The sequence below is a fragment of the Triturus cristatus genome, chromosome 2_1 (assembly GCF_964204655.1).
Source record: "Triturus cristatus chromosome 2_1, aTriCri1.1, whole genome shotgun sequence".
NCBI lineage: Eukaryota > Metazoa > Chordata > Amphibia > Caudata > Salamandridae > Triturus > Triturus cristatus.
The window spans coordinates 252,795,301-253,372,016 of NC_140581.1; the positions used below are offsets into that span (position 1 = coordinate 252,795,301).

A 576,716-nucleotide genomic window follows, 5' to 3' on the forward strand; every position below is an offset into this window, starting at 1 on the left:
AACACACAGAATCTGATAGGAGGTCTTAAGGGCACAATGAAAAAAAAGTACACTAACAGATAAGAATGCATCTAACCCAAATACACATGCATTCAAAAGTAGAAGAATACATTGTTTGTTAAGCATTGATAGAAACGGCAATCAAGGATGTGTAGAGAATTAGATTAAAGTCTAGGATCACAGTTCACCTCACGTTTTTTTATAATTAATGTGTGCCAATATGTAACCATCTAGTAATTTATTTTTTGGTCTTTTGTAATCCCTATTGTTTAACTCTGTATAAAAGAAACTGCCTGTGAAGCAGCAGATTGAAACTCGCCATTTATTGGTGTGGGCTTGCCATTCTCCCTGTCGAATCAGTAAAGATCTGTTTTTACATTGCCAAAGAGGAGTCTATCTTTTCTTCATTTTTATGTTACACGCCATCACCAACAAAAATGAATTCAGCAAAAAGGTGAGCAAGAAGGCAAAAAGTTTAGTGGTGACCCTTCAGAAAGGGCCATTTCCAACACATTCCAAGGCACCCAACAATGTATTGCATTTGGCCAACCTCTTATGGCAATTGGCAGTGTGCCACATTTTTCCAGAGTAAAGGGTTACCAATTGGAGGTGTGCAGTACTGAAGTAGTTGCTTAATTTGTCCAACATACTCGTCACAGCTTGACAGCAGCAAATCATCTACACCATACCTTGCACACTCAGAACTACAGTCCACATGCTTTGATGACTTGTGTGGAGATTACCACTGGGTAGTTCCACCATAGGCACAGCAGCACCCCCAGATATAACTATGCTGGAGATCAGAAAGTGGTAACAAACAACAGTGTCTCAAACAAGGGTATTATTTAACGTACAAGTACATGAGGCACATTTCATTGTAATGGGTTAAATCCAAAGGAGGAGAAAGCCAGGGAGACATTTTCTTATGAAGGTAAAGTGTATTTAAATCAAAGAACATGTTGGACATATTAAGCTTCATATGTACAAGCACATGAGGTGGTAGCACTGCGTTACATTTGATAAACAGATGACGAGACTTGAACCTGGTTCTCCATGTCCGAAGTCGGCAGCTCTGGCCATTGGGCCACATTTGCTCCCCACTTCCTGGTTAGTAGTTGGCTCTGTTTTAGGCAACCTTACAAGAGAAATGGGCTGGTGCATGCTGCCTCCTGAGGAGAACCCCGGCACTATTTTTTTTTTACAAATTAATTGACTTTGACTGATGTCTTTAAGTTCTCGCATTATGTGTTGGAGCATTGGCCATTATGAGACCTTAGGCGTCACCTTATAGGTGGCCCACTCGGCTTCTGCCAAGGAGAGCAAGATATGTTTGCCTGCTTTATACACTCATGTATGTGACTGCAGTGTTTTATTAGCTTTGGGATGAATTTTGTAGCCTGCATTCTTCATGGAGCTAGTGGGACAGGGGTTGTGGTATCGGTCCCAAGTCTATCACTATTTGCACCATGGAGCGGTCCGACAGTCCGCTTTGCAGTATGTGGTGATGAGTTGCCTTGGATAGCACTGAAGTGTTGGTCAAGAAATAGACAACGTAAGATGAAGTGCTGAATGTGTTTAAGAGAAATGTGAAATCTCGATCCGTTGGATTTAGTAGTCGTCAACTGTCAGCAAGGCCATGGTTGGTCTTAAAGTCTTGCAGAATTACCCTGCCTCTGCCATTGCATTTATCTATTGAACTGGTTTTGTCTAAGAGGGGATCCAGAGCCAAGTTCCAGTCCCCATCACCGCTACAAGTTTTGAAGGGCCACATTCTGTCAAGATTCTTAAGTGTCAGGATACAAAATACTTTTTGCATGTATTTAGGGTATATAGGGAGCCTACAAGCAGATGTGTGTTTGAGTTTAGCAAACACTATGTCTATGGGGTATAGATTTACGATAAAATATCTCACTTCCTAAAGCAATGGCAATGTGTCCCTATTCTCGCATGCACTTAGACTGTTATTAATGACTATTAGCACCCATGTGCGGGTTTGAAGTTTCAATTTGTGAGTTCATGTTGGTCCACCGCGGTAATTTACCTCTTTCAGCCGCAGCTGCTAAAGTGCAGGCAGACCTGCGGCCTTCTGCAGTTAATCCAAATCATGTCACAGCAATGCTGCTCCTCCAATGTACTCCTTGGGTGGTGGTGGCAAAGCTTTCTGTTCCCAATTCTCTTCATCGGGGGTCTGGAAGACAATCCTCAAAGGCCATAGCAGGCCTGTGGGAAGGTGCCTAAGGGTCCAATGGAGATGCAACAAAGTAGTCCTAATTTGGTGCCTCATGAAACCCCCCTAACTCCCCAGAAAGGGTGAATCAGCCTCGGGTCTGCCTTGGCCACAACAGCCTTCTTTAATAGCTGCCTAATTTAAGCTTGGCCAAGCTCCGTCTCTACGTTAAACCTCTTTTTAGATTCTTCCCTGTCACATGGATAGGCTGATGGACCATTGACCTTTTCATTCTTCTGTTGCCAAAGGCAGGCGTGGGTCCTTGCTGGCATCTGCATCATTATTTAAGGAAGCCCTCACTATGTGCAAAGCTTCCAAAGTTTAACATAAGCACCACCAAGAACGATGCATTCTCAGGCAAGGCCCCCTAAATCTAAAACTCATTTCAAACTAAGCTTCGTGTGTCTGTTCCTTTCACAAAAAACAACTAAGATTCATATGTCTGCCTCGTTCACAAAGTTCAAGTCCATTCTGAAAATAATAACTACTGCCTAAACGTTAACATTGTTTTCCTGATATTAGTTTCACACCCATTATTGTAAACCAAAACTGTGCCATTGTATCTGCCTGCAGATATATCCTGCTGTGTTCAATCGGTTTTGGTAACTATGTGAAGCATACCATGCAATCGATTAGGGTCAATATTGGGTATACAATATCGAACATAAAGAAAGAAAAAGCCACTAGCCAATCACAGTGGGTCACCAACAACTGCTTAAGCAGCTCAAACTTTCTAACACTAAATTTATATTTACACTGTCTGCTAGCGATGATCTGAATCAAGACCCTACGTTTCTAGGACAGGTACGATTAGATTTGAGGAGGATTGCATGGTGTCCTGCTTGGTGGTCTTGCAGTAATGTGGTGTCACCAAAATGGCCACCTCCTTGCCTGTGGCTACTGTTTATGTTTGTAGGGAGGTGGTGGGCTCTAAATGGTAATGTAGTGTCACCAAAATGGCCACCCCCTTGCCTGTGGCTACTGTTTATGTTTGTAGTTAGGTGGTGGGCTCCACAGATTGTTGTATCCTGGTGTATTTTACCTGTCTTGGGGTTGAATTTGCTCCACTACAAATGTATTGGCTCCATAATGGCTCTTTTTGTTACAAACCTGTTTGCATTACCATTTGTGTTTGCCTGCTAAATAGCAGGTGTGGTAAAAATTGCATACAGTAAAAATCTCATTAAGTAAATGTTTTTTTTTTTTAATGAACCGGTTAGTTAGCATGACTAGCATACAGGTATCCCTTCCTTTTTCCAGCAAGCGGTCCCCAAAATTGTAATTGCGTAAGCTATGTCTGTTTTACAGTTTTTAGCAGGCAGAAGTAGCTTCCTTATTCTGTGGCCTTTGACTTAAACTCAACTTTAACTCAAATCATCCCCGGCCTTGCTTGACTTACCTAATTGTGGGGTCTGGATTTCCTTACCACCCAGTTATGACAGCCCCCTTCCCCCCCACTGGTCACATCACCCTCCAAAATAACAAGCTATTTGCAATGCAATAGGTCTCGCATTTACGCGAGTTTAAGCTATTGGCATTGTAAATGACAATGCGTTTTATTTATGTATCAAAAACCAAAAGATAAATAAAAACCATTGTCATTTACAATGCCAATAGCTGAAACTCGCGTAAATGCGAGACCTGTTGCATTGCAAATGCTTTATGAAAGTAGCAAGCCAGAAAAACTCCCTGAGCTAAATGCAAACAGAAAATCAAAATAAAATGTCAAACTGAGATTAACAGCATGGGAAAGGTAGCCCCATGAAAGTGAAATGAAGTGAACATTGAAGAAATAAACACATTGCCAAACTAAGAGGGGAAAGAGGAGCCTAGAAAATGAAACTCGATGGACAAAATGCACAATGAAAAAGGCTGATTTTCAATTGTACAACTTGGATTTTGAAGTGAGGTCCCAGTTAGGAACCCAAAGATCGTCTTGCCTGTCTTCTCTGTTTCTAAACTCCAAATAAAGGTCCTACTTGGTCTTCAGTTTTAAAGGGTTTTCAGTCGCTCACTTTTCAGACTATTGAAGCACATGGACTGCCTCCAAACATTTTGCCTTTACGAATTTTTCAAGCGGCCTGCTCATTACCCGTGCATTTTTAAGGTTTAATGCACTAGAGAAGAAAGCACAATAGACTCCGCTTCAGACGGATGCAGTTAATCAAATGCGGGGGTTAGTTTCATACTGTAACCTATGATGGGTAAAGGATGTGTCATGAAAGGCGCAAATATTGCCAAGTCTGGGCACACCCAGCCCTCTTAGTCCAGAAACTGCTGCTGGCATGTGGTTAAGACAAGTGGAAAAAATATCTGAGTGGCAACAAAGCTGAGTTTGGGCCTAATCAACGTTTGAGTTTTTTTATTAATTGGAAATTGTGTTTTAATGTTCAGGTCTTAATTGAAAACACCAAATATAAGTTCAGCTCTCTGAGTGAAAAGGAAACGTAAAATGTAGCGTTGAGTGATTGATTGTGATGTTTTGCAATAACCAGGATCGCCGACGGGAAGTGGTTGTACCACACACCCTCCGCCCACATCGTTTCACACACTTGAATCTCTTATAAGTGAATCAATCTGCAGAAAAAAAATATGTTGTATGTATTTTATTGCAAAGTGCGCCATTCAAGTAACCAGGCTCGATTCAGATTGCTTGCTTATACGATTACTGTTGCAAAAGTTTTACTGCCAGAAAGAATGACCTTGCTGCTAACAAAGTAAATGCTGAATGCCTTGCAGAGTCCTTTTACGTAACGGTGGCAAACGGAGGTTTTTATCATCCCCTTTGCTAATCTCTGTGCCGGCATGTAACAAATGACACTGCATTCATAGTTCTGTTTATCTGAATAATTAATTGCCAGTGTTTGTCTAATGCCCCTTGTACAGCCCAATCGGACAGAAAAGACCACCATTTCATGGTCCGCTTTGGGTCTGTCAGTATGTGAGGCTAAAGTGCACAGGGTTGTGGGGTGAAGAGAGGGAGCAGCCCATTGGAAATTAATGCAGTTCTCTGTGGATTGATTTGCTGTATTACAAAAACGGTGACAAATACCAAACAAGAAAGTGAACGAGTGGTGTGTGCTCGCTGGGGAAAACAAGCGGGGCACCGAAGCAGCGAAAGTGAAAGCATTTGTAACCTGACTCAAAACAGATGGCAGGCTGCGCACACTGCTAAAGCTGCTGACTTTGGAGCTAGAGAAGAGGGTTCGGGCAAGGGCTGCATTATTTCATTATTAAAAAATAAACAGGGACCTCGCAGTGGGGGTGGGGAGAGACAAATTAAAAAAATAATACACATGGAGGGGGAGACAGATACAATTAAAAAAAACACGGTTCAGATGGACAAATGTAGCATCTGAAACCAAGCACAATAAATGATGCGAGGAGGTGGCTCAACAAATAAGGTTGCTGACTTTGAAGCAAGAAAACAGGGTTCCAGCCTGGGTGAGGGCTCCATCATTTAAGTTGATTTAATTATGAATAAATCACACCTAAATAAAAAAAACAGGGTCGGGTAAGTGGAGTAAGCTGCCAGATGTGGAAATGCAAGCAGCAAAGAAAAAAAGTAGTCTCTAAATAAAAAGTAGTTCCCAAATAAAAAGATAACATCCAGCAGCGTAAGTTAACTGTAGTTGGTCAATGCTGCTTCCTCCAGAAAGGGAAGAAAAAGGAAGTGATGTATAGGACCACAAGCCCACAATGAGCAAGATAAGAACAGCAATGCCAGATTCCACCAACAGCAAGCAAGAAAACAAAGACAAATGCAATGGGTGGAGTTTCAGTAGTAGTACTGATTACTTGATGCCTCGTAGAGGCAGCATGTGCTGCCTATGCGAGACCTAAAAAGGACCGGGGAAGTCAGAGAAAGAAATGTATTTTGCTCAAACGGGCACAGTCTGTGCAGCCTGTTAGTGACCTTGGCAGAGTGAGCTGCTAACAACTGTTAACCCATAGTATATATACAGTGGAAAAAAACATGGGCAAATTTCCAACTGGTTAGAACCTATTACTCGAGCCCTTGAGCACGGGTAAGGAAAAAATGTAAAGCCAACAACATCTCTATGTGAGGAAGGTACAGAAATTGCAGGACCTCGTCCTTGAGTGCGGCGCCTGAAACATTGTGCCACGTGATTATAAAACAGCAACTTGGCTTTTTATAGAATTACATCTCCTAGGTTTTGATAGTGTAAAATAAATACATCCAGTAATATGAAATATATGACGCTATGCTAAGGCAGCAGTATTGCAGCAATGCAAAAACTATAAAACTGAATTTTGAATTCCAACATAAGCTAGTAAGAGTACCAAAGATAAGAATTTAAGATTGCCTCCTTGAATATCACAGAATGGTTGAACTGGAGACAAAATAATAGAGAGGTGTTTTGAAAGCTGAGAAGGCTTCTGGTCAAGCAGTGCATTTATGAGCTCAGAAGGCTACAAGTGGGGAAAGGTGCGCAAACAGAGTTCCTTGACATCAGAAAATATAGGGTCTTTGGATTAAGGTTCCCAGATGTGCAACTTGGAATCAATCTTGGACACATACTGCAGGTTGAAGTGAATTAAATAATGATCTGAACAAATGACTGGATGAGTATGAATGATTTCACATTTCATATTTGTTTTTAAAATAAGCATCAAGGCGGTGGTTCTATAAATGTGTGGGTCGTCCGATATACTAATCACGTTTCAACTCAAAATGCTTTCAAGAGTGAACAAAGTTCCTAGATTGAGTGCTTTCTAATCTCAGATCGAAGTTGCAGAAAGTCAGACCCCCTTTAGGAGGCCATGGGGTAGTCTGGGGTAACAGTTGAGGATGGAGATGTAGGTTTCTGGTGGCCATCCTACTATGGCTCTGCAACCTGGGCCAAGTACACCTATACCACACTTGACTCTCAGGGTAGCGAGGGTAAGCAGTTCAAGGAGTCTCAGGGAGGTAGTGTGGGGGTAGGGACTGAGATCTCAAGCAGTTGCACAATTGATACGAAAAGTTAAAGTCCAGCCAAATGCTTTTCTTTAAAGAAAAGGAGAAGTACTTTAATCGCAGAAATCTATACTATACATGGGAATATGGAGCACTACAGATTGGGTATTCTACAGTTGGGACCGGGGTTACTACACAGACAAGCAGAAAGTGTAGATTTAAGCCTAGGTGAAAAAGAACTGCTTTCCTACGTTCTATGACCCATAGGTCAGTGTATATACTTTGACTAGGCCGTTATCATCAGTAGGTTTCAATAAACTTAACAAAGTCCCACCAAAAAATGTTAGTCAATTACTCAGTCAATGTTTTGTCTAGGTGTTGGCATTACCTGAGGTGAAGTGAACTCAAGATCTGGTGTGCAGACTTCAACAGCATGATGTTAGAAATCATGCTTGTGGTTTCATGGGCTAGTTTGGGTGACTATACCTCCTCCTGTCTGGGACAGGTCAAAGGAAACTGCAGCAGCATAGGCGAAGGAATTCCTCCCTCCAGCCCATGGTGCAGGGTCGTGTTCCTCAGGAAACAGCGAAGGCAGAGTTAGCACGTGTAGTCTGGTCTTCCTTTGTGGTGGTAGTTAGAGCGGGCACATTGGTAAACTGTAGTCTTATGCTTATTTGTCTTCGGAACACAAGGTGGCAGGCAGTACCTTGGACATACTCGAGTTAGATCTGAGCATACTCTCACAGCACACCGCTTCGCATTGACCGCTCCTCTGTCCAGACTAGGCAGGTAATATTCTCATGAAGAGAGCTCATGTGGAACAAATCATTTCTCTCCCCTCAGGAGACAGGAAGGAAGACTCCTAGGTCTCAGGCACTTTCCAGTATGATACCTAGAGTTAGGGTGAAGTCTCTTCACCTTCAGGAGACTGCTAGTCAATGATAATATCCCTGGATCACAACAGTTCTCCAAGTACTTGACAGAGTACCCCATCGTTGATCAAAGAAGAAACTTGGAACTGGAAAGAAGTGTGAAACTTTCAGTGCTACGTTTATATACGGACTCCAGATAAGAGATGTGGAACAATTTCAAAGCCCAGGCTATGCTTGCATGTGGCTATCTTCTGGAGGAATCACTATTCGGAGTACTGGATGAGTAGAGATTGAAAAGGACTTTAGGAGCGAAATAGGAATCTTGTATGGAAGATTTCACATAACTGTCCACCAAAGGCCAGCTGCAATGATTCAGATACATTAAGTAATGATCAACAGGGGAGGAGCCAAGATGGCGATCGGGACGGCAGCGTAGGCTCCCGGCTCCGTGAACCTCCGCATCCCGCACAGATATCCTGCATGAGATCCTTAGCCTGCACTACATGCCCGTGTTGGTGATTGAGAGCGGCAACCGATCGCGTGATTCTGAAGTTTCTGACGGCGGTACCGCCGGAGAAATGTTCACCTGAAGTTTGCGGCCTGTGCAACCCTGAAACCGGGACCTCGAGTGGACAACATGGCCGGGCGACAGTTCAACAACAGCGGCCATTGGTGACTGGGTGGAGTCGGAATACCGGAGCGGTGCGGATATTGGCCTGAATTCCGCCGTGGTCACTCCTACCACTGGGCGTAGCGGAACGAGTGCATGCCCGAGGTGACAATTCCGAGATTCTTCGGTAATTGCCTGAGCCCTCGCCGGTGAGCTGCTCGGACGCTGCCTGTAACTCGTCCCAGTTTTCGCGGGCTGCTCCCGGATTTTTGCGGGCGCCCGTCCAGGGTGAGGATAACTGTTATCTGTGACCATACACCGGGTACATATTTTGCCTGCCCCCGGAACCCTGTTTGCAGTACCATGGAACTTGATGCGCTTGTGCCTGATTCCCGGTCCCAATCTGGGGTGGAACTACCCTGCGGCCATCTTGATAGGATGGATTCTATCATCCTGTACGCTGGGTCGCAGCAAGATTGGGAGTGTGTGGCTAAGAGGAGCGTAGCACAACGGGTGCGAGGTGCTGTTCTGGGGTACGGTGACCTTCTCGAAGCTCTCGGTGCCCTTCGTTCCACCCTGGTCCACGGCGCCTGGGTACTGGGGAGAAAGCTTGATGGTATTGCGTCAGCGTCGGAACAGTTGAGATCGGCCTGTCCCCAGGTAACCAGGGACTCGTTTTACTTCCCACAGGAGGATAGTGTCGTGGCCACCCCTGTGAATAGGGGACAGCCGGATATTCCTGACAATGCGCCAACGTGTGGTCGGCTGGCTGTTGGTCGGGTCTGTTCCGGAGGTCTTAGAGTTGAGCAGAAGGTGGTGGCTTTGTCTCACGCGCAGCCTCCGGCGACCCAGGCAATAATCAAGCAAGGTTCGCCTGCTCTGGCTGATTTCTATATACTGGACCTTGTGTGCAGGGCATGTCCTGGGGCAGTACTGGGAAAGATGATCCTCCACGATGATGACTGTGTTGGTATTCAGAGACGTCCACTCTACATGTGCGTGTCGCTTCTGGTTCCTTTTTGGACGCTCCCTTTCCTTGTAACATTGGACATGGCACTGGGTCGATGGGTGTGCATCGGTGGATTCGCAAAGAGAGGCCAAGGATAAGACTGATCCCTCAGAGGGGGTCATCTAATAGGCGGGCGGGCACAGGGGTTGCGTGCTCTCACGGCATAACTAATAGTGTAATAGGTGCATAACTCTCCCCATTTTTCTTGGACATGGGGAACATTTTTTGTTGATTACTGTCTGCTGTGGGGAGGAACACATTGTGCGGGAGGGAGAAGCCGGGGGCATGTTTGAAGGCCCTCCTCCAGTTTATTAATACTCTCTCCACTCCCCCGTTAGGTGGGGTTTCTTTTCTTTCTCCTTTTTCTCTGTTTCTTCTATATTTCGGGTCTGGTTCTGGGGCGACAGGCACACTGCTGGGGGGGGGGGGGGCCGTAGTCATCTGCAGAGGTGCAGGGTGGGGGACTGGGGGAGGAGATTTTTTAGTTTTTCTTTTTACTTTGTTTCTATGGCCTCTTTCCTCTTCTCTTATCTTTCTTTTGTCTTTCTATTCTGGGGTCAGTACAGTAGGTTTCCTTCGCAGTCAATCGCTGCTTTTCATTTGTGCCTCAATTTCCGTGGTGCTTTCTGGGTCTTAGGGCAGGGGACTGCAGGCGCAAATGGCTCGTGATATTCTTCCACATCCTGAACCTCCTGTTTGTGCGCCATGGACTTGATAGATTGCTGTTTATTGTTGACGTTTACTATTCTGCCCGCCATTTTTCGCTACTGGGAAATTGTTCGGCACCTGATCCTTCCATTCTCTATTATAAAATGAAGACCTTTTATATCCTGGGTTCCTACTTGGGCTGCTAAGTGGCCAAGAGTATACTAGCATGGAGATTCTGCTCCCCGAGGTGCTGCCTGTGATTAAAATTTGTTTTTTTTGTTAATCCAACTGCTTAGCGGCCGGCCCCGGGGGTTGTAGGCCCATACTTGTCTTTGGTTGAAATGTCAATAAAGGTTTTTACAAAAAAAAAAAAAAAGTAATGATCAACAAGGAAAAGGACATCTAGGGTATCAGACACAGGCAGCACCTAGAAAATGGCAGCTAACACCTCGGTGTCCTTAGCTGTTATCCTTTGCTGCTGGACCTTGGATTCACAGAAATATATTTGATGAAAAGGGTGTTGACAGGACGAGTGAGGCACCTCAGATGTCAGCTCGCGAAAACAATATGACTGAGTGTGCACCAGTGGTCTGAAGGTACCCCCCTACCAAAAATACTTGAAGTTGTTCCATGCTGAATCCCAACTATGCCCCTTACTTGCTGGTGTGAAGGTGCAGTGGCAACTAACAGTCCGGTAAAGGACTCTCAGCATCGAAGTGCTGAGGACCCATTCATACGCTGTGCCCTGCCCAGTCCAAATCGTGGACCCTACTTCTGTGCACCAATTTGTAGAGGCAGCAAACAGTCCAGTAAAGGGCTCACTTGTCCTGCAGTCACCATCCTTAGAAGGATGCCTCATACTTTGATGTCTCTTTTAATTCAGTCTTACTCTCATGCCTTCTCCCCTTAGCTTCCTGATTAACTCTTTCCCTTTCTACCTCTACATCATTTTTCTTATTATTTCTATCTGAATTCACCTACTTTTAAGAACAAGCTCTTCTTGGTATCCAAGTCAGAAGATGTTAAACTCCTACAGGTCAACTTGCTTACGCAATTGTTACTTCTAATTTCACACTCCTTCCAAGATGGATGGCTTTCAAGACTTATTGGTTACAGCTCTGAAGTGTTTCCATAAAGGTATTTGAGACTGTTTTGCTCTACGATTTAGACTTGGTGTCGCTGCAAGCCCAGTGTTTGCCATTCCATATGTACAGCAGCTTACGGCACCCCCCTCAAACTTCACAGGATCCTGACGAGACTCCATACATACTTATTGACCAGTTCATAAAATATACTGCCACCTAACGTTTTCATAAGCTGGCTTGTATCCACATACCCAGAACGTGTGGCTGGCTTAGACCTTGCTTAGTTCTTGACTGAAAACTGAGGGGTTGGGACTACACCATCACCCGGCTTCTCTAATCCCAAACATTTATTTTAATTTAACAGATTTAGTTGACATACAAAGCAGTAGTCCACAGCAGCGCACCTCATTTTTATTTTGAATTGAATTACCAGGCCTTTAACACATGTCAGAATTTTCGAACGCCACGCTGAGAATAAAGCAATTTGTTCCAAAGTGTGGCTGCCACAAGTGAGAAAGCCACTGTCCATCGAGTGAACTCAGAAGATGGAATACACAAAAGCAGAGATACAATGGACTGAGGATTAGAACGCATCAGCAGAACTAGGAGGCTTGGACAGAAGTTTGACACTGATATGTGGATTTATGGTCTACACTTACTGGTTTTTGTTTATTTCCAATGCCTAAAGGTTTTAGAGCAAAGTCAAGGCTTCTTTTATGCATTTGCATTTTTCCAAAACCAGGGGGAATGCATGTAGTTGTATTGTGAATTGCTGTAGTTTCTTTCTGCAAATTAGCTAAGTCGAGATAGGTCGCATTCCCGTAGCCTAATCATGCAGAGACGCATGTATTTATTATTGGTACTTTTTGAGAAAAAGGAAACAGTTAGAGTATGACAGACCTAACTCTGCTCACCCCTAAACCAACTCTCCCCCCTCATCCCATTTCTTAGTTTATACTGACCACCTCTCAGGTTCACTATCAAATCTACTTTACACACATCTACATCCTCTGTCCACTTAGCTATATCTTTTGGTCTAAATACTTTTTCTCTCCCATGATCCTCTTAATTTCTTCACTTAGCACCCTACTATCCCGTGGACCACCTTGCCTCTCCCATGACATACAACTCTAACATTCCTCTCCTTTTCTATGTCCCACACCTTGATAACCACTCATCACTCCACTTACATAGCAGTTCTTATCCTTTTTTTGTATAGTCTTTGATGATACAATTTAGATTTTTCATTGCCCTTAGAACTTCTAAATAACAGTATAATTGTATGTGATAGCAACGCTGGACTGTTATGAAGCCAACTATGACTCCTTCCTATTTTGTTTGGCTCGGAGACTGCATGTTTTTGGAAATGCAGTGTCCTGGCTGAATCATGTTCTTAGATGGTCCGACTACAACCCCAAGAGCCTTATTCAACTCAACTGGCTAATGATGTGTAAAGAGACAGAGCTAAGATGCCATTGCTGGCAATCAAATATTTCTTATACTCCCTACAGGATACACAAGTAAACTATTTGTTCTTTTAAGGCAAACATCCTTTACACTGCAGGCAGAACTACGACCTGCCTTTACTCCATAGCCACTACCCCAACTGCGACATTGCCATGAGTTCCTTTACCACACAAGTCATTACAATGACTTGCTTTAGGGGGCTCGCTGTTGGACTGGGGTGTTAGATTTTAGGTTCAACACCTTCCCTACTGATACAATGACTGGAGTTGGAATAGTAATTTATACTATTCGAAAGTCTAGTGCCCCCTCCCCCCCAAAGGCAAGTCATTGTAACAACTTATGTGGTAAAAGAATGCATGGGGTAGTAACAGCGGAGTAAAGGCATGCATGGGAAATGCATGTGGGGTTCCCTCATTCATACCTCTTTTATGGCATGGTAAATGCCAACATTCAGCCAGTACACTAAATCTGGGAAACTCAGCAGATAGTCCTTCCCTGGGAGGAAGTGTCAAGAAACTCTTCTTGGATCCCAATGGACTCCTCTCTTGACATCTTAGGCACAATCTATATGTTGCCTCTTTGAGAGATCAGTCACCATTTAGTTACTGTTTCGCCAAAGTTGAGGGCAAGTGGATTGACGCTTCCAGGCTTCAGCAAATTGATCATTATATCATGTTTTATTATAAATAATTGCAATAAAATGACAAGCATCAAACTTATAAATGATATTACCATTTTTACAAATCACGTGACTTGCAAAGTTATAGAACTAGGTTTTCTACCATTCCTTTATAACAAAACGTTTAAATCATTAATTCGGGATTTAGAATGATTTATCCAAAAAAGACCAATCTCGAGTCCCCTTTTGAAAAATGCAATATGTTTCATCTTTCTGTCTGAAAACCGATCCTTGCTTGAAACTAGCAATGCCTACTTTTAAATGGGATTTAAAGTTATTCATGTTGACACAACAACATAAATGTAAACATTATGGCACGAGTTTAAGCCTTGCAATCGGAGAAAAAGTGGGGAGGAAGAATGGTTGTAGTATATAATGGATATCTTTCAATAGAGCTGGAAGGGCTGGCTAAAAAATATATTCTGGGCCCCGATGAACAATCCCATGCACGCCCATCTCTGGTCTGAGAATTGTATTGGTTCACTGGAAAGCACACGAATTAAAAACTAGATAATCCAACACTGGGATTCGAACAGCTAGTTCATCTTGTAAAATTGGTAACATTACAACGATAGTTTAAACTACCTAATCATAAAAGTCTAATTAGAAAGGTATTTTGTGTTTCCAATGTCAAATAAACAAACTTTCACTCTTAAAAAACAGAGAACACCAAAAATTCTAGATAAGCAAGAAACATCTACAATTTGGTTCAGAATAAAACTGTTGAAATAAAAAGAATATACAATTGTGTGTAGATCACCAGAATCAAATCATACATGAGCTTAAGGTGAAAAGATTTCTAACCATTCATTCTTTTTTCAACACAGCTCCACATTAGTATCCCAAGGCACTCAGGTTGGGGTTCATAAATTAGATTGTAGCTTATTGCATTCGATGGATCCGGAAGACCGCAGTTCAGAAATCTTTTCCTCACTGAATCCATGTTCTAAAAGTATTTCTTCCGTATGTTCGCCAATCAAGGGGTTCCGTCTTCTACTGGGGACAGCGGGGGTTCTTGACAAGACGGGGGCAGGCCCGGGGCAGGTTTCGTTTTCATCGTTCTTGAAATAGGATGCCCGGTCCGCATTGTGCGGGTGCCGGGCGGCATCCTCAAGTTCCACCACAGGGGTCACGCACGCGTCCGTGCCCTCGAAAACCGCGCACCACTCTGCCTGGGTCTTCTTCGAAAATGTGTCTTGAAATATTGTCTTCATTTCATCCCAGTCTGGTACACTCATCTGATCGGGTAATTTATCTGCATCAAGCCTGAGACCTGAAACAAAACATAACACAATCAATAAAATATAACAAAGTAAAATAATAAAAACACATACATGGGAGTTTATTGTATTCTAAAATGTGTGTAATATTTCTTTTACACACTTTTTGTCTTTACTGGCGACTACAATGTGTTTTTATTTATGTTTATGCTAAGCTAGTTGTGGGCTTAGTTTTCTTGAGTACAGTCAGGCGTTTAAATAAAAATGTTTCCCGTTATTGCAGGCTTCTGTCTCCACTGATAAAACGATTCTTCCAAAAGCAATTCACTTTCAAGAAGGGAAATAGATAATCTGTCATCTGGCCAACAGAGGATTGAAATGAGCTCTACTTCCACTTGGATGAACTACCCCTACCATATTCAAAAAACATACTAAAATTAATCAAGGAGTTCCATAGTAAAATAAACAAAAGTCGAAGCCAGTCATCCTTTGTGAAACCATGGAGCCCTAAGGTCGCAACTGTGTAGTTACAGCTAGGTCATAATTTCCATAGGAAGAACAATTTTTGTTTGGCTGGTAACCCTGGTACTGGCTAACTAATCTTAATGAACATTTTCCAAAAACATGTTCATCCACCTCAGCACTTCCTGGAAAATGTCAGGGTTATGTCATTCAACATGTTACAAATGACGTAATATGTGAGGTCATAAGCAGTGCATGGCCATGGGCTCAGCCTTTGCCCTGCGCAAAACGCTCACAAGCAGTCAACCCCTCACAGACTCCCCCACCCCGACCCCACATTTTTAGGTCGAGGACCGTCCGGTCTGCCGAAGGCAGAACCGGAAGTCAGAGATTTTATGTTTTGGAGAAGAGGGGCTTGCACCCGCCCCTCTTCTCCCCTCTTCTCCATTGGCTGGCCTCTTGAATGCTGGCCAGCCATTGGAGAAGAGCTTCGTCACTCCGAACAGGCCCCGTCCTTTTCGGATTCGGGGGCGTGTTTTTTTCAACTTTTCTCATTTTCTCCTCCAGCCAATGGCAAGAGGAGAGAAGAGAAAAACACGCCCCCGAATCCGGAAACGCCGCTTCCTTTCTCCGAGGCATTTCTGCTTCGCCTCGGAGAAAGGCGGTGGTGTTCAGGGCGATTCCCGGCAGCATGTACACACAGGGCCAGTGTTGTTATAAGCAGGGAAGGTGAGGCTTTCTTGGACCCACCCAGGGGTGGCAGGATGCAGAGGAAAACTGTCACATTCACAGCAAAGATGTCGGCGACCAAAGTGTTGGCAAAGTGTACACCGACAGGTATAGGTTTGATATACTTAACGTCACGTGCACGTACCATGACGGTATATTTATCTTAAGGCATGTGGATGCGCAATCCAGGTCACTTATCAATGTATTCTTACCGCCGAGATTCACTGTTTGTCGATCGCTTTTCTCTGATATTTTTTTGGGGAGGAAGGGCGGCGTTAAGTTCTACAACGCCTTTATTTCTCTCCCCCCCCCCCACCCAATTCTCCCTGCCGGAGACGCCTTGTAAAGCCCTCCGTCCAGTGTTGTGATTTCTCCTCCTGGACCACGGTCACATGCCGTTCTCCTCTTCAGTTTTGTCTTGTTTGCTTCTGTTCTCTCTGTTGACATTCTCGTTAAGGACGGGTGAATGAATCCACCGTTCTCCATTGTAGTGTGTTTAAGGGGCTGTGATTCAAACGTACGTATTCCCTCCCCCACTTCTTTCCTTCGCCCACTGGGCCAGACAGATACAATCGAGGATGCAGGCGTGTTAATTTGCCCTTTGAGGTGCCCTACCAGCCATTCCAGTGTGGGCTCGAGACAGAGAAACAAAGCCCCATTCACGGCAAGGACGGGGTGTGGGGGATCGGATGACATTTTTCCTTCGGCCCAGGCAGGCACGAGCTCTGTTGTGGCGCGCGCGGCATCAGCAGCCATGGAAGGACAACAAGCATTTACAATGCAATGGTCTCGGCATTGGTAAAGTTAGAGCTATTGGCATTGCTCATGACATTATTTTTATTTATGTTTTTGTTTTTAAAACATTTAAAGAAACGGCATTGTCATGAGCAATGCCAATAGCTCTAACTTTAACAATGCCGAGACCGTTGCATTGTAAATGCTTGTTCATCTTGCCACAAGAGTCTGCAGTAGGTGCCCTGTGCAAGGGCCAAGGGATCAGGGTACCTATATCCTACTGCCTTATATCTTAATTTGTTTTATATTATGAGTTTTAGAAATGGGATTTCTGGTTGGCCAGAGCATACTCCTAAGCCACGCAGAAACCACCACTCTAGTCAGGGCAAGGGAGTTACACACTGAAGATAACCCCTGCTCATCCCCTTGGTAGCTTGGCCGAGCAGTCAGGCTTATCCCAGAGGTAATGTGTAAAGCGTTTGCGCAACACACACACACACTCACACAGCAGCAGCAACATACTAAGCACACCACAAAGGAAACTCCACACAAGGTTATATCAAAAATTGCCTTTGTATTACCCATAAACACATTAGGACATGATCACATATGTACAATGTGCCACCTGGCACTAGGCATGATTTTTTCAGGGATTATATACAGTACAGGGCCAATCGGGCCACTGTTATAAAATCACAACTCACAGGTAGTGAAAACAACCAGTAACTACTGGTCAGGGTACACTTAGCATAGCACCTCATGTAAACACATTATCCCCTGTGCCCCAGAGTAAACACTTGTAGCGTACACATATTAGGGAAATCCCAAGCCATCAAATATGCCTACAACCATTACACAAATCACTTGTGCCACTAGGCACTTTTCATCAAAATGCCTGTAACCACACCCTAATCACTGGAAACACAGTGCCACTAAGCAGGCCTCAAGGTCACACCTGTAGGGCTAAATATATGGCTAGACATATTGACCCCGTCCTAAGAACAGCACCGCTGTGCATCTGAAGATGACCCGCGACCCGGACCCCGGCCGTCATTGCGCAAACCACTGGGCCCAAATTATGCCACCAGTGAGGCATCCACATTACCGTTCGTGAATGCGAGCCCCGTTTTTAGGATGGGGGAGTGCTGGAGCACCTGTACTGCATTTCGGGGCCACTGGTACGATTTCCGCAAGCCAAGATGCCCCCACTATTAGGTACAGCTGCAGCTGTCCACGACCCTGCGGCGCAGCTGCACAAGGTCAGAACTGTGGAGACTTTCATCACTGCGACCCGGGTTTGAAGAAATACCTGGCCGCTCCTCCACTGACAAGCAGAGGGCCGATGCGGTAGGACCCGGAGCGAAGTCTCTGTCGAGTTCGCTCCGCTCCGCTTCTCTTGTCTCCTTGGGGCTCGTGAGGCTCTCCTCTCGCCTCCAGCACGGCTGAACTTCCTTCTTCTGGGGCACACATGTCCGCTTCCTATTCCTTCAAGGAAGCCCCACCCATGGTCAGGCATCCTTCGTTCATGCTAGATTCCTTCTTGCGGTTCGGCCGCTCTCGCCCTGGTCACAACCGGGGCAAAAGATGAAGCGCTCACTATGGGCTTTGAGGCAGGAGCCTCCCTCTTGAGCTCCAAGGTGCAACACAGATGAAACGCTCACAACGCGCTTTGAGGCAGGAGCCTCCCTCTTGGGCTCAAAGGTGCAACAAAGCTGAAGCGCTCACGACTCGCTTGTAGTGGGCAAGACCCCCTCTCTTCAGGGGCACCAGAATGCAGTAAAGTAGCGCTCCCTACTCATCTGTTCCTGGGTCAGGCCAAAGCGCCCACCCGCCCTCAATTTCAGAGACAGCGCTCTTTGGCCCCCAGTCCACAAGGGCAGACCTGGGCACAGGAAGGCCAGCACGTAGGGCCTCCCAGTAGAGGGCCGCTACTGGGTCCCATGGCGGTTACCCCTGACAGAGTGCTCCTTCCAGTCCAAGTAAGCACAAAGTTCTTTACATGGGGTCACAGCCTCAATATTTATACCACATAATGTCTTTGTTATCTCCCTGGCACAGGGCTCTGTGCCTGGTCCAAACCAGTTCTGGGGGCACTTACACATTTCTTTACATGTGCACAAACACCTCTTTTGTTAGTGTGGGCTCTGGCCCAGGACACACCACAGGGGGGCAGAGCCAGGATTGTGGAAGGCAGGCACAGTCCTATTTAGGGTCAGGTGCCACTCCTCCCACTATTCCAAATGTAGATCGGCCTATTCAGCCTAGCACTGACTCACCCAGCCCCTCTGGAGCCACTACACCTCCCCAGCCCCTGTCATCCAGAGCCAAACATGCAATACACAATGGAGAGGCACAAAGACACATAGCACACAGAAATGTCCACTTCTAAAAGTGGCATTTCTAAAATAGTGATAATAAATCTGCGAACACCATTACGCAGCATTTATTACCACTATTCCAAATATACCAAACTTGACCACGCTACTCCTCACATGTCAGGAATTACCACTGAAACACATATCAGGGCATCCCCACTGCATTCCTATGAGAGGACAGTCTCACATTAGTAAGAAACCAAAATGGCTGCTTGTCACTACCAGGACATGCCACACAGTTAAGGCACATGTCCTACCTTTTACCTACAGCGCACCCTGCCCATAGGGCTAGCTAGAGCTTACCTTAGGGGTGACAGATATGTAGTAGAAGGGGTATCACAGACGTGGTAACCACTTTATGTGCCATATCACAGTAGCAGTAAACTGTGCGCGCTGACCCTGTAATGGCAGAGGCTTGATACAGGTTTGAGAGGCTACTTTGGTGGGTGGCCCAAGCAGCGCTTGCAAGCCCACCAGTAGCATTTAATTTACTGGCCATGGGTATATGAGATCCCACTTTACAAGGGACTGATAGGCAAATTAAATATGCCAAACAGGTGCAGACCAATCTTACCACGTTTACCCTAGAGAACACATGCACTTTACACTGAACAGCAGTGATAAAGTGCCCAGAATCCTAAAACCACCAACACTAGGTCAGAAGAAATACCAGGAGAAAGGCAAAAGGTTCTGGGATGACCCTGCAAAAAGGACCAAGTCCAACAATGAGGAAGTGGGGATCAAGTTGTGTAATGGCAGTCTCAACATCAGTTGATGCTGAGTAAACTAATATGATTGCTTGAGCAGCTGCGAGGAAAAAAGGCCTTCTTGGTCAATCTATTTTTTAGGGTTGAGCCTGCGAATGCAAGCGCTTGAGCATGCGACTTGCTGCGAGACGCTGCTGTAGTCAGTAAAGGGCTTGGAGCCCGCCTTTGACTTACTATTTGTTGTCTTCACATCACTCTTCTTTACTGGCTCTGTAAGTTGCCAGTGCGGATGAAATGTAACTTCTTGACGCTGACTGTGCAGCAGGGACTAAGCACTGATTAATTCAAGTTTAATCTATGCCTGTCCGCTGCTCCCCGAGTAATTGAGGTACTATTTGATGCACCCACACACTCCCCTTGCCTGCTGCACTGTACATAGCGCTTGCATGCATTTCAGATCGTGTGCACGGTACTAGAGTCCGATCTTGCCATATACTATCCCGTTTTCTTTAGTAAAAGTAAAGAGGTTAGCCTTTGACAATTGTACATTTTTTATATTCTCTGGAGCATTTCTGTTACAGAGGAGATTGTTGAATAAATAGAACGATCCTCGAAAAATATGTATCGTCTAACCGTTACCTCTGCCCATGATATTTTCTTATTATGGTTAAGTCATTAGGTCACAAAAATGTAAGAATAACAATAGGGACAGGTTTTTATACGAGGATTCCAGGCACAATACTAAATTAAACCATGACACATACTGCATTGCCCATTATATTTTAGAATAGGTTATACAAGTGCTCATAGCATTGAGGAAAATGTAAGACTCCTTTCCAATAGAGAAGGAGGCAACAATTCAGCAAAACTCTTGAACAACAAGAATCTTTGGGAAACTAATATGGTTCCCCAAATTTCCCGAATTCTCTTAAGTATGAGAATAAGTTAATAAACTTATGGAAATGCCCAAGTTCCTGCAGAGGTTTGAAGGCCTGCGGAGAAGGAGGATAGATGTTGTTCATAGAACCTAGAGAAGAAAAACAGGTAAGACTAAATAGAGTTTTATGAGCTTTCCCTTACAGGAATCTTTATAAACGTATTTCAAGTACTTCCCTTTGTATCAAACTCTTGCCCATTGCTTGGATGCAATAGTGCTCAGTTCGAGCTGTATATGTATCAGTAAAGGGTCCAGTTGTCCAGGAAAGCGTGTCAGGCATTTGAGAAAGAGAGAATAGCAACAACAATTTTATAAAAACAAACAAGAAAACTCACAATCTTCTAGGGGAGGCACTCCAGGGTTGTGTGAGAGAAACAAAATTGAGGGAGATGTGCAACTCTATGCTTCTTGTTGTATTTTACCTTTCCAGGACAGCGGCTAAGGGTGTTTGCCGCAACAAAAAACAGGCAGGTTTGGAATTCTATTTTAATTTAAGAGTTTGGTAATCAGGCGTATCTGGTTTGCAAGAAGGACATCCAGGGGGGGTGTATGACAGAGGCATGCATGGCTAAACGATGCATGCTTCTACAACAAATCCTTATCTCAGGGCAGGGTCCCCAAAGCCTTCAAGGATGCAGTCGTAGTCCCCCTCCTAAATTAACCAGGAGCTGACCCCCAAAATCTTTCCAACTACTGGCCCATCTCTCTGCTTCCCTCTGGCGAAGGTCCTTGAAGCTCATGTAGCAACGTGTCTGTCTAAATTTGTTGAGCAGTTTGACTACTTAGACCCCCATCAAGCAGGGTTCCGCCCTGCTCACTCCACTGAGACAGTAATTCTCGCAGTACTGGATGCCCTACAAGAAAAGCTGATAAAAGAATCCCTCAGGCCCTGGTCCTTCTGGACCTCTCGCCCGCATTTGACACGGTTGACCATGCCATATTAACGGACCGTGTCAAACAGGCCGGCATCCGCGACTCAGCCCACAGTTGGATCAGGTCCTTCCTCAGCAACCGCACTCAAGCGGTACGCCTAGCCCCTTTCACTGCTCCTAAGCTTCCCACAACATGTGGGGTCCCTCAGGGATCCTCGCTGTCCCCTTTGCTGTTCAACTTATATCTGATACCCCTGATTCAGTCCTTGAAGGAACGTAATACTATCACCTTTAACTATGCGGATGATCTCCAGTTGATCTTCACAATAGACAACTCCCCTGAATCAATTCGGGATTTCCAGGGTACCATGCTTCACATTTGACAATGGATGGACCAAAACCATCTGAAGCTGAACCCTGGTAAGTCCAAGCTAGTCTTGAATGGGAACAGCCAAAACCTCTGGGGCCCACACTATTGGCCTACAGAACTTGGCGCTCCTCCCACCCCATCCTCCTTGGTCAAAAGCCTAGGGGTTATCATCAATAATGATCTATCTCTAAAGACCCAGGTAGGCACGGTTGTGTCCTCCTGCTTCTTCCAGCTCCGCAGGATCAGAAAGATCAGTCGCATGTTCACCCACTCGGCCCTGATCCAGGTTGTAATAGCCCTGGTACTGTCAGGCCTGGACTATGTCAACTCTATATACCTGGGCCTTCCACTCTTCCTCAGCAATCGCCTCCAACTGGTCCAGAACCAGGTGGCCAGATTTATCCATCAGCAACCGCAATGGCAATCTGCCAGATCCCTGCTAAAAAACCTCCACTGGCTCCCCATCCCCCAACGCACTGCGTTTAAGACGGCCTGCATTATCTTCAAGTCCCTCCATGGCCGCAGCCCTAAATTCATCAACTGCCTTTTTCAAAGGTACATCCCCTCCCGCAACCTCCGCTCCGCCAACCTCCAACTCCTAGCCGTCCCGTCTTTTAAGCTTCACCGCCAGGGCGGATGCAGGTTTGCGACTCTGGCTCCCAGACTATGGAATTTCCTTCCGTTGGAAATCCGTTCCTGCAACAACCTCCCAGGCTTCAGGAAAATGCTTAAAACATGGCTATTCACTCAGGCCCACAAGTAACGCCTGCTTGGTCCCTGCACACGCTAGAGCTAGCGCCATGAAACCTCCTGGTGAACGTGCGCTCTATAAGAAATTATTAACATAACATAACATAACATAACATAACATAACATAACATAGCGCTGCCCGAACAACAAATGCATCTGATTAACACCTTCCTTTACCATGCATGCCTTTACTACACAATTTCGTGGTAAAGGCATGACTGGTAAAGTTCACACCCGAGCCCACTGCTCTAAGCCCCTAAAACTACCCACCCCTCCCTGAGCGCTAAACACTATCCTGACCCACCTGAGCTCAAAAAGTACCCCGACCCCTAAAAATGACCTGACCCCGAGTCCTAAACACAACCCTGAGCCCAAAAAATTACCCCGACCTCCTTGAACCCTAAAAACTACCCCAACCCCTAAAAATTACCCTGACCCCGAGTCCTAAACACAACCCAGAGCCCAAAAAAGTACCCCTACCCCCCTGGGCCCTAAAAACTACTCCAACCCCCCTGAGCCCCTAAAACTACTCTGACCCCCCGAGCCTTAAAAACTACCATGAACCCCAGCCCTAAACATTACCTGATCCCACCGAGCCTTAAAAACTACCCTGACCCCCGCGCCCTAAAAACTTCTCTGACCCCCGAGCCTTAAAAAAAAAACGACCCCCTTTGAGCCCTAAACACTACCCCAATCCCCCCACCCCGGCCAAAAATCTACCCTGACCCCTAAAAACAACCCAGACCACCCCCTGAGCCCTAAAAACTACCTCCAACTTTGCGTCCTAAAAACTACCCCCTTACCCCCAAAAAACCCAGCCGCAATTACCAGACCACATATCCTTTCCCAAGCCCTCCTCTTCTTGTGCCCGCCCATCCCAGTATCTAGACAGCGCATTGCCTTAACCACGCATATGCGTGGTTAAGGCAAGCGTGGTTTCGCTTACGGGGAAACGGCACACATGGCTCAGCCTGTGTTGTAAAGACCGTTTCCCATCCTGGGGCGGCTCCTCCATAGTGGCGGAGAAGCGTTGCTACACTGGTCAGTCAGTCAAGCGAAAAATAAAATGACAGCTGACAGACTGAGTCGATGCCAGCAGTGTAGGGAGGGCCCCAGTGCATGCTGGGACTCAAGGAGAGCCGGAGAAGAGAACTGAGGCAGCTGTGTACTCAGGTACGTTTTTTAACATTTATTATTACTCCCCTGTCCCGCCCCCACCCACTTCAGTATTGCGGCAGCCGCCACTAAATACCTTATGTAGACGTCATGGAGGACATAAAATACCCTAGAGTGATCTAAGGTTGTCCCACCATGCATGAACCTGGTGGGCAGTTTCTAGCTACAAATGTAGGCTGTGAGGAAACCAGAATTGTGTTCATGCCAGCTTAAAGCCACTCAATCAATTAATCAGGGTTTTGTAGAGCGCACTACTCACCCGCTATGGTCTCAAGGCGCTGATGCTCATGGCTTAAAAGTTACATGTAGACAGGCAAAAGAGGTTCACCATCAGTCCTCTGTGCAGGCCATACTAAAGTTTCACAAGTGGTGGCTTTCCAAAGTCCAGAGCCTGGAATGTGCAATAGGCTCCCATCAACTGGTATACCTGGCTGGCCAGTGGGGTTACATAGGTGGTCTTCTATCATCTTGCTGGCATCAATAAAAACTGGAGACGAGGTATCACAGCCTTGTCTTGTTAATTAGTTTTGTGTCTTCCACTCCTCTATCCCATGATCAGATCAACCGGGGTGAAGGAGGCTGTTTCACCTTCTCCCAGAGTAAAAGTTGTTTGTTCCTGTGCACCAGAGTGAATTAATATGTATTAATAAAGCGATTCTGCAGGGCTTAATTATTTGATAGCATTAGCCCTTGTTGCATAGTGGGTCGGGATGGGTATCTACTGGGTCTCTTAGAGCAATGATCACAAATCTTAATTTCTTCCTGGTCAAACTAATACTTTTCTGTTCAAATTTTACCCTAAACTATTTTTCATAGGAGCTCCCATTGAGATGCCTTGAATTTTAATTTGGCCAATAGGTTCTCTCCTTCACATGTGCATAAATGCAACTGCTGCAACACTATTTTTAGGTCTCACCTGCGGCAGGACATGCACTGTAAGCGCTCTCACTTGCATGAGCTATTACATACATCAAGGGGCTTGCAGCCTGCCTATTGCTTAACATTAGTTGGTTTAATTGTCAGTTTTAGTTTGCAGCCTTCTTACTGGCCATCGCACGCTGGCTTCACTTCCTATCCCTTTGGCTGGAACATGGACGAAGTAGTGATTGCTTCATCTTGATTGCTATCCTTCCACTGATCGCGCTGAGTGAGGTACTTTTATATGATCTTCTTTCTTGTCCTTGTTGAATCTGTTGCCATTTGTAGCTACGTTTTACTATGTCACATGCACTTCAAATGAGCTCTTTTCTCCTTTGAAATGAATATTTATTGCGACAACAGATGTGATCTGCCTCCAAATGTATTTCACTAAGACATGGGCACAATTGCTTTCTTTGTGATTGGATTTTTTTGCCTAATGTCATTTTTTCTTTACCTTTTTCATGCATGTTGAGATTAACTGATTTGCTCAGAATTACAGGGGTGTTGTGCTGAGACCTAATAAGCATTAGCAAAGCCCACAGGTCTTTGCTAATGCCTTTGAGACTATTGGCTCTGCAATTGCCTTTTATTCATGCAGTGCTGCATGGGCATTGACGACTTAAGCAATGATTTGTAGCCATGCTGTATAGCCGCTTGCCAGCTGTGCAGCATTGCGTAAAAATAATAATAATTAAAAAATATCCATGATGCATCCAGAGCTAATGCACGTGAAAAAACAAAAAAGCCCATTCTCCCTGGCTGCATCATAGCACATTTGAAAATAAGTTTCAGCCACACTGCACAGCATCTGCAATGCTGTACAGCATGGTTACAAAACATTGCCAATAGAGCTCAAAGGTGAGACCTACTGGCTTTGCCAATGCTTGTTCTTACTTACAGTCATTGGTTCTTTCACAGCCACACTACTTACGGGAAATAAAGCAGGAGTCCTTCTGCTTCTTCCTGTGTTACAATTTTGTGCTCGGTCTGCACCGCGTCAATTGCGCTCTTATTTCAGTTGGTCTAAAGTCTGACATGTTTTTGCTTGAGCCTGTATTTTGTTCCTCGCTGCTTAGTGTTGCACACTTTAGTTTTGAAAGTGAACAGCTTGCCTGCCATTAATACCCAAGAAGCTTGAATGGTCTATTATTCTCACTTATTTGCCTTTCTGCTGATGCACGTGCTCGCTGGCTTCACTTCAGAAAAGGAGAGTTTTCTCTGGACTTTGCTTTCAGGGGGGGTAAGTACAGTTCACCGTACATCTGCCATTAAGCCTCTATGGGGATGGCACAGGCATGTAAAAGGCCCCATGCTCTAACTTGGAGAACATAGGTGTGCTCAGTTTAGACCCAGAGGGCGATAGAAGGGTCCCCGTCATAATCTGCGGTATTTTCATGGATGTCCTGAAGACGTGACCAGCTTGAAAGAGAGCGCGTGGAGATGTAACAAGAGAGAGCACCAGAAGGCGGTCTGTGGGCAAACTTCAGTATGGAGGCCATGTCATCAGAGAGCACAGAAGGAATAATGCCCACATGGAGTCCACCGTTCAGACTGCTCAGCGGGCCATTATTCACCACCCACCAGCAATACAAAGAAACCAAAAGGCTCTCTTAAAGAAACTGCACGTTTTCTGATGCGCTATCCAGATCTCTGATCCCTTCATCGGTCTCAGCAGCACCTGTGTGCAGTGGTGGCTGCAGTCCCAGGTGTATGTGTGGGGTTGCTTGGTTAGGGCGCATCAGTGAGGTGTCAGACTGGAACCCTAGCATGCTGTCTGTAGATCAATCAGGTTCCTCTCAGCAACTTTGACAAAAGCGGGGAAGACACACATGGCTAGAAGCAAAGAAGAATAGAGGAGTCTGCTTGCGTTTTATACGATATAGGTTGGTTAGGCAGCGTATAAAACATCCCAATGTGAAAAGTGTGAATCTGTGTTTTGTTCCAAGAGACCATCCCATAGTAACATGGAGGCATATGCCTTCTGGGTCACAGCAGGAGTAATCTGCATGAAACAGCTAGGTAAGGAAATGCAACCTACATTAAGTTACTCACCTTCATCACTGTTAGAAATGGGGGTCTCTAGTTGGCAGGGAGAGGTACCTTTGTCCAAATAGGGACCCTTGCTTTTAGTCAGGGTAAGGGGGATACACTCCTAAAATAACCCCTGCTCACCCCCTTCGTAGCTTGGCACGAGCAGACAGGCTTATCTCAGAGGCAGTGTGTAAAACGTTTGTGAACACATACAGTAATACAGTGAAAACACAACAAATGGACACCACACCACTTAAAAAAAATAAGTAATCTTTATCTAAACCAAAACAAGACCAAGCAACAAAAATCCACAATACAGTATTCAAAACATGACTTTCAGATGTTAGAAAATAGTTCAGTACAAACAAATTGCAGATGCAACACCTTTCTCATAAAGTACCTGGGATGCTTCACCGCAAACAAACAAAACGGGCCACAGGGAAGGTGATACGTCGGTTCCTAACACTTAGGAAAAGTGATGCATCGGTTCCTTGCTTCGGGGGAGGTGATGTGTCGGTTCCTTACTGCAGTGAAGGGGAGGTGATGCGTCGGTTCCTTACTGAAGAGGATGTGATGAGTCAGTTTCTTACTGCGTGGGGAGGTGATGCGTCGGTTTCTTTCTGCGTCCCCCAATGCTGCGACAGACTTGGCGCCTTGATGCGGCGATTCGGTGACGATGCGTGAACTCGGGCAGCCGCACAGCAGGCCTTGCGTCGAACTTGGTGCGATGATCTCAGACCTCGGTGCACTCGATGTAGCGTACAGCGATTTCTCGAGACGCGGCAGGGGCTGTGATGGTTTCCTCAGCGATGCGTCGGGAACAGGTGCGGATGCGTCTCGCTTCTAAGTTGCATCAATTTTCCAGCTCCCAATGGAAAACAGTCTCTAGAGGTTCAGAAGAGCACTAGGCACCTCTTGCAGATTAGAATTCCCAGCAAGGAAATTCAGGGGAGCTGGTGGTTAAGTCTTTGTATCCCTGAAACTTCAGAACAGGAGGCAAGCTCAGGTTTAAGCCCTTGGAGATCTTTCCCTCAAGCAGCTGACAAAGCAAACAGCAAAGTCCTTTTCTCCTTTCCTTGGCAGCAAGTAGCCACCGCCGGCCAACCCCAGACAGCAAACAGCACAGGGACAGTATTCCTCCTCAGCTTCTCCGCTCTTCTCATTGCCAAAGGTTGCTCAGGATTCTCAGAAGTGATCTAAAAGTCTGGGGTCTGGGCCTTTCCTTTTATACCCCAAAATCCTTTGTTCTCTGAAGGCAGAGAGTGTCTGTGTCCAGCCAAAACCAGTTCTGTCCTCACTGGTGCAGCTTGCTAGCAGGAGGTGGAGACAGCATTGTTGAAGGCAGACCAGGCCCATTCAGGTGAAAGTTAAATCTCCTCCCCCTACTCTAAATGCAGCCCAGGCCCATTCAGCCCAGCCCTGACTCACCAGACTTCTGGAGCCTGACCCTCTTCAGCCCCTGTCACCCAAAAGCCAGACATGCAATAACCAAACCTAGCAGAAGCACACTGGATGGTTAAGCAAGAAAATACCTACTTTCTAAAAGTGGTATTTTCAAACACAGAATGTAAAAACCACCCTCACTAAAGGATGCACTTTAACATTCGGAGTTCAGGCATACTAAACTTTTATTTTCCTACCTTGTTCCCAGGGCCAGTTATGTTTATAAGATGTTATAAACAAACTCCCAATTATGTCCTTTGGGAACAGGTAGCCTTGCAATAGTGAAAAACGAAATTGGCAGTAGTTCACTATCAGGCCATGCCACAAACATAAGGGCATGTCCTACCTTTCACATACAATACACCCTGCCCAGAGGGGTACCTTGGGCCTACCTTAGGGGTGACTAATATGTAGAAAAGGGAAGGTTTAGGAACTGGCAAGTGTGTGCACTTGCCAAGTCGACATGGCATTCCCAGACTGCACACAGGCTCTGCAATGGCAGGCCAGAGTTCCATTTACAGGCTGCTTCTGTGGGTGGCACAGTCAGTGCTGCAGGCCCACCAGCAGCATTTGATTTACAGGTCCTGGGCACACACGGTGCACTTTACTAGGGCCTGACTCGTAAATCAAATAGCCAATCATGGAAACACCAATCCACAACAGTAATTTACAAAGGGAGCACTTGCACTTTGGCACTGAACAGCAGTGGCAAAGTGCCCAAAGCATCTAGACCAGCAAAAAGGAGTCCGACATACAACAAAAACACAAGAGCCAAAGGCAAAAAATGCAGGGGAGACCTACGCCAATGGTGCCAGGTCTAACAATCACATTAATCTCCTACGTTCAGAACATTCCCTGGTTTCTACCTTTTGGGGGTCTGTTCTGCAGTCATGAGGATTGGTGCCTTGCCAATGTTTTGTCAAGTCCAGTCTGATTTTTTGTTACTTATTGCTTCATGTTCACGTTTATGTGTTTTCGTTTTTAAGTGTCTGGTTCGCTTCTTTTACATTCTTGGTGTTACTGACTGTAGAGACCTACTAATGTGATTTTGCCACCTTGTTCAGCACTGACCACCATAGTGTAGTATCTGGATGCTGGCCCTTGTCTTTCAGGGCTCTTAACGAGTAAGGTATTGGTGAAAATAATGCCAGCCCTTAAAAGGTTATGATGGCTTAAGCTCGGCATGATAATGGGCCAAAATGAAAGACCAGGATGAGCATCAATTTTATATAAATTTCTTTGACACCCTTTGAAGTCCCTTATAATTGATTTTCAATGTCACATATAGGGTTAAGCAGGTACCACCTAGGCTCCCTATGACTTTCCTGTGCCTGAACCTCAGTTCAGGCATATCTTGAATCAGTGTGCAGAGGCTTCCGCTTCGATTCTTCTGCTTCTCTGTTTCTGTCCCTCCCTCGCACCCTGCGTTCTTCGCCAGGTTTGCTCATTTCCTCACTGCTTCCTTTTTTTTTTTAACATGTTTGTTTTTGTCTCACTCATTTCCGCCTGTATTTCCTCCCTTTCATGCCCTCACTCCTCTGTGCTTGCTCTCTACCTTTGTCACTATTGTTTTGCCATGCTCAATTTTCTCCTTCATTCACACTAGAGTTTTCTCTGGCCTATCTTTATCTCTCTTTCACTCTTCAGAGCTTGTTTTTCTCTTTCACTCTTGCATTCTTTTTACTTGTTTACTCTTATTGAGCCTCCTTTCTCTCTCTCACTCTCGCCAGTTTGTGTCTGAATAATTTTTCTTTCCCTGGTTGCTCCTTCTAGCTCCTTTTTCTCGTATCTGTTGGGTCCTTGGCAACGTTTTCCATGGTCTTTCTTGCTCCCCCCCTTCTTCTCACATTTTCCCACTCTTTCCATCCTGCTCCCACCGTGTGCTCCTCACCTTGTTTCCTGCCTTCCCTGTAGCACTTCTAGCCCGAGCCTACTGCCCCACCATGCCCCTGCTTTCCTTTCCCCTCCAAGAACCTACTTAATGGCGGCCAAAAGCAGGGGGCATACCAAATACAAGACTGTCTGTGTGCAGAGCCCTGGTCCTTCCTACTGCTACACTGCTACCACAACCAGATGCTGCTCGCTGCACTGCTGCTGTGCCACACCACATAAACTCGAGGGAGAATTCTCCTGCGGCTCTTGTAAACGTGCATACATTCCCCCACAACCGCTGTGTACCACTCTTGTGCCGACAACACCCAATACCCCCTCACTCACACTGACCAGCCTCCGCTCACACAGCACTCCGCACTCATTTGTATGCTCAACACCAAATGCCACAGAGATTTGGGACTTGCTGCACGGCCACCCAGCGGAATTGCTGTTCCTCAAGGAGACCTGGCTTCTGCCCCAGGATTGCCACAAACATCTCTCCTGGCTACAAGACCACCAGGCAGGACAGATAGGCAAAGCCAGAGGCAGAATTGCCATCATCTCCAAGGACGCTATTAGTTGAACCACCTTAACTGCCCCCTCCCCCCCCAGCAACATGGAGCACCTTTTGTTTCATCCCCATGTCACAACCACCTTCACCTTGAGTGACAGCCTCATCTACAGACCACCAGGTCCACATACCAATTTTTCGAGCACCATCGCAGACTTCGTCACTTCACTCATTCTCAAGTCCATCGCCTTGATCCTCCTCCGTGACCTGAACTTCCACCTGAATGACCACACCAACTCCAACGTGACCAAACGTCTAGAAGACCTAGAGAACCTCAGCTTCACCCAACATGTGAAAAGACCCATACACTCAGCCAGATACCTCCTGGACCCATTCACCACTCTCAACAACAGCTTTGCGGACTAGCCCACACTATTGACCTGGAGAGACCACACCCTCATCAATTTCAGCACACTTGTCCCACAAAAACGCAGACCTACCACAGCCAAACCGGCCTGCTCAAACAGGAACACCACCCAAGAGGAAGACTGAACCTCTGCCCTGATACTACACAGGCCCAAACATAGCAGTAACATAATATGAAGATATCAACAATTTTTACAAATGGATCCCTAACTGTGACAATCCACTTGGAACAAAGAACTGAGGATGACGAAACGCCACTATAAACAACTAGAGCGCAGATGGAGAATGAACCATGATACAGTGGACAAAGATTCCTTCAAATCCGCCTTGAGATGCCATCATCAACAGATCCAGTCTACAAAAAGAACTGCGCTAGCAGACCATATCTGGGCCAGCACTAACAGCAGCAAAGAAACCTTCAAATCCCCAGGGGCTCCCTCCACTGCATAACATCCTCTCACTGGACCTCTGCAACAAGCTCTCACAGTTTTTCTGCACCAAGATAGCCTTCATATACAACAAGTTTAACCCCCAACTGTACCCGACATACCTCACTACATGCCTGTCCATCTCTAAAAGGAAACGACCAGGATATATGGGCCATCATCACCGACAGATGAAACAGACGTCACCATGCAGGTCTTTCATTCTTCAGACAGCGCATGAATGGTTCACAGCAAAGTAAACTTGTTTCTTTCTGTTCCTGTGTCCGCTGCAAGGTTGTGCTTATTTTAGACGACTGGTGAGAAATGAATTGCTGACCTTTCGTTCTGCTGAACAGGTGCTCCATATGTGGCTGCAACATTTGTTGGACAGAGAACCAAATGACGCTATATAGAGTCCAAGCCTGGCAAATAAAGTGATCAGGGGTTATGGGAATAACAAGCACAAAATTATAAGTAATGGACTTTAACCTGTAAGAACAATTAACAGCAATTAACAGTGAACTCGACCATGTGTAAGAGCGGATATCAAATTAACTTAACAGGCTTAATTAAACGTGGTGTTTTTCCTGCTAAGTGATAGCGTTTGGAATGTCTCTGTAGCAGGTTACGATTGTGTTAAAGAATAGGATTTGTACAGCACAAAAAACGGACAAATTAGCTATTATGTCCTTCCCTGTCCACCGTAGTACTAAGGAGGAAAGAACACTTTTTGCATAAAATTATGTAAGTCTACGTCTTAACTCAGAATTCATTATTAAAGCCACTTCTTTAAAATGTGCCAACTCCTCCATTACCACCTTCTGATTAAGAAAAATAGAAATGTGTATCATTCTTAAGATTAAATCTTTTGAGAAGTTTCTTCAAACCTTGTGAGGCTTGTGAAAAGATGAGAATTTACACATATTGTCCTCGCAAGTGGCGCAGCTACTGCCTACACCCAGATAATCAGGCTAAAAAATTCAGAAAATTCTCAGCAAAGCCTCTTAATGATCTTGAGAGAAGGCTTTTGAGATGGTTCCAGAAATTTAAGGCCATGGAGGCGGCAGGGCTCGAGCTAGTGACTCAGGAACTGCTGAACCGGAAGTCACCAGAAGCAGCAGTGTTGGAGGTCAGCAGTCTAGGTGGCAAATGACTATTACGGGCAGCCATAAAAACAGGGCTGCATTGCAAAGGACAACAAGGATTGCCTTTATCTTAAGGGAGACAGCTCACCCTTTGCGTTTTTTTACTCATTCTTAACCTATTTTACCTGCTCTATCTAGAGTATCGGCGTATTTTAAACTTGCACACTGATTTAACTAAATACAAATTATCTTAGACATTTTAGCCAGAACTGTCAACTGTTAAACCTTATAATTGAATTTGAATTTGATCTGAAGCGTATTCAGCTTACCTGCACGTAGTACTTTTGGGAAGGCTCGAGATCGTGACTCAGGAACTGCTGAACCGGAAGTCACCGGAAGCAGCAGTGGTGGGGGTCAGCGGTCTAGTTGGCAAATGACTATTACGGGCAACCATAAAAACGGGGTCGCGGCACGCCAAAGGTGCGCCAAAGGCAAGCCCGTCTGCACCCGTCCGTGCCTGACTGGGACCAGGGGGCCAGGAACCCTGCCCCTCCTAATTCAGATCTTGACAGTCGCCGACGCTATTTGAGATAAAAACTCACTGAATTAGCTAAACTCATGCCATGTAACAAGGCGTATTGTGCCAAAGCCTCCCCAGGGAGCATGGAGGGTCCCTTCTCATGCCTCAGCTGTAAATTGTGTAGCCATGTATCTCCAGATTGGTCACATAGAATAACTGATGACCAGTCTGGTCTCCACCTTAAATGCATCTATGTCAACTCCAGGTCAGTGCCCAAACACGCTTTCGAGATATGGGATTTATCAGCTGAGATAAAGCCCGACTTAGCCTTTATCACAGAGACTTGGATAGACGATAATAATTCTCCCGATGTCGGCACTACCCTACCTACTGGCTACAAACTATTAAAACAGGACAGACAGGGTCGGAAGGGTGGTGGAATAGCCTTGCTCTTTAAAGATCGGTTCACCTGCCTCCCTGAATCAGTGGGGCAGCTAGGGAAGCATGAGATCTTAGCATTCCGAGTATCCAGTGGTGACCATAAAACACGCGGGGAGCAGTTATCTATAACCCCTCTGGATACAAATTGGATTTTAGTGCTCAACTGCTTTCTCAGCTATTCCCCTCATGCCTAAAGCACAACCACTTTGTATTAATAGGAGATTTAAATGTCCATTTTGAAAATGCCAACAACCCTGTGGCCAAACATTTGGAAATGACATGGTATGTTATTCTGATTTATAAAGCGCACAGCTGCCCCAGCAAAGGGGCGTCCCGGCGTTGCAGCATCAGAGAGCGGATCCAAATCACTAAAACAGAGAGGTGGCAAAAGGAGTGGAATAAGAAGCAAGCATGCTGAATAGAGGGTAAAAGAAAAGCTTTAATCGCCTTCCTAAAGCCGGATAAACAGGTCATGCTATGGATCTGGGCAGGCAGAGAGTTCCAAAGCTTTGCTGCCAAGCAGCGAAAAGACCGCCCCCCGGCGCGAAGGCGTTTAATGCGGGGGACCTTAACCAAATGTTGCCCCAAGGAGCGCAGCTGACGCGCAGGAACATATGGAATGAGTAAATTACTAAGTAGACTAGGAGTAGCCAGCTTCAAAATCTTAAATTAAAGAGCGTCTTAAATTGAATGCGCTCTGTTATGGGAAGCCAGTGGAGTTTACGAATAGCACTGGCAGGGGAACAGAATCGCGGGAGCCCTAGTAAGGCTCTAGTGGCAGCATTTTGAACGCGCTACAGCTGTGTTATTTCTGCCTGGTTAGCCCCTAAAAGTAGAGAACTAGCATAGTCCAGTCGAGATAAAATGGCTGACTGGACAATCAGCTGGCGTGTTGGGGGGATCAAAAAACTTTAGAAGAGGCTTAAGACCCCATAGGAGACCAAAATAGGTACCGGACACTTTTTTTGTGTGGTCTTGAAAAGTGAGGGAGGAGTCCATCCAAACCCCCAAATTCTTAACCACAGGCTTGGGATTAGGAGCGCTGCCCAAGACACTCGGCCACCAGCTCTCACTCCAGAGGCTAGTGTTCTTCCCTACTAACAGAACCTCGGTTTTGTTAGCGTTCAGCTGTAAACAATTGGAGGTCATCCAATCTGCGACGGCCGCCAGGCCATCTCTGAAAATAGAGGTGTTCAGTGTGGAACCTTCAGCCAGGGTCACCACCAGCTGCGTATCGTCCGCATAGTAGATCATGGTGAGGCCCCACTGCCTGGCGACCGCCGCAAGAGGCTGAACATATATATTGAATTATGACGAACCGAGTGCCGAGCCCTGAGGCACCCCCTGATCGATGGAATGGGTCCGAGAAAGAAAGGGGGGGGCTGATACTCGGAAAGATCTGTCAGTTAGAAAAGATCTGAACCAATCCAAAGCCAAGCCGACCACACCCACCTCCTCCAACCGCTGGAGCAAAATACCGTGCGAGACCGTATCAAAGGCGGCACTGAGATCCAACAGGATCAATGCCGCCGTCTGACCGGAATCAAGAAGGTCCGAAGATGTTCAGTCATGGCCAGAAGAGCAGTCTCTGTGCTGTGGCCCGGGCGGAAGCCATTCTGAGACGGCTCCAAGATGTTATTGGTGCTTAAAAAATTCGTGAGTATGTTATTCACATGTGTTTCTGTAATCTTAGCCACCCAAGGGAGGAGAGAAATAGGCTGAAGATTTTCAGGTTTGATAGTGTTGAGCGATGGTTTTTTAAGAATGGGGGAGACTCATGCCTGCTTCCATGATACAGGGACAATGGCAGAAGAGAGGGAGAGATTAATAATCTGACATAACGGAGTCAAGAAAAAGGGGAAAGATTCCCTAAACTGAGCCGGCTTTAAAGGGTCAGCCGGTGAGCCAGATTTAACTTTCCGGCTCAACTGAGTGAATTCATCCGGTGAGATACTAGGTATGACTGTTAAGGAAGGCCAAGACAAGGATCTAGAAAGAGTGGTAGAAGATTGAGAGCTCCCTTGTGGGAAAGACCGGTAGATGGTACGGACTTTCTCAATGAAGAAAGTAGCCAGGTCTTCACATTGCCGATCGGATGAAATGACGGCCACCAAGCTATTATTGGCCCTAAGATCTTTGAGAATCTTAAAAATGCATTTAGCTGGATTGGGACTGAGCTTGATTTCATTGGCAAAATATGCTGCTCGAACCCTACAGATAGATCTGTGGTATTGTTTAACCATAGCCAAGTAACATGCTTTTTTCATGGGATCATAATCCTTTCTCCATTCACGTTCTGATTTTTTACAAGCCTTCCTTAAGATAGTCAATGAATCATTATACCAGGGACTAATGTTCGAAGAACGGCCCCTAGACCACTTGGCCGGAATAAGAGAGTCTAGCCCATGGGTGATCCAATCGCGAAGCAGGCTATATCCCATTTCGACGTGATTAAATGGTCCCAGAGGATGCATGTCAAAAAAAGCATGAAAGTCCTCCAGCCTCAATTTGCGCCATGGGCGTTTAAAAACAAGCGGTTGAGTGGTGTTATTAATAGGTTCTGAGGTCAAAAAGAACATTGTTACCAATGAGTGGTCAGTCCAACCCATAGGTTTAGGAGTCTCCACAGTTGCAGATAAAATGTTGGAAAAAATAGGATCCAGCAAATGCCCAGCAGAATGGGTAGGCCCGGGAACCAGTTGGTTAAGTTGGTACGCAGCCAAGTCCGCAAGCAAGCAACAAATCTCACTATCTTGCAAAAGATCAAAATGCAGATTAAAATCACCCAGAATACTAAAATTAGCAGTGCCCATAGCGAGCGTGCAGACAGCCTCCAGCAGAGCAGATTAAAACTTAGTAGCAGGCCCAGGTGGCCGATAGATCAGCAGGCCAGATAGGGTCAGATGCATACTCACAGTGATACCAAAGCGAACACACTCACAACCCTCAATAGCTTCTTTCACGAAGAGACAAGTGTAGCAAGATTTAAAAATCACCGCAATGCCCCCACCCCTAGAACCGGTGGGTAATGCAAGATTCGGTTCAACCACTGTGTCCTCATTAAGCCAGGTCTCAGTCAGGAAAAATATATCTGGGGCTTCCTCCGAGACTAAATCAAAAATTGCTAAATGGTGTTTAACCAATGAGCGAACATTCAGCTGAAGAATTTTCAGCTTTTGCTGAGGCTGAACAGTGGGGGGAATTACAGGGGAAAATGATATGAAAGAGACATATCTACAACATCTGCAGCTAAAAGGTCCTTCCAAACACTTTGATGAAGAAAAACTACACACCTTAACCGAGGGATTAACTGCCAGTAGCTCTTCCCTTGAATAGCTATGCAGCTGAGGCATCCCCGGACCAGAGTTTCTGGCGAGAGGCGATGTACAGGCACGGACGGGCGCAGACGGGCTTGCCTTTAGCGCGCCTTTGGCGCGCTGGCGTTGCGCCAGCTGCGCTCGTCCGCTGTGCGTCCGCCCCTCGCGCATGTTATGTAGCCAGAGCCTGGCGACTAGACCGTGCCTGAACACAAGTAGGCGGTCTACAATGTCCCCCCAGAGGTCGGTGTGTGTGTGCTGAAGATGTGGAGGTAAGCGCACATTAAAATTCCCCGTAAGGTAAAAAATATATTGATATTATAGCAGCAATCCAAAATATCAGCAGTCTTTCTATAAACATGGCACCAATCTTTCTAAATGCGAAACAATATTTAAAAAAGCAGAAGAAGCAGCCTGGGAGCAGCAAACAACGCCACCACTCACCCCTGAGCCGCTGCGCGCCCGCCCCTCGCGCAGGTTATGTAGCCAGAGCCTCACGACTAGACCGCGCCTGAACAAAAGATGGCGGTCTAGAATATCACCCCAGAGGCCGGTGTGTGTGTGCTGAAGATGTGGAGGTCAGCGCACATTAAAATTCCCCGTAAGTTAAAAAATATATTGATATTATAGCAGCAATCCAAAATATCAGCAGTCTTTCTATAAAAATGGCAGCAATCTTTCTAATGCGAAACAATATTTAAAAAAGCAGATTTTTTTTAAAGAAAAACATTCAGATTCTGTAGCTAAAAGACTGGATTATAGGACCCACACACACATTGCTGGGCCCACTCTGGACCTTATATTTTATAACATAATATCTACCAACATCCTAGAGGTCATGCCTTCTTGGACAGACCACTCTTTAATTTCCTTTACCCTCAGCCTACTGGCAAAATTAACCAGCCCTCTCACATCGTCAGCAGAGGTAAAAAGAGTTTGGAGGCTCGTCACTCCTGACACATTCCAGCATCACTTCTCCCTAAATGACCCGAATGCTCTAAAGATACTCCCTGCGCCAATGGGTGCGGAAAGCCTCCAAGTGGAAATCTCCAAAACACTGGACCAATGTGCCCCTAGATTAGGAAACAAACCTACTAGGAGAACACCATCTGAAAAATGGTACTCACCAGAGCTCAGGACACTAAAAATAAAGTGTAAAACCCTAGAACATAAATGCAGACTGTCTAAGTAGGACACTCATAGACTGTCATATAAAGCTGAAATGAGAATCTACAATAATGACATTAAAAACGCTAAGAAGTCCTACTTTGCTAAGCGAATAAATGATAACAGCACCTCACCCAAAGAGCTCTCCAAAATGTCTCAAGTCCTTTCCCCCTCAACAGAATGTTGTGAGAAAATCAGCAAATGTTTCGCTGATAAAATCTCTGAGATGTATTCTTCATTTAGATATCAATCCCCATCAATTGACATAGATTGGGAAATCCTGAGGCTCAATCCCACCTAATCAATTTTGTCCCCTTCACAGAGAGGCAAGTCGCAAAAGCAATGGCCGGAGTTAAGTCAGGGTCTACATTTGACCCATGCCCTCACTTTATCTTCTCTCGGTTCATACCAACCTTATGCCCTCACGTAACTTCTATGTTCAACAAATCCTTGGACACTGCTGTATTCCCAGAAATCTGAAAAAAGCCACTGTAGTCTAGGCCTGGGCGAAAATTTCGTTCTGTTCGCGGAAATTGCGATAATTTGACATTTTTGCGTTCCGCAGAGAGCGCGAAAATGTAAAAAATTCCGGTTTCCGCAGCTTGGCGATAATTTGTTTCTTGCTCGCGCTGTAAAATAATACATTCTCGCGCGCGATCGCCTTACCTGAATCCCTGCGCTCGCCGACAAGTTTTCTTGATCCGGTCGCGTTCTCCATGAGATGTTGTATTGTTTTTAGCCATTTGCGCTGTCTCGCGACAGTTCGCGCTCGCAGTGACGTCATGCGTCGCGCGATCACGTCTTTCTTCTCGCGATCATGCACCGCGAGACAACTCAAAACAAGATGGCCGCGCCCGCAAGCAACCACAATTTTAAACATTTTCGCGATAATTTGCAAAAGTTAATTTCGCAAATTCCGCCCACCCCTACTGTAGTCTCTTTACTAAAAAAACGCAGGAGCGGATATCCACAATCGGGCAAACTACCGACCAATCTCTCAGCTCCCTATCTAAAGTGATGGAGAAGCTGGAAAACAAACAACTGTCTAACTACCTTGAAACAAATGAGCTCCTGGATCCAACTCAAATAGGTTTCAGAGCCACCAACAGCACAGAAGCCACCCTCTTGGCAGACCTAGATATTATCAGATCCTTAACCAACCACGGCAAAGCCACCGCCCTGATCCTATTGGACTTGCCGGCGGCTGTTGACACAGTTTCACACGGCCTATTATTGAGCACCCTACATGAAAAGGGTATACATTCTAAAGCCTTTTAATGGTTCTGCTCCTTCTTAAGCAATAGAACACAAACAATATAAATCGGCCCTTTTTCCTCAAACCCAAAATCCATCGACTATGGCGTCCCACAGGGAGCCTCCTTGAGCCCCACCCTATTTAATGCCTATGTATCTTCTCTGGCTAAAATCAGTATCAAATGGGGATGCAGTATCTGCTCTTACGCAGATGACACACAACTGCTGATAGCCCTTGAAAAAAGACACGAGGACACCAGGATCAAATGAATTACGTGTCTCTCAGAAATGGCGGCCTGGATGTCAGACCATGGTTTGAAATTGAACGCGGATAAGTCAGAGATCCTAAACTTTGGAGAAGCACACCTAATTTAGGACGCAACTTGGTGGCCACAATCATTAGAAACTGCACCTTGGCCCAAACAGGTCGCAAAAAACGTAGGCATTCTCATTGGCAACACATTAACCATGCAGAATCATGTCTGTGCACTGTGCGGGAAAAGCTTTGCTACATTAAAACTCCTAAAAAGACTCTTCTTATGGATTCACCTAGAATGTAGGAAAATCATCATTTAGGCCCTGCTTATAAGTAAATTGGATTAGGGGAATGCACTCTATCTGGCCATGGCAGACTACCTCTTCGCTCGGCTGCAGGTAAACCAGAATGCGGCTGCAAAGTTGGTGTGCAACAAGAGCAAGTATAGCTCAGCATCAGAATGCATGAGGGAACTTTACTGGATGCCTGTGCACCAAATGGCTAGATTCAAGCTTCTGGGCCATGCACACAAAGTTCTACACTGTCTTGTCCCCAGAACTCTACAAGATAAAATTGAATTCTATGTCCCCACACGGAATCCAAACACATCAAGAAAGCCAGGGCAGGAGGTCGCTCTTTCTCCCATCTGGCAGCAACTTATTGGAATGAACTGCCACTAGAACTTCGGCTTACAGATGATTATCTGGCATTTAGAAAGAAGCTGAAAACCCATTTGTTCCCAGGGTTTAAGCAGTGACATAGAGACCTCCAACATCACTTCACCCCCACTTAGGTTTTTGCTCTCCTAGCGCTGCGATATCCATTTGGATGAATGTTGCGCTTATAAATACAATACATGGATATCTCCTCATCTGGGCCGGATTCATTTCAGATCACCCTCTCTAAAATGGGGAAAAGAAGGCAAACACCATCAGGAGGACTCTGAAAAATCATCAAGAACTTAACCATCTGTGTAAGATCCTCCTTCCCTCCCTTATGAGCCTCAGGAAAAATCAGACAAAGAAAATCTTGCAAGCCTCTTCTTACTTCCCCTGATTTTGAGGTTAGGGAAAGACTACCTTCGATCACCTCAATGCAACCACCAGGCTCACCTTAAGTTAAAAGTAAAAATTATTGCTGATAGTAGCATTGACGGGTGCAGCGTCAATGAGGACCTCCCACATCCACTGTGACGAAGAAGAAACACCTGTCAACAACCAGCTTGGCAACAATCACCCCATCTACGACTGTCCTGTCGATGAACATATGGCTAGGGCAGTGCCAGCAATGGGCATCCTGTCAGTGACTGAAAAGACCTGCCTTTTTGATTTGGTTGAAAAGGTCTTAGACTAATTTGCTGTATTCTACATAAGATTCATGTTTTTCGAAACCTATACATTAGAAAGGCAAGATACACCAGATACACAATGCATTAATCTTTGCTTTTATAAAGCATCACATGTCTCACACAATGAGAGCATTCTTTGATCGCTACGGAGTAAAGTGTCTGCAAGCTAATTAAAAACATAATGCAAAAGCCAATTGTGAAACTTTCTGCAACAAAATGCCCTTGGCGGGTGGGGATTTAACCCAGAAACATATATTTTTGGCAAGTGTCTATATAGTGCAGCTTAAAAGCCATTCACTCTTTGCACGACATATAAACTTATAATGAGAACAATAACATGTAAAATGAATGCGCCCCTTGCACACATTTTAGAAAATGACAATGATCATGTGACAACATATAGTAAATGCGCCATAAAATAGTGCTTACATTGTAGCATAGTAGAACAATTATATTCAGTGAGTCTAACTTGTCTAACAGTTGATTATTGTATTAGTTCTAAATCATGTTAAACACTCTGAAGTAGTTATTTATTTTGTTTTCTCAAAACTGAACCGTCTGAAATTACGCAATTAAATGAAAACTATATTTATGATGCATGATTAGGCTTTACTTGCAACTATAACGATTTAAATGCCTAAAATGTAAAATTGTCTCAAAGTTATCCTTTTTTATACTCTATGTAATGCACTATTGAATTATGAGAAGTTGGTGCAAAACTGTCATACTAATACCTAGAAAGTTAAAACGTTCCTTACATGATCTTTATAAGAGCAGAGGCTCAAATTTCCTAAAACGCCAACATTCTCTAAATGTAGGCACCTATGGTACACATATGTTTTCCAATGTAGTAATACGCCACCCTTGCTATTGAACAATTTCATGAGACAATCTAGGACACTGACTGCCTTGACAAATGCATGAATGAAATCACACATGCTTATGTTTAAATGTATACCTATATATTATTCATGCCTCATTGCCTTTTAATGCGTTAACTTGACTTCATTCTTTAGGCCTGGGTTTTCTCATGATGTCTGTGAGAAAGTATTTCATTACAGCTCTTTCTCATGTACCATTATTGTACTTTCCTATAAGATGCTAGGAGAGTTGATACATATTATATTATAATATTGACACTTATTTGAGAAATGGACTTTAGCGTCCAGCACAATGAATGGCCTTTTGTGGATTAACCTGTGTGCCAGTGACAGACAATCGTTCCCATGCTTGGCGTGCGATAATTCCTAGCTGTTGCCACTTTTGCACCTTGTGAGCGGAAGATCACCGCATGGGTGTCGGGCGATGATATTGTGACAGTGGGTGACACTTCCCGATGACCTGTAATACCAAATTTCTCCGAAGAGGAGGCTGGCTTTTTGGCTTGCTGGATTGAGGACTTGCTGGCTCTCTCTCCTTCTCTTGCGTTGGCTGTTCCCCTTTTATGCTTATCGTTCCTAGGAGGAAGCATGGAAAGATGCTTGTGGACTTTGACCAGCCCCCATGTTTGCGCTGAGAGAACTTTAGGGACATTCCTTGGCCGAACCATAACTCTGCAGTGCACTGCCGAGTTTTCTCCTTTGAGCTCATTCCTTTTAGAACCCTTTCCATGAGTTATTTCCTATGAACATTGGGAACCTTCACCCCCCTAGACTCTGTTTAATGTGCAGTTTTATACGACACCTGCAATGGACTTATTTGAGACTCATAACCAAACTTTTCTAAATAATGATTGTTGTCTTGCTTTACTACTACTACTGATCATAAATCCTAATTTGAAAAGCTTCAATGTCAGTCTATTACATTTCATAACTGTTCTTTCCACAGGGACTTTGCTTGGTATACTTAGATTCCTAATGCATAGCAGAGTAGTTGTTAGAAATGGGATTTCTGGTTGCCTAAGGATTGCGCCAAAGTCAGGCAGAAACTACCACTCTAGTCAGGGCAAGGGAGTTACACACTGATGATAACCCCTCCTCACCTCCTTGGTAGCTAGGCACGAGCAGTCAGGCTTATCCCAGAGGCAATGTGTAAAGCGTTTGCGCAACACACACACACAGCAGCAACACACTAGGCACACTACAAAAGAAACTCCACACAAGGTTATATAAAAAAACTAGCCTTTGTATTATCATAAACACATTAGAAACAATCACACATTTACACTGTGCCAACTGGCACGGGCAATATTCACAGGGGGATTATATACAAGACCAGGCCAATCGGGCCACGGTCAGAACCATCAGAACAGGTAAGTAAATATAAAACACAACCAGTATGTACTGGTACCATAATGACCTAAGCATTATCACGTTGGCATTAGACACCATCCTAAAATATCATAGCATGACATTAGGCAACAAATCACATTAGGCCCAGTAGAGAGCCAGATGGTTACATGAAGCGAGTTGTAGATGAAACATTGCTGTTCCCAGCGTCCACAGATTATGTTCCCAGAGGCATACTTTGGAGCAAAGTGATCAAGCAAATATGTTTCCATCCAACCCCCACAGCAGCCGGTGAGGGAGCGAATACAGCCACCAGATTTTCTGATGTAACAGAGCCTAGATCCAAACCACTATGTGCAGAGGCAACCCAGGGAAGCTCATAGAATAAGGCCATGAGTAGAGGTATCTGCAGAGGACAGCTGTACAGATGGGCTGTCAGCGGGTCCACTAGCACATATCTGAAGGTTCAACAAACTGCAACCACAAGCACAGGTCCAGGGCACACTTTTAAGTGCACAAGAGGCAGCGGAACACAAGCTGTATGAAGCCAAAGTGGCTAGAATGACAGAAACCAATGCTCATCTAGTTCTCAAAGCAAAAGTATGCCAAAGAAATGCACCATGAGTTCACAGCACAACAGGACATGAGGCAGTGCCAGCTCCATTTGATCTCAAAATGGGACATCTAATGTGAATCAAAAATAATAAAAGCAGTATCCCTGTAACTAGGACCAGGACCAGTGAAGACCTCCAAAGATACTTCCAAGGATGACGTGGATGAAGGCTGGAATAATTCCAAAGACTGTCTGGAAGGTAGTGACCAACCCAAAGCCAATGCTCTTGAAAAACTGTACAATTCCAGTCGTACTAGACACGTTAATAATACGATCAACAAGCTCCCCAAAATATTGTGGGAAGTTAGTACGGAGAATCACCTGTATCTCCAAAGAGGAACGCACTACCTGAAGATGAAACATCTCTCTGGCCGAAGTTAAGGCCATATCTTTTTGAAACAATAAAGCTTTCAGTTTCAACACCACAGTTTCCTTCACCCCTCAATGCAATGAGCAAGATTCATTGGAGGACCAATTATGGGAGAGACCAAATCACCATAAAGAATTAAATAGATAGATAGTAAAAAAAAGTTTGGAGCCTAGTAAACGCTGGATCACATTCAATGGGGACCATGTCTCTAACTCCTCTAATGTCTGCCCGCATATTGTCCATGTCTGAAGAAAGAGCAAAGCTCTGCGATTTCATTTGCACACAGCATGAGGTAGAACTCTAAGTGATAAACTTTGAAAGGGGTGAACGTCTGGTCACTTATTTATGATAGGTATTTATGAAGTGCACCCTCATCCCCAAAGGGATATCCCAGTGCTAGACCTCATAACCGTCCAGTTCTAACCAAGGCCTCCTTGCTCATTGGTTACACTCAGTATATTATATTCATGTTAAGTGGTTTCTAATGTATCACTGTAGAAAGGCCTTTCATGCCTACTATGTACTCAGACTGCCTTTGTAATGTGACCAAAGGACTTCCGTCTTGACATCAGGGAAAGATTCAAACATATGAATCTATGAAAGATTCAAAGCTGGAGAAGAGGGGCGAAGGCAATGTTAAAATGCAACCTCAGGTGACATGCACAATGAGATTCTGATCTGGTGCCACACTACTACAGGATGTTAATATGCAGCTACAAATGTTATCAGCAAAATGAATAAATGTGTGGTAACAATATAGAAATGATGTTGCAAAGCCACCACCTTGCCTAACAAAGAGAACTCTGAATATTCATGAAACTGCTATAGTGTGGGAGTAAAGCATTGATGAGATTAGTAAGGACTTGGACAAAGAAGAGGATGAGGAGGTAATGGCTTAGTTACTTGCAAGTTATCAGACTGCTTGTTAAGGCAACAATATCCGTAACTAGATACTGCTAACTTCAACAGTGTATATTGGGTTGGACGCAGGAGTGCATGTATTAAAAAGGAGGGGGAAGAAGAAGGGTATATTTTTTGAGATTAGAAAGTTATATATTTTTTTCTAGGTAGATAGAAGAGTGTCTTTTTTGAGAGCTGCGAATGCTGCAGATTATTATATTCTTTCTATGAGCTGTTCTCATAACACGATACATGGTACATAAAACGGAATAGAGCGTTCAAATGAATAATGTCACATAAAAACAATTATAGTCTCTCAGTATGGAACAATAATGCCCACACAATGCCTGCCATTCGTCTAGGACCTCGCAAATAACACCATCAGATAACCTCAGTAGATATTAATTAAGAATTACAGTAGCTATGGATTGAGGCAGTGACAGTGACTCTGGAGGCAGAAAAATCAATTTCCAGACAAAGATTGAAAAGCATACATCACAGCAGGAGCTATTTAGACACATTTAATAAGGAAATGTTCTTTTCTGGTAGAAAACTGCAGCGATTTACTGAATAAACAAGATACACTTCTTTCCTTATTTGAAAAATACACATTCGCAAACCCTGCCCCCCAAAAAACTATATATATATATTATCTACTGGCGGTCGCCAGTAGATAGTTATAGTTAGGACCGTGTTTCCATAGGAAATCTGAAAATTCTATTTTGACTAACTTTGGCGCCGGTTGACGAATCCTCGCGAATTTTTCAAAATAGGTGGGGCGCTCCGCTTCTACCCTGAAAGTCTCGGGGTGATTAGTCAAGCGGGGGCCGAGAAAAAAGGGGGGTCCCAAAACGCGTTTTCCCCATGCATTTTTCCATAGGGACCTTTAGTCCAAGGTACAGCCCGAACGGCTGAACAGAATTACTTGAAATTTGGCAGAGAGTTAGTCCTCAGGTCAGTGATGTGCCTTTTGAATATATGGAGTCAATCTGTTCAGTAGTTCCTGAGAAAATTTCAGTTAAAAGTACATATATATCTATAAGTGCGCACGGTGCGCGCACGGTGACGTGCGCGAGCGCAATTCTGATTGGTTGTTAGATGGCAGTAAACATTCGAATCGGTCGAAATCAGGAAATGTCGGCCACCATTTTGTCTCTCGCAGTCTGAGGCAGTGAAAAACAAAGGTGGAGAACGTAAAAAGGGGGCAGGGTGGACAGTTCCTGATCCCCTAGCCTTTGTCAGGGGGTCACTGAAGGACCCCCAAGGGTGAATTTTTTTTTAATATTTTTGACGGAAATGCACGGGGTGCGTGCACCGTGCGCGCAAGGCACGCACAATGCATCATGGGCGCTCGGTGCGCGAAGCGCACCGAGTGTCCACAGCGCGCGCACGGTGCTCGAAGCGCACCGTCCGCGCACGGTGCACGCACGGTGAAAAACCTGAAAAAAATAAATAAATAATAAATACATAACTTAGCATTTACAAAACCGTACAAATTCACCTACATAACCATAGGTTTCACACACGTTATAGTTAGGAATTAGCATTTAAAAAACCTTGCAAATTCACTTAAAAAACCATAGGTTTCACACATGTTATAGTTAGCTGGACATTTACCTCGTAAAAAACCAATGAAATTTCCCCGTTATAGTTAGTGCAGGCAACTATAACTCACGCGACCGCAATCCTCTGCTGATGACGTCAGATATTACATCACTGATTACATATGTGTCTTTCTGAAAAATAAATATTTGTAATATATGTATAGCTAAAGATTAATGGAAGAAGACATGGGTAAATAGGTGTCTAAATACAGTGATGTAATAGCTGACGTCATCAGCAGAGGATTGCGGTCGCGTGAGTTATAGTTGCCTGCACTAACTATAACGGGGGAATTTTATTGTTTTTTTACGAGGGAAATGTCCAGCTAACTATAACATGTGTGAAACCTATGGTTTTTTAAGTGAATATATATATATATATATAAATACACAAACACACATACACATATAAATATATATATATATATATGTATAAATACACAAACACACACACACACATATATATATATATAATCTGCTGGCGGTCACCAGTAGATAGTTATAGTTAGGACCGAGTTTTCCATAGGAAATCTGAAAATTCTATTTTGAATAACTTTGGCGCCGGTTGACGAATCCTCGCGCAATTTTCAAAAATAATGGGGCGCTCCGCTCAGCTCCTACCCTGAAAGTCTCGGGGTGATTCGTCAAGCGGGGGCTGAGAAAAAAGGGGGGTCCCAAAACGCGTTTTCCCCATGCATTTTCCCATAGGACCTTTAGTCGAAGGTACAGCCCGAACGGCTGAACAGAATTACTTGAAATTTGGCAAAGAGGTAGTCCTCAGGTCAGGCATGTGCCTTTTGCATATATGGTGTCAATCTGTTCAATAGTTCCTGAGAAAATTGCAGTTAAAAGTACATAAATATCTATAAGCGCGCACCGTGCGCGCACCATAACGTGCGCGAGCGTAATTCTGATTGGTGGTTACATGTCAGTCATTCGAATCGGTCGAAATCAGGAAGTGTCGGCCGCCATTTTGTGTGTTTTGTGTGTGACAGTGAAAAAGAAAGGTGGAGAACATGAAAAGGGGGCAGGGTAGAGAGTTCCTGACCCCCTAGCCTTTGTCAGGGGGTCCCTGACGGACCCCGAAGGGTGAAAAAAACTTTTTCTTTTTTTTTCAAAAAATCGTGGGGTTCGCGCACGGTGAAAAACCTTAAAAAAAAATAAAAAAACATTTTAAACGAGCCATTCCATATTACAGGATACAGTAAATCTATAACTATATACATAGGTACCTTATTGTAAAATAAATATATAAAAAATATAATAAAACATACATAACTTAGCATTTAAAAAACCTTACAAATTCACTTAAAAAACCATAGGTTTCACACATGTTATAGTTAGGAATTAGCATTTAAAAAACCTTGCAAATTCACTTAAAAAAAACATAGGTTTCACACATGTTATAGTTAGCTGGACATTTCACTCGTAAAAAACCATTGAAATTCCCCCGTGAAAGTTAGTTCAGATAAATATAACTCGCGCGACAGCCACTCTATCACAAGGATGATGTCATGAGTGATGCCACTGACCATGTCATGAGTGATGTAATATGTGACGTCATGAGCAGTGGATTGCGGGTGCGCAAGTTATAGTTATCTAAACCAACTATAACGGGTGAATTTCAATGGTTTTTTACGAGTGAAATGTCCAGCTAACTATAACATGTTTGAAACCTATGGTTTTTTAAGTGAATATATATATATATATATATATATATATATATATATATATATATATATATATATATATATATATATGCACAGAACAGACTGTTTTTCATTATAAAACCTCACTTCAAAATCAGTGCTTTTACCAAGTAAGAACTTTTTTGAACTATGATAATAATATAATGAGGACTTCCAGACCGTCTACTTGAATGGATTTGAAATGCACTGTGGGACTTGTATTTTCAACACCCAGTCATGTGATCAAGTACTTTTAAAAGCTCGCACGAACGCACTTTGCAATTACTATGACTCACTTCCACCTGTGATCAAGGCCATCAGTGCCGAAATGTTAGGGAAATGGAAGTATGCTGTGCGGCTGGATTCTGAAATAAAGCCTCATTTCCAGCAATGGGCCTCGATATTTCTGTGCATTTGGTGTTGCTTTGGTGGGCTGCTCCGGGCCCATTGTCTCGAGGCCGCCCTGAAGGGTTTTTGTGTGTGATATATATATATATATATATATATATATATCTATATATATATATATATTTTTTTGACATTGAAAAAGCCAGTCGGCGAAACGCGTCTGTCAGCGTTTTGGGGGTAGAACGGGGGGGAACTTGCCGAATAAAGCATTTATGCTTTGAAAAACATTGTTCCTGGATTTTTGCTGGAGTGCTCTTCAAATTACACGTTTTTACGTGTTGGTTGTTCCATATATATATATATATATATATTCAGTGAATAAACCATAGGTTTCACACATGTTATAGTTAGCTGGAAATTTTACTGATAAAAAACCAATGAAATTCCCCCGTTATAGTTAGTGCAGGCAACTATAACTCACGCGACCGCAATCCTCTGCTGATGACATATGTGTCTTTATGAAAAAAAAATATTTGTAATATATGTATAGCTAAAATTTAATGGAAGAAGACATGGGCAAATAAGTGTCTAAATACAGTATTAGCATCAGCAGAAGATTGCGGTTGCATTTCTGAAATAAAAATAGCGAGTGCTCAGCCTGACACGTTTTGTCTGCGTTGCAGCGGTCTTGATCACATGACGCGCTGGACCAGTAAGACTCATTAAATAGTACAATAACCAATAGGATTTACAATAAGAACATACCTGACCAGCAATAGACATTATGCCTAAAATTTCTAATAAAAAAAATTATACAGTTAGCTGGCAGGTAAAACCTTACACCTATTAAAGGGCCAGTGCGAAAAAAAAGTGCAAAATAGTGCTTAATTGTGCAACCTATATTCATTATAAATATCCAATAGTGTCTTAAAAATGGCCTGAAGCCATTCCCATTTCATACCAAGATAAAGTGCAAGTGCACTTTGAACAATTGAATTAAATAGTTGAGATATTGCTTTCATGTTGTACATGGGGTTCTTATATTTCACATAAAGTGCAAGTGCACTATTACTCTCAAAGCAAATGCAAAGACCAACAAAGAAGTCCTCATTAGATTATACACTGTCAATTTGGTACAGTACTTGCGATTAAGCAGGTAAAACTAGTTCTATACCTCTCCTTAAAAACCAGGTAAAACTTAGTAAAAACCGGTTAAAAGCAGAGTAAAATTAGAGTATAAATCAGAGTAAACAGCAGAGTAAAAACAGAGGATAAAAAAATAGAAATACAGTGCATACAAATTTATAGGGCTAAAACTCATCAAAAACTCTCATAAAACCAGATAAAACTATGCACTGCCTGGTTAAAACCCGGTAAAACCAGAGTAGAAGATTAAGTTACAAAGCCATCCTAATGTCATACAGAATGTATAAAATACTAGACACCAAGAAGATACTTTATAAGAAATTGTGCAGATCTTCCCCTGTAATAAGGCAATTTGACATCTTGATGTCTAACAGCATTATAAACTCTGATTCTAGCTGCCTAATCTCCTTTCACGATTGCTACCTCTGATACATTTAGGCACTGAGCCTACTACATGTTAACTGAGATGCTTTAGGTTGTTATTATGAACTAAGTGAAAGTGGCGAGCCACTGGATAGTTCGGAACAGAGTTTACTACTGCTCGAAGATGTTGGAGTATTCTATTAAAAACCTGTAATTTGGTACTTCCAACATACTTTAGATGACACGAGCATTGCAATATATGCACTGCAAAGTCAGTCCTGCAGGTATAATGGCCCTGTATTTTTACTGGCTTGGTATCAAAAGCAGAAGTAAAAGTAGTGCTGTTTTTGCCAAATTTACACGCTTGTAGAATCCTGGTTGTGCCGATAACCAGTTTTTAGAGGCACTGACCTCAGGACTAGATTTCACCAGAGCGTCCCTCATTGATGGTGGTCGTCTACAGGTTAAAGAGGGAAGCTCTGGCACAATTTGCGACATAGTAATGTCAGACAATATTATAGGCCAGTTTTTATAAAGGATCTTTTGTACCTGTCTCTCTTGTCGGCTAAAAGCAGTAATGAGTCTTATTAGGCTCATGGACTCTACAATGTGCTCAGATGTACTGGTATGCTCAGGTAATGTTTTGGTGGCAATGGCAGCTGGACATTCTTCCCTGCTTTGTCTGTTAGCTCTATCTAATGATGTTTTTAGATCAGTAATTGTATAGCCCCTAGCTTTGAACCTCTGAAACGCTTCTGCCTGACAGATTTTCAAATCATCTTCCAAACTGCAAATGCGCCTGATTCTTAAAAATTCCCCATAGGGGATATGCTCCAAATCAAATGCTTAGGGTGGGCACTGCTAGCATGGAGTATAGAACTTCCTGCAGTTCTTTTCCTTTGGGTGTTCCTCCTGGCTGGACTGGGATATGCAAGGCTTTTTGAGGTGTCTATTGTGGCACTAGATATTGTTGGATGTGGGATGGTTGGAGGTGAGACTTTGCGAGGTTTATGGTAAACCCCAAGTTGTGAAGTAGTTGTATTGTGGCGTGTGTGTGATTTACACACTAGATATGTGACTTGGCTTTTATGAGCCAGTCGTACAAATATGGGAATACGTGAATCTGTTGTCTTCTTAAGTGGGCTGCCACCACTGCCAGACATTTTGTGAAGAGCCTGGGTGCTGTGGTGACTCCAAACAGGAGGACCTTGAACTGGTAATGCTGGCCATCTACCACAAACCGAAGGTATTTCCTGTGAGCAGGCGGGGTGAATGGGAATGTGGAAGTAGGCGTCCTTCAGATCTAATGTGGCAAGGAAGTCGCCCTGTTTGAGTAACGGGGGGACCTGCTGAAGTGTGACCATATGGAAATGGTCTGATTGTATGTAGAGGTTTAATGGTCTGAGGTCCAAGATGGGTCTCAGGGTTCCGTCCTTCTTTGGAATGAGGAAATACAGGGAGTAAACCCCTGTGTTTTGGTGATGATAGGGAATTGGTTCTATGGCATGTTTTTGTAGGAGGGAAAGTACCTCCTGTTTTAGAAGCGTTAAGTGTTCTGCCGACATTGGACGCTGTCTGGGTCGAATGTGTGGTGGAGTGGAAGTGAGCTCCAGGCAATAACCAGATTGGATGATTTGTCTTACCCACCTGTCTGTGGTAATGTTGTTCCAGACAGAAGGAACTGTAGCAATCATTCCCCGACCAGAGTAGAGTGGTCCAGGGGGAGTGGAGGGAAGTCATTGTTTAGGGTGTTGGTAGTTTTGCTTCTACCCTTATTGTTATTGCCCCTGTAGCCTCCTCTGTAATAGCCTCTTGTAGACGAGGTCTCTGTTGGACTCTAGTACGAAGTGGAGGGGTTTTCGGTGGCAAAACCTCTAGAGGCGCCTCTGTAAGAGGAGCGACGAAAAGAACTTCTGGGAGCTTGCGATTGCAAGGCTCCCATTGATTTGGCAGTGTCGGTGTCCTTTTTCATCTTTTCTAAAGATGAATCTACATTGGGTCCAAAAAAGGTGTTCTTGATCAAATGGTTGGTTTAATATAGTGGTTTAGACCTCCGGCTTGAAGCCGGAAATGCGTAGCCATGCATGTCTGCGTAAAAGGACACTGGTGTTAATAGCCCGGGATGCTGTGTCTGCAGCATCGAGAGCACAACGAATGGAGGTATTTGTTATGACCTTGCCTTCCTGGATGAGATCATTAGCTCGTGTCTTGTATTGATCTGGAAGGTGTTGTAGTAGGGTCTCTAGCTCGTCGTAGTGTGCCCTATCATATCTTGCGAGCAAAGCCTGTGTGCTGGCAATCCTCCACATGTTAGCTGCTTGGGACGCTGTTCTTTTACCCGACGCGTCCAGCAGTTTTGATCCTTTATTAGGAGGTGGGGCATCTCCTGTGGTTTACGAATTGGCCCTTTTCCTGGCGTTGGAGACCACTAAGGAATCTAAGGGTATTTGCCCTTTAATATAAACAGGGTCAGATGGGGCAGCTTTGTACTTTTTTCCTACCCGGGGTTAATGACTCTGGCCCTTACAGGATCCTTAAACACTTCAGGAGCGTGTTTGATTACCCCTTTTAACATGGGGAGAATGGCACTGGACCTTTGGGATGGTTCGAAAGTGTCCATGAGGAAATCTTCCTCTATAGGGTCTGTTTGTAGGTTTACCCCGTGATATTCTGCTGCCCTGTGTATAAGTTGAGTGAACCCTTTAGTGTCCTTAGGAGGGGATGGCCTAGATGGGTAAATGTCGTCCTGAGGTGTGTCTGGAAGATCTGGTGTGTCATAATCCTCCCATGGATCTTTTGGGGCACCAGGAGGACTGGGTTCCCCTAAAGGGTGATCATCCCCCATGTCGTCATAGGTGTCATCATCATCTCAAGGTGGAGAAGATGGTGAGGGAGGTGAATATGGGATAGGAGAGTGGTGTGGAGGGGGAGGAGATGAAGGAATCCTTAAGGGAGAAGTAGCAATGTCTCTCTTTTTCAAAGGAAGTGGACCTGGTACAGGTATGTACATTTTCTGTTTCTTTGAAGGGCTAAGTATGAGTTGACCTGTTTTAGGGTCTTTTTGAAGTGTTTTTTGGGTTGGATCTGGTCGAAAAAGCTCCTCCACTGACGTATGTTGTTTCAGTGCCGAATTTTTGGGGTCCGATTGTGTGTGTGTGTCAGGGGTTTTGAGGTCGTTTTGTGCTCTTTAGGCCTGGAATCTGTAATTTTCTTCGATTCCAGTTTTGGTACCGACTGTTTTTTCGGTTCCGGTGGTCTTTTCGGATCCCGTAGGCCTGTGCTCCGAAGGCTGAGAACCCGAGGTTTTTGGAGCCGGGTGTTTGCTCGGTTCCGACGATTTTTTTGGATCCGGGGCGTCCGTGCCAGTGGACTTCGGCGACGAAGGCGCCGATGCAGAGGTAGGCGTTGGCACGGAAGAAGGCATTGGTTTCTTTTTCGGTGCTGGTGATGGAGTTTCGGCACCGACGGCAGGCTGGCTCGCTCCCGAGTGGCCTGAAGGCTTTTATATTGGCTTCTTTGCTGAGCCCGAAGGAGGAGCATGAGAAGTTTTGTCCCGGTGTGCACCTAGGCCCGAAGGTGAAGGTGTGACCAAAGCCTTTTTGGGAAAGGGGGGTGGGGAGGGGTCGATGTCAGCACATACGACCCGCTGCCCCGGAGTGATGTCTTCGACGTCGGATTTGGAGGAGCTGACAGCGCTGTGTTGGATCTGCTCCTGCTCCGGTACATTGATGCCTTCCTGGAAGATGTCGTCGGGAATGGATGTCGATGATCGAGCCATTGTTCTTCGAGCTCAACGGTCCCGGGTCGTCTTCTTGGAGCGGAAAGAGGCACAAGCTGGACAGTCTTTGGACTCGTGCTCGGGTGAAAGGCAGAGGTTACACACCTCATGAAGATCTGCGTGTGGAAACTTGGATCCACATTTAGGACACTTTTTATAGGGAGTCCTTTCCATGAGCCGAAGGCCCAATGGCGCAGGTAGGCCCGAAGGCCTGCGTCGATGACCGGAATCGAAGATTTGAAAGTCTGGAGAGATGCGCGTCGAAGGGGAACGCGATTGAAACAATACCGAAGTATGGGTGAGGATTTCGCGTCGAAAAGGTGATCGGTAATGACACCAAACTGGAGCGCAATGAACACATCCGAGCCCGATGGCTGAAAAAAACAATCTGACGATGGAGTCGATGCCCATGCGCACTATTGTCCAAAGGAGGAGCCACCTATCCCGTGACTTCCAAAGACTTTCCAGGACAACAACAAAGTGCAAACATCCGGGCCCAACACCAGATGGCGATCAATGCACAGTGCGTGATCTTTACAGAAACAATTACCTGCATGATACCAGCCTATAACACTAAATCAAGGAAGGTGAGAAAAATACTGAAGTCAAATTGAAAGATTTTGAAATATGATCCCATGCTTGACAACATCTTGGATGATAGACCCCAGCATCACATATAGAAATGGATGTTCCTCAAGGAACAGTCTGGTCCGTAATGAAATAACCACCAAGAGAGATACCTATAATCTTAGAGGTTTAATTTCCTTGTGGTAAAGGTAAAGCTTGCCAGTATAGTACTAGTGAAAAGGAATTTGAAGTACCTTATGGAACAGGCACTAAAAAGTCCAACAATTTTGACCTGTAGCACTCAATTTCTAATTTATATATTGGTCTGAGCTTGCAATAAAAGATATGTGGGCACAATTCATGCAGTAAAAAGGGAGTACTGAAACTTATGCGGTCCATTGATAATAACGATGCACATTACCCGAAGGTAAGGCATTTCAAATAATCACATTTCAGTGACGGGACCAAACTAGCATATTATACCTTGGAACATCGGGGGGGACAGAACTACTATTCTCAGGAGATAGGATTCCAAATATAGGACAGATTTGAAGACAACGTGTACCTTTTAGGTGTAACACAGAAGAAGACCTTAAGGTATATCTGGCTGATGAATAATATGCAAAGAGTTGACCACGAAATGGGTACATTAGAGGAAGAGGTTTAGATAAGTGGTATGTACACAGCATCTTTTCTTGTATTCATATATGCTTTCCTCAGGTCTAAGTTTAGTGATTTTATTCGCACAATATTGTTTAATTATAACTGTTTTTATTCATAGGAAGAGAAAGAAGGGAGTTGTGTGAGATGCAGCGATGCCCTTGTAGGGCCGGTTGTCCCTACCCTTTTCTTCAAAGTGCACAATATGGTGCAGGACACAATTTCAGATAGATTACATTTGTATTATAAGCACCTGGATAAATTTATAGTGCAAATGTGTCCATTCTATTGCACGAAGTATGAAAGCATGGGTTACAAAATTGGCCAATGATAGCACACTAGGGTGTTATGCCACCATTAGTTTATATATATATTCATTGTTGAATCAATATAACTTTATTAAGGACTGTTATGCAAATAACTGCATTTGATAATTCAGTAGTCCATAAGTGCTGTCCCTTCCTTTTCTATGACAATATTTAATGAACAAATTGAATTGCTTGGTATTTTAGAAGTACATATAGAAATATATCTGGTCGAGTGCAGATGTGGAAAGCAACTTATTGATGTATTTAAAGGATTATATTAACAAGTTCCACTATGGATTTGTATTTATGGTGTGATTATTGTACATCTGTGTAAACAATTGTGTAGGTCACTCGAGTTATATTTATCATTAGCCCTTTTTCAACATGGCGCCCACTTGCAATGTGTGACATGCACTTGTTTTACCTTTCTCTATGTTCATTAATTTTTTAAGGGTTGTTGTCATGGGGTGGCCATGTGATCAAGGCCCTAGGAAGATGAAACATGTCATGTGTTGCTACAATAAACATTGATTTCGACATGCAGTTACTGAGTGAACAATATATTATCTTGTAGTTCAATATATATTAAGCAACTGCCTGTAAGACTGTGCCTGGAGTGGTAAATGGCTTATGTCATTTTACAGCTCCTCATGGATAGCACTGTGCTAATCCTATGCTTAAAGACTTTGATAGAAAAGCAGACATTGAGGTGAGCAGAGCTAGAGTGTGACTGATGTTGAGAGTGCTCTGTACAGGAGCTGCTTTCCACCTAAACTTGAGAACTACCCAGAGTTCTCTGATATATATATATATATATATATATCTCCTACTGGTGATTGCCAGTAGGCAGTTATAGTTAAGATCATGTTTCCATCGGAAAAGCATTTTTTTTACTTGACCATATCTTTTGTACCGTAGGACGAATCTTCTTCAAATTTTCAACAAAACAAAAGTGTCATAGTGAGCCCTGTTGTGCATGGAAAGTTTTAGGGTGATGCGTCAAGTGAGGGCCAAGAAACAAGGCGGGGGGGGGGGTGAAAAAAGGTGCGTTTCCCATGGTAATTCCCATAGGACTTTTGAACATGACTACAGCCAGAACCACTAAATGGAATTACAGCAAATTTGCCAGGAAGGTAGATTTTGGTTTGCAGATCATGCTTTCAGTTATCCGGTGTAAATCTATTCAGTAGTTTTTGAGACTTTTGCCTCGCTCTTTCTTGCTCCACCCTTTCTGAATGCATTTTCCCGCTCTCTCCATCCTGCTTCATCCCTGTTTGCTCCTCACCTAATTTCCGGCCTCTTCTTTGGCCCTTTTAACCCCAGCCCCACCATCCCCATGCTTTTCTTTCCCCTTAAAGAACCTACTAAAAGTAGGGGGTTGTCAAATACAAGACTGCCTGTGTGCAGATCCCTGGTCCTTCTCACAACCACTGCTCCACTGCTGCGACCCTCCGTGTCCTTACACCTGGACGCTGCTCATTGCACTGCTGCTGTGCCACACCACATAACATCAAGGGAGAATTTTCCTGTGCCTCTTGGAAATTTGCATGCATTTCCCAACACCCTCTGCGTACCACTCCCGCACCAACATCACCCAACACCCTCACACTCACACTGATCAGCATCTGTCCATACAGCACTCCACACCAGTTAGCTCACCAAACATTCCACAGAGATATGGGACCTGCTGCACGATCACCCACCGGATCTGCTGTTCCTCAAGGAGACCTGGCTAAACCTAACTTCTGTCCCAGCATCGGCACTAACATCCCTCCTCACTACAAGATCACCAGGCAGGACAGGTAGCACAAGCTCAGAGGCAGAATTGTCATCATCTTCAAGGACGGTATTAATTGAAACACCTACCCAGCCCACTTACCAGCAACATGGTGGACCTATTGTTCAATCTCCAAATCACAGCCAACTTCACCTTGAGTGACAGCCTCATCTACTGACCACCAGACCCAAACATCAACTTTTCCGGCACCATTGCAGACTTCAGCACTCCACAGACTCCTTCAAATCCACCTTGAGATGCTACCATCAACAGATCCAGGCTACAAAATGCACTGAGCAGGCAGACCATATCTGGCCAACACCAATAGTTGCAAAGAAATCTTCATCTCCCCAGCAGCTGCCTCCACAGCATCATATCCTCTCACAGGATCTCTGCAACAAGCTCTCACAATTCTTCTGCAACAAGATAGCTCCCATATAAAGCAACTTCAACCCCCATCTGTACCCAACATATCTCGCTACATGCCTTTCCATCTCTGAAAAGAAAATGACCTGGACCATCTGGGCTGCTATCAACACAGATGAAAAAGTCACCAACATGCAGCATATCCATTTTGGGGCTTCATCAAACCCCTGCTCCCACCACGGCTTCACCACAGACTTCAACTAATTAACGCAGCGCTCATGCCTATCCTAAACACCTTCATCTCATCAGCCAACTTTCCAAAACACATGAGAGAAATGTCACACTCAAGAAGCCCTCTGAGAACCCATCGAAGCTCACCAACTAAAGACATATCTCCCCGCTACTGTGCCTGGCCAAAGTCCTGGAGAAGCTCAACTAATTCCCATCTCACCGACCACCAAGTCCTCAACGTCACTTAAGACCTAACTACAGCTCATTCTCCTGGGCCTCTCTGCAGCATTCAACACATTATCCCATGCTATCATCATCCAATGCCTGCAAGAGAATGGAATCCAAGGACCTGCCACCCGTTGGATCAGCTCCTTACTGACTGGTAGGACACAGTGCCCCCTTCTCTTCAGATGCATGCAATCTCATCTGTAGAATGCAACAAGTTTCTTCTCTTCGCCCGACCGCCTTCAAAGTATAAATGATACTATTTGCAAGCATCATTCCTCTTACTACACTGACGTCCACTCCTGCGCAGACGACACCAGCTCATACTCTCCCTCTCGGACATGACCACCAACACCTGGAACATTCTCACGGCCTGAGTGACCGGAAACCCCAACTGGATGAACAGGGTCGGCTCTAGGGCGGTGCGATCGGGCGCTGAGTTGGGGTGGGCTGCCATGTTCATCGTTTTAAAAGCCCCTGATGCCATGTACATTGTCCAAGCAATTTTCAGGCATCAATAAAAATGACAACCCCGGTGATTTATGTTCTTCCTGGAGAGAGACTTGAGCTTTGTCTAGTGAAAGTTTTGACTCATCATAGCGCTGAGGGTTAATATGCCTGCTGCAAAGAACGTGTCCCGTTCACGTCACAAAGTGCATTTAGTATAAATAGGTCAATAGGTTACCGCTTTCGTCAGAGATCCTTTTGTTACTTGCTGTTGATAAGTTAAAATCCTGATATAGCGCAGTGAGCTAATTATGACCATCAAAGAGCTGCATGCAAACTGCAAGGAATATATTAGAGCTAAATATTTTATGCACAGTCATTCGTTGTCCTAATATTGCAAAAGGGGTACTTTTGGGTAGAATTCAATTCTCATTATTAAAGAAAACCCTTAACTATGGTGTTACATTTTAAATTCTAAATATGTGCTTTTCTAGTCCAAGGACTCTTAAACTATACTGCCTACCAGTATGGATGAAATTTGACTCCTACTCCTTGTAGGCCTCTGTCTTATGTAACCTTTCCTATGTACTGATGTACACACCGCTGATTGATTGTGCACTGCATGTGTGATGTAAAGTGTTCTGACATCTTACACTGGTAAGAGTGGCTCTATAAAAATAAATACATCTAAGAGACAGTGGTTATGTAGATCTGAGGGGCACTGTCAAATGGTGGTAGTGAGATAATCCGTGGCAGAGGTGGTTATTGGGGGGCGCCAACACACACTGTCACACAGGACGCCACCAGTGTTAAAGACGGCCCTGTGGATGAAGACTAATCTCAAACTAAATACAGAGAAAACAGAAGTGGTAATCTTTGTCAAAAATATCTCACCATGGGACTCCACCCGTGGCCAGCTAAACTAGGTTACACACCCACCTCCACCACCCATGCCAACAACTTCAGGATCATCAACAGCAGCAAACTCAAAATGGCCACCTAACTCAACGCTGTGACAGCCTCCTGCTTCCACACCATGAAGATGCTGACATAAAACCTTCAAACGACTCCCTGCCAAAACCCTCAGAATAGTCAAACATGCCCTTGTCACAAGCAAGCTTGAATACAGGAACACCCTATATGCCGGAATCAGCAACCAACTCAACCGACGACTGCAAACCATTCAGAACTCAGCAGCCAGAATCCCCCTCGATCTCCTACACCACGCACAAAGCAAACTACAACAGAAGGTACTGCAATGGCTCTCTATACACAAATGAGCCCATTTCAAAATTGTCCTACACGCATTCACTACACAACACTAACCCTGCCCATCTCAATAACCTTATCTCATTTCACAAATCAACCAGACACATTCACTTGGCCAGACCTTTGCTTGCACTACTCCTAAGCATACACACAGAACCAGATTAGGATATCACCAACATCGTTCCTAAATCTTGGAACGATCTACGAGTACACTTTAAAGCCTTCTCCTGAATTCTTGAATTTCGCAAGAAGCTGAAGACATGGCTCTTTGAATAGCACCTCCAGGTTATCCTAATACCTGCCTGCTCAGCACTAGTATACCCTCCCAGGTGATAGCGCATGTGATAAATCATAACATAACATTTATCATGAGAAAAATGTAAATTAGAACACTGGTTGGACTGTGATTTTAATATGTCTCGCTACTTCCTGCGAACTCACTTGAAGCCTCTAGCTTTGATTGCTAGGTTTTACACTTCATATATTTAGTGTGATACAAAAAAGCACTGTTGATCCCTACTATTTCGCACCAAGGGAAGCACGAATACCAGCCATTGGTCCTTTTACAGAAAGGAGGGTGGAAGCCATTGAAATGTTTGCAGAGGAAACTGAAAGATGATATTGGCATGATGTCTCGAACATGCTTATTTAAGCAACTGACGGACCTTGCTCAACAAGTATAACACATATCTTTAAAGAAAAAGCATTGAAAATGCAATAGGTCTCACCTTCCATTAAGTTAAAGCCATTTGCTTTGCTAATGGTATTGTATAGCAAAGCAAATGGCTTTAACTTAATGAAAGGTGGATTTCAAACGTACACTTTCTTGACGGTTGTGCCCAGGGTTGGACTGGGAAAGAAAATAGGCCTGGGTGGGAAAATAAAAGTGGCCCTGTTGGTGAATTAGAAAGCTTAAAAAAAAGCCTATGTTTGCAAATTTGGTGCAGTTCTGAACTTGTAAAAAACACTGTATGAGTGTTTTTCAAGACATGGAATACTGCATGGTTACGCGCTTGCTGCAGGCAATGGCTGTTTTAATACCAGGGAAATCATCAGTAAAAAGTGGGCCAGCAATCCATAAAAATGAGCCAATAAAAGTCCAACACACGGACATGACGGGCACTGCCTCATTGACCGATAGGTCTGTAGCACACTGGTTGTACCAGTAGCATGGGCCACTGAGGCTGCAGTGATAGGTTAGACCTAGGCCTGATCACAACTGAACAGCTAGACTTGGGATGTGATTGCACATTAGTGTGTGCAATGTCTGCACCTGATAATGTCCGATACCTTGAAATGGGAAATACCATCCCAATAGTGCATGGATTGTCCCATTCCACAAAATGCAGTTTTCACCCACATTATTATCTCGTTACCGACGTAAAAAATAGTTTGTGCCTGAAAAGAGATTACTGAGGGCCATTTGGGATGTTGAAGAGAATGTTTATAGATTTGGGGTGCTCCTGCCTTCCTAAGGGACCTTTAGACGGATCGATTACTTTGAAAAGCATTTCCTTTTCTGTACCTTGCATATCTATTCAAGCTCTTAGAACAATATCTCGCCAGCTTACTCCACCTTCTCCCAGCCGCCGAGTCTGCCCTTGAAGGGGAAATCTGGAGGTCATGAGCGCCAGGACACAAAAGAGGGACAAAGAAGTGGGGATAGTTCTAGACTAGAGCGAGGCAGATAATGTGTCTAAGAGATGGTGTCTGAGATTTTCCGCCCCTTAATTAATGGGGCAATATAAAATGCCCCCTACAGCAGAAAGGAAACATAACCCATCATTTTGTGAAGTAACCCTGTGATAGAATTTTAGCGAGGCAGCCTGTTTAAGCAGTCAAGTGCAGTGCACTGCAGGTGTACGGTTTCGTGCATCCTTTCATATTTTCCATCTCTGTGTCTAAAATTGAGCCCTTGTGCCACTCCGAATTCCAGCCGAATGGCCCGTTTCCAGAAGCAGAATATGTCGATTTTGGTACGTGAGTGTGACTGGCCTTTGTTGCTTTTAGAAGAATGTCTCAAACCCAGTGATTTCCAAGACTAAACATTAGTTTAATGTGCATATCCAAGGCATGTTTGTTTACCGAACTCATTTATGGTTTAAAATGTTTATGGCTGCTGCTTTTACAAACGAGGCTTATGCATTGCTGTGGCACTTGAACAATTTTACGTAAATAAAATGGCTTGTTTACATTAAAGTGCTGTTCTCAGAGATACAGCCTTTGCCGTTAATGATCATTTTGTGCGTGGAGTGTTAGCGTTGTCTGTCTCTCTGCGGTCCTGCAGCCATCTATCAGGATCTGTTATTCAAAGCTCAGTCAGGTCAGGTCTTAAACTCAAAACCTCTGTCTGGGCTGCAGTACCAGCCGGCACCGATCGGGGCTGGCGGGAGCAGGGGCGAGGGGGAAAGAGGGTGATTTGTAAAAAAATAAAATAATAGCTTACCAGAATGCAAGTACAAAAATTAATGTGGCTATTGAAACAACGTGACAATTGGGTATACTTTGAGACGTAATAGTCCCTCGTCCAATCCAAGAGGAGCATAAGCATTGCCTAGAAGGTGGAATAAAAACACCGGCGGGTTCTGCTCATCTCCTATCCCAGCTGGTGCTGGGGAGGCTCTGGGGCTCCCTCCGACCCTTCTCCGATGCCCGATCCCTGCGGGTCTGCCTCAGTCCGGGTCCATGTCTGCTACAAGCTGCGAGACAACGGACAGCGGGAGGGGGGCGGGAACAAAGGGAACGGGAACACGGATAACGGGAAGGGGGCGGGGGGATGAAGAACACGGCCAACGGGAGGGGCAGCGGGTGGGGGTGGGGACAAAGGAAACGGGAACACGGACAACGGGAAGGGGGCAGGGGGATGGAGAACACGACCAACAGGAGGGGGGTGGGAACAGGAAACTAACGTGACAAAGCTTCTGATAAGAAGCTCGGTTGCCATGGACAACGGGAAGCTATTGGCACAAGATGGCGTCCGACTGTCCACAGTCCATACGTACACGTACATGCTGTTAGGTTTGGACAAATGGCGAGAGCAGCTATCTTTGTCCATCTCTACGCGTGCATGTACTGCTTTGAGAGAATTGATTGCAAAAGGCACTCGCATGGCGAGGGCAGTGCATGCGCTGCTATCGCCAGGCAAGACCTAAAAAGCGCAACGTAGGATACAGCCTCATCCACTTTGGGCATTTACACCACACACCCAGCATGTGTAAACTCCTAAAAGGGACACGGAATAACCCGCATATGGCCCACTCACAAAGATAGATCAGAAGAGAAGTAGCAATCTGGGTTCCTGTATTTATTAAGGTCAAAAAGTGACAAGGTTTGTGGTGGAGATATCGGGCGTCTAGCAGTGGGGGGGGAGGGGGGCCAAGTGTAATGTGTTATTGCCCCATCATACAGATCGATGTATATCCCGTACAGGGGGTACATGTACCCTTTTATCTTGTGATTTTAAAAATGTACTGTATGAGACCATGAGCAAAGTTAATAAAAGGATTTCCCCAAAAAAGAAAAAAAAATAGGAAAAAAAGCGACAAGGTTTGTTCTTGCCCCCTATGCCCATAAAGATTGCAGAGGCAAGAGCCCGTGCCTGTAGAAAAGAGGATTCAAGCAGGAGTCACATTAGATCTATGACACCTTATCATTGTATTACAGATGGATCTTATGCTAAACAGAATTGTCTCGTCATCACAGTGAAAACCCATGCTGATATGAAGCAGGCTGTTAACGAAATGCCCTTGAATTCCAAACATTTTACTAAAAACAAGAGAACCTTTATAACTCGCCATAAACCATCGTGATGAATTGTGTGTATTTTCTTGATCTCACTGCAGCTCTTTGTCTAGAGCTGAATAACCAGTTATGGAATTGAGGAAACAAACACTTGCCTGTGTGTTGCTCGTTCCGCCCAATAATTCTAAAAACATTGATGTATTAAAATAATCTGCGTCATGTGTTTTACTGACATACTATGTATGTGATATTTGTGTAAGGGTGAATTTAGCCAGGAGGCAGGTACGCAATGTTTCCTTGGCTTTGCCACTTCTCGCAGGAAGACCACAAATACTTTTCTCTTCCTATGTCGTTCCTATTTCGTTTACATAAAAGGGGTACAGCATTAGTTTTGTATATCTTGGCAAACCAACCGCTTGCCCAAGCATTGAGCATGCCTTTGTTAAGGCTCCAACACCAGAGACAACCACAGCAAGTTCTTCCCTTTGTTGTTGAAACACATTCAGCATACTCATTTTTTGCTGTCGAAGCAGAATAAATTAAATATGGCATGCCCCCTGAAGAGACTTCAGACAATACAAAATGCATCAGCAAGACTCATGCTCGACTTATCCAGAAGGACCGACATCACATCCCACTTCATGAAACTACATTGGTTCCTGATACAGAGGAGATGCCAGTTCATGATTCTGACCCACGCCTACAAATCCCTACACAACGCAGGAATGTCATACCTCAGCAAACTACTGACTTTCCACCAACCAACTAGACACCTTTGTTCTGCCTCCTGCCTCCTCGCTGACACCAACACTGCCAAACCAACAACAGAGGACTATCCTTCTTGCACCTGGCAGCCAAGACATGGGGCTCACTTCCCCTACACATAAGGACCGCCCCATTAGTCCACCAATTTAGGAGAGAACTTAAGACCTGGATGCTTGAATGGGAAAGCACCATGCAGCAGCTACAAGGACCTAGATACCCTAACAGGTGACTTGCCGCACTCTATAAATGTTTAATTGGTTGATTACTGTAAGGTACTCGACACAATGTTAAGATATGCACCAGACCTTCAAAACTCCTGCAAAATTCAGTGTCACAAAAGTCTTGAGGCACGATGGACTTATTTTCATTAGGTAGTTGAGCATGTCATGAGTGATGTAATATGTAAGGCCACTAGCAGAGTATGGTTACATCAGTACGCTATAACTGACGACTTTTTGTTTTTTTCACTTCTATGTGATTTATATTATTAAATGGCCTAACTATAATGTCACTTATATCCTTGTTTTTTGCTGTGAACATCTTGTTTTTTTGTTTTTAATGTAAGCTAAAATCTTACTACTTTACCTAACTATAACGTCACTTTAGCCATCTACTTTTTCAGTGATTTTTTTTTTAAGTCGACTGAAACATTAGTACCTTACTTTAGCTCTAACATCACTTTAACTTTAGTTTTTTCAGTTAATTTCTTTTTGGAATATTTACTCAACATCCTCACTAAGCACACCTTCTAACCATGTTATGGCACAGCCATCCACAGTGGACAACACTTGCTGTGCAAGGTCTTTGGCAGTGTGCAGCATGACTTTGGCCACAGGGCCTGGCCTAGCCCTCCAGCAGAGGGTGGGCAACCCTCACTGAGCACAACCATTGTCAAGGCCCTGCACGTAGCTCCCCAACACCCAATTTCCTACAGGCAGCCAACCCCCAGCATTTGCACAACGTCCGACAATCACTTACTCCACAGTTTTCAAAAATGATTTTTTGCTCCTTTTCTTTAATTTAAGATGGGGTGCGTGGTCCCCTCCTTGAGCAAATTTTAGACCCCGGGGATCCCACTCCCGGACCCAATTTTTTTTAGGGGAGGTGAGGATGTGGACCTTGTGTTCTAGCCTCATAGGGTACCGATTCCCAGGGAAGGGTTTTAAAATTTGGGCAGGGGGTATGCAGCCTCCTCCCTGAGCCTAAATCGGGCATGGGGGCCCTATCCCCTGGGGCATGATGAATGCAGTTCCCCAGGGACCCCATTTCCAGGACATTGCTGTGTTCCCTGTGTAGGAGAGTGCAGGCAGATTATATAAACTGTATTCCCTGCCTGCACTCTTCCGAGCAGAAAACACAACTTTGCTCCTACCTGGGTAGGAGCATAGAGAATAGCTACTCTTGCCCAGGCAGGAGCAAAACAAAAACATCAGAGCTGGCAGGACAGCAGAGGCTTTGGGCTCCTCTCATGGCCCCCAACTTAAACAAGAAATGGTGTGGGTGCCCAGGGTAGGCACTGGTGCAACTACGAAAAAACTGCAATGGCTGGTTCCCGTCAGCACCACAATTGGTCATTTCTTGAGAAAGCTTTGTTAAATTATATATTTTTTTAAATATATTTTTTCTTTCTGGTGGTGCTCCTAGAAGGGGCAGATGTGCTGTGGAGGTTGCAGGGAGAGCAGCAGCCCCCGCACCATTTAAAAATAAAACACATATAGGGCCACCACATGTAAAAAAGCTTTTTGTGGTCACAAACAGGTTGATTAGCATAATCAGGCAGTTTGCAAACACAAAAAGACTTTTTTTTATGTGTACAAAGCACCATTCACAATTCAGTAATCTATTACCGAATCACAAATTGAGTTTGCAATTCGGCATTAGAAAGGGGCATGTTTAGGACGTCCCTTTCTAATATCGAATTACAGTGGTATTTGTGAATGTTTTGCGACCAAAATGCATGTTTTGAGAGCTGGCAGTGGTCCCACGGACCACTGCCTACTCTTAAAAATTGAAAAGAATGTTGTTTTTGAAAAAACACATTCTGTTTTACTTTAAGGAAAATGGGCTGCATTTTTTGAAACAATGGTTGCGTTATTTAAAAGCAATCGCAGACATGGTGGTCTGCTGACCGCAGCATGCCACCATCCCTGAGATTTTAGCAATTCTCAATGGGTCGCAAATTGAGACCTACCTCATTAAAATCCATGAGGTAGGTCTATTTACCCAAAATACACAAAAGAAAATTCCACCACCGGGGAGACCCATCATCTCAGGGATTGGATCCGTTCTGGAACCACTGCCATAATTCACTGACCACTTTCTGAGGACTCTGGTGAGCAAGATGCCCCCCTACCTAAAAGAGATGAACGATAACCCGATATTGCTACGGGATCTCACCTTTGATCCAGAAACAGATAAATTCATCACTCTTGATGTGGAGGCTCTGTATACAAGCATACCTCAAGAGGCGTCCCTGGAGGTACTTGAGGCCTTGCTCAATGAAAATGAGTGGGACTCAATTACACCAAAAAACTTTGTTCTGGACTGTGCCCATATGGCATTAACAAGGAATTATTTCCAATTCGAAGAAGACTTTTACTTGCAGACCCACGGAACATCTATGGGTAGCACATTTGCCCCAAGTATAGACTGACTGTATGTCCATGACTTCGAACAAAAGAATATATACACAAACATAAACCCCTTCACCAAGAGTATACGAATATGGAAGGATATATTGGTGATATGGAGAGATGCAGAGGCGAATGACTTAATGAAGTGGCTAAACTCTAGAGATACCTTCTTGAGGTTCACAATGACTGATAACAAGGAATTCATCACCTTCCTAGATTTTAGGATTTGGGCAGAAAACTTAAAATTAAAAACTGAGGTGTTTCACAAACCAACGGATGTGAATAATCCAATCAGCTACGATAATTTCCACCCAAAAGCCCTCAGAAACAACCTACCAATTGGCCAATTTCTTAGACACTGGAAATATTGCACGGAGAAGTCAATCTACAACAATAATGCAGCTCAGTTTGCAAATAAACTAGAAAACACAAGGAGATGATGGACGGAGAACTGAAACTTTTCAGACACTCACCCCCCGTCACAGATCTGGGTTGAATCCATCATCATTCTTTAGCTCACTTCGCCACCTCAGTTCAGACCCAGCTATATGCAAATCAGTCTTGACCCTGTGCCTCATGGGAACAGTCCAGCTAGAACTGCCAAGCCAGGTCTTCCCTGAACAGGAAACAAGCATCCTGGGACCGGTTTCTGGGTAACACCGTTCATCAGCCAGGCTACCTTGAATCTAGTGGCAAAGTGAGCAAGGGACCCATGTCTGGGCATACCTGGCCAACTTAGGGCGAACAAAGCAAACACAAGGAGATGATGGTTTGAGCACTGAAACTTTTCAGACACTCATCACCAGTCACAGATCTGGGTTGAATCCATCATCATTCTTTAGCTCCCTTTGCCACCTCAGTTCAGACCCACCTATATGGAAATGAGTCTTGACTTTGTGCCCTATGGGAACAGTCCAGCCTGAACTGCCAAGACAAAGACAAATTAAATCCTAACCAACTGATCAGAAAAGCCATGAAAGAGCCCAAAACAATCAGAGAGTATCTCTTCTGGAAGCACATGAAAAACCACACAACGACAAACGTGTGTGTCACCACATATGGAACACATGCAAAAGCAATGAAGAAGATAGACCTACGACACTGGAAAACCTTAACATCGGCCACTTGAAATCTCGAGAGACCAATGTTCCCCTTCAGGAGAAGGAAAGCATTGAGAAATCTCCTGGCCACACAAGACCTAAAAGGAAGGAAAATTAAGCTCGTACACTGCAAGCAATGTGGAACCTGCCAGAGGTAACGGGCCACTATCCTTGTTGACACTGCAACATCTGCCCACTTACAATAACAACCAAAGCTACAGATCTGGGACTACGTACCCACTGGATCCTCAGGAAACATTGCATATGTGGTTTAAAGTATGTGGGTATGACAACGAGAAAAGTAAAACTACACATCAATGAAAATGGGGCACCTTCCGATGCAGAAAATTAATGCGCTACTTTCTATCTTCAAGCCACACGGATGATGACTTCTCATGGATTGTGATTGATAAATTGCCATCAACAGAGAGCGATAAACAGTTATTGAAATATGAAAAGGATGGATATATAGACTCTCTAGTTCCACACAGGGATTAAACGAAGAAATCCCATGGATACTGCTTTCATAAATGCTTTTTGGTTTGTGTGGACACCATGACAAATATATACCTAAGTGACAACAATGGCAAATTAAGAGAATAATTACAGAGGATAGATTCGCACCCTGTATGAAATAGGATACGTCATTGTGATAACACATCATTCAACCAAATCAGAGGGACTAACACAGTCTGATTTGACGAATACCTTCCATTGATTCCTAATAGTTAGCTTTATTGACTAGCTGACACGGGAACAAATGAAAAGACGTGAAAACTCCAATGCCTAGCATTTCAATGCGGTCGCGCAAATGACATAATTGAGAGAGCCACCAGGAAGATGTTGTAGAGTTGCGCTCTAGTGTTTCCCCGTCACGTGATGGCGGGGGATGCTGGGAGTGCGGGCGCCATTGCGTTGACACAGTTCTCCAGCCGTGTTACGGGCTGGAAGGTTCCCGGCGCTCTCCTTCCTGAAATAAATAGGTTTACTTCATGCACACGGTGTCCGCCTCTTTGTCACGCACTCACTTATACAAATTGGCGACAAGGCTGGGAGAGGGGCGGACGCACGTGATCGGCCCCGAGGCGGCATGCAACGGATGAGACGCCCGACCCAGAGGAGAGCGCGGTAGCGGAGTCGCTAATCACTTAATCGGCCACGCAGCGGGAAGCCAGAATAACAGAGCATTGTCTGGTGAGCCTGCTCGCCTGGGACCAGCCGGCCGGCCCTACCCCTGCATATACGAGCGCAGAGCACTGCTATGAGTGGGAAGTGCACCCCACAGATGACCTGTGGACACACACATGCATGAAAAGGGGGGGACCTGGCACTCAGACAAGGCGCAGATATAGCCCTGCAGCAGCTGCCCTGCCCAACTGAGACATCCTGGCAGGCGTAAGTGGTGTGCTGGAGAGCACCATGCAAGAAGAGTGCAGCTCTAGCCTGCCACATCCAGGGCACCATAGACCCAGCGGCGCCGCCCCACGCCCCAGCGCTCCAGGCGAACCGCGCTGCCACAGGACACCTGATCCTGGCGCACCAAGGACAGGGCCGTGTGGGAGAGGACCTTACGTCCCAGTCAGGAGCAACTGGCCAACACGAGCAAGGGGCACCGGGGAGTCCTCCACCCAGGACGGACAAGGCATCACAACGGAGGCAAGCTGTCATGTGCGCACAAACCTTCTCCCTCTCGAACCCGGTTCCCTTTCTGCCGAAACCAGGGGAGCCGCCGATGAAATGGGAGGATTGGAAGGAGTACTTCCTGAACTATCTATCGGCGTTGGAGGACGAAGGGGACAAAGTTTTCCCAAGCAAGAGGAAAAAGAAGATCCTGCTGCACAATCTGGGGCCAGAAGGCATCAGAGTATACATGAACCTCGTGAAGAAGACCATACCTCCAGAAGATGACGATGTGTTCCAACACGCCATAGAGGACCTGGACAGCCACTATCGGCCTGTGATGTGCACCGCAATAGACCGCTTCAATTTCTTTCAAAGGATACAGAACATGGGGGAGTCTGTAGACGACTACGTGGCAGCACTGAAGAGATTAGTGGTCACATGAAAATTCGGAGGACTTCATGATGACTTCATACAGGACCAGATCATCATGCATACGGTGCACACGTCCATACAAGAGAAGTTATGGGTCAGTGGTGATGCCCTTCTCAAAGAGATAGTAGCCATGGTCAAGAAGGCGGAGCTCTCCAAGCGGTGTGCGGACGCAGCCAAAAAGGACAATGCCATTAAAGCCACAGTGAGCAAGGTGACAGACGCCGCCCCCCAAGAGCGGAAGCCGCCCTTCACAGGGAGCAATAGGCAGCCCAAGAAACACACACCCAGAGCAGCAGCTCACCCGAAGCCCCAAGGGGAGGACAAGAACAGCTGTTACAGGTGTGGAAGCGGGACACACGCGGCCAACGACAAAAGATGCCCAGCTTACAGAGCCAAGTGCCTCTACTGCAGGATCATGGGGCACTTCGAAAAAGTCTGTAGATGCAAACCCTGGAAAAGGTCAGTGAAGTATGTGACGCAGGACTCGGAGACAGAAGAAGGAGGGGGCAATGAAGAGGACGACAGCGCGCTGTGCATAGACCAAGTCTTAGGCATAGACTGCTCCCGGACACGTAAGCCGTTGTGCGAACTTTCAGTAGGGGGGATTCCAGTGTCAATGGTGGCCGACTCTGGATCCCCCATACACCATCATACAACGCAGCATTTGGGACCGAGACTTCACACAAGTAGTGGGCACACACCTGCTGCCCCCGGACATCCATCCTGTTACCTTCACAGGGGAACCTATCCCCATGGTGGGATTACGTCCACTACTTTTTGAATTCAAAGGCCGCACGGCCGAAGGGAAGCTATATGTGGCAGAGAAGGGACCATCGGTGTTGGGATGGGTCGATCAGGGAGAATTGGGGATTCAATTAAACCCTGGTGGCACGACACAAGTACTGATGACGGATCCCGCATGCACGTATGAAGCCAACAAATGGAAGTCAGACTTTCCGGCAGTCTTTGGAGGCACCATCGGCAAGCTGGCGAAGTTTACCCACAAGATATGCCTCAAGGAGGGAGCCAAACCGGTGAACCATAAAGTGCGGAACATCCCCTTTAATTGTAGAGACGCTGTGCAACAAGAATTGCAACGTTTGGAAGATAATGGAGTGATTGAGCCCATAGAGAGCGCAAAATGGCTGGCGCCTCTGGTCGTAGCCAGGAAGCTCAACTGTAAGGTGCGCCTATGCATAGACTTACGGGAGCTCAACAAAAACATCATAATAGATAAGTTCCCGTTGCCTAGGATAAACGAGATGCTGGCTCAGACAAAGGGCATCAAATGTTTCTCCACAATTGACCTGACCTTGGCATACCACCAGATAGCGCTACACCCCACATGCAAGAAACTCACCTCGTTCATCACACCATTCGGATGCTACCAGCTCCGCCGGATGCCGTTCAGCTTAGCATCCGCCGCGGCGGTGTTCCAGAAGTTGATGTATAAACTGTTCAAAGACACGGAAGGGGTGCAGTATTTCCAGGACGACATCCTGATCATGGGGAGAACCAAAGCAGATCACGACGCCAAGCTTTCCACCGTACTACGCATCCTGGCGCGTCACGGCCTCACCGCAGAATGGGACACGTGCAAGTTTGGGGTAACCTTGGTGACGTACCTAGGTCACGAGATCAGTGATAAAGGAGTGGCTACAAAGCAGGCCAACGTGACGGCAATCAAGGATGCACCCACACCCAGAAGCAAAGATGTCCGTTCCTTCCTAGGGATGGCAGAATTTTATAGGAAGTTCGTTCCTAACTTTGCCACCAAAACCCACCACATGCGTCAGCTGTTGAAGGAGAAGACAACTTTTGCATGGTCGGAGGCCACACAGGAAGAAATCCTACAGATAAAAGACGACATTTGCAAGGTTGTGCCTCTACATGGATTTGACCAAAGAGCACTATCAGTTCTCACCACGGACGTGAGTGACAAAGGGTTGGGGGCAGTCTTCATGCAGAAATCAGCATAAAAAGAGTGGACAACGATCAGTTTTCCATCTCGATCCCTGGCTCCAAATGCGGCACGCAACGGATGAGACGCCCGATCCAGAGGAGAGCGCGGCAGCGGAGTCGCTAATCACTTAATCGGCCAGAATAACAGAGTATTGTCAGGTGAGCCTGCTCGCCTGGGATCAGCCGGCCGGCCCTACCCCTCCATATACGAGCGCAGAGCACTGCTATGAGTGGGAAGTGCACCCCACAGATGACCTGTGGACACACACATGCATGAAAAGGGGGGGACCTGGCACTCAGACAAGGCGCAGATATAGCCCTGCAGCAGCTGCCCTGCCCAACTGAGACATCCTGGCAGGCGTAAGTGGTGTGTGGAGAGCACCATGCAAGAAGAGTGCAGCTCTAGCCTGCCACATCCAGGGCACCATAGACCCAGCGGCGCCGCCCCATGCCCCAGCGCTCCAGGCGAACCGCGCTGCCACAGGACACCTGATCCTGGCGCACCAAGAACAGGGCCGTGCGGGGGAGGACCTTACGTCCCAGGCAGGAGCAACTGGCCAACACGAGCAGGGGGCACCGGGGAGTCCTCCACCGAGGACGGACGAGGCATCACAACGGAGGCAAGCTGTCATGTGCGCATAAACCTTCTCCCTCACAAACCCGGTTCCCTTTCTGCCGAAACCAGGGGAGCCGGCGATGAAATGGGAGGATTGGAAGGAGTACTTCCTGAACGATCTATCGGCGTTGGAGGACGAAGGGGACAATGTTTTCCCAAGCAAGAGGAAAAAGAAGATCCTGCTGCACAATCTGGGGCCAGAAGGCATCAGAGTATAAATGAACCTCGTGAAGAAGACCAGACCTCCAGAAGATGACGATGTGTTCCAACACGCCATAGAAGACCTGGACAGCCACTATCGGCCTGTGGTGTACACCGCAATAGACCGCTTCAATTTCTTTCAAAGGAAAAAGAACATGGGGGAGTCTGTAGACGACTACGTGGCAGCACGGAAGAGATTAGCGGTCACATGAAAATTCGGAGGACTTCATGATGACTTCATACAGGACCAGATCATCATGCATACGGTGAACACGTCCATACAAGAGAAGTTATGGGTCAGTGCTGATGCCCTTCTCAAAGAGATAGTAGCCATGGTCAAGAAGGCGGAGCTCTCCAAGCGGTGTGCGGACGCAGCCAAAAAGGACAATGCCATTAAAGCCACAGTGAGCAATGTGACAGACGCCGCCCCCCAAGAGCGGAAGCCGCCCTTCACAGGGAGCAATAGGCAGCCCAAGAAACACACACCCAGAGCAGCAGCTCACCCGAAGCCCCAAGGGGAGGACAAGAACAGCTGTTACAGGTGTGGAAGCGGGACACACGCGGCCAACGACAAAAGATGCCCAGCTTACAGAGCCAAGTGCCTCTACTGCGGGATCATGGGGCACTTCGAAAAAGTCTGTAGACGCAAGCCCTGGAAAACGTCAGTGAAGTATGTGACGCAGGACTCGGAGACAGAAGAAGGAGGGGGCAATGAAGACGACGACAGCGCGCTGTGCATAGACCAAGTCTTAGGCATAGACTGCTCCCGGACACGTAAGCCGTTGTGCGAACTTTCAGTACGGGGGATTCCAGTGTCAATGGTGGCCGACTCTGGATCCCCCATACACCATCATACAACGCAGCATTTGGGACCGAGACTTCGCACAAGTAGTAGGCACACACCTGCTGCCCCCGGACATCCATCCTGTTACCTTCACAGGGGAACCTATCCCCATGGTGGGATTACGTCCACTACTGTTTGAATTCAAAGGCCGCACGGCCGAAGGGAAGCTATATGTGGCAGAGAAGGGACCATCGGTGTTGGGATGGGTCGATCAGGGAGAATTGGGGATTCAATTAAACCCTGGTGGCACGACACAAGTACTGATGATGGATCCCGCATGCACCTATGAAGCCAACAAATGGAAGTCAGACTTTCCGGCAGTCTTTGGAGGCACCATCGGCAAGCTGGCGAAGTTTACCCACAAGATATGCCTCAAGGAGGGAGCCAAACCGGTGAACCATAAAGTGCGGAACATCCCCTTTAATTGTAGAGACGCTGTGCAACAAGAATTGCAACGTTTGGAAGATAATGGAGTGATCGAGCCCATAGAGAGCGCAAAATGGCTGGCGCCTCTGGTCGTAGCCAGGAAGCTCAACGGTAAGGTGCGCCTATGCATAGACTTACGGGAGCTCAACAAAAACATCATAATAGATAAGTTCCCGTTGCCTAGGATAAACGAGATGCTGGCTCAGACAAAGGGCATCAAATGTTTCTCCACAATTGACCTGACCTCGGCATACCACCAGAGAGCGCTACACCCCACGTGCAAGAAACTCACCTCGTTCATCACGCCATTCGGATGCTACCAGCTCCGCCGGATGCCGTTCGGCTTAGCATCCGCCGCGGCGGTGTTCCAGAAGTTGATGTATAAACTGTTCAAAGACACGGAAGGGGTGCAGTATTTCCAGGACGACATCCTGATCACGGGGAGAACCAAAGCAGATCACGACTCCAAGCTTTCCACCGTACTACGCGTCCTGGCGCGTCACGGCCTCACCGCAGAATGGGACAAGTGCAAGTTTGGGGTAACCTTGGTGACGTACCTAGGTCACGAGATCAGTGATAAAGGAGTGGCTTTAAAGCAGGCCAACGTGACGGCAATCAAGGATGCACCCACATCCAGAAGCAAAGATGTCCGTTCCTTCCTAGGGATGGCAGAATTTTATAGCAAGGTCGTTCCTAACTTTGCCACCAAAACGCACCACATGCGTCAGCTGTTGAAGGAGAAGACAACTTTCGCATGGTCGGAGGCCACACAGGAAGAATTCCTACAGATAAAAGACGACATTTGCAAGGTTGTGCCTCTACATGGATTTGACCAAAGAGCACTATCAGTTCTCACCACGGACGTGAGTGACAAAGGGTTGGGGGCAGTCTTCATGCAGAAATCAGCAGAAAAAGAGTGGACAACGATCAGTTTTGCATCTCCAACCCTGTCTCCAAATGAAGCAAAGTTCAGTGTGATAGAGAAAGAGATGCTAGCGGCGATCTGGGCAATGGAAAGATTCCACCAGTTCCTGAGGGGCTCTAGATTCCTGCTCCGAACAGACCATAAGCCGTTAGTAAAGGTGCTCACGTCCAGTGGACATGCAAGTGCAACTCCACGCATAGCGAAAATGACTCTAAGATTGCTGGACTACGTGTATGATGTCGAATACATCCCGGGAGCCAAGAACAAGATCGCCGACTACCTCAGCAGAGCAGCTGCGATGGAAGACGCACCTAAGCCAATGCAGGAGGACGACTACACCATACCATTCGCGGAGGACCAATACGCAGTCATAAGTGCGCAGGAGTGGAGAACGGCGTATGACAATGATGCATGCCTCACAGCAGTGAAAAGGTTCATAGTCAGATGGTGGCCACAGAAGAAGCACCTAGACGCAGAACATCGGAGAGTCTACGAAGTCAGAGAGGAGTTATCAGTAGGGGACAAAGATATATTCCTACTACGTGAAGACAAAGTAGCCCCTCCGTCCCAATTAATAAAGCGTCTACTCACGATTCTGCACGAGGGACATTTGGGCATAGTGAAAACTAAGCAGAGAGTTAAACAAGCTTACTGGTGGCCCGCGTTGGACAACCAGGTGGAGCGGCATGTCAGAGAATGCATACAGTGCAGCAATGCGGACAAGACACAGAATACATTGCGACCTCCCTTATGGAAGTTCACCAATCCAGTCAATCCATGGGACGAAGTGGCGGTGGACATCCTGGGCCCGATCCTAGACGCGCAGAGCGTACCCAAGTATGCCATCATGCTCGTAGACCGGTATTCTAAGTGGCCAGAAATTGAGTTAAGTGAGACAACGGACACTGACACCATACTGGCGTTCCTCACCTCCACGTTTGAGAGAGGGAATTCCAAGAGTCATAACGTGCGACAATGGACCCCAATTCACGTCAGACAAGTGGAATGCGTTCATGGAACGAAATGACATTCGGACAAAACACACCCCGGTTTATCACCCGGCTGGGAATGGGCTAGCCGAAAGATTTAACAGAGTCATCATGGGGTCAGTACAGGCAGCCATCAACGCGGGGAAGAATTGGGAGACAGAATTAAAATGTACAGTATGGGCTTACCGCATCACTCCCACCAAGACAGGATATAGCCCATTCAAGATATTGAGGGGCCGTGACCCATTTACCGGAGACAATGTGGCGTGGAAACAACGGACAGTGCAGAGCAAATGGTCCCCTGCTGTGGTGCGCTGCAACTAAGAAAAGGCGCAAAGGATATACACGGACTATTACAATAAGCGGCATAATGTCAAAGAAACGTCACTGGAAAGAAGAGAATGGGTCAGAGTGAAGCTGGCTCAAATGAGGAGGAAAGGGGACAGCAAGTTTAGTACGCCCCTGCAGGTTCGAGAAATTTACACAAGATCGGCTCTCTTAAGTGACGGAAAGATATGGTCCAAAGACAGAATGTCCAAGTGCAACAAAGTGTTGAAGTGGGCCAAGATGGGAGTACAGCAACCTGAAAGGAGCGACAAAGGGAATCCAGACGAGGTGGAACACATGGCAGACACAGATGTACCAACTGGTAGCACCATGAGCACCACTGCTGAAGAGACGAACACCACCAGGACACAGAGGAACAGAGAAGACATAGAAGGAAAATCAAGGAGCGGGGACTGAGGACACGGGGGGGGCAAATGCCGGAGACACCTAACGAGACCCCACCCAGTGGTAACAGAGATGGTAAGATGTGCACCCCAGTGAAATGTACCCGCACAGGCAGAGCGGTGGTCCTACCCAAAAGGTATCGTGAGTACGACATGAAAGTTTAAGTATCTACCAGTGTGTACTTCCGACCTATTATATTTTGGTTGTTTTGTGGCATTGCTAAAGGGGGGAGATATGTAGAGTTGTGCTCTAGTGTTTCCCCGTAACGTGATGGCGGGGGATGCTGGGAACGCGGGCGCCATTGCGCCAACACAGTTCTCCAGCCGTGTTACGAGCTGGAAGGTTCCCGGCGCTCTCCTTCCCGAAATAAATAAGTTTACTTCATGAACACGATGTCTGCCTCTTTGTCATGCACCCACTTCTACAGATGTGGCCCCCGACATTGGCTTGTAACAGCTAACTTTATTGACTCTTAGACGTGTGGATGTGTGAGAACTCCAATTCTCAGCATTCCAAGGCAGTCGCATACATGACGTAACTAAGAGCGCTGACAGGAAGCTGTGGCCTCTGCAAATACCGCCCATTGAGTGCAAATCCACTACTCGGCAGCGGGCAGGTATTCCTATGGTGTCCGTTCTTTGATGAAGTTAGTGAACTTGTGAGAATGGCAGTATGATTTGGACACTAAAACGAATGACACATGTGATATACACCTGAAAATGAGACTGGGTGCATAAAGGTATGATTGCAAGGCTCATGTGGGAGCCTCACAGATATCCTGTATTTTGAATGTATACTTTTACTTGCGGGCACAGTCTTTTGAGGGGTGTTCTAGACATCACTGAAATAGAGCATTTTGAACAGCCTCTGGCGGGAGCTTTTTTGAGAAATCATTTTATTAAAAGGCATCAAAATAAATTAATACGCAGCCACCAAATTATGAACAAGACCGAAGGGTGACCTACACCCCTCCCACATATCCCACTTATACACTATTACCTACGGATAGCAACTCAGATTAGACATAAAAAACATGATTTTCAATAACGTAATTAATACTGCTGAATAGATCGTACATAAATCCTAATTTACAACTCTACTTTATACCCCACCAAATATGTATGATTGCGAAACAAATAACGGCCCACATTTGGGAGCTTTACCATATATATTTAAAAAATGACCCGACTGAATGGAATTGATTCTAAGAAATAAAAATACGAACCAAAAGCTTACACCCAGTGAAAAGTATGTAAATGTACATCCCCCAATTTTATGTACAAGCCACTTTTTCTTGACTTAAGAGTGTGACTAAAAGACAGCACTACTTTCAGGAACCGCATGACCCTTGACAATACGGATTACAGGGTAAGCAAAGACGGTGAATGAAATGATTGTGGCACATTTGGTCACCAACTTTTTTTCACATGGAATGTTTTTTTAAAGTTAGAGGATCACGTGTGTACGGACACAAATATTGTAGTTTAGAAGGGCATTAACTCCTCGTGTAAACTACTCAGGCATCCAGTATTAACAAGAAAATAAAATTTGGAATTAAAGTCACTTGGTAGCATCATAATTACTTCAACATAGGAAAGGTGTCTCCTATTATCCAGGATAAAAGACAGGTGTGGACTGTATTTTGGGAAAACACATCCTTATAAATTAGGATCAAGAAACTGGTCTAATGCTGAGCAATTTAGGTCCACACAGAAACCTCTTTCATTAACCTTTCTGTCTTGCAGGAAATTCCTCTGGATAGAAAACCAAGACATGTAAGAGCTTTAGGTCTCACGAGTGTTCATGGTGTGCATGCATATAGAAGCAGGGACACATATAAAAAGACCTGACGATGGCCCCAGACCCGACCGGGCTCTTAGAACGGACCGAAAAACATGTTGGCATAAGGGGTATAATTGAACAATTATATTCAATAAAACCCCCCCAAAAACTATTTATATCCATACCCCAAGTACTCTGTAAATAAAGGAAATTCTTTGGGAATACCTGTAGGTATTTTTAAATAAAAATCTTTGTTCGAGATCCCTGCTTGTCCAGCTTGACTTAATTTAAGAACTCCCATTCTATCTTTGTTGAGTCCGCCCTGGTGGTAGAACTGGTTCCTTACCTTCGGTAACGATCCATCTGTAAGAGACATATGTTAGTTGTAGATTCCTTTCCTTAGAATTTCCTCCAGGTGTCAGTCTGTAGCCAGAGACTTTTCTTTAGCAGTACCCTGCGCATCGGTAGGTGGCGTCGGTCGACTCCGCATCGGTTTTCGGCATCGCCGAGATGATTTTGCGGTGCCTACTTAAACTCCATCCCTGCGCACTGACGTCAGTTCTGACACGACTTTTCATGCCAGAAGCGGCGCAGAGCCATTCAAGACACAGCCCACTGGTGCACCACAACTAGGGCCCTGTAATGGAGTCCCTATCCCTAGAAATCAGTAAACAGAGCGGGGAGGATGGGTGGGGCGGGAAGGAATCTACAACTAACATAAATCTCTTACAGATACATCATTACCGACAGTAAGTAACTTGTTCATCTGAAAGAGACAGTTAGCTGTAGATTCCTTAACTTAGAATAGATGCCCCAGCAATACCGTCCCCGGAGGAGGGTCTGCAAACTAAGTTCAGACGAGAAAGTCCTGGAGGACCAAACGGGCAAAATAGCCATCCTTCCGGACATGGCTGTACAGGCAGCAATGTCTGGTAAACATGTGCAGAGATGTCCACGTTGCTGCCTGGCAGATATAAAGGAGTGGGACTCCATGTGCCAATGCAGTGGTTGCTGCCGTAGCCCTAGTGGAATAAGCACGCAACCCCACTGGAGGATTCTTCTTCGCTAAAGCATAGAAGATCATTATGCAAAGGACAACCCATCAAGAGAACAGCCCTGCCTTTCTTGGCACCTTCATATCCAATAAAGAGTTGATCATCCACCCGGAAGACTTTGGTGTCGTCAAGGTAGAATGACAGAGGATGTTCAGGGTCCAGACGTTGGAGTCTCTCCTCCTCCATGGAAGGTGGGAAAAAGGTGGGCAATGTGATAGATTGTCCTACATGAAATGGTGTAACCACTTTAGGAAGAAACAAAGGCCTCATTCTAAGCATCACTTTGTCGGATTGCACAGAGAAGAAAGGGGGCTGGGAAGACAGAGCTTGAAGCTCACTCACCCTGCGGACAAAGGTGATGGCCACAAGTAAGGCAGTTTTGAGAGTAGGAAGCCTGAGAGGACAGTTATGAAGAGGCTCGAAGGGAGCACACATAAGATATATGAGAAAAAGATGCAAGTCCCACTGGGGCATTATGAAAGGAGGTGGGGAAAATAGATGAGTAATGCCGTGAAAGAATATATTAACAATAGGAGACTTGAATAAGGATGGCTGATCAGGCAGCTGAAGAAAAGCAGACATAGCAGCAAGATAGCCTTTGAGAGTGCCCAGAGCAGAGCCCTGCTGGGCTAAAGAAAGTATGTACAAAAAGACCTCTGAAAGAGGGGCAGAAAGGGGATCCACAGCCTTTCCTGTGCACCATATCACAAACTTGTTCCATTTACAGGCCTATACCGATTTATTGGAGGGATGCTTGGCTGCCAAGATGATTTTACAGACTTCGAGCGGAAGGTCTAAAGGAGTCAACTGTCACCGCTCAATCTCCACGCAAGGAGATGGAGACTGGACAGGTTCGGGAGAAGAACCGCCCCCCTGCTGCTGGGACAGAATATCCTCATGAAGAGGCAGTGTGATCACAGGATCGATGGCCATGCTCAGGAGCTTGGGGTACCAGACCCTTTGTGCCCAGTCTGGAGCCACAATAATAACTTATGCCTGGTCACGCTTGATCTTCTTGAGCACTCAGGGCAGAAGTGGTACAGTCAGAAAGTTGTACAGGCAGTTCCACTTGTATCGAAAAGCGTTGCAGAGTTATTTCTGCCTTGGAAACTCCAAAGCACAATACTGCTGACATTGCGCATTTTCTTTGGTGGCAAACAGATCTAACCAAGGCTCACCCCACCGCTAACAGACCAAGCACCGATGGCTGAGTCCGTCCACCCAGGCATTCAGAGAACCCGCCAGGTTTTGAACCACCAGGGTCATGCCCTGATGTTCCAGCCATGTTCAGAGGCAAAGAGCCTCCTGCCAGAGGGTCCGCGACCCCACCCCACCCTGTTTGTTGAGGTACCACATGGCGGTGATGTCTGTGAACACCTACACCACTTTCCCTTTGAGAGAAGGAAAGAATGCCCTCGAGCGGTGATGCTCCAAGTTCCGCGTCACATCAGCAGACCGACGGGGAGAAGGTGAGGAGCGCTTGTACTTCTTTGCCTTCTTCTTGTGTTTGGACTTACCCCATGACCTTGAAGACTTTGAGTGTGATGAGGAGTGGGCTCCGCATATGACCTCCAGACCTTCCTCTCGAAGAAGACTGGGAGAGACGCAGAGCCAACCGCTGAGCCTCCATCAATTTTCCGGACCGCTCTCACAAAGTCTTTGGCCTCATGGCCCAGCAGTCGGATCACGACTTCGGGTCGTGAATGAGCTCCAGACACCACAGGCACACGAGGAGCGGGTCCGTCACAGACATCTTGTGACAGGCGCTGCAGGGCTTGAAGCCGGTTTGACGTTGGAACATCCCTTGTGCACCAGGAGTTGAAGATTCCAAAAAGAAGTCGACAAAAGGTCGTAAAAAGATAGCCTAAAAATGGCTAAGGGGTAACTGTCTCCGGATCTGCGCTAGGCTGGCGCAGAAAAAGAAAGAACGGACGTCAGCTAGCAGGGATGGCGTCTAAGTAGGCACCGTGACGTCATCCCGGCGACCATGATGCCGACGACAGATGCGGAGTTAACCAAGGCCACCTACCAACGTGCAGGGGTACAGCTAAAGAGGGCTTTGTAGAAATTAGTGATGATATGGCACCCCTCCCCCACTCCAATGAGACCATCAAGGAACCCCGAAGGCCGCAGGGCTGCTGGGAAGTCCACCTATAGAAGTCTTTAGCCACACTCTCCAGCTTGGCTTAATAAAGAAAATGAGCCAGTCCCACCCCAAATGAGTCCTGCGTGTCCTGGAATGATAAGGGGTAAAGGTCACCCGCTCCTAGTAATGACCCCTGCCCCATAGACATGGTGGAGTCGATGTTTTCTGAAGCGTGCTAGATCCAATACCTTCAATTCACTATTGAAGGGAGCCCTACGAATTACCGTCTGGACCACTTTTTCCCATATCCCCGCAGTAAGGGTAATCAAAGTGAGACTACATGATTGTTGTTTCCTACCGAAATTCCCCAGGAGGCCATCTCCGTGTGCAGCAACAGCGCAAAGTGGCTCAAACTCCAAGGCGAACAATAGAGGTGAGCGGGGACAGCCCTGTTGAGTACCCCTCCCCACCGGCCAGGACTCCGAGCTGTTGGGGTTCCTGCTCAAGCGCACAACCAGTTCAGGGGAGGATTGACAGTGGCCCCAGTTGTTCCAAATAGTGGCTGTGGGAGCCCATTTGGGATTCCCACTTTTACCCCATTTAAGGCATTAGCAGACATAGACTGACTTAACAGAGGGAGGTCGGCTTTCTACATGGGGATGCAGGAGAAATGGTGAGTTTGGAAAAAGGTAGCTTAAAAGAGGCTCCCAAGGGGGTGCAGGCTACATTGGGGACTCCCACGGATAAATTGGGAGTACTCAGCTGAAATGTAGCAGGGATAAGATCTTTACTAGCCAATAAGCAGAGGTTAGAGTTATGTAAGTCTTTTGGGAGAGTGTGCCTCCAGGAGACATGGGAGGTGGTTGGGACCTCCTTTCACATGGGTTTACAGCATTCCGGGCTAGTGTTGTAGCCTCCTTAAAGAAAAGGGGGTTTGGCAAAATTTGTGAGTGTAGGGCTGGGCTGTGCCTAGGAGTTAGTACCCTTTGACTCGGGCAATATCCTGGGTGTCCTTCTATCCTTTCCACATAGGGTTAGAGTTTTGGTAATCAGCATTTATAATTCATCCTCCTCTGTACTAGAGCTGGAAGTTGAATTAAGAAAATTGTGGGAAGTGAAGAATGTATTGGTTTGAATTTTCTTGCCTATATATTTATTAGCAGGTGGTTTTAAAATACATCTGTGTGCCTCGTGCAGTTCCAATAGGAGAGTACAAGCTCAACCTAAGGTCTTACAGCAGGTTCATTTAAGCAATTCCTGTCAGGGAGACATTTTAAATATCATGCTAGCCAAATTTATCTAATTAATCTTTTGACCAAAGATGATTATGATTCCCCTGGTTCAGTTCCTACATTTAAAGTCAGAGGTACTCATTTAACTATTGATTTTATATTTGTATCTGCAAGCCTAGGCCCTTTTCTTATTGAGTTCAGGGCAGTGTGGAGTATTATTTGTGACCATAACCCAATTACAGCTGAATTTGGCTGATTTTAAGGAGAAGATCACTAACACAGATAAAGAACCTCTTAACTAAGAAGCAAGGTAGGCAAATAGGATAGGGCAAGATTATACCCGAAGATGTCTTGAAGAATTTGGTACGGATGTGCAGTTCTCATTTCAAAGTGTGCCAGCAAGTATACTCCTCTAATCAAGCTATTGTGGACTCCTTTCTAACATCTGCAAAGAGGTGCAGATCGCTCTAACCAGGAAGAGCAAAAGGCCAGATTGACACCACCCCAAATGGTTTGATAAGAGCTGTACAAAGTCTCACAAACATTTTAAGTTGGTTCTCCAACAGAAGCCAAGGTCAAAAGAAGCAGTTAATGATGTTGCTTTCATCGTTTTTTTGCATGATTTGCACATGGGGACCAAAGGGAGAATGCACTTCACACTTTCAACTAGGAAGTGGGGTTCCGCAGGGTTGCATATTGGCCCTATGCTTTTTACCGAAAGTAGAAAATGGATTGGTCCTGGCATTGCTGTACGTGGATGATTCTGTTCTAATTGCGTGTACAGCTAATGGTTTGCAGTTTTTATTAGATAGATTTTATGGATACTCTAGGATTAAACACTACCTACACTAAATCATATATGATGACACTAGGCCTGAAAAATGTCAAAACTAAGTCTCATTCTATTAAGGATCACCATATTGGAAAAGTTGACACATTTTTCTAACTTGTCATTGTTTTGGATTGCAAAATGAATAGGTATCACCTTGTTGGAACGTGGGGTAGTGGTAAATATGCATCTACCATTGGCAATAGGGCAACTAACACGGTCTAGGGCTCAGTATAGGTTTCAATAAATGATTCCCATGCTCCACCCTGGGTAGCTTGGCTGCGAGCAGGCAGGCTTAACCTAAGAGACAGCCTTGTAAAGCATTTAATAACACTAAACAGTAAATATTTGAGACAACACACAATAAAAATTCCACACCAATTTGTAAAAAAATAGGAAATATTTTTTTCTATTATATGACACCAAAGCAACAAAAATCCAATATAGGGAATCGGAGATAGGATTTTTTTTTTAAGAATAAACGCATTCTAGAACCTATCCCCTTCACTGCTTGGCCTTTTTCGCCCCCTGTGCTAAGCCTTTTTTGGGCTATTTGGGGTAGTTTGCGCTCAGGCCCCTGTAACATTTTGACCACATAAGGTATCCACGCCAAATTTGTGTCCTTTTCTTCCAACATCATAGAGAGGTTAAAGGTACCCAGGGTTTGTTGATTCCCCTGGAGGAGACCCAGAAATTAACCAAAATACAGCTAAAAAAAGTGCTGCAGAAGAAAGCGTCTGTTTTTTCCCTACAAATGGTGTCAACGAAGGGTTTGTGCTCCTGAAATCACCATCTTCACAGCTTTCAGGGACTGACAGACGTTGGTCAGAAAACCAAAAATTTGTACACAGATTTGGCATTTTACCGGGACATTGCCTATTTTTGCTGTTTTTTGTGCTTTCAACCTCCTTCCAGTTAATGGCAGAAAGGAGTATGAAAGCAATAATGGATCCTCGAAAGCTATACATTTCAGAAAAGTAGACAACATTCTGAATTCAGTAAGGGGTCATTTGTGTCGATCCTTCAAGGTTTCTTTATAGAAACTAACAGCTGAAAAAAGGAACATTTGAAAATGAGTTTAAAAAAACCAGCCATTTGTGCCAACTTTTTCACCTGTAACTTCTTTCAAGTATGACAGATATTCGAAAGCAATATACCGTTACATCCGCTGGACCCTTCTGGTTGTGAGGATATATAGGACTTGTAGTTTTACCAAGAACACAAGGAACCCAGAGCCAATAACTGAGCAGTGTCTTGCAATGGTTTTTTATTGTGTACCGAGTATATAGCAATTCATTTGGGAAAATAAAAACAGTGAAAAATCGGTATGAAAGACACCTGTGTATTTCTGAAATGTGAACCAAATATAGATTTTAGAAACAGTAGCTCTTTGCACATCTACGAAATTGTGGGTACCCATACTAGCTTGTGAATTATAGTACATTTTTCAAAGTGACTTCTATTTTACACATTGTCTTACATTTGGAAGGTGGAAGTGCATTGAAAGTCAATAGGTAATAACAGTTGCTCTACAATTATGTGCTACTTTAAGTCTCCCGATAAAAATGGTACCTCCCTTGTGTGGGTAGGCCTAGTGCCTGCAACAGGAAACGGCTCAAAATGCAACGTGGACACTCCACATTTTTAGAGTGAAAACAGAGCCTTTTATTTTGCAAAGTGTCTAGCTCTGGATTTTGAACCATAGCTCAGCAGGCACCTAGGGAAACCTAGCAAACCTATATAATTTTGAAATTTAGACACCCAGAGGAATCTAGGATGACTTGAGTGGCACTCGCCAGGTTCTGTTACCAAAAATCCCTTGCAAACCTCAAACTTTGTAAAATTTCTGTCATATTTCTGTGGTGGAAAGTCCTGGAATCTGCGTAGATCCACAAAATTCCTGCCATCCCGCATTCCCCAAAGTCGTATAAGAAAAATGGCACCTTACTTGTGTGGGTAGACCTAGTGCCCGTGACAGGAAACGGCCCAAAATGCAACGTGGACACACCACATTTTTACAGGGAAAACTGGCCCTTTTTAGGTCTTGCGCATAGCGTTGCACTGCGTAGCAGCGCTCGCACAGTGCGAGACATTTAGTAGGTGTAAAATGAGGTTTTAGCACTGACCAAGGAATCGCACATGCTCGTGCTTTTCCTTTTGTGCTACCCCATTGGCCTTTGCGTGCGTCTTTTTATAAAAGTCTGTACGCAATTGGCCACAGGCGGGCGTATTGCTCCGCCCATGGCCTATTGGTGTCTATTACGCGCTAGGTGCGCGTAATAGACACCAATAGGCCATGTGGTTTCAATTAACGTGCCCAGACACGGGTGCGATAATTGAAAGCACATGACTCGCAGTGGTGCGCGCACCACTCGCAGGCTTCTGCTTTTTTGGATCCATTTTACAGCTAAGCAACTAAATGAAAAGGCAAGAGAGGTAGGCTGCTCGTTAGTAATAAGTCTCTCTCTTGTTTAAACTGTCCTTAGTACAATGTTAGTAACATGTATGTGTTTAAATTATGAATACGAACAATCAGGTTACAAATACTTTAACCTATGAGTGTTGTAATCTGTTCTGATGGTTTGTAGGCTTTTTTAGCATGACAAAAAGGTTAATACATTTACTTTGACTCAAAAAGAATGTCAGCGGTTTGTTTTCACAAGTGTATTTCTATATTCATTGCAATCTGACCCTTTCCGCGTGAGTAAGAGGTGCCAGGGCACGCGGGCAGTGTAGGGCGTGAGTCGGGGAGGGTGGAGTGGGGTTGTGGGGGGAGAACAGGTTGAACGTTGACGGGGTGGAGGGGCAGTGGCGACTCGGGTGGTGGCAGGGGGTGCTCCTGTGAGCCATTGTAGGTATGACGAGTGCAGGACAAGTAGGAAGCAGGAGATTGGACTGGGGCCTTTGCCCTCGGGTGTGTCCAATCCACCCCAAAAATATTTTAAACATTTTGCCAAGTTTCAAATCGTCTGTCATTGAAACTACCTCGTCCATGTAACGCTGCTCAATATATCGACCTCAGAAGGTTGGGAAGATGAGTCGCCTTCGGCAGGATTTCTACTCATGACCTGCAGGTGGCAACTGATGTCAGTGGCAAGCGTTTAACAACATTTACAGTGCCTTTTGCAGAGAACCTACTCCTTCAGGCAGGGCAGCGGCAGCTGTTTGCTCTTCTGTGAAAGAAAACTCAGCTTCATATATGAAGATCTGTGGCTTTATAGTCTTTAGTTTCATATGCCAAAAAAGCGCTTCAACACACCATCAGGGGTAACAAGCGCTATAATGCAAACCTTTTTCCCTCTTCTATCCGTCCGCTATCCTTCTCAATCCAAATAATTGACTAATGTTCACCACTCAAATTACTTTCATATTTCACTACACTAATTCACCGCTAATGCTTTATGGGTGCCAGAGTAGCATGCTACTCGCCGAAAAAGCGCTTCAATGCCTTGTCAGGGATAGTAAGCACTATATAAATTGAATTACAATACAATAAAATATTCTGCTACCCAGTGCCACCCACTCTTCTGTTTCTCTCGCACATACTCTCATCGCCTACTGTATAAAGTGATGCCGCAGCTGCCCCTTGTATTTGTAATAATCAATAAACACGGTCTCTGTCCTCGAGGATGGTCCAGGTTCATCTCTTATCTCATCATCCCTCGTGCTGTTCATTGCCATGAACTCTTTGGAAGGTTCTAAATCCACGAAAGATCCTAAACAGGTGAAATAAAGGTGTTTACTTGTAAAAGCAGCTCTCCCCCAACAGGGTATTTTTTCAGATGTCTCTGTGATTTACCTAAAATTTCACTCTTCCTGTTTTTCTGATGAAAACCAAAATGGTTCCCAGTTTTGTGTTTTTTCATTGTCTTTGTGCAACAGGACTTTTGCCTCTCTGTCCCTTGAGTCTGACATACTAAACATGCTTTACAGTTAGTGTTTTAAGATTCATTCATTTGCAGAGGGGACTATTGTAATTTGGTGGTGTTTTGGGAGAAATATTGCTATAGGTTGAATACTATGTTGTTTGTGACAGTGTTTTTGATTCATTGTCCGTTGTTCACTTATGTCAGCAGCTGAATCAATTTAGGTTATGTTATGTTCCTTCCTTGTCGTGGGGTTGCTAGGCAATGTACTAGGCTGTGTTCTAGCACTAGAATGTGGTCACTGTGTGGAGTCAGTTTTACTGCTGGTCACGGTGTTGTGTAGACGTTACTACTGGTGGCTCCAGACAATAAACTTGTGTACTTGAACCTCTGCTCTGCCCTACCGTCAGTACAAAACCAACTTGGACACACGCCGAGAGAAGACAGAGATATATTTTATTTTCTCTACGTCCAGGCCTTGCTCTGTATTCATGCATCACAACACTATGATGCACTGTTAAAAACCGACCAGAGTCTCTTCAAAAGCAGGTGAAAGAAATGCCAGGAATGTCTCTTCTGCCCTCTGCCTATCCCAGTGATTCATGGGTAAAGATTGATTGCACCTGCAATTCCCTACTTTATGAGTTTGAGGAAGACTGGCCCAGCACTCCCCACAGGATCCACAGACCAGTCCACATTCCTTCAGAGTGTAGTCAACAGCGCTTACACAGAGCACTACATCCACGCAGAGTACACAAAACTGGTCATCATCATTTAACGTAGCTTTATTTCGGTTACAAACCTTAAAAAGCACAAGTAAAAATCTCATATCAAACAAATACATGATCCTATTATCTAAAAACAGTTAAAAACCTTCAAAATCATGTTCATGGTTCCTTAGCATGCACCAATGATTTCAAAAGCCAATCTCAGATGGAAAGTACCAACAACCTTGCAGAACATAAATACTCCTCATCATTAAATTTCCAGGGCTGCATTTTTAGTTCAATCGTAATGCGGCTATACAGCCCGCAATCATTTTATATGTAAAAAGTGCAACCGTGCAGTAGACTTAGATCACAAGCCTTTTTCCCTATGTGCTAAGTTCGTCAAGTCAGAGGCTTCCGATATACATTTTAAGATACATTTTATACGATTGAGATTCGTGGTGTTTAAAAAAAAAAAAGATTCAAATCTACAGTAGTTTAAGCAATCTGCGGAAAGATTACAAGAAACAGCAACTTTTCAACTATTCATTGCAAATGTGGTATGCCTTAAAGGTTCATGCCTTTCTTTTTCCGAGCAAACGCAACTGCAGGCAAATAGCGGCTTACACTGAAAACTATGCGCTGGGACATGTCCGTTCTGAGGCTCCTTAGTGAATCTTGATATTTCCTAAATTCTAAATTGTGGCATATGGAACGGATCCATTTCCTTCTAGGGTTTCCCTAGGTAGGGCAAACAAATAATATGTGTGCCTGATTTTCTTTGATGCGTAAATTACACAAAATTTACAGTTTGTGTCCACCACCTCAGGCATATCCAGCCCGATGTATACTCTCTGGTTCGACGAATGTCATAACGGAATTTGAAGTAAAGTGATTTGGCCATTTGGGGTTGATCATCATCCAGAAAAGATTCAAAATGTGGAATAGGCTTAAATAAAATAAATTTATCAGTCGGCCTAGTTGGTCTGCAGTTCTGCTGAAGTAAGTTAGTCACAAAACCCCAATAAATCAGCATTAACTGCCTTTTCGAGTATGCTGTCAAATCTTGGCGGTGACTCCTTAAAGAGCCGAGACCCAATCTGGCAAACCAGGGCTCAACATGTCAGGCCCAAGGAAAGCAATGAGATTCATCTATCTCCAGAAGTTCCATTAACCCATCCCTATAACTAGATTTTTGTGTGGTCCATAATCTCACCCAGAATAAGATAAAACTAGTCCAAGAAAAGCACAAAGCACAACCTCCATGTGGATCGCTTCAAACATAGAGCAGAACATCCTGCAAGCACTAAGTGCCTGATTGTGAGTTAAGCCGTTATTTATCGCCTCTGATGAATAACAATACAACGAGGTACATTATTTATCGGGTGTGATAAAAAAACACCTATTAAGAGTTTATGGGGAGTAACATGCAGATTTTGGTGTTTTCCAACCCATGTGTAAACAATGGTTATTGCATAGGTCGGAATATTACGAGCACCTCGTAATCAGGCCCTGAGTGTAGGAGCTATTTAATGCACCTGATAAATAGCGCCTATTACGAGTTTATGGGGAATAACATCTGCATGAAATGGTTAATACTGTATGCTTTTCCCCCTTTAAATTTTGGTAGGTATGACATGCCGAAATTTAACAAGACTTTAGGTATTTAACACATCTGATCATTATCGGATACGTTAAATGCCTTTTAACTGTGCATAAACAGGGTTTTACGCATGGGTTAGAATACACCAAACACATCATAATCAGGCCCTAAGTGTGATAAAATGCTGTTCCACAAAGTGTGCAGCAGGCAGCTTCCGAAAAAGGTGATGATGTTGATCCATAGCTCCATAGTTGTCGATGAAGACCTTGACATCTCCTTGATTGATTGATCGGGTCTGTGCATCCAAAGATGACTGAGCAGTCTGATTAGGGCATTTAACTTCCTGTCATACGTCGGGAAAACATATGATGACACTGTCGATGATATGCATGTGGCTCTGGACTTGTGCAGCTCATGCTTTCTTTGAGTCTCAGCAGAACGCCTTGCCTCGGAGGTTTAGCAGCCTTTGTGAATGAGGTTATGCCATACTGGACAGTTCAGTGCAATGGTTTTCCAGTTAGCGGATTTGATCTCGAGGGACTTCAGGGAGGTCTTCAACATGTCCTTGAACCGCTTCTTTGGTCCTCCATGAGAGCGCTTTTCCTGAGTGTGTTCTCCATAGAAGAGCTGTTTGGGGGTGCGCTCGTCTGACATTCTGACAACATGCCCAGCTCAACTCGTCTGGGCTTTCATCAGCAGTGTATGAACTGACAGCAGTCTGGCTCTAAAAAGGCTTCAGTATCCAGCACTTTGTCCTGCTATCTGAGTATCAGAAGCTAGTACAGACAGGACAAGTACAGCATACCTAATTGGAGCAAAGCACAGCGCACTGCATTCACAAAGAGAACACTCAACCCATATCCATGAAGAGTGCTGCACACAGCATTAGCACAAAGCACAGAACGCTTTATCCACGAAGCGCTCAGCAAACTGCCTCCAAGCAGAGCAGTTATCACTGCATCTATACAAAATGCACTGCACTGAAACCACAGAACGTACTACATTGTATTGTAATGCAACATTTATATAGCGCTGAAGCCCTTGTTTGTATGGGTAGCACTACACATTGAATCCACACAGATCACACACAGATCCCTGCATCAACACACAGCACAGAATAGAATGTCCACACTAAAGACAGTACAGGTGCATTTACACAGAACAGACCACAATTCATTCACACAGAGGACAGCTTAAGACATCCAAGCCAAGTTAAACAAGCATTGGCATAGCCAATAGGTCTCCTTATAAGTATTTAGTTATGCAGTACAATATCATTGGTACAACAGCATCAACTGTTGCATGGCTAAACACTTAGAAGGTCCCAAAGGCGAGACCTATTGGCTATAACAATGCTTGTTTTCAAAGTGCCTAGCTGTGGATTTTGAACCCTAGCTTTGCCGGCACCTAGCAAACCTATACATTTTTTGCAAAACTAGACACTCTGGAGAATCTAGGATGGGATTACTGGTCTGGCTCTCACTAGGTTCTTTTACCCAGAATCCCTAGCAAACCTCAAACTTTGTAAAAAAACACATTTTCCCCACATCTTTCGAGAAAAATGGTACCTCACTTGTGTGGGTAGGCATAGTGCCCGCGACAGGAAACGGCCCAAAATGCTACGTGGATACACCACATTTTTACCGTGAAAACTGACCCCTTTTTTTGCAAAGTGCCTAGCTGTAGATTTTGAACCCTAGCTTTGTAGGCACCTAGGGAAACCTAGCAAACCTATATATATTTTTTATACTAGACACCCAGGGGAATCCAGGAGGGGGTAACTTGTCTGGCTCTCACCAGGTTCTGTTACTCAGAATCCCTTGCAAACCTCAAAGTTTGTTAAAAAAAACACACACATTTTCCTCACATTTCTGTGATGTAAAGTTCTGGAATCTGCGTGGATCCACAGAATTCCACCAACCCTGCATTCTCCAAAGTCTTCAGAGAAAAATGGGACCTCACTTGTGTGGATAGGCATAGTGCCCGCAACAGGAAAGGGCCTTAAACTTATTGTGGTTTTTGGTCCCGCTTAGCAGCTATCTAGGGAAACCTACCAAACACACACATTTCTGAAAACTAGACACCCTGGGGAGTCTAGTGAGGTATGGCTTGTGTGGCTCCCCCAATGTTTCCCTACCCAGAATCCCCTGCAAACCTCAAAATTAGCTGAACAAATCAGTCAAAAACAAATTTTTCTCAAATTGTTGTGTGGAAAAGTTGTAGGATCAGCGGGCTGACACAAATTTCCTACCAACCAGCGCTCCCCCAGGTCTCACGATAAAAATGGTACCTCACTTGTGTGGGTGGGTCAAGTACCCGCAACAGACAAGGGCCCTAAACGTATTGTGGAGACTTCAAAATTACCTATCATAAAATGACCTGGTTTTGCAGGTGGGGGGCACCTGGGTTTTTGGCCCCGGGCTCAGCGGCCATCTAAGGAAACCTACCAAACCCACACATTTCTGATAACTAGACACCCTGGGAAGTCCAGTGAAGTATGGCTTGCGTGGCTGCCCCAACGTTTCCCTACCCAGAATCCCCTGCAAACTTCAAATTTTGCTGACAAAAATGATTTTTTTCTCAGATTTTTGTGTGGGAAAGTTGTAGGATCACCGGGCTGACACAAATTCCCTACCACCCAGCATTCCCCCAGGTCTCACAATAAAAATGGTACTTCACTTGTGTGTGTGGGTCAAGTACCCGCAACAGGCAAGGGTCCTAAACATATTGTGGAGACTTCAAAATAACCTATAGTGTAACCCTCATGTAAGTGTGTGTTTTCTCTATGTTTTCACCATAGCACTGGCCCTGGGCCTGGTTAGACAGAGCCCAGTGACAGTCAGTCAGTTACCACCATTACCTGTCAGCAAAAAACAGGGTGCACAGGGTACACAGGATGACCTTGCAACAGTATGAGCCTCCTGTCTTGTCCTAAAATTTTACATTTTCTTAGCAAGTTGCTGAAGGAATCCTAATTTCATTAAAGACAAGTGAGGGGAAAATTATCACCAGACGCGGCCGGTCCATTAGGGCTGAGGGGCCACGCCCCTCCGCCTTTTGCCCCTCATGAACAGTGTCTGTCAGGCTGAACAAAAGTCAGCCTGACAGACACTGTTCATTTTCAGGATAGAAAGCCAGGAGCCAGACCAGCTCTAAATGCGCAGACTCCTGGCTGCCTGTGCTGACCTTTGCTGGGCTGAGAAAGTCACAGCGCCAGTGGGTGTGAGCTCCTCTGCTCAGCAAAGGACCTCAAGGCCCTCCTCTCAGTGATGAGGGGTGGCATCACTGATTGCCTCGCACCTGGACGCTCAAGTTTTAAACCCTGAAGTGCCCAGGCTCGAGGTGTCATTCAGTGACGGTGGGGTGGGGTCAACAGTCTCACTAACCCCATCCCACTCTGTGATGATGTTGGGACTGCTGCCTTCCCTCATTGGCTGACCTTCGGTTAGGCAATGAGGGAAGGCAGCAGTCTCAAGCTGCCTGGGACCTCCGAGGCAGAGAAGCAGGTAAGTGTGTATTTTTTAAATTAATGTTTGGTGCGTGCGTACATGCATCTATGAATGTTTGGTAATGAGTGTTGTGAATGGATTTGTTTATGTGTGCGTGCGTGTGAATGCCTGGCTGTGTATGTGTGCGAGTGTGTCCCGTCCGCCCCCCTCCCTCCTTACTAATGTTTATACTGCCTGGTGATGGTTGGCAACATATTGTTTGCGGTTGTTCCCAGGGCCAGACCGAGAACACAACGCAACCATGGCAATTTTGTCTGACCAGCCCCCATAGGGAGAGATGGGGAAAGGGCTGCGAGTGTAAAGAATATGCCACGTTTCCCCGCTTGTTTTTTTACCGCATGCCATTAGAACGCAGTCATTACAACGACCGCGTTGTAACAACGCATGCCATTACTCTGCAAGTTGGAACAACAACTTGCTCTAGGGGTCCAAAGGTAACGACCGTGTTGTAATGGTATGTGGTCTACCGGTATCGTTGTAAAGGATGTTTACCAGTGTGAAGAGCTGCTGATTTTGTTACTGGTGGCAGACACTGCAGCACCGCTGCAAAACCATCCCCAAGTAACAAAAACGGCCCCCACCATCTTAAAACCGGCCCCCACCATACCAGCCTCCCAGGGAACTGCCCGATGCCCGGTCCAATCATTCTGGCCCTGGTTGTTCCTAGTGCCAATCACAACTAACCAGGCAATGGTACAAAGCCCCAGGCAGCAAGATGACCAAAGAAAGCCATTCCTTCTGGATGGAGGACACATACAACATGGAAGTTCATCAAGGCAAAATAGGAAATTATTTGGTTTCTTTTGGGATTTTTGTAACTATTTTAATAGTTTTGGTTCTTTCATGAGCTATGATTTAACTCATCAAGAAAAGAGGATATATGGACTGCCCTCATTCATAGTGTGTGGGTGTATTTTTTCTGTTATTTCCTGCTCAAGGTAATCGGATTGTGGGAAACGTAGTGAATTTTAAAGGCGCTTATTAAACAGCAGGAAAAAACAGACTGCATGAGGTTTGCCTCCTTTGTCTTTAATAAAGTCAGGACTGTCCTCTCCTAACCAGCTAGGGGAATCTGCTATTTATTCTGTTTACGGCTACACACCCAGCTATCTGGAGGATGCGTCTATAAGGATATAACCTTCAGGAAGAACTAAGGAGGAAGTTCGAAAGGGAGGAAGTTAAATAGAGCGAGAGGAGCAAAAACAGACTAATTTGTAGAACAGACGGCACAAAACATCTGTTGACAGAAGGCAAATGTGTTTAGCTTTTTCCTGAAAGACAATGGTAGAAGGTGAGGCATGAAGACTGAAGGTCGCGGCCCTGATTCACAAAGAATGTGCGGTCACCTAATTTTGGAGCAGGCCTAGATTGCAAAGTAGCTATTAACATGCTAAGAGTGGGGTTGGCATTACGGAAATCAGCAGGTGATCAATATATGTAGGGGAAAAAAATACACTGCAATTATCCTAAAAGATGAGACTGCACACCATTTATAGTATGAAAATTAGACTGCTTCCACAGACATCTGATTTTTTTCTCCAAAAAATACCGGTCGTTGGGGGTAGAAAACATGCCTTCAGGTTGGCGATGCTGCAATTTAGCCACGAGACCGCATTTCAGGATTGTTAACTCACACCAAATTGGTGCACGCGCTGAGGCGTTCTTCTCAGCGTGTGTCATGTGAACGCACATAGGAATGCAATGCATGCCTCCAAAGCGATTTCAAAGACATGGCGATGTGCCCTAAAGACACGAGGGGTCAGGCTGACGAGGAAGCCTGCTAGTTTATGAAGTTGTCGGGTACTTAAGAAACTGCTGCCAGGTATAAAAGCCAGCGCTGAGAATTAGATAAGCGCAAATACTGCCCTGAGGATTCATCCGCTTTTCATATTGCAGGAGAAACATGATTTTTAAAGTGCCAATCATGTACTAAAGCTTACGACCACTACAGAAATCATTCACTTCAATAAAGTAGAGATTTCCTGCATCGTTAGCAGGTCACAGAAGGCAGAATTAACAATGTATGAGACGCCGCCGGGCGTGCAGGTGCTCACGTACAAAGTTACCACTGACGGGCACGAGAGCCATCCATGACGCACTTCAACAAGTCAGACTCAAGCGTCAACAAATGCACACCAGTCTAACGAAAAGCTCGAGGCCACGAGTTAATTTTATTTTTAAATGCCCATAGAGGGAAGACGAAATGCACTTGGGTAAGCTGGTTTATAGCGTTTTACTGGACGAGGTGCATAAAGAATTCTTTTTGAAGAAACCATTAAAGGGTCACGCATCCAACCTGACAAATTAGTATACTGCTAATAAATAAATGCATTCTACAGAGCCGTTTGAAAGCAAAAACATTACAGCGAACTGCATAGGATGTGTCCAGTCTCCATAACTACAGCGCTCCTTTGGGTTTGCAAAAGAAACGCATGAGCACTACAGCTTCATAAACTGCAAAACCTGCCATTAGCCGAGGCTGCTCTGGCAGCGCCTCGAGTCCAGGGACCTCACCACTGCTCTGCTGCACTCAATGTCACCTCAAAGTGTTTTAGGGGGGGCACACAAGGGCCCACATGTGCAACTGGTGGGGCCCCTCACAACAGGCAATAAATGTATATATTTACACACACAGACAGACACTCGTGAATTAAAAATGACCACTACTTCTGAGGAAGGGGTAGTGATCTGCGTGTCTCAATCACTTCCGTTCCCCTCCTCACTTCACTTCCTTCTGCAGCCTCTTGGTTAAACTCTTACGCTGTTTTTCTCCTGATAAGTTTCTGCACCCTCCATCTGCATTCCTCACACCATACCTCTTTCCTCTTCAGCACCCTCTCCTGCTTGCACTTCCTTGCATTTCATTTATTTCACCATCCGACTACACGCACGCACACTCACGTACGGTGTGAGCACTGCATGTTCTCTTTCTCACACAACTGTTCAAATCTTGACAGAGCGAATCTTCTTCACACACTTGGCACACAGGATCATCTTAGATTGAGGTGATTCCAATTAGAGCTGTGTCCAGGACCCCAGCCATCCCCGGCAGCGCAATACACAGCCACCACAATCACCATCATATACCGATTCCTGCGGCTCAGTGCAAAGCTTGGAGGATCACATCCGGCCCACTAGACTCACCAGAGCCCCCACTGACGAGGATGATGTCCAGCATGGCTAAAAAACACTGGCAAAGCCAAAAGGTCCCAAAGGCGAAAAATTATGGCGCTGTATGTTTTTTGTTGTAAACTCACCTGTCACACACATTTAAGATTCTGAGCTCTGCATTTAAGTGATATTGCCTCCAAAAAGTGAACGTCTGACAGTATACATTATACCGGTAACCAGTGTATCCCAAAGTGTGAGTTGGGCACCAGCTGATTTTTAGTGGGTCATTTAAGTCCAGGCAATAAATAAAAACAGTTTTAAATCCTGCACTTTCTTTGCCACATTTACTGTGCTTCAAAGACAGATGTCAAATGTCAGGCTATGTCTTCTGACAAATAGCTGCTTATTTCTTGAACACTGGAGTTGGTGTTTAAAAACTCCTCTCACTCAGTCCGATTAAAATAAAGTGAATATTGTGACAATCTTGCTGAGGTACAGGGAGTGTGAAAGGAAAGGCTGCTGGCTGTCATTTTTGTAACACTCAACAAAATGCAATTGAATTATACAAATACAGCAGTTGGGAAAGCAAAAATAAAGCATATTTTTAAAATAATTCTGAAGTGTGATAAAAGTAAAGATTTTAATAGGCTTAGAACAAATGAAGACACTTTACTTGGTGATGCACAAATGATTAATATTCACTGAAACCCGATTTCCACACATTACCATTTGTGTGCAATATAGTAGTATCAGTAAACTCTGTCTGTACACATTTAGTAGCGATTTTAACAGATAATCTGCTGTCTGTAAATGAAGTGCGCTGCCACACGATGCTTTAGTTACATTGAAAAACCACTTCATGTCCATTTAGAGATAGGTGGGTTGCGAAAGTTTGTCGTTCCAAAACGTAGGTTGTGGGTCTAAAAAGTTTGGGAAGCACAGCTCTACACTACAAGCAGCTTTACGTGCTCATGCCGAACTGTATGAAAGGAGTCATTTGCAGTTATGATTGTGATAAACACTGTGTGGAAGACTCTATAACTCGCACAAGGAAATGATCAGTTTGATCCGCTTGCAACAATCTCAAGTGTCTGGCGGTTCCTCCTTTATATGCACAACCTGGGTGAGTGCAGTGTCCCAGCAAACACAAGGAGGTGCAATCCTTTAAATGACAATATCTGGTACGTTCCGGGTCTGGGCGTGTAGAACTTTCCACACTTTTAATCAGGCAGCTCTAGAAAACTGATTTAACCTCAAAGTAGATGGCAGTCATAGCCAGGGCCACTGAAATCATGTGGTTCTGCATCCGTGGTGTTTTTCGTTTAAATAGGTATTTACCGCATTTTGCACATAATCCATCATCTGATGCATAATCTGCAGATTTCAACACAAAATGCTGTTTCTGGCATAATCTAATCAAAAGTTACTAGAAATATGGCAACACATGTTCCTTTGCAAAAGGTGACGGATCAGCTTTCATTTGCTTATTATTATATATAGATATTAAATTGAGACTAACAAGGTGAAATCGTTTCGCAGACATCGTTACCATGTGGAAAAATGAGAAAATAATGAAGCAATACTATCACAAAATTTGCCACATTATGTTGCAAAATTTGCCTTCTCTTGCTGCAAAATGGAATCACCCTTGCTGCATAATTTGGTCCTCTTCTGTCACATATTGTCTGTAGCACAACAACAACAAATTGACAATGCTGGCAAACAAGACTTTCACATATATCCAGTATTTGTAAAGCGCGAACAATTACCCGAAGGCGTCAAGGCGCTTGGGGCCGTTGGGAAGATTAAGCGAGCTATTGCCCAGAGTCACATGATGCTGGGCTGACCTGCCGCTGGGGATTGAACCGTGAGCTCCCGTGTTCCGGCATCAGTCGCCCTGGCCGCTGCGCCACACCTCTTCCCTAACTTTCAGAAGAGTAAAGTAACACCTGGGGCTTTGCTGATTTTCTTGTTTCTCTTTCAATTTAGGTAAAGATTTGCATGGTCATTTTCTTTTGTTGTGAAGTATCCAATAACTGAGGGCCTATAAGGCATTTTTCAAAACAAGCACTGCAGAGGCAACTGGTATGGCTTATAAATTAAAGTGCAATCCATTAGCTTAGTCAGTGCTTGTTAAAATGAGGCTCTCAACTTTAACACGTCACAATTCCTCTGTGTTTTGCAGGTCTGCCCTTTTATTCCTGTGCCTGTACTTCAACTCTGTGGTAGCAAACCAATGTTTAGCAGCATGTATGATAAAGGCACACAAGCAGACAAAGTTGAGGCCAAAACAGTATATCTTTTGGAGTGTGTTTTGTGAGAAATGCTGAGGGAAAACAAGAAATGCATCTCGGAAAAGCAAGCCTTGGCAAAGCCAATAGGCTTTGCCTATGTGAGATCCACTGACTTTGTTGGAGTGTTATGGCATTTTGTGGTGCAGAAAGAAGTGGCATTGTGTGGAGAAGACTGGTATTCTGTGGAGTGGCCCTATGAGGTTTGGAGTGACACTATGTGGTGTGGTATTGAGTGGAGTGCAGTGGCACTCAGTGGAAAGGCATTATATGGAGTGGCAATGCTTGGAGTGGAATTGAGTGGAGTGGCCTTACATGGACAGGAGTGGCTCTGTGTGGCATAAAGTGGAGTGCCACGGCAGTGTGTGGCGAGGCAATGCCGTAAAGTGCTTCAACACCTTGTCAGGGGTTAGTCATAGCTAGATACTTACAATTACAACTGAGTGGAGTGGCACTGTGCTGAGTGGCGGGGTGAAGTGGCATTGTGTGGTGAAGAGTAGAGTGGTACTGAATTGAATGGAGTGGAGTGGCATTGTGCTGCATGAAGTGGCGTGACATTGAGTGGAGTGACACTGAGTGGCATGGCATTGAGTGGAGAGGCACTGCAGGGAGTAGAATGGGGAGCAATTTATGTGGAGTGCAGTGGCGTAACAAACTTGCCAGGGTCCCCTGTGAAGTGCATGGAGGGTCCCCACCATGCTTCGGACCCAGTCAGTAGCTTTGAGGTCCTCCCCTGCAAAGTGCTGAAGGGGGCCCCCTGGAGCTTGGAGTCCCCCTCACCGTGGAGGCTTAGAGGTCTATTGTTACACCACTGGTGGTTTTAGATAGAACCCAATTGGCATATTGAACAAAAGGATCAGCTGCAATTAGGCTTTCACTGTTTGTTTTATGACTAGGAAACTGCACACAACTTTTTACCTCTGGTTGTCAAGTGGTGTTTTTAATGGGGGAGGGTTAGTTATTTCCTGTTCTTCTTAAATATTAAGCAATGTGTACAATTTTAAAATGGAATACATACTATTGCACTGTCTTTGGAATATTGCAAATGATTTTAAACAATCGCGCAGTAAAATTTCCATTCATTCACTAGTGAACTGGTATTGTGTGGTGCAGAGTGCCAATGTGTGGAGTGGCATTGTGTGGAATGACACTGGGTAGCATAGTGTGACACTGTGTGGAGTGGCGTTGTTGGTCATGGTGTGACATTGTGTAATCGTGTGGCTTTGGGTGGCATCGAGTCGAATGGCAATGTGTGGTGTTGAGAGGAGTGGAGTGGTATGGTGTTTCACGTGTGGCATGGAGTGGCACAGAGTGTAGTAGCACTGTGTGGTGTTGAGTGGAGTAGCATTGTCTGGTATGAAATAGAGTGGCATTTAGTAAAGTGGCATTGTGTGGCACTGTGAGGATGGAGTAGTGAGGAGGGTTACAGTGTGGAGTGGCATGGAGTGGTGTGGCATTGTAAGGCATGGAGCTGAGTGATACTGTGTGGCATGGAGTCGAGTGGCATTGTGTGGCATAAAGTGGCACTGTGAGGCGTGCAGTAGTATTATGAGGCATGGAGTGGACTGACCTTGCGTGGAGTGGAATTGACGACCGACATTGTGTGAAGTAGAGTGACATGAAGTGGCCTTGTGAGGAGTAGGGTGGCAGTGAGTGCAGTGGGACTGTGTATCGTGGAGTGATATAGTGTGGTGTGGAGTGGCACTATTTGGCGAGGAGTAAAGTGGCATTGAGTGGCATGGAGTAGCATTGTACAGCATGAAGTGGCACTGTGCGATGTGGAGTGGTATTGTGTTGAGTGGCATTGTCTTGTGTGGAGTGGCACTGTGAGGCATAGAATGCAGTGGTTTTACATGGAGTGGAGTGGCCATGTGTGGTAAGGAAAGTTGCCTATGTTGTCACTGAATTACCCTACAGTGCTTCAAAGGTTTGTTCTATATATTATAATACAACATGTACCAATTATATCGATCTACGATCTATGTAACCATGGGATGCCTTTGATCTGATAACGGAGCTTGTTAGTATGTACTAAGGTTCTGCGTGAACTGGTTTTAGACTGGGAGGGGCTAGTAGGGTGGGGGAGGCATTCCATATAGTGGAGAGGAGTGGCATGCCACAAAGCACTTCAACACCTTATCAGGAAAAGTAAGCACTATATAAATGTAATCAAAGCTGAGTGGAATGGCATTATGTAGAGTGCAGTTGAATTGCCCTGTGTGACAAGAAGTGGAATTGTGTAGAGCGGGGTGGCACTATGTGGATACGAATGCATTGCGTGGTGTGTACTGGAGTGTCATTGTATGGCGTATAGTGGAGTGGCAATGTGTGCAGTTGGGTGCCATTGTGTGGTATGGAGTGGTGTGGCATTGTGTAATGGAGTGCTATATGTGTAAAATAATAATTGTCGGTGGCCAAAGCACTGCTCAAACACCCGCGGCGGGTGCTATAAAATGTCAGCAAGCCGAATACCAAGGGTGCATAATACAGAATTCAACTCAGGCCTCTTTATTTCGCTGCCAGGCACTCCCTGACCCTTTATATTACTCTTGCCGGTTTCCTTTTTAGGTCTCGCCTACGCAGCGTGCATGCGCTGCATAGGAGAAGACCTTTAGAAATCGATTTGTTTTTTGTGCCAAAAATGTGCACGCGTTGCTTTGCTTTCAATGGCAACGCATGCACATTTGGCGATTCCCTTGCGGGAGCGAGCTTTGGCAACATCTGTTCGTAATTAACTTCCAAACAGATGGTGCCCAAGGCTCACTCCCGCAAGGGAAACGCTGTGTGTGCCCTCGGCCACACTCCCCCACCCCTCCCACTTGTTTAGGACTTGTGCCCTGGGTGCACATCTTCGCCACGGACCTGGCAATGAATAATTTCACCCCTACGTTCTGTAGGATAATTGTGACTTCTCTGCGCCATCAGACGGAAGTCGTTAAGTGTGTACATTTCCAGGTACTCCACTGTCTTGTTACGTGAACGTTTTTGGATATTCTATATGTCGGCTGAGCAGCTTTTCAGCAAGGGGATGACTGCTTGCTTTCACCTAGTTGGTAATATTATAGTGAAGACCGGGTCTCTGGATGTATCACTGTTTTGAATGAGAAAGTATGGTTTACGAGCCCTCAGTCCCAAGAGGTGGATTGCATATTATAGGCCCGGTATTTTCACAAATAAACTTACAATTCCACGAAATATACAATTTTTTTTTTTTTACAATTTTTTTTTTCGTCCGTCCCCATTCTAATGTTCTTTACAATCGTGTCAGCTTTGATCGTAAATATTGTTTTATTCACCAACGCACCAAAGTGAAATCGTATTGTATTGTATTGTATTGTATTGTATGAAATGCTTATATAGCGCGGCTGTCACCCAACGGGTATCCTGGCGCTTAGAGACCTGATGAATGAAAATTAGGACAGTGGAAAACGACTGAGCTCTTAATCAGGAGGCTTACTTCATAGTCCTGGCAAATAGCCAGGTCTTAAGGTCCTTCCTGAAGCCCATCAGGGAGTCGGCTTGCCTGATGTTTTGCGGTAGCCTGTTCCAAAGACATGCTGCTGCTATACCAAAGGCCATTCCTCCCATCCTAGCCATCCTAACTCTTCCAACAGAGACCAGACTTTGACTGGCGGATCAAAGAGATCTTCTGGGCACGTACCAGGAGAATCTCTCTCGCAGAGCCATTGGTCCCATATTAAGTAGAGCCCTGTATACCATGCATAGTGACTTGAAGCTAACTCTGTCTCTGATGGGTAACCAATGAAGGTCCCTGAGAGCCAGAGTAGCAGACGAGCCACGCTGTCTATCAAGGGCCAGTTTGGCCGCCATAGACTGGACTCTTTGCAACCCCTGCAGGATGTATTGGGGAGCACCCAGATACAGGGAGTTGCAATAGTCCAGTGTACCCAGGATTATACTTCTAACCACCAGGGGTCTGGCCGGAGAGGTAAAATTTGTCGAAGGGCTCTTGTCAGACCAAAGCAGATGCTAATTGTTTTATTAGCCTGCGATTGCATCTGTAGGTCCTCATCTACCAGCACCCCCACGTTACGAACCGTCTTTGTGGCCACCATAACATCCTCCTCAGGCCTAAGCCTGAATTCACCCAGTAGGGGTTTGGATCTTCCTGCTGCATACTAATACAGCAGCTTTGTCTTTCCCCCGTTAAACTCTAGGGAATTGGCCTTCAACCAATCCGAGACCTGGCCCATACACGCCTAAAAGATGTTCAAAGGCACCGCATGTTTTCCCTCCAAAGAGAAGAATAACTGGGTGTCATCGGCGTAATTAACCAGGTCGATCCCATAAGATTTTATAATAGGGATCAGAGGGCGTAGGTAGATACTAAAGAGGATCGGGCTGATTGCCGATCCCTGAGGTACTCCATTTTTTTTTTTTTTTTTTTGAGAACTTTTATTAACCATAGTTGCATCGGTTGGCAATGTACAATTCTGCGACAGAGCACCAGGTCAGCAATGTTCGGGTACATACAGTCAAATGTTTAAACACAGCCGTTTAGCCGACAACCCGGAGGTCCGGCGGCGGAGCTCAGTTGTACCTAGATAGAGGATTCAGGTATGTACATTGCGTGTAAGCGAATCGGTGGTGTTTTTCTGATATGTGTCGCGTTGTTTCTCAGCTAAAGCGCATTGTCCGCGTGTGAGGGGGCGCTTCGTATCCGCCCGCTGCGCATCATTGTCAGCTAGCTCCTGGGCTCGCAGAAGGATGTGTGCTGGGTGCTGGGTTGTCCGTCAAGCGCCCTGATGTGTGGACATCGGAGTCCCGGTGGCCCGCGTGTAGCGTGGGGTGAAGCGCGTCAAGGAGGTTGCAGCGTAGTTCGCAAGGGTGCGCGTGGCGGCCGTTGCTATAATGGAACACATATTTTGCTAGGGAGCGTAGTCAGTCGCCGAGTTGTGCCCCGGGTGTGCAACGTAAACTTTAGGGATCAAGATCAGGGTCGAGAACTCGGGTAGTGGCCAGAAGTAGAAGGGTGAGGGGGGGGGGGGGGGAAAAGGAGATCCGCGTGCAGCAATGTGTGAGGAGAGAGGGGCTGTCCAGCAGGGCGTAGCCGGTCGCCCGGGGAGCGCGTCGAGTGGCCGATCGTGAGGGAGGGGAGAGGGGGGGGGGGAGGAGAAGAGGGGGGGGGGGTCGTCATTGTGCGTGCCCTCCCAGGTAGCAGCGGCAGTAAGTCCCGCGCGTGCGCCAGAGCACAGCGCAAGAAGTATCTGTCAGTAGTAGCCTGTCGCGCGGTATGTGAGATGTGTCAGGGGAATATGCAGGTCGAGGGGGCCAGGAGCTAACCGCACCGGGGTCTCAGACATGTTGCCAGCGATCTAGTAGTGTATCAGTGTCTGCCTAGTGTTTAGGTTATCCCACGGGTTCGGCAGGCCGTCTGAAAGGTGGCGAGGAGGCCATCCCAAAGGTGAGCGATGGGGTACTGCCTGAGTCCCGCAGTTTCCTCACGGAGGAGCACTGCGCTTTCCGCCTGCGCCCAGTTGACGAAGGATGCCCTCCAGTGCCTGATGTGCGGAGGGGCCGTCGCCTTCCAGTGCTTGGTGAGCAAGCGTTTGGCTGTAACAAGTCCCATGTCCCAAAAGCGCGCCTGTACTCTGTTCGCTTTTGTGCGCTTGTACAGGCCCAAGAGACACGCTTCCCACGTGTGTGGCAGTCGTCCATCCGCGCCGCGCTCGATCAGTGACAGCACGTCGCTCCAATACGTCTGCACGTCAGCGCAGTGCCAGAGCATGTGCAAAAGGTCCGCTCCTGGTGACAAGCACCGCGGGCAGGCGGCATCCGTGCGCAGGAAATATTTATTGATCTTCTCCGGGGTGAGATACGCTCGCTGCAATATGTAATATTGTATGAGCTTGAAGCGGGGGTTGCGTGGAACGTTAACCGGGCTGGCCAGTATCATCGCCCATTCTTTATCTGTCCAGTCTCTGCCCCTGTCCGTCGCCCAGCGTTCTCTTAATGTCGAGGTGGTCAGTCGTGAGTGTGCGAGGAGTGCCTGCACCAGCCAGTGTATGACGTGTGCGCCACTGCCCATAATATGCAGATATTGGATGAAGGTATGCGTCGGCAGCTCCGTCGTCATGTCGCCCCAAGAGGCCGAGAGCGTCTGCATGAGGGAGGCATGCAGGAGAAACTGCCCTGCCGGGAGCGCCGTGCCGTCCGTCAGGGCAGCAAACGTCAGCAAGTCGCCGTCCTCATACAGGTCACCTAGCGTATCTACACCTGCCTGTTCCCACCCTGCCAAATGGGCCTCCGTGAGGGGTCCCGTCGGGCTAGGCATGCCCAGTAGTGGTAACTCCGGAGCGTACGGTGTGGTCGCGCGGGTGAGGCGAAGGCACCTCTGGAAACACCTGCGCGCTACCGCCAGGTAAATCTGGGAGGGGCAGGGCGCACGAGTCAGCGGATGGAACAGCGTGTGGACTTGCGTCCGCGTCCAAGCAACCGCGTGTGAGGCAGTGTCCTCTAGCTGCTTGCCACTCAGCCACCCCGCCACCCATTGCATCTGCGCTGCAAGATAATATAGCTCCAGATTGGGGACCGCTAGTCCCCCAGAGTCAGCAGGCATGTACAGTTTGGCCAGTGCTACCCGCGGCCTTCCCTTGTTCCAGATGAGGGTGCGCAGCAATACCTCCAGGTCGCGGAATATTCTGACGGGCACATACAAGGGAAGGTTTGCAAAGTAGTACAAGAGGCGGGGCAGCACTATCATTTTGGTCAGTGCTACCCTGCTAGGCACGCTGAGGGGCAGGGTGTTCCAGTAGCTAACCTGCGTGCGCACGGATGTGATTGCTCTGAGGAGATTCCCATCTAGGACGTCCGTCGGGGACCTGTAGATCCGTATCCCCAGGTAGCGGAAGGTGGTGGGGTACCACCGCAGCCTGTCTCCTCCCAGTCGGACGTCGCACTCAGGTGTCTCCGAGCCAAAGGGGTAGGCTCCCGACTTGGCCCAGTTAACCCTCAGGCCCGACAGTGCTTCGAAGGTGCGGAAAACGTCAGCGAGGGAAGCAGGGATGGCGGTCATGTCTCTGACGTATAGCAGCAGGTCATCTGCATATAGGGACACCGTGTGTAGGCCGTCCGGCAATGGGATTCCCCATTCCAGTCCGTGCGCTCGGAGCGTCGCAGCCAGGGGTTCCATTGCCAGTGCAAATAGCAACGGCGACAACGGGCAACCCTGGCGGGTGCCTCTGCGGACTCGGATGGCGGCCGAGAGGATGCGACCCGTGCGGACCCGGACGGTCGGCTCACTGTAAAGCAGGGCGATCATGGCGTTATAGCCGCCCCCCAATTGGTACTTCTCCGCAACCGCCCTTAGGTATGGCCACTCGACGGAGTCGAAGGCTTTCTCCAAGTCCAGTATCAGGCATCCCGCCCTGGGCCACTGCCGCGTGGCGTATTCCTGTACCCGGAAGAGCCTGCGGATGTTGTGGGAGGTATGGCGTGTGGGGACGAACCCATTTTGGTCCCGGTGTACAAGAGTGGGTACGTGAGGGGCCAGCCTCCTAGCCAGTGCAGAAGCAAGAATCTTATAGTCTGTGTTTAGAAGAGCCAGTGGGCGGTAAGAGCCCACCCGCGTGCCGTCCCTGTCCGGCTTAAGTATAGAGACCAGCGTGGCTTCGTTCAATGTTGGGGGCAGGGCAGCGCCCTCCGCCGCCGCCGCGTACATGCGCAGGAGCTCCGGGATTAAGATATCCGAGCCAGCCTTGTAGAATTCAGCCGGTAGCCCGTCCGGGCCCGGAGTTTTCCCGTTGGAGAGCTGAAAGATGGCCTCTCTAAGCTCGTCCGCCTCCAGTGGAGCGCCGAGTTCGTCTTGCTGAGCGATAGTCAATTGCGGCATCGGCAGAGGGGAGAGATAGTCTGCAATAGCAGCGTAGGGAACCGCGAGCCGGGAGCGGTACAATGCGGTATAGTGGGCAGTAAAAGTGTCATGGATGCCAGCTTGCGTGTACTCCAGTTCCCCACCCTCGCCCAGTATGGCCGTTACCGGCTTGGAGCGGGCATCCCGCGAAATCAGCCACGCTAGAAGCTTGCCTGGCCTGTCACCAAGGCGGTGAGTCCTCGCCGAGTGTGCCGCGTAGTTGACATGGCGAAGTCGCTCCAGGAGGCGTGTATGTTCCGAGCGGGCGTCCTGTAGCGGGCCCTCGTCTCCCTCCGCCGCCTCCTCCTCCCGCGTAAGTAAACTCGTTTCCAGCCTAGTGAGATCTCCCTCTAGTTGGTGTCTGATCCGCCCCTGGGTGCGCAGACAGTGACCCCGTATCACGGCTTTGAAGGCATCCCACTCCACCCTCGGGTCCGTTGCTGTGCCAGTGTTGTCCTCGAAGTACTGCGCAGTACGCTCGAGTAGGGCAGCGCGAAAAGCCGCATCTAGTAGCAGCGCTGGCTGCAGGCGCCATGTGGGGACAGGGGGGTGTGGGTGGGCCCAGGCTACGGACATGAAGTGCGGATTGTGGTCTGAGTGTGTGCGGCCCATGTATTGCGCGTCCGTCACATGAGGTAGGAGGTCTGTGGATACCATGAAGCGGTCTAGGCGGACGTACAGGTCGTGAGCGCCAGAGTAATAGGAGTACGACCGCGTCCCCGGATTGCGCTGTCGCCAGACATCGTGTAAGTCCCATTGCGCAGCCCACTCCAGCAACGCCTTCGTGGCTCCCCTGGTAGGGGCGTTCGCGGGGGGCGGGAAGGAGCGATCCAGCGTGGTGTCTAAGGTGCAATTATAGTCGCCCCCTATAATCCACGAAGTGTCATGCCAGGGCGCCATAGTCGTTGATAGCCGCGCCAGGAAGCCTGCTTGTTCGATGTTGGGGGAGTAAAGGGACATCAATGTGATAAGATGACCATCTAGCCTGCCTCGCGCGGCCGTGTATCTGCCCTCGCTGTCTATCGCAATGTCTGTGGCCTCCCACGGGGTCCCCGGGCGGATCCATATCAGTGTTCCACGCGCGAATGAGGAGTATTCCGTGGCGTAGAGTTGTCCCCGCCATCTACGGTGTAGTGTCCGCACCTCAGCGCCGTTCAGATGCGTCTCCTGAAGCAGCGCTATGTTAATCTTGTGCCGCTTTAGGTACGAATAAATATGGTAGCGCCTAGCCGGTGTGTGCATCCCCCTGACATTCCAGGTGCATATTTGGGTACTAGCCATTACTGTCCTGTGTGTGGGGGTCTCCCTCCGCCCCCAAGAGCGCATCCCCCCATCTCAAGGGCCCCCCGGGGCCAGCAGCCCGCACCCGCTGCGTAGCTACAGCTAGTGATGTGCATGCAGGGTCGTGATCTCCAACAGGGTGAGGGAAGAGGGAAGAAAGGGTGCATAGAAAGTCGAAACATGGCAACTAAATAAAGAGAGATGAGAACTTGTAGAATACCAAAAGGTCGGCTGCACAACAGGTCGCCGTCCAAACACTCAAGCGAGTTTACGAACTAGACAGTCTCGGGGGGTGGGTGAAGTATCTTCTGAACAACAACGGAAGCAATGTAGGTTCGGAAGCGCCTTGCATGCCTCCCAGGCGTTGTGTACATGTTGCTGCCGGCCGGCGGGCGTCCGATGGCCATAGTTCACGGCCGCAGCAGCTGTGCGCCCAGCCATCATGTCAGCGGGGGGCTGGGATGCCCACGGAGAGGGGGGGGGGGAAGGGGGAGGGCGCGGGCACTCTCCCCCCCACGACCCCCCAATAGTAACAAGCCGAGCATGCGGCAGTAAAAGGTGTCTCTGCATGAGTGTGAATCAGGTGTGTAGGCCGTGCGGCCATAAGTAGAAATTGTACTTACAGTGTCCGGCCCCACAGGCGGGCCCCCCCTCAGCGCCGTCAGCGTAGGTGCCTAGGCCTTTCAAGCAAGTTCAGGTCCGTAAGGGGCCATCTCGTAGGGATTCGGGAGGTCGGCAATGTACGTCAGGTGGCATCACATTTCCGGGGCACCTCAGCCAAAGAGGTCCACTGTTTGCGGTGTGACCTCCGGGGGTCCTCCAGATTCCTGTGTGTCCGGGATGCCGTAGATTGCCTCGTCGTCCGTTGAGTGGGCCGTCGGGCTGGCGTCCGGCCGAGCCGACGACGCCGGAGAGTTGCTAATCTCTGCCACCCTGCGCAGGGCGTCCCGCTGCTCCTGATGAACAAGGTCCGCTGGCGGGGAGTGGCTCGGTGTCCCGCCGGTTGGCGGCGGTGTGGGCGACCCGCGGTGGCGTCGTCGTCTTGGTCCCCTCGGTCTTTCCATCGCGCCTGTTCCCGTCGTCCGTCGCGGCGCGGCTGGCATTCCGCCATCAAGCCAGGCCTCCGCGTCTTCGGGACTCGTGAAGAAATGGGTTTTGTCGTGTGCCACCACTCGCAGTTTGGCTGGGAAGAGCAGCGAGTACTGGAGGGCCGCTTCACGCAGCCGTCGTTTGATGGGCAGGAAAGAGTGTCTTTGCCGCTGTACTCGCGCCGTGTAGTCCGGGAAAAACATCACTGTCGCGTTGTCAATGGTAATGTCCCCTAGGTTTCTGGCCCCTCGCAGGATGGCATCGCGGTCCCTGTAGTTGAGGACTCGGAGGAGAAACGGCCGAGGGTTAGAGCCCGGAGGTGGTGGTTTCGCGGGGACGCGATGGGCCCTTTCCACCACGAAGTGCGGGGAGAGCGTGTTGTCCGGTAATAGGTCCCGTAGCCAGTCCTCGACCTTGCGGACAGGATTCGCCCCTTCCCATCGCTCCGGGATGCCCACCAGGCGGATGTTGTTCCTTCGTGCCCGGCCTTCCGCGTCCTCAGCCCTTCCCTCTAGTAGTTCCACCCGGTGTAGAAGGTCGCTCACCCCGGCTTCTGCTCGTTTCGACGCTGGCTCGACCTCTGCCATGGCGTCTTCCAGCGCGGTGGTGCGCGTTTGCAGCTTTTTGTGGTCGGCTCTGAGGTGCGTCAGGTCAATTGCCACACTGTCTATGCGGGTCTCCAGGGAGGCGCGCGTCTGCTGTAGCGATTCCTCCATCCTCTCCATGGCCGCCAGGACACTGTCCAGTTTCGCCGTCACATGGTCCGTATCCATCGCAGGCCTCGTTGGCTCGTGGCGCCTCTTCTCCGCCGTCAACCCCGGTCCGGAGCGGGTTCGCGCCCCTCTAGGCATGGAGCCAGCAGCGCGCGGAAGGCGACCCCCCTGTCGTCGTGGGGTAGCGGGGTGCTGCTCCGTTGATGCCCTGCTTCAGCGGGATGGGGGCGGCTCACCTCGCCCTCCCTGAGGTACTCCATGATGGACCGGAGGCTTCGAGGAGGCAAATGGTGCCATGGTTACCACCTGTTGTCTATTTGATAGGTAGGACTGTAGCCATTTCAAAGCACAGCCCTCACCCCCAACCTCTCTAGCCTCGCGATCAGTACTGCATGATTAACTGTGTCGAAAGCAGCCGACATATCCAGTAACAACAACACAGAGGAGTCACCATTATCGGCACGCGTTCTTAGCTTGTCCAACACAGTTGTCAGAGCCGTCTCCGTTCCGAGTCCTGGTCGGAATCCGAACTGGTCCCGGTCTAATAGATGGTTTTCTTCCAGGAAACATGACAGAGACTTACTGACCGTTTTCTCCACGATCTTAATGGGAAATGGCAGGAGGGATATTGGGCCGAAATTGGCTGGTATTGAAGGGTCTAAAGATGACTTCTTCAACAAGGGGGTTACCACAGCCTGCTTCAAGGCCTCAGGTACTACTCCTTCCCTCATGGATTGGCAGCAGATTTGCCGCAATCCTGGGAACAGGTCGGGACCATATTCCTTCCAGATCGTATGTGGGAGGGGGTCAAGAGGTGACCCAGAGGATATCTCCTAAGCGATGGAATTAAAAAGTGTTTCGGTGAGAGGTTGAAAGTGCTCAAGGGATATGTCGGTTTGCATTACTTCGTCGCCTACCTGGGTATAGGTGACACCCTGATTAAGCCTTCCCAAAATGTTTGCAACCTTGTCATCAAAAAACAAGGCAACTTCATCACACAGTTTTTGTGATGCCTGCGTTTTATTGGCCAGGCATCCAGGGTTAGAAAGGTCCCTCACGATCTTAAAAAGGGCCTTTGTGCCGTTAGGTGCCTGTAAAATTGAGCTGGCATAAAATTGTGATTTGGCCCCACAATGGCCTGTTTATATTGGCCCTGTACTAATTTCAATGCTCTCCTATCAGTAACTGAGTATGACTTGCGCCACCTCCTCTCAGCCTGTCGGCGGGCCGTACGAATCAGTTGTAGCTCCTCACTAAACCATGGTGCCGAGAGTTTCCTTCTGGTCTTGATCTTTTTTAGCGGAGCATAGCCATCAAGAACGCTAGTTATGAAATTACTATAGTTGTTATAGTTCTTATCTATTGACTCATCAGGGTTAAAGAGGGTCTGACTTTGAAAGAGAGGGGCTTGGCTGTCCTTTGGCAATTTCCTCCAGTCTCTTCCCCACCAATAGGTAGACTGAGCTTTCCTATACTGTGTGGTCTTAGGAATGGACATCTTAAAGTGTATCAGGAAGTGGTCAGTCCAGTTTAAAGGCGTGATGTTAAGCACCTTAGTCTCAGTCCGATTAGCAAACACCAAATCCAGCGTGTGACCTCCCTGGTGAGTTGGCTCCTGTATTAGCTGATGTAAACCAAGGTTCTCACATGTTTGGCTTAACGACTGCAGATGGTTCCCTGGGCTCCCAATATCCCAGAGGTTAAAATCACCCAAGAATAACAGCCTGGAGTGTGTCAGTGCCAAGGCAGCGATGGTATCAAGTAATATCTGATGCTGAGGGGCTGGCCCTGGAGGCCTATAACAAACCAGGCCTGTCAGCAGTCTCCCCTTAGATTCTTGCAGTGTAAAACCTAGGAGTTTGTATCCTTCGATCTCTTTTATCTGTAGGGGTGCACAGCTCCATTTTTCTTTAAAGATTATCCCAAGCCCCCCTCCTCTCCCTATGGGCCTTGGTTTATGAATGATTTTGTAACCTATCGGGCATGCCAGTCCGAGCTCCACTGAGGAGTCTAAGTTAGTCCAGGTCTCCGTAATAAACAACAGATCCAGGTCCAAGTCCTCCAACATACTAAAAATCTCTTGGTAATGTTTTACCAATGATCTACTGTTGATTAGCCCACACATTAAAGTCGTTTGGTCTTCCTCCCATACCCTCTTATCAAGACTTAATAAAGTTTCCCTAGAGTAGCAGATCCTACCAGTATGCAGGCGAGCAGCATGGCTGGTGCTGGACGCGGCCGGCGCGCGGACAGGCGCAGATGGGCACAGACGGGCATGCCTCTGGCGCGCCTCCGGCGCACAAGCTCCAGCCAACCACTAGAGCGCTAGCTAAGACAGTGCTCAGTGGGCGGAGCTCAACCAGGAAGTCAGGGAGTCTGTTGTCTGCTGTCTCGCTGAAGCAGCGAGGTGAGATGCTATTTAATTTTATTGTGCAAGTATGAGGGCAGAGTGAATTTAGGCAACACTTTTTAAAACAATTCCAGCAACAGTTTATACAAGTTTAAAATCCAATTTAAATCTGCTTGTACCTAACACTCGCCGCAGCGAGAAAGCGCGATATGGCGTAGTCAGGAAGCCGTTCTCAAGTCAGGCGAGCAGCGCGTTCCACTTCCTAAGAGTCTCTATCAGTTAGGCTGCGCGCTAGCATTTCCTCCCCTAAGTAGGGTTGTCCCAAGCTCCAGCCAACCACTAGAGCGCTAGCTAAGATAGTGCTCAGTGGGCGGAGCTTAACCAGGAAGTCAGGGAGTTCGTTGTCTGCTGTCTCGCTGAAGCAGCTTGTACCTAATCTAATTACTTTCCACTAGGTGGCAGACTCATGTTAGCGACGCGTTTGAATGATTCATTTTTACTTCCTCGTTCAGAATTTGAAATGGCATTCACAAACACGGACAGCGCTTAATAACATTATGGTACCCGCACTCCGGATATCAATCGCTCATAACATCGGAGACTAACTATGCAACAAAAGCGAAAACTATCTCTGCCAATGAGCCACTAACGTCTCCACTATGAATTATTTTCATTCAGCAGTCGCATGCATTATCTCTTCAAGCTGAATCCACTAGAACCCTCGAGTATGCAAAAGGTGCTCGCTTAGGGTTAAGATTATGTCAACAATCAGTATTCGTGCATCTTTCGGCCCTTACATCATCTCTTAAAGTACTGTTAGCGCACATACTGCTAGGATACACCCCATAAGCAAGACTGCAAAACAAATCTCTTGCTTGGGTGAGTTTTTCGGCCCACATTTAAATCAGGATCTTATCTAATTAGCAAATACATGTGTGGAGAGGAGTGGCATTGTGTAGAGGGAAGTGGTGTTGAGTGGAGTGCAGTGGCATTATGTGGAGTAGAGGGGTATTGAGTGGAGTAGACTTGAGTGGCACTGAGTGGAGTCGCAATGAGTTGAGTGGAGTGTCATGCCGCATAACACTTCAGTGCCTCATCAGGGGTTATAATGGCTATATAAATACAATTACAATTGAGTGGAATGACACTGTGTGGTGCGGAGTAGTACTGTGTGAAGTGGAGTGGAGTGTGGTGGCACTGAATGGAGTGGATTGGCATTGCGTGATGTGAAGTGGAGTGGCATTGTGTAGAGTGGAGTGGCATTGTGTGGAGTGAAGTGGTGTTGAGTGGAGTGAAGCATTATGTGGTGTAGAAGAGTACTGAGTGGAGTTGACTTGAGTGGCACTGAGTGCAGACACAATGAGTTGAGTGGAGTATCATGCCGCATAACACTTCAGTGCCTTATCAGGGGTTAAAATGGCTATATAAATACAACTACAATTGAGTGGAGTGATACTGTGTGATGCAGCGTGGAGTGATACTGTGTGAAGTGGAGTGGAATTGAGTGGCATGTAGTGTGGTGGCACTGAATGGAGTGGACTGGATTGGCATTGTGTGGTGTGAAGTGGAGTGGGTTTGTGTAGTGTGACATTGTGTGGTGTGGAATTTTATGGTGTGGAGTAGCAACACTGAGAAATGGTGGGTCTGGAGGGTGGAGTAGCAATACGGAGAAGGGCTGTGCGGGAGGATGAAGAAGAAACACTGAGAAGGGGTGGGCAGGAGGGGGAAGAAGAAACACAGAGACAGGGTGGGCGGGAGGGGGGAAGAAGCAACACTGCGAAGGGGTGGGTGAGAGAGTGGAAGAAGCAACACCGAGAAGGGGTGGGTGGGAGGGGGGAAGAAGCAACACAGGGGTGGGTGGGAGGGGGGAAGAAGCAACACAGAGAAGGGGTGGGTGGGAGGGGGGAAGAAGCAACACCGAGAAGGGGTGGGTGGGAGGGGGGAAGAAGCAACACCGAGAAGGAGTGGGTGGGAGGGGGGAAGAAGCAACACCGAGAAGGGGTGGGGGGAAGAAGCAACACAAAGAAGGGGTGGGTGGGAGGGTGAAAGAAGCAACACAAAGAAGGGGGGAAGAAGCAACACCGCGAAGGGGTGGGTGGGAGGGGGGAAGAAGCAACACCGAGAAGGGATGGGCGGGAGGGGGGAAGAAGCAACACCGAGAAGGGGCGGGTAGGTGGTAGAAGAAGCAACACCGAGAAGGGGTGGGAGGGAGGGTGAAGAAGCAACACCGAGAAGGGGTGGGAGGGAGGGCGAAGAAGCAACACTGAGAAGGGGTGGGCGGGAGGGGGAAGAAGTAACACCAAGAAGGGGTGGGCGGAAGGGGGAAAAAGCAACAACGAGAAGGGGTGGGTGGGAGGTGGAAGAATCAACACCGAGAAGGGATGGGCAAGAGGGGAAGAAGTCACACTGGGAAGGGGCGGGAGGGGGAAGAAGTCACACGGGGAAAGGGCAGGCAGGAGGGGGAAGAAACATTACCTCAATCACAATGGGTCACTAATTAAGATTAATCAATCTGTACCTGGCCCATGCTCAACAAAGAGAAAACGAAGTAACGCCCAACATGTGCTAGCTAATTAAGAGGCAGCAAAGAAGAGGTGACAATAATGGCAACAAAAGATAAGCAACAGGTGGGCTCCAAGCCCTTGATTGTAAACAATACCCCTTGTAGCGGCAGTGTAGTTGGAAAGCGAGGCCTAATAAGTGTATCTAGCTCACCTTTTAACAGCATACTGTAGAACTGTGGTTCAATTGAACCCACTGCCATGAACTTCCCATCTGAGGTTTTGTATGTATCATAGAATGGTGCTCCACCATCTAACAAATTCCCTCCACGAGAGGTATACCAAAGGGATGAATTTTGTGATGTCCATAAGAAAGATCCAACATACGCCGCACCCTCTACCTGAAAAACAAGCACATGAAAATCTTTTTAAAACAATTTGAAACAACGCAGCTTGGATGTTACCCTGCAGGTACCTGCTGGGCACACTAGAGACATGAGGGATGCATGTCAACAAGTAGATTTATGGAGAAGACCGCAGAACAACAATTGCCTGCCTCATTTCTACCCAATATATATTTAGTTTTTTTTCGTTTACAGACACTGCTATACCAATTCATAGGAAATATCATGTATAAAATGAGTGAGAACCACAAAGAACATCAGGAAGTGCTATGGGATAACTGTGTAGGTCAAACCAAGTTATTTTGGCCCACTATTTATTTGTTTTATGTAGTGGTAAAGGATCTAATGGATGCTGGGAAGTGGACAGGAGGAGATAATAAAACAGTGCCCTTATTTAGAGTTCTGACAGGGAAACATGCAATTATTATAATGAGCAATTCTTGTTCCCATGGGTGTTCAATACAGCACGTCCATGCAATGTAGGTTTTACACCAAGCCTGTGTTACTCAACATAAAAGCATTCTGCACATATCTCTGGGTATTATGCAAGGTGTAAGGATAACTACAGGTCATAATTCTCGTGAATCTAAGGCCAGAAATGAATGTTCAAATGGTTCACAAGAACTGCATGGCTGAAGGTGAAAATAATGGGCGTGTACCCTATGACAAGACTTCTATGCACTTTCACCGCACTACCACTAAAATCGTCCATGAACACTCCAAGAATTACAGGCAATGACTTTGGAGTATCAAAGTCACTGGAGATATGTTGTGTCGTACCAGGAATCTGGGTGTACTGCACATTGCTCCCCCTCACCAATGAAAAAAAGAAGTCCAACTTACAGTGCAGGATGCGGCAAGGCATAGAAAAGTAGAATATACATAGCTAGAACTTGAACACTTTCTTTTTTTTTATTAGACAGAAAATTTAAGTTTCAGATCAACACATTTGCCAAGGAGATACACACACTGGGCTTACGCAGAATAACGCCACAAATATTTGATTATTATCACATCACTGGGGCAGAGTAAAGGCTTCCACCAGCACACCTCCGGAAGAATACCGTGATTACCCCTCCACCCTCAACCCCAATTTGTCGGGAACATTTCATGGCTTTGTCAGAGTATTTCATCTTTTCATAGTTGAAAATATTTAGTAGGTCCAGTTTTCATGTCCCTATACGAGGATGCACTGGGCTCTTTCAGTATCGGCTGTCTACAAATGACCAATCAATATATCAATCTTTCTATACAGTACCCAGGTCCGAAATACAATTCTATTTGACATGCTTTGGATGTTGTTTAAAATAAGGGTATCTTAGTAATGTTAAGTAGGGTGTTTCATCTATAGTGGCCTAGGAAAACACGGGAGAGCTATCAGGATCCTTAATCAATTTCATTAACCTTCTGTAAATTGCTGCCAAATAGCAGTTTTGGAAGGTTTGGAGAGCCCATTCCCTTCTTTCCACTGCCAGCTGGAGATACTTTAAATATCTCCTTGGCTTCCGGTGTGCTCAAATGAAGGATATAGCAACAGTATCTATTTGCTTAAAGAAAACAAGTGCGTAATGCCCTGAACAAATAGAAACGCTTGGCAGAATGGTCATTATAGTTAGCCTCTTTAAAATCCTGTGGCAAACTGTAAGTCTAATGCCCTTAAAATTCAGGGTATTCACTGTAAATATAGTCTCAGTAGCAAGGGACCCTATATTTAATCTTTTCGTTTTTTCAGAATTGTATCCACATGCCTTTCGATAGTGGTTGGTATTTGTTCTATTGGGGAAGCGAGGTATTTGAATCTGCATTAATAATTAGTACATCATCTACATAAGCCATGAGCTTAAATTCAAATTGAGGAAGCATACTTGATGTAATATCAGGGTGTTCAATAGGCATTCTCGGATCATATAAAATCGTGCAGACAGGGCACAAAGGGCATTCCTGCCTAGTCCCTCTAGTAATTCTGAACTTCCTAAAAGAGGTTCGGTTAGTGGTTACCATCCTGACCCGGTGCCGGTGAATAGCCAGCAGTCATTTTATCTAGACTAGAGAAATTGGTATTCTATGGGAATGAATTATTACAAAGGTAATGTCCACCGCGAAAATCTAAATTAGTCACTGATGTTGTATTTGATTATACACTATATGATTTATTAGCACGCATAATAATCCTCGCTTCGAGTACAAGTAAGTACCTGTACTCATTTTATGGCAACCTCTGAAAGACTAAACTGCCTATGCATCTGCCAAAGGTACAGTTATTCCACTCGGTCAATTTTTCTTCAGCATTTAGGGCCATCATTTAAGAGGGTCAAGTGTAGTTTAACAGCTAGCTTGGTGTGTGTAATAGTGTCTCTCTCAGGAATAAATCCATGTTGCAATGGTGTAACCAATCCCTGATTATCAAATTAGCTAAAATACGCATTCATTCGGTTTCACTGTCTGTCGGGGTCGAACGACCCGAGGAGTTACAATTGATTCGTGGTCATTCAGCTTTTAAAGCCATTATGTTCCATTAATTGATGAAGGGGACAGGTCTTTAAATAGGCCCATTCCATTCTGCTGGAATTGCGACTGATGCTAAATCTTTCCATAGTGAGACCAACTTTCCAGTACTCTCTTTTTACTGCGCATTGGGCCAAGATAGGTGGTTCCATCTGAGAGGAACCTTTATGGTGCGGCTGCACCACTATAGGTTGCCCTACTCCTTTCGCTTCAGTCCTGATGAAGACCCGCATGCAAGGCTGGATTCACCTCACGCAGCAGTCGGGTCGAAATGTCGACACTCCTATTTCTAGCCTGGATTGATTATACATGTCCCAAAGAAGGCTGTGCTAGGATTTGGCCGTCATTTCCCCGTGAATAGGGACATGTGCCATTGCGCAGAAAGATTGCTTTCTTTCAAACAGGCTTATCTCACCGTGGCTTACTCAGGTCTCAGGAGTCACTGGTGAAAAAAAACTAAAATATATTCCCGAAATAAGATCTATTTTCCTTTCCTTGATCACCTTACACTTGAGCACTTCTTCGTACACTTTTTCTATGCACTTTCTTTTGGAACGCCCGTGTAAAAAGTACCATTGTGAAGGATTTTATATATATACTTTAATAATATATCAATACAAAAATACATTTTAAATTCATGTTGTTGTTTCCATGAATTTTAAATATGATCTGTTTTCTGAGTCTCTCTTATGCCGTAAATATAATACAGACATAGATATCGTATATTTCTCTTTTCAAAATAGTATGTCAGTAGGACCATACTGTTGCCTGTAACGTACACTACCCAGGTCCTAGGGTTTCTTGGGTTACCCCATTAGTTTAGAATGAGCTTAAATAAGGAGCGCATGTCCAAGATGGTGCAGGACAGTGGCCTGAATCCGAGCTCTGACCTTTTGCCACATCTATCCGCCTATATACACCCCCCTTCAGCACAAGAACATCGCCTGAAAATTGTGCCCCTGGTGTGTGGGAGGCAGATCTGCTCCCTCCTGGACATCCGGCGAGGGATTTTGGAATACAGCAGTGACAGCTGCAGACGCACTTCTGAGGCCTGTATTTCACGCCAAGGGAGGTGCCTTGCCCGAACCTGGCGTCGAAGCCCCAGCGTCCCGGCTAATACATCTTGCAGTGGGACGCCTCCCCCAAAGGGACTGTAGGTGATGCCTACTGCTGGTGCTCCCTCTGCGCGACACGGGGAGTTGGGCCCGATAAGATGCGCTGGTCCTCTCCTGCCCCGCCTGGCACCTGAGAACGCCAATACTCCGCCCGACGCCGGCAGCCTTTCCAGGGATACACAGCACAGACTGTGCATCCTTCCAGCTGCCTCCCTTTACCTTACCCCCCCTGGTGTTGCACAGCTGACAACAATGATACCCTACTGGCACTGATGCGGATATGGACATTTGCTCAGCTTGCGGAGCCACTGTGGTGTGCTGCCTCACTGCTGTCATTGCTGGTACTGTTGCTCAAAATGTTCTCAGTGCGAGTGCTGAGGTGACTTTCCACTGGGCCACAAACACAGTCCTACTTTTTCCTGTACCCAGTGGGTGTGCCTTTTGGTGTTGCAGAATCACCATGTCCAAAACGAAGACTGGTAAAGGGGGTGATCTATCTAATGTGCATAGTAACTGACATTGATTCTCAGGCGCGATTATAAGGAACAAGGAGACCCTAGGAGTCAGAAGGGACCAAGGGTGTAAACATTATTATAAAGGAACAGTGGTCCCATTCAATTCGAGTAATTTAAAGTGCCACAATTAGTTCAATGAAAAATTGGGTTTTATGTTTGAAGACAATGCAAAAATAACTAGAAAATTACAGTAAATAGTGTGAAAAGTAAACCAGTGAGTGAGTTGGTGGCAGGGTAATAGGAAATCCGCCGATTTCCGGTACCCAGGCAAGTGATTTAAAAGGTGACTTTTTGGTGCTCAAAGGTAATTGTTAACAAAAAGTCAGTAAAACATTTCATACTCCGACATTTCAATTTTGCAATACACTGGAGTTTAGAAATGGTTGTCGACGACGTTTCGATCCCTTAACGAGTAGTGGGATCTCTTCAGGACAAGAGAATGATAATTAATTGCCTGGGAGGTAGCAGTGCCCGGAACGGGAAGAAGATGACCCAATTGGGTGTCCTGAAGAGATCTCACTACTCGTTAAGGGATCGAAACGTCGTCGACAACCATTTCTAAACTCCAGTGTATTGCAAAATTGCCTTCAAACATAAAACCCAATTTTTCATTGAACTAATTGTGGCACTTTAAATTACTCGAATTGAATGGGACCACTGTTCCTTTATAATATTGATTCTCAGGCGCATCATTCATCTGTAGAGCAGCATTTGAAAGACTACACAAAGTTTACCGAACTGCTAGTGGCTGTTAACTTAAAGTTCTCTTTGGAATCTAAATTAGAATCACTAATGATTGATGTAGGGTTTCTTTGTGAGGACCATAAACCAAATTGTATTACGGAAGCTAAGTGGTTATTTTTTCTAGTTCTCTGGGTTTAGTGGTGGACCCTGTACCTTAACTTAATAGGTGGGTGTTCTACATTTCAGCTGATGCAGCACTCTAGTCTCAGGACCCTTGCTCTGTGTGTTTGTTTTTTCAGAGCCCTTGTCCTCAGTCATATGACAAGATATGTGTATTCAAAACAACAGCTGCATTATTTTATTATGTCTAGGTGCTAGTGTCTGACCAGAGGGAATAACAAGGGGCAATGTTGTTTGACCTTGCCTAGGCTGTTCAGACTAAATCCCAGAAAAAGAATAAAACACAAAAATATGTGCTGGTTCTGTGTGAAAATGCAATGTGGTACAAAGACAAGCGTGATATTCCGCTGTGTGTGCAAAATAAAAGCGGCTTACAATGTGCAAAATTAGGCTAACATAGGGAAAACGATGATGGATTGAACCCAGATCTGTCACTGGGGGTGAGGGTCTGAAATGTTTCAGCGCTCTGCCCATCATCTCCTTGTGCTTGCTTTGTTCGCCCTAAGTAAGCAGGGTATGCCCAGACATGGGTCCCTTGCTCACTTTACCACTGGATTCAAGCTAGCCTGGCTGATGAGGGGTGTTACCACGAAACCGGTCCCATGATGCTTGTTTCGAGTCCAGGGAAGACCTGGCTTGGCAGTTCGGGCTGGACTGTTCCCACGAGGCACTGGGGCATTACTGATTTGCATATAGCTCGGTCTGAACTGGGGTGGCAAAATAGCTAAAGAACAATGATGGATTCAACCCAGATCTGTGACTGGAGGTGAGTGTCTGAAAAGTTTCAGCGCTCCGTCCATTATCTCCTTGTGTTTGCCACGTATAAGAAAAGACATATGATCCACACTTACTTGAAAAGGCACCATATCCAATTTGCTTGCCTGCAGGAGACCCATTTAACTGCTGGAGAGCTCCCGAAATTGCACAAGCTGCTTATGCCCGGGGGGGTTCTCCTGTGGGTCATTCTGGGAGTTCCATTTGTGCCGGAGCATACTACAATCAACCCCAAAGGCATATTTGTGATTGTAGAAGGTACATTGGATCGGGAACTCCTTGCTCTGGCGGTGCTTTATGCCCGAATGTAGCTCAGCCTAATTTCTTAACCTCCATGTCCCCAGCCTTTCTCTGTTCAGCACACTCACCCACGTTCGGTGTGTGGGCTTTGTGTCCCAGATTTGGAACCTGATAAGTCCACTCCTCCTCTCCCGGGTGCACAGTCCCATACAATCTCCAAGCACCGGCAGCAATGGTCGCAGAATATACAGGGGTTGGATGCCTGGTGCACATTAGACTCGCTTAAACAATAATATATTCCCATGGCTCTACATTACATGCTCTCCAAACCCGAATAGAACTGATTTATGGTACTGGGACACTCGTGAATAAATGCAAGCAAGCAGAGTATTTGGGAAGGACATTATCTGATCACTGTCCCATGTTGGTGTCATTTCAGAAGGGGAGACCAAGTCAGTCCATTACCACCTGGCACCTGCAACCACAGGCGCTAGCTTACAACGCATTTTGGACTGCCATTGGGGAACACATTGATAGGTATTTTACGGAAAATTATGAGATGGTAGAGTGGGTCGCTTTCAAGGTGGTGATCAGGAGTGCATGCATGAAGACACAATTTGGTATAAGACGTGCCCTTCAGGGGAAAATGCTGTATCTAAAGGGTAGATTGAGATCGGCAGAGGTGGAGTGGGTGATTGATCCGGCCACATATCCCGTGCTAGCTGGCATTTGTACAGATTATAGGGCCCTGTATGGAAGACTAGCCATCTTTAATTAACAAGAACACACCTAGCAACAGCATGAATTAGGTGACAAAGCCAGTAATTTATTGCCATGGCTTTTGAAATCAGAACCTCATGTACCACTGTTGCGGCTATTAGATACCATGCAGGCCCCATAGTGAACTCCCAGTTGGACATCAATAAAGAATCATAATTTATTACAGGAGGCTATATTAGGCCCCTCCAGATTTGACTTCCGAGGTGGTTCTTGCCTATTTTCAATCCCTAGAGACCCCCCTACTTGATTCACTGCTAGCACAGGAGTTGGATGCTCTGTTGACCCTCGAGGAGATCTCTTCATTCATCAAGGATATTGCCATGGGCAAGACACCTGGCACTGATGGGCTACCTATTGAATTTTATGCCTTATATCACGCCCTTTTGGCACCACTGTTATTAGCACTATATAATGGTGCCAAGGAATACGGTGGCCTACTAGAGCACATGCGGGTAGGCTGATCACAGTACTCCTGAAGCCCGGAAGAGACCCTCTTAAAGTGGCATCTTATCATCCATTATCTGTCCTCAACCATGATTATAAAGTTTCAGCGAATAGACTGACTCCAATGGTGTAAATGGTGATTCTTCCTGACCAAAACGGGGTTTTTCCGGGCGAAACGCATTACTTAATATCAGTCGGTTATTTAGTGTTATGGATTGGGCCTCTTTAGATATAGAGAAGGCATTCGACACCCTGGGATGGACCTATCTAGAGGGTGTCCTGAGGAAACTAGGTTTCAGCCCGGATTTCTGTACATGAATACAGGTCCTTTATGCTGCCCCCATGGCCAGGGTGCACACTGTTGACATTATATTGGACCATGTTTCTACTGAACGTGGAACTAGACAGGGATGCCCATATCTCCATAATTGTTCGCCATGGAAACAGGTTTGTTAAAAGAGTATGCGATTGCATGGGCATACCGGACCACATACCTTTATCAGATAGTCTCTATGTATGCCAACAATAGATTGATTTATTTGAAGGCAGATCCATTGCTCTTGCCGGTGGTTATGTCGGCTCTGGATGATTTTGGTTAGGTACCCAGACTTCGGGTCAACTGGGGGAAGTCGCGCCTTATTTCACTGTTGCAGACATCTGCGACTATGCGTGATCTGGATGTATGCTCACCCCTACTGTGAGCTTACAATACCTTTAAGTATCTAGGGGTCCATGAGTATCCTCTGAAGAAATACCTGGTGGATGGTGACCTCGGTAAGGCACTCACGTCCACCAACCAACCGTTGCCCTTCTGGATGCAATTACCGCTATCATCAATGGGTAGGATAAGCAGAGCAAAGATGTTAAGACTCCCTTATCTCCTTTTCTTTTTTGCAGTACTACTGTGATCTTGAAGAAATCTTTTTTTCAGGAACTGTGACGACTACTTGCCTATCGGGCCCCAAGAGACATAGGGTTAAGATAGAGTTGACTGCCCCAGCATTTGAGATGGGGTACTGGTGCTCCAAATTATTAGTTTTATTATGCTGCTGCTCAGCTCCAATGGCGAATACGGTGGCTTCATGCTGTTTCTTGCCATGAAAGAGAAACACTGGGTCTTGATAATGGGGAACTCTCCATACTTGGGTGGGTCCTGGCGTGTCCCTCTCACCGCGTGGTACAATTATTCTTGGTAAAGGTAGTGGCATGGTGCTGGAGAAAGTACATTTATTACGGCCGGATAGGAGTACCATATGCACCCATTTTCCCCCTTTGGGAACTACCACTCTTCAGGTCTCTACGGGCTCTCTACTCAGTGGACAACTAGATGGCTTCAAGTTATACGAAATGAGATGCGATAGTGGAGGGTAAACTACACACATTCCAGGATCTGACAGAGGGTGGAGGCCTAGACCCGTGTAGTTTCCATTTTATTCGGCTCTATGTGATGTGGCTTGTAAAATGTGGTGCACTGAGAGAGATTTCACATGGGTAGTTGGCCCAATGGATCTGATGCTGACCACCACAAGCTCGCAACAAGTGATCTCAGTTATATATAGCACACTGAGTCGAGATCCTTTTGTCCATGCTCCCATGCTTTCGGAGACTGGTGAGCAGACAAATCAGCCATAGAGTTAACTGAACCTGACAGAGATGTCTTAGTTCCCTTAAACTGATATTGCAGAATGCTCAATTCTGCTTCATGCAATTCAATTATCTGCATCATACATACCTTTCCCTGGATAGAATTGGCAAGATGCATTCTGGTGCCAGCAAACAGTGTCCCATATGCCACCATGATACAGTGGACTTCCTTTATATGGTCTGGACATGCCCAGTGATCTTGGATTACTGGCAATCAGTGACCTCTTGTATCTCCACTATTAAGAATTCCATCCTACCATGTGAACCCACTCGTCATCTCCGTAATGCAGGGGTAATAACCAAGAAAAGTAAACAATTGATGTGCTTTTAAGGTTTGACACTTGTCCTAGAAAAATGGTGTGTAGCCATGTCCTGGAAGACGACATCTGCCCCCTTAATTTCGGCATGGCAGACGGATGTGGTTTGCTGGGCTTCAGCAGAGCTTTCCATTAGGACTGATGCAAGTGCTAGGCATGGGAGATGTAGCCTCATGGAGCACTGGGTGGATTACTTTGATGAGCTGAATGTAGAAAATATCACATGGCATGATTATTAGTGTGGGACGGTGGGAGGGAGTAGCATGAGGGATGCCAATATTGGGCTTAGTTGTTTTGTGTGATTTGATGTTCGATTTTCCTTTTAGTTCCTCATTGCCCTCTTAGGCATAGGTGAAATAGTCCTTTATATGCCGTTGTAGATGCATATATTCATTCGCATGTTAGGATGTTTGCAAGTACCCATTAGGACACTGTGTCGCATATTTCATTGGATATCATTTAATAACTGATGTCGGTGTCTGCAAGTTTTGGTTTGAATAGCCCCAATAAAAAGATTTATTAAAAAAGTCTGCTAGCTAAAATATGACTATTTATTTTTATAGTCTGCGCATAGTTGAATTATAGTTGTATAAGATTGTATACAAGTGGGGTGCCTATCCTTGTTTCAGAAAATCATTATGCATTCTTCATGTCCCGAGTTTAGAAGAGGGCCTTCCCTCATGATACCTCTAGTCATCTCAACAACGTGGTGACATTTCTGAAATTACACATATATTTTTTGTTTAAAATTGCACCCAGACCTGTAGCTTTCCTTCATGGTGTCCCGATAAAGGAGTCAATGAGTTCCTGCAATGTAGCTGAATTTGCAATTTCCTCCTGCTGATGATGGAAAGGCTAAGGTAACCTGATCAGTTCAGAGTTTGCCAATATACCTGCCACCATCTTTTTTCACAAACGGAGTATAAAGCTGACTTCACTACTAACAGAATTCTTATTCTATGCCTATGTATGTATTTCTAACACTCGTTGATTGGCTAACCATGCTCTAGTTTGAGCCATCAGTAGGTGGCCAATTTTATCATTGTGTTTCAATCTTAAACATCGGTGCCTTTTATTGATGAGCACTTTAATATTTGCAGGTCTTCTTTTTACCTCACATGAAATACTTTGCTGCCTATTATCCCTGTCGCTTATTAAGAAAATATGCTCAGGCTCCAAAGCAATCGCTTTAGATTTCACTCGCATATCTTGCTCATGTATCTTTCTCCAACAAGTAACTACATAGTCTTTTGTGTAATCCCTCTAATACCAGCTTTCACAGTGCCACTCATTGCCTGTACCATCATTCTTGTTCATTAAATCTTTTATAAACTCCTTGATTCTTGCAATATATTCTTTTTGTGCAATACGAACTTGGAACGGTTCCATCTAGGATTATGTTGTGTGAAATCAACATTTGCTAATGTTAAGGTGAGGGGTGCATGATCAAAGACCCAAATAGTGTGGGAATTTACTTCAGACGCTGAGTTAATACCTTCCTTACTAAAAAGTGGTCATTCCGGGAATAATGACTATATGCCCTTAGTTCTACATTCCTCCATCTCTAGGGAACATCTTGGGCTAAGCTGTCTTTTAGTGATTTTATGGCTTTCCTGACTTTAGTCTTCGAGCACACCCAGAGGTATTTGTTGTATCTTTTTTTTAATCTGTTTTTAGGTCTCGCCTAGCAACGCAGTGCATGCGCTGTGTCGCCTTGGCGAGGTCTATTGTCGTGGGTTTTACTTCTGAAGGGGGACAGGAGACGTGCACGCGTACGGACCAGACTGGACATGTGCACGCGTACGGCGTCTCACGGTCTTTCAGCACAACGCGTGCTTTCAGACAGAACATGTGCATGCGTACGGCGTCTCCCAGCCTTTCAGCAAAACGCGCACATGGCACGCTTTCAGTTTCCTTCCCTCTCCCCCACCGTCGGCTCCAGATCATCTCTGAAGCTCCCTGGGACCCTGCATGGCATCAGCAGTGTCGGAGCCATTTGCATAACCAGTGGCATTCACTTCAGCGAGTCCTGAAGTATAGAGAACAAAGGTAAATCATCACCGGTATATCAGCGGTTTTATATGCCAAAGTATACATGCGACCTTTTTTGGTGTCATATATGTCAGAGTAAATGTAAATTAATGCTACTGGCGCATTGACGGCCGTAGCTTCAAGCACTATTGAAACCGGGTTTCAGCGCACTTTTCTATCACACACTAATTCACTTACAACTTTGCACTGACACACGTTTTACATAGATCAAAGTTGCACTGACACATGTTTTGCATGTGTCAGCACAACTGCTGCTCCTCTCCCTGCAATATGTACACCACCGATACTGGACCCAGGCGGAGCCTGAGTCGCAAAACAAAAACTGCATGCTTCGCCCAGGACGTGACCAAGCCAAAAGTTACACGGTACCCCCCGCCTCACACAGAAATATCTGGTCAGCCAAAACATGCCTAATCATATGTTTTGCTGGCTTTGTTTCTGGAGGGTTGCTTGCCAGGCGCATGAAGGGTGGTGGCACATGTCCAGCCTACTAGTGGGAGGACAGAAACTTTTAACAAGCAAATTACATTTCACTCAGTCCTGTCTCATGAAACGGGTTACGAGGCTGGATGCTATGGCCCCGAGGATGGAGGCAGAATGAACTACCGTCTAACACGAGGGTCAGATTTATGGTGTGCGTGGTCGGGATCACGGGAACGGGGCAGGGGTGCATGCCTCGTCTTCTGAAGCACAGAAGCCTCCGTTTCTTTGATGAAAAACTCAGTCCAAACAGTGGCTTAATATGTGGGTGTCTCGGAATAATAATGAACTCCTATTTAACTAAGAGGGCGTCCGCAGTCCGAAATGAACTCTTTTGAAGAGTTGCTGTGTTTGACGGCACGCAGCACTGCTCGTCCAAGAAACCCTGGGGACCGCATAAGATATACATACACACAGCAGAGGGAATTACTCATACTAAGTACACGTTGATTCCCAGAAACCAATAACGAAGACACGAAGATATTTTCAGTGATAACGTTAGTTATTGTCACTCATCATAACCTCAAGGATACGTCATTAAGACCATTCGCATTAATGACTGTGGCGTCTACATCTCACAAGGTCACTTCGCACACACCAACTGCTAGCGCTTCTTGCCGCTTACATCCACAACAAGCATTTACAATGCAATAGGTCTCGCATTTACGTGAGTTTGAGCTAGACATTGCAAATAATAATGCCTTTTATTTTTGTTATTGTTTTAAAAACATAAATAAAAGGCATTGTAATTTACAATGCCAATAGCTGAAACTCTCATAACTGCGAGACCTATTGCATTGCAAATGCTTGTTATTGTAATTATCATCATTACGGTTACAGAACAAGCAAATGCAACATAAATAGTACAGTACAGGACAACTCCGGCGACAATTGCTGCTGCTGCATAGGGGAGGAGATTGGGTGGCAGACCCAACTTCTCAGTTATTGCGCACTGCAAGTGGGGTCGCAGATCTGCGATCAGCGGGGAGAGACCCATAACTGCCACTGGTCACCGAAGGAGGGGTCCGCCTGTTAATGGAGTGCGTGTGTACTATTATCCTACTAGAATGTTGTTGGGGGTGTTTTTGGGTGGTAAAGAATTTGCAGTTAACTGTGAGCAACTGGGATGAGGCGTGGGTTGGAGAGGCACCTTCAATCAGCCAAAGTGTAGGTCGTTATGTTACAATGGTTTACGGGGGCTGGCTTGCGTTCTTTGTAGGGTATGCAATTACTGCACGTTACTTTGTTTAGTACTTATCCACATGGGTGCAGTGCATAGGTGTCACATATGCGATAGGTATTTTCAGGTTGTGCATGAGGGGCTCCGCTACTGCTCGTGTGCTATTAGTTCTGCTTCAGGCTCTGGGGTCTCACCACTGTTCAGCAGCTCCTGCAATATTGCGTCCCAACTTTCTGCGATTGGGGTTTTATGAAGGCCTAATGTGTCATCCCTGCGTAGTGCTTCACTCTCCGCCTTGGCCAACACCTGCAGTGAGCGTTCCCAAGCATGTTCCGCCGGGGGCTCGGTTGAGCGCCATCTTTTTATGATCAGCCTCTTCGCAACAATCAGCCCTACCGCTATAAACCGGGAGGCTTGGTGTTTGCGTACAGGTGTAGGATGCAGGTCTCCCAATTTAGGGGTATTGCTCGGTACGTACAGTGGCTTAGTATGGATGCTACCCACCCCCAATATTCCCCCAGTCTTGGGCAGCTCCACAACATGAGAAACAGGTCTGCATCGGCGATCTGGCAGCGTGGACAAGTGGCGCCCGCGCCAACATAGAATTTATTGGTCTTCGCTGGGGTGACGTATGCCCACATGTTGTGCGCCCTTCCAACATCCTGCTCCATTCGACATCTGTGAAAGGGCGTTGCAGGTCCACCTCCCAGGGTGCGCATAGAGAAAGCAACGGTGTCGCTGTGTGAGACCTGAGGGAAGCTGTGAACCATTTTATAAGGTGTCTACCCTGACCCATCACGTGTAAGTATTGGATGGTTAAGTGTGTGGGGGGCTCTCTTGTCAGGTCTCCCCAGTATTTGAGTAGCACAGCTAAAACTGCTCGGTGCGTGAGGAATTGCCCCAGTGCCATCCCGGAATTGTCTATAAGTGAGGCCAAGGACAACAAATTTCCTTCATGATACAGGTCTCCCAGTTCTTGTATTCCACTTTCCACTAGGTAGCGTATATCTGTCGGGCCGCGATGGGTCCATGGCTTCTAGGTGTGCCTCTTATTGGGAGCGCAGTGGCATATGGCTTAACGTTACGTGTCAGGAGCAGCCTCCTGCTGTAGCATCTGTACGCCATGTTTAGTAGTAGTTGTGGCGGTGATTTCTCTTTGCTGCATGGGTGAAATAGGGAGAGATGGGCTTTGTGAGTCAGGGCCGGGAGGTCCGTTTCAGTATCTGTCAAACGTTGCTCCGAGAGCCATACAGCTACCCATTGCAGTTGAGCCGCTTGGCAGTAATGCTCTAAGTTGGGTAGGGCGAGCCCACCTTGGTCTATCGGTAGATAGGGCTTCCGGAGAGCTACTCTGCTGCTGGAGATCTTCCAAATATGCTCTCTCACCATCCCCTCCAGCGTTTTGAAAAAAGCTGGTGGGAGATATATGGGTAAGTTAGCAAAGTAATATAGTAGTCGTGGCAAGACTATCATTTAAGTTAAAGCCACCAGGCCCATAATGGTTAGGGGGAGCGTCGCCCCAGAATGTAATTTGCGATCGGATGGAAGCTATTGCTCTGCCCAGTTTGCCCTCAAGCATGTCCTCTGGGTGATGGTGCACCCAGATCCCCAGGTATCGGAAGGTTTGCGTCCTCCATTCAATGCTCGTGCCGTTAAGGACATACTGCAGGTTGGGAGAAGCTGCATCAAATGGGTAAAGACAAGATATGGATGCGTTGACCACAAGCCCAGACACAGCGGTAAATTCCCTTAAAATGTGTTCTACCTCCCCTGGGATTGAGTGTGTATTTCTTAGATAAAGGAGGAGATCATCTGCCTATAATGAGTTGATGTGTTTATTATCTCCCTGAGGAATCCCCCAGCCTACGCCTCTTGCCCGGAACATTGCCGCCATCGACTCCACGGCGAGTGAGAACAGTAATGGGGATAATGGGCATCCTGTCTGGTGCCCCTCCGCACTTTGATGGGGGTAGACATGTATGGGCCTGTTTTCACCCTCACCAGTGGATTGCTGTATAGTAGCCTAACCATCTTAATAAATTCCTCCCTGAGCCCGTATAGCGGCGGCACCACAAACAGGAAGTCCCATTCTAGAGTGTCAAATGCCTTCTCTAAGTCTAAGAATATCTATCTCGGTCTAATGGGTCTGCGGCTTTATACAGAGCTGTTTAGTGTTTTGTCATCTCTGCGTGTTTCTCGTGTTGGGTATATACTGTGGGGCCGCCCACGCGAGTATGACATGTATGGGGTGTCTGAGCTGTTCCTGGCGTAGCAACCAAGCCAATAATCGACCAGGTCTGTCTGCTAGTGCATGCGTGCGCGCAGAGTGGGCTTTGTAATTCAGGCATCGCAGCCGTTCTAACAGGCTGATGTGTTTGCTCTGTTTCTTGCGCAATTGTTGTGGATCTCCTGTGCCTGATGGTATTTGGGTTTCGCAGGGTAAGAGATCATGTTCTAAATTCCCTATCTCTCTGGTGAGTTGCTTGCGCATATTCCAGACCAGCACACTATGCTGTGCCCTCTGATGACCACCTTAAATGCTTCCCAAACTGAGGTTGTGTAGTGTGTGGAGCCAGCGTTGTCTTCGAAGTATTGTGTTGTGGTGGCTTCTAGCGAGATGCGAAACGCGGGATCCTCTAGCGTCACCGTTTGGAGGCGCCAGGTAAGGACTGCTGGTGGGCTGACCTCCCAGTTTAGCTGTAACATCTAGAGGTTATGGTCAGAGTGTGTGCGACCTAGGTAATCACTGGTTTTAATGAGCGGTAGCAGTGTGGGGGAGCCGACGATCCGATCCAGCTGCACATGATTATACGCAGGCGTCTGGATTTCGGGCACGCCAGATGTCTGTCAGAGACTAATGGGTGAGCCAGTCACGCAAGGCCAGGGAGTTAGAGGCGGCAGGGGTAAGTATCAGTGGGGGGGAGGGTCGGTCTAAGAAAGTGTCAAGCACTGAGTTAAAGTCCCCTCCAGTAACCATGGGATATCAGCCGAGGGCGCATGCATACGGGCTTCTGGATTTCTGGCGCTGCAGATGTCTGTCAGAGACCAATGCATGAGTCAGTCGAGCAAGGCCAGGGGGTTGGAGGAGGCAGGTGTATGTGTCAGTAGGGGGAAGGAGCGGTCTAAGAAAGTGTCAAGCACTGAGTTAATGTCCCTTACAGTAACCACGGGATATCAGCCCAGGGTGCATGCATATGGCATAGGAAGGCTGGCTGCTCTACGTTTGGGGCATATATAGAGCCTATGAGAATAGACTGTCCATTTAGCCGGCCTCGTACAATAACATATGGTCCCTCTAGGTCGGTCATTATCTCTTCTGCTATGAAAGAGGTACCGGCTCTTACCCATATTAGCGACCCTCTTGCTTGAGTGGAAAAATTGGTGCTGAACACCTGCCCTCGCCATCGCCTGTGGAGCCTAGTGGCTTAGCGGCTTAGCATAATATGTGTCTCTTGCAAACAAAAGGTAGCAATACTTGGTCTTTCCATCATAAGGTTTTATACCTGCCTTTGTGTAAAAAACTGGGCCTACCTGTAGATAATCGTAATGCATCTCACAGAGCCTCACAGAGCCTATCCATGTGAGACAATGTGAATTCTACACAGAATAAAAAAATTGATACACATTGAGAAGGGGACCCCAGATATGGCTGTATGGTTAGCCCAGCTGCTGGCTGATAATGTGGGATAGGAGCTACAGAAAGAGAAGGCTAATCTTGATCTGTCAATTTCCAGAGCACGCAGAGTCCTACAACAGAACTGGATCCAAATTGAGAACAATAATTACCTACTTTCAGGACTACTGGATCAAAGAATCGGATCTGCATATTGCTGGACAAATCAAGATACTGAAAACGACATAGAATGGTACGTTCTAGAAAAACTGGAACATAGAAACACCGACATCACAAGAGCCCTGTTCAGGTTTGAACATCGATGGGTTTATGGACTCTGAACTGATTCACAGGGTCTAAACGACGATATGCCATGGAGATCATTGAACATAAGATAGCAACACTTGTTCTTTGGTCTTTCCATCATAAGGTTTTATACCTGCCTTAGTCTAAAAAACTGGGCCTGCCTGTAGATAATCGAAAAGCATCTCCTCGAGCCTCTCCGTGGGATACAATGTGAATTTGATAAGAATCCTACACAGAATAAAAATTTGATACACAATTACTCGCTAGTGAGTACTGGTCTTTCACACAAATTCCTTCTTTTAAAAAAATCCTAAAAGTCAGAGGCTGGTGGCACATGTAAAAATCCAGGAAAATATATAATTTTCCTTTTTAGAAAATGAGGGCTCTGTCCCACGTCATCCAGAAATGTTCTGGAGGGTTTCTAGATCTCACTAATTTTGACAATGAGCAGAAGAATGATGTCTTAATCCTCTGTTTGGCTCAGTATAAATATAATTTTTTGTTAAGAAAACTACAGGTTGTCCAGCTATCAATACAATAAGGGACTCCATGTCCCATAATTCAGCACAGGAGAGACAGTCACATGAGGCTAAAAGACAATCCCGGGTTAAACAACCCAGATTTTTGGTTACATCTCCTCCTCCTGCACGCATACCTACGTGCCATGGGGAAACGCCTCCAAATCGACGTACGATCGAGGTGCAAGGTGCGGGCATGTTGGGCCACGGGCTGGGACCCTCGGATCCTGTTGCATGCTGAGAGAGGATTCCGGCTCCGGTCCGGATTTTCTCACCTACCACTCGGCTACAGCCTGCAGACACATGTGAAAATGATCATCTAATTTTACAGTGACCTGGAAGCTTAAAAGCAGGAACTTCCAGGCAAATAACCACGGCACCAGACGGCTGTTCAATGGGGCAAGTTAGGTGACAAGCGGGTTCTCAACCTTGATGAAGTAAGTCTTGCATCGAGTGTTTTGAGGATTGTTAGAATGCAGGCCCTTCAAGAGGCAGTGAAACAGGATATTTTGGTATCCTTGTAAATCGATCTTATAACAAAAGAGGATAGGGGCATGGTTTTAAGTGTATCTGAAGTGTTGTTGTGCTCCATATAGAACATACTACATATGGTGCCTGAATATTTCGCCTAGCAATCCTATTCTAACCACAGTAGGGCAATATATATATATTCAAAAATAAAAAGGAATATGCTACTTACCAGTATGCATCTGTTCTTGGCATGTAGAGCTGCAGATCTATACACTGTGCATAGATCGCCATCTGGTGTTGGGCCCGGATGTTTGCAGTTTGTTTTTCTTCTTGGACAGTGTTTGGAAGTCACGAGTTCGGTGACTCCTCCTTCGGTCCGTACTGCGCATGGGCTTCGGCTCCATCCTCAGATTGTTTTTCGCCAGCAGGGAAAAGATGGAGCGTAGTGATAATAGTAAAGAAACCCATGTGTGTTGTATCTAAATAAGATAGACTGGAACGGATACAGGTAGCCGGGGAGGTGGGTGGGCGTGTATAGATCTGCAGCTCTACATGCCAAGAACAGATGCATACTGGTAAGTAGCATATTCCGTTCGAGGCATATGAGCTGCAGATTATACACTGAGCATAGATTATATAGCAGTACCCAACCCTAGCGGCGACCACCGGTATCCGTTGCAGTGGTTTGAAACAGTGTCTTTAATAGAGCCTGGCCCACACTAGCTTGTTGTTTGGTGTGCACATCTACACAGTAATGTTTTGTGAAGGTGTGCGGTGTTGACGATGTGGCTGCTTTGCAGATGTCATCTAAGGGTATGTTCCCTAGAAACGCCATAGAAGCCCCTATCTTTCTTGTCGAGTGGGCTTTAGGTGGAACAGATAATGTTCTTTTTGCTTTGTGATAGCAAATTTGTATGCATTTTACAATCCACCTAGCTATCCCTGATTTTGAGATGGGGTTGCCTTTATGTGGTGGAGAGAACGAGACAAACAGCTGTTTAGTCTTTCTAAAAGATTGCGTTCTTTGTATATAGTAAAGTAAAGCCCTTTTAACATCAAGTGTATGTAGAGCCCTTTCTGCAACAGATTGAGGTTGCGGGAAAAAAAACAGTAATTCCACCGATTGATTGAGATGGAAGGGGGAAATGACCTTGGGCAGAAATTTTGGATTTGTGCGAAGTATCACCTTATTGTGATGTATCTGTAGAAAAGGTTCTTGTGTAGTGAACGCTTGTATTTCACTAACCCTTCTAAGGGAAGTGATAGCTACGAGAAAGGCTGTTTTCCAAGTAAAAAACTGTAGCTCACATTTATGCATTGGTTCGAAAGGTGGTCCCATCAGCCTTGTAAGAACTATATTTAGATTCCACACAGGTGAGGGTGTTGCTCTGGGTGGAATTACTCTTTTAAGGCCTTCCATGAAAGCTTTAATAGCAGGCACTCTGAAAAGTGATAAATGCTGTCTGTTTTGCAGGTAAGCAGCAATTGCTGCTAGGTGTAAACGGATGGATGTGTATGCCAGGTTACACCTTTGTAGATGGAGCAGGTAACATATGATGTGCTGTATGGATACATCTAAAGGGTTGATTGTATTGTTACGGCAGTAAATCACAAATCTTTTCCACTTTGCGGCATAGCATGCTCGAGTGGTAGGACGTCTGGCTTCTCTGATAATGTTCATGCAATCAGGGGGAAGGTTAAGGTATCCAAATTCTAAGATTTCAGGAGCCAGATCGCAAGGTTGAGCTGAGCTGGGTCCGGGTGCCTGATCTCTCCATGGTTCTGAGTTAGGAGGCATGGAGACAGGTGTAATTTTTGGTGTGGTACCACTGAGAGCTGTAGTAGTGTGGTGACCCACGGCTGCCTGGCCCATATTGTAGCTACTAGAATGAGTGTGAGGGAGTGCTGTTGTAGCTTCCTTACCACTAATGGAATTAGCGGGAGAGGCGGAAAGGCGTATGCAAATTTGCCTGACCAGTTCATCCATATCACATTGCCTTTGGACAATGGGTGTGGGTATCTGGCGGCGAAGCTTGGGCATTTTTTGTTTTCGTGGGTGGCGAAGAGGTCTATCTGAGGATGCCCCCTCTTGTGAAAGAATGGGAGAAGAACTTGTGGATGAAGTTCCCATTCGTGCATTTGCTGCGTTTGTCTGCTGAGCAGATCTGCCATGGTGTTTTGTATCCCTGGGACATGTTGTGCCAGGAGAAAGACTTTTTGCGGGATTGCCCATCTCCATATGCTCTGTGCTAATCGAGAGAGCTGTGGAGAGTGTGTCCCCCCCTGTTTTTGAATGTAGTATATTGCAGTCATATTGTCTGTGCGAATGAGGACTGCTTTGGCTGAGATTTGTTTCTGAAATGATTTCAGGGCTAGAAGGATCGCCAATAACTCCAGATGGTTTATGTGGAGTAACTTTTGTTGTGGTGTCCATATACCTTGCACTGTGAGGTGTAATAGATGCGCTCCCCAACCGGAGAGCGATGCGTCCGTTGTTAGAATTACCTGAGGAACCGGGTCCAGGAACGGTCACCCTTTGGAAAGATTTGTGGTGTTCCACCACTGCATAGAGCGATGGGTGCGACCGTCCACCAACACCAGATCCGTCAGTGGCCCCTGGGCCTGGTTCCACTGGCGTGCTAGGCACTCTTGGAGTGGACGCATGTGGAGTCTTGCATGAGGCACTATGAAAATGCAAGATGCCATCATCCCTATTAGCTTCATAAACACTCTTGCTGGGTGAGAGTGCTGAGGAATGAATCTTTGACGCAAGGCTTGTATGCTTGCGATTCTGGCTGGATTGGGATAGGCTATAGCTTTTGAGGTGTCTATAGTGGCACCGAGGTATTGCTTTGTGTGAGACGGTATCAGCTGGGACTTTTGGTGGTTCACCGTGAAACCTAGCTGGTGAAGTAGTTGGATGGTAGTGTTTGTATGTTGCACACATTGGTTGTAGGACGTGGCTTTTATTAGCCAGTCGTCCAAGTAAGGGAAGACGTGAATGTGTTGTCTTCTGAGGTGTGCCGCCACTACTGCTAGGCATTTGGTGAACACTCTTGGTGCGGTTGTGACCCCGAAGGGGAGAACCTTGAACTGATAATGTTGGCCGTCCACTACAAATCTGAGGTACTTTCTGTGAGAAGGGTGTATTGGAATATGAAAGTATGCGTCATTCAAGTCCAGTGTGGTGAGAAGATCGTTCTGACAGAGGAGTGGGAAAACTTGTTGGAGAGTTACCATGTGAAAATGGTCTGAATGTATGTATCTATTTAGAGGCCGGAGGTCTAGAATGGGTTGTAGAGTCTCATCTCTTTTTGGTATCAGAAAGTACAGAGAGTAGACCCCTAAATTTTGTTGATTGATGGGGACCTGCTCTATAGCCTGTTTTTGCAGGAGGGAGATTACCTCTTGTTTGAGCAATGTGGTATGTTCTTGCGACATTGTACGGTGCCTGGGTGGAATATTTGGGGGGGCCGATGTTAATTCGAGACAGTACCCTGACCCAGACACCCATTTGTCTGATGTTATGGTCTCCCAGATTTGAAAGAAGTTTTGTAGTCTTCCCCCGACTGGAGTGGAATGGTCTGGGGGGAGCGGGGGAAAGTCATTGTGTGGGCGGTGTGGCAGAACGGGCAGTGTTGGTTTTGCCCCTGCCCTTATTATTGTTTCCTCTATATCCGCCTCTTTGATAGCCCTTTGTGAAGGTAGTCTGAGGAGGGGACTTGTAGGATGTGGAGGCGTTATCGGCAGAGTAGCCCCTGCCAGTGCCTCAAAAGGAGGCGCGGCGAAAAGAGCGTCTAGGAGGGTGGGACTGTAGTGCTCCCATAGACTTCGCCGTATCTGTATCTTTTTTCATTTTTTCCAGGGCTTCGTCTACTTTTGGGCCAAATAAGTGTTGCTGGTCAAAAGGGTGGTTTAGTATAGATGCCTGTACCTCTGGCTTAAAACCTGAGATTCTGAGCCAGGCGTGGCGGCGAAGCAGAACACTGGTGTTTATAGCCCTGGAAGCTGTGTCTGCTGCGTCAAGTGCACATTTAATAGAGGTGTTGGTAATGGTCTTTCCCTCTTGTATTAGTTCATGAGCCCTATTTTTATATTTTTCTGGGAGATGTTGCATGATAGTCTCCAGCTCATCATAGTGCGCTCTGTCGTACCTTGCCAACAGCGCTTGCGTGTTGGCGATATGCCACATATTGGCAGCTTGCGAGGCAGTGCGTTTGCCTGATGCGTCTAGGAGCTTGGAGTCCTTATCGGGTGGTGGAGCTTCACCCGATGACTGAGAATTGGACCGCTTCCTAGCTGTGGATACCACTAATGAGTCTAAGGGTGCAGGTCCTTTAATATAGGCAGGATCTGTGGGAGCGGCCTTATATTTTTTCTCTATTCTGGGGTTTAAGACCCTAGCCCTGACTGGGTCTTTGAAAACCTCTGTCGCATGTTTGGTCACTCCTTTAAGCATGGGTAGTATGGCAGTAGATTTATCTGCGATGTCAAAGGTATCAAGTAGGAAGTCTTCCTCAACTGGATCAGTCTGTAACTCCACCCCATGATAATGTGCCGCCCGTTATAACAAGTGGTGGAACCCCAAGGAGTCCTCTGGTGGGGATGGCCTGGATGGATAAAGATCATCCTGAGGTACATCTGGGACATCTGGATTTTGATAATCCTCCCATGGGTCTGGTGTTCCCGGAGGGGTGGGGTCTTGTGGGGCATCTGTTGGATCATAGTATGGGTCCCCTTGGTCATCAGGATCTGGAGACGGGGTTGGAGAGCGATGAGACAAGGGTGGAGAGGGTGGAGGGGGCGGAGATGGAGAGGGTGGAGAGGGTGGAGGAGGGGGAGGAGGTGGAGGAGGTGGGGAAGGTACTCTGAAAGGGGATGTGGCAGAGTCCTTCCGTTTTGGCGGTGGAGGAGGAGCTGGTTTGTCTAAATGTCTTTTCTTTGAAGACCAAGTCAAATGTCCAGTCTTTGGATCCTTTGTTAAAGTCTTTTGTAAAGGATCTGGCGTGAATAGTTCCTCCGGCACCGATTGATCTGTTGGCGCCGATGTTTTCGGGGCCGACGGCTTCTTTGGTTTATCTGTGCCATGCTTTTTTGGGACCTCCGATTTTTTGTTCGGTGCCGAGGCAGGTTTCGGCACGGGAATTTCGGCGCCGAGGGATTTAAGTTTGGTCGGCACCGAGAGGCCAGGTTTCGACACCAATGGCTTCGGAACGGAGCTTGGTGTGGTTTTCTTCGGTGCCGAAGGGTGTTTTTCGGCACCGCTAGTAGGCTGGCTCGAGCCCGAGCTGCCGGAAGGCTTATGATGCTTCTTCACCGGGCCCGAAGGTGGGGTGATGGAAGCGGTATGTTTGGTTTTGCCTAGGCCCGGAGGCGAAGGTGTAACCGGAGCCTTTTTCGGTGTGGGCGCGGGAGTGGGAGTGGGAGAGGGTAGAGTACTCACGACCCTCTGCGCCGGTGGGATCTCCTCCACGTCGGAGTCATCGGCCTCGGAAGCGCTGACGAGGTAGTCTTCCTGTTCGGTGTGCTGCTGTCCCGAAGCTTCGATGTCTTCTCCGAAGATGTCAGGTGGAGCCGAGGTCGAGGAGTGCGCCATGGTGCGTCTAGCTCTTCGATCCCGAATAGTCTTTTTCAATCGAAAAGACTTGCAGGCGGGACAGTCTCGGGCCTCGTGTTCGGGAGAGAGGCAGAGGTTGCACACCTGATGTAAATCGGTGTGGGGAAATTTAGACCCACATTTAGGGCACTTCTTAAAGGGAGTCCTTTCCATCGGCCGAGACCGGAGTCGAGATAGGCCCGAAGGCCGGCGCCGATGCCTGGAATCGAAGAAGTGCCGAAGAGAGAGATAAAGAAGATGATTTTGTCTGAAGAATATCGATGAACGAGGATTTTTCGTCGAAGGTCGAACTGGAAGAGTTCGAAGCCGGAGCACGAAGTATTACATCCGAGCCCGATGGCGGAAAAAAACAATCTGAGGATGGAGCCGAAGCCCATGCGTAGTACGGACCGAAGGAGGAGTCACCGAACTCGTGACTTCCAAACACTGTCCAAGAAGAAAAACAAACTGCAAACATCCTGGCCCAACACCAGATGGCGATCTATGCACAGTGTATAATCTGCAGCTCATATGCCTCGAACAACATTTTCCGGTGTTTTTCGATAGAGATCATATCTGTCTGAACTCTATCCTATATATATATTTGTGACTCAAGAGTGTGACTACAAGAGAGACACACCCCAAACCCACCATGAATCACCTAGCTATATAGTTCTAGATATTTAATTTTGTCTGTTTTCTTCATTTTGATCACTGCATTGTTATATGATATGTACGAGACTAACCTTATATATATCACCAAAGGCTAGAGTTAGTTTACTCCTCCTAATCACTCGTATGTTGTTAATTAATTTGTGTCATATAGTGCTATGTATTTTAAATGTTTTTGGTAAATGCGACCATCTCTCTGGTGAATACTGTGCTAAGTTAAATCAAGTGTAACTCTTTGTTCACCTATTTCAAGAACAACAATTTCTGCTGCTTTTTGTATTTATTTCATAGGTTATCACTAATTATGATAGCAGTTGTTTATATCTAAGCCTACCCAGCACTTACTAATTGCAGTGTAGAGGGCATAGACATGGCTCTGACCAATGCCTTAGACCCACGGCTGATTAGAGGGAGAAACATGTTGGCACAAACATTTTGACAGTGACGCGTACAGGTCATTATACCCAAATATCCCTCCTGTATTACCTCGTGATGATCTTATAATCAACCAGGTATGCCACCAAATTAAAGGATACTTTCGTGGATTGTCCTATTGTTTTTTTACGTCATAAACTGGACCTAAATCATTGTCCTGAGATGAAATATAAAAGACCTCCCTAAGAAACACCCCATTCTGAGGTCGAGTCTACCCTGGTAGTAACATCTCACCAGGGTGGGACAAGGTGGCAAATAATGAAGCATGTCATATTAAGTGAGTGAGCCATCCTCGTCCAATTCTTGGAATTGCCTTGAATTTAGGTAACAAACAACTAGCAGCACACAGAGAACTCATTGGGTCTCTGGTACTAACCTTCTGACTTGCTGATTAAGCAAACAGCATTTCTCTGAGTGTATCACACCACTTTTTGTGTTTGTTTGAGTTAGTAGGGGCAGGCTGGAGCCCCATAATACCCCAACTGTCTCCCCTTTGTGATAATATAATCACTAAGTTGGTCCCAGGGGCCTTCAGCCATGTAGATAATGTGACCAAAAGCGTTTTCTCCCTTCTAGACAGTTTATTGTAGCTGGTCAGAGGCCAGCTGGGTATCCTGGATAGCCCTGATGTACAAGGTTTCTGAGTACATTGTTAATTTTCCATAGGTTGTTCGGGGTTTGTTCGACAGTTCTGCTGGTTCTCTCAGTGAATGAAATCTGCTACAGTTTATCACCTTCTCTCTCCTTGTCGTCTTTGTCTGATACTATCAGCTTTCCCATTAAAACCCTAATAGGATATCTGGGACAGCTTTAGGTAAGCTGCTTTTTTCTCTCTCTGTGTTAGGTTTTTTTCCCACGTATTTTAGGAGTGTTACGGAAGTGACCCCGGTTGTGGCCTGGTGCTGGAGAGGAAATTTAGGCCTCAACCCACCTAGAGATATGCCAGTGGGAACTTTTCGTCCCTGACCCAATCCTCCCAGGAAGACTAAAACCAATGCAGATGCATGTAGTTAATGCAGAGACTTTAAAAAAATCTCTTTTCCCTGTGAGAGAGAGAGAGAGAGAGCTGTAGGCTAGAAGTGTGTAGTGGAGGGAGAAAGAGAGAGAGAGAGAGAGAGAGAGAGAGAGAGAGAGAGAGAGAGAGAGAGAGAGAGAGAGAGAGAGAGAGAGAGAGCTGTAGGCTAGAACTGTGTAGTGGAGGGAGAGAGAGAGAGAGAGAGAGAGAGAGAGAGAGAGAGAGAGAGAGAGAGAGAGAGAGAGAGAGAGATGTAGGCTACAAGTGTGTAGTGGAGGGAGAGAGAGAGAGAGAGAAGGAGAGAGAGAGAGAGAGAGCTGTAGGCTAGAAGTGTGTAGTGGAGAGAGAGAGAGAGAGAGAGAGAGAGAGAGAGAGAGAGCTGTAGGCTAGAAGTGTGTAGTGGAGAGAGAGAGAGAGAGAGAGAGAGAGAGCTGTAGGCTAGAAGTGTGTAGGGGAGAGAGAGAGCTGTAGGCTAGAAGTGTGTAGGAGAGAGAGAGAGAGAGAGAGAGTGAGCGAGTGTGAGTGCATGTGTGTGTGTGTGTGTTAGAAGTGCTCCTCTTGGTGTCGCCCGTCACAGCTTTTAAAATCAATATAGCAACAATCAAGCACACCAAGAGAATGGCGTTCATGGTTCCACAACTCCATACTGCAGCAGGAAATTTACAGTCACCTTGACTCTGTTTACCAACTGCTACATGATACTGGATGGTAAATGGTAGGCACCCCCGGGTCAATCAATCAAGGAAAATAAGCAGCAAGGCAGAGGGGTGGGGGCTTAGCCTAGACTAAGTCAGCAGGCAAAATCTAGGACTGGGACAGGCCTGCTTGGTGTATCCAAACTGTGCGTCATCCCGGTCGGCCTGAAATTGTGCCTAGGTCCCAATCTACCGCTTCAATGGACTCTCTAGCCTTTGGTGCTGTTGGGACTATTTTTACTTAAATCTTTTAAACCTCATTCCTTCAGCTTCCTTCTTTAGCTTTATGTTGTTTTGGTGTATTTTTTTTAAAAGAAACTCTATTTTTGTAATACAGTTTGAGATTGTTTGGTGTTCTGACCTTATTACTTTTTTTGCACTTCATAAGTCCTTTTCACAAGCCTATCTAATTTGTGCCATAGCTCCCAGCAGCTTGAATTCAGGTTAATTTAGTGAACAATAACTCTGCACTGCTTTTACCTACCGCAACACCCCACTGACCACGGGGGTTTCTCTTGCCTGCCTTCCTGCCCTGGTGGGACCGGAGTCCCAGGGGACAACGACGGACGCTGCTTGCTTTTGACCCGCAGCACTAACCAGCAGAAAAGGGGGCTGCAAGTCCCAGAGTGCAGTTAGCCACACACAGCTGCTGCAAGTGAGGGGGGAGGCATTTGCCACCGCGCATAAAGCGCTGCCTCTACCCCCGCGGCGCGGGACGCGCACGGGCGAAGCCCGGGCCAAGAGCGGGCCCGTCATTGCCAGGAAGAGGCAGGGCAGGGCCACCCCTCTTTCGTTTATCATCTGGAGTTGGAGCATGGCTAGAGTTAATCCCGGAGATAAGAGGTACTGTTTGTTTGCCCTCCATACCTGTATCTGCACGCAGAGGAAAATTGGACTTTGCCTGAAATCTAGCAGAGTAAAACTGTGAAGTCCATTTATAAAGTAGGGTGTATTTTACTGACATGGGAAAATGAAAGAGCATGGAAGGTGGATGAGGAGGGGTAGATGGTAGCAATGCTGGCAGAACTCGTAAAGGGAATAAGGTCAGAAAATTAACTAAGCATGCTGGCAGCAACTGTGTACTTGACCGAATTGATACACTAATTGAGGAATGTGAGGATATACTAGTATCTGAGCCAAGTTTGCATCTAGACAGGGACAAGGCCCCCCCCCCGAGCACAGCACAATTGTTGAGGGAAAGCCCGCTATTCCTGCTATGTTTCTAACGCACAAAAAAGGTTCGAAGGCCACTGGGGGTGAGAGAGGAATGAGTCCAGCGAGGGCGAGCGACTTGGCTGGTAGTACTGTTAATCCCCCTCCAACTGATGGTAGCGACCCCCAAACTTACAAACCTATAGTATCCTGTTCAAATAGGTATGCCACATTGTCAAACACCGAGGGGGAGAGTAACACACATCTACCTGATTCACCACCAGAAATAACTGTACAGCCAGTTGTAAACCATACACTAGCTCTGCAGGATTTAACTCAGGTGGTGTACTCACTTCGGGACGAAATAGGAACCCTGAGGACACTGATTGATAATTTAACTTCCATGTTCAGGCTTATGTCACATAGTGGGGCCCGAAATCAAGATAATGTAATCCTGGGAGATAATAACTCTGTTCCATCCAGTCAACCTACTGTCCAGACAAATCCATCTGGTTCTCTAAACACTGTTGGGCAGCATAATGTTACTACTTTGTAGAGCGAGGTGACCAAACAGAAAAAATGTATATCACCATCCTCTACTACCAACAGCATACCCCTTGCTACACCAAACATTTTCTGTCCCCTAAATGTTGAAGCACCAAGAAAGTACCCACTGCTCAATAGGAGCAAGAATACCTGCATACCTGCAAACCAACAGTACAGTAATGTTGAAGGGAGGGGGGACCTGAACGCAGTAAAAGCATTTAACACCAACAGAATATACATGGCGAACGTTCCTAAGCTGGATCCTAGCAAAAGCATAAAAAGTGCAGACTCTCTGACTAATAAAGCGATCCATTGGATACGTCACCTAAGGGGATGTCGATCTGTGATCAGGGAAGACATCATAAAGGCGGGTAGCCTTACCTCCACCATTGATTGTATTGAACTAACCCTACAGAGGGAGGTGTTGGCAGAAAACTTGTTTGCCCTCGAGTTCAGAACATGCTCCCCCGATTATTCTTCTATTCAGTTAAGGAGGCTTCCACCCGCCAGTAGGTCTAGCCACCATCCTGGGCAGCTCGTGGCTAGCAGAATGGGTAGCTCCACGTTAGAATGCAATGACTGACTGGTGGGAGAGCCCGGGCTACGCATTGGTGGAGTTGAGGATTTAGTAGCCCCTAGGGATAGCCACTAAGGCACAAATCCCAACAGCACTGATAGATTTGTAATGTCTCCCAAAATACGATCTCCGCATGCTCCCTGTCTAGAGTACCAGCATGACTTTAGTAATAATCCCCCAGGGCCCATGAATTAATCACTGCATACTTGTTATGCTCCCACAAGGGGCTCACTAATATCATGGAACATTGCAGGTTTGAGTTCAAAATCTATGTCTCCGGATTGGCTTACTTTTATTAACGGCTTTGATATTTGTCTTTTCCAAGAGACATGGCTCTTGACACCACAATATTGTGCAGGTTTTTTAAATGATTACGTTCCAGCAGTAAAAGGTGCAAAAGGTTGGCCAGCAGGTGGTTTAGCTATATGGGTTCGCCAAGAAATAGGTGTAAGCATTAGGGAACTTCTATCCAAGAGCAATGATATCCAGGTGCTAAGATTAAATCTAGGCCCCTTAGAGAACGTTGATATCTACAACGTCTATGTGAGGGGAATCCGAGGGGGCAAGTCGCAAGTTTTAGCGGCTTTGGACAACCTCCTCGAACTTCACTCAATGAACACCAACGTTATTATTGCGGGTGATCTAAACATAACTATTGAACCACTTACCACCCCAGATTGGCACCTCACAGATGAAGAAGATGCACAGTGGGAAATTCCAAAACTGGAACTTGATCCAGTAAAAAAATGGACGGAGGTGGTCATTCAGATTAATTCTATATGTTTAGAAAAAGGACTAAGGGCACTAAATGGTAGGATGCCCCAAGATAGACAAGGGGCTAATACATTTAATAATGGGTACAGCAAGAGTAGGATAGATTATATTCTCTTGAGTGCGAACTTTTGACATACAATCGACGATATGGCTCTATGGGATCGCCCTGAAAGTGATCACAATCCCTTGTGTGTAACCCATGGATGGTGGAAGCACAAGTCATCGCTTGGTAAGGAGGTAGAATTGCATTCCCAGGATGTAGTCCCCACCAACGATATGAGACGCCTCAAATGGTCACGAATAATTGAAAATCCTCAGTCCTTGGTCAGCATTAACAAAGATGTCGATAGCGCTATAATAGAGTTAGAGAATATTTTGTCCTCTAATGGGAAATTGGAGCTCCTCACTCAGTCTCACGATAGATTGTTTACGCGTATGAGATCCCATTTTGTTAAGCACAGCAAACCAAAGACACAAGTAGATCAGAAGCCCTGCCGCTGGTATAAGAAAGAATGGAGTCAGGCAAGAGTCTTTCTTGGGAACGCGATTAAGGGTGGAGAGCTGGTTATGGTACGCACAGCCAAGAAGGAATACAAAAGATCTATGCATAAAGCCAAATGCTCCTGGGACGAGCTAAGATGGCAGGACCTCAAAGAGGCTAGCTCCCAGAATAACAGTAAATTATTTTGGAACATCATAAAATAGGGTAGAGGGGGCAAACCTGAACAACCGCAAAACCATGTTCTGCAGGAAGACTGGGTCAACCATTTTAAACCACAATATGCCCCGTAGTGTAACTGAGAAATATATGGATGACCCTAGCTACGTGTTTTATGCAGAAGAGGCTTTCAAATCTAATGATGTTGTGCTAGCTCTTGGAGCAGTGGTTGGAGGCAGAGCGCCGGGTCCAGATGGTGTTCCTGCTGACCTGTTCCTTTATGATAAACCAAGATGGGGTAGATATATTCTGTTGGTGGCTAATGCAGTTGCCCAGGGCGCCCCCATACCGGATTCCTGGAAAGGGGCAGAAATAATCCCCGCTTCCAAAAAAAGGAAACAAATCACTACCGGGGAATTACAGACCCATTAGCCTGATAGACACAATGCAAAAGATTGTGGGTAGGCTGATCCTCAACAAAATCCAAGATTGGATTGAAGACCGTAGTATACTGTCCCCTTTGCAAGCAGGCTTTCATGCGTATACCAGCACCATCGACCAGGTGTTTCGTTTCATCCTTTTACACTGGAAGATAGTAATTCTGGGCAAAGGCTGCCTTTGTCGACTTAAGGTAAGCATTCGATCTCGTTCCCCTCTCCAATTTGTGGGCAACGCTGAATGAACTAGGGCTGCTCACACTCATGAGGTTACACAAGGATAATTATGCCAAAATTCGATAGGGCACACAGGGCATGGTCACCAGCCCATTTCCAGTAGAAAGAGGGGTGCACCAGGGCTGTGCTATGGCACCCACGTTATTTTCTTTGTATATTAATGGAATAGTTGATGCCCCATCTTTAGCAGGCGTAAAAATTCCCATTTTAATGTTCAGCAAGCCCTGTTAATTTTTGAAGAATTTTGCTCCGCTCGTGGTCTTGAAGTTAATGTGTCAAAAACGAAATTTATGGCTTTTACCCACATAGAGCTTTTAATGGTAGCATTTTAATGAATAATCGACCACTGGAACAAGTTAGAGCATATACATACTTGGGGGTAAACATACAGAGTGACCTAAAGTGGAACCACCAAATTGACATGGCCACACTAAAGCACCGGCAACTTTCGGGAGCGTTAAGCATGGAGCACAAAAAGTCACTTACAAAACTAATTAGACCTGTGCTCCAAGTTTATGACATGAAAGTGGTCAGCTCAGCCCTTTACGGTGTAGAACTATGGGGGTTTAAGAATATGTCTAATCTAAGTATTTCAGAAAATAAGTTCCTACGCAGTATCACCAATCTCCCCCAAAGTACACCATTATGTCCGTTACTATATGATCTTGGCAGAAAATCCATATCTGATGTTGCCAAACTGCGTCCAGTGTTATACTGGTGCAGGTTGTGGACTACACCGGAATTTATATCATAAGCAGCGGGTTTTATGGATGTAATAAAATCCGATAACTTTCAGAAAATTGCCTGGCTACGGGGAGTCAGAGAAGTTCTAGTGGATATTGGCATGAAATTGCTTTGGAAGGACCCAACAAAGGCCTGCTTTCCCTCAAAAAAGATTCTAAAAGAAAAGTATTGGGAGATGGTTACTTATAACACTCTGAGAAATAGTGATTCAGCCTCCCTGACAGGAATCTTTTTGGAATTTAAACCTATTCCGAGCCTCAAATCATATTGGGACATCATAACCACACCACTGGACGGGAAATTGTATTTTCAGCTGAGGGCAGGTTCACTGCCCCTAAGATCTTTCACTTCTAGGTGGTCTACCTCAAGTGGTAATAAATGTCCTGCTTGTGCAGCCCACAAAGAATCAGTCACACATATGTTTTTTGCCTGTCCTGCCTATATAGGCCCTCGTTGGGTTTGGCTGAGTCCAATATGCAAACTGCTAGGTACTAGAAGGAGTACGGAAGCGTAAAGGATTATACGCACTAGTACTTCATCAACTATCTCAATACCAGTTGCCAAATATCTTGGGTGGATGTGGGTAATAAGGCTGAAATCAATACTTGTGTGAAATGTTTATGCAAACTGTGATTAGTTAGTACACTGAACCAGTATTATAAATTTCTCCCTTTCACCCAAATTCATCCAGCTTTTCTTTAGTTTAGGCCTAAACTACCTAAGATGAAGTTGTTCTTACTGGGTTCCTATGAACAAGAATCTTGTACAAGTTTTATCATTTGTAAATATGAAGTCTTTTTTTATGATACGGTTTTGCTCTATTGGAAGTCTACATGCAACTTATATTTAACTCATTTTCCCCAAACAGGATTGTTTATAATCTATGTACGACATTTCTTATGTATATTTATTGAATATTTTTGGTAATTTGCTTTTATGACTAAATGTCGAATAAAGCTTGTTTGGAATTGTTAATTTAGTGACTTTTTGGCTTGCCCTGATGAGTTAGAGTTATTATTTCATGAAGTGGGCGACAGCGCACCCCAAATGTTATTCCACTTTTTGCACCAAGTTACGCTTAAATCTGTAAGAAGAGATGTAGCAACCTCAAAAGTTGTAGCAGTGCAATGTTCACGTATCATCGGAAGGAATGTCAGGCAGAATGCAGCTTTAGGCTGTTCTGGACATGGTCTTTGTGCTGCGATACACAAAATCAAACATTATCAAAACACACCAGAGAACGAGGTGTTGCAAAGACGCAATCACATCTTCAAAATACTACTAACAAACTTATATACAGGAGAATTCTATAAGCTCGTAAAAAAACACACTTCCCTTATTGAAGGCAGCAAACATTGAGAGGAATATCATAAGTTACACAAGGATGATCCACAAGTGTGACTTTAATCAAGGAAAACATCAGGGACAACCACAACAAGAGTTGACTTAGGTGCATTTAAATCCAAGGTACCCTGCCTACAAGACCGTTATCAACTAAGCTTAAACGCACACATTTCATGAGATCCAGTGATATAAGAAGCAACAAAAGTGCATCCACACACCTGGATGCACACTAATAAGGTGGAAGCCCAGCACTACACCCCAGCAAAATGACAAGACAGAGCCATCCCACAGGGAGGATGAAGACAGTCAACTGGCAGTGGTCTTGGAGCAGTAAAAAAACTGTCTCAACATGCAAACCCTTATTTAATATTCATTATAAGCCAACCTCCATGTACTTCAAAATCTGCACCTAGGTGATTTCTTCAACATAAATCTATAAGACCATGACCTAAAAATTGGAGGAATCCCTCTAAGCCCTGGCGAACTCAACAAAAATCCACCCATCCTAGAGCATGCACACGCAGCACCAATCCGTACTGCCAGCCATAGCCTCAATGCATCTAGACTGATGGATGTCAACGGAAACCAACAGACAAAGGCAAGTCGATGTCATCAGCTGCACATGAGGTAGAGGGTAGTTGTCACAGAGCACAACTTGACCAACATCAGAAATGAGTTACCTGCATTTGGACTGCAGGGGTGAAGACTGGTGCAATTGTGACATTACATCTTTCATGGTACTTAGAGATGTACCATGAAACATTTCAGAAGGAGTCTTACTATGGTCAACTTAGCAATTAATCAGCAGATGGCTGACATAAATGTAGGCATTCAGAATACATTCATAAGCCTGGTGAATATTTTGGCATAGCAGAAACAAACCTCCACCGAAATGGCACTGTCCCTTTCACAGGGACAACACAACAAGGAGGTAATCTACTTCTTCAGCATTTCTGCACGCAACAGTTATCCACTAAGGCTGTCTGACACCTAGTGTGCATGGGTTACTTGTGACACCACTAAAATGATGAGCAGTTCAGAAAAGTAAGAAATTATTCTAATACACGATTTAGTTTGAAGTGTGGCTTAGAAAGAGAAAAATATTATATTACTTGTATGTGCGACACCCATCATTGATGTAGCACTGTAGTGTATCATCTGCCTAGCCACCCATTCTAAAGGAAATATTATTGGGTCAGCTGTCATTACGAAGACAGCAGGAGAATAGTGAAACATTATTTTACACCATACAGTAGTAAGGAAAATGTACTTACCTTCGTTAACAATATTTCTGGGAGGTATATAATCTTCTAGCAGATTCCTGAAGTTTTTTTCTTCAGCACCCCCAGGTGCCACCAGGCGGCTCCAGCTGTGACTCTTCCTATGGATATGAGATCACCCGTGTATATTAGGAACCCACCCGCATGCTAACATAATTTCCTGGTATTTTTTCCACTCCTCATCCAGGCATGTAAAGAATAACGGAGCGCGCCATGACAAATATAGCGCACAATACATTTGCATATCTTGACCCTTATATTAATCACAGCACTAGATTATCAGGGAGGAGAAAGGTTGCTGAGGAATATGCAAGATTATGTATCCACCAGAAATATTGTTACTGAAGGTGAGTAACTTTTTCTTCTGAAAGATGAATCTTCCCAGATTCCTCACCTTATGAATGTGTCCCAAAGCAGAACCATTCTGGGAGGTAGGATTGAGTAGTTCAAGTTAACCAAAGGAAATCGTACAACACTGCTCAGGCAAAAATGCCCAGTAAATTGCCTTTCTTAGCCCTGGTATAACATATTTTAGTACAGAGGATGAACCAACACAAAATTGTGCATTTGGTCACCACTCTGACCTTCTTAGTTTCAGCAAAGCCTACAAAGAACTGATGGCTCACTCCGTGCTCATGAGTATGGTCAATGTAGTAGGGAAGTGTAGTAGGGACTCACATGCCTGGGGTCCAGTCTATATAGTTGTTCCTCTTTCTCAGTAGGACGCGGAGGAAGGAAACAAACTGGGTGACCGACTAGACCATATGAATGGCTAAAACTAGCCATTCATATGGCTAGCCAAACATTTCTATGATTTCGGACAGGGGAGACCCAAATGGTTTTGTGTCTTGCAATTCACAACACTGCACAAACTTGTTCTGTCAGCCTTCATAGATGGATTTAGAAGCAGGCTTCCTGATTGCCAAGATTATGTCAGAGATCTTATCAGAAACTCAAAAGGACTCTAGCTAGCACCGTTCAATCACCAAGCGTGTAGCCAGAGCGTTTGGAGATGGGCTGGAGTACCTCACCATCATGCTGTGAGAGCAGGTCCACTCTGTTCAAGAGGGTAATAAGGGGCTGAATGCAGAGTTATCAACATATCAGCATACCAGAGCCTCCTTGCTCAGTCTGGAGTGATCAGATGTACCTCATTCTCCTGCATCTTCCTCAAAACACTTGGGAGACATGGAATCTGCAGAAAGGTGCACAGCCGGTCCAGAGACCAGATGAACCTGAAGGCAAATCCCCGGGAGGGTGCTCTATGGCATAAAAGTGAGAAGGCTTCCTGTTGAGGGCTTTAGACTGAGAAGGCTTCCTATTAATGGCTTTAGCGAAGAGAACCCAAATCGAGTTACAATCTGAAAAAGAGCATCTCTGTCACAAAGACCACCTTCAAAATAAGGGAGCCTGTTCCGTTTAGGTGAGCTTCTACTAGAAAGCTTCCTTATCATTGTGTCCACTTACAGGGGTAAATTGCTTCCCAAAACAGAATCCACAGCTGACCAGAGACCAGAACACCACATCCCTTCTGGAGAACGTCGCAAACATTGGCATCAAGCAGCTAGTCACCACTCCGACCCACGCAGCAGGACACACGCTCAACCGTATCTTCTCTGCCAGCAGGAACATCACCTACAGCCACACCACTTAACTCCTCTGAACCGGCCATTGAAGAACATCTCACCACCCTTCTTAGCACTACCACTCAGCTGACATTAGCAGACACTAACACCCCAGCTTGCAACCTCCACCAATGTATCTCAAACTGCACTGACACCCTGGCTCCCCTCAAGAAGGCTCCCAGCAAGCAACACTCCAAGAAAGCCAGCTGGTTCACTCTCGCCCTCCACAAGTCCAGAAGCAGCTGCAGACGACTTGAGAAGAGATGGAGGAACAACAAAACACCGGAAACCCACGCAACCTTCAAAACCACAGTCACCGCACACCACTTCCTCCTCAAAACCACAAAGGAAACAGCCCTCTAAGACAGAATCTACGCAACACACACAACAGCAAAGAACTCTTTGCCATTGTCAAGGAGTTTGCCAGGTCCAACAGCGGGACCACAGACATCCCACCCTCCCAAGACCTCTGCGACAAACTCGGAACCTTCTTCCACTACAAGATCAGGCAGATCTATGACAGTTTTGACACCCAAGAGCCTCCCATCACGCCCGACACCACCGCACTCAACCAAGGCGCACCCCAAAAGATCCTGCTCAACTGAACCCCGTTACCACAGAAGACACACTCAAAAGCATGAGGAGCATCCACTCCGGTACCCCCCTCAGACCCTTGCTCGCACCACACCTTCCATAGAGCAGCCACCTCAAACTCAACTCGGACAAGACCAAAGAACTCATCCTGAGACCCACCCCTTTAGCCTGGGATGACCCCTGGTGCACCGGGAACTCCCTCCACACACCATACTGGACTCCTCGCTCACAATGAACTGCCAGATCAACACTGTATCCGCATCATGCTTCCACACGCTCTGCCGGCTTCAAAAGACTTCCAGGTGAATACCCACTGAAGGCAGAAAGACGGTCACCCACTCACTCATCACCAGCACTCGACTACGGCAACACACCATGCCGGCAGCACCCAAAAACTCCTCAGGAAACTAGGGAACATTCAAAACGCTGCTGTCAGACTGGTTCTCAACATCCCCCACCACAGCCACATCAACGAAAACCTTCGAGAACTCCACTTGCTCCAAGTTAACAAAAGAATCACCTTCAAGATCCTTACAAATGCATACAAATCCCTCCATGACGCAGGACCAGCATATCTGAACCACCGCCTCTCATTCCATGTACCCACAGACACCTTCGCTCTGCCCAGCTGGCCCTGGTCACCGCCTCACCGATCTGCAAGACCAGAACCGGAGGAAGATCCTTCTCCTACCTCGCCCCTAAGACTTCGAGCATCCACCCCCTCCAGCTCAGGCAATCCCTGTCACTGACCCAATTCAGGAAGGATCTCAAGATCTGGCTCTTTGACTGAACCCCTGCACCCAGATGGATCAGCAGACCTCCTCTCACCCCACAGTGCCTTGAGACCCTCATGGGTGAGTAGTCGCACTTTACAAACCATTGAGAGATTGACAGCTTCACACCACCTGCTTGTTGAATTGGTAGATGTTGGTGGTACTACTGTCGGAAAGAATTTTGATGTTGCTTCCCGAGATGGAAGAAAAAAGGAATTCAGTGTAAAATAGACTGCTCAAAGCTTGAGTACATTTAGGTATAGTTGCTGCTCCAACAACGACCAAAGGCCGCAGGCCGTCGTGTCACCCAGGTGCGGACTGTATGAGGAGGCATTTCTGACCAGGGGAGTTTGGGTTTGTGGGACTGAAAGGGGAACTCCTCAAGAGGTTGGAGGGGTCCATCCGCCAATGCTGATCCTAATGCTCTGACTTGAAGGCCTGTACCGGAGTCAATGGGCTCCCGGGGTGGTTGTAACCACTGCTTTTTCAAACACCAATGAAGGGCTCTCATCCATCATAAGATCTAGCAGGCACAAGATGTGCATGACAGGGATACGATATTATGTCAGACACCAGAGAATCATCGCCTAAATATTCACAATACTCTCAGAAGGATGGAAGGCCTTAATTTCAGTTGTGGTCAGCACCCCCCAAATAAAAGTCAGTCTGTGTGGGAGTAAGAAGGAGCTTCTGGATGTTGATAGAAAAGCCCAGGTTGTGGAGCAGAGATTGGCTGCTCAAGATTTTTCTGTAATCCACTTTCACCAGCAAGTCGTTCAAGTACATAAATAGATGGACTACCAACCTCCACAGATAAGCTGCCATGATTACCAGCACCTTTGTAAAGACGTGGGGCTGTTAGTCTGAACAGGAGTAATATAAACAGGGACATTTGGCCATGCCATATGAACCCCAAGTAAAGCCTGTTGGGCACCCTGTAGGTCAAGGGGCAATAAATAATCTCCAGAATTCCAGGCCAACGAAACATGGCTCGGAGCCAACATCTTGAACTTGTCTTGTTGGATATATGGGTTCAGAAGATGTCGATCTTTGACAGCTGAAAGTTTAGCCCTGCTGCAGTGCCCTTTAAGACCGGAGGGTCTACTGCAGGGCTTGAATTTGCAACCTGGCACTTGGTACGAGGAGGAGAGACAAGGCCTAGAAGCCTTAGATTCATTGCCCAAAGAACCAGGACCACAAAACATCGGAATCTTCTCATAGATGATCTGACTTGCTGCAGCGGAGGAAAGACTCTGAATGCTACTGTATCAAGAAACACCACAATAAATGGAATTCTCTGACAGGCAAGACTTTGGCTTGCTGATGGTGAAACCTAACGATGTAAACCATACAACCCTTGTCCAAACGTGATCTACAACTGACTGTGTTGAGCAAGCCTTTTGCAGCTAGCTGTCATGAGACGGGGGTGTGTGTACACCAACCTCCGAAGAGCAGCAACCACTGCAGTCGCATTCGTGAATACCCTGAGGTGAGGCAGAAGTGGAGCAGGGTAAATTAGAAGTGTTTTTCGCCCACTTCAACCACAGGTAATGTCTGTTGGCCTGCAAAATGGGCACATGAAAATGTGCGTCCTACAAGTCAAAGGGCACCGTCCAGTCTCTCAGGAGCAGAGACGGCAGAATCTGAGCCCGAGAGAGGATTGTAAATCTGTCCTACGTCGGAAAGGTACTCAGGGTGGAGGTCCAGAATATGCAAAAGGACGGTGTTTTTCCTTAGAATGAGGAAGTAATACAAACCGCATCCTGCTCCCTTCTCCAAGTCCTGCACCTGCTGAGTGGGAGGACAAAAGGATGGAGAGGAAACACTTGACAGGGAATAGCCTATTTGGCAAATTTGTAAGACTCGTCGATCTGACATGATGGATCTCCAGCTGTGCAGTAAATGCCAAATTCTGTCTCCTACCAGCCGGACATGAGCTTGAAAGTGCAAAGTTAAGTGGCCTGGAGCCCGCTGCCACAGGGAAGAATGAATTAGAGGACTGCTATACCTGTTGTTTTTAAAGTTTTACAAACATCACGTCTGCACCCTCAAAAGAACTGGACTGTTTGTTGCGGTAACGACATGAAGGGCTGGCATGGTCTGTAAGCTAACCCCTAGGACTAACCCCTGAATTTTCTGTAATGATGTGGAAAGTGCTTAGTCGGTATCAAGAGCCCCAGAGATTGAGCGTGGTGAGAGTATCCTTGAATTATTCTGCGGCAGAATTTGCTTTTTGTCCCTGAAGCCACTGCAAGGCATGTCCATTAAGGATCCTTATATATCACCAGAAACCCCATTTGACTACATCCAGGCATGCCTCCTGAGTACGACGCTGGAGCCAGTAGCCCTCAAAGAGCATAATTTACTGCAGTCTGACACCTCTATAGTTTGGGCAAGTGACAACCCAAAGTCCTCTGGGACAGCCAGCAAGATGCTCCTGGCCATGTTTCTCCATGGAAAGCAAACTGTACTAATAGATATGGGTGCTTAATTGGTCGAGGAAAATAGTGTCTTTCAGAAAGCATCAATTCTTTTCAATTGCAAATATCGAGGGATGGTGGGAAAGGAATTTCGGTGAATCTTTCTCGTTGAAGCTTGCACAATGAAACTCTAAAGTGTCTGGAGCTGAGTGAGAAAGTCTGGATCACCAGTAGCCGGTCTATGCCACCTAGCCACAGGTTGACTGACTAGGGGATCTGATAGTGGCTTCGACTAGATAAGCACTCAAAAGCCTCATTACATGGCAACAACAGCTCGGGTGTAGCTGGCCCTGATTGATGAATCTTAGGGAGGACATTGGTCTTTGTTTTCATGGCTGCCAACTGTAATTCAAGTGCCTCAGCCACCCTCTGTAAAACACAGCAAACAAAGCACTATTTTCCATTGGTGATCCAGCTGGCTAGTCTAGCTCTCTTTCAGGAGATGTGTGTAGCCAACTAGCATTTTGCAAATCTGCAGATAAAGGATGCGCAGTTTAGTGATTTGGGGTGGGGGGGGGGGGTTGTACCTTTCCACTCCTAACTATCATTAGTGTCTTGAGAGGCATAAGCTGCTTCTTGCACGGAGTCAAAATCAAAACAAAAAACTGAGGGAGTCCTGTGCTAGTACAATCATCCTGGCAGAGGTACTGATTGTGCTTTTGTAATTTGAAAGTGCTGCCCAGGCCTTGATCAAACTAGCACGGAGGAACCAGCATGGATCTTGGTGCCGGTGTAGAAGTAAACACCAAAGTCGGTGTAGGCCCTTTAACAGGTTAGTCAGCATCTGGCGTGGACCAGTCGCAGAAGTTGGACTGGAGCCTAAGCAACTTTTTAGGGTCCAAAAGTACGCCATAGGGAGTGCTGAATATGCTACTTACCAGTATGCATCTGTTCTTGGCATGTAGGGCTGCTGACATTCATATCTGTGCATAGATCGCCGCCTAGTGTTGGGTCCGGATGTTTGCACGTTGTTGTCCTGGAAGAGTCTTCGAAGTATCCTGAGATAGGTGACTCCTCCCCTGGACCACAGTGCGCATGGGCATCCTCTCCATCCTCAGATTGTTTTTCACCATTGTGGCAGTGATGGAGTAGATACAGAAAGTGATGACCATGCTATACAGTAATTCTGAGAGCTGCAGCTGCTACAGGCGCCGGGGAGGAGGGTGGGCGATATGAATGTCAGCAGCCCTACATGCCAAGAACAGATGCATACTGGTAAGTAGCATATTCAGTTCGAGGCATGTGGGCTGCTGAATTCATATCTGTGCATAAAATACATAGCAGTACCTCCTATTAGCGGCGGCCACCAGTGCCAGCTGCAGCGGTCTGAAAAAGAGTTTTGAGAACAGCCTGTCCTACAGCTGCCTGCTGTTTTGAGTGTACATCTACACAATAGTGTTTGGTAAATGTATGTATAGTGGATCATGTGGCTGCTCTACATATATCCTGTAAAGGAATGTTTCCCAGGAAAGCCATGGACGCCCCTAACTTACGTGTTGAGTGGACTCGTGGGGGAATCGTTAATGTGCGTTTAGCCTTTTGATAGCAAATTTGAATACATTTAACGATCCATCTGGCTATACCTGCTTTGGAGATGGCGTTGCCTTTGTGTTGTGGAGAAAAGGCAACGAAAAGTTGTTTTGTCTTCCTAAAGTCTTTAGTTCTGTCTATATAGTACATGAGGGCTCTCTTGACATCTACTGTATGGAGCATTCTTTCAGCGACATTTTGTGGATTCTGAAAGAAAACAGGCAGTTCAATAGTTTGATTCATGTGGAACTGCGATATTACTTTAGGCATTTGGGGTTGGTACGTAGTACGACCCTGTTCGCATGAACCTGTATGAATGGCTCTTGAATGGTTAGTGCCTGGAGTTCACTAACTCTTCTTAACGAAGTGATTGCCACTAGGAAAGCTACTTTCCAGGTGAGGAATTGAATCTCACATGAGTGGAGAGGTTCGAAGGGTGGACCCATCAGTAGGGTGAGGACCAAGTTGAGGTTCCACACCGGTGCTGGTGGGTGTCTTGGGGGAATTACTCGTTTAAGTCCCTCCAAGAAAGCTTTGATGGCAGGCACTCGGAATAAAGAGAGGTGCTGCCTGTTCTGGAGATAGGCTGCTATTGCGGTCAAATGGATACGTATTGAGGTGTATGCCAGATTGCATCGGTATAGGTGTAAGAGGTAACAGATTATGTTTTGAATGGATGCGTCTAGCGGGTTAATGTCATTGTTGTTGCAATAAATGACAAACCTCTTCCATTTAGCTGCATAGCAAGCTCTGGTAGTGGGTCTCCTGGCCTCCTTAATGATCTCCATACAGTCAGGTGGCAGGTTTAGGTAGCCAAAAAGACTTCAGGAGCCAGATTGCCAGGTTCAGCTGTTGTGGATCTGGGTGCTGAATTTCGCCATGGTTCTGCGTTAAGAGTGCAGGTTTGAGCCGCAGCCTTTGATGCGGCACCACGGAGAGTTCTAGAAAGGTGGTGTGCCATGGCTGGCGCGCCCATGTGGGAGCAACTAGGATGAGTGTCAGTGAGTGCTGTCGCAGTTTGCGTGCCACCAGCGGTATTAATGGCGCTGGGGGAAAAGCGTACGCAAATCTGCCGGACCAGTTCATCCATATCGCATTGCCCTGCGACTGTGGATGTGGGAACCTGGCGGCAAAGCTTTGGCATTTTGCGTTTTGGTTTGTGGCGAATAGGTCTATCTCTGGATGACCCCACTGTTGGAAGTACGGTTGGAGTACTGACGGGTGTAGCTCCCACTCGTGCATCTGGTGGCTGTGTCTGCTGAGCAGATCCGCCATCTGGTTGTCCTTGCCGGGGAGGTGTTCCGCCATGAGGAATATGTTCCTCTGAATGGCCCACTTCCACATGCTCTGAGCCAGATGAGACAACTGTGCAGAGTGTGTTCCTCCCTGCTTCTGTATGTAGTACATGGCAGTCATGTTGTCCGTCCGGATCAACACGACTTTGTTGCACAAGTGTACTTTGAATGCCTTCATTGCCAGGAAGATTGCCATCAGTTCCAGAAGGTTGATGTGCATCTTCTTTTGTTGTATTGCCCATAGTCCCTGCACTGTGTAATTGAGTACATGAGCTCCCCATCCCTGGAGAGACGCGTCCGCCGTCAGTATTATTTGTGGAACAGGCTCTTGGAACGGTCGGCCCTTGCAAAGGTTTTGTGGATTCCACCAATGCAGAGAGTTGTATGCCCGACCGCTCACCAACACTAGGTCTTTTAATTGCCCGTGAGCCTGATTCCATTGACGTGCCAAGCACTCCTGAAGCGGGCGCATATGTAGTCTCGCGTGTGGGACTATGAAAATGCAGGAGGCCATCATGCCTATCAACTGCATGAACACTCGCGCAGGAAGGGAGTGTTGAGATTTGAACTTTGAGATCAGCATTTGCATGTTGTTGATCCTCACTAAATTTGGCTGAGCTGTGGCTGCCAGAGTGTCTATGGTCGCACCCAGGTACTGTTGTACGTGTGCGGGTTGGAGATGTGATTTTGGGTAATTTAGTGAGAATCCCAGACTGTGAAGAAGGTGAATGGTGAGTGACATGTGGCTGGCACATTGCTGGGCTGACTTTGCCTGAACAAGCCAGTCGTCCAGGTAAGGGTAGACGTGAATGTGTTGTCTCCGTAAATGTGCAGCCACTGTAGCTAGGCACTTGGTGAAAACTCTGGGTGCTGTTGTCACACCGAAGGGGAGGACTTTGAATTGGTAGTGCTGCCCCTGAATAGTGAACCTGAGATATTTCCTGTGTGACGGGTGTATGGGTATGTGGAAGTACGCATCTTTGAGGTCTAGTGTGGCTAGAAAGTCTCCCTGGCTGAGCAGCGGGAGAACCTGTTGTAGGGTGAGCATATGGAAATGCTCTGAGAGAATGTAGTGGTTGAGGGGTCTGAGGTCTAGTATAGTTCTGAGCGACCCGTCCTTTTTTGGGATTAGGAAGTACAGAGAGTACACCCCTGTCCCCTGCTGGTTGAAGGGCACGACCTCTATTGCACCTTTTTGCAGCATACTTAGCACTTCCTGCTGCAATAATGCTAAGTGCTCTGCGGACATAGGACGGTGCTTTGGCGGTATTGTGGGTGGAGTGGAGGTTAATTCGAGACAGTAACCGTGCTGGATAATATCCCTGACCCACCTGTCCGTGGTGATGGTATTCCACGTGGACAGGAACCGCTGGAGTCTCCCCCCGACAGGTGTTATGTGGTCGGGGGGAAGGGAGAGGGCGTCACTGTTTGTTCTTGGGTGAGGACCTGGTGTTGCCGTAACCGCGTCCTCTGCCCTTGGTGCTGGAGCCACGATATCCACCTCTGTTGTTTTTATCGTAGGTACTCTGTGTGCCCCTGTCCTCTAGCTGCTCCCCTATTTCCGGGGCGACGAAAGGAGCCACTACGAAATGTCTGCATTTGCAGAGCCCCCATTGACTTCGCAGTGTCAGTGTCCTTTTTTATCTTTTCTAAAGTGGTGTCAACTTCCGGTCCGAATAAGTAGTCAGGGTTGACAGGCTGATTTAGGATGTTGTTTTGAATCTCAGGTTTGAATCCGGAGATTCTTAACCAAGCGTGTCGGCGTAACATGACGCTGGTGTTTATTGCCCTCGCAGCTGTGTCGGCAGCATCTAGTGCGCACTTAATGGATGCGTTTGTAAGAAGTTGTCCCTCTCTGATGAGGAGCCCCGCTGCCTCTTTGTACTCGTCTGGCAGATGTTGGAGTAGTGACTCTAGCGTGTCGTAGTGTGAACGATCGTAGCGAGCCAGGAGGGCCTGTGTATTGGCAATGCGCCAGATGTTTGCTGCTTGAGCTGTAATCCTCTTGCCTGAGGTCTCCAGCACCTTGGACTCTTTGTCTGGGGGAGGAGCATCACCAGTTGTTTGCGAGTGCGCTAGTTTGCGAGCGTTAGCAACCACCATGGAGTCCAGAGGTAACTGACCTCTGATGTACATAGGGTCCCCGGGCGCAGGTTTGTATTTTTTCTCAATCCTGGGGTTGAGCACCCGTGCCCTGGTTGTTTCTGTGAAAAATCTCCTTTGCTGGCTTGAGAACACCTTTCAACATGGGCAGAGTCTCGACAGTCCTCTCAGAGGAGGCGAAAGTGTCCACCAAGAAGTCGTCCTCAACTGTGTCAGAGTGGAGTTGCACTCCATGATTGGCTGCAGCACGTTCTATGATGGCATTGAAGGCAGCAGTGTCCTCTGTGGGAGATGTTTTTGCACCGTAAAGTTGCGTGTCCTGGGTATCTGTTGTGGCACCCGGGTCTGCAGGGTCATCCCAAGCTTGATCTGGGTCCTGCTGCTCCTCAGGATCTATATCCCTAGGGTAGGTGGTATCATCACCCATGTAATCCTCCATTGCGTCCGTGTCGGAGGGCGTCGGAGAAAAGGACTGGGGATCCAGATAGGAGGTATGCAGGCGTTCGTATAGAACCGGTTCCGATTCTGCTGGCAGTTTCTGCTTTAGAGGGATTCTGTAAGAGTCCAAGGTCTGCTCTGGTGTGACCTTCCGTTTTCGGAGCATGAGTCTGCCGGTGTCGGCGTCGATGAATTGGCACGGTGAAGGCTCAGTAGGAGAGTGTCCAGTAGATGGGGACCTTGTCTGGCGGACACGTGTTCGGATCTCGAACATCTTTGGCGCCGTGGACGGCGGCAAACCAAAAGTGATGTTGGTTGGTGCCGAAGGTGCCTTTGGAGCCTTTTTCGGGTCGGGGCCCGACGTGGACTGGAGGGCTGCCTGTTCCCTGATGCGTTGCAATGACGCCGCAACTTGTCGCACCGAGAACGCCGAAGGTTCTTTGGTGCCGAGTGGTTCTGTAGAGGTAGGCGTGGACTGCCTCGAGCCACAGGGTCATCGATTCGAGGAGAGGTAATAGCGGTCGACGGAGTCGATTACTTGACCTTAGTCGCTGCCTTCGAAGTGGACTCCGATGGAGCGGCCATTTTAACTTTGGTGGTCGTGGCCGATTGCTTCGGTGCCGGGGGCCGAGGCGCTTTTGAGGTACCGATGGCCTTCTTTTTCGGGTCGGTACCGACATCCGCTGCAGCGAGTTCGGCGCCGAAATCCCTTTTAGTGCGTTCGGAGCCGATGGTCTGGGCTGGCGTCGAAGGAGTGGAGGTCTTCGAGGGCTTCGAGCCGACCACTGCTAGTTTCACTTTCGGTTTCTGTGGAACCGGTGCGACGATTGGTTTCGGTTTCGTTGAAGGGAAACCAGTCTTTTTCGGTAATAATGGCTCTTGCTGGATGTTTGAGGCCGGGCCCGAAGGCGGGGCCGAAGAAATGCGGGATTGATCTCGGGTAAGGCCCGGAGGCGATCCCTCGACCGGAGCCGTAGAATGACGCACTTTGATAGCCTCCGTTTCGACGGGTAGGCCCTGCTCTTCACCAGAGCTATCTTCTTCGGCCCCAAAGGCCTCATCGTAGTCTCCTACCTCATCGTTGGCTTCTTCCCTGCGAAAAAGCGCTTCATCGGCGTCTTCCGATCGGGAATCGTGTTCGGAAGCGGGGCTGTAGTTCGTGTCTTCCACGCTTTCAACATCTTCGTCCTCGGTGCTGAAGATGTTGGCCGGGGCCGGTGCCGATTGCTGCGCTTCTAATCTCGCTGCCCGTCGATTCCGGAGAGTCTTCTTGGATCGGAATCGGGCACAGGCCATACATTTCGATTCGTCGTGATCCGGCGAGAGGCATTTGTTGCACACCGGGTGGACGTCGATATGTGGATATTTGGCGTGGCAAACAGGACACCGTTTGAATGGGGTCCTCGATTCCATCGTCGATGTAAGGTCGATGATCGGATTAAACGGATCCGAAAAACTTGAAGAAGTTTGCTAAACTAAGCAAGAAAGCTGTCGATACCGAGCGGGAACAGTACCGACGAAAACTAAAGGCCTTTTGGCCTTAAATTAAATTTTCCTAACTTGAGCTAAGATAAGCACATCCGAACCCAATGGCGGAAAAAAACAATCTGAGGATGGAGAGGATGCCCATGCGCACTGTGGTCCAGGGGAGGAGTCACCTATCTCAGGATACTTTGAAGACTCTTCCAGGACAACAACGTGCAAACATCCGGACCCAACACTAGGCGGCGATCTATGCACAGATATGAATTCAGCAGCCCACATGCCTCGAACACCAAAGATCTACAGCATGGCATTCTTAACCGCTGCTCTCGGCTGTGGGGTTGACGATGGCCAAAGAAATTTGGACCATGCCAGGACCAAACGCGGGATTGGTAGGTAACATCCAAAGGGTGTGATCTGAATCTTGAGGCACTTGCCCCTTCTTGCTAGGCTTGGAGGCATGATTAGGTAGGCAAACAGGAAACACAAAGAGAGGACCAAATAGGTGTTAAAAGTGACATGAAGTCCTTAGAGAATGATATGGGGCTCCCAATTAGGGACAATGGTGCATTAGGAGTACAACCACTAACTAATTATTTTTCTACTAATTTTATCCCCCTGTAACTCATGCCTTTGTGTTTTCCCGTTTACCTCTGATAGTGTGATTACAGGGATATGTCTCCCACTCCTCCCATAGCTTATTGGCTTGACAGTTAAGGGTAGGTGTACCTCCTCTACGTGATTTCGGATACTGCATAAAATTATTGTCCACACCCATTACAAATATGCATTACATGTACTTTGTCTTCATGTTGTTATATGTGCAGTCAGTCTCCACTAGGATACATGATGACCCTACTGAAGTTGTGTCTAAAGGTTCTGTGTTCTTACTGATTTGAAGTGGTGTTTTCGAATTTGCACCATGGCATTGCACGTGAAGCATGAGACCATACAAGCAGATACAAATTCAATGTAGTTGGGGAATGACATTGAAAAAATGGCAAATGTGTCCTTTATATTTGTTACCATATATTTGTTTCATGTTGTGTGCGTTTATGACTGAATTTAGTTCTATTTTTTTGACATCATTGACATTGTTCCGGGGCAGAGTACCTAGTCCTGATGGAAGTCCTGGACTTTAAGGCCATCGTATTTAAGGGCTGAAACGTGTCGATATGTTGTCTTGTACATAGGATCATTATTTCCATAGACATCCCCTTTAATTATTTGTATTCATACCAAGAACACTGTGCATAAAGGTATACCAAGGTTTTCTGGGGTATTATTATCGTAAAACTTTAGCAGGATAATATCCCCAGAGGTCTCTTCCTGGTTTTTAGGGATCATGATGAGACCTGATGATGAAGCATCTCACGAATAGGGTGTGTTAAGGTCTATCAAACAGCCCTAAGGTCTTGTTAAACGACGAGGGTCAAGCTTCACTTGGTTGTGTGAGATATCCTGGTGTGGCTTTGGAACTAATGAGAAAATACATAGGATACCACTGTTGGTGTGAGTCTTAGACGGGGCGGGGGGAATATACTATATTCTTTTCCTCTCAGCCCCTCCATAGCAGTGGACTGATTTCTGATCTCTGTGGGCTACTGGTCTTGTGGATAATGTCTTGAATTCAGTACAGAGCCTTGTTGGAAGCCAGGGCAGGTTGCAAATACTGTACGTTTTACAGAATCTGGATGCTTCTACTAATCCTCCAAGCGAGTGGGCCTAGATGAATCTAGGTTCTGACATAACATGAGTGGGCACAGTAAGGCTTGCGCAATAACTGCTCTCAGGCTACTCTATGAAATCTTGCACTTACCATGGCCTAGTCTCCGCAAAACAAAAGATTTCAAACTGTGCAATATTTGGGCAACTCCGTATGGTGCCTACAGAACCCATTGTGCCGAGGCGCCTTACAAGACAGGCCAAAGGCGCTACAGGGATTATAGTTGAAAATACACCCACTTTATCCCTAATGTGATTTGAGCACAGCCAGGAACATAAACTTGTAGCAAGTCAGCGAGAACAATCACTGCTTTGAAATCCACAAATGCCAAAGGTAAAACAGCTGATTCACAAAAGAGAAACATTCCTGCATACCAACGAAGTACCCAGAGGTTGCATAGACGTGGCCTATGTAACAAGGAACAAAGACTCGAGAGACAAGATGCCTTTGAAAACCCCCTTTGAGCACTGCCTACGGCGCAAGGCCTCTGGTCTGTGGTGTTCTGAAAAGGATGGTATGCCAGTAGACTGCTAGCAGCAGAAATCATGCTCAACGTGACCCCGAACAACTGAATGAGGGGATGCACAGGGATGATTAAAAACACAGCGGTCTTTGTGCAACACAGGTCTTTCACAGAAAAAGCGGCTCCTAGCATTATTGGAATCATCTTTCTTTTTTCAGTGGACACCCCACTGATACATATCCGGTGTCAGAGGGCCTTCGGCATCTCAGAGGGAGACCAGAGAGACATTCACGCGCACGGTATTTTGGTTCGTCCTCTTTTCTTACTGTTCAGTTCAAATCACTTTATTTCGGTGGCCAGGGCCATAAAACTACAAACACATTAAAATACATATAATGAGTAAAACATACTTAAAAAATTCTCCAACAAGACAATATGAAGATATAAAAAGTAGATGCAATATAACAGATTTTATATATGAAACGAAAGTTAGTTAATTCGTAGCTGAACTCATTAACTGTCTAAAAAGGGAAAACATTTAGACAATTTCCAATGATAAACGAGGCTACCATCATATCAGACGATTATCAAAACAATGGAACACGTGTAGACTGATGATAAGCTTAAACAGAGTCAGGTAAAAGGGCGACAAAGAGATTGCTACGGAGCACCCACATGGCACCCAGGAATTTAGAGATGACAATGGGTATTACTCGGCAAGAATCCGATATAAGAATGCAAAGGACACCCTGATAGGTACGCACTACTTTAGCCTGCATACAGGTGCAAGTCAGGTACAACGAGGGGGGAATATAACCTGGGCACACAAACTAGACAATGGCAATACTCTCTTCTGGGAAGTTACAACTCACTGCAGATTCTCTCCTCTCAGAATGAGCACAATTTATGTCATGCTTGAAAATTTGGGGGCCCTAGTTCCACATACTGCTAAAATAAGTGACACAGACACTGGGGGATAGATAACGGGCCACAAGCACGTGCACCCAGGCCCTTTTATTTCCATGGTCACATCACTCATGACACCTGTGGAGGATGGGTGTGGGGTGCAAAAGTGTCCAGGCCTCGACGAAGTTGCTGGCAATCTAAGTGCCTGCTAAGACACTAGAACGTGTCCAGCACGACACTACATTCCTACCAAACTTTATTAAAAACAAAATAAAGTCCAACATATGGAAATAAGCTACGCACATAAGACACCACTCAGTCTCTTGGTCTTGAGAGACAGTCCGGTGGACAGGTGCAGCTGGGAGCACCCGGGCATCCCGACACAGGTCCATAATTTAACCAGACATTACTGGGCACGAATGATATGTTGATGGACTCCGGATTCTTTGGCAGCCTGTCAGTCGGATCAATGTCCTCTTACCCACAGTTGGATGGGCCTATTTGCTCTGGCTGTGATGCTGTTGGCATCAAACAACTGAAACATGGTGCATCAGGAGCGTCGGTGGAGTCCTGCTACAGAGTCTTCTCTTGAGGGCACCTGGGCACTATGATGGGCAACCTGCCAGGACTCGAATGGCATTGATGATGCCTAGGACGCTATCTTCCAAAGCCCCGGTGACTCCGGCTACCTTGTCTGTGGAGCTGCTAACAGGCCATATCTCGTGCCAGGATCCCTGCGTGCAGGAATGTACTGGAGGCCCTTGTGCTTATGCGGGGCTGCCACGATACTGTGTGGACTGTGCAGGGCTGCTTGTGGGCTGTCTGGGGGGCCGCTGAAGGATTACTGACAGGATCCAATGATGCGGTTTGTGCAACCACCAGGGTAGGTGAAACAAGAGCTCCAAGTACATGCAAAATAGAGTCCAAAATAATTTATTGGACAGTCGTCAATTCCTCAATCTTTGCTTTAATCACTCAGTACTTCTTGCCCCAGCCACCAGCCAACACGTGTTTCGTGCTTGGGTGAAGTCACCCTATGACTTCCTCAGGGCTTGTAATTGTTAGGATTCTTCATTCTTTGTAATTTGCGTGTCACTGCGCAAAGGCCATGTAATGTGCTTATGTATGCTGTCAATTCAATATAGCGCTACTCGAGTGCGAGCCGGCGTGGGCATATCCTCAACCCAACATGTACTGGTGGCGGGGCAAGAAGTACTCAGTGATTAAAGCAAAGATTGAGGAATTGACGACTGTCCAATAAATTATTTTGGACTCTAGTTTGCATGTGCTCGGAGCTCTTGTTTCATTGTTGTTTAAATTAGGGATGAGGGTTGACATCCTTCCTCTTGAGCACTGCATTCATTACTTGCAATTGAACAAATTGGTCACTGTGTTTTATTGTGCGCCCTACTTCCCTTATTCACCCACATTAGTTTCACCACAATAGGTGACTTAATGGTCGGTGTGCTTGCCAAAGGACACAGGGGCAGTTGGGCTGTCAGATAGCCCCTGGACATTTGGTCTCTCACTTCGATAGGGGTGCCTTGGTTTCTTGGTACTTTGCAAGTGCAAGGCTCCACCTTGGTGACAAGTTGCTCCTTGGCTGGATTGGGTGATACACATGGCTGTGAAGCTCTTTTAATAACTTAAATGACAAACTCTTGCTCAGCCATACACATCTGAAAGTAACAAGACTGTCCTTCTTTGCTTACCATGCTTGTGTCAATTACTTGCCCTTGGCCAGACTTTGCACGCTCAAACAAGGCCATCACTATGCCCATCGCACACATAAGACCGCCGCCTGCAAAATCAGCCATGAGATTGATTGGCATGTATGGTTTTTCATGTTTTCTTCCAAGTCTTGAGAGCACTCCTACAACACAAAAATAGGGCTCAATCGTCTTCAAAAATATGTTTAACACATTAGCTTGACAATAATCGATCTATAAATTTTTTATGGAATACATGTGATCTATAAAAATAGTCGCCACCTGACAGTCTATTTTAGGCACGAACATGGAATTTAATATTTGAATAAAAGCATTCAATTTATCAATACAGGTGGTTATTAGTTATTAGCACTAAGATGTCTCTTGAGGTGGTTGTTGACTTTACAAACGCCAAGTTCATTCATTCATTCATACATTTTGAAATCAAAAAGGAAGAAGGGAGAAGAGATGCGATGTGCTCACTCCACTTACCAAATATCTACATTTGCTATATCAACAGAGGAACAAACTACCAACCTTCGTCTAGTCTCTCTTGTCCGAATCTAGAAGGGCATCCTTTGGGATACCACATCCACAGTATGCCTAATGGCATTCTTCATCATTACCTCCTTGCCCAGGCACCCAATGCAACTAGACAGGCTTAACCTTGATCACCCAGAGAGCTCCTCCTACTTTAAGGAGGGATCAAAATCTAAAATTACCTAGTTGTACCCTATAGAAACTTACAGTTTATTTTAAGTGTCACCTGGTAAATTTAAAAAAACAGATAAATATGCTGTTTGAGATATATATTATCTCTAGCCTCAGCGGGTCTACATGTTTCAGTCAGTTTGTTGCCTGAATTGGTCAGCTGGATTTCGTCAGGACCAACTGTATGATCCCTGTTTTTACCACAACAGGCGAGTAGTTAACTGTGATAGATCTTCTCAATTTTAGAGATAACACACATTTTCTGCATTCACACTATTTAATGGATGCCACACATACAAACCCTAACTGAGAACTCTCCTCAGTTAAATATCTTTAAAAACTTTATTTCGGGCATCTGACCATAAAAGTGCAAAACAGCTCATATAAATACAATAAAAACTTGAAAATGGACACGAATTGCATTATAAGAACACCAGTCAAATATTAATCTGCAATGCAATAGGTGTATAAAATAGCCATTTAGTGTCAAAGGTAACCAAGGGAAGACGAACCTCTGCCTGCTCTTAGGAGAACAACATAGTCCGCTATGATGCCAGATTCACAAGGTGCACTACAGATAAAACCCTATACATTATTTCGTTAAAATAAGGGCAGCTAGTGGATTAAAACAAATAAAACAATTAAAAAGCAGGACATCTTCCCAGATTCTTAGGTTTTCTCCTGATTGCCCATATTGTGTCCCAATAACTTTGCTACTGAGCAAGCCATCACTGTACTTGGGTCCGATCTGAGGATACGGAGACCTTCGCCATGGATACGGCTGCTTGCATATTCGTTTAAGCCATTAAAAAATTGTGGCCGGGTGACTCAATCACTGAGGTACAGATGGGGCAATACTGTGAAGTGGCAGGAAGGTGGTGCCAAGTGCCTAAAAGAGAATTCAAAAGAAGAGTACCAAACCTGAACTAAATGTAAAGTTTCCTGTCTGTGGGTGACTGAATGACATCTAAACAAGATTTAAGGGAACTAATCAATTTAAAATCCATGAACACAATTGTTAAGCATCCCCAAGACAAATTAGTAAGTGTAGCCTGCGCTACCCAGTCCCATTAGTGCATTTTTATGTGATATTTACTAGGGAGCAATGTCCCTCCAGCCCAATTGCAGCCAGTAGGTGGTTCACATTTCGTATCCAATCTATCTTGTTATATGTGTCTAGTGCACTAACTTCCCTGAGAGCGTTCTTATACGAAAGCAACTCGGGGTGGACGTAATGCACCTCCAAAACAATAACGGACGTAGCTTAACGCTTTCTGCAATGGGGACCTTGCCCAAATCCAGCCTTAACGGGTGAAGAGGGGTACTCTGAGGAAGCGAGACCAAGCACCTCAAAAATGTATTCTCAGACTTGGAGAGGTTATACATCCCTTCGAAGCCCCATAGTTCGGCTCCATAGAGGGCTGAGTTTACTGCTTTCAACTAATAGATCTGGAGAGCAGCTGCCGCAGGTCTGCTGAATGAGGTACTATGTTCTTTAGCCAAGACCCCTGCTATTTGCCTACGCTTCAGGGTCGATCTAGTCACATGGGGCTTCCAAGACATATCTTCTGATAGTGTGATGCCCAGATGGTCGAAAGAACTAACCCTTTCCAGTAGAATGCCTCCGAGGGATACTTTTCCTCTATAAGAATTACGGGGATTAATCATTGGAAGCTCTGTTTTGATGTGTTGACCTCTAAACCTCGCATGTCGCAGAAGTCCTTAAACGGTTTAGGAGCGACTGAAACCCTCCTGGTGTTTTGATACTAACAGCGAATCATCGGCAAACAAAAGCGTCACAATTCCCCCTCCCCCAGCAAAGGGGCCTCAGCTGGGGTCTGCGATCAAAACCGTACAACAGTATTCATAACAAGCATTTACAATGCAATGGTCTCGGCATTGGTAAAGTTAGAGCTATTGGCATTGCTCATGACATTATTTTTGTTTATGTTTTTTGTTTTTAAAACATTTAAAGAAACGGCATTGTCATGAGCAATGGCAATAGCTCTAACTTTAACAATGCCGAGACCGTTGCATTGTAAATGCTTGTTTTGGGTAGGCACGGGCGATTAAGTGATTTGCCCAGAATCACAGAATGTGGAGCGTCCCTGCTGAGACTCAAACCCGATTCCCCAGCTGCGAGGTGACCGCCCTAGCCGTTAGGCCACATTCTCTCCCTATTAATGGAGCCAAGAAGCTTTACGTGTATAACACGTAAAATTTACAGAATAAGAGTAAGTGAATCATAGACTGAGTAACACCATTACAACACAGGCATGCAATCACATCTAAGTTGGTGTGATACCGTATTGGAAACCAAAGTAGGTCTTTTACTGTCTGCCCTGGATCTAAATAATAGAGAGCGCTCCCAGGTCCTCCTTGGTTTCGATATGTAGCTACCTGATGTAACCTCCGTATTCACGGACAGATATTTTCCAATCAATGCTTTCCTATACTCCTCCAAAACCCTCTTATCAAGCGATTGTGCTAATAACATTGATGAAACTTTTCTTTTATTAATGGATACATGTGTGGTGGTATCAGAAAAAGTATATGACAGACCATCCTCATCAAAAGAGCTTTTCACGTAAGCCAACCATGGGATTGACATACCTTTGTCACAATTCAAGCAGTCACTAATTATAGCCCTTGTTAGTCAGGCGTCCTCATGTTAAAAATATGTAATAGTTCATCCATTAGTTCCCTTCTTAATGATTATTTGGCTTTTATCTTTGAGCAAATTCACAGGACTGGAGAAAATATAAACACGACTGGGACAATTTAATTTAAAAATGTATGAATAAACCCATCTAGTTTTATGTTAAAAGAAGCCTGTACACTACGGGCTAGGGACGTTCTATCTTGTGTACACCACAGTCTGATTCTCCACATTGCCAATTGAAAACGGGATACTGCATAGACAGTTAAGTAACTTACATCGTTCTTAAATATTTGGAATGCAATAATATGAGCTGTGGTGCCCATGACCTGGCAAATAGGGATAAGCCACTTTTTCCTGGATAATGTATAGGTGGGGCAGAGAAAGAATACATGCTCTATAGTTTCCCTCTCTGCTCCACAAGTGGGGCAAAAACGTCCCATTAAAGGCAGTTTTTTTAGGGGCTTGATAGCATCAAAGAAAAATTCAAGGCTGTTGGATACTTTAACTTTGAGAAATTGGTCCCTCATAGTGCCTATATTGGAATCTGACCCAATTTAAACTGATAGTTGGGTTTGATCGTGGATTTGCTGTTGGCTGGGTGGTTCTTGCATGCTTCCCATAGATCACTACACCCAATCTTGCCTAGGGTGTCTCTCACATATTTGAACCACAGGATATTTCATGTTTCCACATTTTTCATGCATGACTTCCGAAAATCCTAATCCTGAATGTATGATGGTGTACACTGCAAGTAGCAAAATTGCAGAAACAACTTTGCCTGGGTTGGGATTCGGATGTAGAATCAGAAAACCTGAGTGCAAAATCAGGGAAGAAATGACTCAGCATACTGAATTTACTTTTTTTTTTTTTTTTCAAATTAAGCACTGCCACGAAGGCTGACTTTCCACTCACATTACCAGAGATGGGCTAAAAAAAAAAACGAACAGTCGACTCAGCAACATGTCAGATTAAGAAACTTGTGTTTATATGCTGTGCTTGTATGTACGGGCTCCTACCATTTGTACACTAAATCTACCCATTTTGGACACGGGACCCCCTTCTAACCACACCCGTTCAGCACAAGCCGTACAAGTTTAAAACAAGCTTTTTCAAAGCAGGAATTTTTAAAATTCCCACCGTGACTGTTGCACCCCAGCAAGTACACACACACACACCAGAACAGCGGGGGATGCGTCAGTCTGGGCCTGCTCACTACAACGGATGTGACGTTTCACCAGTGGCGCGGGTCTTCAAGAAACCGAGCTAAAATCCATCCTGAATACACCAATGTCCCGAACACGCGCCATAAATGTGCTGCGTTTAACTAGAACGGATTTATGCCATGCCTGAAACGTTCCAACTCATTTCATGAAACAACCTAGTGCATTCTGGGTGTTGCAGTTCTGGCTGGCTTGAAGTAACCCAATATGAAAAATGTAATAGCAATTGTCTGCATTTTAATGCGGGTTTAGAGATCGCCCTCGACCGCTCTCTAGCGTTTGTTTGCCCCGTTTTCACTGTTGATTTGCCCCTATAACTTCGAAATAAAACATTCAGAACTCAGCAGCGGGTGTAAATAGAAATCGATGCCGATTGAAAAAACGTTCAAAAAGGCAATTTTCATTGAAAAAAACAATCCGAAATAAATACACAGCATAATTGACATTTTAGGCGAGGAGACATTTAAGTAACTTATAGAATGCCAGGTTCAACAAGCATTGAACACGCCCGACCATCGCTCTGGGAAAAGCGCTCACAGAAACCGAGGCGCAGAGGTGGACCTGTGTCCGAGGAGTCCACGCCCGCCCCCTCCACTCCCCCCTCAAACCAAACACAAGTGATGGGGCTCATTCATGATCAGCATTGAATGAAGGCTTCGAGGGCAGAGGCCGGCCTGGCTCGCGGCAGCGAGGTTTGGAATAAAGGTCCAGTTTGTGGGTCACTCCTAGCCCTACACGCGCACACGTCTTTATGACCCTCCCCCCCCCCCCCGTTCATCCCTTCCGATGCCTCCCGCCCTCTGCTCGTGGTTTGCTCCTAAACGCTCACAAGTAAAAAACACAGAACTTGGAGCAGATTAAAAAAAAACAACGGAAAGTTGAAGTATAAAAATCAAAAACCAGGATAACTTTTTCTGATAAACCTAACACAGGTAAATCACAATACAAAACACAAACCCTTTACAACCTCCCTCCCTGCAACCAACCCCACTCGCACAGTCAGAAACACCATCAAAATTTACTTTAAAGTTGCTTGCTGTCGCTTGCGAAGGATAAAAAGCCGTATCGCCGCGCCTTCTGCAGGGCGTCCGATGAAAGCGGCGGCCATGTTGGAATGGGTGTAAAAGAGAGGCGTATCTTATCAAAAGAAGTCCATTAAATGTTTAATTAGGTGATTACATTTAACACTATCGCAGACGCTCTAGCGAAAAACTAAAGTGCTGGTATTACTGGACACCGACATTCTGTAGGGGTATCTGCAGAGAAAGCGCCGCCTCCTTCTACCATGATAACCGCGCAGCCCTCCAAGCGGCCGAGACTTCCTGACCAGACGCAGTGTATTATGATGGCAGCGGCACAGACAATGAAGGTAAGTCTGCGGTACCACGAAACTAAAGACATTAACAGCGCCACCGGAGACCTGTTCCAAAGGTTTCCTATTACGAAAGCGACGTGCGCCCTTTCACGAGGACTTGTGTGTTCGAGCTACACTCCCTCCACACGTTTAATAATAGTGCAGCACCGGGACAAAGTGTCCCTGCACCTCTGCACCAGCTCTTCGCAATCACGTCTCATTCACGCTAAAAATACACTTTCCAACACTGCGGATCATACACAGAAATAAAAACAGATCAGCTTTCCCCCACAAGCAATGAGCGCCAGCAACCAGTTGAATGCCGAAAACACCCCATTAGGGCCAACGCTGCCACCAGCAGAGCCTGCAAAGGGCTCGCGGGGGGCAGCGACAGCTGACGAAGTTTCTTACGTGCTCGCAGATCCATGTTTTTGCTTGCCCGGTGCAGTTTGTCCGAGGTTTCCTAGAGGTCTTCGTATTCGTCGTCCGCAGGCTGTGTAGCTCAGAGGTAATCCGAGATAGGATAAACATAGTAATCCGTGCGGCTCATGCTCGCTTTCCCAAGATCGCCGGAGCTCCCCTCGGACACCAACTTGCTCCAATGTGCTTGCTCCCAGAGACACGCAGAGTTCCGCCCCGGTCGGGATCAAAGTTGGTCTCAAACGGGAAGCAAGGCAGCCAAACCACGAGCAGCGATTCTGCGGGAAAGGGGGACCTCAAAGCAGCGCGCGCGCACCCCCACGTAAAGCTTGTGACTGGATTAACAAGCCGAGGGCACCGAAAGACACCACCGCCTTTCTCCGAGGCACAGCAAAAATGCCTCGGAGAAAGGGAGCCTCATTTTCGGATTTGGGGGCGTGTTTTGCTGTTGTCTCCTCCCTGAGACTTCTTGCAAAAAACACGCCCCCCGATCCGAAAAGGACGGGGCTTCAACGGAGTGACTGGACCTCTTCTCCAGTGGCTGGCCAGCATTTAAGAGGCCAGCCAATGGAGAACAGGAGAGAAGAGGGGCGGGTGCAAGCCCCTCTTCTCAAAGTCACTCCAACTCATTAAATCTCGGAGCGAGACTGCGCAAGCGCAGCCTTTCGCAGCCGAGACCTAAAAAGGGGAAAAAAGTGGGTGTCAGGACTCAATCCTGTCGTACACCACTACTAAACTTGAATGGGTTGTTAAGCTGGCCTCGACCACCCCACGCACCCAGGTGTAGTTTGCCTCATGGAGGCGAATAACCAGAGATAAAATCTCTGAAGGTAACCCCATATCTTTTTATCAGTTAAATATTTCCTAGGTGATTTTGTCTAGCATCATAGGAAAGTAGAGGTGGGGTGACCTTATTGTTACACATTCGTCAAAAGTCGAAGTCCGGCATTCTGCCTAACGAAGAATTAGAGGACCCGATTAGGCTGAATGTCTGATTAGGCGTATTCACCTTTCCCTTTCTGAGATGGCATGGGGAACGATAGGGTAGGTGAAATTTGCTCAACTAGGTCCACACTTTTTAAAGTGTCCGGGGGTGCAACAGGATGCGTACCTACTTTTTGATCTCCTTGGTCACAGTGGAACTACAGAAGGAGCCATAAACATTGTGCCACCCCTTCAGATTTTGCCCGTACACCTGTACCACCGGCGCAATCCCAAGGGAACATTTCCTCATTTGCAAGGGGGCCAAAGCCTATGCAAATGAGCAAACACCTCACCTCTGCGCTCATGCTGGATTATGGATGTGGGTGCAGCAGCACGAGCTGTCATTGAGTGTATTGTGAAACACATTCAAGGTGCCCACCAAGAACGACCCTTAGAAGGGTAGCAGGGGGGGTCGAAGGATACCCCATGCAGGCTGTTGAAGTCACTTACCGCACCAGTTTACAGGGGGATCTCTGTCCACATCTGAAATGCAGGCCAGTTGCTGCCTTCACAGTGACAGGCGGAAATGGACTGAAGCAGTCAATCAATCTTCCACTAATGCTGGCAGGATAGTTGCAGATTATCGGCTATGTTGGAAGATGACCTGGTCAGCATTCAGCATCCCCAGTGAAAGTGACGTGAAGACCATGGCCTCGCATAGAATCACCGGGCACAGGGTTCTTGCTGACTTACTACTTTGCTTCATATAAATCTGTACCAAAATTAAATTTTTTCTGCTTTGCCTAATTATTATCAGTTAATAAGAACACCATATGTCCTGTGGGCTGAAGCAACTGTTTATGGATCCCGGAGGACCCAAAAGTTGTTGTATCATGACCCCTGTTGGCTTTATTCACTTGCCTTTTCGCAAAGATCGGCGTATTCCAAGACACCCAAACTGAAGATCGTGGAAGCCTAGGGTTGGGTTTAACACATAGGTCTTCCTATCAGAACACGGAGTATGGCATTCATTCTTGGTCTTGTGTTGTTTCTTCAAGTTGAAGGTGGGGCCATCCTCAAAGTGAAAGTGTGGTAACGAGCCTACTAATTACCAAACGGTCTTATTTGAATTGCACCATATTCAAACAACGTATCAATTTGTTAAAAGTTTCTCCTTGGCTCATGGCAGTACAAGAACCAGAGTGACATGAAAGGCAGAACTGTTACAGAGTACATTCACCCTGCGAAGCACCTTAGCACTACTGATAGCTATCCAATACTTCTAATTACCCAACTCCAGGATACTTTTTACTGATGATATTGTACACTGTACACCCAGTTCTCTACAGAACAGGCTTCCAGAGGCTGAGATTTTCGTGCAAACTGTTCTGAGGTCATTGATTTACATAGGAATCCTCCTGTTTCATACTGGTCAAGAGTCACTGCGGATACTGCTCACAAGTCTTTACATTCTTGTTGTACCTCACGCCAGGCCCAATCAGAAGAACATCTGAAGGATGCTACACTTGCGTATTTCCTGTGGTTTTGGACTTTTTACAGAATATCTCAAGAACATGGTAGAAGAAAGAGTGTGTTCATACTAAAGAGACCCGGAGTGCAATTCTCTATTGCCAGGCGACTAGCATCTACCTGGCATGTCGTCAGTGGAAGCTGTCTTGCATTAGGCTATGCAAGGTGATTCCGCCTTGCAGCCACATCCGCAGCTTAAGATATGTGGATTTATCAGGGGTGTTGACTTTTATTTTGTTCGTTAGACCCACAGCACCTATGAATGACTGTTCGCTCATTCTGGGTCAGGGTTCATGATGGAGTTATTGTGTAATAGTCACGAGGACAGTCAGTGGATAGCCAAAGCCTTCCCTACTACAGCCATTTATCCCTAGAGATCATTCCCGATTAATCGGGGTTGATTTCAGTTCACCTGCTCGTGCTGGCCAACAGCAGAAGCCAGGCATCCAGAAGTTGGGCTAGCATGGACATTTGGGGAAACAGATGGGGGCATTTAGAAACTTGGGTGGGTAATTGTAGTCTTTCTTCAGGGGCAGGCGAGATGGTGAGCTTGGGGCTGTTGCACCAACAGTTATTTTAAAAAGCATTTCACTTCAGACTTGCTACGCAGAGTCAAGAGACTATCGCCCCAGGCAGTTTGTACAGAGAATTTGTGAGTGGCCTTGCACAGATACGTAGGCCAGGTGTTATTGACTATGCTCTGAACCTTTGCTCTTTGTAGGCTCTGCACCCCCGGGGACATATGGATGTATATTCTATAGGTCTGCTCTTGACCTTAGAGCTACTAATGGTTTTCACTAGGGTTCCTTATCTTTGTTTTCTGTAAAAAGAGTTCTACTTCTAGGGAGATTCCCCATTGGTCAATGGTTCTTCTCAGAGTCCTGTGTGCAAACAGTGGCTCTCTAGCTTCTTATGTACAGTCAAGGGTTCACTTTTAGTCCCAATAGTTTGGATCTTTTCGGTGGTTTGGGGTTTGCTACATAGGTTTCCGTAGTGCATGGTCTGTGTTAGAAGGACAGTAGTCAGAGCACTTAAAAGAAGACAAATTTACAAATTCACATAGAATAGTGAGTTAACTCTGAAAAGCGCAAAAAGACCGCTCAGTTACATTTATGTTAAGGGATTAGGAAGTAGAATTCCTACATCTGGATAATGATGCTTTTGTTTAGTTAACCACAAATGTAAGCTATGAGCAGAGTGAATAATGTCATCATAGCTGATTGGAAACCTTAAGTTACGAACTCTTCAATGGAGGCAGCTTCCAATTTAGATACTGTGCTCAGCTTTTCCCGAAGAAAACATGTTGTGAAATGCATCAACTACTTACCAGTAATTGCATTACTCGAAGTCCTACTCCCTCGCTTCTATTCATTACACATACGAGGCATCCCTGCCTCACCAGACACCCATACCACGTGACCTTAAATGTTGAGTATATATCACCCCCACCCCCTCCAACCTCCTGTAATACCACATAATCTGAAACCACACCAAAAGGTGGGCCTGGACTACCAGGAAGGGAGGGAGGGAGGGATGTGATGAATAGAAGTGAGGGAGTAGGACTCAGAGTAATGGAATTACCGGTAAGTAATTGATGCATTACCCCCTCGTCCCTCTCGCTTCCCTTCGTTACACATTCGAGATGTACAAAGCCAAACAAGATAACCAAAATGGATATGCACGAAAACAGGTTTATTAGACAAACACAGCCAACAAGGAGGAACCATAGCGGAAAGAACATTGGAACCAAAAACCTCAGAACGGTCAACCTCCTGTACAATCCGGTAATGAGAGGCAAAAGTCAACAGGAAAGCCCAGGTGACAGCCCGGAAAGCCTTGGAAATGGAAGCCTTCTGGATCTCAGCATAAGAAGCAGCCATGGACCGAGTGGAACGAACCTGTACCCCCTAGGGAGGGAGAAAGGTGCCCAGCAGACTTGTAAATCAGGAAATCAGAGACCGAACCCACAGACTCAAGGAAGAAGTGGAAGGACACAATCCCCGATTCACAAACCCAAAATTCACAAAAAACGGAATCAGAAAGACAAAGAGAGGCGACACGGTCCAAATAGATCAGGAGAGCCCTCCTGACATCCAACGAGTGCAGCCGACCCTCAGATACTGAGGAAGGGGAATCAAAAAAGGAAGGCAGGATCAATTCCTGGTCCCAATGGAACTGGAATCCACCTTAGGACAAAATGAAAGGACCGGCTGCAAAATGATACGGTCATCAAAAACCCTACAAAATGGATACTTGAAAGACAAAGCCCCCAGTTCACTCAAACGACGAGCCGAGGAAATGGCCACCAAAAACAAGGTCTTAAAAGACAAACACCCTTATGCATCAAGCCAAAATCCAGTCGGTAAAATACCGATTCCTTATTAGCTCCCGGTATTAAGTAGAAAATACCCAATCCCAATGCATCAACCCAAAAGCAGAAATCGGTATTTAAGGAATCCTTAAATAGCGATTCTTTAAATAGGGATTCCTTAAATACCGATTCCTTAAATAGCTCTTGCATTTAAGGAATCCCAAAGTGAGATTCCTTAAATGCAATGCATCAAAGTTAAAAAATTAGCGATTTCGCTAATAAGGGGAGCAAATTACCATGAAGATGAACTGCATGGTAATTTGCAAAAACTTTGAAAAATGCACTTTTGTGCATTTTTCAAAGTGTCATGTTGCGCACACACATGCCCTTAGAGCATGTGTGTGTGCAACATATGTGCACATATCATTTTCAGGGGTGCAACAGGGTGTCCTTTTGACACCCTGGCACCCTTGAAAGTGCTCCAGCTATTAGCGATTCGGTAATACCGAATCGCTAATACAGAATGGCTTTACATTCATTCCTATGGGCCTCCAAGCCCATAGGAATGAATGGGTAGGTATTCCTTATTACCGATTCGGTATTACCGATTCGGTAATAAGGAATGTTAAGGAATCGCTATTTGAATAGCGATTCCTACATGCATAGCCTTTTGCTATTCCTTATTAGCGATTCCTTATTTTTCGCTAATAAGGAATCGCAAATGCTAATGTTGATGCATATGCCCCAAAAAACGTAAATTCACAGAAACCTGAGGCTCAGAAAGAGGCGACATCAAAGCCTCCAACACCAGAGACAGATCCCAAGATGGAAAGTGCCGCCGAGGGCCAGGGAGAACATTAGGCAACCCTTTGAAAAGACACCCAATCAAACCATCAGGATCCGAGAGATTATCCCAAGAACTCAGGAAAGCCTTAATCACAGCCCACTGAAGACTAAGAGAGGAAACCCTCAACCTCAACGCAGCCTGATCCTGGAGAAACAACATCACCTCAAACAAGGTACAGGAAGCCGGGTCCAAACCCTTATCACAACACGATCTACTGAAAGAACGCCAGTGACTCAAGTAAGATTTGTTGGTAGAAGAGCGCCAACCCGGATCCTCCCTGGTCCGAGGGAACACCGGAATCTCTGACAAGTGGAGAAGTGTGGCTCAATGATTAGAGCGGCAGACCCTGATGCAGAGGTCTAGCCCGGGACCAGGGTTCAATTCCCCGCCTCGGCGGGTCTTGGGCTCACAAATTCCACGGACCTGATAATTCTCGCCTCGGTGCCATTCCAATCATGGAGTCCCACTCTGCAACTCTGGGCAATAGCTTGCTTAATCTCCACAACGGCCCCCACAACGCTAAGGATGCCAGGCCTCCAACTTGGAGGTGCCCAGGAGTGGACGCCTCACAGGGAAAGCCAGGATGGGTTCCACAGCGGTATTCGTACAAGCGCCTTGAGACCCTTGCGGGTGAGTAGTGCGCTATACAAGTACAAGTATCAATTTACCCAGCCGGAAGCCGCTTATGCAGCAGACCGAAGCGTTCAACTTCCAGGCCGCCAAACGGATCCAGGACAGAACATCCTGCTGCAACACTGGGAACAACAGAGGCAACGGTGTCAGGGGCAGCAACCACTCCAATTTCGACCTCTTTCCACCAGGAGAGAAAACCAAGAGGCTTGAGGCCAAGCCGGGGCAATTAGAACCACAGACGCCCCCAAAGACCGGACCCACAGAAGGAACCGGAGAAGCAGGGGAAAGTGAGGGAAAGCATATAGAAAACTGCGAGGCCACGGACAGGAGAGAGCACCCACCACCCAATCTGAACTCTCCCGATTGAAGGAGCAAAATTTGGCCACCTTGGCACTGCTCACAATCGCAAAAAGTTCCACCAACGGAACACCCCAGCGCACTGTCAGCTCCACAAACAACTCCAGACAGAGGCAAAAATCCACTGAGGACGGGATGGCCCTGCTGAGAGCATCTGCCAGAGAATTGGACACCCCCTGAATATGAATCGTCGAGCTCGCCAACAGATGGGATTCCGCCCAACTGAACAACTTCTCTGCCGCCAGAGCCAGAGAAGAGGACATGGTCCCCCCCTGCCTGTTCACATTAGCCATGGTCGTGATGTTGTCCGTCCTTATTAAAACAACTGAACTCCTCAGCAACCGCGAGAAGGCCCTCAGCGCCAAGCGAACTGCCTCCAATTCTAAGACTTCCTGCTCTGCGAGTGGAACCAGAATCCCCTGGTCTGATGATCCCCCATCCAGGCCCCCACCCTGAAAGGCTGGCGTCTGTGGTGACCATCAAAGGCGCCGGAGGAGAGAGAGACACCCCCCATAGCAGGTGACCCCGAACCAGCCACCAACCCAGATCCTCCCTGATCCGAGGGAACACCGGAATCTCTGACAAGAGAGCCAAAGCCCCTGAAACAGTCCCTGATTGGCTGATGGACAGTTTGGAAAAGATATATACACTATCTGGTAGTATCATGGGATATCAACATATCATCAAGCACAGCACAAGCATGATCAAATGTTTCTTACCATGAGAACCTGAAAAGACGCCCTTGGAGGTGTCTCACTCATTTTTAGGTGCAGCACACTTGCTGAGTGGCAGGGCTAAAACTAGTAAGAACAGTTACTATACGCTGATACTGTGGGAAAGAGAATAGTTTGCCTCTAGCCTTGAGGATGCAATGTTTACCTGTACTGAAACAAGGATTGAGACCAGGAGCTTAAGTCTGAGAGTGTCCTTGTGATGAAATCGACTACAGTCATCCTATAAGAATCAGGACCAGAGTCTGGGCCTGAAAAGGAAAAGCCTGCTAATTATTGGACATGGGGGTAGACACGAGGCTGCTGTGTCTGTTAGGAATCTTCTGAGCCCTTTATCAAATAACGAGCCACAGCTGCTTTGAGTGATGCCATAAAGGCCGACTGCCTGAGCCTTCAACAACAGAAGTGCCACAAACCCCCACAATACAAAAAGCACTGCACCAAGAGTGAGATCACTGGGAGTTTCTCTATCTCAATATTTCTCCTTTGAGAGAGACTGAGCCCTTCCAGCATCCATGATGTGAAAGGCAAGAGCTCAAGAACCCCCTTAAGTAAATTAACAGCTGATACTATCTTTTCACCCAATTTGCTCATCCTTCTTCGCTGTTTTGTCTGCAGGTCCTCCTGAGCCTTTGCTGCCCAGATCATCAATGGCAACATCACAGCTCACCCCCTTGGTCCTTCCTGGGAAAATGACACTCTCCCTTGTGTTGCTATTTGACCAGAGTATCCCTTCACTACAATCGCTGGCACCAGAATGTTTTTTCAAGCCTAGGGGGAGGTGGGGAAGGGAAGGGGTGCCAACGATGGTTGGGTATTTGAGTTTCCAATCCTACAAGAGTAATCCTTGACAATTCAACCTCAGTACCCTTTAATGACTAAAAGGAAAGTACAAGGCAATTCAGTGAACTCACAGTAGTACCAAGTTCCTGAGACACCAACAACAGGTAATACTCGCTACAAGAACTGCCACATTACTGCACACCACTTGATCACTTGTCAAGATCTGGAATAAAAGAACTGTTTGCTGCTTCACAAACATTAGTTGAGGAGTAATCACACCTTTCATCTAAATTCTTCTGGTGAAGCCTTTGCACAAGACTGGAGTTGTTGTTATGGTACAGTGAGTTAGATGTGGCAGCTAGAATGCATTTGCAGTGTGTGCAAAACATACAGAGCAAAAGAAGAATGGAGGAGGCTGGAGCGTATGCACTAAAGAAAATGTCGTTAAGTACTGAGTATGTGTGTGGGCATGTGTGTGCGTATGTAGCTTCCATTTATCAGGGCCAAAAGTGTACTATGATAGTGCAGTGAGCAAGACATGATAAACTATGTGGAAGAGATGTGAAATGCGACTGTTGGAGTGACGTTGAGAGTGCTCCAAATTTGTCATTTATAATTCTGTATATTTAAGGCAGGAAGTGATGGTCATGCTGAGGAAGTGACTCGTAATCAGGTCATGGAAGCTGGGATGGATTTAGGAGTTTAGTGCTGGAACCGAAAATAAAGTATGAGGTGGAAGACTGTGTTGAGTCATGTCTGGAGTAGGAGATCAAGTTACTGTTGATGGAGCTCCAGGACCAAATGACAGGTTGTGTCTTAAGAGCAATGAAAAGGCAGGTCTCCTCCCCATTGAGAAAGTGGGTGTGGCAGAAGATAAAATATATGTAAGAGTGAAACAGAGACCAGCATCAAGTCAGAGATATGTCAATCAGTGTTTGAATCACACAAATTGCAATACAGCATGAAAAATGCTAGCTACTGTGTCAACTAGATGGGGTTTATAGAGATAGCAGGTTTGGGACACAAGTAAGCAGCACCGCAGAACGTACAGTGATCATGAATATTCTTAATGCTAGGAAGAAGCCATTTCCAGTGTTTGCATGTCTGGTAAGAAAAGATTGAGACTCCTAGAGGAAATCAGCTCAAATTTAATATTTCAGTCCTGAGCTTGATTTTAAATCCAAGGCCCAGCCAGAGTGGGTAGGTTTAAAGTGTTTTTGGTGAGAATTCAGGCCTAGAATAAAATGTGTCTTATGGACGGACAAGCATACTATTTTGAAGGACACTGGTCTGGCTTCATGAAGCTAATGGAGAGTGGACACAGATGGGAAAATGTCATCCCTAGGTCAAAGTATTGTGGATTTCTGGATCTTTTTAAATCTGGCAGCAGGAGTCAGGGGTGGTACAGTCCAGGTATGAGAGCACGAGGGCAATAGGAATCTGAATCTAGCCAAGAAATGTTAAAATTGAAACATATGCTTGAACAATAACTGAAAGAAGAATAGACAACTTAGTTGACTTTGGGTCTGGCCATAAGGTCAGCATACACAGTGATTCAAATTCTTTTTACTGAGATGGAGTAAGTTAGTGCCCTCAAACCACTCCATCTCAGTATAAAGGAAAGAGGCGTGCGACACCATAGGAGAATATTTACATGTGACTATTACATTATTGCTGCCGTTGAGCTTCAGGTGGTTTCTGCCGATCGTGATATAACAGGGTCCCAGCATAGAGGAAACAAGGATATATTATTGTTCTAATTCCATAACAACCTCAGTGTTATCTACATAGTTTTAACAAGTCAGAAAGAAACATTCAACCTGATGAAGTAGACATTGTCCAACATAGAAACAATATTAAAGCCATGTCAAACACCTAGTATCACAGGGTGCTTTGAAACAATGAAAAGTGGGTTGAATATTATCTTGACCTCAAAATGAAGGATGACCTCATTTCGGCTCTTGTCTTAAACCAAATATGACAAAGGCACTGGAAAAAAGGCAAAGTGATGAACTATGTCAAATGCTACTTTTAGTAGGAGAAGGATAGTAGGCCAAATTTCACCTAATTAGATCTTGATGTTGTCTCAGATGAAAGTGCAGAACGATTCAGTTTGACAGGCAAGCGTGAAAACTGATTCGGGCATCAGCACACTGGTTAAGGGTTTAAGTGCAGGGGGTGGATTACTTAATTGCTGACTTTTCAGTTCCTTTGCCTAAACAAAGCCTGTTCTTCAAGCTTTTTGCATGAAGAGATTATTTATTGAGGAGGCGCATGAAGTAAGAGGCTTTAACAACATCACAGTAGTTTGCACGACGATATCAGACGTTCAGCAGGTTCATGCAACTCGTGATGCAGGTGAAAAGTAGAGAATTTCCCTAAAAACCACAGGGGAGAAAATAGCCAGAAACTGATTTTCTTCCTGGAAACAAAGTAGTTGGGTTCAGATCTCATGTTAAGAGGGAGTTCATTACAGAGTTTAGTAGAAAAAAGATCTTCCTCCAATTCAAGTGTTTTTATTTCTAGGTACAGAAAGAAAAGAAAAAGAGAAGGGACTATGCAGAAAAGGAGTGAAAAATATGTGCTAAAAACATTTTCTGGACCATTGGGGTGATGGTGAGGAAAACATGGATAGAATCTTTGGGAATAGAATGGACATTAGTAGTTTTAAAACGAGGCAGTTGCAGTTTTGCCTGCACCCTGCCCCCTGCTGACTGTATATTGTATCTTGGAAAATAAACCAACCTTGAACCTACCTTGCCTGGAGTCCAGCGCTTGCTTTCAAAAGGAGAACCCAGCACTATCACAACAAGAACGTAGTGGTTGATGGAATGTTTTAATTAATCTCAGTCACTAGCAATTGTGCGGACTTCATCCCAGTCTATCATTTTTCACCTACTGGGCCACTCTAGACAGAGACCGACCAGATGCAAATCAGTCTTGACCCTGCCCCACTAGGAGCAGTTCAGCCCAAACTGCAAGTCCAGCCCACCCCCTCCAGACAGGAACAAAAGCAACTCCAGGTCAGTTTCCACTTACGTAGGTCTCGCTAGTGAGATATAGCTTGTGTTCTGTGGCACGGTGAGCTTGTGCCCCACATCCATATCAGACATACCTGTTGCACTTAGTGCAACAACATAACAGTGATAGATGCAATGCTTGAACACTTGCAGTCGTTTGGGCTGCATCCTAGTCCATCGTTTTTCACCCAATACGCCACTCGAGTCAGAAACTTGTCATATGCAAATCAGTTTTTAGTAGTTCTCACTGTTCCATAGGCCTTAAGCTATACGTCACGATCTGGCTGAGCGGTAGGGATGGCTTTGGGAATGACTTTGTTGGAGGCATTTGTACCACTAACTCTCTGGCATCTGGTGATGTGTAAGGAAATCAGGGTTGCCGGTTGCAGGTCGATGGCAACAAGCTACCTGCCTGTTAAATTGGACCAAGTGCCCGAAGGCAAATGCTACTTACCAGTATGCATCTGTTCTTGGCACGTAGAGCTGCAGATCCACACACTTAGCATAGATCGCCATCTGGTGTTGGGCCCAGATGTTTGCACTTGTTTTTGTCCTGGAAAGTCTTTGGAAGTCACGAGGTAGGTGACTCCTCCTTTGGATCATAGTGCGCATGGGCATCGGCTCCATCCTCAGATTGTTTTTCGCCAGCAGGGAAATGATGGAGCTTTGTAAGAAACAGGAAAGATGCCCATGTATGCTGTATCTAAATAAGATGGTACTGGAACAGATAAAGGTAGCCAGGGAGGCGGGTGGGCGTGTGTGGATCTGCAGCTCTACATGTCAAGAACAGATGCATACTGGTAAGTAGCATTTGCCGTTCGAGGCATATGAGCTGCAGATCACACACTTAGCATAGATTGTATAGCAGTACCCATCCTTAGCGGTGTATCTGCTGCAGTAGTTTGAAATAGTGTTTTGAAGACAGCCTGGCCCACACTAGCTTGTTGTTTTGTTTGCACATCTACACAATAGTGTTTTGTGAATGTGAGCGGTGTAGACCATGTAGCTGCCCTGCAGATATCATCTAAGGGAATGTTCCCTAAAAATGCCATAGAAGCCCCTATCTTTCATGTAGAGTGAGCTTTCGGAGGAACAGATAAAGTACGTTTTGCTTTGTGGTAGCAGATTTGTATGCATTTAACGATCCATCTAGCTATCCCAGACTTTGATATGGGGTTGCCTTTGTGTGGTGGTGAGAAAGACACAAAAAGTTGTTTGGTCTTACGAAAAGATTGTGTTCTCTCGATGTAATAAACCAATGCTCTTTTAACATCTAAAGTATGAAGAGCTCTTTCTGCGACTGTCTGCGGTTGCGAGAAAAATACGGGCAACTCCACAGACTGAGGTGATAGGGAGAAATGACTTTTGGAAGGAATTTAGGATTAGTTTGTAGAACAACCTCATTATGATGGATTTGCAAAAAAGGTTCCTGGATAGTTAGTGCTTGTAGCTCACTAACTCTCCTAAGAGAAGTAATGGCCACTAGGAAAGCAACTTTCTATGTTAAGAATTGTAGCTCACATTTATGTAGAGGTTCAAAAGGAGGGCCCATTAGTCTTGTGAGAATGATGTTTAAATTCCACACAGGTGAGGGTGGAACTCAGGGAGGAATTATCCTTCTAAGGCCTTCCATAAAGGCTTTGATGGCAGGTACTCTGAAAAGTGATAAGTGTTGTCTATTTTGTAGGTATGCTGCTATGGCAGCAAGATGCAGTCTAATAGACGTATAGGCTAAGTTGCACCTTTGGAGGTGTAGCAGGTACCCTATGATGTGTTGGATAGACACGTCTAGGGGATTGATGGTGTTGTTATGACAATATATCACAAATCGCTTCCACTTGGCTCCATAGCAGGCTCTAGTGGTGGGACGTCTAGCTTCTTTAATGACGTTCATACAGACAGGGGGAAGATTAAGGTAACCAAACTCTAAGACCTCAGGAGCCATATCGCAAGGTTGAGCTGAGCTGGGTCCGGGTGTCTGATCTCTCCAGGGTTCTGGGTTAAGAGGCGTGGTGAGAGGTGTCATTTTTGGTGCGGAGCTACTGACAGTTCCAGTAATGTGGTGTACCACGGTTGTCTGGCCCAAGTTGGAGCAACTAGAATGAGAGTTAGCGAATGTTGCTGTAGTATGCGCACCACCAGTGGAATGAGTGGGAGAGGCAGAAAAGCGTACACAAATCTGCCTGACCAATTCATCCTTATCGCATTGCCTTTGGACTTAACAGATCGGCTATGGTGTTTTGGACTCCCGGGACATGTTGGGCTAGAAATATATTCTATGGTATAGCCCATCTCCATATGCTCTGTGCTAGCTGAGAGAGCTGCAGACAGTGTGTCCGCCTTGTTTCCGTATGTAGTACATGGCTGTCATGTTGTCTGTGCGGACTAAGACAGCTTTGGCTGATATTTGCTTTTGGAATGCTTTTAAGGCTAAGAATATGGCTAGTAACTCCAGGTGGTTGATGTGGAGTAACTTTTGTTGAGGTGTCCATCTGCCCTGCATGGTGTGATGTAATAGGTGAGCTCCCCATCCGGAGAGCGATGCGTCTGCTGTCATGACAATTTGCGGAACTGGCTCTAGGAACGGTTGCCCTTTGGAAAGGTTTTTGGTGTTCCACCACTGCAGAGAGCGAAGAGTGCGACCGTCTACCAACACCAGATCTGTTAGCTGACCTTGAGCCTGGTTCCATTGGCGTGTTTAACACTCTTGTAGCGGACGCATCTTGAGTCTTGCGTGAGGCACTATAAATATGCAAGAAGCCATCATCCCTATGGGTTGAATGAACACTCGAGCTGGAAGGGAGTGTGGAGGGTGAAATTTGGGGAGGAGAGCCTGCATGCTTGCTATCCTGGCTGGAGTGGAATAGGTTAGCGCTCTTGAGGTGTTTATGGTGGCACCGAGGTATTGTTGTGTGTGGAATGGTTGCAGATGAGACTTGGTGTGGTTTACTGTGAACCCCAGGTCGTGGAGTAGTTGGATAGTCGCGTGAGTGTGGTTTACACACTGGTTGTATGAGATGGCTTTTATGAGCCAGTCGTCGGGATATGGGAAGACGTGAATTTGCTGTCTTCTTAAGTGGGCTGCTACTACTGCTAGGCACTTGGTAAATACCCTTGGTGCTGTTGTGACTCCGAACAGGAGCACTTTGAATTGATAGTGCTGCCCGTCCACTACAAACATGAGATACTTCCTGTGAGCTGCGTGAAGGGGAATATGGAAGTAGGCGTCCTTGAGATCTATGGTAACAAGGAAGTCGCCTTGTGAAAGAAGAGGAAGGACCTGCTGAAGTGTGACCATGTGGAAATGGTCTGAGTGTATGTATAGGTTTAGGGGTCTGAGGTCTAAAATAGGTCTCAGAGAGCCGTCCTTCTTTGGTATGAGAAAATACAGGGAGTAGACTCCCGTGTTTTGTTGGCGCAGGGGAACCAGTTCTATTGCATTTTTTGTAGAAGGGAGATTACCTCCTGCTTTAGCAGTGATAGATGTTCTTGTGACATTGGACGCTGTTTGGGTGGTATGTTTGGGGGTAGAGGTAAGTTTTAGACAGTAACCTGATTGAACTATCTGTCGCACCCACCTGTCTGTGGTGATGTTGGTCCAGACAGGAAGGAATTGTTGTAGTCTTCCCCCGACAGGAGTGGAATGGTCCGGGGGAAGTGGAGGGAAGTCATTAGGTAGGGGTGGAGGCAGAGCGGGTGTTGTTAGTCTTGCCTCTGCCCTTGTTATTGTTGACTCTGTAACCTCATCTCTGGTAACCTCTGGTGAAGGTTGACTGGGTGGAAGCCTTGTAAGAGGTGGCAGGGTTGTCTGATGAGTAGCCTCTGGAGTTGCCTCTGTAGGAGAAGCGACGAAAAGAACGTCTGGGAGCTTGCGATTGCAAGGCTCCCATTGACTTGGCTGTGTCCGTGTCCTTTTTCATTTTCTCCAGGGAGGAGTCTACATCAGGGCAAAAGAGGTGCTCTTGGTCGAATGGTTGGTTCAGGATCGAACTTTGTACGCAAAAGGACACTGGTATTTACAGCTCTGGAGGCGGTATCTGCCACATCAAGAGCGCAACAAATGGAGGTATTGGTTATCAGTTTACCCTCCTGTATGAGGTCGTTGGCTGTGTTTTTATATTTGTCCGGGAGGTGTTGCAATAGGGACTCTAACTCGTCATAATGTGCCCAATCGTATCTGGCTAGCAGGGCCTGCGTGTTGGCGATGCGCCATATGTTAGCCACTTGTGAGGCTGTCCTCTTGCCGGAGGCTTCCAAGAGTTTAGACTCTTTATCGGGTGAGGCTGCGTCACCTGATGTCTGAGAGTTAGCTCTCTTCCTAGCATTGGATACCACCATGAAGTCTAATGGAACAGGGCCCTTAATGTAAGCTGGGTCTGTAGGGGCAGCTGTGTATTTCTTTTCTATGCGAGGGTTGATGACTCGAGCCCTAACAGGATCTTTGAATACATCAGGAGCATGCTTAATAACTCCGTTGAGCATGGGTAAAGTAGATGTTGACCTTTGTGTGGTGTCGAAAGTGTCCAACAAGAAATCCTCCTCGATGGGGTCTGTGTGTAGGTTGACCCCGTGGTACTGGGCAGCTCGGTGTACGAGCTGATTAAAGCCCATGGTGTCCTCTGGTGGGGAAAGCCTAGAGGGGTAGATGTCGTCTTGCGGGAGATTAGGGACATCAAGTGTATTATAGTCATCCCAAGGGTCAGGGGAACCAGGTGGGCTGGGATCCCCTAATGGCACATTGTCTGCACCCCCCGTGTCATCAGAGGTGTCATCATCGTCTACTCGTGTAGGAGATGGTGTAGGAGAATGAGGTGGTGGGGGAGGGCGAGGAGGGGGTGGAGGAGGTGGTGGAGGAGGTGGTGGAGAAGGGACTCTAAGACGGGATGTAGCAATGTCCCTCTTCTTAGGTGGTGGAGCAGGTGTAGGCTTGTCCAGTAGTCTTTTCCTGGAGCTTGGTGTCAATTGACCAGTTTTAGGTTCTTTAACCAGCGTTTTTTGTGCAGGGTCTGGTCGAAAACGTTCTTCTGATGAAGGTTGGTTTTTCGGCACCGACTGTTTCGGTTCCCGAGGGCTTTTTCGGCACTGGCTCCGGAGTGTCCTTGGGTTTGGACCCGTGTTGTTTTGCAGTCTCTTTGTTTTTTCGGTCCTGATGATTTTTTCGGTTCCGAAGAGTGTGAGTTCGAACTCTTGGGGAGTGGCTTCTTGGTCGGCTCCAAATGTTTTTTCGGTGCTGGCGAGTTGGTGCTTGTTGTTTTCGGTGTCGAGGGCTTTGAGGTGGAAGCAGCGTTCGACACGGAGGAGGAGGGCGGTTTCTTTTTCGGTGCCGAAGATTGAGTTTCGGCACCGGACGCAGGCTGACTTGAGCCCGAGTCGCCTGAAGGCTTGGTAGGCTACTTTGCCGAGGCCCGAGGGCGGGGCGTGGGAAGCGGTATGTCGGTGTGCACCTGGGCCCGAAGGCGAAGGTGTGACCGAAGCCTTTTTTGCATGGAGGGGGTCGGAGTCGACGTCTTTACTTACGACCCTCTGCGCCAGAGTGATTTCTTTGACATCTGAGTCATTGGCTTTGGAAGCGCTGACAAGGCCTTCTTCAATCCGCTCTGGCTCCGGTACATCGACGCCCTCTTGGAAGATGTCATCGGGGATTGCTGTCGATAAGCGAGCCATGGTCCTCCGAGCTCGCCGATCCCGAATGGTCTTCTTGGAGCTCAAAGAGGCACAAGCTGGATAGTCTCTGGCCTCATGCTCCGGTGACAAGCAGAGGTTACACACCTCATACAGAACGGTGTGGGGAATCTTCGACCCACATCGAGGACACTTTTGGAATGGCGTCCTTTCCATGAGCCAGATGCTAAGGCCCAGGTAGGCCTGAAGGCCTTCGTCGACGACCGGAATCGAAGACTTCGACTTGGAGAGATGCGCGACGAGTAGAGTTCGCGATCGAGACAATACCGTAGAAAGGGTGAAGGATTGCGCGTCGAAATGAAATCGGTAACGGTTCCGAAGTGGAGCGTGAGAAACACATCCCAGCCCGATGGCGGGAAAAAACAATCTGAGGATGGAGGAGATGCCCATGCGCACTATGATCCAAAGGAGGAGTCACCTACCTCGTGACTTCCAAAGACTTTCCAGAACAAAAACAAGTGCAACCATCCAGGCCCAACACCAGATGGCAATCTATGCTAAGTGTGTGATCTGCAGCTCACATGCCTCGAACAGCATGTTTGCAAGGGCCTCATAAAATGACAATAGTGTCTCTGTGGAAGCCTGGCCAAGTTGCAAGACTTCAGTCAGTGCATTTATTTTTACTTCCATGGTTGGAAATTCAAAACCTCAGTCGCTGATTGCATAATCACTGTGAAAGAGGCATTTTCTTGTGTGGCAGGACCCAGTGAGACACAAGACCAGTATCAGGTGAAGTGTCTGGCCAGCTGGTATCCTGAAGCTCTTCATACCAGTTTTCCTCATCATATAGGGAAACATAGTCGTCCATCATCATAGTTATTGTTGTCTGAATTAGTGCCAAAAAGATTGTGTAAAGTCTGGGCCCTAACCAGTGGCAAGGGAAAAGTATCGGAGTCTGAAGGGCTGCTGTGGTGGAATCAATTTGGAATCAGATAGCACTGTGGGCTGTACATCCTCATCCGGTGTCGACATGAGAAGAACCCACGCAGGGGATGACAGTGGGACAGGAGTCTGCACCAAAGCCAGAGCTGAGCCCAATGCAAGTCCAAAGGCGAACCCGCCTGTGGATCCTTGAGTCTCAAAGGCGCTCCAGAGGGAGCGGATGAAGTGCTAAATATGCACAGCAAGGACTACCTGAAGCCATTTACTTGCTACGATGATGCTAACAGACCTAGAAATTTAGGGTGCATAAGAACAAAACTCTAAATCAGCTCCTATGGAGCTCGGGAGCAAGACTGGTAGGTACGGTGTCACTCTTGCGTCCTCCCTGGTGAACGAGAGTGGCAGGGAGTGGTCGATTACTGCTTACTTTTCTTGTGGCTTTTGTTTGATCGTGATGACGACCTGCTACAGGAACAACTTCAGGAACAGGACAGAGACATTGCTTTTGACTTCGGCCTGTCATGGATGTACACTTTGGCTTTGGAGTCCCATATGGTCTTTGGGTTCATGGTACAGTCACCCAAGGCCCTGGAGTCCTGAATCAACACCAGGCACTGTAGTGCTAGAGGCACTCCCATGTATTGAAACCACGTGATGACCTTTGACTACCATTATTTTAATCGGTTTTGGTGCTTTACTTTACCCTAGCTTGAATGTATGACATCATGTTTCCTGCATGTGTCTATTTCCTTGAAGATTTGTTTCGTGTAACTGTGGAGGGGTGAGCTTTCACAGAGTAGAACAGCCTTGCCAGGAACAGAGCGTGTGGGATGTGTATTTGAAAGCATGAGAGAGAGAGAGAGAGAGAGAAGTGTTATGTACTTCTTGGTCTCTCAGTGCAGTGTTATATGCAGTGGTGCACAAATGTGCATTAAGTGGTACATTGGGAGATGAAGAGTGCAGTGCTATAGGCAGTGGGGCACAAAAGTGCACTGTGTTGTACATTGGGAATTATTATGAAGTTCTTACTACTGGCTTTGAAATGCCCTCATGAATTTTGACTCTGTCTAGCTTGATCTTTTCGTACAGGCAGGCCACCAGATTACTTAAATTGTTTAGGCTATTCACGTTCAAGGTTGTTTGTAGCTGTACTTTTGGAGATTGTTGACTGTACTGCTGGAGACTTTCACAAGCTTCATTAAGATAAAGGCTGGATCACGTGAGAGCACAGAAGAAACGCAAAAACTCTTTTGCCTTTGGAATGCTTGCATGGAGAATGGCCAACTCCAGTAGCTTTCCCTGGCACAGAGGAGGGCCTCTAGGAACCTTCTAGTGTGCTTTGAGATTATAAAGTTTGTTGACTTAGAGCATGGGATTTGTTTTGGAGTCTGAATGGGGACGGATACGTCTACTGTAGTGTAGTCACAATAGTACCCTGACATGCAGGACCTACGCTGTTTACGGATAACATATACTGTGGGTCTGGTGGCAGACTGACTCCGTACACACCCGCCGCATATGTTAGCCTATGGTTTGCATTAGCTAGCTCGCAGTACCACTAGAATCTTCTGTTATTAGAGAGATTAGATTTTTGGCAACTTTAGAACACAATAACATCAGACTCGTGGAAACAATATACTACTTTTCACCCAGTCACTCGTGCATGCTTGTTTTGCTCAGAGAGATACAGAGAAGAAACAGTTGAGCGTTTTCACAATAAGAATTTATTGTACCGTTGTTCTTCTCATGTAGAATAAGTGCGCTGTTATAACTGTAACGCAGTAGCAGAGATATAGAACCAGCAGTACAGTGAATAAAAAGGAAGAGTATTGTTCTACCATTTTTCAATAGTCATGAACACATTCATGAATATGAAATGCATTTATAAAAAAAAGTGCGTACTCCTAGGATGCCTGACTAGATGTACCTAAGTGTACCTAGCATGTGAGTAGGTGCTGCAGAGCCTAAGCCTAAGAGCCTATGAGCCAAGAATCCCACTAGGCTTTAGTCAAACCCCCATACCTGAATAGTGGGAGTGTGGGACTTCGTCCTGGACTTGAGCTGGACACCCCGCAAGGGATCGTCAGACCACTGTCAGCTGGAGCGATGGCATGCCGGAGCTGCAGCGTCTCTGGTCAGTGTGTCGGTCTTGAAGTCTCGGTTCCCTTCTGCAGAGGTGCTGTATTTATACAGTCTATGTATGTGTGTTACCCATTGTTCAGTATGAGGATGACGTTGGGGATTACACCTTGTGCGTCGATGAGAGAGGTGAAGTATACCTCCTGGAGAGTGTACTCACCAATTATTCATATGTGCTAAGGTTGACATCTTATCAATATTGATTGGGAAAAACCCACCCTCGGCATGGAACTAGGTGAAAGGTTTAGTCCATAAAAGGCTGCAGTCCTTATAAGGCGTGATGTCCCTATAGGGCATTCTGTCCTTATTTGGAGATATGTCCTTATAAGGATCGTTCACATGAAATAACGGGAGCTGATGTAAGGAAAGTGTACGATGTTCCCTGGACTTATATTAGGGTACTGATATGAAATATAACACTAGTTCAGCAGCAGCTCCCACTTTTGCTGAGTCTCTTGAGCCCGGCTGTGAATCCCCCGGTCTGGAGTGGGCTAAGAAGAAGTTTGCAGCCTGTGAGGTGTTTTATTTTTGATTATTGACATTGTAATGTGTGAGTGTTTTTGAGTGCACATTCAAGTCTCCAATGATTGTAATGATGAGGTGTTTTCAGTTTGATGTGTGTGTTTGTGTGCACATCCAAGTCTTCAGTGGTTGTGATCATCTGATGTATTTAGTGTATATCTAACTTTCTGATTTTGTGCAGCGGATGTCTATATTATTATCTGCTTGTATTTCATTCCATATTATAATAGTTGCATTTGCCTACTTATAAGTGTATTATTATTGCTTGCACATATATACATATATATCCATATCCATTTGAATGTTGTTCATTTGAAATTTGGGAAAGCCTTTCTGTTAGACAGTGTTGCACAAATAAAACCCCATGCCTTGTTCTGAGAACAGTCTTTTGATGTGTTTCATTTTATGAGAGTAAAATCCCTTTCCTGGTGGTGTTTTGTTTTTATTGCTTCGTCTTGTACAGGCACTGCAAACAGACTTTATGAGGGACAGTCACAGACTTATGTTAACAACTGTCGCTGCAGAGCTTAAGCCCGATCATTTTCGGGGGCGTTATTCCCAATGCACACTGATAAATTCTTTTTGAAAAAGTTTTCTCAAAAACTAAGAAAAGGCACTAGAACTACATCTACAGATGCAGAAAGAAAGGATACAATGTCAGCACACATGAGTTGCACTTATATGCAGTCTGCTCATTACTTTCGGAACAGAATGACAACGGCATGAAGGTGCAGTAGAACTGCTTTAAAGTTTTCGGGACCGGTCTAAAGCCTGGGGATTATTCACAAGGTGAGGAATCTATGGTTGGAAATATCCATCAAATAGCTTAAGATTTCAGCTCTCCTGTTTCCAAACCGGAAACAAAGAATAAAGTTATCTAGATGTGCCAGCGTTTAATAATACCTTGCACAAAACCTATCCTAGTACAATGCACGGAAATAGATCATGAGATGATAAATAACTGCCTGAAGGAGACTTTAGATGTCTTCTTCCTTTGAGGGCACAAAACAACAATAGAATACATCTTCCTGTCCCTTGATTTAATGACACACTTTATCTAGAAGTCTGCCTTCAGGGGGGCAACGGAATACATAAAACGCCGGCTGGATGAGGAAAACACTGTAGCTTTGATATTGCTGGACTTGAGTTCAGCGTTTGATATGGTGCCCCATACCATTCTGATGAATAGACTGGCATCCATTGGTCTGAAGGGCACCGCTTGTGAATGGATAGTTTCTTTCTTAAAAACAAAGGTCTTTCCAAGTATTTGCAGCAGATTCTCGGTCAGAGACGCAGACCCTCCTTTCAGGAGTTCCCAAGGGTTCTGCATTAAGTCCCTTGTTATTTACCTGTATGTCCGTCCATTGGCAGATGTGGTAGAGGTATGGTCTCACGTTGTAGTCATATGCTGATGACAACCAAATCATTTTTTCATTGACTTCCCATCAGAAAAACTACGCTGGGCCAATCAATTACGGTCTCTAACAGATTGCCGCATGGATGGACTGCTCAAATTGAACGGGGATAAAACTGAGGTTTTGATCATGGGAAAAAATCCTCAACTATGGGGTCCAAAATTTTGGCCGGCTTCCTTAGGCACTGCTCCCACCCACTCTCAAAAAGTAAAAAGCTTGGGTGTTTGGTTAGGCCGAGATCTGTCTATGCATCTCCAAGCAGCCATAGTGGCATCAACCAGCTTCACGGTAAAAAAGTGGGTAAAACATTTTTGGGGATTATTCCCCATCTAGCTATGAGGGCGCTAATTCAGGCTCTCATTCTTTCTAGTTTGGATTATGGAAATGTCCTGTACCTTGGGGCAGACAAGGCAGCCATCTGCCATATTTAAGTGGTACAGAATGCTGCGGCTAGGCTTTTCACTTGTTTTTCAAGAAGGACTGCGGCCTCCACTATTCTGAGGGAATTACATTGGTTACTGATTGAAAAAAGAATACATTTTAAAAACCTTTGCTATATGTTTAAATCCAAGGCACGGCTAGGCCCTGAATCCATTCAAGAGTTAGTCTCCTTGTATATTCCCACAAGTAATTTGAGATCTGCAGACCAGGAACAATATTGTGTACCTAGAATACATCGGGCATCTTCAGGTGGGCGCTCTTTCTCCTACCTGGGTCCAAAAATGTGGAATGCCTTACCTCAGTATATGAAAAACTTCACCTCCTTACTAAAGTTTCGGAAACTCTTAAAAACATGGCTCTTTTAATGGTAGTGTCTTCAGTCATACCTCAGTAGTGCTTAGCGCCGAGAAACCCATGGGTAGCTGCGCGCTGCACAAATTGCAAAAAAAAAAAAAAAAAGAAAACACAAGAGAAAGGAGAAGCTGAAAAGTAAGCCAATTAAATGAGAGCTTGATGAAAAGAGAGGGAGAAGTGTGGGAGGAATATAGGGATATATTGAAAATCCCTAGGGAAAACATATGTATTAAACTTGGGGAGAATGTGACAGAAAGAGGAGAGGTAGACTCAGCAAGAAGAGAGTGAATGAGTATGGGGCATGTGAGAAATGTGGTTATTGGTTGAGGGGAGTGTGAGCTCTTCTCAACAAATAGCCACAATCCTAGCCATGGTGAACCTCAAAAGTCACTAAATTAACCTGTGCTTGACCCGCTGGTAGCTTGGCACAAAAGTAGTCAGGGTTTACTTAGAGTAAAGTATTTATGCAGCACACAAGTGAAAACACAACACAAGAAAACCCCCATACCAAATCAGAAACAGAGTATAATTGTAGTAAATTATTTGACACCAAAATGACAAAACCCCATTCAGTAGAACTAGAGTTAGGAATTTTTAAAGTTTTAACTGAAAAACAGCCCCTATATGTTCACAATGCCAATTTCGTGACTCTGGTCGCGTGAGACCAGGGCAACGTCGAAAGTTAAAGCTGATCACGATGGTGTGATGGAGTGTGGGTGAGATACAAAGAGTGGATTGGGCCAGGGTAGGGAAGCAGGTATGTCCCGGTCGCCTCTCGTTCGGAAAGCACTTTGAGGCAGAAAGGTTTAATGTCCCAAGCTTTGGATATGGCTATCTGGACACCTTAAGCATAACTTCTAAGGGTTTAAGACCGGGAAGGGTGGATTGGGGGGCAAGCCACTTGGAGGACCAGGCTGAGTCCAGGTGTGGGTCCAAGAGAACTGGAGCCTTTGCTGTCGCGGAGGCTCTGATCAGGAGGCCAGCCACCTAGCCCTTAGAGTCACTCTGGAAGTACTGGGTTCAAGCATAATAGCAGGTCTCAGGCAAGAGGGCAGACGTCTGGCACACAGAGCAGACTTCAGGTAGGCGGCAGTCTTTCCTGGTGCAGCAAGGCAGTCCTCTAAGGTACACAGCAGCAGGCATAGTCCTTCCACAGGTCCAGGAGTGAACTGAAGAGTGGGTCTCAGGGTCCTATTTTCATACCTGGTGCCCCCTTTGAAGTGGGAGAACACTTTGAAAGCCCCCATCCCTGCCCCCACACACAGACGTTTCTGGAATTCCCTGTTTCCCTGCCCTGGTTCCAGTCTGTCTGCACGCACCATAGGCTAATGTGAAGGTGTGTGAGCATGTGTGTCAGTGAAGGTGCGTGTAGGGGTGTGTGTGTGTCTGAAAGTGTGTGTAGGGGGTGTGCGCGTGTGTGTGTAGGGGGTGTGCGCACGTGTGTGTGTAGGAGGTGTGCGTGTGTGTGCGCGTGCGTGTGCGCGTGTGCGTGTGTGTGTGTGTGTCTGTCTGTCTGTCTGTCTGTCTGTCTGGTGGAAGTGGCACTGCTCACAGCTTCACATCCCCATCCTGCCTGAGATGGCCCATTCAGGTACACCTAGTCCCTTTATTGTGTGGTTCTCTGGGAGAAATTCACAAAGGCTAACTACATCATTGTGACTTGCTTTGGTTGCAATGCATCCTCCCAAGAGTTCCATGCTCCTGCTGCTCAGCCAGAGTGTGAGGTGATCTGGAATGTAAAGTGTTGGTGGGATAGAGTATCAGTTGGTTATGGGCCTAGCAGCAGGATGCTGCCCTGGAAGGGCTTAATCATCATCTTACTTTCTTGGAACTATGATCCCATAAACCTATCTATAATATACTCCACAGCTTCCAGGCTTTGATTACAATACAGGCCGCAAGGATGGGATTCCAACCCACGCGTGAGCCTGCAGTCCACTAGCCAAAACTGGAGTGTACCCAAGTACCATGTCTAATTTAGGTAAGAAGCACAGAGGTTGGGGTCCTGATTAGCAGGATCTCAGTCAGACTAGTCAGAAAAACATAATGACACCAGCAAAAATTGGGGGTGACCATGAAAGCAGGCCCTACTTTCCTACACCCCCATAGTGATTGCTGTGTGCAGACCACACACAGCGACAACGCACCCTATTATAAATCGAGGGGTTACAATTGTAGACTTACGGAATTATGCTACATCTTATGAGATTTACAGGACATCGATCATATATGTATTATTATTTTTTCATATGGTAACATTGAAGAGTGGTATCTGCACACGTAGATACAAAAAAGAATGTTTGAACGTATAAGCATGGGTTTCCACGCATGCATACTATTTGAATCCTTATTATAAAGCACCAAAACACAGGTGCATTGTCGCTGTTTGTGGTCTGCACACAGCAATAGGTATGGCTGTGCTTATTGTATTTTGTAGCCCTGAAGAAGTTGTGGGGGAATCCCTATATGACGAAACTCGTGTTGGATGGGCATGAGAAGAAAGAAAAAAAAAAGATAAAGAAAGAAAAAGAATCATTGTCTACTAACTGTCCGTGCAATTTGTGATATCATATAGTGCGTGCTTAAGGGTTGTGTGTTTATAATTGCAGTGAAACTTAGGATCTCATTGAAGGGGGTAGGGTGAGTCCCCCTTCCTTTAGAGCACCACAACATATACATAGGCTCATCCTACTATCATGAGAATAGTGAGCGCCACAACTTAGCCCATTTACATTCACCCCACCTGATTAGCTTACTGGGAGCCATTTGAAAATCTTCCTCAACACCTTCAAGGTATGGAAGTATGAGGCAGTGACGGTGTCGGTTTGGGCGGTTATGTTGAGTTTGCGGTCGTTAATGATCTAGAGGTTCTTGGTGTGGGTGTTGGGGTGCATGTCAGTCCTAGCTTGGTTGGCCCCCATGTGGAGTCCAGCGGTGAAATGCTCTCCCTGGAGATCACGATTTCGATCTTGTCAGTGATCAGCTTCAGACAGCTGGTTTTCATCAGTGGGTGACTTCAGTCGTGCAGACACTGAACTTGGTCTGGGTACAGTGTGTGTTGTCCGTGACCTTTTGAGATGGCCTCAGATGCTCGAATCATGCAACAACCCATGCCATTAAGAAATTTAAAAAAGATCCTAACAGGTATGCATAAAGACAATGAAAATATGGCACTGTACCTATGAGTGTGCAATTAGTTATCCTGAGTTATTGGCAGCAATAATGCATACAATTATTTCGCTCCTAAAAACCAATTTATTTTCCAGGGCCTAACTATTACAGAAATCAGTGTCTGCTTTTGTCGTGGTTATTCAGGTGGATACTGTGTGGCAGTCTAATTAAATGATCCAAAAGCATTCATCCAATTTTTCTCTATCCGACTATCAACAGCATCATTTTGCAGTTTCTTCAAACCTGGAAAGCTCTATAATTTACAGCAAGACATCAACTTTTCGTAGGCTGTTTTCAGACATGCAGCTTCTTGCTCGGTCCTGATACTGTAGGGTTGGGAAGAGGCTGAACCGATGGATCCGGTCAAGAATTCATAAGTGAGATTCATTTTTTTCTGGTTAGGTTCTGATGCATTTTAGACAGGTTATTAAATTAGGCCCTGGACTACGCATCCAGCTTTTTTTTCGTGGTTACCCTTTTTCTACTCACAAAATGTACATCATGAAAAGCCAATAAAAAAAGTGGGATTTAAGTTCCACTTTGCTAAGAAAATTGTTTTGCAATGTGCACATTGGTTTAATAAACATTTCCATCATATGCTCTGGTTTGCACATTTACAGAAAGACATGTTGGAATCTGACCTTCAACCTTCGTCCACAGGGCAAAGGTTCGGCAAATAATAAGTAAATGCGTCTGATCATTAACTTTACCTGAAAGGGCCAGGTAGTTGATGTCATGTCCTGCGACCGTGGCATTTCTTCCTGACTGGCCGTATCCAGTTAATCGGGCATACACGAGTTTCGGATTGTCTCGCAGCATTATCTCTGGTCCAAGTCCCAGCTTTTCCATAACACCTTCAAAGCAACGCAACATACAATTTAGATTGGCCTATACACAGCCCTACATTAATGGAACTTATACATAAATACCAAACAGCGAAAGTTCTCAAGGCCTCACTGCCACTGAGCAGCAGGAAAGTTCCTTCCAATCGTTTCACTAGATTAATATGGACTCTACCACATAATTGGGTATATTACAAATATCGACTCACAGATAGGTACCATGAGGCTGTCATCAAGAGGCCCATGAGTGACACCTTCAGACACGTCTGGGTCCTTTATTGGCAAGCACGGGTAACCACTCAGCCGCATCCCAGTTCATCGTTATTTTGCACACCAGGCCCTCTTAGTTTGGATCCGGCCATATGCAAATCAGTCTTGACCCTGCTCCAATGAGAACAGCCCGAACTGCCAGGCCAGGCCTTCCCTGAACCAGACCACAAGCTACCCAAGACCGGATTCGCCCTAGTTAGGGCTCATCAGCCAGGTAAAGCTTGGTTTCAATGACAGAAAGTGCATGGGACCCACGCCTGGGCATACACGTCCCATTTAGGGTGGCACACTAAAGTATACAAAAAAAGGTAATGGATGGAATGCTTGGATTAGTCTCAGCCACTGTTAATCACTCGGTACGTAGGCCAGGTATGCCCAGACGTAGATTTAGTAGTACAGAACATTAATGGCTCAAATGACTTCAAACTCAGTCATTTAAATGTTATACTATGAAACTTACCAGAAGGTTAGTAGAGTTTTCAATAACGCTTGTGCCAACTGTCACCGATATTTCTCCTTGAAGAGGACTTCAGAACAACCCTCCAGCCCTATTTGATATCAATGGAGGCAACGCCCTGCTTAGCAGCATCGCAGCGATACATCTGACACCCATAAAAAGCAGCACGACTTGTTAAAGGTCTTCGGAAATATTACAAAATTACTCTAGTGCTGCTGGGCCTACTTGCGTCCCCTTCAAGGCCTCCTGCATCATGTAAGAGGCCGTCAACAACGGTACCTCAAACTACCTGCCATTGAAGATGAAACATTCAGAGGGATTCACAGAGCACACAACAGCAGCAGTCCTGGACTAGAGATCAGATGGTGCAGGAAAGGAAATCAGAGGCTAGCCTTTTTCCCGTTATGCCTCGGGTATGTGGGATTCCTAACCAACCGCAATCTACAAGATGCCTTTCCTTAAACACTTCAGAAAGGAACTAAAAAACACACAAGAATAGGCACCAGTAGGCGCACCAAAGAGGTCAAAGAACCCCACTTTCCTACTTCCCAATCACCCTGGCACTCACCCAGCCCCGTCCCTCTTATTTTACCGCTATGTTGTGCCCATCTTACACCACAGCTTTCTTGTACAAAATCCCTAATAATTCCCCTGCTTTATCACAAGATTTTCGCTATGCAAATCCCTATGCATAGGTGGAGAAATAGGCAAGGAATTTATGATCATTGATTTCTTAGGCGCTAAATGCCACACACACCCAACTTCTGAGCAAGAGTGGTCATTCTGTTTTATATCTTAACAAAAATGTTCCCCAAGAGTCATAACATAATATTTTAATTTTTAAAATGTGCATTTTTGGATGAGGGGTTCCCTCAAGTTTTTAAATGAGGGGTCTGCAAAACGCACGTAATTTGCTTTTATGTAATGACGTGAACTTTTGGCAAAATTCCACACAATTATCCGAAATGCCCATCTGTAATTTTCCACTACATTTTACCATGAAAATGTATTTTATACTAAAAAAAAAATCAGCATCATAAATACAGGTACTCGCATTCTGTTGATCACCTGCATTTGCGGTAAATTCTTACTACGAATGGCACATTTGCTGGATCAGAATGCGGTTCAGAGGACCAAGGGACAATCAGGAATTACTGGGTCCCAACCATGGCGATTGACGCCTTTTCTGGGCCCGGCCTACCATGGCCCGACCTACCATGGGCTCCAACCAACTGGGCCAAGTACCCCCTCAACACTTGACTCTTAGTGGGTGTGTGATTAGAACAGCCCAAGGCTTCTCGGGAAAAAGTTGGCTGTACGGTAAGCACAGAGACACCAAAAAAAATACAATAAATGATTATCCAGTTAAATAAGAATTTAACTACGCACACCAAGTATAAAACAACACATTCAAAAGTATACACAGCTTTCTTGAGGCAAGCCCACTACTTTACAAGGGCCAGCTTCCCAGACCCAATTCCTTGTTTATGGCCGATGGTTACTCCCAATTCATGGCATTCGATATCCAAGCCAGGCTGATGGGTTCATGTCTCAGAAGTTTTATGGGGGCTCTTTGTCAAGATGCCAGATTCCCCGCGCTGGACTGCGTTAATTCAGAGCATGTTCCCCCTCAGGGTCCAACGGCCCACTTGTCAGTCTTTTGCTGAGTGGCAGTTCACATCAGTGCCTAATTTGTAAGAGAATAGGTGCTAGGACCCAATGTTTTGCTCAGAAGCCCCCAGCCCGTGCTAGCGAAAAGGCAGTGTGCTAAATACCAAGCTGCATCTTCTTGATTCCAGCCACCACAAGACACTCCCTGCCTCTTCATCTCACCCTTGCAGGTTAATTTTCATCTCTGCTTTCTTTCTCTTTCTCCGTTTTTCCATCTTTTTCTTCTTCTGCATCCTTTGCATGCTTAACAAGATCTTCAGGTGGCTCCCGGCAAAGACCAGAAGGACCGTCACGCAGGCCCTCATAACCAGCATAACTGGACTCCGGAAACATGCTCTACATAGGAATCACTGCACGCCTCCTGTAGAGACTTCAGGGAATACAGAACTCAGTGGCAAGACTCATACTGGACCTCCCCAGAAGGACCTACGTCACACCCCATCTTAAGAAACAACACTGGCTTCCGATTCAGAAGAGATGCCAGTTCAAGATACTAACCCACACCTACAAGACCCTATACAACGAAGGACCAGCATACATCAACAAATGCCTGAACATCCATCAACCGACCGGACACCTTTGATCAGCTTTCCTCTCCCACGCAGACAGCCCACGGATCCGCCAAGCCAACAGTGGAGGACGCTCCTTCTGCCAACGCTTGGAACAACCTCCTCCTGCACCTCAGGACTGTACTGTCACTCCAGCAATTCAAAAGAGAACTAAAGACCTGGATGTTTGACTGATCAAAACTCCGCACAGCAGCAAACAGTTCCAGTACCTCGAGACCCTCAAGGGTGATCTTCCATGCTCTATAAATGTTTGTTTGATTGATTGATTCCTCTTTTCTCCCTTGTTTTGTTTTTTTCTCTTGCTCTGTGTCAAAGTTTGTTGAGAAAAAATAAGTTCCAGTGTCATAAAATGAGTGGTGCCGAGCACTGGAAACCCCCAGCTCAAATTAAGCACTGGGTCAGAGTCCCCGGACGCATCTCAGCTACCTGGTGGTGTCCAAACATCAGGAAGCTACACTTGTGGCAGCCAACGTCCTTGAGCTGCTCCGATGCATGAAGTCTCTCCTGGGATCTGGTGGCAGGTTTTTAATGCTCCCGGATGAGGGAGTTGATGTCTGTGCTCTTGCCATCCATGGGTCACGGCCCGTGGGGTCTTCTGACTAAATGTGAGGTCAAGACAAAGGCCCTCTTCCTCCTTCATGACCCTGCATATGCAGTGCAGATAGGGTCACTGCAGCACATACAGGGCGATGACCCCCTCCCCACCTGGCATACAGGGGTCACAGGCAGCACGAACAAGACCACGACCTCCTTCGGGTCATGGCCCTGTATTGGGCAATGGCTCTCATTCTCACAGAGCAGAACCTAGGGCAGTAACTGTTATTCTGGTTTGTGACACCCACCTGGCCAGGGGGGTTTCTAGACTTTGGCACACGGGCCAGCAGACGGATTGGTGCATCAGTACCGATGGACAAGAATCTCTCACTCCAATCCCAGGACCAATACAACAAGATTTTCACTGGAACACGCTCCCCCCCTCCCCCAATTGATCTCCTGTACTTCAAAAGGACAGCTGGTCTTGGGTCAGGCAGAAGCTGGTGCTACAGGCTACAGGTGGGAGACTGGCAGACGCTTAGACCCTCATCCTGGCCACAACCGGCAGAACTCGGGCTGAGCTTCTCCACACTGATGAACAACTTCAGTTTGACAATTTGAGTCTCAAGCTCTCCTTTTTAGGTTTCACATGCACAGCGCTTGCGCTGTGCTTGTGAAGTTTCTTGTAAACAATATACAACTTAAAAGGGGCTTACAGCCCACCCTTACTTTTCATTAATTCGTGTAATTGCCGCCTTGTTTTCCTCGGTTTCTGTTGGTTGTAGCATGCTATTTTCTGTTGTTCTTCATGTGTTTTTCATATCAGGGGAGTTTAGTCCAAGTACTCCTTTTCATCTGATATACTTTTTTATTTGTGAGCAAGAATGTTTGGAGGCTGTATATGTTTTGTGCTGCTTTCTTTGAACTTTTCCTCTTCCTTTAATGGCACTATAGTGGCAGAAACATATTTGCCCAGACAGAATGTTTTTTTCTTCTCACACTTGATGCAGGAAATGAACCGTACAATATAAATGAAAACCGCCAGAGAGGTGGCTTCGCTTTACACTTCGCGCTCATCTTCTTGACAAACAATTTACCCAAGAGGAATGGCATTCTACTAGACTATGTGGCGTAATGGGCAGTGCTGATGACTTTAGAACTGGGGGACCCGGTTCGAGCCTCGCCATCTTCTCAACATCCTATGACTCTGGGCAAATCACTTAATTTCCCCAAGACTATAAACAACAAATTTATGTAACTTTGTGCAATTTAATTTTTGCTCAAATCAAGCGCTCCAATGCCTTTGCTTTGTGTTCACACTATATAAAACTGCAAAAAATAAAGTAATATTCTTTGTCCGTTTTCTGAATTGGATATCTGTGCCAGTAACTTTAAGGCACTCCTGTGCAAGACACGCACATGGCTTTTAACTAGCTTAAAAAAATACATTTTACACTTAACCCTGTTTTTAGTTAAGATAACTGGTCTTTCTTTTATGTAGCACCACCATTCATTTGATATGGGGTATTCTAGAGAAATCCAGAACAAGGGAAATCAGTAAAGGGAAGTGAGAAAATGTTACTGAAAGCTAGTCTATAATGTGGTTTGTTGGGCCTCAGATTGAGAAGTTTGACAAGAAGCAATTTAAAACTGCTGAATACAAAGTCATTCAATTATGCTAGTTATCAGCCCTCAGCTGACTATAGTTGCACACCTCCTCATAGGGCGCTTCAGGAGGTATAGGTAATACTTACAATTTAGTTGCCGAAATATTTATTGCCTCCTTCTTTCGTCCCTTCTGAAAATGCACTATTTTGTTGTGATTGATGGGGCCTAGAATCTTGACTGTCAGACACTGACTGCAGTCTGAGGAATATGAATCGGTGCCCCTACTCTCAATATTTGAATAAAAGTGCTAATTGCCTTTATTTGTTGCTTCTATAGCACCAGACTGCAGTTGCAGGCTGTTTCACAGTGCTTGACAACCAGAGGCGTCTTTGGGGATGGGAAGCAATGAGGAGAAAATAAAATCCCAGAACAGTGATGCCCTTAGTGGTCTGTCATGGGGGCGTGTTCGTTTTCATTTTCCTTTCCCTTTTTGTTCCCGCTCCTTGTCTTTCATTGTTTAATTTGTATCAGTGTTTCTTTAGACATGTTGCACAACAGTGCAGGCTGCTATGCAACATGCCTTAAAGTAAACAAAAAGCGCTATGACACGGTCAACGCCAGCCACGCTAGAACCCTTTATTTTTATTTATTTTAATCCATGTTGCACGGCAGTCAATGCTGCTCTGCACCATCTAAAAAAAAACATTGACAATGCCAATAGGTCTTGCATAGGTGAAACCTATTGGCTTTGCCATTGCTAGTTATGATAAATTTCCAGACATTCTTGTGATTTAGTGTGTATTTGAAGTTCACGTTCCGAGTGTTGCTCCCTTTGATGTGCCTACTCCTTTGTTATGCGAGCAGTTAATCACAGCAGGACTTTCTCCAACCTAGATATTGTAAAACACAAGCCAAGTGAGTGACTAGAAATTCAAACCTGGTTGTGGGCCTAAGAGATATGTGCTTCAAAAGTTTATCGAAGGGCCCGAGCCCTACTCTTCATGATTCTCTTATCAGACCCATCTCCTTCCTCAGATGTGCCCAGGCCCCTTTGACCAGTGACCTCCTTTCAGAATTAAAGAGCTCCTCTTGAAGTGCGCCAAAGAGCTTGGCTCTTCCTTCCATGTATATCTCACCCAGCTCTTAGAAAAGCAGCAAATCCACACATCTCTGAGGGAAACCTCCACCTCTCCCTGCCTCTCCAGTAAGGCCTGCATCTCCCAAAATCGAACCCAGTGTCTTCCAAGTATTGTGCCATTTCCAAATGCACACATACTTCTGTGCACGCAGGCATTCAGAGGTGCGAAGTCTCCAATGTAATGTTCCCCTCCCTGTTTGCACAAACAATCCTAGCGCTTATGCAACATCATGCGCTATCGCCTATGTGATACAACTTCCTACAGACACATGCACATCCTAGTGCACACGCAACTGCCCACATTATTCCACCTGCACTGTACAATCGCACAGGTACATCCTTGCGCTGAACACAGCCCAATGCAGGCCAAGGCCCGATCTAAGAACACAACAGCGGAACTTTACCAGGGTGGGCTAGAATGCACCACTCTAGTGATACAGGTAAAACAGACCTCTTCACTCTACTGCTCATTAAAATATGGTATGCTGCCACCATCTTGCGGCCACCATCTTGCGGCCCATTCAAATCCGGCACAGCAGTAATGGCACAGTCTCTCGGCCCATTCCAATGATGCATAACAGTGCCGGCAAGGGCCTACTCAAAGGCAAATTCAAAGGCACTTGAAACAGGTATCTTACTAACAGAGCAGATTTTCTTCAACTTCTGTCAATATAAAACTGCCATTCCTTCAACATTAAGACAGCAGCCAAATCTCGTCTTACGCTGCTGCCCTCTTCTATCGCCTCAAAATTAAAAACTGACAGTTTCCCTCAGCAAAGATACATTTCTTGTGAACCCTGTAAGGTCCCATAAACAAAAAAACACACTGCTATCCTTGCTCCTTTCATAGCAAATTGACTCCATTTGCATCAATAATAATATACATAAACAAACAAGCCCTGGTTAGGAAAGACCGATGTAGTGGTCACTGGTGGGACTGCAGGGCGGTCTGAATACTCAAGTCTTTGTACTTCTAAGTTCATGACTTCTGTACTTTTAGTTTCCTCTTTTAGTTCTTTCTTTTATAGCCTTCCAATAGACACAGCAATTTCTCTTGAAGCTTCAATTTCTTCTAATCTTGTTTCTCAGTCTCTCTCTCTCAGGTCTGAAAGCCGAGGTGTAAGTTCTGTAAGTTGGTTCATTCTCTTGGTTGCAGGTAAGTAAAAGGTTCCAATTATAAGCTTCAAAGACAAGCTCTATTGTAAGCCCCACCAAGAACAATCTCCCTGGTGCTCAGCCCATATTCCAACTGACACTCACAGGCACCCTAACATTCAAATGCATCACCATGCATTAACATCCACACAGCACACTCATACAGGCTGAGCAGCAGGTATAACAGAAAGCTGATGAAAGGTTGAACAATCTGGCTGTCCTTCAGATTCAATAACTGGTAGAGAAGGACGGGATATGCGTCCAAAGCTCTGGAACCTCCATGAACAGATGATTAACCTACTTTTTTCACTCCAGATCTGCAAAGATCACCAAACTCTAGTGATCACAGATGACTCAATATCATCAGACAGACTAAATTCCGGTCCAGCCTTAGTCTTTCTATGACAATTTATAACCTGCCACAAGTGTGTGAAAAAAATAAAAACGGGCACCATCTATATGTACAGACTTTTTTGCACTAGGACTAAGGACCGGAGTGCAATAGTACACCCTTCTGAAGTTATACGCTCATTTCTACAGCCAACTTTTCACTGGTAATAACAGTAAAAACAAAGCAATTAAAATTGAGTTATTACATTTATTGCCCACTTATCTATAAAATTGGTGCAAAACATCTGTACAAGTATTACATCATGCCATTTCTTTCTTACATCCTCAGGTTCCCTTGTTTATTTTTCCATTGATTGTGGTGGCCATATTCCAAGAAATCTATCTAACAGATAACTCTGGCGATTCACATGAAGATTGTTTGGTACCCTATGAAACTTTATCCATGATCTCAAAGGGTTGACCCAATGGATTACGCCATCACTTAACCCTTTGGCCCAGGTTCTAGTTGGAGGCAACATTTACAGTTTTTCTGTGGTCCAGTCGTGTACCCTAGACTAATAACCCTTGAGGGTGCTCATGACGGAATGGTTCCGTCATGAGCACCACTGCTAGGCACCAGGGATTTTTCTTTTTTCCTAAATTCGGGGTGGGGGCTGCCCAGAATGGGCATGCCAATGCCCCTACCCTCTCCCCAAAATAAATGCCACTGTCTTTCTGCCCCCCCAGGAAGCAGATGGGGGAAGCAGTCGTGGTACACGTAGGGGTGGGGGCTGCCCAGAATGGGCATGCCAATGTCCCACCCCCAAATAAATTGCCACAGTCTTTCTGGCCCTCCCCCCCGGTAGGCAGATAGGGACAAAAGCCCCTTATCTGCATCCTGGGGGGGGGGGCAGAAAGCCCAAAAGCCATCAGGAAATATTTATTATTTAAATTCATGCCAATGCCCCCACCAAGCCCCAAAAATGCTGCAGTCTTTCTGCCCGCCCCAGGAGACAGATGGGGTAGTCGCCCCTAATCTGCCCCCCAGGGGGCGTCAGAGAGCCCACTAGGCACCAGCGATTACACTGGCTTTTTTATGCATGGAGGGGGGGGCATGGGGGATGCCCAGAATGGGCATAACAATGCCTCCACCCCCCAAACAAATAGGCACAGTCTTTCTGCCCCCATTGGGAGCATATCGGGGCAACCCCCCCCCCCCCCCACCCCGATTCTTCCCCAGGGCGCCAGAAAGCCCACTAGGCACAGACTTCTTGTCAGCAATGTTCCTACCTCAATCAATCAATCAATCAATCAATCACATTTATATAGCGCACTACTCACCCGGAGGGTCTCAAGGCGCTTGGGAGGGGGGAGGGGGTCCGCTACTGCTCGAACAGCCAGGTCTTGAGCTGCTCCCTGAAGGCGAGGTGGTCTTGGGTCAGGCGGAGGTGTGTCGGGAGGGAGTTCCAAGTCTTGGCAGCCAGGTGGGCGAAGGAGCGTCCTCCTATGGTGGCTCTTCGGATGCGGGGGACGGCGGCGAGGGTGTGGCTGGTCGATCGAAGCTGGCGAGTGGGGGTGTAGAAGTTGAGGCGGCTGTTGAGGTATCTTGGGCCTTGGTTGTGTAGGGCTTTATGTGCGTGGGTGAGGAGGCGGAAGGAGATTCTCTTGTTGACCGGGAGCCAGTGCAGGTCTCTCAGATGTCCGGAGATGTGGCTGTGTCGGGGGATGTCGAGGATGAGTCTTGCTGAGGCGTTCTGGATCCGCTGGAGTCTCTTCTGGAGCTTGGCGGTGGTTCCGGCGTAGAGGGCGTTGCCGTAGTCCAGTCGGCTGATGACGAGGGCCTGGGTGACCGTCTTCCTGGTCTCGGTGGGGATCCATCGGAAGATCTTACGTAGCATGCGCAGGGTGTTGAAGCATGTTGAGGAGACGGCGTTGACTTGTCTGGTCATGGAGAGGGAGGAGTCCAAGATGAAGCCCAGGTTTCGTGCGTGGTCTGTTGGTTTAGGTGCGCTGCCCAGGGCGAGGGGCCACCAGGAGTCGTCCCAGGCGGAGGGTGAGGAGCCCAGGATGAGAACTTCCTTCTTGTCTGCGTTCAGTTTCAGGCGGCTGTTCATCATCCACTCGGCTACCTCTTTCATCCCTTCGTGTAGGTTGGCTCTGGCGGTGTCGGGGTCGTTGGTGAGGGAGAGGATCAGCTGGGTGTCGTCGGCGTAGGAGAGGATGTTGAGGTTGTGGTGGCGTGCGATGGTTGCGAGGGGGCTCATGTAGACGTTGAAGAGGGTGGGGCTGAGTGAGGAGCCTTGAGGAACGCCGCAGATGACTTCGGTGGCTTCTGATCTGAACGGGGGTAGGCGGACTCTCTGTGTCCTTCCGGCGAGGAAGGAGATGATCCATTCTAGTGCCTTCTCCCGGATTCCGACGTTGCTGAGGCGCTGCACTAGGGTGCGGTGGCAGACAGTGTCGAACGCTACGGAGAGGTCCAGGAGGATGAGGGCCGCTGTTTCTCCGTTGTCGAGCAGGGCTCGGATGTCGTCAGTAGCTGCGATGAGGGCGGTCTCGGTGCTGTGGTTGGCTCGGAAGCCAGACTGCGAGAGGTCGAGGGATCCGTTCGTTTCGAGAAAGGCGGCCAGTTGCTTGTTGGCGGTCTTCTCGATGACTTTGGCCGGAAAGGGGAGGAGCGAGATAGGACGGTAGTTTTTGAGTTCGGTGGGGTCCGCTGACGGTTTCTTCAGTAGAGCGCTGAGTTCGGCATGCTTCCAGCTCTCCGGGAAGGTGGCGGTGTTGAAGGAGGTGTTGATGATGTCCTGCAACTGGGGTGCGATGACAGCGTCGGCTTTGTTGAAGACGTGGTGCGGGCAGGGGTCGGTAGGAGATCCGGAGTGGATGGAGTTCATTGTGCGGATGGTGTCTTCGATGGTGATCGGGGTCCAGGCGGGGACGGTGGTGGTGGGGGTCGATGGTGTGGTCATAGGGTGCGTCGGTTGTGTGCTGAAGCTGTTGTGTATGTCTGCGATCTTGTTGTAGAAGTAGGAGGCGAGGAAGTTGCAGAGGTCTTGAGATGGGGTGATGTCGTTGTTTCCGGCGTTGGGGTTGGAGAGCTCTTTGACGATGTTGAAGAGTTCCTTGCTGTTGTGTGCGTTGTTCTCCAGTCGTGCCTTGAATGCAGTTTTCTTGGTGGCGTGGATCAGTTGGTGGTGTTTTCGGGTAGCTTGAGGGTGGTCATGTTGTCTGGCGTTGGGTCTATGCGCCAGGCTCTCTCGAGGGCTCGGCAGTTCTTTTTGGAGCTCTTCGGTGAACCAGGGCGCTCTCCTGCTGCCGGCTCTGCTGGGCGGGGTCCTCAGTGGGGCGAGGTCGTCTGCGCAGTTGCTGATCCACTTCGTGAGGTTGATGGCGGCCTGGCTGGGGTTCGCTGAGCTGGGGGGTGGGTCCTGGCTGAGGGATGCGGCGAGCTGGTCTGCTGTGATCTTGTTCCAGCTTCTGCGTGCAGCCTGTCGCTGGTGGTGGTGGATCGTGGATCTTCTGAAGCTGAAGTGGACGTAGCTGTGGTCCGTCCAGTGGAGTCCGGTGGCGTGGCTGATGACGATGTCCTTGCTGGATGAGAAGACGGCGTCGAGTGTGTGTCCTGCGTAGTGGGTGGGGGTGGTCCCCAGCTGCTTGAGACCGAGGTTGGCGAGGTTGTCCAGCAGGGTGGTGGTGTTGCGGTCATTGTTGTTCTCCAGGTGGAAGTTGAGGTCCCCGAGGAGGATGTAGTCAGCGGAGGGGAGAGCGTGCGGGCTGATGAAGTCGGCGATGTCTTCGCTGAATTGTGTGCGTGGTCCCGGTGGTCTGTAGATGAGGGTGCCTCTGAGGGTGGTCTTGGGGTCGGTGTGGATCTGGAAGTGCAGGTGTTCGGCGGTTGTGAGGGTGTCGTCGGTGTTGGTTGTAATGCGGATGGTGTTCTTGTGGACGATGGCGATGCCTCCTCCCTTCTGGTTGGCGCGGTCCCTCCGGGTGATCTTGTATCCGTCCGGGATGGCGATGTCTGGCGCTAAGGAGGCGTTCATCCAGGTTTCCGTGAGGAAGGCGACGTCTGGGGAGGTGGTGTCGAGGAGGTTCCAGAGTTCGATGGCGTGTCTGTGGACGGAGCGGATGTTGAGCAGGATGCACTTCAGGTGGTTGCTGCCGGTGCTGGGCTTGGAGGATGTGGGTGAACTTGCAGGAGTGGCAGCTGAAAGGTCCGTGGGTGTACCTCGGTGTGGCTCGGAAACATCCCGGGATTCGGCCGGTGTTGAGTGCGTTTAGTTCGGTGGAGTCGTAGGTCCGGTGGGTGGGCTGGTGTCTGCGGGGGCCAGGGGTCCGGGCGCTGGGCGTGGGCCAGGCGCGGACGGGCGCAGACGGGATTGCCTTTGGCGCGCCTTCGGCGCACAAACGGCGCGCCCGCTGCGCGTGAACGCTGCGCGTACGCGCGGTCGCCATTTATGGCGAAGTGGGAGCGAGGGAGGAGCAGCTGGGAGGCGGAGCGTGGAGGGCACAAAACAGAAAGGGGGCGTGGCCGATGGACGGCGGCGGGAAGCGGGGAGCGGGGCGGGCACAGGGGGTAGCAGAATGAAGCGAAATACACAGGGCAAGCACACGATGAAGGAAACAGATACAACAAAACAGTGTACAGTAATACAGTAACGCAGTGGCACACGCACGAGGGGGGGAAACTCTTACAAAAATACGAACAAGCTTAGATTCAGGAGGCCGAGGCACACGCACGCAAACTGCGGCGTCGGGTCGGGGAGCACAGAGGCAGTCGCAGCGAGGCTACGGGCAGCAGTGGGCAGTGGCACACACACAGTTGGTGGCCGTGCGGCGCGGGGGTGTCCTGTGGATTTTAGGCGCTAGCACTGCCGGCACATAGGAAAACCTAGCAAACCTGTACATTTTAAATAACTAGACACCCAGGGGAATCCAGGATGGGGTGATTTGTGTGCTTCTCACCAGGTTCTGCTACCCAAAATCCCTAGCAAACCTCAAACTTAGTATTAAAAAAACAAAATTCTCACATTACTGTGATGGAAAGTTCTGGGATCTGCGTGGATCCACAAAATCCACCCACTCCGCATCCCTTAAAGTCTTCCGATAAAAATAGTACCTCACTTGTGTGCCTGCGACAGGAAACGGCCCAAAACCCAACATGGACACACCACATTTTCACAGTGAAAACTGACCCTTTTTTTGCAAAGTGCCTAGCTGTAGATTTTGAACCCTAGCTCTGCCAGCACCTGGTAAAACCTAGGAAACCTATACATTTTTAAAAACTAGACACCCGGGGGAGTCCAGCGAGGTATGGCTTGCGTGGACCCCCCCAACGTTTTCCTAACCAGAATCCCCTCAAAACCTCAAAATTAGCTGGAAAAAAAACAAACATTTTCTCAAAATTCCGGAATCTGCATGGATCCACAAATTTCCTACCACCCAGCGTTCCCCCAGATCTCCCAATAAAAATGGTTTCTCACTCGCGTGGGTGGGTCAAGTACCCGCGACAGGCAAGGGTCCAAAACGTATTGAGGGGACATCAAAATTACCTATCACAAAACAACCTGGTTTTGCAAGGTGGTCACCTGGGTTTTTGGCCCCGGGCTCGGCGGCCATCTTGGGAAACTACAAAACCAACACATTTTTGAAAACTAGATAGTTTTCCTACCCAGAACCCCCTGCAAACCTCAAATTTAGCTGAAAAAAACACATTTTCCATGTATTTTTGCGTGGAATCACCGTGCGGGCACAAATGTCCTACCCCACAGCGTTCCCCTCAGTCTCCCAAGTAAAATGATACCTCACTTGTGTGGGTGTCCAATGCAGATTTGGATTGCTTAGAATTCTCAGTGCTATACCCTTAATCCCTATGTTTTTGTCTCTTCCCAGTCACAGGCCCTTGCCCCACCCATCTAAAGAATGAATCAAATAAAATGTAATCATTTTTCATTTCAAATTTACTTTAAATCTGGGATTATCATTATCACTTTTCCCAGCTTGCAACACTATTTCAATAATTGTTTTCATTAATCTTTCATTTCGTTGCCCTGCCTATTGCCCCTGCAGCATTTCACAGCATAGCCTTTCTTCTTAAATACCTTGCATGATCGACAAGTGACAGTCCTTCGTCCAACTGTCATCTTGGTTACGCCTGGTGACGCGTCGCATTTAATCTCCTTCGTGCTAAACATTCTCCTGTACTAAGTGGAGCTCCCCATAATACCTGTCATCCTTTCAGTCCGATGCACAATGCATGTCTGTCCTCGTTAAATATTTCGATACAATTTTCCATGAATGTTCTGCTAATAAGCGATAATTGGTCAGTCTCATCAATCTTAATACCTACAAGACATCATGTTCACTCACAGTTCTTGTAAAAGCGTTATCTGTGTATTGGAATGCTGCCTTGCTCTGCTCGCCACCACACGGTAAAGTAACCAATTGGGCACGCGTGATATTATGTTCAAGACAGTTGTATTGCAGAAAGATAATAAACACATAATATCTGTAGCCCCAGGTCATGTGACTCAACTTACACTCCCATTGGACCAGCACATCATGTTGCTGACTGGGAGTGCACCCACTTGTGTAGTAGAGGCGGTCTTGTATCACAGGCTGCGGTCTTTACCTCCCTAGGTCCATGCACACAGGCTCTGCATACAGACTCCTCTCCTCACCACAGCGGGTTCAATATTGTGGCATCTACATAGTGTGATGGAGCAGTGACCTGCCGCCTCTGAAGAAAGGTCCACTTTGCACTATTGGGTGCAGCCTTTTGTCCAGGGTCTGCTGCCTGGTGCGATGATGGGTCACAACCAAATCCACGGAGCCCCACTGGAATCTCTTCCAAGGCTACACCCCTTCTGTGCCCTCTTTAACAGAGGGCGATCATCAGCTCCTTGATAGCACTGAAGCAGGACTAATTTGCTTGTGCGAGTCTCAGATACCTGTTTATCCAGCTCCCTGTGGTTGCCTTGGCCAAATCTGTGTGGCCTGACCCTTTTGCCGCTTACTTCCAGGTTTCTGTAGGTTCATTTGTGCACCCAGATTTGTCAGAGAATACACCTATAATACTGCATACTAAGATCCTGTGTGTGACACTTCTGAGACTCGTCCCCCACTTACCCTCTCCTCTTTTGGCTGCTGGGGAGCTTTCAAGTGTAGGCATCTAGATCGGCGCCAGCATCCTACCTCATACACGTCACCTCATTCACCCAGGACCCCAGTAGGTCCTTTTGCTGGCTGCCAGTTAAAGCTGGCGGGACGATAAAAGAATGCTGATTGTCCGGTGTGTTATCACAGTGCTACCCCCTACAAATCATCACACCAGAGCCACTACAGCCGGATAACTTATCTTCCCTTTGTCCTTTTAGAACGCCCCCCCCCCCCACCGAGACAGTGCGTGTGCTGTGGCCTGCAAGTCCATTGTTCCGTAAAGAAAACAAGCATTTGCAATGCAAAAGGGTTGGCATTTATGCGAGTTTAAGCTATTGGCATTGTAAATGACAATGCCTTTTATTTATGTTTTAAAAACGAAAACAAAAGAAAAAGGCATTGTTATTTTCAATGTCAAGAGCTGGAGGTAACAAATGGTGACAGGGCGGTAACAAGGAGAGACTAACAAGCCTCATTATCAATCGGAAGCCAGCATTTACCAAGGACAATGACACCAGCCAATCAAAAATATGGGTGGAGAGAAGGCGAGGCTTCCACAGCATACTCGACTACTGCACGCCTTGCAGAGCGATCAGCGCATGCGCGCTGCCGCTAGTCTCGACCTAAAAAGAGCCGGTACTCAGTACCGGACAGTACCGGCCCATTGAAAGCACTGAGCAGGCAGCTAGCAAGAGCCAGGTAGCCACAGTCAAGCATGCATCAGCATGGGCCTTGCTGCCTCAGATCCCGATGCCCACACTGATATGACCCCTTAGGTGTCAGGAATGAAGTTCTCATACTGTTTATTTGGATGTGCTTTATAGCACTTTGTACAATATGTGTGACGTCACATATGGTACATGTCAGTGGTGCGGCAGCCTAGGTACATTAGGTCTCTTTTGTGGAGGATAAAGCATCACAATTGTGGCAGTTTTGGAAGACCAGCTAATAATTTCTAGAAGTAGATAGAGAACAGTCTAGATTTGTTTAGTATTTCAGGTAGCTCCTTAATGCAGGCCAATGGGATTAAATACCAATGAGAAGGGTTTTCTAAGAATGGGAAGCATTCTCTCTTCAGTTGGAAAGGAAGGTGGGTGGCCATGACCGCAGAGAGGACCGGACACCTGTAAAATGAGGCACCCCAGACCAGGCTGCCTGAACTCCGTGAAGAGAACAGGGAAATGTGGGTGAAAAGGCATATGATTGTTTATAATATACCCTTTCTCGCTCTTTGCCTGCTTGCATTTCAACAGTATTGTTCCTGATTTTGCTGCATTATGTGTTTCCTGCGTTTCATACATACTTAAAATAAAAACTGTGAACTCTCATATTCTGGCTTCAACTTTGCGGCAAAAAAAAATCTCGGTCTTACCACAGTCTTTAGGTACATACTAGGACTTGTAACTATGGTTTCACACAAAAATAGTCTTTTGTGGTATGCATATGAGAAGAAAGGGTTTGCAGGTGATCCAGCGCAAATACCAATAATTGATCAGGGATCAATATTCAACAACATCACACTGCAATGGCCCACACACATTCACCCAAATCCCTGATGCGCTGGGGTCAATGTATACGTTCCGTCAATTCTTTCTCTTTATAGATTCAAATGAGACATTTTAATAAATCAACTTTCCTTCTACTTGGTCAGTGGACCAATTAGTTGAATAGTTGATGGTAATGATAACTGCTGACTTTATGAACCATTTAGTCAATAAAAGGATCACAGACTCTCGGTAAAGTTAATAATGAATTGTTATCTCAAATATTAAAAAGAGTTAATGCTCAGTTGCATTTGGTCATAGATTACAAACACTGAATCTCACGAAATAATCAATTATAATGAAATTGTTCAAACTCACTAAACAATGACTTTATGCAATGAAGAAGTGGATAGAGTAAGAGACAACAGTTTCAGCAAAAGAATTATGCCAACATAAAATACCTAACGGAGGGATAGATGAAGAGTCAATAGATTCATCTGAATAATATATATCATTAATTCGTTGACGGAGTGGATAGATGGAGAGACAAAAGTTTCAGAGACAAAATACATTTATATTTAGATTCGGAGTATGATTTAGGCTAAATACAAACCTATTGGTCTGTAGGACAAGCATTTACAATGCAACGGTCTCGGCATTGTTAAAGTTAGAGCTATTGGCATTGCTCATGACAATGCCGTTTCTTTAAATGTTTTAAAAACAAAAACATAAACAAAAATAATGTCATGAGCAATGCCAATAGCTCTAACTTTACCAATGCCGAGACCATTGCATTGTAAATGCTTGTTTATGTTCGCCAGTTTGCTGCAAAAGAGCTCCTCTTTGGATAAAAGAACTGTAGCATGAAATGCGGAGCTGCAGCAAAGGCATGTTTGTTAAGAGTTGTTGTTAGTTTTGTTCCCACAGGTCCCGTGGGTGGGGGGAGGCTCCCCTAGCCTCCGTGTTCCTCCTCCCCAAATGGGGGCTGCGGTGAGAGCCACCCGGGACCCCCGAGAGCCTTCAATTTTTAATATGACAACACTCTCCACTTTGGCTTCGAAGGCAATTACCGCAGCCAGTGCCTAGGCAATTAGCAGGTCTTTGCTGATGCGGGGACAGCCCCTCATTAGGACACGGAAAGCCTCTTTGTGCGCTGAGCCAGGGGCCTTCAGCGCCAGGGCGGGCTGCTCCAGAGAACCGGGCGCCCGCCGTCGGGCGGGGGCGCAGGAAACTTCACCAGATTCTGTTCTCAACTTTTACACCTTCTGACAAAGCGTAAGCACACTTGAGGGGCGCCTCCGGTTCTCTCAAACACACACCTGCGCAAGGCTTGTTGATGTTTAGGGTTCTGGTACGGTGCGTCATGCGGGTCTCAGTGGCTTCAAGGAGCACTGTAGCCTAAAACGAAAGGGGCGGGGCATCTTGAGAGAAGTGAAAGGATGAGGAACAGTGGGTGTGTGGAGGTAGAGGCTGTGATTCAGTAGCTAAATAAAAATACTTAAGAAGCAGGTAAATATGTTCTCCTCGTCCCTCGGATCTATTATCTGACAATAAAAACGCGGCGCTTAGAAACAGGCTGGGCGCTATAAATGTCATGCCCATTCTCATTGGCCTGGAAGTTCCTATACAGGTTGATTTTAATTCAGCGTGTCCCTTTTCGATATGTAAAGAGGTGTCTTTGTTGCATTATGAAACGCGCGGTTTTACCATGGCCAACTTATGCTGTGAGGTGATGCATGCTCGAGGCCTAGTGCAGGGACTCAGTGGTCAGAAGGCGGAGTGTGCCCCGGGGGTGCCAGCGAGATCCTCGTCCATATGGAAGCGGTTCATGGAGTGCTAAGAGGAACACATGGGGAACTTATAGATTTCTGTAACCGGACACTATGGCTGCTGCTCTGAGCCGACTCAGCATTTAATAGGAGCCCGTCCCGCGTGACCTCGCAGCCCCCCTCCCACTCACCGTCCAAACACAGACGGCCCTCGGCAATGTATTACCCACCATGGCGCCGCCACAAGGGTCCAGATACCACCACAGTCCTGCGGGCTGGGACAGCAGCCTCTCTTGCTGGTTGCAGGAGGCCTGTCCCTGGTTCCGCATAAACATGGCAGCTGCTGGAGTGACGCATAAGTGAGACCTCTGTTTCCACTCAAATGTTCCTCGGATGTTTATGCGAAAAAGCTATATTTAAATTTCCCTTGATAGTACGATGTCGGTACAACATTGTCACAAACACAGTGCGAATACCACACATACATAAACATACTTGTGCAGCAGATAAATTAGAACCGCACCAGAGGTGAGCAGGGTTGCACGCAGGGTCCGACGTGTGGCAGCACATGGATTGCCCGAGAGCAGGGGGAGAGGACGAGCACACCACTGCCTTTCTCCGAGGCGAAGCAGAAATGCCTCGGAGAAAGGCAGCGGCGTTTCCAGTTTCGGGGGCGTGTTTTGCTTTACTCTCCTCTTGCCATTGGCTGGAGGAGATAATGAGAAAAGTTGAAAAAAACACGCCCCCGAATCCGAAAAGGACGGGGCCTGTTCGGAGTGACGGACCTCTTCTCCAATGGCTGGCCAGCATTCAAGAGGCCAGCCAATAGAGAACAGGGGAGAAGAGGGGCGGGTTCAAGCCCCTCTACTCCAAGTCATTATCTCTCGCGAGCGAGACTGCGCAAGCGCAGCCTTCGCTAGCCGAGACCTAAAAAACCAACCCACGGCCTAGGAAATGGTGGGGGTTCCCTGAAACAGAATCAGGGAACAAAGGATATAGGGACAGGAACAGGACAGGAACAGCTAGGCCTCTCTGCAAACCAACGGACAGCGACGCATCTCCCCTCTTTCATCCTGTCAGCCTAAGCTCTAAACCACACCCCTAAAGGCACCCCAGATATATCCCACTAATGTTGCAAACTAACATCGAACTCGTACAGTGATTGGTGGGCTTGAGGGGTGACGTGGTCACTTTTGTGAATACCGACACCATGTAGGTTGAAGAAGTTTAGTTTATTAAGATTTCCAGTATGGACCCCCAGACGCGTCCTCTCAGCTCCTCAGCCAAGCTTCCTCTGAGGTCTCTACAATCTAGATTCCTCAGAAGAACCTTGTTGCTAGGTGCTGCATCACCATACTTATTTTAAAGGAATACAACACATCCCTCCTTGTACAATTACAATTACAAATATAAGTTAAAATGCAAACATAAATACAACAAAATCAAGAGCATATATAGTCATCCAATTTTTTAGGTCTCATTTTCAGACGCTCGCTTGGAACTCTGTTAGACACGTCAAAAGAATTGTCACAAGTTGCATTTTCACTTGTTTTTGTACTGTTGTCTAACCAATATTTTGTTTCAACATCATTACATTTGGCAACTCTAGAAATGTTCCACCACTTTCCATCTGAGGTTTTTATCACATTGCCATTGACATCCACCACCATCTTGGGATCAGATAATTTAGACTGACCTTTCCTTACAAGATTGTTAGGACAAACCCTCACGTAGTCACCTTTTAAGAAAACTCTCTTACTGTTTGCAATTTTATCATTGTATCTCAACTGATAACCTTCTTGATATTTGATCACTTTCTCCCTGATTTTTCCTTCTTCTATCGTTTTCTTACCACTCCTCCCCATCCAGAAAGGCACTGCCGCTGAACAAGGAGTCCTACCTTTAAGTAAACAAAAAGGCGTTTCGCCAGTTACTGAACTAGGAGTAGTCCTATAGTCCCACAACATTTTTTTTACTTGCAATTTCCAACACATGTTCATGGATACCGCCAATTGAATGTTTTCCCCCAAAACGCGGTTGAAGCGCTCAACCAAACCATTTCCCCTAGGATGATATACTGGTGTTCTCAAATGTTTGACCCCCCATTTCTTCAGGAACTCATCAAATTCATGTGAAGAAAATTGTGGACCATTATCAGATAACAATTCTGCCGGGCAACCTTCCCTCCTAAACACTTCTTCACAAAAAGAAATGACATTGCTGGTCTTAACTTCAGTCACAAATGCTACTTCAGGCCACTTTGAATAGTAATCTATCATAACTATGGCATACTTTTCTACGGAGCCTAGCCCATCAAACGGCCCACATATGTCAATTGCCAGCCTTTCCCATGCTTTTTCAGGAAACTTCATAGGTGTTATAGGAGAATCTCTCATTACATGAGATTTGTCACTACAAGTGCAAGATATACACTCCCTCACAAACCTTTCTATATCTCTATCCATATTAGGTCACCAAAAATCCATTCTCGCCTTCCTTTTGACAGCAGACATGCCACCATGACCTTCATGTAATAGATGCATCAACTTGGATCGTAAGACAGTAGGCACTACTAATTTGTCCCCCCGCCTCACTACACTATCAACCACAGATAGTTCTTCCCAAACATCCTTATACATTGCTATGTCTACATCGAGCTTGACTTTGTTCATAGATGGCAAACATCTGATTATTTTGACCAAGGAATCATCAGAGATAACGGCATCCTTCCACTCTTGTTCACTTATGGAATGATGGAGATCATCAATGTTAGCAATTAGCAGATCTTCATCGTCACTATTATCATCCAACTTATTATCCACAGGTAATCTTGATAAGCAATCCGCATTAATGTTTTTCACACCCGGCACATATCTTAGGTTAAACATATACTCTTGTAGTCTATAAATCCACTTGGCTATGCGTGGAGTTGCTCTACTAGCCCCTTTAGTTGTGAAAATGTCTAACAAAGGTCTGTGATCAGTACGCAGTTCAAACTTTGTACCCCAAACATACACCCTGAAATGTTGCACACCCCACCAACATGCCAATGCTTCCTTCTCAATAGTGGAATATGACAATTCTGCACCCTTAAGTGTACGTGACGCAAACGCTATCACATGTTCCTTACCATTACACTCTTGCATTAACACTGCTCCTAAGCCATATCCGCTAGCATCAGTTACTATGATTGACTTATTTGAAGGATTAAAAGATTTTAGCGCTGTGGCACTCGCAACCGCTTTTTTGACTGTTTCAAAAGATTCTTGACATTCCTTTGACCACACGAAATTTATGCCTTTCTTCATGACATCACGTAATGGTTGTACTATGTCAGAAAAATGATGCACAAATTTTGCATAATACTCGGCCAGTCCTAGAAATGACCTTAATTGGTCCTTGTCTAAAGGTGGAGGGGCTTTTTCTAAATCTTCCACCAAATTTAATTTTGGTTTTATTCCCTTGGCGGATAACGTATGTCCCAAATATTCAACTTCAGGTAAGCAGAATTTACACTTTTGTAAACTGATGGTTAGACCAGCAGATTCAAGTTTGGATAGTACTTCCCTCAAAACCTTGTCATGATAATCTTCATCCTTACCCCATACCAGTACATCATCTTGGAATACCATAGCATTATTAACATCCTTCAATATCTTTTGCATGATCCTTTGGAACACCGCTGACGCCGAGGCTAAGCCAAACGGCATCCTAATAAATTGAAACGCACCTTCAGGCGTGATAAAGGATGTTAAATGTTTCGACTCAGGTTGTAGGCGTACTTGATGATAAGCACTTGATAGATCCAGGGTCGTGAAATACTCCCCCCCCTTCAATACTCGCTAACATCTCATTTATACGGGGTAAAGGAAATCTGTCTACCCAAATATTCTCATTTACATCTCTCAAGTCCACACACATGCGGATTTTTCCGTTGGGCTTGTGCGCGATTACAATGGGACTTAACCATTGCGATGCTTCTATGGGTTCAATAACCTTCTCCTTACACAATCTTTGTAACTCATTTTTTAACTCCCCCCTTAAGGCCATAGGCACATTACGTACTTTGTGTACTCTTGGAATTGCATCACTTTTGACAATAATTTTATGCTCAAATCCTTTGAGACACCCTAAGTCATTACTGAATAGTTTGGGAAAATCATTTACCCATTTGTTCGCCTTGCTCACATCTGTTAAAAGCACCTGTGAAGGATGATTCGGGTTAAGTATTATACCCAAACCTTTTTGTTCCATCCACCCCAAAAGGCATCTGCCAGATTCTACAACATAAATTTTTGCTAAAATCTCTCGATCTTTAAACTGAATCTTAGCATTAAAATATCCTATTACAGGTAGTTTCTTCCCACAATATCCTAGTGGTTCAACATCAGTAGGAATTAGTTTGCCCACTCCTAGTTTTTCCCATTTGATTCGGTCTATCAAGGTGAACGGGGAACATGAATCGGCCCACATTTGTACTTCCGTATTGTTAATAAACACCGTACATTTAGGAGGGACATACAGCGCTGATTGATCATTGCTAACTGAACTGACTTGTTCAATTACCATGACTTCAACATCACTTTCATCATCCTCATTCTTACCTTCCATATTATTTGTCATGTACGCATTATCTATCGTGTTAATCGTTTTTTTATAACTTGGAAGGTCATTGGTTTTACAAGCCCTTGAAAAATGACCTATCCTTTTGCACTTATAACAACGGCTCTTGAGTGCAGGACAGTGTACAGCATCTGCACTGTGTCTATAACTTCCGCACCTATAACAACATTTCCTACTGTTCCCCTCCTGTTTTACCTTGAAATTCACCATATCATCGCTGACACTCTTAGATAAAAAAAATTTTGAATTGAAATTCACTGCACATATTTTGTTAGAATCTGTTTCACTCTTTAAATTAGTTTCAGCTAACTCTTTCACATATTGTGACGTATTTTCTAAGCGTCTGGCAATCTCTATGGATCTATCTAACGATGGGTCTTTTAAATCAAGTAGCTTCTCTTGTATTCTTTTGTTATTAGTTCTGTTTATGAGTTGATCCCTAATTATTTCATCCCTTAAATCCTTAAACTTACAAGTTATTGACAACTTTCTTAAAGCAGCAACATATTGCTCTATTTTGTCTCCTTGTTTTTGGGAGCGTGAAAAGAATTTATGCCTTTCAACCACAATGCTCAATTTTTTACCAAAATTGTCAGCCAAGGCTGTTAATGCCATTTCATATACATCCTCATCTTCGTCAGACGAATTATTAACGTTTGTGGAATCAGATTGGAAATTAGGTAACGTGCTTAGAACATTCCTCCCTTCCACCCCCAAACATACTTTTAATATGGCCAATTTCCTTTTTGGTATAAATATATCACCCCCTATAGCTTCTAAATATGTAGTAAAAGCTTCTTTCCAATCCTCCCATTCCATACACGGAGGACCAGGTTCCTGTAAAAAAGGTAGGTGGAATGGGGATCGATGACTGTGTTGCCATATTTTATCTGTAGCTAAATATGTGTTCTTGTTCTTGTTTCCCTTCTCTATTTCCTTCTGTTGCTTGAAATGTGACCAAAATCGTACTCCACCTCGTTTTTTATTTCTTAGTACTTGTGTCTCTTTCTAGAGACCTTTGCTTTCCAGGATAGTTCTCACGTTCTTATAATTGTTGCACTCCACCTCGTTGTGTTTTTATTTAGTATTCGTGTCTCTTTCTAGAGACAATCTTTGCTCTCCAGGATGATTTCCCACACTGCCTTGGTTCGCCGATCAGTAAAAATGAAGGTCACTCGTAGCACCTCCTCGAATCAGCCTGCCCGTTCTGATCCATGGAACGCCAGCATGAAGGACGTAACCACAAGTCAGCCGCAAATCAACCGGCTCCGATCTATGCACGCCAGCGTCAGGCACGCGACTCGACTTGGCTCCCCAGCTTGCGCCCCAGCGCGTGGTTCGATTTGAACACAACCAACAACCGTCGCGCTCAGGTGAGCGTATTATCTAATTTGCCTTACTTCAAGGTTAAGTGACACCAAACGATATTTTAGACTAACCTTCTTGACATGTAAGGCAATATTCAGCTCTGGGGGTCCACAGTCTTCACGTTTTCGAGCTTACGAGTCGTCAAATAATTCATAGAAATGTTCTTAATGTCCTTAAAATCCGCCATCCTGCGTCGCCATTTTTGTGAATACCGACACCATGTAGGTTGAAGAAGTTTAGTTTATTAAGATTTCCAGTATGGACCCCCAGACGCGTCCTCTCAGCTCCTCAGCCAAGCTTCCTCTGAGGTCTCTACAATCTAGATTCCTCAGAAGAACCTTGTTGCTAGGTGCTGCATCACCATACTTATTTTAAAGGAATACAACAGTCACGCCACCATGATTTCACCTTCTATTCAACAACTTCACTGTACAATTAATTCCCATGGTCTGAACCTTACTTTATTCATACGTTCCCCATACAAGATACAATTTTATAGCATTTTCTTTCATAAGTTTAACATTTTCACAGAGTACATCTTCGGTCCCACGCTCAGGTACAGTAGTTGGCTGTCGTCTGACACCCTGGCCATCACTCCTTCATGTCATCTGCGGTGCACAGCACATTTTGATTGCCTCATGTCAGAGCAGAATCACTCATTGACGCCTCCCCCCTCCCACTTCGGACAAGTTAGGAAGATGGAGGCTCCATTCAGCACACTGTATTAGATGAAAACGAACATTTATTAATTATATGATAATGAAACCTTCACGGTTTACCACCCACCTCGCACTATTCCCCATTAACGTTACCTAGCATAAGCGTAGTGCAAAAAGCGGCATTAATCCTTACTTTAAAGCAAGATGCGATAAGCAAAATGCTGGAGCACATGCGGCCTATTCATGCAACTTCTTTTAAACCACAAATTTATTACATTAATATTTTATTTACGTGTTAGTTCAGGTATGCGCAAAGCAGTTCCCCATGTTTATGTTGGGTGTACGTTAGTTTTACTATATCTATTTACTGTTAATACGTATTATGGGGGTACTTAATTCAAGCAGGTTTCATTTTTGCGAAACCCTGCTCCATCACAGTCATAAAAAAAATTACTACTTAGACCAAGATTCTGATGTGAGCACACCTTCTCCCAGCGGTAGTAAGTGGGCACTCCAGGGAAGGAATGGCCAGGAGATTACACTCATACTGGTCTGTGGGTCTTCACAACTTTTTCTCAACCCAATTCCACACTAGAAATGATCATAGATGTCAATAGCTCCCAGCAGTACCTGAAGCGTATAAGAATCTGAAAAAGGGCTGTCTCTGTATGAGATACATTTAAATCCAGAACATGCTCATTCTCCAAGGCACCTCTCAGGTTACCTTCATTGTGAGGGTGCGACCTTTATTTCATGCTCTTTGTTAGGTAAAAAATAACCTGGTCACTGTTATGGCTCTTAAAGTATTCATCAAATTCCATCAGTAAGAGCTCAATTTCAAAAACAATTTCAATTGCATAGATAGCGCCTGCACATGTTCAGAGCTATGCCCATTAAAACACAGTTTAAATCTAGACAAAAAAAATCTTGGTTTATTCTGTGCAACCCGTTTGATTCTAAAAGTTTTTTTAGTGGTTTTAGGGCTTTAAAGCCTCCCAACCCCTTCCCGCGCATTTCTGTTGCTTGCGTTGGCTTCAGCTCAAGCCAGTCTCAACCACTCCTTACCTTTAAACTGTCAGCAGGCACGGCTGCCAAGTAATTGTCGATGACACGCAAGCCATATTTTTTTTCAGATTCCCCTTCCTGTCTTTTTGTAAGGAAAATAAACCATAGCGGTGTCCCAACAAACATGACAGGAAAAATAACAGCACTTGTACTTGACCGATACTGGACTCGCGCGCCCACCCTCCCGCTGGAATCTGGAGCCCCCCTTTCCTCCGTCAGCAGCTGAGGCAGGCGAGATAAAAGAAAGACACAATGGGCGAGGGGCTTCTTCCAAAGGTCAGCAGCCTCACTTTCAGCCAAAATAAAGAAAATGTGCTCGCGACATCACTGACAGTAGACGCAACAAGCATTTGCAATGAGGATGGCGATAAGGCACAGACAACGGAAGTCCAAGCAGGGCGTGCGGGAGACCGAGAAGGCACGGACAACTGGAGTGCAGGCGGAGGGGAAGAAGGCACGGGCAACGGGAGTGTGGGCGAGAAGGCACAGACAACAGGAGAGCGGGCGTGGGAGGGGGTAAAAATAGTTCTCTAAATAACACGTACCGTAGAGTGTAACACTCGAAGTAAAGGGGCCAAAAGCCATGGGAGGGTACAAATGACAACTTGGTATAATAAGGCGGGACTAACAAGCCTCATAATCAATCAGAAGACAGAACTTACGAAGGACAAAGACAGGAGCCACTGAAAAGTATGGGCGGAGAGTGAGGGCATCTTGTCCCCCATACTGGACTACTGCATGCCTCGTAGAGCGAGCAGGGCATACGCGCTGCCGCTAAAGCTCGACCTAAAAAGGAATTTTTAGCAGTTATGCACAACCTTGATACTAAAATGTTCAGCTTTTCATATACGTGCATAGATTTATCATCCGTAGGGGGTCATATCATTAAAACCCATCAGGCGTTCAAACATGAATGCACATTTGTTGGTTACATAAATGTGGATATATACTAGTTTTGACTTCATTTTTTTCAGAATCCAAACTAAATATGGATAAATACAGATAATATTAGCAAAAAAATAAATATGTAGAAATACAGATGTAATTGCCAAAAGCAAAATACCATAAAACCGGGAACGTTAATTATACCAGAAAGTCATACATGGGACAAATATCCCATATGTGTTTGCCCCACAACGACAATGCAAATGTTGGTGGAAAGGGCTGGTACCCAGGGCCACTCTAACGATACGATACGATTCTGCAGCAGTGCAGTTTCCTGCACAATTATGGGCTTGCCTCCTTTGCTACATAACGAATCATCTACTGAACAATTCGCAGATTTCAGCAGAAAATGTAGGTTCTAGCTGAAACAGGTCAAAATTTACTTAAAAAAACAAAAAAGCAGAGGCAACTGTTGCTGCGCATTGGAAGGTCCTTTTCAAATGTTGACTAGTCTCTGTTGCTTATGGATATATTCACGTGTTAAACTGGTACTAATTATGTAAAACCTTTGTCCAGGCAGTATTAACATGTAAAAATGACAAACTAATGAAGCAATACCATCACAAAATGCACCACATTATGCTGCATAATTTGCCTTGTTGTGCCCCATAATTTAGTCAACCCTGCAACATAATTTGTTCCTTTCCTGCTGCATAATTCAAGTGGCCTTGCAGGTACCATATGGCACGAGCATTACTACGGGATACATGGGGAGACTTAACCATCCCAAATGTAATGCAACTAACTAGATGACGTGCACTGCCATACTTAAGTAAATACATTCTTGCATAAAGAAACTAAGGGAAACACAACACAGCAGATCCCTATCATAGATGAATTCCAGGCCCAAGTTTTAACAATCACTAAGCTACATTAACTGTGTACAGCAGCGCCACAGAAAAGCACTCTACTTCTACACAACATACCCTCCATTGCCTATGCAGCTCTCCTCTCGCCCCCCACAATGAAAATCACCCTACATCTGATCCCACTTCTTGCACCGAGTGAGACTTCTCCGCCTTCCTTGCATCCAAGAAGCCCATAAAACACACAAAGTCCGCAGCATGCTCTAGAACCCTTTAGCCTCTTACACATATACCAAGTCCCTTCCTTGCATCCAACGAACACACACTCTACTTTTATTTGCCTGGGCAAATACAGGGAGGACTGGGTACGGGGACAACATGTACAAAATTGGGTGCGCAATAACATATAGATATTACTAGTTTCTGAGGCTAGTAAGGGTTCTGCCCAGAAGTCGGTGAAATTATAGTCAAAGATAGCCACCAAGGATTGGGTAGGGGGGATTCTTGACACCAGCAAAAGGTGGCCAAGAGTACCGTGAAGAGAACATGGCAGTGTTGGAGTACCAAAAAACTGAACAATATTAACATGGGTGGAGTTCACATATTTCACAGATACGCTTAAGTTGGCTGAGAATCGCAAAAGAAAAGGCATTAGGAGAACATATGGTAATACGACCTATCTCGAGAGCAACTCCTTCCACCCAGTAAACCAATCCCAACATACACAAGGTTCCCAATCTACAAAGCACCCACAAGACCACAACTTACAACACCCCGCAACATTCTTACACAGTTCCTGGTCCTTTCACCAGGTCATACCATAAGCACTCGCCTCCTTAAAACCCACAATGTTCCTGCAATCACGAAGACCCTAAACAATCATACTCCAAGCTCCCGAACTCGCTGCTACCAGTTAGTACACCCAGCTTACACTGAGCAGTCTGCTAAAAGCGGCGATCCTTCTTATCTTTAAAACAAAGAGACCTTCCCAAATCAAACATTGTTCCTCCATTCTGCACCGCTGCCCCTCACACACATTTAAAGTCCCTGCCAAATCTGCATCCACCAACGCAACCAACCCCGCGTGATCCCCTATGGCTGTGTGCACCAACAAAGGATACCAGCACCAAGGCTTGATTTTCGCTTCCTCCTCTTCTGACCCATGTCGTCCACGCGCCTAGGGCCGAGTACTGCAGAGAGGGGGCAAACACAGACCTGGCAAGACACAGCCGCCAGCAAAGAGACACAAAATGGCCACACATAAGCTCACACTCCCAGACAGCACCGCTATCAGAGGAAGCGCGGAGACGTCAAAAGTGAGAAAAAAACTGAAGGCTGTGACGTAAGAAATATGCTACTTACCAGTATGCATCTGTTCTTGGCATGTAGAGCTGCAGATCTATACACTGTGCATAGATCGCCATCTGGTGTTGGGCCCGGATGTTTGCAGTTTGTTTTTCCTCTTGGAAAGTCTTTGGAAATCACGAGGTTGGTGACTCCTCCTTTGGTTCGTATTGCGCATGGGCTTCGGCTCCATCCTCAGATTGTTTTTCGCCAGCAGGGAAAGATGGAGCGTAGTAATAACAGTAAAGAAACCCATGTGTGTTGTATCTAAATAAGATAGACTGGAACGGATACAGGTAGCCGGGGAGGCGGGTGGGCGTGTATAGATCTGCAGCTCTACATGCCAAGAACAGATGCATACTGGTAAGTAGCATATTCCGTTCGAGGCATATGAGCTGCAGATTATACACTGTGCATAGACTATATAGCAGTACCCAACCCTAGCGGCGACCACCGGCATCCGTTGCAGTTGTTTGGAACAGTGTTTTTAGTACAGCCTGGCCCACACTAGCTTGTTGCTTGGCTTGCACATCTACACAGTAATGTTTTGTGAAAGTGTGCGATGTTGACCATGTCGCTGCTTTGCAGATGTCATCTAGTGGTATGTTTCCTAGAAAAGCCATAGAAGCCCCTATCTTCCTTGTAGAGTGGGCTTTAGGGGGAACAGATAGCGTTCGTTTTGCTTTGTGGTAGCAAATTTGTATGCATTTTACAATCCACCTAGCTATCCCTGATTTAGAAATAGGGTTGCCTTTATGTGGTGGAGAGAAAGAGACAAATAGCTGTTTGGTTTTTCTGGAAGGTTGTGTTCTTTGGATGTAGTAAAGTAAGGCCCTTTTAACATCCAGTGTGTGTAAAGCCCTTTCCGCAACGGTTTGAGGTTGTGAGAAAACGACTGGTAATTCTACCGACTGGTTTAGATGGAAGGGAGAAATGACTTTGGGTAGAAATTTTGGGTTGGTGCGGAGTAAAACCTTGTTCTGATGCATTTGAAGAAAAGGTTCCTGTATGCTGAGCGCTTGTATTTCACTAACCCATCTAAGGGAAGTGATGGCCACTAGGAATGCTGTTTTCCATGTGAGAAATTGCAGCTCACATTTATGTAATGGTTCGAAAGGGGGTCCCATTAGCCTTGTGAGAACTATATTCAAGTTCCAGACAGGTGAGGGCGGTACCCTGGGTGGAATAACTCTTTTGAGGCCTTCCATCAAGGCTTTGATGGCAGGCACCCTGAAAAGTTATAGGTGCTGCCTGTTCTGTAAGTAGGCAGCAATTGCTGCGAGGTGTAACCAAATGGATGTATATGCTAGGTTACACCTTTGTAGATGGAGCAAGTAACATATGATGTGGTGTATGGACGCATTTGGAGGATTGATTGTGTTGTTGTGGCAGTAAACAACAAATCTTTTCCACTTTTCAGCATAGCATGCCCTAGTAGTAGGGCGTCTAGCTTCCCTGATAATATTCATGCTATCAAGGGAGAAGGTTAAGGTATCCGAATTCTAGGACCTCAGGAACCAGATCGCAAGGTTGAGCTGAGCTGGGTCCGGGTGCCTGATCTCTCCATGGTTCTGGGTTAGGAGGCATGGTGAGAGGTGTAGCTTTTGGTGTGGTACTACCGAGAGTTCCAGCAGTGTGGTGTACCACGGTTGTCTGGCCCATGTTGGAGCCACTAGGATCAGTGTTAGGGAATGCTGTTGTAGCTTTCGCACCACTAATGGAATTAGTGGGAGAGGTGGAAAAGCGTATGCAAATTTGTTTGACCAGTTCATCCATATCGCATTGCCTTTGGACAATGGGTGTGGATATCTGGCGGCGAAGCTTGGGCATTTTTTGTTTTCGTGGGTGGCGAATAGGTCTATGTGTGGATGCCCCCACTTCTGAAAGAACGGGTGAAGAACCTGTGGGTGAATTTCCCATTCGTGAATCTGTTGCGTTTGTCTGCTGAGCAGATCTGCCACGGTGTTTTGGACTCCTGGGACATGTTGGACCAGGAGAAAGATTTTCTGTGGAATTGCCCATCTCCATATGCTCTGTGCTAATTGAGAGAGCTGTGGAGAGTGTGTGCCCCCCTGTTTTTGAATGTAGTACATGGCAGTCATGTTGTCTGTGCGAATGAGGACTGCCTTGCCTGAAATCTGCGTCTGGAAGGATTTTAGGGCTAGGAAGATTGCCAGTAACTCCAAATGGTTGATGTGGAGTAACTTCTGTTGCGGCGTCCATGTGCCCGGTACTGTGAGGTGTAACAGATGAGCTCCCCAGCCGGAGAGCGATGCGTCTGTTGTCAGGATTATTTGTGGAACCGGGTCCAGGAACGGTCAACCTCTGGAAAGGTTTGTGGTGTTCCACCACTGCAGAGAGCGATGGGTGTGACCGTCTACCAACACCAGATCTGTCAGTTGCCCCTGGGCCTGGTTCCACTGGCGCGCTAAACACTCTTGGAGTGGACGCATCTGGAGTCTTGCATGGGGCACTATGAAAATGCAAGAGGCCATCATCCCTATCAGTTGCATAAACACTCTTGCTGGGAGAGAGTGTTGAAATATGAATTTCTGACGCAGAGCCTGTATGTTTGCAATCCTGGCAGGATTGGGATAGGCTATGGTGGTAGCACCGAGGTATTGTTTTGTGTGTGATGGTACCAGGTGGGACTTTTGGTGGTTCACTGTGAAGCCTAGCTGGTGAAGCAGTTGGATTGTAGCGGCGGTGTGTTGCACACATTGTTCGTAGGACGTGGCTTTTATTAGCCAATCGTCCAAGTATGGGAAGACGTGAATGTGCTGTCTTCTGAGGTGTGCAGCCACTACTGATAGGCACTTGGTGAATACCCTTGGTGCTGTTGTTACCCCGAACGGGAGCACCTTGAACTGGTAGTGTTGCCCGTCCACCACAAATCTGAGGCACTTTCTGTGAGCCTGGTGTACTAGGATGTGAAAGTATGCGTCTTTCAAGTCCAGAGTGGTGAGGAAGTCGTTCGGGGAGAGGAGTGGAAGAACCTATTGAAGGGTTACCATGTGAAAATGGTCTGAATGTATGTAAGTATTTAGAGGTCTGAGATCTAGGATAGGTCGTAGAGTCTCGTCTCTCTTTGGAATCAGAAAGTACAGGGAGTAGACCCCTAAATTTTGTTGATTGATGGGGACCTGCTCTATGGCTTGTTTTTGCAGGAGGGAGATTACCGCCTGTTTTAGTAATGTAGCATGTTCTTGAGACATAGGGCGTTGCCTGGGTGGAATGTTTGGGGGGGTAGATGTTAATTCTAGGCAATACCCTGAATGAATAATTTGGGTCACCCATCTGTCTGAGGTGATTGTCTCCCAGACGTGAAGGAAATGTTGTATTCTGCCCCCGACTGGAGTGGAATGGTCTGGAGGGAGCAGGGGAAAGTCATTGGGTAGGTGGTGTGGCAGAGCGGGCGGTATTTGTCTTGCCTCTGCCTTTATTATTATTACCTCTGTATCCGCCTCTTTGATAACCCTTTGTGAAGGTAGATTGAGGAGGGGATTTGTAGGACGTGGATGCACTATCCGAGGAGTAGCCTCTGCCCGTGCCCCGAAAGGAAGAGCGGCGAAAAGAGCGCCTAGGAGTGTGTGACTGTAGGGCTCCCATGGATTTCGCCGTGTCAGTATCTTTTTTCATCTTTTCGAGGGCTTCATCAACTTTTGGGCCAAATAGATGATCTTGGTCGAATGGGTGGTTCAATATAGAGGCTTGTACCTCCGGTTTAAGACCTGAGACTCTGAGCCAGGCATGGCGACGGAGAAGGACACTGGTGTATAGCCCTGGAGGCTGTATCTGCTGCATCTAGGGCACAGCGTATAGAGGTATTAGTTATTGTTTTTCCCTCTTGGATCAGTTGATTAGCCCTATTCCTGTATTTTTCAGGGAGATGGTGCATGATGGTCTCTAACTCATCATAATGCGCCCTGTCGTATCTGGCCAATAGCGCTTGAGTGTTGGCGATATGCCATATATTGGCGGCTTGTGACGCAGTGCGCTTCCCTGACGCGTCTAGGAACTTGGACTCTTTGTCAGGTGGTGGTGCTTCGCCGGACGCCTGAGAATTTGAGCACTTCCTAGCTGTAGATACCACTAGGGAATCCAATGGTGCAGGGCCTTTAATGTATGAAGGGTCTGTGGGGGCGGCTTTGTATTTTTTCTCTATACGGGGGTTTAGGACCCTGGCCCTGACTGAGTCTTTAAAAACCTCCGGTGCATGTTTGATTACTCCCTTTAACATAGGTAGAATGGCAGTAGACCTATGTGCATTATCGCAGGTGTCTAGGAGAAAATCTTTCTCCACTGGGTCAGTATGTAACTCCACCCCGTGGTAATGTGCCGCCCTTTGTAGTAGGTGATGAAAGCCTAACAAATCTTCAGGTGGGGATGGCCTAGATGGGTAAAGGTCATCCTGTGGGACATCTGGGATGTCCGGATTGTTATAGTCGTCCCATGGGTCTGGAGATCCAGTAGGGGTGGGGTCTTGTGGCACATCTGCTGGATCATAAGGGTCTCCTAGATTGTCTGGGACTGGAGACAAGGTTGGAGAACGATGAGGCTTGGTAAGTGTCTTTTGCAGAGGATCCGGTGTGAAAAGTTCTTGCGACACTGGTTGTTCGGTCAGCGCCTAAGTTTTCGGGGCCGACGGCTTTTTAGGTTTGTCTAAGCCGTGCTTCTTTGGGACCTCCGATTTTTTGGTCGGTGCCGAAGAAGGCTTCGGCACGGGAGTGTCGGTGCCGAGGGCCTTGTGATGTTTGGTCGGCACCGGAAGGGTAGGTTTCTACACCGAAGGCTTTGGTGCTGGGTTCGGTGTGGAGGTGGAGGTCGATCTTTTCTTCGGTGCCAGTAGGCTGGCTCGAGCCCGAGCTGCCGGAAGGCTTAATAGGCTTCTTCACCGGGCCCGAAGGTGGGGTGTGAGAAGCAGTATCCTTGGTCTTCCCTAGGCCCGAAGGCGAAGGTGTGACCGAAGCCTTTTTGGGTATCGGCGTGGGTGTGGGAGGGGGTATTGTACTCACGACCCTCTGCGCCGGGGTGATGTCCTCCACATCTGAGTCGTCGGCCTCGGAAGCACTGACGAGGTCGTCGTCCTCTTCTTGGATGTTCTGCTGTCCCGGAGCTTCGACGTCGTCCCCGAAGATGTCGACTGGAGCGGAGGTTGAGGAGTGCGCCATGTTGCGTCTAGCCCGTTGATCTCGGATAGTCTTTTTAGATCGAAAAGACTTGCAGGCGGGACAGTCTCGGGCCTCGTGTTCAGGGGAGAGGCAGAGGTTGCACACCTCATGAAGATCGGTGTGGGGAAACTTGGACCCACATCGAGGGCACTTCTTGAAGGGAGTTCTTTCCATCAGCTGAGACCGGAGCCGGAATAGGCCCGAAGGCCGCCGTCGACGACCGGAATCGAAGAAGTGCCAAAGAGAAGGTGATTAAGATGATTTATTATCTGAAGGATCTCGATGAGCGAGGATTTTTGCGTCGATCGTTGAACTGGAAAAGTTCGGAACCGGAGCGCGAAGTATTACATCCGAGCCCGATGGCGGAAAAAAACAATCTGAGGATGGAGCCGAAGCCCATGCGCAATACGCACCAAAGGAGGAGTGACCAACCTCGTGACTTCCAAAGACTTTCCAAACTGCAAACATCCGGGCCCAACACCAGATGGCGATATATGCACAGTGTATAATCTGAAGCTCATATGCCTCGAACATTCTATTCACGGTGTACTATTCTGAACGACTAGAGTGCACGTACTACCTGTGTGGGGGACGTGGACATGAGGTAACAAGCATTTGCAATGCAATAGGACACACATTTACGTGAGACCATTTGCATAGCAAACGGGAGTGCAGGGGGCGACAAGTCACGAACAACGGGAGTGCGGAGAGGGCAGAAGGCACGGACAGGGGTGAGGGGCAGAAGGCCCGGTAAGAAAATAGTGCTCATGCAACACTCGAAGTAAAGGGGCCAGTAGCCATGGAAGGATACAAATGACAACATGGCCGTCATAAGGAGGGACTAACAAGCCTATAAACCAATCGGAAAGGCAGCATTTATAAAGGACAAAGACACAAGCCAATGAAAAAGATGGGCGGGGGAGTGGGCGTTGCTTCTCTCCCGTACTCTACCACCAAGGATCAACCCCAAAGCAGCGCTTGCGCACTGGCTCAGGGCACGACCTAAAAAAAATGTATCTATAGGGGTTCAGACCCAACCCGTTACTTTGATTGGAAGGCTTTCTAGTCACTCTCATTTCCTATGTTTCCATTGCTCAGCAGCAGTTTGCAGTCTCATTTCTCGTTTTTATTGGTCAGGGGCAGCTGGTTTAATTTTGCCTGTCTCCCTTGTTACAGGCGGCTTTGGAAGGATTTTGGTTTCACCTTCTTTAGAATAAACACATCCCAACAAAAAAAGCATTGACAAGGCCAATATGTCTCGCCTATGCGAGGTACATTGTGTTTTTTTGTGCCAAATGTCCTCTGCAGAGGAAGGGGGGCAGGGTTAGAAGTAATCACCATGCTTACCGTCAGCAGAAGCCAGTCTAATACCTTCAGGCAAGAACTTGATTGGTTACTGTTACCCGAGCAATCTTTCATCCTTTCTACTAACAGCGGTTAGGAACTTCGACCTGTACAAACTTTACAACGGGGGACATCAAGCCTAGTTCTAGCGCTGAGACTCTCAAATAGCTCTGCAGATTAACCTTGTTTGCGATGTGCCACTCATCTTCTGTTCCAATGCTAAGACACTCACACATCTTGGCTGATGCACCTCATTTGTGATGTGCCCCTCATCTTCTGTTCCAACGCTAAGACTCTCACACAGCTCGGTCGATGCACCTAATATGTGATGAGCCTCTCATCTTCAGTTCCAGCTTTGAGACTCACATATATCTGCCAATGTATCTCATGTGTAATGTGTCATACATCTTTTTTTCCAGTACAGAGATGCTCACACAGCTCTGCCGATACAGCTTGTGTGATGTGCTGCTCATCTTCTATTCTAGCACAGACACTCTCACATAGATCAGACGATGCACCGCATTTCTGATGTAACACCCCTGCTGCTCCAAAATTGAATCCCACCATCGTTCCCCTGTTGCACTTCATCTCCGAAGTACAGCATCCACTGGCATTCTAGCACTGAAACTCTCAAAAAGATTCAGCCACTGGATCTTGATCCTAATGGGCCTTACCCGCTGCTCTTCTGGCATTAAGACTCACACACAGCTCTGCCTATCCACATCATTTCTCATATGCATCACTCTCTACAATTGAAACACATAGAGCTCTTCTGAAGCGCCTCATTTCTGATGGACAGCAATCTCAGCTACTTCACAACCAAGACCCCGAAACAGCTCTTCCGATGCACCGCATTCCAACATGCACTACTGCAATAGCAGAGGGTGCACGTCGGAAAGAGGTGCAGTGGAATCACAAAGTCTCACATACTTTCTAGTGTGTACAACTATGTGCTAATACAGCACTAAGGTGCACAGAGAGCTCTTCGAATGTACCACATTTCTAACGTTCGGTACGCTCTGCTATTCCACCGTTGAGACCTACATTACACACAGGTTTTTTGATACATCTCAATTCTGGTGTACAGCATAGAGACCCACACATCTCTGCAAGCGTCTAAAACTCTAACCCCAACATTCTTCACCGGAAGCGACAAAAAGAATAGAAGCTCACAAGGCTATCTCTGTCCCACTTGTTCCCTGTTGTACATAGAAGGTTATGACGTTAAAGTTTACACTGACCTAGTAAGAAATGTCTACTCAAAACTTGGGGCTGAGCCGGGATTCGACTCTCAGTTACTCTGTGTCTGCTCTTTAATAAAAGTGTGTTTAATATTTTAGAAACTGCTGTGGCAGAAATTGACTGCGGAGGCAATCTGTGGAGAACTGAGTGAAATCTTACAACAATCCCTAACAAAGCCATTAAGACGCCATTCTGCCTGTCATAAGATCAAACACAGGAGGTAACCCTTATCCACAGTCGAGACCCCGGTAGGTTTTTTAGCAATGCAACAGTGTCTCAATCAGTAATCATTTAGTAGACCAATACATAAAGAAAACAAATCAATTGTAAAACAAAGGAGAGAAAAGAAGGGAAAGAAAGGGAGGCCACAATAATTACGTTGGAACAAGTAAATTGGTTTGTATTGAAACAGTTATAGATATATCAGCACCAAATTACATTTTATGCAAATGTAACCCAAACATTGGTGTATAGAAAAGTGCTCGTGTAGAAGATGAATGGCGCAGGTGACACGTGAAATAAAGTGGAGGATCAGCAAGAGAAGGACTCAAAAATTACTTTGGGAATGGTTTCAGAAGAGTGTATAGCAATTCCTAACAAGTCCAACAATTTTTAAGGAACAAAGCGTACGCTCAAGGATGCACTTTATGGTCACCGGCGTTTCAACCTGTAAGAGATTCAGGTCATCCTCAGGACCGGGTTGCAGAGAATCGGTCAGTGCTGTATAAGAGAATAAAAGGGGAAAGAATAAGAATGATGAAGATGTACGGGTGGCAAGAGAAAGATGGAATGAAGGTGTCGCTGCTACCTGAATTGATGGTAGCGGGTAATCCTTGTAGGTGGGGTGAATCAGTCACGGATTGTGGATCGTTGGCGCCTGGGACAATTCTAGAGGGAAATGAAGGTCTTTACCATGCTGTTCAAGGAGGTTGATGAACAGAACCCAGAAATGGTCTAGCGGTACAGTCAGTGGGTAAAGGGTAAATAAATTACAGGATTTGGCAGGTGAGGCTTACCTGGTTTTTATGCGCACAACATGTCCCACATGTGACATGTTGGGAGTCTCTTTGTAAAAGCTGCACAGTTAAGGATTGATAGTGGAGGTAAACACTGCCCTGTTCTTGGCATGTCATTTGACACGGACCATGTCACTGAACACAGCAATATTTGTGACATGAGAGTAGTTTAGACAGACAGTCTATGACACTGGGTTATAGATGGAAAATGCTCAGTGCAGACAGACGAAGTAGGGAAGCCTACTATTTGTGAGATTGGCTGTGTAGGTAGATAGACTAAAACATTGCACTATTAATAATGTGTGCATAGTGAAGACAGAATCTGCAAACACTGCATTTTTGGTATTATGTCCTCACTACAGCTAGACATGCCATCACCACTGTGAGAAAGTGGCTCTGTATATACTGTTCCCTAATAGGTACAGGGTGTCCAGAGTCCACAGTCCCCCAGGGTTTGACAGAGGTTAAAGTTAGATATAACCTTACTCTCTAAAGTGGTAGCTTGGTCGAGCAGTAAGGCAGTACCAGAGGACAGTGTAAAGCATTTGTTGTACACACTCAGTCAGCAAATAGTTCCACACACTCAATAACTGAACTCTAGGCCAATGGTTTGTATATAAAAAATATATGCTTGTTTTATTTTAGAACCAACACTTGGAATTAAAATATACTTTCTCGACAGGAGGTGTTTCATAAAAATACTTTTAGTATATGCAATAGACTTTTTAGTAAACAGTTACAAGTAGTTGCAGTAGGCAACTCTATTTCTAAACACAATACATTGAGCTCAATGATAAATTCAAGTTATATGTAACAAATTACTTTTTAGATTACTTTTGTAATTCTAGGACTGGATCCTAGATTCAGTCCTGGGTCAGTTCTCAGAATCTGTTGGTGAAAGTAGACTTTGGTACTGTAATTATTTTTAAACTAATATTTAGCTATTCTAAAAGTTAACACTTAGAAAATATTTCAGAGCAAACCATCAATGATTCCCTATGGAAGAAAATTCAGGTTATAGGTACAGTAGGTTATCGTTACTTTTATAATCCAGTACTGGGTGCCTAGACTCAGTACTGGGACCTTTATCCAAAACAGGAAAGTAATTATGTTTTCAAATGTTATACGATTTTTGAAGAATATTTAGAAATTGTAGAAATCAACACTTAAAAGAAATTTCACAGAAAAACAGTCAATGGTTTCCTATGGAAGAAAAATTAGTTAAAGGTAAGTATAGTTGTGGGTACTTTTCAGAGTCAGTGCTGGGCACCAAGATCCAGCACTGGGAGCTCACCTAAGAGCAGGTGAGTAAATTCGTTTTTGTCACTCGGCTGATTTTTGGTGAATATTTGAACATTTGAAAAGTCCACACTTAGAAGAAATTTCAGGAAAAAGCCAGTCAATGTTACCCTATGAGGAAAATAGAGTTTGCGGTTTAAGGGTAAGTACTCGACTGGCAGAGTTGAAGTTCTGGGCACAGACTCAGGGGTCTCCCAGGGTCAGGTAGGTACAGTTGGTTCGCCCTCAGCGACTCTAGGGCGGCCGGGTGCAGAGAGAGTTAGGTCCAATGTTATCCTATGAGGGATGGGGGGCCTTGTTTGGTGGCTGCTGTCTGGCAAGCCACGCGGCTGTGGGAGCTGGGCTCCTGGTCACTTACTCAGGGCAAGTGGGGAAGTTTGAAAGTGTAGAGTTTTCACTGCCAGGGCCACTCAGGTGGCTGGGTGCAGAGGGCTTTTGAGCCTTCGGGCGCTCAATGGATTTCAATGGGAAATCTCCGGTTTGGAAAAAGACGGCAGGCTCGGGGACGAGGACTCTTCAGGTGCCACCACCACTTCGAGAGGTAAGTTGGGTAGTTGGAGGATAGGTAGGTACCCCGGGATTGGACACAGAGGGCCGTGGGGCGCCGGGTGCAGGGGTGCCCTTTGGTGTCGGAAAATCTTACCCTCTGTTGATCGCGGTTGGGGTGGCACTCTGTTCTGAGGCTGCAGGCTTCTTCAGGATTGTTGAGGGGGGTCCTTGGGTGCCGGACTCGGGGTCACAGTCGCCGTGGGGTCGTCCTCGTGGGTTTAGTTCACTCCGGCACAGGCCAGGCTTGGCTGGTGCAGAGTGGGCTGGGATCGCGGTTCCGGGCTGCTGCCAGGGGTGAAAGGTAGGTTCTGAGTAGAGCCTCTACTCATGGGAGTCCCAGGGAATCAGAGTTCAAAGGTAGCCAGGTCCTCCGGGGTTTCTGAGGTTGCTGGCCACAAGAGATGCCGCGCTGGAGCAGGAGCAGGTTCGAGGGTCGACAGGCCGTTAGGGCTGGGGCCAAAGCAGTTGGTGTCTTCCTCTTTTTAGCAGCTGCAGGGCAGGTCTTTGTTCTTCTTACTCTTCTTGTAGTTTCGAATCTGGGGAAGGAAGGTTCAGGGTTCCCCTAAATACTAGATTTAGGGGCGTTACTGGTAGGTGAAGGGCAGGGGCCAATGGGTCCCTGTCCTGGGGTGGTTACACCCCCTATCCTGCCTCTCTCCTGTGGGAGGGGGGCAGGAGCCTAGTCCTGATTGGGCAGGGCTTCCCATCTTCAAGATGGCGAGAGCCCGGAGATGTGCTTCACCTCGCCTCCCCCACCTGAGGGGTGGGGTTGGCAGGCTGGCACATCCCCTGTCCTTATTTGGGGTTTCCGGCCAAGCTTCCCGCCAGAGTGGGGGGTTGCAGTGGCCTGGGGAAGCTCACAGAGGCGGCATGCCTTTGAAGCTTCCCCCTGCCCATCCTGGGGGAGGAGATTTAGCACCTCAACCAGGATGTGCATTGTTGCAGGCCCAGGAGAGCAGGGGCTCTCCTACCCAGGGGTCCAGCAACGTGCCTGCTGTGTGGCAGCCTAGGCAGCCTCAGAACAGACGTGGATTGTAGGTTTAGGATTCAGGGGGCCTCTCTAAGATGCCCTCTGTGGTGCCTTGTACATTAAATCACACACTGGCATCAGTGTGGATTTAATGTGCTGAGCAGTTTGATACCAAACTTCTCAGTCTTCAGTGCTGTCATTATGGTGCTGTGGAGTTCGTGTTTGACAAGCTCCCAGCCCCATATTCTCTTAGCTGGCAGCACTGCACTTACAGGACCCAGGAATGGACCTGGCTACTGTAGGGGCACAGGGCTCCTGCCTTTGTGTCCACACCACTGGCATAGGGCACCCAGCTAGAGGGGTGGCTGATGTATGCCAGGGCAGTGTAGGTTGTGGGCATGGCACACAGGGATGTGTGCCATGTCGACTCTCTGTTTTGTCTTGTATCCAGACACTCAGCCTGCAAGAGCAGTGTGTGTGTGTTAGGGTACAGGGCCTCTAAGGGTGGCACAATGAGTGCTGCAGCCCTTAGAGGCCTTCCCTGGTAACAAGGCCCTGGGTACCACTTACCAGGGGCTGACATGTGGCCAGGGTTTACCAATTTGGGTTTTGGCTGCTAGGCAGTTTTTAGGGAAGGAAGACAGGCCCTGGGCACCTGATTGGCAGGAGCCCAGGGCACAACAAGGAAAAGTGCATCAGCTATTAGGCAAAAAAGGGGGGGGGTTACTGCAACAGAAACCCACTTTCTTACAACCACTGCACTACATTATTATATATTTTGTGCATAATGATAGATTGTAAAAACCTGCACTATCAATACTGTACAAGAGACTGAAGACTGAAACAGGAGCCTCACACTTGTGAGCACAGCACTGGTACCAAGGCTGTCAATACCAGAAATAAAGTACAGTTAACTCTGACTTTGCCACGGACTGGTGAAAAAGCCCCATAGCGTTCACTAGCGTAGTGTCGCAGGCACCATCTGAACCTTGTGCTTCATGTAAACACACAAACTGTGCACACAGCACTATGTATATATGCCACACAAAAGTAAATACACAGACTTTGAACACATCTGTTTCTATGATGTGTGCACACACATATATATGCAAAATGTAAACACTGCACAGATCACTAGTGTGAAGGGCGATGTCAGCCACACGGTGCACTGTAAACACGGCACTGTTAGTAAGGTGTGTTTAGTGCAGCCAGACACATGGACTGTGAACAGTGCATAGATGAGTTACGTCGACGGGGCTGGAGGAAGAGGCGAACCAGCGCATTACTTTCTAAGTCCAAGTAAGTTATCAAGAGCTGGCCAATGGCTAGCATGGATATTATACAGGAATCTCAATTCCTATATAACCCTTATGGCCCCCCCAAAATACGAATACCACGACACTCAGCAGTCTGCAGCCAATTGTAGTATATAGAGTCTTCACAATAACTCAGTGTTATCGCTTAATTCTCTTACACGTACATATGACATCTGCTACCTGTCTTGTCCAGCACTTAGTACCAGCCACATCCAACTGAATAGGCATGGAATAACCAAAGAGTTCTGCCACTTGCACCCAGCCAATCAGAGGATTCTAATACAGTCGACCACTGCAGACACCAACTGGACACGCACTATGATCGCTCCTTAACATCTCACAATGACCATCAGATGTGGGATGACATCAAAGAAGTCCATCCCAGCAGATCTATCCTTCTGTTATCTCTCCACACAAAGCTGCTCAGGACCATACACTTTAAACAAAAAACCTGGCAATGGACCAGCTAGCTGGACCCACGTCTGTGCATCCAACACGCTGCTAAGCGCTGCGTCCTATCTCACGGTAACTGCACTTCGATAATCATCATGCTTTTCATTTGAACACTACCGAAGTGGTTCAGCCGGCATTGGGAAAGCCAATAGGTCTGGCATATGCAAGATCTATTGGCTTAGTCACTATGTTTTTAGCCATATTCTACAGCAGCACGGCTGAAAGTAAAAACAATAAATAAGTGCTATGATGCGGTCAATAGTGGCGGCTTCGTAGCATTTTTAAAATTCTTATAAGTGTATTTACTTTGAACCATGCTTCTCAACAGCTGCACTGCTGGACAGCATGCCAAAAACTAATTGACCAAGCCAAATCGGTCTATTAGTTGGATTTGCTAATGTTTTTTCTAAGCAATGTCGTACAGCAGTGCAGATGTTTTTTTTACTTTCGGCCATGGTGCCAAACTGTGCAATATGGAAAAAAATACATTGACAAAGCCAATAGCTCTCGCATAGGCGACACCTGTTGTTCTTCTATCTCTGCATGTCAAAATCTTTTAAAAGCAGCCCAGTGAGGAGGCTTAAAAAAAACAAGGATTTGCAATGCTATAGGTCTCGTATTACTGAAAGTTTGAGTTATTGACGATTGGGATCAATCATTTGGCCAAAGACCTTATAGCCTCTTTTCTATCTAACCGCAGACAGGCAGTAAAGCTGGGCAATTACTGTTCACCCACTACTGAATTACCTTGTGGGGTCCCTCAAGGATCCTCGCTAAGTCCCACACTTTTTAACATTTATGTTTCGGACTTGGCGAGGGTCATTAAATCATATGGGATGCGCTTAACCACCTACGCTGACGATACCCAGCTCGTGCTGGCGGTACACAAGAATGGCCCTGTGGTAGCAGCTGGGTTTCAGGAGGGTTTACTGGGTGTACAGTCATGGATGCACAGTAACTGCCTGAAACTTAATGCGGAGAAAACTGAGGTTATGACCTTTGGCACAATCCATCCAGAATGGTCTCACATATGGTGGCCTAGTCAGATGGGCCCGCCTCCAATACCAGCAACCAAGGTCAGAAATCTGGGAGTGATTTTTGATAACAAGTTATCTTTTGGACGTCATGTTAACAAGGTTGTTTCGGCTACCTTCTTTGTATTGAAGAAAATAAAAAAACTCTTGCCGTACTTACCAGTCTCTGCAGGAAAAACGCTAGTTACCACACTAGCTTTTTCAAAATTAGATTATGGGAATGCTCTTTTCCTTGGCACACACAAATACATCTTAAACAAGCTTCAGTCCGTCCAAAACATGGCAGCACGTATCCTGCTTAACATCCCTAGGCGACATTCCACTTCTGCAGCCATACGCCATCTTCATTGGCTAAGGGTTGAGAGCAGGATTAAATTTAAGGCTCTTTGTATAGCCTATAAGGCCATTCATCAAATAGGACCTAAGTTTTTAAAAGAGGCTTTTCAGGTGTATATCCCTAAAAAAAATCTAAGATCAGCAGCTAGCCATCTTTTGACTGTCCCCCGCACAAGAACGGCCACCTGGGGTGACAGGAGATTTCTGGTAGCAACGCCTGTGCTCTGGAATTTACTTCCTTTGCACATTAAAACTGCATCCACTCTTATTAACTTTCGCAAATTATTAAAGACCTGGCTTTTTAATCAATGAGAATGCGGTCTGATCTGTGCTGTAATCTGGAGTATCTCGTTGCGCCTAGACACCTTAGGGTATTAGTTTGCGCACAAAAAATCTCATAAATAAATAAATAAATAAATAAATAAATAAACAAATAATAATGCAATGCCCATAGCTCAAACTTTCAGTAATGGAGACCTATTGCATTGCAAAAGCTTGTTTAACTTATGCCCACCTTCTCCCAGTTTATTCGAATCCAGTCCCTGGTCCTTCCTACCAGCCCCAGTGTTTGCAATCTCGACCTGAAAAGTGATATGAAGCGGCCAGTGATGGCCACTTTATAGCGCCTTTGTAAAATTAGTGTTATGGTATATCTTACTCTCACCTTCATCCTTCCAAAAATCTCATCACAATGGCAGGTGAAAACACTGGGCGTTCTCATATGTTAGTATGTATAAGGGTACCATAATGACTCCATGTCACCAAAGACACGCTGCTCCAGTCCTGGGCTTTCCTTTCATAAACAAATGTACTATTCTTTTCCCCACATGCTCTTTTTAATGGGAGTAAAGACAGCAACTCCCGGAATCCTTTATGACATACACTGAACGCAAAGGACTGGAGCTCTGAGTCCTTGACAGCATTGGGTAATAAGCCAACCTAACAGGCTGAGGTATAAATTAAAGACATACGGCCCCAGAACTACAAGGTTCATAGCCATCAAGTAGAATGTCATGTGTGAGTCCAAATGTCATTGGATTTTAACCAACCTCATATGCTGTTCTAAATCCTTATTTAGATTCTTCAAAGCAAAATTACAATCCGCAGAATGCAACACCTAACGCCAGGGCTGGCTGAAGGTTTCAAGGATAACTTGGGGGTCATCAGGGGGGGGCGATCAAGTGTAACACCCAACATCTGCCCACGGGGGTCAGAAAGACTGTGCCCATTTATTTTGTGGGGGGGGGGTCATCGGCATGCCCATTCTAGGCTGCCCCCACCCCTGCAAAAAGCATAGTCCCTGGTGCGTAGTGAGGTTTCTGCCCCCCTTCCCCTGAGGCAGATCAGGGGCTATTGCCTCACCTGCACCCTAGGGGAGGGAAAAAGACTTTGGTCCCCATTTATGTGGGTTGGGGGAAGTCCCCGCCCCTTTTTTATATAAAACAAAAATGATCCCTGATGTCCACTTGGCTTTCGGCCCCCTTGCCTCCCTGGGCGGGCAGATCAGGGGCTAGTGCCCCCATCTGCTTCCCATGGGGGGCAGAAAGTCTGTCCATTTTAATTTTTGGGAGGGTGGGGGCATTGGCATGCCTATTGTGGGCAGTCCCCAATCCTACGTATACAAATAATCTCTGGTGCCTAGTGTCGTTTCTGCCCCCCCTGAAGGGGAGATTGGGGGGCTATTGCCCATATCTTGCCCCCATGGGGGGGGCACAAAGATTGTCCAATTTGTATTTTGGGCTGCCCCCACCCCATGTATAAAAAAAACAATCTCTGGTGCCTAATGATCTTGCTGGGGGGGTTAATGCACCCCTTGCAGAAATCTCAGTGCAACTACCATGAAAGGTTGCAAACTAATGAGGACAGCTCGGATGCACCCTCTGAGGTTTGTGTGCACGTGCAGCAGGGGGTCCAGGTAAGATAGCTCAGTGGGTTAATGCTTCAGCTTCCGCTGAGCTTGTGTGCATGAAGCAGGGCAGCGGTTCCAACCCAGTGGCACAGCTCAATCTTTTAAAGACCTCTGTGCAGAGATGCAGATGCGACAGTCAGGGCTCGGGTGCCTAATCGACTGAGACAGCTCAGAGGAGTCATGCACCTGCTGCAGAGCGTGCATGTGACCAGCAGTGTAGAGGTTCTAGTCCCAGGAAGGCAGCTCAACGGGTCCACGCTCCCTTCCCAGAGACCTAGCCACTGGATGCAATGCACGTGGGATAGCTCAGTGTGTTAGTGCAGCTTCTGCAGAGCGTGAGATTACAAGTGAGACAGCTCAATGAACAATATGCCCAATACATAGATCCGAAATCCTGCAATATAACACGGCTCTGGGGGTTCGTGCTCCTGCTGCAGAGATCCGCCTGTGCAATCCGAGGCCGAGACTTTCACAGCCAAAGATGGCTCAGTGAGCTGAGTGGGTGTCTGAGGGCGAACGAGCGGGTTACAGGTGCCAATCACAGGCGTGCAGATCGAGGCGCTACCCGAAAGTCCTCTGAAACCCACAGTTGCTCGGCCGGCTGCAGAGGTGCTTGCTCAGGGTGATCGTCACATGCGCCACTTCGCCTTTTATCCGGGTCGTTTGGTAAGAGGAATCCAGCTGCAGACCCTGTCCAGCGCCGGGTGGTCTGCAGGCGGCACTAGGCGCTAGAACTCCGGCTCCAGATGCAGTCTGGCCACCCTGCTCTCTGAAGGCACAGTGTGGAGAGGCTGTCTCTGCTGCCAGGGTGAGTCACACCGAGCCGCTCTGCCTTTTATCTGGGTCGCTTGGTAGAAGGAATCCAGCTGCAGACCCTGTGCACCTATATAGGCCGTGGTGCACGGTGCGTAGGGACGGGATGAGTTGCAGAGTTGTGTAGGATACAATCGCGCAGACAAACGCTTGCTTGCTAGCTGGGGTTGGCGTTGTTGGCTGCAGTCCAGAAGGCCTCAGTATGTTTGGGGCCAGAGGGTGTTTGGGCCACGTTTGTTGTGTCCTGGGGTTCTCCAACCCTTTACTAGATATCAGTAGGCAGTGCTTAATTTGAGCCGGTGTTGCCGGTGAAGCCCACCGGAACTTATTTTTCTACATTGGATATTTACAGAGAGCAAATGAAGGCACAGAAGACACATACATCAACAAGCATTTGCAATGCAATAGGTCTCGCAGTTACCCGAGGTTAAGCTAATGGCATTGTAAATGACTATGCCTTTTATTTATGTTTTTAAAACAAAAATAAAAGGCATTGTTATTTGCAATGCCATTAGCTCAAACTCGCACAAATGTGAGACCTATTGCATTGCAAATGCTTGTTGTTTTTGGAACAGTGGGGCATTAGCCCATTTCAGGCAGCCCGCCCCCACATATAGAAATAAAATAATCCCTGGTGAAAAGTGTGCTTTCTGCCCCACCGGGGGGCAGATCAGTGACTATTGCCCTCATCAACCTCATCGGTGGGGGCAGAAAGCCTGAAAGTGCCCCAAAACATTGGAGTGGGGCAAATGCCTTTGCCCAAGGGGGTCGCTCCCCCTCCCTGGTGTCTAGTTTTGCGGTGATATCTCTCCCGTCTGCCTACATTCTTGGGAAGCTGAGATAGCCCCACGAGCACATAGCCTTTAAAATTGAAATGGTACGATCAGCTCATTTCGCTTTAATTTTCAGTGAAATGACGTCAGCGCGCCATGCGCACTGATCGTCATTTCAATGAAAACCCAGAACTGCCTCAGGAGCTTGAGAAGCTATTCCCCAGCTCCTGAGGCGGTTTTGGAAGAAAGGAAATCCCCCTGGTGCCTGCACTAGAGGGATTTCCAGTGCCATATGCGCGGACATGTGGAAGCCGTCCGACACATGAGCATCGCTGCACTGGACAGCTCTCGCACATCCAGCGCATGCATAGGTTTAAGCTATCTTTTTGTCTTTTGTTATTATGTCAGGTGAGGAACACTGAGTCCTGTGTTTCATGTTCTGCTTTTTCATGTAGTTTGTGTACCAGGACAGCAGTTGTCTCCTGGTACTGTTAGAGAAGTGACATAAATAAACACCTCTCCTATCAACTTGTGTCCATTGGTGTTTCCTTGCTACTACACCCTACCAACTTACTTACTCTCTGCTCAGCTTGCTGCCAATGTCCCATTCCCGTTCTCCGACCTCTGTTCTCCGAGTGTGTGCCCCTGCTCCCTCCCCCCATTCTACATGTGCATGCTCCCTGACCACTTATTTCCCTTTTCCGCTGTGCCACCACTGCCCCTATACTGCCCCTACCCATTACCCCCATTCTCCGTGTGAGTGCCTCTAGTTTTAGTATCTCACTTTTTAGTCACAGCACCTATTCTTGAGAGAGGGTGTATAAAATTCTTCAGTATTTAGCGCAAAACATCTCATACCACATTTCTTGGTCATTTCTAACAGGGGTAAATGACTTTAGAGATGCCTCCTTTCAAGGTCCACAATACAGATGCAGAATTTAGGATAAAGTCACTAAATAACAGAGTTTGAAGTCTGGAAGTCACCAACCAGGGACTCTGATTCTCCCCTACCCACCCGCTGCTACCACACAACAAGGGAGTGTTCACATACATCTCCTACAACTTCTCATGCACCTTTCCACAACCCGGACTCACCACTCTCCCAGTCTAACATTACCCAGCACACCAGGCACTCGCACAAAGCAGCCACTCATTCACTGAGACCAAGCACCACCTGCACAACAACCCACAATCTCAGGCATACTACTAATACCCACTCACTCACCAAACATGCCACAGAGATATGGGACCTACTGCATACTTACTTTTCTTCACGGAAACATGGCTACTCCCAACCTCTGCACTGGACATGGCTACAGTCATTCCCACCAACTACAAGACTGCTAAGAAAGATAGTCAGCACAAGCCCAGAGGTTGAGTTGCCACTATATTCAAGATACCATCAGCTGCACCACCTACATGGACACTCCAACCAGCTACATGGAACATTTCACGTTCAAGATTTCCTCACAGTCAACTTCTCCTTCATATATAGGCCACCAGAACCCGCACTCATTTTGCCAGTAACATCACAGACTTCAACGCACCCCCTAACATCAACACCAGCACCTTCATCCTCTTAGAGACCTTAACTTTCACCTAGGAGACTTAATTGACCCAAACTCTACAGCCCTTCTAGAAAACCTGTCAAACCTTCACCTCACTCACTCAGTACATTACCGAACCCACCCACACTGCCACACACCTATTGGACGGAATTTTCTCTTCAATCAGCAACATTACAGTCGACAAGCCAGCAACAATGACCTGGACAGACCACACCCATGTCAGTTTCAGCATAGCCATCACATACCACCACAGATCTACCACCAACGGAACCACCAACAGCAGCTGGAAAAGCATCACAGAAAAATAATGGGCTTCCACCTCTATGGGCACCAGCTCAAACACTCCAGCAACTTGCTGAAAACCATAAAGAACCTGAGCAGCTTGATCACTGCTTGCACCAACATCCCGGCTCCCCTCAAGCGCAACCCAACAGCAAGAGCCTGACCACTGGCCAGTTCATGCACAGGGGAACTCAGGTTGACCAAACGTCATTGCAAAAAACTATAGCGCAAATGGAGAACAAGTCAATACACCACAGATAAAGACCTCTTCAAATCAGCCCTAACACAATACCACCAGTAGATACGGAACACCAAGAGCACAGCTCTTCCAGATCGTATTCACACCAGCACTAACAGCACCAATGAAATCTTCGCCATCAAGATTTCACCACGCTGCCTGCCACCTCCAGCAACATTACCCCATCACAAGACCTTTGCTACAAGCTCTCAGAATCCTTCTGTGACAAAATCACCACATCTTCGGTCCTCAGCTAAACTCAATCACCATCGCGACTCAACTTCCAATCACAGATGAAGAACAAACCCCGACATTGTGGGCTACCATCACCACAGTTAAAATCGCTGTTATCATGAGGACCATTTATTCGGCGGCCCAATCTGACGTTTTCTCCTACAGATGTACTCATGAAATTATTAGATTATCAGGCAAGCTGGGCTCCCGGCCGATTAAGGAGATGATAGCAATCTATAGGACCAGAGTTTAGTCTATCGCAACATACTGCCCGGTGTGTGGGTCTACTACAATAGTAAGGCGCTACAGATTGAGGAAAATAGTTTACAATTACTATGTTTGCCTACCTCAGCCTCTTCTGAGATCATCCATGGAGCGGTAGGGCTACAGTACCTCATCAATATAGTCACATTCTGCCCCTGTTGCTTTGGCGTTCCATCTGGTCCTAAGACAATACCAGTTTTACAAACTTAATTATTTCAGATTGTTTGTCTCTGGATAATGCACTGGTTATTCCCTGGCTAAGTTATATTAACTTTTTGTATAATAAATTATTTAAGATCCCTGTTTGGACTAACCCCTTATCAGTAACATCACTTACCAAACTGTCTATCTGAGAAACTTTTCTGATTTACAAAAGGGAAGCCCGAATGGACTGTGAGAGAAGGGAAATCCGCTGTCATGTTTTAGCTAACACTTACGTTAAAGGAGGGCTGCCAAGATTACTTGACTTATACTTCTAACTTAATGAAGCGTTTTGTATTAGTCAAATTTAGACTGGGAATTGACCATCATTTAGTTGCCATCCCTAATATGAAAACATGTCCCTCAGATATGACCCCTTTCCCATGTGACAGCCAGAGCAAGCAAAGCACTATGCACTTTAAATTGTTCTGTGATTTTTATTCAAGATTTAGACGTGATTACTTAAAACCACTTTTGCTTGCACAAGGTATCAGATCGCATATTGCTGCTTTAAAATATATATTTGAGCTAAACGATATTAAGGTCTGTCTTAATGTAGCACTTTTTATTAGAAATGCAATCGGTATACGTAAAAGTATTGTTGCACCCACTTAGTGATGACCTTGTGGAATTTAGAGGGACACCTTATCTTCTTAAATACTTTTTATGTGCCTTTGGCATGATTAATTATGGTATCATGATGTATATTGGGTGTTGTTTTATCTTACCTTTCTTAATTCTCTACATTAATTACGTGCAATGTGATTTGGTTTTTACCTTCTCCTGAATACTTTTATGATTGTTTTATACATACCGAATAATATTAATTGAACGGACCATATGGAAGGAGGGCAACCATGACAAAATGGTGACCCTGTCATACAAAGGTAATTTTTTTTAAACTGGTCACCTATGGCATATGGACAGCGTAAGTGACAACATTTTAGCACTGGCACAATGGAGGTATTTTTGACATATGAGGGCACCCACAGCACATTTTCAAAAACAGGGTGAACTAAAGAGCATCAAGTTTCAATGGCTGGGTCCACCAAGAAAGAAATTGAATATTTCATGAATTTTCTTTCAAAGTCTATGGCATTTTAGCAGTTTTATGTGAACAATTGTGTTTTAAAATCTACTACCAGATTTCTTTCTTTTCAAAATCTTTTTGGGGAGCGAAACCCCTTAAAAAAGGTCTGGTTTACTAGCTTTGCTCGGTCACTACAATCAGGGCAAGTATTATGTGCCAGAACTTTCAAATATCCAACCAGAACCATATTATAGGGTTTGGGCTTGAATAAACATTTGTGTGTGTTGTTACATTAATCATGAAATTATTATTAAACTTCCTCGATCATCAAGGTTGTCATGTGACATGATTTTGTGTAAAAACAAAAATCAGGCTTAAGGGTCATATGATGTCACTTTCTGTCATGTCATCACAGTCAAAGAGTATGTGATGTCACTTCTGCTACCCCAGGTGATTCGATGTTCATGAATGCAAACATTAATAATGTTACTTCCCTGAAAAACACCAATATAAATTAGTGCACAATAAGTTTTCTGTATTATCTCCAGTTAGGAAAACGTCATAAAATGTGCAGAGACCATTTTGTTTTTTACATGCGAATATAGGTCAGGATATGGCTCCAGTTTCTTTGCTATAGTTGTAAAGCTCTTCATATTTTTCAATAAATAAGAGAATATAACGAATAAGTTTTCATCCCGATTTGCTCACAGTAAATGCACCTGGCAATTGTTTAAGTATTCCAGTTTTTAAAAAAATTGAAATTGCAAAAATGAGTCCTTTAATAACTGAAGCTTGCGGTTTTAATTTACAGTTTGGAAACATTTCCAATAATAATGCTAAGTTGTTCCTGTGAGCCTTCTAATTGCAACACTAACCTTTTTCCTCTCAAGGGGCATTAAGTAATTAACGGCTTCCTTTGCACAACCTACTTGAACATCCTGCGTGATTCCCTGGCACAGTCTCCCTCAACAACCTGGGGCATATTTAAGGCAGGTTCACAAAATGCAGGGCAGCAAGCAGAGTGGATGCGCTCCAACGCGTGAACGGAGAGAGCTAAAACGCGGCATGGCGCCTAGCGCCAATTCAGGATTGCCAAACTACAGGGGTACCTGCATTAAGGGCAGGATCGTTTATGTTAAGGAAAGGAGACCATTCTGCAAAAGAAACGTCTTGTCAGGCAATTTCCCCCTTCTGTGGGTGACAAAGACAGAAAGACAAAGTAACGAGGGGAAATAAAGATATTTCTCCTCATTGCGCCTCACTGGGGAAGGCATAGCATTTTGACACATCCCAGCTCTTCAGTGCAAGATCTAGCAGTATGTCAAATCCTGTAGAAAAGAATCTGCTTGTCTTTTTATGAGCAGAAAAGCGAGTTGCTGGATTCTGCACAGCATGGTGCTCTTTCGCTCATTTCAATTCATGCTCTGCATTCAACCCATATTTACTGCCGAGCCTTGCGGCTCAGTGGAGTGATGGCTCCACTCCAGGGATCTGACTTCCTTGACACAGGTTCAAAACCCAGAGGGCCGACTCCGCCTTTAGGTTAACAAGCGGAGCATCACTGAGTTGGGCAACAATAAATATCCATTATTTCAACCCAATCCTACCTTGAATCAGCCCTGATCTTCATGGAATGAAACATAAGTTGGCTAAATGTGTCTGTTGATCAATATGATTCTAATATGGAAAATAATTATGAATTGAAACAGATTTCCTCTGATCTTCCTAATTTATTGCTGAATGACTGCTTTATTTTAAAACCTCATTTGTGTGTGCACTCTGGGTTTGTTTTTTAGGCCTGGCTTGAGAGTAGAGCGGTCTGCAAGACCGGTTGTTGCTTATTCTTTCAAATACACAGAGGGGGGGTTGATTCTGTCCAGAGGAGTATTTTTCCCTCACTTCATACTATGGGATGTTTGATTTAACTTTCCGCCTCCTATGGAGTGCTTACATTGCAAAGCATGAGGGACCATTTCAACTCGCAAATGTGCACTACAGGTCTCATAACATTCTTTGTTTCAGATGCACCAGAGTAGGTTCCGATGTAAACAACGTAACATTTGCTGGGCTGCATTTAGTTGAAGCTTTTCCTACGAGAATGGGCGAGTAGTGCTGTAAGATGCACGGTATAATATTCGATTTATGTTAAGAAAGTCCTTCTTTCTACTGGCAACACCGAAACGTACAAAAGGAAGGTGGGGACACTGAGTCTCAAATGTTTAAAATCAACTAAGACATCACGATGATATATTTGGAATTCCCTGATGTAGGCAATTACCATAAGGAACACCGGACCCAATTATCGTTATTTTAGTCCCCCAGATGAACATGGCGGCTAAATCCACACCCTATCAGCCGGTTTTCTTTCTCCTGTCCACCAATGAGCAAGTGGCAGGATGCTTGTCAACCCAAAATAAAAGCAAATATACCTCCTGTCTGGCATTCTCGAGTCAGATTTTTCCAATATTCAATCATTGCTCTTATGGTTAATGGTGCAGTCTACTGATGCACAAGGCTAAAGGATCCAGACACTAAAGAGCTGACTCAGACCATGTCCACGGCACCCTCAATTCTGTTGGGACGGTTTTTTGAATGAGAAAACTCTTTCAGTCACATCCGACATCTAAGATCTTATTATAATATCTGGGAAATAAGTTGTACATAGAGGCCCTTTCTCCTTCAGAAGAAGGGCCAAAGGACACAAAAGTTGAGCAGCTTTGTTTCACCATTAGTGGTGGATGTCGACCTCAGTACAGAGCCCTGCGCCGGGGGCTAGGTACCTCCCTGACGCATAAAGGGTCCAACTCATCAAGTTACTTACTTACTTACGTGTAGTAAAGTTGCAAGTGTGATGTCTCGTGGTGGGATTCTCGCACTCCGGGCAGAATCGCCACAGAGCTCCCTGCGGAGTTTCCGCCCCAAGTGCGGAGATTCCGCCACCAGTGCGGACTCTCAGCACTCTTAACTTTACTACGTATAAGTACCTTTGTGAATCGGGCCCCTTGTGTACAGAAGGAGCTACACTGAAACAGCAAACTGACAAAAGGATCATCTTCTACAGGAATTGAGCACCAAGCTAAATAGCCATGACGAATAAGAATCTAAGGGCAACCTTAATTAGCGCATAAAGAGTGGCAAAAGTGGAGATGATGGAAACAGAGGAAAAATAAAGTTGGTCACAGAACTGCAATATACAAGCAATATTCTTTTGTTTCTGTGCACAGCTTTGACACACTTCACATAGCAATAGAGATGTATAACAGTTTCAAAACACGGGCAACAAAGCAAACTAACAAGTATACCACGTTAATGCTTCAGTACCTGGAAACAGGTTACTTCTACAGTATGTGCACTATAAGGAAAAAAACATGAACATAGTACAAAATGTTGCGTAAATACATACACACCTGTTGCATACGTCAAAAGCAAGCGCATCCGTCCCTTCGGAGCTGTGACATAGTAAAGGCATCCATCTTTGCTATGGATGCTTGTTCAAATTAAATGCATCTGTGAGCACGAGGACTATGGATCTGGGCTCTCCGACTTCAGTTATATATGTAACTCAATTACACATCTTCACCTGCGTGCTGCCTTTTTCCCAAAATCCAACTTTAAAAGCTCTGAGTCTAAGGAGAGGCAATTGTGTACATAATGCAACACAGGAGGGTGAATGCATATGATACTGCCTCTAGTAATGATTTTACACATAATTGTGTGCTTAATAAATAATCAGCTGCAGACTCATATATATCATGAGATGGGCTTAACCGTCTATGTGCAGTCCGGTGCGACTAAACTGTGCCAGATTATAGGTTATATAATGGGTGTGGTAATGCTGATAAGGCTGTGTACAGTCTAAGTATAACGACTGTACTATATTGATATAGAATGAAATATTCGTAAAATAAAATTCACTGCGTAAACACAAAGTACATAAAACTATCTCAATCAACACAAGAAGAAACATTTGTAGAGTCTGATGAATGTCAATTGAATACACAACAACACAAGGGAGAGGCCATTAGCCTAGGAACCCGGGCAGGCTCAGAATGGGCTCCTCATCCAGCTTCACATGCCGGCACCAGCTTACTGCCTTGGCAAACTTGGCTGCCTTGAAATACACCAAAAAACATTCCGAAGGCCCCAGACACTGGCAGGCAGTGCTTCAGAGTAGCGAGGCAGAGTTAAACTAAGCGGGAGACTCACCAAAGCTGGACCACACGGTGACCAAGATGGTGAGTGGGAGGAGATAGCCGTGCCACACTGGGAGTGCAGCAGCGGCAGGGAAAAGGCAGGGGTGCTGGAGCGCCAGAAGCAGGGCAGCATCAGGATTGAAGAGGGTGCCAGGACCACCAAACACAGAGGTTAAGAGAAGGCAAGAGTTTGAGTGAGACAAGGGCTCTAGGTGGGGTGGAGCACTCCATTTTGGAGCAACAATTTAAAGTCAAAGGTGTGACATGTGGGGCATTTTTTTGGACAGCTGAAGCCCTTTCTTTAGTGTGTGTGTGTGTTCAAAGTTGCTGTGGACGACCACCAAATCTGTGCCTACGATCAACCTGGTGGCCCAGAGTGATTGCTGATGACCCCACACCTTGAAGCATCAAGTACTCACGTAGGGGCAGGCAGAACTGAAGTACTGGGTATTTTAGACCCAGCGGTGCAGGGGCACACACCCTATGACTTCGGGGTTTCACCCTGTTCCGGACCTACAGAAACACAGAGTCTTCTGGGTGAAGTCAAAGAATCGTTTATTGGCTGCAGACCAATGACAGGTATCCTAGAAGTACAACAGCGTGTATGTTCTCAGGAGACTGCTGCAAATCATAGGAACGGACTTCTCCTTAAGTACAAAATATCATGCTCCAGGCATACATTCCTTGGTTTACGATATGGTCATATAAAGGTATACATTACAAACGAAAAAGCAGAGTCATGATGACCATCCCACATTCCAGTTCGGCCAGCCCACAATGATTTACACAGGAAGGTTCAGATCCCATGTTTGAAGTAAATAGACCCCCCAATAAATATGAGCATCTCCTGTTTTGGGAAACAAGTCATAAAGCAAGAACAAGCAGGTGTGGAAGAGATTAGCCGGGGGATTGTGTAGAATGAAAGGGTTTATGACGGGTCAAGCCCTGATACGAATCACAGGTGGAAGGAGGAAGGGGAGCTCGTGAGACCGGTTTGACCCGGGGCAGCAGAGCCAGCTGCCCAGGTCACAGAGAAGTCAGAGGGAAAGCCCGTGTACTGTGAGGCCCGTATTAACTCCATCATAGCCTATGTGAGGGCAATGACAAGATGGCCACTGCTTCCAAAATGGAACCCGCGTAGTTGAGCAGAATACGTGTACACAGTGCATTCGTAGCTAGAACGGCACATAAAGCACTCGTACGTGCCGCATTTACCATTTGCGGTTCGCTAATACCAAGATAGACAGAGGTAGGGCCCTGTCCCCTACGCGGTTCCGAATACCAAAGTACGACAGACCCTCCTTTTGCCCTTACATAGGCAATCACTATACTCATCTTAATCCGAGTCTAGGTCAATGTTCACGAAGTCATGGAGATGTTGCTGTAGCATCATCCTATTACTTAGCTCGTCCCTCGATACAGGTTTCCTTACACATAAGGTAGCACAGAGGCCACATATCGCAGGAGCACACTGTATGCATAGACAGAACAGGAAAAGAATGGCTAAGATCATTCCAATGACCATCAGAACTTTCCAACCCCAGGCAGATATCAATTCCCAGAACCATCCCATCAGTGACCAATCTCCCTTATCCACGTGTATGGCTTCAGATATTTTATGGAGTTTGGAGATGGCTTGATACACTGTTGGAGCATTATCTGGTATGAAAATGCAGCAACTGGATTGGATGACCTTGCATACCCCACGGCGGTCTGCAAGAATAACGTCTAGGACCATGCGGTTCTGCAAAGTCATAAGGCGATCCGCTTGGAGCTCAGCTGTCAAATTACTAAGGGCACCAGCCGTTACATTGACGGTGGATTCAACCACACGAGTCAGCTGTCTCAGGTTCCTACTATTGACCATAGGTCCCCAAAACGGCAGGAAACCCAGGAAAAAGTCTCCTGCTTCCTGACCGGCAGTGTCCTCCTTACTAATCACACCTCTCACAACTCTGGTCTTGTGATAGTCAGAGGCGGCAGTAAATGTCGGCGGTAGCAAGTTCGCAATATAACATGTGCCCGAGAAATCAGGGGGCAACCACGTATATGCTCGGTCATGACAGATGAAATATGTGCCCTTAGCAGCCAAAAACGCAGGGGAAAACTGTGACGGGAAAGTGTACGTTTCAGTACAGTCACTTCTTCCCAGTTGAGCCCTAGGGTTCTGACCATTACCCTGTAAGCAGAACCGACCCATGTGGGGTACGACCCAGATTGGAGATGAGATTTTTCGCTGTCTTTCACCCAGACTAATACTATACCCCGTCGCGTTCCATCCTACATAAGGTCTCAGCTCTTCTTTGGGAATGGACGAGTATGCATTAATATCCCTACTCATATCGGCAACTCCTTTCATCAAAGCCTTATTATTGGTGATGGGTCTGATGGAACGCGGTGGGCGAGGGGAGTATGTATCTAGGGCGTAGAGAAACATGGTTTGGAATGCCCATGACGATCCATTGTAACTGTACGGTAGCACCAGGTAGGGAATACCCTTGTTAGTGGTATGGGGCATTAACCCACAGACCCAGCAATTGGTCGTATTCATTACCAGTTGGTGCTGGTGCAAGAGTTGGATAAACGAGTTATTTACGAACTCTGATCGTCGGGTCTGTTCGTGCTCAGGCAAAGGGTGAAAAGAGTGAGAGGAGGCAGTAGAAGGAGATATAGGCTGTTGAGTGGGTGCAATGGGTTTTGGAGCAGAGAAAAACACACATCCTACAATAAACATCATGATACTACACAGTGTAACAAAGCACAAAAAGACAAAACATTTACTTTTTACAATTCTACACATCCTTGTTTGAGAGTTCATTTCCTCAATCGGTCTCTCCATCCTACAAAACTCCATCCTCTACTCGGGCCGCTCGCGGTGGATGAGTTTCTTCTGCTAAGGAGTACGCCTGTCAGTCCAGGGAAACGCCCTAGACCAACCAGAACCGTTGACCTAGCGTCTTCGGCCTGTACCCCAAAGTCTTGGCACCGCGACCCTGCGGCAGAACCCGGATGGTGGTTCGAAAAACAAAAATCAAGAAAGTCCTTCAGATGGGAGAGCAAAAAATGTCAAAAGGGAAATAATGAGGAAATCTTTATTTGTCCATGGGCCTAGGTCTCAAGTTATAGCGGAGACGGCCAGGTGCTGTTTGGTCTTGAAACAAAAGTTCAGGCTCAGTGGTGTCCAGTCGATTTGATGGCGGCACAGCTTCCTGCAGAATATTGTCACTCTCTTGGACTGAAGCTGTGTCTCTTAAGCGGGCGTCACTGAATGGTACAAAGCGAGGCACAATGTCTGTCTCTGAGTCGGCGATACCCTCGTTGACCCACTGGTCATATGGCAGAGGCAAGGGAACTACCTTGCAGTGAGTACCATGAATCCAGTGCTTCTTCCCTTTCACTCGCACTGCTGATCTTGTCGAAAGAAGAACAAGATGGGGGCCGATCCAGCGAGGTTCGTCGTTGCCCTTACGCTGGAAATTCCGGACCAGGACCCACGAGCCAGGGTTGATGGGGTGTCCAGGAGGTTCAGAGGCTTGGGGAAGAGTATCATGTACCTGTTGGTGCAAAACACGCAGTTTAACAGTCAAATCATACAGGTAATCGAGCAGTACTGGATGCTCTATTTCACTGAACTTCGTAGGCCTTGGCACACCCCATACGTTGGCCGGGCGGCCAAAGACTACTTCATAAGGACTAAGTCCCACTCGTGAGTGTATCGTCATTCTGGTGGACAAGAGTGCTAGAGGCAGAGCGTCAGGCCATTTAAGACCAGTGCTCGCCTGGATTTTGGCTAACTTGAGCTTTAAGGCTCCATTGTAGCGTTCAACTAGTCCAGCTGATTGGGGGTGATTTGCAGCGTGGAATTTCTGCCTTATGCCTAAACCTTCACATACATTCTTCATCACTTTACCCACAAACTCACTTCCATTATCACACCACACCATTCTCGGCATTCCAAACCTGGGGAAAAACTCCTTCACAAGGGCTTTGGCTGTGGATAGGGCAGTGTTATCTTTCAGAGGATAAGCCTCTACCCATTTGGAAAAAGCACAAACAACCACCAATACATATTTCAGGTTGTTGCATCTTTCCATGTGAATAAAGTCCAGCTGCAAAACTTCGAATGGACATGATGGGGGTGCAAAGTGACCAGCCGGAGTTGGGGTTCCCCTACCAGGGTTGTACTTCAAGCATACTATGCAATTCTTGACCACATTCTCTGCACACTTGGGAATCCCAACATTCTGCCATACTGGAGCCAACAACTTACAGATACCTTTCGTACTGATATGCGCCATTCCATGTGCCATAGTAACCACTGGAAGCACATATGCATCAGGCAACAACCATCGCCTATGTTCTGTCAGGTCAATCCAACAACCATTCTCATCCAACTTACCCATACTCTCTCTCCACTTGCTTAACTCTTCTTCTGTAGCTTCAGCCTGAAGCGACTTCACACTCTCTATTGTGTTCTCACACATTCCCACATCATTAACCCATCTTGCGGGGCCTGCAACATACATTCTAGTCTTCACATTCTGTGCTGTTTCTCTCGCGGTCTCATCAGCAAACGCATTCCCACGTCCAACATCATCTGTGACTTTCCTATGCGCACTGCATTTCATGATCGCAACTTGCAAAGGTAGGGTCAGTGACTCAAGGAGATCATTCACCAACTTGCCATTCTGAATTTTAGCTCCATGCGACGTCAGGAACCCACGCTCTTTCCACAAACGCCCAAAATTATGAGCCACGCCAAAGGCGTACTGGCTATCTGTGTATATGTTCACTCTCATTCCTTCAGACAACACACATGCTCTCGTGAGGGCGATCAATTCTGCTGCTTGGGCCGAATTATGTGGCACTCGTGCAGTTTCCACGACCGTATGTAAAGTCGTAATAGCATATGCAGCAGTCGTGTCACCATTAGGGAGCTTGAAACATGACCCATCTACCCATAAAGTGCCATCACATTCAGTCAGGGGAGTATCTTTGAGATCTACTCTCCCTTTCGTCTCTTCTTCTGTCCTGAACAGACAGTCATGTTGCTCAATCTCATCTGAGTCTGCTGGAATCGGCAATAATGTGGCTGGATTCAGCGTATTGCATCTTTTTATGTGTATGTGATTCGCTAACAGTGTGAGTTCATACCCTGATAATCGCGCACTAGTCAAGTGTTGTGTCTTGGTTCTATTTAATAATGTGTCTACAGCGTGTGGAACCATGACAATCAATGTGTTGTCCATTACCAGACCAGCAGATTGTCGGATAGACATCGCTGCAGCAGCTGTCGCTCTCAGACAGCTTGGCAATGCCCTCGCTACAGGGTCCAAGGTGGATGAAAAATACGCGCATGGGCGCGGTCTGTCGCCAAAAGGCTGTGTTAACACTGACAACGCACATCCATCTTTCTCGTGAACATACAATGTAAAAGGCTTGCTATAGTCAGGAGTGCCCAACACAGGAGCTGAACATAATGCATTGCGTAATTCCACAAAACTTTTCTGACACTCTTCAGACCATGGGATAGGATTCGGTGTGTCTTTGCATGTTAATGCTAATAAAGGTTTTGCCAATAAGGAAAAACTAGGGATCCAATGCCTACAGTATGAGGTAATGCCCAAGAAAGCACGCACTTCTCTCTGTGTCTTTGGCACACTCAACTGTGCAATGGCTTGAATTCTTTCTGGGGTCAGTCTCCTTCCCTCCTTCGATAAGAGATGACCTAAGTAGGTCACTTCTTGTCGACAATATTGCAGCTTAGAGAGAGACACTTTGTGATGGTAAGCGGATAAATGGCGCAACAGTGACAATGTGGCTCCTTTACAGATCTTTTCAGTATCCGCAGCGATCAGTAAATCGTCCACGTACTGGATCAGGATAGCGCCACTAGGTAAAACAAGTGCATCAAGCTGCGCTTTCAAAGCTTGACTGTATATGGATGGACTCTCGCAGTAGCCTTGGGGAGCGCGTTTGAAGCGGAAGCTTCGGCCTCCCAGACTAAAACCAAAAATGTCTCTGCTCTCTTCTGCAATTGGGATACTAAAGAAAGCATTCTTTAAATCGATCACTGAAAACCATGCAGCAGAGGCTGGAATCATCGTTAACAAGGCAGTTATATCAGGGACAACCGGAAACTGAGGCACAACAATCTTATTAACCTCTCTAAGATCAATCACAAATCTGTAAACAAGTGGCTGTGAAGGGTCCGTTCGTTTTAAGACAGGTAAAATCGGACTATTGCAAACGTTGCCTCTTGTCTCTTCAATCACACCCTTATTAATCAAGTCGCTGACAATGTCTAACAATGCTTTCTGGCCTTCATTAGAGATCTTGTACTGGGGAATACGTGGCAGTCTGACATTAGCCTTTAGAGTCACCACATATGGTGGTATTTCCAAGAGGCCCACATCATTGGGACCAGTAGCCCAAAGGGCATCCGGAAGGGATGACAATTCAGGTGGCATCGTGTTTTTAGACAAATACATTGGAGAAACCACTTTCTTGCCTAATGTAAGTTGTACTCCTGAAGGAGAACAATACAGTGTAGCGTGCAATCTTTTCAACAAATCTAATCCCAGCAAATTCTCACCACAACCTGTTGTCAGGATCAGGGGCGCTTTCAGCTCGCAAGGTCCAACGGAAAGTGACATGGGACTGGAAATCGGGTTCCTAACTGGGGCGCCAGAAAAACCTACTGAAACATTTATATCGCCAGACAAAGGTGCGCCAGGGAGTTTGGAATGCATGATTGAACTCTTTGCAGCACCAGTGTCTAGCAGAAAAGGCTCCGTTACATTTGCTGTAGTCACCTCAACATACGGTCCACTCTGATCCACTGGCACTGAAACAACTCCCTCTCTCTGTCTATGGCTATCCTAGTAATCATTATTCTCTGCATCACCATCTTCTGCATAATAATCATTATTGTAATACTGAGCCGTATTACTAGTCGCATTAGCTTGCTGATCAAAGCTATTAATGGCGCTTTGGGGCGGAAGAGGACGCGCGTTTTGGGGAACACTTCCACGCCCTCTGCCTCTAGGAGCTTGCTGACCACCTCTACCTCTTGCGCCATACGTATTACCGTTCCGTTGCATTAATTTAGGGCAACTATATTTAAAATGACCTTCCTCTTTGCAGTATGAACATTGGTTGGGACCTACAGGGACACGTGGTTGATAATACCCATTCATTTGCTGATTAGTCTGAAATTGTTGGGGTTGGTGATAGACACCTTGGGGTTGTCTATAATTATTACCGCCGCCACGTGGTGGATAGGCCTGCTGTAAAAGGACCTTTGTCTTTAGTTCCTTCGTTTTCTTCTCCGTTCTATCTTTCTCGTCTTTATCTCTGTTCTCATAATACTGTGCAGTAGCCAGTATTTGCGCTGAAGAAGAAACAGCCCAAGAACTCTCTGAATCTTTCAACTTTTTACACAGGTCAGGGAGTAAATTCTGCACAAACTTATCCACAAACAACCGTTGGCCACCTTCAGTACTCATATCTTGCCCACTGTGGTCAATAAACGTTTCCTCAAACCTAGTAAAGAAGTCTGACACTGTCTCATCTTTCTTTTGCTTACATGCAGATAACTTGTCCCAATTTACGCGCATCGCAGGCATTATTGTCTTCATATACGTGATGATTCTACCAGGCAATTCAGCTACTAAAGGTTCTGGTTTCGCACCACCCGTTTGTCTAGCATCAGCAGCAACAATGTTAGCCCAGGTATCCCCTAGTTCTGCATTGTGATCTACATTACGAATTGATCCCCATAGAGGCTGTGGAACAACATTACCAAACAACATGTCTATGTCGGCCAGATTCATAATGCATGACCCTGCCGTCTGTGACAACTCTTTATAATAACCTGCTGGGTTTTTACGGGGATCAGGCAATGTCTGCTTAAGTGCTAACACCTCAGAGCGCTTCCATGGAACATGCACCCAAACACGTTGGAAATGCGCTGGCACAGCGGGGTTATTGCCGACAGCTGCAACTGCTTCTTTCCATACCGGGGGAACTTCTCTCATAGGGTATTGTCGCGCTTTTGCCTTTTTCCCCACAAGGACCCCGTGTTCAAACAATGACTGTTGGCAATCGTCATTCCTTAAGGACAATACAACCGCAACTGCTTTATCTACTTCGCGGTCCACAATTATACCAGTTCCAAAATCGAACCTCACTCTACACAATTCCTGCGGGTTCGGATTTCTAGCACTATCCTCCAATTCTTCACAGAGAATTTCGCACATTTTCTCGAATACATATCTCTGTTTCGGGGCATCCCATTGATGGAAAGTGTTAACAACCGATTCCACATCATACAGTGAAGGAAAAACGATCCATCTACGCGCCATGTGATCTATTACCTTTTTCTCATCGGGGTTAGGCAATTGGCTGCGCAACTGCTTACGCTGTACACCAGGAGTTGCACCAGATGACCCAAAGAGAGGCGACATTAATGTAGTAACCACATTGGCTAAACGCTGTCGCGCTGAAGGAGAAGCTGAGGCGAGAACAGGGGGAAAAACAGAGGGAAGAAAAGAGGATGTAGAGACAGGTACTGGAGTGGTAGAAGGAAGAGCGTTAGGGGAGGCAGTTACTGGATTAAGCAAAGTCGCAGGAAGTGCGGGGGTAGTTGGAAGCACTACCGGAGGCGCTTGAGAAGACTGCGCTACAGGAATAGGAACTGGTTGCAAAGCAACTGGCGGTTGCGGCAAGGCTTGCAGTATATGCACTGGAGGTGGCATATTTACAAGCTGGGGAGGCGCCGTGGCAGTTTGAGCATACGGGGGTGGCGAACTCAACAAATGCGACATTAAGGGATCTTTCTCCTTTTCTTCTGACTCATCCTGCTTAGAATGTGGCAAAGCTGGGTAACATTTGTCAATCCCTAACTTACGCTGCCTGTGCAATTGCTCATTCATTTGCTCCTCTTCATTATCTTTAAATTGTACAGCTGCTTGCATTACTGACATACCTCTCTCTCTCTTATTCTTTTTCGCTAGCTTAATTTCCTTCTGTTTGGCTTCCTTTCGCCATAAGCGGAAAGAGTCAAACATCGCCGGCCGGGCTTTCTTCTTAAACAATTTAATTTCTAGGTTATCTAAAATATCGGTATCAAAACTACCATTTTGGGGCCATTTTAAAACACCGTCTTTCCTGGTGTAGTGGATCCACACTTCGTTATATGCAATGGGGCCTACGCCATGTTTCACATAGAGCTCATAAGTTGGAGTTCCAACCGGAGGAACCGGACATGATTCTTCCAGCTGGAAATCTTTTCCACAACCCAAACAGAATAATCTACCAAATAGTCCAGAACCAGGCATCTTCGCTCACTAGTCTAGATCCAAACGTCAAAGGATTATCGATTACGATATTCTCGTGAATACACGAGTCCTCTGGCTTTGGGGTTTGCAAACACCAAATCACCAATTACCAAATCAAATCAAACGATCCCGAGGGATACCAAAACAAATGGGAGACGCTCCACTTATACTTAACTGAATATTGCTGATCGATGACGTCACCAGAAGACTCTCTCGATTGTTTCGCTCTCTCAAACTCGTCAAGGGTCCAAAACAGGTCGATTAATCAGGGCAGCAGTCCTTCGTAGCCGTCGGGACGCGGAGAACCTCGCAGAAAAGACTTTCGGACCACGTCGACATGCAGGGGTCGATGAAGTGGCGGCCTTCCTCCGGAATTTCCACACGAAGCTCCTCACGAACCTCTGGCTTGGACTGGTACCGCTGAAATCGGCCCGAGTTGGGCGCCAAACTGAAGTACTGGGTATTTTAGACCCAGCGGTGCAGGGGCACACACCCTATGACTTCGGGGTTTCACCCTGTTCCGGACCTACAGAAACACAGAGTCTTCTGGGTGAAGTCAAAGAATCGTTTATTGGCTGCAGACCAATGACAGGTATCCTAGAAGTACAACAGCGTGTATGTTCTCAGGAGACTGCTGCAAATCATAGGAACGGACTTCTCCTTAAGTACAAAATATCATGCTCCAGGCATACATTCCTTGGTTTACGATATGGTCATATAAAGGTATACATTACAAACGAAAAAGCAGAGTCATGATGACCATCCCACATTCCAGTTCGGCCAGCCCACAATGATTTACACAGGAAGGTTCAGATCCCATGTTTGAAGTAAATAGACCCCCCAATAAATATGAGCATCTCCTGTTTTGGGAAACAAGTCATAAAGCAAGAACAAGCAGGTGTGGAAGAGATTAGCCGGGGGATTGTGTAGAATGAAAGGGTTTATGACGGGTCAAGCCCTGATACGAATCACAGGTGGAAGGAGGAAGGGGAGCTCGTGAGACCGGTTTGACCCGGGGCAGCAGAGCCAGCTGCCCAGGTCACAGAGAAGTCAGAGGGAAAGCCCGTGTACTGTGAGGCCCGTATTAACTCCATCATAGCCTATGTGAGGGCAATGACAAGATGGCCACTGCTTCCAAAATGGAACCCGCGTAGTTGAGCAGAATACGTGTACACAGTGCATTCGTAGCTAGAACGGCACATAAAGCACTCGTACGTGCCGCATTTACCATTTGCGGTTCGCTAATACCAAGATAGACAGAGGTAGGGCCCTGTCCCCTACGCGGTTCCGAATACCAAAGTACGACAGACCCCCTGCAGTCAGCCTCTGAGGGAGATGGTTGGCATGTTGTGGGTGAGGGAGGACTCTGTGGGGAGCTTACCCTACAACAGAAGTGCCCAGATACGCTTAACCAACTCTGACATGCTGTGCATCACATGACGAAACTTGGAACGTCACCTCCAAGACAGGCCACAAAGAGGGTTCTGTTGTGTAAACTGCAACCCAGGCATATTTCTACAAGGTTTACTATCCCATCAGCTGGTGGCAAGGATGAACTCTGGTTCAAGGCACCAACGCTGAATGTGAAAGTCAGGGTATTGTAGCCCCGTAGAACCCCACCCAATACATTGTTGAAATGGAATCATTGCTTTTGGGTAACTAACAATCCCTAAGCTGCCATGTGGGTCAGTGCAGTATCCAAAACCAATCTATTTCGCTCTTTGCAATATCACACACACAAATGATGCTAAAGAAGAATAGACACTTGGAACTAAAAATATTTATTGGAAAATGGTGAATCCGTTTTTCAGCACATCTAGAACACCCACACAGAATATCAAGAAAAAAGCAAATAGGCTCATTCTGAGGGATGCTGGTTAATAGTTAAATAAAATGCATTACAGTACTCCAGGCGAGATGTGACAAGTGCCATGACCACCGATTTGCGCAATTCTTCCGGGATGAATCAAAAACGTTTTTTCAGAGTGCTGATAATCTGGAAACACGTGCTAGCTGTGGGATTCATTTGTTTGTCTAACGACAAATATTCGCAAAAGAAGACCCCCAAGTTTTTAGCAGAGGCTACAGGGGCTGTGAGGTGACCACAGGACTCGGGCCACCAGACTGCAGCCCAGCGAGACTGCTGTGCTCCAAACACCAGCACCTCTGTTTTTTCTGCACGGAGTTTGAGTGAGTTCTCTCTAATTCAACTACTAATTCTTGACATATATTCTAGACAAACATTCCTCGAACCTAAGTGCTGCAGCTGGAGCATCCTCCATGAGCGATAAAACAATCTGGGTATCATCTGCATAATTTTATTCAAAACATAAACATAGAGTATCACTCTGCCACCTGAGAGAAGATGCGGTGAAGTGTGTGCCACGACTATACGCCACTTCACAGGAAAGTGGGGAAAAAGAAAACGAATCCTGCTTTATTTACAACCCTCACTCACTCTAGTTGTGACATGCCTCATCAAACGGGTTCACCCTGAACCCTAAAGTTCAGGGTGGGCTCAACCATATTCTAGGGAGCTCTGTATACGAGTAGTCGGGGGAGCTAACATTAAAAATTCCTCATACAATCCAAAGGTTTCCCTTTATTAGCGGGATGGATTTGAAAGGTTAACCCCTTCAGTGCCCGCCCCTTTCCCCGCCCTGTGCCGGCCGTTGTATTAGCGGGCGGGGTTTATGACGAGCTGGTCTCGTCATGGGCACAGCGCAACCGCGGCCCATGACGAGACCAGCTCGTCACGGGCATTGAAGAGGTTAAAAAAGAAAATTTAATGGTGCTAGGACCCTTATGGTCCAACATGTTTCTTCCTATTCTACTGGCCGAACACGGTCCGATGCGTATATCAGGGCGGGATTGCGTTTCTAATGCTCCCCCATCGACATGTATCTTAAAACAATAAATCAGGCGTGAACTATAAAATTATTTAGGCATGCAGAGGCAGTGAATACTTGCCGAATGAAAGTTACCTACAGGGCGCATTATTACTTGGCAGCACAACTGCAATGGGTGGCCTGCTGGCTTAGCGATCAACAACTCACTGACCCTGCATCGTATCAGCTAAGCTACACATAAACACAAATGGTGACTTTATTTCATCCTTGTAGGAGAGGTAAGGGACCCACCCAGTGGTTGGTGAAGGTGGCTTATACCTGTTTTCGGCGTAGCGTCAGACTCACAAACGATGCCACACTGTACACACCTTCTCTCCCAATATTGAAGATGCCATGACAACAACAGGCATTCAATACAGCAGAATGGCAGGCGTGGGACGAAGTGGTAATTCAGAACATGGGAGATTCATACCGAGAAGGACATTTGATGCCATTGGAAGCCCTTGCGAATTAATATGGCCTACCACAGGGCAAGTTTCTGCTCTATGCTGCGCTGATGAGGGCGATGCGGTCGGTCTGGGGTGATCTAGCAGAGAACCCCAAAACTTACTAGATGGCTAGCGGAGTAATTGCGCACACATGGGGCAACCAAACTAACAGCACTGAAAAGCAGATGGGACACAGATTTGCAAAGCACAGAGCAGGAAAGGTTGACATTCTTAGAGGGCCCAATTTATAATTCAAGGAACGCCAGATTTCGACTAATACAGTACTACATAACGCAAAGGGCTTGTATGACACCAGACAAAATAAATAAAATCTTTAACCGAGTAGATGCACAGTGCCCTAGGTGCGGACAGGTCGATGGTGATGATCTGCACATGCTAAGGTCCTGTACTGCGCTTGCCACATATTGGGAGATTGTCACAACCCCCCGGCGCAATGTACTTAACTGAACGCTAGAGTGGTCATGAGGTGTGGTTTCAGGGTTTATACCGAACAACCAAGAGCCACAAGGTGACCGATTGCTTCATAGATCTGGGTCTCATTGTTGCGAAGCGCCTCATCGCTAAGCGCTGAAAGTCCCCGGACACCCCCCAGGCGAAGGCATGGTATCAGTCCGTTGTGTGCTGGGCGCAAGCAGAGAGTGTAGCCATGGGCGTCCGCAGGGGGGGCAAGGAGGGGCGCTTGCCCCCCCCCCCCCCCCCCCCCGGAGTGCTCCTCCTTGCCCCCCCCTGCGGCCACCCATGCTTTTACGGACGCCTTTTGTCCGTAATTACGGGCCCTGCAGGGAGCAGAGCTGTTCCCTGCCAGAGGTCTCAACTCCCTGATCGTGCGCCTCGCAATCCTCCTCGCAGCCCCTCCCGCCCATTGTCATTCTGTCTGTGGCTGATTATCACAAACAGAATGACAATGGCCAGTTTGAGCTGCGCACCACAAGCACGAGTGGTTAGGTCTGGACACAAAGACCTCCTTTTAACACTCTGTAGCTTGAGAGCAAGGGGTCTTCTGAATGAAGTTCTGGGGGGGTCGATGCATTATTCTCCCAAGTCAAAAATTGAGGTTGCGCCATAGCCCGGATTTCAGATCCCACCAAAACGTACACAGACTCGTGTCAATAACATATCTATCTGCCAGTATGGACCCTATCATGTCTGGCAGGACATGCCGACCCTGTGTTTCACTGCCTCATATCCCCCTGCACCCCACTCCCCACTGCCTCATATCCCCCTGTACCCCACTCCCCACGCTCAGGGCCGGGTGCTGACTTCGTGTAGGGGGCGCTAATATGATTTTAAAAGCACCTGCTTCTTTCCTGGACTCCTAGAAATTTTCAGCCACCAATAAAAATGTCTAAATGACTGCAGTGATTAATGCACTTCTTAGAGAGGGAGAGATCGGAGTTTTGTGTAATGGAAGTTTCTACTCATCCTAAGGTAGCGCAGAGGGTTACTATGCTTGCTGCAAAGAACGTGCAGTTCACAAAGTGCGTATAATGTAATGTAAATAGGTTAGTGGGTCACACTTTTGTCAGAGAGACCATATTGTTGATAACTCTTTATGAGTTAAAATCCTAATGTGGAACAGTGAGCAAGTAACTGTAATGAAAGATGCATGCAAACTGTAGGGTATGGGCTAGAGCGTTATGATTTCCCCCCCAGCTTTTCATTATCCTAATGTGGCAAAATGGGTTAATTTGGGTAGAAATCAATTCTTTTTAATAAAGGGAACCCCCTATCCATGGTGCTAGGTTTTAAATTCTAGGTTTCTGATTCTCCTGGCCAAGCCCTCTTAAACTATCCTGCCTACCTGTACGGATGACCTGTGACTCCTACACCTTCTTGTCCTCTCTCTTATGTAACATTTCCTATGCACTGATTTACACACTTATGATTGATTGTCTCTATGTAATCTGTGTAATGTAAAGTGTTCTGACACCTTACACGGATAGGAGCGGCGCTATAAAATGAATTAAATGCACCTGAGACTGAAAAGTTACGGAGGCTTGAGGGGCGCTGTGAAAGGATGGTTATGAAGAACCTGTAGTGGAGGTGGTCATTGGGGGTGCCAAAAAGCATTGTCGCACTGGGCGCCACGAGCGCTTAAGCCGGCCCTGCCCGCGCTCACTGCCTTATATCCCTCTGTACCCCACACCTCGCGCTAACTGCCACAACATATCCCTCTGTACCCCACACCTTGCGCTAACTGCCACAACATATCCCTCTGTACCCCGCACCTTGTGTGCACTGCCACAACATATCCCTCTGTATCCCGCACCTTGTGCACACTGCCACAACATATCCCTCTGTACCCCGCACATCACGCTCACTGCCACATATGCCTCTGTATCCCACTCCTCACACTCACTGCCTGATCACTCATTTTACCCTGCCATTCATCTTCTACGTGTTCTCTCCCCTTCCACTCGTTCTACCTCTGTTCACCCCCTTACTTCTTTTTGTGCCTTACATCTTTCTCAATATCTCTACTTCTTTTCCTCTTCAGTAACATCTGTGGCACATCTCTGCACTTCCATTATATCAACGCACCCCTCTACCTCACCTGTCTACCTCAGTCTTTATTATTCCCTCTTCCTCAGCTGTCTCTACCTGTCTATGACACACCTCTCCCTCTCTCTACCTGGCCCCCTCACGTTCTACGACTGCGTTATTCTCCCCTCTCCAGCTTTGATTTACCTGTCTCTGCTCCTGAATCTTTTTCTTCTACACCTCACTTCTTTGTCTACCCTTCACTCCTCGCTACCCTTCTGTTTGCCTTGCTACGGTCTTTACCCGACCCACCTTTCAGTGCCTCTTCCTATTTCGCCTCACTCCCTCACAGCGCTCTCCTAGCATGCATCTGTTTCTCCCCTCACCACCATGCCTGCCTCTACCCCTCCTTATCTTTCTAACCAGCCGAACTTTCTACCTTCCTGTTATTCCTGGTAGTGAACCTGGCAATCCTCCTCGCAGCCCCTCCCGCCCATTGTCATTCTGTCTGTGGCTGATTATCACAAACAGAATGACAATGGCCAGTTGAGCTGCGCACCACAAGCACGAGTGGTTAGGTCTGGACACAAAGACCTCCTTTTAACACTCTGTAGCTTGAGAGCAAGGGGTCTTCTGAATGAAGTTCTGGGGGGGTCGATGCATTATTCTCCCAAGTCAAAAATTGAGGTTGCGCCATAGCCCGGATTTCAGATCCCACCAAAACGTACACAGACTCGTGTCAATAACATATCTATCTGCCAGTATGGACCCTATCATGTCTGGCAGGACATGCCGACCCTGTGTTTCACTGCCTCATATCCCCCTGCACCCCACTCCCCACTGCCTCATATCCCCCTGTACCCCACTCCCCACGCTCAGGGCCGGGTGCTGACTTCGTGTAGGGGGCGCTAATATGATTTTAAAAGCACCTGCTTCTTTCCTGGACTCCTAGAAATTTTCAGCCACCAATAAAAATGTCTAAATGACTGCAGTGATTAATGCACTTCTTAGAGAGGGAGAGATCGGAGTTTTGTGTAATGGAAGTTTCTACTCATCCTAAGGTAGCGCAGAGGGTTACTATGCTTGCTGCAAAGAACGTGCAGTTCACAAAGTGCGTATAATGTAATGTAAATAGGTTAGTGGGACACACTTTTGTCAGAGAGACCATATTGTTGATAACTCTTTATGAGTTAAAATCCTAATGTGGAACAGTGAGCAAGTAACTGTAATGAAAGATGCATGCAAACTGTAGGGTATGGGCTAGAGCGTTATGATTTCCCCCCCAGCTTTTCATTATCCTAATGTGGCAAAATGGGTTAATTTGGGTAGAAATCAATTCTTTTTAATAAAGGGAACCCCCTATCCATGGTGCTAGGTTTTAAATTCTAGGTTTCTGATTCTCCTGGCCAAGCCCTCTTAAACTATCCTGCCTACCTGTACGGATGACCTGTGACTCCTACACCTTCTTGTCCTCTCTCTTATGTAACATTTCCTATGCACTGATTTACACACTTATGATTGATTGTCTCTATGTAATCTGTGTAATGTAAAGTGTTCTGACACCTTACACGGATAGGAGCGGCGCTATAAAATGAATTAAATGCACCTGAGACTGAAAAGTTACGGAGGCTTGAGGGGCGCTGTGAAAGGATGGTTATGAAGAACCTGTAGTGGAGGTGGTCATTGGGGGTGCCAAAAAGCATTGTCGCACTGGGCGCCACGAGCGCTTAAGCCGGCCCTGCCCGCGCTCACTGCCTTATATCCCTCTGTACCCCACACCTCGCGCTAACTGCCACAACATATCCCTCTGTACCCCACACCTTGCGCTAACTGCCACAACATATCCCTCTGTACCCCGCACCTTGTGTGCACTGCCACAACATATCCCTCTGTATCCCGCACCTTGTGCACACTGCCACAACATATCCCTCTGTACCCCGCACATCACGCTCACTGCCACATATGCCTCTGTATCCCACTCCTCACACTCACTGCCTGATCACTCATTTTACCCTGCCATTCATCTTCTACGTGTTCTCTCCCCTTCCACTCGTTCTACCTCTGTTCACCCCCTTACTTCTTTTTGTGCCTTACATCTTTCTCAATATCTCTACTTCTTTTCCTCTTCAGTAACATCTGTGGCACATCTCTGCACTTCCATTATATCAACGCACCCCTCTACCTCACCTGTCTACCTCAGTCTTTATTATTCCCTCTTCCTCAGCTGTCTCTACCTGTCTATGACACACCTCTCCCTCTCTCTACCTGGCCCCCTCACGTTCTACGACTGCGTTATTCTCCCCTCTCCAGCTTTGATTTACCTGTCTCTGCTCCTGAATCTTTTTCTTTTACACCTCACTTCTTTGTCTACCCTTCACTCCTCGCTACCCTTCTGTTTGCCTTGCTACGGTCTTTACCCGACCCACCTTTCAGTGCCTCTTCCTATTTCGCCTCACTCCCTCACAGCGCTCTCCTAGCATGCATCTGTTTCTCCCCTCACCACCATGCCTGCCTCTACCCCTCCTTATCTTTCTAACCAGCCGAACTTTCTACCTTCCTGTTATTCCTGGTAGTGAACCTTTCATTTCACCCCTCCGGTTGTATTACCTACGCATTCAAATTGAGTAGGTCATTGCTGTGCTCCCAACCAGACATCGAGACCCAGTCCCCTAGCCTCTCAACATGCCCAGATATAACAACAAGCATTGGCATAGCCAATTGGTCTTGCCTTTGGGACCTGCTGCAGAACTAAATACTTATACTGCCGGCATCATACTTACCCAGCGCCAAGACGCCTCGGCAAAAGTGAGCTATATAAGTTCTTCAGTCAGTGAGTCAGTCATAAGGTCCCAAAGGCGAGACCTATTGGCTATGCCAATGCTTGTTTTTCTCAGGTTGGCCTGAACATTACCCGATCCTGATTGTCTGCCATTTTAGCCCCGCCCCTATTGATTAAACATTAGCCATGCCCATTCATTTGCCAGGTTCGCCCCCCCCTGGAAAAATTTCTGCGGACGCCCATGAGTGTAGCGCTCAGACGGAAAGACGTCACTGGCATGCGCATGATACCAATGGCAGCAGCATGTGGCGCGAGACTAATAGATCTTCACAGCGCACGGCAGGCAAGTCAGGAAACACAAAACACTCCTCAGGAGATGAATGAGACGTAGGGTTATACGAATAGCATACAATAAAAATCAGCGCCCCCCCAGTTGGCATTAACTAACAGGGAGAGTGTAGGCTAGAGCCCCCCCCGGCATATATCGAAGTCATTAACAGTTAGGCAAAAGCAACAGACAACATAAAAGGCAAGCAGTGTGCAGCAGTAGAGTTGCATAGAGGGATGTTATGTAAATAAAACACAAGCACGGGACCTTGCGCCCCTTACGTTCTACTGGCACAGATGAGACCCACCTCCCCCTTGCTCTCCCCTACACACGAGGTTCACCCCAAGAGTTGGCATGTGCCATGAAGCTTCCATAAAAATAATTAATAGAGCGCGCTCCAATAGGGAGTCACTATGACATGACTGGGAGTACATATTTTGCTTAGTATACTACTTACATATGATGTAGTTATAAACAAGTTAAAATATGATGTAATAATGAAAGTGATGGAAGCACATATTTGCTGTTGTCAATTGTTGTAATACATGTAAAAACCCCAATAAATAAGTTTAAACAAACAAAAAAAAAAAAATTACCTACAGTTAGGGAAAACAGAATAAGCATTTGTTAGTGTAGGGTACAAAAGTTGTGAAGTACACAGATCCATCCACATCGGAGTATGTACTCCACTACAGCACTGGATTAAGTTCAAGGCCATCTGTTGTGTACACAAAGCACTGTTTGGGGAAGGGCCAACTGACCTACAGAAACATTTTTCTTGGTACATTCCATGGAGGACTTAATATCAGAAAATTACGGGCTGGTTCTTGTCTCTACGATTGAAAGGGCCAGGTGGGGCAGAAGAAGTCTTTCCTATAGCTGGCATACAAAGTGCACTTGACCCCCCTCTCACCATTCTCCACTCTCTCATAGAGACACCCGAGTCAGCTTTGGTCTTCACAGTGTGTACGTTTATTATATTACCTTTCTGGCCAAATACTCCATTGGCCTCACTTATTTATTTGTAAAATCTTTTAAAACACTTTCTTATAAACACCACAGCATTCAAATAAATGTCAAAATTATACATTGTCATTATATTTACAACCCGCTCTCCAAGGGGCCTTTGCTTGACCTTCAGGTTGTGCCAGCAGGCCACAACCAAGATAGCCTGCTCTCCTTACGTTGACCGCCCTCCGGTCAACAGAGCCGCAGGTAAATGATCTGCCGACCACTTGTGACAACCAACGGCTTCCAGGGTAGAGCTAGAGAATCCAGAGCCACCAGCAGGTCAGCCCCAAATCTCTCGCCAGCCCGGAGACCATGATGATTTCCAAGACCTCTTCTGGGGTCAAAATGGCACCGACTAAAGGAGTCCCTGTCATTCCTCTTGCCCAGGACCCCGCCTAACCTAGAACCTTATCCTCAGGGATGGGTGGGTAGGGAACTTCCAATGCGACCTCTGACCTCGGCAGGCGAGTGGACAAAAGGGGGCGTCTACTGGCTCACTGGCTTTTCAAGCCTCGTGCCAGAGGTAAATTGCTTCCGGAGTCAGCCTGCCTTCCTTCCTCCCTACGCACTTCCGGTTTGCAACTTGGTATCCCCTTCCGGGTTACGTGACCCGGAAGGGATCTCTACACTCTCGTCCCTTTGTTGCCACTAACGGCGCCACGCCCCCTAGGAGGAGTGGCGCCCTTCATTGGGCAGCAAAACCTTGGAATACACTGCCGGTTACGATAAGACTACAATCAAACAGAGCCTCCTTCAGGAAATTACTGAAGACCGGGCTCTTTCTGCTTAAGTAAATTGCAATATTACCCCAGCCTTCACAAATGATGCATACACTACTATCAGCGCCAAAACGCCTTGGCACTCGTTGCACTTTATAAATGCTCACTTACTTACCCATATTTTATTTATATACACTATAGGAAAGTAGGATCTGCTTTAATGGTCACCCCCACCTTTTGCTGGTGTCATTATGTTTACTGACTAGTCTGACTGGGATCCTGCTAATCAGGACCCCAGACTCTGTGCTTACCCCCTAAATTGGACATGGTGAGTACTTGGGTACACCCCAGATTGGCTACTGATATAACCTTATAAGTCCCAGGTATATGGTACCAAGGAGCTAGGGCATAGGTACACCAGGGGTCCCCCATGGGCTGAAGCATTTATTGTACCATCCATGTGAGACCACTCAAATTGTGACTACAGGTCTGACATTGCAGCCTTTGTAGGCTGGTGCTAGCACCACTTACGACAGATATGAGTTTCCTTATATCTGAGGTCAGTGTACTTAAAACCTCAACAGAGTCCATTCTCCCGGGTTGTAAGTATATCAGCCGTTACGATATATAGAGCGGCCATGCGTCATTACCCGATGGCTAACTCTAAACTGGCTGTAACTAACCCTGTTGTGTTTGGTATCAAACATGTTAGAGTCATGATTCCATGCACTGTAAAGCTCCTCTAGAAGGCCCTCAGTGCTCCCGGTACCGGTCTGCTAGACCCAGACAGTAAACTATGACTGCTGCCGACCAGAGACACGATTCTGCCCTACTGCTGCTGAGCCAAGCTTGAGCAGGGGGAGGCAGGACAATAGGTTTTCTGTCACAGGGAGGTGTGACTACCTCACAGACAGGACTTAGTGTATAGGGACAGGGTGGGGGCACTTGCCAGCACCACTAGACTGCTTTGAAGGGCACATTTGGTGCCCTCCTTGTATACTCCAGTTGAAACCAGTTCAGGGAGCCGTTGGCTCCCGCTCTGGCATGAAACTGGACATCCTCCCCACTGTCTAGCCCTGAATCATCCCACCCCTTTTCTTAGGGTGCTTAAGGGCTTACCTGTGGGTGTCTCCTTAGATTCTTTGTGGGACAAGATTCAGATCCAAAACCACTTCATCTTCAAGCGTCTGGGCACTTTGGACCTCGCTGTCTCCGCTTTGGGAACCAAGACTGCAACTGGGAAGACTCCTGCTACTTGTAGTCCTGCCAGTGTTCTCTTTAGTCTGTGTCTGTGCTCCATACAGGTTCTTCTACAGGCCTGTGGACATCCAAGACTCCATAAGGACTATCCCTTGAAGTAAGGGAGCCACTTCCCTGCATCTGTAGGCACCACAACAAAGCTGACCAGTCTGCTCTGCCTGAGCTCCTACGGACTCATAAAGGTTCAGCAACACAGGTGGTAGTTCTGCAACTCCCTTGAGGCCTGCACAGTCTTCATAGCAAGTTTGAAGCCAGTATCCCGCTTCGAAACCGCTGGAGCAGTACCCCTGTGCCCAGCGTTTACTTGCCGTTGCCAAGGCTTGTTGACTCTTCACCAGACATCTTCGGGCTTCAAGAAGCTGCAGCCTCAAGCATCTCCTGCAGCCAAGATCTACGCCTGCACCGCATCCTTTGCACCGTGGGACTTCATCCTTTCGTGAGCTGCTCAACGTCCTCTTGCGACTACTTTGCCTTCAGCCCGTGGGTCCTCTTGAGGGTCTTCTTTGGCTTCAGGGGGCTCCCCTGCTTGCTTGGGGCCTGCTCTGACTTACCTGCTCCTGGTGAGTCACTTGGAGATTGCAGGTCCAGACACTGCACCTTTTTTGACAACTACATTGGTTGCCGTTGCCTAGGCTTGTTGGTGCCCCTGCCAGACACTGACCCCCTGGCTCTTGACGACTGCCATGGGACAGCTCATGAACAGCTACTGGTCTTCCACAGCATAGCCAGGGCCGTACACCTGCTACTTCAAGGGCACGTCAACTCTCATGCATCTCTGACATCGGTGAGCATTCGTCTTCCGTGCCTCCTGGTCACTCCTGAGAGGCATACACTCTGTCCCTTCTGCTTGCAGGTACCTCTCATCTTGAATCCACCTTTCTAGAGCGGTTTCCGGCGTCACTTCACACCTATGCACATGGCTTCCCTGGTGTAGGTATCCTGGTTTGTGGGGTATCCACGGGTGGGGTGACTCTGCAACCTTCCATCTTCCACAGGTTTCTTCAGTGTCTGCTAGGAAGGGTCCTTCTTTAAAACGGCAACCGCAACGTATCCATTGACTTGTATTGAGCATGCGATCCTGTTCCAACTCTGCACAGGCACAGGCCTACTGGCTACTTACCTGGGGAGGTTCCTTGGGTCCCTGGCTTTTCCACAAGCAGCTTTATACTCCTGCAGGACTTAGCCTGAAGGCTGCTCTTCACAGCTACCACTTAAAGAGCTTTCTAAGGTTGTATAAGACCACTAAAATCACCATAAGGGTTGTCTGGATTAGTGCAGGGTGCTACACTTACATAAATGAGAACGATATACTAAGCCAGCCTCCTAAATACAAACACACAACCTGCAATTCATGTGCAGGTGAATTTGCCCACGTCACGTTCAAATTTTATAACGATATGTCATGATACATTAGTTTCACAGTTATGACCACTCTAGAACACATGCATGCACATTAGTTTTAGTGTTGTAGTTAATGCTAAAAATCAAGCATAGATCAGGAAGGAGAACAGATGGGAATGCATACATAATGGTTGAACATGACTTACCCATGGGGGTGCTAATATAGGCACCACGGGGAGCGGAGGAAGGCAGGGCTTTAAGTGGGCTGGGTCTCACCGGGTCTGAGCACCGGCAATCTTTTGAGGAGGCTTTGAAACAGGTCTCTGTAAGGCTCTATTTTGTGCCCTGGCACAGGTGATCCGTTTTTTTCCGGACCGCAGTGACAGAGGGCACATCGATGTGCGCGTGCTCACACTGCTCACTTCTCACTAGTGGAGAAGTTACGACATGACGTCATGCCAGGTGAGCGTTGTAGGGGGAAGGGAAATCCTTTAAAGAGTCTAATTTTTCTCTCTGGATTTCCCTTCTCTTTTTGAAACTCAGGAGCAGCAACATTGTCGTGGTGTCAGCAGGGCTTTCAGTGGATGCTTTCTCAATATTATATACTAGCCATAGTTGCTGCTTATTTATCTTATGCAACTAACAACAATAGTCGTGACTTTTTGTAGGTATGATGTTACTTATTGTGTCATATATCTGAATGCAATGACAGAATCAGCAAAGTACCGGTCGGGCGGCAAACTATGCTAAGCACAGATTTTTTTAGTATAGGTGTTTTTAAGCCACGCCCTTAATCACATTGGCCGCACCTCTTTGAGAGACCCCCCAGTTTTTTCAAGCCACTTAAAGCCCTGGAGGGAGGTAGGCCTTGTAGTCACACTCTGTGGTCCCAGGTGTGATTGAAGTACAAAACAAGCATTTGAGCAATGCAATAGGTCTCGCATGTACGCGAGTTTGAGCTATTAACATTACAAATAACAATGTCTTTTATTTTTATTTTTGTTTTTAAAACATAAATAAAAGGCGGTGTCATTTACAATGCCAATAGCTTAAACTTGCGTAATTGCGAGACCTATTGCATTGCAAATGCTTGTTGAAATACTATCTGGATAAGCAAGATGACAGCTCACTTTGTTTTATCCATGTCACTCTTAAATTGTATGCTAGGACTGATTAGTGTGAATGACACCAATGAAAGGAACTACTCAATACGCAGTGCCATCTTGTTTGAAAATTAAAATTTGTGTATCTTTTATTGAGTTGAAATTGTAAGGTGCCGGCCTCTGATACCTCTTCAGATCGTCCGGAAGTTGCCCAAATTAGCAAAACTAGGGGCCACCACAGCCTTGTTGCGCCTCTTCCTGCCAGCAGAGCTGGATCTGTGAGGAAGACCTCGTATCTAACCGAGAGAGCGCCCGAGCAGCTGTAGAAACAGAGCTACTCCATGCTCATGCCTGGGTGGCATTAATAACTTCAGTGTGCGGGCTCTGTCTCAACGGCAGGGACAGAGTTAAAAATAGGCCTGGCTTGCTGAGGTAAATCAGTGCGGAATGTGATGACCACACGCTCAGTCGCTGTGAGTGACGTGACCGCACTTCCAGGAATGATTATGGGAAGTAACAGGGGTTCCACTTGCTAACATCCCTCGCAGTTTATCTGAAAGACAGACTCTGTTCCATTGTTATCTCTGAAATGCCACAACTTTCACGACAATTCTTCCACATGCACATTAAAACCTAGTGACAATGTCCAGAGCGAAGCCCGAAGTCTGCAACTTACTTTCATCTGGAAAACTCAACTGACAAGCCCGCGAGTGGTGCGCGCACGCGCGCCACAACAAGACATCTGGTTTCAATTATCACGCCCGTGTCTGGACACGATAATTGAAACCACATGGCGGCCGTGCGGGTAACCGCAACCAATAGGCCATGGGCGGAGCAATGCGCCCGCCTTTGGCCAATTGCGTGTTGTCTTTGTTAAAAAGACGCACGCAAAGGCCAATAGCGTGGGCCAAAACAAAAAGCACACGCACAAGCGTGTACGATTCTTAGGTTCGTTTTCGAAAGCCCTTACATGAAGTCTTCGCCAGAACACCGCATGCGCGCTGTTACAGGCTCGACCTAAAAATAGGTATGGATCTCCCCAAAGAAAAGAAACACATTGTGGTGAAAAACATTCAGTAAATACTTACTGAATGAGACAAACATGATTAAGGTGAAGAAAAGGTCCAGTGTTTACTCACTTCATCAAGGGTTCCTAACCATCCGTTTTACCTACTAGGTCCCCTCACACCTGGCTCTTGGTACGAATGTGAGACATAGCGGGAGGTTTGCTATTCTCATTTGCAAAGCTCAGCTGAAAAATTATTGTCAATACGTGCGGCGAGTGTGCGGTAAGACTGAGCTTCCAGCTGAGCCCATCTGAAAAGGAGCACCTGCGTGCCTTGGGCAGCACGTACACCACGGTCCAGCCTAGGCCAATTAGTGAAAGGCAGCTGTGACCAATTAAAGCACCACTCTGCCGACGTGTGTAAAACACGTTCAATGTTAGTCAGTGGCAGGCCCTGAGGCGCATACAAATGTGATTTTGAGAGGCCAAGGGACGCTGGGATATGTAGTTCCCGAGTCCCGTTTACAGTGAAAACACGTGATTTTCTCACTTTAGAAGAAGGGGCATGCCTAATAATATTAGGCCAATGATACAGGCGAATTGTTTCGGCGCTTTTAAGGGGAATATTAAATAAACAATTCAAATGATAATGTAAAGGTCCATGAGATAATGTATACCCACAAGGAAGAACTTATCTGTTGTGGATAATACCACGTGATATTGCAGAGAATACTAAAGAAGGGATCTCGTGGGTACACTGAAGCATCTTATTGGAAGGGATGAACCATTCCAGACACATCTGGGACACAGCAAGCTGGGGGAGGCCCAGTGGGTACATAGTAGCACCAAAATGGAACTGAGTAGGACCCTAAGGTTGCTTATTAGCACCATATTGCAAGATAAACACAGGATATAACAAACTGAGTAGCACCTTCATCGTTGCAGAGGTACTGTCATCACCAACGTGGAGTTAAAAGGGCCTCAAGAAAGGTTTGTGACGTCATAGATTGTACCCAGATGGTGGGTGAGATAGTAGATGAAAAAGAGAACTAAGGATTATTTATGTAGACCCTTTATCAATGTATTTTTCTTTATGAAAAGAAAGATGTCTTAAGAGAGAGAACGGTAAGTAAGAGCCTTGGTTATCGTGTACCATCTGCATAAGACATCACTTGGAAGCCAAAAGATCTAATCAATGAAGCAAAAGGAGGAAACATACAAGTTGAAGAGAGTAGGGCTAAGTGAAGAGCCCTGTGCCAATCCCCACAGAAATGTGAAGGCTTTAGCCCTGAAATACCAACAGCTAACTCTTACACAGAAGTGGAAGAAACAGCGCATGCATGCATAAACATGAGAAAATAATCACATAGTTATAACACTATCCACTTTCCACCTAGCAATCAGAAAGGAATACAGCAGGCTCAGTGCCTTGTCAGTTATACCAAGTGTAGAGAGGGGCCATGTTGAGAGCTCAGGGGAGACGGCATCAAAGGCCCGGATAGGTCCTACATGATCAAGATCCTGGCTCCTCCATGATCAACCTGGCCTCTGATACTGTCAGCCAACTCCAGTGTGGATTCTGTGCTAGGGCCACTACTAAAGCCAGTCTGGGAAGGATCAAGGAGGTCACATGTAGAATTTTGGGCAAACAGGACTCTAGTGAGAGCCCGATTCAATACCCAAGATACGTTTTTTTAGGTTAGGGCACCATGACCTGTGTAAAAAAGGAAAACACTGATGGGCTCTTTCCCAAAGGAAAAGCGGGGGCAATGCTCACAGTATCCTAATCACATGATAGATTAAACTAGGAGTGGATATTCAAGATTTGGTTTCATTAAAAAAGTGGCTGACTCCTCACAGAACCCTAGTGAGGTACTCGGCTGTTGTGGAGATGGTGGATTTGCTTCAGAGTGGATGATTTTTAAGGAGAGTTGTCCGCCGAGCTAATTTCTACATGAAAAATATCGATTTGCTCTCAAATATAGCGCGGTTATAGTCATATAGTAGCGCTCAGTATTTTCTTTTTTCTTCCAAGTCCATAGGTATGCGTCATTTACGTTCCTGTCTGCGGCAAATCTGCCTCAGCTTTTTAAGCTGCTTTGAGATCCAAGGGGGCATGTAGGTATATTTCTAAAAGATTTAGTTTCAGAGAAGCAATCACCTCTAGAGCTGAGTCAATCCAACAAAGAAAATCCTGGGAGGCCGATCCAGGTCCAAGTGAAATCGAAAAGGGGTTGTCTACAGTGCTTCCTCCAGGTTGGAGCAAAGGGACTTTTTTCTAGTTATGCCTTAAATTAGGCCAGTTTAAAGATCTAGACGGGCCAGCGGCGGGGGGAGGGGTGAGGATGGGCAGACATGGGAGCAACGAAAAGGGATACTGCCCAATGGTCCGGCCATCTTAGTGGGATAATATCCTTGAGACCGATACCTTTGGAGTTGGTAAAAATTCCATCCAACGTGTGTCCTGCTAGATGTGTAAGAGAGCAAATTATCTGTGAAAAAGGCATACTGGACATTGAATCAATAAAGGTGAGGGAGTCTTGAGAGGCAGTTGCCTCTAAGTGAAAATTAAAGTTCCCATGAATGGTAACATTAGCCTTTAGAAGAAAAGGTTCAATAATTTGAACTCAGGATCACAGAAAACTAGTATTTGAACAGGGGAGATGACAGACAAGGAGACCAGCCCTCATAGATCTCCATTTTAAATGGGGCCGCCTCACATTTGCTGTAAAGTTAAGGCAAGAAGGCATCAAGCGTGTAATATAGAGTCCTTGAAGATGTCAGCCAGCCCACCACCCATTCTAGGGGGGGCCATTCAGTTTAACAATAGCATTTCCTGTCTGTACTGCCTCAAACAAGTCTGGGTGACAGTGCTCCTGTGCCCTGGTTTCCGTAATAAAAAGGCAGTGCAGATTAAGTTTGCACATGAGCGAAGCAAAGCATGAATACTTTTCAGCCTTGCATTTGTTTCAAACAATTCATGAGCATACGTAAAACACATAACTTAAAACGAGGTATGAGGTGTGCAGTTCCTAAGTTATATAAATAGGAGCTGAGGGAGCTGCGGAGGGGTAGGTCGCCAGTGAGAGAATGGCCACGTAACCTCATGCGCATTTGGCGTGCAACACAGTTACCTTTCAGGGAAGCCTACCGTTACTAACATTTGGTCGGTTTTGGATATTTTAGGCAACAATCCTGACAAAGGTTAGTGCCGAATGTTTGGAAATAGAAACCAATTAAATAATGATTCCAACCACTTGTGTAGACTAGGGATCCACCTTTTTGGTCCTGAATAATTGCCACCAGAACTCCAAGGGGCTAACTTGGGCAAGAAACATTTCAACTCATTAACTGCCTGAGGACTCTTTACGAACTCAGCGAACTGACAAAAAAACTCTGCGGAGTTCCGCAAGTAGCAGAGTGCAGTGCTAACTGCCGTTAGTGCTGGTCTTCCTGCCGCTCCGGTATAAATTCTACCCAAGCGGCAGCTTGCGAACGTACCGCTCGCGCTTGCGAATTTACTCCTAGCGAGCGGGGTAAAAACTACGCTGCACAACACGGAGGGGAGTTTTCAGCACACCGCAGCCTCTCAATACTCATCTAGGCAAGTTATTTAATGCTGTATAGACTTCATACACATTATGGTAGCAACTAAGACCTGAACTTAGCACTATAACAGTCAAGACCTGTTTAATCATGCGATTAGCACGTTCAACTAAACTTAGACTCAGCACTTAACGGGTTGCTGATTTTCAGACAAACTCCTAGAGCAGATATTGAATCCCTGTAATCCTTAGAAGCGAAAGCAGGATCTTTATTTGAATAAATTGAATTTACTGCCTCTATCGCTACCAGACACTGCAAATCTTTTACAACTGCTTAAGTACTTGCATTTCTTTGTGGACACAACCATAGAAATTGAGACCATGAATAGATTGCCATCAATATACACTTATATCGGTTAAGTTATAAGTTTATCTGAACGGTTTATCTGAATCACCAATGTGGTCCAGATAAATCGCCCTTAAAGGGATATTGGCGACCCTGAGAGGAGTTGGCAAGGATCTCTTAAAAGTAGAAGGATTGATTTTTCTACCAATGTCACACCGTCCAACAATCTCTAGTCTGTAAAAACCAGACAACCAGTAGCATTGCTGTAGCATTGCTAAGGTTGTACTCATCCCTGCATGGATAGATGCCTATCCCTCATGAGCTTTTTTGATTAAATGTAATTTTGGGGGCTAATTAGGGATTATTCTGTCTCCCACTCCTGGTAGTATGATCACAGGAGCATAATCTGAATTAACAGTGTAAGAGTTCTATGAAGGAAAGTCTGCGGGAGGCTTTCTATATTGCTTAGTTGTGATTAAGGCTATTAAGATATCAGTGCCAATCTACGTTTAAGTTCTGGTTCGGACTGCCACTCTAACAGTCTGAATTGTAGCCTTTGCCACTAAGTTGGTTACGCAGTGTGCCTTACATGTACCATTGGGAACGTATCTTTTAAGATAGCTACCTTTCCCCAAAGCTGTTTATATGTTATAGATTATCTCTTTGATTTCTTGAACCATTTCAAATGCCAGTATTGGATGTCAACATTGCAACCACGCACATAAATGATGATTCTGACACAATGAGTGTAGGAACTGATGAGTAAGTCCAAGGGATTTCCAACTCTTGGTAAGCCCTATAATGCGCAGGTTTTGTGCTGCTTTGTAAGTTTGAACTTCCCTGTGGCAGCATCATGAGGCTCAAACTCCACTCATGAGTAAAAAGCCTCAAAGGCATACGTCACATGTACAGCTATTACAAACGTAAGTTGCCACCGCATCCAAGACACCTCGTAACTTGAAATGCTGAACTGGCTCCTTTGGCAATATATGTCGCTGTGAAGAATGCATTAAATTGAAAATGGAATCAAAAAATTAGAAAACTTGTGGAAAACGTGTAATATTTTACTTGGCTTAAGCTGCAGCCATTTTGGCTGTGGTGTCCCTTTAAGTTACCTTCATAATTCTTTCGTCTTTTCACTCTGCCTGTGCTATCTATTTTAGTTGACTTCCTGACTCAGCTAAACGCAATGTACATGCTGAGAGTTTGTAGCTGCCAGTACACTTGTTAACTGTCAATCATTTCTACTGCCATAAGCACTCCTGCTACCCCTCCCACTTTGCTGAGCAAGTGGTTATTCATGTACCCTTGTTTGTTGAAAACTATTTAAAAAACGTGTCCTTCCTATTTCTGTTCACATGCTTACACTGCAGAAAAACTGTATAAAAGCCCTGTGTTCTATGACTTCAGTGTACTACCGCAGGCAGCACTTGAGAGTGCTGTGTGGATGTGGTTCTACTCATGATGATTAATAAACTTGTTTTTTATTCCCAACTCCAGTGCTTATCTCTACTTTGTTGGTTTTTTGACCCCGTGGACAAAAGGGTGACCCTGCACCAGTGTACCCCATAAAAGGTATATTTCCACAAACTCACAGAAGGGGAAGTAACCTTTTATATGTCAAGCTTGACGAACCTATGGAAATAGGTGCTCACTCACGATGTAAGTCTTAGTAATGATGCAATAACGGTTCTTTTGTGTGTGAATATAAAAAAACTACTCAAGGCGTAACCGTAAGATACGGGCCTCAAGTTGGGTGCCAACTGGTGCATAAACTATGACTCTTGCATAGTTCAACAAGGTTTGCTTTCCCACCCATCGGTTACAAGAATGAACTTAGGTTCAAGGCACCAACGCTGAATGCAAAAGACAGGTTATTGTAGCCCCCACAAAAACCCCACCCAATACATTACTGAAGTAGAATTATTGCTTTTGGGTTACTAATAATCTACAAGCCGGGAACTAGAGCACTCTGGTATTGGAAACCAACCTATTGCGGTCTTTACAACATCACACAGACAAATGGTACTAAGGAGACTATAAAAGCATTTCTTGCAACAGGGCTAACCAGTTCCTCAGCACCTCTAAAACAACCACATAGAATATTTAAAAAAAATGCAAATAGACCGGTTGTGAATAACAAGAATAAATTGAACATTTCTAACATGGTTAAAAGGTCATTAAAAACCTAACACCCTAAAACCTACTTCTATGCGCTACACTAGGAGAGCATGGGAAGTAGAACTTGTAATCTAGATTTTCTTAGGGAGAATCGATGCACTGCATACCATGTTGACAGCAAAAGCTGTATTTATCACCGAGGCAAGAAGGCAGTGAAAAGAAAACACATACCATGGCAGCGACCTTTCTTCTTGACTCAACTCGCTCGTTATCTCTATCAAGTGCAATGTAGCATCTTCTTGGCACGCTGGCTACAGTCAAGACAGTCTCTGGCAGTATGTCTTGTGATAATCGGGGCGAATGACCTCTCCCAACAACTTGTCAAGTGGCAGTTCATATATACTAAATCTTACCAGAGATTGGAAATTCTGACATACGTTTAGGATGTCTAACTTAGATTAAGTGCATCAAGGTGTGGGTCTCAGACATATCCCTATAAACATACAAGGCAAATGGACGTCAATTCAGATGCATTATTTTGGCTATATGTCTGTGTTTGTTCTTATTCAACCATGACATTGTGATAACTAGACACTTGTCCCAGACTTGATGTCGTATCAGGTGCGATATCTAGGTCACTGTCATTGGCCCCCCCCAAGAGCGCGTGACTTGCATCACGAGAGACGAGGAGGTCTCAGCCTCAGGTCGCCGCCCGTCGCCACAGCGCTACTATAATTTAATTTTATTCCAAGGCAGCAAGGCCGACCGACCGTCACCGAGGGTAGTCCCCCCCCCCCCTGTCTGCAGACTGCAACTCAGCAGATGCATTCCAAACACCCCCTGTCACCCTACATAGTTTCCATTAATTCCATTCCAATGCGTTCTGTCATCAGTGCGAGACCCAAGGCTGTGCCCACTGTCAGAGACTGGTCTCCAAAATGTCCACTACTGAAGCTTGATCCATCTTCAAACATACAAATGCCTTACCTGTGGATAGAACTGCGGTCAGCCGTGAGGGGAACGGCGCAGCGGCAGCTTCAGTAGCGGACTCTGTGTTTTCGGCGCCATTCAGGTTCAAACGCCGCCGTGAGGGGAACGGCCTACAACTCCCGGCATTCTCGGCGGCCGCGCACGCCAGTGACGCTACGCGGCAGCGCCGGGCCACGATAAAGCCCGCGAGGTGCCCCCGCAGCGCGGGACGCCTTCCCTGTGGACAGAACTGCGGTCAGCCGTGAGGGGAACGGCGCAGCGGCAGCTTCAGTAGCGGACTCTGTGTTTTCGGCGCCATTCAGGTTCAAACGCCGCCGTGAGGGGAACGGCCTACAACTCCCGGCAATCTCGGCGGCCGCGCACGCCAGTGACGCTACGCGGCAGCGCCGGGCCACGATAAAGCCCGCGAGGTGCCCCCGCAGCGCGGGACGCGCGCGGGCGAAGCCCGGGCCAAGGGCGGGACCGTCCTTGCCCGTCCCTGACTGTCCCTGACTGGGCTGGGCCAACCCCCTAACACTGTCATATGTGCCCCAGCGTAGAAGGTAGATCTGAGCTCTCACGCTGTTTACATTATATGATAGCATTTATTGTGTTTGTAATTGAGATCTGAGTTTTTTTTTAAGTGATTTGAAAGGTTTATGGTGAAACCCTTTTTGATTGGTTGCTCTTTGCGCACTGTTGACACTGTTTTAACACCATATTCCCACTGGTGCGCCCTAAGTACATGATGGCGGCCAAGGGGAAGCACACCGGAAGGGGTGGGTCTGTGTCTGGTACCCTTGATAATTTCATTACCAGAGCAGTTTCAGTGCTAGAGCACGAACTGGCTATTACTGAGCGCCGTTTATCCTCAGAGCTAATTCAAGCTAAACGCTCGTCTTTGGGGGCACTTGCTCTAGCAAAATCCCCTAAGAATCTAGGTACGCAGGCTCTAGGTGATCAAGCGCAGCGGTGTAATATCGGGGATAGTAATGTTATATCATCTGTCCAAAATGATTTGATTGATGCACCGGGAGAAGTTGCCACTATATTAGGTAGCGCTTCTAATTTTCCTAAACCTGTCTCCAGCTACCCCCAGACAAGAGCCAGTAGAAAAGTAGCTAAGCCTGCTATCCTTAAAAGGAAAAGAGATGGTCTGACTCAGGAAGGGAGACAGGCAAAGCACCCTAATATTACTACAAATTTGTCATTGGTAACAGGTGAGGCTCAAGCTGTTGATAACTCACTTTTGGGCGAGATTAACAATAGACCTTCGGACCTGCCTCAACATGGCGATCTGATTTTTCAAATCGAGCAAATGGTCCGTTCTTTATTACTGCCACTCTTGGAAAGGGTAAAAGTGGTTAATGAAAAAGTTGAACGACTTGAGCAAACCATGTTAGATAATTTCTACTCATTGAAAAATGTTATCAAATTAGTAAATAAGGAAAGTGATAATCTCATTAGGGTTAATCCTACTGTTACTGTCCTGCCATCTTCTCCCTCTGCCCCTGTTGCATCCTCTAAAACTAATTCCAGGGCTGTTCCCCCTAGCACTCTGCTTAAAGATATCGCCACTATTCAAGGTGGCACTCAGGATAGGGTTAGCATAAGGGGTCTATCAGGTATTAACACCGTAACTAAGGATGTGCAGAAAGGTGTAAATATGGATTCTGGGGATAGAAATAATAAATCCTCCAATATTCACATTCATCTCCCCCCAGACTCTACACCCTATGTTATCGTTTTGACTGGTGTCCCCGAACTGAAAGATGGTATAGCGGAATCCTACCAACAACTTAAAAATAAAGTTATTTTCTGGCTAAGCAAGAATAGACTGATCCCGAACTTCATGGACGGGAAGATTCTCTTTGCCAGAAGAGTCAGCTGGGTGGGCCCTAGACCTAAAGATGTCCCAGGGGATTCCATCATTATTAACTTTGCGGACAGACGCGTGGTGCGTTTTATTTGTGATCACTCATTTATATGTGATCGGTCAGAAATAAGGGTACATGATTTGGGGTATTTTTATAATTTTAATTCTAATGTCTCTGCAAGATCTGGTCACGACCAGGCAAGACGGGGTTTCAACCCAATGCCTGCTACATACCAACAACGTATGTTATCCGGTAGCCCTAGCTTGACGGTCATTAGAGGGGTTGTCCCCTATTATGTCCCCTATATTAAACATCCATTCAGGAGGGTTTAAGGGTAGAAGTGAGGTAAATATACTAGCGAATGAGTCCTGTACTAAGACCACATGTAAGATCTTAAGTTGGAATATTGCGGGCATTAGATCTAAAACCCAAGACGAGATATGGGCTGGATATGTCAAGTCACACGATATTATTGCATTACAAGAGACCTGGGATATTTCGAACAGTTTCTTCTTGGATGGTTATGTCCATTTTTATATCCCAGCCACACCCAGCCTGGCGGGTAGGGCGAGGGGGGGCCTCACACTCCTGGTCTCATTGAATTTAAAAGGTTCTGCTAAACAGTTAGAATCAGGTTCCCAACATTGCCTGGTCGTAGAACTAGTGGTTGTAAATTCCCCTACCCTGTTTCTTATTAATTTTTATAATTCTTCAAATAGTGTCAGTCTAAACCAGCATCTAGAATCTCTGGGGGAGGTTCTGGACAAATTCAGAGCGTCACATAATAGCTTCGAGGTCATCCTCATGGGTGACTTTAATATCCATCCCTGCAGTCTGGGTTGCATTGTGGATGATGATGAGGGATTTCCCAATTCATCACCCACACACTTTGAACATACTAAAAAAGGCGAGGTTTTGGAGAGCCTTTTGGCTTCCTCAAACCTCTTTGAATCCGGCTGCTGCACGAAAGGGGAGAGGTCTTTTACATTTAAAGGTATAGATTCAGGATCAGTCATTGATTACATATTTGTTTCAAGTTCGATTTTGCCTTTGGTTTTAAACTACAGGGTAGAAGACTCTGTATTTAGCGACCATAACCCCGTAATAATTGAGGCTCTACCGGGAGGGTCACTGGTTTTTAAAGATATAAGAATTGCAAGGATAACAGATCTTGTCTTAAAAGACCAGAATAGGAGGCTAAAATGGGCTAAAGTGACACCGATTACTTTCCTACAAGAGGTTTTGTCCAAGGTTGAACTGGAGGTGGCCATATGCTTAGATCATGCTAATGCCAACTCGAGGATAGTCGAAGCCTTTAATTCTATTTGCCTACAAGTAGATAATGCCCTTTTGGTAAAAATTAAATCAGGGGGTCAAATAGGAAAAAAATGGTTTGACACTAACTGTACTAAGGCTCACTCTGCTCTTTTAATGGCATTAAAGGAAACACCGAGAAACAGACCATTGATTGTATCCTTGAGGAAACAATATAAACAGGCCATCACAGCCCGTAAAAATGAGATCAAGGAAGATGCTTGGAACAACTTACAGTCACAAGAAACCCTGCGGGATAGCTCAAAATTACGGGGAGTGATTAATCATGCTTATTTCTCCGGTATTGAGAACTTGCCCATGGAATGTAGTATTCCTGACGAGCAGTGGTTAGCTCACTTTGAAAAGATTTATAGCTCACATTCACCGGGGCATCTAGAAGGGTCATTACCTTTTAAACAGGTTGGTCTAGTGTCGGCCTTTAGGGAGGAGGATGTGGAAAAAGCCATTTATGAGACATCCAAAAATAAGGCTCCGGGACCAGATGGTGTCTCTGCAGACTTATATAAGTCTGCCCCTAAACTCTGGGCCAAAATATTAACAAATGTCTTCAATGCCGCTAGAGTCAAGAATATCCCTGAGTCCTGGGCTAAGTCTATTATTATCCCAATTTTTAAAAAAGGTCAGAGGGGCGATCCGGCCTGTTATAGGCCCATTTCCTTAATTGACTCTGCTGTTAAAATCCTAGGCAGAGTCATTTTGGGCAGACTGACCACATGGCTTGAGGGCAGTAGTATACTATCAAACGCTCAATATGGTTTTAGGGCTAACAGGAGCACGTTGGATCAATGTTTAAACCTTCATTTACTTATTTGCAAATATACCATCGCAAAGGAGGGGTCCTTGTATATGGCCTTTATGGATCTCTCCTCAGCTTTTGACCTGGTTAACAGGTCAAAGCTGTGGAGAATCCTATTGGACATGGGGGTGGATCCCCCTCTGGTTGGTTTCTTGGCGGACCTTCACTGCGGTTTATTAGCCTCGGTGAGAGTTACTCAGGGAGGAAGGTGTACCAACTGTTTTAGGTCAGAGAGGGGTGTTAAGCAGGGGTGCATATTGGCACCCCTTCTTTTCACACTGTATATAAATGCCCTGGACCCTGCTTTGGCCAACTCAGCGGTGGACGTTCCGCGTGCAGGAGATACTAAGATCCCAGTTCTCCTATACGCTGATGACGCCGTGCTCCTGGCACGCTCAGGTGTGGCCCTTGATAGATTACTGGCCTCTTTTGGAGATTTCATGACATCTTTAGATCTTAAAATTAACATCCAAAAGTCTCAGGTTATGATCACTGGTCAGGCCAGCAGGAAAAGGAAATCTAAATCTTTTTTCTGCTTAGGTTGCGAAGTAAAAAGGGTCCCCATTTTTACGTATTTTGGGGTAATCTTTGACGAGAAAGGAACATGGGGCCCGCAACATAAACAAAAAGGCAACTCTGTGGCAAGATCGGCCGCAGCAATACTTGGATTTGCCAAACGGCTGGGAGCTCGCCCCATGGAGGCTATTCTGAAAGTCTATAAAGCCAAATCTTTGGCCATAGCCACTTATGGTTCTGCTATTTGGGGTTACGCCAATACCGATTCTATCCAGAGGGTGGAGAATATGTTTTTAAGATCTTTGCTGTCCGTCCCTCAGTCCACACCCACTTTCACAATACATTCAGAGTTGGGTGTGGGGTATGTCGCAGACCTAATTAAAGTGGCACCTGTCATTTGTTGGCTAAAAACCTGGCTTAACCAGGAAATTTCTTTAAACCACCTGATCCTTAAGGACTGTTTAGCCTTGGATAGAGCCCATAGAATCCCCTGGCTGGCTTATGTTAAAAAGATGTTGGCATTAGTGGGTAGACCAGACCTATTTAATTCCCCTGAATGTATCAACAAGAAAGATGTTATAGGGATTAAGATTGCTCTGGTCACTCGATTTACGGCTGAGAGGGAGGACCTGGAACTAAAAAAGCCATTAGTTAGAAAGAACTATGTGCTTCTAACTGTTCCTGGTCTGGAACCCTATCTGGCCTTTGTAACCAGTCCTCTTCACAGGTTTCTCCTAATCAAATTTCGCTTAAACTTGATACATCTTGTGTTTGGTTTGTATCCCACATGGGCTACCCCTGAAAATGCAACCCCATGTGATTGCGATAATTTTTCTACTCAAGATACTCTACTCAAGATATACTACATCTCATCATGTTCTGCGAGCACTATGCACAGATTAGGAAAAAATACCTGTTACCTCTTCTCAAAGGGGCTGGTTTCTTACAAGTCCGGCCAGCGCTCTTGTTTCTGCAACTTTTACCTAGCATTCGCATTGCTTTTTATGTAGCAAGTTTTCTAGTTGCGGCTGTGCGTATAAACAAGAAGCGTGTTAGCGCACGGTTAAGACATAGCATGATTGTTTTAGTGTGAATGGGTTGGTGGTTTCTTTCTATCTATGGAGTCTTAATTCCTGTTAGACTTTTTATCGAATCTATATTACTGTACTTTATTTATTTTTTTAACCTTGAACTGGACCTATGAAATATGTTCACTTCAATCTTTTTTAATCTTAACAATGTCATTATTATTGTAATTGATGAACTTTTTGTCCTGTATCTTATGTGATTTTCTGTTTGTTATGTCTTTTTTTGATTTTTATTAATCGAATAAAAGTATTTGACTGACTGATTTGACACTTTCACAGTTCTTGGAATGAGAAAGTCAAACAACATCTGCGTCAATGGCAGAGATAACAGGGAGTCAGCATCTTTTGAGGAAAAATTGCAACTCTCATCCCTAAAATTTAGAAGATGAAAACTTCCATTACCTAAGATAGAGTTGTGACCTACTTAAAATGGAATCAGACATTAGGGGCTTTATGTCAGTTCAGCGCAATTACCAAACTGTACTTATCTAGGAACAGACACAACTGTGATTTGATTAGAGGAGTTGACCCTGTCCAGCAGGCACCACCGCAATGAAGAATGTGCAGGCACAGATCAGTAAAACCTGCAGGTCCGACTGCGGAGGAGGAGATGGACAAAAATGATCCATCAATACCCAAATGTGCTACATCAAGACTGGTAAGCTAGACACTATACTAACATGCAACAAAGGAATCCAAAGAAACTCCAGTGAACAAAATGGATGTGGTGGTTGTTGTTCCTAAACTACTCAGAGGTAACCAACAGAAAACAAGAGATGGTACTCTTCCAATGAAAAAACCCGGACGGTCAAACACAATCAATGAAGTGGCTCTAACAGCAAATGTCTGACATGCATAAGAGCTGAAGATGCAGGAGGCATGTCCCACAGCAATAATGACAGAATAATTGAAGTACAAGAAAGGGAGCAACATGGTGACCTATCCTGAACAATGGCTTCTGAATAATATAGTACCAGTGAGACTGTTGCAACACTTCATTATTGAGGGAGACCACAGGGTCTCTTCACCACTGCCAGTCACTGGAACCCTCCCGTACCAAACGGTGGTCCAGCTTGGATGCTGAATTACCACAACAGAGGTGACATACTGCAGTCACTTAGAAAACTGGATCAACTGATGGACAATCAAAGCATCTTTATTTTCCCTGATTATACTGATGCCTTTTAAGCCCAGAGACATTCATTCCTGGACATAAAGCACAGTTTGCAAATCTGAAAATCATGCTAGTTAATAAAATACATTTTCCTTTCCTGAACTCATTGAGGCTCTTGACCAGTCGACCCAATGGGCCCAAGACCATGGCAAAAAAATTACCTAATCCCAGACAGCAGAGACTGCACATACTGAGAAAAAGAAATCCTGTAAGGAAGCCAAATTCGTCCAGACCAACTGTAGGACAGATTTTGGCTGCTCAGAGGAAGGTGCAACACACCGCTAGCCCATGGGATCAGGCACACTCACTCAACCAACACTCAGCCTCTCAATTCAAACATTTAGAATCTGACAAGGAAGTGGAGACGGACAACCATTGGCTCCCTCTACTGGCTAATGACCTCACATGAAATCATCCCCTGAACCTTCTTGAGTCGATAGATGGTGAATTAAAATTGAAAATTACCCCTTCGGGAGATAGACATTGACAAAGTCTGTTACCCTACTAATGTAGTATCTGGGAAGATTGGGATTCCTTTAAGGAACAGTGGTCACAAACTGAGGGCTGCCATGAAAAGGAGCAGGCATAATAGGGTCAGTTGGAGGGAAAGGCAATATGAAAGCACAGGTTCTGTGTGAATGCTAGTAATGCTTACCACCTGTGGAGCACACAAGGCTTTACCCTCAGCCACGCACCACCTTACTTGATTCCTAGTCACAGGAGGTTCCATATTTCATGTTATGTTGCTTTGGGTGTTAGCTGTAAGATAATGGGCCTCGGAGATGAAGGATTTGAGTAATTTAATTGTTAGATTTTTGATTAGATGCACACACCGACAGATGTCAGAGGGCAGCAAATATCAGATATGGCACATTGTATCTGGGGGAATTTTAGATTGGATGTGTAGGGTGGAGCATTTCTCTGCTCAAGCCCCTCACCTATACAGAGCTTTTTTTCAATTCTTATGTCTTGATAATAGTTGATGGCTGGTTTTCATAAATGCAATCTGATATCTTGGAATGTACAGGGATTGGCAAATCCAATAAAAAGACACACAATCCATGCCTATATTAAAAGAAAACGGCTGTTGGTTTTGCATTCTTCCAGGAAAAGCACCTCAAGAGAACTAAGGTAGAGAAAGTGCAACATGGGTGGAGAGGAAAGATTTGTCACCACACATTCATTTTGCCGGCGCACACTTGTCTGTATGGAGCCATTAATTCCTTTTGAACTGATCAAACATGTAAGAGGCAGGGAGGGCAGATACAAAATACTAAATGGCAGACTGGATGGTATAACACTTAAGACTGGTGAACATGTATGCACCAAACACTGCTTAGGCTAACTTTGTTGAATCTGTAGCTAGTTTATTACTCCACGACCCAGAGTGTATAATGATTTGAGGAGGTGACTTTAATTGTGTACCAAACACTACTGTGGACAGATCCATACTGGCATTGCTGGGTACTTATGCATTCGTGTTGGTGGACACATTTTTTAGATGGCTAATTAGCTGGGAGTTTACTGATCTATACAGCTCTTTTATGCAGACCATGATCCAGAGGGGAAATTGTTCAAATCCTAATGTTTAAGCAAAATTATCATGGATCATGATCCCCTTAAATTGGTACTAGCATGGGGTGCATACTCAAGCATTACCCCATTGTGATCGCTGCAACTTCTAGCTCTGCTTGATGTGCCATATAAAGAGGCAAGCCTCGAAAAATGATAAGAATGTTACCAGACCGCAGGTCTCAAATTGAGTGAACCTAGGCAAATATTTTATTTCACAGAGTTGCCTTTTCTTCAATATCACATATGAGAGCACTTACGGATACACAAGTTCAACATGTCTGCTACATAAAAAACTCTTTTGTTTGATTTAGTAGACTAAACTTGTGCTTCATGTATAATGAGGATCTAGGACATAGTGAACTAATAGGCAAGTCCGGTGTCATGTGTACCCTAATAGCATAGTCATCGGGGAGGGGGCAGGAATGTTTCTCACTTCATTTATAATTTCTTTTCACTTTTAATAAATAGATTACTAACACAGGATGTGGCAATGCACTGTCATTTACAGACAGCAGATTTTCCATTGAAATGGCCACAAACCTTCCCATCGACATGCAGTGCTACTCATTAAACTATTTGGCTTAGAAACAATTGCGTGGAAATCAGGTTTCAGCAAATATTTATCATTTGCACTTCACCAAGTGTTTTGGTTTATTTTGATCATATTAAAATATTTGTGTCCATCACACTTCAGAATGACAAGGAAAGTGCTTTCCTAAATACTGACCCATTTTGATATATGTATACAGATCATTTACAATCTAATTAAGTGTTGTGTGTTAGAAAGAATTGACATCCTATAGCCTTTCAGTTTACACTCTCTGCACCCGAGCACAGTTGCCAGACAGTTAGCATCACAAAATCCTCCCCCTAAGTTTGAGGTCAAAGAAGGAAAAGTAAACACCAATCTCCAGGGTGAAATAAGCAGAAACTAGTAAGAAGACATAAGCTCATATTTTACCGCTGTCTTTGAACACACAGCAAATGTCATAAGATAAAAACAAGATTGCTCATTCACTTTTTGCAAGACCCGGCTCTCTTGCCAGAAGTGCCTGTAAACCCTAAAAACAGCTTGCCCTGATAAAATCTGACCCCCCCCATAGCAGGTAGCCGAGTACATTTTTTGAGGCTTGAGAGGAACTCCAGACCTCATCACACAGCTTCTTGAAGTGAATACAGGAACTGTCAACCACTCTTCAAAATAATGGGAAGAATTCAAGGTGACAATAGGGGGCAGTTAAATGGGAATGACAAACAGAATGAGAAGAGAATTAGTGAGAGGATTATAGACCTTGGAAAACACATTACAGTTGAAATTAAAGCAGTTACTTATGCATCAACACACCCCCAACAGACACAAATGAGAAAATACTATAGAGTCTCTTTACACACTAGGCTTTCATTTTTTTAATTTGTTTTTATTATATTTTGTACTTTTCATTACATCGGACACATCTGTAATTCAATTCAATTTACACTTTAACTTTGAATCAACAATGCAAATATGGCTTTAGATAACTCAGTCGTTATTGCCTATAACAGATTCATTGTATCAGCAGTTGGTATAGTATCTTGATGGTTCGATTTTGACTATATCCAACTAAACTTAAATAAAACATAACATTTTGCCCTGACTCCTGGAACATTTACTTTAATTCCACGCATCACCACATATATCACAGCTATTTTTCCCTTCATCCCATTGTTCTATGCCAACCATCTGTTTCGACATTGGGTGGTGTGTGCTTAACACCTTATGCTTGCCAATGTCCAATGTACACAAGTTACATGGTGTACTGCGGTGCTTTGGGGCTCCGTGTGTACAGAGAAATGGGAGGGGGTGGGGGAATGGAGCAGGTTTGGGAGGGAGTGAGAAGGAAAAAGGAAGTGCGGGGGAGGGAGAAAAATAGTGTCTCTCCCGCAAGCCTGTATAGGCTTCATTGGACAGACTGGGCCTTCATAACAAGGGTTCATATATAATTAAGAAACAGGGCCAATGTGGTAAAGCATCCAGCATGCTTGCCTGGCTGATTAAGTAAGACACAGATTCCCATCACTGCCTTACATACAGTAGATAATGTGGTAATTAATATTCAAGCAGAGGTTAACAAAGCCCTGCATGTATTTTATTGCAGACTTTATAAACAGACTGAAGCGATCAATTAGACTGAGGATTGATAAGCATACGTTTATAAGACCTGACCAGAAATTACAACTGGAGTCACAGAAAGAGACAAAAATCACAACAGAGAATTGACCTCATTAAGATCCTGTGCAAAGATCCTATGCCCCAAGAATGTATTTCTGCCTACGGCAAAATTACTGCTCGACTGTTAAAGGTTGTTTTAGACATCTTAGGAGTCAAATTCACTCCCTTCTTATAATGACAGAATCCACAATAATCACAACTCTGAAACTGCAAAGGGATCCCCCTCGATGTAGAATTATATAATCTATTATCCAATTTGATCTAAGATTATATGGTTTTAGCTTAATTGCTGCCAAAAGGGCTTTCTCCACGTATGCTTGTACTTATTCATCCAGATGAGTCCAATTTCATTACAAGTAGGCATACATCTAAGAATATCCGTAGGCTCTACCATTTGGTTAACAACTCCCTGGTAGACAATGGTGAGCCAGCGGTGGCGGTCATAGATAAGGAAAAAGCATCTGACACCTTTGGCTTGACCTTCTTAAGTGGTGATGCAGGAAATTACATTTGGAGCGAATTTAGGGTGTGGGTAAGATTACTAAACATGAAGACAACATCTAGAGTCCGGAGTGGCAGGCTTGGTTCAGAGAGGCCCATGACAGAGTTGCCCCGTTGTAACCTCTATTTGTAGCTCTGGCTACGGAGCCATAGCGGCTACACCAAAGAGGAGGTGGTGGCTAAGGGCATCACATTATATAACGTCACACACACATCCTCTCGCTCTATGTGAATGCTATCTTGCCATAGTCTGGCTACCCAGCTGAAGACCACACTGCGTACCTTGGTTCAGTGCCCAGTCTGGCCTCATCATCAATAAAAGCAAATCACGCATACTCCCTCTGAAACCCACCACATTTAATAATGATAATTATCATCCAGTCCTTGTGCTGCAATGGAGCCCAAAGTCCATTAGAAATCTAGAGGTGCTAATAGCCACAAGAGAGTCTGCTCCCTACTGGATCAAACTGCCCCGGTCTAAGATGGCCATCCTACCCAGTTTCTCAGATTTCTTTGTGAATGTTCCAGTGGTGTTAGCTGCCCGGATATTTATTGGGCTAAATAAAATGCTTCTGGGCCGAATTAGGGAAGACCAGAGAAATAAGGTGTTTATTTAAGTTGACACTAAATAAGCTGCGACTCTCATTGACAGATAATGGGGACTAACTGCTCCAGATTATAAAAATCATTACCTGGCGGCTCGTTTTCAATAGATTGTAGGGTGGATGGGGAATCCACAGACGGACGCGCTGAAGTACATTAGAGGCCGTGGGAGTGGGGTATCGGAGGCAATAAATCCTAGAACCAGGACACAACAGTCCAGACTTCGGGCATGACCAAATATTGCTAGAAAAGATGCCTTACACAACAAACCAAAATAGAGGTGGCATACTATCCTTAGCTGCCTCTGCGGATGCATCTTAGATTAAGAATAGCGGAGTCTGGGGGCGTGGCTTGCTGCCGACGAAGATGGCTGCAGCTTAGAGCGGCTCCGGCGCCTAACGCCAGATCACACATCAATCCTGTCACGGATCTTGGCCGAAACCGGCAAAATATTCCCGGCGACGTCCCCTGAGGAGCGGAGGCACCAGCCTGCAAAGCTGCGCGCCTGGCGGCGGACGTGGGGGCACCGAGCCGCGCGCCGCCGAAAGTGCAGCCTGGGACGGAGAGCGGCGTCGGGGCCTCGGGTGACGGCCTGCCGGCCTGGAGGAGTCTCGATGGGCGTGGCCTCCGCCTGAAACCCCCGAGTTGTGGACGCCGGCGGCCGGGCTGTTGAGGCTGCATTGGCCACGGGGGAGAGTAACCTGCGGCTGGACTCGCTGCGGCGCCCGGAGGGCCCTGTAGGGTGCTTTGGGGGAGGCCCCGCGTTGTTTGGTGCCGGCGTGTAACGCGGAGGCGGGGTGCAGGCCTGGACACTGCACAGTGGAGGTCCGGGACGTCCCTGGCCCCCCTCCCCCCGCGCTCGGGGCCGGAGCCCTGGCTTGCTCCTGAGACGTGGTCTGGCGACCGGCACACAGCGGTGCTGGTGTGTGAAGTGAACGGGGCGGCGCAGATCCCGACTGCAGACTGAGGCGTAGCTGGTGCGCACCGGATACTTTGGGGAGATGGCGGGACTCCAGTGAACCCGACAGGCCGCACGTGGACGGTCCCGTGGCAGGCGGCGGAGCCAGCTGGATCCCTGCTGCACCTCCCTCTCGCCTGAAGACCCGGACCAGCAAGGGGACTCCCCGCCTGCGCCGGCCATTATGGGAGGTAAGGGGCCTCGTGGGTGGCCACACGCCAAACTTGACAAATTCGCCTACCGGAAGGGTCAGGCGGGCTCCCCCCCGCCCCGATGAGCCTAAAGAGATCACCCTGCAGGACGTCATGGCCACGCTGACCCAGATGTAGGTCTCCACTGGGACGATCTCAACGGACATAACGCTGCTGAGAGCCGATGTCGCTAAAATGAATACGAGACTGTCGGAGGTGGAAACGGCCGCGGCGACCCTTACTAGTGACACAGCGGAGTGTAAACAGCGAATACGGACGCTGGAACTTGTCCAAAAGCAGCTGTTGGACAAGCTGGATGGTATGGGAAGATAGAGAGAGACCCCTTGTAGATACTCAAGGGAGTAGGGTACTCTTTCAAGTGTCTGCTAGCCGTCCCTTGAATACATGTACAATAATGTGATATACAGTAACTCAATATTGTAAAATTAACACGCAAGTTAAAAAAAACTGTTGACATTTATTTTGTATAGAACATATAATACATCATGTTTAAAAATTGTAATCTGATCTAATCCCTACTTAGCATTAATCAGCACAATGAATTTTATCACAAATACATATTCCAAATTAAAAATCTACAGAACAAACCATTGAATTAGATTGCATTCTATACACAAACATGAGACGGTCAACAAAAATTAAAATGAAATAAAAATAAAACAGCCCCGTTATGAACCCGCATAACAGAGAGAACACACCATGAAATAAGACACTACACTCTGTCTTCTGTTACACATCCAAATATTCTACTGGAAATTAACCACTTGTGGGATATAAAAACTTTTTATCTCTACATGTGGATATCCGGTTCTCTGGATTGTGTCTGTCCAAGCTGGATGACCAGGAAGGCAGGTCCAGAAGGAACAATGTCCGCGTCGTGGGTGTGCCGGAGAGCGAACGGGGGCCGGCGCTGGACCTCTTCATTGAAAAACGTATCACGGACCAGCTGCAGCCGCGTGGGCTGTCAAAAATTTTCTCCGTGGAACGAGCACATCGGGTGCCCGGAGGACGGCTAAAACCGGGGGCCCCCCCGCGACCGATCCTGGCGCGTATATTTAACTTCCGGGACAGGGACGCTATCCTGCAGGCAGCGCGCACCGCTCCCCCGCTGAAGGTGGACAATTGCACGGTAACCCTTTATCCGGATTACACCACAGCAGTGATGAAGCAGCGTCGCGACTTCCTGGCAGTCAAAAAGGAGTTGCGCGCTCGTGAACTTAAATACGCGATGCTCTACCCGGCGAAGCTGCGGGTGGAAGCGGAGGGACGCACATGGTTCTTCACCACGCCGACGGAGGCCACGGAGTGGCTGGAGGGGTGGCGCCCAGCGGGAGCAGCGGACCGCATGGGACGTGAACGTCGACAGCGTTCTGGGTCCCCGGGGCTTCGGATGACGCCGGCCCGGGGGGCACGGAGCGCAAACCACCGGAATGAAGCAGACAGAGGAAGGACTGGATTTTTGTGGTAAGGTGGCGCGGGGTGACGGGTGGGCCCCCGTGGCTGCAGGGAGCATGGCAAACATTGGGGTGCTGAAAGACTGAACTTCGATATCCTCAATGACTGGTTTCTCGCATTGACCCATATGTGATGAAGGGACAGGGCGCTGGACAGGGAGCAGCTACTCCCCCACACGCAAGTACCAAGTTATGGGACCTAAGCACTCTGCTAAGTTGGGGTGGCGGGTAGTTCCAAATCCTCTGGGCAGGGAGGGGGGTGGGGAAATGGGGGGACCACGGGAAAGTTGTTTCATGTTTCGTTATGTATGTTGCAGCTATACAATGGCGATTGACGCAACCTAGGCCTGTTATCACACGAAGGATAGTGTACAGGTTCAGCCACATCTCTACTACCCTACATGACGGAAGCAGAACACAAGCCCACTAACACAAGCCCACTTCGGAGACAAATACTAGCTTAAATGTGGGGAGTACGCAACCACCCAGCCCCTTGTTTAGAATAATGTCCTGGAATGTGAATGGATTGGGGGATAAAATCAAACGGCGGCTGGTTCTCCAATACCTTAAGCGCAAGGGGCCAGCAGTGGCGCTCCTGCAGGAAACACACTTAGTGGGCACGGCTACGAAGGCACTGGATAGATGGGGGTTTAAAATGGTGATACATTCTGCATTCACATCAGGTTCCCGTGGGGTGGGCATATTAGTGAATAAGCGCTTCCCCCTGATTATTGTTTTTTTTTTTGTTTTTTTTTTATAAAAAATTTTATTGTGCAGAGAAAAAGGGTACAAGCACGGGCCTACAACCTCCTGGGCCGGCCGCTAGTATTCAGAAATGATCAAGCAGTTCAAAAACAATGACTGGCCCGCAGGGGCTCCGCTAAATGACAGGAGATCAGGCTGCACATAAGGGAAGTCAGGATACACCATTTTGTACATAAATATCAAAAAAAGTAAAGAAAAACAAAAAGCAAGGCGAAAAACATTAAAAGTGCGTCTAACCACAGCAGAGGAACTCCACATAGGACCACCCAAGGGTGGTCAATAAAAAGGGGGTCTGAGAGGGAGGGGGGGGCCACGGGAAAACCAAATCTATACTCAGATGAACAAATTAAGCAAGGAACCCTCAAGGATCAGGGGGACAAGGCAACATCAGAAGTATCCACCAGGGGGGGGGAGAACAGATAGTCCCTCGATACACATTCCACTGACCCCAGATTCTACCCCACGCCCCCGATTTACCACGAGCCACATACACCGTCTTCTCCCTGAACATGCACCAGTCCATGTTCTCCTTCCATACGGACACGGTGGGAGGCCGTTGGGAACCCCAAAGCTGCGCAATATCTCTCTTTGCGATCATGTTCCCAAGGGCCACCCACCGAGCCTGGGCCGCATTATAGTCGTTGGGCTCCCACACATTCAGAACACATCGGCGCACCTCCGGCAGCAGAGCGACCCCAGTGACTCGTTTCATAACATCATGCACCTGGCGCCAATATTCCGCCACCTCGCGGCACTCCCAGAGGATGTGGAGAAAGGTGGCACTGAGCCCGCAGCCACGCTTACAGAGCCCATCGTCAGAAAACCCCATCGAGACCAAACGGGGACCCGTCACATAGACACGATGGAGAATCTTAAGCTGGACCAGACGGAGACGGGCCGGGATGGCAACCTCCTTAGGGGATGACAGCGCAGACTGCCAGTCCTCGTCGTCCAACTCAACCCCATCTCCCGTCCATGCCTCCCGAAGACGCACCAAGAGATCAGCCCGATTATTTATTAGTTTTTTATAAATCAGGGAGATAGTACTGTCGGGGACGTGTCCGAAAAGTATACGGTCCTCGAGAGGCGAAGAAACAGGGACCGTGGTCCCCTCCCCAAAGACCGAGAGTAGGGCGTGCCGAACCTGGGCATTGCGGAAGAACTCCCTTTCACTAAGCTCGTACTCGCTCTGAAGCGCCGCGAAGGATTTAACCGCGCCTTTAACCCATAGGTCCCCCACTCTGCTAATGCCGATCGTATCCCAGTGCTCAAAGCCTTTCGTTGTCCAGAGGCTTCCCAAGCGCTCTGAGGCGAATAGAGGAGTAGCACACGTTAACCGCTCACTCCAGCCCACAGCTACATTCGCCGCCTTCCACACACGTACCGCAATCCTAGTAGGGCCCGTGAGGGTCCTTCCGGCAGATCGAGAGTAGAGCGCTCTGTTATAGTTACCGCCGGGAAGCAGGAATTTATCCATCTCATATGCCGGGTTCGAGCCAGGAGCGTACGTAGCATGGTTAATGGCAGACAGCTGGGAGGCCCAATAGTACCTTCTAATGTCAGGAAGCGCGATGCCCCCGTCATACCAGGGAAGAGTCAGCTTTGCCAAAGCGATACGCGCACGACCGTCCCAAACCAGTCTCCTCTGCAAACTCTCCACTTCCCTAAAGTAGGCCGCCGGAATGATATCGAAGGAGTTCTGGAGTGCGTAAAGAAATCTGGGAAGGGACATCATTTTAAACAGTGCTGCGCGACCAAGTGGAGACAAGGGCAACTTACACCACCGAGCCGTATCCACCCTCAAACGCCGGAGGGGAGACAGGAGATTCTGCTCATAGCGGACCGCCGGATCCCACGAAACGTATACCCCCAAGTATTTAAAGCCGGATTGAGATGTTTGGATCGGAAGCCGAGGCGGCAAGAGAGGAAGGCCACCGGAGATAGGATACACGCAAGATTTGGACCAGTTAATTATCAAACCCGAATTTCTCCCGAAGGAAGTGAGGACATCAAAAAGCACATTGAGCGACTTCCGCGGCGAGGTGAGGTACAGAAGAATATCATCCGCGTACAACGAGACCCGGTCCTCGAAGCCCGGGGCCCACCGGATCCCTCTGATCGAGGGCTCCCAGCGGAGCCAGGCAGCGAGCGGTTCCAAGGCGAGAGCAAAGAGCAGAGGGGACAACGGGCACCCCTGCCTAGTACCCCTCCCGAGAGCGAAGGGCCGAGAAATCCGCCCATTGACAACAACCTGAGCCATTGGACCAGCATAGAGGAGCTTCACCCAACTAATAAATCCCTCCCCAAAGCCAAACTTCGCCAATACGGCCCAAAGGAATGGCCACTCGATGGTATCAAAGGCCATCGTGGCGTCTAAGGAAACCAATATGGCCGGTTCAGAGAAGTACTCCGCCCTAGCGAGGACGCCATGTAGACGCCGCAAGTTGAGCGCGGTATTACGATGAGGGATAAAGCCGCATTGATCCGGATGTATCAAATCACATATAACTCTCAGCAAGCGATTAGCGAGGACCTTGGCAAGGATTTTCGGTTCGGCATTTAGTAGGGAAATAGGCCTATATGAGGCACAGCGGTCTCGTGGCTTACCGTCCTTGGGAATTATAACTATAGTAGCCAGACGCTGGTTGTCGGGAAGGGAACCCCGCTCGAGCGACTCCAGAAACATACGACGGAGGAAGGGCGCGATTTTATCCGGGCGTAGTTTATACAGTTCAATCGGCAGTCCGTTGGGGCCCATAGCCTTGCCCGAGCGAAGGGAACGAATCGCGGTAGCAATCTCGTCGACAGACAGGGAGGCATCCATCTGCTCACGGTCCTCGACGGATAGTCCGGGCAAGGCAATATCCCGCAGCAAGAGACGAGAGTCATCCTCATCTCTATCAGACACCGGGGAGTACACCGCCCGGAGGTGGTCAGCAAAACACTCTACCATCTCACCAGGGTCAGTCACACACACTCCATCCGAAACCCGAAGCTCCGGGACCACACGATTCACTCTCTCCTTCTTATCCAACCAAGCAATCAGTTTACCCGCCTTGTCCCCGGCATCATACAACCTACCCTGTTGCTCCCTATACATGATCTTGGCAGCGTCAGTGACAAGAGACTTATATTCAAACTGCTTCAAGCTGAGGGCATGAAGCCCATCCTGAGTGACACCCGTCTCCAAAGCTGCCTCCAGCCCCGATATTTCAGTCTCCAGCTTCACCACCGCCTCATTCTTAACCCTCTTAGCCTCCACTATCTGGGATAGGGCATGCCCGCGGAGCACTGTTTTGAAGGCTTCCCACAGGGACACTGAGGACAACACCGACCCCTCATTCTCGAGAAAATACTGATCAATCGACTTAACAAGGCTATCACGAATCTTGGGGTCTCGCAAGTACCAAGGGTTAATAGGGGCGATCCGCCCAGCGGACCGCATCCCGGTGTCGAAAAGCAACCACAGTGGGGAATGATCAGAGATACCCCGGGCCAAGTGCTTTACCTCTCGAATCCGGGCAGTCTGGGCCGCGGGCATAAGAAAATAATCCAATCTGGAGAGACTCCCATGGGCCCCAGAGTGAAATGTGTACTGACACTGTGTCGGATGCATTAACCTCCAACAATCCACCAGACCGAAGGTATCCAAGAGTCCGCCGAGCCACGCCTGGGCAGCAGGGAGGGCCCTGGGCGGGTGGCGATCCAAATCACCCGAAACAACCGAATTAAAATCCCCACCCATAAGCAAAAGACTGTCAGGAAGCTCAAGCAGCATACGACCCAAGTCTGAGAAAGTGGAGTTCTGGAGGCCCGGGGGAACATAAACCGAAACCAAGGAAAGGGACTGTCCCTCCCACCTCCCAGTCAGAGCCACATAGCGCCCTCTATCGTCTAGGACAACCCTGGTGCTCTCTAGCGGAAGTGAAGATCGTAGGAGAATGCCCACCCCTCTAGAGCCAGTGGTGAAACCGGAATGGGCCACGAGTCGATATCCCCCCCTGTTCATGGCATGACAAACATTACCGACCAGATGCGTCTCCTGTAAGAATACCACATCAGGAGTCAAACGACGCAAATACTGCAGCACAACACCCCGTTTGATACGATCCCCCAATCCGTTGACGTTCCAAGACATCAGTCTCAACCCGTCCCCCCCCATCCCCTCCAGTAGATCAAGGGTCCCCCAGCAAATAGCACGACACCTGAAACTGAAACAGAGCCAATACCTCGCCTTGAGAAAACAAAAAACACAAATCCAAACAACCCCTCCCACCCACCAACCCCCACCCAAATTCAACTCCCCCCACCCTGCACCCCTGCGGTCCAGAAAACCACCCCAACTTGCAGTGTGCCTGTCGCCCTAAAAACCCCATTCTACGAAAAGACCCCGGAGGAGGAAAGGGACCCGTCCCCGCCCGCCCCCAACACAGATCATAATTAAACAAAATGTACAAAAGAAGTAGAACCCAGCCGAACAAAACAAAATATCAAAGTCAAGGACCAAAAGTCACTCCGAAGGAGGCCCGCCACACTCGGTACCACCAGAAGGCCCAGGCCGGTCACCCCGGTCCGGCAGAGAATCCAGCCAGTCACTCACGGTCGCAGGACAGTCAAAAAAGGTAGTCCGGTCTTCGTATTCCACTCGGAGCCTGGCAGGAAAAAGCATCGAGTACTTAAGACCCAGGTCCCGGAGACGGCGCTTCACCCCCTGGAAACCCATCCGCTGTTTCTGGACAAGTTGGGTGAAGTCCGGGAAAAAGTTAACGGATGAGTTCTCATATCGGACCGGGCCATGTACCCGTGAGGCCTGCAGAATCGCATCTCGGTCTCTGTAGTGAAAAAGTTTTGCGACAATAGGCCTCGGGGGAGCTCCCGGTCGCGGCCGACCGCCTGGGACTCGATGGGCCCGCTCCACGGCAAAGAACTTACTCAGGCCAGCGGGGGCAAGCTGTTTGAGGATGAGTTCCTCAACCATAAGATCCACCGGGCGATTGTCGGAGGTCTCCGGAACACCTATGACGCGGATGTTATTGCGTCGAGCCCGTCCCTCGAAGTCCTCCAGCCGCCGGGCCATCAGGTCGTTGGCCGACTTGAGGTCGCCGAGAGCAGTCTGCAGGTCCGACACATCCGTACCAAGGGTGGACGTCCGCAAATCCAGCGATTGAACCCTCTCATTGGTCTTAGAGAGATCCGCCCGAATTAGCGTAACATCAATGGCCACCGTGTCGATTTTACGGGCCAAGGACTCGTACTGCTGAGCGATGGTCTCCTTGATGCCGTTAATGGCGCCCATGATGTCCTGCAGTGACAAATCCGGAGGGGCGGACGGAACACCCCCAGCGTCATCCGGGAGAACACCGGCCGTCCCAGGGGACCCTTTACCATGAGTGTAGCGGTCCATGTTGTTGGTCTGGACCGGTCCCCCACGTAGGGATGTCTTGGTCTTACGCCTCTCGGGATCCCCTCTGCCTATCATGTGGAACCACGCTCGCCGAAGGGGACCACCGAGCAAGCGTCAAAGTGGCACAGGCGAAGCCGACACGAGCCGTACCAGGGACCGCAATGTGGCGGTGCGAGAGGATCAAAGTCAATGGGCACACTGGTTTCAGGCGGAGGCAAAGGCACGAAGCGAAGGCCGAGTGAAAACCCAGCCGCACAAAGCAACTCCACTGTCCAGCCACTCAGAGATCCAAAAGTGAAACCGAAAGTGATGAGACGGCCGCTGGCACAGCCCCGATGCCGTTGTTGTTCAACTATGCCCCGGCTCCACAGTTCACCTTCGCACCGGGCACAGCCATCAGTTGGGCCTCAAAAGTTCAAACCACCATAGATCAGGTCTCCCAGGTCCGATTTGGTTTCTGAAAAGAGTTTAGGGTTCAGCCAACGTTCATCTTCCAGAATCCGTCAACCAAGTCAGGATAAAGTCAGGATAAGTTCCGAGGAGCAGCGAGGGTCCGGGGAGCCCTGTGCTCACGCGACCATCTTGGATGCGTGCTAGGCTCCTCCTCCCCTGATTATTGTTGACTCCCGTGGCGAGGATCAGGGTCGCTTCGCGGCACTGACCTGCCAGTGGGAGGGGAAAACGTATAACTTAGTGACGGTATACGTCCCCCCCAGCGCTACATCAGGATACTTTCCGGGTGTTGGGAGATTTTCTGCTGTCGCTCCCACACGGAGAACTAATCATAGGTGGGGACTTTAATGCGACGATGGATCCGCTACTGGACAGGTCGTCCGCCAGGGATCATGGTAGTACTACTCCCAAACTACGCGAGTTCACGGAGGCATTGGGCCTCATAGACACCTGGAGAACCCGCAGCCCAGAGGACAGGCAATACACATTTCACTCGGGGGTCCATAACAGTCTCTCCCGTATTGACTATATATTCGCACCAGCAACGGGGTTGAGGGGAATGACGGACGTCACGCACTTGCCCAGGGGCATCTCAGACCACTCCCCAGTTCTTGCTACATTTGCAACCTTCGCCCCACAGAACCGTAGAGTTTTTCCAATTCAACCTGGCTACCTCAAAATACCTAAAATTAATAAAGCCCTTCTGGTAACCACCAAACAGTATTTTGCAGAAAATAAGGATTCGGTGACCAGCCCAACGACACTGTGGGAGGCGTACAAAACGGTCCTTCGCGGGCAGGCAATCTTGATGGTGGCAGATCACAAGAACACCCAACAAAGAGTGGTACTCGAACTGGAACAGGGGGTGACTGCGGCCGAGGCCGACCATGCTACGCACTCGGATGATGACACCACACATAAAATGCTTCTGGCGCAACAAGAGTATAAATCCTATCTTTGGGAGGCGGCACGGGCTAGACACGCTACAACACAACACACGATCTATGAACTAGGGGATAAGGCGGGTAGACTGCTAGCCTGGCTGGAGAAAAAGGAACGTGCAGCGCGATGGGTGGCACGGATCCAGTTAGAGGCAGGTGGCATCACGTCAGAGCCTCGGCTGATCGCAGAGGCCATGTCGGCACACTACCAAAAGATCTACACTACGGAGGCCTCGTCCACAGTTGTGGACAATCTGGCGTTCCTTCGGGACATTGCTATGCCGGTGCTGGCACCGTCCGAGGTCGCGGCCCTAGAGGCAGACCTGACCACGGAGGAGATTACACTTGCAATTGCCGCCCTCCGCACTGGGAAGGCACTGGGGCCCAATGGAATTCCGGTGGAATTCTATAAGAAAGCGGCTACTCACATCGCCCCGCATCTATTGGCTATGTACACTGATAGCTTACAGAAAGGGATCCTTCCCCGAGACCAGAGACTGGCCACCATAGTGGCCATCCCCAAACCTAATAAACCACCGCATGATTGCGCCTCCTATCGCCCAATCTCGCTGCTAAACGCCGAGGCGAAGATCCTTGCAAAGGTCTTGGCGACGAGGCTGCAGCCCCACCTCTCTGCCGTGATACACCCGGATCAGTCCGGATTTATGCCTAATCGTAATACTGCCCTGAACATACGGCGGTTGCACGGGGTCCTTGCACATTGCTCCTCGATAGAAGAGGACGCGGTCATCCTCTCACTAGATGCGTGAATGGCATTTGATCTGGTGGAATGGCCTTTCCTCTTTGCGGTCCTTCGTCACCTGGGATTTGGCCCCAAGATATGCGCATGGATCCAGCTCCTATATACTAGGCCGCTGGCGCAGGTCGTCGTCAATGGGCACATCTCGAATGCTTTTCCGTTGGGGCGGGGGATGCGGCAGGGCTGCCCCCTTTCCCCACTCCTATTTGCGCTAGCGCTGGAGCCGCTCGCAGCCTGGGTGTGACAAGACCCGGTCATCCGTGGCCTAAAATGGACGATGGGGTGGGAGGACGGCATCTCGCTCTATGCGGATGACGTCCTGCTATATCTAGCTTCGCCAGCGCGCTCAATACGCTGTCTTCTGGACATCTGTGTGGCATACGGGAGGGTATCTGGCTACACAATAAATTGGGAAAAATCCTACCTTTATGTACTTCAGGGCTTCTTGCCGCGGCTTCCTAGGGGATGCGACATTCGAGTGGTAGAGGACGGATTCAAATACTTGGGAATATATGTGACGGCGGACAGAGCGAAATTTGTTTCTGAAAACCTGGCGAAACCCCTGGCGCGGTTCCGTAGCGACGTCAAACACTGGCGTTCCCTGCTCCTGACACTGCTGGGACGGGCCGCCCTCTTTAAAATGATGGCGCTCCCCAGATTTCTCTACTTGCTCCAGAATACACCCTTCCCGGGTGCCTCCACTTACTTTACCGCTATAAATGCAGCGGTGACGAGCCTCTTGTGGGAAGACAAGGCGCCACGGATTGCGCTCCACAAACTGACCAGAGGCTGGTACGACGGGGGTATCGCCCTCCCTAATATCAAGATATACTACTGGGCATCACAGGTTATGGTAATAAACCAGTGGCTCCATGTGCCAGGGGATGACCCGGCCTACCATATGGATCGTCAATTGCTGGGGACCGGGGGGGTTATGGGAGCGCTCTATAATTACACTAAGAAACGTGGCTTCACGGGCCCTACGGTACACACTCTGACGATATGGTTAGAGGCGCAACGTGCTCTTGGTTGGGATGGGAGGATCACCCAGGCCACACCACTATGGGAAGCGAAACAGTTGGGGGTGCTGCGCACTACCAAAGGGTTTTTACAATGGGATCTGATTGGGATATCGAGGGTAGGTGATCTCTGGAAAAAAGGTGACGTAGTCACGTTTGCCCATTTACAAGCTGAATATGACCTGGCAGACGCTGAACGATTTCGCTACCTCCAAATCAGGCACACACTCCGGGCGGCGGTCCCGCCTGGGACTCGGCTGGCAGAGTCCTCGCCGTTGGAGGACAGGCTCCTCGCGGAACACCTGACTAAAAGAGCCACATCCCTGACATACCGGAAGGTGATAAACAACCAGCCAGACCCATTTTTGGCCCTTAGGGCCAAGTGGGAGACTGACCTGGGGGAATTCGATGAGACGGACTGGCAGGCGGCGCTTTCCTCCCCTAAGGAGGTTGGGATCTCGTCCAAACTGAAGCTTGTACAATTAAAAATTCTACACCGCACGTACTACACCCGCACACTCCTCTATAAACTTACTCGGACCGACTCACCGCTCTGTCTCAGGCAGTGTGGCATGGACGGCAATCTTTTCCATACCCTTTGGGAGTGCACCGTAATTGCCCAATACTGGAAGGCGGTCATGCGCACACGTTCCCAGGTGACAAAGGTTCCAACGCTTCCGGAGCCGAGGAGATGCCTCCTCAACGTGTGGGCGCCTACAGATCTTAACCGCGTAGCGCAACTCTGGGTGACATTGGGACTTCTGCTGGCAAAGCGCAACATAGCCCAAAAATGGGGGTCTAGGCAGGCCCCTACCCTCGCCCAGTGGTGCAGAGACATGGACACCACAATGGTTGTCGAAAAAACAGTGTACATTCATAGAGGCTGCCCCAAAAAGTGGTCCCAGATATGGGGGGGGGGTGGAACGCTTACAGAGGGAATATATGTGAACCCCCGCGTGAGACCTCAGAATCTGAACTGAGTGACTGAGTTCCTAGGGCCTAATCATACACCAAATGTAACCTGCTAAGTTACTGCGTGATGCGGTAGCAGTCCAATGTGCTACTATATACCACTGATGTACCAATGTCTAATTAAGGTATTCTGTGACTCTATGTACGCTAGCAGACGAATGTAGCGCCGATGTATGCAATGCCAATGTACGTTGTTTTGTGTTTGAATTTCTTAATAAAAATATTTACAAAAAAAAAAAGAATAGCGGAGTCCACATCGACGAGGGAGCCCTCCACTGCCACTACTATAGTGACAATGGGGGCAGTATAAGAGAATCACAAACTCCTAACGAAAGCAGGACACATAAATACCGGTAGGTCAATTTCTGGCATATGGGGCACTGACCAGATAAAGTCCATTTGGATGCAAACGGAGGTTGCACCATCTGCATATATCACACTCCAAATTATGATGATGCTCAGCGTGGCCAGTAAAGAAGTCAACTTTCAGTATTGCAGTCTTCTTTAACTGACCATAAGGAATATTTTGTCATTGAGGGAGCTGTGGGAGCATGACCTCAACAGACAATTATCACCAAAGAATGATTCCAGATAACTGAATACTCCTTGAGAGCCTCACAAACTGCTAGATATAAATGTATTAAATTTCCAATACTTTACAGAGTATATCTGACCTATTACAAACTACATAGAACATATACAACTAACTCTAACGAGGGCACTAGATTCCACCATATAGACAGAAATGATGCTTTTATTGACCTGTCCGGAGCGCACTCACTTTTGGGAGTTGCTTCCGCAGCTAGTGCAGGAAGTGTTGGGTAGGTATTATACTCCTTCACTTGAGGTCAACATATTGAGCCTTGTTAATGGAGTGAAGACTGGAAAACTGGAGCGCAGGTTTGCAATCTAGTATAACTGTTTGCTTGAAAATAAATAGCTTCGGCTTCGAAATCAACTTGGGCTCCAACATTAGAATCGTCGATGAAGCATTTGGTGAAGTGGCCTGAAGAGGATGGTGACACCCTCAATACACCGCAGCAACAAGGTAAGGCCAGTGTAAGCATTATGGTATGGAACAATACCATCATAAAACTGAAGTCTAAAAATAGATAGATCACATACCCTCTATGTCACTTATTAATCAGGAAGGGGGGGTTTGGCTACTGATTGAGAAGCCATAGAGGGAAAATACTCCTGATGGGTGACCCAGCGCAACAATTTAAGGGGTAACTGGATTCTGCTTTGCCAGCTCTCCCAGACTGGCACCGGAGGACCCAACATTCTAAAAACAGCTAAAGAACAGATATCCATTTTCTTAGCTATTTCCCCAGTTTCCCCATCTCTCAAATTGCTCCTTTTACAGCACAGAGACACCTTCCAGGTAGAGCTATGATTTAGAAAAGTATGAAAGAGCGCAATAGATATATACCTAAGGGATATCACGCATGCTTGCCCTTTGGAACTTGGCAACCTTAGCTAGGTTGTGTACCGAGTATAAAACCTAGAGCTAGGAAATTAGACAACACCAACAGTTTGAATGACCAGCAAGTGACCCAAGCTCAGTCTTAGTTTCCCGTTTTCCCTTTGGAAAATTCGTAATATTGACCAGCTTAAAACACAGGAACGAATTTCCTGGGAACAAGTCAGTAGGTCTGAGCAAAATGAATATTATCGTTGTGAGATAGTAATGTCTTCAATCATGATATATTACCCATTTACAAGAGATTAATTGTGCTACATAATTCGATCACTAGTTTGTAAGACCCAACTAAGACTAGCGAGAATGTGATCCAAGTCTTTCAAAGCATCATTTGAGTCCAAGTCTATTCTTTTTTTACTCCATGTAATATTATATCCTGACAGGGACAGAAATCAATCTTTTTCTTTTATCTAGGGAGCGCCATGTACCAGTGTCAAAATAAGAGGACATCAGTCACGTACAGGACCAGTCTATTTCTTCTTTGATTACAAATAGAAACTTAATTAGAACTTCATTAGTTAAGCAAAACTAAGCTACATTAAACCCCAAACCTGGAAATGCACTGCTGACGATCTCACATAGTATTATCATTCAGAATCAACTTAAACATTTTTAAATGCATTTCTAAACTGTATTTTTTCAAACAAGTACGGGCTCCGACCATCTGTGAGAAGTTGGCCTGGCATATGCTGGTCACTAGTTATAGTGGCCACCTTGCACCAGTCCAATTCGACTCTTGTGGTAGATAGGTTTAAGACAACCTTTAAAGAAAGCTATCCTAGTGGTAGCTGTGGAGAGCAGCCTTCAGGCTAAGTCTCTGAGGAATGTAAAGCAGCTTGTTTTACCTTATAATCTCTTGAATTACCAAATGAAAAGACACCACACAGGTATATATATCAAATATATATGTATTTATTTCTAAATATACTCTAATAATCTCTTTATGAGATTAGAGCCAGGTAAACATTCAAAAGATCAACAGTTCTCAATAAATTAAGCACAAATATGGCTGTAGCCCTAGGGGCGTACCAGACCATATACTAAAAAAATGGTATAACAAACTCGACTTGCAAAATGAAGAGGCCTAGGGCCTTGGGAATCGCTGGGGCTTCACTTCTGCAGTGTTAGCAGGTAAGTAATCAGCCCACAGGAGACGCGTGCAGTGTCTAAACACACACGCGGGTTTCCTATACGTTTCAATTGCAAATGTTGCGGTTTGTAAATTACAGTTTTAGGGCACTTCGCAAAAGTCAACAAGCAAGCAACTTACAGGGTAAGTATTTCGAGGGCCAACACACACTTGGTCACCGGAGTGCACGAGTTACCTCACCCAGGGAAGCCGGGTGCATAGGTGTCCTTTGGTGTCGGGTCGCGATGCTGTTTTCAATGGGGTTCACTGAAGACTTGCTGCTTGTGACGTCTGGAGAGGTGTCCGTTCGAATCCGAAGATGGATTGGAGTTGCAGAAGACCTAGAAATTGAGGGGACAGAGTTCAAAGTCACTTGCCAGTGACCGGTGGCCAGCAAGATGGATGACCACAGCTGTCGCGTCTCTTCAGGTCTATGATGGTGTTTTGTCTCTTCGCTCACGAGGTCCAGGAGGGGTCGACGATGACCAGCAGCCGGATTCGGGAGGTCCCACGACGTCTGCAGCTGTCGGCACCCGGATTGGAGCCAACAAGCCTTGACAACCGCAAGTCTCATGTGGAGTGAAGATTGGCAATGGTGCAGACCAGCAAGGTCTGATGGACTTACCCAGCGAGGGTAAGTGAGGGCAGGCCCAGAGCAACCAGGCGAGCCCTTGAAGTCGATGTGGAAGTCTTCAGGTGAGTTACTAGCCAACGGGCAAGCAACAGCGAAGACTCCTTTGCAGGAAAAGTTTAACAACAGCCCACGGTCACTCGGGATGGGGTAGGCCGCTGATTTTCGGTACTAGACCTGCTAGGGACTTGGACAACAACTGGTCCAAAGCACAACTTCGTTGGACGTAGATTAGGGCTTGCACTCGAAATCAGTGCACGGTTCCCTGGTATTGCTGTTCCTCGTCACTCGTAGGGTCCAGATGCCACAGCTTCGCTGGGGACTCAAAATGGCCGTCGAGAGGTCAGGAAATCCGCTTCAGGGGACGCAGGGACTTCGGGCTCCGGCGGGAGCGGTAAAGTTTGCAACCGTTGTTGAAGAGTTTTGGTGCCTGCCAAGCAGGTGAGTCACTCCTTGACTCCAAGGGAGATTCTTCAGTCTTCCAGAGATAGTGGAACGTCAAAGGGCCAGGATTCTTCTATGTAGAGCGTCGTCCAGGTGTAATCTAAGTTGCATTGGCAAGCTTTGGTATCTTATAGTGAAAAGATGGGAGGGACTAGCTCTATGACCACTCCTCTAGGAGGGTCAGGGTAGTGGGTGGTTACACCCACTTCCCTTTGTCCAGTTTCGCGCCAGAGCAGGGGCAGGTAGCCCCTGAACCGGTTTGAGCTGGCATATGCACAGAGGAGCCTACTACTCCCCCAGTGCAGGACTTCAAAGGCACTCTAAGAGAGCACCCACCCAGCTCCAATACACTAAATCCTGTCTGGGAGGTGGTAACACCTCCCTGTGACAGGATACCCTTTGTTTGACTTCCTCCACTGCAAGTTTCGGTCAGCAGCAGGAGGGCAGGCCTGTGTCTGTGCTGGTGGCATCCATTTTGTGATGCCAGGGCTCTAGAAGATTTCTACCGTGTAGTACAGTGGGTACATGTCGTCCCCTCTAGAAGGGTGGGATCCTACTCCCACACCAGTTACTGGCGTGGGGGTAGGATTCCAAGTTGTTTGACACCAAACACAACATGTTTTGATGCAGTTATTCCAAAGTTAGCATTTACCGCGAGGTTATAATGCACTTAAGAGTATATGGTTTAACCGCATCCACAAACAGCAGTAGAGAATAGACTCTGCTAGCTGCAGAGGGGTCCTGCTCAGGCAGAAGCACCCCCTCACATAGTAAACCAAGCACCCTGCCCTCAGGATTGTTAGGGCCTGCTAGAGGGGTGACTGATAGGTTTATATGTGTGTGTATGGTGAGATATAGGAACCTATACCTCAGTGAGGAATGCTAACAATACCTCACACAGGCTGCAGTAGCAGGCCTGTGGTGTCAGATTGTGAATGCTTCCCAGGGGAGGCATAATACATGCTGCAGCCCCTGGTGGGCCTGTGAAGTACCAATGCCCTAGGTACCCAAGGTACCATATACTAGGGGCTCATAAGGTACCACAGTATCCAATCACTAGTGCATCTAATATGCACACCAATCATTTAAGGGAGTAAGCAGATAGGCTGGGGCCCTGGATAGCAGGATCCCAGCCAGACTAGTCAAAAACCATTCAAACACCAGGAAAAAAGTGGGGGCAACCATATAGTCAGATTCCACCTTCCTACATAACCCCCCCCCCCCCCCAAATGAAAGGAGATAAGGCTAACCTTACCCAGTTAAGCCTTTATTTCCTGAGTGGCCATATAAGGAAGAACCTGCACTAGCATGGTTGCTCCCTGTCTCATGGTCCACTTGGGAAATCCTACCCCAAGGGGTTTTGGAGTTTCTCCAAAGTCTAGGGAAATTACCTGTATTGTTTTCTGGTACAGAAGTAGGCTGGTGGGGTGTCTGAGTCTGGAAGTGAGGCTCTATTTGGGGTGGTCTCAACTTCCTCAGCACACTGGTCACCATGGAAGCCTTTCTGTCCATGAATGTGTCATATCTGGCCCTAAGGGTCAACCTCTGGCTGCCTACAGCTGGGGGTTGGGTCCCACTGGTTGGAGTAGTGGAGGGCATTGGAATGTTTGGGGCAACTATGCCCCAGGTTTCCCTGTGCCCAACAAAGTCCATCTGGGGGGTACCTGTACCTAGGGGTAAGGGGGATCCCTCAGTTTGTAGAGGAATATTCACCTGGCTAGAACTACTCTGCTGGGTGTCCCTAATCTGCTGATGAGGGGGTTCCTCTGGACAGGGGCCCATTAAGGGTCCACTGACCTCCCTGACCTCTGCAGCCCTGGGCTGACTGAGGCAGGGTAGAGAGGGGCAGGATACCTGCTCCAGACTGGGTGCCACCTTGGAAGGATCCCCTGCCATCAGAGTTGTGGCCAGGACAGGCCTGACCAATTCTGGGGCAGTTACTTCACAAGGGGCAGGGGCAGCTCCCTTAGAAAGCTGACACTTACCTTTAGTCTGATAGGGGGAGGACTGTTCCTCACCCCCTATGCTCTCTGTTTGTGTGGAGTGATCCATAGTTTCAGGCTTCACTTCCCTTAATTTCTCCTGGGGTGGAGGTGAGGTCCTCAGGGTCTCATCCACTTTCTCAGGGATGCCTAACATTCTTAAATGGGCATTGTGGTCTACTTAAGCCCAGGCTGAGATTTCCAGATCATTCCCCAGTAGACAATCCACAGGCAAGGTTGGGGACACTGCCACTCTCTTTGGGCCAGTGACCCCTCCCCAGCTGAGATTTACCACTGCCATGGGATGGTCTGTCCTAATTCCATCAATATTGGTCACCTGGTAGCTAAACTCAGGTAAAAGCTGTTCTAGGGGCACTAGTCTCTTTGTCACCATGGTGACACTGGCCCCTGTGTCCCTGTAGGCCACAGCCTTCTGACCATTGATCATGGGCTCTTGTCTGTACCTGCCCAAGATATTGGGACTCATGGTAAAGTTGGCAAACCCCATGCCACCATCACAGACTAGAGTTGCTTGTGTAGGGGACCTGGTTAGGCCAGAGTCCACCTGAGTTCCCCAAGAAAACCCAACTAAGTTTTTGGGTGCACTCCCACCACCTGGGGGATTACTACTGGTAGTAACAGGAGGTGTTGGAGCTGCAGTGGGAGGAACATTTTCTTTATTGCCATTCTTTGGACAGCTGGAGTCAGTTTTCCAGTGTCCAGGTTGCTTGCACACATGGCAATATGGTTTCTTATTGGAAGAGGAAGTATTTTGGGACCCACCCCCAGAACTGGGTTTTTGGGGCCCTTCAGGGGACCTTTCTGTTTTATAATCCCCACCTTTCTCTTTGGGCTTAGTGGAATCTTTCTTCTGGTCACCACCTTGGTTCTTGGGCCTAACCCTGGTTCTGACCCATTTGTCTGCCTTCTTTCCCAATTCTTGGGGAGAGGTCAGATCAGAGTCCACCAGGTACTGGTGTAAGAGTTGGTTTTGACAATTATTAAGGATCTGCTCTCTCATAATCAAATTATACAATCCTTTAAAGTCAGTGACTCTACTGCCAACTATCCAACCCTCCAGAGCCTTGGTAGCACAATCTACAACGTCCACCCACTCCTGAGTCTGTGCTTTCTGGGTGTCTCTGAACTTAAACCTGTATTGTTCAGTGGTTAAGCCAAACCCATCTATTAATGCACTCTTCAGGGATTCATAGTCATTAGCATCCTCTTCTCTAACAGTGAGGAGCTTGTCTCTCCATTTATCTGAAAAGGAGAGCCACAAGATTGCTGCCCACTGTTTCTGGGGGACCTGTTGAACTTTACAGGCCCTCTCCATAGCAGTTATCCATGTGTGGATATCATCCCCACTCTGGTAGGGAGGAACAACCTTGGACAGGTTCCTATGGTCTGGAATGTAATCTGTGCCTCTAGGGACACTGTTGCTGCCACCAGGGGTATCTAACCCCTCCTTCTTAGAAGCTCTTTGGAGCTCAAAGGCTTCCCTATCTAAGGCCAATTGCTTGGTTCTGAGGGCAAGCCTAGCTTCCTCATACTGTAGCATCTTGAACCTTCTTTCAGAGGAGGACTCCCTGGGAAAATTGGAGTTCCTCTGGTGAACAGATTCTCTTCCAGAGTGGTATGAATGGTCAGAGTCCCCTGAAAGGGACCTAGGCCTTCCTCCCACTTTGTCAGTTCTCTTAGGGAGAATTCCTCTGTTCTTTTCAGACCCTTCTGGGTCTGGCCCTTCAACCACAGACTCTAGGTCATCTTGATTTTCATCATCAGACCCAGAGACTATGTTTGACCCACTCCCTGATGCAGACCCACTTGCTCCTAGAGCTTGTCTCAGGTCATCTGCTACTAACAGATCTATCAGGTGTTGTGATGAGGGACTCCTGCCCACCCTCAGTTGTCTTTCAAAGCATAAGGCCTTCAGTTCAGTGTAGGCTATATCTTTGTACTGAGATGGGGTGGACCCACTGGCTCCACCCTGGTGAGACATACTAGTGTTGTGCAGTGTTGTACTACCTACACTAGTTGAGGCCTACTGGACCTAGCTTGAGCTGTAGCAAGGGTGTGCTGGTCCCTTCACAAACAGCTCTAAGTTCTGTAGAACTTATTGATACTAGCTTGACTTTATATGTACCTTGAGTACCTTTAGTGGTTTTCAGTTAGTAATTCAAATAGAGATTTTCTGGTAAAACAATGGCAAACTGGAATCCCACATGCTGCCCACCAATGTGAGAAGTTGGCCTGGCATATGCTGGTCACTAGTTATAGTGGCCACCTTGCACCAGTCCAATTCGACTCTTGTGGTAGATAGGTTTAAGACAACCTTTAAAGAAAGCTATCCTAGTGGTAGCTGTGGAGAGCAGCCTTCAGGCTAAGTCTCTGAGGAATGTAAAGCAGCTTGTTTTACCTTATAATCTCTTGAATTACCAAATGAAAAGACACCACAAAGGTATATATATCAAATATATATGTATTTATTTCTAAATATACTCTACTAATCTCTTTATGAGATTAGAGCCAGGTAAACATTCAAAAGATCAACAGTTCTCAATAAATTAAGCACAAATATGGCTGTAGCCCTGAGGGCGTACCAGACCATATACTAAAAAAATGGTATAACAAACTCGACTTGCAAAATGAAGAGGCCTAGGGCCTTGGGAATCGCCGGGGCTTCACTTCTGCAGTGTTAGCAGGTAAGTAATCAGCCCACAGGAGACGCGTGCAGTGTCTAAACACACACGCGGGTTTCCTGTATGTTTCAATGGCAAATGTCGCGGTTTGTAAATTACAGTTTTAGGGCACTTCGCAAAAGTCAACAAGCAAGCAACTTACAGGGTAAGTATTTCGAGGGCCAACACACACTTGGGCACCAGAGTGCACGAGTTACCTCACCCAGGGAAGCCGGGTGCATAGGTGTCCTTTGGTGTCGGGTCGCGATGCTGTTTTCAATGGGGTTCACTGAAGACTTGCTGCTTGTGACGTCTGGAGAGGTGTCCGTTCGAATCCGAAGATGGATTGGAGTTGCAGAAGACCTAGAAATTGAGGGGACAGAGTTCAAAGTCACTTGCCAGTGACCGGTGGCCAGCAAGATGGATGACCACAGCTGTCGCGTCTCTTCAGGTCGATGATGGTGTTTTGTCTCTTCGCTCACGAGGTCCAGGAGGGGTCGACGATGACCAGCAGCCGGATTCGGGAGGTCCCACGATGTCTGCAGCGGTCGACGGTGTCGGCACCCGGATTGGAGCCAACAAGCCTTGGCAACCGCAAGTCTCGTGTGGAGTGAAAATTGGCAATTGTGCAGACCAGCAAGGTCTGATGGACTTACCCAGCGAGGGTAAGTGAGGGCAGGCCCAGAGCAGCAACCGTGACGACGCCTTTGCAGGAAAAGTTTAACAACAGCCCACGGTCACTCGGGATGGGGTAGGCCGCTGATTTTCGGTACTAGACCTGCTAGGATCTTGGACAATAACTGGTCCAAAGCACAACTTCGTTGGACGTAGATTAGGGCTTGCACTCGAAATCAGTGCACGGTTCCCTGGTATTGCTGTTCCTGGTCACACGTGGGGTCCAGATGCCACAGCTTCACTGGGGACTCAAAATGGCCGTCGAGAGGTCAGGAAATCCGCTTCAGGGGACGCAGGGACTTCGGGCTCCGGCGGGAGCGGTAAAGTTTGCAACCGTTGTTGAAGAGTTTTGGTGCCTGCCAAGCAGGGGAGTCACTCCTTGACTCCAAGGGAGATTCTTCAGTCTTCCAGAGATAGTGGAACGTCGAAGGGCCAGGATTCTTCTATGTAGAGCGTCGTCCAGGTGTAATCTAAGTTGCATTGGCAAGCTTTGGTATCTTAGTGAAAAGATGGGAGGGACTAGCTCTATGACCAATCCTCTAGGAGGGTCAGGGTAGTGGGTGGTTACACCCACTTCCCTTTGTCCAGTTTCGCGCCAGAGCAGGGGCAGGTAGCCCCTGAACCGGTTTGAGCTGGCATATGCACAGAGGAGCCTACTGCTCCCCCAGTGCAGGACTTCAAAGGCACTCTAAGAGTGCACCCACCCAGCTCCAATACACTAAATCCTGTCTGGGAGGTGGTGGTAACACCTCCCTGTGACAGGATACCCTTTGTTGGACTTCCTCCACTGCGAGTTTCGGTCAGCAGCAGGAGGGCAGCCCGATTTCTACTGTGTAGTACAGTGGGTACATGTCGTCCCCTCTAGAAGGGTGGGATCCTACTCCCACACCGGGATTCCAAGTTGTTTGACACCAAACATGACATGTTTTGATGCAGTCATTCCAAAGTTAGCATTTACCGCGAGGTTATAATGCACTTAAGAGTATATGGTTTAACCGCATCCACAAACAGCAGTAGAGAATAGACTCTGCTAGCTGCAGAGGGGTCCTGCTCAGGCAGAAGCACCCCCTCACATAGTAAACCAAGCACCCTGCCCTCAGGATTGTTAGGGCCTGCTAGAGGGGTGACTGATAGGTTTATATGTGTGTGTATGGGGAGATATAGGAACCTATACCTCAGTGAGGAGTGCTAACACTACCTCACACAGGCTGCAGTAGCAGGCCTGTGGTGTCAGATTGTGAATGCTTCCCAGGGGTGGCATAATACATGCTGCAGCCCCTGGTGGGCCTGTGAAGTACCAATGCCCTAGGTACCTAAGGTACCATATACTAGGGGCTCATAAGGTACCACAGTATCCAATCACTAGTGCATCTAATATGCACACCAATCATTTAAGGGAGTAAGCAGATAGGCTGGGGCCCTGGATAGCAGGATCCCAGCCAGACTAGTCAAAAACCATTCAAACACCAGGAAAAAAGTGGGGGCAACCATATAGTCAGATTCCACCTTCCCACACCATCTACAAAAGTTATTCTTGGACCATTAAGCTTTCTGAGAGTAAGCCACCAAATCCTATTCTGTAACGATTAAATAACTGAATGTTAAAAGCTTAAGTCCATTACCTAGTCTCCAAGAACTAAGCAATTACAGGTGCATACACACTCCTGGTGAGTACACAAAACGTAAAAAAATAGATGGGTGACACACATTTGAACACCTATCAGAATTAAGGGGTCTATTAGGATGTCGGTAAGAAAACCTCCCGGACTGCCATGGTAATGGGAAAAGACTGCCCGCAAGGACCGCGGCATTACCGCTGGTCCAATTAGGATGCTACGCAGTCGAAATCCGACCGTGGCGGTGGGATTCTGGCGATTAACACTGCGGCGGTCGCTGCTGCCAGCAGCACCACCGCGATGTTAAAAGGTGCATGTCCTGCATCACCCTGCACTGCGTTGCAGGCACTGCACAGTGCCTGCCACCTGGCACAGGGAAATGCCCATTGCACCCACACCCCCCCTCAAACACATTGGGTGCCCACAATGGGCCCCTGGAACCAGTCTCCGCCAGCCTTTCAATGGCGGTCCCACCGTAGCGGAAAGGCTGGCTACCGCCGGCATCCTAACAGTGCCGGCGGTGCTTGCCCCTGAACCGCAACAATTGCAGTGGTCCAGCTCCGCCCGTAAGGCAAGCGGGCGGACTGCAACCGGCGGAAATGTGGCAGGCGGAAAATCACATAGCCGCGGTCACGACCGCAATGCTAATCAAACAGCCGGTTTCCCGGCTTTCGACGGCGGACGGATGGCTGCCGCCAGACCGGCAGTGACTCGGCGGCGGTCATCCGCTCGCCATCCTAATCGACCCCTAAATTAGCTCACATGCTTGGAGAATACGTCATAAGATCCATTTGTATTGTGCATGATTCTCGTGGAGAAGGCATTATAATCCAGTGTGACAGCCAAAATGACTGCAGACCATATAAATCATGCAAGTATTTTTTAATCAATCTACTTTGTTTACTGTTCAGAAGATTCTTTGATACCACACCCCCAGATGCAATTATAATTAAGCCATGGAACCCGGTTTTATTTGGTTCACCTAATAAACATTTGTAGCTTTTTTCTAGCACACTATTACACTTTTGCCTGGTTGTGTGCATGACAACTACTTGTAGTGTTAAACAAAATGAGAGGACTGAATATAACCCATACTAATACATCCAGATTTTACGTGCTCTCTCACAGGATACTGCAGATGGCATCATTAAGATCATCTCTGAATACAGCACACATGCTTCGACATCAAGGACATCACTTACACTCTAAAATATTTTGTGTTTAAAATAGTCCCACAGTTTCATTATTATTGTTAATAGTTTCTATATTGCCATGTGTTCAAGTTATTTGTTGTTACATGCTACCCTATACTATAAGAAAAGATAATCTTTTATATGGTTTACCCCTCTTATTCTTGCCTTAACTGTTATTAATAGCTACAGACCTCAGTGCACTTTAACCCTGCTAAGCAGTGGAAAAGTGCCTGTGCTCCCCGTTCAAAATGATGAACGTTATGGTACACAGTGTATCCAGAGCCTGTAAGTCAAATGCCACTAGTGGACTGCAGCACCTATTGTGCCATCTAGTATAGTGACAGCGTAAAACATAGCTTCAGGCCTACCACTTTAGCCTGAATAGGTCAGCTTTAAAAATTGCATTTGACCCATCAAAAACAAAACCCTTCTGACCTTCCTTTTAAATGCTAATAATGTTAAATGTTAATAAATATCCCTAAGTATTATGTTTTGCTCATAAGGCAGGGTGCATAATATTTAAAAGTAGGACTTGTAGAAATGCATTGTGAAACCAGTCCTTACAGTGAAAATGCCCCAAAAGCTATGTTCACTGCAGCACAGCGGACAGTTGCAGAGGAAAACACTGGGATGCAATATTACATTTAATTGTTCTATCTCTGGCTAGGAAACCCTTAAATAGTCATTCTTGGACTCTTAAAATCCCAATTTAATTGTGAAGTTGGATTTTTTTTAAAAACAATTAAGGAAAAGGTCATTTGCATTAGCTGCCAGCTGCAGCGCTCTGAGCATTCAACCCTGAATGAGGTGTGTAAAACTGCTCTCAGAGCAGGGGTTAAAGGATTGGGTGTAGGGAGCCATTTCTATTCCTCTAGCGAGATGACCACTTGCGTAGTGCCCAGGAAGTTAATTAACTTCAAAGGGACCTTCTCTGTCACAGGCAGATGTTAGATGACACTTGCACAGGCAGCTTTTTTCCTCTCCCAAACAGGCAGGCTTCAATCCAAGTGGGTAGGGAGCAGCCCCCATAATGTGACCACATAGGAGGGGTTGGGCACACAGGATCTGCACAAAGGGAGAAGGGTTTCACCATTTAGGATTTAAGTAGAGAAGTGGGACTCTTTACAGTTGGAGACACAGAAAATGTTGCAAAAGTGGGTAGGGTAATCTATGAGAACGTTTACCCCATTGGTTAGGGAGGAGCCACCAACATCCAAAAGCTGATGCTTGCATAAATGTAGCATCCCCTAAGAACACTACTGGAACTGAGGAAGAGAACTGAACCTGCAGCGACCTGAAAAGAGTCCTGAAGAACTGAGCCTGCTCTCTCTTGTACCCGGGCCACAGAGGTGGACTCCAAAGGACATAAGGCTGACCTCATGTTCAAGCTACAGGTACACAGCAAGCTACAAGAGGCCTTTCATGCATCTGCACAGCAGACCAGTTCCATCAGGACCTGCCCTGGCCCATGCTGTTGGCCTCTACTAGAGTAAGTCCAGACCACCATGTTCTGTTCCTGAGGACTTGGAACTCTTGGTAGTGAGAGGCTGGACCTGTCCTACCACCCCTGAAATCCTGGGATCCTGAATCTTTTTGGCTGCAAAGACTTCTGAAAGACCGGAACAAACCTGTCAAGGTGACCCAACAGGGATGCGTTGCTGCTGGACTAGAGAGTCAGGTTTCTCCTGCTCAGAGCTTTTCCCCAGCGGCAAATCTGATTCAGTGAGATTTTGTAGAGAAGGTATGTGGATTGATGGAGACTTCTTTATCCACAGACTGCAACCTTGCCTCGCTGGCAGATTTTGGAGTTTCATTTCAGAGACTAAGTCTGATGTTAAACCCTGACTGGGTAGAACCTGGTTTCCATATCCGACCACGCTCCATCACAGTCTGCCTCAAACTGAGCCTAGGTAACGGTTTACTATGACCGGTTGACTCAGTTGGGGCTGAGCGCTTTCAGCACTATTTTCTTTTTGAAATTTAAACATTCATATCTGTGGTTTCTCTTATAAGATATTTGTCGATTTGGTGTCATTTTATTTCTTAAAATTTACTCTTTTTTTCTAAATCAGTTTGGGACTTTCTTGTGTTGTGTTTTGACTTTATTACCGTTTTGGTACTGCATACATACTTCACAAATTGCCTCTAAGTTAAGCTTGTCAGCTCTGTGCTGTAGCTATCAGAAGGTCGAGCTCGGGTTTATATAGTGACTTTAGTGATTTACCCTGAAAAGGATTATGTTTGTAACTAAAGGTGGGTAGACACTCCCCTAAACTAACAACCCCATTTATTACACATAACATCAGGACACACTCATACCAACAATTCATATTGTATACCAATACTTTTTGTACAGAAAAATTCGGAAGGCATATCAACTGAGATAGAATACACATGTAAGATAGCAAGCAGGTGGCTAACTGGACCAGGAAACTGCTGGGGACATCGGTAAGTAGGTAATAGTGTGAGTGGATGCATATTTGAGTGGCGAGATGATCAGAAAAAGCACAGCGGTTTGCAAACAAAGACCCGAGATTAAGTGTGGGTGAGCGTGACAGAGTGAGGACCAAAGTGGTGCCATGAAATGCTCCAGAACTCCTATGATGATTAAATGTGCCTATTTGGTTCAAAGATACACACATATGCTACATAAAGTTATATAACAGCTTAATAATCCTATGATTCTTCCCTTATTGGAAACATAGCAGACCATGGCTCCCAACTAGTTATCATCAAGGGATGTAACTTCTTTTCTCCTACAAAATAAATTGCCTGGTGAAAGAACCTCTGCCGTTTGTCCTTGGGTGGATGGTGGAGTAGATCAAAGGACTAAATACAGCGAAGGTAGACAGGAGCCTTCAAGATCCCAGTGCACCCAGGACTCCCAGATCTTCTAGAGGCTCCTTTGGATCAACCGTGTCAGGCAAAAACAAACAGAAACACCCCCACCCAGTCTGCCAAAATGTTTCTTAATGTACTTTAACGGTAGGCACACACTCTCTGTCATAGTACTATGTACTCCTGGGAAGTTGAGGCCTCAAGCAAGACATTGCTGAAGGTTGAGGGTGGAAGTGGTAATATGCTCGGATTAAAGGTTACATATTAAAATACGTAATTGAGTGAAGGAATTAAAGAATACAGTGGTTATACTGCACCAGCACCAATTATTTAAAAAATAGATTCAGGGAGCACCTAAAAATATATGTGGATACTTTCAATTATAATATTTAATTTCATTGTGGGTATAGAACAGTCTATATGCGACTTTGATTACATATATATCTCCATGATAAGAAAAATACATGATAATCCTCAGACTATCAGAATGTTGGTAATGCATCCGAATATATATACATCAGATATTGAAAGTAGTAACAAAATTATACAAATTCAGTAGTCAACTTGTACTTTGCCTCTTTGTTTAAGTGATATTCCATCTATCTACATGTGGAAAGCTCCCAAGCGCTCCAGGGTTATTCCCCTGTCCTTTCAGCACTTAAAACAAATAAAGTATCTCTTTCAAATAAGTCTTAAATTAAGAAAATGTTAATGGATGATTCATATGTTCAGTCTGAGTAATAAGTAAAGCTCAATCTAGCAAATTTTTCTTAACATGATGAACATGGCTGAAGTGTTACTTAATAAGCTGAATGGGGTGAGGATCTATCATATGGCCAAAAAAGTACAAATAGAAGGGAAAACCTATCAGCGTATGAAGTCAGTAGCCTTTGACCCCTGGTCACTGCGCCGCTGTCCCGTGTGCTGCTGTCACTCCTTTTACTCCAGGACTGTGCTTCCAGGCATGACAGCCTCCTGTTGATCCTGCTGCATGCTCCCAGAGGTCCGCCTTCTCAGGGTGGGCTAACTGTATTTATAACTGTATTTACATTTGGGTATTTCGTTGCATCTGACGTAATTCCTCTTGCTTTTGTGTCATTTAGGTTAATTTCTGGTTTTATTTCTAATTACTGATTCTGACATCGTCACTGCCACACCCGATGGATACAAGATGATACACTGAGACCGCGCAAACACGGCGGAGGCATCGCCATCATTTTCAAGTAAACCATCTGATGCACCATCACCACCCCTCATGGAACACCTTAACTTCCACCTCCAAATCAATGCCAAGACCCCAATATGAGGCACCCTCACTTACAGACCACCTGGACCCCGAGCAGCCTTCTACAATGTCATCTCCAACCTCATCACCTCCCTCGCCATCGTCTCCCACCATTATGTCCTGCTCAGTGACCTCAATTTCCACATTGATGACCCCAACACCTCCTTCATAGTGAACCTCAACAACATCGGCCTCACTCAATTGGTCACTGAACCCACGCACAAATCCGGCCACAAACTCAACGCCATTTTCACCTCCAGCAACAGACTCAAATTTACCCACATCAGAGAACTAAGCTGGACCACCCACACCATTGTACACTTTTCCATCTCCAGCAGAGCTCAGCACACCACCGCCAAGCAGCACTGCGGCACCCACGGCAACTAGGACAAAGTCACTGAGACTCAATGGACTCAGGACCTCAGCACCTCACAGCCCGAAACTTCAGCCGACCTCGACCAGGCCGTTCAGAACTTTGCCGCCTAGATCAACAAATGCACAGAGAGTCGCACCACTAAAACCAGCAAAAACCAGCAAAGCCTCCAAACAGGCCAAATAGAACACACCAGAGCTCAGAACCATCAAGCGCAACTGCTACCGACTCGAGAAGCGATGGCGCGCCTCCAAGGACCCTCCAGACAGCCGCCACAAAGCAGCCTTCCGCAGCTACCACATGCAACTCAAGGAAGTCAAGAGAGCAGCCCTCACCAACCGCATTGACACTGCATCCAATCGCACAAAGGAACTATTCAGAATCATCAAGGAATACCCAAACCCGTCAGCCAGAGAGAACACCATCCACCCCTTCCAAGAACTCTGCGACTCCCTCTCAGACTACTGCCACAGCAAGACTGCCACTATCTACAACAATTTTGATCCCCAACATAAACACCCTCAAGCAACCAGCGAACACCAGCGGAACGATAAAAACCTGGTCTCCACTGACCTCCTTAACCATCAGGTCGTTCATCCACACTAGGGCACCCACCAACCCCTGTCCCCACCATCTCTTCAAACTCGGAGACTTCGAATCAGCACAGAGCTTGCCAGAATGCTTAACACCTCCATCTCCACAGCAACCTTTCTAGATGGATGGAAACATGCAGAGGTCAGACCCCTCGTAAAGAAACTCTTAGCGGATCCCAGTGACGTAAAAAATTACCAACCGATCTCCCTGCTTGCCTACCTGGCCAGAGTACTCGAGAAAGTCATCAACCAACAGCTCACCAAATACCTGAAACTCAACCCCCTACTCGACGCCTCACAATCAGGATTCCGTGCCAACCACAGCAATGAGACCACGCTGCTTGCCGCCAGAGACAACATCAGATCTCTCCTCGACCCCTGAGAAACTGTGGCTCTAATCCTCCTTAACCTCACTGCTGCGTTTGACAACATCTCCCACCACTCCTCATCAACAGACTCTGCAACTCCAGCATAAAGCGAAACGCCCTCAAGTGGATCACTTCTTTCCTCTCAGGTCACACACAGAGCATCCAACTGCCTCCCTTCACCTCCGCACCCAAAGCGATCACATGCCATGTTCCTCAAGAATCATCCCTCAGCCACAGCTGTCATCAGATCCCATGGCCTCAACATAATCTGCTACACTGATGACACTCAACTCATCCTCTCAAACAACGAGGACCCCACCAACGCCAAAGCCAGCTTTCACCTGCTCCATGACCGACGTAAGCAAATGGATGAAAGACAGCTGCTTCAAACTCAGCTTCAACAAAACTGAAGTTCTAATCTTCAGGAAAAACACCTCCACATAGGACAACAGCTGCTGGCCAGCAGAACTCGGACCAACCCCCACACCAACAGACCACCCAGCAACCTTGGTATCATCCCCGATAGTCAACTAACCATGAAACAACAAGCCAACAAAGTCGCATCCTCTTGTTTCCATACTCTCTGCATGCCCTTCAGAATCTTCAGATGAATCCCAATCAACACCAGGAAGTCGGTCATGGAGGCCCTAGTCACCAGCCACCTCGACTACGGCAACGCTTTCTACGCAGGAATCTCCAGCCAACTCCTCAAAAGACCACAGCCAGACTCATTCTGGAACTCTTCAAACAGACCCACATAACCCCACACCTCAGATACCTCCACTGGCTCCCCATCCAGAAGAGATGCAAGTTCAAGATCTTCATTCATCCATACAATGCTCTACACAACTAAGGACCATCCAACATCAACCATCGACTGAACTTCGACCAACCCGAAAAATGCCTAAGCTCTGCCTCACTCGCCCTCAAGCACACCCCCATATTACCCACAGCGGGGGGCCCTACTTCTCTTACATTGCCAGCAAGACCTGGAACAATCTAACCCTCCACCGCTGAACAACACCCTCCCTGGCGAACTTCAGAAAGAAGCTCAATACCTGGCTTTTCGACTGAGACACAACACCCTCAGAGATGCCCATAGTGATGACAGGTCGGCACACTAAAAACGCTGATTGAGTGATTGTCAGAGCAGATTCGTCTTTGTTCTAGTATAGTCTCAAACCACTCATCTAAATAAGCGAAATTACGGCGTGGCCTGACCGAGCAGCAAGATGGCCGCTGGGTGAGAGGGCTCTGCCAGCTGAGGACCGATCCGGTAAAAATCCTGCTGCGAACGTGACTGAGAAACATCGAATTTGGCGCCGCTAGCACCACAAATGTTATGTGCACCTGGCGAACCGTGAAAAGCCGTATTTGAAACGCCCTGAGGGCTCCGATTTGCCCGCCGTCTGAGGCAGACGGGCGGGTCTTGTCGGGCCTTTTGCGCGAGACGGAGCCCCGCTGCTTGCTTAGCCCAAATGCCCGAGGATTGGTGTGGATGGATACCGGATGTGCTGCGAACCGGCTCGGAGCTGGATTCATCCTACAGATCCTGTCCTAACAAGTAAGGTGTTGGCACAGTGTGAGGCCCTAGCGAGACGTGCTAAGACCGGTGGGCTCGGGGCGCGAGGAGAGCAAGATCTGCACAAGCAAGTGAGGCCGCAAACGCACCATCGGAGGAGTTGCAGCGATGCCTATGCGGCAGCAACCACAACCTTTAAATCAAGCTGCACTGTCAAGGTGGGAAAAGTGACAGTGGGCACTGAAGTTGTATCCTCCCTTGGCCCAGAGAGACAATTGCAGGTGGAACAAAGAGCGCTGTCGCCCTGCGAGGAACTATAGCTTTACAGGAGCTATTGAGGATAAGGCTGTGCTGCCGCTGGGTTCTCCCGGACCCCCTGACCAGGCGCATTGTGTACATCGGCACCTGGAGTGTAGCGCTGGCGAATGACCCCCTGATAATAGCCGGGGCTTGATTTGTGGCGGAGAGCGCTGCCTCTGTATCTACGCAGGAGGCTGAAACAGCGCTGAGGAAGGGAGGCTGAGATGCACTGTGGGCTCTACTGTGCATTGGGATCTGCAAGGCAACACAAGGTGCATTGTGCACGTGGCGCTGGTGATTTGCTCCCCCCACCCCCCGGTAGGGACCTCACGCCCTCTGGGTTTGGGGGGGGCATAGCTGTAACAGTGAATGCGACCTTGCCTGCACTGAAGCTGGTGTAGCTACACTCGATCCATCTGGGAGCACCAGGCCTTTTTCCTAGGCACCTTGTGGCCACTGGCACCAAAGGGAGCTGATATTGAGAGGTTCCTCCCGAAATAAGTGGCACCCACTGGGTTGGCCCCGCGCCACGTCCTGGTGGTTCAGTGGCAATCCGCTCACGAGATCGCAATAGCATTAGTCCTGAGCCCAGTGACACGTCTGTAATAAGTGGGGGATGCCTGGAGATTTCTATCCTTTGCCATCACTCCACAGTGTCGGAAATACCACGTTGTGATCAATTGGTGACTAAGCTGAGAGTGCGCATTAGTCTGGAACTGGGCGGGGCATGGTAAGACACTATCAATTATCTGCCATTATTTGAATAACACCACTGGGAGCAAAAAAAAAAGGGGGAAAACAGACGCAAAGCAACCAAAACTGACATTTGAAAATAAAAGACAAACGCGTCAGGGAGATGCCGACCCAGACACGGCGCATGGCCCACTAGACAACACCGAGGGTGGGAGTGCTGATCTCCGCAGTCTTTTATTGGAAATGAAGTCAAGCCTCAAAACTATTGACTCCAAACTTGATGGCCTTAATGCCCGGCTTGACCATGTCAAGACTCAAGTAGACACTCACGAACTCCGGTTAGTCCAGCTCGAGAATCGCCATACTGAAGTGCACAAGTTTCAGGTTGAAACCAAAGAGCAACTGCTGAACATAGAACAGTTCTTCACGTTCATAAGGGCCAAAAATGACAATTTGGAGGCTCAGTCCCGGAGGAACAACATTCGCCTCATAGGTATTCCAGAGACCTGGCTACTGGGAAAATGGAACTCTTTGTGGAGGAACTGTTAAAGGATATCTTTGGGTCAGAGTTGTCTCCAATGTTTATTGTGGAACGGGCCCACCGGGCTTTGGGTCCTAGACCTCCGGTGGGTGCAACCCCCAGGCTGATCCTTGCTAAAATATTAAATTATCGTGACAGGGATGCCATACTCAGGGGGGCCAGGGAGCGTGGTCAAATTTCATACAAAGGGAATAATGTTTCATTCTATCCCGACTTTAGTCCTGGTGTCCAGGCGGCACGTCGAGAATTCACCCAAGGCAAAAAGATCCTGCAGTAAGCTGGCGTGCCATATGCGCTGCTCTACCCTGCCAAGCTAAAGGTCACGCACAACAATAACACAGACGCCAAGTCGGCACTACAATTTGATAAACATATTGGTGGGACAAAGAAACAAATGGCGAGCACTGATAAGCAACGTAGTGTAGACAACAGTTTAAGCGACAATGACTAATATGTATTGTCAGATGATATTATGTTTCTGTTTAAGGTGTGTTGTGGCCGGGCCTTCGCCTCTAAGGGCACAATAGCGAAGGTGTCTGTTATGAGAATGCTGTGATCTGGTCTACGTTATATACAATTCTTTGATCATGTTGCACAGAGAGATTATATGCCTCGGCCCCCGGTTCCTGAACTGGGTTGTATGCCGATTTCTCCACGCCCCTCAGGGAGATCTCCCGTGTATTCACTCTGTATCACCGGGTGCTTAGATTTTTCTGGTTTCCTTTGTTTTGTTAGTTTAGTGGGAGGGGTATGTTACCTCAACCTGTTTGAGGGGTTGGTGGGGGTGGCATCTTAAGAGGGGAAATAAAAAGATTCAAATTAAAATGGTAGGAACATATTCGGGCGTACAATTTATGCCAATCGCAGTGCATTGTACAGGATACACTCCAGAGTGGAATAATTGGTCAGCAGAGACAATGGCCACATATAATTGTTTAACCTGGAATATACGGGGACTAAATGACAACAGGAAGGTCCGCCTCGTGCAATCATATCTAGTCAGGCACAACATTGACATATGCCTTCTACAAGAAACGCATCTCTCGAGTCAGGGGACCATCATACTACAACACAGGCACTGGGAACATATATATTTAACGACCTACTCCAACTACGCTAGGGGGACAGCGATCCTAATCCGGAAGAACGTTGGCTGGACTCAGACTTCCTCGAAGTCAGTGTCAGATGACAGATACATAATATTAGAGGTAACACTTGGCATGACAAGGGTTGCTCTGGTAACAGTCTATGGCCCTAATGCGCACTCGCCCAACTTCAACGACCTGTGGGGCACTGTATTAAAACTCGGCTGTGAAGGATACTTATGGGGGGGGGGGGGGGGGGGGGGACTTTAGTGCCATCCTAGATGACGCTCGTGACCACAGAGGAACATCTCGTGGATTACACCCAAATGCTAGTGCTGCATTAAATACGCTAGAAATGGATAAGAAACTAGTGGACACCCAGACGTACTGGAAGGCACTTGCGTCACGGTCCAACATTCCGCTTGGTCTCGTAAAGACCTTTGGCTTATATCCAAAGACATCGCCACGTGGGTGGTGGACACCAGACACCTCCCCCAAACTCTCTCCGACCATGCACCCTGTCTGTTGAGGTTTCAGGTAGCGACCACGCCCAGTCGCGCATTTACATGGAGACTCCCATCCCACGCCCTATTAGATGCTGCCTTCAGAGAGGAAACTAAACAAGATATACTAGACTACTTCACACTTAATGAAGGTTCGGTATCATCTCCGTCCACCTTGTGGGAGGCTTTCAAGGTGGTGATCCGCGGCAAGTGTATAGCCTGCCAGGCAGGCGTATTGAAGGCCATACGCCATACCCTCAAGACCCTAGAAACCGATATCCGCGAGCTGGAACTTGAGTATTTTCGGACTGGAGACCGAGTGCTACTCTCTCAGATTAGAGGCAAGCTTAGCGAATTTGAAGAGGAAGCACAGCAGGAGGTTAACTATTTAGGGAAGAATACACAGGCCATGAAATATGGGGAGGGGGATAGACCAGGGAAAACACTAGAGGCCCTGTTCAGTACCCCACGCACCACTGATTACATCATTGAATTAAATGGTAAGGAGCAGCAGACGATTAGGGGTACACAAGAAATCAAGACCCACCTCACAGAGTTCTATTCGGAGTTATACAATTCACAATACGCACACTCGCCTGAAAGCTTACAGCCGTATTTTGAATCAATCAAGCTATTGTGGCTTGGTAAGCCTATCTGGACTAACCATTTTCTGAGGAAGATGTCGTTGGAGTCATAAATAGTTTGCCACCGGACAAAGCCCATGGACTAGAAGGCCTGCACGCCTCATTTTATAAATGTGATGCTTCCATTCTTGCACCTCATCTCATGGTGGTTTATCAAGAAGCCCTTAATACAGATGCATTATCCCCCACTCTTAGGGAGGCAGGCATACAGTTATTACTCAAATCTGATAAGACATCCGCCCCAATGTGTTTCATATCGTCCACTCTCCCTCACCAACACCGACAATAAAATGTATGCCAAACTATTATCAAACAGGGTCTAACCATTATTGCTGCTCATTGCCAGGCCTGATTAATCGGGATATATCCTCGGGAGATCGACTGCGCATAATCTGTGTACTTTTTTTTGCTATATTATATTACCTTGATCCACATTTCCCTGCAGTGGCCGCATTCCTAGATGCTACTAAAGCATTTGATTCTCTTGAGTGGTCATTCCTTTTTGCTTTTCTTCAGAGAATGGGGTTTAGCCCGCTTTTTATCAAACAGATATGACTTCTATACACCAGCCCTACCGTGCGCCTATTTGTCAATGGTCAAATTACTGAGGCATTCCACATAACCCGGGGTACGAGGCAGGGCTGTTCCCTATAACCCTTGCTTTTTGCAATAGCGATGGAACCACTAGCAGCGTGGCTGAGACAAAATCATGCAGGGAGAGGACCGAGTTTCACATCTAGAGGGATAATAATATCACAATATGCAGACGACATCACTTTATACATAAAAAATCCCCAAACTAATTTACAGCCAGCACTGCGGGAGATTACCAAATTTGGAGGCCTGTCAGGCATGCAGATTAATTGGAAGAAATCTACGTTATTCCCACTGCCTGAGGACACTACCCCATTTGAATTAGACTACCTGCTCTGTTGGGCGGAGGGTCTGGTGAAATATCTTGGGATCTGGTTAAGCAGAGATATCCACGAATTATGGAATATCCCTTGCTGGAAGGATAGCTGTTGCTAAATTAATGGTCCTTCCCAAATTTCTTTATATTTTTGTCAATGTTCCTCTTATACTCACTCAGGCGTTCTTTAACAAACTCCGCACGCTGCTAGTTTCTTTGGTGTGGGCAGGGGGGCAGGACAGAGTCGCTTGGGAAACACTGATACTTCCTCAGTCAGGGAGGATTGGGGGCACCACATTGTTCCTTATACACATTTTGTGTTCAGGCGCAATTCTTATATTTTTGGATGCACCCGATCCCCTTCCAACCACATGTGGCAGTTAAGTGTGACGTAGCTGCGCCTACTCCCTTCGATGTGGCGCTGTACCAACCATATAAACGCCCCGTCATACTATTGACACCACAGAAACACTGATATGAGCCTGGTACAACCTCCAACGTAGAGCTAATACACCCACGCTGTATGCCCCCTTGACAGCCCTGGCGAAAAATCCACAAAATGCCCCCATTGGAGGACCAAAGCGCCATAACGAGGGCTAGGAGATTAGGTATTAGCAGTTTTGCAGATTTACATCGAGAGGAGGGATTCCTTGGACCGCCGGCGTCGACTGACACACCGCCCCCTTCTTTTTCTGATACACTACTCTATTATTGTATACGTGCAGTTTGCCACCAGATGCACGATACATTTCTGTACCCTCCACCCACTCTGCAGGTACTGGAGAATATTCTCACCACTCCAGCAGCGAAAAAGCTCATTACTAGACTCTACACCTCTATGCAAACACATCAGCCAGTGATAACTCCGAAACATAGGGAGCAATGGAATACTGAGTTGCACCCACACATATCAGAAAAGGAATGGAATTTCTGCTGTGCTCGCTGCTTACTTGGTGTTAATGCCCGTTGCTTCTAGGTCAAAAGATATTTGGGGTCCATTTGTGAATTGGCTGCTGGTGGCGAGACCTGCTACAACTGGCCTCGGCGTGGCGGTAGTGGAAAGTTAACTTGCCTCTCGATTACATGTAAATGTTCGTTATATACTCACATCTGTGTTACCTGGTCTGCTAGTCCCCTATACAGGCCGTATGTATATTTATCAAGAACTGTGAGTTCTGTTTTCATTGTACGATTGTAAATGTATACCTATAATTGTATCATATGTTCTTAACCTGCCCATATCTACTGTGTTTCTTGCACTGAATGCCTTTTTGTACGGTCAATAAAAAAAATAAAAAAATTAGGGAAATTGCGTTGTCCTGTGGATTTCACAACCCCACGTACACAGCTCCAAATTTACAGTGACAAGTCGTGTTGCCATTTTTACTAAACGTCCTACCGCACTCATGTTAACGCTCATCCAAATAATTTTGGTCTTATGCAGATCTCTGCCTAACTTTGATTTCCTGACCTCGATCCTACAAAATATGTCACTGGCCGCTGAGCTACCTTCATTAATGTCTCAAGGGTTGCTACTCCCACAATCTTGTATACTCCGTCCTAATGATGTCCTGTTTCAACACCATGCGCATGCTCCGAAAGATCTTTCGATGGATCCCCACCGAAACCAGGAAGACGGTCACCCAGGCACTCGTCACCAGCCGACTGGACTACGGGAACACCCTCTACGCGGGATCCACAGCCAAACTACAGAAAAGACTCCAGCGCATACAGAACGCCGCCGCACGACTCGTCCTGGACATCCCCCGCCACAACCACATCTCCGCCCACCTGAGAGACCTGCACTGGCTCCCCGTCAGCTAGAGGATCACGTTCAGACTCCTCACCCACGCACACAAGGCTCTCCACGACCTGGGCCCCAAGTACCTCAACAACCGCCTCACTTTCTACACGCCCACCCGCCAGCTGCGATCGGCCCGCCTCGCCCTCGCCACCGTTCCACGCATTCGCAGAGCCACCGCCGGAGGAAGATCCTTCTCCTACCTGGCGGCCAAGACATGGAACTCCCTCCCCATCCACCTACGGCTGACCCAGGACCATCTCTCCTTCAGGAATCAACTCAAGACCTGGCTTTTCGAGCAGTAATGGACCCCTCCCCCCTAGCGCCTTGAGACCCTAGCGGGTGAGTAGCGCGCTTTATAAATTGTTTGATTGATGGATTGATGTCCTGTGTCACTAACCTCTTTCGGATTGAAACGTCGACATCTCTATAACTCTGGATTAATAGAGGAAGCCAACAACTGTAGCTCCTCTCCATTTAACTCTCGAAGGCCATTGCTTTTTTACATACTTTACTTTTGTTTCTATTCATTATTTGCACATTTGAATCATACAAGCACTGTTCTGCTTCCCCTTGCACTATTTTAGCACCTTTTATTTTTACTGTTAATGCCTAGTACTTATTTTTTTGTACTAGCTTAATGTATCTTTGTGTGTCCAACATATGTCATGCTATTTGATGTACTTTTTGTATAACTTAAATCCACTGTCTGGCTGCGTGAGGTACGATTTATTTTAAACTTGCATACTAATATAAAAAAAAATAATGACATGAAGGAAACATTTGATGTGTTCACAAGTGCAACAGAGGTTCTGTGTGGTAGAGAACTCAAAGTGAACATCCACAGATAGTCATGACATATTGGTTATTCACCAAAGAATGAAGACAACAGACATACTGATTGATATGTTGTCACTCAGTTTTCATGGGATACTGGGCAGGCAACTCATCTAGTAAATACATTGTTCCATCACACCTTAGTTAGGTTTTCCTATGTCAATTCTATAACCAACGTACATGAGGCTTCAAAGGTTAATATTAATTGCATATAAAAATGGCTCGATTCATTTGGTTTACATGAAAATGGAAAGTAGTATCTTACCATGTCGGAATGGTTCAATAAGTACATCTGACTTCTCACACAATTTCTTCAGCACTGTTACTCCAGCTGGGCTCTTCAAATTTATGGCTATAGACCTTTTGCCGCGGGCCAGTGAGTCAGGGGGCCATATACTCTTCATTTTATCAACTCTGATTACTTGGGCCCCAAAATCAGCAAGAATCATTCCACAGTAAGGAGCGGGAGCAAGGCCAGCTAGTTCTAGGACACGTACTCCTTTCAATGCCATTTTTCTTCTTACCTGGAAAATAAAAATCACAACATTTCACTATGGAATTAACTTAGAATGCCAGCAGAAACATGCTGTTGCTTAAGGGGATCTGTTCTGATTTACCTCTATTATTGATCTGTACACAAATATTATGGTTGAAGTTTAGGTGATAAATAGTCTACAATATTTTCAGAATTAATTCAGATAGCACAAATCACTTTCAAGTTTATATGAACACATTTTTTAGATACAGTACTGGCTGTGCAAAGATATGGAATTGTTGAGATAATTACCAATTTTCCCTTCTGGATTTGGGTACACTGAAAGGCAGAATATGCAGAGCAGTGCTTTGTAATTTTTTATTAATAAGCCCAAAACCCCACTGGGATGCTTCTAAGCTGCACCGTGCAGCGTAATGGATGTATCAAAATCCACCTTTTGTACACCATGCATTAGACATTTCTTTTTTCTTAATTTCAATAGATTTTTATTGAGTTTACATCCAACATGAGCTGCCTTGTAACATTATGCGATACAAAGTGCATGTTTTATGTTTATTGTATTTCTAATGGCTCAATCACTATCTAGGGGAAAAGATCTCACTGAGCCATGGAGAATTACTGATATGGCACCAAGCACCCACTTCTGTGACGTAGCACGGTGTTGCATTTTCTATTAAGTACTCAGAAACGTGGCTGATTGGTAACAATATCTTGAATTTTTATTTGAAAAACACAGTTTAAGATAATGTTGTTTAGAAAAAATAAAAAGTATAAAATACAATAAGATGCACTCTAGAAAGGGGAAGAAGAACAGTGCCAAGTACAGATGGAACAAACATAGATGGAATGCAACTAACAAAGGAAGCACACACAACACAATGAGAATGGGAATCGAATGGATGATGAAACGTGAGCTGGAGTTTGAGGAACAATGATGTTATAGTATGTAAGAGGCCTTTATCCCAATTAAAATGGTTTAAATTGACTACCAAAGGAAGGAAAAGATTCTAACCAAATGCATGTTGGAAACAAATTATTTGAACACCTTTTGTATTAAATACAGATTGGAGAGTTTCAAACCAACCGCATTCAAAACAATTTTGTATTCTTAAACAAATTAATAAGAAAAGTAAGAAAATAAATCTCATTAAGAAATTAGCTAGATTGGATTCGATCAATATGACCACAATATGCTGTATTCTCAAAGGACTTCTGACATTCACATCCTCATCTCCGATCAACCTCTAGCATCAGGAAAAACAGTTTGAAAACTTGGAACACAACAACATGAAGAATACTTGAAGGATTTTACCATTGCCATGCTCACTAAAATCTGTCAAATAGGACTAAAAAACAAAACAGACATTGGCCTACAGATTCTTGTTCACTGTTTTTAGAACACAATGGTTTGCTGGTCTTGCTACTTTTACCAGATCTTAAGCTACCAGTTCTGTGAACATAAGGAGGCATAAACAAGTGTGAAAAATGTGTGAATCACAACTTAACAGGCATTTTAAGGTTGAGCCGTGATGTTTGTTAAAGTGGGAACTGTGCCATTTTTTGAATGGTTTAAGAAATGGTTTTGCCTGTTCCAAATCGCATGTAACGTAAATTCATAAGAACAGGTTGTCTGTAACCTGAAAACATACATTATAATGGAGCTTTCTCCTAAATAAAATTTAAAGTCAAGAAAGAAATGCCATTTTTTTCTGTGGATTGAAACACATCTATTCACAAACTTGATTAATTTCACTCTCCTATGTCATAATACCAAAAACCTTGTAGAAGTTCAAACAGTAAAACAATTCTATTTTTGACGAACTTATTTTTGTTTTGCAATTAAAAAAGGACACTAGAATTGCTCACGATGTACTTCACACCGGAGTTCTTGTTCACTAGTAGCTTGTATTAGCACTTCTGAAATAATAAAAAGCATAATAAAAAAAATGCCTTTACGCTGCACCTCTACCTCTGGAATCGGGTGGCGGGCTACCCAAGCATTTAGCTCCAAGCTCATTTAAATTCTTTGGTGAGGAGCTCCATCTTGTTTGCATCTGGTTCATCAACTTGTCACCAATATGCAGAAGTACAGAAATCAGCACATGCTCAACCAGGCTGTATGGCACTACAACGTATGCCTTTACCACTCATATCGCTTTACCACGCATGTCTTTACAATGAAAATGTAAGTATATATCAGGTAAGTGAAACCATATTATATATATATATATATATATATATATATATATATATCACTGAAAAAACCATAGGTTTCAGACATGTTATAGTTAGCGGAAATTTTACTGATAAAAAACCAATGAAATTCCCCCGTTATAGTTAGTGCAGGCAACTATAACTCACGCGACCGCAATCCTCTGCTGATGCTAATACTGTATTTAGACACTTATTTGCCCATGTCTTCTTCCATAAATTTTTAGCTATACATATATTACAAATATTTTTTTTTCATAAAGACACATATGTCATCAGCAGAAGATTGCGGTCGCGTGAGTTATAGTTGCCTGCACTAACTATAACGGGGGAATTTCATTGGTTTTTTATCAGTAAAATTTCCGCTAACTATAACATGTCTGAAACCTATGGTTTTTTCAGTGAATTTGCAAGGTTTTTTAAATGCTAATTCCTAACTATAACGTGTGTGAAACCTATGGTTTTTTCAGTGAATTTGTACGGTTTTTTAAATGCTAAGTTACTTTACGCCATTCGTGGCGTGCACGCCCACTTAACGCAGTTCGTTCCGTGCGCGCACGGTGCGCTTCGCGCACTGCGCGCCCACTTTACGCAGTTAGTGCCGTACACGCAAGGTGGGTACGCAGTGCGCTACGCGCACCGCGTGCCCACGTTACGCACCGTGCGCACATGGAGGACATATTATGCGCTTCCTTGTGATAGGTAATCTGTTAAATTTAATTTGTAAGTGATGACAATAATATGCCATGCACAGAGTGTTTTTTTTTTTTAATTAAAATTTTTAGCGTAAGCGCACCGTACGCGTACGGTAAGCGTAATCGGCGAAATTTTCAAAAAATAAAAATTTACCGTTTTTGGACTTGGGGGATCTTTGAGGACTCAACTAACATGGCTATGTGCATGGGCGCTGTCTAAACAGCCCCTTTATATGTTTTTTGCCTTTGTTTACAGCCCCCCCCTCAGAGTGCGAGAGAGAAAATGGCGGCCGCCGCTTCCTGGTTTCGACCGATTTGAATGTTTACTTAGATGTAACAGCCAATCAGAATCGCGCTCGCGCACGCCACCGTACGCGTACGGTAAGCTTACGGTAAGCGTACCGTAAGCTGGCTCAGATATATATATTGATTTAAAGGCTATTTTCTCAGAATCTACTGAACAGATTTACACCAAACCTACAAAAGGCACTTCCTTGACCTGAGGACTACCTCTCTGCCAAATTTCTAGTAATTCTGTTCAGCCGGTCGGGCTGTAGCCCTGTCTAAAGGTCCTATGGAAAAATGCATGGGAAAAACGCGTTTTGGGACCCCCCTTTTATCTCAGCCCCCGCTTGACGAATCCCCCCCGAGACTTTCAGGGTAGGAGCGGAGCGGAGCGTAGCGCCCCACCTATTTTGAGAAATTCGCGAGGATTCGTCGACCGGCGCTAAAGTTATTCAAAATAGAATGTTGCGGATTTCCTATGGAAACAGGGTCCTAACTATAACTACCTACTGGCGACCGCCAGTAGGTAATATATATATATATATATATATATATATATATATATATATATATATACTCCACACTGTTCCCTTTGCGTCAAGGAAACACTCGGACACTCCATAGAAGGTAAATCCTTTAAGTAAGCAAGCAGAACGACGCGTTTCACCATTACGGCTTTATCACGCTCGTAAGGTTAACACTACACCATGTTTAACATGGTGTAGTGTTAACCTTACGAGCGTGATAAAGCCATAATGGTGAAACGCGTCGTTCTGCTTGCTTAATTAAAGGATTTACCTTCTATGGAGTGTCCGAGTGTTTCCTTGACACAAAGGGAACAGTGTGGAGTTTATGTGAGGAGTTCCGGTATCCTGACTCGGACCGCCCGCGACAGCCCTGAGGTCTTTACCGGAGTTGGGGGAGCGATATATATATAGATATATATATATATAAATCCTCCCTCGGCTCCTTTCGCTGATATGGCGCTCTTTAAGTTGTGCGTTGTCCCGCGATCGAGCCTGGCCGCCAATAATTCTCACACTCTTTCTAGCACAGAAAGAAATGGGTCGCACTCTGGTCTTATTATTCCACTTTTCTGATTTTAATGTTTGCACTCTTACTCCTGAAGCAAACACAAACCAACGCGTTTCGGTCTCCACCGAGACCTTGCTCACGGTAACGCCCATCCTATAGGTCACATGTTATAAACCTGTGTTTATCATTACGTCATTTCCTGTATCTCGTAATGGGGCGTTCTGGGAATTGTAGTGAAATCTTTTCTCTCTCAAAATGATTCCAATAGGCCCTACATGTTGACACTTACATGGTTATATAACCAAAATATGACAAAATTAAATTAAAGGTTTTAACAACCGCACCTTTCCTCAATAAATTTTGTAACGCTTATACCTGCATTTATCAAACATTAGTGTAAATTCATTTTTCATTTCTCATTTCTTGCAAAACAAATTCTAAAAGGCATATTTTTACTCCTCCAGTGGAGAGTGATTCCTAATAGTTCATGTCTTGACGAAACAACTTTACTATTTGGATGCTTCTCATACTTAAATCATGATTGAAAATTTCTAAATTATAATTCACACATTTAACATGTAAGGAAACTCAAAAATAACAAACCATAACAAATATCACTGTTAAAAAAATCGAGGGGCAATAAGGTTTTGTATTGTACCGCTCCATCTTGGATTTCTACCAGTTCTTTTACAGATGTGTATAAAGTTCCTCACTTTGATTGAGTACATGTGGAGTGAGAGATCGTAAGTTTAAAATGTGACGTGATTCTTTTTGTCTTAATTTTCTCTCTCTATCTCCACCTCTTTCCTGCTTTTTCACAGTTTCAATGCCAAAGAAATTCAACAGTTTCCAATTGCTGTTGTGGTTTGCTTCCATGTGTTTTGCCACAGCATTACTTCTGTCTTTATGTATAGTTGCTCGGACATGTTCTAGTATTCTTTTTTTCAGTTCACATATTGTGCTTCCAACATATCTTAGTTGGCACGGACATTCTATTACGTAGACCACATACTGACTTTTACACGTAATAAGTTCTTGTATGTTCCAATTTTTTCCATCGGCCATTCTTATTTCTTGAGTATTTTTTGCAATTGAACATACTTTGCAATTGTGACATTTTTTGAAGCCTTTACTCTGAAGCCATGTTTTGGTTTTTTCTTTCCGAAAGTGGCTATGTGTTAGACGATCCTTCAGATTCGTAGCTCTTCGATAGGTTATACTGGGTGTGTTCCCCATGATTTTTTCAACCGTGGTGTCTAAATGTAAGATCTTCCAATTTCTCTTTATGATATCTTTTATCTGTTTAGATTCTTTTGAAAAGGTTGTAATGAATCTTATTGGTTCTTCTTCAGACTTTTCTTTTGTTTCAATTTTCTTTGATTGTAATACATGTTTTCTTTCCAATTAATTTGCCCTTTTCCAACCACTCTGAATTTGTGTTTTTGGATAACCTCTTTTTTCAAATCTTTTGGATGTTGAACTGCTCTGCTTTAGCCATTCTTTGTTTTCAGAGCAAATTCTTCGCAGTCTTAAAAACTCACCGTATGGAATATTTTGAAACAAACATTGTTGATGGAAGCTGCTTGCGTGTAGCGTTGCATTTGTTGCAGTGATTTTTCTATGTAAGGTTGTTTGAATCTGATTTTCTGAGATGTAAATTTCAGTATCCAAAAAAGTTACGCTTGTTGTTGGGCTTAAATCATATGTGAACTTGAAGTTTCCTGGTGTTGTATTGAGGATTGCAAAGTATTCTTTGAACTCCTGATCCGATCCATCCCAATTGATCAGGAGGTCATCGATGAAGCGTAACCAAAGAATTATTTTATTCAAAAATTTGTCATCGTTAGGTTGCCAAGCCCATTTTTGCTCCCACCAGCTCATTGTGAGGCAGGCGTAGCTTGGACTAAAAGAAAAACCTATCGCAGTGCCTTTTATTTGATTAAAAATATCCTCTCCAAAATGGAATACATTTTGTGTTAGGCACATTCTGATCATTTCTTCCAACATGATGTTATGTTTGTTGTAATGGATATTTCTTTCTCCTAAGAAAAATGTGCAGGCTGAGATCCCAATTTCATGGTCTATATTTGTATATAAAGACACAACGTCCATCGTTATCAACTTGTAAGATGTTTGCCATGGGGTGCCATTCAGATGTCTCAAAACATCGCTGGTATCTTTAATGTACGAACTTAAATTGGGAACAAGTGGTAACAAAAAATGATCAATATAATTAGCCATTTTATTCGATCTATATATAGAACCTCTAGCTAGACGGCTTAGGGCCTCCCCGGATATCTTAGCATTCCAGCATAATGGATGGAGTAAGAAGATTGGCCTGCCTCTCACACTGCACTGAATTCCGTATTAACAATCACCACGGATTTCGGAAAACTCTCTGGCTATAAGATTAACAAGCAAAAAACTGAGGTGATGACCTGGAATCAAACAGCAGAGGGAATAAGATGTACGAAGGATATGAGATATCTAGGGATTAGGATTACACAGGACATTGGTAAGATCACGGAAGTAAATTTCGAGATTGTTAAGAAGGAAGTGGTTACCCTGTTGAAGAACTGGGGGCATCTCTCGCTGACTTTGTTTGGTCGGGTTAACCTTATAAAGATGGTAGTTCTACCTAAGTTTACTTTCCTTTTTGAGGCCATTCCTCTCCCCTTTTGTAAAGCTTGGTTTTTAAAACTCCAGGGTCAGATCAGTTCTTTCATTTGGGCCTCTAAGGGGCCTAGAATTTCCTGGAAGAAATTGAGAAGGAGGTTGGAAAAAGGTGGACTAGCGCTACCCGATCTGCTTGTGTATTCCTGGTCCTTTTTGTTAAAAAACGGTAGGATGCTTTTGGTTACTCCATCTAATTTGGAATTGGGCAGACTCTTTGAGGTTGAGCTGAGAAGTGATAGACTGAGCGGAGGAGGCTTTATGTTTAAGTATGCTGACCCAAAATACTACAAGAAGGTTAGGTTAAAAATGTTAAAAGGCATGGCCGAGACATGGTACAGAGTTAGAAGAGCTGTGAAATTGCCATACTTCAGTTACTTCGCTCCTATCTGGGATTCTCCAGGCGCTCCTGATTGGGCCAAAGATGCGTTGGCCATACCGTTAAGGGAAGCGGGCATAGCAGTTTGGAATCATATCTTACACGAAGATCATCTAATCTCCTGGGAAGATTGTAGGCAGAAAACAAATCTAAGAATATCTAGATTTAAATATCTCCAAGTATTAAGTTGGTTTCAAGTATCCAGGGCAAAAATGGGGGTTTACAATGAATTTGAGGAGAAATTGACTTCCAGACAGTCTCCGATCAAGGAAGTCGCACTATGGTACTGGTTCATGGTGGAGATGGAAGATGGAGATTTCAGCCTCCCGAGTCATCTATGGGGGAGATGCTTGCCGCTAGCTACGCTTGAAGATCAATGGCAAGTATCTATGTCTACATTATACAAAATAGTTAAACCTGCATACCTGAGAAGGAACCATCTTTTCACCCTTCATAGGGCTTACTGGTCCCCCCAGAGGTTATCGAAGTTTGGTCGCCGAGGAGATGTGGCTTGTCCTAAATGTGACAGCATGAAGGAAGACGATCTCCACATGTTCTTACTCTGCCCAAACTTCCAGCCCTTTTGGTGCGCAGTGAGTAAAGCACTTTCCGATGCTTTGAAGATCCAAGTGGAGGTAAGCGCTTTATTAGTGATTTTTGGGCTGTTGGACACTAGTTATGTAAGTAACGAGGATCAGGAGAAGTTGATCTTCTATGCGATTCTATTGGCCCGCAGGGAGATCTGCAAGCTATGGGTATCTCCGATTCCACCAAGTTGGCAAGAGTGGATATCGTCATTAAGGAATGTCGCAAATCTAGATAGGTCAATTAAGGGACGATCCAGGCAGACATTCTGGGCCCCTATTCTCCCTTTGAATTGATGCAAGTACCTTACTCCTAACCTTCTAGTTCTTGGGTCCTATGATTAAGCCCTTCTCGGCCTCGGTTGACACCACCTTTTCCATTGTGGTAGGTTTCTTCTACTTGGTTCGGGTGTGTTTTGGATTTCGGATGGTGGTTTGGATTCCAGGGTGTCTTTCGGCGACTCCACTTTCTGTTAATCTCATGTCAACAAATGAGGTGTAGGACATTTCGGCTCTTAAGAAAAGCGAAATGGTGCGATAGAGGCAAATGAGGACAAATTAAAAAAAATATATATATATATATATATATATATATATATATATATATATATATATATATATATATATATATATAATTAGCCATTGGTTCGAATAGGGATCCATTTGCTGACACTATCGGACGCCCTGGTGGTCTAGTGCGATTCTTATGGATTTTAGGCAAAAAATACATTGTAGCTGTTACTGGATGTTCTACTGTGAGATATTTACATTCATCTTGGTCTATCAACCCCGCAACTAACCATTCTTTCAATTTCTTGTCCAAATTGATTTTCATTTTTGGTGTGGGGTTTACTTGTAGTTTTTCATAGTACGTAATGTCATTTAGTTGTTCAAATGCCACATTCACATAATCTTGTTTGTCCCAAATGATGATGTTTGCACCTTTGTCGGCCATTTTTATTTCAATCTTTTCATCTAGAGTTAAAGCTTCCAAAGCCTTCCTTTCTTCCACTTTAAGATTATCTACATATCTTTCTTTTCTTATTTTGTAAATATCTTGAACGATAGCCTCATGGAAGGTATCTATCTTATTTCCTGCTGGTAGTTGAGGATAAAAGTAGGATTTCGGTCTCTTTTTGGTTAGGCCTGCTCCCTATTGCGTACATACTTCTTCCAAAGTCACATGTTGTGACTCTGTTTGTACATCTAGATTCATTAAAGTTAGAAAACCTTCTGACTCTTTTGCTGCTAAGGTTAAATTTGATATGTCTGTTGGCACATTCTGATGTTTAAATTCACTCTCCTTTTTTTCTCTAAAGATTTTTGCCAGTTTTATTTTTCTTACATATCTGTATAGATCAATTCGAGTTTGCGCCATATCCATGTGTGCACTGGGGCAGAAGTTCAAACCTCGTTTTAACAAGGAACTTTCTGAGTCTGTGATCGGTCTACTGGATAAATTCACTACTGTTAGTTCCTGTGTTTCCTCTAAAAGGTCTTTTTCACTCGCATACTCCGAGTCACTGTTCCTACTTTTTCCCCACCTGCAGCCCCTCTTTCCTCTTCTTGTCTGCTTGTGTTTAAACGTTGTTTCCCTCTTCCTCTTTCCCGACCTCTTTGGTTTCGCGACTGGTATCCCATTGTTTGTTCCCACTGGCGTTGTTGTAAGACCAGTCGCATGTCCCCTAAAAAAGACTGTTTGTTTGAACCCAGTCTTTGGTCAGTCTCTCCATCACTTGGGTCAGTTGATGTCAGTGAAGAAATACTGCCTGAGGCACTAGCTGTAAGAGGGTCTCGCTGTTTGAGAAGATCAAACTTTTGTGCATACGTGAAGATTCTTCCTTCAACATAGTCGTCTTTGTCGCGCTGAAATTTAATACGTTTGCGCTTTTGCACAGTTTCTTCATGCATTTCAATTTGTTTCTCCAATTCTAATTTGAATTTTTTCATTTCAGGGGACAAGTCTAATGCTGGGGTATACGAAATGGAAATATATGATCAAGGTTGGATATCAAACCATATACAGCATACACGTATGTATACAACAAGCCGTGACCCCAGCAATATTTTCCCATGGTAGATTGTCACCCACCGGAGGGTCAAATTGTCACAAGTAATGATTGGTTTAAAATACAACATGTCTAAACAACCCTTTATTTTCTATTATTTATTTGAATTCTAATAATAATAAGATGGGTTAACATGAAACTGCAAGGCCCATAATGCTTAGCATGTCACAGGATATGGCGTAATATCTGTGTATGTACCTTTAAATACGTAACATGTGACATTGCACTGCATACCCGTGATCAAGGTCTGAGGGCAGACCGAAACGTTGGGCTGTTGAGCTGTGTATGAAGTGCATTCAGAAATAAAGTAATTGCAAGTTAATACCTGCGAGTACGTGTGGAATTTCTCTTCGTGAGAAGCTGGGACGATTTGAAACGGCTAGGCTCTGCCGTATCCACTCTCCGCCCCGTCATCAGAGCGCCTGTGTCTGAATTTGGAGCCAAACGAGGAGTTGTTTAACTGGAAAGACATCGGTGAACGCTGGCAGAATTTTATGGCCAAATACACGCTAAAACTGAAAGGCGAGTAAAGCGATGACCGGAGCTGACAGCGGCGGGAAACGCTTGAATTCCAAGTAAGAGGAAGCGTGGGTGAAGCCTGCAACATTGTATCCACCCGATATTGCCGAAAGGAGAAGAACGCGGAAGTCGGAGCTGAGGGGCCTCGACGAACGCCATGAATCTCTGAGTAAGTAAACAGTGTGGACTGTAACAGTGTATCTCAGAACAACCATTGTGAGCCGGTTGATTTCCCTAATATACACGCACGTTGGTTAAAGCAAGAGGCATAAATGCAAATGCCCCAGACTGCTCTGTATATTGTTTTCTCACACGGATTGCGTGTTTAAGGGAGGCAGGAATATTACTTTGCACAAAATTAACGAATTTAAATACAGAACAAACAAAGGATTGAATAAAGCACATTCTATCCAGCTCAAATTATGGAAAAAAGAGGGGCCAAAAGGAATGAAATCCTAGAATAATTTTTTGAAGAACAAAGTACGACTAATTCAGGTAATGGAGCACAATCGACTCCACGTAACCTAGACGTGAGAGGGAAACTCAGACTTTGGGAGAAATTATCTAAAAAAGAAATAAACAAATGGTGGGAAGTCACCTCCCTTAAAAAATATCTGGAGGTTAAAAGAGTCCCTAGGGGACTACGAATCAGTTTGATGCCTAATCATCAGGACACTAGCAATGAACTGCTACACGAATGGGGGGAGCACATCCTGACATCCTCATTGGGACTAATGGAAATATTAATTAAGCATATAACAATAGCATTGGATAAAACAACGCAACAACTGAAAGAGTTGGAGGAAGAACTTGACAAAATGGATTTAAGTGGAGATATGTTAAAATTTAAACAAGAATTGGAACACCAAATTGATAAACATGAGGAATCAGTACAATTGCGGAAACAGTCTAAATTTCAAAGGGACAAAGATGACTACTCTGAAGGACGGAATTTTACATATGCTAGAAAATTCGACATTCTAAAGCAACAAGGCAAGTTGGACCTGGCCACCAACACCTCAGGAAGCATGTCATCAATCACATCAGCTGAAACAAGTGAAAATGAATCGGAACAAAGGGGAGCACGCCCGAAGTGTAATTTTTTAGGGGAAATGAGATTAGCCCTACAACAAAAAAACTGGGATAAAAGCATGGGGACACAGCCAACAAAAAACAGAGGACGGGGCAGAGGAAGGGGTCGCCCAAGAATAAACCAACAAGGAGAGGCAAGCATATCCGCAGACCCCACAAAACCCGGAACATCAACAAGGAGTATGAGACAGAAGAGACCATAGAGAATAATGAACAGGAACTCCAAGTGATAAGCCTATCTAAAAGGACAATAACCGAAAAGGAAATCAAAGTTCTAAAACGTGGATTATCATTCTGTCCCACTAATGGTTTGAACCTAGCACAAACGAGAATTGATATTTTTAAATATATCAGAAAATTAAAACTTGCTAAAATACATGAAGAAAAATGGAAATTTAACACCTTTGAAAAACAAACAGAAAATCCCACAATTGAATTACAAGTCAAAGATGCGGAACACTTTATAACATTAATGGAATTAGACCAAAACCCAAACGAACAAGAACATGATCTAGAGGAATACTGCCCACAGCTTGGGGAAGGAACGAGTGGAAAGAAAAGCAAATCAAAATTTTATCCTCAGTTATAAAGTGGCAATAAAATAGATGTATTCCATGAGGCAATTGTCAAAGATCTATATAACCTCAAAAATGGTAAAAAAAGAAAACAGAATCTTACACCAGAAGAATGGACTGCGTTAAAAACACTCAAAAGTGATGAAAATATTGTGATAAAAATGGCGGACAAAGGTGGCAACATTATTATCCAGGATAGGGAGGATTATATCCAGGAAGCCCACTCACAACTAATGAACGTTAACCACTACCAACGATTATCAGAGAACCCAACACCACAATACAAACAAAATCTGGACATCAAACTACAAAACTGGCTAGAGGAAAGACTACTGGACTGTGAGGAGAAAAAATACCTAAAAACAGATTTTCCAATAACTGCAACAATATACTTCTTACCAAAAATACACAAACATCCAACTAAACCACCTGGCAGGCCCATTATTTCCGCGAAAGGATCTCTCTTGGAACCAATTGCAAATTACATTGATGGATATTTGTTACCATATGTCAAAAACTTGACATCATACTTGCGAGATACCAGTGATTTATTAAGGATCTTACAAAATATTACATGGGAGGCAACATACAAACTTATCACCATGTATGTGATCTCACTATACACCAACATACAAAATTCGGTTGGACTGAAGGCATGTGAGTATTTTCTGAAAGAACGCAATATCCATTACTCAAATCACAACGCAATGTTAATGGAAATGATCAAACTATGCCTGACACAGAATGTATTTATGTTTGGTGAAGAAGTATATTTACAAAAAGAAGGCACAGCGATGGGTTTTTCCTTTAGTCCAAGCTACGCCTGCCTCACCATGGGATGGTGGGAGCAAAAAATAGCTTGGAGTTAAGAAAATGATATACATGTGGAAAAAATTAGATCATGGTTGAGATATATCGACGACCTCATGATAATCTGGGATGGATCAAAGGAAGAATTTGAGACATACTTCAAAATTCTCAACAATACAAACACAAATTTACATTTCACATATGAGATCAGTGAAACAAGAGTGGTCTTCCTGGACACGGAAATTTACATTATGGATGATAGAATCCATACAACATTACATCGCAAAGCCACCGCAAGTAACGCAACGCTACATGCGGATAGTTTTCATCAGTCCTCCTTAATTAGTCACATCCCATATGGTGAACTTTTGAGGATACGACGAATATGCTCCGATAACCAAGAATGGCAAAAACATAGCAAATTGGCAATCAACAGATTCAAAACACGGAAATATAATAAAAACATACTAGCATCATGTCTAGAGAAAGTAGAGAAGAAGCAACGGGCTGAAATTATACTAGACAAGGAGAAACCAAAAACATCGGAGAAAGACGGAGTGATCCGACTAATCACAACCTACTCCACGGATTCCAAACAAATTGAAATCATCCTGAGAAAAAATTGGAGTATTCTATGCCTGGATCCAACAATGGCAAAACTGGTGGGGAAACATCCCAGAATTACATACCGAAGAGCAAAAAATTTGAAAGATGATTTAGTCCACAGCTATTTTAAACCCCAAAAAACGGAATACCTGGATGACCAGCAATGGGTTTTTCAAATGCTCAACTTGTAAGGTGTGTCAGATTGCACACAATACAAAACAGGCACAAATGGCAAACAACAAAATGTGAAAAAATCAATCAACTAATAAATTGTAAAAGTCAATATGTAATTTATGTGATAGAATGCCCCTGTAAATTAAAATACATTGGCAGCACGGTGTGCGAACTAAAGAAACGCATTTTGGAACATGTGCGAGCAACAACCAACAGGGACCGCAGCTATGCGGTGGCTGAACATATGGAGAAACACCATGAGGGTGATTGGAAAAAACTAAAATTCTATGGTGTGGAGATGGTTGAACGCCATGTGAGAGGTGGCAATCACGAAAAGTTGTTACGAAAAAAAGAATCTCTGCATATCCTGTCTTTCAGAACTCTGACCCCGTATGGTCTAAACAAGGATGAAGAGATGCATTCCCACCTGTAATTAACTTATAAGTATGATAATGATTTTCCCATCTGTCGGGTAGTCCCATCACGTTTTTCCTAAACATTGTTATATTGGATGATGGATGATAAAGTGTCCCCTGTTGGTCTGTAAAAATTATAGACCTTATGCACCAGCAATAGTATAAATGAAACAATGGGAATGGTTACAGGGGAGGGACAAAATTCCTTTTATGGCCTGGTTTCTTAGCAGTATAAATAAAAGGGTTGTACACAAAAATCATACAATAGAAAATATTAAGCAACAATCACCTATGGGGTCTGCCCACCGGAGGGCACAATAATATAGGTAACACTGGGGTATACGAAATGGAAATATATGATCAAGGTTGGATATCAAACCATATACAGCATACACGTATGTATACAACAAGCCGTGACCCCAGCAATATTTTCCCATGGTAGATTGTCACCCACCGGAGGGTCAAATTGTCACAAGTAATGATTGGTTTAAAATACAACATGTCTAAACAACCCTTTATTTTCTATTATTTATTTGGATTCTAATAATAATAAGTTGGGTTAACATGAAACTGCAAGACCCATAATGCTTAGCATGTCACAGGATATGGCGTAATATCTGTGTATGTACCTTTAAATAAGTAACATGATACATTGCACTGCATACCCGTGATCAAGGTCTGAGGGCAGACCGAAACGTTGGGCTGTTGAGCTGTGTATGAAGTGCATTCAGAAATAAAGTAATTGCAAGTTAATACCTGCGAATGCGTGTGGAATTTCTCTTCATGAGAAGCTGGGACGATATATATATATATCTATGTATGTATATATATATATATTACCTACTGGCGGTCGCCAGTAGGTAGTTATAGTTAGGACCCTGTTTCCATAGGAAATCCGCAACATTCTATTTGGAATAACTTTGGCGCCGGTCGACGAATCCTCGCGAATTTCTCAAAATAGGTGGGGCGCTACGCTCCGCTCCTACCCTGAAAGTCTCGGGGGGATTCGTCAAGCGGGGGCTGAGATAAAAGGGGGGTCCCAAAACGCGTTTTTCCCATGCATTTTTCCATAGGACCTTTAGACAGGGCTACAGCCCGAACGGCTGAACAGAATTACTAGAAATTTGGCAGAGAGGTAGTCCTCAGGTCAAGGAAGTGCCTTTTGTAGGTTTGGTGTAAATCTGTTCAGTAGATTCTGAGAAAATAGCCTTTAAATCAATATATATATATCTGAGCCAGCTTACGGTACGCTTACCGTAAGCTTACCGTACGCGTACGGTGGAGTGCGCGAGCGCGATTCTGATTGGCTGTTAGATCTTAGTAAACATTCGAATCGGCCGAAACCAGGAAGCGGCGGCCGCCATTTTGTGTATTTCACTCCGGTAAAAAAGAGTGATATTTTGAAAAGGGGGCAAGGGAGAGAGTTACAGACCCCCTAACATTTGTAAGGGGGTCAAAGAAGGACAGAAAAGTACAAAGGAAACATTTATTGATTTTAAAAAAAATCACGGGGTACGCGTACGGTAAAAAAAAAATACAAAAAAGAAATGAAATTCAGATTTAAGTGTTTAGATATTAGGGGGCTCTAAAAAGAGCTGTTGTGTTTATTAAGTGATTTTTTTGTGGTACCTACAAGTAAGTACCGATGCAGAGTCTAAGGTTCAAGAGGAAGACTCTGTTCCCTTCATCATTGAAGTGCACACCATTTCCTCTATAAATGTCTTGCATGTCGTAACGCAAGTTGTTGTGGTAAATGGAACCCATACCATAGTCACGGAGGAAAGCAGAAACAGATTTGTTGACGTGCTTTCTTGCTTTGTCAATCTGCGGACAGAAATGATTGGACCAGTTCCATTTTTGCCTTTGGCATATGTTAGAAAACACAAAGGCAGTTTTAGGGAAAAGTGAAAACAGTTGTGCAAACGTGTCCTTCATAAGCATTTCCAGACCTACCCCAGTCAAAGTGCCTAGGTCATTGCCACCACAGTGCACTATTATGAGGTCAGGGTGTTGGATTTGCATGAAGGATTTCACCAATGGCATCAATTGGTGCCACTTTAACCCTCTCTGACCAATCCATTTAATGTCTACATTTGGCAAAGCAAGGTCTCTCACCATACCTGTTTTCTCTGCAAACTTTTCACTCCAGAAGACATAGCTGTGCCCTACAATCCACACTGTGAACATCTTCAAAGGAGAACTGGATGCACTCAGGAGGTGTCTTTCAGTAGAATGGCAATATGAAAAGAAAGACAGTTTGGAAATGGAGGCATACATATTTTTTTCAAAACAAAAAGAACTGATTGGCTGTTTCATACCATTCTAGAATAAAAACTAGGCTGTATGTGTAAATTAATAGAAGCATGTTTTGTATTGGTACAGAAAAATGTGTTACCAAAGAACAGTACTATGGATTTGCTGTTAGGTTTGAAAAGTCAAGCACTCTTGCTCTGAGGAATTGAAACATTGTGTGGCGAACTTCTGACCTAACTCCACACAGCAGTGTTCCATGAGCTGTTGCTATGGTAGCAGGCAGAAGTCAAGTTGGGGGAAGGGTACTAGGCAGAAGTCAAGTTGGGGGCAGGGTACTTTTGGAAAAGGGTTGGTTTTCAACCAATAGAAATGTGTGATTACATTTGAAAAAAAGGGGGAAGCACTGAGATTTGAAACTTACATGTATATGTGTGGAAAAATAGAGGGAAACTTTGCCATTATCTGGTTCTGCTGAGAGGAGAGAGGTGTAGAGAACAGAGATCCTGGCTCTGATAATCTGCTGTTTGAGTGCCACATTTCTTTCACAACTAACTAATTTTAAAGGTGAGGTTAGAGTTTGAGAGGGGATGTATATGGTAAATTAAGAAATGAATAATAGAAATGTAATTCTTTTTGTTGAAGTTGAAAACAGCAAAAATAAGGCAAAAATATTTTTTGATAAATATGTAAATATGTGTACTGTATTATAAAATGTTTTAAAAATATTAATACTTTTTTCTTTTTTTTCAGATTGATATAGAAAATTTTCGAAAACTAGAACCATTTTTAAAGCCATTTTTTTTAAAAACAAATGAATAAATATTTTTTTGAGTGGGTATGGTAAGTCAATAATAATAATTGTAGTCTCTCAAGGACCTTGTAATGTGATAATTGATTTTTAGTGTATTTTTAAAAAAAAAAAAATAATAATTTACGCGCACCGTACGCGTACGGTAAAAAAAAAAAAAAAAAAAGTTTTTAAAAACATATATAAAAAAAAAGATGAAAGATAAGGTTGGCTCTTAAAAGAGCCGTTGTGTTCATGCAGGGACAGAGGAAAGAAAGATTGGGAAAATTAGTCTCTGCGACAAGTGTGCTGATCTATTTTGTTGTTCACTAGGGAAACACTGGTCTCCCTATGACAAATTAGATCATGACAAGAGGCGCATCGAATATCAACCCTCAGAAATCGAGGGTTAATTTCCAGAGGGCCAGCAAAAGGAGATGCTCCCCCTCACAGATGAAGGGCTCACCTGACCTGCAGAAGAAGGACTCAGCCCTGCAGATGATGGTCCAGGCTGAGCTGCTGTGGATGTGCTTGGTTGACTTACTGAAGGGTTACCTCCAAAAAGTCGAGCATGTGTCCTTTTGTGTACATCCTTGAGGTGCCTCATCATGGTATGATTCCCAAAGGAATACTTCCTGTCAGGATTACCTCTTGAAAGTACACGCTGACACAGCTTGCAAGTCACTAAGGGTGTATTTACCTTTAGCTGGCCTTCAGGAAAAGTAAAATAATCCCATACATAAGAGGTCTTTTGTTTCCTCGCTCTCTGCCTCAAGGTAGTGCTGCTAGTGCTAGCCTTACTCTCAGAAGGGCTCTGCTGTTCTGCCATCGTATCACAAAGACAACCCAGCTCCTTCTCCTAAGGGATCACAAGCAGAAATGAGGGGAATGGGTGTGGTGTAGGAGAGTTCTAGAACTGAAAGTAGTTTCATCCAATCAAAAGTTGTGTTTCATGATCACATGACCTACCGTACGCTTACGGTACGCTTACGGCAAAAGTACGCATGCGCGTAAAAAAGACACGCGCTTGCGCGCATGCGCATAACAGTCACTACCCGACACTTCCGCGTAACGTGCGCGTGTAGCGTACACGCGTACGCGTCCCACGCGGAGGACGCGCGGCTACGCAAATTGCGTAACTATACGCAAACAGCGTAGATAGATTACGGACGTTGCGTAAACCGTACGCTTACCGTAAGCTTACGGTACGCGTACTAAAAAAAAAATAAAAAAAAAGGAAAAAATGTATTGCTAATAAATTTTACATGTTTATTTTATAAAATATATTTAAAAAAACATATTATAGAATTTTAAAAATTTAACCATAGTCTTTAAAAAAGGATAGAAAATTAAAATAAAAATATGTAAAAAAAAATAGAAGAAAAAAAAAAAATTAGCATTTAAAAAACCTTGCAAATTCACTGAAAAAACCATGGGTTTCACACACGTTATAGTTAGGAATTAGCATTTAAAAAACCTTGCAAATTCACTGAAAAAACCATGGGTTTCACACACGTTATAGTTAGGAATTAGCATTTAAAAAACCTTAGAAATTCAATGAAAAAACCAAAGGTTTCACACATGTTATAGTTAGCTGGACATTTCACTCGTAAAAAACCAATGAAATTCCCCCGTTATAGTTAGTTCAGCTAACTATAACTCGCGCGCCCGCAATGCACTACTGATGACGTCACATATTACATCACTCATGACATGGTCAGTGACATCACTCATGACATCACTGATGACATCTCAAATGACATCACTGATGACATTATCCTTGTGACAGAGTGGTAGACCTCCTCTCACCCTAATATAACCTTTGATACAAACATTCAAAAATAGACACTAAAATTTTCAAAACAATGGACATACCAATAACAGTTACAACAACCTATTCAGTAATTCTAAGATCCACATACACATCCACTCATCCACCAACAATCCTATACAGTCACTCATACATGTACTCACACATCATATGTACTCATACACCTAAACATCCTGTAACACAATCCCACTCATCCATAGAGTTACTCACACACAGTCACTCATGCTAATAAAGAAACAAACGTCCATTTACTTGCATATACAGTTATACACACACCAGCACACTTACTTTAACAGAAACTTACACATACTTAGTCTTTTTAACAATCACTTATAGAAACACATACTTATTCATACAGGAACTCTTCCAATCTCACACTCTCACATATACTCACTTATAAACAACAATAGTCACATATACTAGTTTAAAACATATGTAGTTACTTATGAAGACACTATTGAGACAGTCATTCACTCACTAACACACCCATGCACACACTCATCGACCCATACAGTCCTGCACACATGCTGACTTCAACACATACAAACAGTGAGTCACTCATTCATGCACCTATGCACTACGTAATACCCCCCACTGCACAATGAAGACACTCAGACTGATACTCAAAAAACCAACTAATAACCTATATAGACACCCATGTAGCTACTCACCAACCCATGCAGCCACTTATACACAAAGTGAGAGACTGATACAGGTATTTACACATTTAAACATTACTCACTAAGCCATGTATTCACTAAGATACACTTAATCAGTCAGTTATACAATCAATTTTTCAGAAACAAATCATCAATTTAGACACTTATATACTCATTTATTCTTCCATCGACCTTGAGATATACATATATAAAACATATTTAATTTTCAGAAAAACACACATTCACTGGATGATGTCATCAGTGATGTCATTTGAGATGTCATCAGTGATGTCATGAGTGATGTCACTGACCATGTCATGAGTGATGTAATATGTGATGTCTTCAGTAGTGCATTGCGGGCGCGCGAGTTATAGTTAGCTGAACTAACTATAACGGGGGAATTTCATTGGTTTTTTACGAGTGAAATGTCCAGCTAACTATAACATGTGTGAAACCTTTGGTTTTTTCATTGAATATATATATGTATGTGTATATATATATATATATATATATATATATATATATATATATATATACACATACATACATACATATATATATATATATATATATATATATATATATATAATATCTACTGGTGGTCGCCTTTTTTGAGTGAGGAGTGTATGCTTATATTACGGACCCAGCTTGCGAGGTCTGCTCGACGACGCGGCCGCTGATCAGGAGTGCGGTGGCTGTTCGCAAACATTGTGGAAATACATATATATATATATATATATATATATATATATATATATATATATGTGTATATATTATCTACTGGCGGTCGCCAGTAGATAGTTATAGTTAGGACCATGTTTCCATAGGAAATCTCAAAATTCTATTTTGAATAACTTTGGCGCCGGTTGCCGAATCCTCGCGAAATTTTCAAAACTAATGGGGCGCTACGCTCCGCTCCTACCCTGAAAGTCTCGGGATGATTCGTCAAGCGGGGGCTGAGAAAAAAGGGGGGTCCCAAAACGCGTTTTCCCCATGCATTTTTCCATAGGACCTTTAGACACAGCTACAGCCCGAATGGCTGAACAGAATTACTTGTAATTTGGCAGAGAGGTAGTCCGCAGGTCAAGGAAGTGCCTTTTGTAGGTCTGGTGTAAATCTGTTCAGTAGTTCCTGAGAAAATAGCATTTAAATCAATATATATATCTGTAAGCGCGCTCCGTGCGCTTACCGTGCGCTTACGGTAAGCTTACCGTACGCGTACGGTGCCGTGCGCGAGCGCGATTCTGATTGGTTGTTAGATCAAAGTAAACATTCGAATCGGTCGAAACCAGGAAGTATCGGCCGCCATTTTCTGTCTGTCGCACTGAAAAAAAAAGGTTGATAACATGAAAAGGGGGCAACGAAGAGAGTTGCAGACCCCCTAGCGTTCGTCAGGGGGTTCACGAAGGACCAAAAAGTAAGAAAAATAAATGTAATAATTTTTTTTAAAAATCGCGGGGTGCGCGTACGGTAAGCTTACCGTACGCGTACGGTAAAAAAAAATAAAAAAAATAAAAAAAAATTAACAATCACATTTAATATATAAATCTAAGGACCCCCAAGGGAGAAAAAAACACATGATATTTTGACAAAAATGGCGAGGCGTGCGCGGTACGAAATGCGCAACGTGGGCGCGCGGTGCGCGAAGCGCACCTGGCGCCCATAGCGCCTGCATGGTGCGCGAAGCGCACCGTGCGCGCAAAAATTAAAAATAAATACATAACTTAGCATTTAAAAAACGTACAAATTCACTGAAAAAACCATAGGTTTCACACACGTTATAGTTAGGAATTAGCATTTAAAAAACCTTGCAAATTCAATGAAAAAACAATAGGTTTCACACATGTTATAGTTAGCTGTACATTTCACTCGTAAAAAACCAATGAAATTCCACGTTATAGTTAGTGCAGGCAACTATAACTCACGCGACCGCAATCCTCTGTTGATGCTAATACTGTATCTTTAGCTATACATATATTACAAATATTTATTTTTCATAAAGACACATATGTCATCAGTGATGTAATATCTGACATCATCAGCAGAGGATTGCAGTCGCGTGAGTTATAGTTGCCTGCACTAACTATAACGTGGAATTTCATTGGTTTTTTACGAGTGAAATGTACAGCTAACTATAACATGTGTAAAACCTATGGTTTTTTCATTGATATATATATATATATATACACACACACACACACATTTATATTCACTGAAAAAACCTAAGGTTACAGGTATGTCATAGTTACGCTCAGTTTTCACTTGTACAAAACCATAGAAATTCAGCATTTCTAGTTATCTGAGCTAACTATAACTTACGCCCCCTCCACAATGCACTGCTTATGACCTCACATATTACATCACTCATAACATGGTCGGTGACATCATTGATGACACCTCAAATGACATCACTGATGACATCACTGGTGACATCATTCCATGAGTGTAAGTGTTTCATAAACGTTCCTGAGACTTAAAGATATAGACTAAGCTACAGCATAAGTTAAATCACTATTCTTTCTATACTAGTAATCAGTCATACTATTTCTCAAGAAAGACCATAAAATCACGGGTGAATTTGTGCTTCATATGGATTGTTACACATAAGGGCACTTTGGAACTTAATGGTCCATCTCACTCTTAGATTCAATCAATCAATCGAGTCAATCGGTGGGTTCTTGTTAAGCGCAGCTCATCACCCCAGGGGGTTTCCAGGTGCTGGGTCCTAATGTCTTAGATCGAAGACCCATGTCTTTTGCCTTTTTCTGAATTCTGTGAGTGAAGGATTGGTGCGCAAGTGGAGGGGCAGGTCGTGCTACGACTTGGCAGCCATGTAGGAGAAGGAATTACCTCTGCATCAGCTCCGGCAGGTGCGGGGGTGAGGGTAAGGGTGAGGGAGGAGGAGTGGAGCTCCCTGGCAGGACAATGGAATGTCAGGTGGTGGTTGATATAGGCAGACCCGATATAGTAGAGGGTGTTTTTAGTAGTGAGTGAGGAGTTTGAAGAGGCATTTTTTCTGTACGGGGAGCCAGTGGAAGGTTCTGAGGTGGGGGAAGGTGCTAGTTCTTTTAGGGAGGTCAAGGATGAGTCTTGCTGGGGTGTTCTGGATGGTATTGAGGCGGTTGAGTAAATGCTTGGTGGTCCCAGCGAAGAGTGCGTTGTCATAGTCGAGGCGGCTGGTGATGAGGACTTGTGTCACTGTTTTCCTGGTGGGGATCCATCTGAATATCTTTCAGGGCATGCAGAGAGTGTGAAACCAGAAGGAGGAGACTGCGTTGACCTGGTTCTTCATGGTTAGTGGGCTGTCAAGGATGATTCTGAGCTTTGCGTGGGTGGTTGGACCGCATAGGTGCAGGACTGAGAGCAGTGGGCTACCAGGACCATCACATGGGGAGGGGTTGCTTCCAAAGTTGAAAACCTCTGTCTTGTCCGAGTTGAGTTTTAGGCAGTTGGCTGTCATCCAGTTTGCAAAGTCGGACATGGTGCTCTGGAAGTTGGCTCCGGTGGGGACGATGTTGTCTGTGAAGGAGAGGATGAGCCATGCGTCATCGACGTAGAAGATGATGATGTTAAGTCCGTGGGTGCGAGTGACGTCTGCAAGAGGCATCATGTATGTGTTGAAGAGGGTGTGGCTGAGAAAGGAGCCCTGGGGGAAGCCGCAGATGATGTTCTTGTGGTCGGAGAAGAAAGGAGGAATGTAGATCCTCTGGGTTCAACCTGAGACGAAGGAGGCAATCCATTTGAGGAGTAGGGCCGTCGATTGCCCCTGGTCGAGAAGGAGTCTCATGTCATCGGTAGCTATGTTCAGGGCGGTCTCGGTGCTGTGGTTGGCACAAAATCCTGATTGGGAGGCGTCTAGAAAAATGTTCTATTTGAGGTAACCTGTGAGCTGGCGGTTGATGGCTTATTCCAGGACCTTGGCTGGAAAAGGTAGTAGCGAGATGGGTTTGTAGTTCTCAAGTACGCTGGGGTCAGCAGAGGGCTTCTTAAGCAGAGGTTTGACCTCTGCGTGCTTCAAGGCGGCAAAGATGGTAGCGGTCATGATGGATGTGTTGAGAATCTCTGTGAGGTAGATGCAGATTTCTTCTTTCCCTAGGTTGTAATTGTGGTGAGGGCAACGTGTATTGAGTTCATGATGGTGGAGGTCTCTTGGGTTGAGAGTTGTTTCCAGTTGGAGAGTCGGGGAAGTTGGTATTGTCGGTGTGTGCATGGAGGTGGTTGAAGTGGGTGGGCTGGGACCCAGGGGGGCGAAGTTACTGTAGAGGTCTGTAATGGAAGTAATCCGCTAGGGTATTGCAGAGATCCAGTGAGGGATGGATTGCGTTCTCGCGGCTGCTGAGCATGACAACTCTCGGACGATGGTAAAGAGTTCTTTGGCATGATTGGGGCTGGCTTTGATTCAGTTGGTGAGGGCGACCTTCTTGGTTTCCCTGAGGTGGCGGTGGTAGTTTTTGAGGTTTGATTTAAAGGTGTTGAGGTCGAGGGGGTTTCTCTAGAGCACCAAAGTCTTTCTAGTTTCTTGCAGTCGTATTTGAGGATCTGGAGTTCGGGGTGAACCAGTTGGTGCATTTCATGGGTCTGTCTCCGGGGAAAGTCTTTGAGGGGGGAGATGGTGTCTGCGACTGAGGAGATCTACTTCAAGAAGTTCTGGACTTTGAGTTTGTCAGAGGGGGTTGAGCATTGTCACTTTGAGGACGGAAGTCCAGCAGGGTTCTGGGACTCCGTTCCATTTCCAATCGGGAAGGGTGGGCGGTCTGGTCAAACCTGGGCCACCAGTGAGGGTGAAGTGGACGATTCGGTGGTCAGTCCGGGTAAGTTCGGCTATGTGGGAAAACTTGATTCTGTTGCTGGATGAGAAGATAGGGTCCACGGTGTGCCCTGCAATGTGCGTGGAGGTGGAGACCGGCTTTGAGAGGTCGAGGTTTTTCATGTTCTCCAGGAGAGAGGTAGAGTTGATGTTGTTGTACTCTTTGAGGTGGAGGTTAAAGTCTCCCAGTAAGATGAAGTGTTCGGAGTCGATTGCAAGGGGAACAATGAAGTCAGAGATGACATTGCAGAAGGTTGGACTAGATCCCAGGGGTCTTTAGGCGAGGGTTCGTCTGATGGAGGTTCTAGCATTGAGACTAATCTGGAGGTTGAGGTGTTCTGTGGCCAGCGAGGTGTAGTCCTCCATGGTGGCGCATTGGAGGGTGTCTTAAAGGACGATGGTGATGCCTCCGCCATGTGTGCCAACGTGGTCAGCATTGGATGTGTTGAGGATCTCTGTGCGGATTTAATTACATGAAGCCTTTCCTCATTTGAGCAAATATTGCCACCAGGATGGGAATATCAGGTTAATGAAGAATACCAGCACGTAATTCAGGGCCTTTGCAAAGGTGAGTTTGTCTGTGCTTACAGGACTCTTTATGCTAAGTGGCATTCCTGTCACCCACATGCTTTCCAGTGCCCCACACTTTGCTTATATAAAGCAAAAACTTGAAACCATACAGTCACATCATAGACTCCAATGTGACCATGTGTAGACTTCTCAGAGCTGGAAGGCTGCGTAATGCTCTTTTTTTTAACCTAAAACAAGCACACCAAGTACTGTGCCTCATGAATGCAACAGCTCTCATTATTTTGCTCAATATAAGAAACAGGAAGAAACAGAGCTGTAAACCATCTGTTGTCTATACGTACTTGTTTCTTATGGCATAATGGTGCTAGCTACTTTATTTAAAAAACTCAGATGTGCTAGGTACTGTTTGAAAAGTTTTACATGGTAAATATTGCTATACATTTTTAACAATATTGGATTCTTTACAGTGAAATTGTCAATACATCAATTTTGGCAAGTGCAAGGATAAGTATACCAACTCGGACCCCAATAATAAAACTAACCCCTAAAACCTAACCTTATTCTAACCCTAAATCCCTAACCAAACCTTATTCTTAAGACTAACCAGAAGCTTACTACTTGCCTCATTTTGTTTATTAAGGCCAATCCAAGGGTTGTGCACAAACAGAACTGAGTGCAGCTGAGTTCCCACACACCTAATTATCACTGAAAGGGTTGACAGGGCGACTGAGTGAAACAAATACCTAACATACCACTAAGCGGAGTCTCAGAGAATGATACCACCATTACTACATTTACTTTTGTTGTGCTGTATTTGATTCTCTGACTGAGTGCTCTGAAATGACCATACATGGCCTATTAGTATTTTACAAAACACCTAAATAAAACCAACATTCTTTAAAGGCACTAATTGTAACATATTCTAGCTCAGTGGTTTCCAAACAGTGTGCCGTTGCTCCCTCGGGAGCCGTCAAACCTAGCCGGTGGAACCACGCACCAAGTACGTTAATGCATTTAATGTTGAAGGGGGTTTTGGCTTCAGTTAAACTATTTAGACTTAAACGCATGATCTCGATGATTTGTAAGTGACCTGCTTAAAGCTGTAAACGTACCGTCTAATTGATGGCATGTCGAGGGAGATGACCTCCATATTTCACGGGATCCCCACATTCCAACACTCCCAAAGTAAGCAGAAGATGCCTGATTTATTTGATTAGACTCGTTAATAGTTTTGGTTTTTTCACACCAATGCAAGTTATCAGCAAAGTACAGTTGTCTTGTCTATTAAACACACTACATATTATCAAGTATTGACATTTGTACTTTAATCATACGTACTTCCAGTACACATTTCTTTCAGTACGCACACATTTCCAGACAGGTCTGCTCTCTCCTAGAACACAGGGAAGTAAAACACCATATACGACATAATGGCAACATATGGAAGCAAGAAAGAGGAGCGCTTACAAAAAAGTAAAAAAATCTGAGGAATTTACTGTATTTGCATTGATTTGGAGGCAATTTTAGGGAGGAGATAGAAAAAATAAAGCTGTATGTGGTTTAAAAAATCATGAGTCACCCTACTGAGACAGGTGTGTTGGTACGTATGACATGGGTAGAAATGGAAGTGCAAGCAAATATTCTTCAAGCGCAGAAACACCTTGGCAATGGGGCCTACATGCATAGGGGTGCTATAAAAAAAAGTGAGAGAGAGTATGTAGGAGAGTAGGATCTGCTTCTTATAGTTACCCCCACTTTTTGCAGATGTTTCACTGTTTTTGACTTAGACTGGCTGGGATCCTGATATTCACGACCCCAGCCTAGCCGCTTTCTCCTCTAAATTGATTGCATGTACTTTAGGTACACTCCAGATTGGATTCTGGGGTACCCTTAAAAGTCCCTAGTATATGGTATACTAAATACCCAGGGCATAGGTACCCCAGAGGCCTCTCAGGGGCTGCAGCATGTATTATGCCACCCCTGGGAGACCAGTCAAAATGACACAACAGGTCTGCTACAGCAGCCTGTGTAAGGTGGTGCATGCACCCCTTACTTAGATATAGGTTCACTATATCTATCCTATATCACTGCACATATAAACCTATCAGTCACCCCTATGGCACGTCTTATCAATCCTGAAGGCAGGGTGCTGGGTTTTAAGTGAGAGGATGCACCTGCATGAGCAGAGCCCCTCTGCAGTCTTCGGAACTTCTATTCCGGGGTTGTTTGTTATGCAGCCAACCATATACTCTTAAGTGCATTATAACCTCGCAGTAAATGCTAACTGTAAAACAGCTGCATGGAAACATGTCGTGTTTGGTGTCAAACCCCTTGGAATCATACCTCCACACCAGCAACTGGTGTGGGAGGTATGATTCCACCCTCCTAGAGGGAGAAATATGACAATACCGGTACACACGGTACCAGCTTAACAGAACCTGGCATCACAAAATGGATGCTGCAAGCCACAGACACAAGTCTGCCCTCCTGCTGCAGGACGAAACTCCGGCAGGAGAAGGCTGGACAATAGGTGTCCTGTCACAGGGAGGTGTGACCACTTCCCAGACAGGCTTTAGTGTATTGGGGCTGGGTGGGTGCACTCCAAGAGTGCTTTGATGTCTGCACTGGGGGCACATTTGGTGTCCCTGTGCATAGTCCAGCTCAAACCGGTTGCAGGAGCCATTTGCTCCTGCTCTGGCGTGAAACTGGACAAAGGACATGGGTGTAGCCACCCCTCTGTCCTGACCCTCCCATAGATGGGTCCCCAGAGCCCTCGTGGGGACCGTGAAACCCGTACCCCTGTGCACTGAGTCCATTTGCAGCAGCATATGCTTTTCGGTGATCCCGGAGGCTGTGCTTTGGGCTACTTGCAGTCCAGACCCAGGGCAGTATTTCCACTGAAGATTTCCGGCCTACACTCCATGAGTGTTCCGTGGGCTGCTATTTTGTGATTCAGCTCGAGGTCCCTTCGCGATCCCTGGTCCGTCGACCTGTGGGTCCCCTGAGAAGGGAACTTTAAGTGGGCTTTCCTGGTTGCGCCAGACGTGCCCTGACTCTCCATAGCTTGGAGAGTCCCCAGGACCTTGCTGGTCCTCACCGAAGCATCTATCCTCTGACCGCGTGGGTTGCAGTTGCCAAGGCTTGTTGGTGTTCAGTTTGGACACTGACCCCCCAGCACTCGACATCCTTCGTGAGACAGCTCACCTGCGGATTTTGGTCGTCGTCGACGTCTGCTGGTCCCCGTGGCTACAGAGTCAAGCTTCACCTCTTGTCACCTGAAACACCAGACATCTGTGGGCATTCGTCTATCATGTCCCTGGTCACTGTGAAGTGACCCAGACTCTGTCCCCTCTGCTTTCAGGTTCTTCTCAGCTCCGATCCAGGCTTGGATCACACCGGACACTTCTCATCTTCCCGGCAGCAGCACTTCTTTGCATCACGCCATTGAAATCAACGAGTGTTTCCGACACGACTTGACCCCTTATGCACCCAGCTCTCCTGGGATAGGTAACACGGGTACCTCGGTACTCTCAAGGGTGCTGGCCTTATAACTTTCTATGTTCCAAAGGGTTTGCTTGAAATCCTCTCCTAAGTGTCCTTAATCTTTAAAATTCCAACCGCGACTTTCCCAGAGTTGTACGAAGCTCGCGCCTGTGTTCTCACACTGCACGTGTCCCCCGTGGGTCTCCTGTGTCACTACCTTGGGTAGTTCCTTGGGGTCCCAGCGATTCTACGTGTTCTAGGCACTGTGTCTAGTCAAGTCGGTGTTGTTATACCACTTTCTTAGTATATGGTTTGGTCTCCCCCTGGAACCCACTGTGTATTGTGCTATTTACTGTCGTTCTAGTGCTTTAATATGGTGTACCTTGTTCTCTAAACTCATAAAGAGGTTAGTAGAGTGTTTAGTAATAAATACATATATTTTATATATTCCTTGTGTGGTTCTCCTTTTATTTGGTGATTCAGGAGGTTATAATCTGGTAAACCAAGCTGCTTTACATTCCTTTGAGACTTAGCCTGAAGGCTGCTCTCCATAGCTACCACTAGGATAGCTTTCAATGAAGGTTGTCTTTAACCTAATCATCAATAAGGGTCGTTTGGACTGCTGCAAGGTGTCCACTTTAACTAGTGGACAGCATATACCAGGCCAACTTCTCACAGGGTACTCTAAAAAAGGCATGGGCAAAGAAGTGTAACTAGGATATTTTCTTAGAGGCACCACCTTAGTAATACAAAACACCCTGCGTATATGATTATAATACCTTCATCAGCTTCATCCCAATTATTTTCAGGGAGAAAAATGCAAGTACTCCCGATGCCGGCTTACATCCCCCTCACCCTCCAAAATAGTAACCGTGGGGAGCCAAGGGCAATAGGTCATGAAAGCCGTGGGTAGAAAAGGTTTGAGAACCACTGTTCTAGCTTATTATACACGGAATCCATAACCCTCCTGTGTTTAGCTGGTTATTACCTTCCATGACATGTTATCAAAGGGCTGCTCTCAAAAGTTTGACTAGGACTACATGGCTCCACCACGTGAGAGAAGAGAATCTGCTCTAAATAGGTGGCAAAAAACATGTAGGATTTAGGGGTGTGACCTAGCGGTCCAACATGGCGGCCCCGCTTTAGACGAGCTCCCGTAGCCCTATACAAAATCCACCTAAATCCTGCTACGTAGGCACAAAATATCCTTCTGTCCCTAGCCACCGACACCCAAGACCGACCATTACCAGCCTGGAAGGAGCGTCGCTCCATGCAGCCACCGAGATGAGTCCCGATCGCCCTCTGCGGGGACTGCCAAAGGCCTCGTAGCAGTGAGGCCTGGGCGGGCCTGAGGGGGAGGGCCCAGGTGTGGAGCATGCTGCGGATTCCACTCAGTCTTGAGGTGTTGCCCTGAAATCCAAGGACACATTGGGGAGTGGCCAGCGACGGGGTGCCTGGGTGATCGAGTGGCCCCCTCAGCGCAGAGGAGCAGCAGAGGAATAAAGAGACGCTCGTAGCGCCACCTCGCTGCAGCGAGTCGGCGGCAGCCCACCGGAGCGGGCCTTTCCTGAAGAGGGATCTTGAGGACATCTGATTGGCGTTTGGAGGGCCCAGCGGCAGCTGGCGGTCAGCGGCTGCAACCCAGATTCTAAAACGCCCGCCTTGGTCCTGGCTGCACCGCACGCTCGCGACGGTCACTGCAGTAGTCCCTAACGGGGCCAAAGTTATTTGCCTGAGAAGTGCGATCAGCAGAAGAGAGTCCAAAGCAGAGGTGAGCGGGCCTCGGGCCATGCAGGCGACATGGGAGGAAGACTTGGCTCAGGCAGAGCCGGAAACACAGACACAAAATGGTGAGGCGCCGGGGTGTCCCACACTACATATCGCAATGCTTTATTTTGAGCGCGCCCACCGGGCCCTGCTTCAAAAGACCCCCCCCCACCTGGCGCAAGACTGAGACCTATCATTGCTAGATTCCTGACCTTTCACGATAGGGACAATATCTTAAAACAAGCCAGACTGCAAGCCACATTGTCGTATGCCTCCCAACATATAATGATTTTCCCGGACTATATCAAATTAGTTCAGCAGCACAGACAATCATTTCTGGAGGTTAAAGCTCACCTGCGAGATCACAAAATTAAATATGCCTTGCTGGTCCCTGCTCAATTGAGTGTGTCATACCAATCACGCACTTTCTTCTTTGAACTGCCAGAAGAGGTGTTCTCATTAACTGATAAAAAGATTTGGGCAAGGCCTCACACCCCGCCGCAGCTGGATTCACGCTCTTTGTTAGGCGATATAACTCTCAAACAATCGCAACTCAGGGACAAGAAAATGTACAGATCTCGTTCAACACGTAGGTCCAGGACCCGCAGCACATCATGTCCTAGATTGATGAATACCCAATGAGAATAGACTACGCCAGTACAGAACACTAAAGCACTGAAGTTGATCATTGACACTCCTTTGGCCGTAGCAAGCATACTGGGGCTACTCTTTATATACAATCATTTCTTCGTTTCAGTGACAATTACAAGACCATGGGTTGTTCATTTGTGATCCATTGGCCGGGGAGGAGATCTGGCCCCCGTTGGGGCGGAGGTCTCTTCCCAGCCGCGACAGATACTTCAATGGTTTTGAGGTAAAGGGGAGAGGGGGAAGTGTGGATTCAAGGGACAAGTTTGTTCTGTTCGATGTGCCATGTCTATATATCTTCCATACCTATGATACCCCGACATATAGCCATGTATAGATTCTTCCATATATGCTCGATACACCAATCCACAAGCCACCCACAATGACACATGCTCAAGGGTCAGGGCTCAGAATAGTTAGCTGGAACATCCAGGGTATACTGGAAATGATCACTGTATTGTGACAGGCCATACAATATGATGCAGATATTCTAATGCTCCAGAAAACACACCTCATTGGCACGAAAACACCGTGCCTCTCCCGTTTTGGGTTCATACAAACCTTTCACTCAGGATTCGCCAGAGGGTCGCGAGGCACAGCGTTACTGATCTACCGCAAAGTCCCATTCGTTCATACCCGGTCGTGGCTTGACCCCCACGGGAGATACACTACAGTGGCAGGAACGCTCTATGGGGAACAGATTATCCTGGAAAGTGTATATTAAGCCCCCCCCCCCCCCCCCACCCCACTACGACCTTCATTAAGCACCTGGTGATGGTGTGGGCAGAAACCTCAGACGGGTTGACTGTGGCTAGGGGTGACTGGAACGATGTAATGTGCCCCATGCAGGATCGGTGGCAGGTCTCAGGTAATTTGACATGGGCGAGAGATTCACGACTCCGATTCTTAGTGGATGGTATGGGGTAGATCAACACATCGAGGAGACTTCATCCGACCCTTCGGGCGCACACATACTCCTCACAAGCACACAACTCTTTCTCTCGCCTTGACTATATGTTTATGACATCAACTGGGGCCCACATGGTGACAGCAGTCGATCTGATCATTCCCCAGTGGAATTGAAGTTCCTTATAGGTCCTGACCGCCCCCCATTTAGATGGCGACTCTTGACGTGGCAGCTACAGGACCAAAAATATAGAACACACATACATCAGGCACTCATAGATTATTTTACAGGTAATGTGGGGACAGTTGACTCAGCCGCAATACTATGGGAGGCCATGAAACCTACCCTACGGGGAATAGATATTTCCTATTGCACGGCGCAACGTACGCAGCGGCAGAGTAAGTTAATCCAGTTAGAGGCGCAACTCCCAACTCTGGAACAGCGTAGTCAAGGGGAAAATGAGACCCAGACACGCCACCAACTAATATGTTGTCAGCAAATATACGCTGGGGGAACTATTAGATGAGGCCAAAGTGGCATGGCTGGCATCTCACAGCTGTATATATCAATGAGGTGATAAATCGAGCACCTTCCTACATCGCCTCTGCCAACGCGCGATGCACTCCATAGTTCTCCCCGGCATAAGAAGCCCAGACGGTGTAGTACTATATGACCAGTCTCAAATTGCGACCAGCTTTGCAAAGTACTATTGAAACTGCCGGAAGAGACAATACAGCGTTTTTTGGATGACCTACCCTCAAAAGCGCTCCTCAGAACAGTCACAATAGAACTAGATGCTCCACCAACAGTGGAGGAGCTGAGCGCCGCCTTGATGGACCAGTGCTCCAGCAAAGCCCCAGGGCCTGACGGCTTTCCCTGTGAAGTATTCAAAATATTTCAATCCCAGCTGGGGACCGACTACCTTGCGGCGCTCAACACCGCCCTCGAAACGGGGTGCCTCCCAAGAGATTGGAGACATGCTAAGGTGGTGATGTTCCTCAAGCCTGACAGACCCCCTGAACATAACGTATCAGACCGTCCAATCTCCCTCCTGAACATAGAGGCGATATTACTAGCTAAGGCCCTGGCCAATCGTATCCTACCGTACATTACAGATTTGATACACCTGTACCAGGCTGGGCTCATGCCACACCGCACCACTCGACACAATATTCGACAAGTTCACAATGCCATAGCAGCAGTGGACCGCCTTGACAGCCCGGCCGCCCTAATGTTAGCAGACATAAACAAAGTTTTTGACTCACTGAGCTGTACATACCTGTTTGCGCTACTACGGCAGTTGAATATCAGTCCCAAATTCCTTGCATACATGCAACTACATTATATAGACATTACCGCATCCATACGAGTTTCTGGCTAGGTGTCATATGTGTTCCCAGTCAGGCGGGATACTCGCCAGGGCTGCCCGCTGTCCCCATACTTATTTGCACTGGAGCCACTGGCGGTATAGATCAGGATAGATGCTCAGATTCGGGGCTTCAAGTGGCCTGAGGGGTTGTTGGATCGAATCGCGCTCTACACGGATGATGTCTTATTTTTCCTTACGGATCCAAACAGAACGGGTCTGAGATTTCTCCGCATAATGCAAATATTTGGAGAGACCTCCGGTTACACATGAATGCCCGCAAATCGGTTCTATGGCCACTGTGCGGTGGGAGTGATGTGGGCTTGTGGTCAACTGATCTGATGGTGGTTTCCGAAGGTTTTAAGTACCTGGGAGTACACCTGGCGGCCTCCCAATCTATCTCATGGGAAAGAAATCTAACTGCTTTCTGGCAACAAGTTAAAGACGAGACATGATCCCGGTCCCATTTATCTTTGTCCCTAACGGGTAGATCTGCTATCTTCAAGATGGGTTTAGGGGGTGGGACGATATTGGTGTTTCTACACTGGGAGTTGTTCTCCGAGGTCGGACGTTAAAGTCCTTTCAAGAACTCCAGCAGAAATTCGACATGCCCCACACCCAGTTTTATAAATATTTACAACTTCACCATGCACTATCCCAATATATTGAAAACCTGGAGGAACTACCAGATTTTAACCCAATTGAGGCAAACTTTTTTTATGGGTGACCTGAGAGGACATTAGATCACATAGATCTACCAATCACTTATCACTAACAGCCCCACTACATTAAATGCTCTTCGAGAGACCTGGCAGGTAGATATCGGCCCAATAGACAATGATGACTGGACTGAGGCGCTGGCATTTCCATGCTATGCGGCCCATACAATTCAAATACCTCCACTGAGTTTACTTTACACGCCATAAACAGTGGCGGGTGGGTTTAGTGGTGCCCACACTCTGTCTGCGCTGCGGCGACGGCACCTTAATGCACACTACCTGGCACTGTACTGCACTCCACAAATTCTGGATAGGGGTCACGACATGCGTATCCGAGGTACTAGAGTGGAATGTTACCCTGTCCCAGAGGTTAGTCTTACGTCATATCATGAAGGGAATCGGGAGGAATAGATACAAGCGCCACCTATTGCTCCTAGGTTTAACATTGACAAAGGGAGAGAGCCGGGGTCTGGAAGGCGGTCCCCCCCCCCGCTGGGGGTTCGGATAAAGGGTCTAGACTTCTGCATGGGACTAGAGATTCTCATATTTAAAGCAAGCGGATGCCCATAAAAAAAAAACAAGATATGGACAAGATGAGCAGATTACCGGGGTCTGTATTTGTTGCCTTTGCCTCCTTCAATACAGCATGCCAAGCTATAAGGGTGGACGGTCGGTGGGAAACTTTACCAAGAAATATTTGTCGCAATAAATTCAGCAGGATGGCTAAGGGGGGAACCTCATAAAGGACTGTAATGTTAACATGGCACAACAGTTTAAAGTTTTGTTTTTGTATAAATGGGATAAAAATCGATGATGAGATTCTATGTGTCGCACTGTATAATGTTGCACCTACGCTGAAGCCTTGTCTTACAAATTTTTATACAATTATTGACACAATAAAATATGGTTTAAAAAAAAAAAAAAAGTAGGATTTAGGCCTACAAATAAGTGTGTAAGTTTCTTTCATGGACAAAAGGGCATCTGTCTTTCCATTTGCATGAAAACTTTTATGAGACTAAACAGAGCTAAAATAGAAGAGTATAATTAGAATAAGTTAAGTGTTACACATATACGAGCCATGCATATCGTATACAAATCATTAGAGAGTACTTTTAATCAAAATTAGAGGCAACTGGTATTGACTCAAGATACTGGTGGGGTGAAGTGAGTTTTAAGCAACGGGCCTTCTAATCACTTAAATGCTCGGGGTTTTCACACATGCGCCAAGCATTTTTAGGTCGAGCATTCAAGACCTCTTATATATACACTTTAGTATATACTTATATGTGTATGTACTTTGTGGACTGGAGATCAGCCCTAAGACTTGTCTGCTTCCACTTAGGGACTTTTTTCTGTTCAACTGCCTCTATTTAACTGTTTTGATAGAAAACGACCAGTAGAGGTCAGTAAAATATCAGAATTGCTTTCTGCTTGTTCAACTGCCTCTATTTAACTGTCTTGACAGAAAACGACCAGTAGAGGTTAGTAAAATACCAGAACCACTTTAGCATTCTCTAGATTCCAGTCCATAGAAATTGCCTTCCACGAGCACCAGCAGACAATATTATTTTTTTCAAATCTTGTATTTTCAGTGATATGACTACCGAAGGCCGTGATTTTATATTAAAAACAGAGCTTTGGACTGTACCATCTCCAGCTGAAAGCAAATATTTCTCTCCATGTGTTCCCATACTTGGCGTGTCACGCAGTTTGGTGCTTACTTTCTCTCCATGTTAAAGAACAGTAGATGTTTCAGCACCCAGGCAAATGTGCTGCATAGCTAAATACATATAATGTGCCAAAGGCGAGACCAATTGCATTGCAAATACTTGTTTGGATATCTGAAGAAGCCTTTACACTTTTTTTTCCATAAAAGGCATCCTACGCAAATCTGCCTCATTTTCTTCCCATATGTTTGGGATCCTAAAGGGATCCAGGGTCTTGAAGAGAACTGTAAAAATACAAAAAAATTGGCAATTTGTTTTGTTGTGAATAATGGGGGAAAAAAAAGTTAAAATGTGTTTTTCCTATTCAACAGCATTAACAAACCACATGTGGTGTTTCAACTGCCACCCTCCTAGTTTTCAGAAACTGACAGTTGCTCAAAAATATTTCACCACAGTTTCAGCAACTTTCTAAGCGGTTGACAGTGTTTCATTTTTTTACAGTTTCTACCTAATTGCAGTTTGTGGGGGTTGAGGCTTGAAACCCATAGGCGAATTCAGAAAGCTATAGATTTCTGAAAGCTAAATACAATTCTGATTTCAGCTAGTGGTCGTTTTTGTAGATTGCTCATCGTTTTATAGAGGAAACCATTCATGACAATTAGGTGTCAATATTTTCAACTGCAATTTTTTCCATTGAAGGCCTATCTACATACATAATACTTACCACAGAGATAGATTATGTTTGTTGTTTTTTATATGCTTTGATTTATTTTATATTATATATTGCCACTTACCGGCATCTGTTTTGCGTACATGCATCAACTGTGTCGGCAATCATAAGAAAATAAATTACAACTTTACAACACATTGGCAGGCCGTGCATCTCAACGTGTAGTCGACAGGCTAAGGGTATCATCCAGTTGTGCGACACAATTAGAGCCAGAGACTTACCAGTCACATCCCTCTCTTCACTATTCTGAGGGGCCATCTGGACTATTCACAAGGCTGTGGTTTATCGATTATTTTTCACACATGTGGCTACTATATTGCAGCACAAATTCCTTTGGGAGTCACAGGTGGGGTCGCTAGACCAGTGTTAATGTTATAATTTCCTTGTGATGGTAATTCCTGAAAGGAGGTCAGAAGGTCTTCCCACGTCTGTAGGTGTTCTCATTTACCCTGCCCGTTGTGTACATCTGCTTGTAGGGCATCTTGCTCAATCCTCACCCATTTTTTGCCCGCTGCACCCATTCTTAGGTCTCGCCTGAGCCAGCGCATTCGCTACTCTGCGAGACATTTAGTAAGTGGGTTTTCAAAGTGCTACGACACGCTTTTGCTGGCCTCAAGCTTGCGGTTATGGCTTTCCTCCTTCATGAGTCATTAAGTGCATCGCTCGCGGGCACCCTTACAGCTCGCTTTGCGATCACTTTCACTTTCGCGGCCGCGTCACTTTCACAGCCGCGCGGCCAAAGCTTGTTTTTAACTTTCAGTGCGCCGTACAACACTAAAACGGCGCCTCTGCCTCATCTCGGTTCTTTCTTGTGGAATTGTCTCAATCTCTTGCGAAGAAATGAACATGAAGGTGCTGCAAGAACAATAAAAGTGCAATCGTCGATGCAAATTTCCCCTGTTGGGTTGCCTTAGATCTGAAATCGAGATGCGTATTTTTCCACATATGTACAGCTCACTGGCTTTCGCTCTCAGAACGCTGCATAGACACAGGAGAAAGGCACTCAGAGAACCGGTGTCAAAACCAATTGTAATGAAAATTTTCATGGGTAACAGGAGCAATCAACAATAAGCAGTGCCAGGCGCCCACTGCTCGTCTGCTCTCAAAAGCGCACTTTCACAACATGTGCAGGTCGGTAGAAAAGTGCCATGGTAACACGATTGCAGCCTTTCCTTTTGATTTGAAACAAAGGAATTAGATTGAAACGACCTCATTACAGGAAGAGCGGTATGAAAAAAAGGTAGGTGGCATTTGGGCACTTCTGCTGGTAATACAGACCCAGAAGAGGGGCTCCACCGGATACAGGTATAGTGGAATATGCACCCCTTCATTCGGATGCAATATGTCTCATATACGGTGAAACGCGTCACTGTAGTCTTACAGCGCCTTTTATCACAATTATTATCAGTACGCTGTACCCGGCCATTAAAACAGGAATACAAACACACAGGAAGACTATATATTTGAAATGTAAGCATTTCCCAAATCTGCGGGCCTTTGATGCTTATATGCATATTTTTGGGGCTAGAACAAACTGTTCTCTCTCTTTCCCACAAACGCACACACGTGTACACACACATACAAACACACACACACACACACACAGATACACTACTTGACAGAAGAGGCTCGCAATTATTATATACTATATACGCGAGTATGTTTGACCGGCAAAGCTAATTAAACATAGGTGTAGACGTATACAAATAAATAATTATATATCCCTTTACTGAAACCAATGCACTTATTTATTGAGAAATATGTGTGTGCGCAAGTATTACACCTAGTTCTATTAAGGTGCCAAAACTCTAGACTAGGTTGAGTATGAAATCAGATTTCTTTCATCACAGCTTGTTATCCGGAAGGCCTCCTCGACAATTAATCACTCAAAGCCTAATCTGTCTGCAGTCTTTGCCTTGCTGATTGAGCGCCTAGAGGTATTTTATGTTCAGTGTGAGGGATACTAATTATGTAAACAAATAAAATGAATAAAACCAACAGGGGTCTCTCTTGACATCAGTCCTGTGAAGTACGGGGAAACTGGTGCGGTTTCTACATGAAATTTGCACCGAGAGAGAATATGTGTCAGCCTGGTGTAAATTTACAAGTCTGTGCTGCCATCCAGAAATGTTGTTAACCGCATAGACCATCAAGGGATTGATTAATGTGATTGCCACTCTGTGAAAACAGTATAGGGCTGTAATTCAAATAAATTCGATTTTTTTATTACATTGTTTATTTTAGTTTAGTATGGCATAAAAAGAGGCATGTTTTTGTTTCCACAAACGAAAATGTATGCAGAATATGCTACTACGTTTTAAAGTGTAGTTTGTTTACAAAAATAATGAATATGTTATGTGAAGGGATTTTATAAAGCGCTCGCTTGCCCCAAGGGGCCTAAATACTTATAAGGTCCCAAAAGCGAGACATATTGGCTATGCCAATGCTTGTTTTATTTGCGGCCCTGTGGGAGACTCACAGGCGATCGCAATTCCCCTTTTTGCAAGGGTTAGAGGTAGGTCTCTAAATGTATTTAACATTGTCTTTATAGTCCCAGGAGGCAGTATTTAGCGCCGAGTAGCCCTGCATTTTAGGTGACCCTCTTCATCCTCGCTACTATTGCTTTCCAGTAATCTACCACCGATAGGCATATCCACATCATATGATAGATGTTAGCTTCCTCAGCTCAACAACTTGGGCATATGTAGCTTGCTGATTGCAACATAAGCTTTATTCTCTTAGCGGTAAGGTATGCCCTATATAGGATATAAACCTGCTGTAGTTAAACCTGCACTCCTACCGTGTCCCACTACATGTCTGTGAGATCAGACCCCAAATTATGTGACCACTTTTTTTCTCAACCCAGGAAAATTTCCATCCAAATCTGTGTGGGTAGCCCTGCTGAAGGCTTTCTGGCCACTAAACAAAGTTAGCACTGTGTGTAGTGTTAGGGCCTGTGTTGGTTCTTCTATAACAGTTGGACCTGAGTTGATGCAGCTCTCTCACCATGCTGCCATATGCTAGAAGGAGACGTCAAGGGGTGCCATACATCTCTCCTATTTCTGCGGATACAGCCTAACTGACTTGCATAGGTCCCCCACTGTTGCCAAACCCAGACGGTGCCACCCTAACACCCTGCTACTTTGTTTGGTCATTATCATTTTCAGAGGCATACTCTGCGTGTAAAGCGTGTGCGGCTTGTATATATTTTGCAGTCGCTTCATCCTGTGCGCTGAGATTGTTGCCACCATTGGCCAGCACCTTACATTACACTTCCTCAGAGGCTCAAGATTTCTCCCATATTTAATGCTGGCCAGCATCATGACACTTGTGGCAGGGAGTTATCCATTCCCTACCTTACGATTGATTGAAGCTGGGCTTCCATAAGATCCAACTTAAAATTAGGCACCACCAGCCCTCCCTTCTCAACTGGCAGCTTTAGTGTTTTAAGGTGACTCGGCACCAGCCCGTCCTCCATACAGCAATAACACTAGGGAGCCTATTTCTCTATAGTGAGCCCGGGGTAACTCATAGGGTATATTGACATAGTAATAGAGCATTCTGGGTAAGACTACCATTTTTGTTAATGTGATCGTCCTCATTACATTTATCGCAAGTTTCCTCTGGAATGTGAAGATGGAGCGTAAAGATCAGATTGCCCTCCCTGCAATATCTTATGCTTCAAGTAACATTCGGTTGCCAGAATACTCAATTTTTTCAATTCAAGAATCTTTATTCGGTGATTAAAAAACACCATAAAAGCACACATACATATACATAGATAAAACGGCATTAAATATTAGTCAAGATCCTTGTGCATAAATAACAATAAAATACTAACATACAAGGCTGTAAATTTAAAACAGGGAGTCACAAGTCTTTTAATCCTCTCCCCTCGTCTTCCTTAGTCGGACCGCAACCTTGATAAAATTCATAACACAACACAAGGTTAGCGGGTCAGAAGCTTTTTGCAAGTAGATTAGTGCATCTCTGGCATGTTCCAGGTGGGCCTTTTTTAGGATGTCTACTAGGAATCTACGCCTGGGCATTGAATAATAGGGACAGAGCAAAGTAAAATGAAGGGAGTCCTGCGGGGACCGATTGTCGCAGCCGCAGGGTCCCTTCTGCTCGATTGACATGGTAAAACCTGCTGGCGAGGCCAACATAAAAGGAAGTAGGCTCAGTCTGAAACGGCACATAAGAAATCTGTCCTGTGTATTGTGTACAAGATACAGGTAGGGCTCCATTCCCTCCACACTCTTCACCAAAGTATGAGCCCTTATTGACTTTTTTTCCCCTTCAGCCAGAGCACGGCATTGGGTTTTCCGCTCTAGGAAAATTTCCCCTACTTGTTTCTTGTGCTGTGCTGAAATGGTGGTGGGGTTCTTGAAGAGGTTTCCAAACCCTAGTTCCTCAAGAGTGTTTCTCACATATTTGAGCCATGGGATGCGCATGCAGTGGGTCCTACCTAGGCAGTCCAGTAAGATTTTTCTACTTAGATGCGCGTCTGGATTTACCCAGATTTTTAGCCACGCCACAATTGGCCTAAGTTTTAACAAATCGACCAGATATGGCCTCCCTAGCTCCCTGTGAGCTATGAGTCCAGCAGTGCTGGGTGGTACCCTCAGGATAGATTTCAGATGTTTGTTCTCTTCCTGGTCAATTCTAGAGGTATTCACGAAGCCCCAAACTTCTGCCCCATAGCTTACTTTAGCGCATGTTATGGAGCCGTACAGGTTCATCACCTGTTCCGGACTCCATCTGCCCAACCTCCTGCCATATCCGGCTATTGCCCCGTTAGAGGCAATCATTTTGTTACAGCGCTCTTCCACCAAGGAGTTAAATTGAAGAGCACCATCAAAGGTTACTCCGAGATAGGAGAACGTTTTAACCTCCTCTAAACAATGGGAGCCTATTGTGTAAGAAAATTTTGAGGAAGGTTTTTTGCCTGCCAGGAGCACGTAAGATTTGCTTAGGTTGACAGATAAGTCCAGATCGCTCATAAACTTGACGAACCCATCTATCAGAATCTGTAGGCTTCGTGGTGTACGCGCCAGCAAGACCGCGTCGTCTGCGTAAAGCAGGACAGGGATTTGCCGCGTCCCAACCCTTGGGGAATCTGCCTTTAAGCCCAAAAGAAACTGTTCCAAATTATTAATGTAAAGGGAGAACAAAAAAGGGGCAAGAATACAACCTTGTCTGACTCCACTTTTGCATGGAAAGGAGTCCGTCAAACCTCCCTCCCTGTTAAATCTAACTCTAGCCGTGGTGTCGCTATGCAGCTCTCTTAGTATGGTAATTAGGCCGCTCTCGATCCCCATCCCTGCCATCATGTCCCACAACTTCCCTCTGTTGACGTGATCGAATGCTGCTGCCAGGTCCATGAATCCCATATAAATGGGTTCCTTACTGGCCAGAGTATATTTGGCAGTCAGCATATATAGGTTCAGGCATTGGTCGCTAGTGGACCTCCCTGACCTGAACCCATATTGAGTGTCCGAGAAGATGTTGTTCTCTTCGGTCCACTCGGACAATCTGTTCAGGAGTGCCCTTCCCAGAAGTTTAGCCGAGACGTCAATCAGGGAAATAGGCCGATAACACTTGGGGTCGTCCTTGTTGCCCTTTTTAAAGATTGGCACAATGATCGCTTTAGACCATGATGGAGGGAGACCGCAGGTGATAGCCAGTCAGTCAGTCAAGGCTTTATTCGATAAAAAATATATCATAAAAGCATTACAATAAGAAAATTGTTCATCACAGCTTTAAAAATCATCATTATATTTACATTAAAAAGTGAGAAATGTCATAAATAGGTAAAAACGTATTAAACAGTTATTTTAAGCCTATTAATTCTGATACGCCATGCCCAAGATAAATATTTGGAAAGGACACAGGCGTAGAGTGGCCGAGAGTCAGACCTTAAAATACGTAGGGCCTCAGTGTGCTTCCGGGTGCCTAACAAGCGGCACAAATGTTTGAGCCATCTGTTTCTAGGGAGTACATAAACCTGACATTCAAATAGAAAATGTGCTACAGTTTCAGGTCTATTGATACAGAAAGGGCAAAATTCTGTGGTCTGTGCAGGGAAATTCCAGCCAGATGTAAAGGCATAGAGTGGGAGGGTCCCAGTTCTAAATTTAAAGTAAAGGGTCCTATCAAACGGTCTCTCTATAACATCTAGGTAAGGTTCCCGGAACGGCAGGTCTTTGAAGCTCAGAAAATCCTCCGTAAGTCTGCCCAAGGCATGATTAGAATTCTGCTGGGATGCAATCCAGTTCCAGTACAGAGTTTTTAGCGTAGCTTTCGGAGGGGAAGACCTGCTTTCCCATGCTGTACTTAGACCAAGATTGCAAAGGAGGGTTTTCATGTCTTTTAACCATTTGATCTTGTACCATCCGGGAAGTGACAAGACTTCAGAGAGGCCATTAGCGTATTTTACTAATTCCGGGACACGCCATAGTCGGGCCCATAGCAATAGGGGGCGAAATTTCGCCAGCTCATCAATTGGGCGGCAGCCCAGATCAAGCATCAGTGGGGTCGTAGGAGTACCCTGGGGGAGAGACATAATGGCCCTACAGAACTTTCTCTCCGATCTTGCCAACTCACTAGAGTTACATGAACCCCAGAGTTCAGACCCATAAAGGGCGGAGCTGACGCCCCTTGCTGCATAGATTTCCATAAGAGGGGCTATAGGTCTAATTGCGCAAGAGCGCTGCTCCTTTAGGAGAGCCCCTGTCACCCTCTTATGTGCTAACAGCATTTTACATAAATGGGGGGCCCAAAGCATGTTGTGTGAGAGGCGAATGCCTAAGTAATCAAACACATCCACCCTCTCTAAAGGTACATTATTCAGCCTTGGAGGACGTACAGGTTTCTTGGGTGGATTCATCACAAGGAATTTTGTCTTGTTCGTATTAATTACTAGACCCCTTTCTCCACAAAAGAACTGGAAGTTGTTTAATAACTTTTGGAGGCCCATAGGGGATTTGGAGAGTAGGAGTGTGTCATCCGCGAAGAGGAGGGTCGGAATACGATCCCCAGCCAGGGAGGGTTCGTCTGCAGGATCTTTCAGCAGATGCTCTACCACACCATTCACATACAAAGAGAACAGGGTGGGAGCCAACACACAACCCTGGCGAACCCCCCTCTCCACCGGAATTCTATCAGTTTTTTCTCCATCTCTGCCCCATCTGATCTGTGCATAGGTGTTTTCATGCATCCTGATGACAATGGATAAAAGGTAATACGGGACCCCTAAATCAGTGAGTACTCTCCACAGGGTCGCTCTCGGTACGAGGTCAAAGGCAGTCTTTAGGTCGATAAATGCGAGATAAAGACTGCCCTTGGCCAGGACCACGACCTTCCAGTACACTAGCAACAATCTAAAGGCCTGTTCGATTGTGCCAGTACCTGATCTGAAGCCTGCCTGGAGGTCGGAAAGGATGCTGTTTTCCTCAATCCAGTGGAGTAATCTTACCAACAGCACCTTACCGACGACCTTTTGCGTTACATCGAGGAGGCTTATAGGTCTGTAATTAGATGGATCATCCCTAGCCCCTTTCTTGAAAATGGGTACGACCTCTGCACCTTTCCATGAGGCGGGAATGGGTGCACCTCTGTTGATGGCATTAAGGAGAGTGTGGATCAATTTCCCCCATTTCTTGATGTCAAAGCGCAACAGGTCCCCAGGAATGCCATCGGGGCCAGCGGCTTTTTGAGGCCTGATGGAGCTAATTGCATGTTCAATTTCTTTAATGGAAAAAGCACGAAACACCAGCTCTGGCCCTCGGGCAATACAAGGAGTAGGCGGGGATAAATTGCCGGCGGGATGATCGAATCCCCTAGAAGGGGCAACAGAGTTGATACACTCCAACAACTGGACTTGTTCTCGATGAGACGGAGTTGAGGCAATATCACCATCATGGTTGGAATATAATTTGGCAAAATGAGTAGTCCAAGCCTGGCTAGTGATATTTCAAATTATAAGCTCGTTGTCTGGTCTGTTTCTGGTTCTAATTATTTCCCAAAAGCGTCTAGAATCCTTCCCGGAACTAGCCTCTTTTAACGTAGACCAATACTCTGAGTCCCATTCTTTTTTAGCGTGTACCAGGAATGCATTATAATTTTTCCTGGCTGCCTGAACCTCTGCTTGAATTTTGCTTTTGACAGCCTGGATTAGAATAGTTTTGGCCTTTCTGCAGGCAGGTGTGAACCATTCCTGCTTACCCCTAGAATTTCGCACTACAGTTTTCTTCCCCACGCAGTTTTTTTTAAAAACGTTTCCAATAGTTTCCAGAGTTCCCTCAAAGATAGATGTTGTCCTCTCTATATGTGAAGGGGCTGGGTCAATAATGTCCAGTTCAATTTGAGAAGCCATAAGCATTGCATTAATAGAATTAAGCTTGGCTTCATCCCCTGCGACCATTTTCCACTTTAAGCGCCTCCCGCACGGCGCGACAGAGATAGTATCTGACGACCTGGAGGATAATTTAGTCGCTTCATTAGGCCAGGGATTCTTAAGAGAAAGGGAAAGTGAATTATGGTCGCTTTCAATTGTAGGCAAAACTATCATGTCCCGTACAAAGCTCCAGAGGGAGAAATCAAGCATAATATAATCAATTCTTGAGGTATGCTTGTCTCTGTTGTATGTGACCGCTCCCATGGAATCGGAGTTTGTGCGGCCATTAGCAGCTCTTAAACCGAACTCCAAAGAAAGAGCATTCAACTGGATTGCTGCTTGTGTCCATTTTCTAATCGGGGGATAGATAGGGTTGGAATACCCCATCTAGCATCGTCTTCACCGGGGTCAGAAGAATCATCCGTTGTGAGAGGCTCATAAGTACAATTGAAGTCTCCCGCGACCAGGATTTGGGTTGCAGCTATGTTGTTCCTGAGTTCCCCTTCAAGGGAAGCCACTGTCGGGGACAATGCTCCATATTTAGTGCCTCTGGCATAGACATTATACAAATCAAGGCTGGGACCCAGATGGGGGCCTCTTAGAGAAATGCCTAGGATGTCTGATGAATTAATCTTTTTCCTGTCTATTCGACAATTCAGGGCGATGTTTACCCATATAAGCAAGCCACCAGATGGTCGGCCTTTGCCATTCCTGGGGAGATTGGCTGGGACAAAGTATGTAACGTAACCAACCCGATAGGTCGGTTCGAGAGACCATGTCTCCTGGAACAGGCAGATCATGTGAGACTCCACAAAAGCACTCCAGTCGGGTAAACACAATTTCCTTTGAATGCCCGCTAAGTTCCAACTTAGGATCTTTATCGTATCCAAAGGATAAGAATAGATTTTAGGGAAGCTAGGACAATCATTGGAAGGTATGGGGACAACAGCTGTTGAAGTTGAACATGGACTTATATGTGGAACCTGCGGAAGATCATAAATAGCAGGGTTCTGGATCGAGGGGATGAGATTAATATCTGTAAAAGTATTTTGAGGGCCATCAGTAGACAGCGAATGGCTGTGGGGGATATGGTCAGAAGCCACCATGCCCTGTCTTATAGATGGTGATGGTCAATCCACCAAATCCAGGCAACTATATCTATTGGTCAAAGGCAAGTCACTCCAGCCTAAGTTGGAGGGTACCATCCTACCCCTTTGATCCTGCCAGCCATCCCACGCCCTACTGCCAACCCTATTGGAGTCCTCAGGGCCATCCCTTCCTAAGTCAAGGTAGCGATTAGAGGGGGGATAAAAGAAGGAAAGCCTTCTTGTCTCAATTCCATCCTGCTTGGCACTTAAGCCACGGCGGCAGATAAATTCCGCCGTGTATGGGTTGTCAAAATTTACAACAACACAATCCCCACAGGTCCGTTTTTTTCCACTACCTACCCAGGACATCCTTCGTACCATTAAGATTTTACTTGCGCAAGAAGGCGGGAGCGGTCTGTTATGGGTAAGCCAGTGTTGGACCTTATTTTTTAGGGAGCCCAGGGGTTCCTCCGTATTAGACCTTAGGCCCGGGACACCTGTCAATATGACAACGTAGGGGTCAGCTTCAGGTGGTAAGTTTAAGTGCTGACCATTCAAATCCCTATCGTTGTCAGGATTATTCATTCCCCCAGGAGATTTAGATGGTAAGGAATTCAAGTGTACAATTGGGGGTTGGGGTTTGGCTGATTCGACAGCCTTCTTACGTTCACCCACAAGTGGCTCAGATCTTTTATTCGAATTGTTAGGTGGTAGTAAACCCGTCCCAGTGGGTGGATTGATGGGTTCCCTAGATACAGTCATCTCGCCTCCTGACCCTGCATTAAGAGGGATAATCGACGAAGATATGTTCCTAGATGACAACAATTTTTCAATGTTCAGAAGTGACAGTTCTACAGGTCGTAAATAAGATTTAATAAGTTCATCTATTCTGGACAAAAGAAAGTTGTTGGCCTCACAAGTCTTGCACCCCTCTCCCAATCTTGTAGATACCCCAGGTATGATTGAATTCAAGGTGGAAACTGGGGCATCCATCGGTCCTCCCTGTGTGAGAATACTATTTCTGTGTTGGCGAGTAGTAGGGGCTTTTTTGACAAGTTTGCGTTTACGCTTGTTTGCCTCCCTAGCCTTCTTGGTTTTAGGGATAGCACCTTCCCCATTGCCCCTTGATACATCGGTAGTCGGGGGCGCCTGGCCAGGGCTCCTAAGGAGGGCTGGCGTCCTCGCGAGGGTCATGCTAGATTGCGAGTCTAAGGATATCAAAGATGCCGAGAGATCGACGGTATTAGGAACTCCATGTGTCTCGGCCTGTACTAACATTAAGGGCCTAGACTCCCTAGGGTTTACAGGAGACTTGGATAGAGCTAATGCACCTAAAGAAGAGCGTCTTGCCATAGCCAGATCTTGGGACACCCTACGTTCTAGAAGTGATATGCCTTGGTTGATAGCCTCATTCGCTCTGGTGATATATTGGTCAATTGGACCTGTTACGTGTGTTAGACCATTTTTGCTACCCCTCGTCATCATTGTGCTGCTTTACTTGGATAAGCTGAGACAGATCTGACTCAGAGAAGGGATAACTAAACACCAAATAGGAAGTGGCAATCAGTAGAACAACAGTTGGAGGAATAGTACTTCCAAGTTAGAAGATTCAAAAAGGATTATCAAAAAGGAGTGTCCGAAAACAGTCTTACCCGAACTTCTGACGGGTTTAGGCAAGTCCACTAGAAGACAATACTTGATGGTTGATGGTTGATACGTCTGCAGGGCGCTCTCTTGCGTCGAGAGTCGTTGGCGCTTTTTGGAAGACAAGCTCCCTTAGGGAACCTGACTCAACCTCTGTGCCCACAGTGATGGCGTCGCTCAAGTCCGGGATGGTTAGTTCCGAAGTGCCGTTCCCCTCACGGCGTCTCCGAAGGCGTCCGCCAACACAGCAGAGGAAAGAGGCAAGGAGACACCTCGCTGGAGCAGCCGTTCCCCTCACGGCAGGTAAGTAACAATGGCAGCAGGCAGGTCCCACAAGGAAAAGCGTCCCGCGCTGCGGTGACACCTGGCGGCCTAAGTAGTGATCCGGCGCTGCCAGGTGTCGTCACCGCAAGCGCCGCTCGCAAGGGATGCCGGGATGGTTAGTTCCGAAGTGCCGTTCCCCTCACGGCGTCTCCGAAGGCGTCCGCCAACACAGCAGAGGAAAGAGGCAAGGAGACACCTCGCTGGAGCAGCCGTTCCCCTCACGGCAGGTAAGTAACAATGGCAGCAGGCAGGTCCCACAAGGAAAAGCGTGATAGCAGTGTTTAGGACCCTGGTCATCAGTGGGGCCCAAAGATCTATATTACTAAGAAAAAGGTCAGGGGGAATTCCATCTGGGCCCGGGGCTTTATTCTTAGTTAGACTCTCCATCCCTGCCGTGATCTCCTTGAGGGTAAATACTACCGGAGGAGCCTGACTTGGGGTTACTGATGACTCTACGTGGGGACCCGATTCATGGTTATACAGGCTCCTAAAGTGTGTAACCCACTGCTCCGGGAGGATGTTAGCCCCTATCTCCGGAGAATCATTTTCTTGAAAGGTCGGTTTATTGATGATTCTCCAGAACCCCGCTAGGTCCCTTCTTTCCCCTGCCTCTCTCAGATCTGCCCAAGCTTCTGCCTGCAGGGTGAGTTTCCTCCTTTTGGTCTCTTTTTTATATTTTTCTCTGCATGCCCTGATTACTTGTGGATCTCGTGGTTTTGACTTAAGGGAGCATTTCAGTTCCCTCAGTGCCTTGGAACAATCTTTATCAAACCACCGGGGATTGACCAGATTACGCGTGGGCGCACTGGACCTTAGTAATCCGTCTATCAGGTTGGCAATATGGTTAAATGCTTCTAATAACCTTGGTCCCTGGACTTCCAGATCCAAACATTCATTTATGGCCAGCAGACCCTTATCGCTCAGGTTTTTATAGAACTTTGCCCCATCTATTTTGGACCATTTCAGTCTCCTGCCTTGATCGGTGACCCTCTCCACGATTGAACGATGGGCATTGGAGCCAATACCCGCCCTATATGCGAGCATTAAAACAAGCGGGTTATGGTCGCTGAAAGTGTTCCAGTCTATCCCTACACTGACTACTTTATTAACCAGGGATCTCGAGACCAGAATATAATCTATAATAGACGAGCAGCCCCTGCCCTTAAAAGTTGGTGGGAGTGTACCATCCGACTGTGGGTCTACCATATTAATGGTGTGCTCTAGGTCGTACTTAAGCCGAAGCAACCTAAGAGCCGACCCAGTAGGCGAGTGAGAAAAATGCGGTCCCTTCTCAATTGGGCATTGCGCCCAATCTGTGTTCTTTTTGACCAGTGCCGGACAAAGGTGACAATTAAAATCCCCCACCACAAGCAGTCCACCAGACGGTCCCTTATTCTGGGATATGATTTCTTTTCCTAACCTTTGGTCGAGTTCAGTTAATACCGGGGTGTGGCTATTTTCTATCTCGGTGCTATATATGTTAAAAACAGAGAAACGTAACCCCTTTCCCTGGAACCGAACCGCCTGTATCCCATATGAGAACCAGTCTGGAAAGGACCAGGTGCCTGGCAGGTCTAAATCTACATAGATGGACAAACCGCCCATTGCTCTCCCTGAGCTAGATTTTCGGGCGGGAACAAAAAAACACTTGTACCCCTGCAGATGGTAGTTATTCTCCACAGCCCATGTCTCCTGTACACATATAATGTGAAATGTTCTAATGAAGTCCACCCATTCCTTATTGTTGAATTTGCCCGCTATACCCGCTATATTCCATGAGATAAGTCTCACACCCTCTCCACTCCATTCAGCACCCCCCTGGGCCCTTGGTCTTCTTTCCCACATTGATCTTTGCATTCCCTGCCCATGTCCCCCTCCTGTCTTGTCTACAACTATTTCCTTTGGCACAACGCAGTTTGATTCCCACTCACCAACCACCTGGATTTGCTGAGCCTTGGATCTTTGCTCCTCCAGTCTTTCTACCGTACCTCCAATTTCTATACAACCCTGGGGGGCATTGTCTGTCTGTCAATCGACCCCTTCAAGGCCATTTAGGCAATGGAACCGGTTATAGGAAAAAAAGGGTTGTTCAGGTCGGCCAAAAAACGGCCTAGGGTTAAAGGCCTGGTGACTCCCCCTCCTGCCAACCCTCTCCCAGTTGTCATGAGTTTGGGGTTGCTGAGATAGGACTGGGATGATGGGAAAAAAGAACGACACATGGAGGGTTTGGATGGTGGATTCCCTAGATCTGTTTTTCCCTTGACATATATGGGACACCGTTCCTGTGTCCCTAAAACTCACCAGTATGCAGTCCCCTTTAATGGATTTTTGTGTTCTTCCCACCCATGGTACCCTTCTTACCATTATAATTTCGTTATTAAAGTGTGTCGGGAGGGGTCTATTTATGTTTAACCACTTGATTACCCTACTTTTTAGGGCACAAAAGTCCTCCGTTTCACCTTCCTCAAGTGGGGGGACACCTGCCATAACGACAGTAAAAGCATTGGTCTCTGGAGGTAAATTGGGTCTGCGTGGTCTCAGGGTGAGCTTCATTAAAGGGGTCGGGGTGCTCTTGTCTACCGGCTGTGCCGGGGGTACAGATCCTAAAGGAGGGTTGGGCATATTGGTGTTAGGGGGCTTAGCTGTTGCAGGCTTTGGCCTTGTGGGTTGTTGCGAGGGTGCCACATTCACAGCTTGTGGAGGGACTGGATTGGCGACACTATTTGCCGACTGCTTAGGGGCTACAGTGGAGGGAGTGGACTCCGATTGCCTTCCCTGTCTGCCAGCTGGAGTTTTCAGACTGCCCAATGTGGCCTCTAAAATGGTTAGTCTGATCTCAATCTTTTTAATACTCTCGCTGATCGGTAATAACAGGGACCTTAGCAAAAATTCTAGGTTTCCCAGCGGGACAACAGACAAGGGAATATTAGCAATACCAACTCCTGTGTCTTTTATCATAGTAGGAGCTGGATCCTCATGAGCAATGGGTTTAGGGTGTAAATCGACCAATGGTTTCTCTACTAATGTGAGGGTTTTTAAAAACTTCCCAAAATCCGAGTGTGGAACCTTGGGTTTGCTCTTTCCTTGAACTCCCCTCGATTTCCTCCTGCGTTTATTTGGAGGAGGTCCAAAGGCTACTTGTGTGTTAGTTGGCTTAGATTTAGTTTTCCTAATCTTCGAGGCTGGAGGGGCCGGAGGGGGTTGGGACACTAAATCAATGGTCACCCTTGGGGGGCTAGAACTAATTTCTGGGGCTATACTCAAGGCTTCAACTGGTGACATGTTAGTGCAATCCCTCAGCAATAGTGGGACATCATCAATTCGGGACAACTCCTCCCTTGGTAAAATAAGTTGGTCTCCGAGGGGCGTGTTTTTCATATTATCTATTGAGCGTCTCCGTTCTGCCCTTAACCTGGACAGATTACACTCTTTGTCCCCCTCCCCCACTGCCCGGGAGAAATAATTCTCTAGAGTCCTATTCTTTGCTCCACCCGGTTTTAGTGGGGTGCTCTCCCTTGCAGGGGACGGCATAATGTTCACAATAAATTAAACTCGGCGGGCGGCTCCACCGAGTGTAAGAGACCAGGGGTCGGAAGCACAATCCAAGAGGGTAGGCCCAGCCCGGCCACCTTCGGCCCCGGACGGCCACAGACGGTCCCGCCCTTGTCCCGGGCTTCTCCCGGCGCCCTCCCGCGTGCTCCCGCGCCGCGGAAGAAGCTGCACCTGATATAGGGGGAGGGTGCTTAGGGGGCGTGGCCAGCAGGGAGAGCGTCCAGGTGCAGGAAATGATGGCAGCACAGGGACTCCTGGGCAATGGAGTCCCTGATCCTCACCTGGCGCTCGCAGCCCTGCTCCCCGAGATTCAGGCAGCTCCCCTGTCAGGAATCAGCAACGATGCGCCCAGGCACACGGGCGAAGCGGGACCCGCGGAGCGGGTTCCGCGAGGTGCAGCCGCAGAACAAACAGCCCAACAGGAAGGACCTCGCAGGACAGAGCTCGCGCTCACAGGTCAGTCAATGTCTCCCAAAGAGCTAGGGACAAGCAGGCTCTTTTCAGCTGTGCTTAGGGGGCGTGGCCAGCAGGGAGAGCGTCCAGGTGCAGGAAATGATGGCAACACAGGGACTCCTGGGCAATGGAGTCCCTGATCCTCACCTGGCGCTCGCAGCCCTGCTCCCCGAGATTCAGGCAGCTCCCCTGTCAGGAATCAGCAACGATGCGCCCAGGCACACGGGCGAAGCGGGACCCGCGGAGCGGGTTCCGCGAGGTGCAGCCGCAGAACAAACAGCCCAACAGGAAGGACCTCGCAGGACAGAGCTCGCGCTCACAGGTCAGTCAATGTCTCCCAAAGAGCTAGGGACAAGCAGGCTCTTTTCAGCTGTGCTTAGGGGGCGTGGCCAGCAGGGAGAGCGTCCAGGTGCAGGAAATGATGGCAGCACAGGGACTCCTGGGCAATGGAGTCCCTGATCCTCACCTGGCGCTCGCAGCCCTGCTCCCCGAGATTCAGGCAGCTCCCCTGTCAGGAATCAGCAACGATGCGCCCAGGCACACGGGCGAAGCGGGACCCGCGGAGCGGGTTCCGCGAGGTGCAGCCGCAGAACAAACAGCCCAACAGGAAGGACCTCGCAGGACAGAGCTCGCGCTCACAGGTCAGTCAATGTCTCCCAAAGAGCTAGGGACAAGCAGGCTCTTTTCAGCTGTGCTTAGGGGGCGTGGCCAGCAGGGAGAGCGTCCAGGTGCAGGAAATGATGGCAGCACAGGGACTCCTGGGCAATGGAGTCCCTGATCCTCACCTGGCGCTCGCAGCCCTGCTCCCCGAGATTCAGGCAGCTCCCCTGTCAGGAATCAGCAACGATGCGCCCAGGCACACGGGCGAAGCGGGACCCGCGGAGCGGGTTCCGCGAGGTGCAGCCGCAGAACAAACAGCCCAACAGGAAGGACCTCGCAGGACAGAGCTCGCGGTCACAGGTCAGTCAATGCCAGAATACTCAAACACGTGAGGCTCCCAGCGTATATCTCCCCTTGGGTGCCCTGTCGGAGGATTCTTCGCATTAGGCTAGATGGGGAACATATACGTCTTGTCCCTGTTCATCACCAGCCCTACGATGTGTCTAAACCTTTGCCAGTTTCATTGCACACTGCATGCCACTATCTAGGTCTCCCAAGTATCAGTACATGTCATGCATGTAGCGAGATTTCAAGTGCAATCCCCATGTCTGTAATTCTTATGTGTATTAATCTCAGCCAGATAAGAGGTTTCCAGCGGACCCATCCCCAGCGCAAATAGCAGCAGAGGGAGGAAAGCCCTGTCACGTTCCTCTTCATATCTGTGCTACTGCTCATATTATCTTACCAGCTTTAACTCTTGCCGCTGGGTCTACGTACAACAATTCGATACATCGAATCAATATTTGCTATAATCCCATTTGGCTAGCACCAGTGAACACTTTGCGTATGTCTATTGATACGACCGTGGGATATATTTGTGCATCCAGTTTTGTGTCCATGATTTGGAGAAGATGCCTTATATTGGGTGAGGTGCTGCGGCTTGCCAAAAAGACACCCTGATCCGCATACATGAGATCAGCTAGTTATGTCAACAGGCAAATGGCAAAAATGTTGCTTAGTATTTTATAATCGATGTTGATCATCAACAGTGACCTAGAGGCAGGCCCCTGCATCTCGAGCCTCTGTACCTGGTTTGGGAAAGGGGACCAGAAGAGGTTTGCGTTGGGTGCCTAGAAACCTACCCTGATAAAATTTCTAAACAGTACATTTCTAATAACCAGGGGCTAAATGTAAGGAATTTGCCTCATAAAATTCGACTGGTAGGATGTCAGATCCAGAGGGTTGTCCTGAGGCTAGGACAGCAATGTGACCTCCCCTTTAAAGTCCTCTCTTTGTTCATTGAACAACATTGCTAATGCTTTCTTTAGTGTATTGTATTTGCTTAATATTGTCAGCCACCTGCATTATGGTACAACTTCTTTGGTCCTATCTAATGAGCCAGACCAGTAGCCTACCTGTCCTATTCACGTCTGCATGCCACAACTCTAGGTATGCTACATAATCATGGTGACTAAGTTGCTGCATCAAGTTCAGTATGCTGTCCAAGTAGTGGCTGTGTTTCCTGTTGTCCTCATCAGTTTTTGTGGTCTTCTAATTTAAGGGGCACAATTAGCTTTCAACTGTGGTCAGTTATGCAATGAGAGTTGTCAAAAATCTGTTGCTATATCTGCCCCTAGCACAACAACCTTAAAAGCCTCCCATCTGGATGCTTGGTTTGCTGCTGCTCCTAAGGTGTTTTCAAAGTACTTATCTATTTCTGCTCTAAATGATGGCCCTGTAAGTTGGGTCATCTAGTAGTCTGGACTGCAGGCGTCAAGTCAGGATCGCTGGGCCGGTGTACCATTTCTGTAAACAGACCACTACCGGTTATCGTCAGAGAATGTCCTGCCTAAATGTTCTGTGTGGATCCAATATGGGAGCAAATCAGCATTGCTGTAGATGTTATCTAGTCTTACATAGAAATCATGCACTGGCAAGCAAGATGAATAGATTCCTAGGCTGGGGTGTGCTCTATGCAAAATATCAGTTAAGGCCCAGTGTTACCACCAGGTTGCCAGTGATCTTGCTGTACTCGTTTGCGGAGTCAGTGCCAATGGGTGGTGGGATGTGACCGATCTTTCTGCACATCTTCCAGTTTGTTAACATCACCACCTAATATCATTGGGGCACATCTGAGTTGCAACTGTATTGTCGGTAAGGTGTCATAAAAGTTACCCTGGCTGGCACTGGGCACATACACACTGGCCAAGAGTATTTCCTCACTGTCCAATTGGCCTCAGAGGAAGATGTATCTGCCCTCGTCGTCCACCAGCGGTCTAAGTACCGAAAAAAAGGTGGCCTGGGCCTAATACCGCTCAGTGTCCCTTGTGCGAATGCTGAATGCCCAGCGCTGAATACCTTGTACTGAGAAGCTGTCCCCTCCACTGTCTAATTATGTTAACTGCTTCAGCAGCAGTGAAGTGCATCTCCTGTAGAAAAGAGAGGTCTACTCCTCTGCACCGCAAAGAGGTATGAACATTGAATGGTTTATGGTTTGGGTAAACTGTTCATACCACTAATGTTTCAGGACATTATTGTATGTGCTGTGTGGTTTCATTTCATTATCATGTTCTCTCCAGCCATGTACAGTGCCTAGCATTTTAAACATACATGTCCGCACCCGTTTGTGTCTCCCATGCACTTCTGCCCTGATTGAGCAACAAACATTTATTGCAAATCCCAACTAAACTCCCCTTCCTAGGGCAGTACAAAAAGGAAACCATGTCCCGTCCAAAACGCATGTAATTCAACAAATCAACTTTTGATGGAGTACTGCTTAGGTCAGGCCATTGGAGGGGCGGAACTATGGTTTCATTTCAAGATCTATACTTGCTCAGTCACATGTTGGCTGCTAATCATTGGTTACCCACCTTCTGTGCACAGGGTATGCCCCTTCTCACCCAATGCTAGTATTAGTAATAGTTCTCTGGGGTCTTCCCCTATCTAGTCTAATAGGTAAAGGATACAGTGCTGCCACAATAGATCATCTGCCATTTTTTTGGGGTGATTGCAGGGCAGACTTTGTCCCAATGGACAGTTGTGTCTGTATCTCATTCAGTGCCACATTGAACATCTTCTGTTTCTTGTTGTCCATTTCTCCAGGTTGTCGAGCACTGCACAGGCAACATTAGGCATTCCTCTCTTACATTCTGTGCTTTCTGAGCCAAGGGAGCAAGGATTCTTTGGTCTGAGTCTGTCCAAGCTTTGGTTTCCGCCGCTGAAACGGTGGACCACCCCTATCCTTTCCAGTCTGCTTTATTAGCCAGTCCCATGCTTCCTCGGGGTCTTCGAAGAATCATGTCTTATTATTGAGGATAATTTGAGCTGTGCTGAGGATATGAGGGCATACTTGATGTTGTCTGCCCTGCTGTCTTCGCTTTACTTCTGGAAAGTTTAACAGTCTCTTTGTACTGCCAGAGTGTAGTCCAGAAATAACATGACCCTGGCTTCTCATACCTCAAGGTGATCTGTTTTCCATGCTGTGGCTAGGATAAGAAAGCAAACTCTATGTGTGAGTTCTGTTACTTCTTTCATGATAGATGCGGTGTGAGGACGTCTAGGCATGTTTCAGCATGTCTCACCTTGCTAGCTGGTTTCTTATAGTCCTTGCATATTAGATTCATATCGATCACAAAAGTATTGATTTTGTTCTTCAGTGTTTCACAGGTGAGTGTGATGGCTACAAACAGGTTATTCAGTTTGGCTTGTGTTTGAGATTCACCCTCACTACTCAGATCGGTGTCTTCCTGCCCATGGCTTGATATCTGCTCCCCTTCCTTTGTTCCATTTCTGTCTTCTGTTTTTCTGGAGCCCTGGTTGCTACTGGGGGGCACACCGCCGCACTTTGTTGCTTGCACCGATGATCAGCCTCACAAAGCACAGTATCATACGTTTTACACACCCGGGGGTGAGGTGGCTAGGGGTTGGGGTTCAGCCCTACAGATTAATGTCATCGCACAACAAACAAGTATTGGAAATGCAATAGGTCTCGCCTTTGATTAAGTTAAAGCCATTTGCTTTGCTAATGGTATTGTATTCTAGTTTTGCATTATTTAGTGTATATTTGTGATATGTTGTAGTTGTATGTAGTTAGAATTGTTTTGTTAGCTGTGTAGTAGTTTACAGCATAGCGTTAGTTGGCAAAGAGCTGTGTTTCAGATTTGGGAGATGAATGAATAGAAGAATAGTATGTGTGTTCATTTCGTATAGTGAGGATTACAAAAGCATGAGGCAGAAGAAAAGGGGCGAGGGGAGAGCGAATATATGCTCATATCACAAATATACACTAAATAATTCAAAGCTAGAATGCAATACCAGTAGCAAAGCAAATGGCTTTAACTTAATCAAACGCGAGACCAATTGCATTTTCAATACCGGCCCCCTGTAAAAAAAAAAAAAAAAAAAAAAATCGGCAGAAATCAGCCTTAGAAAACCGCTCCGCCGCACAACCCTCTCTCCCCCAGGGAGTGGCGGCCGAGCTGTTTGCCAGGGCCGGTTTCGGTTTTCAGTCCGGCCCTGTGAGGAACGCATCATAATCATTACTGGGCACCTCCTATGTCCTTTGTTTTTAACCTCTTATAAGCAGGGCCAATGGAAATATGCAATTGTGTGGTAGGGGGGGAATTATAGATATGCCGCAACTGCCTCATAATCAACAGATTTTATCAACAAAAAAAATGGTTTCTAGCTCAAACGGATCAAAAGTTACTAAAATGTGTTTGTGTTGCTATGGAGTGGAAGGCCCTTTGCACAGCTGGACTCCACACCTTTCCATGGCTTATTGCTAAGTTTGGAGGTTAAGCTGGTTCAAATAATGTCCAGACAGTCTTACCAAGTTTTAAAAAAATGCCGAAATAAAGAAATACTATTACAAGATGTGCTGCATTATGCTGCATAATTTGCCTTTTCTTGCCACATATACTCAACCCTGCAGCATAATTTTTGCCCTTTCCTGCCACATAATCACAGTAGCCCTACTTAAGTGACAGACTACCAAATTGGACGTAAAAGGAATTTTTATGTTACCTATCCTAATACAACAGCTCACACAGCGACTCTTTCACCACCGTACAAAGATGAAAAGACTCTGCGAGCCCAGCAAGAGCCCGCCAAGTACCAAGATGGTGCTGGCAAAGGAGCAAAGGAGCAACAACAACAGAGGGCTTCCTACACCTATATAATTCAATTTTAGGCACTATGTCCATATAATAAGGCAATGCCCACATCAACGGTGTACAAAAATAGATTACTTCATTTATTAGATAATTTTTTCATTTTTTTGAGAGACATATAGATGTCTATTTTAAATCGAGTGATACATTAAATGTAATATATATTAGGTCACAATAATAAGAAAAAGTGGAACATGTCATCAGCAACACACACCATAATGACATTGAATAAATAACATCAAGACATAATGAAAATGCAAGAAACTAAAACAGTGAAGACAGAAATCACAAAAGAATTTAAACAAAAAAATAGACAAAAAATGCAAAACAATACAGCATAAGACAAAACACAAGACAAGCGCCAACGCGCGTTTCGGAGATCCTATATACTCTATATAGGCTCCTTCCTCAGGGCATATGGGATAAGTCTTTCAAAGGGCGACAAGTACTAGAGACGAGTTCATTTCCAACGTCAAGTGGTGAGGGTGCTGGCATAAATTCAATATTCACAACCGTAGGTCTGTGGGCAGAAAAACCAAGGTAAGTACTAATACTATATATTTATATTAATATGTGGCTGGAGCAAAATAGCGTGAAAGGAATATAGACTAGTCGAAAACTAACCCAAGAGTAAAAGAGTTTTCGAAACACCGAGTCATGAAAGAAAGAAGATGCAAATGAAAAAGATGAAAGAAAATTAATAAAAAAGAAAGAAGAAGATAAAGGGGTACCGATCACCTCTGTGAGAAAATGTACTGAGCAAGCACCTACTTGGAAAATTAATCTTTCAATGAAGGCACCAAGACTGAGATGACTTCTAAAGGTATATTTAATAAATCTATATGGGAAATAAGAATTAGTAATTAGCGATAAAAAAACAACAGATAATGGACACAGCTAGGCTGTGAAGTACAGAGGGTGATAATTTACTCTGACAACTAGGACTACTAATATTTAGGTACGAGTCGTATGGAGTTAGGAATGTATAGAATGATAAATGATATTTCCCTTGTAGTATTTGACTCGATTAGCACAATGAGGGGAAAACAACAACTTCACATAAGGCGCTGGTCCGAAACAGTAGGGAAAACTCGTAAGATAGTGGAAACACCAATTATACCAAATGAGACTACAGGGATAAGACTACTAATAACGATAGCCAGAGCTGATAATCTAGTCAGAACCACTTTAATAAACCGTACGTCTCACGGGCAAAAATATTATAGAAAACTTATATCGGAATTCAAACACTTACCAATATTTAAATAACATGGAAGTTGGATCAGTATCTTAGCCAAAAGGTTAGGGTAGAGAATACACCTATATAGGGATAGTAGAGCCAGAAGGATTCTATCGAAATATGGTTATATAGTAACACGTTGCCAGAGTTACCTAAAAATACAAAATTAAAACGTGTTATGTTGGGTATAGTGTAATCTAGATAAAAAAAACACAGACCGATAGCCCCAAGTTCACTTACAAGGGCCCGATCTACATCTACTAAAGGTAGCGTCCGTGGGATTCCAAGAAAAGAGAGAGTCCTTACGTGTAAATGAACCGCAAGTCTCAATGGGGTGGACGGCAATGTTATTTCTGAAAAAACAAAATTACAACTATAGAATGAGAAGATTAACCAAAGTGGTTATGGCTAAGGCAACTCGTTGCCAGAGCTAACTAAGAGTAAACAATTAGCCCATGTTATACTAGGTATAATGTAATCTAGATAAAAAAGCGGACCGATAATCCCAAGTTCACTTACATATGGCCCGATCTGCATTTATTGGAGGTAACGTTCGTGTGGTTCCAAATAGTGAGTCCTTACATATGCATCTTCCGTAAACCTCAATGGGATGGATGGCAATATTATTTCTAAAATAACAAAGTTACAGCTATAGAATGGAGAGACTAACTCGAATAACTATAACTGAACTGGAGGTGACTAAAATAAATACTGGGGCCAAAGTTTCACTTACCGCAAAGTAGCAATGTTCGGGCTAAAGGATCGGCGGACTCTGCATCCTGACGGTAAACGGGAATACACTGGGCGTCTTCCTTATAAGGAATACCCAGAGGGCAAATACGTGTGTAGCACGAAAATAGAGGAAGGACTCTGAATGTCCAAAAAAAAGTGCAAATGAAGTAGGGGAATAGAAAGAGGACAACCACGGCCTCAATGCGCTTCTCAACATGACCAAAAAATGGATCGCCATGTTGGAAAAGGTTTATCAGCTAAAAGAAGAGAATATATACAAACCACATATGGTGACAACCAAATATGTAGTAGAATATAGCGTCATAAGGATGTATAGCATATAAGGACGAATATCTATGCTTGCCAATGCTGAACTAAGTCCTAAAATTCTAAGAGGGCTACAACCACGCATCCCTCTAGTGTACCACACCGTATTCATTGGACCTTAAAGGATTGCATTTTCCCACTGAATGTGCTCATTCAAGCCCCTTTCCTGAGTCTGAAGAACATATATCCAAAACACTTCTCTTTTACGTCTTAGGGCATCAATATTACCATCCCTAGGCAGATGGACATGTTCCAAAATGATCCAACGAAGATCAAGGATGGTATGTTTCTTTTCAATCCAGTGTGAAACCAGGGGGGCCCCAGGGCGTTGGTTGGAGATGGCCGACTTGTGTTCACTGAGTCAAACTCGAAATTCCCTGCCTGTTTCACCTATGTAACCTTTGCCACATGGGCAAAGGCTAAGGTAGACCACATTTTTAGTGCGACAATTGGTCATATCTTTGACGTTAAAGATCCTTTTGTCCCACGTTAGCTTGTTTATTACAATGGCGAACTGGCAAGCATGACGACAGCCGCATTTGTGTGTACCCATGATGGGTCTAGTACCGGTAATAGATTTCTGGACAAAAGAGTTATTGACAAATCCTTTTGATTTGACCAACGAGTTTCTCAAATTCTTATTGCGTCGAAACGCAAAGATGGGTTTAGGGAGAGTCTTTTTACAGTGATCAGAGTTAAGGATGTGCCATTCACTGTTGATGATTTGTCTGATCTTATGGTCAATGTTCGAATGAGTGGTGACACAGACCAATTTGTCTTCAGTTTTAGTTTCTTTATCCTGCAGCAATACTGTTCTATCGTAGTATTTAGCTCTTTTGTAGGCATCCTTAATCAGTTTAAATGGATAACCTCTATTACAGAATTTTAGTTTGAGTTGTTCAGCATGCAGATCATAGTTCTGTATAGTGGTACAATTCCTGCGCAATCACAAAAATTGGCTGAACGGAATGTTGTCTTTTTGACTACGAGGGTGATAACTGGAGTATTGGAGAAGAGTATTTTTGGCTGTGGGTTTCGTATAGAGGCTGACCTCAATTTTCTCATCAACAATTTGAATCCAGATGTCAAGGAATTCAATTTTAGTTTTACTAATATTGGGACTAAATTTGAGATGAACATCACAGAGATTGATCCAAAGGATAAATTCATCTAGCTGTTCTTCTGGGCCTCTCCAGATGAAAAAGAGGTCATCGATGAAACGATGCCATCTTAGAATGTTCTCACTAAATGGGGCTATCTCGTTGAATATAAACTTAGCTTCAAATTCTCCCATATAAATGTTGGCTACATTAGGCGCACAAGCCGCGCCCATGCTTACTCCTTGTATCTGTTTAAAGACTTCACCATCGAATTCGAAATAATTTTCTTTTAGAACAATGGCCAGACATTCCAACAGGAATAACCGATCACCTGGGCTATATTGCTGATGAGGGTTTGTTTAACCGCTTCTAAAGCTCCTATTTGTGGAACATTAGTATAAAGGGCTTCTACGTCCATAGAAACCAAAAAGTCGGTGTGGTTGTTGAAATGAGTGCCCTCAATTTCGCCAATGAGATGTCCCATATCTTTGATATATCCCCGAAGGTTGGATGCCAGGGGTTGGAGAAATATATCTAGATATTTGGATAGAGGCTCAGTAAGTGCCCAATGGTAGATACAATGGGTCTAAATGGGGGTAGAGTCAAGTTTTTGTGTATTTTAGGAACCCCATATAAAATGGGTATTCGATGAAATTCTGTATTTAGATAGTTGAACTCTTGTTCACATAGAGAACCTCTATCAAGGGCTCTCTGGGTGATGTCTAAAATATCATCTTTAATTCTTCTTTCTGGGTATGACCTATGTTTGATGTAATGCTCAGGGATGTTGAGCATAGCCTGAATTTGTTGTTTATATGTGGAACTATCAAGTACCACAATGCCCCCTCCCTTATCAGCAGGCTTAATGGTCATCTCTGAGTTGTTGGCCAGTTGTTTAAAAGCTTGATATTCCGAATAGTCTAGATTGTACTCAGGTTTGGATACAAAGGTGAGAAGTTTCTGTATTTTAGAACTCACCACTTTCTCAAAAACATTGATTTCGGCCCCAACCTGATCTAGGGTGGGCGTGAAAATAGATCTGGGCCGAAGTCCAGTATAGTTTTCGTCAATATGAGTAGGTCTATCCTCGAAAAATCTTTTGAGTCTAATTTTACGGAAAAAAGACTGGATGTCAGTAGTCATTTTAAAACGGTCAAGGTAGGTAGTGGGGACAAACGTAAGTCCTTGAGATAACAATTTGAGGGCAGGTATGTCCAATTCAATTTTAGAGAGATTAAAGACTGGGATGGTTTGTGGGCCTATAGCGATGTCTTTTTCAGGGGAACCATCTAGTCCCTTCAGTATAATTTCCTTGGAGGTAGAGGGGACTGAAGCAAATGCTCTGTTGGTGGATACATCAGGAGGGGTGTTCATGTCATATGTTGCTACTATTCTCTCCAATATTGGTTCCTGCGAGTCTGTAGGAATTGTGGAGAATTCTCTGATTGTTGATAAGAGCCCCTCTCTGGTTTTCTGTATCGTGCTCTCGTTTGGTCTTGTCTGATGCCTAAAAAATGGGCATTTCTGATAGGGCCCTGAAAATTGGTCCTTCTTTGTCCATAGTTACCAAAGGAGCAGCTAGATTAATTATGCCACCCATGGCGACCGATGCAGCCAAACCCGGTGCGAACCCGGTGAGAGGGGGTGCTGTGTTTAAAAATAACATGGTTTTAAAGCACCTGCTGCAGAGTTCCTTGTGTGTCCAGCTGTTTTCAGGCAGCAATAAAAATGTAAAGATAATTATGGTGATTAATGTTCCTTCTGGAAAGAGATCAGAGTTTTTTTTCTAACGGCCGTTTTGACTCATCACAAAGTAGCACAGAGGGTTAATGAGCCTGCTGTAAAAAACGTGTTTCATGCGGCTAACAGAAGTGTAATTGAACTATGAGTAACGCTATAAAATATGAAATTTATGTAAGAGAAGGGCTATGGAGAGATGAGGGGCACTGTTGGAGGGTGGTAGCAAGGGAATTCATGGAGACGCAGGTCACAGGAACTCACCAAACAAAAACACCCCTGAGCGTGCACACACACTCGCACCAGCCACAAGAAAACACCAGTCAAAAACACAACAGATCCTGCACACACACTCGCACCAGCCACGGGAACACACGAGACAAAAGTACACCGGAGCCTGCACACACACTGGCAACACAACGTGAATACACCAGCAGTTCCGGCAGCCCAGGGTGGCATTGTGCAAACTCCAAGACACAATAAACACATATGCACTGCACACACACAAAGGCCTAGATACAAAGAGCACAAAACATGTTCAAAACAGCTGAAACACGCCACACAGCCAGCAACACAGCCTCACACCTCTAACTGCGAGGCCTGCGAGAAGTGGTAAACTCCCCAACCACCACCACCCAACCATCAACACCCCCACACCCGAGATCCAGCCATGTCCTCACCATCACCAAAACCACAGCAGGACGAACACACAGACAAATCCAAAAACACATCACAGGACAGCCCAGAACCCTCGGATCTGTTTGGAAAGGCGCTACAGGTAGCCAGCGCTATTGGCAGTCTATGCGCTACACCCGCGCAGGTAAGGTGAAGTTGTTACTTACTAGACATGAATGGATTCAGGAAGCACAAGTCTAGGATACAGCCGCCGCCTCTATAAGCAATCACTGAAGGGCAGAGAGGTCAGAGGTCAGCTGCTGTCCGGGTCTCAGTGCGGCCACTCTTGGGGGGGGGGGGGTTCTGCCGTAATTTTAAGGCGGGCATTTCAACATACAAAGTAGTAAGAGGGGGTCCTTTGCAAGCATGCAGCATTGTAATATTATATATATACACACACATACACACGCACACACACACACAGCACTTCTTAGCAGTGGTACTATACTAGTGTCAGCACGTTGGTGGGGGGGGCATGCAGGGTGAACAGCAGCTGCTATATTTCAGTGGGGCCTAACAAGTGACCCCCATGCGGTTTGTCACACCTTTACCTAATCTTGGTTTTTACATCAACAACACTTTGCAAAAATAGGCTCCAATAATATTCAATATTAAATGCCAAACTACAAGTTCCAGAATGCAACAAGCTGTTGACCAAAGAGTCATGACGGAAATAGGCATATTATGTCAAGGTGCCCCTATGAAGGCCTCCTACACTACAACCCGGGCTTCTCACGAGGCCTTCGATGCTTGTAGGGGTCTCCTGTACTGGTTCTATTCAACAGGTGCAGATACCAGACGGGCCACTGTCCGTTAATATGTACAAGGGTGCATCCCACCCCCCTCACATACACTCTTCGAGGTCTCGAGTCGATCCCTTGTCAGGGAGGAGCACCCCATACTCTCCTGTTGCATTACTCAATTTTGTGACACTCAGTCATTACTTTTCATCAATATAAAAACAGAGCACTACGAGTCCCAGAATGCAAAGGGAAAAAACAAATGAGCAAACCACCCTCAGGGACAAGCAACAACCCACAAGCGCTGCAGAACCTTTGGAAGATGGAAGCCCTCGCAGCACGTGGTGCAGTGAAGTAATCAGCCAAGGCCGGAGGGGTTTTTAATCCACTGGCACTTCCCCGGCGGCCGGAGACCCTGGAAGCTCCAGAGAGGGGAGTGAGAACCCGACCACAGAGGGATGGAGAGAAGGAGAGAAAAAGAATGGATTGAAAGAGATTGAGCGAGGAGACAAAGTGAGTCGGGTAGGATTTAGCATTTTCCCCCAGATCTGCTTTGGTTCCCCAGTCCGGCCCTGCAATCTACAGGTTGCAAAACGTCCCTTCGTAAAAATAAATACCTCCTACGATACACGAAGCTTAAGTTTGTTTCGTGGCAGGTGCGAGTTGCTTCTCTTGTCTTTACAAATCTAGGACTTGTAATTTTTCGTTTATAATTTGGAAAAAAAGATGGAAATACCTCGAATCTACAGGCAAAACATTTGGTCCGAGTTAACCAATCACGGCTGAGGTGAGGCGACCCAAAATGTCAGACAGAGGAAAAGAGAGAAATAAAATGCATGTACAGACCTCAAGGTCTTCCCTGTCCAGAGCAAGTAATTAATTAGAAGAATGTGTTCTCCTTTCCAAACTGAACTCTCTAATCCACCCCCCCCCCCCTTCACTCCGTCCATCACAGCCCTCGTTATTTCGGTTGTCCAAAGTCCACAGAAAACCATGTTTCCTGCCCCGGGCGTTCATTTAACAAATCCGTGCATTCTGGGAGTTTTGCTCAAGGTACATTCAAATTCCACCAACACATCTAATAGCCAAATAACCATGATTTATAAAAGAAAGCACAGATGGCATGATCAGACAACCCTAGCCATTAAAATTAGAGAATCGCAAAATGCAATGTATGTATGATTTGTTAAAAATTTTGAGAAGCCTACATATTCCTTATTTGTGAATTGCAAATTAAGATTCGCAAATAAGGAATACCTTCACATTCATTCCTATGGGCCAGGAGGCTCATAGGAATGAATGGGAAGACATTCTCAATTTGCGATTACCAATTAGAGAATCGCAAATTGAGAATGCAATTTCAAGGTTGCAAGGATGCCAAAAGGACACCCTGTTGCACCCCTGAAATATACATGTGTGCACATCTTGCACACATACATGCCCTAAGGGCATGTATGTGCGACATATGGCACTTTAAAAAAAAGTGCTTTTTTAAAGAAAATCGCAAATTGCCACCAACTTGAAGTTGGTGGTAATTTGCAATTCTTTAAGGACAAATAGCAAATTTCTGGTGCTTCCAGAATTACATGTAAGGAATCGCAATTTGCAATTCCTTAATTGCATTCGCAAAATAGAGAATCGCAAATTTAACAATTCTCTATTTTGTGATGGCCTTTTGGGATGATACATCCGAAAAGGCTTTTTCCAATTTGTAAACGGGCTGATTCTGAGAATCTGCCAGTTTGCAAACGGGAAAAAAGACTTGATATATATGGCCCTAAGCTCTCAAAAGTTTAGCAAATAGCTAATACACAATGAAACTGAAAATAGTTTAACCTACCAACTCACAGGCTTACATCCATGATTTAGGGCCCGATTATGAGGTTGGTGGGATGGGGTCCGCCATTGCTTTTCAGCCGTCCTCCCCGCTTCCTTGGCAGTTTGACTGCCAGGTTACGATCAGAGCAGCAACAAGGCGACAAGACTGCCGCAGTGATGCCGCCTCTGCCGATACTCATGCTCCCACGGCATGACAATTGGAGGCAGCTCAAGGAGGGAGTTGCCACCAATCTTCCTGCTATGCAAATTAGGATCTGCCTTTCCACCGAGCTCTTGAAGGCAGTAAATAAGGGGATAATTGGTCGAATTCTGGCCTAGTCTCTCTAACTTTATAAGCACATTCAAAGTGACAGGGCGTGCATTGTCGCCTGTTCTATGGGGGTCACACTGTCACTGCATGCAGCGCCAATACAGGAGATGGAGTGTGCAGTGCTCCCTGTGCCATGGAACCACAGTGCAACTGCACACAGTTCCTGCTGTGTTAAAGTCACACCGGTGTAACTGTGCTGCAAACAGATCGCCAGCCCACTGGAAACCTCATAATATGGTGGGCAAACGACCACCGGCTTAGTGGTCTTCTTGGTATAGCTGCCGCAGCGGGACAGTAGTGAGACTGCCAAACTCCTAATCGTCGGGCCCCAAGTCTGATTGCACACAGCTATAGCTCATGTCAGCACAACACACAATGTAAACACCCAACATAACAGAGATGGCCTTTAGCTTAGGACCTTTCAGCCCTTGGTTTAGGAGTCTCCTTCAGTCAGTGACTTACCCATCTGTCTGTCTTGTTTTAGGAAGAGCCTTTTTACGGACGTTAATTTTTTTCCCCATTGGTGACCAGTACACAACGTAGACCTATCCTGCATACCTATCACTCACCAGCAAATGTAGCAGCCTCGGAAAAATGCACCCCCCTCTCCCACAGTCCTCTACAGGTGCATGCTGAGCCAGCACTGACTGGTTACTCAAATACGGTTGCATTCCCAATGCTGGTTGCACACTTCCTCTTCGCATGACCGATGCGGACTGCTTGGACCTTTATAGAAAATAGGAATTGCAACCAGTGCACTGTAAGTACTCCCAGTTACTCCCAGTGCCAAATGCCATACCCCTCCTAGGCTTTTTCATCTGCTGTAATCACTCATGAGTCACAGCTTATGCCGGACACTGCCATGGACATTGCAGTAGGAGCAGCACAGCAGGGATGCGCTATAGCTCTGGCTCCTTTTCTATCTAGGAACCCTGGTCTTTTCCAGGCAGGCGGATGCAAGAGCGGCTGATTGGTCCCCTGCCCTCTACAGCCTCACCACTACTGCACACCAGCCCCTTTGGTGCAGTCCTGGGACTGAGCACCATGGCTGATAGTTCCCTAGTGATGCCACAAGCCTAACTTCAGCGTTATCATAGCCACACCCTGAATGAGGAGTGGAAGTTGTTGGTATATCGCGCAAAGTGGTAGGCTATGGCTCTGTCCCCTGTGGTGTTTTTTAGCCCGTGAAAGACATATGCGATCGGGGTATGGTATGTGATATTTGAGCAGATGTGGTGCAGTCATTTACTACCCTCGTCTCCCCACTGATAAAGGCATGACTGCGCGGCCAGACACACATTTTTGGCCTCATTAAGTAGGAGGTGTTGCACTTGGGCCTGCCCGTGGGCAATTTTGCTGTGTAGTCTCTGGTTTGGGTTGTTACTAACTCGTGTTTCCAGGGATCTTATTTGAGATTCAATGTCCTCTATGGATTGCTGTTTCTTGCGTTTTTTCCCCTGTGGAATAACTAATGAATTCCCCTCAGAGGGTTGTCAGTAATGCCTCCAATACAGTTCCCGGGAGTGCACTCTATGAGGAAGGGAAGTCTGGTGTCATGTAGAGCCCATGCTGACAGTCTCCAACATACTGGAGCTCTACGACCGCTTGTCTGTACGTATAGCGTTATAGTGAAGTGATCAGAAAGTCCGCGAGCTAGCATATACGCGTCTGTTACCTTATTGGTGTCCGTCTTCGAGAGAAAGAAACAGTCCAAGCAGGAGAGGGCGTTCTGTGCCTCTGAATGAAAAGTGTCTCTCCCCTGTTGGTGGAACACGCGCTAAATGTTCAAGAGATCCGTCGCCCCAAAAAGGGGTATCACACGGATACATTCTTCACTGGTGCCACCTCTGCTTCGAAGTTTCGTCCCCTCTAAGTCAGACGATGACCTCTAGTAACGTTGCATTCAATGCGGGAGGGGCATAAACATTCTTTATAGTAATGGCTTCCCCTTTCAAGAGGGCAGTGAGTGCTATGTACCGGCCCCCAAATGATTTGACCATATCTTTATCTCGAAATTAAGGTGTCCTTTTAGCAATATGGCCACCCCTTTAGACTCCCTCGCGAACCCCAGACTGGAAAACATGCTCGATTCCATAGCAGCTTAGGCATGGGAAACTATTCACCATCAAATGGGTTTATTGGATGAATAGGATGTTGGTCCACAGGCCTTTGGCCATACAGAGGACCGCTATCCTTTTGGACTGGATCTAGAATGCAGTTCAAGTTCAAAAACACCAATTTAACCATATCGTCTGGGGCCATGTTTAGACTGTCTGGCATCAGGCCAGGGATTGGGCAAGCAAGGGCATGTGTGGCAGTGTTCATCAGGAAAAGTATCATGCCAATTTTACCAACCAAAATACATACAACCATTAAAACACATTCTCTCCCGCCACCCAACATTTCTGAATTGCGAAGTAGGACATGCCGACTGTCAAAGAAAACTGGAAGATGGCGTCAACCTGTCCTAACATTTCACCAACTCCCTGAACTATCACTGGTGTTCGTAATCCAGTTCGATAGCTCTGGTCTTACAACACTTGGGTATTATCTGGCACCAGCAAGGATCGGCATTCCATTCTATGGTCACTGCGTCTGCTTGTCCTGTGGTTGCAGGAAGGGTGTGCCCTTCATTGCATGTTGGTCATTATAGTTCTCTTGTGCTCAGCCTGGATCTTCAATATACATGAGCTGACATTAGGTATCAGTAGGTGACTTCATAGGGGAGTAGTTCCCGGCATCACCACTGGATCTGCCTGCATTTGCGCTGCTGTCAAAGTCTTGTGTATTCCCAGGTACCTCCGATCTGTCATACCAGAATGAGCATGGCCAGTTCTTGTTCAACAGGGATGCGTATAACAACCCCTTGGCGCAGAGTTTGCATGCAGAGGGGGAGTGTATGAAGTCAGAAATGGCATCTTTGTCTGTCCATTGGAAAACTTTATTCAGGGTGTCAAAGAAATAGGTTTTAGCTTAGTAGATGATATTAAGTTTTGCTGGATATTCAAATCTTGCAATTTCTTTTTTGCCGCAATGTAGGATTTTTGTTGGTCTTGAACTAGCTTGGTATAGTCTAGGAAGATCACCTGAAACAGCAAGGTGTCCTGGGAGCGGGCATGGCAGAGAATCATGTCCCTGTTTAGGTAGTTTAAAATGGGTGCTATCAAGGCCCTGAGGGGGCTCCTGGTAGTAGTTTCTGGGTCAGGGCCCTATGGGCTCTTTCGATAAAAAAAGCACATAGTATACTATGCAACCGCTGGTTTAGGAACTTTTTGGGTGAATATCCTTTGCAGCCTTCGGAAAACTTCGTGAATCGAATATTGTTGCTGCGCGCTCTGCCCTCCACATTCTAGACTTGCGCAGTCAACTCCTTGGAAACTGCAGTGAGTTGTGTGACAATTCTTTGCATATCTGACATTCCACACCAGACAGTCTTACCTCGGGCTCCGCTATCCTGTCCACTGCTCGGCACAGATCCTCACTGATCAGCATGACATCGGAGCCCACCATTCCAATGTTGGCTTCCAGAGCATCACGCTATCGAGTGATGGCCGTTAGGATTTTGTTGGTGCCCATACCATTGCATCCAAAGTGAGCGCAGTCCCTTGGGGCCCTTCAGCTGTTTTTGTGGCAGAGAGCACACATTAGTCCAGAGTGGCCTGTTTGCTTGAGTGAGGCAGTTTGTCTTTGGCCACAGTGGTGGCTAATGTTAAAGGTAGGGGACCCGCCAGCCTCAGTGGGTCCACCAGGCAGCACCATAAATCTAGGCCCAACACACACCACTGTTGCTTTGTTTTCTTCAAAGGACCGGCTAAGGCGGATCCTGGCTGCCTAGGGCCTTCACCCATCTAGAGGTTAAAGTCTCTTTCTGAAAGTGAGGGGGGACCTGTGTCCTGTTCAGGCATAGGACATTAGGCCACAGTTTGTGGCACCACAGTCCGCCCTGGAGGCACCTTCACCAACACATCTCCTCCTTCCCTGGGTCTAATGCAGGAAGCCCAAATGTCAGGCCACCTCACCTTGACATGTGTAGGTCTATGTCTCTGAGCCAGACTCCACGTGACTCTGGAGCTGGATATGTCCCTCTGCGGCAGGTGGGTCCTCAATACAGTGCAGGCAATACCACCGCCTCAGCAGGGGTGCCAGTCAGAGGGGTTTACCCCAAGCAAGGGTGCATGGCTTCAGGTCTAGTCGGTTTGATGCTATTCTCTGCCCATCAGTGCAAGCACACATCAGGAAGTTATGGGAGACTGGATTTGTAGACATTCTGAGCATTCAATAACATATAGAGAACAGGATAAAGACAATTTTAAATTGACTATAAAAAATGTAAGCAAAAACATGTAAGCAGGGCATGAAATAATGTGTGACACTGCGTAGAGTGGACTAGTGAGATGACACAAGTACAGTAAAATAAGGTTTCTAAGTTTTTCATACAGGCTGGTATCAAACTCAGTGATATTTGATAGCTTTGTGGGGCAGGGCCAGCAAAGCTCTAACATAGTAGCAGTGGCTTGGAGTTCCCATTTGTGGCCCTTTTTCTCTGCCTATGCTTCCAAAGCAATGGTGCAGAGGATTACGTTTCCTAGACCGACTCAGGAGGAGGAAGGGGTCGTCTGCTATCCAGTGCTTTAAATGGGCCGGTACTGTCAGGTACGGAGTACCGGCACTTTTTTATTTTGAGCGGGAGAGTACCGGCACTTGGTAAGGGAAATGCCATACCTTTAAATTAAAGTACCGGCATTTTTCAAAAACAAGCAGGTACTCTGTTACAAAGTACCTGCACTTCGATTTTTCCATTTCAAGCACTGCTGCTATCCCATGTAACTCAGGATACTGCACAACACAGGGATATGCTAACTGGCACGTGAATCCACCTTCCCCTCTCCCTTGCAAGCAGACTGTCCACTTCCCAAAGTCCAACAGCAGCAAGCCCCAAACGTGCTGTAACATACTAACTCTGGAGGATGACGATATTGTGGCTAGACTGGGACCACAACTCCTCGGCACTCAGAAAACGTGGTAGAAGCTAGCCTGTAGGTAAACACATATCCAAATCGGGTGATGCGAAATCTCTCTTAGAGATCGGAAAAGTATACTGTCTTTCCGTGACTGGGCCTGTGCACCTCTGCCCTGTGGTGGTGGTCATCGGGGATCCTTCAGAAATCACGTCCTACCTTGGAGTATTAAGCACCGTGAGGAGTGTGAGGTAGCAAACCCTAACTGGGACCCGGGTGCCCTGTAGAACTGTTAGGTCCAGACATGGCCGGAAAGAAATCGAAGGGGAACACTGGGGATTCAGTAAAGGCATCCTATTCCCCAGTAAATGAGGGGCAAATAGAGATTACTGAAGAGGAGGCTCCAAAGGAGTATTCCATTTCAGAGGGACAGATAATGTCCTTCTGGGCTCTCAAACCCTCCAAGCAGATTTGCCACTGAGACCGGAGGCCATGAAACAGTCTGTGAAAGCCACTGAATTGAAAAGTAAGCGGTTGTCTGGGCAAATGACAGCAGACATTGTCTATCGTGAAAACATACTCGCTGGAGAAGAGGCAAGAAATGGTAGAAAAAGTACTGGGTGAGGTAATAGAAACTGTGTGGTGTAGAACCTAATGAGGATGGTTGCAAGATTGGAGACATTGGACGATTTGGGGAGTGGGACCAACTTCAAGTCCTGGGTCTCCCAGGATCAATCTCTCTAGAGGAGATCATGACAGTGGAGGCGAGTGAACTGGCGCCCCTTTGTGATCAGCCCCCTAGAGAGCATAGTCCATGCCTTGGCCTGGCCTATCGCCTGCCTACTTAACTGCAAATAGTGAGGGGGAAGGCTAGATTATGACTATTCTGAAGTCTCAGTTCATGATCTTTATTCGGTGGAAGACAAAACAACCATAAAAGTACATCGGTATAAACAACATACCAATATAAAATATAGACAATAAAAGCCGGTCACATCATAAAATCAATATCATCTTAGTATTGCCAAAAACACAATAAAAAGATAGTCATCATCTGATATAGTATAATTCAAAAGGATAACAGGTTCATGATCCGCTATGATAAACTTTCCTTATTTTCATTGCATTTAATATAAAAAGTGCAATATTGTAACACAGGAAGGGATCGCCTAATGACGCCAAATGCTTAATCGCCACTTTATAAGATCTAATATTCCGGGTTAATAACAAAGGTTTTAGATACAATGCCCTGGGGTTCCGGTACAACTTACAAAATAATAAAAAGTGCAGGGGGCTCGGTTTACTCTGTTCATTTGCAGGGATATGTATGGGGGGACAGAATCTCACGTAGGGAAAAGCAACAAGGTGATGCGCTATTCCACATCTCAGCCTTGTTAAATCAAATCTATGCTGCATGTTGGTTACAGAGACCAAATAATTGTTATCTCCCTCCTCCTTATCCAGTGACTTATAAAATACGACTGATGATTTGAACTCATTGTCTGACTCACGTTTATCTTGCCTGTTTAAAATAAATATACTTTTAATCCTGTTCTTAGATAATGATGTGAACAGGATAGGGTCAGACCAAATTGACAATTTAAATAATTTGCCCAGGCAGGAGTCGATATAGGATAACCAAGGTATATTTAAAGCCTTATCCATGGTTAAGCAGTCAAGAATAATGTTTCTGGTGAAGCTAGTCTCTTCCCTTGTCCAAACCGATGTCCATAATAAGAGGGGTTTCACCAATAATTGGTCTTCAAGGAATTGCTGACCTACCTCGTTTGTACTATTAGATGCCCAAGGTGGCAAACATAACAAACATGTTAAGAATTTATTTTCCTCTGTTTGCAATAGGTGGCTATTTACAAAGCGCCAGAGGCCTGCCCCATACGTTGCAGTTGTCACACCTTTGGCATTATAAATAGCAACCATTTCTCAGATGGGTCGACCACTCAGTTTAGAAGCAAATGTAAAAATCCCCTGGGAGACCCTACTCATTTTGGCTCTGGTATTTAACATATGTTGTTGCCAAGAACCATTTCCTGCAAATGAGATGCCCAAATAGCAAAAGGAATTAACTGAAACGATTCGGGTATTTTCAATATAGAAAAGAGGGGTTCTACAGGGTTTTTGTCTTTGGCTACATATCATAGTAAACGTTTTGGTTTTATTTATGATAATTGTTTTTAAAAACCATATATTCCCAAAGGAGTTCATCAACTTCTGCAGGGCCAATGGAGTTCTTGCTAAAAGTACTGCATCATCTGCATAGAGCAGCACTGGTATCGGTTGCCCAGCAGCCGTAGGGGTATCGGCCTGTACTGACTGTAAATGACTGTCCACCCCATTGATAAATGGCGAAAACAACAGAGGTGCCAAGGCGCAGCCCTGTCGGATACCACGCCCCACTTCTGAAGTCTCAAAAAATGCATGGTGAGGTGCTGTGAAATGGAATATGCAAAAAAGGAGGGTCAGTGTGAGGGGCTTCCTTTGTTCATGGATCTTTGCCCCGAGACTCCTAAATAAATCATTCAAGACAATTAGAAGCAAGGTAGCTAATATGCAGGTGGAGGCTAGGCTGCATTGACCACTATACCGGAGAGTTCATCATGAGGGGAAGAAGTATTTTTTCCACAAACTGAATCAGCCAAGCACTTGCAATCTTAAATGTGTGTAAACCAAAGGTTCAACCAACTAAAAATGAATTTTAGCCACTGAAAGCCCCACTGCTTTTAGGTAGCTAATTCTCAGTTAATATTAGACAAAGAGAAACAAATCACGAGTTTCTTGTTTTAAAGGTCAATAGTAGCATCCAACAAAATAATTTCACATATATTGATTTATAAAGCAATACCTGACATTTTATGGTTACTGAGCACCAACCATCATTTTCTGAAGGTATTTTAGGCGTGAAGTATACAGCAATGAAGACGTTCAGTTTGCTGATTCATGTACTGTCTGCAGTTTTAAGTGGATCAGAATGACAACAAAGTAATCACTTCAACTGAAAAGGATACAAGGCTGTTTTACTTGAGAAATGAAAAATGTCATGAAGGCGCACTGACATGGAAAATATGCCTGTACTCAAACACACATCTGGTACAGCCCATCGCTTTCTGCTGCCCAAATTCACAAATAGTATCTCCTCATAACCAACCTACCATCCAACCACATATTTCCCTGGGAATTTTCTGGAAGAAGCACAAAGGCCCAGGATCGAAGACAGAGAAGCCAGATAATCTTGAATGGCTGGATGCCATCTCTAAAAGGGCGCTGTGCGCTTTCTGCTCCAAAGGAACCAAGAGGCTGCTGGTAAGCCAATCATCTGGGGAGGGTAAGGGGAGTATGAGACACAACAAGGCAGAGACAGAATGCAGCAGTGAACCTGCCACACTGCTTCTGTTTTGCCAGCGCTGATGCCTTTTCCGATGGGGGCAGACCAAGTGGTAGAATCCAGAGTGGGATAAACAGCACAGAATGATGGCTCCAGGTAAGTGACTTTGCTGTAAGAACCGCTGACCTATAACCAGGCAAGGGCCATGCACTATACAAACAGAGCATTATAAAATTTGCGAAATAGCAGCTTTATGGACAACAGCAAAAGGGTGCGTGTTGGTGTCTTATGGGAAAATGCAAGATCATTGGGGCTTTATAGTATTGGTTAAGTGTTCATCCTCATTGCGGCATGAAAGGTTATAAAGTGAACTGACAACAGAACTATGGGAACACGTAAAGAGATGTCTGGGATATTTTAAAAAGCAGCACAATATGCTAGTTCAGTATTTCCAAAACTGGTGAAGCATGATTGCCAGACATTTATGGAAAAAGAGTGCTAATTGGTGCAAATGGAAATGGTTAGCTAAACCTGTCTTCTATAATGGTGTCCTTTGGTTCTCCTACTGCAGCACCTGCTACCGTGGGACTGTCTAGCTAGCACCTGCTACGGTGGGACTTCCTACCAGGGTCACAGACGGACACTAGGGAAGACTTTCACAATGATCTCTAGCCCATTTTCAGGTAACAGTGAAAGTAGTATGTTTGCACTTTGATCAGTTGTGGAAATGTGGAGCAAGATATTTTCCCTATAATTCAAAGTGAATGTTTGGGCAGCTTACAAGCAAAGCTACACTTATTCCTGATATCTCTGCCCATGACTCATAAGGATACATGCTGTTTAGTTCTTAATTCGGAACTGAGAAATGGTGGATCCTGTCAGTGGATTTTCCTGCAGATCCACTATTGAGTTAGTAGATACTGCATAGCAAAGTCACTGTGAAGTTTTGTTGAGCAGTGTGATATCTAGCGCTTCTATGTAAATTTATTAAGGCATTATGGAAAACTGCAAAGTATGCTAAGACGCCTGTGGAAATTGTTCTTACATCATACCAATTTTTAGGTCGAGCCTTAGCTGCGCATTCGCTGCACTGCAATGCATGCTGTAATCAGGTATGGACTTGAAGCTCCGTCACTCTAAGCCCATCTTTTCAATTTGTTGCTATGGCTGTCCTTCGTAAATGTTGTCTTTTGATTTGTTAATAGGTTTATTAGTCCCTCCCTGTATTTTTTTGTAACCTCCCATCAGGACTGGACCTTTTACGTGTGTCCTTACGGTATCGCATCCATTAGCCCTTCAGGAGAAATCTTTAATTAATCTAAAGAGCACTGGTGGGACACCAGCTTTAGCAATGGCGGATGCTTTGTTTAAATTATTTTTTATTTGCAACATGCTATGTGTGCTTTCAATTTCACGATGGCCCAAAACACCACTCGCTGGACGGCCGCGCATCTTGCCCAAATCGTTGTCTTTTTTTTTTTTTACATTAAACTATAGCTGCAGCGCGTCTTGTGCGCAGCTCGCCCAACTCATTGTTTTTTGTTTTTACAAATAAAGTCCTCGGGAATTGTTTCGCAACCTCCCTGGGACATTCAAGGTTTTGTTTTGTTTTACACGTTTGTCACCAAGAATAGACTAAAATAAATCTCCAAATAATGCATTTTCTGTATGATAAGCGAGAATGGAATACAAGTGCGTGGAGTGCAAAAATGCTACCAGCGTTTGCATGATGTATACAAATTGTATCGATGTTACACAGATTTAAAATATATTTAGAGTATTATACTGTGTTAATGCGTGGAGCTGCGTAAATCTACCAAACATTAGTTCAGCCATTAAGCAAAATATGCACACTCATTTCATCAGCTGAGTGCAGCCACAGTGACATGCTGGCAATAGTACTGGCAAGAATTGAATAAAAACAAAAAAAACAAGTGTGAGAAGTTGGCCTGATGTATGATGTCACTAGTTATAGTGTACACCTTATATCAGTCCAAATACCCTTATGGTAATTGGTTGTAAAGTCAACCTTATAGACCAGCTATCCTAGTGGTAGCATGGACAAGAGCAGTCTTAGGCTAAACTCTGAATGGCATGTGAAGCCAGCTGTGATACCATATATAATCCCTTGAATACCAAATGAAAGGACACCACAACAGATATATATATAAAATAAAGTGTATTTATTCTAAGCAAACCCTCAGCACTCTATGAGATTAGAGGTAAGTACAACACAGTCTTATTTATGCATACATTAAGTCACACAGGTAAGTAATACAGTTAGGCCCTAGGGGCCACGCAAACCATATACTAAGTAAGTGGTATAAGAACCACTGTCACGGAAATAGAATAGGCCTAGGCCTAGGGAATCGCTGGGGCTACCCTACACTAGCGTTAGTTAGGAAGTGGGAGGCCCACGGGATTCGTGTGCAGAGTGGAAACACTCACGCGTAATGCGTAAAAGTCAATAGCAATAGTACAGTTTAGAAAACGGTAGATTTAGGACACTTCCGGAGTAGCTAGGAAGTTGAGACTTGAAAACTAGACACTAGGATAGTCACTATCCTGATGAGCACCGGAGTACCCAAGTTACCTAGCCCACAGGCTGCGGGTGCATAGGGGTGAAGATGCGTCGTTTTCGTCGTCGACTCCTATGGATGCCTGAAGAAAGATGCTGACAGGCAGTCAGGGGAGAGTGTCCGGTGGATCCCAAGGCTGGGATCAAGAAGAGAAGAAACCTGCAAGCAGAAGGGACAGAGTCAAGGTCACTAGCCAGTGACCACGTGGAACCAGGAAGGAACCAGGCGATGTCGTGAAGAGTTGCAGGTGAAGGTGAAGCTTGTCGCTGCAGCCAGGAGGACCAGGAAGCGTCGAGGACGACCAGGACCAGGAGGCGAGCTGTCCCACGAAGGCTCTTGCTGTCGGCGGCGTCGAATTTGGACTAGGACTCACTAAGCCTTGGCAAGCGGAACCCACGAAGAACAAAGGACTTGCTTCTGGTGCAGACCAGGAAGGTCTGGGGGTGCTTCTTCTTTGCAGAGAAGCGGGAGCCAGTCTGGAGGAGCCAAACCAGCGCAGAAGATTTCAGGGAGCGTCGTCACAAAGGCCACTAGCCAGCGGGCAAGCAACCGGACAGACGCGGCAAGCAGGAAAATGCTGAAGGGCCCCACGCAGGACTCGTGGAGTGTGGGGGGCTGGTATTCTGTGCAGATGGTGCTTGGGGTTGGGGCTTCTCAATCCCCGGTGCACAACTTCGAGGGTACCTCAGAAGCTGCGCTGTAAGTTACTAGCCACTTTTCCCAGGTTGCCGGTCCCACGTCGCTCGTCGCCTCCACGGATCTCAGCTCTGCTGCAGATGTGGATGAGGGTCGGAGAAGTCTGGAAATCAAGGCTCTGGTCGGGCTCTGCAGTCGGTTCCTCGTAGAGCGGTCGCAAAGCAAAGGGTAGTCTCTTGATGGTGCCTGTTTGCACAGGGTAGCCACTCCTTGGCTACAAGGGAGATTCTTCAGTCTTCTTCTTTCGTCGAATGTCGAAGGTCCAGAGTTTCTGTTCAGTTTTGCAGGTTCAGGATAATCTAAAGTCTTGAGGCCCAACTCCCACTCTTATACTAATCTGGGGGGCTGGGATACCTGCTAGGTCACGCCTTATGGGTGGGACCTGGGAGGGGGTGGTTACACCCACTTCCCTTTGTCCAGTTTCGCGCCAGAGCTGGGGCTGGAGTGCCCCAGCGCCGGTTTGAACTGGACTATGCAAGGAACACCTTGTGTGCCCCAGGCATGTCTCATTCCTTTCAGCCCACCCTGCCCCAATACACTAAAGGCTGTCTGGGGAGGTGCTAGCACCTCCCCAAGCAGGAAACCTATTGTCCAGGCCTCCCTGGCTGGGATCACTCCCAGCTGCAGGAGGTCAGACTTGTGTCGTGGCAGCAGCATCCATTTTGAGATGCTGAGGCTTTGGTCAGAGGCTAACAGTTGAAGTATGATTTTAACATGTCTCTCCCTCTAGAAGGGGGGAATAATATTCTCATGTCCAGAAATGGCATGGGGGTATTATTCCCTAGTGTTAGACACCTTACACGACATGTTTTGATAAAGCCAAACCATAGTTACCATAACCGTCTAAGATTATAAGGCACTTTAAGAGTATATGGTAGGCTATATCATAGAACAGCTATAAGGACAAGGTTCCGAAAGCTGCAGACAGGCTCAGCTCATGCTAGAGCACCATCTCACATGTTACCAAGCACTCTGCCTCCAGGATTGTCAAGGCCTGCAATAGGAGTGGCTGATAGGTACACATGTGTCTATATGTAAGTTAGGTATAGGTATACTACACCTAAGCAAGGGGTGATTACACGACCTTGCCCCAGCTGAGTGATCAGCCAGTTGTGTCAAAATGGAAGGCCAGGCCAGGGGTGGCATAATACATGCTGCAGCCCCTGGTAGGCCTAGGGTACACCTATGCCCTGGGTACCTAGGGTACACTGTACAGGGGCCAATAAGGTGATCCTATCCAAATGGGTTATGCACCTAAAGTACATAGTATTAATTTAGAGAGAGAACAGCAGGGCTGTGGGTCTGATTAGCAGGCCCACAGCCACATCTAAGTCGAAAACCAGTAAAGCAAAAGCAAAAAGTGGGGGTGAACATAGAAAGCAGACCCTACTCTCCTACACAACCCCCCCCCAAACTTAGGGACATTAAACTAACCTTGACCAGTTGAGTCTTCATGTTCTAAGTGGAAATATCTGGAGAGTCCATCTGCATTGGCATGGTCAGTCCCAGGTCTATGTTCCACTGTGAAGTCCATCCCCTGTAGGGAAATGGACCACCTAAGAAGTTTGGGATTTTCACCCTTCATCTGATTTAGCCACAAGAGGGGCTTATGGTCTGTCTGAATCTTGAAGTGAGTGCCAAACAAGTATGGCCTCAGCTTCTTCAGGGCCCAAACCACAGCAAAGGCCTCCCTCTCAATAGCTGACCAACGTTTCTCTCTAGGGGTCAGCCTTCTACTTATAAAAGCAATGGGCTGGTCTTGACCATCTACATTCAGTTGTGAAAGAACAGCTCCCACACCTAACTCAGATGCATCTGTCTGGACAATGAACTCTTTGGAGTAGTCTGGACTTTTCAGAATAGGTGCACTGCACATGGCCTGCTTCAGGTCATCAAATGCTTTTTGACAGCTTACTGTCCACTGAACTTTCTTTGGCATCTTCTTGGAGGTCAAGTCATTAAGTGGTGTCACTATGGACCCATAGTTCTTAACAAACTTTCTGTAGTACCCAGTCAGGCCCAAGAAAGCTCTGACCTGAGTCTGGGTAGTTGGAGGAGCCCAGTCCTTTATGGTCTGGATCTTGCTCTCCAGTGGTTGAACCTGACCCCCACCAACTAGGTGGCCCAGGTATACAACCTTGCTCTGCCCTATCTGGCACTTAGTGGCCTTGATAGTGAGGCCTGCCTTTTGCAGGGCCTCTAAAACATTCCTCAGGTGGACCAGGTGATCCTCCCAGGTGGAGCTAAAGACAGCAATATCATCAAGATAAGCTGCACAATAATCATCCAACCCAGTAAGGACTTGATTCACCAGCCTTTGGAAAGTGGCAGGTGCATTCTTCAAACCAAAGGGCATTACCACAAATTGATAATGTCCTCCTGGGGTCGAGAAAGCAATTTTGGCCTTTGCACTCTCAGCTAGTCTGATTTGCCAGTAGCCTGCTGTTAGGTCAAATGTGCTCAAAAACTTAGCAGCTGCCAGTCTGTCAATGAGCTCATCTGCCCTAGGTATTGGGTGGGCATCTGTCCTAGTGACAGCATTGAGACCTCTGTAATCCACGCAAAACCTCATCTCTCTCTTACCATCTTGGGTGTGAGGTTTTGGCACAAGGACTACAGGACTAGCCCAAGGGCTCTCTGAAGGTTCAATGACTCCCAGCTCCAACATCTTTTGTACCTCAACTTTTATGCAGTCCCTGACATGGTCAGGTTGCCTGTAGATTTTACTCTTCACAGGCAGACTGTCACCAGTGTCCACCTCATGGGTGCACCAGTTTGTCTGACTTGGGGTCAGAGAGAACATATGTCTGTAGGATTGCAGAACCTGTCTGCAGTCCTGTTGCTGATGGACAGTGAGGCTGTCAGAAAAGACCACACCATCAACTGAGCCATCATCAGGGTTCTGAGTCAACAGGTCTGGGAGAGGGTCACTCTCTTCCTCCTGCCCCTCATCTGTAGCCATGAGTAGCCCCATGTCTGCCCTGTCAACATATGCCTTCAATCTGTTGACATGAAGCACCCTGTGGGGGCTTCTGGGAGTCCCAAGGTCCACCAAGTAGGTGACTTCTCCCTTTTTCTCAACAATAGTGTGGGGTCCAGACCATTTGTCTTGGAGTGCTGCTGGGGCCACTGGCTCCAACACCCACACTTTCTGTCCTGGCTGGTAAACAGTCAGTACAGCCTTTTGGTCATGCCAAGCTTTTTGGAGTTCTTGGCTTGCCTCAAGGTTTTTAGAAGCCTTCTTCATATACTCTGCCATCCTGGAGCGGAGACCAAGTACATAATCCACTATGTCTAGTTTGGGTTGTCTGAGAGGTCTCTCCCATCCTTCCTTCACCAAACACAGGGGTCCTCTTACAGGATGCCCAAACAAAAGCTCAAAAGGGCTGTAGCCAACCCCCTTTTGTGGGACCTCTCTGTAAGCAAACAGAAGGCAGGGTAAAAGGATGTCCCATCTTCGCCTAAGCTTATCTGGTAATCCTTTTATCATTCCCTTTAGGGTCTTGTTGAATCTCTCAACAAGCCCATTGCACTGTGGGTGATAGGGTGTGGTGAACTTATAGTTAACACCACACTCCTTCCACATTGCAGTCAAGTATCCTGACATAAAGTTGGCACCTCTGTCAGAAATGACCTCCTTTGGAAAGCCCACTCTGGAGAATACTCCAAGCAGGGCCCTTGCCACAACAGGAGCTGTTGTGGTCCTCAGGGGAATTGCTTCTGGGTACCTGGTGGCATGGTCCACTATCACCAGTATGAATCTGTGCCCAGATGCTGTTTGTGGGTCCATTGGTCCTACAATATCTATGCCCACTCTTTCAAAGGGGACCCCCACCACAGGTAGTGGTATGAGGGGGGCCTTTGTGGTGCCACCTGATTTGCCACTGGCTTGGCAGGTGACACAGGAGCGACAAAACTCCTTGGTATCTTCTGACATATGGGGCCAGTGAAAGTGAGGGACAAGCCTGTCCCAAGTCTTGTTCTGGCCTAAATGTCCTGCAAGGGGAATATCATGGGCCAAGGTTAGAAGGAAGCCTCTGAACTTCAGTGGTATGACCAACCTCCTGGATGCACCAGGCTTGGGGTCTCTAGCCTCTGAGTACAGTAGCCCTTCATCCCAATACACTCTATGGGTACCTTGAGCATTCCCTGCAGCCTCAGCAGCAGCCAGCTGTCTGAGGGGTTCAAGAGAGGGGCAGTCTAATTGAGCCTGCCTCAGATCTGCCCTGGAAGGTCCCCCTGTCCCAAGAAACTCAACCTGATCAGGTTCAAGTTCTTCTAGGACAGTTCCTTCAGGGCTCTCAGAATCATCCTCCTGGGAGGGCTGATCCACTACCTGAGGCAGGGGGGAAGGCACAGCCTTAACCCTACTGCTCTTTCTCTTGGATTGTGACTGGTCCATAGTTTCAGGATCCAGCACTTGTTCAGTGTTGCACTTTTTGGCCTGTGACCTGGTCACAGCAAGGACATGTGCATCTATCCCCAGCATTTCTGCATGGGTCCTATACTCCACTTCAGACCAAACTGAAGTTTCAAGATCATTGCCCAGTAAACACTCTACAGGAAGGTCTGAACTAACAACAACTTTCTTGAGGCCAGTTACCCCTCCCCAGGAGAAGTTAACAATAGCCACACTATGGGAGGTAGTGGCATTGCTAGCGTTGGTCACTAGGTAATTCTCACCTAGTATGATCTGTCCAGGGTCCACAAAAGCAGGTGTCACCATTGTGACACTATCTCCAGTGTCCCTGTAGGCCTGAGCCATTCTTTGGTTGATAAAAGGTGTCTGTCTGTACTTGCCCAGGTTACTGGGGCCTACAGTAGAGGACAAAGCTAAGTCCCCATCACAGATCAGGACAGCCTGAGTAGGTACTCTGACTAGGCCAGAATCCTCCTCAGTTCCCAGGGTTAACCCTACTACACCCTTTTGCTGGGAACCACCACTTACAGCTGAACTAGGGGGTACAGTTGCCTTAGGGGCAATGGTGGCTGGGGGCTTATCCTTTTTGGTGCACTCACTAAACCAATGTGAGTTGGACTTACAATAGTTGCACCATGGTTTCTTTTGGCCATCTTTCTTCTTATCCTTTTTGGAACCACCCTCCCCCTGAGCCTTTTGGGGGCCTGGTGAAGACTTCTGGTCTTTTTGTTTCTGCTCATTACCCTTCTGGTCTGCCTTTTTCTGATCACCGCCCTGGTTCTGGTTTTTCTGCTTAACTCTAGTCCTGACCCATCTATCTGCCTTCTTTCCCAATTCTTGTGGAGAAGTCAGATCAGAATCAATCAGGTGTTGATGCAATAGCTGGTTTTGACAGTTGTTAAGTATTTGCTCTCTCATGATCAAATTATACAATCCTGTATAGTCCTTAACCTTACTTCCCATTAGCCAGCCTTCCAGAGCCTTAGTGGCACAATCTACAAAGTCAGTCCAGTCCTGAGTCTGTGTCTTCTGGGTATCCCTGAACAACAACCTGTATTGTTCAGTGGTTAGGCCAAACCCATCAATCAGAGCACTCTTCAGGACAGTGTAATTATCTGCATCCTCATCACTAACTGTGAGGAGCTTGTCTCTTCCTTTCTCAGAGAAGGAGAGCCACAAGATAGCTGCCCACTGACTTTGAGGTACCTGCTGTACTTTGCAAGCTCTCTCCAAAGCAGTTATCCATTTGTGAATGTCATCCCCACACTTGTAGGGAGGGACAATCTTGCTCAGGTTTCTATTATCATAGTGCCTGTCTCTATCTCTAGGAATGTTGCTGCCACAAGTGGGTTCTAACCCACTTAACTTTTGCTCTCTAGCCAGAGCAAGCTTCTCTTTGGCAAGGGCAAGCTCTTCCCTCTGAATCCTCAGATTAGCCTCCCTCATTCTGGCTGCATGCTCCTTTCTCTCAGGTGAAGTCATTCCCCTGTGAGAGGAAGCATTAGAGATGCTAGAGACATGGGAGTGGATGGATTCCCTTGAAGGGGATCTGTCCCTCCTGCTTCTCTGTGAATGCCTACTTGTGGGTCTGTATGGGGGGACCCCATGCAAACTCCCATGTAGACTTAAGTTAGCCTGGCTAAGTCTCCTTACTTGGCTCTGGCTGTCTACCTCCCCATCTGAAGCCCCATCTGACTCCTCTGTGGTGGGTAGACCCTCCTCTGTGCCTAGGGCACCTGCCTGAGATGCCCTCTGAGCATCATACTCCTCTAGGAGTTGTCTTAACTGAAGGAGGGTAGGGTTTGCACCCTGTTTTATTCCTCTGGAGGTACACAAGTGTCTCATCTCCTGGAATGTTAAGGTATCATATCTAGAGGGGATCTTTTGCAGACCTGATCCTCCTGAGAGAGCATCTACTTGATCTACTCTCAGAGACATGATCTAGTGAGGGTGTGGTGTGTGCACCTACCTACACTAGTTGTATCTACTAAAACCTCTCTAGTAGTTGTAGTCAGGGTGTGTTACTCCCTTCAACCTACAACTACAAAGTCCAGTAGGACTTAAGTATAATAATCTATGTTATATGTACCTAGACAATATCTGTGTGATCTTTCAATTTAGTATCTCAAGATTACAATGGTATTACAACAGCAAGCTCAGATCCCAACCGCTGCTCACCAATGTGAGAAGTTGGCCTGATGTATGATGTCACTAGTTATAGTGTACACCTTATATCAGTCCAAATACCCTTATGGTGATTGGTTGTAAAGTCAACCTTATAGACCAGCTATCCTAGTGGTAGCATGGACAAGAGCAGTCTTAGGCTAAACTCTGAATGGCATGTGAAGCCAGCTGTGATACCATATATAATCCCTTGAATACCAAATGAAAGGACACCACAACAGATATATATATAAAATAAAGTGTATTTATTCTAAGCAAACCCTCAGCACTCTTTATGAGATTAGAGGTAAGTACAACACAGTCTTATTTATGCATACATTAAGTCACACAGGTAAGTAATACAGTTAGGCCCTAGGGGCCACGCAAACCATATACTAAGTAAGTGGTATAAGAACCACTGTCACGGAAATAGAATAGGCCTAGGCCTAGGGAATCGCTGGGGCTACCCTACACTAGCGTTAGTTAGGAAGTGGGAGGCTCACGGGATTCGTGTGCAGAGTGGAAACACTCACGCGTAATGCGTAAAAGTCAATAGCAATAGTACAGTTTAGAAAACGGTAGATTTAGGACACTTCCGGAGTAGCTAGGAAGTTGAGACTTGAAAACTAGACACTAGGATAGTCACTATCCTGATGAGCACCGGAGTACCCAAGTTACCTAGCCCACAGGCTGCGGGTGCATAGGGGTGAAGATGCGTCGTTTTCGTCGTCGACTCCTATGGATGCCTGAAGAAAGATGCTGACAGGCAGTCAGGGGAGAGTGTCCGGTGGATCCCAAGGCTGGGATCTTGAAGAGAAGAAACCTGCAAGCAGAAGGGACAGAGTCAAGGTCACTAGCCAGTGACCACGTGGAACCAGGAAGGAACCAGGCGATGTCGTGAAGAGTTGCAGGTGAAGGTGAAGCTTGTCGCTGCAGCCAGGAGGACCAGGAAGCGTCGAGGACGACCAGGACCAGGAGGCGAGCTGTCCCACGAAGGCTCTTGCTGTCGGCGGCGTCGAAGTTGGACTAGGACTCACCAAGCCTTGGCAAGCGGAACCCACGAAGAACAAAGGACTTGCTTCTGGTGCAGACCAGGAAGGTCTGGGGGTGCTTCTTCTTTGCAGAGAAGCGGGAGCCAGTCTGGAGGAGCCAAACCAGCGCAGAAGATTTCAGGGAGCGTCGTCACAAAGGCCACTAGCCAGCGGGCAAGCAACCGGACAGACGCGGCAAGCAGGAAAATGCTGAAGGGCCCCACGCAGGACTCGTGGAGTGTGGGGGGCTGGTCTTCGGTGCAGATGGTGCTTGGGGTTGGGGCTTCTCAATCCCCGGTGCACAACTTCGAGGGTACCTCAGAAGCTGCGCTGTAAGTTACTAGCCACTTTTCCCAGGTAGCCGGTCCCACGTCGCTCGTCGCCTCCACGGATCTCAGCTCTGCTGCAGATGTGGATGAGGGTCGGAGAAGTCTGGAAATCAAGGCTCTGGTCGGGCTCTGCAGTCGGTTCCTCGTAGAGCGGTCGCAAAGCAAAGGGTAGTCTCTTGATGGTGCCTGTTTGCACAGGGTAGCCACTCCTTGGCTACAAGGGAGATTCTTCAGTCTTCTTCTTTCGTCGAATGTCGAAGGTCCAGAGTTTCTGTTCAGTTTTGCAGGTTCAGGATAATCTAAAGTCTTGAGGCCCAACTCCCACTCTTATACTAATCTGGGGGGCTGGGATACCTGCTAGGTCACGCCTTATGGGTGGGACCTGGGAGGGGGTGGTTACACCCACTTCCCTTTGTCCAGTTTCGCGCCAGAGCTGGGGCTGGAGTGCCCCAGCGCCGGTTTGAACTGGACTATGCAAGGAACACCTTGTGTGCTCCAGGCATGTCTCATTCCTTTCAGCCCACCCTGCCCCAATACACTAAAGGCTGTCTGGGGAGGTGCTAGCACCTCCCCAAGCAGGAAACCTATTGTCCAGGCCTCCCTGGCTGGGATCACTCCCAGCTGCAGGAGGTCAGACTTGTGTCGTGGCAGCAGCATCCATTTTGTGATGCTGAGGCTTTGGTCAGAGGCTAACAGTTGAAGTATGATTTTAACATGTCTCTCCCTCTAGAAGGGGGGAATAATATTCTCATGTCCAGAAATGGCATGGGGGTATTATTCCCTAGTGTTAGACACCTTACACGACATGTTTTGATAAAGCCAAACCATAGTTACCATAACCGTCTAAGATTATAAGGCACTTTAAGAGTATATGGTAGGCTATATCATAGAACAGCTATAAGGACAAGGTTCCGAAAGCTGCAGACAGGCTCAGCTCATGCTAGAGCACCATCTCACATGTTACCAAGCACTCTGCCTCCAGGATTGTCAAGGCCTGCCATAGGAGTGGCTGATAGGTACACATGTGTCTATATGTAAGTTAGGTATAGGCATACTACACCTAAGCAAGGGGTGATTACACGACCTTGCCCCAGCTGAGTGATCAGCCAGTTGTGTCAAAATGGAAGGCCAGGCCAGGGGTGGCATAATACATGCTGCAGCCCCTGGTAGGCCTAGGGTACACCTATGCCCTGGGTACCTAGGGTACACTGTACAGGGGCCAATAAGGTGATCCTATCCAAATGGGTTATGCACCTAAAGTACATAGTATTAATTTAGAGAGAGAACAGCAGGGCTGTGGGTCTGATTAGCAGGCCCACAGCCACATCTAAGTCGAAAACCAGTAAAGCAAAAGCAAAAAGTGGGGGTGAACATAGAAAGCAGACCCTACTCTCCTACAACAAGCATTTGCAATGCAACAGGTCTCGCATTTGCGAGAGTTGGAGCTATTGGCATTGTAAATGACAATGCCTTTTATTTATGTGTTGGATTTCAAAACAGATAAATGAAAGGCACTGTTATTCACAATGCCAATAGCTTAAACTCTCGCAAATGTGAGACGCATTGCAAATTCTTGTTTATGTAGCTTTCAGATTATTGTGTAATAGAATGCAATATTTTCTATGGTTCCTCCCAAAATATACCCCATCCTGTCAAGTGTTTTTTATATCCTAGGATATTTGGGAATGTTAATTGACTGCTTTCATCTAGATTTACTAGAACACCCTTTGGGGTAATCACCCAGCCCCCTCCAAACTCCTACCATGCTGTGACAAATGCTACTGGCATAATATGGTTTCAACATATCCCTTAACCGCTAAAACACTTCTTATGGGTGACCCAGAGAAGGGTCTGATATGTATTTAGCGCAACTGATGAAATGTGACACTGCAGAAGTCAACTTCATCAGGTGCATACAACTTTTGTGAAATAACATGCATATTTTGGTGCAGTAAGCACGAAACTCTGCATGGTCCAGATCTTACTATGCATTACATTCTGACACGTTTGACCTTACCAAATGTAGCAAGTAACTGTATTGCACTGGCTAATTACCATGTCCAATACCATGTGCATGTCTTGTAATTTCGATCTTAGTGGAATCAAGAGTATTGAGTAGGTGTGGAAAATCTCCAGATCACGTGTAATGAAGGCTTGAATGCCTAAAAGCTTTAAAGTTGTAAAGTGTCCCAAATCTTCGTGTTAGATTAAATTTATTTCACAAAATGTTTGTACCAATGCTACTGCCCTGGAGTACTGTAAAAGGAAAATGACAAAAGACTGTAATACCATGCTCATTATTGCACACTCTGTCTCAGAACAGAGAACAGAAATCCTTGGTCTTCTATAACCAAAGCAATGCTTTCTGATGATTCTGATCCCGCAGTTCATGAAATTTAGCCTCGCAGATGTCAAAAATCCCTTTGAAAAAAGAAAAAGGCTGTGTGCCTTCACATCACATTTAAAGGTGAGATAAAAACAAACTTTTACATGTCCTTGTGGTAAAAAACTCTCAAATTTGTTTTTCATGCCTGCAAAGTCTACCTCTCCTGTAGGATAACAGTGGGTTACCTTATTACATTTTAATTGGGAGCAGGTGGGGTGGTCCCATTTGGTGTTTAAAGAATTGTTATTTAAAACCCGATTTAAAAGGTAAAGTTGGATTTTAAGTCACAATTCTGAAAATGCCACTTTTAGAAAGTTGACATTTTCTTGTCCTAATCATTTGGTGCCTGTATCCTTCTAGGTCATAGGACTAGGTGTAGCTCGTAGTTGGTTGATTTGTATTGCTCTCAGTAAGGGAGACAAAGGGGGAACTGCTGCTCACAGGATGGGCCATCTCTAACCTGATAGGGGGGTGGAGCTGTCACCTACCACATTTGCACCTCACAAAGACCATGCTTCAGCACACACACAAAGGGTTTCAAACCAGTCGAATTGTGGCCCCAGACAAGCTGGGTCCTGGGTAGGGAGGCAGGAAATTCCAAACACCTCAGTGGGAGGAAACCTCTAGACATTTTTCCAACATCAAAGATTGGCACGTTAAAAATATTGGCCCCGCAGACCCAAGTCTTGAGAACAATACTGGACCTGTGGATAGTATAGAAGAAGGATGCGTTGCTGCTTTAGGCCTGTCCTGCTTGCTGAGATGGAAGATATGACCTGCGCTTTTCAAGCCATTCACTCCATGGGCTGCTTATTCTGATCTACAGAGACACAACAAGCTCCTAAGGACTCCCTGCATCTGCTCAGTTGACCCACTGCCTGGACCTGCAACTGGAGCTGCTGGCCTCTGCTAAAGTGAGGTCCTGATCCCCAAGTGGTGCCCCTTACATCCTGGACCCTTTGTGGGGCATCAGTTGAACTCATCTCAAGGAAAAGGAGAAATCCTGAAGTTTTGGACTCTTCAGGACCACAAGATCTTGTCGACCAGCAGTGTGAAGCTCCAGTGAATCTAACTCTTCTGGCTAGTGACCACCAGCTACGTGAGATCTGAACTTTATGCTACAGCGTCGACAACCCGAGGTGCCCACCAAAGCGAATCTCCAGGAAAGACTGTCCGCAAAGCTCAACAGGATCTTCGCGGTAAAGCAACGACCATCCGCAACGCCCGGCCTGCTCTTCACGCTACAGTGGCAACCATCCATGATGCACTCCTTGCCCTTCATGCCCCCCTCCACCACGAACTGGACTCTTCACGCTAGACTTTTGAAGGCAACTCTTTCAACAGGCCTACCCTGGTTCCTGTATCTGGCCAGTGCTCCATCCCAGTCGACCTAAACTTGTGACTTTCACCCGGACTCGCATGACCAGATAGCAGTGGGTGGCAATTTGTGCTTTTAGGCGCTATACTTACCTTAAATCTTTAAAATTACATACATCTGGTTCTACCGATTGAATTTTTGTCGTTTTGGTGTCAAATAATTTATTACATTTTACTCTAGTTTCGTACATATGTGTGGGATATTTCTGACACCTTGTGCGAAGCTACCAGAGAGTTAAGAACAGGTTAATTTGAGGTTTGTTTGAGTTTCACCCAGGGAAGAATTGCGACTGCTGTTTGAGTTTGGTTTCACCTCCCACCCCCATCAGTAACCCACTTTAATGTAACATAATTTAAACATTTTGCCATAAATTACTGGGCAGCATTTTTTTCTCCTTATGAATTACATAATTTAAACAATTTTCTGCTAATCACATAGTTAACTAACTCAATAATATCAAAACAAGCTAACGATATGACAAATTTCAGGCAGATTCTACAGTGTGGAGTGGATGTTTTAAGATTAAAAATTCTACTAGACCTTTGAAGAAACGTTTGGGCAGGATTGCTATGACCTTGTCTGAGACCCATAGAAAAGAGTTAGAATTAACTTGACATTTGTGGCAGTTAAAGTCTTGAGCACAATTTTTTGTATTCTTATAGGCCTTTGGGAATCCGCCCTGAAACACCTAACTCCATATTAGTTAGGGGGGCGTGGTCTAGCCGAGCAGCGAAATGGCCGCTCCTTGAGAGGGCTCAGCCGGCTGGGCTAATATCCGTGTATAATTCGGACGCATTTGTTAACATGACTGCTGTAGCTTACAGGTAGTCGAGTCTCCGTCCACTGGGGAACCGATTGAGCGGAGTCCAGAGGCTGTATCGGGCGCCATTTGACGGCTACAAGCTGCTCCATGCCACACCTGGGTCGGTGTGCGCATGCTGCGAGCCTGGAGAGCATCAGCATCGACACGCGACTTCGCTGGAGCCCCGGAGATAAGGGTGATCCGGCCTGCCTGACTCCAGACGGGGGACGCAACATCGAGCCCGGAGACCAAACCTGGACTTCATGGCGGGCCCATGTGCCCCAAGGACGGGCCGACCCGAAGGTGAGAGGCGGGGAATCCCTCGCGGGCGGCTTAGTATGCGCCGGCTGGGCTGGGTTATGCTCCTGGCATCCGAGGCTGCCCTGTGGGCAGATGCCCCCTCACCAGCAGCCACTGCGCATTTAACGTCTGTGGGACAATCGGCTGAACGAATGGTCTCTGTGTCCAGCTATGTGCCATTGGTATGGGCGTGTGCTGAGTCCCAGGCCTAGTAGCGTGTGAAAGGCCCGGGAGACCGGGTGAATCGAAAGCCTACTTGCGCATAATGGGTTACCACTGCACAGGCAAGTGGGAGTCTGATGTACCAGAACTCCTGACTCAGAGCCTGAACCTGAAAATGAGCAGAGAGCGAGCGTGACAGGGTGGAAGCGATGACATGCGCTCTATACTCCTTGAGGTGCGTTCAGCCTAAAAACTATCGATAATAAAATGTATAAGCTCACGTATCGTCTAGATCAAGTTAAGAAATCAATCAAACAATCACTGCATTTGTAAAGCGCGCTACATACCCGAGGGGGTCTCAAGGCGCTGGGGGTGGGGGGGTGCTACTGGTCGAAGAGCCAGGTATTGAGGAGTCTTCTGAAGGCCAGCAGGTCCTGGGTCTGTCGTAGGATGGTGGGGAGAGTGTTCCAGGTCTAAGCGGCGAGGTAGGTGAAGGATCTGCCGCCGCCGGTGGTTTTCCGGATGCGGGGGACTGTGGTGAGGGCGAGGTTGGCTGAGCGGAGGTTTCGGGTGGGGGTGTGGAAGCCGAGTCGGTTCTTGAGGTAGGTGGGTCCGGTGTTGTGCAGTGCTTTGTGTGCGTGGATGAGGAGCTTGAAGGTGATCCTTTTGTTGACGGGGAGCCAGTGCAGGCCTCTCAGGTGGAGTGTGATGTGGCTGCGACGGGGGACGTCGAGGATGAGTCGGGCCGAGGCGTTCTGGATGCGTTGGAGTCGTCTCAGGAGCTTGTTTGTAGTTCCTGAGTAGAGGGCGTTCCCGTAGTCGAGTCTGTTGGTGATGAGGGCCTGGGTGACGTTTTTTCTCGTGTCGAGGGGGATCCATTTGAAGATCCTGTGGAGCATACGGAGGGTGTTGAAGCAGGACGCAGAGACGGCGTTGACTTGCCTGGTCATGGAGAGAGTGGAGTCGAGGATGACCCCCAGGTTGCGAGTGTGGTCCGTGGGTTCCGGGGCTGTGCCTAGCGATGTGGGCCACCAAGAGTCATCCCAGGCTGATGGGGTGTGTCCGAGAATGAGGACCTCCGTCTTGTCTGAGATCAAGTTAAGAAACAAGTGGATTCACACGAGCTTCGATTAGACCACCTTGAAAACTGGGTCTCCAATGCGCACGATTTCCACAATTAGTCCCGCGAACAATTACTAAACATGGAGAAAGTGCAGGAATTTATTAAGGCCTAGAATGAGGACTTGGAGACCAGATCCCGCTGCAATAATGTTCACATCACCGGAATCCCTGAGACAAAGTGGAGGACTTTGTTGAAAATATTCTTCGCAATATTTTTGTAGCGTCTCGCTCACCGATGTTCATAGTGGAAAGAGCCCATAGACCTCTGGCCCCTAAACCACCTGTGGGAGGCACACCAAGGCATATCTTAGCCCGCATTTTGAACTACCGGGACAGGGACACCATCTTGCGGGTAGCCAGAGAAATGGGCCAGATCACACACCAAGGAAACCAGATCTCCATCTTCCCGACTTTACCCCTGCGGTGCAATTGGCGAGACGGGAATCCACACCCGCTAAACGTCTCCTCCGGCAGGCAGATATCACATACGGTCTTCTATACCTGGCCAAGCTGAGAGTCACTCATGAAGGAAACCAGCACTTCTTCACGGATGCGAAATCTGCTTCAAAATTCGCCAAACACGCCACAGGAAGCGAACAGCAGGCGAAATCTACAGGGCACACGGACAGAACACTTAGCGAAAATGATTAACTCGGGCCCACTCTGTACTGTACTACGCTCAATTTGCTGCTGGGGGGGGTAAAAGAACACTTCATTACCACTGTTTTGTATGCTGGACGTTGCTGTCCTACTGGCCTTTGTACCCCTGGACCGGATGGATAGTCGGAACGATACGATCCTGTTAGTCTAAGTCATGTTCTCATGGAGACCCTCAGCCACCTGGTTTCCAGTCAGGGTGTTCGCCCGCGACATTTCGCCCCAAGGGAGAACTCCCAATCTTATTCAGGATATTCATGTTTCTGGGGTGTTCGAGGGTGGGATAATGGAACTCGACCTATTTGGGGGGGTTGGTGTGGGTGCAACACAGCAATGCTTGTTTTTCCTGTCACACAACACATGCTTTGTCGATAGAGGGAGGAATGAGCTACACACAATAACCACTGTAATGACGTAAAATGACAGCCCTGAGGCTTTTAACTTGGAACATCAGAGGTCTGAATGACCACAGGAAGGCCAGGTTAATACATGCATACTTGATACGCCACAAGATAGACTGCTGCTTCCTGCAGGAGACGCACCTCATAGTTGCGTCAAGCGCTACACTATGACATGGCCACTGGGGCAAGACGTACTCCACAGGCTATTCCAATTATTCACGTGGAGTCGCCATTTTGACACATAAAGGACTGAACTGGACAACAACGCATACACACATTGACAAAGAGAGCAGGTTTATTGTTCTCAAAGGCTTTCTCTGTGAAACGGAGGTGGTCTTCGCTGCAATATACGGGCCAAACATAGATGACCCTGATTTCTTCCACACGATCTGGGCACTCATAGCTAGCTTAGATTGTGACACAGTCATTTGGGGGGGGGTGATTTTAATGCTATATTGAACGACTCCATGGATAGACAAGGTGTGTACCATAGCTTTCATCCCAGGGCGAGTGCTGCACTGAACTCTAGTCCACATCAATGATCTTGTAGATATATGGAGACACCGAATTCCGGATAAATTAGAGGGATCATGCGTAACCACGCAGCATAGTGCACGGTCCACGCTAGATTTCTGAGTTGTGTCCCGTGACATCATGGCCTGGACCTCGGATGTCTCCCTTCTCCCCAGAACTTTCTCAGACCACGCACCATGCCTATTACAGCTGGAGCTCCACAAAGTACTGAGGCACCCTTTCTCGTGGAGGCTCTCTAGGGAGGCTCTGCTGGACCAAGTATTCCGCTAGGAGATTCGTCAAGATATTAGTAATTACTTCAGTGAAAATGAAGGCTCAGTTGCAACAGCAGGTGCACTTTGGGAGGCGTTCAAAGTGGTTATACGGGGCAGTTGTATAGCGAAACAGGCCGGAGTTCTAAAATCAATTAGACAGAGACGTACGCTTGAAAGACAACTTGAGGAGCATGAGGAGAGGTTCTTTACCTCGGACAATGGGACACACTTGGCTACAGCTAGAGAACTGCTCACTGAATATACGGAGGAGGCTACCCACGAGGTTAAGTTTTGGGGGAAATATAGCGCAGCTAGGAGGTATGTGGAAGGTGATAGACCTGGGAAGACACTTGCATGCATGCTAAGACCGTCGAGAACCACCAACATTATCACTGAACTCAAACAAAAAGGGGGAACTCAATTAGAGAGTCACAACAAATACTTTTCCACCTAACTGATTTTTACACAAACCTTTACACGTCTACTATTCCCGACATGCAAGAGGAGCTGTGCCAATACCTGAACTCATTAGAGTTGCTTTGGCTTAGCAACGCATATAGGGAATATGTGGACAAACGTTACACCTTGGAAGATGTTACTAAAGTAATCAACGGTCTCCCTAGTGGCATAACGGCCTCCTTTTACAAAACGTATAGCGACATGCTTGCTTCTAGACTCAGACTTTTACCACGAACCGTTGAAAACCGGCTCCTTCCCTCCCTTGATGCACGAAGCAGTTATACTTATATTATTGAAGCCTGATAAAGACCCTACCTGCCGGGACTCTTACCGCCCGTTATTCCTTATTAATCTGCATAATACATTTTTAGCCAAGCCATTGCCCAAAGATTACAACCGTTACTTCCGTTGATAGCGAGGCCAGACCAATCCGGTTTCAAACCAAACCGACCGACGGCACATAACTAGACACATTCTTTACCCTGCTGCATTATTTGCATCCTCAAACTCCGGCGGCGGCAATAGTATTAGATGCTACCAAAGCATTTGACACCCTAGAATGGTCTTATCTCTTTGCTGTACTGGTCAGAATGGGCCTCAGTCCCACCTTTATCGCCCAAATTAGACTTTTGTACACAGGTCCAACAGCCAGGCTGAGAGTCAACGGTCTCCTCTCGGAGAGTTTCCCTATATCCAGAGGCACTAGACCGGGGTGTCCTTTGTCCCCACTCCTCTTTGCTATTGCAATGGAACTTTTAGCCGCCAGGATCAGACAACATCACACAAATAGAGGAGTGGGGTTCTCATCTCTGACAATATCCCTCTACGCGGGCGACATCATTCTCTATCTCGTAGATCCAGTGAATAACACACGCCCCATGCTGAGAGAACTAATCAAATTTGGTGGCCTATCCGGGATCCAGATCAACTGGGGAAAATCCACAATCTTTCCTCTGACCGATAGCACGATCCCATTTACACTGGATTACCCACTGACTTGGGCAAAGGGCCCAATTAAGTACTTGGGGATATGGCTCAGTCGGGATGTGCAGATAGTCTGAACGATAATTTTCAGACGAGCAGTGAGTTGGTTTGAAAGTAAACTTGAGACTTGGGCACGTCTTCCGCTCTCACTCGTGGATAGAATAGCCCTCGCGAAGATGGTCGTGCTGCCCAAGTTTTTGTATCTCTTCGTCAACCTTCCTATTATGCTCACTAAGGCGTTTTTACATAAACGTAGGTCCCTGTTCATTACGCTTGTGTGGGCTGGAGGGCAGGCCCGTATGGCTTGGGGGCTTTGGACTCTCCCCCACGGTGGGCTGGATGTGACAGACATCTCTCTTTATGCCTACTGTGCGCTGGCTCAGTTTCTACATCACTGGGTGCACCCGACCCCGTTCCAACCACATATAGCGATTGAACTAGATAGGACTGCGTCAGTTCCGCTAAATGTGGCTGTATTTTCCAAACTTCGGAGAACGAGAAACAAATAGATACCACAGTTACGCTCAGATGGGCTTGGCATCAACTGCGTCTAAGAGCTGGACATGATGTGCTGTTCGCTGCTTCAGCTCCCCTTGCATATAATCCTTTAATACCGGCAATGGCGGAGGAGTACTCAGTGCTGAGAGATTGGGCTGGTTGACCTTAGCTGATTTGAATCCAGCGGACACCTTCTGCTCTCCCCCCAGACTCGGCGGAGACGAACACCACGCATTTTTCAGACCTGCTTTTGTATTATAGAATCAGAGCCACCAGCCACAAACTGTGTGATTCTTTTCCCTCACCCCCTCCCACTTTGGACGCACTGGAGCAGCTGGTATCAAATAATGCCCAACATAAGTTGTTCACTTGTCTCTACATTATAATGCAAACTGACTTCCCCATTGCCAAACATACGTCTTTCGAGGGCTGGAACGAGGAACTACACACACCATTGATGGAGGAACAATTGCAGTTTTGTTGGGGGCAGCTAGAGCTGCTCTCCCCCAAACTATAAATCACGCCTGATCCATTTTAAATTCCTGCATAGGTACTATAGGACACCTACGCAGCTCATGCGTACGGGCCTCCGGGAGAAGCCAGATGCTGGAGGTGTAACGCTTTGCAGGCCCCCTTCCTTCACTTGGCCTTGGCCTGGCATTGTCCCAAGATAGCGCAATTCTGGTGCTCGATAGTTGCCTTCATAAACAAGATACTTGACTTAAGACTGGAGCCATTGCCCTTGCTGGGGTTTTTGGGTTACACGAAAGCCATACTAGTGGAGTCCAGGCGTCTACTGGCCATGCTGTTACTCTTGGCAAAGAGACGCGTAGCCATGTCCTGGGGGAGGGCCGGAGCGCCACAAACAAAATGCTGGATAGCAGACGTCACACTTTGTCAGGAACAATTACATACATTTTGGGAAATAATGACAGTAGCGTCCAGACCTCGGGACATCTGGGATGCATTCAAAGATTGGGTTCAGGCCCGGGCCATAACAGAGAACGGTGTGGGGGAACTCTAGGGCCTCAACACTCAGCCACGTAGGCAGAGACTGTGTGGGGATATGACAATGTTGAATGAATGGCCACTGGAGGGTCAGGGGGTGAGGTCACAGTTTGGTTAATCTACTTAATATACGCTTTCCCTTTGATCAATGTATAGTTGACAAGGACTACGAAGTTGTGACTCTCCATTTAACCGCACTGTAATATAACGAGCAGCTGTTGTTGGTTCGCCCCAAATTAGTTGGGATTCAAGTTGTGTTTTGTTTTTTGGTTAAAGTGTTTTCCTTTGATATGTATGGGAAACTTGACCTTTATGTAAACATGCAAACCTCGATCTTTACATGAGGGCTACTGTTCTATGTATAGAGTTATCAGTGCTGGACGTAGGACCGATATGGATATGTGTCCCTGGCATGCATACTAGAAGATGCATTGTATGTTTTTTTGTTTATCAAAACCCAATAAACATTTTTTTTTTTAACTCCATATTAGTTAAATGAAAAAGGGGGTCCTGTCCTTTCTGTATGTACTAAGAGAAATAAATACACTAATTTAGATGTTTGAGGGCCAATTCACAAAGGCAGTGCGAGTAAGACTACTAAAGAGGTTCTAATTTATGCACTGAAAAATGCTTTGTAAATTAGCCCCCAGATACCTCGATGTAGCGTTACGGGCAGAGGTGCAGACTTTGAACTAGGAAACCAAGTTCGAGTCAGCGTCGGGTCGGCTCAACTCAACATCCTGGACACATCACTTCAAAAAAATATGACCTTATGTAATAAAGCTGGTACTCATATAAAGCGCTCCAATAACCTTGGGTCAATTTCGCGATGAATAAAGTTAAAAAATACAGGGGTTTATACGTAGCCTAAACTGCTCCCACCATAACGCGCGATTTCATTCCACTGATCAAATTCTTTACAAATGTCAAGTTGAGAGTACAAGCACGACCCAGCCAGAAGATTGCATTCATGGGATATTTGTTTTCATTAATTTGTTTATTGAAGTGTGGTGTTACAATTCAAGACCAATATCACGCCATGGTACGGTGTCTTTTTCTGCAGTTACTTGCTTCGAGACAGTTGCGTGTGTTGAAACCGTCTATTCATTAAACGTGGCGAGAATTTATTTTTTAGACATAGGAATATATAAGCGCTGCGTACAGTTCAACAAGTCATTCCCCCCGCGCACGCTATGTACAGTGAAGCCCTAACACCCGCTTTGTAAACTCTTCAAAAAGCAGTTACGCAAAATGTAAACAAACTAATGCGGGGCTCCAGCACAAAACAGAAAGCGAAACCAGATCGTAATACGTCTGGTACCCAATCCGTAAACCGGCAAGGAACGCACGAACAATTAACTTCTTTTTAATTCGCCGTCACGCAGAAACAACGTACCTCGAAGGCAACAAAACCAAGGTGCGGTGCAGCTCCTTCTTCCAGGCAGGGAGATCTGTCGAAACAAATCACTTCCTGTTACCCACGGCAAGACTGCACACAGTGCTGGGCGTGTGGACTAGATTTAAAGCGACAGTCACTCTGAAAAAGCCCGTGTTTTCAGAGCATGTGCGACTACCTTGAGCTTTCGCATAGTTCTTTTAAAAATTGTTTTACTCGTGCCAAATGTATGACACTGCCAACTAGTTTCATTTAATATTCGGATCTTTTAGTGAGTCCGTGTTTCAGTCATATACACATTGCATTCTGAGGCTTTTATTGTTCAGTGTATTACTTCTATTTCAGACTATAAATACCAGTATGCAAACGGATATTGGCTCAAAAGCAGGACTGGCTCAGTGGCGTAACGAAACTTGAGGGGGCCCCCCTGCAAAGTACATGGAGGGGGCCCCCCATTCTCCTCGCCAGTCAAGAGCCCTCAGGCCAGCGACCCGCCATACCGCAGGGGCTCACCCCAGCCATAAAAAAAGGATTCTGGTTCCTCTATTGGTCACATCCGCCCTCTCATCGAGCGATTTACATACATCAGTAAATGCTGCTGCGCCCTCCAGCAAAGTTACATAACACTGCCTCCAGCCGGCCCACCAAAGACATCCTCCTACTTGATGAGCCACCTTCAAGCGAAGCCCTCTCAGTTAACCACCTCCAAACTCAGATCACTGCCGTCGTGCCTGCTACTAACTCATCCATTACACTCTACCCTCACCCCTATGAAACCCGCAATTATGCTTTTCTGCCCGCCTTTAAAACCACCCCTCGGATGTCACTGCAAACCAGTGACCGCCGCCTACTGCTCCCCTGTCCATCACCCACAGAAAGACTGATGACCGGTCACCATCTAACCACTGCCTACCAGTAAAGACAGAGCCTTTGAGCTGCTGGCCTCCCCAATGCCACTATGGAAGTTTTAAAATGTTGAAAAATCTCTGCAACCGACCACCTCAAAACATTTCTTCCTGCTAGCCTATACGGCATCAAAGCCGTTCCTGCTACTTTTCATCCTCTGCATGATGCACACAATAATATCAAATGTACAAAGGGTCAGATTTTTGTTTCCTCACGCCAACATTAATTTACACTATGTACCCCACTAAACCATACCTGCTGTCAAAGGCAAACCAGATCCCATATGTAGCACCAGTCAACAAGTACCCCAAGGACAAACACCAGAGAGAATGAGCGATTCATGAATTAAACCTACAATGACAACGTAGCATTTCCCCACCAACTGTCAGCCCAGCGAAGTCTGCAACCGCACAGTAGCCATCAATACCAGCAACGTCTAAAGCGCATTTCCACTTCCTTTCTTTGGCAGCTCCTGATACATATACGTATGCCTTCTGGGCGCCATCTACCGCAGACCACAGCATTCTTTGTGTCCCTAAGACTAACCGAATGCTGTCGGTGAACGCTTCTCTTCCCCCTTCCTTACTAATAACTAATGGAGGATAACGAAAAAAAAATATAGTATTTTCTTATGCAAATAGCGTATCAAGCACTTGCTGCCCGCAGTCCTCGCCAGATCCACCCAAATCAATATTCTGCTATCGCACCATCCTGTCACCCCTATTATTATCTGAAGATATTTTTTTATCCCTTCCTTGAACTGGGAAAAGCAATACTTTGCACAAAAACAAGTCCCTTTAAAACCTTTGCTACTTACAGACTCACAAAGCACTTCCTTGTTTTACTAACTGTTGTAAAGCAAACGGATAACTCATTCTAGGATTGGGATTATTGTTTAGAGGTGTGGAAGTTAATACTGAGACATAGGATGATTTTTTGCATACACTCGTTCTTCCCTGCATGCGCACACAAAGCAACATTACAATTTAGCTAAACAAATTGTTCAGAAATGTACCGGAAGGTAAAGAAACAGCCCAAATAATTTTTCAAAGAAAAATAGACAATTGTCAACTTTATACCCCATGACATAAAAGCCTTAGCGTGCACAGCTTGCTCAAATCCACGCTACCTAATTCTACCAAACTCAGCACATTTGAACATCTCATAATTCCATGCCACACAATTCAACTATAAATAATTTAACCCTACATTCCATACCACATAATTACAATCCTAAAAATGAAAAAACATATATTTCTACTTCACTCCATACCTCATAATTCCACATCACATAATAACATTACACACAACTTAATAGCACTCCAAACCACATAATTACACTCCACACTACACAATTCAAGTACACATAATTCCACTTCAACCTATATAATTATACGTCACACAACATATTTACACGCAACTCTAAAACACAGAATTACCCTCCACAAAATACAACTCTGCAAAATGCTACATAATTCCACTCCGCACAATTATACACCACACCATGCCACATAATTCCACACGTCACAATTCCACAATTCATCCCCACACAATTCATCACACATAATTACTCCACATAATACCACTCAGCACCACATAATTAACCTCCACATAATTATGCTCTCATCCATATTGCATAAATACACTCCACATAAATCCAGTCTGTCACGTAGCAACATTCCACATAACTACACTTCACACCATGCCTCATAATACCACTCAACATAATTTTCACCCAGCAGCGAACACTTCCACGTCACACATTTCAACTCTACACATTTCCATTCCACACCACATAATTCAACAACAAACTACATAATTCAAACCAACAACAGAATTACATAACACACCACATACATCCAATCTACACCACAAAATTCCACATCATGCTATAATATTTAACAGCACACCACATAAGTAAACTCCACTACATACTACTCCACAACGCAAAATACCATTCCAGATAATCTCATTCCAAGACACACAATCCCACTCCATGACACACAATCCCACTCCACATAATTCCAGTACACTCAATACCACACAATTACTATCCACATAATTACATTATTTCGCTACACAGATCCAATCCACACAATACAATTCCACAGCTAACAATTCCAATCCAAACCACATATGTCCACTTGACACCACACACATTCACTCCACTCCAAGCAGAAAACACATAGGTAAAATACACTGTCCTTTACAATGTCAATAGCTCTAACTCTCACAAATGCGAGACCAATTGCATTGCAAATGCTTGTTTACCTTCCAATGCGACCGAGCAGATCCTGTTCATTTTTTTTATTTTTATTTATTTTATGGCGTTTTATATAGCTCGAACTTGACCCGTATCGGGTATCATAGCGCTTTACATGAGCACCAGTTGCGTTACATGAGGACACATTCATATTTGTTAGGCACAGGTAGATTAAGTGATTTGCCCAGAATCACAGGATGTTCAGCGTCATTGTTGAAACTCGAACCCAGTTCCCCAGATCCGAGGTCGACCGCCCTAGCCGTTAGGCCAACTCCTCTCCCAAGTATGAGTAAGAATAGGCATAAGAAGGGCTAAGCAGAAGAGCTGAAGTATTTAGATGTAAAAGTAGTGGAAGGTAGGTTCAAGTAGGAGTATGCAGGAGTAAGAGTGCAAGTAGGAGTAGGTAGGACTAAGTTAATGGTAATAAGGGCATTGGTAAATACGGTAGCAAAAGTAAGAATAGCAGTTAGAAGACGTAATGGGAGTAAGAGGAGAAATGAGTAAGAGCAGGAGGAAATAGGCGTAATAAATTGTAAGTGGAAGCAAGAGTATGTTGGAATAATAAAACGTAAGAGTGGGAACAAATATGAGGTGTAAGAGAAAGGTAAAATTAAGAGGTTACGTAGCACGGTAAGAGGAAGTATGCAACATATGAGTAGAAACAAAAATAAGTAGTAGGCATAAGTAGGAAAAGTTAGTAACTTAAGTGCAAGATTAATGAAAGTAAGATTGAAAGAGACCAAGATGAGAAAAGAAAGACGAAGACAGCAAATCCTTCCATATTCTTCTACGAGTCCAGTGCTAACAAAGCATGACATGCTTTTCATTTTATGTACACATCAGATGAAGAGCAAGGACCTTCCATTAAGCACTATTGTAACACGCTTCAGTTGGTAACTTGCGTGCAGCTGAAATAGGTACAATTTATGTGTGTTATAGCGCTCACAAACAGCATAAGCGTGTTTCTTGGCACTATTTCAACAAAAGTTAACACTATGCCACTGGCAGAGGTGCAATTTGTTTTATTAATGGGTTGCACACAGACCGGTCTCTGTGACGTGCTGTTCGACGAAAAAGTGCAAGAAAGGACTTCTTAATACCACGTGAGCAGCACTTCAGAACTGTTTGGATAAACCTTAGCCGATGCCCGGGAGCCGAATAGTGATTTTTGTGTGTCTCTGGCGCCCAGTAGCAGTGCGTTTACCCCGAGGGCCACATTTGGCATGTTCTGATTTGAACTCACCATTATAGAGAGAATGTAATACTAGGTCATTTATTGTCACATGCAACAAGGGTTGTCAATCCCGGCCCCCTTTCTCTGTAGTCCCCAGCACCTGTTTAGAGGTGGACAGGAAGGAGCCCTCTCTCCTTCCAGCACAGCAAGCAATACCACAGAACAGCACCAAGACCAACACAAACGGCTCCCGGTAGCTCAGCTCATGTGCCCCGGTAGATGTGAGGCTGTGAGCTGATGAGTAAGAGGTTTAGGAGCAGGGTGAGGAGCTGGCAGCCTACACCAGGGTGGAGCAACAGCACCGAGGCGTCTACAGCAAAAGGGGACGGGTCTCCTCAGCTCCGAAGTGTGAGGCCAGCACGTGGGAGCCATGCAGCGGCAGCCAATACTTGTGAAGCAAGTAATCAAGCATTGGCAAAGGTAAAATAAAACCAAGCTAGTGCCAACTAACACGAAGGGTGGGACGGGGAATGGTAAAATTGGGGGCAGGAGGCAGGCCCGGCTCCAGGAATTTTTATTTGGGTGGGCCAAGGGTACATTCGGGTGGGCCACTGCTGGCCCAATTTATCGCTTATATATCTAGCCAGGCCTGCTTCTGGGCCCTCCTTTATCTCTCCTTACTCTTACAAGGCCCAGTAAAACGCACTCTTTTCAAAGTCTCTTTCTAAATGTTATCACTCTCAAAAAGTGCTTTTCTTCCATGCAATGTCCCTTTGATGGGAAGAGGAAGTTTCTAAGGTGGGAGTATCAAGCAAGTGACACTACCCGGGCTTCCTCTGTGCGAGCCTTCAGGGAGAAACCCTCTTCATTACTATCTCCACCTGACCTCTGACTCTGCAGGCTTGATTATCCACTTTTCTACCACCCTTCTCCATCACACCTTATCTCACACCTGACCTTGGGCCCTAGCCCCATATCAGCCACCATTCAGTTCCACTTTCACTATTCCCAGTAAAAAACAATAGTAAAATCACCTTCAAACTTGAAACATTGAATATAGCAGTAAAAATAATTAGCATGCATGTTAAAGTATGCTCCACAGTTGTCCTAATCACCTGACTGTTAATTAAATAAATGAAAACAGAAAGGCCATGACAGGGCCGGCTTTATTGCTGGTGCAAACGTCTTTTTGACCTCTTTTTTGACCTCTTTCTCTGTAGATAGCTTAACTACCACCCTCCAACAGTACCCTTCATCTCGCCATAGCCACTCCCCCTCATGGCCTCCTCCTCAGACTCCCTAACTACCACCCTCCACCAGTGTCCCCCATCTCTCTGTAGCTCCCCCACACCCCTTGACCTCCTCCTCAGATTCCCTCACTGCCACCCTCCACCATCGCCCCTCATAGCTTCGTATTTCCCCCCACTCCATGACCTCCTCCTCGGATTCCCTGCCACCCTCCACCAGTGCCCCTCATCTCTCCCTAGCACCCCCCCCCCATGACCCCCTCATCAGATTCCTTCACTGCCACCCTCTACTAGTGCCCCTCATCTCTCTATAGTTCCCCCACCCCATGACCTCCTCCTTGGCTTCCCTCACTGCCATCCTTCACTAGTGCCTCTCATTTCTCTGTAGCCCCCCCACCCCATGACCTCCTCCTCAGATTCCCTCACTGCTTCCTCAACCAGCGCCCCTCATCTCTCTGTAATTCCCCCCGAGCCCCATGACCTCCTCCTCGGATTACCTCACTGCCACCCTCCACCAGTGCCCCTCATCTCTCTGTAGTTCCCCCCCACCCCTGACCTCCTTCTCAGATTCCCTTACTGCCACCCTCCACCAGTGCCCCTCATTTCTCCATAATTCCCCCCACCCCCATAACCTCCTCCTCAGATTCCTTCACTGCCACCCTCCACCAGCACCCCTCATCTCTCCGTAGATCCCCCCACCCGTGACCTCTTTGGATTCCCTCACTGCCACCCCCCACTAGTGCCCCTCAGCTCTCTGTAGTTCCCCCACCTCATGACCTCCTCCTCCGCTTCCCTCACTGCCAACCTCCACTAGTGCCCCTCATTTCTACATAGCCCCCCCACACCATGACCTCCTCCTCAGATTCCCTCACTGCTCCCTCCACCAGCACCCCTCATCTCTCTGTAGTTCCCCCCCACCCCATGACCTCCTCCTCAGATTTCTTCACTGCCGCCCTCCACCAGTACCCCTCATCTCTCTGTAGTTCCCCTCCACCCTGTGACCTCCTCCTCGGATTCCCTCACTGCCACCCTCCACTAGTGCCCCTCATCTCTCTGCTGTTCCCCCCACCCCGTGACCACCTCCTCTGACTCCCTCACTGCCACCCTCCACCAGTGCTCCTCATCTCACTGTATCTCCCCACCCCATTACCTCTTCCTCGTTTTCCCTCAATGCCACCCTCCACTAGTGCCCCTCATCTTTCCGCAGCTCCACCCCCACTCCAGGACCTCCTCCTCGGCTTCCCTCACTGCCACTCTCCACTAGTGCCCCTCATCTCTCTGTAGTTCCACCCACCCCATTGACCTCCTCCTCTGACTCCCTCACTGCCACCCTCCACCAGCGCCCCTCATCTCTCCGTAGCTCCCCACCCCATGACCTCTTCCTCGGATTCCCTCACTGCCACCCTCCACTTGTGCCCCTCATCTCTCCATTGCCCCTCTCTCATATCCATTCCATTTGTTGTACAGCGCTACTCATATGAGTGTAAGGTGTCACAGTACTTTACATAACAGCACGCATTATACAGAGACAATAAATCAGTCTATGGGGAATGTCACATAAGCCAATGAGGATTACAAGGTGTAGAAATCACGTCATCCATACTGGTGGGCAATATATTTTACGGGGGTTTGGACTGGAGAAGCACAAACTCAGGATTTAAAGAGTACTCCAGTGGTTGGGGGTCAGCTTTACTGATTAAAATGTATAACTGCCCAAACAAACTCTTTTTGGCAACATTAGAATAATGAAGGAATGGAGAAGTTCTAACTATATCACAATACAAAAAAGCGAAGTTTGTATGCAGCTCTTTAAAGACAGTTCATAGGTCACTGTCCTATGTTAGGATAGTAACTTCTGAACTGCAAGTAACACAAGGATATCTGTGACAGAGGTAGTAACCCACTGAGCTATTCCCATAAAATTCAGTTTATCAGCACTTAAAAACTACCAACAGACAAATGGTTACTCTGCAGCAGGATCGTAAATCACCAGTTATCTGCACAGTTTTTATTGAAGTTGTACATCGGTGGCAGATTCACTGGGAGGGCCATGGCTCATGTTTGGGTGGGCCAGGCTCATGTTTGGGTGGGCCTGGCCCACCCGGCCCACCCCACCCTCTAGAACCAGGCCTGGCAGGCGGTAACATATCCTGCACTTGTTAGTGGTGTGAGACAAAGAAAAGGGTCAGCGACAGGAGGATATTTACAGCTGGGACTAATAAAAGTCCCAGATAACCTATCTGTAGAAATATAAATGCTGCATTTTAAAACATATCAGGCATTTGTTATCAACCCACAACATAGCATGTTTTTTGAAGGAGCTCACAATGAAAACTCACAATTAAAACTGCTAGACTTACCGACAACGCTGCAGAATGTTATCTGTCCTGCTCTTTACAAGTCTAACCTCTCTCCCTGAAAGCCCCGGTGTTTCTGAAGAGTGCAGGGCTCCATCCCTTTTCCGGCCGGGCTCTGACTGAAGAGAAACAATGTAACTTGTTACTTTGTTTCTCTTTAGTCCTGCCCTGGGTCAGCACGAGGAGCTCTGAGCAGGCTGCAGACTGCACCTGCTTTCTAGAGCAAGCATTTCTCTCCCAGCTCTTTACCGAAGAGCTGAGGGGGCCCCCTTCACCTAACCAAAGACTGGGGGCCCCCCGCACCGCAGGGGCTGCGGGGGCGTTTGTTACGCCCCTGGACTGGCTAAAGGAGTTGCATAAGACATGGGAGTATTTACCAGCTATGATTTACTGCCAGTAGACAGAGACATACAATGGGGCTCTCAGGGGAAAAAAAGTAAATAATAAGGATTTACTATTTACTGCATGATTTATACAAACCTTTGCAATTCGGTATATGTATATTATATATATATATTATCTACTGGCGGTCGCCAGTAGTTAGTTATAGTTAGGACCCTGTTTCCATAGGAAATCCGCAACATTCTATTTGGAATAACTTTGGCGCCGGTCGATGAATCCTCGCGAAATTTTCAAAATAGGTGGGGCGCTACGCTCCGCTCCTACCCTGAAAGTCTCGGGGGGATTCGTCAAGCGGGAGCTGAGAAAAAAGGGGGGTCCCAAAACGCGTTTTTCCCATGCATTTTTCCATAGGACCTTTAGACACAGCTACAGCCCGAACGGCTGAACAGAGTTACTTGAAATTTGGCAGAGAGGTAGTCCTCAGGTCAAGGAAGTGCCTTTTGTAGGTCTGGTGTAAATCTGTTCAGTAGTTCCTGAGAAAATAGCATTTAAATCAATATATATATGTGGGCGGAGCCTAACCACACATCTCATCCTGAGATCTGATTGGCTGTCAGCACTTCATCCAAGAAGTGTTGGCAGCCATCTTGGGACCAATATACATGATAGCACCTCATTAAAAAGCATTGCAGTTAATAGAAGATTTTAAGACTTTAGTTACATTATAAATCATTTGTTGATGGTACCATACTCATTTTAGGAATTGTGGTATGTTCTAAGGTGATTTCACCATGTGAAAAAGCCTTCTGCTGGGATATCATGATTGAGAGAAAAATATTTTCTCATGCTTTTACCACAGAGGTTTGGAAGGTGATCTATAAGCTAAACTGAGAGCTTATTTTCTGTAAATTCACATTATCTTCCTCAGTCATGTGAGAATGAAGTCTGACATTCTCAGTAAAACATGAACATCCAACAAGGGCAGAGACTGTCAGTTGATTCCTTTGTGTTCTACTGCAGCTTTCCAGAGTGTTCCAAAGAACTACTAGAGCGCTAACCGTCCTACTTATGATAAATGTATGGCACACCTGAAGCCATCTTGCTTGGATTAAAGTGGTAACTCTTAAAACATTTAATTTAAAAAGGAACAAAATGAGGTGGTTCATTTTTCCATAAAAAGTATGATTAGTGCTGCAGAAAGAAAAATTAGGGCACATTTTGAGTGACTTCTCAAATCCTGGCATGCAGACTGAAACATGCACTTTCAATACCAGCAGCAGTTTTCCCTGGTGAGCAGTAGCTTTACTACAGTGATCTAATGAGCAAAAAGAGTACTAACATTCTGATTTTATGGCAAATGTGTGACACATTTGAATGCCTTCTTGATGGAATCAAAGTAAAAAACTGAAAGTATTTCCTACTGAGGAGACTGCAGTAAATGAGGAAATTAGGAAACTTCATAACAAATAAGTCTCCCAAGATGGCCACCAGAGACAAAAGAGCCCAAATGTAGCCCAAATATCACCCAGATGTAGCCCAAGTATAGCCCAATGACAGAATGTCCAAGAATGTTCTTAAAAACAACTAGAGCACTTACTGTCTTCATTATGACAAAAGTATGGCACACCTGAAGCCATCTTGATTGGAATAAACTGGTAACACTTAAAACATTTAATTTAAAAAGGAACACAATGAGGGGGTTCATTTTGCCATATAAATTATGATTAATGCTGAAGAAAGAAAATGAGGGCACATTTTGAGTGACTTCTCAAATCCTCTTCTATTTCATTAAAAAATTCTGACATGCAGACTGAAACATGCACTTTTAATACCAGGAGCAGACTTCCATGGTGAGCAGTAGTTTTACTACAGTGATCTAATGAGCAACTAGAGTGCTAACATTCAGAATTCATGGCAAATGTGTGACATATCTGAATACCTTCATGATGGAATCAAAGTAAAAAACTGAAAGCATTTCCGACTGAGGAGACTGCAGTACATGAGGAAATTAGGAAACTTCATAACAAATAAATCTCCCAAGATGGCCACCGGAGACAAAAGAGCCCAAATGTAGCCCAAAATCACCCAGATATAGCCCAAATATAGCCCAATGACAGAAGTGTGCAAAACACTTATTATTTTGTGTTTTTGCAGTGTTATATAGTGCAGACTTGTCAGGTATTGGAGTGCTTTGCATGAGCATTGGTTACATCACACAAGAACAAATTCATTTTGGTTGTAGACATGGGGAGACTAAGTGATTTGACCAGAATCACAGAATGTCGAGCTGAAGCAGAAACTTCAACCTGGTTCCCCAGTTGCAAAGTCTGCAGTTCTGGAAGTAACACCACATCCTCTCCCCTAAGTGCAACATTTAATCAAGTTGTCAACTAGATAAAAAAACATAAAGATAACAAATAATTTAAAAGTGCTTTCTCGCTATTTGAAAACTCAGAAAATATGTCCTTATTTTAGTCTTTTAGAGCACTAACCATAATTTTGATGCCAATAAGACCCTCTCATATATGTAATTTCTAAAGGAATGCTCTAGGTATTACAGTTTTGATTACATCAAGATGATGTCAGGCGCTCCACACTTTTGTAATAAATATAGAATGTTAGCAATCTAGTTGTTCATTAGGATACTGTTGAGAGGCAGAGGCCAGGGGCACGGACTCTGAAAATTGAAGGCAGGTAGGAGGGTGCAAAGGCAACAATTTAACCACACTCAGCAGGCAGGAAGGGCAGTGGAAGCACAACAGACTATGGAGGGCAGTGGAAAGGGGGGCAGGGGCAACAAACCAACAATACAGGACTTGCAAGAGAGGCTGTTGGAGGGAAGATCTATTACGGGTCAAGGAAGCTAGGGGCGGTCCCCAGAGCCCCGGGAGCCACCACAGAACTGAGCAGGAGAGTGAGTCAGGGACAAAAGGGGCACCTTAATTTGAGCCGGGGTGCCTAGGAACGCTTGCTCCAAAAATGAAGAAAACAGACATATGAGACATGGAATTGGAGGCAGAATACAATGGCAGTTTAATGAGAAGATGCAACTTCAAAGAAACCGCAGAATAGAGACCTAAAGTACAAAATACAGAATCCAGATAATCATACAGCTGTCATGATATTCTCTGTATCTCAATTAATGGACTGACAGAGAGAGAGAGAAAACACATCTATAAATGCATCATGAGAAACAAGTTACACCAAGGAAAATGTTACCTAGGGACACTCACAATTACTCTTAGAGCAAGCATTCCTGCAATTACAATACAACATCTTTTAAATGCAAAAGTAAAGAGAACAATGGTTAAACATAACATGACATTTCATATAGGTAAAATAGAATAAGATACTTCAAGCAAAGCCGAGCAAGACATTTTAAGCAAAGGAAGACAAGAGCTCCCAGTTCTTGGGGAAAACCTGCACAGCCTGTTAACCTACATACAGACGGCGAGGTTGTCCGTCGATATCTGTGGGTGCTCCCTTTTTATATCATTTTGTGGGCTCCTTTGCACGCTACATCTACCTACGTATGCTACCCAAAAGCTTTGTCTGCAGATTTTACCAGACATTTCGTCATTTACCCACTTAATGCTGACAATGGACTGGGTGAAAAGGTCAGTCTCTCAGGCCAATCGCTTATCGTAAGTTCCATAGAGCAAGCAGAAAATAATGGGTATTGTACAGGAATTCAATATATTCATGTATAAAATCTCCTCAGTTCTCCTAACTTGACGCTCTGCGGTTGCCACTTCCTTAAAAGCGGGAAACCTGCCCAGGAAGCAAGTACCAGTCCAGGATGCAGCCTACTGTATGTCGACAGCTTCAGGGGGATGTTGAACTTTGATACCGAGCACGGAGCACTCGGGTAGGGTGGGGGCTACTAGTTTGGAGCAGAAGGCCTCGCAGACCTGCCTTCAGACTGCTATACACTAAAATTGCAGAGCTATGGTCAATTTAACAAAGAGGCCTACATATTGAACAGAAGGGCCTACACAGGGGTTTTATGCTGGCTGAGTGGTAAGGATGTCTCAGGATAATTATATAGCAACACAGGACCCGCTGGTCAATTTAATACGGCCTACAAATGCGGCTGGCAGGGCAAGGACAAGGGTCTCATACTTCAGGTGTGGACAGAACGGGCCAGGGGCCCCCTGTGATACAAAATCTACCCTCCTTCAAGGCTGTGGCAATGTAATAGACCATTGTGGGCAGAAGGAAGAGGCAATGGTAGTACAACCATACATGCCAACAGACCCGATTCAGCCAGGAAACGTCCAATGTTTTTAAGCTCAAATGGGCTTTATTTGATCTGTCTCCTGTCTACAATATCCTCTTTTTCAATGTAACTCAAAGGGGAAAATCAATACCCCAGTTTTTTTTCAAAATCTCCCTTTTACCAAGTTCAAAATGTTCGCAAGTATGGTACATTGGATCATGGAAGGAAATGGGATAGGGACATGGACTTGGATAACAGAGGACAGGAGAGACATGGAGAGGTGCACCAAACTGACCCTGCAGGGCAGGCATCAGGGTTTGCAGCAGCACAATACACCACACAGGGCATGCAGGACGGGAGTGCAGCACAACAATCCATAGAAAGCAAGAGGGAGGGGACAGGACCATGCACATGGACAACAGAGAACAGAGGGGCAAGAGGCAATGGTAGCTAGCTGACCATAATGGACAGACAGGAGAGAAGGCTGCAGCATAACAGACCATAAAGGGCAGGAGGGACGGATCAGGGGCATTACAATGGAACAGACAAGCCAGGAGGGAGGGAGTAGGGGTCTGCACATGTAAACAGAGGGCTGGGGGCAAGGGGGCAGGGCAGGAGCAGCAAGATGGCCATGGAGGTCAGGCAGGATGGGCACTAGAAGCAAGACACAACATGAAGAGCAACAGTGAGACTGTGATGGCATACACACAGACCATGGAGGGAAGGTGGGAGGGGGTCAGGGGCAGCTAACTGACCACACAGGGAAGGTGGGAGGGGCCATGGCAGCACAGAAGACCATGCATGGCAAGTGGGAGGGTTAGTGGCAGCACAATGGCTATGATGGGCAAGAAGGAGGGTGCAGGGGCATGCACAAAGGACGATGGAGGATAGAAGGGAGGGTCAGGACCTGTGCACAGACAAGAAAGTTCAGGGGAAGGGGCCTCACAACAGACCGCACGGGGCAGGCAGGAGGAGCAGTTGCAGCACAACAGACCAGGGAGGGCAGAAGGGTGTGGCAGTACAATGGACCATGTAGGACAGGAGGAAGAGGATAGAGGCATGGCATGTGGACAGGCAGGGTGGAGGTGGCAGGGACAGGTTACAGTCATCTGACAATGCTAGGCAGGTGGGAGGGGAGTGGCAGCTCAACAGAACACTCAGAGTAGATAGGAGTGGCAGGTCCATGGAACATGGTGGGCAAAAAGGATGGAGCAGGGGCATGCACAAAGACATCGGAGGGCAGGGGGAAGGAGAATAGGGGCAGCAAGCTAAGCACAGAGTTTAAGCAGGAGGTCAATGATGGGGCATAGAATTGGGCAATGGAGGGCAGGAGGAGTGGACTGGTACATCATACTAAATTGAGGGCAGTGGCAGCACATCAGACCATGCATGGCAGGAGGGAGGAGGCTAGTCCATGGATTCACACAACAGAGGATAGGGAGGAGGGGGATGGGGCAGCAAGCTAACTGTTCAGAGAAGGCGGGTATTAGAAACTTTATTGTTTTTAAAACATTTTGTCTGTGCAAACTACTTAAAATATGAACAAGTATGCAGCATAATCTCACTTTTATTCAGGAAGAAGAAGACGTTAGTGACTGTGACTCCGGGCTCACTTGGCAAAAACACCCCCTGACCCTCCACCCCCTATCGCAAAATGTAATGCCCGTGAAAAGGGTAGGTGAACACAGTGTTGTATAGAACATAGTCCTGAGAGCACGATTGAAAATGAAAACTAGATATAGTGTATGGTATAAACTATGCACCAAAAAGTGTGATATAAGATGAACCAGGCGTGAAATATAATATGCAATACATTGTGCGCAATGACAAATTCATTGGAGAGCGCGAGATAGCACAGGCACTAGCGTGTGCTATGCGATATGCGCCTTGGAGTGTAATATGCACAGGGCAGTGTTGTGTAACCTAACTAGTCTCTAAAGTTGTAATATAAAATATGTGCTGGGGAGTGTAACGTTGCATATGCACTGTGACAAAGATATGGATCCCAAATTGTAATATGTATGGCATAGCACTGTGCGTTATAACATAGGCATCGAGGAAGGCACGTTAGATGGGGCAATATAACCCGTGCGAAGACAAGTGTGGCATGACATTTTCACGGGGTGGTGTTACAGTGCACATGGGCTAGAGAGTGTCATAGCATATGCACTAGCTAGTGGAATACAATACAGAGAGGTGTGTGGCACTCGGCAGGCAATGGTGGGTGTAACACAGCATTGGGCTCTGTCAGGAGCGCGCTGTGACTCGCAAGTGATGTTCGTCCCCTTTCCAGAGAGTAAAATAAAAAGTATTACACATCCGGCAGTGGATGTGTGTTTTATTAACTGTGAGGGGGGTTTCTTGCATAGTTTTGGTCGAATTTTTGTCGAATCCCCTTTGAATGGCTTGGTGTGCATGTGTATTAAATGTGCCCGTCAATAGCTACCCATGTTTGTATAAATAAACGACAAGGGTGTCTACCGGGATTAGGCACGGTAGAGCATCAGACATGTCAGAGCTTCACTAGTGGTGTAAATACATTCCACGTGGATTAATTGCATGCATAGTCGCCTTTTAATGAATATCACGCAAATCGTCATGGTGATAGGTACGTACGGTTTGTCCAGCATGTCCTAGGTGTGTCTATAAATATATATTTTTTAAAAATAATAAAAAACAGTGGCCGGCCCTGGGGATTGGGGTCAAAAAAATATAATTAGGAGACAGGCCCTGGGGGATGGGGTCATCAGGGCCAATAAATTAGAATAAGAAGGGGAACCACACAGCCCCCCTTCTTAAAAAAATAAAATAAATAAAAGACTGGCATCGTGCCGGAGGCCATGCCCCCTCCATGCAGCACTCTGCAAACGCGCCCCCAACAGGCATCTCCAGTATGCGCCAGGGAGCTGCGCTGCAGACAGGTGTTCTGAGGCCAAGCCCCTTTTTACACCTCTCTGCAACGCAGCTCTGTGGCGCTTACTGGAGGTACCTAGTGGTCTAGTGTGACCCTAGGGACCCTTAGGATTCAAGGGGACTTAATCTCTCAATTTAGAACAGCCACAGGGCGCGTTTACACAGTGGTGAAGGGAGGGGACGGGGCCTGAGGTGACGTGTGCAAACACGCACCATGGCACGTTTTAAATTGGGGATATAATTTCCCTTCAATACTGAGGGCCCCTGGGGGCTAACTAGCCCACCAAGTGCTTCCAGTAAGCGCCACTGAGCTGCATTGCAGAGAGGTGGTCCAGGCCGTGCCACTTTTTACACCTCTCTGCAACGCAGCTCTGTGGCACTTACTGGAGGTACCTAGTGGGCTAGTTGGACCCTAGGGACCCTCAGGACTCAAATGAACTTAATCTCCCAACTAAAAACGGACACAGGGCGTGTTTACACAATGGTGAAAGGAGGGGACGGGGCCTGAGTTAACGTGTGCAAAAACGCCCTGTGGCCTGTTTTAAGAGGTAGTTTTAATCCCCATGCCCTATTATATACTAGGGGCTTATAGAGGAGGTAAGGCTAATCACAGGGGGACCCCAACGCATAATGTTCCCTAGTGTATGTAGGTGTTTTCACTGTATTCTAAGTGTCTTTTAACATAGCACTGGCTCTAGGACTGGTTAGTCAGACTCAGTTACCACCAGTATCCGTCTGAAAAAGTTGAGGGTACAGGATGATTTTGCAACAAGGCTTCTTTCTGCTCTTCTTTTTGTTCTTTCTGCACGTTATCCTTCTTCCTGCACTTATCTTCGTATTTGAGGACTTCTGTTGCTTCTTTCTGCACTTCTTTTGTTTCTTTCTGTGCATTTTTTCTTCTTTCTTCACATGTCCTATCTCTGTAGGCATAGTTAGAAATTAGCATTTAAAAAACCTTTGAAATTAACAGAAAAAACCATAGGTTTCAGGCACGTTATAGTTAGGAATTAGCATTTAAAAAACCTCAGAAATTCACTGAAAAAACCATAGGTTTCAGGGGTGTTATAGTTAGCTGGACTTTTCACTTGTACAAAACCATTGAAATTCCCCCGTTATAGTTAGTTCAGCTAACTATAACTCGCGCGCCCGCAATGCACTGCTGATGACGTCACATATTACATCACTCATGACATGGTCAGTGACATCACTCATGACATCACTGATGACATCTCAAATGACATCACTGATGACGTCACTGATGACATCATCCTTGTGATAGAGTGGCAGACCTCCTCTCACCCTAATATAACCTTTGATACACACATTCAAAAATAGAGACTAAAATTTTCAAAACAATGGACATACCAATACCAGTTACAACAACCTCTTCAGTAATTCTAAGATCCACATACACATCCACTCATTCACCAACAGTCCAATACAGTCACTCATACATGTACTCACTCATCATATGTACTCATACACCTATACATCCTGTTACACAATGCCACTCATCCATAGTTACTCACACACATAGTCACTCATGCTAATAAAGAATCAAACATACATTTACTTGCATATACAGTTATACACACACCACCACACTTACTTCTACGGAAACTTACACATACTTAGTCTTTTAAACAATCACTTATAGAAACACATACTTATTCATACAGGAACTCTTTCAATCTCTCACTCTCACATATACTCACATATATACACCAATAGTCACATATACTAGTTTAAAACATATGTAGTTACTCATAAAGACACTATTGAGACAGTCATTCACTCACTAACACACCCATACACACACTCATCCACCCATACAGTCCTGCACACATACTGTGTTCAACACATACAAACAGTGAGTCACTCATTCATGCACCTATGCACTACGTAATACCCCCACCGAACCATGCAGACACTCAGACTGATACTCAAAAAACCAACTAATAACCTATATAGACACCCATGTAGCTACTCACCAACCCATGCAGCCACTTATACACAAAGTGAGAGACTGATACAGATATTTACATATTTAAACATTACTCACTAAGCCATGTATTCACTATGATACACTTAATCAGTCAGTTACACAATCAATTTTTCAAAAACAAATCATCCATTTAGACACTTATATACCCATTTATTCTTCCATCGACCTTGAGATATACATATATGAAACATATTTAATTTTCAGAATAACACACATTCACTGGATGATGTCATCAGTGATGTCATTTGAGATGTCATCAGTGATGTCATGAGTGATGTCACTGACCATGTCATGAGTGATGTAATATGTGACGTCATCAGCAGTGCATTGCGGGCGCGCGAGTTATAGTTAGCTGAACTAACTATAACGGGGGAATTTCAATGGTTTTGTACAAGTGAAAAGTCCAGCTAACTATAACACCCCTGAAACCTATGGTTTTTTCAGTGAATATATATATATATATATATATATATATATATTTTCACGGAAAAAAACATAGGTTTCACACACGTTATAGTTAGGAATTAGCATTTAAAAAACCTTGCTAATTCACTTAAAAAAGCCATAGGTTTCACACATGTTATAGTTAGGTGGATATTTCACTCGTAAAAAACCAATGAAATTCCCCCATTATAGTTAGTTGAGATAACTATAACTCGCGCGCCCGCAATCCTCTGCTCATGACGTCACATATTACATCACTCATGACATGGTCGGTGGCATCACTCATGACATCACTGATGATATTATCCTTGTGATAGAGTGGCGGTCGCGCGAGTTATAGTTATCTCAACTAACTATAATGGGGGAATTTCATTGGTTTTTTACGAGTGAAATATCCACCTAACTATAACATGTGTGAAACCTATGGTTTTTTTAAGTGAATTTGCAAGGTTTTTTAAATGCTAATTCCTAACTATAACGTGTGTGAAACCTATGGTTTTTTCCTTGAATTTGTATGTTTTTTTAAATGCTAAGTTATGCATGTATTATTATGTTTTTTATATATTTATTTTTCAATAAACTACGTATGAAATGTTTTTAAAACATTTTTATGGTTTTTCACCGTGCGCACACGGTGCGCGCACCCCCGCAATAAAAAAAAAAAATGTCAATGTTTTTTTCTGCCTTTGGGGTCCTTCAGGGACCCCCTGACCAAGGCTAGGGGGTCAGGAACTCTCTACCCTGCCCCCTTTTCACGTTCGTCACCTTCCTTTTCCACTCTCGCATTGAAAACAAACAAAATGGCGGCCGACACTTCCTGATTTCGGCCGATTTGAATGTTGACTGACATGTAACAACCAATCAGAATTACGCTCGCGCACGTAAGGATGCGCGCACAGTCCGCGCACGGTGCGCGGCTATAGATATGTATGTGCTTTTTACTGCAATTTTCTCTGGAACTACTGAACAGATTGACTCCATATATGCAAAAGGCACATCCCTGACCTGAGGACTACCTCTCTGCCAAATTTCAAGTAATTCTGTTCAGCCGTTCGAGCTGTACCTTCGACTAAAGGTCCTATGGGAAAATGCATGGGGAAAACGCGTTTTGGGACCCCCCTTTTTTCTCGGCCCCCGCTTGACGAATCCCCCCGAGACTTTCAGGGTAGGAGCTGAGCGGAGCGCCCCATTAGTTTTGAAAATTTTGTGAAGATTCGTCAACCGGCGCCAAAGTTATTCAAAATAGAATTTTGAGATTTCCTATGGAAACACGGTCCTAACTATAACTATCTACTGGCGACCGCCAGTAGATAATATATATATATTTCTATATATATTCCGATGCGATGGTAGTCCTTTCTTGAGAAGCACCCGAGAAAGTGGCGGAGGTTACCAGCCCCAATAACAGGTACAGATGCAGATTGTGTGGTTAGTTCATTAAAAGGCAGACTTGCATGTTGCCTGACGCGTTTCGTATATTTACTTCCTCAAAGGCTTTACACGGAAATAACGTGCTGCGGTGTGCATACCTCCTCCCTTTTATTATCCACAATGACACACCCCTATGTGAGGTGGCTCCAATGAGTCTGTGTATGAGGCATCATGGGGGCTGTAGTGCTTGTATTCACCTTGCATAGTAGCAGTGCACAATTCCTGCATGATAGAGCCCATATTGAGCCCCAGCCACTCGAAACCATCTTCATTCCTGCGCCACTTCTCCGATACGAGGTTCGTGCATCAAACCTCACAGCCCCCCTGGTTCCGGGGTGGTGCTTTACTCGACGGCTAGACCGCCGTCTATAGATTCCGATGCAATGGTAGTCCTTTCTTGAGAAGCACCCGAGAAAGTGGCGGAGGTTACCAGCCCCAATAATAGGTACAGATGCAGTTTGTGTGGTTAGTTCATTAAAAAGCAGACTTGCGTGTTGCCTGATGCGTTTCGTATATTTACTTCCTCAAAGGCTTTACACGGAAATAACGTGCTGCGGTGTGCATACCTCCTCCCTTTTATTATCCACAATGACACACCCCTATGTGAGGTGGCTCCAATGAGTCTGTGTATGAGGCATCATGGGGGCTGTAGTGCTTGTATTTACCTTGCATAGTAGCAGTGCACAATTCCTGCATGATAGAGCCCATATTGAGCCCTGCCACTCAAAACCATCTTCATTCCTGCGCCACTTCTCCGATACGAGGTTCGTGCATCAAACCTCACGGCCCCCTTGGTTCCGGGGTGGTGCTTTACTCGACGGCTGGACCGCCGTCTATAGATTCCGATGCGATGGTAGTCCTTTCTTGAGAAGCACCCGAGAAAGTGGCGGAGGTTACCAGCCCCAATAACAGGTACAGATGCAGTTTGTATGGTTATTTCATTAAAAAGTAGACTTGTGTGTTGCCTGACGCGTTTCGTATATTTACTTCCTAAAAGGCTTTACACGGAAATAACGTGCTGCGGTGTGCATACCTCCTCCCTTTTATTATCCACAAAGACACGGACCTATGTGAGGTGGCTCCAATGAATCTGTGTATGAGGCATCATGGGGGCTGTAGTGCTTGTATTCACCTTGCATAGTAGCAGTGCACAATTCCTGCATGATAGAGCCCATATTGAGCCCCAGCCACTCGAAACCATCTTCATTCCTGCGCCACTTCTCCGATACGAGGTTCGTGCATCAAACCTCACGGCCCCCCTGGTTCCGGGGTGGTGCTTTACTCGACGGCTGGACCGCAGTCTATAGATTCTGATGCGATGGTAGTCCTTTCTTGAGAAGCACCCTAGAAAGTGGCGGAGGTTACCAGCTCCAATAACAGGTACAGATGCAGTTTGTGTGGTTAGTTCATTAAAAGGCAGACTTGCGTGTTGCCTGACGCGTTTCGTATATTTACTTCCTCAAAGGCTTTACACGGAAATAACGTGCTGCGGTGTGCATACCTCCTCCCTTTTATTATCCACAATGACACACCCCAATGTGAGGTGGCTCCAATGAGTCTGTGTATGAGGCATCATGGGGGCTGTAGTGCTTGTATTCACCTTGCATAGTAGCAGTGCACAATTCCTGCATGATAGAGCCCATATTGAGCCCCAGCCACTCGAAACCATATTCATTCCTGCGCCACTTCTCCGATACGAGGTTCGTGCATCATGCTTGTGACTGTGACTCCAGGTTCACTTGGCAGAAACACCCCCTGACCCTCCACCCCCTATCGCAAAATGTAATGCCCGTGAAAAGGGTAGGTGAACACAGTGTTATATAGAACATAGTCCTGAGAGCACGATTGAAAATGAAAACTGGATATAGTGTATGGTATAAACTATGCACCAAAAAGTGTGATATAAGATGAACCGGGCGTGAAATATAATATGCAATACATTGTGCGCAATGACAGATTCATTGGAGAGCGCGAGATAGCACAGGCACTAGCGCGTGCTATGCGATATGCGCCTTGGAGTGTAATATGCACAGGGCAGTGTTGTGTAACCTAACTAGTCTCTAAAGTTGTAATATAAAATATGTGCTGGGGAGTGTAACGTTGCATATGCACTGTGACAAAGATATGGATCCCAGATTGTAATATGTATGGCATAGCACTGTGCGTTATAACATAGGCATCGAGGAAGGCACGTTAGATGGGGCAATATAACCCGTGCGAAGACAAGTGCGGCATGACATATTCACGGGGTGGTGTTACAGTGCACATGGCCTAGAGAGTGTCATAGCATATGCACTAGCTGGTGGAATACAGCACAGAGGTGTGTGGCACTCGGCAGGCAATGGTGGGTGTAACACAGCATTGGGCTCTGCCAGGAGTGCGCTGTGACTCTCAAGTGATGTTCGTCCCCTTTCCAGAGAGTAAAATAAAAAGTATTACACATCCGGCAGTGGATGTGTGTTTTATTAACCGTGAGGGGGGTTTCTTGCATAGTTTTTGTCGAATTTTTGTCGAATCCCCTTTGAATGGCTTGGTGTGCATGTGTATTAAATGTGCCCGTCAATAGCTACCCATGTTTGTATAAATAAACGACAAGGGTGTCTACCGGGATTAGGCACGGTAGGGCATCAGACATGTCAGAGCTTCACTAGTGGTGGAAATACATTCCACGTGGATTCATTGTATGCATAGTCGCCTTTTAATGAATATCACGCAAATCGTCATGGTGATAGGTACGTACGGTTTGTCCAGCATGTCCTAGGTGTGTCTATAAATATATATTTTTTTAAAATAATAAAAAACAGTGGCCGGCCCTGGGGATTGGGGTCAAAAAAATATAATTAGGAGACAGGCCCTGGGGGATGGGGTCATCAGGGCCAATAAATTAGAATAAGAAGGGGAACCACACAGCCCCCCTTCTTAAAAAATTAAAATAAATAAAAGACTGGCATCGTGCCGGAGGCCACGCCCCCTCCTTGCAGCACTCTGAGCTGCATTGCAGAGAGGTGGTCCAGGCCGTGCCACTTTTTACACCTCTCTGCAATGCAGCTCTGTGGCACTTACTAGAGGTACCTAGTGGGCTAGTTGGACCCTAGGGACCCTCAGGATTCAAATGAACGTAATCTCCCAACTAAAAATGGACACAGGGCGTGTTTACACAGTGGTGAAGGGAGGGGACGGGGCCTGAGTTAACGTGTGCAAAAACGCCCTGTGGCCTGTTTTAAGAGGTAGTTTTAATCCCCCTGCCCTATTATATACTAGGGGCTTACAGAGGAGGTCATGCTAATCACAGGGGGACCCCAACGCATTATGTTCCCTAGTGTATGTAGGTGTTTTCACTGTATTCTAAGTGTCTTTTAACATAGCACTGGCTCTAGGACTGGTTAGTCAGACTCAGTTACCACCAGTATCCGTCTGAAAAAGTTGAGGGTACAGGATGATTTCGCAACAAGGATTCTTTCTGCTCTTCTTTTTGTTCTTTCTGCACGTTATCCTTCTTCCTGCACTTTTCTTCGTCTTTGAGGACTTCTGTTGCTTCTTTCTGCACTTCTGTTTTTTTCTTTCTGTGCATTTGTTCTTCTTTCTTCACATGTCCTATCTCTGTAGGCATAGTTAGAAATTAGCATTTAAATAACCTTTGAAATTCACCGAAAATTTGAGTCACTCCGCGTATAATCACGCTGTTTGCCCTTTCCTCATTTCTTGGGAGTGGTTTCGCTGTACATGTCACACGGTGTTTCGTCCATTTCATTCTTACGTTATCTTCTACATTATTGCTTAAGCCTGTAATAGACCAGCCTCTCTCCGCCTTGGCTATAGATCGGTTGCATCTTGTATTTGTAATTGTGGATTCATTCTTCTTGCGTTTTAAGTCCTAGCAAAATACAGGTTTCAATGTTACTCTGTTTTTTCAACAGTTGCCCCTGAAGAAGGGATGATATACATCCCGAAATGCATTGGGCTACTCCTCAAGTACTGACGACCAAGTTTACTGCCTAACGCAGTTTTTTTGATTGTATTAATGTGTTTTTCTTTTCTCATGTTTTTCTTCAATTGATACTTTGTACAACTTTATTGTTTCCGCGAGATTGACTTATAAACAAAGTTCATCGCGATGAGTTCTCTGTCGTAATTGACCATCAGATTGTTGCTTCAATTGATCTCATTTCCTGTTAAGTTTGTCACTACATTAGTAAAAATGTTATAATTGTGTCTTATACATTTCCGCAGTGCACTCAGTATACTGGTGTTTGTTCTCCAGAGGTTTTGCGTTCAGTTGCGAGGTGGGCTTCCTCGACTCTGAGTTGCACGCTTCAATTGTTTATTTGATGATATACAATGACTTATTATTAAGATTTGGTGTGCGCTATCTTATTCAGAACTTATCATTACTTTTGCCCGTTCATAGTTAGCTGCACCCCCACAACTGTTTCCCTAAAAATGTCTTTTGACAGCATTTCTAACCTAACTGATAATAGAGCTGACACTCTTACATACTCATCATCACAGGTCAATGACATTTACTCACTCATACAAGATGCACCGTCCTTCAATGCCCAAAGCGGTTCTGTGTCACAACAAATTCGTCAACTTGAATTCGTTACTCGCAGGGCATTAAGCCAAAGACTTCATGCTTCTACACTTATTCAGTATCACAAAGTACAACGCATTCCCCGTGGTCTGCGTCTACCGATTAAACCTCTACTATACAAGTTCCAATTCAATAAAGCTTTCATGGAAAAGTGGCAAGCTGTTTTGAACAAATGTTCATTAGATCTCATTTTATTGCTTATTGAAGAACTTGCCAGAACTATTCGAGAACTGGATGAAGAAATTGTTTCTCTAAAATCTGACCTCTCCACCCGTTGTGAGCCTGACTATTGGAAACTGACCCTTGATGACATTAACAACAAACTCGAAATATATGGAAAAGAAGTACAAGAACGCAAACTTCGCAAGTTTCGGAGAGACACCATAGATTACAAGCTTAACGAAGTTTACACTTGGGCTGAGGTATACGCTTGCAGAAGACCATTTCAGAAACCCAACACCTCGTCTCAAGAATCCGTGGTCTCAGATCGTGAACTTGATGCCACGCGTACACCAGTTTCGCTTCCTGATGAAACACCAGCAACAAGTGCCACTCTCACGGATAAGGACACAAATGTCCAATCTTCTTCTTCTTCTTTTTTGTCCAGCGGCCCATCCTCCAGCCGACCACCGGATCCAAAAAAATCAGGAGGAGCAAAAGAAAAGGAAAAGGAATTGGAAGCTTGGAATCTGAGGAGCAAAGGCAAACACTTACCATAAATATTTCATCAGTTCCCTTATCTCCATCTCAAGAGAAAGTTCTAAACAAAGGTTTGTCTTTTGTTCCTGTCTATCACACTAATTCCTTAGAAGTAGAGATATCTCTGTTTAAATTCATGAGGAATCTTAGATTGAAGCACTTTTTTTCTAACGTGGTACCTTCCCAAGATTCCATGGATACACAAACTGAAGATCTGGACCCAGAGATGCAACGATTCAAACCTAAATCTACTTTCATGCCACCAATTTCTCATAAAACTTTGGACTCCTTTGAAACACTTATCCGCAGCGATCTTTCTAAAGTTAACTTCCGTCAACCATTTCCCATCAACTTGAAAAAACACGAAGTTGCCATTATCAACAACTTAGCAAAGGATAACAGACTCACATTGCAACCAGCGGATAAAGGTAGAGCTTTGGTCATTATGGACCGCACATTTTATGAGCAGAAAGTCCATCTCCATCTACAAGATGCCACCACTTACATCAAACTCGATCAAGATCCTACAATTTCATTTCAAAACACCCTAGCTCACATCCTCAATCATGCTGAAGAAATGGTTTGGATCACCCAAAAAATCCGCAGCTTTTTGACAGTATCTCACCCCAGACGACCTAAACTTTACATGCTGCCGAAGATACACAAAAATCTGCAGGATCCACCATTCAGGCCCATTGTGTCCGGTTGTGATTCCATTTTTATGCCGGCAGGTTAATTTGTTGATCACTTCCTTCAAAAGTTTGTGCAAACGTGGAGAAGTTATATTAAGGATACTACTCATTTTCTATCTCTTCTGGATCAGGTACATAGTAATCTTTCAGAATCATGGTTACTTTGCTCGATTGATGTAACAGCTTTATACACATCCATTCAATTGTGAGAAGGTCTAGAAGCTTGTGAATGGGCACTCCTCCAGTTACCAGAAATCGCCGTAGACAAAGTTTTCATCTTGGAGATCCTGACCTTCTGTCTCCAACACAGCAGCTACCTGCAGTGGAAGAACGAATTTTATCTGCAGATAAGCGGCACGTCTATGGGTTTTTCCGGTGCTCCTGCCTACGCAAACACGTTTATGGCCAAGTTTGAGCACGACTCCAATTTTTCTGACAGCATTTGGAGTGACAACCTTGCATTTTATGCAAGATTCATTGAGGACATTTTTTTAATCTGGAAAGATTCTGAAGCTTTATTGGTCCAACAAATTTGCGAACTTAACCAAAAAAATCCACGCATCCAGTTCACGCATAACATCAGTACCGAACAATTGTCTTTTCTGGATGTATTGATCACAAAAAAAGCGAACACTTTAATCACAACAGTTTATTCCAAACCCACTGACAGAAACAATCTTCTTCTTTATTCCAGTTTTCATCCTCCGTCTCTCATCCGCAATCTTCCGTATTCTCAACTCATCCGAACCAAGAGAATTGTTTCAGAGTGCCAACATCTTGAACCAGCTCTTCAAAAACAAGTCACTAAATTCAGAGAACGTGGTTATCCTGAAACAGTTCTTGAGACTGCAATATCCAGAACCCACACTAAGACACGCACAGAACTTCTTACTTCCTCAGTGAAGAATCCTCAAAACCGGCATGTCTTTGTATCTAAATTTTCCACCAACTCACGACGTATCCGACAGATTATCAAAAGCAGATGGGATATCCTCAAACATGAACCAGATTTCAACGGGTTATTTTCCTCTGATCCTCTTTTTGCAGATACTCGCAGTAAAAACATCAAAGATATACTGTCAGTTACATCTACAATCAATTACGTCGAGCACAAAGGTATGCAGAAATGTCACAATTGCGTTAATTGCCACAATGCCATCACTGGCAATGTCATTCACCATCCACGCTCAGGCAAAATCATTAAACTCAGATACACTGGAAACTGTGACACCACCAATGTTATTTACACTATCAAATGCCCCTGCGGCTTAATGTATGTGGGTAAAACTTCTCGCAAAGTGAAAGTCAGGATCACAGAACACAAAAGTTCAATCCGAACAAGCAATATCAAATCTCCCCTAACAACACATTGGTTAGACCATCATCACACCGTAGCCCAATTAAGATTCACCATTCTTGAGATGATGCCACGGAATACACAGACCAACATTGAGAAACTTTTGTCACAGAGAGAAGTGTGGTGGACTAAGTTTTTACAGACCCTGTCACCATTTGGGCTTAATGACAGACTCGAAATGCAATGCTTTTTATAACATAATATTGCATGTCAACACGTTTGTCTGAATCTAGATTGTATGTCCATTACAGCTTGTGCCATTTTTCCATGTCTTACCTCCAGTGTAGATTTGACTTTCGTGTTATCATGTTGTCAGCATTCACGCAATGTTATTCTATATTTCCCATCCTTGACATCATGTCCTTCCCTCCCTAGATTGTACGTTTATTCTAGCTTGAGCAATTTTATTTTTCTCACATTCTGCATGTTTGCACAATTTTTTATTAAGGATTTCAGTACAGTTCACCTATACTCTTGATATTCATTACAATTTTCTTTCCACATTATTCTTTCCTTAAGGATGTAGCTCTTTGTAACTTTTTAACTTTTTTCTCTCTTTTTTCTTCTTTGGTTTCTTCGTTTCACACTAGTCCTCTACACGTGTCTCAGCGGTGACTTTGACTGGATTCGTTAGTTCGGACCAGATCCATTTACACATAGTTACAACGAAATCTCGCGTTACCTCTACCATGGGTTCACTCTCATTTCGTCACTCAGTCCCCTTTCTATCGACACTGTCACTTCAACCACGTGTTATCGTGGGCGTGCATTTAATCTTCCGGCAGGGCACGCCCACGCCCACGCCGCTGCCTTTCCCGGATGTTCACAGTAGCTGTTATCCCTTCGCCTCTGCACCAAACGGTTTAGTGGTAAGCATTTTTCACTGCGTTCCGTTGTCTGCTCAGACAATTTCACCCTACCCTTATTGCCTTTGTATTTATTACGTTACAGAATTCCTCACGTCTCCCCACTACTGAGTGCTCTTTAGCATCTTCAAGCGAACACTTCCTTTTCTCAGTGCTGAAGCATGTCGCCATCCCATTGGTTCACTTTCAGCATACGGATTTTCAGTAAGTCCTGTTTTCACCAGTTTGTTTCTCGTTTTGCCTCCATTCCGTTCATCCTTAATTCATAGTTTGTTTTCCACACTTTAGCACACACATAGTTGGCGTTCCCCACCCTCAGCCAGTACCTGTGAACTCCGTTTCCAGAGTTAGTCGTCTTTTCTGAACAATGTAAGAATTTATTATTTTGTACTTCACCTGGAGAGCCATTCTCACGGCACACTGTCTCACCAACGCAGTTCTCTGTCACTTAGAATATTTGAGTCACTCCGCGTATAATCACGCTGTTTGCCCTTTCCTCATTTCTTGGGAGTGGTTTCGCTGTACATGTCACACGGTGTTTCGTCTATTTCATTCTTACGTTATCTTCTACATTATTGCTTAAGCCTGTAATAGACCAGCCTCTCTCCGCCTTGGCTATAGATCGGTTGCATCTTGTATTTGTAATTGTGGATTCATTCTTCTTGCGTTTTAAGTCCTAGCAAAATACAGGTTTCAATGTTACTCTGTTTTTTCAACAGTTGCCCCTGAAGAAGGGATGATATACATCCCGAAATGCATTGGGCTACTCCTCAAGTACTGACGACCAAGTTTACTGCCTAACGCAGTTTTTTTGATTGTATTAATGTGTTTTTCTTTTCTCATGTTTTTCTTCAATTGATACTTTGTACAACTTTATTGTTTCCGCGAGATTGACTTATAAACAAAGTTCATCGCGATGAGTTCTCTGTCGTAATTGACCATCAGATTGTTGCTTCAATTGATCTCATTTCCTGTTAAGTTTGTTACTACATTAGTAAAAATGTTATAATTGTGTCTTATACATTTCCGCAGTGCACTCAGTATACTGGTGTTTGTTCTCCAGAGGTTTTGCGTTGACATCATTCATGTGCTCATTTGATGCTCCTTGTCACACCTTAATATAACCTTTGATACACCCACTCTAAATTACATACTGCCACTCTCAAAACCATAGACACTCCAACACCAATAAGTACATACCCATCACAGAGTCTTACGTCTAAACACCCATCCATCCACTCATTTACCCATACAGTCACTCATACTTATGGTCACTCAGTACAGGACTATCATATGCACTCATACACCTATATAGACACTCCCACACTGTGGTAAATATTTAAATTACCTGTACTATTTTTTATGCGGTAAAGTCTAGTAAGAATAACTCAGTCAAAATAAGAGGCAGAATCTGTGGTATTAGAGGTTCTGAAAAGGGCTTTATTCCTTACAAAGGAATTATAGTTCGAACTAGGCAATCTTATTCCATCACCACGAAGGTTCAGGAAGGGATAGGCAATACATTATTGACAAGTAACAATATATATAGGGAAAGCATTGCATTAAGACAGATGCAGGAGGCGTAACAGCTGATAATACAGATAAGAATACACATACGTAATGAAAATAGGCGTAAATACAGGCGTATACTAGAAACGTCATTTAAAATGATGTCACAAGTGGGTGGATCCATAAGAGAATCCTGCAGTGTCAGCAGAAATATTTGGCAGAGATGCGCGCGCAGCCGCATGACGTGTGATTGACGTGCAACTAGAGGGTGAAGGGGAATTGACATTTAGCTCTATATGTGGAGACAGAAGTCTGGGGGGTCAGGTCAACCTAATCCCAAATTGTATCTAATATCTTTGTTTAAGGAACTGGTTTATCCAAAAGGAAAGGTCTCTCGGACGGAATCTATTCTATACTGACTGTTAGTGCATGTACAAGCGTCTATGTGTCTACATGAGATGCGAGGGGGCAGGAATCCTCCATGGTAACAGGAGCTATGAATTACTTGCATAGAGATAGCGAGGCCGAGCCTTTTGCTCGGTAGCTGGAGGGATGTTTACCTAAACTACTAGACAGGAATGCATTGGATGAGGAGCGGAGCAGATAACTTGAAGGCTGAATACAGTTTTTGGCAGGCAACAGGCCGCGTCAGGCACCGTTAGCCGCGCAGGGAGTAAGACAAAGTTCATGGACACGGATGCAGGTCCAAGCTGGAGCATTTCAGAGGCAGAAGTAGAAAAAGGCTTGATGGCAGAATTCAGGGCCTACTCGCCCGAACTATAAAACTAGAAAAGTGAACCACATAAAGTCGGTGGCCTTTCATACTTAGGAATGGAATATTCGACCCATTCATGGCGGATCTGAAAGAGGGCATGTTGACGTTGGATGCACATGTATTTGCGTCTTCATAGCTGGAACTGGAGGGAACATACATGTACTTATAGCATGTACATGGAGCCGTTGGGGTCTAAGATAGGGGACACAATTGACCATAAAAATTCATATTTCCACATTCCCTCCTTGTCCCCTACGGACCCTCATGAAATATCCATCTTCATCAATCCATCAATCTGTTCATATAGCATCATTTGTTCTTCTTTCTTCTTCCGGGATCTTGAATGAAAATTTGAAGGCGGGATACACGATGTGGCACACAGACCACAAATCGCTGGCCCACATTGTAGACACAAGCAGCAACTGAATAGTATGAGAAAGCCAATACCTAGGAAGGATAGGATCCTCCATCCCCAGGCTGACAACACGCTCCAGAACCAACCGGACCAAGTCCAGGTGCCTGGATTCTGGTGTATCTGGCTTACGATCTTATGAAGTCGAGTTATGGCTTTATATACTGACGGCGCGTTTTCTGGTATGAAAACACAGCAACTTGATCCGATGACTCTACAAGCTCCGCCCCTATCGGCCAGAATGACGTCAAGGACAAGACGATTTTGGAGAACAACAATCCGCATCGCAGACTGCTCCTCTGTTAAGTTGCCCAAAGCGGAAGTAGTTTCATTCACTACTGCTTCAAGGGTTCTAGTTAATCTACGTATCAGCTTACTATTGGTGACTGTACCTATGTAGGGAAAGAAACCTTTATTGAAATCTGTGTATTCCTCCCATGCTGTTTCAGTGTAGTCGACAATCGGGAGATCTCTCTGCTGTCTATTGTGTACTAAATGGGTGTTCCTATGATAATCAGGCGGGGCTAGGAAAACAGGTGGCAGAAGGAATGCAATGTAACAGGTACCATCCCAATCTAGGGGTAGGCGTATGTATGCGGTGTGACCACAGATGAAGTAGGAGTGATGAGAAGCTCTAAATGTAGACTTGCCTTTATCACTGAATTCTATTACAGTGGTACATTTACTATGGCCCATGGGTATTGAACCATTCTTTCTTACACATAATTCGCCTCTAACTGGAAATACTGACATAGCGGGCAAGATTGGTGTAGCTTCGGATTCAACATTCAGGATCATGAGATTAAGTGTAAAGTTACCTAATCCATATACTTCATTTTCTAGATCAGTTCCTGTTCTTTTGGGAAATCCCTCCTTGTTAGGGTAGCAGACCTTAAGTAAAACTAGGTTCAGGTTTCCCCAAACCCAGTTGTCTTGATAAACTACTGAATTTGAATCTAGGGAATTAATCAAACTAAACCATGATCCACAGGAGCCATTGTGTGTGAACGGATACGGAAAGAGGGGCAGAACTCCCTTGTATTTCTGATAGGGAGGGAGTCGGCCACATATCCAACAATTTGTAGCATTGCTGGTCTGATGAGAATGATGTAACATACTAATGAATGTGTTGTTGCGCAGCGCAAATCTATAGGACAACTCATGTGGGGGTAATTCGCTAAAAGAATGTTCGGCAGTAGCATTGAAAGCACGCTTGGAGATAGGGTAATACATGTGTAAAAATATACTGACACTAATAATCAGAAGACTTAGAAAAAACATAATCAATAATGTCACTATGCAGTGACTACGAAGTGATTTACAGTACGCCTGTTTCTTGAGCTGTTCCTGTCTATTTCTCTCTCTATTTCGGTCTAGAGGATACATGTCAGAGACAAATTCAACCGATTCACCTTGGAGAGGACTTAAACAATCAAATTGTCTGACTTGCTAGACCTTAGTTTCAGTTTATAGTTTTCACTCTCGGTTTTTTCAACCAGGGGTAGTTTTGAATCAGTCTGTGAGGGAATGCAGGGCTGAGGGTTCACGTCGGACGGTAGTCCATAAAAATTTTTGATGTGGCTCGAGTGCAACCACCCTTTACGTCCCTCAATCTTCACGGCTGTCCTTGTGGTCAATAAGACGAGCTTCGGCGACTGCCACCGAGGCTCCAGCTGGCTCCTCCTGTCAAAATTCCTCACAAACACGAGGTCCCCCGGAACCACGTCGTGGGGCTTCACCTCAGTGTTGTCGGGAAAAGCTGCAGCTACCTGTGAACGACAAGATTGTAGTGCAGACATCAAGGAAGCCAGGTAATCTGTCAGCATATTACAGTCAACATCAGTGATTTTACGAGGTATAGGCGTCCCCCACATATTTGGTGGTCTACCGAAGATCACCTCATACGGGGATAGCCCTGTTCGAGAATGTGCTACCATTCTCATGTAAAAGAGCGCAACTGGTAAGGCTACTATCCAGTCGACACCTTTTTCTCTACATACTTTGGACAGTCTAATTTTCAGAGTTTGATTATGTCGCTCCACGAGACCTGCTGCCTCGGGATGTCGGACACAGTGGAATTTCCATTGGTAGCCTAACAGAAGTGAAACATGTTTCATTAGCTCGGATGAGAACGGCTGGCCATTATCTGAGTACACGATACGGGGCAAACCATACCGTGGGAAGAATTCTCGAACTAACTGTTTGGCAGTAGTCGGGGCAGTGTAATCTGAGACGGGATACGCCTCTGTCCACCGGGAAAGAGCGCATACAACTACGAGGACATATTTGAATCCTCGACAACGTTCCATCTGGATATAATCCATCTGGAGGACTTCAAAAGGGTGATCGGGGGTTTGAAATCCACCCTGGTCTACAGGTACGCCTTTTCCTGGATTGAACTGACAACAAATCATACAGGTACGTACTTTCTGTTTAGCTGCTGCTCGCAAGTGTTTATTGAACCAAATGTGTTGAATACTGTCTAGCATAGCTTTCTCTCCTAGGTGCGCTGGACTATGTATTGTGTTAATGATGACCTGAACCATTGAGTCGGGGAGAAACCATATAGATTTTCCCTTCGTCATCCATCCTTGATCCGTTTGGATCCCTCCTAATTCAGTCCATCTCTTTATTTCTTCTGGTGTAGCATGTGTCTGTATGTCAATTACATCAAGGGCGGGATCCTTAACTGTCATGCAGTGTGTTGGTGTCGGAACTATTGTCTTTGTCGTGTCAGTTGGATGAGTCTGATTCTGAGCAGTCTGTTTAGCTGTTCTGTCAGCTAGGTCGTTACCCTGAGAAATAATGTCAGTCACTTTTGTATGGGCTTTACACTTCATAATCGATATTGCAGTAGGCAGATGTATTGCATCTAACAGAGCTTGAATAAGGGGACCGTGCTGGATGTGGGCACCGTGAGAAGTTAAATAACCTCTCTCTCTCCAAAGTACGCCGAAGTCATGGACGACTCCGAATGCATAACGTGAATCTGTGTATATGTTGACTTTCTTATTTTTGGCTTGAATACAGGCTTGTGTCAGAGCGATGAGCTCTGCTGCTTGAGCTGACAAGGTATCGATACAATTCGTTTAAATAATTTCAGTATCTGTTGTGACTGCATAAGCGGCCACTAACTCTCCTGTATTTGTTCTCATGCATGAACCATCTACATATAATGTCAGGTCTGGATCTGATAATGGAATATCTGTCAAGTCTTGTCTGGGTTTCGTCGTAATAGTAATAACTTCAATACAATCATGTGCCAATGGGTCTGTTCCATTTAATGGCAAAAGTGTGGCAGGATTTAATGTACCACAACGTCTGATTTCTATGTGTGGCTGGAACAATGTTAATTCATAACCCGTCAGTCTTGCTATAGTCAAGTGTTGTGTTTGGGTCCGGTTCAGGAGAACCTCTACTGCGTGTGGTACTTGTACTGTCAATTGATGTCCTAACACTATGGCATCGCTTTGTCTGATTGCTAAAGCTGTTGCTGCGACTGATTTCAGGCACGCAGGAAGAGCCTGAGCTACGGGATCTAACGTACTAGAAAAATAAGCACATGGCTTGTGTGATCCTGCTTGTTCCTGCGTGAGCACTGACAAAGCAGTACCTTCACGTTCTGTAACAAAAAGTGTAAAACGTTTGCTGTAACATGGCGTTGCTAAAACAGGTGCTTGGCATAAAGCTTTCTTTAAGTTTTCAAAAGCTTGTGTATGTTCCTGAGTCCAAGGGAGGACAGTCGATGTCGCTGCCTCCTGTGTTGTCAACTGAATGAGTGGTTTAGCTAAAAATGCATATTGGGGGATCCACTGCCTACAGTACGAAGTGAGGCCTATGAAGGCCCGTACCTCCTTTTGTGTCTTGGGTGGTGGCATGTTTACAATTAACTGGATGCGATCAGGTGTGAGCTGTCTCCCCCATTTGGACAGCAAGTGCCCTAGGTACACAACTTGCTGGACACAGAATTGTAATTTCGAAGGGGACACTTTGTGCCCCTTGTCGGCTAAGAAATGTAAAACCGTCAGTGATGCTTTTTCACATTCAGGTTCGCTTCGGGCGGTGATCAGTAGATCATCGACATATTGAAGCAGGGCAGTGTTAGCTGGCATGTGGATACTGTCAAGTTCTCTTTTCAGTGCTTGGCTATAGATGCTGGGGCTTTCCGTGAATCCTTGAGGTGCGCGTGCGAATTTAAAACTTCGTCCATTTAATCTGAATCCGAACAAATATTGGCTTTCCGGATCGATTGGGACGCTAAAGAAAGCGTTCTTGAGATCAATTACAGTAAAGAACGTTGCTTCTGAATCTATGGCTGTTAGCAATGAAGAGATATCTGGGACCACGGGGTATTGTGGTACAATGCATTTATTTAATTCTCGCAGATCAATAACTAATCGATACACTGGTGGTGCTTTTGGATCAGTTCGTTTAAGAATCGGAATTATCGGGGAATTACATACATTGGAGTCGGTTTCCACAACCACTCCTTGTGCAATGAGCTCGTCAACGATTTGCAGTAAAGCCACAACAGCATCTGGGGGTAACTTGTATTGTCGTATTCGTGGTAGTACCACTCCTGTTTTGATTGTGACTCGATATGGTGTAATGTGCATACAACCTACATCAGTGGGACCTTGTGCCCATAAATGTGCAGGTAGATTCTGTAACCGGTGATCCATGTCTCTAGACACGTAGTGACCCTTAAAGTCACGCAAAAAGAGTCGCACTCCTTCCGGAGAACAACATATTACAGCTCCTAGAGCTTTCAATGTTTTTATACCTAACAAGTTTTCTGGACATGATTTCGTAAGTAATAGATCTGTAGTGCGTGTTAATGGACCGACTGTAAATGCAAGTGGTTGCGATACTTCATTAACAGTAGGCTTTCCCGAAAAACCAAGGGAAATATTTTGTGAGCCTGAGAGGGGTACCCCTGGAACTTCGCTGTGACGGATAGTGGTTCTGCTTGCCCCTGTATCGAGTAGAAACTTTCTGTCTTTCCCTAATAACTGACTCTGTACATAAGGACCTTCTTGATCTACTGGAACCTCAATAAGGGGTAAGCCAACTTCCCTCTCTAGGCTATTTCATGTGTAGCGCTGATACTCTGGATAGTCATTTTGTGCATACTGGTACATCTGTTGTGTCGTGTTTTGTGTTGCAGCAATAGGCTGTGGCTGTTGTTGTAGTTGTTGTTGTGGTAGTGGTGTGGTCTGTTGTACAGCTGGCATAGGCTGTATATTCTGAGGTACTTGTTGTTGGATCTGATCCTGTCTAGGCGGACGTGGTCTCTCTTTCGTTATACCCGTAGAGATATTATGTTTCAGAACTGCGCAATCGTGTATATAATGACCTGGCTGTTTACAATAGTTGCATGTCCCTCTAACAGGACCTACTGTATCATTTGACTGTGTCGTACCCTTTTTATGACCGTCAGCTGGAACTGACTGGGCAACAAGCATTTTCATTTTCGTGTCTTTCATACGTCTTTGTTCATGTTCTTGTTCTTCTCTAATTCTATTGTGATGATATTGTAACATTTGTAACATCTGTGACGGTGTGTTACCTTGCCAAGTACTCTCGAATTTTAATACTCTACTCTTAACTTGTGGCAGGGAATTCTCAACTAATTTTGTCACGAACAGATGTGGATACGATTCACTACTTGCTTTTATGCCACTATTAATACCAAAACATTTTTCAAATCGGGAATAGAAATCACTGGTGTCTTCATCTTGTTTTTGTTTACAGGCTGAGATTGCACCCCAGTCTTCCTTTTTCGTAGTTAATAAATGTGGTAGTACCTGCACTAATAATCCTGGTAATGCTGTAGTCCTTTCCCCAAGCCCTGAACCTGCAGCTCGGGCCTTTTCTTCGTTTTCTAATACTGTCCAATCTATCTTTTGGTCTCCCACCTCCCATTCCCTTTCTTTGAGTTTCTCGTAAATACCGGCGGGTAATAGGACTTTTAATATTTTCATAATGTCCGGGTAAGTATACTCTCCCATGAGTAACATGTCTTTTATCTCACGGTGGAAACCTGCTGGGTCTTTGTCATGGCTAGGTACTACTTTCTTCATCTCTAATAATTCAATTTTAGTTATGGGCGCGTACACAAACACGCGTTTAAAAATATTGTCCTCACCTCTAACTGGGTGCACTTCGCGTAAGGGATTCTGTCTGTCTATGTGATACGTTTTTCTTTCCTTGGGGGGAACTGAAACATGTTCTGGGCATATGAAGACAATGTACTGGTATCGATATTCCAGAATTTCTTTAATTAAATCAGTACCTGAACCTCTCCATTTATCCGTGAGTAATTCTATCAATATATCAGGCAGGGGACCGGGATCGGAGTGTTGGCTTCTATATAATATAACGAGATGTTGTATCATGTATATACCAGCTAAACGCTGCTCGTCTGGGGTAAGTTTCAAAAACGTGTGTGCCAACGCTTCATCACTGTATTTTTCAGAACTGTCAGCCCATTGTACAGCTGACCTGGCTAATTCTTGTTCATCCATAGAATCGGGCATATGATACCCCCTTCGGTCTCGGAGTAATTTATCAGCAGCCTGGAATAAGTGTTCAGGGGACTTCGTATTTAACATAGGGGCTTGAAAATGTCTGTTATATTCTGGACGTATCGGACGTATCGGGTCATTAAAGTATCTGGTATTGTTACAAGGTCTTCCCCTACCTACATAAGCTATCGTTTCTAATTGTCCTGTGGGCATTTCTGATTCTTCCTCCTCCTCTCCCTCTGATTCAGTTTTGTCTGCCTCTAATCTGGCTTTATGTATTCGTTCTACTTCTTTGCGGATCTTTCGGCACATAACTACTATACATGTCTGTTTATCACGTTTTCCCTCTGATATATTCTGACCCCATCGGGTAAGTACTTGCATTTCATCCTGGTCTACCTCGGACCTATCTCTGTCTCTGATCAAGCAGTTTATGAAGAAACGTAACAGTTGTCTTTGTATATCCGCTTTCTGGTATTCCATGGCTTCGTCAATACTTTCAGGGGCTTGCCCTGTTTGGACAAAGCGATATATATTGTCTAAATGTTTAATCATTCCTGGTAACGTCGTTAAATATAGTGAAGCTCGTCGTATACGTAGTGATGATAGCAGCATTCTATCATTTTTACCGGGCACTGGATCATATCTACAATCTACAAGATGTTCCTTAAACATGTCGGACGTTGCTATTTGGGGTGTACGTTGGTTGGCTAAATCTCTAAGAGACGATTTGCTTCTTGATGGTGGTGTGGCAAAAATTGCTGTCGCACCTTCTGAGGTGCTAGGCATGAAAGGATTCGTGGGATGCAAGGTAGAGACTGTGGATGCAGGAAAAGCGGTGGAAACAGATGAACCTGTTGGATTGTGCGGAGGAGTTTGTGGTTGCGGAGGTGGGGGCAGATGATCTCGGTGTTGAGCTCCAACGATAGGTGGCGTGTGTGGTGGATCATTAACATATTCGGGAGCTACATCGTCTAAATAGGAGGAAAGGAAAATATCTTTTGCGGTCTTGGGATGTGCTTTAGTCGGGAGTAATGGGGGTGGCAAATCTTTCGGTATTTCCGGGGTGGCTTTAGGTAAACCTTCGGCCAAAAGAGGATACATACCATTCATAAGAGTGTTTCGTTGTCTGTCTACTTGTTCTGTTTTTACTCGAATACCTTCCTCAACTAATACGTTTTCTCTGGCTCTATTTGAGTTCTCCCTACTTTTCTCTTCCAGTCTGAGCGCTTTCTCTGTGCGCCTATGCGATTCTTTACGCCATAACTCAATGGCATCTTTCTGTGACTGTCTGGCTTTCTTTTTCCATAATTCTTCTTCTACTCTCATGATGCAATCTGCATCCCATGTCCCAGCTGCGGGCCACCTCTGACTTTCTGCTAGATCCTTGGTGTAGTCCACCCATAAGTCAAGATATAATACGGCATCTAGACCATGTTTATGATACATAAAATACCCTGGAGTGTCCCTAGGTGGAATGGGAACAGCTTCTTCGAGTACTCCTTTTCTAGTTTTGATCTGTCTTAATTTTGAAAAGAACGGCATCTTTAAACCTTGTTACTTGGTTCTTACTCGAACTGAACTTGAACACAATTAATACGATAAACACAATAATGAACACTCATTCATACCACAATTTTTGAACACAGTAAAACATTTAACATTTAACATTTAGCTTTTAACGAACATTTAATTTAGAAGAAAACTAGTTACTGACATAATACTAATACTAGATAATACTGAATTATATACATGAACATACTGGATATACTGCTAAACAGTACAGATACACTGCTAAAACAGTGCAGACCGGATCTGTGTACCCAAACCCGTCAGGACCGGCACAAATTTATGTGCACGTCTAACTGCCTCCCCAGCAACGGTACTCACCGGGTAGCACGGAACGGAAGGCCTCGGAACTGAACTGAACTGGGCCGGACTGGACTCAACTGGACTCGGAACTTCGGAACCTGGTGGGCCTCTGTATACCTCGGATCTTGCTCTCTCAGCTAGGCTCTGGTCGGGATACTTCGCACTTCTCACCGCCTCGTCTGGGTGTTGATCGCAGCCTCAGTCACCCCCGTTTGGCCGGAGGGAGATACAGGAAATCCTGCGGGTACGCGTTTTTGTCCGTTCAGCTGTGGCAGGGGACCGGGCCTGCAACGCACCTCCGGCGCGTGAGATGAGAAAGTGTCCCTGTTCGGGCGCCAATTTATGTGGTAAATATTTAAATTACCTGTACTATTTTTTATGCGGTAAAGTCTAGTAAGAATAACTCAGTCAAAATAAGAGGCAGAATCCGTGGTATTAGAGGTTCTGAAAAGGGCTTTATTCCTTACAAAGGAATTATAGTTCGAACTAGGCAATCTTATTCCATCACCACGAAGGTTCAGGAAGGGATAGGCAATACATTATTGACAAGTAACAATATATATAGGGAAAGCATTGCATTAAGACAGATGCAGGAGGCGTAACAGCTGATAATACAGATAAGAATACACATACGTAATGAAAATAGGCGTAAATACAGGCGTATACTAGAAACGTCATTTAAAATGATGTCACAAGTGGGTGGATCCATAAGAGAATCCTGCAGTGTCAGCAGAAATATTTGGCAGAGATGCGCGCGCAGCCGCATGACGTGTGATTGACGTGCAACTAGAGGGTGAAGGGGAATTGACATTTAGCTCTATATGTGGAGACAGAAGTCTGGGGGGTCAGGTCAACCTAATCCCAAATTGTATCTAATATCTTTGTTTAAGGAACTGGTTTATCCAAAAGGAAAGGTCTCTCGGACGGAATCTATTCTATACTGACTGTTAGTGCATGTACAAGCGTCTATGTGTCTACATGAGATGCGAGGGGGCAGGAATCCTCCATGGTAACAGGAGCTATGAATTACTTGCATAGAGATAGCGAGGCCGAGCCTTTTGCTCGGTAGCTGGAGGGATGTTTACCTAAACTACTAGACAGGAATGCATTGGATGAGGAGCGGAGCAGATAACTTGAAGGCTGAATACAGTTTTTGGCAGGCAACAGGCCGCGTCAGGCACCGTTAGCCGCGCAGGGAGTAAGACAAAGTTCATGGACACGGATGCAGGTCCAAGCTGGAGCATTTCAGAGGCAGAAGCAGAAAAAGGCTTGATGGCAGAATTCAGGGCCTACTCGCCCGAACTATAAAACTAGAAAAGTGAACCACATAAAGTCGGTGGCCTTTCATACTTAGGAATGGAATATTCGACCCATTCATGGCGGATCTGAAAGAGGGCATGTTGACGTTGGATGCACATGTATTTGCGTCTTCATAGCTGGAACTGGAGGGAACATACATGTACTTATAGCATGTACATGGAGCCGTTGGGGTCTAAGATAGGGGACACAATTGACCATAAAAATTCATATTTCCACAACACCACTACTCATCCATAGAGTTACTCACACACATAGTCATGCAAATAATTATTCACACTGCCATTTACTCACCTATACAGTTATACACACACAAGCTCAATTACTCATACAAATACTAGCACATTCTTATGGTCTTATACAATCAATGATACAAGCACACACTCATCCATACTGCCACTCACACTATCACACACTCTCAGTTATAGTCATTTCTGTACTTCAACATACATATATACTGCCATTCACATATGTAGTAAATTACACATGTACTAATGAAATATATATTCACACACTAACACAACCATGCAGATATTCACCCACCCATACAGTCCATTACAGACCTAGTGTTGAAACCGTGCACCCAGTGAACCACCCACTGACACATCTATGCACAGAGTCACACACATCCCACCCACACAAACACTCAGGTACCCATACAGATACTCAGACAACCAATCAATAACTTATATAGACATTTATGTACCTATTCACAAAACCATGCATCCGCTTACACACCAACAGACAGACGCATACAGTCATTCACACAGTTTAGTCATTAAATCACGCATTCAGTAAGATACGTTTAATGACTCACTTATAGAGTCAGTCACGCACCTGCAATATCATCCATTCACACACTTATACACTCACTCATTCTTCAATATGCATTTCCTTATATATAATAAACATATTTAAAGTTTATAGACACACACAGACACTGTATGATGTCATCAGTGATGTCATCAGTGATGTCATTTGAGATGTCATCAGTGATGTCATCAGTGATGTCACTGACCATGTCATGAGTGATGTAATATGTGACGTCATCAGCAGTGCATTGTGGGGGCGCGAGTTATAGTTAGCTGAACTAACTATAACGGGGGAATTTCTAGAGTTTTGTACGATGGAAATGTCCAGCTAACTATAACGCTCTTGAAACCTATGGTTTTTTCAGTGAATTTCAAAGGTTTTTTAAATGCTATTTCCTAACTATAACATACCTGAAACCTATGGTTTTTTAAGTGAATATATATATATATATATATATAATATAATCTACTGGCGGTCGCCAGTAGATAATTATAGTTAGGACCGAGTTCCCATAGGAAATCTGAAAATTCTATTTTGAATAACTTTGGCGCCGGTTGACTTATCTTCTTGAAATTTTCAAAACTAATGGGGCGCTCCACTCAGTTCCTACCCTGAAAGTCTCGGGGTGATTCGTCAAGCGGGGGCTGAGAAAAAAAGGGGGTCCCAAAACACGTTTTCCCCATGCATTTTCCCATAGGACCTTTAGTCGAAGGTACAGCCCGAACGGCTGAACAGAATTACTTGAAATTTGGCAAAGAGGTAGTCCTCAGGTCAGGCATGTGCATTTTGCATATATGTTCAGTAGTTCCTGAGAAAATTGCAATTAAAAGTACATAAATATCTATATGCGCGCACCGTGCACGCACGGTGCTTGTACGGGGCACGCACCAAATGTCCGCGAGCGTAATTCTGATTGGTGGTTAGATGTCAGTCAACATTCCAATCGGTCGAATTCAGGAAGTGTCGGACGCCATTTTGTGTGTGACAGTGAAAAAGAAAGGTGGAGAACGTGAAAAGGGGGCAGGGTTGTGAGTTCCTGACCCCCTAGCATTTGTCAGGGGGTCCCCGAAGGACCCCGAAGGGTGAAAAACATTTTATTTTTTTTCAAAAAATCGCGGGGTGCGCGCACTTTGCGCGCATGGTGAAAAACCCTTAAAAAAAAAAAAACATTTTAAACTGTTTATAAGTTTATAGAAGATATTAACTATGCTGTTCAACTTTATCCAAATAAAAAAAAAAAGAGCTGAGCCATTCCATATTACAGGATACAGTCAATCTATAACTATATACATAGGTAGTTTATTGTAAAATAAATATATAAAAAATATAATAATACATACATAAACTAGCATTTAAAAAATCTTACAAATTCACTAAAAAACCATAGGTTTCACACACGTTATAGTTAGAAATTAGCATTTAAAAAACCTTGCAAATTCACTTAAAAAACCATAGGTTTCACACACGTTATAGTTAGGAATTAGCATTTAAAAAACCTTACAAATTCACAGAAAAAACCATAGGTTTCACACATGTTATAGTTAGCTGGACATTTCACTCGTAAAACACCATTGAAATTCCCCCGTTATAGTTAGTTCAGCTAACTATAACTCGCGCAACCGCAATCCACTGCTGATGACGTCACATATTACATCACTCATGACATGGTCAGTGATATCACTCATGACATCACTGATGACATCTCAAATGACATCACTGATGACATCACTGATGACATCACTGATGACATCATCCAGTGAATATGTGTCTTTCTGAAAAATAAATATTTTTTATATATGTATATCTGAAGATAAATGGAAGAATAAATGGGTAAATAAGTGTCTAAATGGATGTTTTTTTTGTAAAATGAATTGTATAACTGATTTATTAACAGTATCTTAGTGAATACAGTGATGTAATATGTGACGTCATCAGCAGTGGATTGCGGTCGCGTGAGTTATAGTTAGCTGAACTAACTATAATGGGGGAATTTCAATGGTTTTTTACGAGTGAAATGTCCAGCTAACTATAACATGTGTGAAACCTATGGTTTTTTTCAGTGAATATATATATATATATATATATTCACTGAAAAAACCATAGGTTTCACACACGTTATAGTTAGGAATTAGCATTTAAAAAACCTTGCAAATTCATTGAAAAAACCATAGGTTTCACACATGTTATAGTTAGCGGAAATTTTACTGATAAAAAACCAATGAAATTCCCCCGTTATAGTTAGTGCAGGCAACTATAACTCACGCGACCGCAATCCTCTGCTGATGCTAATACTGTATTTAGACACTTATTTACCCATGTCTTCTTCCATACATTTTTAGCTATACATATATTACAAATATTTTTTTTTCATAAAGACACATATGTCATCAGCAGAAGATTGCGGTCGCGTGAGTTATAGTTGCCTGCACTAACTATAACGGGGGAATTTCATTGGTATTTTATCAATAAAATTTCCGCTAACTATAACATGTGTGAAACCTATGGTTTTTTCAGTGAATTTGCAAGGTTTTTTAAATGCTAATTCCTAACTATAACGTGTGTGAAACCTATGGTTTTTTCAGTGAATTTGTACAGTTTTAAAATTCCAAGTTACTTTGCGCCATTCACGGCGTGCTCGCCCGCTTAACGCAGTTCGTTCCGTGCGCGCACGGTGCGCTTCGCGCACCGTGCGTGCACAGTGAGCACGCGGTGCGCTTCGCGCACCGCGCGCCCACTTTACGAAGTTAGTGCCGTGCACGCACGGCGGGCACGTGGTGCGCTACGCGCACCGCGTGCCCACGTTACGCTAGATGGGCCATGTACGCACGATGCGCTTCGCGCACCGTGCGCACATGCAGGACATCTGATGCACTTCGTTTTTAAAGGTAATATTTTAATTTTTCGCAGTAGATATAAGCCATGCACAAATGGTGCCCTTCGGGCACCATTTGCACACGGGGTGGAGAGAGTGTGGATAATTTTTTTTTAAAATATTTTATTTTTTAATATTTTCGTTTTTTACTTGTGTGATAAGCCAAGCACAATTGGTGCCCTTCGGTCACCAATTGCACACGGGGTGGGGTTAGTGTGGATAATTTTTTTTTTATATATATTTTTACCGTACGCGTACGGTAAGCGTAATCGGCGAAATTAGCGAAAAAATAAAAATTCCGTTTTTGGCCTTGGGGGATCTTTGGGGACTCCCTCTACATGGCTATGTGTGTGGGAGCTGTCAAAACAGCCCTTTTAAATGTTTTTGTGCTTTGTTTGTTAATCATCTCTCTCAGTGCGAGAGAGAAAATGGCGTCCGCCGCTTCCTGGTTTCGGCCGATTCGAATGTTTACTAAGATCTAAGAGCCAATCATAATCGCGCTCGCGCACGCCACCGTACGCGTACGGTAAGCGTACTGTAAGCGCACCGTAAGCTGGCTCAGATATATATATTGATTTAAAGGCTATTTTCTCAGAATCTACTGAACAGATTTACACCAAACCTACAAAAGGCACTTCCTTGACCTGAGGACTACCTCTCTGCCAAATTTCTAGTAATTCTGTTCAGCCGTTCGGGCTGTAGCCCTGTCTAAAGGTCCTATGGAAAAATGCATGGGAAAAACGCGTTTTGGGACCCCCTTTTATCTCAGCCCCCGCTTGACGAATCCCCCCGAGACTTTCAGGGTAGGAGCGGAGCGTAGCGCCCCACCTATTTTGAAAAATTCGCGAGGATTCGTCGACCGGCGCCAAAGTTATTCAAAATAGAATGTTGCGGATTTCCTATGGAAACGTGGTCCTAACTATAACTACCTACTGGCGACCGCCAGTAGTTAATATATATATATATATATATATATATATATATATATATATATATATATATATATATATATATATATATATATATATATACAAAAATCCAGCTCCCACAAAGAAACCTCAATGGAAGAAGGCACAGACACGAAGTGGTTCAGGATTCGGCATCAATTTAATTAATCAAGTCGCCCTCAATCCCAGGCACAAGTGACACATTTCGGCCTACACAGAGGCCTTTGTCAATCTAGTTTGGCGCCATTAATCAAGCACATTATATAGTCCTTCCCCCTGGACCTCATAATGGACATAGAAAACACATTCACGTGTATGAAGTCATCATAAAGCCCGAATAATGCATATGTGTGTGGTGTACAGCTTGATGTCTGCAGCATATCAGGTAAAACATAACGTAAACATATTAAATATTTCACGAAATGTATAAATTCAACTGATGGGAAATCCCATTATTGCAGACAGCGTAAGTGATAAACAACATATGTGCATTACATCTCGCCACAGTTGGAGTTTTGTAGGCAAATAAAATCTGCAGCCAAACTTGTAATCCTGTGTAGCCTATATCAAGTATTTTGAATAAAATATACTTAAAAGTCCATGCTGCCAAATACTGCTGTTTATATCAAATACCAATCCCCTTAGTCCCATTTAAACATTACTCACTAAGCCATGTATTCACTATGATACACTTAATCAGTCAGTTACACAATCAATTTTTCAAAAACAAATCATCCATTTAGACACTTATATACCCATTTATTCTTCCATCGACCTTGAGATATACATATATAAAACATATTTAATTTTCAGAAAAACACACATTCACTGGATGTTGTCATCAGTGATGTCATTTGAGATGTAATCAGTGATGTAATGAGTGATGTCACTGACCATGTCATGAGTGATGTAATATGTGACGTCATCAGCAGTGCATTGCGGGCGCGCGAGTTATAGTTAGCTGAACTAACTATAACGGGGGAATTTGAATGGTTTTGTACAAGTGAAAAGTCCAGCTAACTATAACACCCCTGAAACCTATGGTTTTTTCAGTGAATTTCTGAGGTTTTTTAAATGCTAATTCCTAACTATAACGTGCCTGAAACCTATGGTTTTTTCTGTGAATTTCAAAGGTTTTTTAAATGCTAATTTCTAACTATGCCTACAGAGATAGGACATGTGAAGAAAGAAGAAAAAATGCACAGAAAGAAAAAAAAGAAGTGCAGAAAGAAGCAACAGAAGTCCTCAAAGACGAAGAAAAGTGCAGGAAGAAGGATAACGTGCAGAAAGAACAAAAAGTAGAGCAGAAAGAAGCCTTGTTGCAAAATCATCCTGTACCCTCAACTTTTTCAGACGGATACTGGTGGTAACTGAGTCTGACTAACCAGTCCTAGAGCCAGTGCTATGTTAAAAGACACTTAGAATACAGTGAAAACACCTACATACACTAGGGAACATTATGCGTTGGGTCCCCCTGTGATTAGCATGACCTCCTCTGTAAGCCCCTAGTATATAATAGGGCAGGGGGATTAAAACTACCTCTTAAAACAGGCCACAGGGCGTTTTTGCACTCGTTAACTGAGGCCCCGTCCCCTCCCTTCACCACTGTGTAAACACGCCCTGTGTCCGTTTTTAGTTGGGAGATTAAGTTCATTTGAATCCTGAGGGTCCCTAGGGTCCAACTAGCCGACTAGGTACCTCCAGTAAGTGCCACAGAGCTGCGTTGCAGAGAGGTGTAAAAAGTGGCACGGCCTGGACCACCTCTCTGCAATGCAGCTCAGTGGCGCTTACTGGAAGCACTTGGTGGGCTAGTTAGCCCCCAGGGGCCCGCAGTATTGAAGGAAAATTATATCCCCAATTTAAAACGTGCCATAGTGCGTGTTTGCACACGTCACCTCAGTCCCCGTCCCCTCCCTTCACCACTGTGTAAACGCACCCTGTGGCTGTTCTAAGTTGAGAGATTAAGTCCCCTTGAATCCTAAGGGTCCCTAGGGTGAAACTAGACCACTAGGTACCTCCAATAAGCGCCACAGAGCTGCGTTGCAGAGAGGTGTAAAAAGGGGCTTGGCTACAGAACACCTGTCTGCAGCGCAGCTCCCTGGTGCATACTGGAGATGCCTGTTGGGCTAGTTGGCCCTCAGGGACCTCAGTATTGAAGAGGAATTAATTCCCCAAATTACAACTCGCCAGGGGGCGCGTTTGCAGAGTGCTGCAAGGAGGGGGCATGGCCTCCGGCACGATGCCAGACTTTTATTTATTTTAATTTTTTAATAAGGGGGGCTGTGCGGTTCCCCTTCTTATTCTAATTTATTGGCCCTGATGACCCCATCCCCCAGGGCCGGTCTCCTAATTATATTTTTTTGACCCCAATCCCCAGGGCCGGCCACTGTTTTTTATTTTTAAAAAATATATATTTATAGACACACCTAGGACATGCTGGACAAACCGTACGTACCTATCACCATGACGATTTGCGTGATATTCATTAAAAGGCGACTATGCATACAATGAGTCCACGTGGAATGTATTTACACCACTAGTGAAGCTCTGACATGTCTGATGCCCTACCGTGCCTAATCCCGGTAGACACCCTTGTCGTTTATTTATACAAACATGGGTAGCTATTGACGGGCACATTTAATACACATGCACACCAAGCCATTCAAAAGGGATTCGACCAAAACTATGCAAGAAACCCCCCTCACGGTTAATAAAACACACATCCACTGCCGGATGTGTAATACTTTTTATTTTACTCTCTGGAAAGGGGACGAACATCACTTGAGAGTCACAGCGCGCTCCTGGCAGAGCCCAATGCTGTGTTACACCCACCATTGCCTGCTGAGTGCCACACACCTCTGTGTTGTATTCCACTAGCTAGTGCATATGCTATGACACTCTCTAGCCCATGTGCACTGTAACACCACCCCGTGAATATGTCATGCCACACTTGTCTTCGCACGGGTTATATTGCCCCATCTAACGTGCCTTCCTCGATGCCTAATTATAACGCACAGTGCTATGCCATACATATTACAATCTAGGATCCATATCTTTGTCACAGTGCATATGCAACGTTACACTCCCCAGCACATATTTTATATTACAACTTTAGAGACTAGTTAGGTTACACAACACTGCCCTGTGCATATTACACTCCATGGCGCATATCGCATAGCACGCGCTAGTGCCTGTGCTATCTCGCGCTCTCCAATGAATCTGTCATTGCGCACATTGTATTGCATATTATATTTCACGCCCGGTTCATCTTATATCACACTTTTTGGTGCATAGTTTATACCATACACTATATCTAGTTTTCATTTTCAATCGTGCTCTCAGGACTATGTTCTATATAACACTGTGTTCACCTACCTTTTCACGGGCATTACATTTTGCGATAGGGGGCGGAGGGCCAGGGGGTGTTTCTGCCAAGTGAGCCCGGAGTCACAGTCACAAACGTCCTCTTCTTCCTGAATAAAAGTGAGATTATGCTGCATACTTGTTCATATTTTAAGTAGTTCGCACAGACACACGTTTTAAAAACAATAAAGTTCCTAATACCCGCCTTCTCTGAACAGCTAGCTTGCTGCACCATCCCCCTCCTCCCTATCCTCTGTTGTGTGAATCCATGGACTAGCCTCCTCCCTCCTGCCATGCATGGTCTGATGTGCTGCCACTGCCCTCAATTTAGTATGATGTACCAGTCCACTCCTCGTGCCCTCCATTGCCCAGTTCTATGCCCCATCATTGACCTCCTGCTTAAACTCTGTGCTTAGCTTGCTGCCCCTATTCTCCTTCCCCCTGCCCTCCGATGTCTTTGTGCATGCCCCTGCTCCATCCTTTTTGCCCACCATGTTCCATGGACCTGCCACTTCTATCTACTCTGAGTGTTCTGTTGAGCTGCCACTCCCCTCCCACCTGCCTAGCATTGTCAGATGACTGTAACCTGTCCCTGCCACCTCCACCCTGCCTGTCCACATGCCATGCCTCTATCCTCTTCCTCCTGTCCTACATGGTCCATTGTACTGCCACACCCTTCTGCCCTCCCTGGTCTGTTGTGCTGCAACTGCTCCTCCTGCCTGCCCCGTGCGGTCTGTTGTGAGGCCCCTTCCCCTGAACTTTCTTGTCTGTGCACAGGTCCTGACCCTCCCTTCTATCCTCCATCGTCCTTTGTGCATGCCCCTGCACCCTCCTTCTTGCCCATCATAGCCATTGTGCTACCACTAACCCTCCCACTTGCCATGCATGGTCTTCTGTGCTGCCATGGCCCCTCCCACCTTCCCTGTGTGGTCAGTTAGCTGCCCCTGAACCCCTCCCACCTTCCCTCCATGGTCTGTGTGTATGCCATCAAAGTCTCACTGTTGCTCTTCATGGTGTGTCTTGCTTCTAGTGCCCATCCTGCCTGACCTTCATGGCTATCTTGCTGCTCCTGCCCTGCCCCCTTGCCCCCATCCCTCTGTTTACATGTGCAAACCCCTACTCCCTCCCTCCTGGCTTGTCTGTTCCATTGTAATGCCCCTGATCCATCCCTCCTGCCCTTTATGGTCTGTTATGCTGCAGCTTTCTCTCCTGTCTGTCCATTATGGTCCTGCCTCTTGCCCCTCTGTTCTCTGTTGTCCATGTGCATGGTCCTGTCCCCTCCCTCTTGCTTTCTATGGATTGTTGTGCTGCACTCCCGTCCCGCATGCCCTGTGTGGTGTATTGTGCTGCTGCAAACCCTGATGCCTGCCCTGCAGGGTCAGTTTGGTGCACCTCTCCATGTCCCTCCTGTCCTCTGTTATCCAAGTCCATGTCCCTACCCCATTTCCTTCCATGATCCAATGTACCATACTTGCGAACATTTTGAACTTGGTAAGAGGGAGATTTTGAAAAAAAACTGGGGTATTGATTTTCCCCTTTGAGTTACATTGAAAAAGAGGAGATTGTAGACAGGAGACAGATCAAATAAAGCCCATTTGAGCTTAAAAACATTGGACGTTTCCTGGCTGAATCGGGTCTGTTGGCATGTATGGTTGTACTACCATTGCCTCTTCCTTCTGCCCACAATGGTCTATTACATTGCCACAGCCTCTCTTGCAAGTCCTGTATTGTTGGTTTGTTGCCCCTGCCCCCCTTTCCACTGCCCTCCATAGTCTGTTGTGCTGCCACGGCCCTTCCTGCCTGCTCAGTGTGGTTAAATTGTTGCCTTTGCACCCTCCTACCTGCCTTCAATTTTCAGAGTCCGTGCCCCTGGCCTCTGCCTCTCAACAGTATCCTAATGAACAACTAGATTGCTAACATTCTATATTTATTACAAAAGTGTGGAACGCCTGACGTCATCTTGATGTAATCAAAACTGTAATACCTAGAGCATTTCCTTTAGAAATTACATATATGAGAGGGTCTTATTGGCATCAAAATTATGGTTAGTGCTCTAAAAGACTAAAATAAGGACATATTTTCTGAGTTTTCAAATAGCGAGAAAGCACTTTTAAATTATTTGTTACCTTTATGTTTTTTTATCCAGTTGACCACTTGATTAAATGTTGCACTTAGGGGAGAGGATGTGGTGTTACTTCCAGAACTGCAGACTTTGCAACTGGGGAACCAGGTTGGAGTTTCTGCTTCAGCTCGACATTCTGTGATTCTGGTCAAATCACTTAGTCTCCCCATGTCTACAACCAAAATGAATTTGTTCTTGTGTGATGTAACCAATGCTCATGTAAAGCACTCCAATACCTGACAAGTCTGCACTATATAACACTGCAAAAACACAAAATAATAAGTGTTTTGCACACTTCTGTCATTGGGCTATATTTGGGCTACATCTGGGTGATTTTGGGCTACATTTGGGCTCTTTTGTCTCCGGTGGCCATCTTGGGAGATTTATTTGTTATGAAGTTTCCTAATTTCCTCATGTACTGCAGTCTCCTCAGTAGGAAATGCTTTCAGTTTTTTACTTTGATTCCATCATGAAGGTATTCAGATATGTCACACATTTGCCATAAATTCTGAATGTTAGCACTCTAGTTGCTCATTAGATCACTGTAGTAAAACTACTGTTCACCATGGAAGTCTGCTCCTGGTATTAAAAGTGCATGTTTCAGTCTGCATGTCAGAATTTTTTTATGAAATAGAAGAGGATTTGAGAAGTCACTCAAAATGTGCCCTCATTTTCTTTCTTCAGCATTAATCATAATTTCTATGGCAAAATGAACCCCCTCATTGTGTTCCTTTTTAAATTAAATGTTTTAAGTGTTACCAGTTTATTCCAATCAAGATGGCTTCAGGTGTGCCATACTTTTGTCATAATGAAGACAGCAAGCGCTCTAGTTGTTTTTAAGAACACTCTGGGACATTCTGTCATTGGGCTATACTTGGGCTACATCTGGGTGATATTTGGGCTACATTTGGGCTCTTTTGTCTCTGGTGGCCATCTTGGCAGACTTATTTGTTATGAAGTTTCCTAATTTCCTCATTTACTGCAGTCTCCTCAGTAGGAAATACTTTCAGTTTTTTACTTTGATTCCAAAGGCATTCAGATGTGTCACACATTTGCCATAAATTCAGAATGTTAGCACTCTTTTTGCTCATTAGATCACTGTAGTAAAGCTACTGCTCACCAGGGAAAACTGCTGCTGGTATTGAAAGTGCATGTTTCAGTCTGCATGTCAGAAGTTTTTTAATGAAATAGAAGAGGATTTGAGAAGTCACTCAAATTGTGCCCTAATTTTTCTTTCTGCAGCACTAATCATACTTTTTATGGATAAATGAACCCCCTCATTTTGTTGCTTTTTAAATTAAATGTTTTAAGAGTTATCACTTTAATCCAAGCAAGATGGCTTCAGGTGTGCCATACGTTTATCATAAGTAGGACTGTTAGCGCTCTAGTAGTTCTTTGGAACACTCTGGGAAGCTGCAGTAGAACACAAAGGAATCAACTGACAGTCTCTGCCCTTGTTGTATGTACATGTTTTACTGAGAATGTCAGACTTCATTCTCACATGACTGAGAAAGATAATGTGAATTTACAGAAAATAAGCTCTCAGTTTAGCTTATAGATCACCTTCCAAACCTCTGCGGGAAAAGCATGAGAAGATATTTTTCTCTCAATCATGATATCCCAGCAGAAGGCTTTTTCACATGGTGAAATCACCTTAGAACATACCACAATTCCTAAAATGAGTATGGTACCATCAACAAATGATTTATAATGTAACTAAAGTCTTAAAACCTTCTATTAACTGCAATGCTTTTTAATGAGGTGCTATCATGTATATTGGTCCCAAGATGGCTGCCAACACTTCTTGGATGAAGTGCTGACAGCCAATCAGATCTCAGGATGAGATGTGTGGTTAGGCTCCGCCCACACATATATATATGATTTTACTTTTGATTTTCTCAGGAACTACTGAACAGATTGACACCAGACCTGCAAAAGGCACATCCCTGACCTGAGGACTACCTCTCTGCCAAATTTCAAGTAATTCTGTTCAGCCGTTCGGGCTGTACCTTGGACTAAAGGTCCCTATGGAAAATTGCATGGGGAAAACGCGTTTTGGGACCCCCCTTTTTTCTCAGCCCCCGCTTGACGAATCCCCCCGAGACTTTCAGGGTAGGAGTGGAGCGGAGCACCCCACCTATTTTGAAAATTTCGCGAGGATTCGTCAACCGGCGCCAAAGTTATTCCAAATAGAATGTTGCGGATTTCCTATGGAAACACGGTCCTAACTATAACTATCTACTGGCGACCGCCAGTAGATAATATATATATATATATATATATATATATATATTAAAAGGCTACAATCAAAGCCAGCAAGCGGGCACGAATAATAGCATAAAATTATAGTGATATTGTGCTGTATTTACTGATAAAATCATGCAACATAAACAGTAATTTGTTTTGTAAATGGTTTTGATGAAATCCCATTTGATTCAAGGGGATAGACAGTTGTTTTTGGCCTAACATTCCAAGGGTCAGATGTACGACCATAGCATTTTTCGACTCGCAAATTGTGACAAATTGCAAGTCGCAATTTGGGAGTCGCAAAATGCTATGTACAACAGTGTCTCCTGTTTGCGATTCCCAATGGGGTCGCAAACTGCATGCCTCATTAATATTAATGAGGCTGTCGCAATTTGCGACCCCATTGGGAATGGCTAGCACTCCCAGGGATGGTGGCCTGCTGGGGTCAGCAGAACTCCATGTCTGGGACTGCTTTTAAATAAAACACAGTTTTTTTTTTTTTACATGCATCCCATTTTCCTGAAAGGAAAACGGGATGCATTTAAAAAATAAAAATGAAACTTTTCAGTTTCATTTTTTAAGGGCAGGCAGTGGTCGTAAACTGCGAGTGTTTTGCGACCACAATTGCAGTCGCAAAACATTCATACATAGGTTTTGGAATTGCTATTAGGAAGGGACGCCCCTTTGAATGCCCCTTCTTAATAGCGAGTCGCGAACCCTATTTCGCGAGTTGCTAATTGATTAGCGACTCACAAAATAGGGTTGGTACATGGGCCACAGGTTTTTTGGGGTCGCAAACGGTCCTAAAACCCCTTTTCGACGCCAAAAAACGGTTGCACATCTGGCCCCAAATCTTTTACCAATAATGCTGCAAAGTTTTTAGCTCCAATGTCAATTGGAGCAATTAAACGGTAATTTTTCAGTTGTTTTAGATCCCCTTTTTTATAGATTGGGTGGATTATTGAACCTCTCCAGGACTCTGGAATTCCTTCAACCTGCATATAGGTTTATATAACACAGTAAGCCTGTGGGCCATCATTGAGGTCTTTTCCAAACAGGGCCTATGGTAGCCCATTTGGACTAGGGCACAGTCTGTGCATGATTTAGCAATGACCTTCCCTACGTCTGCACTGGACAGTGTAGAATGACTGACATCATTTTGTGGTGTAAAAATCTGCTATTTTGAGATGTTAGGTATACTGCAGGTTGACACCTATGGTCTTCTAGTGCAATTCCGATGACAATATCAATTCTTTCGTCCTGGCAACATCTTTTTAAGCTTACTTAACTCATATTCTCGGGCTGCTCCTTGGAAAAAGTTATCCAATAAGAATAAATCTGAGACAAATTTGTATGAAAATAACCTGTATCTGTGTGGTTGCAAGACTTCAAAATATCAAATACTTTATACAGATTGACTTCTTCCAGGAAAGCAGTGTAAGTGAAAGAAGCAATTTCTTTAGTATTGTAGCACAAGGTGTACAATACTGGTAACCATTTACTATTGCGGTCAGTGTAGTTATCAATGGATATGATGGAGTTCGAGATGCCGCCAACACGGAAACCGTTGTGGTCAACGGTCAAAGCAATGGAATTCACTGAAGTAGGGGCACCGCTAAAACAGAGAATTGTGGTAGCTGAGAAGGGAGTGCAGAGGGAGACAGCGGATGATCCCCTAGACAGTCATCAATGCAGTTGAAATAAGCAAGACTCCACTGTGGAGCTTCCGGTGACTACTCAGGGTTCAAAGGGTGATCTTCACCAGAGGGATGAATGTCTTTGGAGACCCTGGACTCGGGTACAGCAGACAATTGAGGGCAACCTAGTTCGGAAGTAACTGGAGTCATGGGGGCTGGTTTCCGTCTTCAACTATGGCTGTCGGACCAAGAGTGCGATGCAGGACAGTCCATCGTGGTTGTGCCCAAGTCACTCAGTCGATGCCACCAGGAATTTGGTTCAGGCTAACAGGAGTGGAGCTGTTTCCAGCATCAGTCACAATGCTGTGAGGAGCCTTCTCCCTGGCGGATGCGTTGAGGAAGTTGGTCCCCGGTGTGAAGGCCACAAGCCTTTGCTGCTGCAACAGAAGAGTTGGTAGTGAGTCGACACAGCCCGTGCCGGTCCTCACTACTTGTCTGTTTGTACCAATGGTGTGCCGGGGACTACAGACTCCAGCCCAAGGAGAGATTCTTGGCGATTTGGAGAAGGCTGGAAGTCTCTGGAGTTTTCTTGGAGGCCTCACAGTTTTCCTGGAAGGCAGCAGGTTGAAGTTGTCGAGGTCCTTAGCAGCAGCAGGGTTTGGTACCAATAATTTCTGCAGAGGGACTCAGTTATTGAACTGCAGCAGTCTTATTCCATCATATCTTGTTGTCAGCCAAATCTGAAGTCAGGTTCTCAGGGAGCCACCTAAATACTGAATGTAGGGGTATTTGAAGGGGACACAAGGTAGTAGCCAATGGGCTATCTACCTATAGAGTGTCGAAACCCCTTTATGCTCACCCCACATGGAGGGTGGGCATACCCTGACTTTGTATTGACTACTATCCCCGTCCTCAAGATGGTGGATAGTGAAAAGTGTGGTTTACCTCGTCTGTTCCACTTGAAGGATGGTACAAAGTGAAGGTAAACCCAACTCCTACTTTACCTAATTTTCCTGCTAGTCCTCCCACCTAAAGTGGAGCAGGACTGGGGGGTCGCCATCTGCTTCTAAGAGCAGAGGGCTGGGAGCAGGGATCAAAGGTGGCATTTACTATGAAACTCCCGCTTCTGCCGAGGCAGATCCTGCACGGTAAAAGGTGTGCCCTCCTCCGCCCAGAGTAGGCATTTTCTTTGGATCTGGAGAGCTCTGGCTCCCTTCCCAGGGGTCCAGAAACATGTCTGGTGATGGCAGGCTGACTAAAACTAGACAGGGTCAACTCAAGTGGTTGGTAAGGTTTCAGGGAACCCTCTAAAAGGCTTTCCTGTGTGAATGTATTGATTAATTCAATACTGCATCTGCAAGGATTTATTAAGACAAGATCTTTGGTATCAAACATCTTAGAAATCAGTAAAGCCATCAAGGAGCTAGGAAACTCATGTTGATGAGCATTCAGCCCATTTACCCTTTATGGCTTCCCTGTTCACCTACAACACCCAGAATGGACTAAATATTGTAGTGGCCTATCTGCTCATGCTGGTGTGCCCTTACATAGGGTGTAGTGCACCCTGCCTTAGGGCAAAAGGCCTGTCGTAGGGATGGCTTACCTATACCTTTTGTAGTGCGGGGTTGGCATGACACACAGGGCTGTGTGCCATGTCGGCTCTTCGGTTTGTTCTGCACCTGGACATGCGTCCTATGATAGCAGCACCGCTGGATCTGGGTGAGAGGTGTCCCTAGGGGACAGCTTCTGTACTCATGCCCTGGGTACTGGGGGTACCATTTACTGGGGCTTACAGAATCAACAGAAGTTGTGCCAATCGTGGTACAGTGTTAGGGAAGGAGATCTGGCACTGGGAACCTGGTTAGCAGGGACTCAGTACACTTACCATTCGAAATTATATCAGACATCAGGCCACAAGTGGGGAGTTAACCGTGTCAAAAGAGGCACTTTTCTACATAATGCTTCTCAGAGGCCCACTTCTTGAATCTCCGTTTCGTCTTCTTTTTGAAACAAAAGGTCCAGATTGAAGTCCCTGGTTAGAATCATATCTGCATCAGCGTAATTTGTCTTCAGAGCTAGTATAGCTTCACAGAGTTTTTCTAACTCTAGTCCTCTATCTTTTAGGAGGGGCTTTAACTAGATGTTAATAATAATGAGATGTGTTTTCCCTTCTGTTCTCTACCCATCCAAGGGAACCGGGCTCTGATAGAACAGTCATCACTTTCTGAACATTCAAATCCATGCTTTGGCGCAACAATACTGCATTGTTTTAATAGGCAGGCTGACATATTCATAGTATCCTATTAGCAGCACAGAAATGTATGATGTCAAATTGCTGTAGATACACTGTAAAATCGATATAGTCAAACTTGCTATTTATGCCCCCAATAATCCGCGATCAGATTTTTTATTCCTTGATCTTTATTGGAGTGGTTAATGTGGGCCTCACTGGTCTCTTGTACTTCTGCTGAGTCGATAGTGCTGCTGCAAGCTGTCCCCATTCTTTCACCTGTCTATAATGATGTCCAGAGATACACCGGATTTCCTCCCAGCGACGCTTCACCAGAGGTGCACTGATATCCCCTTGCTGGAGCGGGGAGAATCCTGTAGAGGATCCTAGTGCTCCTCCCAGGACAGAGGCGGCTTTAAGACTGCCTTCCGAGAAGATTCATGGATAGCCGGTGGGGGCGGGGACGCATTCCCTGTAAATTGGCTCATCTTGATGCCCCAACTCCTAAGAATGGCTTTATGTATGTAAATCTGTGTGGCTTGAGTGACTTGTGAGAAGGTGACAACAGTAGGTTCAATCTCCAGCAATCCACAGGGAGCAATGAATTCTATGGAAACTATGTCGCAGGACCTTATACCTGCCAGCCCCGGGATTTCAGCCAGCAGCCTCAGGATGTAAGAATGATTGAAAACATTGTGGGAGGCCCTTGTTTTATACTCTGGATACTATAGCAGTTTGTTTTGTTGTTCTGCTGTTCTCCTTTGATCCTGAGGGACCACAATATTTTCCACTTCTCCAGTTTCAGTTTGCCTGACAGCGCAGCTGTCCATTGCTCCTATACAAATTGGAGATGTTGTCATGTTCTCTTTGGGACAGCTACCAGCTAATGTAGCAAGTTCCTTCGGAATAACCCAATCTTTTTGGGATTCCGCTGATACCCTCATGGTTATTCCCTCCATTATGGGTTCCTTCTACGATGACTGGCTGGCTGAACTAACCTCAGTCTTTTGGATGTTGCCAGCAGGCACCGCTGCCTCCCTGGAGTTGGTTTCTGTTATTTGGAATTCAGCTATTACCGGTGCTGGTGCCCTCTCTGCTGGCACGTCACTCTGCTTTGCTTTATTATTTGCTTGAGCTTCTGCCTTCTGGCTGTCTCACAGCCGTCAGATATGATCCATGTGTTCTACTTCTTTGCCTACCTCGGTAGTACAGTTGTTCTCTGTTTTTTTACTTGAATCCTTGGAACTATACTTATAAAAAATGGACACAACTTCCCCACATTTCTTTCCACAGCTGGTGCTGAGATTTCTTCCCTAGCTTTGCATTGTCACTTCCTTTCCCACTTGCTCAGCCAGGATGGAAATTTGCCACGGCGTGGACTTCGGACATGCCAGGGTTTAGCTTCCTGACTGAATTGTTGCATTTTCATTGTATCTCCACTTGCAGATTTTAATCTGCTCAGTTCATCTTCTTCAAGAAGACCACTGATGATAGTGAGAAAGGTGGACAATTTGTCTAATATCGGAGAACAGGTACAGGTACTGGAGCTCTCATACATTCAACAGTTTGCAACCTGAACTCTGATAATAAGAGAATTAGGCTAGCTTAACTTTTCATCTATATTCACATTAAGGGCTAAATGAAAAAACTTTTTCCAATGCCTAGAAGGGTAAAGAGGATTCAGAGTTAGAGTAACTCCTCCTATTTATAATCAATTAGTCACTTTAAATTACTCTAACAGACCAACAGTGGTTGATATGGATGCACTATAGTGGGAAGAGATGTGAAGGATTTAGGTAAGGTAATCTCTTTTTCTTCACCAAAAGATGAGCAAGGAAAATCTTCCTTTTTGTTTAGTTACCCTCACACACCCTAGTGGTGTCATGCTTCATCATCGGGTCACCCCGACGCCTATAAGTCGGGGTGGGCTCAACCACAGTGTTGGGAGCTCTTGTTAGAAGTTTATGACCTGGGGGGCTGAAAGATTAAAACACCTCAGACAGATCCCGGTATCCCTTTATTTTTGGGTCTGTCTGGGTTAATAAAAAAGAATATTGGGTCCTATTGGAAGTCTTATGGTCCTAAGACCCTAGTGCCAACATGTTTCAGTCCAATAATGGCCGTAAAGGTCCAGGACTTTCTTCAGGGCAAAGTAGGCCTCCCAGGAGACAGGACAAAGGGGGGTTCCCTATCCTGTGCGTAGTGCAAGGGCAGAGTAGCTGCTCCTTGTGTAAGTGATTGATTATTTATCAATCATGTGTCATCCTCCATCTGCAAAGAGAAGAACAAACAACAAAGAAACACAACAACATACATTTGTACGGTATAGTAATAGTATTTCTATAATGCTGTGTCCCAAAACGCGTGCTTTGGAAATAAACAAAAAACCACACGTGCCAAATTGTGTCTATGACATAGTGGTAATCAATTCTTTCCAAACATGTGCCACTCATATCCATATCTTCACATAATATTTTTACGTGACAGATGATTAGTGTGGTGGCAATTTTACTCAAAAACTGGCAATTGATTCTTGTCAGTAAGTCTATATATTCCTGATAAAATCGCTCTATACCTCGCACTCACTCAACACTCACACCGTGCTTGTGAATAAAATAATGATAGTCTCTAGTCATGTACGATTATCATTATCCCTCCTTATAATGGACTGTGCAGAAAAATTCAAAGAAAACTTCCTTACCAAAGTCTTGAAGGGTTTCTGTGTCTCAGGGGACCAAAATGCATCTAGGGGTAGCTCTATAGTCAAACCCTAATGTTATGACCCCAAGTAGGTAAGGGAAATGTAAGGAAACACCGTGAGAGATTTTCTGGATCGCGTATGTATTCCCACGTATTCCCCTTATGGGGAAACACGACTAAAAGCGATAGAAGGAGATCTCCATATACCTATCCGTAACTTACTTCGTCAAGAGTCCTTTCCCGCCTGCACACCTACTTGGCTTCGGTTCCCGGCTTTCGCGTTGGTATTGCGAAGGTGCCGGGTTTTTGTACTTCCGTATTCTCTGTGACACTGATTGGTAGGCGCTAGTTGGCGCGGTCACTATTTGGAGTATTTGGAGTATTTGGAGGAGTATTTATAGAGCGTGGCGTTCGCTCCGGAAGGAGCATCATGGCGCTGAAAATCCTTGAAAACAGGTCACAGAGAGAAAGGGGGAAGACTGATGGATGCTTTGGTCCAGTCGTCGGAGAGATTAAAAATCCAAGTTTTGAGAAATTTCCTAAAGGGTTTCTCAAGTGTCTGAAGTCTGAGGTGTCTCGGCATGCTGTTCCAGGCTCTAATAGCCAGGGTGCTAAGGGTTTTTCCGCCTTTGGATTTCAGGTTGAACTTGGTGGAGATCATGAAGTTTTCATGAGAAGATCGGAGGGAACGGCTCGGATTGTAATGTGGAAAACGCTTGGTAAGATAAGAGGGACCTGTTTTGTTAAAGGCTCGGAAGGCAACAATGAGAATCTTAAAGAGTATTCTCTTGTGCAAAGGGAGCCAATGTAAGGTCTTCAGGGCTGAGGAGATTGAGGATTTGCGTGGAAGTTTTAGGACGAGGCGGGCAGCAGTGTGTAGAACGCTTTGAAGTTTAGAGAGAGTAGACTTCTTGGTCCCTGCCAGAAGGCTGTTGCAGTAGTCTACACGTGAGAGTATGAGGGCTACAGTTACTGTCTTTCTAGAATCGAGGGGGAGAAAATCAAAGAATTTTCTCAGGGATTTGATTATGCCGAAGCATTTTCCTGCTACGGACGTGACATGGTGATCGAAAGAAAGGTCAGAGTCAAAAAGGACTCCGAGATTCCGGGCAGAGGTGACGGTCTGGGGGGGAGCAACAGAGTTATCAGGCCACCACAGGGCAGGACAGAAAGAGGCATTCTTTCCAATGGGGAGGATCTCAGTTTTGTTTGAGTTGCACCGAAGGTGGTTAGTGTCCATCCATTGGAATACTGCGGTTAGGCAGTGTTTCAGATTGAGCTCTGCCTTGTTGGAATTGTCGTCAAGGGGGATGATCAACTGAGTATCATCGGCATATGAAGTGACAGTTATGCCGAATGATTCAATCAGGGTGAGCAGAGGGATAAGATAGATGTTAAAGAGGAGGGGGCTTAAGATGGACCCTTGGGGGACTCCGGAGGACACCTTTTTCTCATTGGATTGAAAGGAACCCAAGGTGACAGTTTGGGACCTATCGCTGAGAAAAGATCTAATCCATGATAGGGCTGAGTTGGTGATGCCGATGTCCTTAAGTCTATTGATCAAGATGGAGTGGGATATGGTATCGAAAGCTGCCGTAAGGTCAAAAAGGATCAGAATGGCCTTCTTCCTTTGGTCTTGCAATGTTTTAATGGTGTCGGTCAGTTCGATTAGGGCAGTTTCGGTAGAATGTTTAGACCGGAACCCGGATTGCTGGGAATGGAGTATGTTGTGGGATTCCAGAAAGGTTTTAAGTTCTTTATGGACTAGCTGTTCAGTTATTTTGCCCAGGGCGGGGAGGAGGGTGATAGGGCGGAGGTTGGTCAAGTCCGTTGAGGATTTGTTGGCTTTTTTCATCAGTGACTTGACCACGCCTTTTTTCCATGAGAGGGGAACAGAACCAGAACTGAGGGACAGGTTGATGATGTCATTGACGATAGGGTTGATCTCATCAATGATGAGATGAAGAATCTTAGGGGGGCAGGGGTCAGAGGGGGATCCAGATTTGCAGGAGAGGATCGCTTCTCTGGTCTGGGCCAGAGTCACCGGAGTGAAGTTTTTGAGACTGTTAACAGTCAGGCAAGGTTGGTCGGGGTCGAGGGATTTGTGAGTTGAAGGGGGAGGGGGGAAGTTTTTTTGAATGGAGGTGATTTTATCGTCAAAGTAATCAGAAATTTTGTCACATAGCTCTTGGGATGGGGGGATTTCGGGTTGGAGAGCTTTGGGGTGGGTGAAAGTCTTCACAATTGAAAATAAGGTTTTTTGCTTTTGGCTGGCTTCTTTAATGGCATTTACGTAGTATGTTCTCTTGGCCGATTTGATGGTAGAGAGATAGCTTTTCCTCTGGAGAATATAGGTGTTTCGGTCATCATTATCGTAGGATCTACGCCATTTACGTTCCGCTTTCCTGCAGAGTAGATGAGCGGAGGCTAATTCAGGAGTGTACCAGGGAGCTTTGATTTTGTTTTTCTTCAATATTCTATCCTGATGATTGGATGGGCATCGTTTAGAGATTTCTTGTGAGAGCCAATTGTGAAGGCAGTCTGCATCTCTGTTGATGTTACCGGATAGGGAGGGGGCGTTGGTAAGGGAAAAGGGATTGAGAGTGAGATTTTTCTGGACAGTTTTCCAGTTTGTAGAGTGAGCAAGGTGAGGAGTGCGTTTATTGCTGGTAGAAGGGTGGCAGCTAGGGATGTGGAAGGGGATCAGGTAATGATCCGTCCATATCTGGGGTAGGGGGGGCAGGGTAGTGATGGAAGGGAAATTGGAGCAAACACCGTCCAAGGTGTGGCCAAGAGAGTGAGTAGGCAACGTGACACTTTGTTGTAGGTTAAAGATTTCAAGTGTCTGAAAAAAGTTGCTGGTTTGAGAGTCGGCGAAGGTCTCAAGGTGTAGATTAAAGTCTCCTAGCAGGGTAAAGTGTGGGTAACGGAGTAAGAAGTGTCCTAGAGCGTCATTCAGGGAGTCGAGAAATTTAGCAGCGTTGCCGGGTGGGCGGTAGATCAGGCCACCGGAGAGGGAAAGGGATTGGCTGAGTTTGATGGAAAAGCCTAATCCCTCTGCGTCAATGAGAGGGTCGAGGCAGAAGGTGTGACAGTTAAAGGTGTTCTTCAGTATAATTGCAACACCTCCTCCTCTACCTTTCTGTCTGTCCTGTCTGTGGAAGGAGTAACCCTGTGGGAGGGCTACAGCTATGTCGGGGTTGCTGTCTTCAGTGAGCCAGGTTTCAGTGATCATGAGGCAGTCGAGGTCATAGTCAATGATGAGATCGTGAATGTCTTGACTATGTTTACACATCGACCGGGCATTTATCAGGCCACCTGTGAAGAAGGGGCGTTGGTGATTGGGGGGGGTTGGCTGGTCGTGGTCGAGAGTGAGTGACCAGCGGCATTTGATGCAGCTGGTAGGGCCGACTACTTTTGATATGTCAAACTTGCATGAGCAGCCGGAGCTGTCTCGGAGTCGGAGAAGGTCGTTGGGTGCATACCTGATACTAGGAGGTGTTTGGGCACGGGTTCCTGCGCCTTGCGCGGTCTTGGCGCGGACGGGCGCAGACGGGTTTGCCTTAGGCGCGCCTTCGGCGCGCAAACGGCGCTCCCGCTGCGCTCGTCCGCTGCGCGTCCTATGCATGCACATTTGTAGGGAGAGAAAGGGGGCGTGGCCTCCAAGGGGGCGGAGTCAGCACGCACGCCGCTGGTGATGGCGGCTGCAGGCAAGGAACTGAGAAGGCGCGAACAGCCTTTGAAATCAGCTGAGCGCTAAGGTGAGAGCGAGCACTGAGTTGTGCTTCGTTTTAAAAGACAAGTAAATAGTGACACCACACAGGAGACAGAGTGCAGTGAAATGTACAGTTTTTTTAAAAACAACAGAGTACCTCCAGCCCCGGCTTCCGCCTCAGGACTGGGTCATGGTTTACTGGTGACCGCTAAGAGTCAGCTGGTTAAGTAGGGCGAAATAGGGGGCGTGGCCTCCAAGGGGGCGGAGTCAGCGCGCACGCCGCTGGTGATGGCGGCTGCAGGCAAGTAACTGAGAAGGCGCAAACAGCCTTTGAAATCAGCTGAGCGCTAAGGTGAGAGCGAGCGCTGAGTTGTGCTTCGTTTTAAAAGACAAGTAAATAGTGACACCACACAGGAGACAGAGTGCAGTGAAATGTACAGTTTTTTTAAAAACAACAGAGTACCTCCAGCCCCGGCTTCCGCCTCAGGACTGGGTCAAGGTTTACTATGACGTAATGGCGCACATTACGTGTAGAGAATCATGGGACTTATAGTTTATAACTATGTCGGTAAAATCCAAAAGAAAGCTAGATGTCTATGTGCGGACATATTGTCACTGTCTTTTATCTGTATACATAAGGGCACTCAGTCATTCTAAAGCGCAATTCTTACGCGTCTAATTCAGTTTGTTGTATTTGATTAGTAAGGTATTTTTAGTTGGATACTACAATTCCCATAATCCTCTGAACGGAACGTTTGGCAGTTTATTATACTCGGTACATCAACTGGCGCTCACCAATCAACAAGAGCCATTTGATGTCAATGTATACAAGTGGCGATTTCCTTAAAACATTATAAACTTATGTATAGTTTTGTTTAATCAAACGTTTTTTCTATTTGAAGGAAAAAAAAAAATTTACGCTGTCAGAGAGCATAGAAACATACCTTGACTTCAATACCTTACTATTCAAATACAACAAACTGAATTAGACGCGTAAGAATTGCGCTTTAGAATGACTGAGTGCCCTTATGTATACAGATAAAAGACCGTGACAATATGTCCGCACATAGACATCTAGCTTTCTTTTGGATTTTACCGACATAGTTATTAACTATAAGTCCCATGATTCTCTACACGTAATGTGCGCCATTACGTCATAGTGACCGCGCCAACTAGCGCCTACCAATCAGTGTCACAGAGAATACGGAAGTACAAAAACCCGGCACCTTCGCAATACCAACGCGAAAGCCGGGAACCGAAGCCAAGTAGGTGTGCAGGCGGGGAAGGACTCTTTACGAAGTAAGTTACGGATAGGTATATGGAGATCTCCTTCTATCGCTTTTAGTCGTGTTTCCCCATAAGGGGAACACGTGGGAATACATACGCGATCCAGAAAATCTCTCACGGTGTTTCCTTACATTTCCCTTACCTACTTGGGGTCATAACATTAGGGTTTGACTATAGAGCTACCCCTAGATGCATTTCGGTCCCCTGAGACACAGAAACCCTTCAAGACTTTGGTAAGGAAGTTTTCTTTGAATTTTTCTGCACAAACCATTATAAGGAGGGATAATGATAATCGTACATGACTAGAGACTATCATTATTTTATTCACAAGCACGGTGTGAGTGTTGAGTGAGTGCGAGGTATAGAGATATTTTATCAGGAATATATAGACTTACTGACAAGAATCAATTGCCAGTTTTTGAGTAAAATTGCCACCACACTAATCATCTGTCACGTAAAAATATTATGTGAAGATACGGATATGAGTGGCACATGTTTGGAAAGAATTGATTACCCCTCTGTCATAGACACAATTTGGCACGTGTGGTTTTTTGTTTATTTCCAAAGCACGCGTTTTGGGACACAGCATTATAGAAATACTATTACTATACCGTACAAATGTATGTTGTTTTGTTTCTTTGTTGTTTGTTCTTCTCTTTGCAGATGGAGGATGACACATGATTGATAAATAATCAATCACTTACACAAGGAGCAGCTACTCTGCCCTTGCACTACGCACAGGATAGGGAACCCCCCTTTGTCCTGTCTCCTAGGGAGGCCTACTTTGCCCTGAAGAAAGTCCTGGACCTTTACGGCCATTATTGGACTGAAACATGTTGGCACTAGGGTCTTAGGACCATAAGACTTCCAATAAGACCCAATATTCTTTTTTATTAACCCAGACAGACCCAAAAATAAAGGGATACCGGTGATCTGTCTGAGGTGTTTTAATCTTTCAGCCCCCCAGGTCATAAACTTCTAACAAGAGCTCCCAACACTGTGGTTGAGCCCACCCCGACTTATAGGCGTCGGGGTGACCCGATGATGAAGCATGACACCACTAGGGTGTGTGAGGGTAACTAAACAAAAAGGAAGATTTTCCTTGCTCACCTTTTGGTGAAGAAAAAGAAATTACCTTACCTAAATCCTTCACATCTTTTCCCACTATAGTGCATCCATATCAACCACTGTTGGTCTGTTAGAGTAATTTAAAGTGACTAATTAACTTTTCATCTAGCCTAGCCACATGGAGGGCCAATGTATTAAGCAGTTTGATTTGATTATCCAATTAATCTGAATAGTAGGTATTGCGGCCACTGTTGCTGCACTGTATTCAAAACAGATTGCCAGGCAGAACAAAAGATTGCCAGGCAGAACAATCACCTTCTGCTCCTTTTTAACTCTGTGGGCCTTGAAGATCCCACAAAAAAGGTCAAGACTTGCACTCCAGAGTAATACCTTTGTAGATCTTATATGAGCTTTTGTCAGATGTATTACTTGGGGAGTTAAAGCACCTGCACACATGATTGTTTAACCGTGGTGTAAGAAAGGTCAGGTGGTACCCGGTGCCGAAAATTTCTTGTCACCCCCGGCTTAGCATACAAATACAAACAAATAGCATGCTTCATAACTTTTACGTCACTCACTAAACTCAATATCTTAGAGAAGAGGATCATCACAATGAATCAATTAACTAAAAAATTTAACAAAAATTAATTCAGCATGGCACTTATAAGCTTCAGTAATAATGCACAACTACCTCAACAGAATGACGTGGGGTGACTGACCGGCACGGCAGCAGATAGGATTGGTTGCAGGTTGAGTCGAGTGATGATGAGTCACCGGTTGTATACGTCTTGCTCGAGTACAAACTGCAGAGACAGACTTAGGCGGAAAGAAACACCCACTCCCCTTCTTTATCCATACGCTCTCCACTACACAGCGTCGAGTTCAGTCGCATTTCGTTGCGTTTGTTGACTGAACTAAAAAGGTTCTACGTATTATGTTGACTTGTTGAGGTTAAATAATTGTCAGACAAAGTTATCAAACTCGTTTTAAATAATATTATTTTTTCAAAAAAAGAGTTGTGAGCCCCAAAAAATTATTTTATTTCAAAAACACATACTTTTTCCATTTTTTCACCCCCCTCAGTGATGACACCTGAGGCTGCCCGCACCCACCGCACCCCCTTCCTACGTCACTGCTTTGAGCTTCTTGAGTGGTAGACAAATTCAAACAAGGGGGAGTAATCTCTTTTCCATTTGCAAATGCTGAAGCCTTGTTGGAGTCTATTTCGATTTTGAAATCTGATTCTGATAATCCTGCAAAATTCAATAAGCTGTCTCTTGATGCCGCTGAGTTATTTACTGACTTTGACTCTTACAAATGGAGGTTGTTTTTACAGGCCCTCTGGAGCACTTGAGTAAGTCATTCCGTCCATTAGTTTCCAGAGACGCATTACCTGGGCTCCTAGGAGAGATGCTCTTTTACCTATCAGGGGGTTATTACCCACTGGAATGCTCTATTGCTCTTCCTCTCAAACTGTCTCACATCTGATTTAACAGCATTTCGAAAAGTACAAAAAACTCGTTTGTTACCTAAGTAGAAGCTGCTCCCTCTCGTATGGTTTTTCATCTTTCTTACTGACTACGGACTTTTCTTTTGTCAGTCAGAACTTTGTTTTAGCTGGGGGGTATCCCTTCAGGGATGAGTGTGCACTTTATAAATATTATAAATTAATAAATATATGTGTTTTTCTTTCCTGCTTTCAGTGTAAAATCCGCAGAATCTCTGACACTGCAAATGTGACATAGCACCTGCAATACTGTCTTGAACTGACAGGCCATGTCTTGTTCTAAAAAAATAGTGTGAGCCAAGTACAAAAACCAGCAACAGCTTCAACACATTCTCACCTTTAGCCCTTTGCCCACTCAACAACCTTATAAATAATTATATATTCTTCTAACTATGGGCCCTCTTTGGATGGCGGGCGGAGGCACCACTGCGGTGCTGGCGGTGGCGGAAAATGGCCTTTACCGCACGCCAGCAACGGTCCTCACGCCTGCCATATTAGCATGGTCAAACATAGCCCATTTCCCGTCAACCGCGGTGCGACGCAAACCGCAATGAAAATGCGCCCGCCACCGAGGCGGTGGGAGCCAATAGAGACCCACTGCCATACGGAATGACGTCCCGACCGCCATACAAATCAGGATGCCCCAAACAGCCAGTCGCACCGCAGCGGAGAAACCACCCACCCAGAGACGGGGGAAGCACGACTGCGGAGCACGAAACCAGATTTCCGGTCCCTTCCACCCGGTCCCGACCACAATGGATCCAGCTCTACACATCTTCCCGGTGCTGCACCTGATACACTACCAGCAAGTTATGCACCGTCGCGGACGCCGCCGCAGGTACACAATTACTCAACTCCGCACAAAACCACAACACACAACTCATGGGCAGATATAGGGTTCCTGTCCACACCAGACACCCTGGTGGGGACAGGAACACATCCACAAGTGTACCCACCCATGTCCTACCTGTCACTAAATCACTCCTCCGCATCCAGGTCACCCATCAACTGCGATATCAATGCAATGTCACGGAAACGTCACAGCAACGGTGAAGACGCGGGAAAACATGCACACAAAGTAGAAGGCAGGGCCAGCACCAGGCATGAGCAGTGTACAAAGACCACAGAGCCACACCTCCACCCTCCACACACTAGGCCCCCCCACACATTAAGGGACATGCTATGTGCCCCTCCTGTGCTCCCCCATGCACAATGACCAGTCATGTGAACCCAAACACTGCACCACACACCAAACAACTAGGGAGACAGTCTCTGCAGATGGGGCTTCAGAGGAACACACAGCACAGAAGCTCATGGCCAGGGCAACCCTCACACCACACCTACACCACACTCATGTCAAGAAAACTGAGTCCAAGCATAACATGAACACTCATACAGAATATGAACAATCACTCAACTGGACACACAGCCTGTCAAGTCACACAGACATACCCAACACTGACACACAGCCACATACCCAGACCAGATGTCAGCAGCAATGGAGGACAACAAATGGGCAAGACCAAAGTGAGGTGGACACTAATGGAAAGCCAAGGAGCCAGCCACAAAGCATGTGTACATCACATGCAAGAGAAGGAACATATCACCACACCCTTAGGCCATCAAATCACACATGGCTGGCACAGTGAGTATAAGCAAACCACAGTTACCCCTGTGCAACAACTCAGGAAGTCAGCAAGGCAACCCATGCATAGGCACAGGGATGATAGGAAGTCTCTGAAGTCAAACAGTGATCAGCCACACATATGTATCCAACAACTTGACAGGTGTATGTCATCAGCACAACACACAGGGCCCACTGACACACTCCATGACTGTCAAACACAAGTTGGATCCTTCACACATAGCCCTCCCCCACCCACATCACAACTGCAAACTCAACACCAGTGTTAAACACACAGAATGGTGCCAATGTTGTCCAGAGAATACACTGACAAACAATCACACTCCCTGGGGGGCATCCACAAACATCACACACATACACTCAGGGATGCCTGAACCAATGCTGGCACAAAAACAACTGCCAAACACAAAACTCACTAGCAACATACACAGAAGTACAACAAGCCCAGACCTGTGCAGTAAAACAGTGGAAAGGCAATGGGAGCCCAGACAGAACAGGAGTACACAACATCATCACTCAGGAACAATGCACAGACAACATACCAAAACACAGACAAAAAGTGCATGATCTCAAAACAATCATGTACACAAACTGGGAGCAATGGGCTAATAAGAAAACACAGACAGACATACCACACCACCGATCAAGTCAACATGGTGCCACAGTGTGCCAAATGGTTGCCCATGCACAATCCTGACAAGTGACAGGTCAAATATCAGAGGAGAAAAGACCAAGGATACACCCAAAACAAGCCCAGGAACAAGAATAGCCCTGAATGCATGTGACAGACACACAAGTAATGCACACTGCACTTGCAACACACATCTGAATGTATCACAATAAGCAAACAAATCACACACAATGACATGCAAATAGAACATCACACACAGAGCATCTGTCAACTACAAGAGACAACAAAGGCCAAACACTGCACACATCCACATCAAACACACAACAGATGCACATGTCAATCCATCACATTGCAAACACAACTGGACATTAGGTGATGCACACCAGGCAAGGACAAGGCAACATACACTCACGCACTGCATGCACGACAAGCAATGTGTGCACACCAAACATACCAATTCTACACAGACATGAGTGCCACACCATGAACACCCACAACACCAATCACCATAGCACACAGACAACATCACACTCAGGAAGGTAAGAGGTACCTCGCAAACACGCATACAGCTCACCCATCACCCATAGATGCCCAAGTCTGGGACACCCAGGTGAAAACCACATGACCAGGGGACTCTGCAGCACAAACAGTAGAACTGCATATGAGCAACCATGACTGCAAAACAGTACAAGAAAATCACAATTAACCAATTGGGAAACTGTCCTGAGTGGCACATGGCTCCTGTGCATGGATCAGCACCACAAAGCATAGTGTAACTAATAAAGTGTTGGGGAGGCACACACACTTGCAACCCCAGGGGACAGCTGAGAGTGAAGTGGTGTGTACGTCAGCAGTGGACATGTCTGGAGTGCACCATACACAAATAGTTGGAGTGCTCACTTCAAATGGGTCGGCATCAGAAGCACAGATAGTGGATGTCATAACTTCACATCCCACATGCCATACTGGAGCCACAAATGCCTTAAGTGACAGCAATGCATGATAAAACACACCCACAATGTCAGTGTGGATGAGCAGGTCTGCACAGTAAACACAAACAGTAACAAGACACATGGCTAATCACCAAAGCACAACACTGACTTGCCAGTCACACACTCTGCATACTCACAATTGGCACCAACAACAAGTAGGTGTCCCCCAGAAGTGCAAGGACACACCAACACAGTGCACAACCTACAACTCCCACATGTGCACACAATCACAAGCACAGGGCTGACCAATCAAACTAACAGGCACTCCATTCCAGGTTGACACATGTGTGCAGTTTCCATCGGAGGGGCACACACACATCAACACTACTGACAAAGACACCCCATTCACACTGCACACTTCATGACCACACAAGTACACACATTGAAATCTAACCATGTGACTGTGATGACTGACCATCACAAGATGACCATACACCAACACTGCTGGTCACACATCAAGAAAGATGACACAGACATGATGGACCCTGACTAGCCTGCCTGCAATACTGTGGATAGAGTCCCACTCTGTGTTGGCAGTGCATACAAACATGACGTGTACAATTTAGCTAACATCACCATAGATTGATTAGGATAATAGTAGCTCATCAAAAACAACCATCATTGCATCATTGTCACCTCTGCAAAAGCCTGAAAAAGTCAAAACAGCCATTGGCAGTGTTAAAGTGGCATACAGAGCATGTGTCACATTAAAGCATACCCACACATAAGACCCTTTATTTAGCAAGGACAATGACAAAGCAGACAACAGGAGTAACTGTATGTATTAACATATTACACAGATAGGCATCAAAAGTAGACAAGTGCAAGACCAGTGGCCTGTACACAGTGCAAAGTAGGTACATGAGAACCTGCACAGAAAATGGGCAAACTCAGTAATAAACATCAAGGCCAGTGGCCACTACACAGTGCAAAGTAGGTACATGAGAACCTGCACAGAAAATGGGCAAACTCAGTAATAAACATCAAGGCCAGTGGCCAGTACCCAGTGCAAAGTAGGTACATGGGATCCTGCACAGGGAATGGGCAAACTCAGTAATAAACATCAAGGCCAGTGGCCAGTTCACAGTGCAAAGTAGGTACATGAGAACCTGCACAGGGAATGGGCAAACACAGCAAGGAACATCACGCCATTCCAAAGTGCAGAGTAGGTCCATGAGAAGCTGCACAGGGAATGGGAAAACCCAGCAAGGATCATCAAGGCCTGTCCAAAATGCAGAGTAGGTCCATGAGAGGCTGCACAGGGAATGGGCAAACACAGCATGGAACATCAAGGCCAGTCCAAAGTGCAGAGTAGGTCCATGAGAAGCTGCACAGGGAATGGGCAAACACAGCAAGGAACATCAAGGCCAGTCCAAAGTGCAGAGTAGGTTCATGTGAGGCTGCCCAGGGAATGGGCAAACACAGCAAGGAACATCAAGGCCAGTCCAAAGTGCAAAGTAGGTACATGAGAGGCTGCACAGGGAATGGGCAAGCACAGCAAGGAACGTCCACGCCAGTCCAAAATGCAGAGTAGGTACATGAGAGGCTGCACAGGGAATGGGCAAACACAGTGACAAACTGCAAGGCCAGTGGCACTGATAGCAGCAGGGGAGACAGGGGCGGGGGAAGCAGTGCCTAGGGTGAAGGACACTCTTCCCTTCTTACTGGTGCGAACAAGGGCAACACTAGTGGAAGTAGCTGGGAGTGTGGGCACTGGACGCTGTGTGGTGGAAGAGGAGGCAGAGTTCCCGCTCCCTGTGTCCACCAACATAGATGTGTCACCGCTGGCGTCAGATGACATTGAGGTTGGTTTCTCTGGCTGTGAGTCCTCAAGCAGACTCCTGTTCCCCTCCGAGACGCTGGTCACATCAGTGTCACTGTGGTCGTGTGTAGCAGTCGTGCTTGATGCCTCACCACTGGTGTCCGTCCCCTGTCCTTCCATTCCCACGGTAGATGCTGCAAGAGACAGAGACGTAGGGTCAGTTCAGTGGCATTAACTCAAACATCATATACAAGCAAAGCACTGAACAAGATGATGACATCCCCATGTTGCACACCACCGTGTGCAATGGATTTGTGCGACCTCAATTTCAAACTCAAATTTTGCGTGTGATCATGCAAACTTGGCATAAGTGACCCATGTGATGACCACACAGCCAAATAGCCTGCCGGTGGCTCTGTGTAACCAGACACACAGATCGCTCTGAGCACACCTAGGGCCCTGTGGGGGGAAAATATGTACCTCCCAACATGTTGCCACTGTCATATCTTGAGGCAGCAGAAGTGGACAACACAGATACAGACTCCAACATATCAGTCCAAAATGGCCATGAGCTCATGCCACCCACCATGTCATACTTTGGGGCACAACTACAGTTGCACATTGGTGTCAGATGTGTAGTCCTCACAATTTGGATGTCAGACAATGCACACATTGATGAACGCACACTCAGATGAGGCACACTGCCGTTCCCTTCCATGGGATGTCCCTGACCCACCAATGTAGACAATGCCAGAAGGCCACTACTTAGAATGCAATGTCAAGGGCCATTACTCCAATGACATGATAAAGTACAGGTAGGGAAAATGCATAACAGCTGCACCTAACACAGAGGCCACTTACAAGCCATTACATCACACTAGCAACATCACAGAACCCACTCACAACCAAAGTCACCCTTCCCAGAATACTCACCCCCAGCTTGCTGCTGATGCGCCTTCAAACGTGCATCTAGCTCAGGCTGTGTTACAGCTAAGATGCGGGCCATTAGTGGTGTCAGGCTCCTGCACGCCAACCAGCCAGTCCGAGGAAGCAGCTCCAGCGTCATCTCTGCCACGTTTTTGCTCAGCCGGCAGATGTCATCCCACCTCTTATGACAGTATGTGCGCCATCGGTTGGAGACACCCAGAGCCCGCACCTTGCGTGCAATGGCCCTCCACACAGCCTTACACAGCCTTACACTGGAGGACTTTGAGCTGCAGGCATGGGGGAAAAATCAGTGACACAGTGTTATGTACCACTATCTCCCAGTACAGGAGCATGATACTAACTCAGCACAACTTCACAGATATGTCTAGCAGAGACAATACAGCATCTCATATAGTACATTAGCATGGGAGAATCAGACGAAAATGTATGCAGGTATGAGGCTGGACACAGTACCTGCCTATCTCATACACATGCAGGATGCCAGCACAGAAAGCTGTGTGTAGGCTGCCCACATCTACTATCCAGTTTGGGGGTGAGCAAGACATACATTACATAATGAATTATGTTTCGGGGCAGACTCACTGTGTCCAACACTGAGCAGCCCTCAATGCCCTTGCCCTGTGAATGGCTCACTGTGTCATGGATGTCACAATTAGGGAGATGATCTTACAATCTCACACCCTTCTCACAAGGCCTGTTGTGTGCAATCTACAGGGCTGAGATGGCTCTTTGATGGATAGACAACCCATATGTTTCACTTTGTACATTCAGTGATGTGTCCTTGTCAGATTGGGCAGTCACTGTGCAGGCCAGGTGGGCTCACACTGAGATCCAACGTGGGGCATCAGAAATGTCACATGAATGGACAAATTGAGAGTGTAAACAGTGCCCACACATGCAAGTCAGTACACATGCTGGTGGAAATGGAAGGGGTCTGTACAGAAGTACGACAATCTGCTGTGTCATAGGTGAATTACCACCAAGAGTGTCACCCTCTGGCATTTAACTCCTGAGCATGGTGCTGACCTATACATGATGAAAATTTTGAGTCAGACACACTTCCATCAGTACCCTCTGGACTTAAACCCTTGGTAAGGCCACAGATGAGCCTGTGATGAACATCAGAGACCCACACATCCATTCACACAGGTAATTTCTGTCCTGACTCCTGCATAACCGACTTGCTGCGTCACTTTATGGCTGACAAAACAATACATGTCCCTCCAATTTTGATGTGCAGGCAGGGAAACGTGTAAAATAGGCTTAACACCCCTGTCGCCCTGGGGACAGCATGCTAGGCAGTGTAAGACACCAACCCACACTCTCAGGCACATACTGTAGCAGAGCAACTACATGTGTGCACTCCCTGCACTCTCACTTCCACTCTGAAACACTTAAACCATGACATCTGGAGCACCATACAGCCTCTCATACTGTGTGAGCACCTCGTCCACCATGACCTCCAGTTCCTCGGGGGTGAAGGGACGGCCCCGGATCTTCTCAGTCCTCGCTATCACTGGGTCCAGAAGACAGGAGAAGCAGCAGTTGGTGGTGAGGGGTGTCAGGCAGCAGGCTCTGGAGACAGGAGCAGCAGCAGTTGGTGGTGAGGGGTGTCAGGCAGCAGGCTCTGGAGACAGGAGCAGCAGCAGTTGGTGGCGAGGGGTGCAGCAGGCTCTGGAAGCAGTGGAAATGTGAGGCTCCCTCCCACACATATATAGCCCCCTGGGGTAGTTTCAGTGGTTCTGGGCTGCTGCAATTGGTGTTCCAGCTCAGCTTTTTTCAAATGCATCCAATTACCGGCCCTGGGGTGGCGGAGCACACCTAATGCAATTTTCAAAATTGCATTAGGCTACCGCGATTCCGGTTCCCATTGGCTGTAATGGCTTTGGCATTGGCGGTGACACACCGCAGGGGCCAGGCGGTCGCTACTGCGATCGTGCATCTTACAATTGCATCCAATGGCCGGCTCCGCTGTGGCAGAGCACGCCTACCGCGAATTTAAAAATTGCATTAGGCTACCGCGATTGCGGTTCTCATTGGCTGTAATGGCTTTGGCATTGGGGGTGACACACCGCTTGGGCCAGGCGGTCGCTACCACGATATGGATGCCATACATTGGTGCCAGTGACCATGATTTGGGTGGCGGAGTATGCCAACTGCCATTTGGCAATACACACATATATATATGAGTACCGCGAGTGTGGCTTGGGCATGGGGGGGACACACCGCTGGGGCCAGCCGGTCGCCGCCGCGATATGGATGCCATATATTGGTGCCAGTGACCGTGATTTGTGTTGCAGATCACTTTGACAGCACCTATGGACATGTCATGCTATGTGAATGGCCAATGGCCAGTTCTCAACAGTGCACAGCAGACACATGATTCATGGCACAAGATTGTGCACTCAATGCACATGTAACATTTACCCCACTGCTGACTACACATGCCATGTTGTATATGTTTGAAAAAATTGGCATGTACTCCCTCACATGTCACTTGTGATATTGCTGGGCATGTACACAGAACTGTGTTGTGATGGACTCTCCAATGGGTACACATGTCAATGTGTGAAAGGGCTGAGCAACTCACAGTGATGAATGTCTTACTACACAATGTGCATATTTCACTATCAACTTTTCGTGGCTCATGCACATACCTGTTTTTTTACACAATGTTGTGGCAGGTACAGCTAGGTAGGAGACAGTAGTGTTGCTGTTTCACACATATGCTGTATGAACCACTCTCAGGGCTGCTCATGCAAGAAGTGGCCATATCCCTTTCAGCATTAACAAACTCGGATATTGTTTTGGAGGTGCTAGCTGTGTGAAAAGTGGACAGGTGTACGGATGGTATAGCTGAAGGTGTCCCTACATGTAAGTTGTGCTGTGAGCTGAACTGTGATGCTAGTCATTGTTGGTGTTGTGTCAGTCAAAACGTAAGATGTCGGACACATCTCATGGTGGATTGCATTGACGTGTGTTCGCCTTCATCTCACCTAGGAGGTTACCAAATGTGCATCGTCCCTTCATAGTGCTGGCAGACATGGAGGATGATGAGGTCATATGGAAATTCCGTCTGGATCCACCCACCCTACAAGACCTATGTGCTATGTTGGAGCCCCACCTTCTGCCTCGCAGGACATGTCCGAGTGCTTTCACACCAACGTCTGAGGTGATGGCAGCCCTGCATTTTTTTGCTTTTGGATCATTCCAGTACACGGTCTCCATCGCAGGTGGGATGTCCCAACCTATGTTGAGCATAATGCTATGTGATGTCCTGTCCGCAATGATGATCTTCAAGGTCAGATAAATCCATTTCCCCTTGAGGCATGAATTGGCGTCTATGAAGGGAGATTTTTATGCACTTGGGCACATCTCCAATGTTTTTGGTGCCATTGACTGCACACATGTTGGCCGGCTTCCACCACAGGCACGTGAGCACATCTGCAGGAACAGGAAGCATTTCCATTCCATCAATGTGCAAGTGGTGTGACAGGTGGATATGATAACCTCACACGTCTGTGCCAAATTCCCTGGCTCGTCCCATGACTCGTACATTATGCGTAACAGCATTGTGCCACAGCTGATGGATAATTTGCTTCCGGAGCATGCATGGATTGTGGGTGAGTACGAAGAGTCAGGTAGCGTGCTGTGTGTGTGACATGCTGTCCTCTGCCACAGTTACATTACAAGGTTGCTCTGTGTATCTCCCACCTAGGTGATTCTGCATATCCCAACCGTCCTTGGGTGCTGAGCCCACTGCGGAATCCCAGGACCCCGGCTGAAGTCCGCTACAATGAAGCCCATGGGAGGACACATCCTGTGTTAGAGCGTACTTTCGGTCTCCTGAAGTCACGTTTCCACTGCCTGGACAAGACCGGAGGTGCACTGATGTACTCGCCCAAAAAGGTGTGTCAGATTGTAGTTGCATGCTCCACAACCTGGCCTTGCGCAAGGAGATCCCCCTGCTCCTGGATGCTGATGAGCAGCCAAGGCCTCCGCCTACCAAACCAACCCATGTCTAGTGACGAGGATAGTGGAGAGGAGGAAGGTGTTGGCCTGCGTCAACAGCTCATCAACTGCTACTTCACTTGAAAGTGAGTGACAATGTACAACGGAGCCATTGTCTGCTGATGTTGTTGTTGGTGATAAGGTGTGTGTGAGCTTTGTGACTGCATCCTATTGTTGACTCGGTGCTGGGTGCCAATGTTCCTGTGACAGGGTAGTTTGGCACAGATACAGGATGTTCAGGTTGGTACTGTTGCTCACTGTAATGTGTGCAGATTGGAGTACCCTGATGACAAGTGTTGTGTGATGGCTGTGATGCCACCACCTGCCTGGTGAATGTTGTTCTGTTGTGTTTTCCTAGGTCCCTTCAGCCTCTCCTTGCCTACGAACCATCCGTACTCCAGGTACATTGTAATTATGGCGTAGACTGCACATCCTGTAATAAACACAGAGGAGGCACAACGACATGTGTGTAAGGGGTGTTTAATTAAAAAGGGTACATGTGACAGGGGAGTGAATATTTACGAAAAGGTGAATAGTGAAGCAATGAGTTGTCAGTGATGGTAGATGAGACAATCGAGTTGTCACCACATTGATGTGGTGACCCAGTCCAACAGACGGATGCCATTAACAAGGCAGTGTGGGGAAGGACAGTCAACAAAGTCAATGCAATAGTGAAGAGGGTTGCCATCATGGCTGGCTCCTTGACTAGCGTTGGCAGGTGCTTTGCCACGGGTTCCTCCCTTGGATTTATTTGGACGGCCCCTTGGTTGTTTTGTAGGGGGGGCCACTGCTGAAGGGCCAGTGGGGCCTGAGGAGTCCCCCCTCTCCGTGCCCGCAGGGGAGGATGTGGAACTGTCATCCTGCGGGAAAACAGAGGGAGGTGGAGTTGTTGGTTGTGCCACAGGACTGTCCCTCAGAACCACCACTAGCTGGCACAAGAGGTCCACAATTTGGCCCATGCGAGTGTCGATGGTCCTCAGCAGCAGGCGGAGCTCATGTGAATCTTCCTCAGCCTGGCCCGTTCATCCCTGGGCCCGTTCATAGGCCCCAAGGACTCTGTTGATGTTGTCATGGGCTTTGGTCCAAGTGTCCTGTTGGCTTCGAGTCCCCCTTGCCCTCCCATCTGCCCTGCTGTCACGGACCTGTTGCCTCACCACTGTAGGCACCCGCCTCCTCTCACTGCCCTCCTCAGTTGGTGGGGTGGGGTGGTCATCCTCTGCGGCAGAGAGAGTGTTGCAGGCAGCACTGGTGGTGGTGGTGGTGGAGGTGGAGGCTGCACAAGTCGTTCCAGTAGGGGTAAGCATAGTTGTTTCGGTGCTGCTGAGATGGGGGGGGACAGTGGGGTCCTGGGACCTGTTGCGCCCTGGCACACCAGATGGGCCGGCTTCGAGCTCCGCATCCTCCAAATCCAGGGAGTCCTCATCCGAGAGTCCATGTTCCGGGGGTAGAGACTGGCTCTGCAGGTTGATGTTGTCGTCCTCTGCAGTCACTTGTTAGTCACCTGTGGGACAGAGGGGAAATGGTCATTGACGTACACCCCTCAAGCTTTGTGGTCGATGTATCTTATTTACTGGTTATGCAACACACAGTTAACTATTTCACACATTGTATGTCTGCACAGTGATGTGCATCATGACATGATTTCGAGGTACATACTTTAAATTTCCATGGTGTGACATGTCGATGAATACCATGCCCCACGTGTAGATTCTGTGATTACGAGGACATGTTGTCATCTGACAACTGGCGGCAATACAACTTGATGTGAGGCATCTTTGCTGATTACTCTGCCTGGCAGGTGTTACATTTGCGCAGGTACTAGGCATTGTCATCTCATGCATACCTTTGTCATGTCCTGGGCTTAGATTTATTGGCTCAACAGACCATGCTTGGTTTGTTTTCATATGGTCCTTCAAGCTCAGCCCCCATGTATCTTACAGATAGCATTCAGTGCTGTGCATGTTTCTGCCCTGATTTGCTTTGAGATGGGATTTGTTGAGTCACACTTCTGTTTCTGTGACAGTTACATATGCTTAGCTGTCTGCACACTGTAAGTGTCAATTGTATCTGTGTACATTTTGGTGGGATGTGAGGGCAGGTGTGGTCATTTGGCTCCATGCTTTTTGAGAGGAATGGCGGGGGCATGCACCGTCTACCTACCTGTTCTGTTGTCACATTTGGGTGGAATTTGTGACACATCTCTCTGGGTGTGTGGTTGAGTGCTCCATCCTGCTCAGGGGTGGGACAAGAGAGCATAAGATGGCTACCTACCTGTTTGTTTGAAGTGAACAATGCAGTGACTGCCACATGCATCTGGGTGGGTGGGGAGTGCTCCATCCTGCTCAAGGGTGGGACAAGGGGACTGTTGGGAGTTGTAGTGCTGGCCTCCCACACACACACACCCCTCCCTGTTAAGATGGCTATCTACTGTTAGGTGAGGGTGAACAATACAAGGACTGCCACATGCTTCTGGGTGGGTGGGAAGTGCTCCATCTTGCTAAGCCGGGAAACAAGTGGGCATGGTAGGAGTAGTATTGCACGCCTCCCAACCCCAGACAGCACAATCTGGGAAGATGGCTACCTACCTGTTGGATGAGGGTGAACAATGCAGTGGCTGCCACATGCTTCTGGGTGGGAGGGAGTGCTCCATCCTGCCCAGAGGTGGGACAAGAGGGACTGGTGGGAGTTGTAATGCTGGCCTCCAATACACACACACCCCTCCCTGTTAAGATGGCTACCTACCTGTTAGGTGAAGGTGAACAATACAAGACTGCCACATGCTTCTGGGTGGGTGGGGAGTGCTCCATCTTGCGAAACTGGGGAAAAAGAGGGCATGGTGGGAGTAGTATTGCAGGCTTCCCACCCCCAAACAGCACAACCTGGGAAGATAGCTAGCTACCTGTTAGATGAGGGTGAACAATGCAGTGGCTGCCACATGCCTCTGGGTGTTTGGGTGCAGGCCTCCCACCCCCATAAACGCCTCCCTGTGAAGATGGCTACCTACCTGTAAATTTGGTTGTTGTAATACAATGGCTGCCACATGCTTCTGGGTGGGGGGGGAGTGCTCCATCTTGCTGAGCTGTGTGACAAGGGGCCCTGGTGGGAGTTGTGGTGCAGGCCTCCCACCCCCAGACAGCCCTCCCTGTGCAGATGGCTACCTACCTGTTAGTTTGATGAGGGTAATGTAATGGCTACCACATGCTTCTGGGTGGGAGGGAGTGCTCCATCCTGCTCAGGGGTGGGACAGGGTGTCTGATGGGAGTTTCAGTGCTGGCTGGCTGTACACATACAAACCTGGGAATGTAGCTGCCTACCTTTGGAGGAATTAGATGGGGTGAATGTTACATATGTGAGACCTGTGTTGGGTATGGTGGTGCAGTTGAATGGGATTGGGCCTAGGAGGTGTAGCTTTGGAGTTGTGTAAGACAGTACATGGCAGTGTAATGGTATACATTTGTTTGTCCTTACCAGCCTGCACTCCCCCGGCTACTCCTGTGAGACTCTTTGGATGCAGTATGGCAAGCACCTTCTCCTCCCATGCAGTGAATGTTTTTGGTGAGATGGGAGGGCCACTGCCAGTCCTCTGAGCCAGCTCACGGTTCTTGTTCCTCTTTTCTTTCACAACCCTCTTCAGGTCATGCCACCGCTTCATGATTTCATTTCTGGAGCGCGGGGTGGTCCCTACTGCATTGACCTTGTCGACTATCCTTGCCCACATTTGTGCTCTTGTGGCTAATGGTGTCTGTTGGACCAGGGTACCAAACACTTGTGGTTCTACTCTGATTATCACATCTACCATGGCTGACAACTCACCCTCTGTGAATTTGGGCATTTTCTGTGGTGCCATGGTGTGTGATGTGCTAATGTGTTGAGGTGCAGTTGTGATGGTGGTGTAGGTGGTGTGTGTATGTGTGTTGTTGTGCTGGTGAGATGTGTGGTGTTTTGCCTATCCAATGTGCTGCAGGGTTTGCTTCCTTCAGTGCTGGAGTAGTGCAAAGGATTCTGGTCAGGAAAGGGGCTGGTTTTATACTACCTATGTGGGTGTGTCAAACTGGAGTGTTGCTGTCAGGTGTGTTGTGTGGATTGTCCTGGGATTTGTATTTTTGAAGTTGCCATGGGGGTGTGTCATTGGGATGTGTTGGGTGTTTTTGGGGGCAGGGCTAGTTTGCTGTGTGCACTTGGTGGCCTTGTTGTGATTTTTTGCTTTCGACCGTCATATTTGTCACGGAGCGTCTGCAGCGATCGCTATGCTACAGCCCTTCCGCCGGCTCTCCCATTCATCACTGTTAGCGACCGCGGCGGTCAGAAACAGCGTAATGTCCCGCTATCACATTGGGGGAATCCTAATCTCCCGTGCGGTCTCTCCCCTGGCCTGGCGGCGGTTTAGTCTGCTTCCGCCTCGATTTCGACTGCTGCGGACAGATTTCCACCTGCTCCATCCACTATGGGCGGTATTTGGAGGCCTCGTTCTGCCGCGGGTGGATTTTTTGGGCGGTTGATCCTAATCGGACCGCCGGTTTTCCCCGCGGGACTGGCGGATGGTTGATTTCCGCTACCATGGCGGTCGGGGTGATTTTCCGGCCGCCATCCTAATAGACCCCATAGTGTGGAGTCGTTTTGTAGTATTTTCACTGGGTTACTGTTTGAAGTGTCTGTTGCACAATTACTTTATACATTTCCGCTTAAGTTAAGCCTGACTGCTCTGTGTCAAGCTACCAGAAGGTGACCATACGATATTTAGTGTGTGTTGTGATTACCCTGACTAGCATTGTGGTTCTTGCTTGGACAGGAACCAGAAACCCAACTTCTAATGCACTGGTAATCATTCAGGCAGCATTCCAAATCCATCATTATTTTAAACACCATGCTACCTCAGTTTGGACCCAGCTATATTCAAATCAGTCTTGGCCCTGCTCCAATCGGAACAGTCCAGCAGTAACTGCTAAGCCAGATTCTCCCTGAACCGGAACTCAAGCAACCCAGGACCGGTTTTGCCCTGGTTTAGGGCTCATCAGCCAGTGTATTGCTTGGTTCCAGTGACACAGTGTGCACGGCCCCACATCTGGGTATCCCCGTCCCACTTATTTATTTGTTTTATTTATATAGCGCCTGAATCCCCCCAAAGGGGTATCTCTGCACTTATGGACATACGAGAAAGTGCTGGTACTATGTGAGGTGTCTAGAACAGAAATGTTTTCAGGGACTTTCTAAAGTGAAGATGGTCCGAGCACTGCCTCAATGTAATAGGGAGTGAATTCCAGTTCTGGGGGGCAAGATATGAACAAGCCTTCCCCCAGTCCTAGACGTATTAATCCGGGGAACTTTGAGAAGGGATTTACAGCTGGATCGAAGGGGAGTGTATTGGCTAAGTTTCTCCGCAAGATATGTTGGACCATTGCCAAACACCGCCTTGTGGACGATGCAGCAAACTTTAAATTTTATTCATTTGCGCACCGGAAGCCAGTGGAGCTGCCGCAACAGCGGACTCGAAGATGATCTGTAGGGAGCATTCAGTACCGATCGTGCCGCTGTATTTTGAACTATCTGTAAGCTGTCTAACGAGGCCTCGTTAGCCAAAATCAATAAAGCATTATAGTAGTCAAGATGACTCAGGACTAACGTCTGAATCAGAGTTTTCCGTGTATAGTCTGGGAGAAAAGGAAATACTCGTCTCAGCAGACTCAGTACATGAAAGCATGAGCTCACCGTATGGGTCACCTGTTCCTTAGGGCAACATAATTAGTATACAATGCAGTAATAAATGAAATACTTGAATTAATCTCACTCCTGGTAATCACTCGGGTAGCCTCTGAATCCATGTTTGTTTTGCATAACATGCCAACACAGTTTGGACCCAGCTATATGCAAATCAGTCTTGACCCTGCTGCTCCAATTGGAACAGTCCACCCCGAACTGCGAAGCCAGACTTTCCCTGAACCGGAACAATAGGAACCAGGACTGGATTCGCCCTAGTTATGGTTTCATCAGCTGGGTACTGTTTAGTTCCAGTGACGCAGTGTGCACGGGACCTAAGTCTGGCTGGCTCCAAACTGAGGTAGCATGGATAGCAAAAGAACGATGGGTTGGAGTGCAATCCCAACCCATCACCAGTGGTTAGACTTATTGCAAGCAGCCTACCATCAACTTTTGTGTGTTACGTGTACCACTCTAAGTGGCACCGGTATGCCCAGATGTGGGTCCCATGCTCACTGTGCTACTGAAACCAGGCTGTACCTGGTTGATGAGACCATAACTAGGGCAAACCTGGCCCTGGGTTGCTTGTGTTCTAGCTTTGCAGTTTAGGCTTGACTGTTCCCATAAGGAACATAGTCAAGACTGATTTGCATATGACTGGGTCCAAACTGTGGTGGACTGGTGAGCAAAAAACAATGGATTTGGGCCTAGATCTTCGACTGGGGGAGAGTGTTTGACATTGTTCAGCATTCCGTCCATCAATTGTTCTTTTTGCATTTGTCACCCCAAGTGGGACGGGAAAGCCCCGGTGTGGGTCCCGTGCTCTCCATGCCACTGGTTTAAAGCTACCCTGGCTGATGAGGGGTGATACCCTGAAACCTGTCTTAGAATGCTTGTTTCCGGTCCAGGAAGGACCTGGCCTGGCAATTCGGGCTAGACTGTTCACACAGGGAGCAAGTGCAAGACTGATTTTTATATGGCTGGGTCAGTCGTGGCCACTGCAGGTAAGAGCTGTGGGGCCGGCTGGGGGGGATTTCGAGAGACGACCACAAGGGAAAATGTAATAAATAATTAATGTTTTCCTCGTGATCGGCTCTCAAAATACTCCCCCTCCCCCAGCCGGCCCCACCGTTCATTGCTCTTACCTGCAGTGGCTGTGACTGGGCTGGATCCAAACTGGGGTGGCGTGGTGAGCACAAAAATGGTGGATTTGGGACCAGATCTTTTACTGCAAGTGAGTGTTTGACATTGTTCAAAATTCCATCCATCAATTGTTCTTTGTGCATTTGTCACCCCAAGTGGGACAGGGATGCCCAGACATGGGTCCCATGCTCGCTATGCAACTTGATTCAAGCTATCCTGGCTGATGAGAGCTGAGATCACAAAACTGGTCCTAGGATGCTTGCTAATGGTCCAGAGAGGATCTGGCCTGGCAGTTTGGGCTAGACTGTTCCCATGGGGAGCAGGTATAAAGCTGATTTGCATATGGCTCGGTCCAAACTGAGGTGGCATGGTGAACGATGAGTTGGAGTGCTACCCGGGTGATTGCCAGTGGTTAGACTTATTGCAAGCAGCCTTTCATCGCCTTTCGTGTGTTTCATGATTTCTATTAAAAGCATCACCTAAGTCACTGTAAAACACCAGAAAGTACCATAATTCAATCAGGCTAAAAAGGTTTATTCTTGTGCTGTTAGCCATAGCTACAACACTCCTATCAATGTACTCTAAATCCTTTAAATGTTCTGATACTAATTATTAGTATACACCTACGTGGTTTGAGAATGCATTTCGTTTTGGTATATCTCCTTTCACACTCATGTGATGATTTCTCCCAAGTTTGCTGAACTCCTGGAGAACACACGTTCAAATGCAATTAAATAATGTTTCGAGACTGGCTCACTAAATGGCCCATTTCCTTAGGCCTCACAGTACTGGACTATGGCTGAAAGGCCTAGGGGAGGCAAGTCCTCTGCGGGTCACTATTTTACGGACATGGCCAGTATTTTCACGTCTAAACCAGCGCAAAAGCAACAATCTCAACAGAACTTCTTGGGATATAACAATATGAAACTAAAAATCCTTGTTTCATCAACAAAGTAAAATCAATCAAACTGAAATACAAATGGTGTATAGCAGAGTTCTTCAAATTGGGGGAGACCCCCCAAGGGGGGCCTCAATTGATTTCAGGGGTGCACCAACCTCTGCCCCGCAAAAGCATGTATTATACTGCAAGGAAACAGAGGTGAACATCATGCTTATGAAAACAATGTTGCGTTTTTAGTTAAAGGAAATAGTGGCAGTGAGACACACTCTAATAGACCATCAGTAAAGTATTTTTTCACTTGTGTCTTGGCTGGGAGTAGGTGTCAAAGTGGGAGGAGGGTAGAGGGTTCCGAATAACCCTTAAAGACAATCCCCCCATTTCTGATGAATTATCACACTGTTTTCACTTTTACACCTTTTGGGACGCCAGCTGCCATGAGCATGACGGCAATCATGTGTCTGAGTGCATTTTAAAAAGAGGGGTAACTGAACATACCTGCAATGTTCGAATTGTTAAATATTTGGTGCTGCCATTAGGGGAGCTTCTTTTTCAAAAGGAAGAGGGTGCAGCATTAAAATGATTGAAGACCATTGGTTCAGAAACTATGATATAATTAAAAGAACAAATTATAGCAGCATAATTGCCACCTCCAAATTTAAAATCGGGAAACCAAGAAAAGCTAATTCTCTGATCTTATCTCCCAAAATTTGATTCTGAACAAAAATGTATTTCATGTTGTCTCAGAATTATGACCTCTTTCAGCTTCATCATTTACCACACTCCAAACATCTATGGTCACTTTATGTGATAGACCTGCTCAATTCTTATTCAACACAATTAAACTAATATGTGACAACATCCAGGCAGACACAAAGTCCTGCACCTGATAACCTTTCTATGACGACTCACAACATCCTAACTGTGATTACTTTAAACTCTTTCACACCAATTGAATGAGGTTTACAAATCTGTCATCCAACAGGCTTATGCCCATCGAAATGCAGGACATTTGTTTTCATTTTCGCGAAACTCAACTGCTCGGCTAGTATAACTATTCTTCTGGATAATATCATTTACCCATTACATGGAAAAATGTCACCTTGAAATCTATTTTTTTTTAACCTACCCTTAGCCCACAAAATATCAACAACTTTTTTGCCAATTTCGCTTCTAACATTCATTAGCAAACTTTAGGAAAAGTTTTTTTAAACAACTCCAGCAATTTGTCAAAGACATCAATCTTATAGATAGCTTCAAAGTTGAATTCCGGATGGGATACAGTACAGAACTGGTAATCCTATCGGTTTTGGATGTGCTTCGATGCCTGGTGGACTATGTGGATTTTAGGACATGGGTACATTTAGACATGAAACAGCTTGTAATAGTATACATCCGTCTACCCTGAAAAATCCTAGATGAACTAGGGCTGGGCTTCCAAGTCAACATAGCAACTGAACTGAGGTGCCCCCATGGGTCAATCTTGTCCCCGCTGCTTTCTTAGCCATCCCTCTACCTAGGAGTCAATTCCTATATCTCTGTGGAAGGCACTCATATTCGATTTAGGGCCTGATTTAGGGGTTGGCAGTTGAAATTAAGAAAATGATAATATAGAAAATTCAGTCTAAATCTCCCCCAAAATAGAGTCTGTCAAGTGTGATTACTCTTCATGCTATATTTGAGTTCTAATCCCTTTGCCACCTCATGGAGTAAGCCTTGACTGCTCACTATATTTTGAGTGCCAAATTAAGAAAATGAAAATGGTGTTGGCAGGCAGGTTGGTGCAGTACGTCACCAAATATTGTCATAAACCATCCTGTCAATGTAGGAAAAGCTTTTTTATTTTTCAAAAACAAACTCCCAAAGCAGAAGTTTGTTCTTGAAAAATAAAAAAAAACTACTGACTTCCTCACCATTGCAGTTTTCGCCTATGGTGTTAGGGCGTCATTTTTCTTTTATTACTGCCACTCAACGCTGGGAAATACCTGGAGTGAAATAAATGTTACTCTTTCGGTGTAAACTTGGTGGTCCACCCACTTCTAAATTGGGTGGGTGGACCGAGAGTTTGGAGAAGAGGATACAACGCTGCGGTGGAGTACCTTCTATTACAAACTCTAAACCAACCAAGTAGTATGTCTAATCAAAGTCCAAATATGAATCTTGCTCAAGAAGGAACGACTTTGACCAACTGCTAGAGGATGTCTTCATGCGCTTAATGTGGCATAAGTCCTGCCTCCCAGTTGCTATGGTACCAAATGCTGGCCCCCTCACAACTCTGCACAGTGGTTGTTTCCCGAGTCAGTATTGCAACATTCCACTGGGCTGCTCCCAAAAACCCAGCTAAACTGTTTGCTTTACAATCCTTATTGATGAGCCTGCTTACCTGTATCAGCCCTCTGACAAACAACAAAATGTGAACATTTAGCATCCTACAGAAGCTTGCTAGAGTACGCAGGACAGCCATCTAAAATGAAGAACAATCCTACACCATGCACCCTACTTTAGTAGGTCTCAGTGCACTGGACTATGGCTGTGAAGTCCAGAGGAGAGTAGCTTTGCAGCACTGGATGATGGCTGTGAGGCACAGGAGAGAGGGGCCAGTTATATAGCAATGGTGCCATGGGTCCTGGGGAAGCAGGATCATTAGACCACTCTCTCCTCACCCCACCTACCTGGTTGGACGTAAAATGCATCCATAATTTGGATAAATTCGTCCCATAACATGCCTAGACTCCAGTGCCATGGTACCAGCTGCAGTACTGATAGCTATACCCTGAGCGGGCCTAATGACCAGGGCCATGCAGACATTGCCTGTCAAAATACAACCATCATTTCGATCAATTCAGCACCTAACACCCAAGGGCTCCATTTCCACTGCACCTGCTGTACTATTTATAGCTACACCTCTGCAAGGGACCTCATCATGTGGACCTCAGAACTACTGTCTTCTGATGCCTCTCCCTCAGGACAATGCCTGTAAGGCCTGTAAGGCCTATGGGAGATTTTCCTGGGCTTCGCAGCTCTGGATCATGACTGTGCAGTGCATGGGGGAGGGGAGGAGACCCAGGCTTCCCTTCTCCTGGGCTGTCAGTAATGGTGTAGCACTGAAGCAATTAGGGGAGGGGGCCCTTTACCCAAGGGCCTTGCCATGTACCTTGGCTGCAAGGCCCAGGATAGAGCGGCCCTCCCCGAGGCCTTGCAATGCTACATCATGATTACAAGGCGTAGGACAGTAGCTTTCACTGCCCTAGACCTCACAGCGATGGTCTAGTGCTGCGAGGCCCAGGAGAAAGGACCCCCTCTTCAATGTACCTCATGACAATGGTGTAGCACTGCAAGCCCAGGAAGACATGTTCCAGAACTGTGTGGCTTAGCTGAGAGTGGTCCCATCCCCTTGGCCTCACAGCTATAGTCTGGTACTGCAAGGCCCATGGGATGTGGCCCCTCTGAACTGTGCCCCACATCGATGTTCTGGTGTTGCAAGGCCCAAGGGAGCAGAGTCCCCTTCCCTAACCTCTCAGCCATGGTCCCCAGCCATCGCTGCAAGGGCCACGTAAGGTGATCAATTTTCCATTATCACTTCACAGGACAATTTGTGCATTTGGAGGGTCAATAATCATGTGGAGACACATTATGCGTGCAGAGACAGCAGAAAATGTTTATTGGGAAGTATGTGGGGGAACATTGTGGATTTTGGGGGCTTCAGTCTAAATCTCCCCCAAAATAGAGTCTGTCAAGTGTGATTACTCTTCATGCTATATTTGAGTTCTAATCCCTTTGCTGCCTCATGGAGTAAGCCTTGACTGCTCACTATATTTTGAGTGTGAAATTAAGAAAATTAACTCTGATACCAAATAGAATGAAAGAGTCCTAAACTTTGAAACACCAATTGTAAATGCTTACTGTCTAGTAAATAACCACTGCCACAGGACCTGGTCCAGTGGGTATGTTTTAGCCACGGTACTAGACATTTAATATCAGTTTAAAGATTGAAATAAACACTGTGTTCTGAAGCTAGGCAGCGTCCATACAGAGTGCAAATTCCCTGGGAGGTTCAGCCCCTTCACCTTGCCATTGCAATCAGTGACACCCCAGTTGTGATCTAGTGAACTAGTTGGAAATGTGGAACCAGAAGACATTTTTATCCTGGTGTCCCTTTTGGCCAAATTGTGGGCTGTTGGGCAATCAATTTTCTGAAGTTATTGCTCTGCTGCTCCCTTTTTGGCAAGATTGCGAAAAATGTTATTCAATGTATAAACTGCTAGTCCATGTGATTTAGAAAAAAAACTAAATAATACCTAGGCGGATAGAGGTGCCTAGCCACATGGTATAGTCACCTAAATGCAGCACAGTGGTAAATAGCCACTGGCTTTAGCCTTTGCATCAATTTGCAGTGCATTGTAGTCCTGAGTCTAATAATTTAACAAACTAGCAAATAATACTGTCCATGTGACCCATCCACTCATCTGACAATATAGCAACACTTTAATACAAGCCTCATGTAAGAAATAGACACCAAGGGCGTACTCTTCGGACAGGTCCTGAGTATCTATAGAGGAGGGGAGAGGATTTGCCTGCTGACTTTGGAACTGAGGAACCAGGTGTGAAGCTGGGCAAGATCCTGAATTGCAGGCCAAATCTGCCAAATGCACAGCAGCGGTCCATGGAGGGAGTTCCGTGGGGCGGAAAGGCGGGGCAAGGGAGGGGCAGGGTGGAGGGTACTAAACACCGGAATATGGATAATTGGAGGTAAGTAAACAATTAAATAAATAAAACAAATTTCGTAGCGAGCGCTGCACCGCATTTTGTGATGCAGGGCGCGCTACGAAATTCGAAATTCTCTTGGGTGTCCTGGCCGCATGATGGGTGGCTCCGTGGCATCTGTTGCCCTTCCGATGTGGCCTTGGGCTGTGCTCCCTTTTGTGGGGCAGGCTGCCGTCCGACTTTACACCAGGTCAGAGCAGGTGTAGATTTCCTGGTGCTAACGTGCCTTATCGCCTGTTTTGTGTTTTTATCGCAGATCTGGCAGGTCGTTGAGAATATTGAGGTGGGATGTTGTCGCTGCTTTTGGCACGGGAACGTTCACTCTGCATCTCATTAGCGATAGTTGTGCGGGTCATCTGTGGCGATGTTTTTTGCGGCTGCTATCACGGATTTACAGGTGCTTTGTGCTGTTAGCAACAGCTTGTGAATGGGAAGGTAAATTTATCACAACTTTGGCTGTGATAAAATGCCGTTAATTTGGTGATTAGTGTTGAAAATCGGAGTGAAAAGCCAAACCTTGAGTATGGACATTGAGGCAGCCTCCAGATATAAGCATAGCAGATATATTATAGAGACCTTTTCTAGCTTAAGGCAACCGTACATTGATTTTAATTTATGGCATCAGGAGAAGACAGAGTTTCTGAGATTCCGTTTTTTTTAATCTCCCGTTAAAGGTTTTTGATGGTTAATGGAAACTAAAGGGCTGCACTAACAAGTCATGTAGGATGTCCAAGTTAGTCGAAGAGTCCATTGAACATACAAGGTGCCTATGCCCAGCTTTACTAGATGTGCGAAACAAATATTTAAAGCCAATATTGAATGCTGAAGGCATAAGAACAATACCAGAGGCTGTATTATTGTGCCTTAAAGGCATTTCTGTAAAAGTGGTGGGTAACCTTGTAAGTTCATGAGGGAGGCAGGTAAGCTCTGGGAGAAAAATACTTAACTTTATATATATATATATTTTTTTCAATGCGTTGATTTTGAATGGTGCTTTTGTATCAGTATTTTGTGATGTATGTTATGTAAGGTAATTATTGTAGATAGTTTTATGTAAACTTTAAACAATAAAGTATTATCTCTCTCCCTCTCTCTCTACCTCTCTCTCCCCTCAATGCTTTACACGTCACTTCATCTCTCTGCCTGACTCTCAGAGTACCCACTGACTCTGCCCCTCTCACTAGTCCCTCTCTCTTCCCCCTCCACTTCAGTTCTTTGTCTTTCTGATCAGCTCACCTCCATGTGCTACCCTTCACTTTTCACTTTTCACCTCTCATCTTTCACTTCAGCCTTGTGCCTTTTTTTGCTTGTCTGTCCTCTTACCTTGTCTAGCTGTTTCTGAATCTCTTACATCCATCTCCCTCTTCCATGCTCTACACTTCACCTCATCCATCTCACTGACTCTTATTTTTCTCACTAATTCTTCTCCTCTCTCATCTCCCTCTCTCCTCCCTGCTGCGCACTTCATCTCTCATCTCTCCCCAGCCTCTAACCCTTTCTCACTGGTTCTGCCTCTGTAACATCTACTTCTCCCTGGCCTCCCTACCCAGCCTCCTACCTGCTCTTGGTGATCCTGCCCTCTTACATCCACCTCTCACCTTTCCCTCATCCCTCCACTTAAATTCTCCAGATGATTTTGCTTCTTTTATAGCTACTGCTCCCATTCATGTAATACCTATACCTTTCCCTATAGCCTCAACTTTTTTCCGCTGGTTCTGCACTCTAGATCCACATCTTCCTTCCATGTCTTACTTACCATGTTTCGTCTCTCCAAACCCTCCATCCTCCTTTGGCTGTGATTGTACATTGACTTTACTTTAAAAGCTAGGACAATGGATCAGAGTGGTGTGTTGGCACTATTCTTTGATGTGCCTCCTGTGCTGCAGTATTTCCTAGTTCAGAGTTTGAACATAAACGTACGTTTTGTGCATAATAGTGAGAGCCCTCGGTGTAAATCAGACATATATTAATTTGATTTACCTGTTTTAGACTGACAATATCTACACTTGAGTAGGAACCCATTTCAAGGGTAAGGAATACTTCAATTGCAAAGAAAAGTAACTCGATAAATATGTTTTTATTAATAGCCAATTAAAACTTGTGACCTTTCCAATTTAAATTTAAATATGTTTTATTCCTTACACAAACCCGCATTCTGATGTAAGTTGAAATGTCAAATTCCTGGATGATTCCCGTCTAATATAGACAATATGCTTTGAGTCCAGACAGAGATAACTTTTAGCATCCTCTTTGGTCAGGGTCATTTAGACCCAGGTATGGCAGAAATGTTAAACAGCGTTTAGTTCACAAGTGGAACAACGCATGTCATAACAACGCGGTTGTTATAACGACGACGTTGTTATTTCGCATACCGTTACAATGCAAGTCAGAAAAGCGACTTGAGTTAAGGGGGAAGAAGGTGTTGGATTTAAAATCCTACACCTTCCCTAGCGTCCGCACAGACTGGAATTGGAATAGTAAATTATACTATTCCAACATCCAGCGCCCCCTACAACAAGTCGTTGTTCCGACTTGCGTTGTAACGGTATGCGAAACCAACGCGGTCGTTGTAACAACCACGTTGTTATGGCATGCGTTGTAATCGCATGCAAATAAAAGGTATATATTCGCAGGAATAGTTGCAAAAAAAAATTTCAGCCGATTTAGCAGTAATGTTCACATTAGGGAGAGAGGAGACAATACAGATAGGGCACACATGGGGTATAATGGTGTAACAAAGAGAAAGTAGCTTAGAGAGCAGGATGTTGCACACTAAGGCACAGTACACAATAAAGACGTTACTGGGAAAGAATGTTGCAGACAGGAAAGTGTGTTGATTGAAAGGGTAAAATGAAGCACATGGGAAAGTTGGGATTTCAGAAGTGAGAAGGGAAAAGCCAGGAGTGTAGTTCTTAAATGAGAATTAGGCACTGGAAAGTGGTGCAGACTAGTTGGAATGGATCACACAAGTGGCTTCTTGACCACTTTTTATGGAAACCAGGAAAAAATAATGTATTTTGCATTTTTCAAGAATTAAATCCCTAAACCACTGGAAAGGGTGAGGCTTACCTGTACAAACTATTGTATGTTTCATTAGGAACCTTTGCGTTTCAAACGACACCAGTCTCTGCCTCCTACCTTTTTGCATGGATTTTACCCCTCTTTCATTGTTTTCTTTTGCTTGCAATGCCCTTCACCTCATATCCTCATCTCTCTACCGGTCTGTTAGCATTGATTCTGCCCATGACATCCATCTCTCCACTTCCCCATCTCCCTTTCCACCTGCCCTGAGCTTTAAGTGGGCTGAAAAAAATGGGTGCATCTCTAAAAAATGTATGGCCTATGTTATTAAGGGTGTAGTTTAAACACATAATCTAATTTTCTGTGATTCCCATAGTGTTCCATCTGACTGGTACTTTGGTTCCTATCTGTCCTTTCCTTGATTCAATTTAGAAATATGACACAGCAACTGACACATAGCTAAACACAGCCAGGTGTATTGGTTTTGTCAATGGTTGTTAGCTGTTTAAGATAAATGGGTAACAACAATAAATTATTTTACTTTCAACTGTTTTGACCAATGAGTACCTCCTTCACACACATTTGCACAGAATCACAACTGGAATACGGGACAGTTGCTCTGTGTGCTCAGCAGAGAGGCCATGTATTGAATGGTAATGTATTCTGAGCACCATTTTGACCCACAGAGAGGCACAGTGAGAAAGTTGCACTGCTTTCAGCCTCAACTCCAAAGCGCTCAACTGTAGCCAGTTATAAACACCTTGAGGATGCTCAGTACAAAGTGTACGACCTTACAAGAGTAATACACTGTGAGTGAAATACAGAAACACACATCCTGGAAATAGCTAGCACTCATGGAAAATGCAAGATTAAGCAAAGTATATGAACTATAAACAGGAACTAAATCGCTGCCAGGAATTACCTTAACATGCAGCATTAGACTGGGATAGAAAATAGGCCCGGCACCAAAATAAAAGTGGCCCCCATTAGTAAATTAGATAGCCAGAAAAGTGTCCTATATTTGCAAATTAGGACAGTTTTTACCTTGTAAAGACATACTGTATATGTGTTTTTAAGGTATGGAATACTGCATAGATTTGAATTTGCAGCAGGCAATGTTTGTTTTAAAATCATGAAAATCAACAGTAAAAACCGGCCTACCTGATCATAAAGCAGGCCAACCAACAGACAAAAAAATGGGCTACATACTGACTTGATTGATTAGTACATCGGGCACTGCCTTATTTCCCTATACGACAGTACAACCCTGCTAATGTGTTATACATTCATTGTGCAAACACTATGAGCGTTATTACAGGTAAAGCTAAGGACATGACTATAGGGGCCCATAGGGGACCATTTCAATGTCCGTTTTCATTAACTACTGGGCCTAAGACTCAAGGAACCAAGCACATTTAGAGCCCTGCTCCAGCCACTTTTACTGCTGATTCTGCTCTTCTTCATGCTCCTCTTGTTTCGCTACCGTACTCACGCCTATCTGTGCTCTCTCTCTGCTTCATTTTCCCTCATCCTAGGTCAGCAGGATCCATTGTAATGCACGTCATTCTATCTTTTGTTGTGTGCTCTGCAGAATATCCTGGTTTTCATTCATCCAGGGGCATGGTGCACTTCACACGTAAGGGCTCTTTAATTACCTTTCTAATTGCTGTCATCATCATGCAGATGCAGCGATTAGGCCCAGAGAGAGGGGCAAGCATTAACTCTTAGGAGCCCCCCTGGGCCTCGAAACTCTGGTGTCTTTAAAGGTGCAAGGCCCCATAGCTGTGAGCGGACGCAGACCTCTGGGCAGCTGCCCATGCTGCCCTTTCCTAGTGCTGGCTCTGGTAGTGGCAGACACGTTTCCAAAGGGTCTTGCTGCCCATGCTGTCACACTCCTTCTCATAGTCAATGAAGTTGACATAGAGAGGGAAGATCCATCCATCGACTGCTCAATAATGATGCGCAGTGTTGCAATATGGTCTGTGCGGGATCTATCTTTGCAGAAGCCAGCTTGCTGGTCTCATAACTGAGCGTTGACTTGTTCCTTCATTCTCTTCAGGGTGACTCTGTTGAACACTTTGCCTGAAGTTGATAGAAGAGTTATCCCTCTGTAGTTTCTGCAGTTATTCTGGTCACCTTTCTTGGAGAGCTTGATCAGATATCCCTCCTTCCAGTCTGATGGCACCTTTTCCTCTTCGCAGATCCTTTCAAACATGCGTTAGAGCATGTCTACTGATGTTTCAATATCTGCCTACAGTGCCTCCGAAGGAACGTTGTCAAGTCGTACTGACTTCCCATTTCTCAGATGTTTGATGGCTTACGTATTTCTTCTTTGGTTGGTCTACTGCAGGCAATTGGCAAGTCTTTGTCAGCTGGCTGTATATCTGGTGGAGACTATGGCCATGGCCTGGTTCAGCAGTTTTTCTAAGTGCTCCACCCATCTTCGGTGTTGACCTTCGTTACCCATGATTATCTTCCCAGCTTTGTCTTTAACTGGTCTCTCTGGCTTGATGGAGCTGCCAGAGAAATTCCTTGTTATGTCGTAGAGTTCTTTTAAGTTTTCATAACTCCCTGCTTCCTGGGCTTCTGTTGCAAGACCATCAATGAATCTTTGCTTGTCTCTTTACTTCCATGTTGGTTTTGGTTTCATCTTAACCCTTTACTTTTTCTGCTCTTATTCAGCTGGTGGTAACTGCAACTTTATTTTCCATTCACTCTTGGATTTTGTGGAGAATCGTGGTAGAGACACATACTTTATGGTGGTGTTCTTGGTACCCATTACCTCCTGGCAGGTTGATGTCACTGTTTCCTTGATTTTCGCCCCCCAGCTTTCTACTGGGTCTCTATTATCCTCTAGTTCTTGCAGGGCTTGAAACTTGTTACTAAGGATGAGGGAGTCTTCACTCTGTTTCTGTGCATCTTTGAGGTGGGTGGTGTTATATTGCTGGTGTTGGTTTGTCGGTTCCATCCATGCTTTTTTCTTTTTCAGCTTTAGCCTGGCCTCAACAAGGTGATTGTCTGACACCATGTCTACTCCTCTCATCACTTTCACATCCTGCAGGGACATTAAGAACTGCTTAGCAATGCAGACATGGCCGATCTGATTATCTCTTGAATGGTCTGGTAAAACCCACGTTGCCTTGTGTTTTCTTGTGTGTGAGAATACACTACCACTTATCACAAGATTGTTTAGGGCACAGAGATCTGAGAGACTTTTATCATTCTCGTTCATGTTGCCAATCCCATGAATTTTTTGCTCCCAGTGTTATTGTTTCCAGTCTTAGCATTGAGGGCCTCCATCAGTAAGGTGATGTCTCTCTCAAAGCATTTCTCAAAGATGGACTGGAGTATATTGTAAAACAGTTTTTTCCCTTTTTTGTCATCATTTATAGGTGCATAGCATGGGATAAAATTCATGTTGATCCTCTTTTTCTTTGTGCCGAAGGTCGCTGTGATAATTCTTGGATCGTGGCCTTCCCATCCAGTCAGAGCTCTGTTAGCTGCTGTTGTCAGCATCAGTGCTGCTCCCTGAGTGTGTGGTGTCTTCTCTTCCTCGTGCCCAGATTATAACAGCATTCCTTCTTGAACCAGTCTTTTGTGTCCGGACTCTGTCCATCTAGTCTAACTGATGCCAAGCAGGGCCAGGTTGTATTTTTTTCATTTCCGCTGACTCTTGGGCTGTCTTGTCTGTCTCGTACATGGTCCTCACTTTCCAGGTCTTGATGGTGAAGGTCTTGGTTGAAGGCAGGTGTAGTGGCTTTGTGGCTTCAAGGGATATTTGACTTTCACCACAAGGCATCATAGCTCTCTGTGAAGGAGATGCCTCTCTCCCCATGGCTTGGATGTCTTTTGGTTGGCATTTATGTAGCTAGGATGTTTTTACATGGTGGGGTAGCTAGTCCCTTGCATAACACTCCTCCATTCACAGTTGGGCTTGGGACCAGCCATAGCTGAGTTAAGCGTGACAGCTAGTCATTTGATGATTTGATTATTCATGGATGACATCTAACTGCAGAATTTTCAAATCATATAATGACAACTAAGAAAGTGGCCAAGCACTTTACCAACCTTAATTTCTTTATGCAGTTAATTCCTAAAACACCTGAGGCTTTTCTATCTTGCGGATTCAAATTCCTAATTGTCCACCCATCTCCTTTCCTTGGTCCCATTGTGACCTAGACTAAAGCCTTTAAAAAATATTTTCCTGTGTGAAAGACACTGTACTGGACTAACCATAAACATAACTGCTCCCCATTAACCGGTGCACATGCCTTTTCATACATTCCCTGGTTCTCCATTCCATCTCCCTGTCTCTACCTGCCAGCATGATCAAAGTTGCCTAAAATTTCAGTTATTGAAGTGCTAGGCTCCCAAACGTCCAGCACTCATGTTTTAAATTACAGAATGTCCTGCTAACGAGGTCCTTATTAGCTGGACAACAGCCCCTTTCCCCAAAACAGTACACTGTACTAAGCCACATCTTCCCACATTTCTGGAATGGGACACCAAAGAAAGGTATGATTGCACTAGCTTGCCACTCAGTGTAGCACAGGTGCTTACATGGTTGGTGCCATGCAATGAAACCTCAATTCATTATCCAATACGTCCTGCTATTTGTCTAGGTGCTCAACTAGCCTTACATGAAACTCTTAAATTTTATCTCACCCAAGCCTTTCTCTCAAAATTAATTTCAGCCTTCTGTATCACATCAGAGTAATTACACCTTAAAATGCACCACTCAGGATGTCATTCACAATAGATGCTGGCAAATAACTAAAATGTCAACATCTAATTTTTCATTAGTCATTGATGCCCGTGATCTCTTGGCCAAGTCCAGTTGCTCCTCATTGTTCCCCTTCTTTGCACATGCTTGTTTGTTCAATAATTTAAATACATCCACAAACTTCATTTTCCAAATCTTCTCCTTGGTTGTAACTATTAAGGGGCCGATCCGATCCTGGAGAAACCGGGTACGAACCGTCGGTCGGAGCGTTTTCTCCGTCCGGCTCGTACCCGGTAAAAACACCATACAAACATGCAAGTACGATTCGTACGGAAACACCATTACCGTGCGAATCGTACAAAACACCGACCGACACAAAAATACATCCGAATGTGATCCGGGACGGCGCGTACGCGACATTCAGACGGAGTTTGCCAGCGTTTTACGTACCAGCAAGTACGATTCGTACCGACAGCACTCCGGACGGCAATATTTTTACGGCACACAAAAAGTGCCGGAAAAGCTAAGTACGCCACGAAGCGTGAGGAAAAGGGGGCCCGGTATGTGCCGAACACCACCCCATGTAGGCGACGTACCCCCAGCCCCCCGTATGTCCTCGCCGTACCCCCAGCCACCCCCCGTATGTCCGCAACGTACCCGCACCCCACCCGTGTATGTCCGGTGCGTACCCCCTCCCCACCCGTGTATGTACGGTGCGAACCCCCACCCCCCGTATGTACGGTGCGAACCCCCACCCCCCGTATGTACGGTGCGAACCCCCACCCCCGTATGTACGGTGCGAACCCCCACCCCCGTATGTACGATGCGGACCCCCACCCCCGTATGTACGGTGCGAACCCCCATCCCCCGTATGTACGGTGCGAACCCCCGTATGTACGGTGCGGACCCCCAGCGCTTAGCGCTGGGGGTCCGCACCGTACATACGGGGGTGGGGGTTTGCACCGTACATACGGGGGTGGGGGTTCGCACTGTACATACACGGTGGGGTGGGGGTACGCACCGGACATACACGGGTGGGGTGCGGGTACGTCGCGGACATACGGGGGGTGGCTGGGGGTACGGCGTGGACATACGGGGGGGCTGGGGGTACGTCGCCTACATGAGGGGGGTGTTCGGCGCGTATGCGGGCACATGTTTGGACGTCTACATGGTTGCTATAGAGGTTCGCGCCGTACGGTGTTTTTACCATAAGGTTGTGGTTTCGGACGGACGGGACGGATCGTACTTGCGCGTTCGGACGTCGGTTTACCCAGTCGTATGTAAAAGCGTCCGGGGACGTGTCGGACACTTTTTCCGACCCGAGGACGTGTCGGGGTATATTCCCAATGCGATTCGTATGGAGTTTTTTACATACGAATCGTACTTGCCAGTTTGTACGGGACTTGTACGATTCGTACGTAAAACAATCCAGATACGATTTTTACGGGGAATATTTCTACAGGATCGGAATCGGCACCTAAATGTGTTCCCAATTGTTTCATAATGCTTAGGTAAGGCAACCCATGATCTTCATCCTTCTTTTGTCCTTTTTGCCTTCATAATCACTTTCCTTTGTCTTCGATCCTTCCTCCTTAGCTTCTCCAACTTGAATCCCTTATTATCTGCAATTTCAACCTTCTCACCTTCCAAGCTTACAATCTTGCCAATCCCTTTTACACCTTGCTGCTCCTTCAGGCCCTCCACATTTACCCCTTTGTCCTCCTTACCAATGGGCTGTTTGCCCCTCTCTCTTCTCCTCTTCTCCTCTTCCTTCCTCTGCCAATCTCCTATGGTTTCCACCAACCTGTATTGGCTGAGAGCAGTGCGGACAACTATTTCTCCTCCCACTATTCGATTGACTGCCACATTATTTAATGCTTCATCTTTATTGCCCATTTTGTTATGTTCCCCACAGACTTGCTCCAATATTTACCCTACATAACACCAACTTGCCTCTTCTTGTTATTTCTACCCCTATGCCGTCAAATCCTGTCCCCACCACCGTCACCCAGTTCATACTGTCATGCTTGTTAGTCCATTGCTGCACCATTCTCAACTCATTACTCCCTCCTTGAGGTCGATCCCATGCACCTCATTATAGACCAAATCCTCAAACCCTAATACATCAGCATCAATGTTTTCTGTCCTATTCCCCACTTCACTAAGACCTGGTAACTCCCCACCTTTAATAACTTTATTAAAAGTGCTTGGTCTCTTTTTGTTTGAGACTTTCAGGCATGATGCTGTAAATATCTCTCTTTAAATGTGCTAGAGTCCTGAAGCTGCATAAGCCCCACAAGTAGCTGGAACCCTTTGCAGATTAATTCCCTAATATTACTGGGTAAACACTCTCAGTTCTTCTTGATCAAATACTGATGCGAGCTGTGACCAATGTGTAAGATTTTAGCAATGCTCTTTGGCAGATGCATGTCACTGCACCCGTCAATACAGCTGAGGAGTCCCCACCTGCTCTTGCTTTCTCATCTATTCCCCTAGCCTTCCATGGCACTGATTTCTTCACTTTTGATATCTCTCAATCTCATCCGCCGCTCTGACAAATGACGCCATGTCAGCATAGACAGTGCCTGGATCGTGGCCCTCTGCTGCCTACATTCACGGCCTTGGAGAGCTCAATCAGGGCTTCCTTACCCTCATCTAATTCTAACACCTCGCCCCTACTCACAGGTCTCACTCCTACTGCATCCTTAATTCAGCCATCTCCCAAACATATAATCCGGGCAGGCCTCTATGCTCTAGCCCCATCTTTAGAGATCCAACCCTGCCACCTACAGCCTCTTCATGACTCCAACCAATAGTCCTTACACCACACCATCACATTTTCAGACCCGCCATACACTGATGGAGCAAGCGAGTACAGCTGCTGACGCACCTACAACTGACCGTTTCTAGGCCTCTTATCTGACGTAATCCAGGCCTGCTCCACTACTCTAGTAATATTTGTATGCATGATTCTATGGGGCAGATTTATGTTGCCTGGCGCATCCCTGCAAATCAGCAAGGATGCGCCAGGAATGATGCGTCACGCAAGTTTACCCTTGCGCCACACATGATGCGCCGCATTTATAATGCGGCGCATCATGGCGCAGGAATAAACAGATGCGTGACGCATCCAATGGCGTAAGGTTGGCGCAGTGCTTCAGTTGCGTCGCAAGCGCGACGCAACTCCAGCACTGTTCCAACCAACCCTATCCCTAACATGGTGCGTCAAGCCTTACGCCTGCTTCAAGCAGGCGCAGGGTTTTGGCGCATCAGCGTTGGGAAAGTGACTCAGTCAAATCTTATAGATTTGACTGAGTCACTTTTCAGGGGCGTTCCTGCGACGGAACGCCCCCCCCTATGTTGACACGCCCACGTGAAACCTGACGCAGGTTTTACGTGGCGCAGGGCTTTACATCGTGACGCATCTCCATAGATGCGTCACGATGTAAATATGGCGCAACGTGGCGCAGGGTTTACACCGCCGCTGCGTCACAAAAGTGACGCAACGGCGGCGTAAAAGTGGCGCATCTCCGACATAGATCTGCCCCTATGTGTTTAAGCATGTCCGTATGTCTATAAGTGGCATTGTATTCTGCAAACCTAGCCGAAGAACAGTGGAGCACTTAGAGGGCCAAGGCAAGCATACAGTTAACAAGTGAAAGGAAAGGTAGCTGCATTTTGGGATAACTGTACTGTTACTGCAATGTGATGTAGTGTCCTTTAAAGCTGTGTATCTTCACCTTTTTGGGGCAGACCTGATGGAAATTGGGATGTTAGTCCAGATTCTGGCTGCATGGAAGGAAAAGGCCTGCTGCTTTGTTTTCTCTTTTTTGCATTTCATAGGCTCCAATTTAGAGTTAGTCAGGCCAACACAGTAATTTGCTCCTTCGCTGTGAGGGAGTACCCATCCCCCAAATTCCAAAATGTTCTCTGGCCCAGCAAACATCACTTGCATTTACAGGAACCGCTGTCACTGCAGTTCTTTTAAAAAACAAAAACCTAAAGCTGGATTTTGTTTTTCAAAAAAGAAAAATCTGCGACCCCCTCACAATGGGATTTTTCTCCATTGGTGTGGGGGTCATTTTACAGTTTCACTGTCTCTTACTACCAGGTCTTAACTTGTGGTGAAGAACAGCAAAAACTTGCCATGTTTCCGCCCACTCTAAATAGGGCAGAGAAATAGTAGAAACTCTGATGGACATTACTTTTTCAGGCCATCAGAGTTGTATGTTGGCAGTGGAGACGGAGTAGTTTCCATGTTGACATACTGAATGTCTGCCCGGCTCTAAATGAGGCGGGAGGACCTTCATTTTGGCGGAGAGGGTACTCTGTTACCATTGCAATGGAGTACCCTCTCTGACAAACTCTAAATAGAGCCCTTAGTTTCTAAGAGCTACCAGAGATGGTGAGTTTTTTTGCACGATGAGGGGTAGTGCTCATTTTGCGGTCCAGCAAGATCGGCCAGTTGAGTTCCATCAGATTGCGATTATGGTATTATTTTTCTTCAGACCACGGCTGAGACTTCCGCATCTAGAATGCCCATAAAAGGGGCCAGTGTGGTGTCTGGAGGCCATGGAGCAGGATGTTACCACAATCCAGATGCAAAAGTACAGGACTTGAACAGCAGCCCTGAAGTCGTTTTCTGGAATAAAAGGGTTTCACTTTTGTTTAAAAGAGGGAGCTGGTTATTTTTTTTTTCTGGCAATGTGTTCCTTCAGAGTGAGGTTAATAGCCAAGGAAAAATCGAAGTTGGTGTTTAACGACATCAAGGTTCTTGTTATTGAGCCAAATTTGTACTTTTTCTCGCTTTTTGTTTTTGGCAAATTACATACATTTTGCCATAGTCAGGTTGAACTATAGTTAGGTGCTGGGCATCCACTGCTTGATGAGGGGAAGACAGTGTTTGAAGCATTGGAAGACTGGAGCAGAGAAGACTTTGAAGCAGAGTTGTGTATCATCAGCATATTGATGAATGTGGATATAGATAACTGTTAGTAGAGCTCATGGATCTCCATTTAGAATGAGACTGCACAAGTGAAAGGGATTATTTGAGATCCTGAGTTGCCCATGTGAATGAACTGGTGTTGGTTGGGAAGGTAGGAGGAGAACAAGCGAAAGGCATTACCACTGAATCCTAATAGAGCCCCCTGAATGTGAATGATTGTGGGATGTCTGACTGTGTCAAATGCAATTGAGACTTCTACCAATATCGGGAGGCAGAGATCATCTTAATCAGTAGTCAGGAGAATTTCATCTATGATGTGGAAGGTCTCCATGCAACAGAGTGGTCTGAAGCACAATTGGTAGTTGTGCAAAAGATTGTTAACAATCCTATTACCTGGGTGTTGAATGTAGACTACTTTTTCAATGATCTCCCTGATTAAAGATAGGTGAGTTATAGGTTGAAAGTTGGGCGCCGGTAGTTGGTGAGGTCATCAAGGACTAGTGTAATTTATATTTTCCCTATCATCATTATTCAGCACTCTCAGCACCTTAAAGACTTCCATACTCTTACCCAGCTGCCACTCCATAACATCTTCACCACTCAGAATACCCAATACAACACTTCCTTGTCAATGAACGTAACCAATACACCCCCACTCGTAGCCCTATCTTTAACTCACCTAATCCCACTCCCTTTCCCTGACCGGTCCATGCTCTCACTGGTTCCGAAGGCACAACTTGCTTGAAAAGCCCAAAGGAAGACCTCTTTAGTTGCCACTGCCTACCCTGGGTACAAATTCTTCTTACTTTCCCTTCCTTGTTTTTAAACTGATCCCTGCTGGTCACTGACCCTTCTATCTATCAGCTTGACTGCTCTTTTCCTTTCCTGTCTGCAACTCTTTTTCACCCACTATTCCCATTCTCCTTCCTCCAGCATAGCTCCCTCGCTTGAACTCACTAATTGTCTCTCTCTCCCTCTCACTCATGCTAACACAGTCACTTAAAATCTCACTTGTATATTTCTTTTTTCCTGTTCATTTTTCTCCCTCTTCCCTATTACTAGCCTTCCGTTTAGGTCTCGCCTAGACAGTGCATGCTCTGTCTCTTCATGACGCGTTGTGTACACTCTGTGGGCTTACAGCCTGCCCATTGCTTTTCGTTTGTTAGTGCATGTGTCCTTTCAAAATGCTTGCTTGCATATGGTCAATTGTTCGTATATGTCCATCCCTTATGCATACTATTTGTTTAGTTGGTTTTTGCACATGTTTCAGGAAGGTACTCTTTTCTTCCTATGTTGTGTTATTGGTAAAGCTTTTTTCCTTTGTTTGTTTATTGTCAGTGAAACTATCATACGTTTTTTGTTTGTTTGTCTGTTGTCAGTGAAGCTTTCAAAGCTTTTTTTGAAGAATGTTATGTATTTGCTTGGAAGGCTTTTCTGTATTGTAGGTGTATTTTAAAAACATCCTCTTATTTATGTGCTTCCTTTGTTTGTTTCTTTAGAGCTTTTCTTTCGTTTGATCGTCTCCTTAGTTGTGTAGTTGGTAAATTATTTTTCCCTTTGTTCGTCCGCTGACAGTGATGTTTTCAAAGACTATTTTCAATTATTACAATTGTATCTGCAAGGGTGCATGGCTGCATGTGATGCATTTTTTAAAAGCTTTTTTATTTTCATTATATAGGCAATGAGGCAATCCTTGCTGGTACCTTTGCTTTCTATCGGCAAAGCAGCGTCTGTAGCCTTTGGAAAGCTATGTCTTTGCTTTTTGACCAACAAGTGCTCACCCATTGTGAGCATTCAACAATGTTTTATTTTTGCTGTGAGGGAGTCTCCTTTTACCATTTCACTTTTAGTATATTTTGTGTATCACAATTATTAATAAAATTAACTTTGAAGTAAAACAAATCATACAGACAATGTGTGTGTTTTGCCTTTTTCTTAATGCTACGCCTTATAGGAGTTTGCATTCAAGTCTCTGGGGGAGGCTTAACATCCTGTAATTCCAGGTAAAAAAATAGGCAGCTTAATAAAAAAAATGTTTTGAGTTTAAACTTTATTTACTTGTGGGCCTTATATTTCACAAATTTAAAGCAAAAGAGAGAGGATCTGTGTAGTGACCTCCCCACACCCATCCAGCACAGGCGTCACTGGACATGTGACCCTGACAATTAAAGGGGCCGGGCGCACGTGCCCTGGGCCTGTTCTACCAACTAACTAACTGTGTCTGTGTCATCATTATGAGTGCATGAGGGCATGGGGCCCTGCACCATTACAATGTGGTGTGACAGTTACAACGGCCATTTTTAAAGTTGGGGAACAGGGTTTGATTCTCACCGGAAGTCTCAACATCATCTAATTTTAGGCAAATGAGTTAATCTTTCTGTGCTTAAAAAATATGTTGTTCTATAATGGAACTGGTACTTAAGTAAAGCTGTCCAGTGCGTTTGGGTCCAGTATGCGTTTTATATAACTGTGAGAAAGAAGTTTCTTTTCTCAATGCTTATTTATGCTTAAACAGCATATCTTTTCATTATAATACTCCTCGTTAATATACCCAAATACATGTTTTTAGACAGCTTTTTTCAATTAATAATTTAATGCTACTGGGAACTTAGGAAATGTATGTAATTTTATAGGCAATATGGCACTCCTTGCTGATAGCTGCAAAAGTAACTATTGAATATTATTATGCCCAGCAAGTGGGATGAATTTATATTTTCTTTTGTTTAAAAAATTGCTCACCCAAAGCAAATTTTTGGAAATATTTTTTCTTTCTGTGGTCAGGCGCCTAACAGCTACAGTGGCTGACTTTGAAGCTGGGAGCCAGGGTGGTCATTATGATGGCAGAAGGACCGCCACTGCCGAACCGGTGGTGGTGGTGGTCCTCCCACCATCACCTAGCGATTTACCCACTGCCAAATTAGGATGGCGGTGGGTACCGCGTCGGACGCAAAGTACGTCCGGCGCTTCACCGCCAAAGGCAATCGTACCGATTGCCTGGCGGATGGAGCAGGGCCACTAATATGGTGGCGGTGCCTAGCAGGCGCCGTCCACCACATTAGGATGTAGGTCCAACAAGGCCTTTCCATGGTGGCGATGCTGCTATGGAAAGGCTAGCAGGGATAGGATTTGGGGGCCCGTTGCAGGCCCCCCTTGTGTGGGGTGGGTGTCGCTGCACTGGGGGGAACCCATGGTACCCCCCTCATTTCCATGCACCAAGTGGCAGGCACCGTGTAGTGCCTGCCATGGAGTGCAGGGAAATGCTGTGCATGCACTTTAAACATTGCGTGGTGTGGTGCAGCCAGCAGCACCGCCCGCAATGTTAAAAGCCAGGATGCGCCCGCCAGTATGGCGACCGTATTCTAATCGCAGTGGTGGGACCGCCGCATGTCTGGCGGGCGGTCCCAAACACCGCTACGATGGCGGGCAGACTTTTTTAATCACCCCCCAGGTTCGAGTCTCTGCGGGAGACTGACCATCCTGTGATTCAGCGCATTCACTTAAAATAAACTCAGGGAGTTCGCTACAGCGATGGCTTGGCTGCCTTTACAGCTAGGATAATTTATTCTTTGATATAGCAAAGCACTTTTCTTCCTAAATTCAGACTTTAAATATTCATCCCCCTGGCTCCATCCTGTAGCACCCATAACCCTTCAACAAAAAGGTGTAGGTGCCTTACATTTAGCTAAGATGCTGAAGGTAGCCTAAAACTCAATCCATGCAATGGTGGTCTTTGACCACCTGCTCCACCCCCTCTCACTCCTGCCAACTCCAAATGGACTGTATTTAGAAAGTCTAATCTGATTAAACGTCTTTAGCGCTTTCTTTCACCGTATCTTTTTTTTTAAGCTTTACTAAAACTACTTGCACATAACCAGCCCTTCTGCTTTCTTTCAGCATGTCCTTTTGTAAAGCTTCACTGGTCTGCTTGCCTTCCCAGTCTTGCTGTTGCAGGCAATGAGTTCATATTAACAAAAAGCACTAGGCCTCACATTATTTTAGTTGCTTGCAGTTGCAATGTGCTACCAGGTTGTTTATTTTTCGCGCAAATTTACCTTTCTTCTGGGAACTGTACAGAATGAAAATAAAACAAGGTGGCTGAACGTCATCATGAGGCTGACCTAGGAATGCTAGTGGCAACCAACGAACCTGTAAACAGTGCCACTACCATTCTCAGCGCCCTCTCTGCAGATAGCCAGCCAGCAGATGTAAGGTCAGCTCAGCTATGGTATCTTGGAAGAACAAAGGAGCTGAGTGTGTGATAAAGACACACATGTGGCCTATAACAGTTCTCCCTGTGCATCACTTTGTGTTTAACCGCCGTTATCTATTAGTTTTACAATAACCTTTATCTTCCATGCAGCCTGTTCCAAAGTGCCAAGTCCAGACACAGGACAACACCATTCTCAGCGCTCTCTTTGCAGACAGTAAAAAACTACTTATCAGCGCAAATAGAAGCTTACTGTAGCCAGAACATAGCATTTTGTGGGTTTAATGCACACTGAATATTCACTTTTTGGGATATTGTGTTTAGAACTGACTTGGAATTTGGTTTGAACAGATGATAACATAAGATGCATTTGACACTTTCAACAGCATTCCATTGCCAAGTTGTGCATTAAAGTGAAGCTTAAATAGATACAGTGTTTGCCTGTTCATGTATTAGAAAAGCTTGCAGTTACTGCAGCGTGGAGGACGAGATTTTCATATTCTCCCTATGTAACAGATTCTTAATCACAACAACTCATTCATACACTCATTCATTGGTGGGGCCATAACACCAACACACACACATCATTCAATAAATCTCACTCAAATCTGTGCACAGGAAGAGAAAGGCGCTGGACATGTGGATACCTTAGTACCTATCAGGATTAATTTGCTTTACATTATATACACATTATACATATACATCTTCATAATCCTGACCTTAACATCAAGGCACTCCACCACTTGGTCGATGGACCAATTAGTTGGACTGGTTGATGGTGAATTAGAACCAGCCAAGACACAATTAAAGCCTAGGAAAGATTTGATATTTTCTGTAATTAATTAAAGCACCACAAACCCATTTCTTATTATTTCAATTATTGTTAATCTACTAATAAAACATTTCCTTACGTTTGCATTTATTCACTACAGCTCATAATTTAAATTTTAGTTTTATTTAAAGAGAAATCAAACATTAAGTAAATGGACATGAATTTAGGAAAACGCAGTCAATTAATTCCCAATTGCCAAATGACGATGGATTCTGATCAAACAGAGAGTTATCCGCATTCTCAGGTACAACTCCCAGGACAGGCTGTCTGACCCACAGCAAAGGATCAAACCGTCAAACGAAAATATAGGATGCACTGCAAACTTTTCTCCCGAACGCCAAATAAACCCAAGGCAAACCAACAAAACGCCACCAGCTCAATGCAACCCAACGCCATGAATGATCAAACCCATTTGACGACACCCAATGGCATATGAGGGCATCTTATACCCTTTTTCTGTCTTGGTTCATACTAACATGGTAACATTTAGGGGCAGAGAAAATATTCTGATTGGACAATTCGGGGTTATCTGTAGGTTAGTGAAAGTTTCCCAGGGCAAAACTGATTCTTCATGATGACTTGGCATAGGAAGGCACAAATTGTTAAGTTTCGTTTGGCTCCCAGGCGAGAGCAGCGAATGTAACACTTCAAGGTAAAAAAGTCATCTTTTCACAGGTACTGTATTGTCCTTTCCGCTGTTCCCACATGGTCACGTTCAATTTCCTGTCCTTGGTAGGGAACGCGATGTCATGAGTTCAGGTCACTTGGTGATCTCCAGAGCCATCCGGACATGCGCAGAAATCATCGCGCTCACATGGTGGCATCTGCTTCAGAGAACGCCATCTTGGGTACTGCGGCCTAGTAGGCACGAATGCCAACTTAAGCAAAAATAGACATAACAGTAATTAAAATATAGAAATGAAGATATCAATGTTCAAACCCACACTAATCCCATTATATATTAGTATTTTCCTAGCTGTAGCAACATTTAAAGCAATGATACTTACCATTTGATGATTTTTAAAGCACAAACAATCCCAACGCAACATAAATCATGCAATTTTTCTATTTCACCACAATCTAAGATTAGTTTGCGTACCATAGTTAGTTAATTAATTAATTGTTCTGCCTTGCAATTAGCAATTTAGTCCCACGTGTATCTCGTGTTTATCAAGGTGCAAAGGTTGATTAATACATTTTCACTGCAAACATATAATTGTAAATTATCGTTAGAATGATTACGTAAGTAATTACATGCAAATTAGAGGAGGTATACAAAATTTTGTTTTACCTGCTCCATCACAGTGATACTCTCAGTGCTAACGCTCTTTGTTTTAGGTGTATGAGGGATACATGCCTTCCTAATGCAACCTGTGCTTCTGTTATAATGTTGTGAGAGGGAATCTTTTATTGCACCTGTCTGTGCGAGTACTGTGCGAGGGGACCAATCTACATTTCACCTATTGCTGTGTGATGGAAACCTGCACTGCTGCTTGTAATGTAATGTAATGTAAGTGCCAATTTGTATCGCGCGGCAATCGCTCCAAGGAGCATCTAGGCGCCCAGAAAGGATCACCAGATGTTAGGTAGTCCCTATGCTTACTTGACCGAGAACCCGAATTACACTAGGCTTCTGGCAGTTATGTCTTGGAGATTAAAGATCCAGGTTTTTAGATGTTTACGGAAGTCTATTTCTTTATCCAGTAATCTCAACTGGGGGGGAAGAGTATTCCATGCTTTTGCTCCCAGTACCGCCAGGGATTTGCCCCCTCGAGTTTTGAGTCTGAAACTCGGGACGGTAAGCAGGTTGGCCGTTGAAGAACGCAGTGCTCTGGTTGGACAGTATCTGCTGAATTTTTTCCTCAGATAGGACGGGCCTAGGTTGGGAACAGCTCTAAAAGTAATTAACAATACTTTAAACAAAACCCTTTTTGTAATGGGCAGCCAATGTAATGCCTTGAGGGCTTTGGTTGCAGATGATCTTTTCGGCCATTTTAGAACCAGCCTCGCTGCTGCATGTTGCACCATCTGAAGTTTGTGTGTGACAACTTTATTTGTACCAGCATAGAGGCTGTTGCAGTAATCGATGCGCGATGTTACAAGTGCAACCGTAACTGTTTTCCTTGCTTGCTACTGTATGTGAGTACAGCTTGCACTATTGCTACATGTGTCACACCCATTCTGTGTGTAAGGGAAGCGTGAATTACTGCTGCTTGTTCTTATGCTGGATCTGTACTATATTAAACACAACCCAATTGGCTTTTGAGATATTGTTTTCGATGGCAACTGTGACATTTTCAAATCTGGATTCTGGTAAAATAAATTCTTCTGTAACAGTACCATATGGCTTTCCATTCTCATTCTTACCTCCCACTCTTCCTCCTGCCTTCTATTCAATTCTATGCAAATTCACAGATTTTATATAGCGCATGAATACCCATTGGGATTCCTTGCCCTGTCAGTGCTGTATAGTAGAGAGTGTAATCAAAAGGCAGAAAACTTACGGAAAGAGATAGGTTTTCAGATTTATTTTCGAAAACTCGTTAGACCAATAGATAAAGCATTCCAGAGTTTAGGGCCAAGTTATGTGAAGGAACGACCGCCACTTCTGGTTCTCTTGACTCTGGGGACAACTAGAAGGTCAAGATTATTGGACCTAAGGTCCCTATAGGTCCAGTAAGGAGTGATCAGCTGGCAACAAATGTGTGGGCCTGCCTTGTGTTTTGCCTGATGTATAATTCAGAGAGCCTTGAATTGTATTCTGCTATTTATGGGTAACCAACGCAGAGTTTCGAGCACTGGTCGTACTGATTACAATTTTGGAATACCCCGCAGTGCTCGTGCAGCAGTGTTCAGAACGATTTGTAGTCTAGTCGTAACTGCCAGCCGACTGCCCAAGTATAGTGAGTTGGCATAATTGAGGCGAGAAAGAATTAGGCATTGAATCATTGTTCTTCGAGCTTCGATTGGCAGCCATTTCAGAGTCATTCCTAAGGCTCTCAAGAGGCCAATACAGTTGCTAACCATCTTCCCTAGACTCTTAACTTCCAATTTGGGAGACAGAAGTTCTCCCAGGGAAGAGGCTAGCTAATTTGTTTCCAAAGTGATGGATTTTTGCCAAAGCTCTGTTTTTTGACCATTTAGTTTTAAGCAGCAGCCTGCCATCCAGCTGGTGAACTTCTCTAGACAGCTGTTAAATCTTATAGAGGTGGTGGGGTGTTGCCAATATAGCGGCGAGTGCAGACGCACAGTGATCAGCTCTGCATCAGGCCAGCCGAATAATCCTGCAAAATACTGGCAATAACCTGCTAAACGTAGTAGCAAAAGCCGCACGACTCCTCCAGCCACCATACTGACCTCCAATAACAGAGACAGGCTACATCGGAGTCTCCTGGGCGTAGTCGTTGGCGCGACGGACTGGAGCCACGGAGTTCAGTTGGGAGCAGCCCGGCCTTGCATGCTCGGCGATAGGAGCATGAGAACGAGTTTGAACGCAGTGGCAAACGATCGACGAGGGAGGAACCCTGCACCGGCTGCTAAGTGCTTACTGTGGGTGGGCATTGCTGCCTACTCGACACCATCCAACCCGGTACCGCTGAAGAAGTAGACAGGCTCCGCTAGATCCGGAGGTGCAGTAGATCTGCACCCTTGCCCCACAGAACACTGGGGCCTAGTCGTCTTGCGGCCTCATAGCGCTCCGACCCGACCCGGCTGATCACCGCTAGCTACCGCTGTGCTCTCCTGCAGGCTTGCTGAGGTGTACGAAATGGAGCAGAGGACTTTCCTGGTGCAGCTGTAAGCTCCGGGGGGGGGGGCGGGTGGGGGAGGGGTTGGAGGATCTGTGGCCACATAGAGGCGAAGGAGCATAGGACGCGTGGCACGGGGTGGGGTGTGGGGGTAAGAGGATCTGTGGCCACATAGAGGCAGAGGAGCATGGGACCGCAGGGCACTGCAAGGGGGTGCTTCCTGAGACTGCCTTTCCTCCTATATCGGCACACCTAGGTAAAGGCTAACCGGAGGCCCTTTAACGGAGAACGCCGAGTAACTAGGGGCCAATTATCACAGACCAAGTTCATTGAATGACGGCCCCCCCCACCCCCCCACTCTGATGAAACGCAGTGGAGGAAGAATCCCGGAATCAGGCCTCAGCAACAGACTTCGAGGGTGGTGATAGGGGAAGGCAGACATCGGATTTCTGAAGAAAGGCTTCATCTGGGCTGGCAGCCCGTTGTATCGGCCCGCCCCACAACTTCTGCACGTGGCCTCCTCCCCTCCCCTTTTCTTTCACTCACTGCCTCAATAGAAGCAGCGGGTCTGCTGCGGATGTCACGCGGCCTGCTCAGGGTCACAGGGTCAGAAAGGCACCCCCATTCCCGGTGAGACCTCGATGTAACTAGTGTCTGGGCCCTACGAACCTTCACACACACCGCCAGTACAGACTGTGCCTTGTGGGAATCGATGTGCAACCCTGGGCCATTGCAACATTGCGCGAGCCTCGTTAAGACTATGACCCTCAAAAAGTGTCACTCTCTAAGAGCCACCAGCAGTAAAACATCTGTCAGAGTGCCCTGTGGTACATGTATATGCGCACACCTGCACTCTAATATCTATCTTGCTGCTTCAAAGGAACTATACTCCTCCAAATGATAACCGTATGACTGCGGTCTGCCCACGTACACCCCAATAACCAACAACCTAGCTCTTTTAAGGGCACCATTGTTACCAGCACCACTACTCAACAGTATAATGTCCCAGTATAAAGAAACAAAATGGGAAAACCCAGAACAGACAAGGCGGAATCTCAGCCGAACCCAGAGCGTCCGCCTCCCCCCATTCTGTTCCAAAGCCTCCGAGATCATCTGCGGCGTACCCCAGGGATCCTCCCTCAGCCCGACACTGTTCAACATTTACATGCCCCGCTCGCACAAGTCGCCCGACAGCACAACCTCAACATAATCTCCTACGCAGACGACACTCAGCTGATCCTCTCCCTCACCAATGACCCCATCACCGCCAAAGCCAACCTCCACGAAGGAATGAAGGCTGTCGCCGACTGGATGAAGATCAGCCGCCTGAAGCAAGGACGGAGGTCCTCATCCTCGGCTCCAACCCCTCAGCCTGGGACGACTCCTGGTGGCCGATGGCACTGGGGGCAGCCCCGACACCCACCGACCACGCACGCAACCTGGGAATCATCCTCGACTCAACGCTCTCAATGACCAAGCAAGTCAACGCCATCTCCTCCTCCTGCTTCAACACACTCTGCATACTCCGCAAGATCTACAGATGGATCCCAACAAATACAATAAAGACAGTCACCCAGGCCCTCGTCAGCAGCAGACTCGACAACGGAAACGCCCTCTACGTGGGAGCCCCGACCAAGCTCATCAAACGACTACAATGCATCCAAAATGCCTCGGTGCGACTGATCCTCGACGTACCACGACACGGTCACATCACCCCCCACTTGAGAAACCTGCACTGGCTCCCCGTCAACAATAGGATATCCTTCAAGCTCCTCACCCACGCACACAAAGCACTCCACAAGACCGGCCCAGCCTACCTCAACAGACGGCCCTCCTTCTACATCCCCAACCGCCAGCTACGCTACGCCGACCTCTCACTCGCCACAGTCCCGCACATCCGAAGAACAACCACGGGCAGGAGATCCTTCTCCCACCTCGCCGCCAAGACATGGAACATGCTCCCACTGAGCCTACGACAGACCCAAGATCTGCTGACCTTCAGGAGGATACTCCAGACCTGGCTGTTCGATCAGTAGCGCCCCCCCCCCCACCCCAGCGCCTTGAGACACTCGCAGGTATGTAGTGCGCTTTACAAATGATTGATTGATTGATCGATTGATTGATTGATTGATTGATTGATTGACCAACGCAATATCTCAGGCAACTGGCACAGAAAGCACCATGCAATCAGCGCCCCTGAAGCCTACAGAACACATAGATCACTCACATCAGTTTGATGAGCTCATGGCAGCGGCAACCCTCCCAGTCCTGTGGTTGCGAGATTGTTTAATTACCGTGACAGGGATCACATCCTTCAAGTGACCAGGGCCTGTGGCCCATGGCAAATTGAAAATGCTGCGGTATACATTTATCCAGTTTACTCGTTATAAGTACAACGTCGCAGATCCTCCTACTTGGATGTTAAAAAATGCCTCTGGGTCATGAAACAGCATAAAGACTGCAACATCTTTTGCTCAACTCCCGAGAAGGCCTGGTCTTGGATAGATCAGAATGGATTCGCATATGTTCCACCCACAGCCTTGACGGACCTCCAAAAAGAACAGCCATTGAAAACTGCAGGCACGCGCAGAGATCGAGGCAAAGGACGAGTGCAACGTCCAACTAGAGCTCAGGCGGCAAGAGAAAGGTAGCAAGCCATCAAACAGGCAGGACACCTTGGTGACCTCACATCCCCTTCAAGATCTGAGTCTGACACGACTCCGGACCAAATACTCCAACTAACAGACTCACAACACGCGACACTGATGGAGGGAGGTCCGATAGTCACCCCACAAACCACAGAGGAACTCAGATGACTTCCCTAGCAATAACCAAAGGTCCCATATAATGTGACACTTACATATCACCAATACAGGGCCCAGTGTAACATAATTTGGGTGCCAACTTCAAGAATGATGCATGGCTAAGGCAGGCACGTACTGTTATGGAGGCCACCATGCAGCTAAATATGTGGAACTGCTATGCCCCCCACAAGATAAGTGGCTGATAAAGCACCTCCATTCTTTTCTTTCTCTCTCTGCTCATTTACAACTTATTCTTCATATAACATATTATCGAGTATATTTCCTTTCCTTTGTTGTTACTCATAGTTTTGATTTATTGAATTTCAGTGCAGATGGCCTATTGCCCGTTGGCAAGTCGGCCTGGGGTGGGAGTTGGGTATCACAAAACCCTGATATGGATAGTGCCAGGAACCCCCCTACAGATATTACATCCCCGGGTAGATCCTCAGGGTCGCTATGCAATCCTAGAGGGACGTTTGGACGGCTCCCCACTGACGTCAATCTCCTTATTTGCTACAAATTCAAGGCATTCTTCGTTCCTACAAACACTTACACTGTCATTACAACATACTGGGGCGGGGATTACAATCGCGTGCACAATCTCGTTTTAGATCGCTCACGCCGCCACTTTTGGGGGGCGCAATCTATTGGTTTAGCACAACATATGAAAGACTGGGCTGGCAACATGCAATTTAGGGAAGTCTGACGTAGCAAACATCCCACAACACGTATTTATTCACACTACTCTTCGATTCACAACCTGCACACGAGGATAGAGGACATATACTGGTCTGAAACTGCCATATCTAGGGTGTGACATGCTGAGTATTCGGCCCGCACGATTCTCGGACCACAGTCCGCTGCAGTTGCAGGCGCAGCATACATGGGGAACACATAGAGCCAGCATCCCGACCTGGCGCCTTCCCTTGGCGGCACTCATAGTACCCCCAGGGGCACCCCGCTTACCCCCCTCCCCCAAATTAGGTTACCCAAAGAAGACACAAGAAACAGTTGTAGTTGGGTAACAAATGCTGCAGGATTTATTACATAATTCCAGGATATGTAATAGGTGGGTTATCTTACGGGCGATCCAAGGGCAGGCGGCCATCTACTTCACCTGCCCCGCCTGATGAGCCGGGCAGCACGGGAACGACCCGCAAGTGCTGCCCCCCAAGTGATTCTTTTTTCGATCACGTGCCGTTGAGATTCTACTCACACCCCCCCTCTCGGGGCGGAGCGTCGCATAGCAAGCCCCCGGTTGTTCAGGCCCACAACCGCCCACAGGCCTAGCGGGGCGCCGACCGGCTTCCGGGACCTCTCTGGAGGCTCCTCGTTTTGGCTCAGGCACCACGTGGTGCCGCGCAGAGGTACCCTTTGTACCGGCCTGCTTCCAGATCGCCCTGTAACTCCGCCTGCAACGAAAAGAAAAACATTAAAACGTTCAGCCAAAAACCCCACCCCACCACACCACGCCGGGTAAGCGGTAGGGAGGGTAAAAAGGCGAGGTGGGCGACAAAGAGGTCGCCAGTGAGGGTGGGGGAAGGCTAAATAGCCTTCCCCTCACACCTGGGCCCGGAAGTGACGCGCCTTTCGCGTCACTTCCGGCCCCTGACACGGAGGGGGGCACAATCAGGAACCCTGCCCCCGCCCCCCCCGAAGTATGAAGTGGGGAGGGGTGACCGGGGCCCCGGGGCCACTAAGGCGCCGACCGCCGAGTGGCCCCCTGCGGGGGCCGCGGTCAGCGGCATAGTACCCCCAGGGGCACCCCGCTTACCCCCCTCCCCCAAATTAGGTTACCCAAAGAAGACACAAGAAACAGTTGTAGTTGGGTAACAAATGCTGCAGGATTTATTACATAATTCCAGGATATGTAATAGGTGGGTTATCTTACGGGCGATCCAAGGGCAGGCGGCCATCTACTTCACCTGCCCCGCCTGATGAGCCGGGCAGCACGGGAACGACCCGCAAGTGCTGCCCCCCAAGTGATTCTTTTTTCGATCACGTGCCGTTGAGATTCTACTCACACCCCCCCTCTCGGGGCGGAGCGTCGCATAGCAAGCCCCCGGTTGTTCAGGCCCACAACCGCCCACAGGCCTAGCGGGGCGCCGACCGGCTTCCGGGACCTCTCTGGAGGCTCCTCGTTTTGGCTCAGGCACCACGTGGTGCCGCGCAGAGGTACCCTTTGTACCGGCCTGCTTCCAGATCGCCCTGTAACTCCGCCACAGCCCTGGAGGCGGCTAACCGTCGCAGCCAGGGCCCCCCACCAACCTAGCTCTTTACCTGCACCCTCTATTCACCAATGCTTCGCTTAAATCCAATAAAACAGATCCATGCCTCTTTGGGAGAGGTGTACTCCATCCAAGTCGAAGTACCCCTTTACATTCCCCCGGATCATCTCATGGCGAATAAAGCCCAAACCCCTTTGGGCGGGACTCAAACCCTGTGAGATCCCTTATAACCACAGGCCCAAGACATACCAGTGAGCTATAGCTCCTGGATTGTAGATGGCCCCATCTATGTCCCCAATCCCTAGACGCTATTCCAATCGGATGGGGTCTGTTGAAATAGAGGGGCCTGTGAAGATGTGCGATAACTATTCGCCCCCCCAGCGGGAAGGTTACACCTATTCACAATCCTGGGCCTGCCCGCTTTGACTATTATGACGAGAAGGGTTACTTAACATTTGTACAGTCCCCTCAGATAGTTAACCTGGGGCACAAGAGTGCACCTCACTGCCAGCGCGTGACCATGGGCAAGGGGCGGCTCTTGCCCCTGCCCCCCATCCCTTATACCTTATAGGAATTATGCCCCTACGGATCGCTCAGTGATGATCCCATAGGCATACCAGCTTCGGGAATCTGTTTGGCTTAAGCGTTGCGCGCTGTCATAATGTCCCCTTGTATTTGCCCCGCTGACACCCCAGATATTGGGACAGCAGCACCAGTCTCCTGCAGCTGCCGTACGCGACCAGTGATTCCGGTGGGGGGTGCCACCAACCGCAATGGTCCTCCAAGCATTACGGAAAGCCCCTTTTACCTGGGCCTCTCCTCAATTGATGGTGATTACACCCAGCTGAAGGCCAGAGGCCCGCCTAAGGAGCCTATTCACTTGTTTTGCTACCCGGCTCCCTTGTGGGAGGGCCACAGGGTTGGGGCAACGCGTGTGCTCCCAGGGCACGGAGCTGCTGGAAAGCAGATATCTGATACTCACAAGCTGGTATCTTATCTGTTGCTAAATGCCCTACTGCAGGAAGTTTCCCAAGAACCGTAGACTTCGCGGTCCCACCTAACTTGATCCCATCACCTGGGGGGAACCCAGTGGTGGTAGGACCTGCATGGTAACTCCATCCCGGCGTAGCTATCGCTTATTTGTGCCGCCGAAGCAGGCAATACCCCCTTAGGTCAAGTTCTACCCCTGGAGGATAACCTTGGGAGCAGACAAGTCTGTGGGAACCAACCGGAGACTTTGGTGCAAATACCGGCCCTATTCTGAACGTAGCGAGTGCTGCACGGTCAATAATGCCCTGATGCCCTGGGGCTCTACGTGGTCTTTATCAAACTTTGAACGACCGCACACTTGCTATATAACAACCATACCACCCACCAGCCGGGTGGAAGGTCTTCATCGAAGCAACCCGAAATCCGTCTTTGGTTGCAGGGGAATGCCCCCCAAAGTACATCTGGACCTATTCCTATATGGTTCCTTCAGCTACTCCTCCTGCAGGCCTAACTCTTGGTTATGGTGCCCAGCTCAGTGTTCTGCAGGCCAATCGGCTTAACCATGAACTATCGGTCGATTTGAGACAGAGGTAAACCACGGGTTGCAATCCGCTCGCGAGCGGCGCACCCGCAACCACTTGGACAATCACGCCGGTAACCTTGTGCCGTGATTTAGGCCCTAGTGATGCGCTATGTGGTGACCACTTATTCTTTTGCCGCTATGTCAGTGCGTCCCCGAATTCAATGCGATTGGGGCGCTGAGCTGCACCCATATCTAACCCATCTAGTGGCTCCATCCAGACTTCCTTTAGCATTAGATAATAACTACCATTCTATCGCGGTTGCCTTGCCTTGCCCGACTAGGCACCCACCCGGGTGTCTAGGTTACAGTTTGATATGTGTGAGTTCCCCATGTCAGTGACCGTTGAAAGCGGCCCACATAAGCATGTTGGCGGGGCCAAGTTGCGGGCTTAAGCATACCTCTTTTAGACTGTCGGCAGCGACCCGCGTTTAACTGTTACTAACAAGGCAATGACAGTTCTACGTTAGGACTATCCCCACACTGGTCCGCCCTGCCCAAGGACTGATGCACCTGGGAGGGCGAGGCCGTAAGCAATGGGGGTGGGTAACGAGACAACAACAATGACAAGCGACCCAAGCCCCCTTTCAGCAAAAGGTTGGAGACGAGCGACACGTGGTCACGTGTGGTCAGGATCGGACTGCGCGACCCTTACTGTAATTAGCCCTTATATGTCGCGCGAACTCGACCCGAAGGTAATGGCGCGCCGTTCATGAGCACCGTATATACATACATCATCAGGCACGTGGATAATAATTATCTGGCCAGAGTCACCGCGTGACCCGCCCGAAGGTGTTGGGAGTGCGGAACATGAGCCCCGTATTTACATACCTTATTCGGGCACGGTCGATTAGTGATTAGCTCAAACCGTACTGCGCACCAAATAATTAGAGCGCCGGACACAAGCACCGACCAAATAACCCGTTCCGGTGCAGGAGGAGTCGTAATGCCCGGCATCGCCTAATGCGCGCGAATGTGGGCACGAGCAACTTCTTGTGAGTAATACATTTACCTGTATCATGTGTCTGCATCATAGGAAGCCAGCGACCACATGTTGCCTATTTATCTAGCGCGCGCTCGACCGAAAGGTATTGGTGCAAATTTTGTGAACAATGCCTGCACTTGTATCAAGTATCTGCCTTATAGGAAGCCAGCACATACATGTTGCATATTTGTGTCGCGCAAACTCGACGCCAAAGGCATTGAAGCGCTGTATATGAGCACCGTACTTACACAAGCCGACACGGGGAGAATAGGGGATTCGTACCATATAACACGATCGCCGTGCCCGGCCACACGAGCACCGCACCAGATTAATCCTTGAGGAGCGGGGGGGATTAGTAATACCCGTAATCGCGTGATGTGGACAGTGCATGTCTTGGTATCATGTGTCCACCTTATAGGAAGCCTGCAATTACATGATGAATAGTTATATCGCGCGAACTTGACCGGAAGGCATTGGAGCATTTTAACATGAGCACCGTATTTATATTACCTCTTCAGGCAGGGGGTGTTTACGATATTCATACCATATTACCCGCTCCCCGACCGAACCGCGCGAGTCCCGCACCAGATTCTCCATTGAGGTGCGGGGGGGTTTATTAATGCCAGTAATCGCGTATGTGAAAATTGCATGCACTTGTATTATTTATCTGCCTTATAGGAAGCCAGCAATACATGTTGCATAATTATATAGCGCAAGCTGAAGGTGTTGGAGCGCCTTACCTGAGCACCCTATTTACATTACACATTCAAGCACGGGGAGCTTACAAGATTCGTATCATACTAAACGATCCCCGTGCCAGGTCCATTGCGCCTGCCGCACGCAGCCCACTGCATGCCCCCCCCACCCTCAACGGCAGCGTAGCCGACGGGAGGGGGGGCGATAACCTTAACCAGGGAGCGCCACATGTGTTGCACCTCCCGCGATCAGCGGGGACCCAGGCAGCTCCCAGCCGTGCAGTGCTGGTGTTTTGGGGCCGTGAACCCACGCTAGTCTCCTACGTGCTCGAGTATATGGAGCAAAATCTTGCGAGCCATGCATGTACTGGTATCATGGATCTGCCTATATAGGCAGCCCGCAATTACATGTTGCATATTTATATAGCGCGAGATCGACCTGAAGGTATTGGAGCGCTTTACATGGGTGCCCTATTTACGTTACACATCCAGGCACTGTGCTTAATTCAAAATACAATATTACGTGATCGAGTGTAACAGATAACACGAGCACCGCACCCGATTATCCAGTGAGGTGCGGGGGGTATAGTAATGGCCGAATGCGGACGCAACCCCGCGGGCCGGACTGGTTACCCTAAACCAACCGCCAACTCACAGGTTACAACGCCTACCCCTTGCCCCCGCTCGCCCCAGCCGCGTGGAATACCGAAATTCCTTCAAACCTGTACTGTGCGCGAAAACCCTAAAGCGCCGGGCACTAGCACCGCCCATTCCGGAGCAGGGGGTGTCATACTGGCCGAAATCACCAAGGATGGGGCGCACCACGAATGCAGATGGGCATAAAAGGATGGGCATGGCCCCCATGCGGACCACCCTGATTCATTTGCTTTTATGGAACGGTCAAAAAATGATCGAATAAACTATAACTACTACTTCTACTAGTCCCTTTGCAGGCTGACTCGTCAACAGTCTGCATTAAATCACAAAGTAGAGACTGTTGATTTCACCCACGACCCAAAAATGTACATCTTAGCGTCCAACCATCACATCATAAAAAGTTGAATATTATGCATGTGCAGATGCAGATTTAAAGTGTATTGGGTTCCGAGTTGACAAGAAAGATTACAGCGATGTCACCTTCTATGCAGGCAATCCTTGGTCACCCCCTTTGCACAGCCCTTTCAGCGCCTTATATGTTTGATGGTACTAGTGTTTGAACACTACGCCCTCTAGATACCAGGTTTGACGTTTTAGTTAGGTCTTTACAAAGGATATATGCCAAATAATCACTATTTATTAACTACATCTTTTATCGCCACGTGAGATGAGATCTTATAAGGCAGTGAGTGGGGGTGGGCTCAGGCGCTTGGAGGAACATCGGGTATCATAGCGAGGCGGAGCACAGTTGCGGACACCATTCCTTTTATATCCTGCACAGGGAGAAAGTGATTTGCCCATGATCACTGGGTTGTACAGCGCCATTGCCGAGGCTTGCAACCGGGTCCCCCCATTCTATAAAGACCGCCTGAGCCCGTAGGCCAACTACACCGATTCACCCCGTCACATGTTTCACCCCGCCGAGTGGCCGGTTGCCGTCGCTATGCACTATGCGCGTCATTCTTTTTAAGCCGCTAAACACCTTGCATCCTGTGACATGTTGTTTTATGTCGCAGGAAAGTGTTTGCACGGCTGAAAGTTACTTCTAAAACCCCTTTCAGGGCACAGAAAGATTAAGCAACCGACCTCGGGTGCGTTTACATGAGCCCGTATTAGTATTACGCCCGGCACGGGGAGCTCAGGAAAGCATGCAGGGTAGCCGAAACTTGCATTTGTTATATCTGTAATAGTGCAGTTGTGTAAAGCACTAACTTGCCGGGATCCAATCAGGTATCAGGGCGCTTGACATAGCACCAGCTACGTTGCATGGGGACGCAACTTCCATATTATGTTGGGCACGGGGAGATTGTGATTTGCCCAGAATCACAGGAGGATCAGCGTCAAAACCGAACTCGAACCCCGGTCCCCAGACACACGCCTGCTAACATGGCTCGACACAATGGCCTCACTAAAAGGCACACTGTACTTCAACTAGCAAGGGAACGCACATCGCACCCAGTGCCCACTGAATGCAGTGGAACATAATTTGTGACTTGCAACCTCCTGCGGCGTAGCGACCTCGTTCAGGCTGTTACGGTCCCCCACTGCGGTGCCTGCTTGTCTGCCTGCAGTCCGTGTGCTAAACCCCAGCACATCGGAAACATTGCTGGTTCCTGGACTCCCTGCCCTGCCCCTGGACCAGAGACTGAACTCCGGAGGGAGCCCGTGAGGGACCCGCTACACCCTGTCCCGTCCTCCCAGAAAGCACTGGTTAGCCCCAGAGGGAGGCCACGAGGGACTCGCTGACCCCCCGTCCTCCCCGAAAGCAATGACCCTCAGGAGCAGTAGTGTGGTGCTGTACACGAGCGCCGAAGACAGTGCCAGGAGATGGAGCGCTGTGCATACGCCCCGTGAAAATGGACCGGGGCACGTGAAGATGAATAATTCGCCCAAGACCACACTGACTGTGAAGTGGTGAAGTCGGGATTAGAACTGGAGTCTCCTAGTTCCCCAGGCAACTATTATCAACAAGACCACATCTCCTGTCAGGATCCCCCCCTTTCCTAATAGGCAAGTCCCCGTGAGCACCCGTGAAACATTGCACAGGATTGGGCACTAAACTTCAGCACCGATAGTTAATATTGCACAAGATCGGAGCGCTGCACCTGAGCCCGTGAAAGCGTACATATGATTGGAGCGCCATACGTGCGCATCGGGAAAACATGGCACAGAATGAGAGCACAGAACAGAAACACCGAACCTAGGACAGTCTGGCACGGGTGGGTGCGTGCGTAAGCCCCGGCTCACAGAGAAGTGGACGCGCCCTGGCACCGAGCTCGGCAAGTTGAGCCGCCAACCCACATCCAGGCCCATCCCCCCCTAGTGCCGGGGGGCGGGACGAAGTGCTCGCCCAGGCCATACCTAGCAGCCCGGAACCCCGCACCCGAGGCTTGTGCCACTAGCAAGGCACTGCTCTACAATACCAGATTGAAAGCATGACCGGGCACGGGTTTCCCAAGAAACAGCTGGCACAAAGCTGAGAAACCCTGGGCGCTTCTGTGATAATCCCGCGGCCCCTGAGAAACAGAACGGGGGGTGACTGGCCACGCGGTGTGCCACGGAATAGAATTTAAAACCACGTCTCCGTAGAGACAGAAACGTTTCCCCAGCGCCTTGGTTCTACCATAAATAGCAGCAGTGGTATTCAAAACCCACGTCTCCGTAGAGACAGAAACGTTTCCCCAGCGCCTTCGGCCTCTCGACCGCTTTACCATATGCGCATTTGCCCCCTGAGCTGTTCTGCCTGCAAGCCCTCTCGCGCCTCGCTGCGCCGTAAGTGCAGGCTGATATCCCCCGATCTAAGCGCCGACATGCCCTGTGAGTGGTGGGGGGTGTGGGGGGGGGCACCCGGAGACCGACCCAATACTCGCAACCGGCCGACAGTTCCCGCACACAAGGACGGGCGAAAATTCCCCCCCGGCCAAGACCCCGGAGAGGCTAGCCACCCAACGCTAAGCAGACGATGCTTATCAGCAATGTTGAATCGGGGTGGGGGGTGTCTGTACGCGCACGCCACGAACAACATCCCACACAAAGGCCCTGAGCCACCGTGGCCCAACTTGCGCCCTCCCCGCCCGCGGCCATCCGGGCCACAGGGCCCCGTCGACCTGGTACTGCCCAGGGACGGGGCCGGGGCGAGAAAGGTTAGGCAAGACTCACCTACGTATTGCAAATGGTGACGACGGGACCCGCGAGGCGATGACGACGGACCGATGCGGTGAGGTAAAGGCGAGGTGGGCGACAAAGAGGTCGCCAGTGAGGGTGGGGGAAGGCTAAATAGCCTTCCCCTCACACCTGGGCCCGGAAGTGACGCGCCTTTCGCGTCACTTCCGGCCCCTGACACGGAGGGGGGCACAATCAGGAACCCTGCCCCCGCCCCCCCCCGAAGTATGAAGTGGGGAGGGGTGACCGGGGCCCCGGGGCCACTAAGGCGCCGACCGCCGAGTGGCCCCCTGCGGGGGCCGCGGTCAGCGGCAAAGATGAAGCACTTCGCACAACCTTGTTGCAATCCATCAACTCATGTTTCCTGACGAACGCTGGCACCACCTCGAGTGCAGGTATAGAGTGGAACGCATTAAGTTTATCCTCTGTGGACAAGTAATCAAAGCAATTTACGGATCCCGTATGACACTCGGGGAAGAGCTCCAAAAACACGAGATGGAGGTTGGTACAGCGATGTGAAGGACTCACTCCTGCGGACGCACACATTATTCCCTCATTAGCTAAAGCACGCCTGGCATATAAGGAAACATTGGACAGACAGCCTTTGCGCTTTACATTATAACCAATATTTGGCCGGCAAAATACCGAAGGGGACAAAGCGGGCAAAATACTGGCATGGCTATTGAAAAACGACACCTCACAACCACTATTATGCCAATACGCTCCTCCGACGGCCATTTGGCACACACAGGAAACAATTAACAACTCTTTTTAGGTCTCGCTGTCTCCTTGAGACATTTTGTAAGTGGGTTTTCAAAGTGCTTCCCCTGGCATAGAGCTACAGTGCACGAGGCGTGCACGCGCGCAAAGCAGCCATATGGCTTTACGTCGCTCTCCCTCCTAGCCCCTCTCCGCCCCCTTCCCTGCTGCTATTTCACACCAGTTTACCCGCTTCTCTCCCCCACCCCCCACCATCGCGTCTCGCGCGTCCAATGCTTGTTCATTCTCCCCGCCCCCCATCGCGTTTTGCGCGGCCAATGCTTGTTACTTTCTGCCACCACTCAACGAAAACCAGGGGAGGAAAAACGTGTTTTAATTTTACAGAGCTCCTTATAATTTGAGTTGATTAACGCCCCTCCGCTGATGCGCCGCTTTCAGTAAAAAAAAAATCCATTCCATTTATGCACACTCCGCTGTATTCTTCTTGCCAGTCTGTCCCTTCCGCCCCCGTCTCTTGTTTTCTCGATCGGTTTATTGCTTTTTCCTCTATTATACACCCACACTCCTTTGCTTGTTTTACATTTTTTTTTCACTTTAGTACCCCCACTCGAACCCGGTATCACAGCATCAAAGTGCCGCTCCAGCCATATCCTCTTCATTCCCCTTTCTGCTTGCTCCTTCCTTCTCGCACCAATCACAGGCGCTTTCTGAAAAAGCGGTCACGTACCAGAGGTTACCATTCAAAAGAGAGTTCCATGTCTTTTACAAACACGGAGACAGATTTCCTCTGCTCGGGTCCTGCCTTGCAGTTTTGGGACGTGCTCCTTTTCTGGTAGGGGCTTCTAAATGAATTGCGAAAAATGCCATTCTGGAGAGTATTGGGAACATCGAGCCTCATTAGGTTCAGCAGCGGGAGCGTCCTTCACATCAAAATTGTGTATTTATTTCTACAGAGCATTAATTTTGCTTTATTAAGGTTCACATTTGAATTTGAACATATTTGGTGAGAATTTTTTTTCTGCGCGTTACATATTTCATATTAAGTCTACACAACAGTCCATAGTTTGCAAGGAATATTTATGGTCTTTTATTGTTTAACATCGTTTTACAGAAGTTGTCAAATTAATTAGGATATGAGATAGACATCGACGTGTTTAAGATTTCACATAGTTGCATGTGAGCACGGTAGGTTGTGCGGTGATTCTTCACATATTTCTTACATGTTTATTTAGGATTAACTTTCACAGTCACATGTTGTTAAAGCTCAGCCATGAGGCGTTCAACGAAGGCAGCATGCAAGGCAAGGAGGCACCGTGCATAGCTCTTATTCCCCAGCCTCTTATGGCGGTTTCACACAATACCACTCAGTGCCACACAATTACACGCCACATTTACACTCTACTCAATGCAACATAAAAGCACTCCACATAATACCACTCAGTGCCACATAATTACACACTACATAATTACTCTACTGAATGCAACATACACTCCACATAATACCACATAGTGTCACATAATTATACTCTACTCAATGCAACATAAATACACTCCACATAATACCACTCAGTGCCACATAATTATATGCTACATAATTACACTGCACTCAATGCAACATACACTCCAAATAATACCACTCAGTGCCACATAGATACACGCCCCATAATTACATTCAACTGAATGCAACATACACTCCACATAATACCACACAGTGCCACATAATTACACTCTACTCAATGCAACATAAATACACTCCACATAATACCACTCAGTACCACATAATCACACGTCACAATTACACTCTATTCAATGCAACATAAATACACTCCACATAATACCACTCAGTGCCACATAATTACACGCCACATATTTACACTCTACTCAATGCAACATAAATACACTCAACATAATACCACTCAGTGCGACAGTTACATGCCACATAATTACACTCTACTCAATGCAACTTAAATACACTCCACATACCCCTCAGTACCACATAATTAAACACCACATAATTGCACTCTACTCAATGCAACATAAATACACTCCACATACATGCACTCTATGCCACATACCACCAATCAACATAAATGCACTCCACACCATGACACAATTTCACTAAGCATAATTTAATTCAACACCACAGTTCAAGGCCACACAAATCAACTCCACATGTTTCCAATACACACCAAATAATATATTACAATTCCACAATGCACAACGTACCTCCAATCCACACCACATAGTGGGACCACCTGTGCACCAAACATCACTCACCACCACCATTTTGCATCAGCGCACCATCTAAGCATCATCTAAACATCACCTAATAATCACGTCAGTTTACCCTCTGAATCTGGCATATGTTGATTCTCCCCTAGTGTACGTCCGCTGCTCGTATTCTAGTTAAATTACTGTTTTCCAACCTCCACTTCCCCGTTATTTATGTCCCGCTTCCCCATAACAATTTTTTTTTTAACAAACAAGCATGCGAATAGGCAGGAAGAAGTTGCCAGTAGTGCAAGTACAAAAAATCTAGAAGACATTTTTTATGTTAAAATCTTTTTTTAATCAAGTTGTTCAGCTGTATACAATGTCGTCTTGGTTTGTATATAAGTAACAAAAATGCTTAACACTTACTATAACTTTTCAACACGATGCACAGCAGCCACAATGCTCTACAACAAAGCCCAAAAGTGCTGGCTAAACACATAAGGCCCCAAAGGTGAGACCTATTGGCTATGCCAATGCTTGTTTATAACTACTATACTTCTCTCTACAAAGCTAATGATACTGGTGACCCGTCGCTCATACATCAGTTCTTGTCTCACTTTAATCTCCCCCAGGTAACACAAGCACAACATGCACTGCTTGAGGCTCCTATATCCGCAGATGAATTTTCAGAATCCATCAAACAGCTAGCTAAAGGCAAGCCCCCAGGGGCAGATAGATGGCCATCAGAATTCTATTCCCCTTACGCTGAACAACTTACTCCCCGGTAATCCGCCATATATGGGGAGGCATTCGACCGGGGTGAGCTCCCGCCCTCCCTGCGCGAGGTGATATTGGTGGTACTACCAAAGCCAGACAGGGACCCACTCCAAATGGGCACTTACCACCAGAGGCGCAACTAGAGCCAAATTTCGGGGGGGCTAAGAAAAAATTTCGGGGGGGGGCTGAATCTTTAAGCAGTAGGCAGAGTGGAGCTGCAGGGGCTCTTAGAAGGGGTGAAACAACAGCAAGGCCTCATTAACATGCAAATGGTCTTTTAAAGACCTGTGAAGTGCTCGGGTGCGGCTTTGTGTTCGCCCGGGAAGCTCTCTCATCCCTTGCTGCCACACACGATTGGGGGGGCTGACGCCCTTTGATTCCAATGGGTGTTGCGCGCCTGCTTACCACCCATTATCCCTGCTGAACTCAGACTACAACATTTTGGGCAAGATACTAGCTAATAGATTAATAAACACAGTACAAATTCTGATCCACGACAACCAGAATGGGTTCATCCCAGGGAGAAACACTGGTCTGAACTAGCGCTGGCTTTTTAAATTACTGGAGTAGGCTCCGACATTAGTTGATATACCATGGATAGCAGCCTTTGACATCGAAAAGACATTTGATACCCTGGGATGGCAGTTCATATTGGCTGTGCTGGCTAAATTTAGCATAGGCCCTAACTTCCTGAGATGAGGATACTATACACAAAGCCGCAGGCCATGGTCACAATCGGTTGTATCATCTCTCCATCTTTTATAATAGAACGCGGTACGATGCAGGGATGTCCTCTATCGCCCATTATTTTTGAACTGGCTATGGAACCTCTGGCATGCAAGCTACCCCTCCTCGTCTTAGCCTGAGGCATACAAGTATACCGACAATGGCATATAGTTTCTCTCTATGCAGACAATGCACTAATATACCTGTGTGGCCAGATTACAGCCCTGCAAGAGTTAATGGAGTTGGTGGACGAACATGCCAGGGTCTCCGGCCTATGGGTCAGCTGGTTCAAATCCGTAGGCTTTCCGATGAAGCCCCTGACAATAGAGCAGAGGTGCACTCTAACCTGCACCCCACTGACATGGGCCTTCGATACCTTTTCAGACTTGCCAGAATTACCAGAGCACGAGCTGCCCTCCCATTCTGGATGAGTCTGCCTCTATCCCCCATGGGCCGTGTGCCCATTTCGAAGATGCTCTTACTCCTTTGACTCTTATATTTTTTCTCTACCCTTCCCTGTAGGCTACCGCACAAGTTTTTTAAAGACCTAGAATCGCTTCTTGTCTCCCTGATTTGGGGGGACTCCAGACCCAGAGTGGCACTCCAGAAACTATACCTCCCCCTATCCGAAGGGGGACTGGGGGAGCCAGACTACAAACACCAATACACGGCTGTGCAGCTGCAGTGGCCAATGAGGTGGCTAGCGAATAGTAATCTAACCGAATAAGACTTCTGGGCGGTGGAACTGAGACAGCCATCATGATAGAATGGCTATTGGGCTCTAAAACATCACTGCAGAAAACTCAAGGCAACTTCCTAAAGTCAGTGGCAAGACTAGCTGGTTGAAATATGTATTGACTAGTGGTCAGCCCACACCATATGCCCCCAACTTGCCTCTTAAAGTGCTCTCAGGACCATATACTTGCCACAAACGCCCGGAGCTTCAAACATGGCTGGCAGCGGGATTAGACACATAGGGGTACCTAGTTGTTGACTCAAACTTTTGTGACTTTGAGAGTCTGATGGACGTTTATGTGGTGCCACCGGGGACATTTCTGCTTCACATAACGCTGTCACAGCAATTTCTAGAGATATGGGGTAACACGTGCACTGAACCCACCACATCTCAGGTATTGCAGACCCTACTAACACATGGACGGTGCAAAAAGTTGATTACAGCAATTTATAATTACCTCAAACCTGACTCGACACTCCTCCTGGCACCACTGTGAATATTGGGACTCAGCGCTGACGATCAGTATCACTGACAAACAATGGACACAATGCGTAAGCTACCCTAAAATTATATCCACAAACTCTAGGCTGAAATACACACAATTTAACTATCTCCACAATATGTATCTAACACCGCATATGCTGGCACGCATGTACCACACTTCAGGCGATCTTTGCCCTAGATGCCTAGACATGGACGCAACATTCACCGATATGGTATGGACATGCCCTCGTCTCAGGACATTCTGGAGCGAGGTAGCTGGAACATTGACGGAAACAGCTGACACCCAGATAGTAGCTCAGGGCCTACATTTTTTGCTTGGAATAACAAGGCACAACACCCAATGTAAGAACCTTAATACATTTCTAGACCTGGCACTGGGGCTGGCAAAACGTAGAATAGCCATGGCTTGGAAATCACTGGCGGGCCCAAACACACAAACATGGCTCCTATACCTTCGTAGGGCACTTGTAGCAGAGCACGAGACCCAATTGGCCAACACACAACGGGTGCCCCCACCGACTAATCTTGTGCAATGGCGAGATTACCTAACTGCCATGGAATTAAAATGGAGTATAATGAATCCAGCTGCAACATAAAACACACCATCACCACACACCTTCAGAATAATAAGTCACAATGGCAGAGTATATAGCAATCTGAACCCCCATTGATTGCATATGGGCATCAAAGGCGAGGTTGTTGGAACCACACTTACAGTTACATGAGTTGCAGAGAGTCCCCCCCAGCGCCACCAAACGTATACCTAGATACGCATAACTGGTTGCACACCGCTAGATATAAATTTCAGATATACGGCAGGCAATAAAAGACAACTCCGGACAGATTTGCGGCATGCATTGTTAATATTGGTTTAAGATCATTGTCTCTGTTACAGTTTGGTACCCTACCAAACCTGCTATTGGAACCGACTGTGTAACACTATGCAGGCCATCATTAATAGAGTTTATTTGTATAAATTGTAGAAAATCAAAAAAGATTATTAAAAAAAAGTCCTATAGAGGTGGCGCCTACATCAGAGGATAGAGAGACATCAACTGTGTGTCATCCGAGTACGATTCCATCTTAAATCTGACATAAGATATGATATCGCCAAGGGGGCGGGCATACAGATTGAAGAGTGTAGGGCTCAGGAATGAACCCTGAGGTACCCCCACATATCAGCAGATGTCTGGCAGAGAAAAAAAGGTCCCTCACTAACTTGGAAGCTACGCTTCTCCAAGAATGATGTAAGCCAACTTGCTCCCTGTAATACCCACTTCTTCCAGCCGATGGAGAAGGATGGGATAGGAGACCGTATCAATGCAGCACTTAGGTCTAGAAGGCACAGCACTGCCGAGCTGCCCTGGTCCAAGACCAGTTTAAGAACTTCCGTGGCTGTTTTTTAATGCTGCAACCTGAACGAAATCCTGTTTGGGTGTAATGGAAGAAATAAATGGCTTCCAAATAGTCTACAAGCCATCTATTAATTGTTTTCTCTAGGATTTTACTTAACGAATTGATTAAAATGCTTTTGCTTCAAATTAGATATTATTTTATACCTTCTAATTAAACAGCATATTTCACTGAACATGGTGCTTATTTCCTTTCTATCACCCTCCCAATTGTCCAGGTTGTTTATCCCCTCCCACTACCCCACCCTTTGTCTATGTTGTCCACGCACCACCTGTTAAAACCCACATTACTTCTTCCCTCCTATTTTCCATGTTACTTTTTACTTCACACCCTCTTGCCTTAATAAATCAAGCAACAATACAGGCCGAATAATAGCACTCTCTACTAAAGATTTAGACATGCTGCACAACTACACCGTTGTACAACACAGCTAAAATAGACTAAAACAATGGCTCTCACAGTGGTGAGACCTATTGACTTTGCCAATGCTTGTTTCTTTTTAAAACTTATTTTTTGAGCTCCCATGCCATTAATATGGGAAGATGAACAATGTCACCAATTAAATATTTCTCTGGCTATTAAAATTAATCTGACTCAAGAGTGGAATATTTGCAGGCGTTCAGGGGGCGACTTATAAAATGCCCAGTCAAGTGAATTTGCATGGGAACGTGGGAGCTTTTAATGGGAACTGGGAGGCTGGCATCACTCCTGGAATGTCTGAACTGATTTGCTCTTATTTACCGCTCTCTATCTCCATGGTGTTGACAAGGAAAGCAATGGTGTGTTCACTTCAAATTAATGGTTCTAGATATTTGATGCTGCCGATGATGCTCTTTTAATTATTTTTTTAATATGCTTTAATCAAAAATGTAGGCAGAATTCAAAGTAAACTGTAAAAGAATAGGATGAAAATATAACAAATTAACTAATATGACTCTTAAAATAATAGGTATGAGCTCACAGTGTGCCTGTCCACATTTCTAAATTTCGCAGTCTTAGATGTTTTAAATGTTTTTCATACAGAGAAAACTAATATTAGGTTCACACGGTTTTACATTTCAATTATCACTAAAATAACTTTAATTTATTTGCCAAAGTGCATTTCCATGACTGATTGTTGTAAATATGATAGCCTAAACTAAAAGAAATTGTGCCACTGCCTGCACTCTAGAAAAGAATAGTCAGATATAGAGCAATACAAGTTTCCCTTAGTTAGCATTGAACTCTAAAAATAACCCTAAAAATGCCACTCCAAAAGAACTAAAGTAGGCCCTGACAAATCAACAAGATTAAAGACAATTATTCAGAACATTATTTGAACATTTCCTGTTACATGTGTAGCAATATTGCATAGTTTTTTTCCAGGTATAAGCTTAGCCAGAAATTTGCAAACTTCCAGAACCCAGAGTGCCACTTGTTCAACATTTTCAAGCCAGGCAGCAAAAGGCAGGCCACCTTAGGGTCATGCAGGCATTGCTTGGAACTAATTTAAAAAACTGCAGACAGTATGATTGGCTGTATGGATGAGTTGAGTAGCTGTTTTAGTGGCTATATAGGTGGGTAGTGTGTGAGTGGCTGTTTCGGTGACTGAGTGGCTGTGTGTGTAGCTCTAAGGGTGGGTGAGTAGGTGTGTTAGTGGCTGTATATGTATGTCATTTGAAATGTTAGTGGTGATGTCATTAGTGATGTCACTGACCATGTCACAATTGATTTAATATGAAAGGTCATTAGCAGTGCATTGCGGGGGTGTAATTTATAGTTATCGGGGGTAACTATGACTGCAGTATTTCAATGGTTTTGTGCGTGTAAAATACGAACCTACCTATAACGTCTCTGTAACCTTTGGTTTTTTCATTGAATTCTAAAGCTTTTTAATTCTATTCCCTAACTTTAACATCCCTGTAACCTTTGTTTTCTTCAGTGAATTTCAAAGGTTTTTAATGTTATTTCCTATCTATAAAGTCCCTCGAACCATTGTTTTTTTCGAGAATTTCAAAGGGTTTTACACTTTATTTCCTAACTGTACCCTGTAACATTTGAGTGTGGGTGTGTGAGTAGCTGTATGGGTTTGTGAGTGGGTATGTGAGTGACTGTGTAAGTGCCTGCGTGGGTCTGAGAATGTGTAATTGGGTGTATGGGTTTTTGAGTGGGTGTGTTAGTGGCTGTATGGGCCTGTTATTGGGTGTATTAGTGATTTTGGTGCCAATTCCGATCCGGTAAAAAAATTCCCCGTCCGACTCGTATCCGGATTTTTTTCCGTCCGAATCGTCAAAGTAGCGTACAAACTGCCAAGTACGATTCGAACGGAAAAAAGTCCATACGAATCGCATTGGGAAGATTTCCCCACACGTCCTCGGGTCGGGAAAAGTCACCGACACGTCCCCGGTCGCAAAACCCACCGTGCGGAAAAATAAAGTCCGACTGCGCAAGTACGATCCCTCCCGTCCTCCCCATTTCACAACCGTACGCAAAAAACACCGTCCGAACCGAACTCCCATAGCAACCATGGAGACATGTGCCCGCATACGCGCCGAACACCCCACCACCCCCCCCGCCCGTGTATGTACGCACCGAACCCCCACCCGTGTATGTACGCCCCCGAACCCCCACCCGTGTATGTACGCACCGAACCCCCACCTGTGTATGTACGCCCCCGAACCCCCCCCAGCCGTGTATGTACGCACCGAACCACCACCCGTGTATGTACGCCCCCGAACCCCCACCCGTGTATGTACGCACCAAACCCCCCCCCAGCCGTGTATGTACGCACCGAACCCCCACCCGTGTATGTACGCCCCCGAACCCCCACCCGTGTATGTACGCACCAAACCCCCCCCAGCCGTGTATGTATGCACCAAACCCCCCCCAGCCGTGAATGTACGCACCAAACCCCCACCCGTGCATGTACGCCCCCGAACCCCCACCCGTGTATGTACGCACCAAACCCCCCCAGCCGTGTATGTACGCACCAAACCCCCCCAGCCGTGTATGTACGCACCGAACCACCACCCGTGTATGTACGCACCAAACCCCCACCCCAGCCGTGTATGTACGCACCGAACCACCACCCGTGTATGTACGCCCCCGAACCCCCACCCGTGTATGTACGCACCAAACCCCCACCCGTGCATGTACGCCCCCGAACCCCCACCCGTGTATGTACGCACCAAACCCCCACCCGTGTATGAACGGACCGAACCCCCCCCAGCCGTGTATGTACGCACCGAACCCCCCCCAGCCGTGTATGTACGCACCGAACCCCCACCCGTGTATGTACGCCCCCGAACCCCCCCCCAGCCGTGTATGTACGCACCGAACCACCACCCGTGTATGTACGCCCCCGAACGCCCCCGAACCCCCCCCCAGCCGTGTATGTACGCACCGAACCACCACCCGTGTATGTACGCCCCCGAACCCCCACCCGTGTATGTACGCACCAAACCCCCCCAGCCATGTATGTACGCACCAAACCCCCCCAGCCGTGTATGTACGCACCGAACCACCACCCGTGTATGTACGCACCAAACCCCCACCCCAGCCGTGTATGTACGCACCGAACCACCACCCGTGTATGTACGCCCCCGAACCCCCACCCGTGTATGTACGCACCAAACCCCCACCCGTGCATGTACGCCCCCGAACCCCCACCCGTGTATGTACGCACCAAACCCCCACCCTTGTATGAACGGACCGAACCCCCCCCAGCCGTGTATGTACGCACCGAACCCCCCCAGCCGTGTATGTACGCACCGAACCCCCACCCGTGTATGTACGCCCCCGAACCCCCCCCAGCCGTGTATGTACGCACCGAACCACCACCCGTGTATGTACACCCCCGAACGCCCCCGAACCCCCCTCCAGCCGTGTATGTACGCACCGAACCACCACCCGTGTATGTACGCCCCCGAACCCCCACCCGTGTATGTACGCACCAAACCCCCCCAGCCGTGTATGTACGCACCAAACCCCCCCAGCCGTGTATGTACGCACCGAACCACCACCCGTGTATGTACGCACCAAACCCCCACCCCAGCCGTGTATGTACGCACCGAACCACCACCCGTGTATGTACGCCCCCGAACCCCCACCCGTGTATGTACGCACCAAACCCTCCCCCAGCTGTGTATGTACGCACCGAACCACCACCCGTGTATGTACGCACCAAACCCCCACCCCAGCCGTGTATGTACGCACCGAACCACCACCCGTGTATGTACGCCCCCGAACCCCCACCCGTGTATGTACGCACCAAACCCCCCCCCAGCCGTGTATGTACGCACCGAACCACCACCCGTGTATGTACGCCCCCGAACCCCCACCCGTGTATGTACGCACCAAACCCTCCCCCAGCTGTGTATGTACGCACCGAACCACCACCCGTGTATGTACGCACCAAACCCCCACCCCAGCCGTGTATGTACGCACCGAACCACCACCCGTGTATGTACGCCCCCGAACCCCCACCCGTGTATGTACGCACCAAACCCCCCCCCAGCCGTGTATGTACGCACCGAACCACCACCCGTGTATGTACGCACCAAACCCCCACCCCAGCCGTGTATGTACGCACCGCACCCCCACCAGTGCATGTACGGACCGTACTGACGCCAAAAAAAACACGTACTGAACCAGGACAAACCATACTTACACAAGGAGAGTCAAGTAGAGTTTCCCCACACCACCAAACATGCCCAACAACCCCACAAACATCACATACACTCACCTGCAACTGCCAAACTGCCAAACAGAGGCCCAAAACTCAATCACTCCTCATAACACACCCACACAAATTTCAAACACAGCCACACCCACAAATGGACCAATAAAAATGGACCACACACACAAACCATGAGCCTTTGCAACAGACCCACTGCTGCCAGAGCCCACAGACGACCCACACCACCATACTTGAACCTCACACTTGCATACCTTCACACAACCACCTACACAAACACCCCCTCATCACATTCACACACACACCTCCACTACCACACCCACACGCCCACAACCATCCACACCCACACCCCCACAACCATCCACACCCACACCCCCACAACCATCCACACCCACACCCCACGCCATGTCCACCACCAAGAATCCAAAGTTCACAAAGGAGGAGCTGGAGATCCTTGTCGACGAAATCCTCAGAGTCGAGCCACAGCTCTTTGGGACATTGGTCAGACAGACCAGCATATCCGAAAAAACGGCCATGTGGCAGAGGATCGTCGATTCTGTGAATGCTGTTGGGACCACCAGAAGGACCAGGCACGAGTGCCAATCCAGGTGGTACGATCTGCGGAGGACGGTCAAGAGGAAGATGACTGACAATCACAACCAGGGGAACATCACTGGAGGAGGGCCGCCCCCCAGACCGGTACAATACCATCCCTGGGAGGAGAAGGTGATGTCCACGCTGGCGGTGGAGGGACTACACGGACTGCCAGGACTCCCAGACCCTGGTGAGTACACAAACAACTCACCGCACATGGGGGGGATGCCATACACAATCAATCATGCATGCCACCCCCCCCAAGCCACCACCGGACACAACAACACTCCACAAACACACACATGCCACTAGCGCCTCCATGCCCCATGCATCAATCAGGGCCATGCCAAGTCACAGGCCACACAAAACACCAACACAACACAGGATGTGGTCGATGCTGGGAGTGGGGGCATCAAAACTAACATTGAGCAACTCACAAGCACACAACAATGCCCTCAGCCCATATGGCCCAGGGCACAGCCATACAAACTGTGTGTACCCACACAGTACTGTCTTGCCTGCAAATGGTGGCTGCCATGCAGGATGACATGGGTCTGAAGGCACAATTTGCACATAACAGCAGACAATGAAGATGCATCGCTCTGATAGAGTCTCAGCACACACCGCCACAGCAGCAGCCTACACTCAGACACACTGCCCAATGGGTGCCCGGAGAACAGGGACTATCTCACATGAACAAGCCAACGGCCATTCAAAGACCGGCTAACTGTGTGTGCCCAGGAAGCTGGCCTGAGGTGACAGAGAGTGACAAAGAGAGGGAGGGAGAGGGGGAATGAGAGGGAAGGAGACAGAGGGGGAGACAGGGAGACAGACAGAGGGAGGGAGTAGGGTGACAGAGGGAGACCGACAGAGGGAGGGAGGAGGGTGACAGAGGGAGGGAGGAAGGGAGACACAGGGAGACTAAATCACCCTTGGGTGGTGTGGCCATGTCCACTCGTCAGCCGGTGGACTGTGTGCATGCAGACCAGGTCTGGCAGTGCCTCAACCCCCCCTTCCGTAGATGAAGACCGGTCCATGTGTCAATCTGTGCACGAGTCCATCCGTGCTGCAGGCACAGACCTAACCACACACCCAGTATACACACCCACTGTGTCGGTAAGAACCCTGTCACAAATGCTTCAGTCCCCTACCTGCAACATCAAATTGCCTTGGCAAAACACCATTTGGCCACGTACAGTGCAACACGTAAGGCACCTCTGCATGGCTCGCTACGCCCGCACACCACACTGCTGACTGTGTACCCAAATAGATGCATCAACTAAGATTGTGTCTCACACATGCGTAAAGCCCTGACAGCTGTGGCCAAGGGACATAGCCATGCACAAGTGCACTGTGAGAGGAATGCAGGACAGATCCAACTACCCAGAGGAAGAGTGCCAAATCAGAAATGCATGCAACATGGATGCCACAGCTGACACTGTTAACATTGTCTCTCTCACACACAGGTCAACGTCGACGAACACCCCCCAACACTGGGGGGGAAGTCTCACAGGACCAGGCTCCGCGGGATGAGGACCCCACCGCCAGTGATGACTCTCACCACTCCGTGGATGACCCAGACCAACCTGGCCCCTCTGGTGTCCAACCACCTGCAGCACCTGCGTCAGGTACAACTGTGCCAACCACCACCCCCATTCCTGCCACATCCCAGGAGACGTCCAGGAGCCCTGCCCGCACACGACCACCCAGCCAGTCTGCCCAGGAGGGACACGGTCCTCCGGGCACCCAGGAGGAGGCAGGCGGCAACGCAGATGCCATCCCTCAGGGGTCCCGGAGACCCGATGCACCCACAACGGCAGGCCAGGTGCACGTGGGCAGGGGTGGCGGGAGTGGAGGACGGCGGAGGCGCGAACCTGACCAGGCAGCTCAGGACCCGGTAGTGTCCCAGGTCAGCAACATCCTGGATACATACCGGCGTGACACCAGGGGCATGGACCAGATTGCGTCCACCCTCAATGACATCAAGGGGACCCTCCAGGAGATGAAGACCCTGCAGTCCCAGCAACATGCCTGTCAACTGCAACACCAAGGAAGGATGGAGGATAGACAGGCTGAGCTCGTGGCGGTGCAAACCCAAATGACCGGTGTACTCCGTCGGATTGCCGACAACATGGGCAACCCTCCCTGTGGCACCAGGCGAAGGCCATTACCAGACACAGGGAGGGATCAGGAGGAGGAGGATTCATCCGACGGAGCGTCACAGACATCGTCACGGACTGCTTCCGAGGGTCCCCGCAGGAAGGTGGGTCGTCCACGAAAAAGACTGTGAGAGTCAGCAGAACATCACCATCTCCCAGGTCACCTGGCCTGGCACCTGGCCCTCTGGCCCAATAGCAGCACATGACATTCTCTGCCACATGGACTTGCTGGTCACTGTCTGACCTATGTTGACGAAGACTGTGGCATGGACTCTGACATTTTGCTACGGCAAGGATACCAACTCCCCCAGTGAACTTTGGATTCTACACTCCCGCTGTGCACCTCTTGTCATCCCCACAAACCCGTACCCCACCACAAATAAATTAATCACACTTACAAGATGATGCCGTGATTCTGCATTATTACAATACATGTGTGTGTCGTGAAGTCAAAGCATGCCTGATCTCAGAATTAACTCCAACCATCCAAACCGTGGGGTCGCAGTCTTGCCCAGGACACACATGGGTCCCAATGTATCATCTGATACAGACATGGAGTACCATACTCACCTGTGCTGGGCCCAACCAGCTGAGTGGTTCCCGCACAACTGTGGCTACAGACACATTCAGGGGAGCAACAGTCATGCGCAGAGGTCAGGGATCATGTGGAGTGACCTGGCTTGCCGCTCCCAGGTATGTCTAGACATGTGTCCCTACAATGTGCAGCATGCTTGCGTCAGGCGGATGTTGAGAATGGTGGCTAGGCCAAGGTTGGATGCATGGAGATGCCAGAATGCAGTTTAGGATCACAGTGCCACATGGTTGTGTTGGGGTTGTGGGCTGCATCATGAGTGTGGGCGTGGATCGAGAAGGTCATCCTGCAGCTGGCTGTGAAACATTCCCCCCATCCCGTTTGGACGTTGATGTGGCCTGGTTGCCCGACGCAGTAGCAGAGCTGTGCAGATGCACTCCGGATATGGACAAGTACCATGGGAGTCGTAAGGCACATGTCCGTAGACTGCAGGGTAGGATTCGACACGGATGTTGTAGTTGCCCTGGGGGATGGTCTCTCTTGCCTTGAGGTGGATGGAACTGTGCATCTTGTGCATAATACAGTTCCCACTCCCTGACAAACCCCTAGCATCTTGTCACTCTACACATAGACACATATGCACCACCTATGAAAACTATGCCAGACATGCCGCACGCACAGTGGCAACAGGCCACCATTGACAGGGAAGAGGCACCTTGGAGACAGAGGGACAAATTTATTAGTCATGTGTGTTGGAATGACAATGATACTCTGTCAACACATACACAGGTCATGTGGATGAACATGTGGGAGCAACACTGGCACCCCCCATTGCAACACAGATGCTGGTATCCCATTGACCTGGCACACAAGTGACGGATAACAGCTAAACACCCCCTGCTGCCACGGAGAGGCCGCTATACACCATTGAGGCCCTGATGGGGCAATCACACACCATGTCAACCCGGTGCAACCTGTATGTTTCCGAGGCCAGTGTTACACACAATGATGGCCTCATCACAATCCCCAATCCCCTGCCACATGACAGTCACCAAGTCTGACCATGGCTCCAGGTGAAGCCTGCCCCATGTCATGTTCCCCATGTAGGATCACCATGTATGCAAATGGAACACACATGAACCGGAGAAGTGCACACAGACTACAAACAATTCACACACCAAAAACGACGTGAGGCATCCCTTACCCTAAGGAGATTTCAACACTTGCCCGTGCATGTGACGCTGAATCAGCACATGTTGCTGTGTTCATGAGGAGTAGCAGGAGCACAACAATGCCACCAGCAGACAGCATGCACATGGACCTGTGGAAGAGAGACACACAAGGAGTCAGCACAAAGGAGCACATCCGCAAGCATGTACTCAACACGTATCATGTTGTCAACATGACAGGTGACAATGATGACCCTCAGACAACATCCTTCCATTGCGCCATCACTTGAGTGACACTTCAATACACACCACTGACTCACTTGGCAGACATGCAGATGGACACACACATTGCAACACATGCCACACACGGCCCAATGCGTGCACACTCAGACACTGGAACTCACCACTAAGCAAAGAAGTTGCGTATGAGCCGACTCCGCATGTCCTCCACAGCCTCCTCCTCCTCCACATCACTTGCCCCGTCACCAAGGCCTTCATCCTCCACGGGTGGATGGTCCTGGTCATCTTGATCCAGTATGAGTGGAACAGCTTCCTCCACTGCCATGTTGTGCAGCATGCAGCAGACGATGATGATCTTGCACACCTTCACCGGGGCATATGGGAGTGCTCCGCCGGTCTTGTGGAGGCACCGGAATCGGCTCTTCAGAAGTCCAAACGTCCTCTCAATGACTCTCCTGGTCCGCCCATGTGCGTTGTTGTAGCGGTGCTCGGCAGCCGTGCTGGGGTTGCGGACAGGCGTCATCAGCCATGGCATGTTGGGATAGCCAGCGTCCCCTACAAGGAAACATCATGGACAGAAGTGTGTCAGCACAGGCAGTGAGATTGGAAGATGACGCCAAACACTGAACTGCCAGAGTCTACCCACCAACAATACATGCTCGCTCGTTCCGCAGCTGCAGCATCATTTCAGGCAGCCTGCTACGCCTCATGATGAAGGCATCGTGTGCTGATCCTGGAAAGCGAACACAGACATGTGAAATCACCATGTTGGACAGACACACCACAAGGGCATTAATGGAGTGATAATGTTTGCGATTCCTATACACCACCTCCTGTGCCTGTGGTGGTACCAACGCAACATGTGTCCCATCTATGGACCCAATGACATGGGGCATCCCTCCCAGGGCATAGAACTCACGCTTGACATCTGTCAACTGCTCACGAATTGGGAATTTTATGTACTCATCCAGGTGAACCAACATGGCCTCTAAGAAATCATGCAGAACACGGCTGAACATCGTCTGGGACATGCCCCCGACATCAGCAATGGTATGTTGGAACGTACCCGTGGCAAGGAAATGTAGGGCTGCCATCACCTTCAACTTGGGTGTCAGTGCACTGGGATACCTGTGGCGCGGGAGGAGTTGTGCTTCCAGCCGGCCAGTCAACTCATCAATCAACCGTTGGCTGAATCTGTAGCGGCGTATACAGTCCCATTCATGCAGGGCAGCCATGTCTGGCATACGTCGAGGGAGAGGCGGAGCCCTGCAGTGAAATGGAAGGAACACCGAAGAGTGAGCACTGTACAACGACATCGTCAATGCACTGAGCACATGTTACACAGCCAATACAGATATGCCACGTTGTGAGTCAGGTCTGTGCCACATTTCCTGGACACGTACGCCAGTCAGGTGACACTCCTACCAAGGGACAGCCACTAACGGAGGGGGGCAAGATCACGATGACATGGCATGAGACTAGCTGTGGGCCAGTGTGAGTGAACATGCACACGCATCACAGGATTCACAGACATCCACACATGTGCAGAAGTAGTATGCGTATGGTACAGACAGGTAGTTGGATGCGATATGCACTGGTCACATGTCATAGGAATAGGACAGGCCACACACATTGCCTTTGAGGAGTACATGTCGAGACAGAACATACATAGGGAGCATGTGGATATGTACTTGTGTTGATACTCCGTGTAGTTGCATACATACACACCTCATGGCAAATCACATATGTGGGCTGGTGTGCGGAACAGTGTGCCATGCCCATCGACACACAGACACATGTTGGCAGCAGCAACTGCTGATGCATTGAACCACACACCTACAGCAAAATCATGGAAAGACATGCCACACACATGACATGGTTGCAGCGTGCAACGCAGCCATACACATGTCATGTGTAATATTCCGTGTACCTGGCATCAGGGGACAGGTGCGGGTGTCCGTGACTGGGACATGCAAGTGACTCATGGCTCCACTAGTGTGTACGACATGCACACATGTCAAAGGAGTGCAGGGGATGTGTTGTACAATGCGCACCATCACACCCGACATGTGTACACAGCTCATCGTACATGTGCTTTGCCCACACCTCAGGGGTAAAGTGCCACATCACATCCTGACACACCTGTGTCACACACATGTGGTATTGCACAGACAATGCATTGGTGTCCACCCTTGGCAATACCTGTCCGCTCCATTCCTGTCTGTGTGCCGCCTGTCACCACTGACAGTTGTGAAACGCACCGTACATACGCTCGGAGTGCGTGTATAGGGTCCCTGGGCCAATATTGCCGCTGGCGTATGCGTACGCCACAGTAGTACGGCCCGTACAAGCGCTTGTACGGTCCGGATCACAATATGGGCGCTGGCGTATGCGTACGCCACAGTAGTACGGACTGTACAAGCGCTTGTACGGTCCGGATCACAATATGGGCGCTGGCGTATGCGTACGCCACAGTAGTACGGACCGTACAAG

General features: G+C 46.2%; 1 protein-coding gene across 4 annotated transcripts; it reads right to left on the reverse strand.

The window, feature by feature from the left end:
• Positions 1 to 13,497: 13,497 nt before the first annotated feature.
• On the reverse strand, positions 13,498 to 435,383 carry AMACR (alpha-methylacyl-CoA racemase). 4 transcript variants are annotated; one of them, XM_085630852.1, is made up of 6 exons: positions 435,276 to 435,383; positions 336,980 to 337,238; positions 198,948 to 199,091; positions 166,132 to 166,292; positions 114,835 to 115,021; positions 13,498 to 14,791 (listed from the first exon to the last, which is right to left on the reverse strand). In XM_085630852.1, exons 2-6 carry the CDS (start codon positions 337,224 to 337,226, stop codon positions 14,382 to 14,384), a joined length of 1,149 nt encoding a protein of 382 aa, XP_085486978.1. In that variant the 5' UTR covers positions 337,227 to 337,238; positions 435,276 to 435,383; the 3' UTR covers positions 13,498 to 14,381. The 4 variants fall into 4 exon arrangements, with proteins under 4 accessions (XP_085486978.1, XP_085486994.1, XP_085486986.1 ...); XM_085630868.1 differs by having other exon boundaries at positions 336,980 to 337,265; positions 435,229 to 435,379; XM_085630860.1 differs by lacking the exon at positions 435,276 to 435,383 and adding an exon at positions 396,692 to 396,830.
• Between the last annotated feature and the right edge of the window lie 141,333 nt (positions 435,384 to 576,716).

Coding starts and splice junctions, on each gene's coding strand:
- AMACR (XM_085630841.1), bottom strand. Junction 199,092..336,979: donor TATTGAACCATTCCGACATG/GTAAGATACTAC, acceptor GTTGCTTTGAAG/GTGTTATGGAAAAGCTGGGA. Junction 166,293..198,947: donor CAACTACCTGGCCCTTTCAG/GTAAAGTTAATG, acceptor TTTGTGTTGTAG/GAGTGCTCTCAAGACTTGGA.